The following is a 540,840-nucleotide window of genomic DNA, read 5'->3' as shown; positions in this document are numbered from 1 at the left end:
GCTCCCGCCAGTCGCCTCGCGGTCCCACATCGCTGTGCCGCCCTTCGAGCATCAGGCTTGGCCTGGCATACCGGGCGTCTGCTGCTCGAGCTAATGCCCGCTTCCTCCACTGAGCCGTGCGCTCTCCGCCCGCTGGCGCTCTCCCCCAGGGGAGCCAGTGCAGGTTACTCGGGCTAGGCTGCGCAGTCAGTTACTACATGCTGGTCTATATCTTCTGCCTCTGACTTGCATACCCCCTTTGAGGCAGGAGCTTAAATGTTGCCATTCTGGATGACCCCAGTGGTCGGTTCAGTACGGTTTGCTGCCCCTGATAGCATCGGCTGCTAGGTGGTTAATGGCAAGATGCAAGAAACCCCATAATGGACAATTATGGAATAATCTCCCTGAAGAAAAGGTTTTGACTGGATCTAGTAGTGTTTGGTGTATGCCTTGAAGTATGTTAGGGTTACCATATCTCATAAATAAAAAAAGAGGACCCTCCACGGGCTCCGGCCCTGCCCATTTCTCCACCCCTAGCCCTGCCCCAACTCCGACCCTTCCCCACCCTAACTCTGCCCCCTCCTCCCTCCCACTCCCAGCCATGGAGAAAGGGCTGCCCCAGTGCTACCGGCTTCAGGGTTTGCCAGGCAGCCCCCAGACCCTGCACCCCAACCGGCGCTTCCCCAGCGCAGCTGGAGCCTGGGAGGGGAAGCGCCCAGCCAGGGGCGCAGGGTCTGGAGGCTGCCCTGCAAACCGTGAAGCCGGTAGTGCTTGGGCTTCGGGCAGCTCCTCTGCCTCCGGACCCTGCGCCCCCGGCCGAGCACTTCCCCTCCCGGGGTCCGGAGGCACAGGGGCTGTCCGAAGCCGGTAGCGCTTGGGCAGCCCGGCTCTTAAACAGAGCCGAAGAGGAGCAGAGCCTCCAGCTGCCGTGGCTCTGCTCCTCTTCGGCTCTGTGTAACTGACACAGTGTCAGTTACACAGAGCCTCCAGCGCCCCGTCTCTGCTCCTCCCCGACTCTTCGACTCTGTTTAAGAGCCGGGCTGCCCGAGCGCTACCGGCTTTGGGCAGCCCCCGTGCCTCCAGACCCTGCGCCCCCAGCCGGGCACTTCCCCTCCCGGGCTCCAGCGGCGCAGGGTCTGGAGGCAGGGGGGGCTGCCCGAAGCCGGTAGCGTTCGGGCAGCCCGGCTCTTAAACAGAGCCAAAGAGTCGGGGAGGAGCAGAGCTGCCATTTTCCCGGACATGTTCGGCTTTTTGGCAATTCCCCCCGGACGGGGGTTTGACTGCCGAAAAGCCGGACATGTCTGGGAAAAAGAGGACGTATGGTAACCCTAAAGTATGCAATAATTTTTTTTTGAAAACCCTATCTGATGTAACTGTGGATGTTCCCAATACCCATATAACTGTCTTATCTCTTTTAGAATCGTACTAAAATCTTGCTCTCTATGATATCTTGTGGCAATCAATTGAACAGGTTAACTGTGTTGTATAAAAAGTATTTTATGAGTTTTACATTTGTTGCCTTTCATGATCTTGCAGTAAGAGGGCAAACGGGGATGCCAGATAAACCTGATCTTTCCCATTCTTTTTCTTGTATACTTCTGTTATGTCTTTTTGGATTTGTCTCCTCCATTAATTAAACAGTCCTATTGTTTTCAGTCTCTTCTCAGAAGAAATCACCCATCTCTGAACCCCACTTCTGTTTTTGTTACGTGTTTTGAGATACGATGTTTCCTAAGGATGCCCATTGCTGCCTTATTCATTACAGCATTGAAATTGTTGGTCATCGTTTCTACATCTTCCTCTAGAGCAAGCAGCAGCGCAAATTTTCCGCTGATCATTGCTTGGAATTGCTCTGCAATGTTTCGGTCTCTGAGTCTTTCTAAGTCAAACTTCTGGTGAACTTTGGCCTGATGATTTTCCTTAGCTGCAGCTGAAAAATTAGCATCACAAGGTGGTGATCACTTCCAATATCAGCACCAGGGAAGCTCCTTGTTTTAGCTCTGTTAATCTCAGAACTAAATCGGTTTTGCACCATGATGTAGTTGATCTGGCTGTGACATAGACCATTAGGTGCGTGCCATGTTGATCGTCTAGATGCTTTATGTTTTCCTAATGTGTTTGCAAGAACCAGATTGTTATAGCTGGCAAACTCCAAAAGTCTCAATCCTCTCTCATTGGTTACCGCATTACAGAAAGGGCCACAATAATCTTTCCAATCTGCCTGTGCTTTAGTACGCACTTTAGCATTCCAATCTCCTTGTACAATCAGGAGATCTTTCTTGTGTACCTTATCGATGATGTCTTGGAGCTGATTGTAAAAATTTTCAATTTGCTCGTCATAGTCTGTTGTAGGGACATAGACTTGTACCACTGTGATATTAAATGGTACTGCCTTTAGATGGATGGAAATAAGCCTGCTGGACATTGGGCGGCATCCTAATACTGAATTCTTGATATCTTTATGCACAAGAAATCCTACGCCGTTGACATGTTTGCCCTCTCCGTTGTAATGGAGTATATGGCCTTCTTCTGTTAGTACCTCTCCAAAGTTCTTCCATCTGACCTCAGAGATTCTTAGGAGGTACCAGGTGTACGTGAGTTCTTTGAACCTCCCTATTTGTCTCAATGTCCTTGCATTCCATGTGTTTATGGTGATGTTATCTCTTCCACGGATCCTCTTTGTTGGGCTTACACCAATAGTATACTTGTCCCGTCTGCCCGGGTGGGAAATGGATGGCACCATCATTACTAACCCGGGCTGCGATCAATCCGGTATGGAAATCGTTGACTTGCTCATCATATGGTGCGTCTTGGGCAAATGTCTAACCTGGCAGAGCCCATCCCCCTCCAGGCAGCCCCCTTTTAGTCGCCTCTTACGACATGCAGGAGGAGCAGTGGGCCTATTCTGTCCCCGGACTCACCGGGGACAGATGGGAAACATTGTAAAAAGACAAAACCATGGGTCACAAATGAAATACTACAAATATGTGACATTAGAAGAGAACTTAAGAGAGACAAGAACAGCATGGAGGGAGCTGATAAATCAGAGTGATTGGCAGAAAGATCAAGAAAGGAATGAGGGTGGCCAAGGAGATATGGATTGAAAAACAATTCTCTAAAATTGAAGAGTATCAATAATAAAAATAGCAAATGAGCCTTCCAGGTTGTAAAAGATTTGACGAAGAAAAGATGGACCAAAGCTAACGCAATTCAAGACAAAGAAGGGAACAGTCTTACAGAAGAAAGGGACATCATCAATAGGTGGACAAACTACTGCTCTGATCTATACAACCACCAGACAAACGGAGATCCCAGTGTCTTACACAACCCAGATTCAATAGAGAAGGATGACTTTTCAATACTGCGTGAAGAAGTGGACACAGCCGTGAAATCACTCAAGAATGGAAAGGCTACAGGTATTGACAACATCCCAGCCAAATTGATGAAATTCCGAGGATAAATAGTAATAGATGTACTCACCAAGATCTGCAACAAGATCTGGCAGACCAGTGAATGGCCCTCCATGTGGACACAATCACTAATCATCACTCTGCCAAAGAAAGGCAACCTGCAATTATGTCAAAATTACCAGACCATGAGCTTAATTAGCCATCGTAGCAAAGTGATGTTGAAAGTCATATTGAACAGATTGAAGCCACAAGCATAGAATATCATCGCTGAAGAACAGGCTGGCTTTTGTGCTGGAAGAAGTACCACAGAGCAGATTTTCAACCTTCGTGTTCTATGTGAGAAGTACTTACACCACCATCAGGACATCTACCACGTCTTTGTTGACTTCAAAAAGGCGTTTGACAGAGTATGGCACAAAGCTCTCTGGGCAGCCATGAAGAAGTACAATGTTGGTCGTAAGCTTATTCTTACTATTAAACAACTGTATGCCAAGGCCAGCAGTGCAGTTCTCATCAAGGGCACAATAGCAGAGTGGTTTCGCACGACTGTTGGAGTCTGGCAAGGCTGCCTTCTTTCATCCACACTGTTCAGCATCTACTTGGAGCGCATAATGACACATGCCCTAGAAGATCACATATGCACAGTCAGCATTCGGGGGGCAAACAATCTCAAATCTTTGATTCGCTGATGACATTGATGGCTTGGCAGGCAGCGAAGATGAACTTGCCAACCTTGTGAAACAATTGGATGAAACCTCCACAAAATATGGCATGGAAATCAGTGCAGAGAAAACCAAGCTGATGACAAACGTGATGGGATCAGTTCACATATCACTGAGAAGAAGAAGTAGACAGAAGAAGAGATGGATTGACAACATGAAAGAGTGGACAGGAATGGACTTCCTGGAGACTCAAGAACTGACACACAATTGTCAGGGGTGGAGACGGTTGATTGCTCATCAATGATGGTGCCTCAATGACCAATACAGTTGTGGGAGTGATGATGACGATGATGTTTTGAGATAAGATGATCAGCTGGGTGAGGGCATACCAATGATTTATATAATGATATATTTTCAGGGTTATTTTCTATCTCATTTCTTATGCAGTCTAACATTGTTTGCCATTTGTTCATGTTGTTGTCCTCGGCTGTGCATTGAAAAAAAAGGTTTTCATTGTATTGTCACTGATAAGCATGACTTTTTCCTGAGGGGTTACAGTTACTTTAAAATACAGCAGTGTGTATTAGTAGTTCAGATTATTCTTCCCAGTGAATTACCTTGCCATTGTCAGCAATTAATTTAATCTTCCATCATGTTGTCCATTCACCTAGCTCTTTTAGGCCCCACTAACATTCTTCTGTCTTCTCTAGTCTTGATTTATCTAAATTTTACCATTTTATGGGTTAACTTCTCTTCCATGTCATAAATAAATACATTAAGCACCAGCCCCTGGATAGGACCTTGAGGCTTCCCTACTGTTAAACTTTTGCCATACTTAAAATGGACCATTCCTTGCCTTTGTTTTCTATCTTCTCAACAGTTTCTGATTCATGACAGTACTTTGCTTCTATGTGAAAAGTTAATTTTGTTAATAGTGTCTTATGAGAGAGTGTTAAAAACTGTCCAATAAATTATATGAAATTATATAAAAACTGTCCAATAATCTATTTGCTGATTTGTTGACAGGCTCAAAGAATTCTAATAGATTAGAAAAATATTATTTTTCCGTAGAGAAGCTGTGCTGGTTTGTTCCTTCCATATCATATTCATGTGGGTGTTAATAATAATAATAATATTTCTAATTATAATTTCAACCAAATGAAGTAAGGCTCACTTGTCTAATTCCTACGATCACCTCTAGATATATTTGTAAAGATAGGCATGACATTTGTTAACCTCCAACAGAGCAGCTAATAGTAACTTAACTTCATACTTACGTTCTTTCAGAACACTTACATTCATTCCTGGTACTCTTTAACTTATCTTCTCTTTTCACACCTCAATTTCTGACAGCATATCATCTTTATTAGCTGAAAAGGATGGGGATAGGATTCTTATGTCTCCAGTATCTTCTCTAGCCCAGGAATCATTTAGCTTCCTTATCGTCATTACTTCTTCCCTTTACTCCTTCGTAGTCTATCAGAAACCGACACACACTGCCGCCTGTTACTCTCAGGTGCTTTTCTGTTTCTGATATATTTAAAGAGTTTCTTATTGTGTGTTTTTAGGTCTTCAGCTATTTTCTTTTTAAATTGTCTCTTAGCCCTCTAATTTCTATTTTATAGTTATCTGCCACAGTTTATGCTCCTTTCTGTTAGCTTCAGCAGAGCTGGCTTTCCATTTTTTGAGGATACCTGTTTGTCTTGAATAGACTCTTAAATCTTGCCACCCCAGTTTGGTTTTAGCCTTTCTAATTCTTTTTTTTTCTCACGCCTTCAGTGTCTCTATTATAGTCTGTGTAGGCAGCTTCCATGTAGAATCTAAGAATTTTAGTTCCCTTACTTTTGACTTTAGGGTCTTTTGGACCAGTGTTCTAATTTTTTTCTAATATCCTTTTTAAAGTTTAGTGTGTCTGAACTAATTTTTGTTACTTTTCTTCTACCAAGGTGGGTGAACTTAATTATATTATGGTCTCTGCTACTTAGTGGTTCAACTGTAATTACTTTTTGAACCAGTTCCTGTATACACCACTGGGGCAGAGAGTGAGATGCCTTAGAATCAACTTCCAACAATATGCTGATGACACTTAACTATATATCTCATTCTGAACTGATGCAGTAGTAACCCAGTATTGAATGTGTGTTTCAAGTCCCCCTTTGTGTCAGTCTGCAGGGTATTTGAGTTATTATAACCCCAGCTGCAGAGCTGTGGCTCTTTGGCTTAAGCAGTGGCAGCTCATGCAGTTAGCCCTGGACTTGACTTATGCAGTGGCCACACTTTCATCATTTCCTGACTGAGGACCAAATAATGCCCACTGTGGAATGGTCCATTCAATGGAGGGCATGGGAAGTTTGGGCTGCCTAGAAATGTGAAGGATCATCTGGTAAGTCTCCTTTACAAAAAGTTCTACTACATAATTCTATCTGAATGGGGTAAAATTCGGGCCAACGTAAAGTGAACCTAGATTCAGGAGCATCCCTCCAGTGCAGATGTGCTTTAACCTCTCCTCACCTTGTTCCCCACAGAAGAGGCTGGACCAGTGCTTCTGAAGCGCTGTAACTGTACACCAAAGAAGGGCCTAGCAGTGGACTTACTTTTTAACACTTCTTTAAATTCTGAAATGCTGCTACCATTGAGGGAGGAAGTGCACTGTTATATATACACCTCCCAATTCCTAATACCCTCCGCTGACTCTGTGTTCACAGACATTCGTAAACTGGTAGTAACAATGCCTACTTGGCACCAATGCAGCAGATCCTGACCTGGGCCACTCACAAGCAGCTTGACAGCATGCACGTCACACCCAGCATGTCTACGTATAGCTGCAGCCCTGGTCTAGCAGCTTTGACCCCAGCAGCCTATCGGTAACACATTGGTCACATTGTGACTTCCACCAGCCTTGGTTACTGCTTTGCAGGGTAACCCTCCCAAACACTCCCAGTCCTGAATTTTCTCAACACGTGTATTCTGCACTGTCCAGTCTTCTCCTGGACTGTTCAGATATTAAGATCTGTTGCCTCTGTAAGGAGTCAGTATTCAACAGTTTGTTACTTTGACTGGAGTTATCAAGCAGTTCAGTTTAAACACAGCACTGAATCGTTTTATTTTAAAGGTAAAAAAGTTTATTAACAAAAGAAGATAGAATTTTAAGCAAATTCAACTGTAAGAGCCAAAGTTAGAAGTTGTCACAAGTAAATACAAGTGAAAACAAGCATCTGAAATTTAACCTAGCAAGTTTTGGTTCAAAGTTTTTTTTAAGAGGGCCTTTATCACCCACAGTCTTCCAGCAAGATGGTGACTGACCCTTTTCTTGGTCAGGATCTCTCTCAGAGGCCCAAAGGTGCTGGTGCCTTTGTTGTCTTAGGTGAAAGAGAGAGAACTTGGGGTACTCTGCCCCTTTCTTTTATAGTCCAGTAAACCATTGAAGGGGATTCTTCTGAGGGTTACCCTTTAGAGTAAAGCAATGAAGAAGGTGACATGGAGTCTGTTGGTGAAGGAGGCTCCATGCTCTTTCTTGCCCCATGCGTGTTTGCTGAATTGCATATTGTTCTGTTTTCTGACATCTCCTTCCCCTGCTGTCTCGGGAACCCTGTTTACTACTACTAAACAGGCCTTTGTGTAGAATAGGCAGAGTAGTAATGCTTTGAATATGTGCCAATAACATTATACAGGGAGATGTCATAACTTTACATATTATGTTGATACATACGTTTCACCATGATATTATTGGCTAGTACGTTATTCATTTTCAAATTATTCCACCTAAGGCATATTTTGTACAAACATTATTGCAATAGTTTGTAGGGTGTGAGTACAGGGATGCTAAATGTTTCAATGCTCAGTGTTGCAATGCAATGCCCAACTTCCTGCCTCCCAGTGGAATTCACAGCCCTCAGTTAAGTGCCCAGGCTCTCCATGCATTGTAGGAAGAGAGTTAGTCTTTTAAGAAAGACTCACAGAAAGCAGCAGGATGTCTAGGGAGCTGCCTAATATAGCCAGGAGGAGAGAAATGCAGAGGAAAGGGGAAGGGCTTGGGCAGATCCACAAAAGGTAATTTGGTATCTAACTGATAGACCTCAGTGAGGCACTTCCCACCAATTAGAATTCTCAGCCAGTGAAGACAAACCCAGTGTTTCCTGCCACTTTCAGTAGTTCCTTTAATGCCCTGTCCCTCAGCGTCTGCGATTTGTAGTTCTTGTCAGCTTCATATGCCTCAGGGTATGTCTACAATATGAAATTATGTCGAATTTATAGAAGTCGGTTGTTTAGAAATCGTTTTTATAAGGTCGATTGTGTGTGTCCCCACACAAAATGCTCTAAGTGCATTAAGTCGGCGGACTGCGTCCACAGTACCGAGGCTAGCATTGACTTCTGGAGCGTTGCACTGTGGTAGCTATCCCACAGTTCCCGCAGTCTCTGCCGCCCATTGGAATTCTGGGTTGAGATCCCAATGCCTGATGGGGCAAAAACAGTGTCACGAGTGATTGTGGGTACATGTTGACAGGTCCCACCCTCCCTCCCTCCCTGCCGTGAAAGCAACGGCAGACAATCGTTTTGCGCCTTTTTTCAGCCCAGACGCCATAGCACTGGGATCATGGAGCCCGCTCAGATCACTGCAGCAATTATGAGCACTTTAAACACCACGTGCATTATCCTAGAGTATATGCAGGACCAGAACCTGACAAGGCAAAACCAGGTGAGGAGGCGACGGCGGTGCGGCGACGAGAGTGATGAGGAAATAGACATGGACATAGACCTCTCACAAAGTACGGGCCCCAGCAATGTGCAAATCATGGTGTTAATGGGGCAGGTTCATGCAGTGGAACGCCGATTCTGGGCCAGGGAAACAAGCACAGACTGGTGGGACCACATTGTGTTGCAGGTGTGGGACGATTCCCAGTGGCTGCGAAACTTTCCATGCATAAGGGCACTTCCATGGAACTTTGTGAGTTGCTTTCCCCTGCCCTGAAGCACCAGAATACCAAGATGAGAGCAGCCCTCACAGTTGAGAAGCGAGTGGTGATAGCACTGTGGAAGCTTGCAACGCCAGACAGCTACTGGTCTGTCGGGAATCAATTTGGAGTGGGTAAATCTACTATGGGGGCTGCTGTGATCCAAGTAGCCAACACAATCAAAGAGCTGCTGGTATCAAGGTTAGTGACTCTGGGAAACGTGCAGGTCATAGTGGATGGCTTTGCTGCAATGGGATTCCGTAACAGTGGTGGGGCGATAGATGGAACCCAAGCCAGCGAGTACATAAACCGCAAGGGGTACTTTTCAGTGCTGCTGCAAGCCCTGGTGGATCACAAGGGACGTTTCACTAACATCAACGTGGGATGGCCGGCAAAGGTACATGATGCTCGCGTCTTCAGGAACTCTGATCTGTTTCAAAAGCTGCAGGAAGGGACTTTCTTTCCAGACCAGAAAATAACAGTTGGGGATGTTGAAATGCCTATAGTTATCCTTGAGGACCCAGCCTACCACTTAATGCCATGGCTTATGAAGCCATACACAGGCAGCCTGGACAGTAGTCAGGACCTGTTCAGCTACAGGCTGAGCAAGTGCAGAATGGTGGTAGAATGTGCATTTGGACGTTTAAAAGCGCACTGGTGCAGTTCACTGACTCAGATAGACCTCAGCGAAAAGAATATTCCCATTGTTATTACTGCATGCTGTGCGCTCCACAATATCTGTGAGAGTAAGGGGTAGATGTTTATGGTGGGGTGGGAGGTTGAGGCAAATCGCCTGGTTGCTGATTACACGCAGCCAGACACCAGGGCAGTTAGAAGAGCACAGCAGGGCACGGTGCGCATCAGAGAAGCTTTGAAAACCAGTTTCATGACTGGCCAGGCTATGGTGTGAAGGTTATGTTTGTTCCTCCTTGATGATCCCTCTGGTTCACTCTTCTTCCCTGTAAGCTAACCACCTTCCCCTCCCCCCTTCGATCACCAGTTGTAGAGGCAATAAAGTCATTGTTACTTCACATTCATGCATTCTTTATTAATTCATCACACAAATAGGGGGATAACTGCCAAGGTAGCCCGGGAGGGGTGGAGGAGGAGAGAAGCACTGGGTGGGGTGGGGGAGGAGATAAAGACAAGGACACACTGCACTTTAAAACTTTACAACTTATTGAAGGCCAGCCTTCTGTTGCTTGGGCAGTCCTCTGGGGTGGAGTGGCTGGGTGGCCGGAGACCCCCCACCGTGTTCTTGGGTATCTGGGTGAGGAGGCAATGGAACTTGGGGAGGAGTGCTGTTGGTTACACAGGGGCTATAGCGGCAGTCCTTTCCTGCAGCTCAATCATACGCTGGAGCATATCAGTTTGATGCTCCAGCAGCCGGAGCATTGACTCTTGCCTTCTGTCAGCAAGCTGACGCCACCTATCCTCTTCTGACATTGTCTGCCTCCATGCATTCTGCTGTGCTCTGTCAGGGTGGGAGGACATCTGGAGCTCTGAGAACATGTCATCCTGAGTGCGCCTTTTTCGCCTTCTAATCTTCACTAGCCTCTGCAAAGGAGAAACATTTGCAGCGGGTGGAGGAGAAGGAAGAGGTGGTAGTTAAAAAGACACATTTTAGAGAACAATGGGTACACTCTTTCACGTTAAATCTTGCTGTTCACATTACACAGCACATGTTTTCGTTACAAGGTCGCATTTTTCCTCTTATACTGCGGGCCTGCCGGTTTGGTGTGAGAGATCACTCACGCAGTGCCAGGCAACAGAATTCGGCTTGTAGGCAGTCATGGTAAGCCAGTCTTTTGGCTTTTTTAACCTTCATAACATGTGGGAATGGTTTCAAACAGCAGTGCCCTCATTTCACATACCAAGCGGCCGTTGGGTTGGCCATTTAAAATGGGTTTGCAATGTAAAAGGAGGGGCTGTGGTATCCAGGTTAACGTGCAGCACAAACCCAACTAACCCCTCCTCCCTTCCCCCCCACACCCAATTCTCTGGGATGATCACTAACAGCGGGGAACATTTCTGTTCAGCAGAGCAGGAACGGGCACCTCTGAACGTGCCCTTAATAAAATCACCGTATTTCAACCAGGTGACCATGAATGATCTCACTCTCCTGAGGATAACAAAGAGAGATAAGGAATGGATGTTGTCTGCATGCCAGCAAACACCGGGACTATACGCTGCCATGCTTTGTTATGCAATGATTCCAGGCTATGTGCTACTGGCCTGGCATGGTAAAGTGTCCTACCACGGACGACGGAATAAGGCAGCCCTCCCCAGAAACCTTTTGCAAAGGCTTTGGGAGTACATCAAGGAGAGCTTTCTGGAGATGTCCCTGGAGGATTTCCGCTCCATCCCCATACACATTAACAAACTTTTCCAGTAGTGGTCGAATGCCAGGGCAAATTAATCATTAAACACGCTTGCTTTTAAACCATGTGTAATATTTACAAAGGTACACTCACCAGAGGTGCCTTGTGTGCCCTCAGGGTCTGGGAGCACGCTTTGGGTGGGTTCGGGAGTTACTGGTTCCAGGTCCAGGGTGAAAAACGTATCCTGGCTGTTGGGGAAACCGGTTTCTCCGCTTACTTGCTGTGAGCTATCTTCAATGTCTTCATCATCATCTTCCTCATCCCCAAAACTCGCTTCCGTGTTTCGTGATTCTCCATTGACGGAGTCAAAGCACAGGGTTGGGGTAGTGGTGGCTGCACCCGCTAGAATGGCATGCAGCTCAGCGTAGAAGCGGCATGTCTGCGGCTCTACGCTGGACCTTCCGTTTGCCTCTCTGGTTTTGTGGTAGACTTGCCTTAGCTCCTTAATTTTCACGCGGCACTGCTGTGCGTCCCTATTATGGCCTCTGTCCTTCATGCCCTTTGAAACTTTTTCTAATGTTCTGGCATTTCGTTTACTGCTATGGAGTTCAGCTAGCACTGATTCGTCTCCCCATATGGCGAGCAGATCCCGTATCTCCCGTTCGGTCAGTGCTGGTGCTCTTTTGCGATCCTGGGACTCCATCATGGTTACCTGTACTGATGAGCTCTGCGTGTTCACCTGGGCTTTCCACCACGCTGGGCAAACAGGAAATTCAAAATTTCGCGGGCCTTTTCCTGTCTACCTGGCCAGTGCATCTGAGTTGAGAGTGCTGTCCAGAGCGGTCACAATGGAGCACTCTGGGATAGCTCCCCGAGGCCAATACCGTCGAATTGTGTCCCCACTACCCCAAATCTGACCCGGAAAGGCTGGTTTCAGCGCTAATCTCCTCGTCGGAGGTGGATTAAAGAAATTGATTTAAAGAGCCCTTTAAGTCGAAAAAAAGGGCTTCGTCATGTGGACGGGTCCAGGCTTCAATCGAGGTAACGCTGCTAAATTCGACCTAACATCGTAGTAAGACCAGGCCTTAGATGGAATAAATGGGCCCAAAGAGTCAAAAGTGTTAACATGACTCTGTTTTACCAGGTTTGGGGTTTGGTATATGATGAGCTCAGCCTGCTTATTACTATGGTGAACACACCATTAAAAATCTTTTTCACCTTTTATTAAAGATATAGTTAAAGCATTTGAAATATAGCATAGTAAGTAAGGCTTTCATTTTACCAGTATCTCTTGTTCACGTTCTCTCTAGCTGGAGTAAGTCTAGAAGGAAAAAAACCCTTGTTTGATAGTCTCTTAGATGGTGATCACTGTCCTTTTTGGGGAACAGAGAAGAAGTTAGTTGGGGATGGGATGGAGCTGTTGTTAAAGTCTGATTCTGTTTATCAGGATGGCAAAGGCTCAATGGTGTCATGGTGGATCCAAAAAGATGATGGGGGTGGCACCCGGCAGCCTCAATGGTAAAGCTCGTTCCTTTCCTGTTCACCTGTCTTTCAGTCAGCTGCTTCTTTATTTTTTCCCCTCAAGAGTCTTTTCTTTTCAGGACCTCCAAAGGGAGTGATGAGCGTAATAGCCTGTCCCTTCACTAAATTGTTCACCAGTTAGACCTAATTTCTGACACACCAATTTTGATTCATTGATGTCCTGTGGCACACACTTCATATTAATCAGGCCTTCTCTTAACACAGTCCTTGAGTTATATTAGTTGGCCTTCTTGTTTGGTCTAATTCAGTCTCTCTCGCACCTTTTCCCATCAGTGTGTATTTATTATGGATTATTGTGACATTTTTATGAACTTTCACTCACTCCTTACAGTTAAGCTCACAATTAGGGTAAATTTGTTGTTTGGATGATCACAACAAGGCTCCATTGAGGACTACAGTTCCCAGAAGGCATTGCACCATCCTCTGCTTGCTTGCGATTCAGTGCCTCAGGAGTGGGAGGAGCTGCCTGAAGGGGGGAGGAGGGTTGCCTGGAGGAGCTGCCCGAGGGAGGGAGAGTGGCTGCCTGGAGGAGTTGTCCCTAGGAGGCTGAGGAGTGGAGAAGGAGCCATGAAGAAGGGGGGTGAGATTTCTGACAGTGACAGTGATGAGACAGTAGTGGAGGGCTCAGTAATTGAGAGTGACCTAGACGAAGAGGAGCTGCACACGAAGAGGTGATAAATATATATGTATAGGAGCAAGTGTGACTTAAAAAATGAGTGTTAATACATTTCTGGGACTTATGTGATGAGTTGAATGCTGCATCTGTGCCATGTAGGACTATCACCTTTGGAAACAAAAACAAAAAGCACAAAGAACAGTCCTGTGAGACTGGAATCTACCTAATATAAACCTGACTAAAATGGTTTTAGAATAGCCTTCCTAGATTCTTTGATAAATATCTATTTTAAAATTTTCTGCCACAGGTTAAAGTGTGAGGGGGAAAAAATCTCCATAGGTATTCCGGAACCCTTATATGGAATAGTGGCTTACTCTAGAAATAGTTCCATTGATTTTTATAGGACTACCTGAGAAACAATGTATTACTCAATGGGATAAAGGTATCAGAATCCAGCCCCCCAAAAATAAAATCAATGATAAAAGCATTGGTAAAATAAAAATACTGCAAATGTGGACATATCTTTTATTTTTTAATTTCAGAATTCTCTTGATGTTCTCATTCAAACTGATACTTTGGTTACTGAGAAATTAAACCCACTGAACAACATTGCCCTTACTCTGTATCTCCTAAGAAATGTTGACTAAAAATGTTTGGAAATTTGTAAAAACAGAGATGTATTCATGACTCACATCCTTCTATGCCAATTTGCAGCTTGATGCAGATTTTTACAACCAGGTTCTAAACTTTTGAAAAATAGTGTTTACCTTAAAAATGCTCTCACATAATTACAGTGGTATTTAATAAGTGATACTATAGGGAAGGAATGGAGTTAGAAATATTGGCTTTGGTTAATATTTTGTTGCTTGTGTTTGTACCTTTGGTAAGAGGATGATAGAACAATTTGTAGGGTTTTTTTTATTTTTTTTAAAGGTTATCTTTTGTTAATAAGGAGGTATCTCTAACAACTGAAACCATCTTTGCTGCCGACATAAGAAGAGTAGATGGAGGTAAGAAATTGTTCTTTTTTCAGTAGACAATATATGTTGTTTTTCCTGAGACCTTTATTTCTTTGACTCTTTCTTAATTTTTAGGCGAAACAGTTTTGTACAGTATTTTTAAGCAGAATAATTTTGCATCTCTCTAATAAAATCTGAATAACAATTAGTTAATCTTTCAGGCTGAATTTTCAATATATTTCAAATATATACATTTAAAACATAAATTTGTTAGTGCTTATTTTCCTTCATTCTGCCAGTATGTTGTTACTAAGGGTACCTAGTTTAAGAAGAGCAGGGGTATGAATTTATTTTTTGTTAACTCTAAAGGCTTTCTAAGATAGCTCCTCAAAGTAAGGGGCATAAACAAGTATTTGATGGTGTGGCATAAAATTTTCACTGGGACCTGTCTGGGTTGCCTTCCATAATTCAGCCTCACTTAATCGCTTTTAAGTAATGTGGTGATCCCATACTCCTGTCAATAAAAACTTGACTGGCAAAGCAGAATTCTACTGCCTACCTTGCAAGTGTTTGAGCGTTCTGAACACAAAATACTAGTGTGCAGAACTCTACTCTGGCTTCTTATTTGTTTCTGGGTCCAATTCATGGTATTTTTGCCTATTTTTAAGATCCTGCATGGTTTGAAATCTGGCCCCTTGAGAGATTACCTCTCACCTTATATCTACTCATAGTAGTTAGGGGTCCGATTCCAAACCCCATTGAAGGCAATGGGAGTCTTTCTAAATGGCTAGGATTTTCTTGGTGTCAGTTATTGGAGCTGAATTCTCTGTGGTCTGGTGATAAAGTTTTGTCAGCAGAGAGGATCCTCACCTGAAAGAACTTGCTCCTTCTGGTCATCCACTGGAATTAGAGCTTCAGAGTACAGAGCTTTTGTTTGGCTCATTGTTAAGCTTTTGGTTTCTATTCAGCCCCTTGTAGTTAGCATGTTATTATTTGTGCTAATTTTTATCACATCAATTTCGTGACAAGAAAATATGCGCTATAGTCAATCGAAGTTGATAAAATAATCAACAAAATAATCTGGATACCAATGTTGTGATTTTTGCAGTATAAGGGATAAAATTCAACAGAGATGCACTCTATATTACTCTAGAGCTGAGTTTTTCTCAGTATCATCATTCAGTAATTTTAATCTTCCCATCCCATTGATAATTAATGTGTAAAGATGAGTACTAAAGTTTGTTATGTGCATGAGGACACTGACTAAAATTCCAGTTGTTAGAAAAAAAACTATTGTCAGAAATGAATCACACTGTCTGATGTGTAGCCCATGTTTCCTTAATATTGTCTGCAAAAGAATTAATAATTTTTTCCCTAAATTGTTTTCTTTTCAGTTCTTGCATCTGCCATATTGTGATTTTAGAATCTAGTTCAGAAGTGACCAGTGTGAAGGGGTGATTTATCAAATTATTTTTTCAGGCAGTTGGAATTTGCAGAAATTCCTTGCGTCCGTATAACAGTAGTGCAATAAAAGTGGCTTTAACTACCTATTTTTGTGTTTAGTTTTAGAAAACCTCTCCCCAGAGATTCAGCTTGTCTGTAAATTCAGTGATAATCTAAAAAATATGAAGCAAAAGAACGAGATAAATCCGGTATGTATAGAAATTACAGCTCCTCAGCTACACACATACTGCAATGAATAATTATTGGAGTAATTGTGCCTGATTGTGCCCCTCCCGCTTCTGTATGTGGAAAGAGCCAGAGTGTATGTAACTGAAAAGGGTTTTATGGAAGGAGGAGCACCAAATCTGCAGTATATACTTACCCCAGGAATGCACAGAAGAGTCTCCTCTGGAGTTTCATGGGGGGGCGGGCCTTGCTACAGTTTCAGGAGCAGGGCTGTAATTAGCCTGTAAGCTTACTGGATGTTCAAATTGGCAACCAGTTTTTTCCACCTGCAGATGACAGGCTGACAGAATGAGTAGGAGGAAACTCTAGATTGATGTGATGGAGATTCCTGTCCTGTATATGAGCTTCTTTAGACTTACATAACTGGGAAAATATTTCCAGTTATGCCTGTATAGTTACATCAATGTAATCCCCTGAGTGAATGCTCTTATTCTGATATGAGAGACTTATTTTTAGTTTAGCTTAAACCCTTCCTAAGAGACATAAACTAAATCAGAAGAAGGAACTCTTATTCTAGAATAAGAGAGTCCACACTGGAGGGGAGAGGAGTGTGTGTTATACAGGCATAACTATATTGATTTAAATTCACATTTTTAGGTTAAAAATACTTTCCAGTGTAGAGAAGGCCTTAGTTTAGGGAACATTTTGGGTACTATTAGTATTTTTCATAGTTGTTGTGATTGATGCTATTACTTCAGCCATTTCTGGAGTAGCAGCCTATCCTCTTTAATTGGAAGATGCAGTTATTGTTACCAGAGGGAAGAAAGAGTGGTTAAAAATAATTGGGGATGGGAGTATTTGCTTCCAGGACTCAACTAAAGAGGGTGAATTTGAGGCGAGGAATATATTTAATTTGTACTTTGGTCATTTCACAAATAAAAGAGCTCAAGCTTAAGCGTATACAATTTAATAATATAAGGTATATTTTCATTCTGACTGTATTTTGTCTTCCTTGACTTGGATTGAGAAAGTAGCCCATATACCATAGTAATATTTTACATAGTAATCCGGTCTAGCAGGATTTGGAGTCTCACTGCTAACTGCTGTATTTAGGTCTTCCAAAACCACTGATAATAGGTGTATAATAATGCTGAAAAATTAAATCATTGAGTAGTTTATATTCACCAACTTGTTCACTTTTTTTCTCCCAGCTGGCTCATAAAATGAGTGAAACTGAACAATCTCAGTCTCTGCTCCGGTGAGTATAATATGCGCTGGACAAATTCCATTCAGGCAAACAGTAATTTCCCAGCAAAAAGCTTCCCTTGTAGCCTCATTTGGATGGGATATTTTTTCCAGCCTTGAATTATAAAATAGTTTTACTGGTTGCTAATAAGCAGTTGTGATAATGCCAGAGATCGCTTTATATCAGTGATGGGTGAAACCATTCCATTCTTGTGCCCATTCCTATATATTTATATGTAAGGATATATAACTGGGCATAACTGGAAAAAAATAAAGGAAAATTTAAGTTGTCAGAAAAAACATCCTGACACTGAGATTTATGAAACCATAGAATGGCCTATGCCATGGAATAACTTGTGGAAGCACCATCCCTTGGAGCAATTAACACTAGACAACACAAAATCCTAAAATCCGGTAGGGAATAATCTGTGTTGGGAAGAAAATAGGCTGGATGATCTAATACAGTGATACTCAGTGGTTCAGGAACCAAATTACCAATCAACATTACCCAAAAAAGCCATGGTAGTGTGAATTCATTGTTTCATTTACTATAGTACTATATACTCATTTAAACAGTATGACAGGGGAAATATTTAGTTATATAATTCTTACAGCAAAATGACTGACCAAGTATTATTTTATCAACTACAATTGGTTAATAACATAGGAAAAACATCTTGATTTGTCAATAACTTAGATTGGTTAATAAATAAATCACACAGTGTTTTAATATCATGTGCTGCATAGAGCCACAGGAGACATGTTAAAGAGCCACTTGTGGCTTGCGAGCCTCAGTTTGAGTATCATTGATCTAATAGGTGTTTCAATACTATGAATTTATGATTATGGAAATCAGTTTGTAAGTACCATGAGATAATGGTTGGTTTTTTTTTAACTTGCTTTGTAAACAACAGCAAGTACATCTTTTTATATTTCCCATACTGTATCACGCCATTTGTCCCTTGAATCGAGTATCCTGTCTCTGGCAGTAGCCAGTACCTGATACTTCACCAACTCAGTAATGCACCTATCCAGTTGTTTTTGGTATATACTTGGCAGAAAAAGCTCATTCTTGATTGCTGCAGGCTTATGCCCTGAAGGATGCTTCCCTCTCTTACTACAGAATCTTGTGTATCTTTTTCTCTTCCCTGGGACCTAAACCAGAAAATCTGCTAATGCTAGATTAGCAGAGTTCATCTGGATGGGCTTGAGAAAGGGCCTTCATCTTTTATGGTTTGGGCCTCATCCTTTAGCAGCACCCTTAGGAGTTCCATGGAAGGTTTTTAATGAGCTCCCAACCAAGTTCCTTAGAGTAGTTTCTTACCTTAGGCCTCCTGTTAAGTTTGTTCAATTTGGAGCCCAAACCTGATACTAAATGACTTCTGTTCTGAAACATTTGAGCCCATTCTCAACATTCAACTTTGTCTCCTGGCATAGAAAGTGGCCTTTCTAGTGTTGGTCTCCACAGCCTGGCGATTCAGGGAGCACCCAAATGTGACTTGTGGTACCCATGCCTCATTTTACACAAAGTGAAAATAGTTCTCCAAACATGCTCCAGTTTTCTCCTGCAGACGGCTCAGCCTTAGCTAGGAGATCCCTCTCCCCAACTTCTACCCACACCCAAAAGCCAGACTTGAAGTCTGGTGGCACTCCCTGCATGTCTGCTAAACTTAGTCTGATTTGCCTGAACTGAATAGGTCTGCAAATCCAAGTTCCTGTTCATCCTGTTCAAAGAACCTCACTAAAGGGCGTAGATACTGTATATCCTTTCCTGCAAGTTCAGACCTTCTATCTGCACTCCTCCTTCCTTGCAGATCTCTTCCGCTCAGACAGGCTTTGAGCGAACTGTACTTGAGTGGTGGCCATGTTGTTGGCATCGGCCAGGCCCTTTGCTGAGCGTGGTATGGCCTCAGTGGATGAATTCAGTAAGTTCTCTGGAAGTTCTCTTCCAGACTCCAGCAGGCTCTGACACATCTTCCTCCCTTGCTCTTCCAGTTTCTTCCCTACTGTCATTTTAGCCATGCCTATTTTAACATCTCTGTAGTTACTTTTCTCTTCTTTGGGTGTGGTCTGCAGGTCAGAATTAGCAATCCATATTGGTGGCTACCACATCACCAAAACTAATTTCTCTTGCAGCATTACTTGTTTTCTGTGATGTGGCAAAACCAGTATAAGCATCTATGTAGGATACCTCATGGAACAATCAGTCTTAAAGTAACTAGAAGCTCAACATAGTGTAAGCTGATCATATGTTTTCCCAGCTCTGGAAGTTCTCCACTGGTGAAGCTCCTGGCCACAAAAATCCTGCATCTGGTTGGGCTACTACCTGCCTACCTGGTTGATGAAGAGGACTCAACGATTTGGTCCCATTGGTATTGCACATTGTGACTGAATGCACCCCTGTATTCACACCCTACAGCAGTGGTCCCCAGACTTTTGAGGGTTGTGCCCCTTTTCCCTCTGTTCATGCCCCTCTGCCCCCCCAAGGCGAGGACTGAAGCCGCAGCTCTGCGGTGGGGGACACAGACAGGGGTAAAGGGGATGAGGCTGGGGCCACAGCTGGGGGTGGGGCTGGTGCTGAAGCCAAGGCTGGGGGGCGGGGCCAGGAGCAGAGTCAGGAGTAGAGCCGCAGCCAGGCTCCCAGCTGGGTTCAGAACCGCACCGAGGCTGGGGACGGGAGTCAGGCATGGGGCTTGGGAGCCAGGGCCACGACTGGGGGCTGGGTGGTGCTTCTTCCCTGCTTCTGTGGGGGCTGGCCTGGCCCGCCACCTGGCCCTGAATGTTCCTCTGTGTTAACCTGGGGGGGGGGCACAATCCACAGTTTAGGGACCTCTGTCCTACACACTACTGTAATAATCTTTGTGTAAAATATGCCTTGTGAGGTATTGTTTGAAAACTAATAACTCACTGATCAGTAATATCATGGTGAAATCTGTGTAGCAACATTATATGTAAAGTTATGAACATAAGCTGAAATTATGACCTAAATGTGTTTACCAGATAAGTCTGGGAAGAGGGTAAACCTGTTCCACAAAGACAAAGGACAAGCTAATGCCGATAGTCAGGTGTCCTGAAAGTTGATTGGCAATCATCTGTCAAGTGGTCATTCTTTGGCAATGAGCCAGAGGCAGGAACAGCTTGATCTGCAATTTAGCAAGCAGCAGTGTGGAATCTCTTTCATCATGAAATTCCATATTCCTCACAGCGGGAAGGAACTTTATCTAGGGGTAACCCTCAGGAAAATGCATTTCAAAAGGTGCCTGGACTATAAAAGCAAGGGGCAAAAGCACCCCAGATTCTTTCTCTCTCTCTCTCACCTAAGAAGACAGGAACCAGCCTTTGGACTTTGGGAGGGGTTCTGACCTGAGAATTTGGTCAGCAAGGTTGCTGGGGACATGTGGTAAGGATTTTATCTTGATCCAAGTCTAGTTTCAGTTTTAGCGACTAGAAAGCATTCTATCTTTATTTCTCTTGTAGCCATTTCTGACTTTAATATCTTGTACTTGTACTCACTTAAAATCTCTTTATAGTTAAACAAACTTGTTATTTTTTAATCAAAACTAATCCAGTGCTGTGTTTACACTGAATAAGTTGGTAATTAAAGTAGCAAACTGTTGTATGTTGACCCTTTACAAGGCTGAAAATTTTGTCCAAAGTACCAGAATGTGTATGGGTGGTGGGTGAAGCCCTGCTTTGGGGAGGCTAGCCTGCTGGCCGCGACTCTTCTGCCCGAGGCTGCACCCACCCGCACGCCGGAGCCCAAACCCCCCCGCCCCAATACCAAGCGGAGCCCCACAGCCTGCCCACCCCAGCCACGCCAGGCTGCTGTCCCCTTCCCCCCACCCCGCCAGTCCAGCCCCAATCACACCAGGCTGAGCCTCCGGCCCCGGCCAGCATCCCCCGCCCCCCATGGCTGGCCAGCCTCCCCTCCCATGGCCGGCCAGCCCCAGTGCACGGCCGAGCGAGCTGCCTCACTCCCCCGCCAGACCCTCCCGCCCACCACTGGCTCATCATGTTCCCTCCTCACTCTCCCGCCCCCAAGGAGGAGAGACACGGCGAGCAGCAGCAGGCAGGCAGCAACAGACGGTGGGGGCCTTGGGGAAGGGGCAGGGCCACTGCGGCCCAGGGTCCGGCGGCAGGTCGGCAGCAGCTGACCCAGGGAAAGGCGTAGCCCATGAGAACGGGCAAAGTATTTTTGTGCATTGCTCCTTGAATGGCAAATTTTTAAAATTATATTTGTTTCTTTTTAGGGGTGCAGCATTTACTACAAAGATTTCTCAGCCTGGTCTTCCACTAAACGCCTCAGTAGGTAGAGAGCAAAATTACTCTGTAGGTATGTTTTATATTGTAAAAAACAACCTAAAATACAGTCTCTCTAAATTTGGCAGAAACAACTGAGAAACTGTAAATGAGTATACGTATAGATTTATTTAGGATATAGATATGTGACATTTGAGACCAGAGGGGCAGATTTTTAAAGGTACTTAGGTACCTAAAGAAGAATTAAATGGCTAAATCCACCATTTACATGCCCATGGTATTTTTAAATCCACTGGTCAGCTGTTGCCTAACCCTCCTGGGTGACTGTTTTCCTGCCAATTGGCATTGAAATACCTAAGCCTTGGTGTCCTAAGTGCTGCCACTCCCCCACAGCAAATGGTTGTTGCTTTGTAACCCAGTAACTGTGGTCTGGAGCAAGGGTGAGTAAGGAATGGATGGGTGTCCATGAGCGTCCTAGTGGAGAAGATAGGAAAGGAGGGTGGGTAAGGTTTTGCTCAGATCAGTTGCAGGGTTGGGATAATGGCACCAGGACCCATCTGGGTCACTTTAGAAGTTTAGTGATGGTAGTTCTTACTTTCTTCCTGTATATTTGAGGGATTTTCATGTCTTTTTCCTATTAACATATTCTCTAAGGCCAGGACTAAATGAAGAGGCAGGACTTTTTCCTGTTCCTTCCACCCTCATAGAAGATTGTCCCCTTGCATTCCTATAGCAACTGGGGATCCACTAAGCGCTTGAGTATATCCAGAGCATAAATTCAGGGTGCCATCAACCCAGCTAGATGATGAAAGCTATCTTTTATATGCTTGGGGATATTGTTGAAATTGACTTCCTCCAGGAGTTGCTGGGAACCGTCTGAGGCTATGGACAAAGGGACTTGGATTAGTGTGTGCTGGCGTGGCATGGAGTGCCTCCCTCCCTTTCTCAACATTTGCTCCTTCCCCACCCTCCAGAATGCTGACATGAAAGCATGGTGGGAAGCTCAGCTCACCACTGTTTCTGTCCTGTTCCTGTGGCTGTGGTTAGCTTTTGGCTGGGAGCAGGGAAGTGGAGTGTGTCTTATCAAGTGGCTAGGGTTCCTAGGAATGCTCAGGGGGACTCCAGAGGGAGGGGAATAAAAAGTATTTTCTCTTTTCCAGTGCTGTACTAGATAGTGGAAATGGCCGTGGAGCAGTCAGACGTGTGTAAGGGCCGGTCAGCCTCTCATCGCTTTGCAGAGTTCCAAGCTTGCCTTGCTTGAGTAAGAAGATGTCCAGTTAAGCAGGGCAGCACTCATTTCAGCTTTTTAAAGTCCCGTATGTAGCTGCTTAGATGGTCCCCATCTAAGTGAATAGGGAGAAAAGTATCTAACTGGCACCTATCCTGGCTCTCAAAATTCCGCTAGGTGGTGAACCCTGTGGGAGACATGCTGAGTGGGACAGTGCCTAAGCAGGGGCAGCATTACAGATTTTGGAAGCGGGATCCAACTTTAACTGTTATTCCAGGGGCGTGAAAGCTCTAGTTTTTTGGCAGATAACTTAGCAATTAACTGACAGGAGCCCTGTATCTAATTCCTATATAAAAAAAGAAAATGAAATAAATATTAGACCCATTCAGCTTTAATACTCGCATGTTCTCACGTCTTGTGGCAAGTCACTTAAGGGACACTGGTTAGGTTTAAAATTTTAATGTATATTCTTACATTGTTACTAACTCTGTGGGGAGAGAGACCCCGTCATGACTCCTGGGTTCTATCTCAGCTCTGAGAGGGGAGTGAGGTCTAGTGCAGGGGTGGGCAAACTTTTTGGCCCACGGGCCACATATGGGTATGAAAATAGTATGGCGGGCCATGAATGCTCATGAAATTGGGGGTTGGGGTGCGGGAGAGGGTGAGGGCTCTGAGGTGGGGCCAGAAATTAGGAGTTCAGGGTGTGGGAAGGGGCTTTGGATGGGGGTGGGGGTTGGGGTGCTGGGGGGGGGTGAGGGCTTCAGCTGGGAGTGTGAGCTCTGGGGTGGGGCAGGAAATGAGGGGTTGGGGATGCAGGAGGGTGCTCTGGGCTCAGAGGGCAGGAGGGCGATTAGGGAAGGGGGTTGGGGTACAAGAGGGAGTCAGGGGTGCAGGCTCCGGACAGCACTTATCTCAATCAGCTCCCAGAAGCAGCAGCATGTCCCCCTTCTGGCTCCTACACATTCCCAGATTCTGGCAAACAGAGGCGAGGGATATGCATAACATGGTGTTGGATCCCTGCACACTCTGGCTAATAGCTGTTGTTGGACCTATCCTCCATAAACGTATATAGTTCTTAGTGGAACCCTGCTTTAGTTTTGTTCTTCACAACTCCCCCAGCAAAGAGTTCCACAGGTTGTCTGTGAAGAAAGACTTTATTTTGTTTGTTTTAAATCTGCTGCCTATTAATTTCATTAGGTGACCCTTGTTCTTGTATTATGTGAAGGAATAAATAACATTTCCTTATTCAATTTTTCCACACCATTCATGATTTTATAGACCTCTATCATACCCCGCCTTAGTCATCTCTTTTCCAGGCTGAAAAGTCCCAGTCTTTTTAATCTCTGCTCATACGGAAGGTGTTCCATACCCCTAATCATTTCTGTTGCCCTTCTTCAGGGCCGGCTCTAGGCACCAGCAAAGCAAATAGGTGCTTGGGGCGGCGAATTTGCAGGGGCGCAAGGATCCAGCATGGGAGCTGAGAACTAACAGGGAGCCCTGGGAGCTGTAGTTCCTTGGTTAGCTCCCTGCCTATAGAGCCAGCCCTGGAGCAGGGAAAGAACTACATTTCCCAGCATTCCCTTGGCAGCAATTAACAGGAAAGGGAGGGGGAAGGAATGTGGAACTGAAACTTCATGCTGCAGCTTGCTGTAAATGGTAGGGACAGAGCCAGCTCTAGTTTTTTGCCGCCCTCCCACCCCAGCCCTGGGCTCCCCCTGCACCCCTGTGTTGCCCCAGCCCTGGACTCTACCCTGCCCACAGCCCCTGCTGCTCCAGCTCTGGCCCCTACCTGCTCCCCCCTGCTGCCCGAGCCCTGGGCTCTCCCCTCACCCGCATCTCCTGCCACCCCAGCCCTGGCCCCCACCTGCACCCCCTGCCGCCCCAGCCCTGGCCCCCAACCGCACCCCCTGCCGCCCCAGCCCTGGGCTCTTCTCCCCCCCCTGCACCCACACTCCCTGCCGCCCCAGCTCTGGCCCCCACCTGCACCGCCTGCCGCCCCAGCCTTGGGCTCTCCCCCAAAGAAAGAATTGGGTGGACTAAATGGACATTGCTTCTCTCTATCTGAAGCCTAGCAAGGCAGGTACGTGGCTCCCACTAGAATTTAAAATGAAAAGTAAGGGAGGGGAAGCTCTACTAGACTGGGCAGCTTTAGATACAGTACCAGGCACGTAGGAGGATTTACACTTCTGAGCCATGGAAGCAGAAATTGACTTTTCTTTTCCAGATTTCGCTAATATTCAGAAAGGGAATCCAGCATCTGCCTTCCAGATTTGAACATCCTCAAAATTCAGGAGTGCTCCAGATCAATTTGGGCAGCTGTTACTTCATTTCTCCCAAATCAAATATACTGATCCACTGTAACTTGCTGTAGAAAAAGTAGAATAAATTGAGCAAGAAATGCTTCCCAGTAGTTATTAGGACTGGAATTCTTATTTTCAATAGCTTTTTTTAAATTATTATTATTATTTATTTTAAGGTTTAGTTTTATTTGTTTAAAAGGAAGACAGTGATATTGCATTGGCAAATTCCCCATAGAAACAAAGAATGGAACAAAAGAATAATAAAGGCACCTCAACTTTTCCTCATTTATGTGGGACAGTCTTATAATATGCATCCAGATAGCCTTCAATCACACAAGCTGAAAATTGTTCCACTTTACTGCAGTTCTGTAACCATATGGGAACCAATCCTGTCTGTGTTCTGTGCACATCCAAAATTCTTGCTGAATGACCCGCCCTGGGAGCAAGTTACCAGTGACCCAGGGCTGGGGCGGCAGAAAGGTGCAGTGGTGCTTTTTGTTAATCACCCTGCCTCTGTTTATAAACAAACTCCCTGCCCCAGAGGCTGTACTGTTCCCAAATTACACTCAGGCTTAGCTGTGTTGCAGTTAAAACACCTCCGTCTGGGGCTAGGGTGAGTAGACCTCTGGCATGAAACTTGGGGGTAGGGGAGACTAGAGTTTCCCTGGCCCCCCTAAATGATGCCCCTGTGCCTAAGTGCCTTTAAAAATCTGGCCCTTGCTTCCTTTTTCAGAGATGTCCTGGACTCGAGTTCAGGTTACATTATTTTTCATGTAACGTTGGGACTGTATAACTTTTGCAAGTTTGTTATAAAATAATTACTATTCATGGTTTTCCTAAGATATTGATATAGTTCTAGATTGAAGCTGAGTTTACTGTGGTAGCACTGCTTAATAAAATTATGGGTCAGACTGTGCCTGGATGTTCCAGGGATGTGCAAAGGGAAGGGAGGGGGTGAGAATCACAGTGCCTGTGGGCCCCAGTGCGCCTTCCTAGCACTCCCAGGGCTCAAGACACCCCTAAAAGGGGAGGAAGTGGGCAACAGAGCTGACTGAGTGTGGAGGGTGTGAGAAATATGCTCCATTCCCTGAAACAGATGGTGGTAGTTGATTGGTAACCTTTGAAGGCACAGAACTATGGGTCACAGATATAAGAAAACAGGAGGTAAAAGTAATAATAAAATATATAATTAAGTTAGAAAATATTTTGTTGTTAAATAGAGCTTCCGTCACTAAACTCAGTTAGCTTTAGCCAGGGACCATCTCAAGAAAGAAGAACATAAGAAAGCCCGTACTGGGTCAGACCAAAGGTCCATCTAGCCCAGTATCCTGTCTACTGACAGTGGCCAATGCCAGGTGCCCCAGAGGGAGTGAACCCAACAGGCAATGATCAAGTGATCTCTCTCCTGCCATCCATCTCCACCCTCTGACAAACAGAGGCTAGGGACACCATTCCTTACCCATCCTGGCTAATATCCACTAATGGACTTAACCTCCATGAATTTATCCAGTTCTCTTTTAAACGCTGTTATAGTCCTACCCTTCGCAACCTCCTCAGGCAAGGAGTTCCACAAGTTGACTGTGCACTATGTGAAGAAGAATTTCCTTTTATTTATTTTAAATCTGCTGCCCATTAATTTCATTTGGTGGCCCCTAGTTCTTGTATCATGGGAACAAGTAAATAACTTTTCCTTATTTACTTTCTCCACATCACTCATGATTTTATATACTGCTATCATATCCCCCCCTTAGTCTCCTCTTTTCCAAGCTGAAAAGTCCTAGCCTCTTTAATCTCTCCTCATATGGGACCCGTTCCAAACCCCTAATCATTTTAGTTGCCCTTCTCTGAACCTTTTCTAATGTCACTATAAGTGTGAAGGGAATTTGAAACTTCAACATCTTATAACACCCAGGGGCCGCTTAATCAGAAAAGGCTGAGAAGCTCTAAAAGTGCAATTCAGTGACAGTAAATTTGAAAAATATTATTTTATTTACCATCATTATAGGTTTAGATACTGACATGTCTGGATTTCTGAAAACAGAGAGAAAGGTGAGTGTATTCATACAACAGAATGCATGTCAACAGTTTGATTTGATTTAATTAGCACTTACAGAATATTTTCTGGGGAAACAATGAGGTTCCATGTTTTGAATATTTAAAGCAAAAATACCAGATTTGGCCTAATCCACTCTCTAGCACATGTTCTTAATACAGATGCATAATATAACCAGGGAGGGTGCAAGGATGTTTCGCGCCCTAGGCGAAACTTCCACCTTGCGCCCTCCCCGAGCCCTGTGGCAGCTCTCCACCCTAAGGCGTCCCTCTCCCCCCGTGGCAGCTCCCCACCACACCCCGCCTTGAGGCGCCCCCCCTGCAGCAGCTCCCCCCTTCCGTCCTGAGGTGCCCCCCCCCCCCCGCGGCAGCTTCCCCCGGCCCGCGGAACTGTGTGGCAGTTCTCCACCCCAGCTCACCTCTGCTCCACCTCCTTCCTGAGCACGCCGTTGCTGCTCCACTTCTCCCGCCTCCCAGGCTTGCGGCGCCAATCAGCTGTTTGGCGCCGCAAGCCTGGGAGGGAGAGAAGCAGAGCGGGGCGGCGTGCTCAGGGGAGGAGGCAGAGCAGAGATGAGCTGGGGCGGGGAGCGGTTCCCCTGCGTGCCGCCCTTCCCCCCTTACTTGCTGCAGGTGGCCCTCCCTGCACCCCCGTGCCCCAGCTCCTCCTGCCTAAATGCCGATGGCGACTGGGGCGGCTGAAGATCCTTCCGCCGCCAAAGGACCCGAAATGCTGCCCCCCAAATGCTAGTGCCCTAGGCGACTGCCTAGGTCGCCTAATGGGTTGCACCGGCCCTGAATATAGGTTGAAAGCAGTTTGGTGATGGACAATATCTTACTGCAAGAGCTGTGTCTGAAGCTGAAATAGACATGAACTTGTAAACAGTGTGGCTTTCTTTAATGGGCCAGAATCACTGTTGATCTAGATGCTGAGGCCCTAGGAAACCTCTCCTGCTGGCAGACTTGTAGTTACTTAAAGTGGTTGCAATTTTCCCTTCAACGGGTGTGTAGTAATCCAAAAAGTTAGCTAAACTTAGAGCTTTTCCTGATTGACAAACCAATGATGGAGGCTGCTGGTGATAAAATGGCCTAATTTTGCTTGAGGAGTGAATCATTCTCTAGAACCTTGGCCCTTGCTGGTTCAGAGAGATGCATTTTGCATCTCTTTTGTCTGTGGTGTTGAATCCAAAGATTCCTGTGTTATCACGCATGCTGTGTGAATCCTTGCTTATGATCACTTCACTAGCATATTTGTACTTCTGATATGAATCTGTAATTTGTGCAAGCCATTTTCCATAGAAGAGTTATACTCTACAGTCAAGTAACAAAAGACAAAGTCTGTGCCACATACACAGATAAATAATTTACCATTGATTTTTTTTTTTTTTTTTAGCCACAGGTTATTCTGTTTATTTGGGAGGACTAAAGACACATTTTTTTCATACAAGGATTGCCACCTTGTTTAAATTATATAAAGTGGGTGAAGCAAAATTTGCATCCAAAAGAAAGCTGTTAAAGTTTCATATAAATAGAATTTACTTTCTTCATAGATTCTGAGTGAGATTAACATTTGGAAAATAACAGAATCTTCTAAAGTTCCCAACAGAAAATACTAAAGACAATATAGTGAAACATATATCTTGTAACAGATTAAACTATATGAGTAAGTAATCATATCATAAACAAAGCCAGGAGATTCTTTTCTTTACAGTACATACTAATATTGATACACCTCTACCCCTATATAACGCGACCCGATATAACATGAATTTGGATATAATGCGGTAAAGCAGTACTCTGGGGGCGGGGGAAGCTGCGCACTCCAGCGGATCAAAGCAAGTTCGACATAACGCGATTTCACCTATAACGCGGTAAGATTTTTTGGCTCCCAAGGCCAGCGTTATATCGGGGTAGAGGTGTACTAACAAATTTCATCAAGTAAAACTTCCCTATATTTCAGAGTTGATTCAGTGGAATAAAATTCAATATGAAAGTTCCTGAAACAGAATGCCAATGATTAATAGTCTCAAAGGAGGTTGTAAAACCTAAAGATACTAGGAGAACTAGGAATTCCAGTGTCTAGGGAGAATTTCCAGAGATGATATCTGACAAACTAGTAGGAGTAAAAGGCTCCTTTATATTGCTTTAGCTCCTGTGAGTTTGCTTTTTCTTGTACCTGAGACTCCCAGTTACTATAGTAAATTATATTTGTTCGTATTTTCTGATCTCTTGCACTATTTGATGAACAGGTCAAAATGGTCCAGAAAGAACTGTAGCAAGAGAAACTGATAGCCATTACAGTCTTCCCAGCACAGACACCTTGACTATCTCAAGCTTGCCAGTTTTGCAGCTAGAACTGTGAAACTTCAAGACAAATTGTTTGTCAAGATTTTGTAATTTAATAGAACATTGACATCCTTAAACAAGTCATATTTGGGTTTTACTGATTTTGACAAAGTAGTATTCCTGACTGTTTATTCTACCATTCCTCTGTTTTCTGAGTTTCCTTATGCCCTAGTATCTTGCAGTAATCTTTATTCTTATCTCACAAAGGTTGCCCATTGTTGGTGTTTCATAAGCCATAATTCTTCTTCAATTAACCCTCCTGCGCATACACTGTATGGGTGCAGGATCAAGCCCTTTTTTGCAGTAACTGTGAATTCTCCATATTATAAAATGCATCTCTTTAAATTGGATCAAATTATCTTTTCAGTATCCCTCCTTGTCTCAGTCCCTTAAACTGTTGTATAATTATAACATTTTAAGTATATTCTTAGTCTCTTTTGGAAATCATATTTATCATATGACAGTAGTAATTTTCCCGTTACTTAACAAATTTGTTTCTCCTCCCTCCTAATTTGCCAATAGATCTTTTAATTTGCATCCTTGGTTACTGGATTATATCATAATGTTTAAATTTAGTCTCTCTAAAGGACTGCATGTTCCAAGTTTGTTCTTAAAATCCATAAATTGCTATGAAGAAAGTTCTTCTCCTCAGTGATCTTGTCCTCTTGTTGTTTTATTATACTTTTAATTGACAGTGTGGTTAATCAGATTTATATTGCTAATATTAAAATGCTGTTGCTCTATACAATTTTGCCATGTGTTGGCAACAAAAGATTTTAAAAAATCTCTTGAAAGAAATTTACCCTAAAATACAATGTTGGGGCAACAGTATGAGCAGTGAAAAATACAATGTTGGTAAAAACTGTAAGCATGTCAGTCCTCTGAGGTACCTGGTTCAGAAATTTCAGACAATCCTTCATAGGAAGGAGAAAAAATTCTGTATTTTCATTGATTGAAGAACAGGCACTGTCACAGTTCAGGACAACTGCACCTGTATTTCCCCTCAATGGTCCAACTAGGGCACCTGCTCTCAGGTTTCCAGCTCCCCAGTCACTGCCTTTCTTAGGTGAAGTCCCATGTCTCTCTCCCTTCTGGGGGTGGTATTTCCAGTCTGTGCAGTTCCCTGCCTTCACTCTGTTGTTCACTGCAGAGGCACTGGCAGGCTGCACAAACATACCTGCTTGTTTTCTGTTCAGAGACTGATAAGCGTTATTGTCAAATTATAAATTTCTTCTAAACAATTCTTTCAGTGTAAGCCTATATTATTCTTACGGTACAAGCACTACAGAAAAACCATATTAAAAACAGTAAAAGAACCTACACACACATTTATAAGCTTACCAGAGATTACCCCTACCACAACATGGGTTCTGGAGCAGTCCTTCCAAACCCACCGAAGGGGTTTCTTTTGTGGTTACAAGTTCATCACAGCTTCTGCTCAGAACAAGCACACAGTCTTATGGGCCTCAGTAGGCCCAGTCCTGCTAACCCTTCTTTAAGGATTGGGGCCCTCTGTGGACTAGAGGTCCTGCCCATTTGCTGGATTAGAAAGAAGGCCCTGAGCCAGTTTAAAACCAGGCTGTTTATCTAAAAATCATTTCTTTGTCTGTTGGTCCCTGGAGAATCCAGTTTGAACTAGCATATGTGTACCTTTCCAAGGGGGTGGTGTCAGAGGCAGGGCTGGCTCCAGGCACCAGCTGACCAAGCACGTGCTTGGGGCAGCACCTTAGAAGGGGCAGCCAATGTTGGGGTGGCGGGGGGCGGTCGCGGTGTTTTTGTTTTTTTTTGTTTGGCGGGGCGGCACTCGAGGGTGGTTTTTTTTGTTTCGGCCGGGCAGCGTGGGGAGTGTTTCGGCGGCGCGGCACGGGGGAGGGGGAGCTTCAGCGGCCCAGCCCGGCACTGGGGAGGGGGGTTGGGCGGCCCAGCCCGGCGCTCGGGGGTTTGGGTGGCCCGGCGCTTTGGGGGTTTGGGCGGCCCGGCGCGGTGCTCGGGGCGGGGGTTTGAGCGGCCCGGCGCTCCGGGGGTTAGGGCAGCACGGCGTTGCCCTCGGGGGCGGGGGTTTGGGCGGCCCAGCCCGGTGCTCAGGGGGGCGGGGGTTTGGGCGGTGCGGCGCTGGGGGGTGGGGGGGTTCGGTGGTACGGCACAGTGTGGCGCTCGGAGGGGGCGGGGGTTTGAGCAGCCCAGCGCGCCAGGGGTTTGGGCGGCCCAGCCTGGCTCGGTGCGGTGCTGGGGGCGGGGGCGGCGGTGCAGCGCTGGGGGTGGGGTTTACGGCGGGGTGGCGCTCTTCTTTTTTGCCTGGGGGGGCAAAAAAGTTAGAGCAGGCCCTGGTCAGAGGACAATAATGGAAGAAGTACATTAGCATCCCCCTCCTACTAGAGAAGGAACATACAATTCCACAAAACACATATATAATTGTGTCAAGGCTGGATCCCCACTTTGAACTTTAGGGTACAAATGTAGGGGCCTGCATGAAAACTTCTAAGCTTAACTACCAGCTTAGCTCTGGTTCTGCTGCCACCATTTCCCTCCCTGGGAAGCCTGAGAAACCTTTCACCAACTCCCTGGTGAGTACAGTTCCAACCCCCCTGGGATCTAAAACAAGGAGAAATTAACCATTCCCCCTCCTTCCTTTCACCAACTCCTGGTGAATACAGATCCAACCCCCTTGGATCTAAAACAAGGAGAAATTAACCATTCCCCTCCTTCCTCTCACCAACTCCTGGTGAATCAAGATCCAAACCCCTTGGATCTTAAAAAAAAAGGAAAAATCAATCAGGTTCTTAAAAAGAAGACTTTTAATTAAAGAAAAAGGTAAAAATCATCTCTGTAAAATCAGTATGGAAATTAACCTTACAGGGTAATCAAACTTAAAGAGCTCAGAGGACTCCCCTCTAGTCTCAGGTTCAAAGTACAGCAAACAAGGATAAACACTCTAGTAAAAGGTACATTTACAAGTTGAGAAAAACAAAGGAAAACTAACACGCCTTGCCTGGCTATTTACTTACAAGTTTGAAATAGGAGAGACTTGTTTAGAAAGATGTAGAGAACCTGGATTGATGTCTGGTCCCTCTCAGTCCCGAGAACGAACACATTCCCAAACAAAGAACACAAACAAAAGCCTTCCCCCCCCCCACCCCGCAAGATTTGAAAGTATCTTGTCCCCTTATTGGTCCTTTAGGTCAGATGCCAGCCAGGTTACCTGAGCTTCTTAACCCTTTACAGGGAAAAGGATTTTGGAGTCTCTGGCCAGGAGGGATTTTATAGTACTGTACACAGGACAGCTATTACCCTTCCCTTTATAGTTATGACAAATTGTAGGGGGGGGAGGGATAGCTCAGTGGTTTGAGCATTGGCCTGCTAAACCCAGGGTTGTGAGTTCAATCCTTGAGGGGGCCACTTGGGAATCTGGGACAAAATCAGTACTTGGTCCTGCTAGTGAAGGCAGGGGGCTGGACTCGATGACCTTTCAAGGTCCCTTCCAGTTCTAGGAGATGGGATATCTCCATTATTATTATTATTATTATTATTAATACAATGAAACCCCGCTATACCGCGATGTTTGGGGTCCAAAAAATTACATCGCGCTAAATGCGGGGTCGTGGTATAGTGGGGTTTCAAGCCCGTCAGTGGTCCCCAAGGCGGTGCATTGATGTGTGCCGCCTAGTGCTCCTAGTGCCCAGCAGGGGAGAGAAGCCGCGGCCCCGCATCGGCCAGGGACAGTGAGCACTGGCGCCCGCAGCCCTGTTGTTCTCTGTCCCCGGCTGGTGGGGCTGCGGCTCCTCTTGAAGCTGGAGAGAAGCCATGGCCCCGTGCCTGCCGGGGACAGAGAACAACAGGGCTGCGGGCGCCGGTGCTCACTGTCCCTGGCAGGCGCGGGGCCGCAGCTTCTCTCCCCTGCCTGGCACTTCTCTCCCCTGCCTGGCAGGCGTCATGGCGTTGGGGACCACTGGTACATACAGCACTGTATTACTGTATGTCTTAAACGGGGGCCAAATTGTGATCGCATTATATGCGTTTCGCATTATGGCGGGGCGCCTTATTGCGGGGTTTGACTGTACAATGGAAACCAAAGGTGTTACACCTAATTCAGTAAGGATTAGCTTAATTCAGTAACGTTTATCTAAATTCCATAAGGTTTGTTCAGGATATTACAGGACACTATTGTCAGTCTGTCACAGGCACATCTATTGGTGTCATGACGAAAATGACTATAAAACTGATGAAACTGCCTACAATAGCATGCAGCCAATCTGTGACTGCTAGTAGCAAATATCCCCAACAGGCAGTGATGGGACACTATATGGGGAGGGCTCTGAGTTACTACAGAGAATTTTTTCCCAGGTGTCTGGCTGGTGGGTCTTGCCAAAATGCTCAGGGTTCAACTGACTGCATATCTGGGGTCAGGAAGGAATTTCCCCCCAGGTCAGATTAGCAGAGACCCTGGGTTGATTTTTATTTTATTTTATTTTATTTTTGTTGCCTTCCTCTGTAGCATGGGGCATGGGTCAATTGAAGGTAAAACCAGGGTAAATGGTGGATTCTCTGTAACTTGAAATCTTTAAATCATGATTTGAGGACTTCAGTGACTCAGCCAGAGGTTAAGGTTCTATTATAGGAGTGGGTGGGTGAGGTTCTATGGCCTGCAGTGTGCAGGAGGTCAGACTAGATGATCATGATTGTCTCTTATTGCCTTAAAGTCAATGAGTCTAAATAACTATATTTACCCTACTTTTTGCATAATATTCAGCGTTGGATGTGGGACAAACTTTCTGCACCCTGTCAGTAGTTGCATGTGATTTAAAACAAAACATACATATATTGTATCTGCAGTAGTCCGCACTTCTACTATTTGCTTTGACTACATAACAATTTAATGTCGTGCTAAAAAAGGAAGAGAAATCATCCTGAGCATTAACATGGGACATGAATGCCCTGAGAACAGGATGAGACCTTTGATCTCAAAATAGTGGTAGATTTATTCTGCATCCTATCCTGGATCTTCAGTAATAGGGGAGTCAGCAACTTAATTCATTCTGCCTTTATGACTAAGGGTACAGTCTAACCCCTATTAAGGTCAATGGGAATTTTTCCATTGTGGAAATTCTTAGGGGTTTGTAGCTTGCTTTATCAAAAAATTGTAACCCTAATATTATGAGTATTAATGAACCGTAAAGTAAATGTACATTACATGTTTTTAGAAACATGTATCCATTTTTGTGAACATTTTTTCATTTAGATTTCACATCGATTAAATGATGAAGATGACTCTCCAGAAAGAAGCCTACTGTTAAGTGCAGTTGTAAAAGAGACATTAATGGCTCCAAAGGAATGGACACCACGGAATGTATTTCCAGGGGTTTTAAAAGATTGTCAAAGTGCCACTATGACCATTACTGAGATAGATATTACGGTAAAAGATAATTCTCTTGAGAAGTCTATACCTGACTTTATTTTATCATCAACATCAGAGAAGATTTCCAGGGAAACATTAACTGTACAAAGTATAATGGGTGATGAATTTGAAATTAGAGATTTGCTGAAACCAGTCAGTGATTCAGAGAGTCCAGAAATGATAAACCCCTTGCATGACACGTTACAGTGTCAAGGTGATGCTCTATCTGTAGATGTATCAGTAGATGAGAACAGCAATGTCCTGCCAATAGAGCTTCTGACAGCACTGAACTCCTTTTCAGAATTTGTAGTACAGCCTGTCTGTCAATTAGTAGGGAAGGAAAGAGAGCTTAATGCTGAAGAAGAACATGTGAGATCAGAATCCAGTATTTTCCAGATAGATGACTGCACTCAAATAACAGATAACAGTTTTGAACCTCAATTTTCTGTGAAGCAATTGGAAGAAATAAAAGCATTAACAGAGGCTCCATTTCAGTGTACTTTAGATGAACAAGTATGTACATGTTTTAATACCTATTTGAAATGTTTTGTGTATCTTACAATATTTTACTGAAGAGTTAATTTTTTCTAAGATGTTATTAGTCTTGGTACAGAATTATTGAGTCTGGAATTTACAGGTTTATTAGTCTTTTTTTTATTTAAAGTCTTCTAATCCTTTTCTACTTTTTCACGTCAGTTATTGAACTTTTTAGAATGGAGAAATCCTAGTAAACTTTGTCTACTTGCTTCATACTATTCTATGCTATGCAATGCTATCTGCTTGTGCGTTCCCCATCGTTATAGTATCTAAGCATCTCACAGATATTTAAAAATAGAAATAATCTCTTCTCAGCCTGTAGAATAACTAGCATGATTAGCTGAAAAGATTATTTTGTATCAAGTATCAGGGGGTAGCCGTGTTAGTCTGTATCTACAAAAATAACAAGGAGTCAGGTGGCACCTTAAAGACTAACAAATTTATTTGGGCATAAGCTTTCGTGGGTAAAAACCTCACTTCTTCAGATGCATAGAGTGAAAGTTACAAATGCAGCCATTATATACTGACACATGGAGAGCAGGGAGTTACTTCGCAAGTGGAGAACCAATGTTGACAGGGCCAATTCAATCAGGGTGGATGTAGTCCACTCCCAATAATAGATGAGGAGGTGTCAATTCCAGAAGAGGAAAAGCTGCTTCTGTAATGAGCCAGCCACTCCCAGTCCTTATTCAAGCCCAGATTAATGGTGTTAAATTTGCAAATGAATTTATAACCTATAACATTACTGTAACGTTATTGTAACAATTATAATAACATCACTATAACAGCCATGCTCAGTACATCATGAGCCTTCCAAAGACACCCGACATGACAAACTTTGCATTGGATACCACACAATCGTTTTACGAGGAATAACATGGAGGTGCTGGATGTTTCCCCAAGGTACAGAGTGTTACACCTCTCCTCTTAGTTTACTGCAGGAGGGTTAGTCACTGACTAGCTCAAAGGCAGTTTGTGTTATAGTTCTCCTGGCATCCAGCCATTAAGGCCGTGAGGCGGTATGCCTCGGTTTCCCCATTCACACACAGCAAACCAAATTTTTTATGGTTTTATGGTTTCTCTGCTGTGATAAGCTTTAAACCTGTTTACAGGTATTAGTTGAAAAGTAGCATTATCATAAGGTTTAACATCCGTGTCAAAATTCTTATCCCCAAAACTTAACATTAATACCAAAATTTTTATCACAGATGTGCGTTTACAAGTATCTTTATGATACCACACCCTCTGTTCAGATAGTGTAGTTTGAGGTTAGTTTGTTCATTACCCATGGTGTCCTTTGACACTCTCCCATGTAATCAGTCACTGGCTTTTCCTTCCCTCCATTGTTCCCCATTGTGTGGGCTCTTAATTTAATCATGTTTCTGGAATTTTGGTGCCTCAGGGTCTGGCAAGATAGGTGTTCAGGGGGATCCTGCACATTGGCTGGCCCTTTGGGGAGCGGTCTCCCAACCCCAGGACTGTATATATGCAGAAAATCCAGCTCCCCTTTTGGGGTTACCCAGTGTTTCCCCCTCCCAGCACTGAGTCCTTCCCTGCTCCCTAGAGGGCTGTGATCTGTGCTCTCTGGGCTAGGTGTGTTTACCCTTCGGTCAGATGCACCTTTTCCCAGCAGCTCTCCCATAATTGCTTTCTGTGTCTCACCAGCGTGGGGAAAGACACCCCCCTCTCTGTCAGTTGAGCCATTTGTATTCTCACAAACTACCACCTGGCAGTTTCCTGGTCCCAACTCCTCTGCTGTTACTGGTATTGGAGCTGCATCTTGATTTAAAGAGACACAGTTACTTTCCAAAAACTTATCAGAAATAGCATCCTGAAAAATTGGGACCTGGATTTGGGGTACCCTCTGCCACCTGTTTCTCTGAGGCTAACCTCACAGAACCAATATGATAGGTTTCAATTGCTTGGAGGGTTTCTGTGTTGAGGACAGCAGAACTAACATGAGCTATTGGTTGCCTGCTTCCTCTTAGCACAAGGTGCTACATTTATTCCTCAGGTGATCAGTGGAAATACACTGATAGCACCTTTTGGGCTCTTCTGCTTTTACAGGAGATTTGGGATGAGGGTTAGAGGAATGTTTATGGGTAAGAGAATGTTTAGGCTCCCAACCCCCTTCTCTCTTCCTAGGGGCAAAATGGGATCCTCCCTTTCCATCAGTTTTAAACCCCTCTTTCTGTGGCCTGCCCTCAATAAACGCCTGATTCTGCTAGAAGGCATCAGCTAAAAAAGCCATCTCATCCACAGACTTTACGTCTTTGTCCCATTACATCCCTATGTCCTCAGCCATCCACTTCCCTTGCTGGGTGTTCTTAGTAGTTCCAGGGCCTGTATAGCATGGCACACAACTCCAAGTGTGTTCCTTTGTGCAGGCAATATATTTGTAGAACTCCAGTTATTAAGTAATCTATTTATTCTAAGTCTCTATCTATCTATCTGTGCATGTATAACTTAAATGACATTTTGCTTTTAACACCACACACCATAATCCAGGCACAGCATTTCTTTTAATAGCTTGACTGCCAGTAGTTTGAAGTAATACTTTTTGTCACAGCTTGTAGGTAAGCAGAAGAACCAGGATTTGATAATTTCTGATTATTGCAATGTCGCCTCTTATGACAAACAAGCTGGTGAAGGAAATTCCGGTTCAATAGAGAATACCTCGGGTATAGAAACTACCAAAGCAACTTCTTGTATATTAAGGAGGTCAACTCGATTAAGAGAAAACTGCACTAGAAAGCACATAGATGAAGCTTCCAGTTGTTATAAAATGCTAGAAGAAACTCACCAAAGAATATATAGTAATGACGAAGAAACAGGAAATAAACTTTCATCTAAAGATTTTGGGTATGGCATATATAACATAAAAAGCTTACTTTTCTTCATGCATGAACTCTTTATCTCTCTCTTCCAATTTATTTAATAAATATGAAACTTACATGCCACTCATTCCTCATTTGTACTATGTAAATGTTCATTTAAGTTACCTGAAAGGTGAAGATTTTACATTTTCTTAAAAACACTCAAGGTCATATTCTGCATTGATTTATACTCCATACAATCCTGTTGAAGTTTGTGTGATTATGAGAAGTATGCATCTGCACATAATTATAAACCTCCTTTACAAATTAAATGTTTACTTCTAAATCTAGTATAAATATTACATTGTTTTATAAAGTGGTGAATATTTTTATTCATTCTGAACAAATCTCTCATCAGTAGAACACAAGACTCTGCTTGTAAGGACAGCAAAGAACAGCAATCAGAGCTGGAAGCCAGTACATACCAAGGATCAACTATGGATGTAAACAGCGAGGTTGAGCAGATGAGGAAAAGCCAAAGGCTTGCAAAGAAAATTAGTAAGAGATGATTCTGACATTTATTTGCCAGATAAGTTACTCTACTGTTGAACTGATTCAAACAAATGTACTGAACCAGAAAAGTATAAATTTGTTGGATGGTATTTTCAAAGCCACTGAAATGTGCATTTATGAGCTACCTTTTTTAAAAACTTTATATACATTAGTTTTAATAATAATCTACGATACTTTGTACCAGTTTTTATTTCACTACTTACAGTACGGACTCTAATAATTGACTTGCTTACACACATCCTTCATAAAATTTAAGAAAAACATTCAGGGGTGGAAATCTAATTTTGTAACATTATAATTGAAATGACTGAATATTCTGAAACACCAAAACAAAACAAAAAATAGATCCAGAGTGCAAATGTAAGTCCTACAGTCTGATTTGCAAAGGCAAACTCTGCCTGTGCAGAGTCTCTCTGAAGTCAGTGTGACTCAGCATACACAGGAATTCACCACCATGGAGCAGATTGCAGGTTTCAGTCTATTTTATGTATTTTTATGACCTCCATCACAGTTATATCTGTGCACCTCACACTCTGTGATATATTTATCCTCACAACACTCCTGTAAAGTAGAGAAGTCTTATTATTCCCATTTTACATGTGAGGAACTGAGGTGTAAAGAGACTTGCTCAAGGTTCACAGGAAGTCTGTGGCAGAACACTGAATTGAACCTGGGCCTCCTGACTCCTTCGTCCCCTAACAATGGAACCCTAATTACTTTTAAGATTGGAGTGTTATAATTATTTTCATTTATGCAAGTCCAGTTTGGCTTTAACTGTGTACTTAATATATTTAATTTTTTTGAAGGTATACGTTATATGAACTATAATAGTAGTATAATATAAGTTGTTAATTATAAATCTATCACTACCCAGCATGTTGCTTTCATGAAGGGTTGTCAGTATTTCCACTATAACCATGCTTATGATGGGTTTTCTAATCAGATGACTAATATTTATTTAAAATAAAGTCAGCAACAGGTTTTCATTCAAGAGCAAAATGTTTTTTTAAAAACAAAATGCTCAAAATAAAATGTATTTTTCTGTTTTCATCATGATTGGCTGTAGTTATATGGCCAAATCCTATTGCATAGAGCAAATTAATGTACGTCAGTGTTCACCAACCGGTCAATCGCGATTGACTGGTCAATTCTGGAGATTCTACCAGTTGATCGCAATCTCTGGCTGCAGCGGGGCTGCCACTAAGGCAGGCTCCCTGCCTGCCCCAGCCCCACACTGCTCTTGGAAGCAGCTAGCATGCCCCCATGGCCCTGGGGGAGGGGGAGCAGGGGTCTCCATGTGCTGCTCCTGCCTGCAAACATCTCCCTGGCAGCTCTCATTGGCCGGGAATGGGGAACTGTGGCCAATGGGATCTGCAGGAGCGGTGCCTGCAGGGAGGGGCAGCACGTGGAGCCACGTGCCCCCCTTAGGGGCTGCAGGGGTGCATTGGCCCCTTCCGGGAGTGGTGTGGGGCCGGGGCAGGCAGTGAGCCTGCCTTAGGCCCACTATGCCGCCACTGACCAGGAGCCGCCCGAGGTAAGTGCGGCCTGCGGGAGCCCGCACCCCAGCCCTGAGCCCCCTCCTGGAGCCAGCACCCCATATCCCCTCCTGCACCCCAACCCCGTGCCCAGGCTCAGCCTGGAGCCCCATCCCACACTCCGAACCTCTTGCCCAGAGCCTGCACCCCAGAGCCTCGGAAGGGACGGGGTTGCACTTACATTCAAGTAAGTCCTGGGTTGCACTTACATTCAAAAAGTGATCTTGTGTGTATAAAGGTTAGAAACCACTCATGTACATGGACTTTCCTCCATTTCAAAAATATCAAAAGTTTGAAGATTGGAATCTTTAGCCACAACTAGCCAGGCTGCTTGTGCAGCCTGCAACCACAGAATATGGAGAGGGGTAGCTCTCTACTCCCACATGAGCAAAATTTTAAGCTATTGGAGCTGCACAATGCATGAACCATGCTCGTGCCCTTGCCATGCCTCCTGCCTGGCCATAATCCATCCCCATCCTTCTGCCTTCCAGCATAGACAGCAGCCCTGGAACACTTCTCCACAGCACGAAGGGAGCATGCAGAATTCCCCACTGTTGGTAAAGTGTAGTCTTGTGCCCCAGTACAGTAGAAATGGTTCCACTGCATTTGAATCCTTCCATGGGTGCATAATGGAAAGCAGGATTTGTTCCAAAGTATAATAATAGTGTTTGTTTCTATATTTTGTTTTGTAAACTTAGAAACATACGTAAAACACAAAACATAAAATAATTGCTAATAGATGTCATAGGTTTGGTAAGGAAGAGAAGAGTGACTAAGCAACTAGCTATATATTGACTGCTTTTCTTTCAAGGAACTGTAGCGCAGGATAGCAGATTTGATCAAACTTGTTGAAAATGATTAATGCACTTTGTCTAGAATGTAGACAGCCAAGAGTTTAAAAAAAACCCTGTTTAAAAGCCATATTCTTTCATTCTGTGCATTGAACCTATTTGATATCAGGAGATTAGTGCAAAGTTTATGGGGTTAAATAAAATCTTTAGTAAGTGAGATTGATGTTTACGTATTTTACTGAAGGAGCAACTTTCTGAAATGTCTGTTTTTGGCAGGTTAGTAGTTGGGCAAAAATTCCTGTTGACAAGATTTTTCTTCAGAAAACTTGTATGCTAACTGTAGTGCTGAGGCCAAAACAATAATCAAATATATTTTTTCAGTTTACCAGATCTTTATTTTATGTTTTTCAGCAAAACAAACCTCTGTTAAAAAAATTTCAAATACTGCACCTGTTGCCTCCATTCCTCTTTCAAAAATCTATCGGAAAAATCTTTTTGGTGAGACCTTACTGCATAAAGCTGTTGCTGAAGATGATATAGACCTTGTACGCAAAATTATAAAAGTTGGTGCAAATGTAAATACTCAGGATTATGCTGGTAAGTTTCAATTCCAGTTAAAAGATAATTGTATATCTTTTATAACAAATATATAAGCATAAGTGATAAATGTTAATGCTACCAGATCACAAACAGAAAGATGTTTTAGAGTTGATCCACCACTTTTTTGAATTCTTATTAGTTTAAGTCCTTGTAAGTTCTCACAAGACAGGTAATAAATGTGTAGACCTATATATGTAATATAGACATTACCTCAAAAACTCCATGTTAATGCACTGATTTTATACCCTTCTGGCATGCACAATCTGTAAAACAGCCCAGAGTTTGGCTTGATGGATTCAATCTTGTTCCTTTTGAAGTTAATGAGAGTTTTGCCCTTGACTTAAATGGGAAAAGGATTGTGTCAAATGTAGAGCCCAACCAACACTCTAGATATGTACTGAGGTATCTCCACCTTCGGGGATATGGTTGAAGGAAAAAGCTACTGTGGTCAACGGAACCTTAGTGTGTTTTCATGCAGGAAGTGATGGAAGGAGGATTGGAAAGCACTCGGGGCTGGATCTTCTATCCTCTCCCTCAGTTCACTCTACTGATTCAATAAGAGGACTGCCATACAGGGAATTCACACACAGCTATGGTCAGTGCAGCTCAGGGCTTACATACTGCCTTCATCTTTCCCAAATCCTCTTTCCTCCATTGAGTGGAATCGCTGCCTGGGTGGCAGAACGAAGGTGAGTGGGAGTGGGGCCTAGTTCCCCTGCAATGGAATACTCCTGGGGGAATTCTGTGCCACCTCACATGTGCAGAATTCATGTCCCCCCACAGATTTCTTTGCTTCCCCGCAGAAAAATGACTTTCTGAGGGGGAAGCAAAGGGCAGCCACAAGAGTGGTCATGTGACCCTCCCCAGCAGTATGTTTTGGGTGCCCAGGGCAGCTGGCAGAGAGAGAAATCACTGTGAGGTGGGGGCAGGACTGGGGAAGACCTGGCTAGTGGCTCCTACCCTGTGCCGGGCTCAGCTGCTATTCCGGCTGGGCTGGGGAGGACAGGACTTCCTCTTCCCCTGCACAGCATTCAGAGCTGGGTCAGATTTCTCCCCAGGCTGCAGGAAGCTCTGCAAACTCCCTCCCCAACCCCGCTCCTCAGCTTCAGGAGGAGGGATCCCTGTAGGGGGAGCTGCTCCCCCATCCGCCCAATCCCACATGCATCCAGATCCCCTCATGCCCAGACCCTCTGGCTGAGCCTCACCTCCCCACACACACCCAGAACCTCTCCTGCCAAGTTCCACTCCCCCTGCACTTGTACCACTGCGATGAGTCACCTGGATCCCCACCCCACCGAGCCCCAACCAGCAGCACCTGGATTCCCATCCTCACTAAGCCCCCACTTTGGTCTTGACCTCCCTGCAGAGTCCCATTACTGTTGCACCCAGAACCCCTGTGCATCCAGATCGCGCACACACAGATCCCCCACTGAGCTGCCCAACCCCAGATTGATTGAGATTGCCCAACCTCACACAGAACCCTCTCAACCTACACCTGGTTCCCCTCACACTAAGTCCCTCCGCACTTGGATCCTGCCAGGCTGAGTCTGCATGCCCACACCTGGTGCCCCTGGCACAGAGGGGCAGGGCCCTGGCGTGTTTCTGGGGCAGGCCTGGTCCTTGCACGGTATCAGGGTTGGGTGCAGCCTCACCACTGAGTCTGTGTCCCGGAGGGAGCTGCAGAGTGATCTCCCACCTCTGTGCAGCCAGTGGCCTGTGCTCCCCAATGCCATCCTGGAACTGCCACATTTATCTGACAAATAAAATTTGCAGGATTTTAAAATATTGTGTGCAGAATTTTTCATTTTTTGGTGTATAAATTTAAATTTTTTGGTGCAGAATGCCCTCACGAGTAAATGGAAATATTTTAGAGGCTGATATATGTTTCTGCCCCAATATGTCGTTCCTTGTAAGCTGTGTGCATGCATAGGAGGGTGGAGGTGAAAGTGGGACTGGTGGGGCTGGAGCAGCTGCTGTGGCTCATGGGATTGGGCCGGGGAGCAGATAGGAACATCTACCTCCTGCTAAGTGTCAGTAGCTCCCCATACTCCCAATGCAGAGAACCCAACCAGCCCCCTCAGCCATAGGCGCCGAGTTTCTAATTTGCTGGGTAGTGCTCCCCCCCGGCTCTGCCCAGGCCCCGCCCCCACTCCACTCCTTCCCCCAATTCCCCACCCCACCCTGCTTCTTCCCACCTCTGCTCTGCCCCGCCCCTTCCACGCCCAGTTCCGCCCCCACCCCAAGCGTGCTGTGCCCTCGCTTCTTGCCCCTTCCCCCGCAGCGCTGATCGGTGGGGCCTGCTGGTGGGCAGGAAGCACTAGGGGGAGGGGCAGGTGCTGATCTCAGGGGTGCCAGTGGGTGTTCAGCACCCACCATTTTTTCCCACGGAGTTGGCACCTATGCCCTCAGCCCAGTGGCGTAGCCAGGGTTGCTGCCGAGGAGGAGCGGCAGAGAAAAAAGGCGCCAGTCCTTCGGCGGCATTTCAGTGGCCCTGCGCATGCGCCGAAATGACGCCGAAAGACGGAGCAGCGCATGCGCAAGGCTGCCGAAATTATTATTTTTTCGGCGGCCCCGCTCCCCTGGGCAGAGCGCGGGCCCTGCTTCCCCATCTGGAGCGCTGTCAGGGGCACCGAGACCCCCAGCCATGCTCTCAAGGCTATATAGTCCCGGGGAGAGCGCCCTGAGTCCCAGCCCCGCTCTCACAGCCACAGCCAGGGATGAGCGACGGGAGCCCGCAGTCTTGCTGCGCCAGCCGGAGTGACGGGAGCCCGCAGCTTCGTTCCCCGGCCGGAGCGTCGGAAGAGAGTGGGCCCCGCTTCCCCATCTGGAGTGCTGTCTGGGGCGCCGAGACCCCCGGCCACACTCTTAGGGCCGGAGTCCTGAGCAGAGCGCCCTGAGTCCTGGCCCTGCTCTGCCGGCTGGAGCGACGGGAGCCCGCTCCCCCGGCCGGCCTGAGTGCCGGCCCCGCTTCCACAGCCGGAGCGCCTCCCAGAGCACCACGAGCCCCCCGGCTCCTCTCCACCGGGCGGAGTGCTGTCCTGAGTGCTGTGAGCCAGGGTCTGGCTCCCCCAGCCGGAGCGCCGGGCAGAGCGCTGCTACTCCGGGCACTGCGGAGCAGGGCCGCCGAAGGATGGAGCGGTGCATGTGCAGGGACGCCGAAATAAGAATAATTTTGGCAGCCCTGTGCATGTGCCGCTCCGTCTTTCGGCGGCATTTCAGCGCATGCGAAAGATGGAGCGGTGCGGAATTCTGGGCTCGGGGGAGCAGGCGCTCCCCTTGCTCCCCCCTAGCTACGCTACTGCCTCAGCCCCAGATTTCCCTCCCTCCCTCCCCATGCAGAGCATCTCTGCTCCACCTGCTACTCAACCTTTGATTGCTACAGTTCTGCTGTCCACAAAGGTGGAAGTTTGATTTGCTCCATATGACCAGAAAGGGAAAAGAAAAATGAATAAACATTTTTCATCACGTTATTTCTCATTTTCCAGCCATTCTTAGATGTTCTTAAAGCAGGAGGTCAGACTAGGTGATCACAATGGGGCATTAAAGTCTACGAGTTTATACATTTAATGATGCTTGGAGATACTGAAAAGGACCATCAACATGATCCCCACCATTATTAATTGCTAGTGTCTGTTCCTGAGACAGGAACATATGTTGTATTATTCATAGCTCAGTTTCTTTATTTTCTCACTTCTCTGTAAATTATCATCTTCAGTGTGACTGACTAAATAACAAGACCACATAAAAGGGTTGTCAGGTATATCTATATAGCAGCTGGGAGGTATAATTCCCCGTTTGGGTAGACTTACACGTGCTAGCTGTGCTTGAGTTAGCATGCTAAAAATAGCAGTGGCTTGTCTAGTACCTCAGATGAGCTTGTACTCAGGTAGCTAGCCCAAGCCGCCCCGCATGCTGCTGTAGCCCCACTGCTATTTTTAGCATGCTTGCTCAAACAGAGCTAGCACATGTATGTCTACCCATGCTGGGAGTTATACATCCCAACTACTGGTTAGACATACCCAGGGTGTAAAAGTTTCATTCACAGAGAAATTGCCAGTATGCAAAGGTTAAGTTTTCTTTCCTTTTTGAGCCAATACATAATCTAACATCTACATTTGTTATAATGGCATGCAGTTCTTAGGTAAGTGCAGATTTTGGCAGTTAGGATCTCTCATCTACATCACTTTTGAACCATATAAAAATTTGTCACATGGTCAACTTATTCTTAAAATATTGCAATTTCTAATAAATTTAGACTATCTTAAAAATTAAAACTTTATCAAATAGTCTGCAAAATTGATAAAAATTGGTGTCAAGAATATTATTCAAATAGGAAATGTAAGATTTAGTTGACAATTTTCCTCTGTCATAGGTTGGACTCCACTACATGAAGCCAGTTTGGCAGGTTTTTATAAGACAGCAAATGAGCTTTTGAAAGCAGGAGCTGATGTTAACTGTAAAGGAAGTGAACAAGTAACACCAATACAGGATGCAGTTAAAGAGGGACATTATGCGGTATGATTTCTATATTTGGGCACAAACTACATTTTACATATAAAAAATTCCTGTGATTGGGTCAGGGAGGTCACCTATCATTTCAGTTTCATTACATGTGCTGCTTATTATTTAGAATTTAGGGTTACATTTTAAGATTTCAAGGTATTTGGAATTCTTGTTGCCCAACTTCAGATAAAATCATGAGCAACACTTTACAGATTTGTTCTTTAGTGTGTGATAGCAGAAATTAGCTGCATTTTTCTAACTGTTTTTTGGGATATTTTACTAAATTGTATACTAAAACAGCACAGAAAAGGTAATCTAAATTGATAATGCTACAAGTCTCATGCTTCAGTTTGTCTGAGGACATCAAAACACATTATTGCATAATTGAATATGGTTTTTGTACTGCCTTTTGAAGTATGAGACTGCTGTTGGAGACAAAATATTGGACTGAAAGTAGATCAGCGTTTTGATCTGGACTGACACCAATATTTTTTCTATTTTTTCCCCCGTGTGCATAACAAATGGCTTCTAGAGCTCAAGTTTAAAACTTATGGATATAGTTTCTCCTGCTATATTATCTCCTCCACTTACTTTGCTCTTTCCCTTATTCTTGCTACCTCTTTGGTCACTCATAATCTTTATTTCCTTCCTCTCCATTGATTAAGAACTATTTCCATATTAGTAACTGTACACATGCCTATGCATGCGGTTGTGTCATAACCCACACCTGAACCCTAAATCATGTGTCTGAAGGAGTGTAGAGAGTGAGCAAGGTAGTGTGCCTGAGGGGTGTGGGTAAGGGCCTTGTACCAGGACTCAAGTTTCAATAGTCCTCCACTCCCATTCTGACAATGCATTGAACCCTTTTCTTCCTGACCCTTACCCACTCTATAAAGGTTCCTTTCCCACCGTTTTCAGTGGTCGTAGCGTGCTGCAGTGACCAGCTTTCCGTTGAACTCATACAGATCAACACAGGTGAAAATGCATCCTGCTCTGAGAGCAGCCACTTGGCCCACTGAGCACACTTAGGTGCTTTTCAATGTGTGGTCAGAGTGCACTGTCTTCCATGACTTGAGCCAGAGTGGCAGGAACATACACCTGTACCGGGAAATTTCATGGAGGCTGGAGCAGGCAGGCATTGAGGGGACTCCAGCCCAGTGCCGGGAACACGTGAACCAGTTAAGGCTTCGATACAGGAGCACAAAAGACTCAAACTGTCTCTCTGGGACGACTTCTTGTACATGCCCCTTCTATGAGGAGCTTGACCAGGTGCTGTCAAGGGCTCCTGGTGCAGAACCAGAAGTGGTTCATGATCCCACCCTCAACCTCACCAGCCTCATTGTCCAATCGGATACTGATGAGGGCTAGAGTGATGAGGCATCACGGACCATGGAGGGTGCCCCAGCAGACATGGAGGATGAAGAGCATGTGATTCTGCACCTCTCTCTGGTGGAGCCTGTTGAGGAAGCCACCTACCCCGATGAACCCAAGGAGGATCCTGAGTCACGGCAGGAACCAAAACCTAAGGCTGGTAAGTTACAATGGACCTTCCCTGCCAATAACCCCTCTTCATCTTGTGCTAAATTTGAAATACTGTGCACTGACTATTCCCCTCTGGATAATATGCCATGCATTGCTATGTGTCTGTGAGTTTGAACTGCAATGCTGAAAGCCATGGAATTGTCATGCCCCCTCTCCCTACCAAACTCCTCTAACTCTCCCCTGCTCCAGCCAGCCCTTGCTTCCCCTCCCCGCAACAGTCCCCAAGCAAGACATAGTTATAAATCAATGATTTTATTGATTTCTGACGAACCTGTATTATGCATTTGGATAAAGCTATTTCTTAAAAACAGATTATTCAGGAAAAATCATTGCCCCTGTGTTTGTGTATTTCTTGGCCAGCAGTCAGACAGCAAAGGTTCTGGGGCTGCACAGACCATGGGAAGGAAGGGGTCAGGTTAGAAAAATCCCAGTTGGGGATGGGACAGTTGTAGAAAGCTTATAGTAGGTTGTCTAAAGTTAGTAACAGCTGTCTTTTGTCTTTTAAAGATTACACAGTTTCAGTGCTTCTCCCACCTGCCTGAGCTTACCATCACCTTGCAAGAGGCAGCTATGTGGAATGGGGTGGGTGGATGGAGGGGATGTTAGGTCTGGGAATGGGAAGGGAACAGAACTCCGTTCTAAAACACTTTGGTTCTCTGAGGAAATGTTAGTCACAGCAGTCTTTTCTCCCTTGGAAGATTACAAAATTGTTATTGTCCCTGTCCCTGGTGTGTTGCCTCTCCCTGCACTGAGCTATGCTGCACAAGCATATTTCAGCAAGTTTCCAGGGTAGCAGAAACTCTAGCTGGGTCTTGAGGTTTTACAGCAGTGCAACTCTGCTTGATCCACTTTCATAGCTGACCAACCCCCTTCATTTAGCAATATGTAGAGGAGTGACCATTAGCAGAAACATCTCTCTGGCATAGATTGCAGATCTCCTCCACAGGACAGAGAGCCACTTCTCTTTTCCATTCTGGTCTCTTGGAAACAGCTATGTTCTCCAAATGTTAGCCAGCCTTTAAAAAAGGAATTGCAAACTAGTAACTTTAGCACCCTGGAAGGAACTGCCACTCTCTCTTCCCCCTGCCCACTACCTTGAGACACTATGAACATTTACATTTTTAAAAAATATTAGTACAGTTTATTTACCATTAGTAGCCTGTGCTCCTTCCTCATGGGCTGCAAAAGTTGCCTAAGAACCAAGGATCGTTTAAAAGTCACATTCATGGAATGCTGAAAAGTATCAATATTGTGGCCTTCTACAGTAAAGTTATGTTGTGTGGGGGGATTTCTGAGCTTTTTCCCAAGGACAAAAATGGTAATTCTACCCTTCTCTTTCAGTTGGTAGGACCTTCAGTTCCTGGGAGTGAAACCTCCACAAAGAGGGCTGGAGCAATGCCCCAGAGATCGACAGAGAAGAACCCAGGAAGAGCTGCATATAGGCATGGGCAGGGAAAACCAGGAACCATTTCAATTCCTCTGGGCGTGGAAGGATTGGGCACTTCATCAGGAAGAGACACTGATGTACTTGTTCATGGAGTAGGAAGCACAGCACAGAGAATGGGAGCATTCCCCCATTGGACTTGTGGCTGAATGAGTTCAAGGTCAACCTGCTGCCGAGGCTACTGAACCAGTCCATGAACCGCCACCTCCATTTCTTCCTCCAGCTGCCAAGCAGGATGCTGCTGAGCCAGAGGATCTTGTTTCAAGAACCCCCCCTAAGTGACTGGGAGAAGAACAAAGCCTGCAGGACTCCTCGGGCTTCACCCACCACTAGCACCCAAAACCCCTCACAGGGAACTCTGCTGAGTGACCAGGACGGGAATGATGAGTCTGCAGGAGTTCCAGAACCCCACCAAGTGCCCATCCCCCAAGTCCCTTACAGGAGACATTCCCGTTTTTCTCCAAAAGTCACTTTCTCCTGTCATTCCTTCTTGTCAGGAGGTGGTCAAGGAGACAGATACAGAGTCAGTAATATATGGCTGGTGTTCTCACTTGCATTCCCTTTATTTTTTAAAGATTTGTTTTTGACCCTTCCTTTTAAAAATTATTTCAATTACCCATTCTATCTAATACTTTTAATAAATATTATCGTTTCCTAGACTTGTGTGTGGCCCCTCCTTCCTAAGTTTGGTGAGCTGCAGATGATTTCAGATTCAGAATTGGGCCCCACAATTCACAGCACATGAAATTGAATGGTATATAATTATTTGATGCCATGATACTGCGAATACTTTTCTGTCTGTCCCCCACCAAACCCTCCCTCCTGAGGCTCAGAACTATACTAAGTCCCAAGGATACATGGGAGGGATGAGAAAGTGCAGTTAGTATTGTGTTCTTACAGAAAGTGCTACTAGTTTTCAATGCAACGGAAGTCGGAAACACAGAAAATGGGTAGATGAACATCTGTATGGATTAGTTCACATGCAGAAAATTGAAACAGTACCAGTAGCAACACAGGCAATGACACCATCTGCCACTACCCTGTTCATAAATGCCCCCCAGTTCCCACTGAAAGCTTAACCAGCTTCAGTGGTAATAGAGATTAGTGCTCTGTAACAGCCCCTAAATGCAGTTAGGACTGCTGACAATGAACGGTCAAAAAACAAAATGACTGCATACCATGCAGAATGGCTGAATACTCATCTCTGCACCAGGAAATCTTCATAAGGTTGGTAAGAGAGATTGAGTGCTCCCAATAACAGGTTTATAAACAAGTGTGAATAGTGAAGACAAAATCATTGCACAAAGACCACATTACAACTTGGCTGCCACCCTTCACAGCACAGACTCAACCCTAAGGTGTTAACAGGACATCTCCACTGGGTTATAATTGTCTTTAATGTGTGCAATGTCACAGGAACGAACAGTAAATGATCTTTGGCTACAGGGAAACGAAACCCTCACAAGCTATGTAGCCCCACAAATAGGCACCAATGTTCCCTTATATGTATTCCCAGCAGCTGTATAAGGTGGGAAGGTATCCCTCAGCACTGGCAGATGTCACCCTCTGCCTCTCTGCTGTGGCAAGATGTGTGCCTGTATGGTGTTCATAATTTCCCTTGCCCGCTGGGAACCAGGACCAATGTGCACGTGGGTGGAATCTGGTTTTCTATAAAAGTTTGCAAATCAGACTTGTGAGCCCACTTGGAATGGAAACACTCCTCTTTTACCCTCACAAATGTTATGGAGTGTGCAGTAGGGGATGAGTATATGAATGGCCATTTTGACACTGACATCCAGATAGGTGTGTAGGCAGCGTCAATGAGCTTCCAGCCTAGCAAACACACACACACCATAACCATTCTGCAGAGCTTGTAATTGAATTCCCCTTTTCCAGTGTCATTGGTGTTGGGAAATGGCTTCATGCGACAAGTTAGGAGTGGGTATGCAGGGTACCCCAAAATAACAGTTGGCACAGACACACTGTACAGAACCATCGTTTCTGGGGAATAAAGTCCTCCTCCCTTCAAGTACAATCCTGATCACCTCAGCACTCTGGTGTCATGAACCTTTCTAGTATTTCCCACGTTTGTAGTTATGAATCTGCTTTTAATAATAAATGGAGATATACCTATCTCATAGAGCTGGAAGGGACCTTGAAAGGTCATTGAGTCCAGTCCCCTGCCTTCACTAGCAGGACCAATTTTTTGCCCCAGATCCCTAAAGCTGGAGCCGACTCTGCGTAAAATTGTAGTATAGACATGTCCTTAGTCCCAGAGCTCCTGCGCAAATCTGAACTGTGTATGTTCTGTATGTTCAGAGAGAGAGGCAAAGCCCACTAATGCCAGACTGGAAGAGAGGTCAGAATCCAGAAATGTGTTATGAAACTAGAGCATAGATAATAACAGAGCCCAATAAATCCACTCTAACATTGATTATTCAGTTGACTTACTACTTAAGACCATAGGAGTAGATTTCTCTTCAGTGTATTATAACAAGAAGGGCCAGTTTTCATAATTGTGCATGCAAAAGTGCACGCTACTAATTTGCATGCACAGCTGTAGAATTTACACACAAACTACACACACATTTATGAAAATGTGGCAATAAAGTAATTCAAACTTAAATGACTCACACCCTGTTAACATAATGCTTTAGTGCAAAGTGAGCAGAAAATAATTCAGACCAGTGATTAGACAGTAATATTTCCCTGGGTGTAATTCATTGTTTCCCTCTAGGCTAAATGCTTGCACAGCTGGACACCCTGCTAGCAGGCACTAGTGGGGGGAAAGTTCCACTGTGCTCCCCCTTCCTCTCTCTAGCCCTTGCTGATAAATTTCTTCATTTCTCTGTCTCTCTTACTTCTTCCTCTCTTCTTTTTGCCTGTCCTTTCCTCTCTCCCTAAGCTCTTACCTCTCTCTCTCTCTCTCTCTCTCTCTCACACACACACACACACACACACACACACACACACACACACACACACACACACACAGAGGAAATGAAAGGGAGAAAGTGAGTGGTGGAGAAGAGACAATCATTAATGTCAAGTATGGAACGAGTGAGGAAGGAAAATGATGCTCTGTCTACACTGGCTTGCATACTTGAACATTGGACTGTGTACGGGCTCATATATGCTCCCCAAACCTGCCCCAAGTGCCTGCATATGCTGTGCTGGACACAGGTATAAAGAAATGTAACACGTATATACATGTCCATACTGCCACTGTTGTTACATAAGATTAGTGCTACTATTTCAGGGGCTGTATCCAGAATTCTGTGCAACAGAGGGAAACACTCTAGGAACTGCTTTGCTGTGTGTTGTGGGTACTATCCCATGCCTTCACACATTTGCTGATGGCAGTTCCTAATCATATTGCCCCTCACTGTTATTCCCTGAAAAAGCAGGTGGAAGACATTTAGCAATGAGATAACGATCTGATTCTGTTCCTGTTTCTTACTGTGGGACAAATGGTTATGCAGTGGAGTAGGCGACTGGTGAGATGTTGGATGGAATTTGGGCAGAACATTCTGATACACTGAAGTCAGCTGACCATGAGGGTCAATAACCATTCAGCTCACATGGTACTGATATGGTGAATGCCAGTGTTACCAAGATATGTCCTTGGGTGGACCATCACTTCTGGTGCCGGAGAACCGGCATGGTGTGCTGGGATCACATCATTTTGGAAACCTGGAATGACCAGCAGTGGCTTCAGAACTTCCAAATGAGAAAACAGACCTTCATAGAGCCATGTGAGGAACTTGCATCAAACTTCCGGCACCAGAACACTCAATTCAGGGAAGCCATACCAGTTCAGAAGCAGGATGCTGTTGCCCTATGGAAGCTGGCACCACCAGATCTGCTGCATGTCACTTTGGGGTTGGAAAGTCCATTGTTGGGGTCACAGTTGTGCAGGTTTGTGAGGCAGTTAACACTGTGATCTACTCACAGGTGGGTGTCACAAGAAAAGTTCCAGAAATAATAGCTGGATTTCAGAGGATGGGGCTTCCAAACTATGCAGGGGCCATCAATGGCACCCTCATCCCAATACTTTGCCCCCCAAAAGGGACAAATGCGTATGTGAATCACATTTTCTGCAAGGCTTAGGGGTCCACAGACACAGATTAGGGGGAGAGGGAAAGCTCAGTGGTTTGAGCATTGGCCTGAGCATTAGCCTGCTAAGCCCAGGGTTGTGAGTTCAATCCTTGAGGGGGAAAAAAAAAAAAAACCCCGATTGAGCTGCCGCTGAAGACCTGGACGTGTCGCCCCAATCACGGCCTGACTGCCGCCCTAACGTCAACCTATATTAGGTCGACAAACAGCCACCACAGTAATTATTCCTTCTGTCAGTGGTGCGTGTCCTCAGCACGAGCGCTTCCACTGACTGAAGAGGAGCAGTGTCGGGGGCTGAGAGCCAGGGTTTTCAGCTCCACGCAGGTCCATGCCCCTCTGGGAGCCCAGTTGCCCCACAGGCTTCTTGCCTATCTGCTTCCAGCCAGGAGCAGGGGGAAAGCCACCCAGGGCTTCTTGCCTCCGGCAGGGAGATCCCTGCCTGGAATCCAGCTGCCATGTTCCTGGTGGGGAGCTGGGACCTCACTGGCATGGTTCCTAGTGGGGAGCGGAGACCTGGCAGCAGCCTGGCTGGGGAGCTGGGAGCCATCTTTCTTGTCACTTTCACAGCTCACAGCTCTACCTACACCAACATAAGCCTTACGCCTCTCATAGAGGTGGAGTTATTATGTCGGAGTAGTAGGCCATTTACCGTGGCGGGAGCAATGCTGTAGTGTAGATACTGACATAGTTAGGTTGACATAAGCTGCCTTATGTCGACCTAACTCTGGAATGTAGACTGAATCTAAGCCATACTTTTTCCACCACCTGTCAGAACGTCTGTCTCCAGCATTGCCCAGAGAGCGATTCATTGCTCCTACCTAACCTTTATTCATCTCAGGATTTGTAGCTTTTTTGGTGGGCAGTAGCAAGTTCTATCCCTAAAATCTTCTCCAGCTCTCCAAATCCAGAAGAAAATTGACCTGCTTTCTCAAGGTCAGTCACTGATCCCATAATTAGGGTGTTCATCTGGGACCTGCAAAACACAGGTTCAATTTTCTGCCCTTCCACAAGCTTCCTGTGTGATCTCGGGTAAGTCATTTAGTCTCTCTTTGCCTCAGTTTCCTATCTGTAAAATGGGGATACTTCCCTACCCCGCAAGAATGTGGTGAGGAAGAATATAGTAAAGATTGTGAGGTCCTTGGATAATACAGTAATGAGAATGGTATAAGTACATTACGTGGATAGAAGTCCCAACTAACACTGGGTAAGTAAGGCTATGTCTGCACTACGCACCTTTTAGCAACTTAGCTGTGCCGCTACCGCCGTGCTGCTAAAAGGTGCACAATGTAGCCGCTGTTTGTCGGCAGGAGAGCGCTCTCCTGCTGACAAAAAACTTCCACCCCTATGATGATGTCACTTGAATAGATATGTGGACAGAGTTGGCATCGGGCTTTGTTACAAGGATAGGTTCCTGGGTCAATGTTTTTGTTCAGTGATGTGTGGTTGCTGGTGAGTATTTGCTTTAGGTTGGGGGGTTGTCTGTAAGCGAGGACAGGTCTGTCTCCCAAGATCTGTGAGAGTAAAGGATCATCTTTCAGGAAAGGTTGTAGATCTCTGATGATGCGCTGGAGAGGTTTTAGTTGGGGGCTGAAGGTGACAGCTAGTGGTGTTCTGTTATTTTCTTCTACGTCCACATCATCATAGGACCTAATCACATCAGCCATACCATCAGGGGCTCGTTCACCTGCACAACTACCAATGTGATATATGCCATCATGTGCCAGCAATGCCCCTCTGCCATGTACATTGGCCAAACCGACAGTCTCTACGCAAAAGAATTAATGGACACAAATCTGACATCAGGAATCATAATACTCAAAAACCAGTGGGAGAACACTTTAACCTGTCTGGTCATTCAATGACAGACCTGCGGGTGGCTATATTACAACAGAAAAACTTCAAAAACAGACTCCAACGAGAGACTGCTGAGCTGGAATTGATATGCAAACTAGACACAATCAACTCAGGATTGAATAAGGACTGGGAATGGCTGAGCCATTACAAACATTGAATCTATCTCCCCTTGTAAGTATTCTCACACTTCTTATCAAACTGTCTGTACTGGGCTATCTTGATTATCACTTCAAAAGTTTTTTTCTCTTACTTAATTGGCCTCTCAGAGTTGGTAAGACAACTCCCACCTGTTTATGCTCTCTGTATGTGTGTATATATATCTCCTCAATATTTATTCCATTCTATATGCATCCGAAGAAGTGGGCTGTAGTCCACGAAAGCTTATGCTCTAATAAATTTGTTAGTCTCTAAGGTGCCACAAGTACTCCTGTTCTTTTTGCTTTAGAGAAGGTTTCACTGCGGATTGAGTGCTCCTTTAACTTAATTCTCCTTCACCATTAGGTGCATAGGGGAGGCAGAGAACGAACTGGGTCAGTGACAGAATTACCTGCAAACTGTGAATTTAGGAAGTGCTCTCCTAGTGACTAGAAGAGGGTGTGACCTAGTCCAAGAACTAAACTGCCTCTTGGATATGCAGAGAGAGAGAGAAACAAAACCCCAATAGTGCTGAAGTGAGGGAGGGAGGAGTAAGTCCCAGAAAGGAAATCATTAAGTTACAAAGGGGTGAAATTTTGGAACAGCCTTCCGAGGGAAACAGTGGGGGCGAAAGACCTCTCTGGCTTTAAGATTAAGCTTGATAAGTTTATGGAGGGAATGGTTTGATGAGATAACGTGATTTTAGTCAATTAATCAACAGCATGCCATCGCTGGTAAATAGTATCAATGGTCAATGAGGGTCTGGCTGGAGAATCTTGCCTGCATGCTCGGGGTTCTACTGATCGCCATATTTGGGGTCGGGAAGGAATTTTCCTCCAGGGTAGATTGGCAGAGGCCCTGGAGGTTTTTCGCCTTCCTCCGCAGCATGGGGCGGGGGTCGCTAGCTGGAGGATTCTCTGCGACTTGAAGTCCTTAAATCACAGGATTTGGGGACTTCAACAGCTGAGTCAAGGGAAAGGGGGTGGGTCAGCTTTTGTGGCCTGCATCATGCGGGAGGTCAGACTAGATGATCATACTGGTCCCTTCTGACCTTAAAGTCTATGAGTCTATGAGTAAATTTTCTAATACTTAAAAATAATTGTTCTACACACGCTTATTGGATAATGAGTAAAATTGGACAGAATTACTATGGCCTTATTCACGACATTAACCTTTTAAAAATAATTTAAGAAATCACCATGTTAACAAAACACTATTATTGGACCTTGATTTTAGAAAGTCAGCTGGTTATTCACTGAAGCAAACTTTCAAAAATGAAAAAAATAAATGGAAGGCTTTGGAACAAACTTGTATTTAGAGGAATTTTGGGGGCGCAATAACTGGTCTTGGTAAATCCCATTACTGGGAATTTTAAACCTCTAGTGGTATTTTAACACTAGCGGCAGGTATTTCTGTGTACACCACAGAGAAGCATATATGAGGAGAGAGGAGTGGAAAATAAAATATTAGAAGAAAAAGTATCTGAAAAGTTTTACCTCTAGGTGGCAGAGTTACTGCTTTGGTATGGAGCTGATCCGTTATTCAAAAATGAGACGGGGAAGTGTGCCTTTGATGAAGCTACGGACCAGCGTATGAAGAAACTGCTTGAAAGTTATATAACTAAATCTAGAAGAGGTTCAACATCAGGTAGGAATGAGCTATTCTGGCATATTCATTACTATTAGATAGAGAACAACAGAAATCCCATTGTCACATTCCCTTACTTATAGCCAACACTTCTATGGACTTCGCTCACTTGATATACTAGCACAGTGGTTCTCAACCTTTCCAGACTACTGCACCCCTTTTAGGAGTGTGATTTGTCTTGTGTACCCCCAAGTTTCATCTCAATTAAAAACTACTTGCTTGCAAAATCAGACATAAAAATACAAAAGTATCACACCACATTATTACGGAAAAATTGCTTACTTTCTCATTTTTACCATATAATTATAAAATAAATCAGTTGGAATATCAATATTGTACTTACATTTCAGTGTGTAGTATATAGATCAGTATAAACAAGTCATTGTATGAAATTTTAGTTTGTACTGACGTTGCTAGTGCATTTTATGTCGCCTGTTGTAAAACTAGGCAAATATCTAGATGAGTTGATGTACCCCCTGGAAGACCTCTGAGTATCCCTGGTTAAGAACCGCTGTACTAGCGGACTTGGAGCAGAGTCCTCTTGTTGGTTGTCTTCATTAACATGCATGCATGAGATGAAATAAAATGATAAGGTGATAAACTCTGAGCATGTCTTAGTTGTGTATCGTTTGTTTATATTTGAATAGTATATGACTAAAAATTTTATTAAAGCTAATGTTAAAAAAATTATAAAATGCATAGGTTGAGAAAAGAGTGTCTGTACATCTGGATATAGTGTTTAGATTATCCACAAATACAATGTTTGTTTTTAAAGTCATAAGATACATCTAGGGAATAATCAGCAATAACCCCAATTTAGGTGAATGAATTTAATAACACAGTTTAGATATCTAGCATCCATTCATTCGGATACAGTACTCATGAAAAAAGTTATACAAAGAGTTGGTGGCAGAAAGCAAAATATATCAATGAATGAAGATTGTCCCTCGTAATTGAGAATTTAGGATAGGGTTGCCCATTTAGAGAAAAAAACAGTTCATCAGGAAAGTATTTGAGTTACTTTTCCGACTGTGCTTCTCATCGGCACTCCAGTTCATCCCTCCTGGTATTGTCGATGTCCGGTGATGTGTTCTATGTAGATGTCCCTCAACCACCAGACGGTGTCCGACACCATAAGTTGCTGCATCAGCCGAGCATAATGTTAACCAACTCCACATTCTCTCAGCACTCACTTGTTACCAGGGTCCCATTCGCCCAGGGCTCCAATGATCAGCGTGTGAATTTGGACCTCATAGCCCCTAGCTCTCAGGGTGTTGGCCAGAGGGGTGTATTTCTCCAGCTTTTGAGATCGGGCGTCGTGGAAAGCCGGGATCCTGTTTTCGAAGGGCACTGTGACGTCCACCATGATGATTTTCTTCCTGTCCTCGTTGGTGATGACAATGTCTGGTCGCATTTGGCTGTCGATTCCGGGGATGGCGGAGTTCGCAGCTACCTTCCCAACAGGTAGAAACATAGAATATTAGGGTTGGAAGAGACCTCAGGAGGTCATCTAGTCCAATCCCCTGCTCAAAGCAGGACCAACATCAACTAAATCATCCCAGCCAAGGTTTTGTCAAGCTGGGCCTTAAAAACCTCTAAGGATGGAGATTCCACCACCTCCCTATGTAACCCATTCCAGTGCTTCACCACACTCCTAGTGAAATAGTGTTTCCTAATATCCAACCTAGACCTCCCCCATTGCAACTTGAGACCATTGCTTCTTCTTCTATCATCTACCACCACTGAGAGCAGCCTAGCTCCATCGTCTTCAGGTAGTTGAAGGCTGCTATCAAGTCCCCACTCCTTCTTCTCTTCTGCAGACTAAATAAGCCAAGTTCCCTCAGCCTCTCCTCATAAGTTATGTGCCCCAGCCCCCTAATCATTTTCATTGCCCTCCGCTGGACTCTCTCCAATTTGTCCACATCCCTTCTGTAATGGGGGGACCAAAACTGGACGAAATACTCCAGGTGTGGCCTCACCCAGTGCCGAATGGAGGGGAATAATCACTTTCCTTGATCTGCTGGCAGTGCTCCTACTAATACAGCTCAGTATGCTGTTGGCCTTCTTGGCACACTGCTGACTCATATCCAGCTTCTCATCCACTGTAATCCCCAGTTCCTTTTTTGTAGAACTGCTGCTTAGCCAGTCGGTCCCCAGTCTGTAGCAGTGCATGGGATTCTTCCTTCCTAAGTGCAGGACTCTGCACTTGTCCTTGTTGAACCTCATTAGATTTCTTTTGGCCCAATCCTCCAATTTGTCTAGGTCATTCTGGACTCTATCCTTACCCTCCAGCATATCTACCTCTCCCCCTATCTTAGTGTCATCTGCGAACTTGCTGAGGGTGCAATTAATCCCATCATCCAGATCATTAATAAAGATGTTGAACAAAACCAGCCCCAGGACCGACCCCTGGGGCACTCCGCTTGATACCGGTTGCCAACTAGACATCGAGCCATTGATCACTACCCGTTAAGCCTGACAATCTAGCCAGCTTTCTATCCACTTTATAGTCCATTCATCCAATCCATACTTTTTTAACTTGCTGGCAAGAATTCTGTGGAAGACCCTATCCAAAGCTTTGCTAAAGTCAAGATATATCACATCCACCACTTTCCCCATATCCACAGAGCCAGTTATCTCATCATAGAAGGCAATCAGCTTGGTCAGGCATGACTAGCCCTTGGTGAATTCATGTTGACTGTTCCTGATCACCTTCCTCTCCTCCAAGTGCTTCAGAATGGATTCCTTGAGGACCTGCTCCATGATTTTGCCAGGGACTGAGGTGAGGCTGTAGTTCCCCAGGTTCTCTTTCTTCCCTTTTTAAAATATGGACACTATATTTTCCTTTTTCCAATCGTCCGGGACCTTCCCCGATCGCCACGAATTTTCAAAGATAATGGCCAATGGCTCTGCAATCACATCAGTCAACTCCCTCAGCACCCTTGGATGCATTAGATCTGGACCCATGGACTTGTGCACATCCAGCTTTTCTAAATAGTCCTTAACCTGTTCTTACACCACTGAGGGCTGCTCACCTACTCCAATACTGTGTTGCCCAGTGCAGCAGTCTGGGAGCTGACCTTGGCTGTGAAAACCAAGGCAAAAAAAGCATTGAGTACTTCAGCTTTTTCCATATCATCTGTCACTATGTTGCCTCCGCCATTCAGTAAGGGGCCCGCACTTTCCATGACCTTCTTGTTGCTAACACACTGTAGAAACCCTTCTTGTTACCCTTCACATCCCTTGCTAGCTGCAACTCCAATTGTGCCTTGGCCTTCCTGATTACACCCCTGTATGCTCGAACAGTATTTTTATAGTCCTCCCTAGTCATCTGTCCAAATTTCCACTTCTTGTAAGCTTCCTTTCTGAGTTTAAGCTCACCGAAGATTTCATTGTTAAGCCAAGCTGGTCGCCTGCCATATTTGCTGTTCTTTCTGCACTTCGGAATGGTTTGTTCCTGTGCCCTCAATAAGCCTTCTTTAAAATGCAGCCAGCTCTCCTGGACTCCCTGCCCCCTCATATTAGCTTCCCAGGGGATCCTGCCCATCAGTTCCCTAAGGGAGTCAAAGTCTGATTTTCTGAGGTCCAGGTCCATATTTTGCTACTCTCCTTTCTTCCTTTTGTCAGGATCATGAACTCAACCGTCTCATGGCTGCCGAGGTTGCCACCCACTTCTACTTCCCCTACCAATCCTTCCCTGCTTGTAAGCAGCAGGTCAAGAGGAGCATGGCCCTAATTGGTTCCTCCAACACTGACCAGGCTGTCTTGAGCTCTGACCAGGCAATCTTGGATGACGTTGTGTCACAGCTGACAGGCTCTGGAATGGGGCTTGCAGCTACACAGGACGTGGGGTAGTGTCTTGTTGCCATAGCCACACTTCCTGCATCGCTTGTCCCGATTCCCGTGGTGGATGGCTCCATTCAGCGGGACGCAGTTGAGCCAGTGGATGGCATCCTTCAGGGTCCTCTCCAGCTTGGTTCTGGCTCTCGGAGTGATGATGGTGCTCTTTGTGTTTTTCACCTCTGGCACCATCTCCTGGTGTTCCTCGCACCATGTCCAGTGGCAGCCGATACGCTTCTCCAGTCATTGCATAGCATTGCGGGCACGAGTCCAGAGCAAAGCAAAGTCTCCCCTATCTCTTCCAAATTCACCTTCCAGTGGGCCACTCAGGTAGATGGTAACATCTTGGTTGGAGGGGGTCCTGGCGATTCGCTTCTTGACAGCATCCTGCAGAGCACTCTCTGCGATGTTCCTCGCTGTGGCGTCCGAGCACCCCAGAAGGCAGAAGGCGTGAGTGATCACAGCAACGTCGCACAGATCACCCATTCGAGAGACGCTGGCACCAGGGCTGGCTTTAGCAAGAGCGGGGCACGATTCCTGGGGACGGTGCTTGCCACCGGCAAGCCCCGCCCCCAGGAATCCTGCTGCACTCCAGCCGGAGCTCTGGCCGGGGTTGCGGGGCTTGGGGCCGGGCCGGAGCCGCTGGGGCCGGTGTGCTCGGCCGGAACCGGGGCCGGTGTCCCGGGACCCGAGCCAGGCTGGAGCCGCTGGGGCCACGGGTACTCGGCTGGCACTGCTCGGCCGGGGGCCCGAGCCGGGCCAGAGCTGCTGGGGCCGAGGCTGGCGCGCTCGGCCAGAACCGGGGCTGGCGCCCTGGGGCCCGAGCTGGGCTGGAGCCGCTGGGGCCAGGGCCGGAGCTGCCAGGGCCGGGGGTGCTCGGACGGCGCGCTCGGGCTGGAACTGGGGCCGGTGTCCCGGGGCCCGAGCCGGGCCGGGCTGGAGCCGCCGGGGCCGGAGCCGCTTGGCCGGGCCGGGGCCAGAGGGAGCTGCTCGGCCAGGACCGGACTGGGCCGCGCCGCGCCTCCCCGGAGCCCTCCTCCTCGCGTTCCCCTCCGCCCCAGCTTACCTGCTGCTGCCCGCCTGCCCCTGCTTGTTTTCCCGCGAACATCTGATTTGCGGGAAGCAGGGGAGGGGGAGGAGCAGGGGATGGAGCATTCGGGGAGAGGAGAAGTGGGAAGTGAGCTGGGGGAGGGGTGGACAGCTGCGGGGCCCTTTTAGGCATGGGGCCCGATTCAGCCAAATCGGCTGAATCAACCTAACGCCGGCCTTGGCTGGCACCGCCCTGCCTGTGCAAGATGTACACCAGTTCATTGCTGGTCCTCTGGGGAAGAAACATCCACTTCTTCACCAGCTGCTGGATGGTGTTGTCTGCCTTGTTAAGAGGTACCTTTGCCATGGCATATCCCCTCAGGACAAATGAAATACGGGGGATTAGGAAGGTGTTCAAGATGAACTTCTGCCACGGTGCCAGTAGGGAGGAGTTGATCCTGGCCACATCTCGTAGGATCTCCGTGATTGTATCCTCAGATGTCTGCTGGACGTGGAAACCCGTTGGCGTGCTGAGATGGTCGTATGTTTGCCCGTCCTCGAGGAAGATCATGGGTTCACCCTGGATCTAAAACGGCGGCATCTGGACCAAGTCCCTTCTACTGCCAAGTCCCTTCGATATGCAGGGATGCACACTTCCTGGTATTGAAGCAGAGTCCCATCCAGTTGGCAGCCTGGCTGGTGATGTCAAGCATTTGTTGGAGTGTCTCAGGGTTGTCTGCGATCAGGACCAGATTGTCTGCGTAGGCCAGGATATTCACTCTGTTGCCATATAGATCGAAACCACCTAGACTGCTGGAGATCACTTGAATGAGCGGCTCCATGGCTAAGTTGAAAACAATAAGGCTCAGTGGGCAGCCTTGCTTCATGCTGTTACGGATAGGAATTTTGGGCGTCTCTCCTTCCATGGAGCAGATGGTGGTGGTGCAGCCTTCATACAGTTCCCAGACCAGTTGGAGAAAATTTTCAGACATCCCGAACTCTAGTAGCGTGTCAAAAATGTGCTGGTGGAGCATTGATCCAAAAGAATTAGCCAGGTCGAGCCATGTTATGGCACATAGCCTCCATGCCCTCCTGGTCGTGTGGATGGCAGTCCCTTTAGAGCTCTAGTTATTTAGTTTTTAGTTGGACAAAGTTGTCTAAAAGAAGAAAAGACATCCCTCCCTCCTACTGTGGGTCTCGGTACCTTGCACCCACTACTCTGACAGATTCTAAATCCTCCAGGTTTAAACGCTGTCTGACCTGCAACTGACTCATCCCCAAGTCGATGGGCATAGTCGATGCCTATTCTGTTTGGGAGAAAGTCACATCCCCAGAAAGTGTGCGGTGTGCAAATTCTTCTCCTCAAGGACTTGTAAGTTGAGGGACTGTAATAGACTATATCAGGGGTAGGCAACCTATGGCACGCGTGCCGAAGGCAGCACCCGAGCTGATGTTCAGTGGCACTCACACTGTCCGGGTCCTGGCCACCAGTCTGGGGGAGATCTGCATTTTAATTTAATTTTAAATGAAGCTTCTTTAACATTTTAAAAACTTTATTTACTTTACATACAACAATAGTTTAGTTATATATTGTAGACTTATAGAAAGAGACCTTCTAAAAACATTAAAATGTATTACTGGCACATGAAACCTTAAAATTAGAGTGAATAAATGAAGACTCGGCACCCCACTTCTGAAAGGTTGCCAACCCCTGGACTATATATTTGTAGTCCCCTGTTGGGGAGGAGGTGGGCACTGCTCCTTTCTCATAGCTGTTGAGGATGTCTGCCCCCTCACAGGGGAAGTCAAAGCAGTCCAAACTGAAGAGTCAGTGTGCTTCTGCATCCCACAAAAAACGGAGTCCCAGGCCTTCAGGAAGCCCAAGAGAAAAAGAAGAAAGTACAGCCCTTCTCCTATCTAAGAGGGCCTGGGCAGCCAAGGCTCTGAAGCTGTTTCCATTATTTTAGATAGTTCCTAAACATGTATTCCAGGGTTGGGAGTTTTGCCTTGGTGGCCTTCCAGGGTGGCCATTTTGTAAGTTAATAAAGAAGCAGTTTTTGAAACCAGACCCTGGTATGTTGTGCTCCCTATATGCCCTTAGCAGCTGTAACATTGGAGGGTGGGATCTGCCCCATCACAGGACCTCATGGCTGAAGCTACATCTACTTGAGCTATCAATGTGCACCACCTCAGACCAGAGGAAACTACTATCTCTAAAGAACGAAAAGGATCATCTTCAGTGACTGCTCCCTCAGGCAGGCAACATACTCCGGAGTTGAGCAGATTCACATTTGAGTTCTTTCAGAACTCTTGGGTGAATGCCCTCTGGTCCCGGTGACTTGTTACTGTTAAGTTTATCAATTAATTCCAAAATCTCCTCTAGTGAACACCTCAATCTGTGATAATTCCTCAGATTTGTCACCTACAAAAGCTGGCTCAGGTGTGGGAATCTCCCTAACATCCTCAGCCGTGAAGACTGAAGCAAAGAATCCATTTAGTTTCTCTGCAATTACTTTATCATCTTTAAGCGCTCTTTTTGTATCTTCATCGTCCAGGGGCCCCACTGGTTGTTTAGCAGGCTTCCTGCTTCTGATGTACTTAAAAAACATTTTGTTATTATCTTTTGAGTTTTTGGCTAGCCGTTCTTTAAACTCCTCTTTGGCTTTTCTTATTACATTTTTACACTTAATTTGGCATTGTTTATGCTCCTTTCTATTTACCTCACTAGGATTTGACTTCCACTTTTTAAAAGATGCCTTTTTATCTCTCACTGCTTCTTTTACATGGTTGTTAAGCCATGGTGGCTCTTTTTTAGTTCTTTTACTATGTTTTTTAATTTGGGGTATACATTTAAGTTGGGCCTCTATTATGATGTCTTTGAAAAGCATCCATGCAGCTTGCAGGGATTTCACTTTAATCACTGTACCTTTTAATTTCTGTTTAACTAACCCCTTCATTTTTGCATAGTTCCCCTTTCTGAAATTAAATGCCACAGTGTTGGGCTGTTTAATAGGGATGTTAAATGTTATTATATTATGGTCACTATTTCCAAGCAGTCCTGTTATAGTTACCTCTTGGACCAGCTCCTGTGCTCCACTCAGGACTAAATCGAGAGTTGTCTCTCCCCTTGTGGGTTCCTGTACCAGCTGCTCCAAGAAGCAGTCATTTAAAGTATCGAGAAATGTTGTCTCTGCATTTCGTCCTGAGGTGACATGTTCCCAGTCAATATGGGGATAATTGAAATCCCCCACTATTATTGAGTTCTTAATTTTGATAGCCTCTCTGATTTTCCTTAGCATTTCATCGTCACTATCACTGTCCTGGTCAGGTGGTCGATAATAGATCCCTAATGTTATATTCTTATTAGAGCATGAAATTACTATCCATAGAGATTCTATGAAACATGTGGATTCACTTAAAATTTTTTACTTCATTTGATTCTACATTTTCTTTCACATATAGTGCTACCCTCCCACCCCCGCATGACCTGTCCTTCCGATATATTTTGTACCCCGGAATGATTGTGTCCCATTGACCTGTTAATGTATGTGTCTACTCTATCAGGTCCTTTATGCTGACCTAAGTTGCCTCTAATGTCGACTTCTGTAATCTAGCTCTGCGAGAGGCGTAGCACTTAATTCGATTTTCATGGGTCGACTGTGAGGTAGTACAGATGCAGTGTTGTGTAATTCGACTTAATTGGCCTCCAGGTGGTGTCCCACAATGCTCATCTGTGGCTACTCTGGAGATCATTCTCAACTCTGCTGCACTGCAGTTAGGTGCACAGAAAACAGCCTCTCCCCTGCTAAAGCCCCAGGAATTTTTGATTTCTCATTTCCTGTTTGATCATCACAGCTGATCATGGAGACTACATGCCCCAAACACGCTCCAGCCTGGTCTTCACAGGAGGTGGTGGATCTCATCACTATGTGGGGAGAAGAGTCTGTGCAATCAGAGCTCTAATCCAGCAGAAGAAACGCTGACATCTGTGCAAAGATCACTCATGGAATGGGAGAGAAGGGCTACACAAGGGACACACAACAGGGCCGTGTGAAAATAAAAGGACTTCGCCAAGTGTACCAGAAGGCAAGGGAGGTGAAGAGTCATTCTGGTGCTGAACCCCACACATGCAGGTTCTACAACGAGCTGTGTGCGATTCTCGAGGATGCCCCTACCAGCACCCCCACAAGCAATGTGGACACCTCACAGGTGTGTGAGTCTAAGGACAACAAGGAGGACGATATGGTGGATGAGAAAGAGGAGGAGGAGGAGGAGAATGGGAGACAGGCGAGTGGTGGATCCATTCTCCCCGAGAGCCAGGAAATATTTTTAACCCTGGAGCCCTGTGGGTCGCAGGACATCACGGTGGCCGACCGTGATGCCGGGGAAGGCACTTCTGCTGAATATACAATTACAATCAAAGTCCAGGTAAATTTTAGCAAGCACACACATTCAGTGGTATTGCATGTTTACTGTGAAGAAAAAGCGAGGTGCTGTGGTTCTCTGCTTACAAGAGGCCACTCCAGCTATGCAGAGAGTGGCCCCCGGAAAAGACTGTTTAGGTGGACTGGGATAGCCCGGAAATCCTCCATAGATATCTCTAGGAAACTTTCATGGAGATACTCTGCAATCCTTTGCAGAAGGTTTCTGGGCAGGACAGTCTTATTTCTTCCACCGTGGTAGAACACTTTCCCACGCAACTCCTGAATTAATTCTACTGGCATCATTGCGTTATAACATAGCAGCATAAGGACCGGTTCTATACAGCATCTCCTTCCTTTCCACCTCTGTTACCCTCAGGAGACTGATATCACATAGGGTCGCCTCGGGGAAATGGGGGAAGTTCTCATTAAAAGTGCTCTTACAAGCTAAAAAAAGGGTATGTAGACCAACCCCCCCCCCCATTCTGGATCGCTAAACCATGCAGCCGCTAATGTGCCTTTATGTGCTCAGCATGAGTCAGCAAGTAGTTTAAAGTGACTGATAGGGGACTGGGGCCCCGCATGAGAGATTCCGCAATTTGGGAGTGAAAACGTTCCTCCCCACCCGGTTCGTAAACAGCTTCCCGTGATGCTATGGGGAAGGGCCATTGTTCGCCTAGCTACCTCTGCTCCTGGCATGAGCCTGCCATAAACTTCATTAAAAGTGTGGTCACCCATGACCCAGGGGGGCCTACTCACCATGGCTGGAGAAGCAAAACAGCACAGTGAACGGTTACAGATTCTGATTATGTTATGGCCTGCACCTAATGTAATAAGGGATTGTTTCTTTTTATGAAAATGGCCTTGCTATGGAAACGTTTTATTCATGTACAATGGCTCCTTTATTTTTTCCCATGACTAATAATGTGTCCTTCAGCGTGTCATCAACACCAGAAAGAAAACTTTCGCTGATTAGAAGGCGGAGAAAGGGAACGTGTGAGGACATGTTCACCGAGATAATGAACACCTCTGGGACAGCTGACACAAAGCTGAGAGTGTGAAGGATTTCACTGTCTGAGAAGTTAGACATGGATATGGAGAGCAGGAAAGTTTCCAATGAGCAAGAGCGTGCAGCACAGGATAAGAGGCTTCGGATTATGAGGGACCAAGCAGACATGTTGAGGCGTCTGGTTGAACTGCAGGAACAGAAGCAGGAGGGTAGAGTTCCTCTGAAGATCCTGGTGGACAGCCAGCCAGCATCACCTGGTGCAGAATCACTGTCCCCCAAGCGTTTCATGAGGCGTGGGTGAAAAGTCCATTATCCCTTTCACTTGGGCATAGAGGTTTCCAGTTCAGCAGAGGTAAAACAGATCCTATTAAAAGCAGAAAGAACTCTACTAGAAATACTTACCTTCAGAAATGGAAAAGATTTCACCATTGGTGTACCCAGGATCAGTTTTCACTTGTTCATACTTCCCTCTCTGGGGTTCTTGATTACCTGTTGGATTTAAAGAAGTCAGGTCTTTCTGAGAGTTCTGTCAGAGTTCATTAGGTGATTGTTACAGCCTTTCATTCCCCTGTGCAAGGATTTACAGTCTTTGCTCATCCCATGACAAGAAGATTCATCAAGGGATTGGGTAATCTTTTCCCAGAAATTAGACTATGGGGTTTGAATTTTGTCCTTTTTAGTCTTATGAAACCTCCATTTGAGCCATTAGCTAACTGTTGTCTGCTATATTTATCTGAGAAAATAGCATTCTTAGTAGCTATCATTTCTACCCATAGGATTGGAGAACTAGGAAGATAAATGGGTAGTCCTCCCTTCATGGTTTTTTTCAAGGATAAAAAGATATTGCTGTGCCAGCATCCCAAGTTCATATTTAAAATATCCTCCAATTTCCACATTAATCAAGCTATCCACCTTCCTGTGTGCTTTTCAAAGCCTCACCACCCTAGAGGGGAAGCTGCCCTCCATACCTTGGACATTAGAAGGGCTTTAACCTTTTATTTGGACAGAACTAAACCATTCAGAAACTCTCCCACACTGTTTACTTCAGTTGCAGACAGATCCAAAGGATCTTCATTTTCCACTCGAAGACTTTCAAAGTGGGTTTCCAGTTATATTCTTGTTCATCACCAAACTGCTAATATTTAGCCCCCTTCAAGAGTAATGACCCATTCAACAATATCCCAAGCTGTCTCCATGGCTGTGAATTTTTTTTCCAAATACTGAAATTTTCAGTGTACAATTTTTCCAAACACTACATGCTGATAAATGACACTAGATCAGATGCGGCTGTTGCTATGGCAGTCCTTTCTTCAGTGTTGGATCCAGTTCCAAAGCCCCTTCCACCTTAAGGTGATACTGCTTGAAAGTCACCTGAAGTGGAGCACCCATAGGGATGCTACTCAAAGAAGGAGAGGTTACTTTGCTTGTGCAATGTGACATACCAGGGTACAGTCCAGACCAGTGGGGGGCTGTGTTACCCCTGCTCTGCAACCTTGGGTGCCTTAGTGAAGTAGCTCCCACTTGGGCCACTCACAAACAGCCTTCTGGCATGCAAGTCACACCCTGAGTGTCTGTGTGTAACTGCAGCCTGCCAGCCACACTTGGGTTACATTCTGTCTCTCACCAGCCTTGGTTATACTTCAGGGTGACCGAACACAGAAATACATGTTCTGTACTGCCCAATCTCTCTCAGACAGTACAAAAAATTTAAATCCATTATTCCTTTAAGGGAATAATATGCCAGTTTATTATCTCAAATAGTTATTCAGACCCTTCAATTTAAATACACTGGGTTAGATAAAACAGTAAAACAAGTTTATTAACTACAAAGAGAGATTTTAAGTGAATACAAGTAATGAGGCATAAAAGTCAGAAATGGTTACAAGAAAAATAAAGATAAGATGTTTACTAATGTCTAACCTAACAAACTATACTAGATTCAAGCAAAGTTTGTTACCATATGCTTCACCAGATTACTGCCAAAAGTTTCAGGTCAGGACCCCTCTCCCAGAGTCCAACATCTGCTTCCTTTTTCTCTTCATGTGTAATGAATGTAATGGGCAGGGAGAAAGAGAAAGGGATGTCTTGGGATGTTAGTCCCTCCTTTTTATAGTTTCAGTCCCCCTCTTGAAAAACATTTCCAGCTGGACACTAGGAGACAAAGAATCTATGTGGAAGGATGTTCCCTGCTGTTTTTTCCACCTTTTTGAACTTCCTTTGTCTTTCCTTCCTGCTTGATGACTCTGTTTACTGCTTAAATGCAAATTAAGCAGAGCACACATTTCTTTGTTTAGGACAGACCATCTGTTGAGCAGAGCTGTGGGGTTTGGAACATGTGTTAATAACACCATCCAGGGGAATCTTATAATTTCACATACAATGTTACCACACATATTTTACTAGGACAATACTGACCAGCAAATTATGAGTTTTCAAATGATACCTTACAAGGCAGCTTTGTACTTTATACAAAGATTATTACAGTAGGGTGTAGGGTGTGAATACAGGGGTGTATTCTGTCACATGCAGTAACTGGAATTCTTGGAGATGTATGTCCCTACAGGTGCTCTACTACCCACCCTCCTTCCCCTCTGCTTTGGAGTTCTGTCTTATAGGACTTCATGGTAGAGAAGGAACTCAGGCCATTTTGCCCATGCAACTCTATATATCCTTGGTACAGGGCATGAGGATATCTGGAGCACATGCGTGGGCTGAACAGGTGCTACTACAGAAAATCTCAGCTCTAAGACTCATGGAGTGCAACCACACCTGAAGTGGAGCACCCCTAGGGACACCCATCTCAAAGAACTCCAGTTACTGCACAAGGTGAGTAACCTCTCATTCTGTGTCTGTCAGGTATTGAGTTTCAGTGTAGGATATCTTAGTGCAAAGTTTCATGATGCTTGTGGGCCATGGAGACATGGTTGTCACCATGAAAATTCTTCAGTTACTTGAACTTTATTGAACCAGTTTCATAGCCAATCAGTAGTCACTGTTATGTGATTTGAATTTCAAATTTTTTGAACATATGAGAATTTTTACAATCTCCATGTTTTTCTGTATAAAGAATTCATTCCTTACATTTTTCTGTCCTGTTGTATGACTAATTAGTAACCGATAGAAGGTGAATGTGTGTCTTTTATTCCTCTCCTGATTAACTTTACATATGCCTTAGGAGAAAGCTCCCAGCTCTTGAAGGACTGTTTTTAACTGTTGATAAAGCTATAAATACTGGAATGTAAGATCACAATGGTTATATGCTATGATTTTAGTGCCTGATTTATTTACATAAATATCTAGAGCCAGATCCTGGCCCCTATTCCAGCCCACTTATGCCACTCTGGCAACACAAAGGGGTGGCCAGAAAGCTAATTTAAACAACCAGCCAGCAACTAAACTGATTCGGGGGCAATCCCTGGCAGGTGTAGAGCTGATGAGTTGCCTTTTAAACCATCCTGTTTCCTTCCTCTGCCCAGTGTACAAAGCATGCTGGGGGTAGAAGGGGCATGACTTGAGCAACTTGTGAACCAGCTATCACTGGCTTCAGAATGTCCTCTAAAGGGTCAACCAACTCAGGAATCAGGACGCTTAAAGCCACATTTACTCCTTCTCCTCCTCAACTGTATCAAGCAGACTTCTGGTGCAACTGGAGATCTGAGCTCATGATTTTAATGTCTAACTTTTTTTATCCTTATGTTTTCTTTGTTATTTCCAGATAGCAAATGGCTGTTAGGTTTCATGACGAGCTAGACTCTGAGTATAGGATGCTGTGCCTGTAAAGCAGAGAATTGTAATTTTCTTTTGATATTGATCCTTTCAATCTCTCGTTTTCCTTTCAGCTAAAAAGGATGTAGAAAGTACATTAAATGCTCAAAGAATAAATGACACAAACCAGCACCAGGTAACTTTTTTTTTAAGGAACAATCATTGTCATTTGGTGGTGAACAGTCATGCATCTGCTATTCTACAATAAAGTATAATAGAAAGGTAGAGCATTTCTGAAATGCTCTTCAGAAACAGTACATACTAAACATTTCATAACTAATCTTTAGCATATGATGAGGCGTGGAAAGACCTTTTTTCTTACTTGCTATAATTTTATGTGTTGTGGTAAATATCTGTGTAATTTACCTTGGTAGAGACTATCATTCTCAGAAATACTGTATTGGAATATAAGTGTTTTCATTTTTTCTATGTTTAACTTACATCCTAAAACACTGTTTTATATTTTATTGATGATAAGCATTCACAAAACAGAGTATCATAAACACAAAAATAGACCCTTTATTTGGAAAACATATTTTTGATAGTGTCATTGATGCTTTCAACATTTAGTTTAGTTTTTGTTGTGTTTCTGCTCCAAGCAGATCACCAGATGTGAAATAATCTCTAAGACAAGTCCAGTTGAGTTCTACCATATTTTGTGACTTGTAGCATTGACTATACAGTTGAAGCAGCAATCTAGAATGAAATATTACAAAGCAATCTACCAGAAAATTTAATTAATCATGTTTTGTTTTTGTAGTTGGAAGTACATTCAGATAGCACAGTTCACAATTCAGATGTTGGTAATAATAATATATCAAAGCAAGGATTTATCAACTTTGAACAAAGTAGCAAAGAAAATTCAATAAGAAATGCCAAAGGTTCCATCTCCAGAGTATTTGAGGATCATAGATTGTTGAATGAAAAAAACTCAAAAGATACAAAACTGGTTCCAACACAGAGAAAGAAATCAGCAGGGACTGTAGAAAAGATTGTATCTATTGAGAATGTCAGTGAGTACAGGACAATTGTGCCTCCTTCAGATACATCTAGAGACAAAACAAGAAGCAGAAGCCACAAAACATATGACCCTCATATTGGACATAACAACATTGGGTTCACAGTTAATATTTCTTTCTCAAAAAGAATAACTAGGTCCTCTGTACATCATAATTATAGTTCAGATAATATTTGTGAAGTAGGGGGAAAGCCCAGCATACCCAAACAGACAGAAATGCAAAAAGAACATGACTTCTATAATAGTGATACTCCAGTTTCAGAAGAAAAGGAGAAAACTTGTGGAAACAACAACAAACCTTCAATAATAGTGACAGACCAGGTAACTGGTTTACTGTGCACTGAATCCTCAATTCCTGTAGTGAAAGCATCTACAGAGCAGTCTGAGAATGCTGAGTTAACAGAACTTGATTCTCACTCAGTACTTCCTTTGTGTGAAGAAATCAGTGTGCCTCTTGTGACTACAGAGCAATGTTCTATGAATCAGGATAATGAACGCCATTGTTTTAACCACAATAAAGATGGTAGCATGGGTGACAAGAGTCTGAACGCAGCTAAGAGAATAAGTAGTATCCACTTTGTTGAAGAAAACATCATTTACAATGAGAATAATAGACCATCAGACCAGTTTCTTTATTCTGAAAACTCCAAAGATCAAATTAACTTTGATATCGATAGAATTATTGAGGAGGAACAAAGTTTAAAACACTCTTTACCTCTTTTCGGAGGTATTTCTTTACAGGGAAACCGGCTAGAATCAGAAAGCCTAACTACATTTTCACCACAGGGAACTGTAAAGCTCACTGATTCAGGCTATACAGTCCTACCTGAACAGTATATTGACAATGAGAATCAAAACATTTATAAAAATGTCTCTAAAGATGTAGATAACTGTACTGTACAAACACTTCAAACAAGTACAGAAACGCTTTCATTGCATGAATTTTCAGCAGCTGTTAATAGAGCTAGTGATTCTGAAAGTCCTGAGAATTTTAGCATCAGTGTGCTAAGACCTTTTGCCCATCAAACAGATGAGGGAATGAGGATGATGCTAAGCACAGAAGGAAGCACTGGAAGATGTTGCACTGAGAAAATTGAAGATGAAATGAATTCAGATATTAACACATCTACAGCTTTACAGTTACATGAAAAAGAAGCATTTCAAGTGAAAAGAAAGGGACAGGACATTCAGGAAATTAGCTTAGACACAGATTTGTATTCCACTAGTTGTATGAACAAGAATTTACTTCATCCATCTCAGCTGACCCAAGAAACAGAGCAGGAAACTTCCCAAAAATCAGGTGAAAAGTTTTATTTATTTTTAAAATAATTTTAGGAATTCTCTGTAGGCATGTTGTAGTTTGTAATAGATCTTTTAGAGCAGCACAATATGTGCAGCATATACAGTAGCAAACACAAATGGCAAATGCATGAATTGCATTCCAGAAATATTGCCAGTTATGCAAAATTAATTGATTGGCCATTTTTTGCAGCCGAGCCCCTGGTAGTTATTTTGTTACTTTCAAAATATAACTATAATATTGATAAAAAGAACAGGAATACTTGTGGCACCTTAGAGACTAACAAGTACTCCTGTTCTTTTTGCGGATACAGACTAACAGGGCTGCTACTCTGAAACCTATAATATTGATATTGACTAAAATAATGAAAATGAAGAAATTCTTAAGCACTCTTTGTTACCGAATTTTTCTTTAAAGAGAAACCAGACTAAAACACCACATTTTCACAGAACAATTTTTGAATCCTTATTTATTCAGTGTTTACAATTTTCATTGTATAGTGAATGGTGAACAAAATGTTCATAATGCAAAAATATTTCCAAAGGTTTAGATAATTATATCATAGAAGTACTTCGCCTATGCTACATAAACACTTTGACATTAATTTTCATCAATCAGTTAATAGAGCTAATGTTTCTGAAAGTCATGAGAGTCGTGGCACAGATATTTTAAGTCCTTTTGTTCAACAAACAGATGAGGGAATGACTGCTGAGAGAAGTGGAGAGCAAAGCACTGGAAGATGTTGCATTGAGAAAAGTGAAGCAGAAGGAACTGCAAAGAATAATACTCCTATAATGTTACAATTACTTGAAACAGAAACAATCCAAACTAAAAGAATAAGACAAGACCTTCAGGAGACTAGCCAAAATACAGATTTATGTGCCAATAACAGTAATTCACCTAATCTATCACAATTCAGTCAAGCAGCAGAACAGGAAATGTATGAGAAATCAGGTGAGTTGTTAATAATATTTTATAAAGATACGTTTATTTTTCAAGATTTATAAGAAGGAGACTTTTGGTAATTTATAATAAGTGATTTAGAAAAATAAGCATAGTGCTTGAAGCATATATCCTGTCCAACAAATGCCAAGTGTGTGAACCACTGCCAGGGCTTCTAAATGTATTGATAGTTATTATGTAGCTATTGGAGAATAAGCACTTAAACGATAAATATTATTACTGACAAAGCTACAAGAATGAACAAAGTTTCAAGCACTTTTTCACTATGTTGGTACTTACTTCTTTACAGGGAAAAGAGCTGACTTAAAGGGTTTGTCTACATCAGGGGTCGGCAACCTTTCAGCAGTGGTGTGCCGAGTCTTCATGTATACACTCTAATTTAAGGCTTCACATGCCGGTAATACATTTTAACGTTTTTTAGAAGGTCTGTCCCTAAAACATCCTCAATGCAGGGCAATAGAACCTTATGATACTCTACTCCAAGCTGTCATTCTCTGTCTTGTATGCAATCTCAGCAGCCTGGCAAGACTGAGCTGTCATTAAACTTAGCAGCCCAAGCAACACACTTGTTGCCCACCTTTTCTCAGGATAATGGATAAAATGATCAAACCTTAAAAGCTAACTGTAATTACATAGCAAAAAACACAATGTAATTACAATGTAATTATAAACTGCATTGAGAAAAGTCACAGTGTTAGTACATTGTATTTTCCATGCTTGACTTCCAGCAGAATATGTATTAAGAACACCAATGGGATGGTATGAAGTAAATCAAGCATCTAGTCAGCTTCTGATCATATGAATCAGTAGTAATGCATACTGAAAAGCAAAACCTTATTGTAATTGCTATGTAACTGCATTGTAATACTTAGCCTTATTATAAAGTTTGACAAAAAATAACTAAGGATATATCTGACATTTAAAAAACCTACTTGCCCTAGAAGAGTAGAATTCTGCAAAGCTGCTGTACGTACAAACACCTATCCATGTGGAAAAGAGAGCAGCAGGTAGTAGGATATGAAAAATATTTTCTTAAATGGCGCCGCAAAACTGAGTGTTGAGATTTATGATAGGTTCTCTCTAAGTGAAACTCTCTCCTACCACACTGTTAGTTTATACAACTCATTTGCTTTGCATTTTATGAACTCATTTGTGCTGACTTCTCCCTCAAGATGGTGCCTGGTCTTGTGTTTTGTTATTTTTCTTTCTCTCTTTTTTTGGGAAACATCCCTTCTTCTGTGTTCGCTAGTCCTAATTCCAATTCTCCAGCTGGTGTGACTACATTGGAGTGACTCCTGATTTACATCGGCATAAATCAGGTCAGAGTCTTTTGTTCAGGGCATAACACCTGTAGAAGGAGTTAGTCTCCTCTAGAAAAATAATCCCGTTGGAAGTAATCCAGTTGTAAGAGGTTTTATCGCATACTTTTAAAATGCAATTTCTTGCTGACAACTGATGAATGTCTATGGGAGCTGCTCAGCCCGCCGCCACTCTGGGGTACCGGCTGCTGGCCCCTTGCCAGCCAGGGTCCTGCCACTGGTCCTACACAGCACCTGCTGCTGGCCTGGGGAAAGGAACCCCAGACTGGCAGCGGGCTGTGACCCCAGCTGGCAGGAGCTGGCAGTCGAAACCCAAGAGCGGCGGCAGGCTTTCCACCACCGGCTCCTGCCAGCTGGGGTCTCAGCCCGCTGCCAGCCTGGGTGAAGGAACCCCTGGCCGGCAGTGGGCGCTGAGTGGGGCCGTCGGCGGGTCCCCAGCTGGCAAGGGGCCAGCAGCGGGAACCCCAGAGCGGCGGCAGGTTGAGCTGCTCAGCCCGCCCCGCTCTGGGGTTTCAGCCGCCGGCTCCTGCCAGCCGGGGTCTTGTCCCGCCGCCGGTCCCACTCAGCGCCCGCTGCCAGCCTGGGGTTCCTTCACCCAGGCCAGCAGCGGGTGCTGAGTGGGACCCCAGCTGGCAAGGGGCCAGCAGCGGGAACCCCAGGGCAGTGGCGGGCTGAGCGGCTCAGCTTGCCCCGCGTGCCATCAAAAATCGGCTCGCGTGCCACCTTTGGCACTCATGTCGTAGGTTGCCGACCCCTGGTCTACATTTACAGTGGCATGTAGAGTAAAGACACTGCATGCCAGCTGAGCTAGCACAGATCTAGCATAGAATCTCGGACAAGGATTCATCTGTCTTCTTTGGATGGTTGAAGATCTCTTTGTGGGCACACTTGATGGTCTTGCAGGTTGGGCTGAGAGCAGTTTTGTCCTTTTCAGCTCTCCATTCCATTTGACCCCCTGGATAGCCACAGAGGTGTTCTGCCGCTTTTAGGCTGAGAACATGATAACAGCTGTATGCGTATACTATGTCCTCTTCTCTCTGGTGGTCACAGCCTACTCCTCCTCATCCACCTCCAGCTGTGTAGAATGCTGCCTGGTCCTCTTGACTCTGGTGGTTACAAACTGCCAATCCTCCTTTCTGATTTCCACTCTCACTGATTCCTTGATCACCAGTTCCTTTCTTTCTTGAATCTGGGATAGTGATGCTTCCTGAATCTGGTTCCCCAAGTACTCCTCAGCTTCTCTGATGCTCTGCAGTGTCAGTACTTGTTCTTCAAACCATTAATCTTTTCTTTCATCACAGCCATAAACTTGCTCTTTATACACAGGAAGTCCCTTCTGTCTTCAGGCAGGAAAGAAGACATGGCATATCCACTGCAGTTCACGGTAACTGTTCTATCACTGGCCATCACTGTAATGAATGTAGAACTGTACCTAGAAAGAAAGCTTCTCACACTACCTTCACCAAACTCCTTCCAAAACCCCTATTTGCCACTCCTGTTTGATCTGTATAATGAGATATGTATGTGGATGTAAGCAAAGTGAGAATGAGCTCTCCCCTGACATCTGGTGGTGAGCTGTGGAAAAGGACTTCCGGGGCTGATCTTGTTTGCATGGGCACACCCACCCTGCCCAGCATGATGGACTGCTTGCCCAAATGGTCACTTTGGCTGCTGTGGGATCCCTAGTTATTGGGGCAGGAGTAATAAAGAGTTGTTATCCTGGTTATGTGAATCAAGGACAGTAGAACTGTACTTGGCATTTTATGACAGAGGGACTTGCCCTCACCTATATAGCACTCACTAGGCAAGGGACATGGGTTCCAAACTCCAGTGGATTGAGGGAGCAGGAGTTTGTGCCTGGTAGTGTGGGTCCCTTCTGAGGGCCCTAAACACCACTTTTATTCTGCCTCTTTCCAGTGTGCAATAACAGCTAATTTTGACTCCATTTGGAGTTTTGTTACATACTACAGAGCTGAAATCATTGATACCTGGGTCTAAGCATTAGACCTACTTTAGGCTAGCGGTGCACTGGCACTGAGGCTCCCCTTCTACCAGCTAAAATCACCGAGAGCTGAAGTCACTAAAGAGCTGAGCTTGCTGAGAGCTGTGTTAAGTGGAGCGGGGGGCTAGCAGGACGGCTAGTGGAGAGGAGTGGATAGTGGAGAGCTGTGGCATGGCGAATGGAGCGGATGGCAGGGTGGCTGGCGTAGAGACGCAGCTAGAAGTAAAGACTGTGGCAGAACCCCATGGAGAGGTGTGGCAATCAACCCAAGCAGTGGCACATGTGAGAGTGGGGGGAGCATATCTCCCCCCACTTCCACCCAGGCTGGGAGGTAAACTCTGCAGAGGAACTTCTGAACTCTGGGGGCTGCATTGACCAAGGTCAGAAACTGTGGGTGGGGTGACTGTTGGGTTGCTGGACTTAAGACCCTGAGGGGAAAAGGACACTGCCAAACTTACTTGGGGGTGGGTCTTTTGCTCATGATTTATGTTATGAATCCTGTTTGTGGTGTTTCCCCAACATAATGCTGTATTGTTTTCCCTCCTTTATTAAAAGGCTTTTGCTACACTCAGACTCGGTGCTTGCGAGAGGGGAAGTATTGCCTCATAGAGGCGCCCAAGGGGGGGTGCTATGTAATTGTCCCAGGTCACTGGGTGGGGGCTTGAGCCGGTTTTGCAGTCTGTTATTGAAACAGAACCCCTAGATACTGAACCCGGCCCTTGTTGCTGCCAACTCTTACAGGCAGGCGAGTTACATGTATATACTTGTATGCATATTATTTTGTTCACCCATTCTGTATTTCCAGTTGTAGTGGGAAAACTTTTATCAAAACCATGTATTTTTCATTGTAATCTCCTCTGGAAGATCATTTCACAGCTCAACTCTTTCTCCTCCTGCCCCCCATCCCTGCCTCCATCCCCAGTTGAGAATACTGTCTCCAGAAAACATTTTATTCATCCAGTATTTTGTGAGCTGCATGGGCCCATAGAAAGCAGCTGTTTTGATGAATCATGGAAGGAGATGCCATCACTGGTGTAGCTGAAGGCACTGAAAACTGGGACCATGTGGCTTCCAGCTGTGAGCAGAAGTGGATTGGGAACCACTAAAAGGATGAACATACATGGGTGATGCTTCTTGGCTTGCTCTTCTTCCTCATTCATCAACTTTTTGTTATCCATCATGGATGGCTGTTTTATTCCTTACCTTATCTCTTCCACACCCCAGTGGACTTTCTGACCCTTTCTGTTCCTGAAAAGAAACCTTTGGTTCCTACATTGTCATATATGCAGTGGTCAATATGAGTATCCGCTTCACCCATCTACAGTACATCACTCATTAGGCCCTACCCATTCCTTTTTGTCTTACATAGAACTAAGTGAAAATTGCTAAACTCTCTTCCTACAGTTTGGTCTGTCACAAGAGTCACACGTTTCTCACTAAACAGTTAACAGGTCAGTGCTGAGGTTTTGAATATTTGTTTAAAGCGTGGATACCACCCAGTTGCATTTTTGATTTTTAAATCTGCTTTTTATGTTTGATAGGATTTTAATACTGAGTCACACACACAAAAATGTACATAAAAACAAACAAACAAAAAATCATCCAACAAATTGGATGCTGTATTTGCCAAGTTCCTGTCCTTTCCCACTCACAACCCACCTGAGGATGCACTCCAGAGAGAACCATTGTTCTTAGAGTAATCTAGCAGTTCCTCATTGTGCTGCTGCAAATATTTTTTAGCAGACATAAAGAAGACTGTTGTGCATGACAACTTCACTGGAAAACTTTGCTATTATTTGAGTTCATTTGCAGCCAGTTGCTAATAGTCATTAGCTTAATGGGATGTTGTTGGTTTTTTTTTTTTTTTTTTTTTTGTCTACCTCTCTAAAGACTCCCTTGGACATCCTCCAGTCCCAGGAGCTTAAGGAAGAAGCAGGAACTGGAGAACAGATGATTGATTTGGGATTTCAGAGCCAGAAGCTTTTAGGCTAAAATTCAGTACATTATCTCACAGAAAAAAAGGATTGAGTTGAAGGGGTACATGATGATACAAGCTGCCATTGTGTGCTCCAGAATCTCAGCTTTCATTTTGAAAAAGTAATTCCCCAGCCTTTAAGGCTGCAAAGATAATGTGAATCAAGTGCAGCTGATGCAATGATATGTACCTGAGTTTGCAAAGAGCGAGAAACAATAGCGCAGAGAGATTTGGGTATTGCCCCTATCCGTCTCTAAGGGGTGTTAACTCAGATACTCAGTAATGATCATTTAAATGTCAGTATTGCTAATTTGCTGTGAGCTACAGCTCATTTTGGCACCATGAGCAAGTGGCACTTAAGAGAATACCACCACTTTTTTTTTTTCCTGTATCAAGGAGGCTATCTCTAGGAATGCAGGGAACTGAGGATTTACTGAGGAGAAGCAAAAATTGAAGGGATCAGCAGAGCCCATGGGTCTAGTCGGACCCCATGTAGAGGGAGCCAAACTCAAGGAGCCCAGCAGAGTAAATATTGCCATAGTTTGAACCTCTTCACAATCTACTGTGATTGACATCTAATTTTGGCATCTCAGATGGGCAAAGCTGATTTTCTGGAGAGAACTTGGAGGAGCGGTTTAGGTTGAATATTAGGAAAAACTTCCTAACAGTCAGGCTGGTTAAGCACTGGAATAAATTGCCTAGGGAGGTTGTGGAATCTCCATCATTGGAGATTTTTAAGAGCAGGTTAGACAAACACCTGTCAGGAATGGTCTAGATAATACTTAGACCTACCATGAGTGAAGGGGACTGGACCATATCACCTCTCGAGGTCCCTTCCAGTCCTATGATTCTATAATATAGGTTTTACATCCTATTCAAATGGAATGTGTTTTCTCCATCACTATACATAGTATGAAAGGTATAATATAATTTGCACAAAGTGAAATCTGTCTATACAGCATCTTATAGGTAGCACGTAAAGACAATGTGTCAAATTTTGCTTTCAGTTACACCACTGTAAATCTGAAATAGCTTCACTAAAGTCAAGGAAATTATTATAAATTTACATTTACAGTGTACTCTAACCTGTTTAAAAAGATGCTTTTCTGATCATACAAACCCAGGGCATAATACATATTTTTGAAAACTGTATTTGAAAAATTCAGGAACATGATAAATGGGCACATTCTGCTCAGTTACAATGAGGCAGATCTGGATTAGCACCAATAAAAACAGTGGAGTTATTTCAAATTTATACAACTTTACAAGAGAGCAAAATTTAGCCCATGGTGTTTCAACCATTCTACAATAGTGAAAAACATTTAACACCTCTAATTAATTAATGGAGATATCCTATCTCCTAGAACTAGAAGGGACCTTGAAAGGTCGTTGAGTCCAGCCCCCTGCCTTCACTAGCAGGATCAAGTACTGATTTTGCCCGAAATCCCTAAGTGGCCCCCTCAAGGATTGAACTCATAACCTTGGGTTTAGCAGGCCAGTGCTCAAACCACTGAGCTATCCCTCCCCCTGAGCTCACAAATATTTCTCACAACTGTTTCTTCCAGTTACCCTAATACTTTACAGAATATGAAATCCTTTGATCAAGGACCATATATGAGAATTTTCAAGCAGATGGCTTTAGTTTTGGTGACATACCTATGCCTGGTTTCATTGTCTGACAGCAAAGTGTGACATTCCCCAAGGTACAATCTGGACTGCTGAATAATTGTATCTCCTCAGTTCTCCCTGGGATGCCTTTTACACTGTTTTACTGGTGAACAGCCACTCCTGGACAGTTAACACACAGACTCCAGCATGTAACTTGCTCCCAGCTGCACAGTATTGAGTGCTACTAGTTAGTCCCTCATAAATTACACTGCAGAAGAATATCAGCAGATTCCTAATCCCAACTTTGTCCCCCAGAAATGTGCGACTTGTACTGCTCAGTACACTACTCTATAAAGTATCTAATTTTGTCAGTGGAAAATTATATGCACCAACCTTCTTATCTCAAATGGAGTTTCCCCTCACACTTTAATCCAAATACACTGGTTAAGATACAACAATAAAATAAGTCTATTAACTATAGAAAGATAGATTTTAAGTGATTACAAGTAATGATGCATAAAAGGTTATAAAAGAAATAGAAGAGTAAAACGCAAGCTAATATCTAATTTAACTAGCCAAGTGAACTTAAAAGCAAAAAGGTTTTGTCTCGCCATATGTTTATAGCAGTCTGTATTGGCTGAAAAGCCTTCCAGCCAGGACCACCTCTCCCCCAGTTCAATGATGCTTTCTTTGTCTTTCGAGCATTGTAGCAGTCATGAGGAGAGATGGGGATGAGAAAGGTAATTTGTGTTGTGTGTGTCCTCCATTCTTACACCCTTAGTTCTTCCCTTTTTGATGATTATCTCCAGCTGGAGTACAGGCGACAGGCAATCTGTTTACACAGAACCCCCCGCCCAACTGTGTCTTTGCCAGTATGTAAAGTCCTGGCTCATACCCTTCTTCCTGCCAAGGAATGGTCGTATAAGTAGGTGATTGTCCAATTGATTATGCTGATACCTGGCTGGGAGTGTTACTGTGTCTTTGTCTCTGAAGAACTGGTTTGGGCCTGCCTATCTAACTCTGAAACATGTTACAGCAATTTTATACAGTAGAAAATTAAAACTTTACATACAATGTTGATACACATATTTTACCAGGACAATGTTCAGCAGATTATGAGTTTTCAAATGATACCTCACAAGGCATACTTTGTACAAAATGTATCATAGTCTTGTAAAAGTGGTGAACATAATAGCATAGACTGTCACACAGTGTTATCTGGAGAAATTGTCAGTTGCTCCTTCTCTCGGTACTGTCGGAGAATAACAGAGTTCTCACTTTTTGTTTGGGTACAGCAAGTCAGATACTTTATTTAGCTCTCTATCAATTGCATAGAGGGAGAGAGCTAAACAGGTCCCTCAACAGCTAAACAATTACAACAAGCATTTATACCTTTTGTTACAGACAATAATGAGCAACAGCTGCATTTTGTTTATACATAGGTCATTGTGATATCTTGTTTTGCTCACTAATGTAGACTCTTAGTCTACATTCCATATTATCTACATAAGGTCGCAACAACTTCTCACACAGTTCTTTTCCACTCGCCTCACACATTCCTCGCTTCTACAAATCTCGTTATTAGGGTTACAGTTAGCCTGACTCTTGCTAACAAACTGTCATGCATTGCAATCCCCTTCCTGTCAGTTCTTTCTCTGCTTCCACAGTACCTAACCCTATGCAGCTTCCTCCCATTTCTGCCTAGAGGAGATGAAGTCCCAGCAAGTAGTAATATCTCCTGAAGTCACTCCTAGTAACTGAGAAGGAGTCTATGGAGAAATGTGTTAACCTTCTTGTTGCTATACCACGTAGTTGTGCTGAATAATCATGTAATCTTCTCCCTCCAACTTTACCCTGTTGCACCCTTATTGTAAGTTTTCTGGTAGTGGATTGTAAACTCTTTGGGCCACAATCCATGTGTACTTGATCTGTATTATATTTTTGGTGCTGTCAAGTAATAATAATAATTAAAACAATGGAGTTGCATAGAGTTATGCTGTTTGAAGTGAGATCAGAAGCTTGTCCCAGTTTTCTAATGAGAAATTTTGGTGTTCAATATATCTTTAGAATTTTCACTATCAAGCAAAGAAGAGATAGCAGCTGTATCTGCTCAGCCTACTGATATTATAAGAGCCGGGATAAAAAAGAGAAATGCCAAAGGGGAAAGTCGCCTGCACCTGGCTGCTAAGAAAGGAGATTTAGCTTTAGTGAAAACTCTTATAGCATCTGGAATATGTGTAAATCTAAAGGATAATGCAGGTTTGGATGTTTTAAAATTACTTCTTTGGTGATCCTCTAGTGTTTCAGTTTGATGGCAATTAAGAAACTCAACTTTTTTTTAAACTCTTGAAAGAATGTAACCAAGATGTTTTAGAAAATAACGTATTGGTACCTAGTTTATCGAACAAGGTTAGTAACAAGGATTACTTTGTTATACCATTGTTATCTTTGAATTTGTATTTGCAGTCTTTCAAATGATACATATGAATCTTTTGGCGATAATATGCAGTATATTGACCAGCGCATCAGACAATTGTGTATATATATTTATATACACACTTGTATGAATGTGTGTGTGGATGCATATACACACACATCACGTAGTGTGGTGACATCTGCGGTGGGTACCCCCCAGGGTGCCATCTGGAACTGGGGTGCCACTGAACCCTCTGATTCACCAGCCTGGGCTCCCTCTCACACTGTGCTGCTGTGACAGGCTGCAGACCCACTCCCGGTCCTACACTTCCACTAGTATTCAAAGAGGTAACACCGAGCTGCAGTTACATGCAGGCTTGCTGACCAGCCACTGCATGAACCAATGGTAGAGAGGCTACAGCCAAGATTACCCCCAGCCCCAGGCATGCACCCCCCCGCTGGAGTATAAACCCAAAATTATACCGTCTTGCGCTGCACAGTGAACTATACAGCATAAGCTCATAGAGCATCCCTCCCTTGATGTGGAGAAGAAATGCAACAGCCCCTGCCCCTTGAGCTAAGAGTCCCAAGCACTTCACTCCAAACTTACTGGTTTTGATTAAAACATAAAATAAGTTCATTAACTACAAAATGATAGATTTTAAGTGATTATAAGTGATAGTGAACAGATCAAAGCAGATTACCTAGTAAATAAACAAAAACTCAAACTAAGTTTAACATACTAGAAGGATAGGATTTGAATTAACAATCTCACCCTGACTGATGATACAAGCAGGCTTGCAGATTCTTAAAGCACAAGCTGCATTTGCTTTGCAACTTAGGTTTCCCAGGGTTCCATACTCAGGTTAGAAATCCCTTTAGCCTGGATCCAGCACTTCCTCCAGTTCAATCTTTGTTCCTCAGGTGTTTTAAGGAGTCCACTTGTGTGGGGAGTGAAGAACAACAGATGATGTCACTGCCTGCCTTATATAGCTTTAGCATATTGCTGGAACCCTTTGTCCCAAACTCAGTTTGTGGAAAAACACTGGTATCCAAGATGGAGTTCCGTGTCATGTGGCCTGGTCACATGTCCTTGCATACCTTGTTGAGTCATAGCAGCCATTACTTACAGGCTGTCTGGAGCATTCTCAGGAAGGCTCACCAGGTGGTGGATAAGCTTCTCCTAAGTTTTTCCCAATGGCCCATTACCGTGAATAGGCCTGTAGTGGGGTGGTCACCCCACTCCTGCCTGGAAGGGCTTAAAGCAGCCTGGGAGAGGGCTATGGCAGAGAAAAGCTGGGCTGATGGGGAAAGCAGCCACAGCTGTAGCCAGTGCAATCAGGGCCCAGTTGGCCCTTATAAGAGGGCAGTGGGCCAGAAGCACGGAGAGACTCTCTCTGGCTTTGAGAGAGAGGGACCTAGCTGCAGGGAGCTGAGAGAAGATACCTGGAGTGGAGCAGGGCTGGGTGAAGGCCAAGGGAGCTGGGGAGCTCCGGCCTGGAAACCCCCCAGGCTGTGGCCTAGTGGAAGGCCAATTAGCTACTGGGATTGCAGGGGGCAGCCCACGGGTAGGCAGAGGCAGCAGGTCCAAACTCGCCTTGCCTATGACGAGTGGCTTTTACACTGCAGTCTGCCCCAGGGGGCTAGATGGTGACTGGAGTAGCCCACGACTGAGGCAAGGCGAGGATAGAGGCTTAGGGTTTCCTCTGGGTGGGGAGACCCTGAGACTGTGGGGGTATTGCCAAGGGGCAGCACCCCAAAGACAAGGGTGCTCCGGGTCCAGGCAACCAAGCACATGCGCTCTGGCGGTGCGGTGCTCGGCGGGGGGGGCAGGCTCCGGCGGCGCAGCGCTCGGCGGGGGGGCGGCGCGGGGTCCGGCACTCGGGGAGGGGTTTCGGTGGCAGCGAGACACCGGCCTGCAGTGCTCCGGATGCTGAAAATGCTAATTCCCTGAGATGACCAGCAGGAGGCACTGCAGCAGTGAATCCCGCACTGCAACAAGGCCCTTCACAGTCAGCTATCTAGACTGGAAGCATTTTGCCTAGTGGGTATCACTCAGGTGTGACTACATATGAAATACAGATACATAGTCAATATTCAGAACTTCAGATACAAAAATGATACATGCATATAAATAGGATAATCATATTCAGCAAATCGTAACTTTTCCAATGACACCTTATATGCCCCATCTTGTACAAAATGCATCAAAATTATGCCATAATAATATCATAATAATATTACTAGGATGAATATGGGATGTAGTATCACAACATCCGTGTAATAAATTGCTCAGTTGTTTAATAAATTGTGGACACACATGATACACATTTATCATGTACCTCTCCTTCACTTTGCCCACTTGTCTTGTGAATGCAGTGGCATTACTCACAAGTAAAGTTATCCACATGTGTAAATGCAGAATCAAGCTCTCAGCCTTTGAGCCACTTCACACAGTTCCATTTATTTAAAATTGCATTACAAGGTAGAATTTTCCTTCTTTTCCTCCTAAATGTAGATTTTCCTCCTAAATTATGCAAGCCTTAGCCCCAGCAATGGCCAGTATTCCATTCTGGATCCATGGCCGGTTTAAAGTTTGATATCACATGATGCCACCAGTGCTAGAAATTAGATTGTCAGTATTATGCTTTTGATTTCTGATATTTCTAATCTGCAATTTTTATGCTATTATTATTTCTGATAGTATGATTTAAAAAGCAGATAGTACATTTCTTTAGCCAGTATTGGAATAAATTTATCTTTGGAGTCAACTGAATTACAACAGGGAAAAATTGCTTCAGTGTTTCAGGGTAATTCTTTGTTTCAGATTTATTATAAACAAAGAAGTCAGACAGTTACCGGACTGAATACAAGAAAGTTATAATTGTCTGTGGCCTGTGTGGGTTTCAGACATCAGAATCACAATCTAAATTTTGATCTGGTTTTACTAGGCTGGACAGCAATTCATGAAGCTTCCAACAGGGGATTTACTGAGGTGATCTTAGAGTTACTAAAAGCTGGTGCTGATGTTAATAGCAAAAGCCTGGATGGAACTTTACCAATACATGATGCAGTTTCTGGCAATTATTTCAAGGTACAATTCTACTCATATTACCATGCCTGGGCCTGATTTTCAATTATGGGCATACAAATGCCATAGTTGTGCATGGAAATGAAAATGATGGTTTAAATAACTGAATCCAAAATTATTAATAGAATACATGTGTAGACTTTCATTAAAAATACATAAACGTAAGTTTTTAACCTGTCAAAATTGAAGTTCAGCATTGTGTTTCTTCTGCAACAAACAATGACAATATGAACATCTAAATCAGAGCATGTAGCTGTATTTCTTCTGCTATTTTATGTACTGTTGATGTTAACTGTAAGAACCAAATTCTGCTTTGGGATGTACATGTATACTCCCATTGAAATAATGGGAATTGAATACATATATCAGAGGACAGAATCTTGTCCTAAGAACCCTGTGGGCCTGAAATGCAGGTCTTTGTCAGTAAGTGAAGAAATAAGTGATTTTTAAACAATGGGGGCCACATATTTAAAGGAATTCATGTGTCTAACTCCACTCATTTCAAGGGGAGTTAAGTGCCTAAATACCTTTAAATACCTTTAAAAATCAGATTTTGGGGCTGATTTTGCTCTCACAGTGGGGTACTGAGGAGTAGCTCCACTGAAGTTAATGAGGTTATATTCGATTAAAACAAATGAAAGTGAACAAAGACTCAAACCCAGTGTTTTTAAAATGCATTCATTTTTAATTTTGACATCTCCATTTTTTGTGTTAATGATGTTGGATCATAAACAGTTTGTTAAAAAGTGTTTCAATTAATCTTTGAAGAAATATGTCTTAATTTTGTTGTAAGAATGAATGTGAGATTGTGCCATCTCCTCAATGTTAAGAGAATGTTGAAAGCATGTTAGGAATACTTACCAGCTGGAATGGAGAGAGATGCATCAAGCTGAAGCCACCTTCCAGTTAGCCAATTGCCCTGGTCTACAGTACAGAATTACTTTGATATAACTATGTCGCTCAGGGGTGTGAATAATCCACACCCATGACTGACGTAGTTATACTGACCTAAATGCTAGCATAGACATGGAGATGAAGTTATTAAGCTGATAGGAGAGCTCTCTCCTGTCGGTTTAAAGTGTCTTCACCAGAACAGCTACAGCGGCACAGCTGCAAGTTTCTAGTGTAAACCTGCCCTTAATGGTAGCAGCTGGTTGTATTTGCAAAATGTAAAGCATCAGCTATCAGAAAAGAATGCTGGGAGAGGTACCCATAAAAAGGAGATCCTACCTTGAGAAGTTTAGCTAATGGCCAGGTAGTTATGTCTTGCTGCTGTATTTCATTAGTTTCTGTTTCTTGACACCTTCACTTTTCAGCAATGTACTAACAAGGTAGTAAGAGAGAATTGTTATTACAGATAAACAAAGTACTTTATTTTTTCTTCCTAAATGAAAAGCTGTGGGAGGACAAGAGATACTCAGAACTTTCCAGCAATTTTACAGGTCCAGAGTTTCTAAGGTAGCATGCAATCAGGGAGGAAGAGAGGGGATCAGAGGTTTGCTTGGTAGGAGAGCAACTAGGGTGACCAGATGTCCCGATTTTATAGGGACAGTCCCGATTTTTGGGTCTTTTTCTTATATAGGCTCCTATTACCTCCCCACCCCCTGTCCCGATTTTTCACACTTGCTGTCTGGTCACCTTAAGAGCAACTCATGGATGAATTGATCCTTTAGGGGGAATCTGAGGTATCTGAGAAGGACCAGAGCATCTGCACTGAGGTACATACCTTCTGCAGTTGTACTGGGGCATTCCATCCCCCATAGCAGCATACTTCCCTTTGAACGCTCACTTCACCTACATGTGAGATAGTTTGAAGCCCCAAAATAGTAGTCTGTGTAAGTTAGTGCTGACAGTATTAATCTAAATGAGAATATTCCTGTATATTTGCCATGGAAGGGTGCCATATAGAGGACACTTAAAAGTCCATGCTGTTTTGCAAAGGGACTTCCATTAAGTTAGAGCTGGGTAGATGATATCAGATTGGTTCAAACATACACACCCTTCCTCCAGTTAGTCAAAAGAGCAGGTTTTCCATCTCTTTCATCTTCTCTGTGACAGAAAATAAAAATGAAGGAGATGATTGCACTGGCATGAATGGTGGACCAGGAAGACTCAGGCAGGGAAATAAGAGTAGTAAATCTGAATTTTTTTAGCAGGTAGGGCCTATCTGTGCAAACATATACAGCTTAACTTTAAATACTTAAATAGTCCCATTAACTTCAATGGGACTAGTCATGTGTTTAAATTAGGTATGTGCATAAGTATTTATAGAATTGGGGCCAAAGTCACCATCACATACCACTGAGAAACAAAAATCCACTTATTTTCTGTATCTTGTTTATATTTATCCAAAATGGTTATTTGACATTTACCAGATTCTGTTAATTTGGAATTGATTTATGATTCTCTGTAGCATCATGGAAATGTGTTGCATATAGTAACACTGTGAAGATGACCAACTAAACAGGCAATTATGAATTGGTCATATATTTAATAAACAAAAATTAAAAGTATAAGACATGGAACTAAATAGATAAATGCAAAAGATACTTGCAAGCTAGATTGCTGTACTCTCTCCTCCTCCCTTCATATGTTTCTTTGTCTTGTTAGAGTGTTAACTCATCAGAACCGGAACTATGTCATTTTATTTGTCTGCACAGCACTTAGCACATTTAATGGTCTACTGTGATGACGATAATAATAATTAAAAACTATGTTGCAGGCAGTCAGTATTCTACTACATCATGGAGCAAACCCTAATGAGAAGGACAAGTATGGGAAAAATGCTTTGGATGAAGCATGCAATGATAAAATGAAGGAATTGCTTAAGTCTTATGGGGCTACTGACAGTGAAGTTGCTTATGAAACAACTGAGGTTACTGGTATGTTAGCTATTTCATAATGTTAATATGATAATTTTACATCCTTGTCTCAAACATGCTGCAAGTTTGCTTGAGTGTTTTCATGTCAGGGACAGGCATTTTTTAGCAGTAATATATCCTTGATGGTTATTTATCTATATAATTAAGACAGTAGAATGTATGGCACAAATTATTTCCTGGTAAAGTCAGTGGAGTTATAAAAAGGATGTATCTGGTCCCTTAAATTTTGTTGGTTTTCTGTATTTCACTCACATAAACCTTGTAGTTTTTGCATTGAGTATTGGATTAATGTTTTAGTGGGTTTCAGACTTAAATATAGTCTCCAGAACAGTAGTATTTAGATCATTTGATTTGATCTTATTTGCATATACAAATTTTTATTTATATCATCGTCTGCTTTTGAGTCTTAGTAATCTGTATAATTGGCATCTATTCTATGATATTGGTTTTATACATATAATTTTAAAATAATAATGGAAATATATTTGTTTTCTTAATTGTGGGGGGGAAAGATATAGGTCCTTCTAGATCAAGAAGACCAAAACATACTTATTATGATTGCTGTAAAAAGACTGATATTCCATTGGTTTTGCACCATGATATGACCAGAGAAAAATGTGGCACAGTAAGTGTAGATGTTGAGTTTTTTAAATATTGCTTTGCAGTGCAGTACATTTCTATTCTGTATATTGTCATCTGTTGATTGAATAATGTAATTACACCATGTGTTTAGATAAAGTAATAATCCCTGAAGTGCATGCTGAGAGGAGCAACATGTTATGAAGCTAAGCATGAAGAAAGTAAAGATAAATTCAGTTAATGCAATCTATCTCCATCTGTTTCTGTTCATGATTCCTGTGCATCTATACTTCCTTTCCATTAGCATGCTACATTAATATTCATATTGTTCATATGGATGGAAAATGCCAGGATCCATGAAGTCTCTCACCAGCATTTCCAAAGTGGTCCTTCTGAGGAACAATGACTTGTCAATCAAGTTAATTCGAGAGAGATGAAAGGTTATTTTGGTTTAAAACAAAGCTTATTTGAACATAGGCCCTGTGAAAGTAGAACTCTCATTGATACATATGAGTCTGTGGCACCTCAAATCGCAGCACTAGAGGTGATGGAAATGCCTTTCTTTAAACTATCTATACCTAGAGCCCCATGCATTCCATTGCAGCAGCAGTTGCTGCTGAAAACACCCATATTGTGCTGCAGAAACAAAACATTCATTAAAAAAAAGTTCTAGCCCAGATGGTTGCACAGGAAACCTTGAAAACATTAACCAAATGTAAACTGTTGCAGTGTTCTGTTCCCAAATCTGCAAAAAAGCCTGAAAAATGGTTCTAAATATTAACATTAATTATTCCACTGCTGATCATTTTAACAGAAGCTCTCAGCTAATGTGCTTATCTCAACTGCCTCCCACTTTTCTACAAGTGCCAGAAACCCCAGCTGTCCCTATCCCAGCTGTCAAAATCTTCAGCTTTGCCCCTGACAGCTTCTGTGATGCAGTTAGGCTTGTCAATACAAAAATCTTTGGCATAACAAAAGTGTAAAATGTGGGGAAAGATCAGATAGACTGAATTTAATATCAAAATATATCACATGGGCTGCTGTACTAGTTTCATACTGGTTCATTTTCATATTTAATTATAAACCTCTGTTTTCTTTATTTAAATGAATCAACCACGCCAGTGTACTGTTGAAATCAGGAATATTGCCACAGAATTTAGGTTCAGCTTGCTTAGGTTCAGTAAAACCTTGTCTATACCTCTGTAACAATAAAGTTAACAATCTTTGTATTTGATAGTATGAGTCCATCATTGCCACATTACAAGATATAGAAAAGAAGCAGGAAAAACTGTCGCTGTTTGAAGTAAGAAACCCAAAAGATGAAGGTAGATGTGAATTCAAGTTCAATTTTCATTATTGCTCTAATGTTTGCAAACATTACTCTAGTATATTGCTAAGTAATATACTTTCATACATCCTTCTGGAAAATACAATTTGAGAGACCGGTTCTAGGATAAAGAAAGAGGAGTACTTGTGGCACCTTAGAGACTAACAAATTTATTTGGGCATAAGCTTTCATGGGCTAAAACCCACTTCATCGGATGCATGCAGTGGAAAATACAGTAGGAAGACATATACAGAGAACATGAAAAAATGGGTGTTGCCATACCAACTCTAATGAGACTAATCAATTAAGGTGGGTTATTATCCGCAGGAGAAAAAAAGATTTTGTAGTGATAATCAGGATGGCCCATTTAAAACAGCTGACAAGAAGGTGTGAGTAACGTAGGGGGAAAATTAGATGGGGAAATAGGTTTTACTTTGTGTAATGACCCATCCACTCCCAGTCTTTATTCAAGCCTAATTTAATGGTGTCCAATTTGCAAATTAATTCCAGTTCTGCAGTTTCTTGTTGAAGTCTGTTTTTTGAAGTTTTTTTGTTGGAGAATTGCGACTTTTAGGTCTGTAATTGAGTGACTAGGCGTCACCTTCAGCCCCCAACTAAAACCTCTCCAGCACATCATCAAGGATCTACAACTTGTACTGACGGATAATCCCTCACTCTCACAGGCTAGGTCTACACTACCCACCTGAATCGGCGGGTAGAAATCGACCTTTCGGGGATCAATTTATCGCGTCCCATCGGGACGCAACAATCGATCCCCGAATCGACGCTCTTACTCCACCAGCGGAGGTGGGAGTAAGCACCATTGACGGGAAGCCGCAGAGATCGATTTTGCCGCTGTCCCTACAGTGGGGTAAGTCGGCTGCGATACGTCGAATTCAGCTACGCTATTCGCGTAACTGAATTTGCGTATCTTAAATCGACACCCCCCCCAGTGAAGACCTGCCCACAGATCTTGGGAGACAGGCCAGTCCTCGCTTACAGACAGCCCCCCAACCTGAAGCAAATACTCACCAGCAACACAACAAAAACACTAACCCAAGAACCTATCCTTGCAACAAAGCCCATTGCCAACTCTGTTCACATATCTATTCAAGGGACACCACCATGGGACCTAATCACATCAGCCACACCATCAGAGGCTTGTTCACCTGCACATCTACCAATGTAATATATATGCCATCATGTGCCAGCAATGCCCCTCTGTCATGTACATTGGCCAAACTGCATAGTCTCTATGCAAAAGAATACATGGGCACAAATCAGATGTCAAGAATTATAACATTCAAAAACCAGTCGGAGAACACTTCAACCTCCCTGGTCACTCAATTACAGACCTAAAAGTCGCAATTTTCCAACAAAAAAGCTTCAAAAACAGACTCCAACGAGAAACTGCAGAACTGGAATTAATTTGCAAACTAGACACCATTAAATTAGGCTTGAATAAAGACTAGGAGTGGATGGGTCATTACACAAAGTAAAAACTATTTCCCCATGCTAATTTTTTCCCCTACTGTTACTCACACCTTCATGTCAACTGTTTGAAATGGGCCATCCTGATTATCTCTACAAATTTTTTTTTCCTGCTGATAATAGCCCACCTTAATTGTTAGTCTCGTTAGAGTTGGTATGGCAACACCCATTTTTTTTATGTTGTCTGTGTGTATATCTCTTCCTACTGTATTTTCCACTGCATGCTTCCGATGAAGTGGGTTTTAGCCCATGAAAGCTTTTGCCCAAATAAATTTGTTAGTCTCTAAGGTGCCACAAGTACTCCTTGTTCTTTTTGCTGATACAGACTAACACGGCTACCACTCTGAAACCTGTCACCATGCAAGGTTCTAGGATAGTACTTAATTCAAGACTTTTAAAGTAGGGGTTCTCAACTTTTGGTATACGTACCTTTCAGGGTACTTTCAGTCATATCTGCGATATACCAGTTGATAAAAAGTGAAACTAGCTATTTGGAGGTATGGAAATATTACCTTTTCAGTTTGAACAAATCAGGTTAGCCATAAAAAACATGAATATCTGAATAAGAACAACAGCAAGCAATAGTCACACAGTGCTCAGTAACTCAAGTCCAATATTATTGACAGTGGTCTCTTATTCATGATTGGATACGGTTGTTTTGGAGCCCCTCCATAGCCAAGAAGAACTATGCATGTATATGCACAAATGAATACAGCATGTTCATTCCAGTGCAATTATAGTTGTAGGGACCCAAAACATTTTATGGTAAAAAATAAAAAATGTGTTAGGGGAAATGATGGGGCAGATTCATAAGTGATGGCAGTTGGAGGTGTAAATTACCTTTGCCCTCTTGTATCCAGGAAAGATTAATTTCAAAAGAAGAAACCTGATGGTACAGATCTTCTACCACCTCAAGACTTCTGCTGGTGCAGATCAGCTTTAGTTTGTTGCTGGAGATTCAGAGGAACCAAGCTGGCAGCCGCTGCTGAGGGAATGTATTTAAACAGTGCGTCTCCTGGCCTCACTTGACATGCGGCCTTCCCCGCTGGTGCTGTCCATTTTTCGGGCAGATCTGACCCTCTGTGATCACTCTATTCCCCAAAAGAAGGAAGTTATAGCTATTTTCCATCATTGAAACCACTCCTAGTATAATTTCCATTGCTGGGGCTCAGTGTTTAGGTTTGCACTAGCAGATGCCAGTGTAAACCCAAGATGAATATAGCCACATGTCTTTTAAACTAACTAAATTTGAGGTCCTGCAAAGATCAACAGAGCCCCGTTAAAAGAAATGTGAAGTAGGGAAAAAGTTGTTCTTGTTCATAGAGAAGGGGAATGAAAAAAAGACTCAGGTGATTGTATATAAAAGCTTTTCAATCATATCTACAGTCAGTTGCTCAGCAGTGGTGGAATATTCAGTCAAACCCATGGAGCTTCAGCTAAATAAATAAATAAAATTTTAGAGTTACTGCTCAAAATGGTTACATTTCCATGTGTTTGAATAACTAGGCAGGCTCCTGTGTGATTGAAGCAGAGACCCAGTTTCATAAAATAGAAATAAGGAGTATCAGACTTCCTCTGGCTAAGGTCACAAGAGAAATGAATAAGATGGTCTTTATTTAAGTCCCTTGTGACAAAACCACCTAATAATTTGGCACCTTTTAACATAAACTGTAGTAGTTGCTTAGGAAGAGCACAAGAATGATCAACAGTATAAAGGTGCATTGGGATTACTATGAAGATAAATTAGCAACACAGTTACATGCAGTATACCCAGCTCTTAGAAGTACTGTGATCTGTCACTTTAATAAACATAATATGTTCACATTTCCCTTATTTTGATAAATAAATACATGCAATACTCAGTAAAATGAGAAAATCAGCTTTCTGGACACATTCTGTGAGTTGTGGGTTGTTTTTTTCATTCTGCAATGTTCTATTTTCAGGTGTAATGGTTGATAGAAATAAAAAATGTGTATTTCCTGTTTACTAATGGGTTTGATTATATTTGGTTATCATATCATCCCACTGGCATCCACAGGGACATGTTGGTGTGACGCTTCCCAGGGATCCCTAGGGTTGTGAGGTATCTTTCTATCACCTGCTCTTAGCGGGAGCAAGCCTTATCTGTGCCTGCCATGGGTCAACTCCATGAGTCCACTGTGGACTCATGGAGTTGACCCATGGCAGGCACAGATAAGGCTTGCTCCTGCTAAGAGCAGGTGGTAGAAAGATTAAAGACCTTTGGCATCTCCTTGCATTCTCCTGTTATATCAGACTAATCCTTTCATCTTAGTCATAAACCAGACACTCTCCTGCTGTGTGTTCCTTTCTGTTGATTTTGTGATCGCTTTTCGACTTTGTAGTGTTGATTAGCTGTATGATGCTGTATGCAAATAGACTTCTGTTGTAAGATACACAATAGTCAGCCAGGGAAATAAATGTCTCTTATTCCTTGTCTGAACAGAACCTGTTTATCACCTTCTGGTGACCTGTCTTACATACCTCAAGAACACAGTTTTCAGTATATGTACGTAACTCCTCACATACTATGCATTTCACAATGACTATGATGAGCAGTGTGACAAAGGCTTTCAATAGAGACCTTACTTGACGCTCTTTGGCAAACTACTATGTTGCCCTGTAACCCCTTTACATGCCTGTGCACTCTGCCAGTTTGCACCTAGAGGTCCCTGGCTCATAGTTGGTAACTGCGCTTGTGATGTTGTTAAATCTGTGCCAGTTGAGACCTTTCAATTTTCTGTTGTATTGTAGGCCAAAGAAAAGAGGGCATCTAATAGGACCATTTAAAAATTGTTCCTCCTTGTGTTTCCCAGAGGGATATAGCTAGCAAACTTAATCAATTTCTAATCTATTTTTCTTTTACAGTCTTTTTCTGTGATGTATGTTTTAATACAGTATGTGAAACTGTTATACATTGATTCAGATGTCATATTTGACTTGGAGAAATAAAAATCCAGGCTGTTCTCTAATATATAAAATATTCAAATTATCAAATTCTTGCTTCTATAGTCTTAGTGGACCTGGTCCTCAGCTGGTGTATGTCAGCATAACTCCATTGATTTCAAAGGACCGCAAAAAGATTTCATTGCCCATCAGTCAAAGGAGTGCGCTTTAACCTACACAATTCCCTTAATTACTGTCTGGGTGTGGCTACTGCATTTCCAGACTTTCTAAAATTTGAGCTATTCAAATGTAAGTAGTTAAATATAACTTCCTGTGGAGAATTTCATCTTGAGTGCTTATAAAGCAATGACTCATAACATACATGACAGTATCACCTGTTGCCATAACAATATTTTCATTCTCCAGCTTTGTTTTTGCTGCCTCAATAATTGTAATGATCATAATTCTGCCTCTCATTTTAATAATAATTTTGACTATGTTTAAATGCTGAACAGGACTGTATATTCATGACCTGTCGCAGATACAAGACACTTTGAATGAAGTGCTTGCCAAACAGAAAGCAGAAAGGGATGTCCTAGCTAAAAAATACAGGTAAGTGAAATGTAACCTGTGGTTTTATTAAAGGTTTATTTTTTAAAAACATCACGAATGGATCTTGTTAGAAGGCCAGCAAGCAGTAACACGAAGGCAAAATTGTGTGGTCCTAACTCAGTCTTTTATCAAGTATAACTCTATTGGCATCAGTGAGAGTTTGTGCCTGCGTGAGAATTTCAGGATTTGGCTGACTCTAACAAGTAAAATATTTGTATAAACACATAATTATTGAGGCAGCAAAAACAACAAGATACCTCCACAGGGACAGACCCTCTTGGAAACTAGACTATATGTTCCTGGGCCCAAACCCAATGTGAGGCTCTGCCACAAGGTCTGATTGGTGGAGTCCCAGACCAGCTGATTGGCCTGCTAGCTATACTTAAGCCATTAGCAGGAACAGGAATATGTCCAAACAATTGGGCTCCACCCTGGTTTGGATAGTGTGCTTTGTGCTTCCTGCTTCCCCAGCTTGATCTCCTGGCATTTGACCTGACTTGACTTGTGGTTCCTGACCTCCAGTTTGTCTCCTGCCTCTGACCTCCTAGTATCCTGACCTGGCCTGACTCAGATTCTCGACTCATGATTCTAACCTCCATTTTTCCCCCCTGCTTCTGACCTCCCGGTATCCAAATCAGGTTGGTCCTTAACTCCTGGTTCATGACTGTGGATTTTGGATCTGACTAATAGGTCTGGCCACCCATGAGCTGGCTATGACACTCATGGAAATCAGTTGAATATAAAGGATATTATCAAGTTATTTTTCACAATTTTAAAAATAATTGCTTTACTTACTTCTACTTATAATAACCCAGTAGAAGCTTGAAATTGAAATCTCTTTTCTTACTGCAATTTTCATTCATTATGTAAGTGTACATGCATACATGTGCGCACACACAATTATCACTGCATAGCAGGGCATGAATTCTGGGCTGCTAATGTCAATTTTTGGGAGGAGAGGATTGGATAAAGACTATGAAAGCATTTGTTTTACAAAATAACATTTATTTGAAGGATTACACAGTGTCAAATCCTGGCAGACTCTTGCATCTATGTGGAGCTCCGTGGACTTCAGTATGGCTCCACCCAGGCCCATAAGTTTGCTCATGCAGAGCCCAAGTGAGGGCTGCAGAAGGCCTGAATGCAATAAACCAGTGTTGTGAGAGGAAGGGTCCAGAGGAATACCCAGAAGATTTATATCTCCCCTGTGCACTGGCCTCTGGTGATATGAGGGCAGGGAATTGGCCAGTGACTATGTGGATCCAGTTTCTCAATTCCACTCGTAGGGATGCATGGTAGGTCAAGACTATTACAGTAGTTAGGATGCTTCACATCCTGCCTCCAGGCTGAGGAGGAAGATTCTGACCTCTACAGGGTTTCTCTGCACACCGCTTATTATGCATAAGGATTGGGATTTGAACTATAAACTGTACAAACAATTAAAAGGTTGTTCAATTTTTGGGCCTCGGCAGAGTCCCGTTAAAATATTTCCGTTTCTTTAGAGGTTTTATACACAGACACAGAGACAGGAGTTTGTATTTTGTGTTCTGAATTAATCTTTTGTTTGTTTGTTTTATTTCCTATAGGGCTTCAGTGGAGTCTTTTAAACAAGGAGCATTGAGGGAACAACTAGTTAAACTTGCTTCTAGGCAAAAGAGTCTTTTGGTTGTGGCACAAAAACAGAAAGAACTAGGCCAGAAAATAAAAAACTATAGGAAAGCAAAGCAAGTGTATTCTAGATGTTCAAAAAAACAAATCCCAAACTCAATTATTTCTCATGAAAAGGACAACAGAGATGAGCTGACTGTTGATAAAATAGTTCATCCTGATGTAGTAACAGTAAGTGTAGATCCTGGTGTCAAATTGACTAATGGAAACCCGGTGGAAACACTTCTCCCTGGAGAAGGTAAATTTTCAGATCAAGAATACAGCCAACATCCAAACAGCTGTTTAGATGAGACAGGAACAAATGAAGAGGCAAGTACAAGCAAAGAAGTTTCTTCTCATGCTTTGACATATGAAAACAAGGTTAGAGAATATACCTTTGATAAGACATCAAAATCCACAGATACTATAGAAATGGTAACATTGCCGTCAGAACCTATTATTTGCATTACTCCAACAAAGTGCTCACAGCAAGAAAAAAATAATTATATAGCAACTGCAGTACAAGGAAGCAAGTCTCCAAATCCCAGTCCAGTAACCAGCATGTTAAATATTTCAGAAGATGAAAGTTTTGTTATCAATAATAATATCCATCAACCAATCACTGATAGTCAACAGGTTCTCACTGGTAAGACTCTGCAAAGATGTGGACATAGAAATGAAGCTTCCCAGAAACAACCAATAGTGGTGTCAGAATCTGCAGAAATCTCTCCTATTACTCTTCAGCAAAATATCTTCCAAAATAATAGAACCTCAAGTAATGCTACAGGTCTGGTCTCATCTGTACCTTATCCAGTAAACAGCAGTCAAAATTCTTCACAGTACTCTGATAATCAGGATAGTGAACAACAGCAATTGAACTGCAGAGGAAATAGAAGGAAAAAAAATCGACTGAAAGATCTACTTGATTTAGGAAAGATTAAGCCAGGAGAAAATGTTCTAGAATTCAAACTGCAGGTAATTGGTTTACCACCAGAATAATGTAAATATTAGAAAATAATGAAAAGAAATAAACCACATAATGTAGGAAATCATATCATAGGACTGGAAGCGACCTCGAGAGGTCATCAAGTCCAGTCCCCTGCACTCAAGGCAGGACTAAATATTATCTAAACCATCCCAAACAGGTGTTTGTCTAACCTGCTCTTAAAAATCTCCAATGATGAAGATTCTGCAACCTCCCTAGGCAATTTATTCCAGTGCTTAGCTACCCTGACAGGAAGTTTTTCCTAATGTCTAAACTAAACTGTTCTTGCTGCAATTTAAGCCCATTGTTTCTTGTCTTATCCTCAGAGGTTAACAAGAACAATTTACCTCCCTCCTCCTTATAACAATCTTTTATGTACTTGAAAACTGTTATGTCCCCTCTCAGTCTTCTCTTCTCTAGACTAAACACACCCATTTTTTTCATTCTTCCCCCATAAGTCATGTTTTCTAGACCTTTAATCATTTTGATTAAATATTGAACATTATACTGTACCAAAGCAGTTTGAGTATTAAGTTAATCTGTAAATATCAAAATAAACTCCTGTCTGAACAGCCAACTCTAGTGGCCCATCCCATCCACCCTACTGGTGAAGTTATTCCTCACTGACCTTTGCTTGGAGACCTGAGCTTGTTGGAAGAAGGCTAAGTGGAGACCTGTTTCCCCCCCCGCTCCCCACAACTGTATATTTTAAAGTTACAAGGTTTTTTTTAATATCCTTGTAACCCGTCAGACAAAAGACTATTTAAAACATGCAGAATTAGAAAAATTGGGACTCCATTAAGAGACGATTGCCAGTTTTCAGTGCTGAAATATGGTCATCATCAGTGTATCATAAAGAGTCTGGTGGCACCTTAAAGACTAACAGATTTATTTGGGCATAAGCTTTCGTGAGTAAAAACCTCACTTCTTCGGATGCATAGAGTGAAAGCTACAGATGCAGGCATTATATACAGACACATGGAGAGCAGGGAGTTACTTCACAAGTGGCGAACCAGTGTTGACAAGGCCAATTCAATCAGGGTGGATGTAGTCCACTCCCAATAATAGATGAGGAGGTGTCAATTCCAGGAGAGGAAAAGCTGCTTCTGTAGTGAGCCAGCCACTCCCAATCCCTATTCAAGCCCAGATTAATGGTGTTGAATTTGCAAATGAATTTTAGTTCTGCTGTTTCTCTTTGAAGTCTGTTTCTGAAGTTTTTTTGTTCAATGACAGTGACTTTTAAATCTGTGATAGAATGACCAGGGAAACCTATCCTGGAAAATGATCCCTCACTCTCACAGACCTTGGGAGGCAGGCCAGTCCTTGCTTACAGACAACCCCCCAACCTGAAGCAAATACTCACCAGCAACTACACACCACACCACAGAAACACCAACCCAGGAACCTATCCCTGTAGCAAACCTCGTTGCCTACTCTGTCCCCATATCTACTCTGGCAACAGCATCAGAGGACCCAACCACATCAGCCACACCATCAGGGGCTCATTCACCTGCACATCCACTAATGTCATATATGCCATCATGTGCCAGCAATGCCCCTCTGCCATGTACATTGGCCAAACCGGACAGTCCCTCCGCAAAAGAATAAATGGACACAAATCGGACATCAGGAATGGTAACATACACAAGCCAGTAAGTGAACACTTCAATCTCCCTGGTCATTCTATCACAGATTTAAAAGTCACTGTCATTGAACAAAAAAACTTCAGAAACAGACTTCAAAGAGAAACAGCAGAACTAAAATTCATTTGCAAATTCAACACCATTAATCTGGGCTTGAATAGGGATTGGGAGTGGCTGGCTCACTACAGAAGCAGCTTTTCCTCTCCTGGAATTGACACCTCCTCATCTATTATTGGGAGTGGACTACATCCACCCTGATTGAATTGGCCTTGTCAACACTGGTTCGCCACTTGTGAAGTAACTCCCTGCTCTCCATGTGTCTGTATATAATGCCTGCATCTGTAGCTTTCACTCTATGCATCCGAAGAAGTGAGGTTTTTACTCACGAAAGCTTATGCCCAAATAAATCTGTTAGTCTTTAAGGTGCCACCAGACTCTTTGTTGTTTTTGTAGATACAGACTAACACGGCTACCCCCTGATACTTGACATCAGTGTATCATGGTCATCATCAGCAGGTGTTTGAAATGGAACAGGAGGGATAGTCTGGACTCCTCAAACCTGTAAAGGAAAAAAAATACTGTTACCTTTTTTTATCAGAGCAGTTATCCAAAATTCAAGTTTTATTGGTAGTTTCTGTTAAGAGAAGAAATTGATGGTAGTCAGGTATTTCTTTAATGCAGCCCTATTTATTTACAAAGAATGTACACAAAGTCAGATTGTCCTGGACACAATAGAAATCGAACAACAGAAGACAGTTTTCAGAGTAGCAGCCGTGTTAGTCTGTATCCGCAAAAAGAACAGGAGTACTTGTGGCACCTTAGAGACTAACAAATTTATTAGAGCATAAGCTCTAATAAAGTCCACGAAAGCTTATGCTCTAATAAATTTGTTAGTCTCTAAGGTGCCACAAGTACTCCTGTTCTTTTTGTAGATGACAGTTTGTCTTTCACGGGGGGGAGGGGGGGGAGAGGAGTGTCTTTTTAAAGTACCGGTGAAAGACAAAAGTTTTGTTGACAACTTCCCAGTGTAGACAAGCCCGAAGTCAGTCTGCCACCCCTGTATTTGTCATGAGACCACCATAAACCCCTTGGATTGCGCGGCCCTGCCACTGCCCAGGCTTGCATGTGCTCTAGTTATTGGGTGGTGTTTTCCATTCAGCTATCACTGAACAAAAGGGCCTTTAATTGTTCCCTCATTTAGCCTGAATGGAAGGCAGTTACCACACCTAACAGTGTCAGCAAGGTGATGTGATTGCCCAAATCCCAGCATAACAGTATTTTAATTTAGAAATTTGTTTGTGTTTCCTTCATCTCTTTATTCGGTATCTTCAGCACGTAATACTGAATTTTTATTTGATATTTACAGATCAGCTTTTAAAACGATTTTCTACCAAGAGTCTTATAAGAAAGCATTTCAGTGGGTGAAATGCCTTCTGCCAAACCATGTATCAAATAGCAGCATTCAGAATACTGTATATTTAACAGCTTTTGGTTGCAATTTCTATTATCTGTTTAACATTTACTGTCATTGCTAGCAGCAAAATAGAATAGTCCTTTAGACTGCATAATATTTGATTTTGAAAGTTCAGAGGTGGCTTTTAGTTTTTTTTTATGACTAAATGTGATACTTAGGAGGACACTGTCAAGTCCTTTAGGCCAAAAATATAACACCAAGGGCTTCTCTTCACTACTATGCTAAATCAGCATTGCTGCATCGATGTAGCGGCGCCGATGTAGGGCTTCTGGTGAAGACGCATTATGTCGACGGGAGAGTGCTCTCCTGGCGACGTAATAGCGTCCACCTCTCATTGAGGTGGAGTAATGTCAGTGGGAGAGCATCTCCCGCCGACATAGCACAGTGTAGTTGATGTAAGTTACGTCGCTCAAGGAGGTGTTTTTTTCACACCTCTGAGCGATGTAACTTACATCAACTTAATTGGTAGTGCAGACAAGCCCTTAGGGATTGATCCCACTATTAGATAAACGAGCATATTTGAAACAGCTGAACAGTTTGAAAAATAAGTTATTTCACTTGTTTCTATGCTAGCTGATGGTACAAGAGACACAGGCCTTGGCTACGCTTGCAGATGTACAGCGCTGTGAGTTAAACCTGACTTTGTGCAGCTGAGAGGGGAAAGCGCTGCAGTCTGTCCACACTGACAGCTGCCCAGTGCACTGTCGTGGCCACATTTGCAGCAATTGCAGCGCTATTGGGAGCGGTGCATTATGGGCAGCTATCCCACAGAGCACTTTTCCCCATTCTGGCGCCGTGGGTTGTGGGAAGAGGGCATGGGTGCAGGGGATTCTGGGTCCTGTCCCAATGCCCCGTGATGCATTGCTTTGCATCCCAGAAGTCCCTTTGTTTCCATCCACCTTTGGCGCCATCTTTCAACCGTTTCTGTGCAGCGCGATCTGTCTGCGGGAAATGGAGTCCGAACTGCTGAGGTGTATGCTGACGAGTCTCGCCAGCACGTCACGTTTGGCTGTCGAACTATTCCTTAAGATCCAAAGTGACAGTGAGAGTGAGGGTGAGGAGTCCGACGATGCTATCGAGCCGCGTAACGCGTACAACATGAAATTGCTTGTGGCATTCACAGACATGCTCAGCACCGTGGAACGCCGTGTTTAGGCTTGGGAAACAAGCACCGAGTGGTGGGATCACACCGTCATGGAAGTCTGGGATGACGAGCAGTGGCTGCAGAACTTTCGGATGAGAAAAGCCACTTCCATAGGACTGTGTGAGGAGCTTGCCCCCACCCTGCGGCGCAACGACACGAGATTGAGAGCTGCCCTGCCAGTGGAGAAATGGGTGGCTATTGCAATCTGGAAGCTGGCAACTCCAGACAGCTACCGGTCGGTCGCAAACCAGTTTGGAGTGGGAAAGTCGACCATTGGAATCGTGTTGATACAAGTTTGCAAGGCCATTAATCGCATCCTACTCAGAAGAACCGTGACTCTGGGTAACGTGCAGGATATAGTGGATGGCTTTGCTCAAATGGGGTTCCCTAACTGTGGAGGGGCGATAGGTGGGATGCACATTCCTATTCTGGCACCACCCCACGTAGGATCCGAGTACGTTAATCGGAAGTGGTATTTCTCTATGGTTCTCCAGGCGCTTGTGGATCACCATGGGCGTTTCATTGATATTAACACAGGCTGGCCTGGAAAGGTGCATGACGCACGCATCTTTCGGAACACTTGGCTGTTCAGGAAGATGTAGGCCGGGACTTTTTTCCCAGAGCGGAAGATCACAGTAGGGGAAGTTGAAATGCCCATTGTGATCCTTGGAGATCCCGCTTACCCATTAATGCCGTGACTCATGAAACCCTACACAGGGAGCCTTGACAGCAGCAAGAACGGTGCAACTACAGACTGAACCGGTGCCGAATGAGTGTGGAGTGTGCTTTTGGCCATTTAAAGGGCCGCTGGTGATCTCTGTATGGGAAGCTGGACTTGGCCGAAAACAGCGTCCCTGCAGTTATATCCGCATGCTGTGCCCTCCATATTTGTGAAGGGAAGGGTGAAAGCTTCACTCAGGCATGGACCTCTGAGGTTCAACACCTGGAGGCTGAATTTGCACAGCCAGAGAGCAGAGCTATTACAGGGGCCCAGCGCAGGGCTGCAAGGATTAGGAATGCCTTGAGGGAGCAATTTGAGGCTGAAAACCAGCAGTGATATCTGGTGCCCTGCACAGGAGTGAAGTGCAGTAGTTCCAATCTTTAGGAATCAGTGTTTGCTAAGCAGACAAGCAGACTTGCAGTGCCTGTTTATTTCCTGGGCTAAGGAGTCTTTTACTTTATGCAATAATAAAGAATGTTTTCTAAGCCAAAAAATCCATTTATTGGAAAGAAAAAAAATTATTTATTGAAAAGAAACAAGGTGGTGGAGTGGGGAACAGTACAATCACAGATTTGCGTATGTCCTGTCTGGTGTGCTGTGCAATGAGTGCTGCACTTCAGGATGGCTATACTGCCTGGTGATGGGGGTTGAGTGCAGAGGGTAAGGGTTGTAGTTCTCAGGGCTGAGTGGTGAAGATACTGGTGTTGGAGGCAGCAGGTGGCGTGAAGAACAGGGAAGTTGGGGAAAGTGGGTTGGAGGTGACAGTGGGGCACAACGGAAAGAGTTTTGAAACAAGGGCTGTGGGGGGGGGTGGCGTTTGCGGTACTGCTACTCTTTCTGCATGGCTACCAGCTCCTGGATAGCATCTGCTTGGCGCTCCAGGATGCTTATGAGCCTATCAGTGCTTTGCTGCCGGTGCGCGGTGCTTTGCCGCCGGTGCGCTGCGTTTTCCTGGCGGATCCTGCTTTCTCTCTCCCTCCAGTTCTGTGCTTTCTCATTCTCTTTAATAGATTGCCACATCACTTCTTGCAGCATGTCTTCTTTGCTTTTTTGCGGTCTCTTCCTGAGTCTTTGCAGTCTCTGAGCAGGCGATAAGAGGGACGGCTGAGGTCTCAAGGTTGATGCAGCTATATAGGCAAAATGCAACATTTAACAGAGGCAGCATTGTTTATACCAGACACAGTAATGATTCCCCCCACACTTAAGGAGTAGAAAACACACAGGGTCTACACAATAGCATAATTTTCCCGTCCGAAACAGAGCACACATATCCCATGGGAGCCTCAAAATGGTGAGTAAGGGGGACTGATTTTCAGGGCTGCACTGTCCTCTGGGTTTCTGTGCCTTGGGGAGAGCCAACAGCTTCAGGGGGCACCTACACTGAACACTGTCCCAACATTTTCCACAGGAGTTCGTCCTGGACAATATCTCGCTGCTGAGGGTGACCTGGGAAGCAAGGGAGGGTCTTCTACTGCAATGCTGCTTCTGCCCTGGCCCATATGCAGCTTGCCTGTGTGCAGCAATGGTCCCCATGCCCCTCGCGGCACAGTAGCATGGACACGTTAGCCTGGCTGGGACAAGGACCACGGTGGCTCTCCTGATAAACCTGCGCAAGCGCATTGCACACGTTCTGGATGAGACATTTGAGGAGATTACCGAGGCCGATTACCGTGATGTGATAAACCACATCAATGCACTATTCCGCATCTAGGCATGCATGCCTAACCCTCCTCTCCCAAAGAGCCCGCACCGAAAAAATTCCTTCCCGAAAAAAAACCGCTTACCGGGAACCTGCTCTTCTGTTTGTCCTCCACCAAGTACCGGCCGCGGTGACCTTCCTCCTGGCTCGAAAAGAGCTCCTGGCTGCATGGCTCCAGGGATTCCGGGGTGTCTCCATCTGGCCCACCACCATCACTCCTGTTTTCCTCCTCCTCCTCCTCTTCCTCCCCCCCCCACACCAGCTCTGAAGTGTCCATGGTGGTGCTCAGAGTGGAGGTGGGGTTAACCCCAAGTATCGCAGCCAGCTCTGTGTAGAATCGGCAGGTCGCGGGGGGAGCACCCAAGCGGCCGTTTGCTTCGCGGGCTTTGCGGTAGGCACTCCGCAGCTCCTTCACTTTAATCCTGCACTGCAGGGTGTCCCGGTCATGGCCCCTTTCCATCATGTCCTTTGATACCTTCCCGAAGGTATCATAATTCCTACGGCTGGAGCGCAGCTGGGACCGTACAGCTTCCTCCCCCCAAACACTGATGAGGTCCAGCAACTCGCCATTGCTCCATGCTGGGGCTCGCTTGGCACGTGGAGGCATGGTCACCTGGAAAGATTCGCTGATAGCACTCCACGCCACGCCAGGCTGAGCAAACAGGAAGGGGATTTTTAAAATTCCCGGGGAATGTAAAGGGTGGGTCACATGGTTGGTTACCTGAGGCCAGGGCAGTAGAGTTTGAACGGATGACCAGAGTGGCTAGAACAGGCATTGTGGGATACTGCCGAATAATTCTGGAGGCCATTCACAGCGCATTGGGCGGCCACACTGGCACGGCAGCGCAATACTTGCTATTCCACTCGGAGAGGTGGAGTTTATGCAGCACTGCAACCACAGAGATACAGCGCTGCAAATGCCTTGCCAGTGTGGACGGGGAGTGAGTTACAGCGCTGGGGGAGCCTTTACAGCGCTGTAACTTGCAAGTGTAGCCAAGGCCACAGTAATGTGCACCCTATATCTAAGAACAAAATCAAGCCCCCGCCTTCAAATATGTCCCTCCCCCACACCTTCAAACATAGAGCAGATATACAAGATAGTTGCCTCAGAAGTGACTACCAGTTCATTTCCAGTTCAAAGTGCTGATCAACCAGTTGAAGTATATAACTGATTAAGTATGTAGAGAGTCAGCTATGAAAGGCACACAAGCATGGACGGTGTGTGACTCCTCCATTTGGGAAAGCTGTGCACCTGCCTCGAGGCCTGCCCCCGCTTGGCCACCTCTCCCCCCAAAGCCCCACTCATGCTCCACCCCCGGCCCCGCATGGCCCCTTCCCACTCCCGTCCCAGCCCCAAGGTCCCCCCGCCTGCTGCTTCACACCTTTCTCCAGCCCCCACTGCCAGCCTGCTGCTCACTGCTTGCCTCCTCCTCTGCCTCCCCCCTGTGGCTAGCCGGTCAATCACCACTTCCATGCACCTCTTCACCTCCTCCCCCAGTCCCATGCGGGCAGAGCGGGGACGGGAAGAGGTGGAGTGAGGGTGGGGCCTCAGGGGGAAGGGGATGAGTGGGAACAGGGCCTCGGGGCAGAGCATGGGCAGGGCCATGGCCAAGGTGCTCTTTCAGCGGCAGCACACCAAAGGCGGCAGGCCGGCTGTTTGGTGAGGCTTAGCCTCCCTTGGCCTCTTACACCCACCGCCTATGGACCCAAGTATGGGAAGGGTTCCTTGTCTGCACCTGTGGCCCACTGACTCTCTTCAATGGAAGAGCCTCTCTTGATGGAAGAGCCATTTTATGCATCATCGTGCTACATGACATGAAAATCTCTTAAGGTGGACACAGACCTTCTCTGTGACTGGGTAACATGTCAACCATAAGTATATGCAATCGTTTCCTTTATGGATGGGGTTTGTAATATTGCTCCAGAACATGTGATGATTCAGCTTGAAGGATGAAGAACTTAGTTTGCCTATTGCAGTGTCTCAAGACCCTTCTAGTTATGATCTCCAATCTTGACCCTAGCCTTTAACACTTGCAACCTGAGGAAGAGAATGTAGCTATTCTAGATGTAGAAGAGTTGTATTTCTGCAACATGATGAGAATAGCACTCACTCATCCTATGGGATGCAGTAGATACCATAGAGATTAGTGCTTAGGTCTGTTGCTTTGTGCAGAGGAAAAGCACAACAAAGCTTCCTCCTTTGTGATTATGGAAAACCACATGGTAACAGGATGCAATGAGTTTGTGGTACTTCCTTAGGGTTAACCTTGGGTTCACAGGGTGCAGTTTTGAACATGATTCTAACCAGAGATGGGCCCAAGCTGTTCAGTTGAGATCTGAAGTCAGGTTTCCTCAAGGTGCTTGGATTTAATGTGTTCCAATTCAGACATTCTATAAACATAGAGCCAAGTCACAAATTTTGGGGAGATTGCCTTTGGGGGGAGAGAGGATGGAGGGTGGACCAATGTTACAGTGTCAAGCCCATCTCTTGTTTAACAGTTTGACCTCACACACACCAGTCAGCCTAACCATGTTAGAGCACAGTTTAGTTTAAACCTTGCTTAAATACGTTATCTGAACTTAATTTTAAGCCCAGTGTAGATACCATACTGTCAATAAGCAGTATAAGCCATGGTGCATGTTAACTACACTGGAAATACATAAGCAAAGTTACTTCTGTGCATAGGTGTTTGCAGGATCATACTCTTAGTATTATTAAAGCACCTATACTTATAATCTCTCCTAATTAACATTGTGTAGTCTGAAGACCATCAAATTCTCTATTTTTTTTTAAATTATCAAGCTTAATATTTGTGCAGATAGTGATTTGGATGGTGTTTGTCAATATTTTTGTATTTGTATTTTTAAAGGTTTCAAAGTAGCAGCCGTGTTAGTCTGTTTCCGCAAAAAGAACAGGAGTACTTGTGGCACCTTAGAGACTAACAGATTTATTAGAGCATAAGCTTTCGTGGGCTACAGCCCACTTCTTCGGATGCATGTAGAGTGGAACATATATTGAGGAGATATATATATATATACACATACAGAGAGCATGAACAGGTGGGAGTTGTCTTACCAACTCTGAGAGGCCAATTAAGTAAGAGAAAAAAACTTTTGAAGTGATAATCAAGCTAGCCCAGTACAGACAGTTTGATAAGAAGTGTGAGAATACTTATAAGGGGAAATAGATTCAATGTTTGTAATGGCTCAGCCATTCCCAGTCCTTATTCAATCCTAAGTTGATTGTATCTAGTTTGCATATCAATTCCAGCTCAGCAGTCTCTTGTTGGAGTCTATTTTTGAATTTTTCTGTTGTAAGATAGCCACCCGCAGGTCTGTCATTGAATGGCCAGACAGGTTAAAGTGTTCTCCCACTGGTTTTTGACTTCTGGGTACTCGTCTGGCTCTGTCAATCGGTTTTTTCACTTCAGCAGGTGGGTATTGTAGTAAGTCACCTCCTACAAGACAGGCCCACCAAAGAAAATAACAGAACACCACTAGCTGTCACCTTCAGCCCGCAACTAAAACCTCTCCAGAGATCTACAACCTATCCTTAAAGATGATCCTTTACTCTCACAGATCTTGGGAGACAGACCTGTCCTCGCTTACAGACAACCCCCCAACCTAAAGCAAATACTCACCAGCAACCACGCATCACTGAACAAAAACATTGACCCAGGAACCTATCCTTGTAACAAAGCCCGATGCTAACTCTGTCCACATATCTAGTCAAGTGACATCATCATAGGACCTAATCACATCAGCCATACCATCAGGGGCTCATTCCCTGCACATCTACCAATGTGATATATGCCATCATGTGCCAGCAATGCCCCTCTGCCATGTACATTGGCCGAACCGGACAGTCTCTACGCAAAAGAATTAATGGACACAAATCTGACATCAGGAATCATAATACTCAAAAACCAGTGGGAGAACACTTTAACCTGTCTGGCCATTCAATGACAGATCTGCGGGTGGCTATCTTACAACAGAAAAACTTCAAAAACAGACTCCAACGAGAGACTGCTGAGCTGGAATTGATATGCAAACTAGATACAATCAACTCAGGATTGAATAAGGACTGGGAACGGCTGAGCCATTACAAACATTGAATCTATCTCCCCTTATAAGTATTCTCACACTTCTTATCAAACTGTCTATACTGGGCTAGCTTGATTATCACTTCAAAAGTTTTTTTCTCTTACTTAATTGGCCTCTCAGAGTTGGTAAGACAATTCCCACTTGTTCATGCTCTCTGTATGTGTGTATATATATCTCCTCAATATATGTTCCACTCTATATGCATCCGAAGAAGTGGGCTGTAGCCCACGAAAGCTTATGCTCTAATAAATTTGTTAGTCTCTAAGGTGCCACAAGTACTCCTGTTCTTTTTGTATTTTTAAAGTTGCTCATACAATGAAATTTATCTCAGTTTACAACTGAAATATTTATTTATTTCTATTTATGATCATGGCATGAGTTGCTGAATAAAACCCCTAGAATAAAGAAAAGATGCAAAATAGCTAGCTGCAACTTTTCAGTTCATATGAACTTTTAGAATTTTGCTTAAATTTAAAGGATATTAATTTTAATTTGTCAATTTGCTTGTCATTTTTTTCCTTTATTTTCATTTTTAGGACTTCAGCCATAAAGTCACTCTTTTGGGAGATGGTAAAATCAGAACGAGTGACAATAGAACTTATGGGAATCCAGTTCAGTGGGTTAAGGCACTATTAGGAAGTGACATTTCTGTGAGCTGGAAGTATGTGTGGAATAAGGTAGGCTCACTGTTATTTCTAAAAAATCACTTAAAAGCTATTGTATTCTTTTGTAGAAAGATACCCATGTCACTTTTAGATACATGCTACTAGCTTTGTGATCAGATGGCTAGTGTGAAAGTTCTAAGTCATAAAGCACCAGACATCTGAGAAGTCCCCCAATATCTGCCAGCACTTTTGCAGCATTTATCCCAGCTCATATGGACACTTGAACAACTTTGTCTATCTTTTAACCCCCTGCATCCTTTTAAAAGTTGCATTTTTGTTTCATCAAGATGCCACTCACTACAAAATGGACATTGCAATTTTTCTCAACACCCTGGGATAGTAGATTCACTGCACAGCTGCAACCCTGTGAATGAGAGGCTAGTGCTGCTTGCTTGAGCAGCACACCCAAGCTATTGACCATGTGGCCTGCTTCTATGTGGACGTTGTATCCAGTTGCATAAATGAGGCTCTGAGCATCATCTAGCCAGTGGTCTCTGGGGACTTTGAAGCATTTTTGTAGTGTTTAGCCTTTGGCTGCTGTCAGTGCATTCACATTTCAGGCCTATTTGATCTCTTTAAAGGTGCTAAGATTTTTTTTTAAATTGGGCTTGTGCCTTTATTTCTTTAAGATAAATGAGGCTCAAAGAAGATGTTTTTACCTTATATATGTGAAGTCTGTTACTTCCTGTTTTTTCTGGAGGGTGACTTAGAACATGTCTATAGTGAGCTCCAACTCCTTTATTAAAAGGGATAAGGATAAAGTTTAGTTAAATGGGTGGTAACAAATGTAACTTTAGTGCTCTCATGGCCAAGATGGAGTCTGCTGTGCAGGCAGCTCTGGCCAAGAGAAGGCATGCGCAGGAATGCAGCAGGAAAAATCCCTTCCACCCCAGGGGCACCTGTTCCAAACCCACCAGAGTGAACACACACACACCAGAAGAGAACAATGAATATAGGAAAGAGAAATATTTATTTGTAGAGGGATGAGAGGAGAAAAACAGACGGAAATATAAGGGGTGTGGTAAAACAGGGTTGCATTCAACACAAGGCCTGACAGCAGTGGTGAGCTGGAGCCGGTTCGCGTGAACCGGTTGTTAAATTTTGAAGCGGTTTTAGAACCACTTGTTAACCAGCTTCTCTGAGGGAGGGCGCTGTGGCTTTGATGGGCTCCGGCCGGGAAGCGTGTAATTTATCCTCCGGCCGCCAGGAGGTGCTGTGCTGTGGGAGCCATGTGAGTTGCCGCTTGGCCCTGTTGCTGCTGCTTAGGGTTACCATACGTCCGTTTTTTCCTGGACATGTCTGGTTTTTCGGCATTCAAACCCCCGTCTGGGGGGAATTGCCAAAAATCCAAACATGTCCGGGAAAAATACCGGCCGGGCACTTCCTCTCCCGTGGCTGCTCTGCTCCTCCCCGGACTCAGACTTCAGCTCTGTTTAAGAGCCAAGCTGCCCGAGCCCGCGCTTCTGGCTTCGGGCAGCCCCTGTGCCTCCGGACCCCAGCCGCCGTCCGGGCACTTCTCCTCCCCGGCTCCAGCTGCTCTGCTCCTCCCCGGACTCAGACTTCGGCTCTGTTTAAGAGCCAAGCTGCCTGAGCCAGCGCTACCAGCTTCGGGCAGCCCCTGTGCCTCCGGACCCTGCGCCGCCGGAGCAGAGCAGCTGGAGCCGGGGAGGAGAAGTGCCCAGCCAGCAGCTGGGGTCCGGAGTCAAGGGGGCTGCCCAAAGCCGGTAGCGTTGGCTTGGGCAGCTTGGCTCTTAAATAGAGCCGAAGTCTGAGTCTGGGGAGGAGCAGAGCAGCTGGAGCTGGGGAGGAGAAGTGCCTGGCCGGGGGTGCAGGGTCCGGAGGCATAGGGGCTGCCCAAAGCCCGAGTGCTACTGGCTTTATGGTTTGCCGGGCAGCCTCCAGACCCTGCACCCCCGGCTGGGCGCTTCCCCTCCCGGGCTCCAGCTGCGCTGGGGAAGCGCCGGCTGGGGGCGCAGGGTCTGGAGGCTGCCCGGCAAACCGTAAAGCCAGTAGCGCTCGGGCAGCCCTTTTCGCGTGGCTGGGAGGGAGGAGTGGGAGTTAGGGCAGGGACTTTGGGGAAGGGGCAGGGAAAGGGCGGAGTTGGGGCGGGGGTGGGAAAGGGGCAGGGCTGGGGGTGGGAAAGGGACGGGGCTAGGGCCCGTGGAGTGTCCTCTTTTTTTATTTTTTAAATATGGAACCCTGCTGCTGCTCCTCAGACCCCTGACCCTGGGGCTCCTGCTGCTGCCTGGTGGGTCCCCGGCTGTTCCGCTGGGCCTGGGCTGCGTCCTGCTGCTTGGGCTCCTCCGAGCCGCTCTCCCCGTACCTGCCACCCTGCCCGCAGCCAGCCCCTGCTGCACCCCTGCCCTGTCTCCAGCCAACCCCTGCCGCCCCCCCCGCCCGAAGCCAGCCAGCCCCTGCCCCACAGCCCTGCCCTGCCTGCAGCCAGCCCCGCACCCCTGTCTCCAGCCAATCCCTGCTGCACCCCCCTGTCCGAAGCCAGCCAGCCCCGCACTCCTCTGTCTGCAGCCAACCCCTGCCGCACCCCCTTGCGGCCCTGCCCGAAGCCAGCCAGCCCCGCACTCCTCTGTCTCCAGCCCTGCCAACCCCTGCCGCACCTCCCTGCCCGAAGCCAGCCAGCCCTGCACTCCTCTGTCTCCAGCCCTGCCAACCCCTGCCGCACCTCCCTGCCCGAAGCCAGCCAGCCCTGCACTCCTCTGTCTCCAGCCCTGCCAACCCCTGCCGCACCTCCCTGCCCGAAGCCAGCCAGCCCCGCACTCCTCTGTCTGCAGCCAACCTCTGCCGCACCCTCTTGCGGCCCTGCCCGAAGCCAGCCAGCCAGCCAGCCCCGCACTCCTCTGTCTCCAGCCCTGCTGCCACCCCCCGCCTGAAGCCAGCCAGCCCCTGCCGCACCCCACTACCTTGACCGCAGCCAGCCCCGCACCCCCTGCCTCCAGCTAGCCCTGCCCCACGCCCCTGTCTGCAGCCGGCCCCACGTCCACTGGTGCCCTGCAGTTCCCAGGGCAGTAACCCTAAACACCTGCTTCAATGAGGGGGGGCAGGGAGCAGCTGGGACCCACACATGTGAAACGGAGCTCATTTCTAGATCAGGCCCATCTTTTTAAAAAAGAACTTAGGTAGAGTTAACATACATCCGTATTTTCCCGGACATGTCAGGCTTTTGGGGTCTTAAATCGCCTCCAGGGAAAATACATATGTATGGTAACCCTATTGGTACAAAAAATACATACAATGGCACATCCCTTAAATCAGAACTTTTTATAGGGAACTGGTTGTTAAGATTTTGGCAGCTCATCACTGCCTGACAGGCCCAGCTGTACCACAGTCTGAAAGGGCAGACACCAGCAATGTGTCTACACACAGAGTTCAGGAGTCCTGGGAAAAGTTCCAGTCCAGTGGTGAGTCTTGGGTGCTCCTGGTCATAGACGCTGAGTTTCTAATCTCCCAGCTCAGCCCAGGCCCTGCCCCCACTTCACCCCTTCCCCCAATACCCCACCCTGCCCTGCTTCCCACCTCTGCTCCGCCCCCCCTTCCTGCCCCTTCCCCACCCAGTTCTTCCCCCTCCCCTAAGTGCACTACGCTCTCGCTCCCCTCCCTTTTCCCCCCCAGCACTGATCGGTGGAAGCACTGGGGGGGAGGGGCAGGTGCTGATATCGGGGCTGCCGGTGGGTCCTCAGCACCCACCATTTTTTTCCTGTGGGTGCTCCAGCCCCGTAGCACCCACGGAGTTGGCACCTATGCTCCTGGTTGTCTTCGGTGCCAGTAAACTTTCCCCAACAAACCCCTCCGGTGCCCTCTTCTTTCACTCTCTGCAAAGCCACACAGAGTTACAACCTCCCCACTTAACTAGCTAACAGCTTCCCTCCTTATTCCCAATGCAAAGTCACAAGCCCCAGCAGCTCCAGACAGCTCTGGGCAGCAGTGATACTGGGTCCAGCTCTGGTTTATCCTTCTTGGGCAATTCCTCCCTGTCACAGTGCTCCTCCTGGACCCTATCTTGGGGTGTCCCCGGTTGGTCTCTCTGTCCATAGGGTCAACTCCGTGGGTTCTCCAAGCTCCCCCCCTGCCCAGCACCTCCTGCCCGTGGTGGCTCTGCTGATCAACTCCTTCCCCTCCCAGCACCTCCCACCTGCCGTGATCAGCTGTTCTGTGGCATGCAGGAGACGCTGGGAGGAAGGGAGAGGAGTGGGGACGGGACGTGCTCAGGGGAGTGGGCGAAAGAGGTGGGGTGAGGGCGGAGAGGGGGTGGGAACATGCAGGGTAGGTGTGAAGGGTTGGAGTAGGGGTGGGGCCTAGGGCTGAGCACCCCCTGGGACAATTGGAAGCGACTGTGTCTTTGTCCCTCCCAGGCTTTGGGCAGGTTCTTGGCTCCTTCGCTCTGTGAGGGCCTGCTTCCTGCAGCCCTTCTGTCTGGAGCTCCAGACACAAACACACTCTCTCTCAGCAGTTGCCATGTTTACCATTTGTACTTGCGTCTGTGGTAGATTTAGTGCATTTTGTATCAAGTTAAAGAGTCAATGCTCCCTCAGCATTGACTCTTTAACTTTCCCACACCAATGCATCTTTCCTGTGGCCATTTTAAAGCCCAGGAAGTGCTAAGGAAGAGCAAAAGAAAAGTGCTTGGATCCTGAGGAAACAAGTAACTCCTTAGAAGCAAAGTAGATACAACCTTTTCCCAGTCACAAAATGATTTTATGTGAGATTTGAACTCATGTCCCCTGGCTAGTAGACTCTCAATGGATCTAATGTTCAAAGTTAGACATCTTCAAGTGCAGATGCAAAAATTGCATTTCGTGTAACATACCTAATTTTTGCATGCATTATCTGTACAAATTGTGTATTCAAAATATGTTCTTGCAGTAAGTAACAGCATGTACCAAATTAGACCTATAATTGCATACACCTAATTTTGAAAGAAATCTGATATTTTTGACTTATTACCACAGAAAACACAACATAAATAAAATAACCAGTAACTTATATAGATTTGTATATATACAGGTCACATATCTTGGAACAGAGCTGTCAAAAATTCTTGTTGAAGAAGCAGGTATTCCCAATGAGCCAGAATTACCAGCACAACAAAAACAGCCTTCTGGTATGTACAGACTAAAACCTAATTTCCACTTTGGCTGGAAGTAGCAGAAAATGGTTTCTGGAGTGCTCACGCTTTCACAGTTCACTCACTCCTTACTGATTTGGTTCAGGAATTACCCTCATTACATACCTTAGATTTGAAAAAATTCTTTCAAAAATTGATCTGTATGGTAAAAGAAATATTCCCTTCTCCCCTTACACAGTGCAGTGTGCTGGAAGAGTAATTTTGAATGCCTTGGGTGCCAAATAAAACTATTTAAAAACAAAAGTCTTACTAATCATTGTAATTGTTTATTGTGCTAAGTATGCAAACCATGCTTTTCAAACAGAAGAAATAAACTGCTTAAGTGGAGACCCCCTAGAAATGCTCAAAAGACAAATTATTATCCTGAGTGTTTCTCTCTCTAACACTATACAAGAACAAACAATAACACAAAGTATATTAATTCAGACATCCACAAAGGGACTTAGGCATGGCGACATTAAACATTGCCACACCTAACTTTTAGGCACCTAGAAAATCACAGGAACAGCACTGTGATCCACAAAGCCTGAGTTAAGCAGACATTAAATGTGGGGGGATATGCACCTTACAATTCATTCCACAAAAGCCAGCATGCTAGGCAGGGAGCTGCATAAGGTGGTCAATGGGAGATGCCAATCAGAGGGGTGTATCCTAAGCTCTGTCCCTCTCACAGAGATAAGCGCCTAAGTCCAGGCAGCAGGGAGATACCTACTTCTGCTAGCGATCTACAAACCAGGGGAAGATAGGCGCTCCTTCTCATAAATTGCATGCAGAGCCTGATCTAGTAGATATGCTCAGAGGGCATCTAATTCCACACAAAAAAAGCTGTAGGAGGAGGAGAAATACCTCCATTATGACCATTAGCTCAGTAGGATGCTCACTTAAGATGTGGGAGATCACCAGTTTGTCCCCCCTCTACCTGATGAGAAGGGATTTGAACAGGGTTCTACCACCAATAACCACTGGGCTAAAGATTATAAGGCAAGTCCTCCTCCTCTTCCAGTGGATTTGTACGGAGTTAGGAACACGCTCTTTTTTTCTAATGAAGACAAGGCCTTACACATTACCTTTGACTTTGCCATAGCTGGGGATCAGGTTCAAAATTTGTATCTCAGTGTTAGTTCAGCCATGTGGTAAACTGTTGACTTCAGTGGATTGCATGGATGTAAGTGAGAGCAGAATTTCCCCCACTATATGTAATACGGTGTATTTCTGTTTTCCTTTACCCAAATCATGGAGTCCTTATGTAACTTATACTCGTCTCTTTTTCTGACAAAATTTACATAGCGACCAATGGAATTTTACCAAAGAAAGACTGTGTAAAAATTAATGTCCAGTCCTGCAATTGACTCGGCTGCTGTTAACGTGACTGTATAGGGGAACAGGGTCTGCCCATACACTACAAGTTACAGGATCTCACACTAAATTGAGGATTTTAGGATTTGTTCCTGTGTTTAAATGTAAACCATAATGACTTCAGTGGGTCTCCGTGTGGGTGTAGGGGTTTGGTAACTTTGTAAATTGCAGGATTGAGACTTTGCTGACCTGCAACTCCAAACCCCCTACCCCAATGGCGTAGGGGGTTTGGAGTTTTCAACCCACAAGGAAATAATTTTCTACTTTAAAATGCATCTCCAAAGCAGGATACATTCAGTTTGTTTGAATACATTTGTTTAGTTCTCTAATCTCATCTCTGTAATTATAGTCACTATACTCATAATTATACCCACTTAGCTCACTAAGAGAACCCAATTAAATCAAATATCTTCACTCAGTCCTCATGATGAATCATTCTTTCATAGGCCCTGCATGCACTAAATAATGTATCAGTTTGTAGAAAAAAATTGTCTTAATCTTTTTTGCTACCAAGGATTAATTTTGTAACATTGGACCCAGGCAGTCACACATGGTGCCACCTCAGTCATGGTACTACCCCCACCTTTCAGCACACTGGGGGTCTGTGAAGCAGACAGCATGCAGCAAAAAATTCCACCACTTCCACAAATGGAGAAAACAGGAATACTGCCATCCCTTGACGTAGAAACTGTGGAAGTACCACCTGTGTCCAGAGAATTAAGAAGTAAGACTTTTTATTTAGCACTGGCTAGGAAGCCTTGTGGAAAGGAGAAGGAAAACTGATGAGGTAGAAGAAAAAGAGGGAAGAAGGGAATTGGCTCATCAGCTGTCCAATAGCATTTTTATCTGATGAGCTCTGTCCACCACTCTTGCCTGTCGTAGTTTGAGAACCACTGGCTCGAAACCTCAGAGAACACTTTCACTTTTGTCATCCTGGGGCGAGACCCAAAGAAACAAATTTGCCTCCACTATTCCATAGCTTGCTATCTGTAGCTGCTGAAACCACTACTGTGCATCAGATGGTGCCATTACCTTTCAAATCCCTGATCACTGTTGTCTATCTTTATTGAGAGAAGTTATTTAGTTTCTCAAAAAATATATGGAAATATAAGGAAATTAAAGTTTTAAAATCAATTAAAAAGTGGCTTGCAAGAAGGATTTTAGAGAAGATTACTTATGTTAATAATTTTGTTGGTTGTAGTAATAATTGAGAGAAGTATTACTGTATTATTTATTCTTCTTTGAGTGCTTGCTCATGTACATTCCATATTAGGTGTGTATGCTCGCGACATGCACTGGTGCCAGAAGTTTTTCCCTCAGCAGTATCCATAGAGGACTGTCTCTGGCGCCCTTTGGAGTGGCTGCCGGCTCCTCCCACCCTCAGTTCCTTCTTGCCGCCAGTGACGGTGCTGGAACATCTGCTGCTTTGGCTAGCATTGATTCCTTCTCTGTTCTTGCTAACTTTGAAATCCTGTAAAATAGTTATACATCGTTAGTAGTTTTCTTAGTTACGCTTAGTAGTAGTTCTCCACCTGTCATGGAAGGTCGCATTCCTGGTGGCGGTGATGTCAGCAAGACGGGTCTCTGAAATTAAAGCCTTGACCTCAGAACTTCCGTATATGGTCTTCTACAAAGATAAGATTCAGTTGTGCCCCAGCCGGCCTTCTTGCTAAAGGTGGTCTTCATCTTCCATATTAACCAGGACATTTTCCTGCCGGTGTTCTGTCCCAAACCGCACAAGACCAGTGAGGAGTGGCGTCTTTACACCCTGGACATCCGGCGGGTCTTGGCTTTCTACTTAGACTGTACCAAGCCTTTCTGAAAATCGACTCAACTCTTCATCGCTACAGCGGATAGGGTCATCTGATGTCCTTGCAGAGGATTTCCAATTGGATTATCTCATGCATAAGGACCTGTTACGACTTGGTGGGGGTTCTGCCGCCGCCAATTGTCAGAGCCCACTCAACAAGAGATCAGGTGTCTTCGGCAGGCTTCCTGGCACACATCCCTATCCAGGACATCTATAAAGCCACAATGTGATCCTCTGTTCACACGTTTACCACTCATTATGCCATCACTCAGCAGGCCAGAGACGACGCTGGGTTCAGCAAAGCTGTGATGCAGTCTTCACATCTGTGAACTCCTACCCACCTCCAGGGGTACTCCTTTGCAGTCACCTAATATGGAATGGACATGAACAAGCACTGGAAGAAGAAAAGACAGTTACCTTTTCCGTAACTGGTGTTCTTCGAGATGTGTTGCTCATGTCCATTCCACAATCCACCCTCCTTCCCCACTGTTGGAGTTTCTGGCAAGAAGGAACTGAAGGTGGGGGGAGCCAGCAGTGCCACTTGTGCCAGGCTGTGTGGGCGCCACTCCAGAGGGCACCAGAGCTGGTTCCGTATGGATACTGCTGAGGGAAAAACTTCCGGCACTAGTGCATGTGGTGAGCACAAACACCTAATATGGAATGGACATGAGCAACACATCTCAAAGAACACCAGTTACGGAAAAGGTAACTGTCTTCCACTACACCAGCCAAGAAGCAAGGAAGCAAAAAACTAAATCAGAGCCAGTATATAAATGCCTCCTTACTATCCTCTTCTCCAGTAAGAAACTATCCAAGCAACATAATACCTCAAATAGTGGGATTATAGGGAAGTCTACATTACAGTGCTACATAAGTGCAGCTATAGCATGTCTGGGTGAAGATGCACTATGCCAAGTTTGTTTGTCTGGAGAAGACAGACTGAGAGGGGATATGATAACAGTTTTCAAGTACATAAAAGGTTGTTACAAGGAGGAGGGAGAAAAATTGTTCTCCTTAGCTTCTGAGGATAGGACAAGAAGCAATGGGCTTAATTTGCAGCAAGGGCAGTTTAGGTTGGACATTAGAAAAAACTTCCTAACTGTCAGGGTGGTTAAGCAGTGGAATAAATTGCCTAGGGAGGTTGTGGAACCTCCATCGTTGGAGGTTTTTAAGAGCAGGTTAGACAAACACCTGTCAGGGATGGTCTAGAGTAGAGGTGGGCAAAATATGGCCCGTGGGGCCACATCCGGTCCGCGGCTCCCTCCTGCCCGGCCCCTGAGGTCCTGTTCCAGGAGGCTACCCCAGCCCCTTCCCTGCTGTTCCTCCTCCCCCGCAGCCTCAACTCACTCTGCCGCTGGCGCAATGCTCTGGGTGGCGGGGCTGCGAGCTTCTGGGGCAGTGCAGCTGCAAAGCCCGGCCTGACCTGGTGCTCTGTGCTGCGCGATGGTGTGGCTGGCTCCAGCCACCGGTGCTCCAGGCAGTGCGGTAAGGAGGCAGGGAGCAGGAGGGTTGGGGATACAGGGCAGGGGAGTTCAGGGGGCTGGTCAGGGGACGAGGGGGTGGATAGGGGTCGGGGCAGTCAGAGGGCGGAGAATGGATTGAATGGGGGCAGGGGTCAGGAATGAGAGGAGGGGTTGGATGGAGCAGTAGGGGGCAATCAGGGACAGGGGTTCCGGAAGCAGTCAGGGGACAGGGAGAAGGGGTGGTTGGATGGGGCAGTGGTTCCCGGGGGGCAGTCGGGACAGGGAGAAGGGATGGTTGGATGGTGCAGTGGTCCTGCGGGTGGCAGTCAGGAATGGGGGGGGGTTGGATGAGCCGGCGGGGGGCAGTAAGGGGCAGGGATTCCAGGGGCGGTCAGGGGACAGGGAGCAGGGGCGTGGATGGGGCAGGGGTTCTGGGGGGGACTGTCAGGGAACAGGGGAGGTTGGATGGGGCAGGAGTCCTGGGGAGGGGGCAGATAGGGAGTGGGGGCTGGGCCACGACCCCCTCCCCTAACCGGCCCTCCATACAATTTCCGAAACCCAATGTGGCCCTCAGGCCAAAAAGTTTGCCCGCCCCTGGTCTAGATAATACTTAGTCCTGCCATGAGTGCAGAGGACTGGACTAGATGACCTTTCAAGGTCCCTTACAATCCTACGGTTCTGTGATTCCTGAGGGACTCCACCAACTGACACCTTTCACACCAGCTGGTTCCCCCTGTCTCACTTTCATCAGTGGGGACATGCAGACAATATTCCCAGCAAATCAAAACCTGGCTTGATTTTGGCTGAGAGAAGAGAAGACTAAGACAAACAGCAATACTGTAAGTAAGCTTCCTTTGTGTACATCCCTCTTTTCCTGTTGTACTTAGCAAGAACAATAACTGACAGTGAATATGGTTAAGATGCACCTCAAGAGGAAGTGGCTTTACCTACTGTTTTACTTGGAGCACTTTCTGGCAAAGAAAGAATAAGACAGAACCATTTGGTAATGTCAAATGAAAGTGTGTGGGGATGACCTAATGACCATTTTACAAATTTCATTAGCAGTTGCCTGCGCTATCTGTGCACAAGACATTTTTATTTTTATTGATGAATGTCTCTTTACAAATCTGGGACAGAGTCTTAGTCACAGCTCCTCTAGATCTTATTGCATGACTATGAGCTGTTGGCTTTCCTTTCAAACAGTAGATTTATCTTGCACTTTAATTTAATTTATAGCCCATCTCTTCCCTATTCCTTCCAGTCTACTCATCAATCTGCCCTTAAAGCTGCAAGAACTTTAAAATTAAACAGTTTTTTGTTTTTATACATTTACCCCAGACCACCCCTTAAATCTTGTTTCTAATCCACTACCTTCCTTAATAAAATCCACACTAGTTTAAATTGAATATTTTAGAGAACTATGTTTTACCTTCGTATGATTGTTTTATTACATTCCAATATGTGTGTATACTACGTGTTTTACACACATGTGTATAGACTGGAGAATCAGGAATAAAATTATAATCCAAAATAAAATGTTTAATAACAATTTTAACATATGGTTGGAAACTGGTGATACTGAACAAATACTCTACTGTGAATCCTTCAAAAGACAGCGTATTGCCTTTTTATAAAAAATACTAGGGGATACATTAGGTGATGGAGGATTAAATAATTTGATATTTGAATGGAATGATCTGGATTTAGATCTGAGGGACTGGAAGGCCATCTGGACAGCTGCACAAAAATATCTGTGTGCACTAAGAACATGTAATTGGGCATTATATATTTTTATTATCAAATTTAAATATATCTATTTTATTGTTGTCAATCTACAATATAGTTCTTTATGTAGCCGGGTGTATGAATTCCTTGTTTGGCATATACGTTTATGGTTATCATGCCTCCATTTCTTAAATCTTTTTAAGATCAGATGACATCTATACTTAAGGAAGATATTGGGTTTCAGATCTCAGTGGATCCTGTTTTTTGCCCATTAGGTCATTGTAATGTTGCTGGATTATCAACATAGATTTTGAAGTTCAAAAATAGGAGTGATCATATTGCTAAATAATAATTTAAATATCAGAATACATAATCAGTCCAAAGATCCTGAGGGACAATGGGTAATTCAGGAAGTATCGTTTAACATAGAGAAGCTGTTAGTGGCTTCATTTATGTATCCAATGGAGACAGGAAAAGGCAGAAAACAAAGTTCAACAATTATTGCATATGATTGTGGTGTTGGTGAAGATTTCGAATGAAGGACTTTATACAGCATTTCTGTCAAATTAACAATCACTTAGGGAGTGTCCATAGGATATAGCTATCCATCATTAATGATCCACAATTTTCAGACATGTAGAGACAGAAAGAAAGATTTACTAGTAATTGTTCTCCAAAAGTATAGCCTTTGAAGATCCACACTATATTCCCTGCCCTCTGAGTCAAGGAAACCTTTCAAAGTAGTGAATTGGTAAGGTGCACACACGTAAACCCTTGAATCCAATATTATGTAACGGAGGACATACATTCCAGCCCCCTAAGTATCTGTTAGCTGCTCTCTACCTTCAGACACTTATTTTATATTTCCAAAGTAGACTGGATCTGCTGATGCAATATATTCAGAAAGGAACAGTTACTAGTAAATAAACTTTCTTTCTCCTTCATGACATTGCTTTTGCAGGTCCTCACTTTAGGGCAGGGGTTCTCAAACTGGGGGTCGGGACCCTTCAGGGGGTCACGAGGTTATTACATGGAGGGTCACGAGCTGTCAGCCTCCACCTCAAACCCCTCTATGCCTCCAGCATTTATAATGGTGTTAAATGTATTAAAAAGTGTTTTTAATTTATTAAGGGGGGTCACACTCAGGCTTGCTAAGTGAAAGGGGTCACCAGTACAAAAGTTTGAGAACCACTGTGTTAGGAGACCAGCAAACAGTGACAGGAATGGAGAGGAGTACTACTGTTTAAATAGGGCATGAAGTACTACTTTCTCAAATCAGGTGTCCTATTTGGCCTCATCAATCAAATAATGTTTTGCAAAAGTATGAATTGAATTCCAAGTTGTCACTGTACAAATGTCAGTTAAGGGCATGTGACAGACAAGCTGCAGAGGCTCTTATCCTTTGACATGTAGAGACTCTGGTGATCAGTGTCTTATAAATGAGAGAGAGAACCATTGATCAATGGTTTAAGTCTTTCTGGTACAACACTAGCTATGCATAACATGTCTGGAGTTTAATCTGGACTGAAATACCTTGATGTTTCTTTTCCCCTCCTCCCCCTCCAAAATGATACACAAAACTTTTTGGAATTCCTAAAGGCTTTGTCCTATGAAAGTAGTAATTAATAACTTTATGTTAACATCCAACATATGTAACCTGGTTTCGTCTGGTAGATCACGAGATTTTGGAAAAGTACTTAGTACAGTGGATTCTTGGGAAGAGTCACAAGGCAATTGGGAAACAATCTCTGCAGGCCTGGACCTCTTAGAAGACAGACAGCTAGACATTAAGGAGGCCTGCTGTGTCCTTCCTCTAGAACAAGGTGTGACGGGTTCGTTCACAGAAACCCCCTTAAGACTGTCACTAGATGTGCTGGGATACCACTGAGAACAAATCCCCCTGCCAGAGAAGGCTTCCCTCCATTCCTGTCTTGCTGAGTAAGACACTCCAGTCAACTATAGAGGTTGGGCCACACCCTCCTGCAGGTCACTGAAAAAAGTAAGAGTGAGGCTGGGTTTACACTACCCGCCTGAATCGGCGGGTAGAAATCGACCTCTCGGGGATTGATTTATCGCGTCCCGTTGGGACGCGACAATCGATCCCCGAATCGACGCTCTTACTCCACCAGCGGAGGTGGGAGTAAGCGCCGTCGACGGGAAGCCGCAGAGGTTGATTTTGCCACCGTCCCTACAGCGGGGTAAGTCGGCTACGATACGTCGAATTCAGCTACGCTATTCGCATAGCTGAACTTGCGTATCTTAAATCGAACCCCCCCTGTAGTGTAGATGTAGCCTAAGCAAAGAAGTAAACAGAAAGGAAGGGTGAAGGGAGAGAGAACACAGACAGAAAACTGGGGAGATGGTGGTTAAATATTTGGCCATTAATTCATCCTGGGGGGCCAACTAGGTGACCAGACAGCAAATGTGAAAAATCAGGACAGGGGGTAGGGGGTAATAGGAGCCTATATAAGAAAAAGACCGAAAAATTGGGGACTGTCCCTATAAAATCGGGACTTCTGGTCACCCTAGGGCCAACCAAAAAAAAAAGGTGGGGAGGGCTATGAACCACTGTGAAAATATGTCTGAGGCCTTGGCTACACTTGCGAGTTACAGATAAAGCCATCCACAGCGCTGTACCTCACTCCCCGTCCACACTGGCAAGGAACATATAGCGCTGTATCGCCACAGCTACAGTGCTGCTTGTACTCCATCTCCCGGAGAAGAATAAAGAGTATTGCGCTGCCACTGCGGCGCCAGTGTGGCCGCCCAGTGCGCTCTGATTGGCCTCCAAAAGTATTTGGCAGTATCCCACAATGCCTGTTCTAGCCACTCTGGTCATCAGTTCAAACTCTACTGCCCTGGCCTCAGGTGACCAACCATCAGACCCGCCCTTTATATTCCCCGGGAATTTTAAAAATCCCCTTCCTATTTGCTCAGCCAGGTGTGGAGTGCTATCAGCGAATCTTTCCAGGTGGGGACCATGCCGCCACGCGCCAAGCGAGCCCCAGCATGGAGCAATGGCAAGTTGCTGGACCTCATCATTGTGTGGGGGGAGGAAGCTGTCCAGTCCCAGCTGCGCTCCAGCCGTAGGCATTATGATACCTTCAGGCAGATATCAAGGGCCATGATGGAAAGGGGCCATGACCGGGACGCACTTCAGTGCAGGATTAAAGTGAAGGAGCTCTGGACTGCCTACCGCAAAGCCCGCAAGGCAAACGGCCACTCGGGTGCCCCCCTCTCACCCCACAACCTGCTGATTCTACAAAGAGCTGGATGCGATACTTGGGGGTGACCCCACCTCCACTCCGAGCTCCACCATGGACACTTTGGAGCGGGTAGAGGAGGAGGAGGAAAGCGGGAGTGAGGGCATGCAGCCAGGAGCTCTTCTCGAGCCAGGAGGAAGGTAGCCAGTCGCAGCGGCCGGTACTTGGTGGAGGACAAACAGAAGAGCAGGTTCCCGGTAAGCGGCTTTTATTTTCGGGAAGGAAATTTTTCGGGAGAGGAGGGTTAGGGCTGCATGCATGCCTAGATGCGGAATAGCGCATTGATGTGGTCTATCACATCAGGGTAATCGGCCTCGGTAATCTCTTCGAAAGTCTCATCCAGAACGTGGGCAATGCGCTTGCACAGGTTTCTTGGGAGAGCCACCGTGATCCTTGTCCCAGTCAGGCTAATGTGTCCACGCCACTGTGCCGTGAGGGGCCTGGGGACCATTGCTGCACACGGGCAAACTGCATATGGGCCAGGGCGGAAGCAGCATTGCAGTAGAAGACCCTCCCTTGCTTCCCAGGTCACCCTCAGCAGCGAGATATCGTCCAGGATGAACTCCTGTGGAAAATGTTGGGACAGTGTTCAGGGTAGGTGCCCCCTGCAGCTGTTGGCTCTCCCCAAGGCACCGAAACCCAGAGGACAGGACAGCCCTGAAACAATCAGTCCCCCTTACTCACCATTTTTGGGCTCCCGTGGGTTATGTGCGCTCTCGTTGGGATGGGAAAATTATGCTATTGTGTAGACTGTGTGTGCCCTCCTTAAGTGCGGGGGAATCATTACTCTGTCTGGTATAAACAGTGCTTCCTCTGTTAAGTGTTGCATTTTGCCTTTACAGACGCAACTTTGAGATCTCAGCAGTCCATGTTATCACCGGCTGAGAGACCGCAAAAACTCCGGAAGAGACCGCGAAAAAGCAAAGAAGACATGCTGCACGAAGTGATGCATCAATCAATCAGAGAATCAAAAAGCTCAGGAGTGGAGGGAGAGCGAACGCAGGATCTGCAAGGAAAACGCAGCGCACCGGAACCAAAGCACGGAGCAGCTGATAAGCATCATGGAGCACCAAGCGGTCTGTATCCAGGCGCTCGTAGCCATGCAGGCGGAGCACTACCGTGCCTATCTCCCTCCCCACCCCTCCGCAGCCCTTGTCCCAAAACTCTTTCCCTTGTGCCCCCATGTCACCTCCAACCCACTTTCCCCAACATCCGGGTTCTTACCGCCACCAGCTGCCTCCAACACCTGTTTCTTCACCAACCAGCCCTGAGAACTACGACCCTTACCCTCTGCACTCAACCCCCATCACCAGGCAGTATAGCCATCCTGAAGTGCAGCACTCATTGCATAGCACTCCAGACAGGACATATGCAGATCTGTGATTGTACCGTTCCCCACCCCACCCCCTTGCCCTTTCGGATTCCCAAACAGTTGTGTTTCTTTCAATAAATGAATTTTCTTTTCAATAAATGGATTTTTTGGCTTTGAAAAGATTCTTTATTATTGCATAAAGTAAAAGTTACCTTAGCCCAGGAAAGAAATGGGCACTGCAAATCAGCTTAGTAAACACAGATTCCTGCTAACATTGTAATCACTGCACTTCACTCCCGTGGAGGGCACCAGATATCACTGCTGGTTTTCAGCCTCAAATTGCTCCCTCAAGGCATCCCTAATCCTTGCAGCCCCGTGCTGGGCCCCTCTAATAGCCCTGCTCTCTGGCTGTGCAAATTCAGCCTCCAGGTGTTGAACATCGGAGGTCCATGCCTGACTGAATCTTTCACCCTTCCCTTCACAAATATTATGGAGGGTACAGCACGCGGATATAACCGCGGGGATGCTGTTTTCGGCCAAGTCCAGCTTCCCATACAGAGATCACCAGCGGCCCTTTAAACGGCCAAAAGCACACTCCACAGTCATTCAGCATCGGCTCAGCCTGTAGTTGAACCGTTCCTTGCTGCTGTCAAGGCTCCCTGTGTAGGGTTTCATGAGCCACGGCATTAACGGGTAAGGGGGGTCTCCAAGGATCACAATGGGCATTTCGACTTCCCCTACTGTGATCTTCCGCTCTGGGAAAAAAGTCCCGGCCTGCAGCTTCCTAAACAGGCCAGTGTTCCGAAAGATGCATGCATCATGCCTTTCTGGGCCAGCCTGTCAACGAAATGCCCATGGTGATCCACAAGCGCCTGGAGAACCATAGAGAAATACCCCTTCCGATTAACGTACTCGGATGCTAGGTGGGGTGGTGCCAGAATAGGAATATGCATCCCATCTATCGCCCCTCCACAGTTAGGGAAACCCATTTGTGCAAAGCCATCCACAATGTCCTGCACGTTACCCGGAGTCACAGTTCTTCTGAGCAGGATGTGATTAATGGCCCTGCAAACTTGCATCAACACGATTCCAACAGTCGACTTTCCCACTCCAAACTGGTTCGCGACTGATCAGTAGCTGTCTGGAGTTGCCAGCTTCCAGATTGCAATAGCCACCCGCTTGTCCTCCGGCAGGGCAGCTCTCAATCTCATATCCTTGCATCGCAGGGTGGGGGCAAGCTCCGCACACAGTCCCATGAAAGTGGCTTTTCTCATCCGAAAGTTCTGCAGCCATTGCTTGTCGTCCCAGACTTGCATGACGATGTAATCCCACCACTCCGTGCTTGTTTCCCGAGCCCAAAAGCGGCGTTCCATGGTGCTGAGCATGTCCGTGAATGCCACAAGCGTGTCATACGCATTATGTGATTTGCTATCATCGTTGGACTCCTCTCTGTCACTTTGGATCTTAAGGAATAGCTCGACTGCCAAACGTGACGTGCTGGCGAGACTCGTCAGCATATTCCTCAGCAGTTCAGGCTCCATTTCCCGCAGACCAAAACGGAACACAGATCGCGCTGCACAGAAACTGTTGAAAGATGGTGCCAAATGTAGACGGAAACACAGGGATTGCTGGGATGCAAAGCGATGCATCATGGGGCGTTGGGACAGGACCCAGCATGCCCCGCACCCCCCGCCCTCTTCCCACAACCCACGGCACCAGAATGGGAAGAGGTGATCTGTGGGATAGCTGCCCATACTGTACCACTCCCAATGCTGCAAGTGCCGCAAATGTGGCCATGACAGTGCGCAGTCAGTGTGGACAGACTGCAGCACTTTCCCTACTCAGCTGTATGAAGGCAGGTTTAACTCACAGCGCTGTACATCTGCAAGTGTAGCCATACCCTGACATGAATCTCAGAATTGAGGAGCACTAGTTTGGAATGTGTGTATTACAGGCTTACTTTTTTTTTTTTTTTTTTTTTTGCTAATTGTTGACTGTAAATTAATTTCTAAAATGATTGCAATGAGACTAAAGAGAGTAGTGACTCAGCTCAATCATCCACTCAGCTCAAGTTGGATTTATTAAAGGGAGAATGGTGGCATTTAATTTACAAAATCTGTATCCGATAGTGTGGGACTGTAGTGTGAGTTTGACCACGAAGCACTCAACGTCATTAAGTGCTGAAGAAAATTCTTTCAATAGGGCCACTTAAATCTATCTTTATACTTTTAGAAGGTTTGATTTTAGAAATGCTTTTCTAAAAGGGGCTAGAACACTGTACTCAGTTTCTACAGTAGCTATTTCCTCATTTCCAAACATTTATGTTTTAACCTTAAATGCACATTTTCTGATTTTCACACATTTGACTTTATAACTGTAACATTTTAATAATGCTGTTGCAAATTATTGATTTATAACTTTAGGTCTATCTTGAAATTTTCTCTAAAAATATCCTTAGTTTTTTCTTTTAAAAGAAAAACTCGCCAAGGGCCAGAATATAATCTCTGAATGGATAGGTTCCCGTTTTTTTATGCCACCAAACACAAAAGCAGCTACCAGTTCATCAGCAGTGGGTTTTGTTGTTGTTTTTATGTACCAACGGCTGGTCCCTCCTTGCATGACATACATGCTCTTGTGAGACAGTCACAGCAAGCAGCTACCAGGGAGAGAAATCCTTCAAAAATTAATTAAAATAAATCAAAAACTGAGGAGCAAAGGGAATACGGTGCTGAACTCTTCATAGCTAGTGTGGAGACAGCTGTTTGCCCAGAGGAAGAGTCAGGGGAACCTGTCTGACAAATTTATCTCCTTATCCAGTCTCTGGCCTAAAGGTATGGTTCTACAAACCAGTAAATCAAAGCTTGTTAGGCAAGACTAAAGCCTCCTCACATGATTTCAGACCTACAAGTATGGCTTCAGAAACCAGCAGGCCAAGAACTTCTTATCAGGCCACCAGCAGAGATTCAGATGTTTTCCCCCCCAAAGTAAACCTTCCCACCTTGGGACATGCTAAAAAGTTTGGGTACACCATCCTACAATCTTGCTAAAGCACTCAGTAATGTTTTTTTTTAGTGGCAATCACCCTGATAGCCTACGAACCCTCAAAATGCATTCTGGTTTGCAGAGAAGGTGAAAGATAAATTATCTGAGTAGGAAAAGTAACTTCTGTGAGCTAGTAAGGGTAAAGGAAAACTGTGATTCAGTACATAGCCTGAGATATTTTGTCAATTGTATGTGAAGAATTATCCTTTAGAGAACGTAGAGCCGCATGAAACTACTAGACAATTTAAAGCAGAGAACCCGGCTTTTTGGGGAAGATTCTTAGATAAAGGGCTCAGAAAGGATGCTTTCTCTGACACTCTAAAAGGCCTAAAAATTAGGCTGCAGACCATGTCTACCTAAGATTCTCAGTTCCTTCATTAAGAGCTCTTTAGTTCCTAATGCTTAGAAGGTCTCCAGAGCTTCAGAGTTCCTTGAACCAGAGCTATTTGCTTTAGAGAGGTTACTGACTCCAATCCATACACTATGATCTTATAAGCTCTGTAAAACTTCTGAAGAACTTTATAACACTTACAAAAACCTCATAGAGTTCTCAGAACTCTAATTTTTCCAAGCAGCTACATTCAAAATATTAGCCCCAAACTTTTTTTAAAATAGCTATGTGTACTGGTAATTAATGTTGGTAATTAATGAATAAAACAAATGTGGAGATATTAATCTTGTATCTCAAAAATGCCTTGTCTAATTAGTTACAAACTTTGAGAAGAAGTTTTTTTCTGGATGGAAACTACATATGGAAATTTTATAGAGAAATTAGTAATATTTCAACAAATTAGAAGAAGGGGTCAAAATCAGCCTTATAATGGGAAATTTCATACAATTTTAACTATGGAGATGCTACTGCTGGATTGATAATTCTGCTATAAACTGGGGGCCCATCTGCTAGAAACATACAGGAGGAGAAAGGCCTGGGTGTATTAGTCAATCAGAGGATGACTATAAGCCACCAACATAATGCGGTCATAAAAAAGCAAAAGAGATCCTAGAATGTATCAGGTGAGATATTTCCAGTAGAGAGGGAAGTATTAATGCCATTGTACAAGGCACAGGTAAGACTTCATCTGGAATACTGTGTACAATTCTGGTCACCCATGTTCAAGAGAGAGGAATTCAAACTGGACCAGGTGCAGAAAAGGGCTGCTAGGATGATCAGGGAAATGGGGAGGCTGTTTTATGAGAGGAGAATAAAAGAGCTGGCTTGTTTCATCTAGTAAAATGAAGGCTGAGAGGGGAGATGATTGCTCTCTATAAATACATCTGGGTGATAAACATTAGGGAGGGTGAAGTGCTATTTAAGCTAAAAGAAAACATTGGCGCAAAAACAAATGGATACAAACTGGCCATGAATAATTTTAGGCTGAAAATTAAAAGATGATTTCTAACCATCAGAGGAAAGAGGTTCTTCCAACAGAAATAGTGTGGGCAAACAATCTAACTAGTTTTAAAATAGAATTTGATAAATTTATGAACGGGGTTACCTGTTATATAGCAGGGAACTGTACAGAGTGACCCAGGAGATCCCTTCCAGTCCTATGTTTCTATAAAAATGATAGCCCTTAGCTCCAGATTGTTTTGCAGATTTTACGTTCCTATATATATAAAAAAATTATCTCTGGGGTTAACAGCTGTCTGAATGTGATCTCTTTCAAACTACTTTGTGACTTTCACCCAATACCACTATTTCTATCAGTTATTTTTCTAACACATTATCTATAGTCAGGAAGGTAAGTGGCTCCCTCTGGTGCTACTGCCTACTGTTTCACAGATTGGTTGGTAAAGGTCTTTGTGTGAACAGCATTGTAATAACCTCTTCAGAGATACACAAACAACTTATTTGATGCTGTCAGCCTTTGCTTGCCTGGGGTCCAGGGTATATGAATGTATGCTGGACATCAGATTGTAGATCTTTAGTACTTTTTGTTCTTCTGTGTCTTGTGTTCTGAAATGAACATGTTGTGTAGAAAGACTGTGAGGTTGGTTTTGTGTCTGGGCTGTTTGTCGCCGACTGGTCCCTCGAATTCTTCTTTTCTGAAAGCACTGTTTATTGGTGGTTACTTCCCCCCACCCTTCATCTCAGGATGAGAGCCCCAGTAGTCTAATGGATAAGGCAATTGCTTTCTAAGTCAAAGAGTGTGGGTTCAAGTCCCATCAGGGGTAGAAAAACTCCTTTTTGGGAGGGGAGGGATAGCTCAGTTGTTTGAGCATTTGCTTGCTAAACCCCGCATTGTGAGTTCAGTCTTTAAGGGCGCCATTTAGGGATCGGGGGCAAAAATCTGTCTGGGGATTGGTCCTGCTTTGAGCAGGGGGTTGGACTAGATGACCTCCTGAGGTTCCTTCTAACTCTGAGATTCTATGAAGAATTGTATTCAGTGCTGTTATAGCCATGTTGGTCCCAGGATATTAGAAAGACAAGGTAATATCTTTTATTGGACCAACTTCTATTGGTGTGAGAGATAAGCTTTCGAGCTTTGAAGAAGAGCTCTATGTAAACTCAACAGCCTGTCTCTCACACCAACAGAAATTGGTCCAGTAAATGATATAACCTCACCCACCTTGTCTCCCTAGTATTGAAGAATTATCTTTAAGAGACTGAGTGAAATCCTGGTCCCATTGCAGTCAAAATGAACTTTGCCATTTTTCACACCATGCAAGATCCTTCTTTCATTATTTTTTTCAGAGGGGGATGGGGTGGGGTTGTTTTTTGGCAGAAGTCATGTCTTGAAGGACAAAAAGGGTGTGTTTCATTTGTGTTAGCTCAATCAAGTTAGCTTAACACAATTCAAAAGCCCCATTAAGATGCAGGCTAACACATCTGAAGCCATGTGGTTGCCTAAGGGGGAGGCTAGGCTACAACATGGCCAGCTAACATGCCTTCAGATATGTCAGTGCAGGGCTGCCGGGGGGGCAAGTGGGGCAATTTGCCCCAGGCCCCCACGAGAATATAGTATTCTATAGTATTGCAACTTTTTTTTATGGAAGGGCCCCTGAAATTGCTTTGCCCCAGGCCCCCTGAATACTCTGGGCGGCCCTGTGTCAGTGTGCATCTTAATGGGGCTTTTTAATCATGTTAAGATATTGAGCTAAGAAGAGTCCAGCACACATCCTTTTTGTCTGTTAAGACAAGGCCAGAGAGCCCTGGACATTTGAATAGGGACTGAACACTGAGCTTTTCATTCTGGTGCCACTTTTATTCTTATTCTCATGCCAGCCCTCTTCCTCCTCCTAAGAGCAACTGCTAGCTGTAACAACTCGGCCACGGTTAGCAGCTGCTATGCTTGAGTGCAGCCCCTTTTCAATACTTCCAGCTGCGCTGTTATTGTCAGACCTACTCCTTCAGTGATAGTTGTGTCCAGAAGCCCTGTCAAAAATATTCTGACATGCAGCTGTGATATTGCGGGCAAATGTATTTAACAAAGAAAGGATAAATAAAAGAGTAAATAAAAAAATACAGCTTTCCAGAGACCTCCATTCACTGACTATTGGATTTGAACAGCAAATTCCATACTGCTGCTGAGCTGCTGCCTTGCTTCATCTTTCATGGTTGAATTTTTATAATGTGACATTGATACTGTTTTTAATAACGCAAACTAAACCTCATAGGGCCAAATTCTACCCTCAGTTCCCCAGTCTCCTTTACTTTATGCATTTTAAAGAAGGTTCCAATCCTGCACATACTCAGGTGACAAGTATTGGAGCCTTAGGCCTGATCCTGCAATTTACTGTGTACAGGTGCACTACTGCCTCCATGCACAGCCCCATTGAAGTCAATGGGTGCAGCAATGTGCCTTCATTATAAATTGCAGATCGGGGCCTAAGATTGTAAGATCCCAGGGCAGGGGATCTGTCGCAGTTTATATGTCTGTAAAGAGTCATTCACACCTATGATCCTATATAAATAATAGCAGGAATAATTGGACCTTATTTTAATGTAGTGTTTTTAATCATTTGCTTTTTCTCCCAACAGAATCGTCCCTCCAGTCTGACTCTGTAAAAAACTCCAGAAGCTTTCTTCAGTTAAATGAGATAGTATTAATAAATAATGAGGAACTTCTGCCATGTCATATAATGGATCAGCATTGGAAGTTCTATGTGGAATGTGAGAATTTTGGATTTTAAGAACTCTTCTGATTTATAACAGTTTTTCTTCATCGCCAGTTAAGAGTAAAACTGACTTTTTAGAATTAAATTGCCTTGTTACTAGCATTTAAATAGCTTCTTTAGCCTGGTAGTATGAATGTAAATCAGATATACTAAAATATTACCCGGTATCTGGATTTAATACAAGAAACTTAATTTGCAGCAGCTGAAGATAATTGTCAATGCTGAACTCATGTTTTGTTTTACTATTGAGACAAGGAAGTGTAGAGGTGAACAAAGTCCTTTTATAAGTCACACTCATTCCTAGCATAAGTGGGTGCAACTCCATTGACTTCAGTGGCATTATACCTGCTTATACAAGGGCTGAATATTTCCTCACTTGTCCAGATAAAAGCAGCACTGACAGTCAATTTGCAACTAACTTTAGAGGCAGTCTGCTTGATCACATGCCACCCTAAATGACTGCAAAGGTCCATGTACCAATATAAGCCATTTTGTTAAGCAAAAATTAAGATAAGCAACTTTTAAAATAGCCAATTGCTTTGCTTTGCTTTACATGACCTAGAAATGTATTAACATTTCTAGAAGGTGGGGGAAGGGGATGGGAGCAGGGTGGGTAAAAGCAAAATTTTATCCATTTGAAGTTCTCAGATGTGGGGTTTCTCTGATTACCACATGTGTCCAATCTGAAATGACAGTGGAAGCACTAGTGCATGGCAGAAAGTGCAACAAGGTCATTTACTAGTAAAATAATATTTTTTTTTTATCTAACAGCAGCTTCCAAATTTGCCCCAGCCTCCTGAGGATTTGTATTTGTTTTAATTTTAAAACATCTGAGTCTTCCCCATTTATACAACATTTGACTATTATCATGAGAGTGATATGCATTCAAATTGCATTCTTGCTCTTTCACTCCCTGGATTACAAGAAATAGAAAAGATGCAAAGGTAACACCCAATACTGTTAATTCCAGAGAATGAGACAGACTGAGAGACTCATGCCAAAACATGGCAGCCTGTAATGGTTATTGGGGTGTGAATTATTGTCTTGAAGGAGAGTTGAATACTGCCTTAGGCAAAAGGAGACTATCAGGGCATGAACTTGATACAGGGGAAGGATGCTTCTAATGGGAAGTGTGTTAATACCGTGCCCTGTCATACATTAGTAGTCATTGATTGATAAGGCCTTAAAGATTGACAAAATACAAACTGTCATGAAGCCAAAAAGTTAAAGGCTTTTGAGTGGTAGGTATTTAATAAAGGTCAATTTCCACACAGAAAAGAGAGAAACCGTTTTTCTTAGCTGCTACACTAGAAGAATAGAAAGCAAAATCAGTTTAAAGTAAATGGTTATTCAAATATAGTTCATGTCTTGTTTGGAGGAGGCTACCATCTTATTTAAAAAATGACCTTTGACTATCAGACCTACTGTACTGCTTGTCAGTTTATTTTGAATGTTTTCCTTGTTATAAATAAAATTGTTAACAAAAACTGTAAGGTCTTGACAGTAACACTTTATTTTAGTCAATATAATAATAATATAATTATAATTAACATTGCACATGATCAAAGTGCAGATTGAGAGGTGGTGACAAAAATGCTGATTCATAGGTGAGGGGAAAAGGAGGCAAAGTATTTGTAAACTGCTGTTTTTTTACTGATTCTGTATGTGAACGTAAAAAAGCTTAATTTTCTTTGATTTTTTTTAATCACTGTTCACATGTGCACTTTAAGCAAGTAATAGAGTTAAGGTGTTAGCTTGACAGCAAGACATTAATCTGGCCTAACTACCAATTAATAAAATTAGTAAACCTAGTTTTCTACTTTCCAAATCCATACTCTTTTCATAACTTAAAGAAATAGGACATGAGAAGGGTGGTGTCTTTGTAAATGCTTTACTTTTCATTCCAACTATGGTTTTACATTAAAATGTAAGCCTTTACAATCACATGCTAAAGAAGCACAGTTGGCCCTGGACACTGTGCAATACATGCAGAATCATCAGACCCCTATTCTAGTGGGAATCTAATGTGGTGCATTACACCCTAGGTGACAGACAGTAGTGGATAGTCCTCCTGACCCTTCTGCTTTCAGCAACTGGCTGACTTGTCTTATTTAGTAAATGACTTCTCCTCTCCTATGCTCTGAATGAATGTACATCTCATGCTATGCAGAGCAGAGGAGCCAAGAAGGAGAATTCAAAGAGGAGGAATCAGCGGATACCCCCGTCACTGTTAATATTTCATGTAAGGAAAAAAGGAGAGATTTCAGGGGCCAGGAAGAGTCAAGGAGGCAAAGGGGAGATGAAAATAAGTGAGGAAGAAAGCAAAGGGGATTGACAAAAGAATAAGGAGGGAGAGGCAGGAACATAAGAAAGCAGCTGGGGACCAGACAATAAAATATAGAATAATAGATTTTAAGGACAGAAGGGGACTACTACGATTGTCTGACCTCCTGAATAACACAGGCCATAGGTTATGGAAGAACTGCATAGGGAAGGGAAGTAAGGGAGAAGTGACAATGGAACAAGAAACAAAAAGGACAGAATAAAATTCAACCAGTGCAGAGGGCTAGCACGAGGGTTATACAGGAAGTGGTGCACTGGCCCTCTGCACAGGGGTGAATTTTACCCAGAATGAACAGAGCAAATCAAGAGACATGGGATAGTAAAGGCCAGATTTTAAAGGGTATTTATGTGGCTAACAATGCAGATAGATGCCTAGTGGGATTTTCAAAAGCATCTGAGCACCTAAATCCTATAGGTATTAGTAATCTAGACACTTTTGAAAATCCCACCAGGCATGTCTCTGCATCTTTAGACACCTAAACACCTTTAGAAATTGCTCTAAGAGCTCAAGTTTTACCGCAAAAGTACAGTTTGAATGAGCAACAGAGCTAGGAAGGGAGAGTGAATTTTGAGTGAGACAAAGATACAAATGTCACGCTGTCTGCAGTGGCTCATGACCATGAGTGCCAACCTCAGGGCAGACTGTCAAAAAGCAGGGCAGAAACCCCAAACTGGTTGTAAGTTCTATAATTAGACTTCACCCACCCAGTAACAAATGTGAACAAAGGCGGCGTCCACTGGCTCCCTTGACACCTTTGAGGAGCAGTGGGCGCTGTCCGGGGTTCTCTGCTTGGTGTCCCCGTCAGGTTCCCTTCTTTTGACCCTTTGACCGCACTCCTGTCCCTGTTTTTGCATTAGTTGTCCCCCGTAATTACTTGAGTTTCAGGCCCTGTGGATCCTCCCCTTAGGCTGGCGGGGGGGACCCTTTAGCAGTGGCGGGCTTATGCCCGCCCACTTCCTGAAGCCCATAAAAAAAAAAAAAAGTGAACTCCTAAAGCACTACAACAGTCTTACCATGGAGTCACAGACAGTCCCCTTGGGCATTCCAGTCTATCTTCCCACCCACGCAAGATGGATTATGTGATAGATGATCACTTCACATCAAAAATCACAATAATATTCGGGTTACTGGTCCCAAAGGATTAGTCACTTACCCCAGGTCAATTGTACTCAGATCTCAAACCAAAGACAACATCTGTAATGAATCCTGTAATAAACTAAATATTTATTAACTACAAAAATAAATGAGAATTATTTACAAGGTTAAAACAGGAAACATAAACCCACAAATGAGTTACAGTCTTAGATTTAAAAAGGTGATATAAACTTCTATAATAAGCAACTCTATATGTCCTTTAGGGCTGACCTATGCCAAGCAGCATGAGGATCTCTTGTGTATGTTTAGAAGTCTTTGCCTCTCAGAGTTCAGACAGCAGAAAGAGACCAAGTTTCTCCTTGTCAGGGATTTTTTTTATCCCTTCACCCCAGAATCCAAGCTTATGGGATGAGATCATGCACAGGTCTCCCCTTCCTGGAGGGAATTAGGAATGCAATAAACAAGGTCTGTCTGTGTCCTTTGGTGATACACAAGGCCTCATTTGCCTTCAGTGGACCATCTTGTGTACAGGATAAGCCCTTTACCTTAATTAACGCGTCTTTTCCTGTTTGGTGAGTTACACAATTACAGAGGTTTACAATGCAAACACTCAGTATAACTTTAGACCCGGGTGGGCACATATCCGGCCCATCAGACCTTTTGATCCGGCCCTCGAGCTCCATTGCCCCACTCTGGTGCTCTATCTGGGAAGTGGGGTTGGGGGCTTGCCCTGCTATGGCGCTCCAGCTGGGGAGCGAGGAAGAGGGCTTGCCCTGCTCCACCCACCTGGCGCTCCCACGTGTTCAGGATTTGCGTGATGGGCGTGAGGGCACGCATGTTATTCTGGCTGCACAACCCAAATGTGCCTCAGGCGCCATCAGAGACTGGAATGTGCAAGCCCACGTGCCTGCTACTTGTTGGCTTAGGTGACTCTGATGTTTTAGTAGTGTTCATTTTCCATTGTTGAGGATAAAACAAAGAGTAGTTGGCATGGGAGTGCTCATTGGCAGTTTTCAAAGTTATGGGCTGTCGGGACCTACATGGGAGGAGATTTCTGTGAGCAGGGGGTTGGTGAATCTCAATGAGTTCCAATGACTGGATGCTGACCCCCGACAAATCCAGGCTAGAGAGAAAGGGCATGGAAAGGGGGTAAGTTTGGTTTAATTATTGTAATACATTGTTATGATAGTATATTTATAACAGTAAGTAAGGTTTTATGTTTATTTCCACTAAAACGTATTTTTATTATATGAAGTTTATTTGAATATCTCTGAATTGTTAATTTCATGAGCATTCATGGCCTGCCATACAATTTCCATACCCAGATGTGGCCCTCGGGCCAAAAAGTTTGCCCAACCCTGCTCCCCAGCAGGTACACTGGGCGGGCAGCTTCCTGGCTGGAGCAGGGCAAGTCCCCGACCCTGCTCCCCAGCAGAAGCGCTGGATGAGCGCAATGGGGCAAGCCCTCCTCCCCACTCCCGCTCTGGAGTGCCGGAGCGGGACAACAGAGCTCGAGGGCCGGATCAAAAGGTCTGACAGGCCACATGCGGCGCGCGGACTGTAGTTTACCCACCCCTGTTTTAGACCATGGGTAAGGTTGAGATTTTATCATGGTTATTTTTAGTAAAAGTCACGGACAGGATGCAAGCAATTTACAAAAATTCATGGAAGCCTGCGACCTGTCTGTTACTTTTACAATAAATAATGGGGGAGGGTTGATGCGGGGATGACTGACGCCCGAGCCCCACGGTGGCTGAAAGCTGTGGGGCCTGCTGCATAGGGCTGAAGGTGAAGGGAAAATGTCACAGAGGTCTCTGAAAGTCACAGAATCTGTAGCTTCTGTGACTTCCATTACAAAATCTTATCCTTTGCCAGGGGATATAGATATTATAAGTAAGATTAATACATGCAGCATCCTACAAACATTCCATTAAGTCTAAACACTAAACACATTCTTATAACACTAATTTTTATTTTAACTAACTATCCCACAGGTAAGCCAGACTGGTACCCAGGTATATATTTGTCAGTGTTTTGTGAGGCCTTGGGCCTTGGCATGTGCTGGCACCTAGTCTGCCAGCATCACAAGAAGGAACCATGATTCTTTTTGAGAATTGGTGGGCCCAGTTACATTTTCCAGAAAAAGGGAAACAGACAGAGAGAGACAGGAAGAGAAGAGAAAGATGAGAGAATACATTGAAGAGAGCGAGCAAACACTAGATATGAAATGGAATAGTAAAGAAATGAGAAAACAAACAACAGGGACTTGGTTCTGTGTTGAGTTACATTTCTTGTAAACCCAGTCACCAGGTTACATAGGGTGCAAATCACTGCAGATTTTGGCTCTGTAAATGTTTAGCTGAGTATTTTTACAATTATGTCACAGAGTTGTGTGGTTTTTTCACCCTGATTTTCAAGTCCTAATTTGAGACAGAAGGAAAAACTTAACGATTAAACAGTTGAAAGAAATTAAGGGAAGAAAAATAGAAACAAAAAGTCAGGAGTGATTGATGCCATTTTGCCTTCTTCTCGGAGTGAGGTAGGCTGTCCAGCAGCCAGTCAGCTAGTAATAAACATCCAGATCCTATATAGTCCAGTTTCAATTCCTGTTCCTCATCTACTCGTTGTTAAATGGACTCGGGGTCCAAGCATCTCAGATTACCTCTTTTTTACCCAGGTTTATTGGCTGGAATATACAGAGGTGCTTAGGTTGACTACTTGCTCAGAAAACGTCCATATGTGTATATTAACAATAGCCCCACTAGCAGTTTCTTATTTTAAGAGCAAAGTATAAATAATTTCAGCAAGTGTCCCTCAGCTTTATCTGGAAAGTAGTGTCTCCCTCCTTTTTTATTTCATCAGTGGAGAACTGAGTTATTAAATTTTAAAAAAAAATCCAGTGAGATTGTTGGTGGAGAGAAAGGGACATGGAGGATACAATAAGAGAAGAGATCTTTATTTATGCTACCAGAGTTGTTCAGGGCCTTGGAAACAAGGATAAGAACTGTCATCTGTTGTCTCATACTTAAATTGTAAACTCCTTGTGGGAGAGGCAGTGTTTGTCAAACCCTTAGCACCATGGGGTCCTGGTTTATGACTTGGCATTCAGGTAATACAGATAATAATGACAAGTTTCAGAGTAACAGCCGTGTTAGTCTGTATCCGCAAAAAGAAGAACAGGAGTACTTGTGGCACCTTAGAGACTAACAAATTTATTAGAGCATAAGCTTTCGTGGACTACAGCCCACTTCTTCGGATGCATATAGAATGGAACATATAATGAGGAGATATATATACACACATACACCTGTTAATGCTCTCTGTATGTGTGTATATATATATCTCCTCATTATATGTTCCATTCTATATGCATCCGAAGAAGTGGGCTGTAGTCCACGAAAGCTTATGCTCTAATAAATTTGTTAGTCTCTAAGGTGCCACAAGTACTCCTGTTCTTCTTTTTACAGATAATAATAAATTTGATACAGTGCATTTAAGGAAGGCAATGCAGCAATTGAAAGAGGGGACTGTATGCAAGGGGTTCTAAAGCTTTTTTTTATTTTTTTTATTTGTATTTTTTGTATGCTGAGTTTTTGGCCTTGGAAAAGTTTCACCGATTATACACCTATGTGGGTGCTCTTATTCTAGGATAAGTATACCTTTTCCGATTTACGTCAGAAGACATTTAAACCGCATATACTGTCCTGTCTAGACAAGGCATTTGTCTCAACAGTATATTGTGCCAGTGAGTTCCACCTGTTCTTTAGATGTTGTAAAAAAAAAGTTATTTTATTAATTTAAAATGTGTTGCATTTAAGTGTTGTTAATTGTCTCCTGGCTCAAAGACTAACATTTCCTGGGGACTGATTCATGGCCCTTATTTTTTCATTACAGATTAGATCGGGTGAGTAACTCCTTCCCCCCCAGTCATACCCGTTCATAAGTAAATTCCCTACTTGCTGTTGCATACAAACTGGGGCCCTGTAATCGCATGTTATCTTCAGAACAGTTGTAAGACTTGCTCTGCTGAGAGAAAACTGACAGGAAATTAGGCAAGAGAATGTTCCTCCTTTCCCATGGTTTCAAGTAATGAACAACTAAGTGGAATAAAATATTTAAACAAGCCACTTTTTCCATCAAGGAAAATATCGGAATAAAGACAGAATAACTTTAAGTGTAACTAAAAACCGTGGGCGAGCTACATCTTTTTTTATTATTATTTCACTTTTGCCCAAATTCATACTGAGAGCTGGGGCCTGTCCATAAATTATATGATGGGGGTAGGTGGGTCCTTAAATTTTGCTTTGTTTCAGTGTTACAAACAAACCCGCCGACGGGAGGGGACAATTTCCCAGGGGTCCGAGCGATTTAAAAGGGCCCGCGAGCCCCGGACCCTTTTAAATCGCGAGGGCGGGCCGCGCAGGGCTCCTAGGCGCGCCCTCCCGAGTCCCAGCGCCCGCCGCGGGCTGCAGGGCAGCTCTGCGGGCCGCCCGAGGCTCCGTGCACCCCGGCGGACAGCGCTGGGGCAGGAGGGGCCCTGGGCGGCTAGAGGATGAGTCGGGGCAGCAGCCCCACAGCGGAGCCGGCCGGGCTGCCGCAACGATCTCTGCAACTTTGTATCCAGGAGTGAAACTCTGCATCCATGTGAGTGAGCGGTGGGGGGCGCCGGGCTGGGAGCAGAGCGGGGGAGCCGAGCTCGGGGCGTAGAAACTGACACGGGACTTCGGGGAGCGGGGGCGGAGGAACCGGGCTGCGAAGGGAAAAGGGGCAGAGCCGGGTATAGGACTAGAGATCGGACTCAGGATCCAGCAGCCGCTGATCCAACATCTGCAACAAAGGCGCTGGCCAGGCTTTGTCTGGGGTCCGCCCTGGAAGGGCAGGGCAGTATGGGCTGGGGGAGGGGAGGGTGTTTCGGTGACAGCGCTGGGCTGGTGGTAGTGAGTGAGTGTGTGTGGGGGGAAGGGGTGCTGAGGTTATTTTGGTTTGGGGCTGGTGGCTGTTCTTTGGGGTCATGCCTTTGACCACAGGGGATTGATTCCCTCTGGTATTTGGAGATGGTTTTGGGATGATTGGCGGTCGGGGCTGGTAGCTGGGGGTGGGGATGTGTTGCTGTTGGGACTGTTGTAAAGGGAACAGTGATGGAGTCTCACCAGAGTCACTAATAATAATCTGGTGGATGCTCCATCACGGACCATTTTTAAATCAAGATCTGCTGTGGGAATTATTTTGGAGAGGTTCCTGGGCCTTTGTTATGCAGGAGGTCAGACTCTCTAGATGATCACAATGGTCCCTTCTGGCCTTGGAATCTATGAATAAGAATGTAACGCTCCAAAGAGAGCTTCAACCAACTGGTGCATAAGTAATCTGTTAAAGAGGGACATACAAGCCTTGGGGGATTATCCTGAGAATGTTCATACATCCACAGCTGTGGGTTTATAAAGCCCATGAGCGCACAGTAGGTAAATGTAATAATTATTTAGGTCACTGGTTAATGTTGGGACTCTCCCTCTCCCATGTATTAGTCCTTTGTTTGTTTCAGCCAGATTTTTAGTTGGGATTTTCCTTCATGTTCTGGATGGGAAATTGGCAGAGGGAGATTATCTGGAACACAATGAATTTGGCTCAGAGATCAAATGACTCGCCTAAGGAAACCCAATGAATCAGTGACACAGACCGAGATAGAGCAGCATCCTGGGGTCTAACCTTTAGACAACATGAAATTAAGTGTCCCCTAAACTTAGGCATAAAGGGCTATATTTTTAAAGGAAACAGTTTGGCCTCCTTTTCAGATAGTTGCACACAATCATTTACATATGTGAATTGTGTGCCACAAATGCAGAGTGTTGGGGTTCTTTTAGCTGTAGGCTTTAGGAATAGGAACAGCATGACTGCTTTTCAGTGTATTTATTGTCCTGTCTTGGAAGTTAATACATATTTCTGGGAAGAATTTTTATACAGAGATGAAGGATGGTCCTAGGAGTACAGCAATAGGAGCTCTGAGTTCAATTCTCTGTCCTGGACTTCCTGCCTCCCACAGCTGAAGTGTGCAGTGAGGGGCTGTGTAGGGCTGCCTATGATGGCACCATGCAGTGCCTATGGCAGGGGAATTCTCTGGCTGCTTGTGGACTGGTTCGCGGGGGGGGGGGGGACACGACAGTATGCCACTTAATCTCTCTGGGTCTCAATTTCCTATCTGTAAAATGGTGATCGCAATCCTTCTTTTGTTTGTCTTGTCTGTTTAGATTGTAGTCTCTGTAGGGCAGGGAACTGTCTCCATGAGTGTCCTTGAACAATAGGGCCCTGATCTCAGTTGGGACCCACAGGTGCTACTGTAATACAAATGCATAAATAATAACCGCTGTAATGGTTTCTCATTGGGACCTGAGTTATGGTGTCTGCATGCTCAAGTACCTTAGGATACATTCCTAGTTTTTGGACCAGTTGTCTGGAAATACCCTTTTAAAAAAAAAAAGGGGGGGGGCAGATCTCGGCTGATTACTAGGACATCCGGTTAATCCTGGCTGGGGAAGGAAGGGGGGGAGAATTCTTCAGTGTTGAGACATTGCACTGTAGGTTCCAGACACAGAGGGATCTGAGAAACAAATTCTGAAGCAGCTCTGGAGTTTGCACCAGTCCCAGGTGGATGGGAAAGGCAGCTGGATGGATACCCATGGGGAAGAGCTGAAAGTTAGGATCTCTGAGGTTGGTAAATGTGTATTAGAGAAAATGATCCACAGAAACACAGACAGTAGATGAAGGGCCAAAATCCATGTGCTGTGTATGTAAAATCCTGACATAGGCTATGTCAGCAACTTTTCACAGGCCCAAAGTCCAGAGGCCTAGCAAACAGTGAACAATATTAGCTAAGAGAAGCAGAACAAGCAAGAGACAACCTTCTTTTTTACTAAGATAAGCATGGTCAGCAAACCTTCAGATGGGGAGCAGTAATTGGCACTCTTATCTGAAGCTGCAAACAGACCAAAGGATTGAAAGGGGCCCTGTGTCTGTATCTGTCTACTCTTCTGCAGGAAAAGATAGCCATGCCCTCCCCACATACCAACCTTGAGTTCATGGAAACGTTCAAACATGTCAATATGAGAGATGACATCCTCCCTCCTCATTGGTGCATCCTCCTCTCTCCCAAATGCCAGTGTCTGCCTTTAGAAACACAATGAGCAACCTGAAAAAAACAATTTCTATTGCCATGTACTTTTCTTTTTTTTTTTTTTTTTTTTTTTTTGCTTTAACCCCCAGGAATGTACCTGTTGAACAATCAGAGGAGCTACCTCATTCCTATGGACCCCAAATCAGAATTCAACATATATATTTTTTACTTCTACACTTTATACATTGTTTAAAAGAAAACACATATTGTTAATACATGGGTTACAGGTTAACTTGAAACCATGGGCGGAGACATTATGTAATCTTTAAAATATTGGCTTACTGTGCTTCTCTTGTCTTGCTGCTCGACCTATCCAGAGGCTCGGGACCTCCTACCCGGTCATTTCCCTCCACCCATAAAGGTTCCATATAATCCATTGTAATCAATTGCTTGGCAGTGTCTCTGAGCCTAATAAGCAACAGGACACTCTGCCAGTGCTGCGCATAATAAACCCACGTGCTTGATTCTACCCGGTGTCCATTTTGTTCCTTCAGCAGGAGACTGTTCCCCTGGGCCCAACTGTAGGGGATTCCGCGCCCATCCTTTCTAGGGGCCCATTGACTGTTCTGCCCATTGCTGTCAGCAGGCCTGGTTACAAAGTGTATGTGGGGGAGAGGCAGGGCACTCGAAAGTCACCAAAAAAATTTGTCCAGAATTTATGGGACAGCTCCTTACCCTATGTGAGTCCTCACCTCAGTTGTGGTAAGACTTGGTCAGCCAAACCTCGTGTTTCCACACACAAAATGGTTGCTTTCCCCAGTCAACACTTCACGTTGTCACAACTTTCAGGATCCCCATAGGGCTTATCTGGAGAGGAAACAGCCTGTGTTACTGGAGGATAGATAATGTGAATTGGCATCACAGAGACTGTCCGCATCATAAACCCTGTGCAAAAGCAAATCCTTTTAAAAAATAAAGTAGCCGCCCTGTAGGGAGGCAGTGTGGTTCCCTGGTACGAGCTCCGCCAGACACCAGAGTGGGCGGAGCCAGAGCACTCCAAGCTTGCCCCCACAGGGTCAGAGGCCAGACAGCAAGTATAAGCTCAACCCCAGAGCTCACTCAGGAGGTAGCCACTGGAGATGCCAGACACCTCTGGCCCAGCTCCCGCTGGGGAGACTCCAGTAATGGACCTGGAGACTGGCCTGCTGACACTCAACGCAGACCAGCGTGTGGGAGAGGTGCTGAGCCTACCCCTTGCCAGCTACCTTGAGGATCCAATGGTGATTGAGCCCCTGTCCTGAGGACACCATCTTGACTCGGGTACCTCCAGAGGGGGAGTTGGGAAGTAGCCTGGGGGCAGACCCGAGTCTGGCTGTAATACAGCCAGAACCCATGTCAGTGTGTTGTGGCCAGGATCCCCACTGACACAGCAGCGGGCTTGTGGCTGTTGCTAGGGTCCTGGGCTGGGATGCAGTGGAGTGGAAGAGCCTGTGTCCTCCACCTCTCCCAGGCCGCTTGAAGCCTGGTGTGCTATTTACCTGTGGCTGCTCTGCCCCTGCCTGAGGGCCTGAGCTGTGACTCTCTACTGCCCCGCCCTGACCCGGCCCTTGTTATCTGTTAATTGTTACCTGTGTGTGCTCAGCCCCCTCCCAGAGCTTGAGGCGGGACTCCTGCACCCGACTGATTCCCCAAGGGGCCGTACAAGGACTAAGGGAGGCAGTGTGGTTCCCTGCTGGGACGCACCCTCTCTACAAGCCCGCTATAACATTTCTAAGCAGATCTACTCCTAGATCTAGGTCACAAACATGAAGAGAGAGGCGTTACTTGAGCTGTATATAGCTTCACCGCTGCAGGGTTTTGTGCTCTGGCAACTGGGATAGAGACTCGAGGCTGTGAATGAGTAACCCGCTTTAAAAGGCAATAGTTTAGCACTGAACTTCCTCCCACCTTCCTCACTTCCCTGATTGCCAAAGTAATCGGGGAGGGGAGGTCCTCTCCTCCCGGGCTCGGGGGTGGGGTGATGGGTGCAGGGGATTCCCCTTTCTGGCTCACCACGGCTGAGACCAAAAGGTGACCAGCGTCGAGGCGCAGTTACCCCCAGACGATGTGCAAAGCGTTCGCTGCCAAAGCGACCCCCGCCGTCAGGGAGCCAAGCCCCAGCGGCGCGGCTCGGGGCAGGGGAGTTCTCGGGGAGGGGCGCGGCCTGTCCGGGCACAGCTGGATTGCTGGCCGGACAAGCTGAGGAAGGCGGAGGCGCCCCTCCTTTCCCGTCACCTCAGTCCGCCCCGCAGCCAGCGCGGGAGAGCCCGGCGCGCCTCCCCCAAGCCGCAGCAGCAGCCCCGCTGTCTTCCGCCTGCTGCTAACATCTGCTGCGGCCGCAGCCTGGGCTCCTCCGCTCTGGCCCGGGAACTTCCCACCCCCCAGGCAGGCTCAGAGCCGCTCGCTGCCGGGAAGGCTGGTCCCGCGCGGGAGGCGGGGTCACCGTCCCTCGGCTGCTCCGGCTCCGCTGTAACTTTGCGCGCCCGGTTCCCCCCGGCCTGCCCCAGCCGTGGGGAGCACCTCGGGGCTGCGAAGCGAACGGGCTTTTCCCCGCGGGCCGGCCTCGCCCGCCAGCTACACACCGTTTGCGAGGCGGGACTCGGCGCCCCAAACTTTCGCACAGGCTCGGCCCCGCTGGGCGCGCCGCGGCTCGGAGCTGGCGGGCTCGTGACGGATCGTGTCCAAAGCTGCCGAGCCGAGAGGCAGCAGCAGCAACTTCTGCCGCCCGCCCCTGGGCCCCGGCTGGCGGCGGGGGAGGACCGAGCGAGCGGAGGAGAGGCGCGCTGGGGCTCGGACCGGGTATTCGCCACTGCGAGCGCTGGCTGCCCCCTGCGGACTCCGGCTGGCCCGGCGCGACGCGGGACGAGCAAAGGTCGTCGGTGAAAGGAAATCGGGACTGGAGGGACCCCGCGGGGAGGCCCCAAAGCCATTGGGGTGCCGCGCTCAGCCAAATGGCCGCAAAGGTAAAGCGGGACTGATTTGTCCGTGTGCAAGCCCGGTGCTACCGGGCCAGGGCCAGGACACTTTCAGAGTCCTCATTGTGCTCCGAGAAGCCTTAGTGAGTATTCAGGGGCTGGTGTAAACCCGGCTCGGGCCCGGGGAGTAATAGATCTAATGAAGTGAACAACACACACCAATCACATGCCTTTCTGGGGAAGCGGCTGGCACCGAATTATCATCCACGTCAGTGTGAACTAATATTTCCTTGGGAGCTGCTGCTACGCTCATTGATACCAACTGCGGGGGCCGGTGCCTTTTGGTCTAGGTTAGAAAGAGCAAGTGGTTCTCAACCCAGGTATGCCGAACTGGGGAGAAGGGGTGGTACATCAACTCATCTAGATAGCTGCCTAGTTTTACAACAGGCTACATACAAAGCACTAATGAAGTCAGTACAAACTAAAATGTCATACAATGACTTGTTTATACTGCTCTATATACTATATGCTGAAATGTAAGTGAAATATAAATATTGGAATCGATTTATTTTATAATTATATGTTAAAAATGAGAAAGGAAGCAATTTTTTCAGTAACAGGGTGCTGTACTTGTATTTTTATGTGAGGTGAAACTTGGGGTATGCAAGAGAAATCAGACTCCTGAAAGGGGTACAGTAGTCTGGAAAGGTTGAGAACCACTGCTTTAGACTGTAAGTCCTTTAAGGCAAGGAATGTTTTACTCTGTAAAGGGCTGTCTACATTTTTTGGCACAATATGTACAGTTCATGGCCAAACATTGCAAAAACAGTTGCATAACTTAGGCTCTACAGCCTGTATCTGTGCTGAATGCTCCTTGAAAACTTATTAATAAATGTAATTAATAATGAATATTCTGTGCCAGGTGTTGCATCGGAATGGCATGGAACTTTTGTTTGCTTTATTAGCCACACATTTGTAATTGTAACTTGTCATCTGGAGAAGATGTATGTACATATTTACAGGATAGCTTGTAGGAATTATACTGCTGCTTGTGCTTCAGCTCTATGCACTACATCTGTCACTCCACTGAAATAAATGAAACCAGGAATGGACAGGGTAAATCTGTGGGGGGTGGGAGGGTGCATGTGGGCCTGATTCTGCTCTCACCTGCATCAGTTTCACACCAGTGCAATGTCACTGACTACTTCTATCTCATGAGGGTGCAAGCGGGAGGAGGATGAGAGCAGTGAATTCAAAATCATAGGTCTTTTTTGTAGTTAGTGAAAGATATCAAGAGTTTTCCTTCAAGATGGAGATTCCATGTTCTTGTCAGTGGTATATTGCTGGAGATTTCTGACAAGAATACTGGATTTTTTTTTAAATTAATTTGAGGAGAACTGTTAGACTAGTAAAAATGAAGAACTGGTTTTACTGGCTGTGGTCAGGCATTCTGATTACTCCAAACTCATTCTGCTAATGCACTTCCAGTCTGACCTGCAGTACTCATGCCTTACTGTTCCAGTCCTAGGTCTTTTTATGAGCAGCAACAGTTAATCATGCCAAATTCTAAGTGGTATTGTAATGGGGAACCAAAATTTACTAAGGAGTTGGCTGACCATTCAAATTTGTTTTCTATCAATAGATTTTAGGTCTCTGCAGATGAAAGGCTAGTGCATTAATCTATAGTAGCACTTAGCTTCTCCTCCCTTGGTGTTCACACCTCAACTGCTAGCAGAGCACCTCACCCTCCCTGATTGAACTAACCTCGTTATCTCTATAGTGATTTATACCTGCCTCTGGAAATTTCCATTACTTGCATCTGATGAAGTGGACATTCACACACGAAAGCTTATGCTCCAATACTTCTGTTAGTCTTAAAGGTGCCACAGGACCCTCTGTTGCTTTTTACAGATTCAGACTAACACGGCTACCCCTCTGATACTTAGCTTCCTAGTATATTTATTCTTGTTAAACTCAAGTCCAGTTTTTCCTAGTAGAAGTAAAAAATGTTAAGTGCTAATCTAGCCAGGAGAGCCTTTCCCCCTTGAGAAAAGGAGTTAGTGAACTCTTCTTTTTCTGTGCTGCAAACCTGATCACCTTATCCCACAGAAAAACACATGAATTGGGCCATGGAGCATAAAATTACCCATGACATTCCACATAATAGGCCAGATCCTTGGCTGATGTATATCACCATTGTTTCATTTACTTTCATGAAGCAACACTGATTTACACCAGTTGAGGATCTGGTCCACAGAGGTTTCCCTAAATTATTCCAGAGGCTGGGGTTTGCCCTCCTGTGTAATGAACAGAGGGTTCCACACATATATCATGAGGTCTGTGAGGCTGGGTACATCTGTGCATAGGCACTGAGCCTTCAGCCTGGCTCTGTAGCCCCATGATCCCTTTCGGATTCTAGGTAGCACAGCTTTATTGGAGCCATGCTGCGGGAGCGTCTTCCATCAGCAGCTACTGATAGCCCCTTCCCCCCACCCATGAATGGCGATTTCAAGGTCTAGAGAGAGACAGTGAAAAAATTCTTTCAGCTTCAAGCTACATTAACTGTTTTACAGATTCCCATGAGTCTTGGAGAAGGCAATACATGCCCAGCCTCTCTCCACTTGAGGATCTCTGACTCTGTAGAGAGGAGAAGGGGGAAGAAAAAATGGCAATGGGTCCCAGAGTAGGCGTGTTGGAACTAGCGGTGCTACCACACCCCCAGCACCACCTAGCTTGAAGTGGCTTCCATCATGTACAGGGTTTACAGTTTTGTTCAGTGACTTTCAGCACCTCCACTATAAAAATCGTTCCAATGCTGCTGTCTCAGAGGATGATTAGGCCCCTTGTAATTGTAAATCAAGAGTGAAAACACTGAGATGAGAATTATTATTGTAGATTATTTTTAAGAGAAAATAGGCCAACATTTTCAAAAGCACTTGAGTGAGTTAGAAGCTTCAGTCCAATTGAAAAGCAGTGGGACTTGCGCTTCTAAGTTAATTAAGTGCTTTAGAAAATTTGACCCTTGATGTGCTGGGTATTGTGCAAGACAAAACAATAAGACCATCCCTGCTGCAAGGAGTTTTCCATCCAAAAACAGATGCATAAAAGAAGATGCACTGGAAGACCCAGTTAACTTAGTGTAGGTTTGTAATGGTTTCTCCCTTCTTATATAGTGCTGGGGTAGAGTGTAGAGAGTGAGTGTGTGTGTGTGTGTATATATATATAATGTCATATGGTTTTGTACAAATTATGATGTTGCCTTTCTGATCACAATAGCACCTCTGAGATTGAAATATATTTCTTTCAAAACACATATGAATCAAAACTTCAAAAACTGAACATCTGAGCAAAATTTCTCGCTGCTTATACTTGCAACTGATCTGAAGAAACAAAGCCTGTTTCTCTTCCCACTTATACAGGAACTGCTTACTAGTGGAACTCCATTGACTTAGAGGGAGTTACTTCTGTTATATACCAGTGTTTCTGAAAGTAGAATTAGGCCCAATGTCTTTCAAAGTAACTGGTGTCTAATAAAAAAAAAACATTTTTTTTTTCTTTACCTGCAGTTCTCCAAAACTGTATTTTTTCAAGTTTGCCACATTGAGCTACATCACTTCAGGTACCATCAGGGGCAGATACTATGTTCCATTGTATAATGTAACAAGAAAATGAGTGACAGCATAACGTGCTAAGCCTCAGTGTATTAAGTGGTACATTTGAACAACAGGCTGATAGAACATTTAGCATATGAAAAATTTGATTTTACATAGTTCTCCTGCTATCAGGAGAAATTCTGAGCAAGTGTCAAACTCAGGTCACTGTGGGTATTTAGAAGATGTCAACAGTTAAAGACAGCATGAATTGTGTGAAATTACTGCTAAAAATGGGTAGTAGAGGATTTGCTACAGTGAAATCATGAAACCAAGCTGTTTAAATTATGAACTAAATATAAGCAGCTAAAGAGATGTGCTTATTACAAAACACTTCCACGGTTACTGTACTTCGTAATTAACATTTTAATTTACTATTTTTTCCTTTGTAGGGCGGAATGTTCCCCCTGGTCCTCACATATACATGGCTGCACACTCGATTGAAACATAGTTAAAGAGGATACTAAAGCTTGGAACGCTGTTTGTGGGTTCTAGGAGGATGGAGGAAAAGAACTACGCTTGTATATCCAGTCAATCATGGTGTCCCTCGAGCAAAGCTGTCTAGAACACTTTCCCAAGGAAAGAAGATAAAGCAAAGTTCAAAAGGTAGGTGTAGACTGAATGTTGATTTGAGCAATGTTGTTGATTCAGCAGGTATAAGTTGGAGTGGTGAGGATTTCAACAAGTATGCGGAATAATAGCCCTGAAGTATCTGATCCACAGGTAAGGTTCAGACCAAAGAGTCCATGAGGAACTCAGTAGTAATGTGAGCTGCTTCATGCTGACAGAACTTCGGGGGTAACTAGCTGAGGGTGGCTGGTGATTCGCTATATTTTCCCCTTCCATTGCAGCTTAGCAGGGAAGCATCATCCTCTCTTCTTCTAATGCCCTCTGCAAACACTCCCCAGTTCTGGCATGTTAGCCTAATTTTCACCTTCATGTCCCATGGAAAGCACATCAGGTGCTCTCACATCAGGTTATGTTTAGTTAGGAGTCCAAATATGGATTTAGATGCTTAACTTTTAGGCAACAATCTATCTCTTTAGTTATAGATTCATAGATTCTAGGACTGGAAGGGACCTCGAGAGGTCATCGAGTCCAGTCCCCTGCCCTCATGGCAGGACCAAATACTGTCTAGACCATCCCTGATAGACATTTATCTAACCTATTCTTAAATATCTCCAGAGATGGAGATTCCACAACCTCCCTAGGCAATTTATTCCAGTGTTTAACCACCCTGACAGTTAGGAACTTTTTCCTAATGTCCAACCTAGACCTCCCTTGCTGCAGTTTAAACCCAGCTTCTGGCTCTATCCTTAGAGGCTAAGGTGAACAAGTTTTCTCCCTCCTCCTTATGACACACTTTTAGATACCTGAAAACTGCTATCATGTCCCCTCTCAGTCTTCTCTTTTCCAAACTAAACAAACCCAATTCTTTCAGCCTTCCTTCATAGGTCATGTTCTCTAGACCTTTAATCATTCTTGTTGCTCTTCTCTGGACCCTTTCCAATTTCTCCATCTTTTTTAAAATGCGGCGCCCAGAACTGGACACAATACTCCAGCTGAGGCCTAACCAGAGCAGAGTAGAGCGGAAGAATGACTTCTCGTGTCTTGCTCACCACACACCTGTTAATACATCCCAGGATCATGTTTGCGCTTTTTTTTTTTTTTTTTTTTTTTTTTTTTTTTTCCGCAACAGCATCACACTGTTGACTCATATTTAGCTTGTGGTCCACTATAACCCCTAGATCCCTTTCTGCCGTACTCCTTCCTAGACAGTCTCTTCCCATTCTGTATGTGTGAAACTGATTTTTCCTTCCTAAGTGGAGCACTTTGCATTTGTCTTTGTTAAACTTCATCCTGTTTACCTCAGCCCATTTCTCCAATTTGTCCAGATCATTTTGAATTATGACCCTGTCCTCCAAAGCAGTTGCAATCCCTCCCAGTTTGGTATCCTCCGCAAACTTAATAAGCGTACTTTCTATGCCAATATCTAAGTCGTTGATGAAGATATTGAACAGAGCTGGTCCCAAAACAGACCCCTGCAGTACCCCACTCGTTATGCCTTTCCAGCAGGATTGGGAACCATTAACAACTCTCTGAGTACGGTTATCCAGCCAGTTATGCACCCACCTTATAGTAGCCCCATCTAAATTGTATTTGTGCAGTTTATCGATAAGAATATCATGCGAGACCGTATCAAATGCCTTACTAAAGTCTAGGTATACCACATCCACAGCTTCTCCCTTATCCACAAGACTCGTTATCCTATCGAAGAAAGCTATCAGATTGGTTTGACATGATTTGTTCTTCACAAATCCATGCTGGCTGTTCCCTATCACCTTACCACCTTCCAAGTGTTTGCAGATTATTTCCTTAATTACTTGCTCCATTATCTTCCCTGGCACAGAAGTTAAACTAACTGGTCTGTAGTTTCCTGGGTTGTTTTTATTTCCCTTTTTATAGATGGGCACTATATTTGCCCTTTTCCAGTCTTCTGGAATCTCTCCAGTCTCCCATGATTTTCCAAAGATCCTTAGGCTATATACTTATTTTTCCCCTCATGCTAGGTTCCGCATTTCTGGCCCCCAGCTGGCATGACACAGTAATTTGGGGAAGAAATGAGCCTACTGAATCTTGGGTATTGCACCTGAGAGGTCCCAAACAAATAACATCACAGGGGGCCGGACCTAAACTTTGCTTGAGGGGAAGGATGTTCTGGTGGTTAGAGCAGTATCCTAGGACTCAGGAGACCTACATTCATTTCCCTGCTCTGCCACAGACTTCCTGTGTGACCTTGGGCAAGTCACTTAGTTTCTCTGTGCCTCAGTTCCCATCAGTAAAATAGTGATAATAGTTCTTCCCTCCCTCACAAGGTGTTGAGGATAAATATATTCAAAAGCATCAGGCAATCAGATACTATGGTGATTTGGGCCATATAAATACCTAAGACGGATGGAAAAGAACATACAGGAAGTTTAAAGAACATGCAGACAGCTAGGACTGAGACAGACAAGTAAAATAGTTAACATTGGGTGCATCTGGTACTGTAGGAAAAGAGAAATAAGTCTGTGCATCACAGACAGTGAACGAACCTATGCTTACTGCTGATATAAAGTGTTAGCATGCAGAGCTAGAACTAAGTCACATATGGCACCCATAAGAGACAACCACAGTTAATCTTAGGGTATGTCTACACTACGAAATTAGTTCGAATTTATAGAAGCCGGTTTTATTGAAATCGGTTGTATACAGCCGATTGTGTGTGTCCACACAATAAAATGCTCTAGGTGCTCTAGTGGGCGGACCGCGTCCACAGTACGAGGCTAGCGTCGACTTCCGGAGCATTGCACTATGGGTAGCTATCCCACAGCTATCCCACAGTTCCCGCAGTCTCTGCCGCCCCTTGGAATTCTGGGTTGATATCCCAATGCCCGGATGATGCAAAACAGTGTCGCGGGCGGTTCTGGGTACATGTCGTCAGGCCCCTCCCTCCCCCGTCACAGCAACGGCAGACAATAGATTCGCGCCTTTTTACCTGGGTTACCTGGGTTACCTGTGCAGACAACATGGAGCCCGCTCAGCTCAGCTGAGCTCACCGTCACCATATGTCCTCTGGGTGCTGGCAGACGTGGGACTGCATTGCTACGCAGCAGCAGCTGCTAACTGCCTTTTGGCGGTAGACGGTGCAGTAGACTGGTAGCCTTCATCGGCGATCTGGGTGCTGGCAGCCGTGGGGCTTGCCTTTTGGCAGTAAATGGTGTATTACGACTGTTAGCCATCCTATTACAAGTCGGGTCATCGTACGTTAGCAGAGTCTTCCCTGAGCAGCCGATTGTGCAATAGGCCTGAAGACCATCGTCATACACCGCCCCGTATTTGCTGCCAAGCACCCAGAAAGATGCCGAGGGCTATCAGTCACGCTGCACCGTCGTCTTAAGATGTAAAAAAATAGATTTGCTCTGTATTCATTTGCTTCCCCCTCCCTCCGTCAAATCAACGGCCTGCTAAACCCAGGGTTTTCAGTTTAATCTTTGGGGGGGACCAGTCTGTGACAGTTGTTTGTGTCTCTCCCTGATGCACAGCCACCGTTCTTTATTTTAATTCCCTGTGCCTGTACGCCATGTCGTCACTCGGCCCCCCTCCCTCCTTCCCCTAGTCCGTCAGATACTACGTTTGCGCCACAGCTCAGAGAGCCGAGAAGCGGTTCGCGCCTTTCCTTTGAATTCTGGGTTGAGATCCCAATGCCCGGATGATGCAAAACAGTGTCGCGGGCAGTTCCGGGTACATGTCGTCAGGCCCCTCCCCCCTCGTCACAGCAACGGCAGACAATAGATTCGCGCCTTTTTACCTGGGTTACCTGTGCAGACAACATACCACGGCAACCATGGAGCCCGCTCAGCTCAGCTGAGCTCACCGTCACCATATGTCCTCTGGGTGCCGGCAGACGTGGGACTGCATTGCTACACAGCAGCAGCTGCTAACTGCCTTTTGGTGGTAGACGGTGTAGCATGAGTGATAGCCGTGGGGCTGGCAGCCGTGGGGCTGCATTGCACCAGCCCCTTGCAGGCGATGGTATATTATGACTGGTACCCGTCATTGTCATACTGGTATGGCTGTCAATCATGGCCACCTGGGCAGACATGCTACTGTTTTGATGATGATGGTTACCAGTCATAATATACTATTTTCTGCCAATTGCCCAATATTGTCTGCTAAGCACCCAGAAGAGGCTGAGGGCGATGCTGGGTGCTGGCGGACGTGGGGCTGGCAGACGTGGGGCTGCATTGCTACACAGCAGCAGCCCCTTGTCTTTTGGCAGATGATGGTATATTATGATTGGTACCCATTGTCGTCATACTGGTATGGCTGTCACTCATGCTGCACCATCGGCTGCCACCTTATGATGTAAAAAATAGATTTGTTCTGTGTTCATTTGCTTCCCCTTCCTCCGTGAAATCAACGGCCTGCTAAGCCCAGGGTTTCCAGTTTAATCTTTGGGGGGACCATTCTGTGTGACAGTTGTTTGTGTTTCTCCCTGTTCCTGTACCTGTACGCCATGTCGTCACTCGGCCCTCCCTCCCTCCCTCCCTCCCGCCCTCCTTCTCCTGGTCCTTCAGATACTACTTTCGCGCCTTTTTTCTGACCAGGCGCCATAGCTAGCACTGGGATCATGGAGCCCGCTCAGATCACCGCGGCAATTATGAGCACTATGAACACCACGCGCATTGTCCTGGAGTATATGCAGAGCCAGAACATGCCAAGGCGAAACCCGGACCAGGCGAGGAGGCGATTGCAGCGCGGCGACGAGAGTGATGAGGAAATTGACATGGACATAGACCTCTCACAAGGCACAGGCCCCAGCAATGTGGAAATCATGGTGTCACTGGGGCAGGTTGATGCCGTGGAACGCCGATTCTGGGCCCGGGAAACAAGCACAGACTGGTGGGATCGCATCGTGCTGCAGGTATGGGACGATTCCCAGTGGCTGCAAAACTTTTGCATGCGTAAGGCCACTTTCATGGAACTTTGTGACTTGCTTTCCCCTGCCCTGAAACGCCAGGATACCAAGATGAGAGCAGCCCTCACAGTTGAGAAGCGAGTGGCGATAGCCCTGTGGAAGCTTGCAACGCCAGACAGCTACCGGTCAGTCGGGAATCAATTTGGAGTGGGCAAATCTATGGTGGGGGCTGCTGTGATCCAATTTGCCAGGGCAATGAAAGACCTGGTGATAGCAAGGGTAGTGACTCTGGGCAACGTGCAGTCAATAGTGGATGGTTTTGCTGAAATGGGATTCCCAAACTGTGGCGGGGCCATAGACAGAACCCATATCCCTATCTTGTCACCGGGGCACCAAGCCACCGACTACGTAAACCGCAAGGGGTACTTTTCAATGCTGCTGCAAGCCCTGGTGGATCACAAGGGACGTTTCACCAACATCAACGTGGGATGGCCGGGAAAGGTACATGATGCTCGCGTCTTCAGGAACTCTGCTCTGTTTCGAAAGCTGGAGGAAGGGACTTTCTTCCCGGACCAGAAAGTGACCATTGGGGACCCAGCCTACCCCTTAATGCCATGGCTCATGAAGCCGTACACAGGCAGCCTGGACAGGAGTCAGGACCTGTTCAACTACAGGCTGAGCAAGTGCCGAATGGTGGTGGAATGTGCATTTGGATGTTTAAAAGCGCGCTGGCGCAGCTTACTGACTCGCTCAGACCTCAGCGAAAAGAATATCCCCATTGTTATTGCTGCTTGCTGTGCGCTCCACAATATCTGGGAGAGTAAGGGGGAGACATTTATGGCGGGGTGGGAGGTTGAGGCAACTCGCCTGGCCGCTGATTACGCGCAGCCAGACACCAGGGCGGTTAGAGGAGCACAGCAGGGCGCGGTGCGCATCAGAGAAGCTTTGAAAACGAGTTTTGTGACTGGCCAGGCTACTGTGTGAAACTTCTGTTTGTTTCTCCTTGATGAACCCTCCAACCCCCCCCCCCCCCGACCCGGTTCACTCTACTTCCCTGTAAACCAACCACCCCACCCCACCCTCCCCTCCCCTCCCGCTTGCAGAGGCAATAAAGTCATTGTTTTTTCACATTCATGCATTCTTTATTAGTTCCTTACAGAGGTAGGGGGATAATTGCCACGGTAGCCTGGGATGGGTGGGGGAGGAGGGATGGAAAAGGACACACTGCATTTTAAAACTTTAACTCTTATTGAAGGCCAGCCTTCTGATGCTTGGGCGATCATCTGGGGTGGAGTGACTGGGTTGACGGAGGCCCCCCCACCGTGTTCTTGGGCGTCTTGGTGAGGAGGCTATGGAACTTGGGGAGGAGGGCTGTTGGTTACACAGGGGCTGTAGCGGCGGTCTCTGCTCCTGCTGCCTTTCCTGCAACTCAACCATACGCTCGAGCATATCCGTTTGATGCTCCAGCAGACGGAGCATTGCCTCTTGCCGTCTGTCTGCAAGCTGATGCCACCTATCGTCTTCAGCCCGCCACTTGCTCTGTTCTTCCCGTGATTCAGCCCGCCACCTCTCCTCTCGTTCATATTGGGCTTTTCTCATCTCCGACATTGACTGCCTCCACGCATTCTGCTGTGCTCTATCAGCCTGGGCGGACATCTGCAGCTCCATGAACATCTCGTCCCTCGTCTTACGTTTTCTCTTTCTAATGTTCACGAGCCTCTGCGAAGGAGAAACATTTGCAGCTGGCGGAGGAGAAGGGAGAGGTGGTTAAAAAAGACACATTTTAGGGAACAATGGGTACACTCTTTCATTACAAGGTCGCATATTTCGGCTTGCAGGCAGCCATCGTAGGCCACAGTGTTTTGGCTTTTTTAACCTTCTTAACATGCGGGAAAGGTTGCAAACAGCAGTGCATTTCCCATATCAAGGATGAATTGGGTTGTCCATTTAAAATGGGGTTTCAATGTAAAAGGAGGGGGCTGCGGTTTCCCGGTTAACATGCGGCACAAACACAAGTAAACCACCCCCACACACACGATTCTCTGGGATGATCACTTCACCCCTCCCCCCACCGCGTGGTTAACAGCGGGGAACATTTCTGGTCAGAAGAGCAGGAACGGGCGCCTCTGAATGTCCCCCTTAATAAAATCACCCCATTTCAACCAGGAGAGCTTTCTGGAGATGTCCCTGGAGGATTTCCGCTCCATCCCCATACACGTTAACAGACTTGCTTGCTTTTTTTTTTGTAATGTTTACAAATATTTACAAAGTTACACTCACCAGAGGTCTCCTGTGTACCCTGAGGGTCTTGGGTGAGTTCGGGGGTTACTGGTTCCAGGTCCAGGGTCACAAACATATCCTGGCTGTTGGGGAAACCGGTTTCTCCGCTTCCTTGCTGCTGTGAGCTACCTACAGTACCTCCATCGTCATCTTCCTCGTTCCCCGAACCGTCTTCCCTGTGTGTTTCTCCAGTGAGAGAGTCATAGCACACGGTTGGGGTAGTGGTGGCTGCACCCCCTAGGATCGCATGCAGCTCCGCGTAGTAGCGGCAAGTTTGCGGCTCTGCCCCGGACCTTCCGTTTGCTTCTCTGGCTTTGTGGTAAGCTTGCCGTAGCTCCTTAATTTTCACGCGGCACTGCTGTGTGTCCCTGTTATGGCCTTGGAGATCTTTTCTAATACTTTTCCATTTCTTTTACTGCTACGGAGTTCAGCTATCACTGCTTCATCTCCCCATATGGCGAGCAGATCTCGTACCTCCCGTTCGGTCCATGCTGGAGCTCTTTTGCGATCCTGGGAGGACTCCATCACGGTTACCTGTGCTGATGAGCTCTGCGTGGTCACCTGTGCTCTCCACGCTGGGCAAACAGGAAATGAAATTCAAACCTTCGCGGGTCTTTTCCTGTCTACCTGGTCAGCGCATCTGAGTTGAGAGCGCTGTCCAGAGCGGTCACAATGAAGCACTGTGGGATAGCTCCCGGAGGCCAATAACATCGAATTCCGTCCACACTACCCCAATTCCGACCCGCAAAGGCCGGTTTTATCGCTAATCCCCTCGTCGGAGGTGGTGTAAAGAAACCGGTTTAAAGGGCCCTTTAAGTCGAAAGAAAGGGCCTCGTTGTGTGGACGTGTCCAGGCTTAATTTGGTTTAACGCTGCTAAAGTCGACCTAAACCCGTAGTGTAGACCAGGCCTTAGATAAATTAGCAATTTCCCTGTGTCCTTTCTCAAAGGTAAGATTTAAACTAATCGAAAGTAAAGTCAGAAAGTCCAGTCCAACTACTGGAAGTAGTGAAATCAGTGAAGGCCAAATAACACTTGGAGTTACTCTTAACATCTCTTGCTAGCTGCAACAAAAAGGGTTTCTTCAGGTATGTTAGCAACAAGAAGAAAGTCAAGGAAAGCGTGGGCCCCTTCCTGAATGAGGGAGGCAACTTAGTGACTGAGGATGTGGAAAAAGCTAATGTACTCAATGCTTTTTTTGCCTCTGTCTTCACAAACAAGGTCAGCTCCCAGACTGCTGCACTGGGCAGCACAATATGGGGAGAAGGTGACCAGCCCTCTGTGGAGAAAGAAGTGGTTTGGGACTATTTAGAAAAACTGGACGTGCACAAGTCCATGGGGCCGGATGCGCTGCATCTGAGGGTGCTAAAGGAGTTGGCAGATGAGACTGCAGAGCAATTAGCCATTTATTTTTGAAAACTCATGGTGATCGGGGGAGGTCCCAGATGACTGGAAAAAGGCTAATGTAGTGCCCATCTTTAAAAAAAGGGAAGGAGGAGGATCCGGGGAACTACAGGCCAGTCAGCCTCACCTCAGTCCCTGGAAAAATCATGGAGCAGGTCCTCAAGGAATCAATTATGAAACACTTAGAGGAGAGGAAAGTGATCAGGAACAGTCAGCATGGATTCACCAAGGGGAAGTCGTGCCTGACTAACCTAATTGCCTTCTATGATGAGATAACTGGCTCTGTGGATGAGGGGAAAGCAGTGGATGTGCTTTAGCAAAGCTTTTGATGCAGCCTCCCACAGTATTCTTGCCGCCAAGTTAAGGAAGTATGGGCTGGATGAATGGACTGTAAGGTGGATAGAAAGCTGGCTAGATCGTCGGGCTCAACGGGTAGTGATCAATGGCTCCATGTCTAGTTGGCAGCCGGTTTCAAGTGGAGTGCCCCAAGGGTCGGTCCTGGGGCCAGTTTTGTTTAATATCTTTATTAATGATCTGGAGGATGGTGTGGACTGCACTCTCAGCAAGTTTGCAGATGACACTAAACTAGGAGGCGTGGTAGATACACTAGAGGGTAGGGATCGGATACAGAGGGACCTAGACAAATTAGAGGATTGGGCCAAAAAAAACCTGATGAGGTTCAACAAGGACAAGTGCAGAGTCCTGCACTTAGGATGGAAGAATACCATGCACTGCTACAGACTAAGGACCAAATTGCTAGGTAGCAGTTCTGCAAAAAAGGACCTAGGGGTCACAGTGGACGAGAAGCTGGATATGAGTCAACAGTGTGCTCTTGTTGCCAAGAAGGCTAACGGCATTTTGGGCTGTATAAGTAGGGGCATTGCTAGCAGATCGAGGAACGTGATCGTTCCCCTTTATTCGACATTGGTGAGGCCTCATCTGGAATACTGTGTCCAGTTTTGGGCCCCACACTACAAGAAGGATGTGGAAAAATTGGAACAAGTCCAGCGGAGGGCAACAAAAATGATTAGGGGTCTGGAGCACATGACTTATGAGGAGAGGCTGAGGGAAGTAGGATTGTTTAGTCTCCAGAAGAGAAGAATGAGGGGGGATTTGATAGCAGCCTTCAACTACCTGAAGGGGGATTCCAAAGAGGATGGAGCTCGGCTGTTCTCAGTGGTGGCAGATGACAGAACAAGGAGCCAATGGTCTCAAGTTGCAGTGGGGGAGGTCCAGGTTGGATATTAGGAAACACTATTTCACTAGGAGGGTGGTGAAGCACTGGAATGCATTACCTAGGGAGGTGGTGGAGTCTCCTTCCTTGGAGGTTTTTAAGGCCCGGCTTGACAAAGCCCTGGCTGGGATGATTTAGTTGGGAATTGGTCCTGCTTTGAGCAGGGGGTTGGACTAGATAACCTCTTGAGGTCCCTTCCAACCCTGATATTCTATGGAGTGTTCCACTAGACTCCAAATACTGCTGAATGGTTAGAAGCAAAAGCAGAAATAAGATGCCTCTTCTCTGCTTTGTATGTGTTTCTGGAGCGCTATGGCACATTGTAAAATCTCTTATTTGTTCCTTAAGGCACCATACAACTGTTAAACCTGCAAGAGCTTAAAACTGGGCAAGGATAATGAATGGATCATTCAAGCATGCCCCAGTCTAAAACTAAGGCACTACAACAGGCCATGTTTGACATATGGAGCCCCACAGGTAGAGGCCTGACAAACAGCATGTGAATAGTAGACATATGTCCCTCCATTGAAGCTCTCTGCCAATCACAGAAAGCATATGCAATGCATTAGAAGAACTGAATAAGAAGGTGGATGATACACTACAAAGCAGGTGACAATCGGACCAGATACTACTTTTTAGACAGCTACTGTCATGGGGAAAACTCAAGTTGGTAAACCAGAAAAATCAGGCAACTCTTATTTTATTTATTTAGATTTAACAGCAATACAAAAATACTCATACAGAAGCTCCGAGGCCACTAATAATAATTATACTTGCAATGACCACTCAGGCGCATTAAACGCTAATATACAAATAAATTAACTCCACCAGCCAGCAGCATTAAATAATCAAATGGAGATAAACGGGTTCCTCAGCTAACCAATTTAAATAAATAAATAAAAGGCTTGGAAAAGCCAATCACCACCTCTTCCTTCCATCCCAGGAACATATTCTCATCCTTCCTCTATCAAATAGTTTAAATTGGAGGGAGCAGAAAGAGACCCAGAGGCAAGAATCTGCCTTATTCTGCAGTACTGTTAATGGAAATAAGTCAACAGATTGCATTGTTGGGGGAACCAGTGTGTATTAAGCAACCTGAGATTGCTGGATCCCCTAACTGTGGTCAGAAGGGAGAGCTCATGATATTTGTTGAAGTGTGGGTGCCTGGGGCTTGGTCATAGAGTTGTTATTTAGATTATAGTAGTACCTAAAATGTGTTTGGAAAAGCCTAATAAAGACCAACAGAAGGTAGAGGAATGAGATGCCACATACAAAGAATCGGGGTGACCTTGGGTACAGCTTATTAGTTGCAAGTCAGTGTTTAAATTCATTTAATTTTAATGTTAAACATATTGAGGCACCTGCCCTCATCAATTTCCTCATCTCCACCTCCCTTCCACACCATTCCCTTGCTTCAGTTCCAGTGTCCTAACTCTTGTCCTCCTCCTCCTCCTCATGTTTCCTTCTCCTCACTTAAATGAGCAGTTCACTCACATGAACCCAGTTCCTGCAGAACATCTGCAGAAAGGCTTCTCTGTAAGGGAAGAAGGATGATGTGGTGGAATTGGCACCTACCCTCCTCTTCTTCTGTGACTTAAAGCATGGATACCTGGCCTGTCTCCCCTTCTTTCACAGAAATGGAGACTGAATTGCACCATGGTAGTGTTCTTAGAGGATGGTGAATTTCAGATAGTGATGAGGAGAGAATTCTGCTGTACAGAGGGTTCAGGTTTTCCAAGAGTCCAGATTTCTGCAGCAGCTTGTATTACATGCTGCTCCACCATGGCCCAGAATAACCACTCTGAACCAAATATAAGATTGGATATGTGGATGGAGAGATGAGTCTGAAACAGAGATCCAGCAACCAGCTATCAATCTGGCATGCCACCAAAACAAGAGTTACCTCATGTGTGACCACACCTGCCAAGATCAGTGGGACCTCCAGATTGCTGGTAATAAAAGCCAAAAGCAAGTTTTATGTAGATGGTGACATGAGGGAAGTAGTTCCTGGATTTTGTGTTCTGTATTTCAAGTACTTAGAACTCAGCCTCTAACTTAGGTGCAAGAGACCGTGTGGAAGCTTCCACAGGAAAGACTGGCAGAGTACAGGGCAAGAGTGCTTGGCGTGGGGGGAGAGGTTACTTGACCTACCAATCTCCAGCTGAGAACCACCTCCTCCCCTGGCCTGCAGTCCTGTTGCAACCCACTTCACCCTATTGCTAGTTCAGGAAGCAGCTAGACACAGCTGCTTGTGAGGGAAATAGGCAAGAAACAGTACTGAGCACAGCATTGCCTAATGCAGGAAGGAGTTACCTAGAAGAGGTAGGAGGCAGTCCTCTGTTCTTGTGTATAGTCAATGTATCTACAAGTTGGTGGTGCGTGAAAAGGTCATTGGCATCTCTCCTAATTTTCACAAGGAGCCTGGGATTTGCTTTTACTTTGTGTACACACAGTTTATGGTAACAATGTAATAATAGTCAGGAGCTGAAGTAAAACATTACAATCTCCCAACAACCCAAATGCTCCCCATGTAAATCGTTAGTCTCATTCAAATGAAATCATGCCTAAGTCTGGGTCTTCAGATATAGTCTATGGGCTTGTGGTGTGGCTGTTTACTATCCTCCTCTGGTTATTTAAGTCCATAAATGTGTATAGTTCATTTAAGCCTTTCTTGCCCTGCAACGCAGCTGAAATAGCAATGCTGTCACTGAGCTGGTCAAGACAATCTGCGGCCCAAGGCAAAACTTCAGTGTGCTGCCCCTCCTAGCAGGGTGGGAGGATATGTTGAGCCATCTGTTGGTTTGGTGGTGCCTAGTTTGTCTATAGCTAGAGTGACCTGTGCAAAGCCCTTCTGTTCTTGATTAATGCTGAAATGCACCTGCAATCTTGGCCCTGCAATTCTAGGCTCTGTTGCCGCTCTTAGCAACGTCAAGACACTGAGCCTCATTCAGAACTTGTGCGCCAGTTTTATGCCACTTAACTCCATTGACCTCCCAGGAGTTACTCTCCAGTTACAGTGTTGGGAGGTCAGAAACCAATCTAGTGCTCCTAATTGCCAGAGCCCTCACAAGTAGCTCCAAGAACTTAGATACCATTGTGATAGGCCCTATGCATTAATTAGATAACTAGCGTACAAAGAATGCATGAAAAAGGAAGAAAATAAGGTAGTGATATTTTTCCTGAGTAGCCTATAAACAGAAACCAAAGTTAAAATCTCTACAGAGAGATAACTCTAACCGCAATGGGGACACCCATTATCTTCTAGTTGCCATGAAATGTTCCTAGATATCATGTAATAACTCCATGCAGTACAGTGGAATTTCCATCTCACATAGCAGGATCTTGTAGTATAGTGTATGCTAGCTTATAAGGTTTCTCATCCACTGTAGTCAATAACAACATTATCTTCTGTTCACAAACTATGTGCCAAATTCTTTTCAGACATATGGTTCCCTTAACTTAATTAAGAGCTGGATGCTTGCTGCAGAACATAGTTATTCTACCTGGATTTTATCTAGGATACCAGGATTAACACACACATTCTTTAAAATGTCAAGTGGGACTTTTACTGGCCACCAATGGCCAAGACATAAGGTTTATGGTTCCTCTGAATTAACGGATGTCAGCAGAACCCCTGGTCCCTTCCAGCTGAACCCCTTCCAGCGATACCTATGTTCTAATTTTAGTTTGATTTTTCCAAATCATCAGCTGCGCACTCTAGACTAGAGATTTGCTGTCATGCAAAACAGCTATAATTGACCTCTGTGGTCTGCAAGTGGGCGCTCTGAGTCGATAGCATTTAGTTATACACCCTGGATTCAATTCTGCTCTGTTACACCAGTGAAGCCCAGCTGCATGGGGGCAGAATTTGCTCCTCCCCCCTCCATGCTTATGAGTGGATTAACTTTTTGTTAAATGTGTACTTGGAAGATTCTTGAGCTGCGTTCATGGCTTTATGAATGGGAAACGCTCAATATCCTTTCAATCAGCAGTGTCCAATGTTTGTAGCGTGACAGTAGAAATTATTACCTCAAAGAAATCAAGAGACCACAATCCACCCTTAGGGGTGACAGATTCTCTGCCTTGTTTCACTCCCATTGTGCCTCTCAGGCTGAGGAACAGCAGGGGAGGGACAGGAGCTGTTCAGAGTGCTCCCACCTCCCATCAGGATCCTGGCTGTAGTGGAAACAGTGGGAGGCACTCAGACAGATGAGACCCCCGAATGCATTCAAATACTTCCATTTAGAAATCACAGGGCATGGCTCTGGGAACACACACTGAACTCCTAGTCAAATACACATTTTCTTCTTAATCCAGTTGTCTCTGAAGGCCATGATTTAGAGCCTGGAGGATACAACAGATTTCATTTCTGATAAGCTGCAGATACGCACGTGTCAAACAAAAACATCTTCTGATGAACTGCCCTGGATTTGAACATTCTATGGACATTGGTACCATAAAATGTCAGTGTGTCTGGGGAGGGGCAATCAAGACTGTTTGGTGTTATCAGAGCTGTCTGCTCTCGGTGGGCAGTGGGGTGGAGAATCCCACTAGGTTTGTCAAGGGGGCAGGGTTGAGCCTCCTACAGAAAGTGTAGGGGAGCTGTTCCCCCTAGAGCCAGTGGATCATCTAATATCCATATAAGATCTTTGGGGAGAGCCACACAGAAATCCTGTGCTGCCACTCCAGATCCAGAGCCCCTGTCCTCCTCCTGGGTTGCTGACATTGGAAACTCCCCCACCCATTGCTGCTTTGAGAACTCCTTTGGAAGTGTATGTGATGTGGGGAGGAGGCGGTTTTATTTCCCAGCATAGAAGGTGACTGAGGCTGTTTTAGCTGGATTTGTTGTTGCTGGGTTGAGGGAATGATGTGTTCTGTTGGCCCTCCCTTTCTAGATTCTTCCCCACAAGCAGCACTCTGGATCCATGGAGGGTCCTTCCACAGGGTCCAAAGGATCAGAGCAAGGCTTCAGTGAAAGTTGTTGACTCCTGCTCTCGCAGAATGGGAGAGATCAGCATACAGAGCGTCCTCTCTGTGCTTTGATCTTTGAAGATCCTATTGTGACAGAATCTGACTGGCCACCCACAAAGGGATATTTGGAGAAGCTTGCGGGGTAGGCTGTGCTAGGCACATGGTACTGTATTTAAAGAGCTGTGACTCGGTTGAGTCACTGCAGTGATTATCATACTTTAACTTTATTTAGCATATTTCTCCAGAAGAATCTCAAGAGCAGGTTTCTGTTTACACTGTGCGGTGCCTTGTCTGGGGTTTCTCAAGTTAGTGGGTTGGTCTATAGACTAGTATGCTATGTGGGGCTATGTATCTTTCAGTAGGATTTCAACACCTTCTGCATTGTTGTATTAACTCTTAGCTCAGTAAAATAATCCTTGTTTATCCTGCCTCCATGGCTCTGTCTACACTGTTTGTTTGTTTTTTTGTCCCAATGTAACTACATGAGTGCAAACTCACAGTATAGATGCACTGCACTGCTATAAGTCTGGGGGTCACTCTGTGTGACTTACCCAGGTGAAGTACTGGGGTAAGATGTACAGGTGTAAGCCCTGTTTTGCACTGGTGTGCAAATAGCTGCGGTTTGCTCAGGTCTAACTACATCAGTGTTGCTACATTGGTGCTGACTTCTGTAGTCTGCCCAAGTTGGTGACAGCCGAGGAACAATCGCTGCTAAGGAAGGACATGATCCTGTTCTTGGACTGGATTTACAGCAGTGAAATTCCACTGACTTCGTTGGAGCAGCTCCTGATTTACTCCAGCATGAGATGTCTGGCTAGTATCCTACAGACAAAAAAGGGGGGTGGCTTGGGGGGGCTAGATTATGGGTTTAAGGTGTGTCCTTCCTTGTGGGTGAGTATCAGAGCGGTAGCAGTGTTAGTTTGAATCTGTAAAAAGCAACAGAGGGTCCTGTGGCACCTTTAAGACTAATAGAAGTATTGGGAGCATAAGCTTTCATGCAAGTCTTGCATCTGAAAAAGTGAGGTTCTTACCCACGAAAGCTTATGCTCCAAATACATCTGTTAGTCTTAAAGGTGCCACAGGACCCTCTGTTGCTTCCTTGTGGGGGTTATGATGCAGCTGCACTGAAGGGGGAGCCCCTAGGGAACTGCAAAATTCCTCCACAGCCTCTGGAGGAGTGCATGGTGGAGCGGCAGCCCACCACCAATTTGAAGGGCATAGTGTGTATCCAGCTCAACATGTATGTCTGTACTGAGAGGAGCAGGCTTCACCTTCTTTGGGTTGTCTACAGCCACTTGGGTTAGCCTGGAGCATCCCTACATTCAGGGAGTGCAAGGACAGTAACTGTAGTTGACCCCTGTTGCAACAACACAAGGAAAAGAGAGGCTCCTCCGCTCTCTCTTTCTTCTCCTTTACCCCCTTAGACAAGGCCATCACAAACTGCCAGATTATTTGTGGTTGTCATATTTATAAAACTGCTCAAACCTCTGTCTTGCAAAAACCCCACAGGAACAGAGGAGGATGCAGCTGTGAATCCATCTAAACTGGTCTATAAGTGGCCAAACCCACATGCAGAGAATAGCATAATAGGTCATGTGAAATAAGATGCCTGTTGATGGTTTCTGCTCTGAAAATCTGGCAGTTAGTGGTCAGCACATACCTTGAAACAGGCTGGTTCATATGCCCTTTCCATACTTGTATCCTGTCTCACGTAACTGTGGATGTTCTCATTAGCCAGATAAATACCTAAGCCTACAAAGCTGCTGAGCTCTCGGCCTCTGATACAACATATAATGATCCTGTCACAAGGTTAGAAAGTGTTTCCTCAATCAGTTTTAAATGTGTTACTTGTCAGTTTTATGGTGTTCTTGCATTATGTGGAAAGGTAAATTTACCTTTTCTCATTACTATCTACACTGCTAGCAAGTCCCCGCTCTAACTTAGACAGGCTGGATAGTCAGTGCAGAGTAGTGAGGGCTACAAGATGTAATAAGCCTTCACTGAGTCCTTAAGGATTATCCTTAGGCAGGTAGATGAATTACTACACCTACCAGGTGGCATAACCTTGGCGGGACCCAATAAGATGGAGCCTTCAAAAGAAGGTAAAAAGAACAGGAGTACTTGTGGCACCTTAGAGATTAACAAATTTATTAGAGCATAAGCTTTCGTGGACTACAGCCCACTTCTTCTGAAACCTGTCAAAAGAAGGTAGTGACTCCCACCTCCTTTCCGACCATAACAATCCTACATAAGGGGAAAAAATACTGACCCTGCGTGCAATACATAAGGAAAATGGAACTTAAGAAGAGGAATGGTATAAGCACCTGTGATTGGATTAGATAATGAGAGGCCCCGGAGAAGGGTAAACTTGGGCATTTCTGTTCTATTCTGTATAGGTTCTTATACCACTCTAATCATCATAGGATCTGCGCACCTTCCAGTAGCACATTAAGCGTCATGACTAAGACTACGATTTTGTCACAGGGGTCGTGGAAGTCACGGAATCCGTGACTTTGAAAGACCTCTGTGACTTCAGCCCCAGCGCCTAGGAGCTGCAGGGTCCTCCCGCAGCAGCAGGGAGCTGTGAGGTATACCTGCCATCTGAGGCAGCGGGGCCCCCAAGCTCTAAGCCACCATGGACAGTGGGGGTATCCCGCATCTCCCTGCCACTGCAAGCAGCAGAGGGGGGACCCTTGCAGCTCCCTGCTGCCGCTGGGGGCAGGGGGACCCTGCAGCTCTGAGCTGTGGGTGGAGGGGGGCTAATGGCTTCATGCCCAGGTTTATCCCATTGCTGTAAACCAGATGGGAAGTGATGAAAGTGTGTCTAACTGAGGCCAGCTCATCATCCACCAGGATGGGACAGAGTCTCCTAGCCAACAGGAGATAGTAGAAAGCATTTCTTGCAGATGCTGCTATGTGAGAACTTAATGTCAGTGAAGAATCCAACAGCACTCTTAAGCTATTGACTGAATTGACCAATTGGGTGTGTGTGCCTTCAGTCAAAGGAGTCTGCACACTCTTAAAAGTGCTTTCCTTTGCCCACCAGCAGGGCTCAGCTTCAGCCAGTTGTTCTTCATCCATGAGCTGATCTCATCCAAGCATTGGGCCATCTTGGTGGTAGTGGTGTGGTCGTATATGGTGGAGAATAGGTAGAGTTGTCTCATCTTCATATTGTTGGCACTTGAGTCCATGTAGTCTGACCAGTTCATCACTGGCCATGGATAGATGCTGAATAGGACCAGAGAGAGAATTTATCCTTGTGGAACCCCATAAATGAAGAGTCTAGTCATGGAGGTTCAATTTCCTATCACTATTCTTTGAATACACCTCTCCAGGAAGGACTCAGGTGATTTCAGTGCATTAACCTGGACCCCTGCCACCTCTCTGAGGCAGGATAGCAGTATCTCAGGTCAAGAATGTTGAATGCTGCAGAGATGTCCAGGAGGATGAGAATGGATGTCTGCCCTCTATTCATTGTCAGGAGAAGATTATCCATCAGTGCCACTAAAACTGTTTTTTGTCCCAGATCCTGGCCGGAATCCAGATTGTGCCAGGTCTAAGATATTGACTTCAGTCAGGAGAGTTTGTAGTTGGCCTTTGACTAGCATCTCTATGAGCTAGCTCAGGAATGGAAGGTTTGAGATACTGGGTGGTAGTTGGCTAGAACCAATGCATTTGGGTTGGCTTCTTCAGTGTTGATAACACTACTGCATGTCTGAAGGAACAGTTCCTTAATTGAATTAGACCTTACCTTAGACCTTAATCCATCCCATGCTTTGCTGCACATTGGACTGTGGTATTAAGTGGTGGTTTTGGGTTTATTCCAGAGACTGGGCTCTGTGCTTTCAAACCGGTACCTTCAGCATGTATAGCCCTCCCTAACTGGCTTTCAAATGACAAATACCAAAGGCGCCTTGCTGCCACGACCGCTGCCCCCACCATTATTCTCACTACCACTATAACCACCACCCCTATAACAAATCCTAATACAAACAATACTGTATACTTTAATAAAACGCAATGGCCAAGGCCCTTACACCTTAGTAATCCCTATGGGATGGTGCCAATAGTGCAGCAGCAATTTAAAACATTTACAAAGGCCAACCATATAATAAAAAATTAAAGCAACTAAAAAAGGCCACAGGACTTATTATTAAAGCACAGTTAACCCAAGTACATGCTGGGATTAGTAAATTACATGTTATTTCTGCCCTTAGCTCAATAACCCAAAAGCTGTTAACAAAAATAGTATTAAATATCACAAAGGCAAAAAAAAAAAAAATTGCAGTGGAATCTAGCATGTTTTCTTAAAAAAAAAAAAAAAGGGCGGGGGGAGGGAGATTTTTCTGAATGACCAGCTTATGGCCATTCAAAGTAATGTCGAGCAGCATCAGGCGTGGCCTACTGCCCTTACAGTGCTTCAGAAATGCCATCTAATTTGTGGCCATAGAAACGTACCTAAAAGATTTTCTGGATGGAAGTGCAGACATTCGCAGTGCTCCTTCCAAGCATACAGGCCGGTTAAAGGGGTGTGTCACTGTTCATAACAATGTTTTAAAAAAAAAAAAACAAAAAAAAAACTATCCTAACAGAACACCTGCTTTTCCAAGCTAATAGTAGCTTTGTGTATATTAAGGCCACCACTTTGCAAGACATACATTTTAATCTCACCACTGCTGAAGGAAATAATATCATTTATTGGCCTGCAAATAAAATTCTACAATCAGCCTTTAGGTTCCAAATACCCTTTAATTGGACTGTCTTAGCACCTAATCATTCCAATATTTGCCTTTACTCCTACCAAAGGTTCAAAAAATTTCTAAATTACAAGGGCAAATTCATATGCTCCAAAATATATATCAAATTAAAAACTATGCTTTTCTTACAGCCTATAAAGTGTCTATATACTAAGTATAATGTATTGTGTTCTGTGACTAAAGTTGTACAGCAACCCCATTATATTATTACAATAAAAATGTTAATGCTTTTATTGTTGTTGTTTAGTTTAAAGTTAAGTTGTTGTTGTAAAAAATGTACTAATAGCACCTTCCATGTTCATACTAACCCCGCGTTGTCATTGTATTTAATTAAACCCCCAAAAGTTATACTGTACCATGTAAGCTAAAGTCAAAAATACAAAGTTTAATAAAAATAAAAGTTTAGAATTAATAGCTGTGCTAAAAGCACAAAAGTGGGGAGTATGGAAGTTGGGAAAAGAGCAGACATCTTAGTCTTCCAGGAAGAGCAACAGTCAGGCTAACTAACAGCTAATAACACGAGACTTCCAAGCAGGGCCTGGGTGAGTGGAAAAGAACTGTAAAAGATGCTGGTTTTCAACCTTGTGTTAAATAAAAATAAAATGCAAAGTGTAGCAAAAATTGCTTAAAAAAAGAATATGTATAAACAAAATGCAGTTGTTGATCATTACTGTATGTCACAAAAGGTATAAATGCCTGCCTTAATTGTTTATCTGACAGAGACCTGCCTCGGGAGGGGAACCCCTGCCCATGAGTACTCTCCGCTTGCAAGTGTTTAATACATAAATAAATAAATAAAGCTGCCTCTGGCATGTTGCAACCAACCTCAAAGTAAGAACTTGTTGTTCTCCCACAGCCCTAATATTGTGTAATAAGTGCATCTGAATTATTTGCACCCTCAATAAATGTCACTTGGACTGAATATATGGCTGCACCTGCAGAGCAGGTACATGGATATCTAAGTGACTAATCGTACCCACTTATAATTGTGCCCACAATTTTATCCTTTGCAGTTTTTTGCATTTGTAAAATCATGAGTGAAAAAACAGAGTCTAGGTAAGCCTGGGCTGAAAATGTGCACCAAAGGACCCATTTTGCCCTCACATAAACTCCCACTGAATTTGATGGGAGGTTTGCTCTTATAATTGAAATCCGGATTAGAGGCACAAAGGGCTGGACACTTGGGTTCAGCTATACTGGTGCAGGAACTGACCTGAGGAGGGAGGAAATAGTGGCTGTAAGCCATCTACACACCCTGCCCCAATCCTGGAGCTAACTGGAGGTTGTTTTGGACTCTAGGATAATGTAGAGCAGCTCTAAGGCTAAGTTGCTACAGAATTATAGGTCATTAGGAGTTGTTACACCAGCTCCTTTCACCCACCCACCTCTAGCCTGCCTATGACATGGAGTGCTGGGGATAGAAGTATAGAGACAGTTACACTGGCTTTATGCCACCTATGGATTCCCCTGATCCTGAGGCCAGATACTGTGTTCAAAAGCTATTCTAAAATCATCTTATAGTTATTAGTGTATTAATCAACCCATTCTGAGGCTGAGGTGCTCCTAATCTTGTAGCAGTTTTGTAAACCAAAAACAGAAGAGTACTTCCTTTGCACATTTCCTGAAGAAGGCTTTGCCACAGCAGTTTGCACGTGTAGCCTTTTCTGACTGTTCAGTTCCATATTTTTCAAATTCAACAAAACATATGAGCATAACGTAGCAAAGCTGTCTTCTGCCCTTTCCCTTCCTATTAACCACACACCCATACAGCGGTAGCTAAACAGTTCCTTTTAGGGAGAAAACGTTGCAGACTGCTGTATGCACGAGCAGTTCCATTAAGAGGGAAAATGGAGTTATAACTAAGACTGCACCTGGATGCAGACTCCTGTCTCATTTTAATCCAGTAATAGACACGATGCTCTTCACACTCTGCTGCTGAAAGCAAAAAAACACGTGGAGAAAGGATCATTGTGTTTCACTTGCGTTGCAATAAAATCTAAGTTTGAAAGCGGTTACATAGCAGATGGCTTTTAATATGCTGTTGCACATCCGAGACCTCGGCAGTTCCTTTGCAGCAGTCTCCCAGAGCTCCAGGAGGCAGAAGGGTGCATTGTGTGCTCCCCTACATTGCTGCCAGGGCTATGACCCAGTCTCACCGCCACTTACTTTGCGGCAGTTGCTGCCACCATGCAGGAGCAGCCCTTGCCCCTCAGCCATAGCTGGAGGTGATGGGGGGAAGAGCCTTTCCCCTCCTCCCCCCTTGTACACCCACACATTGGCCAGCCCCAATGCTATCGATAAAGAGGATGCTCTGTCTGATTTTTAAAGCACTGGCTTTAATTCTTTAATTTTAAAAAGCAATATTTAAAATATCTGAATGAAATCAATATCCACTATTAACTGACCTGTAGAGAAATAACTATATGGTTCTGATCCTGCTTCCACTGAATTCAATAGGATTTTAGCTAAGGGGCTAAATTCAGCCCCACCCCCTAGTAGCACAGAGATGAAAATTGCACTTCTGCAATACCCCCAGGGACTGCTGCTGGTTTCTTCCTTTGGGGAGCACAAGTGGAGATGAAAGGGAGTTGGCAAATCAACCATGTCATACAGACACCCTTACTCAGGCTGAATAGTATCTTACTCTGCAGTGTTCCATTGACTTCACTGGGCTAATTCAGCATGAAGAATGAGTTGGTGCAAACAAGGCTGGCAAAATCTAGCCCTGAATTAACATGCTTATGATTTGCTGCTACTAAGTGAGGTTTAATATAAGAAAATAATAAAGAGTTTTCCATGCCCTATCTTTCTGCTATCATTGTTTTTAAGCTGTAGCCAAATCAATGCAGTTTTGTTTCTGGCAGAAGCTGGAATTATCTTTATTGTATCCTTCCATGATTAAAATCTCACTATATTGCTATCTTCCTACAGAATGAAGAGATATAAGTGTCCCTTCAAGTATCCCATGAGACAAAAGATCCTGATCTTGTTTTTAGCAGTGTGGCTGTTTGCACTTCTGAAACTCCTCAATGTTGAAAGACTCTTATTCCCTCAAAAAGGTATTTATTTAGTTGAGCACTTCTTAAGCACTTCTTCTTATGTTAAAAACAAATACTCCCATCTTAGAAACAACTTCCAGTATGAAATTAACTGTTCGTGTATATATGAACAAGAACCCAGTGAAATTGGCAAGAGTTTAGAGATAAGAAGAAAAGACATAATTGATTTAGAAGATGAAGACGTTATAGCTATGACCCGCGATTGTCAGGTGTATCATACACTTAGAGGATACCACCTAAAGCCTGTTTCCTTGGAGGAGGAAAGTTTCCCATTAGCCTACTCTTTGGTTGTTCACAAAGATGCAATAATGGTTGAAAGACTCATACACACAATATACAGCCATCAAAATATTTACTGCATCCATTATGACCAAAAGTCTGCTAATACTTTCAAATGTGCTATGGACAATTTAGCTAAGTGCTTCCCCAATGTTTTCATTGCATCTAAATTGGAGACCGTGGAATATGCACACATTTCTAGGCTCCAAGCAGATTTTAATTGTTTGTCCGACTTGATGAGGTCGTCGGTTCCATGGAAGTATGTTATTAATTTGTGTGGTCAAGACTTTCCTTTGAGGTCAAACTTTGAATTGGTATCTGATTTGAAGAAACTCAATGGAGGAAACATGCTGGAGACTGTAAAGCCAAGTAGCAGCAAAAGGGAACGATTCACATATCATTATGAACTTAAGAGCGTGCCTTATAAATACATGCAGATGCCTGTAAAAACCAACATTTCGAAAGATCCACCACCTCATAACATTGAGGTTTTTGTAGGCAGTGCCTATTTTGTTTTAAGTCGGGCATTCATCCAATATACCTTTGAAAAATCTCTTGCTAAAGATTTTTTTGAATGGTCCAAGGACACTTATTCTCCAGATGAACATTTCTGGGCAACCCTTGCACGTGTGCCTGGAATACCTGGGGAGATTTCAAGGTCAGCTCACGATGTAACAGACCTGCAAAGCAAGACTCGCCTGGTGAAATGGAATTACCTGGAGGACCACTTGTATCCTCCTTGTACTGGCACCCATATTCGCAGTGTGTGCATCTATGGAGCTGCAGAATTAAGGTGGCTTATAAATTATGGACACTGGTTTGCCAATAAATTTGACTCCAAAGTGGACCCCGTTTTAATAAAATGCTTGGCAGAAAAACTTGCCAAACAACAGAAGGAATGGGTTGATTTGTCTTCCGAAAGCTCCTTCATGCACAGAAGTTCTGCAGATGTTTCACTATAGCAGTACACTACACTCAGTAGTCAGTGTTATCCAGAGTCTGACGCTCCATTGCCTTGGGGTGTAAAATGCTACCAAATCAGAATGCTCCTTCTGCACAAGTGTAAATGACTACACAAGGTGCAATGGAGAGTCAGCCCCAGATGTGATGTTATATGTCATGCCCTTTAAGGATCATTGTATAATTCACCAAAACAACACTGTGTCCTTAATATCTTTCAAGGTGATTCTTATAAAAATCAGCTCCACTTTTGAATGTTTTTTGCGGGGGCTGTGGCACTATTTGTGGTAATGGAATGTTTCAAATTGAGCCTGCCTGCGCAATAGCTAGGATAAGTCCTCATGTCTGTCCTCCTTATTCCCCTCTTCTTCTTTAAAAGATTTGAAACATAGGAAGGAAGATGTCCAGGTATGCTACCTCAGGAAAGCTGGAAGGAAAAAACCCAAAACTAAAATGAGTCTAAAGAGAAAGTCTGATGACCACTGAGCCATAAGCCTGATCCTGTGATCCCTCCACTCCCAGTCAGTGGGAGATGATGGTGTTTAGCCATTTGCAGGATTAGACCCATAACAATGATTTTTGCAATGTGAATATGATTGGATGATATAAGAGAAGAGAGATCCTGGAACCTTGCCCACTGCATTGGAAGTAGCAGTGTTCTCACCTAGCTGTCTGTCTCTGTATTTAGTTTTCCCCTCTATTAATTTCATGCTTCCACACACTTTTCTGTACCTGTGAATTATGTGATGGTTGATAGAGGCAGCATTACACATGGCAGTTCTTTTGAAGTCTGTATGTATTCACCGGAAATGACAGCTTTCAGAGCTCTACCTAACAGAAATCAGTGCCAGAAAATGTATTATTCTAGTTCAGTTGCCATCTCTTCCATTAGAAACATCCTCCTGCAAAACCACAGTCATTCAGGTGAGGGACACCATTTTAGGGTGGTGCACTGGGTCTATGTAGATACAGTAGGTAACAAATGCAGCTTTTAATTAGCATTCAGCAGTTTGGTGTTACATTAAAATGCAAAGTATTGACAAGTCCAGATTTTGTCCTAGCCACAGGCCCAGATCCTGAGATGGGGCTGAGGTGCACTCAGTGCAGCTCAGGAGGGGGCTGTGCAGAAGTGGCTTTATGCCACCTTTGTGCTTCCCTGGTCCTGGGCTGATCTGTGGCAGGCCAGGCTCCCACTTCAACTTAGAACCCACTTGCTTCAAATTGCTCTGGCTGCCTGTGGCCCCAAAGGTTATCTTAGTAGCCATGGATCTTGGGGCATGATGGAGCCCTCGCCATCCCCTTCTCTCAGCTATGCCCCCTACACTGGGGGCAGGGCCGGCTCCAGGCACCAGCCCACCAAGCATGTGCTTGGGGCGGCACCTGGAGGGGGGCAGCATGGCGCTCCGGACCGAGAGCAGGGCCGCGACTGGGCTCGCCGCCCTCCTCGCGGCGCTCTGGCCGCCGGGGAGAGTGGAGCCCCGGCTGGGCTCTCCGCCCTCCTCCCGGCGCTCCGGCCGCCGGGGAGAGCGGAGCCGCAGCGGGCTCGCCGCCTTTCCCCGGAGCTCTGGCCACCAGGGAGAGCGGAGCCCCAGCCGGGCTCTCCGCCCTCCTCCCGGCGCTCTGGCTGCCAGCGGAGCTGTGGCGGGCTCGGCGCCCTCGGGGGGGCGGCGGGGTGGGGGGAGGCTTTTTTGCCTGGGGCGGCAAAAAAGCCAGAGCCAGCCCTGACTGGGGGCCAGGAAAGGTGATGGTGTAGGAGTTTCTACAGCAGCTGTTGTAACCCCCAAGTCCCACTATGCAGGGGGAAGTCATCTGAGCCCTGGATCTGTGACCAGAATAGCTTTGTACTGTCCTAGTACAGCCCAGGATCTGGTCGCAATGTTCAATAACAGTATTGCTCTTGTCTTTATCGATCCATAAACTGCTACAGTAATACCATGCCCTGTTGTCTCATTTACAGACAGGACCAGAACTACCCTTGATGCACAGCATTCATGGAAAGTGTTTAGCTGATTACATAAAATTGTGACTCAAACTGACAGGATTGAGGACATACTTAATTTGAGCAAGTTATTCAGTCTTAGCTTTAGCACATAGAGCAGCCATGGGCTAGTCACTAGTGGTTTAAGAATGGCACTGAGGGTCAGGAGTCATGGGCTTTCCTCCCAAATCTGCCACCAACTTGCTGTGTAAAGTCACTTAACTTCTGTGCCTCAATTGCCCCATCTGTAACATGGGAATAATGCTGTTCAACCATCTTTGTAAAGCACCTAGGGATCTATGGCTGACGAGTCTATTGTGGTTAAAATGATAGATTATAACAACTTCTTCTCACCAAAACTATTTATGAAGTCTCTATAAATGCATGGAACACAAATTCCCTTGCTGTTCTCACATAAATAGTAATATATTTTAAAAACTAAATGCAATTTAGGCTGGTAGCCTGCCATTACTCCTTTGGTGCTCTTCTGGTTTATCATGATAATATGGTGTATGGGGACTTTCTAGAATGGGAAGTATTGATCGTATTTACAGAGTTGTGCATTACCATGTTCACACTTGGGAACTCCAGAATACGCTGAATTATGCTGTCATATGAAAGGCTGTTAGGGTGTCAGAAGGTCAAACTTAGGCCTTGTCTACACAAGACAACTTGCACCAGTTTATCTAAATCAATTTAAAAACACATCTTAAGTTAAGCCACTATGAGTCTGTGTGAAAAAGCCTTATATACTTCCTAGACCATGGAAAATAAGGGAATGTAGAAGTGATGCTGTCTGCTGAGTTAGTGTCCCTGGGCCCCCATCAGGTTACACGTTACTGTGAAATATTTGTTTGAAGTGAAGTACAAGGTGTGCCCAGTCACAGCGCTGCGAATTGTAAATACCCTGATGAATATCTGTTCTTTTTGATGATATAATCCAAAGCTCTTCTACCTTGTGGCATGACAGTCTACAAAATGTTTTCAAATACAGTCTATCCCCAAAATTTAAGATTATTTTCCCCCTCACTTGTAAAATTTAACATTGGCTATACATAGATGTATAACACACACACAGTATGTATGTATACATGCAGTGTAGAGACCCATGGCATAGTTCTGCGATAAATTATGAACAAAAAATCACAATCATTATGCATCTTTGAGATCATCACCTGCCTCTGCCCCTCATCCATCCCTCTCTCTCTCTCTCTCGGTTGGGACTTGTTTGAAATGACTGGTATGACCCACCTGTGGCTTTGCCATTCGTGAGAAATGTGGCCATACCAAACATATGCTGAGATAAGTATAAAATTTAACGTGGGCAGAAACTTAGCATACAAACAATCAGGTATTCTACTTCAATGGGGAATTTTTGCTTATTGAGGCCAGAAACTTCCCCCACACCCTCCACAAAAGCCTTCTGTATAAGTTCTTGTCCATAGCATTTTCAAATGGAAAATATATTTGCATTATTAGATGGCCTCCCATACTTCCATCCCATTAAATACAAGGTACCTGCTCATGATCCCATTACACCTCCTGTGCACAGCTCCAGTAGCACAAAGTAGGTGGAAAAGCAGTTTATCTGGCCAGCTGGGGATTTTCCGAGAGAAGGCAACATGGCAGAGATATTACCAGCAGAAAGAGGGCATGAACATTGCAGAACATTGCTGCGGTTCCTGGTTGCCAGAGTAGCCTTTGCAGACAACACAACTTAGAGCAATGCTCAAGTTGCTACTTGGACCTTCCAAGCTGTGCTGTGGCAGAAGAATTAGTCCCCGGGATCAGGCCAAAGATATTTTTAGTGGCTGGAAATGGAGGAGGTTGACAAAAGTGGTTACTATGTTCTAAGAAGCATTTTTTAAGGAAGACGATAAAATGACCAGTTTAGGAGACCAAGCAAACCTTCTTGGTAGAGGGCAGTACTTGCCGAGCGCCTCGTTGACTTTGTTCAGGATTTGCCAGAGATTTCATCAAAGGACATTATTGTGAATGCCACAATAAAGCTGATCTGAATGTGACACATCTAAAATTGTATTGTCTCCTCTCTCTACTATAGTTATGATTTGTATACACAATAATTAAAGGACACATTAATTCATTTGAGAAATATGCATATTTGGTAGGTGTGGTCATCTGTCCATCCCCAACTCCTCTGTGTCTCTATCATACACACAGTTAATCAGAGGCAGCTATTTATTTAGTAACTGCTCCTTTTAATGGTAGAGCAGTTGAATAAGTATGATACATATGAGAGTCCAAAACAAGACCCTGCATCCAGACACCCTAAATCCTGGGAAAGTTTGGATCCAAAATTTGCAGCCCAAGCTCATCTCTGTTGTTTCATAGCATTATTGCTCAGCAACTACAACTCAAGGTATTTAGACACTGTTACCTGCACTGTCTCCATCTCAGAGTTAAGAATGTGAAAATCCATGGATTGATGATATAAAAGAAGATACACATCACTGATGAGTCAACTGTGCCCTGCTACTGACAACCCCCAAATGAATATGCAGTAGTATGGACTCTCCTCCTAGCTAGTTGCTGAACCTGCGTGCAACAACTCCTCCTCTCTGCTAAACCAGTGATCTAACCCTACCTCCCAGCTGCCAAACCTGTTCACAGTCATACCCTTTACCGGTGCTCAGATTCAACCCCAAATTACCAAATCCACCCATGAGTCTCACCCCACAAAAGACTCCCTGAAATTGAGAGGTCAGGGGAAAATGTGAAGGAAAAAACAAAAAAATCACAGAAAATAGAGAATTTCCTGGCTTTGGTGGGAATTTACTTGGCTCATTGAAAGGAGATTTCTGGAGCTTGGCAGACAAGTGAATCTGCAGGTCACTTTGGCCCCAGTCCTACAATGACTGAGGCACATACTTAACTTTAAGTAGAATGGAACTTCTCACATACTTAAAAGTTAAGCACATAAGTCTTTGCAGGATTAGAGTCTCCGAGAGCCCAAATGTTGGTGTCATGGAAGTCAATGGCAAAACTCTCATTAATGCCAATGGAAGCAAGATTTGGTACTCAGGGTCCCAAGCTGATTAATTTCCAATGAAGTCAATGGAAAGATTGATATTGACAGCAAGGGGAATTAGAGTGGGCCTTTAAAAGGTTAGCCAGCAGATTGATCAATTTTGAAAAATAGTCACAGACAACACTTGTGTAACTTGTCATGCTTATAAATGGATTGGGGTGAGAGCGGGAGGGAGATTGCCAATTTGAATGTGTGGTTCTCACTGTTCATATTTTCTTTCATGTTGGAATAAAAGGATTTTAAAAGGAAGATTAGGAAATATAGAAAATGATCACACAGTCTATATTTGCAATAAAAAAAAAGTCTCAGTTGAGAATTTCTATGACTGCTGTATCATTAGCTTGTGTCATTTAAATCAGAATGTGGACCCATGAGAAAAGTAAAATGCAGGAGATGAAAATGGTGAGTAGATGGTACCTTATTGTGAATTAGCAGTATGACCTTGATTGTTAAGTACAGGGATAGCATTTGTTGATGTTTTTGTAGAATTTAAATAGCTCTTGAAGGTAATGATTTTTGTTTATGTGAAAATGGTTTCCTTTTTTTTTTTTTATTGTTTAGAATAATGTAGTTAACGTGTATTTTATTCTAGTATCTACTGAAAATATTCCTTTGCTTTTTGTATTTCAAGTGAATAATTTTACACTCCTTTCTAAAGCTTTCCAAAAATGTTTGATTTCAATTGGAGACACCTTTTTGCAGACACTACTGCTATGTTTGTTTCCTCAAATCAAATTTTCCATTCAGTTGTATTTTACAGGATTGCACTTTATGTTGCTCTTGATGAAAGATCAAGTGGGCTTTGAGATCTCTCCTTTAATGAATGGCAGTAAGTGGATGCAGTATTCATAGTCTTAAATACGCATTCCCTTTGCAGAGGTCAATCCATCAATAATACATGCTGGAAATGTAGACATAATATTATGCTGTACACTCATCTCAGGGGCATTGCAAGGGACTAGGTCAAAAGACAAGGAGTATTTTATGACAGTGTAACCACTCACGCTTTAATGGGTTAATGAGTTTATAACAGTTACTTAGTCACTGAGGCCAAATCTTGAGCAGTCAATGGGACTGAGTTGCAGATGCTCAGTGCCACTTAGGATTGGGCCTTGCTCCCTCCCATTCAAGTTAATAGCAAAAGTTCAACAGAAGAAGGATCAGGCCCTATGATGGAGCACATGTATACACACGCGACTACAATCTGACTAACTGAACATCATGCATCTTCCTCAGCCTGTCCCTTGTTCTTCATCTCAAGCCACTGGTATGAGGTATAAGGCCAAATCCTGCTCCAGCTTTCTCAGATGGATGGTCCCACTGCAGTCAGTGGGATTATTGTGGAAGTAAGACAAGTAGAGTTTGGCCCACGGATAGTATTTCTACAGATAGGATTTTGTTCTAACACCAGTGACTTCCATGAGAATTTTTCCACTGGCCCTCTGTGATTGTCTATAGATCACACACAGGCTGATGGCACCTAATTAACCCCTTCCAGCATAACAGAATCCCTTCTCTTCTCTGCTTTTCCTCCCAATAGAGTTTAACATGTAGCCATCCTGAATAACTCATCTCCCAGAAAAACAATAACGAGGGAAGAGAGGGAGATGAGAGAGTGCACACAGCCTCTGGCATGGGGGGGAGGAAATAGGAGACCCTGGTATGGGGGAGGGAGGAAATAAGGGGTTACAGAACCCTAGTGTGTGTTGGGGGGTGAAATTAAGGAAAACTGATATGGGGGACAGGGCAAAGAGCCCTTAGCATGGAGGTGAAGAATGGTGGATCCTAGTATGAAGGGAGGGAGGGGAATAGGAGTGAGAGAGATCTTGCTGTGGAAAAGGAGAGAATGGGCCCCACAGAACCCTCACCATGAGGAGTGGAGAATGGGGCACCCTGGTATGGGAGGTGAGAGGGATCCAGGTAAACAGAACCCCTGGCAGGGGGAGATTGGGGGAATTACAGGAAGTCTCCGCAATAGAGTGGGATGGGAGAGTGGCACACAGTGGAGGAGAATGGAGGGATGCAAGAATCCCCTGGTATGTGCAATGATCTTGGTCTACACAAGCTACCAAGTATGCAGCCCCTGAGTTACCTGAGAATGTACTGTAGGGGTTGGCGCATAGGTCAGATCAAAACAAATGTTATAGGATGGGCTGCCTTGAGAGGGAAGAGCAGGAGCATCTGACCTTTGGAAAGTTCAGGTGACCACAAAGAAGATGTACTAAGAGTAACTCACAGGGCTTTGGAACATGCTTGCTGGAACTAGAGGGGCCTTGTATTGTTCTGCTTCACCCTAGCTGTGAGGACAAGCAAGCCTGAAGTGAGCAAGCAGAGCACTGCCAGAGGTGAGCAGTTAGGACAGCAGAAGTGTCTGAGGTGGGACAGATGATGCCCTTTCCATTGCCTCTCATTCTGGTTCAGTGCCTCTCCTTTCTGGGCCAAATGCTGTTTTCCTTACTCATGTGAGTAGAGTTTGGCCTGGTGAGGTGCAACTGCTTCTCCTGGGTAAGAAGGGAAGACTGGACCACTAAAGTAAGAGTCAGTGCCTCTGCCAACAGAGCTACAAGAGAGCCCTGGCTGGATTCAAAGCGTCCCTCCCTCCTTCCCAAAACCCTTGGCAGAGGGTAGCCTCCTCTGAGAGAAGAGGAGAGTGACTGCTGCCCATTCTAAAGGAGTTGCCCCACCAACTATGTGTATGCAAACAGCATCCATTTGCCTATGGAGGGAATCAAGGCGTGTGTCTCTGAGTCAGTCTAAGTTCCTTGAGGGCGTGACTATATTTTTTTGATTATACAGCAGCAAGGACACTGATAAAACTCAGTGAACAAGTATGGCAAAGATGGTGAGGACAAATGTTATGAATCATTGATGTATAAATATTTCTCTCTGAAAAGGCCTTACCCAAAAGGTCCTATAAGGTCTTTCTACAGTAACCACATCTTGGTTGTTAAGATGATTGTTGGTTCAACACTTAGTTGGGTTGAGATTCACACACAGAAGCCAGCGCCAGCCCCAGTGGCTATAAGTGAGCTTTTCTGTTGCTGTCAAGGCTGCTTCCTCACTCTGAACTTCAGGGTACAGATGTGGGGGCCTGCATGAAAACTTCTAAGCTTAACTACCAGCTTAGATCTGGTCCGCTGCCACCACTCCCAATGTGCTAATTCTCTTCCCTGGGTAGCCTTGAGAGACTCTTCACCAATTCCCTGGTGAATACAGAGCCAAACCCCTTGGATCTTAAAACAAGGAGAAATTAACCATCCCCCCTCCTTTCTCCCACCAACTCCTGGTGGATCAAGATCCAACCCCCTTGGATCTAAAAACAAGGAAAAATTAATCAGGTTCTTAAAAAGAAGGCTTTTAATTAAAAAAAAGGTAAAATCATCTCTGTAAAATCTGGTTGGGAAATAACTTTACAGGGTAATCAAACTTAAAGAGCCCAGAGGACCCCCCTCTAGCCTTAGGTTCAAAGTTACAGCAAACAGAGGTAAACACCCTAGCAAAAAGTACATTATCAAGTTGAGAAAACAAAGATAAAACTAACACGCCTTGCCTGGCTGTTTACTTACAAGTTTGAAATATGAGAGACTTGTTCAGAAAGATTTGGAGAGCCTGGATTGATATCTGGTCCCTCTTAGTCCCAAGAGCGAACAACCACCAAAACAAAGAGCACAAACAAAAGCCTTCCCCCCCACCAAGATTTGAAAGTATCTTGTCCCCTTATTGGTCCTTTGGATCAGGTGTCAGCCAGGTTACCTGAGCTTCTTAACTCTTCACAGGTAAAAGGATTTTGGAGTCTCTGGCCAGGAGGGATTTTATAGTATTGTACACAGGAGGGCTGTTACCCTTCCCTTTATAGTTATGACAGTTGCTATTATTATTTATATTACCATAGCACCTAGGAGCCCCAGTCACAGAGCTGGACTTCATTGTGCGAGGGGCTGTACAAACATAGAACAAAGGGTAAGTCTGAACTATGGCTGAGAGTAAGCTCCCAGCCTGGGCAAACAGACTGTGGTAACCGGACTCGTGCTAGAAATAGCAGTGTGGATGTTGTGTCTCTGGTGGAGATTCAGGCTAGCCACCCGAGCTCAGACCCAGGGGATGGACAAGCTGTAGAGCACAAGCTGCTGCCCGGGCCACACCGCTAATTTTAGTGCGCTTGCTCAAGTCCTGCTAGCATGAGTCTGTCTACCCACTGTGAGAGACTGGGTCAGTGCAGAGACCCAGCTGCAGTGTAGACATGCCCAATGAGGTCTAGGAAGTTTCTCAGATGAGATATGCAGGATCCAGACAGCGTGCTTAGGGCAGAACAGAGAGAAAGCTTGTTTTCTGACTACAGAACTGGACATAGAAATATCTTAGCTGGGATGTCTGCAAGTGGAATTGCCTCTGTGCAGCTTGGAGGTTATCATCTCTGCTCGAGGGAAATAGAACTTGGGTACAATTTTGAAAACAAAAGTGGATTTGAAGAAAGTTGCCAAAAGCTACATCAATTTCTCCTCCCCCAGGAATCAGACCTACTGCAAAGCCTTAAGAATCTGCTCCTGCTTGGCAAAGGTGCAACAATAATAATGAGAAGAAGATTACAATATTTGGGTCAGAGAGGGCAGGAAAACACACCAGCATCTGAGAGAACTGTAATCTTCATTCAAAATTTCCTTGGCCAAGGCAGTTCACTGGTTTTTATTGGAGTTTTCTGTGTTGCTTATTTAAAGCTAATTTAAAGAAGTGAAAATGTGAGAAAGAGGTGACAGATTTTCACTCTTCATCTAATGCAGTCTCTTGACAGGAACCCAAACACATTTGAGTTTATTTTTAAAGAATCCTCCATGGGCTACAATTAGAGACTGCATGTCAGAAAGTATGCCGTAATAGTGAAATTTCATTAAATGCAGCAGCATTTCTGTTATTTCACCTTTTCTCTGTTTTCTGCCTCAGTTTGTTCTCCAGGATGGAATGACTTTTGCTTGAAGTAATGAAAGGGAGAACTGAACATAGAGAGAGACATGCAGGTAGCATTATCACTCTAAAATGGTGTAAAATAAGGACACAAACAACTAGCTCACAGAGGTTCAGTGAGCTTTATTTGTCCATAAACATAATGGGAATTTCAAATCTCACAGTCAGAAACAGACAAGGTCCAAATATATGAACACTGAATCACTGGTTACCCTGGGAAGCAAGATGAAAAATGTCAGAGGTCTGCATTTTTCTCTAATACGTAGAGATGGAGATTCACGGGGGCTTTCAAATAGAAAGGCTCTTCCTACAAGGATGCAGAATGGTATCACTGAAACCAAGAGATGTTTCTTTTATGAAGTTAGCATTATGTTTGCTTTTCTTCATGAGATTATTTCTTGTCTTTTTACTACAGCAGTCCCAGCTCATTAGGAACTTTAGAAATATTCATATTGATTAATAAAAATGAATGTTATCATTTACTCTAAGCCAGGGGTCGGCAACCTTTCAGAAGTGGTGTGCTGAGTCTTCATTTATTCACTTTAATTTAAGGTTTCGCGTGCCAGTAATACATTTTAATGTTTTTAGAAGGTCTCTTTCTATAAGTATATAATATAACTAAACTATTGTTGTATGTAAAGTAAATAAGGTTTTTAAAATGTTTAAGAAGCTTCATTTAAAATTAAATTAAAATGTAGAGCCCTCCAGACCGGTGGCCAGGACCCGGGCAGTGTGAGTGCCACCGAAAATCAGCTCGTGTGCCACCTTTGGCACGTGTGCCATAGGTTGCCTACCCCTGCTCTAAGCCATCTTGAAGTCCAGAACATATAAGCCACTTCCTGGGCATTAGCAAAACAATAGACTAGCACTGGGTCTGTATGAACTAGGGTGGGAAATTAAAAGCAAATTGTCATGGGGTGAATAGACCCTCATGCTACTCCAGCCACTAAGGGGTTAACAGAGAGACTAGCTGTCTCCTCAGCTGACACTAATTGCTGGGGAGATCAAAAGGCTGCAGACTAGAGGACAGCTGTGGGTGTCAGAAGCTGAGGGGCTACTGAGGAGAGACTTTTTCAGTCACAGACTGGTAAGCAGCTGCCCAGGAAGTTGGCTTTCTAGAGTGGGAGAATTGAAATGTGAGTCTGGGAAAATCCTCCAGGAGAGATGAGGTAGGAAGCAGCAAGGGATTGGGAAGAACTTGTTCTAGTGGCTATGTACAGGGTCCCTGGACTGTAGTGAGTAGGTCTGGGTTCCACTGTCTTCTGCAGCCATAGAGATAGTAAGGACTTTGGAGCAAGGGTGTCAGGGCCATGTGGGGCTCTGGGACTGTTGACTCCTCTGTTGGAGTCACTAGGCTCCTGGTTCACCAGACTCTTTAGTGAGACTATTTATTAATGACCTAGTTAGGGTCATAACAGGAAACTACCAAATATAGAACTAAATGATTATTGGTGAGATGGGGAAACTGACCCACACTTGCTGCAAAATCCTGCACAGCTGGAGAGGGTGCCAGTTGGTTAAGGCAGCCAGACAATTAGCCACCCATTACATCTTGCTTTTAATTTTTTTTTCTAGTTCGTACAGACCCAGTGCTACTCTATTGTTTTGTGAATGCCCAGGAAGTGCCTTATATGTTCTGGACTTGTGTTTTAACCAGTAGAAAAGTGTGGATTTTTATTCAGTCCCATGACAGTTGAAAGGCCCCCTTGATTCATCAGTCTAGCCAAAGCTAGGGTTGCCAACTTCTATAAACACTCAAACCTGAACAGCCTTGCCCTGCCCCTTCTCTGAGGCCCTGCCCCCACTCACTCCATTTCTCCTCCCTCTGTTGCTTGCTTGCCCCACCTTCACTCATTTCCCCTGAGCTGGGGTTGGGGTGTGGGAGGAGGTGAGGGCTCCAGGTGAGTGTGCAGGCTCTGGGGTGGGGCCAGAAATGAGGGGTTCAGAGTGCAGGTGGAGGCTCTGGGCTGGGGCAGGTGGTTGGGCTGTGGGAGAGGATGAGGGGTGTGGGCTCCAGTCTGGTGGTGCTTACCTCAGGTAGCTCTTGGAGGTGACCGGCATGCCCAACTCCTAGGTGTAGGGGCCAGGGAGGTCTCCACATGCTGCCTTGCTTGCAGGCACAGCTCCCATTGGCTGTGTTCCTGGCCAATGGGAGCTGCAGGGGCAGCGTGCCGAGACCCCGTGGCCACCCCTGCACCAAGGAGCCAGAGGGATGTGCAAGTCACTTCTGGGAGCCGCACGGAGCCAGGGCAGGTAGGGAGCCTGCCTTAGCCCCACTGCGCCACTGACTGGACTTTTAGTGGCCTATTAAAATCTCCTGGATTGCTTTCAGTAGCCACCAGGAGATCGAGGCTGATTCTGGCAGACTCCTGGCCAATCCAGGAAGGTTGGCAACCCTAGCCAGAGCACTTAGATTTGTGTTTAATTCTCATTCAGGTGACGTTAATGGGACTTATGCATGTGCTTGGATGCACTGGAGCCTGAATTTGTATGCCAAATGGCCATTGCATGCACTGTTAGAAAATGGTACACAGTTTGCCCCATTATATTTCAAGGAAAAGTTATTCCCTTTGCTCACAAACCATGCTTATTCCCCCACTCTGTTGTCTCATTTTCATCACGAAGGCTTAGGAGCCAGAATGTGAAGGAGGCAGAGGGATGGTTGACATGTCAAGAAATAGTGCCAGTACAATTCAGTAGAAGGAGGTGAATTCTGTAAACCACAAATAAAGTTGGAGAGAGAGATGGGGGTGGAAGGAGAGAAGGGAAACCAGAATCAGTTTAGCATAAATGTCATTCCAATTAATTTAAAAAGTGTCTAGTGCCTGATTGAATATCAACAAAGCAGGAGTAAAATACATACTGTTACTGGGCCGCAGGACAGTGCTTTCTCTAACTAGAGTGTAGGATTTGAAACTTCATGGTCACTTTCAACAAGGCTGTGGAGGATAGAAACAGGGCGCTTCCTATATTCTTTACAAAACCGTGGATTGTACATGGTGAAACCATAAGCACAGCCAGAGCTTTAGTTTGTTGCCAGTGCTCACCATCGGTAAGATACCAGAGAGATAAAGCTTCTGGCAACTCATGCAAATGGTCAAACACCCTTCCCCAACAACTGAACAGTATTTATGCCAGCCAACTGTTGGGTCTGTTTCATCTTCTTAGGACTCATCAGCATGGTATAGCTTTCAAAACCAGTCTCAGTCCTTTAGCTCTGTTAAGTGTATTATCTTGAGTATTTTTATTGGTGAAAGTTCCAATGATCTGCAATTTGCTTGTATGAGCCATTATTTCATGTTGGGGGGTTTAAATAAAAGTGTCTTTTTAAAACCCCCACACGTAAACTTCCTAAACTGGCCCAGTGTCCCTTATGTGAAACCCAGACAGCTTTGCCCATCTTCTGATGTTACAAAGCCACCGGCGCTACCTGGGTTGCTCCGTCATTTTAAAACTGAGTAGCCTTTGCATCCTGCCCCTCAATGGCTGTGAAGTTTTACATTCACCTACAGTGAGGAACTTCAAAAATCTGAACAGCAGGGAGTCCAGATATCCAAGCAAATATTACATAGGGTGATAGGTTGAAATAAGTCTTCAGCTGGTGTGACGTGAGTGGTGGTCTCAGTCCCATTCCTGGACAGGTGTTTATACCATAGAACGACTGTTCCCACAACTGGCACTAATTGGTACTATTGCCAGCTATACCAGTGGCATGGAGACTGATCTAGTCCCTGCCCAACTAGAGCCAATCCCCTCTGGTGAGACGCCATTTGCAATCTATGCTGTAACTGGATAAAAAGGCCTCATTTTCCAGCGCTCAGGAAATAACTCCCTGGGTAACAGTATCAGAGTCTCAGGGCTACTGGTGTTGCCAAAGATGGCAAACTGCATCAGTTAGCTCCAGCATGCAGACCTGGAGAAGGGAAGAAAATACAAGTTACCTCAGTGACTTCCATTGAAGAGAAGCAATAATTGGCTCGGCTCAGCCCAATGAAGGATTTCCTTCAGCTCACTGGGCAGAGTTGCTAATTACAAACTACAGAGGTTTTGGCTACTATAAGCAAATGACTGTGTGTGGTACAGAGGGCCATCTGTGGTTCACTATTCCATGTGAACAACTCTTGTCAGGCCTGACATACTCATTACACCTAACGTGCGGTTGCTATAATCTGTATCTAAAAAGTATCATGTAAGACAGGATTGGAAAACGAAGAACTCGCTGGTCACTGATGTTCTTGTGCAATGTATGTAGGGGATGTGTGCAAAGAGTTATGGATATGTGCTAGAACAGTGGTAGGCAAGCTATGGCACGTGTGCTGAAGGCGGCATGCAAGCTAATTTTCAGTGGCACTCACATTACCTGGGTCCTGGTCACCAGTTTGGGGGGCTCTGCATTTTAATTTAATTTTAAATGAAGCTTCTTAAACATTACATACAACAGTAGTTTAGTTATATATTAAAGACTTATAGAAAGAGACCTAAAAACGTTAATGTATTACTGGCACGTGAAACGAATAAATGAAGACTTGGCACACCACTTCTGAAAGATTGCCGACCCCTGTGCTAGAATTATGCTCTTAAAATATGTTTGGCAAGCAATGCATCAGCCCAGTCTGCCGGAGAGAAAGAAATGTGTATTTGCTTGGCTGACCAGCCTGGTTGTCAGGCAGAGACAATGAAGGCATGCTTACATAAAAGGTAATCAAAGCCCTCAACCTAGCAGGTGGGGGGGGAAATGGCTTCTTAGCTATAAAAACAGGGGGTCTGAACCTCAACTGATAGTAGACATTACCGTATTATAAAAGTGTATCAAGCATAGGTGCTGACTTCCCCTGTTTTCCGTGGGTGCTCGACCTCCTCTGCCCCCACTCCACCCCTTTCCTGAGGCCCTTCCCTGACTCCAATCCATCCGGTTCCCCAAAGTCCCTACCCCAACTCCACCCCCTCCCTGCCCCTATTCCAACTCCTTCCCCAAATCCCCACCCCATGTTCCCGCTCCTCCCCTCCTCTGAGCATGCAAGCAGCTGTTTGGTGGTGGCCAGGCAGGAAATGCTGGGAGATAGGAGGAGGATCAGGGATGTGGCATGCTCGGGGGGGGGGGGGGGAGAAGAAGGAGGTGGGTGGGAGGGAAGGGAGCTTGCATGCTAGTGGTGGGTACAGAGCACCCACTAATTTTTTCCCTGTGGGTGCTCCAGCCCCGGAGCACCCATGGAGTTGGTGCCTATGGTATCAAGTAAGGTCTTGTCTGAAAGCTAATGACACCCTAGTGGCTAATATCATTGTGAAACGTATATATGAAAAACTATAGGAGGAAATACGGATACTTAATGATATTATGCTTTAAAGTCTGTGGCCAAACACAGGGAGAAACAGGTTTTCTGCCAGACAGGAGGGAAGGCAGTTATCTACCAGTCTCTAATGCAATTAAGCAAGGTGTGTCCAAAAACAATGGAAGCCCCATTTACATACCAATCAGCAGGGGGATGGGAAGCCCACAGGAAGGGAAGAACAGCATGAGATCATCCTGAATCTGAGAACGAAACAGTAAGTTTGGGAAGATATAAGGAAAGAGCAGAAACCATCTTGGCATCCATCATTTGAGGGACTAAAGAGGCCAGAGCTCTTGAGATCTTCGAAAGATGGGCCTTTCAACCAAGAGGGTTGAAGTCTGGAAATTGAGCATAAGTGAGAAACCTGCTTAGGCAAAGATTGTAACTGGCTGAAATTAAGTTTTAGTCTTAGAAGCGTATTTCTACTTCTGTTGTTCTGGTTTGTGATGGGGTGCACTTGCCCTGCACTGGATGGGGAAGGGTTAACTCCTCAGTATGGGCTGAAGAAGCCATGCCCTTACTGGAGTTCTTACCTACAGACATACGAGAGGGACCAGAGTCACCGGGATCTGTGTATGTCAAGGAAAGTGGAGCCCCTGATTGTGCCCTGACTACTGTTCCAAGAGACATGGTAGGAAGTGGCTTGGGGGGGACTAGCCATAGTCCTGTGGGAAGTTGGCATGTTTCAATCAGAGCCTTGCTTATTCAGTGGTGGGACACTTTGTCACTGCTAGGACCCGATAGAGCAGAGTGGGCCCAGGTACCCCTACCCTGGCTGCCATGCCTCCCCAGATGGCAGCCATGTTGATTCTGGCCCTTAGGCCCCACAGCCCTGAGCGTGAGGGCAGCCATGTTGATTCTGGCCACCAGACCATATAGCCCTGAGCACAAGGGCAGCTCGGAGGACAGAGTGCATTTGCCCCGCACTGGATGGGGTTCCCCCACTCTGTCACAGTAACCCTTTCTAACCTTTATTCCTTCTACTTGTTATCACTTAACCTACGTTGTTTTTTGTTTTGTTTTTACAATAAACCAACTCAGTGCTGTGCTTGAAGGAAGGGTGTATTTACCCCAGTTAAGTTACTAAGTTGCAATGTGCTTTTGTCTAGTTAAAGATACAAACAAACCCTATTATTTTTGAGTGTTCCAGGAAAGGGCTGGACACTTCAGGGCAGATGGTTTGGGGAAACTTCAGGACTGGGAGTGTATTGGGGTCACCTCTGCGACTAGTAATCAAGGTAACCAGGATGGGGCTGTTGTGGTGTAACAAGCAGACCTCTAGGGGCAATGTACTGAACTAGAGCTGCACAGTACATGCCCTCAGGGAACTGCAGGGCTGTTTGGTGTCTGGGCTGTGAGCCACACCAGCAGAGCTTTTAAGGCACCTGGGGCAGGGGTGACACAATCTTTTACTGGTCTGGATGGCACCCCAGAATGTGACAGCAGCCCACATAGAAAGCAAGTTCAGCCCTGGAATGGGGGACTTGTTAGTTTAATTCTGAGAATATATGGCCACCAGCTCAACAAAGCATGGTTCTCCCCCCCCCCCCCACCCCCTCATAATTTTGTATTTCTTGTGTCTGATTTTTTTCCACTTCTTTTTTTCAGTGTTAGTATTCATTGATGAATTAATAAAGACAATACTATGTGTCCTTAACTCCTCTGAGTGTCAGTTTTCATCCTAAAATGCACTTTCATAAACATCCCCCCCCCCCCCCCCCAAAAAAAAAAAAAAACTTTGAACATGCCATGGTTTCAGACTGTGTGGACCTGATCCTGTAGCCTTTACTCACAGTCCAATTGGTCTCAGTTGGGCAGATATGGCTACAGGGATAGCTGCACCTCTGATCCCTTTCTGGTCTCTGAATGCACCTTCCCCCAGGACTTAGACCTTGTGCATTTACCTCTCCTGGGATGTAATCCTGCACTTCTCCCACTCCTGAGACTGAGCTCTGAGCTACAGTACGCTCTGTATCAACCATTCTTACCCAGCAGGCCTGAATGGATTCAGCACTTGTGGTTCTTCCTTTTGGCAGTGCTGACTACAGTGACCAGACGGCCTTCATAAATCAAGTATGTATGTACCACAGTGGGAACAAAACATGAGAAAATGCTTTTTAAAACAGTCCACACCCATGTATCTTACCAGTCAAACTTGCATCCCCGATGGAATCTAGGCAGGCCTCTCTTTGTCAGACATCGCAGAAGGTATCTGTGTGACAGTGTAGTTTCCTGGAATAATGCCTCCTACAACTGCTTTCCTCCTCTCCTAGCATCCCTCTTTCAACTGCGATAGTCCTTTTGAGCTTCTGTTTCCAGGTTTCTTCCTGTCCAGCACGTTCTCTTAACAACCCCTAAGTGTTTTACTGAGGAGTAGCTTATCTTGAGCCATTGTTTACCTTCCTGCTTGTCTTTCCTGACAACCGTGGGCCCCCTCCATTGCTAAACAAATATATTCACGCAGTAAACCTCCTCAGTAGCCATGGCAACATACAATATTCCTAAAGTATTATGGAGCTGATCTGATTCTGTCACATGGGCTATAATGTGATGTAAAGGTGGGCTGGGTTGGGTCCACTAGCAAGAGTTCTAAACTAGGGTTCAGAACCAACTCTCCTTAATATGGAGGTGTGTGGCCTCCATTTTCTAGCACTCAAAAGTGCTAAGCAGTATGAGCTGGGCCCTAATCTCTGCTTGTTCACACTTCTTTACTGAAGATAAGGATGACTTAAATCTGCTCCATGTTGCAAAAACTTGGGCAGCTCTATATGTTCTTGGTATGTTGCCAAATCAGCACACAGTAGGGCAAAGTTTAGATGTTCCTGGTAAACCATTTACAATAAAACTAACAAAGTTGCTTGTAAAAGACGTGCTGAAGGGGCAAATTTGGATATTCAGTTACTCATCCAATAGAACTGTTATCACAAAGGTGGAAATTAGTGTTATAGCAGGCAAATACTAGTATCTACAGTATATCCAAATAAAATGGAGAAATTTAAAAATGTAAGATTGAGATTTAACAACTTAAGCAACTTGAATAATAGGAAAAAGCTAAAATATAAAAATGTCAAGATTTAAAAGCAACTAATTGTAAATAATGGCAGTTCAGCAAAAGGTCAAGACCTAGAGAGTGAGAATTAGGGATCGGGGGGGGGGGGGGGGGGAGAGAGAGATGAGTCAATTTTAAAAAAAAATGTGTCTAGTTTTGCCCTTCATTTTTTTGTCTGAAATCTAATTATATAATTAGTCTAATTACTGAGAAGAAAGCTTCCTTATGAAGCTTGGCTAGAAGATAAACTGCAACACTCATGCATCAAGGTCAGTTTTAAAATATTTTTATCAGTGCTTTACAGCTACTTAAAGTTCATGAGTATGAATAAGGCAATATCACCATGCAGCTGAAGATGACTTCTCAAGGTGATTTTTTCAGATGCATCTGATTGAAGAAAACTCTAGATAACCTGTTACCTTGTATTTATATCCACACAGATTGTGTGGCTTGCTAAAATTTGGATGCTCATAAACAGAAATCACGTATATAGTCTAGTTTCAGAGTAACAGCCGTGTTAGTCTGTATCCGCAAAAAGAAGAACAGGAGTACTTGTGGCACCTTAGAGACTAACAAATTTATTAGAGCATAAGCTTTCGTGGACTTTCTTTGCTTTCCTCTGACTCCCCATGTGGTGAGAGCAAGCAAATAAACAAGTAACTGTGTTCTCATCCCACAAGCCCTCTGCTCCTGGAACTCTAAGAGGAGTTCTATGCAGGGAGGGCTTGCAAGACTGGCAGGGCCGGTGCTTCCACTAGGCGACCCTAGGCAGTCACCTAGGGCAGCAGGATTTGGGGGGCAGCATTTTGCCGTCCTCGGCGGAAATTTGGTGGCGGGTCCTTCACTTGCTCCAGGACCCACCGTCAAAGTGCCCTGAAGACGTGGAGCGGAAGGAACCCTGCCGTCAAATGCTCAGAGGAGGAGCACTGCCACCTAGGGTGGCAAAAACCCTGGCGCCGCTCCTGAAGACTGGCCTTTTGAGGCCAGTGAGTGAGATTCCCCAATATGCTTCAGCTGCTCTGTTCTACTCTGCCACTTTGAGTCAGAGGAAGGATGGCCCAGCAATGAGGGTGCTGGCCTGGGTCTTGGGAGACTGGCATTCAATTATTTGCTCAGCCACATGGGCAAGTCACTTAGGCAGAGGCAGATGTAGCCTCCATGGGTACAGTAAAATAAACTCTGCTTGGACATGGGTTTTGTGTTATAGTCAAACAGGGCACAGACCAGCAGCGGCACCCTCTGCCCCAGCACCACAACCCTAATCCTAGTCCAGTGAAGAAGGAAGGCCCCAGGAGGGTGGGGACTGGAGACCGAGCCTGAGCTGTGCTCACCCTGTAGTGGTGGCTCTGGCCTGACTCCCTGCTCCAGGTGTTGTGATCTGGCTCAGGGGGTCGCACCATTGCTCAGGTTTGGCACGCTTTGGTTTTGTTTCTGTGGGTGCAATGGAACCCATGCTAAAGCTGCCCCTGCAATTAGGCCTTGATCCATCCCCACCGCCACCCCCCCCCCCCAAACAAATAAATTATTGGAGCAGGGGGACCAGGTTCTGGGCCTCACAGGTAGATGCCCTAACCACCAAGCTCCAGAATGATTCTTATTCACCCTCTGCTCTACAGGAGGTCTAGTCCATCTGGTCTTGGAATCTATGGCCCAATGACTAAAATTTGTTCACAATGAAACTGCTTCCTCAGGAGAGTGAGGAGCCCCACAGCAGCATATCCCATAGCTCAGGCTTAGCACGCACTCTTGTGTATGTTGAGAAGACCCACGTTCAATTTCCCTCTCTCTCTGCTGGGGAGAAGGAATTTGAACAGAGGTCTCTGTTCTCCCTTTCGGGCTGAGTGGAATTGAACCTGGATCTCCCACACTCCATAAGAGTGCTCTAACCCGTAGGCTAAAAGTTGTAAGTTTGTGGGAAGGGGGAACACCAGTTCCTCTTCTGGCGGTGTGGCGTTAGATGCCTGCCTCACTCATTCTTGCAAGAAATTACTTGGGCAGCTAAGCTGCCTGACAGGGGTTCTGGGCTGTGGAGTGTTAGCAAAGGTAAGCCTCGGCTGTAGGAAGAGCATAGGTGGCTATGTGTATGAGAGGGGTGGGGGTTAGGACACATCTCTCCTCATTATCTCCCATTGGCTAGTGTAGGGGTCTCCATCCCTGCCTAATATGCTGTCTTTTGTAGATCACATTCTAAGATGCCTATCTCTCCCCATTCATTGTACAAGGAGCCTGGACGTCTAACCCAGGCTTTCTGGATCATAGAAAAATCACAGGAACAACACTAAGCACCTGGAAGTTGCGTGTTATGATGCTGAATGTAACAGCACCTCAAAACTTCTGTAGATCTAGGCCTTAGTTTCTCTGGCCCAGATCCACAAAGATGTTCAGGGTCCCAACAACTATTGATTTCAAAATACTTTTGTGGAGCTAGACATCCTTGCGTCAGTGTCCCATGTCTAAAATGGGGATAATAGTACATCCTTCCTCACAGGGACAGCCTTCAACTACCTGAAGGGGGGGGTGTTTCCAAGGAGGATGGAGCTAGGCTGTTCTCAGTGTTGGTAGATGACAGAACAAGAAGCAATGGTCTCAAGTTGCAGTTGGGGAGGTCTAGGTTGGATATTGGTGAAACACTGGAATGGGCTACCTAGGGAGGTGGTAGAATCTCCATCCTTAGAGGTTTTTAAGGCCCGGCTTGACAAAGCCGTGGCTGGGATGATTTAGTTGGTGTTGGTCCTGCTTTGAGCAGGGGATTGGACTAGATGACGTCCTGAGGTCTCTTCCAACCTAATCTTCTATGATAAGTAGCTGTGACTCAACCTTCATAAGATGAAAGAAATGCTAATAGGGTGGGGAAAGGAACCAGAAGGCTTTGGAGATTATGCCACTGCTCCTGATGGATCAGTATCCCTGCCTTAGACACCTTTCTGCCCAAGACAGAAATCACCATAATGCCGCTTACAAGTCCATGGTATGCCCACATCTTGAATCCTGTGTGTGGTTCTGGTTGCCCCATCTCAAGAAAGATGTATTGGAATTGGAAAAGGTACAGATGGGGCAATCAGAACTGCATGCAGTACTCAAGGTGTGGGCATAGCATGGATTTATATAGTGGTATTATGATTTTTTTTTTCTTTAATCTATCCATTTCCAAATAGTTCCTAATATTCTGTTAGTTTTTTTTTTTTTTTTTTTTTTTTTTTTTTTTTTTTGACAGGTGCTGCATACTGAGCAGATGTTTTCTGAGAACTATCCACAATGACTCAAGATCTGTCTCATGAGTGGTTACAGCTAATTTAGAATTCGTCATTTTGTATGCATAATTAGGATTATGTTTTCCAGTGTGCATTACTTTACACTTAACATAGAATTTCAACTGCCATTTTGTTGCTCAGGCATCCAATTTTGTGAGATCCCTTTGTTACTCTTTGCAGTCTGCTTTGGACTTAACTTGAGTAATTTAGTATTTTTCTTCAAATTTGCCACTTCATTTTTTTTACCCCCTTTTCCAGATAATTTAGGAGTAGGTTGAACATCACAGTATATCTCCTTGGGGGACCTTGCTATTTACCACTTTCTATTGTGAAAACTGACCATTTATTCCTTCTGTTTTACCCCCTATTTTTTTTAATCTGTTTCTGATCCATGAGAGGACCTTCCCTCTTATCCCATGACTACTTACTTCGGTGAGGGACCTTTTCAAAGCTTTCTGAAAGTCTAAGCACACTCTGTCCATTGGACCACTCTTGTCCACATGCTTGTTGACCCCCTTAAGGTACTCTAATAGATTGGTAACAGAGGGGTAGCCGTGTTAGTCTGGATCTATTAGAAAACAACAGAGTCCTGTGGCACCTTTAAGACTAACAGATGTGTTGGAGCATAAGCTTTCATGGGTGAATACCCACTTCGTCAGATGCATGCCATGTGTCTCTCTTGCTTTCTAATAGATTGGTGAGGCTTTACAAAAGCCATGTTGACTCTTCCCCAACATATCTTATTCATGTGTCTGATAATTCTGTTTTACTATAGCTTCAACTAGGGCTGTCAAGTGATTAAAAAAAATTAATGCTGCATGCGTCTCACTATCAGGAGACACTGTAAACAAGAACAGGTGTTCACACAGCACTGTTGTAGCCAACGTTGCAAGATATTTACGTGCTAGATGTGCTAAAGATTCATATGTCCCTTCATGCTTCGACCACCATTCCAGGGGACGTGTCCATGCTGATGACGGGTGCTGCTCAATAACAATCCAAAGCAGCTTTCTTTTTTGGTGGTTCGGGTTCTGTAGTTTCCACATCAGTGTTGCTCTTTTAAGACTTCTGAAAGCATGCTCCACACTTCATGCCTCAGATTTTGGAAGGCGCTTCAGATTCTTAAACCTTGGGTCAAGCGGTGTAGCTATCTTTAGAAATCTCACATTGGTACCTTCTTTGCGTTTTGTCAAATCTGCAGTTAGTGTTCTTGAAATGAACAACATGTGCTGGGTCATCATCCAAGACTGCTATAACATGGAATACATGTCAGAATGCTGGTAAAACAGAGCAGGAGACATACAATTCTCCCCCAAGGAGTTCAATCACAAATTTAATTAACGCATTTTTAACGAGTGTCATCAGCAAGGAAGCATGTCCTCTGGAATGATGGCTGAAGCATGAAGGGGGCATACGAGGCACGTAAATACCTTGCAATCCCAGCTACAAAAATGCCATGGACATGCAAATGCCTGTTCTCAGTTTCTGGTGACATTGTAAATAAGAGGACAGCATCTATAAATGTAACCAAACTTGTTTGTCTTAGCAGATTGGTTGAACAATAAGTGGGACTGAGTGGGCTTGTAGGCTCTGAAGCTTTACATGGATTTGTTTGAGTGCAGTTAAGTAACAAACAATTCTACATTTGTAAGTTGCACTTTCACAACAAAGATTGCACTACTGTACTTGTATGAGATGAATTGAAAAATACTATTTCTTTTGTTTATAAGTTTTACAGTGCAAATATTTATAATAAAAATAATATACACTTTGATTTCAATTACAACGTAGAATACAATATATATGAAAATGTAGAAAAACTTCTAAAATATTTAATTTCAATTGGTATTCTATTGTTTAACAGTGCGATTAAAACTGCGCTTAATCGCGATTAATGTTTTTTGAGTTAATTGCGTGAATTAACTGAGATTATTCAGCAGACCTAGTTTCACCCAATTTGCCTGTACTGAAGTTGCGTTTAGTGGCTTGTAATTACCAGGATCATCTCTGGAGCCTTTTTTTAAAGAATGGGGTTACGTTGACACTCTCCTAGTCATCTGGTACAGAGGCTGATTTAAGCAATAGGTTACATGCTACAGTTTGTATTTCTGCAAATTCTTATTTGAGTTCCTTCCTCCTTTATTAATTCGTCCCAAAGACTCCTTTATTGACCCCCTCAGGCTGGGACAGTTCCTCATTTGTCACCTAAAAAGAATGTCTCCCTCACATCCAGGGCCGGTTGAAGGATATTTTGCGCCCTAGGTAAAATTTCCACCTTGGGCCGCCCCCCTCTGGCCCAGGGAGCCAGGGCTGTCCCTAGCTATTTTGGTGCCCTACGCAGTCCCCACGTGGGGGGGAGGGGTGTGGGGCCCCAGGCCTCCATGGGGGCTAGGGGGGCTCAGGCCTCTGTGGGGGGCCCTGCCCCAGGTCTCTATGGGGGAGGGGAGGGCTGGTCCCAGGCCTCAGTTGGGGACGGGGGGGGAGGAAGGGGGCTGGCCACTTCCGGTGGGAAGAGGAGTGACCCGGCCCCAGCCGCGCTGCTGGCGGGTGCAGGGGGGGGTTCCCCCCTCCTTCCCCGCAAGCCTGGGAGCCAGGGGAGCGGAGCAGGCTGGGGCTGGGTCACTCCACTTCCCGCAGGAAGTAGGCCACCCCCTGTACCCTATGGAGGCCTGGGGCCATCCCCCCCATTCACCCTCCGTGCAGGCCTGGGGCCCCAGCCTGCTCTGCTCCCACACTTGGGGGGGGGGTGGGGAAAGGGGGGAACTGCCCCCCAGCACTCGCCAGCGGCGCGGCAGGGAGCCAGGGGAACGGACCAGGCTGGGGCCGGGTCGCTCCACTTACTATGCGGTGAGTGCAGGGTCAGGCCTGGCTGCAGTCTTCGGGGGAGTAGGGGTGGGGCTGGGACGGAGCAGGGGCAATGGAGAAGAGCTGGGGAGCCCCCCTGCAGCAGCTCCCCATCCCTCCCCTCTGCCTGGGGAGCCCCCCCGTGGCAGCTCCCAGCCCTGAGGCGCCCCCCCTCCCGCAGCAGCTCCGCCCTGCGGCATCCCTCTGCGGCAGCTCCCCACCCCAGCTCACCTCCTCTCCGCCTTCTCCCCTGAGCACACCGGTGCCACTCCACTTCTCCGCCTCCCAGGCTTGCGGCGCCAATCAGCTGTTTGGCGCCGCAAGCCTGGGAGGGGAGGAGAAGTAGAGCAGGGGAGGCGTGCTCAGGGGAGAAGGCAGAGCGGAGGTGAGCTGGGGAGGGAGAAGTTCCCCTGCATGCCTCCCTCCCCCCTCCCCATTACTTGCTGCGGGCAGTCTTCCCTGCGCCCCCCTGCTCCAGCTCACCTCCACTCCACCGCCTCCCCTGAGAGTGCTTTTGGCGCCCCCAACACTTGGCACCCTAGGCGGCCGCCTAGTTCGCCTAGTGGTTGCACTGGCCCTGCTCACATCCTCTTCAGTGAAGACTAATGCAAAGAATTCATTTAGCTTCTCTGCTAACAGCCCTTCCTTTTTTTGACTTGAGTGCTCCTTTAGCACCTTGATCATCCAGTGGCCCCACTGATTGTTTGGTAGGCTTCCTGTTTCTGATGTACTTATGAAGTTTTTTGCTGGTAGTTTCTCTTTCACTAGTTGCTTTTCAAATTCTTTTTTGGCCTAACTACACTTTACTTGCCAGAGTTTATGCTCCTTTCTACTTTCCTCAGTAGACTTTTACTTCCAATTTTTAAAGGATACCCCTTTGCCTCTAGCCCTTTTTTTTTTTTTTTTTTTTTTTAAATAGCTTGCAGGCATTTTGCTCTTATGACTGTTCCTTTTAATTTCCATTTATCTAGCCTCCTCATTTTTGTGTAGTTTCCCTTTTTGCAGTTAAATGTTACTATGGTGGGTTTCTTTTGCACTTCCCCCTATAAGGATGTTAAATTAAATTACATTATAGTCACTGAGTGATTCGGTTATATTCACCTCTTGGACCAGACCTTGTGCTCCGCTTAGGACTAAATCAAGAATTGCCTCTCCCCGTGTGAGTTCCAGGATGAGTTGTCCCAAGATGCAGTCATTAATTATGTCTTGAAATTTTATTTCTGCATCCTGTCCTCAGGTGACATGTACCCAGTCAATATGGGGATAACTGAATTCAGAGATGACATGTAACTGTTGATTGGGAGAGGAGGAGTAGGGCACAACTTAAAGATTCTGATGGGCTGCAGCTGGGTTCAGGGCAGGGCATATACACCCTGGCAGAAATCTGGCAGGGCACATGACCCTGTATGCCCCTTCCTCCCGCACATCACCACTGATTGAAATCCCCTCGTTACTGGGTTTTATGTTTTTGTAGCTTCTCTAATATCCCTGAGCACTTCACAATCATTGTTACCTTCCTGGTCAGGTGATCACTGTATATTACTCTTACTAGTCAAACATCAAATTTCTATTCATAGATTCCATGGTACAGTTTGATTCTCAAGATTTTTACTGTATTTGACTCTGCTTTGTTCAAGCCCACCTATATCAGTGGAAAGTCAAAGCCCTAAGTAAAACAATGCTACTGGTAAAACTTTCAGGTGAAGGCCAGGCCTCAAGATAAAGTCTCTACTTTAGAAACACCCAGTTATAACTGTCTCTGTGACCTTAAAGTCTATGAACTGTGGCTCTTGTCCAATCATCATCTGCTCCTGGACATCCAGTTAACAGCAATGGCCAAGAATACTTCATTATCTTGTACTTAGCAAGAAGTTCGCAATCTTTTATTTTGAATTGCTGATGCCAGAGCTGTCATCTATACAATAATCCAGTTTGGACTGAAAGTGAGCTCTTCGTAGGGCTAAGTTTTAAAATCATTTCACTAACAATGAAGATATTGTTTGTTCACCTATTTATAGCCTTATTTTAAGTGTGCATGTAGGTGTTGTTGTTTGTTGTTTGTTTGTTTTTTAAATAGCCAGTGATACAAACTCAGTCTTGCGGTCATGCATCACCTAAAGTAAACATCTGCAACTGAACATTCGTCAATAGGTGCAATTTTTGCACCATCACTTCTTTAACACTTCCTCTTGTCTGATCTCTCTTTTTCAAGCAGAATTCCACTTCAGACAAGGAGAATAATTTCTCCTAATTATGTTTATATTCCCACCCTCTAAAGGAATCTGATATCTGCTGACAATTAGGTGATAGGAGGAGAAGTTTCCAGAATAATAATGGGAAGTCATGAAGCCTCTGGTTGCCTGAGTCTGTTTTAAACCCCAGTTTGCTAGGCAACATGCAGGGTCTTTCACATGGAATTTAAAATGTAATTAAATAGGGGAAAACACAATTAAAATGTGAACTACAACCCATGGAACAAATGTAATTCTCTTAATGCCATTGTGTGTCTTCTACTAGATATGCACCTTTACTCTCTAAATCAACACCAACAACTATAGAGGTGTTACACCAGAGATAAATCTGGCCCATCAAGTTTCTTTATGTACTGAAGCCTTGCAATATTCCATTGCCAAAACTGCCCAGTGACCCACACCAGTGTCACCTCTCTGTGATTATAAATATTTTAGATCTTTGCTAAATGAACTGGTAATGACTTTCATTACATTTCAGTACATGAATTTAGATTCCACTCTTGCAACTGGCTCTGCAGGGGGAATCCCCTCCAACTGGCAGGACCCATACTGACTTCAGAGGGATGCTATATTGGTGCAGAGGTCTATCCAGAGAAACACAGTTGCAGGACTAGGGACTTACATTGTTATTAGAAAGCAAGGGCCAAATACAGAGCTAGGGTAAGAACTGAGTGCAGTAGAGTGGCACCTGTTTTTAAAATTTTGTCCATAATATTGGATGCAGCATTTATTAGCAAAAAAATTGTGTGGTTATTTTTAAGTAATCTTGCTAACTTCAAAAGAGCAACACACTTAAAAATACGTATTAGAGATGGTCAAGTACCTGTCCTTTTTTGTTTTTTCCTGTCTATTGCACTATGTCATTAAAGGCTTAAACAATACTGTATTCTACCAATTTGGTCTATTTCCATGACCAACATTTAATTCTCCACCCACTCTTTTCCTTATGGAAACGAGGATGACGTCTACATTGTCAGATGTCAGCATAGCTTTGGGATGAGCTAGCTTGTTCTCTCTCTGCATGCTGAGTGTCTGGATCTGAAGCTGCAGAGCAAAACTATGGAAGAATCAAGCATAAAAAATGGCTTAAAATAGTCTCATCAATAGATTTGTGACTTAAAAAATAAATATTTAGAATCTGAAGGCCAAACCCCTACTAGGAAGACAAAATATGTGGGCTATGCTATTTAATAGTACCTCTTTAAATATGTGAGTATATATTTACTGAAAGACACCCAATAGGTGCATCCATCCTCAAGTGTAAGTAGACATATTTTGATGCCATAGTTTATATTAAAGATGAAATGTACTTGCTGCTTTGTTGGTGTGGCCCACACAACTTAGTGTGTACAGCTTCTAGAACGACAAGGCAGGTAAGGTCATTTTTTTTTTTTTTTTTTTTTTGAGCAACTTCTGCTGGTGAGAGAGCTGCTCTTCAGGTCTGTGTAGCTTGAAGGCTTGTCTCTCTCACCAGCACAAGTTGGTCCAGTAAAGGATATTAGCTCACCCACCTTGTCTCTCTCATATCCTAGTACCAACATGGCTATAACAACACTGCATACGCACTTCTAGGATGTTCTTTGGCAGTAGTGTGTTTTGATCTACTGCTTTAACGCTAGTAGAAAATACAGCAGTAGATCCAGGCACACTACAGAACTCTTAGTATGAAGCAGCAGAGTCCACATGGCCAGTTAGTGTGCAGCAGGCTGAAGCACTGTAAACTTCACACCCTGGCTTGCCACAGTATGAAATGTCTACAGGATACCAATAAGATCACTAGCTAGTTAAAGGGAGTGCATATGGCGATAACATGCACCACAAATAAAGCCACTAGTTCCACAGCAGATAAGATTCAACTGGATGCTCAATTACATGTTTTTGGCACATGCCTCACATGAGTGAGCCCTAAACGTACAAATCCTCTATTTTAATTTTAAGTGTCTGTTACTGACATCTAACATTTTCTAAAGTGCACTGGACATAAGGTATATTGCTAGTGTTTGGGGTGGGGGGGGGGACAGATAATGACCCTGAGTCAATCTCATGCTATGGAAACCCTATGTTCTGTGATCCTCTAAAAATGTTCGTAATATTTATTGTTGTTGCTATGTTTGTGTAGCTGATTTAAATACCAGTAAATATCTGTAATTCCTTTCAGATCTAATGGCAAGCCATTACTGACTGCCCCTCACTGGATCTAATTGGACCCAGGAGTGGGGGCGTTCAGGTGGGTTGCGCTTGTGATGGGATTAAGGGATCAGTTTTCCCGTTGTGATACCAGCTACCATGGTGTGAGGAGTGATTACTAATGCTTGTTAAATGCTTTTGAAGCACTAATAAGAATGGTGCATGTCTATTCAAATGCAGTGTTTGGCTGTAAGTGCTGGTAGTACTAATAACATTGTCTCAGATAAAATCTCTTCAAATCCACCCTCTAAAAACACATTTTCTTTTGTTGGCTCCTTAACCCTTCTACTCCCTTCTGAACGATTCAGTTTGGTGGACTTGCCAGTATTTGTCAGTAGGAGAATTCCATCACCAAGCATTTGTGCTACTGCTTGTCTGTGAGATTCTGTAGGAAGGTAAATGATTTTTAGTAAAAAGGCTCATGAGCTATTGCCAGTGGGAAAATGAGTCTCCTTGTTGTATTCTCCAACTCTATGCTCCAAAAGCAAAACAAATAAGGTAAGCGTCATCCCACATAAACCTGGATGGAGCCAAATCTTTGGGTCTAAACACCTCCAACATTTGGGGAAAAATCAAAATTCAGATCCAAATTCTGTACTGGGCTTCGGCTCTAGGTGTTGTTTTTGTGTGTGTGTGTGTGTGTGTGTGTGTTTAAAGGAAGAAAAAAAGACTTAATTACAAGAATGGGGCCTGCATTGGAAATGAGCTGTGAGTTTTTCCTCTATGGGTAGCTTCTTAGGAATGCATTTGACTCCTTCATAGCTATGCTCCTTGGCGTACATTTGCAATCAGCACATGTATGGTGAATAATACAACAGCCATGAATGTGATATTTATTTCTGGAAGTTTTGTTTTGCTTCAATAATTTATGAAAATGAATCATGCTTTCTGCATCAGCCTTGGGAATGTTTGCAATGTGCAGCAGCCCAGAAAAGCTCACGCTGAGCCTCTTTCTTTGTGTTGGTTTATAGGAACTTCCCTCCTCTACACTTTCTTTCTTTTAATTTTAAATAGCCACTTGCCCAATGTGTGAAGATCCATCTATATATATGTGGGAGAAGGCACAACAGGAGCAATCTTCAGGGTCATGCTGTGAGGGTTTGTATCCTCACTGACACTGGAATAGTCTGTCTGCACATTTTTTCCTCTTCAGCACAGAGAATTCTCTTGAAGTATCCAAAGAGCCACAGAGCAACTTTTGAGGAGCTTGTGAGGACAGTCATGTGGAGCAGCAGACTCTCCTAAGGCTGAACTTGGGCAGAGCAAAAGCTATTTTATGCTTCAGAATCTGGGACAACCAGAACATACAAAACCCTATCTGGACTTGAGCAAGAACATGGAATCCATTCCTGATGCATCCACTTACACTGAACATACTGAGACTGTCTTTAGAGAGCTAACGGAGGATATTAAAGAAATCCTTTTCAAATGACAGTTTGTCCATCTTCTCTTCCTACTACATTAACCTACTTTTTAGCTATTAATGTGCACATTCTTATAAAAGTCATCTGCAGGTTTGCATGATAAAGTATATAAATATTGGAGCTGGTGGCATGCTGCCATTGAGGAGCCCAGCTGGTGTCCTAAGCTCTCTGGGCTAGTAATGGCTAGGAGTGTTTTATTCATCCCCCTTCTGGGTCTGGGTAACCCCTCTCCTATCATGGCTAATGCTCAGAATGATGTTAATGGACTCCAGAGAAGGAAAAAATCTAAAGTTCTTGCATTTTTTCCTGCATATTTCCTAATGAAGCATCCAAAAGCCCTTCACAAAATGTATGAGCAGTTCAGGAATCAATTGCCCATCACTGAAGTGCATTCACTTCTGGGGTGAAACAGGACATCTGTTTAACGGTGCACAGGTAAGTTGAGCAACAAATTAGGAAAGGTAATATTTCAGAGACAAACAATACCATATTCAGTTTAGAGCTAATTGAAAAAGGGAATTTCCATCTCATGGAAATTCAACACTTTGGTCTGCTTTAGAATGAAAATCAGTCAAAATATTGAAGCTTTTTGCAGAAAGAAAAGTTCTGAACTTTGATTCAAGAATGTTGAAAAGTTTTAACATTCCAAATTGAACTGTTCCAGTTTGTTTACCCAAGACTAAATATTTTCTTTCAGGTTGGGTGGACACGAATATGGTTCATCATACCCATTCTATGGGGGTGGTGCATCATGTGTGATGTAGGCTGTGACTCTTCCCCACTTAAAAGCACTGAGTCCTTTGGGAATGTGCAACTACAAAGTATTTTTTTTATCTGGGGAGGGAAAAAGGGAAAAAAAAAATACAAACAAACCTGAAACCTCTCTATATACTTAAATATCAGAAAATTGGCATCCCAAATCAATGCAGCAGAAGTCTGGGCATCACCACAATTTTACAAAGTAATTGTCCAATTTAAGGCAGTCCAGCTCCCTTATTCCCATCACAAGCCCCACCCACCTAAACCCCTCACTCCTGCGTCTAAGTAGATCCAGTGACGGGCAAGGTGTGCGTCTTTCATGTCAGTCCACTCCAGTGCAGAGAGAACAGCTTCACAAGTGCCCACTCCATTGTGCAGCTAGTTGGTCTAGTTCTGTGACATCAGCTCTGCATGGGCTGGCCTGGTGTGCTGCGAAGTCATCCTAGCACTATTGCCATGTGTCAGGTTGTTGCAGAGTCAGCTCTGTGCTACTGCTGATCCAATCCGGCTTCCTTGTAAAATCAACTTTGCTCCACCACAGCTTTGCTTTGGTCTTGCTGCAGAGTGAGCTAGTCTAGTTGCTCTAGGTGGGGGACCCAGAGCAAAACAAAACCCTTGAGTGCATCCTGGTTGCTAGGGTAGACCCCTTTCTTTCTTCCACCTTGAGCTTGAGTTTTGTTACCAAACCAGAGTTCACTACCTGTAAGCTCTGTGTGACCCACTCATTCCAGGGTAGAGCCTGCACAATTTCTATGCCCTTTCAAGAGCACAACAATAATCTGTTTATGCAATCCAACCATAAATAATTCCAACCAGTGCAACAAACTGAACAGATGGAATTATAGGTAAACAATATTATAATTAAGGTAAATAAAGCTGGCTAGATGTGGCTCTTACCATTATACCCTCTAGGAGTAGAGAGTTAAAACCCACTAAGATCTCTGGCCCTGGGGCTTATACTAGGAGTTAGCCCCCTAGTCTTGTGGGGAAAATGACACAGTATCTTTAATGACCTCAAGTCATAATGAGCTGGGCTTTCCCATTTGAAAGACTCCCGAAGCACAGCTGCCCCTCTAGTTCAGCAGTGACTCAAAGGGAGTAAATGCCACCAACTGAATTGGCACATCCTGCAACCAGCACCATGTCTTGCAACCCTTGGACGTTCCTGGGACATCTCCAGTCCAAACACTGATTGGGTCTAGCTTATATACTCACAACACAAGGTGGGAATGGCTTCAGGCAAGGGAGGCTAGCCCAGTCATCCTCAGCTAGTGAGAAGGTTCATATCTTCATAGATTCTAGGACTGGAAGGGACTTCGAGAGGTCATAGAGTCCAGTCCCCTGCCCTCATGGCAGGACCAAATACTGTCTAGACCATCCCGGATAGACATTTATCTAACCTATTCTTAAATATCTCCAGAGATGGAGATTCCACAACCTCCCTAGGCAATTTATTCCAGTGTTTAACCACCATGACATTTTTCCTAATGTCCAACCTAAGCCTCCCTTGCTGCAGTTTAAGCCCATTGCTTCTTGTTCTATCCTTAGAGGCTAAGGTGAACAAGTTTTCTCCCTCCTCCTTATGACCCCCTTTTAGATACCTGAAAACTGCTATCATGTCCCCTCTGTCTTCTCTTTTCCAAACTAAACAAACCCAATTCTTTCAGCCTTCCTTCATAGGTCATGTTCTCAAGACCTTTAATCATTCTTGTTGCTCTTCTCTGGACCCTCTCCAATTTCTCCACATCTTTCTTGAAATGCGGTGCCCAGAACTGGACACAATACTCCAGTTGAGGCCTAACCAGCACAGAGTAGAGCGGAAGAATGACTTCTCGTGTCTTGATCACAACACACCTGTTACTGCATCCCAGAATCATGTTTGCGCTTTTTTTTGCAACATTATCACACTGTTGACTCGTACTTAGCTTGTGGTCCACTATAACCCCTAGATCCCTTTTTGCCATACTCCTTCCTAGACAGTCTCTTCCCATTCTGTATGTGTGAATCTGATTGCGCCTTCCTAAGTGGAGCACTTTGCATTTGTCTTCGTTAAACTTCATCCTGTTTACCTCAGACCACTTCTCCAATTTGTCCAGATCATTTTGAATTATGACTGTATCCTCCAAAGCAGTTGCAGTCCCTCCCAGTTTGGTATCATCTGCAAACTTAATAAGCATACTTTCTATGCCAATATCTAAGTCATTGATGAAGATATTGAACAGAGCCAGTCCCAAAACAGACCCCTGCAGAACCCCACTTGTTATACCTTTCCAGCAGGATTGGGAACCATTAATAACAACTCTCTGAGTACAGTTATCCAGCCAGTTATGCACTCACCTTATAGTAGGTTGCTATAATGAGCATTTAGTATGACAGGGGAAATAAGGGGAGGGTCGGAGACTGCCACATTAAAAACTGAGACTGGTTGTAAAACTGAAATGTGATGGCACAACAGGCGTGTGATACACATTTCTTATTTGCTCTAGTGATTGTATACACATTAAAACCAGATGCTTCATGGATATTTATTGATATCTGCAAGAGCTATTAAAATATTGCCTAGAACATTTTCCAGGGCAGCTTTTGTTCACGGGGATTATCACTGTTGACCTTGGGAGAGCATTCGTGCAGGGTGACTCAAGCGGCAGGCATGGTAATAGCATTCTGTAGCGCCTCCTCCCAGATGCCCAGTATATCAGCCTGTCTAAGAATAATGGAATACAATGATTTCAATGAACATTTACACTTGGATTAGCACACCACACTGTAATATGTGTGGGTCACACACGTTTGTAATCATCAACGTAAGGGTGTTTTGTCAAATGGTATGAGAAATGTCACAAATAGTGAATGATAAAAGACATTGTTTCACATCATGCCACAGAGATCAGTGTTAGGGCCAGTCTTATTTCATGTTTTCATTAATGGTCTGGTAGTGAGGGTAAGCAACACAGTCATGAATGTTGCAGATGGTACAAAATTGGAAAGTGTCGTGAACGCCAGTGAGGACAGAGTAATAATATAAAGGGAGTTGGAACCCAACTCAGTTAAGCATCTGCTCATTGAAAACTAGTCAGGTGCTGAAAATTAAGCAACTGCTTAACTGCTTTGCTGGAGGTTACTCATAGGTGGAAGATGAAATAGGGTTCTGCTTGGTAAAATGTAAGCTAATGCATTTGGGGAAGACATTTCAAAAAAAAAAAAAAAAACTAGAAGTTAGAGGGACAAGATGGGTGAGGTAATATCATTTTATTGGACCAGCTTTCTATTGGTGAGAACAACCAGCTTTTGAACTTGCACAGAGCTCTTCTTCAGGTCTAAAGACCAATCCAATAAAGATATTACCTCACCCACCTTCTCTCTCTAATATCCTGGGACCAATACAGCTACAACCATTAGTAATTCTGAAAGCAGTGAGGTGGTCAAAGCCCACCAATGAAATAAGAGTTTAGCATGGAGCAGCAGGAAAGGGCAATGTGCTTTGGGTGGCATGTTTACAGGCCTCAGGTCAGAACAGAGAGGGGATCATCTCTTTCTGTAGGGAGCTAGGAGTCCAATTTATTTATAAAAATCTAGTATAATGCTCACTGTATAGTTGAAAATTGATGTCCACCAGGCAATAGTTTTATTTTGTATAACAATTAACTGTGAATAATGGTAATTGCTACCTACTAATCTCATGTACTAGCAAAGATTCCATTACATTATAAATAACAGACTTCTTTTGGCTTTGTTTTTCAGAAAGCCTAGATCTTCGTCTGAATGGATTTTGAATTGTTGCCCAGTGAAAGTGCTCAGACAGTTTGGAGGCATTGGGACACTGTAGAATTTAATAGAAAACAATTGTTTTACAGGGTGTGTGGTGGGTTTTTTTTTTTTTTTATTTTATTTTTAGAAGTCATAGAATCGGGGAGGGATCTAGTCCAGTCCCCTGCACTTAAGGCAGGACTAAGTATTATCTAGACCATCCCTGACAGGTGTTTAGAGATTTTTAAAAGCAGGTTAGATGATGAAGATTCCATAACCTCCCTGGGCAATTTATCACAGTGCTTAATCACCTTGACATTTTAGGAAGCTTTTCCTAATGTCCAACCTAAACTGCCCTTGCTGTAGCGTAAGCCCTTTGCTTCTTGTCCTATCCTCAGAGGTTAATGAGAACAATTTTTTTTTTCTCCCTCCTCCTTGTAACAACCTTTTATGTACTTGAAAACTTATAATGTCCCCTCTCAGTCTTCTCTCCAGACTAAACAAACCCAATTTTTTTTCAATCTTCCCTCATAGACCTAAGTGTTTTCTAGACCTTTAATCATTTTTGTTGCTCTTCTCTGGACATTCTCCAGTTTATTCACATCTCTCCTGAAATGTGGGGACCAGAAGTGGACAAAATACTCCAGTTGAGGCCTAATCCGTGTGGAGTAGAGCAGAAGAATTACTTTTAGTGTCTTGCTTACATAACGCCTGCTAATACATCCCAGAATTTGGGGGGATGGGGTTGGTGGGTTTTTTGTTTTTTGCAATATAATTACACTGACTCCTATTTACCTTGTGATCCACTATTAACCCCAAATCCCTTTCTGCAGTACTCCTTCCTACGCAGTCATTTCCCATTTTCTATGTGCAACTGATTGTTCCTTCCTAAATGCAGTACTTTTCATTTGTCCTTATTGAATTTCATGCTATTTATCTCAGACCATTTATCCAGATTGTCCAGCTCATTTTGATTTTAATTTTAATTCTATCCTCCAAAGCACTTGCAACCCCTCCCACCTTGGTATCATTTGCAAACTTAATGGCATACAGAGTACACTTATAATCTAAATCACTGATGAAGATATTGAACAGACCCCAGAACTGATCCCTGCGGGACCCCACTCGTTATGCCCTTCCAGCATGACTGTGAACCACTGATAACTACCCTCTGGAAATGGTTTTCCAACCAGTTATGCACCCGCCTTATAGTAGTTCCGTATAGATTGCATTTCCCTAGTTTGTTTATGAGACGGTCATGTGACACCGTATCAAAAGCCTTATTAAAGTCAAGATATACCACATCTACTGCTTCTCCCCTCTCCTCCCCCGCCCTGCCCTCCCCAATCCACAAGACTTGTTACCCTATCAAAGACAGCTATTAGGTTGGTTTGACATGATTTGTTCTTAACAAATTCATGCTGACTGTTACTTATTATCTTTTAGGTATTTGCAAATTGATTAATTACTGTATATACATTAGCCCATTTGTTTATAAGCCGACCTTCCTCCCCCCCCCCAAAGATGGTTTGGTAAAAATAGCAAAAACTGTATGACCCTTTCGTAAGCCGACCCTATATTTCAGGGGTTGGCAAACTTTTTGGTTCCTGTCCCATCAGGATAAGCCGCTGGCGAGTCAGGACGTTTTGTTTACCTGTAGTGTCTGCAGGCACGGAACCCCTCAGATCCCAGTGTCCATGGTTTGCTGTTCCCAGCCAATGGCATTGGCTGGTAATGGCGAACCATGGCCACAGGGAGCCGAGGGGCTCTATGCCTGCAGACGCTCCAGGTAAACAAAACAACAATGTATTAGATATTCAATTCAATGATTCCATAGAGTTTTTAAAATCATCAAATTTTGGTGTAGACCCATTTATAAGCTGACCCCCCGCTCTTTGATGTGGCACTTTTTTACCAAAAATATTCAGCTTATGAACGAATATATACAGTATTTGCTACATTATCTTTCCAGGTACTGAAGTTAAGTTGACTGGTCTGTAATTCCCCGGGTTGTCCTTATTTCCCTTTTTATAGGTTGGCATTATATTTGCCCTTTTTTCCAGTCCTCTGGAATCTCTCCCATCTTCCATGACTTTTCAAAGATAATCAGTAGGACTGTCAAGTGATTAAAAAAAATTATTTGTGATTTAATCCCACTGTTAATAATAGAATACCATTTATTTAAATGTTTGGATGTTTTCTACATTTTCAAATATATTGACTTCAATTACAACACAGTGCTCACTTTACATTTATTTTTTATTATAAATATTTGTACTGTAAAAAAACAAAAGAAATAGTATTTTTCAATTCACCTAATACAAGTACCATAGTGCAATCTCTTTATCATGAAAGTTGAACTTACAAATATAGAATAATGTACAAAAAATAACTGCACTCAAAAATAAAACAATGCAAAACTTTGGAGCCTCCAAGTCCACTCAGTCCTCCTTCTTGTTCAGCCAATCGCTCAGACAAACAAGTTTGTTTACATTTGCAGGAGATAATGCTGCCCGCTTCTTGTTCATGTCACCTGAAAGTGAGAACAGGCATTCGTACGGCACTGTTGCAGCTGGCATCGCAAGACATTTACATGCCAGATGCACTAAAGATTCATATGTCCCTTCATGCTTCATCCACCATTCCAGAGGACATGCATCCATGCAGATGATGGGTTCTGCTCAATAACAATCCAAAGCAGTGCGGACTGACACATCTTCATTTTCATCATCTGAGTCAGATTCCACCAGCAGAAGGTTGATTGGTTTTTTTTCTTGATGGTTCGGGTTCTGTAATTTCTGAATCCGAGTGTTGCTCTTTTAAGACATCTGAAAGCATGCTCTACATCTCGTCCCTCATAGATTTTTGGAAGGCACTTCACTTTCTTAAACCTTGGGTCGAGTGCTGTAGCTACCTTTAGAAATCTCACATTGGTACCCTCTTTGCATTTTGTCAAATCTGCAGTGAAAGTGTTCTTAAAATGAACAACATGTGCTGAATCATCATCCAAGACTTCTATAACATGAAATATATGGCAGAATGCTGGTAAAACAGAGCCGGAGACATACAATTCTCCCCAAGTCATTCAGTCACAAATTTAATTAACGCATAATTTTTTTTTTTTTTTTTTTTTAAAGAGAAGTGTCATCAGCATGGAAGCACGTCCTCTGAAATGGTGGCCAAAGCATGAAGGGGCATATGAATGTTTAGCATATCTGGCACGTAAATACCTTGCAATGCCGACTACAAAAGTCCCAATGCCTGTTCTCACTTGCCCACTCATTGTAAATAAGAAGTGGGCTGCATTATCTCCCGTAAATGTAAACAAACTTGTTTCTCTTAGTTATTGGTTGAACAAGAAGTAGGATCGAGGAGACGTGTAGGGTCTAAAGTTTTGCATTGTTTTGTTTTTGACTGCAGTTACATAACAACTACAACAACAACAAAAAACCCTACATTTGTAAGTTGTTTTCACAGTAAAGAGATTGTACTGCAGTACTTGTCTTAGGTGAATTGAAAAATACTATTTCTTTTGTTTTTATTACAAATAATATTTACAAATAATAAAGTGAGCAGTGTACGCTTTGTATTCTATGTTGTAATTGAAATCAATATATTTGAAAATGTAGAAAAACATCCAAAAATATGTAATACATTTCAATTGGTATTGAGTGTGATTTTTAAACTGTGATTAACTTTTGTAATTAAGTTTAATTGTTTTTGAGTTAACTGTGATTAATCGACAGCCCTAATAATCACTAATGGATCAGATATCCCCTCAGTTCCATTAGTATTAACAGAAGCTTATATCCCTGCTATAGAATTCTATAGCATGACTTTTAAAATACCTATAGAAATGTTAGCCTTTTCTAGTAAATGATGTATGTTTTTAGAACATCTAGAGACCCCTATAAAATATTGATTGGTTTCTTTCCTATTAAGTTCTATATAATGTTACCATAAGGGAATATAAAAATATTACAAATACTTTCCATTTAATGTTAAATAATAAATTAGCATCTATGGTATTTTGTTGTTGTTGCCAGTGACCAAAATATTGATCCTATCTGGCATAAAATATTTTCTTGACCTGTACAATCTTCTTTTGAATAAGAACGTACTATAGTAAGGTGTGGCAGAAGAGGGGGATGGAAGGTAATATTAATAATTTAGGGCCTTGTTCCCTCTATGGATATGTCTGGTATAGCAGGCAGCAAAAGTAGCTCCACTGAGTGTGTATTGTAGTGTTGTTTTTGGGAGGTGAGAAACGGGTGGCACAGAAATCCCATACAGTTGTGAGGCGGTGTCTATATGCTCTTATTGGGCCAGGGAGCTCTGCTTCTCAAGTGCTTCATCCAAGGACCCTTGCATTTGGAGGGGGACCACAGCCTGTGCTTTTCTCTCCTATGAAAGTCACTACTCACTTCCATCCCATTTAATATGGAAAAACCCACTGGCCACTATCACTATGTGCTGATATTTCTATCCAAACACAGGAAGAAATCTGGGCCTCCAGCTTCTGGTACTTCCATGTCATTTATATTACAAATCTCTGCCTAACAATACCACAAGGAAAGAATGGGTTGCTTTTGATATATTTTCTTTGACAAGAAGCAAAATTGGCAAGCCCCATAATCCAGTTTTGCTGAGGGCATGAGACGCTGTCTGCATGCTCAGCTAACCACAAATATACATTCAGATGCGGGATCCCTTTTGTTCCATTAATATCACCCTGCTGCCTGATCTAGGCACAATTAGCTCAAGATATTTTCCTGTATATCCTCTAAGAAGTACTGACCTCACTGACTGACTCATCCCATTTGACCGCGTGTGTTGATTGTTGTCCTCTGAGAAAACTCTGTAGGGGAGCTTGCCCTTCACTTAATTATCAGTGAACTGACAGTGCTGCTGCTTAAAGTAAAAAAAAAAAAAAAAAAAAAAAAAAAAAGGCCTAATTCACAATAGCGGTGTTGCTCCCATTTATAACAGGATTCAATGAACTTAAGAATGTCCATGGTGGGTCAGACTAATAGTTCATCAAAGCCCAATGTGATGTGTCAAGCATATTTTCATAAATATGGAATATGATATGAATGACATAACTGAGATGTACTTTATGCAAGATGGCTTATGTTAGATCATTGGCAAGGTTATGATTTATTGAATGTGATTATCCAATTTGTATGTCTATATCATTTCTGTATTTGAAGTTAGTTAATATTCCTATGTATCTATTTCAAATATGTTACTTTTGGGTGTCTGCCCCAACCAGCCCTTCACATACAACAATGGAAAAGCCAGACAGGGCTAATGGGCCATTAGCAGAAACAATGGACTATGAAAGAGTTTAGTTTTCCTGTGGACATTGGAGATGGCCTACAAGCAATGGCTGCCACAGCCATGCAGAGACAGGGGTCCAAGTCACCTGTTGCTGATACCCCATCTCCCCTTTTGGAATGCCAGTCATTTTTTTTTTTTTTTTCAACTAGAAGACAAAGGGTCCCGCCTTACACGAGCTATACAAGGCAGGGGAGTGACATCATCCAGGTTGTCCTCTGCCTCCCCACCCAAAGAGATGCTGAAAAACACCTGGAAGCAAGAACTGAACTGGGGGGAGAAAGGTTGAACCCAAGCTGGAAGGGCGTCCAACTTGTGAGTAGTAATATCTGAAGTCTCAAGCTTGAGGCCAGTGCATCTGCCTTTCAAGACTCTCTGTAATCTGCCTGCTACAATATCTAGGGTGAGAAATACTATTTGTAACCAATTTCACCCATGCCCAGCCTCCACTCGTGCCTGCACTGATGCTCACCAGCAGGAGTGATGCAAAAGAGAGGCAGGAATGGTCACATGCCCCTCCCCAGACACCTGGGAGTGGATAAAAACTCGAACCCTAAAGACTCAATAAGTAGGCAAATAAAAAATCCAAAATGTATTTGGCTTAAAAATCATGTGACTTTTAAATAATAATTTCAAATTTGAGGGCTTGACTCATAATTTTTAACTTTTACAGTTGGCATTAGTGTAAACCTAGAATAGTAAGTTGCCTCATCTGAGTTGGCTGCATGTTGAATAATATCATGAGTCGCAAATCCTCTTATACATAAACTGGGTACAATTTATGCTTTCAGTAGCAAAATAACTAAGACACTTTGAATGGTTGAAGTGCCTGTATCATAACATTGTAAGAAAGCTACCAGGAGATATGGGAGTCAAGATTCTTTGGAGCTTACCTGGGAAAGTGTGGAGTGACCTGTTTTTGAATATTTTTTGACTCTCCCTCCTATGTCCACAGAAGGAGTTACATATTTGCCTAGCTATTTCAGAAGTATTTATTTTTCTGTGGCTCTCCTGTCACTCAGCATTGGGAGTGGTTAGTATTTTGTGACTTGTCCTTAGGTATACACATACTAAAAAGAAAATGTGTGTGGTTTTGTTTGTTAAACACTGCAAATAGAGCATATTGTAGGTGCTCCTCCTGTGATATTTACTCAAGGCTTCACTTTCCACTGCCTGGACTAAAAATGCTGCCAAATCAGAATTTCCCACTTACAAATACTGGTGGTAGTGTTTTACGCTTAGGTCTCCCCTTTCCACATAATCTTTACTTAGGCAAAACTCCCATTGACATCAAAGGTGTTGCCCGAGTTAAATCCTTAGGACTTCACTTTGTACATAACATGGTCTCTGGGGATTTTGAAAATAACATTAAAACCCCTCAAACTGTGCAAACATTTCCATGCAGAATACAAGGGGCCAAATTCTGCTTTCACTTACACTGATATAAATCGAGGGAATCTGTACTGAATTCAGTTAACTTAGCCTGGATATACACTATTGCAGAATTGGGCCCAGTGGTCTCAGTTGGCAGCAAAGCACTTCGTATTGCTTCAGCCTGCTCTAGTACACATGCTTCTCACGGCTGCCTTTGGGCTACTCTGCAGCCCAAAATAGCCTGAGTGCCCAGCACTGTGGCCACTCCCCGTCCTGCCGCTGATCAACTCCCCAAATGCCCCATGCCAAGTGTTACAAAGTGGGAGCAGCATAGGGCCATGTACGCCAGTCCTACACTGCTGCTATGCTGGGAGACTTTCCCCAAGGGCCATATCGGGGGCCAGAATCTGGCCCCTTGTCCTAAAGGATTAGAAAACGTGTCCTATAGTGATAGACTCAAGGAGCTCAATCTATTTAGCTTAAAAAAGAGAAGGTTATGGGGTGACTGTATAGTCTAAAAGTACGTACATGAGGAACTAATAGTTAATAATGGGCTCTACAATCTAGCAGAGAAGAGTATTCTAAAATCCAATAGCTAGAACTGAAACTAGATAAATTCAGAGTGGAAATAAGGCATAAACTTTAACAATGAGAGTAATTAACCATTGGAACAATTTACCAAGGGTCATGGTGGATTCTCCATCACTCACAATTTTAAAATCTGGATTGGATGTTTTCCTAATAGACCTGCTCTAGGAATTATTTTGGGGAAGTTCTATGGCCTGTGCTATACAGAAGGTCAGACTAGAAGATCACTATAGTCCCTTCTGGTCTTGAAATATATGTGGTTATGTCTATGCCAGTAGCTCGGGTTGTGATTCCCCTGCTCACGTTCACATAATCGTGCTAACTCTCTGAGCTACTGAGAGTATAAAGAGTAGCGTAGCTGTAGTAGCACAGGCAGCAGAGGCCTGGTTTGGCCATGCCAAACACAAACCTGCCTGAAACTGGTGGGTATGTGCTCAGTACAGCTAAGCCATGCCACTGCCCATGCTACTGGGAGAGCTAGTGTGAGTATGTGTCTGCGACCAGGGGCCTTGCATCTCTAGCTCATCGTGTAGACAAAGGCTATGAATCTCTGACCTCATTTACACCAGCATAAATCCAGAATCGCACTATTAACTTCAGTGAGATCAGAATCTAGCCCAACAAGCTTCTTTCTTTTCCTGAATAAGAACTGCTTAACTGAATAAGGTAGATCAGCTTCTAAACTCTTTGAGGCAGGGACCACATCTTTCCTCTGTTAAATACCATGTGTATTTATGGTTCATAATTTCATTCATATTTTATCTTGTTTGTTCAACTTCTGAAATATGGAGTACAAAAAGCACAATTGGCTTTTCAGGGTTCAGAATAAACAAGTCTCTTGTTCAGTGTGTGGGTGGGTATGTGGTGTGAAATATTAAGCTAATGAGAACCAAATAGAAAATATGTGATTGCAATGTTGTAATGTGCGAGGAAAAAACAGCAAGGAAAAAATCAATAGATTTAGATTATCACTGAGGGTAATTGTAGCTAGTTTGCTGTTAAGCGCTAAGGCTGTGCATTTCAAAACATTATACTGAGCCTTTAGTAGGCAATTTTCTCCCTGGGGCTGCAACTACAAAGTACTAGATGCAATCAATTAATTGTGAGAGAGGCAGATGAATGGGTTTCCGGTTAAATGTTTCACAGCTCTATCTACAAATACAACATAAGAAACAGTCTTTTTTTCAGACAGAGAAAAACTACCAAGCTCTTTTGAGCTTCTACAAGAAGAATCAGCAATTTCGGTGTATTTTAAATCATCTGTATCAGAGGTCATATAAACTGCTTAGCATGCTCATGTGAAGAAGAAAACACTAGAATCTGACACAGAAGTAGAATTTCAGTGTGTGTGAATTTTCAGTACATGGGATGTATATTTCTATATATGTGATTCTCTGAAAATACATTGTAGCTGTTTACCAGCAACAAAACTCATTATTCTGGTACAATTGCCAGTGGAGGGGGAAAAAAGCTAATTATTTGACATTTTTATCTACCACACATTTTAACATTAACTAATCATCATGATGCCCTTCCAGATGGGGCTGGGTGTCAGAATTTAGGAATTTCTGGCCCCAGTCCTATGCTCTGATCATTAGACCATTTTTTTTTTAAGCTATTGCAAAGAAGAGACACTTTGGTTGTTGCATAGGAGCATTTTCACTAATGCAGGACCAGGCTCCCCTACATTCCCTATCCTGTACATCACTTTCTACTTATCATTTTAAGTGCAACACTTTTTGCACCTGGAATATGCAGAATCAAGCCCTAAAATGACACATGACTAGAGTATTCCATCCACTTCTCAAGACAATCCTTTCCACTGAATGGCTGTTTTCAATGGGATGCCCACTAAAATGAATGGTGCAGCAGGATATCCCTGATGATTCTGTAAAAGCAGCAAAGAGTCTTGTGGCACCTTATAGACTAACGGACATTTTGGAGCATGAGCTTTTGTGGGTGAATACCCACTTCTTCAGATGCATGAACCTGATGATTCTGATTCTCCATTGCCTTGCGCCTTGTGTAGTTGCTTTTAGCTGTGTAAGGTGGCTGTAGAATGCTAGCAGTCTGATTTGGTAGTGTTTATATCTGCTTTGCTCAAGGCTGCAGGGAACCAGACAGAAAGGGGGGCAAGCCTTTTCCAGAGGACCTGGTCCAGCAGCTCTCATGTGAATAGCTGCAGAGACATGGGCAGGACCATCACAGGCCTGCATGTTTACATTTGCAAGTTCTCTTAGCAGAGTCATGGGCGTAAGCAATGCGGCCTCAGGTAACCCTATCTTCTGTCACAGACCCTGGTGAGCGTCCTTCCCTGGCCACCCACTAGGTGTGCTGAGAGGGGAATCCAAGCCTTTGATGTTCTGGATCCCTGGCATGTTTCAAGCTCCTGGAGCTTGAATGGAATCCAGCCACTGCTCCCATCTCGGGGTCCCTAGGCATGGACACAGGGTGCAGATCTCTCTGGCACCCCCCTCCGAGTATTGGAACCTGCTGTCCAGCTACCTAGCCCCTCGAGCCCTGACACTTCAGACTCCCTGGTACTTAAAACATGCCCTCTCCCAGAACTCCACCCAGAAGGTGTGAAGTTTCTAGTTTACAGTAACTCCCTGAGGTGCACATGGTATTTGTGAAGCAGTCAGTACACACACATGCTTCATCCAGTCTGATATGTTATATTTAACCATGTAAAGCACTGGAGAGTACAGATCATACAAAACAGAACATCCTAAATGTCCCTCACTAGTTCACCCTTCCCTGGGAATCCTGGGGGATCGTCTGTGTTCCATCAGGCAGGGAGGGTCCTCTACCATTGTTTACCCTGCCCCTGCAGCAGCCGCCTTCGTCTTAGTCTGGTGCAAATTGGCTCCCCCCCACCTCCCTTGAGTCCCTTTAAAGAATCTGAGGGGGAGTGGAGGGTCACCTGCTGCTTTTCATCTGCCTTTTGGTAATTCTGTTACTTTTTTTTTTATTTCAAACCTCCCTCTCTCCTTCAGAGAAGAGGGGGAGGTGTCCTCTCCGAGCTAGAGCAAGCCCATTGTTCCAAGGTGTTTTACTTTGAGTAGACCATTGCTGAATGCTGATCACTCACCACTGTCTTTGGCCTGGCAGAGACTTTGACACAACCCAGCTAACTCGGGGGTAAGGTGACCAGACAGCAAATGTGAAAAATCGGGACAGGGGGAGGGGGGTAATAGGAGCCTATATAAGAAAAACACCCAAAAATCAGGACTGTCCCTATAAAATGGGAACATCTGGTCACCCTATTCGGGGGGAGCCATATACATAGAGGTTTCCCATGATATGGTAATATCATGATACAACTTCTTAAAATCATCTGCAATTCAGAAGTGGCACAGACAAAACTTTTCATAGGCTTTAAGGTCAGAGGGGACCATTGTGGTCATCTCCCCATTGGAAGAACAGAGCAGGGGTACATGACATGTACCTCAGGGAAGTTATGACTGCCCACTTTCTAGACAGAGCATCTGCTGTTACTGCTTATTAATTTGAACTTCATACATTTAGTCAGTAAACAATTCCAATGATCATACCGAAAAAGAGTTTCTTGACAATATCACAGGTCAGAGCCCCTTGGGGAGGGATGAGGAGTTTCCTTCACCCATCCCCTCCAGTTTAAATTACATCTCAACTGAACCCATAAATTAAAGGGCAACATCCCCCTCTTTCCCATCTACACCTTCCCAGCAGTTGCTTCACACCCCTCTGAGGCTTTCCCCACCCTTTGCCAGGTATCATGAATTTGTTATCTTGGTTCCAGGGGAGCTCTGACCCAAGTCATCTGGCTGTGCCTCAGTTTCCTTTTAGCTGGAGAGTTTTGAATCACAGCACCCGTTACCAGTATCAGTGTCTCACTGTTCCAGCAGCGTTCTGGGTCACAGCACCTTCAAGCTGTGCCACAGTCTAACCTGCTCCCGGCAAAGTTCCGGCCCTTAGTATCTCCTAGTTGTACCAGGGTCTCACCACACCCAGCAGGACTCTTGGCTACACACACACACTCAGTACTGACTCAGTTTCCCCAATGAGGGTAGACAGCAAGCTTGCCCCCTCAGCCACTGAATTTGGCCTGGACAGGTTTGCACTAGAGCTCCCACAGTTTAATCCTGTTTACATCACTACAGAAAATAACACATTGAAAAAAATAATTCCTATGTACCCACAGTCAGAATCCTGGAGCCCTCTTTGGTGACCATATTGATTCAGGCTACAAGCATCCTACTCGTATCTATTTGCTTGATAACCCCTGATCAGGCACACCCTTACGTCTGTCCTCTGGGGTCCCATAGGCATGATTTCACCCTCTTCTTCTGTTCAAGGCAGCTGTTTGTTCCTCTTCTTGCAGTAATGTGACACCACCACCAACAAAAGTCAGGCTACACCAGGTTGTCAGTGCTTTCTGGACTGATGGTGATGCCCATGTATCCTGATGGTATATGATGGACTCAAAAATCACATCCTCCACTGGTTTAGGAGACAAGCTGGGCTTTTACCATCAGAGTGTAACAAAGATGGTGTCTCATTTCTCCGCTGAGCATAGCTCATGTTCTGTCGTGCATGGCTATTTTAATGCTGAGAATTACCTTCGAATAACATGTTATTGTTTCCTGTCTACTGTGGAGTGAAGTGGGCTCCGTGATAACGTGTGTTAGAATTGGGTTGTGAACAAGTTAATTCAAAAGGGGCTAGAAACAAAATGCAGCTAGAACTTGCACAGATCAAAGATTAACGTTTGTTTTTCTTAGTGGTTAGCAAAGCAGGTTCCTGTGGCTCTAGCCTCCCAAGCAAAAAAGACAAACCACTTTAAAAAGGGACTAGCGTAACAGCTGAAGCTGCACAGCATTCTGCATTAAACTGCTATTGCAACCAAGCCAGAGCACACTGCACCTCTCAAAACCAGCCATAGGTGCTTTGTGAGGCAAGGACTCATGGAAGGAACAGGTAAGCTAATTTAGTTCTTCCCAGGCTCCCACTTGTCATCACCATCCCTCCTGTTTGCTAAGGAAGATTGAAATCTCTTCCATAGATTCCATTTCTCTTCCATAGATTTAAGGCCAGAAGAGACCATGGCCATCTAATCTGACCTCCTGACTTAGTACTCAAGCAACTGCATCCCCCCCAGCTCGGCCACCCCAGTGCTCAGATATCAGTTTTTGAGGAACCTTTCACTGATGGCCTCAATTAACAGTTGCAAGAAGCTTTGATGAACTGACTCTAAATTTAAGGCCGAATCCTGCAAGGGGCTGAGCACCTTCAATGCCCACTGAAGTCAATGTCAGTTTAAGGCAATCTGCACCTTGTAGGGCCCTCAGGCACCTGGATACCATGGTGCTGGGCGCGTTAGAAGAACCTGACTAGACTAGAAGAATTAGTTATCAACTACTGATGTGACTGACTGAGGGGGAAAAAAGTACCAAAGTCTGCTGTTCTAAGTAGCCAACTGATAATTCCACCTAGCGACTCCTCCAGAGGCAGCCGGGTCTGTATGCTGGCCCTACACCACTCCTCTTCACAGGCCCTGATGTAGAGAGTGGCGTGAATAGAAGGGTTCGAGTGCAGCAGCACCCTTTCAAACCCTGGCAGCTGCCAGAGTGACCTCTGACAGGCTGTTGCAGCTGGGTGTAATTTTGAGCAGCATTGAGACTGCTCAAAGTTGTGCTGGGGGGGTGGGGGCCGAATCAGCCCCAGGATTACAGAGAGGGGAAGACACAAAGGTGGTGTAGAGGTGGTGCATCCTGTTGTAGTAACTAAGGCCCCCAAATTATGAGTTATTGCTATTTAAGAATTACCCAGGTCTCAAGGCTTTTTAGTAAAGATAGAATAGAAAGCTGAGAAAATAAAAATCCAAGAGCTAACACCTAGATTTCTTCAGTAGTCTGAGAAAATGATGCTGCTGCTGCCTTTTGCAAGAGTGTGCTGCTGGAGCAGTTAAAGAGATTTCCATTTTTTCCTTTGTCTCTTAATAAATTAAAAATCATACTACATTGATATTGTATGATATGTTAGATACAGTACTAAACTAGGGAAGTTGATGATAGAATCTGATTTAATTTAAACTCTGTATAAAAGGGAAGTCACCTATAAGTGATACAGCTGTGAGCAAAATATTGTAAACATTAATGACAAGATTTACCTCAGACAATCCTGTTAGGGAAAGAAAGGGGTTCGTTCATATTGATTTCTCTTAAGTTAGTAACAGTGAAGAAGTAATGCTGATATTTGCAGTCAAACGTGCTTATGCTATCAAGTTCATGAAATACCTGTGTTGAAAGGAGCCGTAAACAAAAAGAACTGAAATCAAACAGTATGTTTATAAAAATTAACTGTTTCGTTCATAATGCACAGAGTCAGCTCAGCCATACACACTAAGGGTATGTTTACACTACGAAATTAGGTCGAATTTATAGAAGCCGGTTTCATAGAAATCGTTTTTATACAGTCGATTGTGTGTGTCCCCACATAAAATGCTCTAAGTGCATTAAGTCGGTGGACCGCGTCCACAGTACCAAGGCTAGCATCGACTTCTGGAGCGTTGCACAGTGGGTAGCCATCATCGGCTATCTGGGTGCTGGCAGATATGGGACTGCATTGCTATACAGCAGCAGCTCTTTGCCTTTTGGCAGTAGATGGTGTATTATGATTGGTATCTGTCATCGTCATACTCCTCAGTGAGTTCGGTCAGAGGCACCTGGGCAGACATGTTTTGTCTCCTCAGTCCTGCCGGCAGTCCTATTGCATGGTCTTGACGATGATGGCTAGCAATTGTAATGCAGCATCTTCTGCCAAGCACCCAGAAGATCAGATGGCTATCAGTCATGTTGCACAGTCTGCTGCCAGTCTAAGATGTAAAAGATAGATGGACCAGATTTGTTCTGTATTTATTTGTTTTCCCCCTCCCCCCATGAAAGCAACGGCCTGCTAAACCCAGGGTTTTGAGTTCAATCTTTGGGGGGGCCATTCTGTGTTACAATTGTTTGTGTTTCTCCCTGATGCAGAGCCACCTTTGTTGATTTTAATTCCCTGTAAGCCATGTCGTCACTCGCCCCTCCCTCACTCCGTCAGACAATAGTTTTGCGCCTTTTTTCAGCCCAGACGCCATAGCACTGGGATCATGGAGCCCGCTCAGATCACCGTGGCAATTATGAGCACTATAAACACCACACGCATTGTCCTGGAGTATATGCAGAGCCAGAAAAAGCCAAAGCAAAACCAGCCGGGGAGGCGATTGCAGCGCGGAGACGAGATTGATGAAGAAATTGACATGGACATAGACCTCTCACAAAGTATGGGCCCCAGCAATGTGCAAATCATGGTGTTAATGGGGCAGGTTCATGCCGTGGAACGCCGATTCTGGGCCCGGGAAACAAGCACAGACTGGTGGGACCACATTGTGTTGCAGGTGTGGGACGATTCCCAGTGGCTGCGAAACTTTCGCATGCATAAGGGCACTTTCATGGAACTTTGTGAGTTGCTTTCCCCTGCCCTGAAGCGCCAGAATACCAGGATGAGAGCAGCTCTCACAGTTGAGAAGCGAGTGGCGATAGCCCTGTGGAAGCTTGCAATGTCAGACAGCTACTGGTCAGTCGGGAATCAATTTGGAATGGGCAATTCTACTGTGGGAGCTGCTGTGATCCAAGTAGCCAATGCAATCAAAGACCTGCTGATATCAAGGGTAGTGACTCTGGGAAAGGTGCAGGTCATAGTGGATGGCTTTGCTGCAATGGGATTCCCAAACTGTGGTGGGGCAATAGACGGAACCCATATCCCTATCTTGTCACCGGAGCACCAAGCCAGCGAGTACATAAACCAACAAGGGTACTTTTCAATGGTGCTGCAAGCCCTGGTGGATCACAAGGAATGTTTCACTAACATAAATGTGGGATGGCTGGGAAAGGTACTCCTGTTCTTCTTTTTTCAGGAACTCTGGTCTGTTTCAAAAGCTGCAGGAAGGGACTTTCTTCCCGGACCAGAAAATAACCATTGGGGATGTTGAAATGCCTGTAGTTATTCCTGGGGACCCATCCTACCCCTTAATGCCATGGCTCATGAAGCCATACACAGGCAGCCTGGACAGTAGTCAGGACCTGTTCTACTATAGGCTGAGCAAGTGCAGAATGGTGGTAGAATGTGCATTTGGATGTTTAAAAGCGCACTGGCGCAGTTTACTGACTCGGATAGACCTCAGCGGAACCAATATCCCCATTGTTATTGCTGCTTGCTGTGCGCTCCACAATATCTGTGAGAGTAAGGGGGAGGCATTTATGGCGGGGTTGGAGGTTGAGGCAAATTGCCTGGCCACTGATTACACACAGCCAGACACCAAGGCGGTTAGAAGAGTACAGCAGGGCATAGTGCACATCAGAGAAGCTTTGAAAACCAGTTTTGTGACTGGCCAGGCTACGGTGTGAAACTTGTTTGTTTCTCCTTGATGACCCCCTCCCCCCAGTTCACTCTACTTCCCTGTAAGCTAACCACCCTCCCCTCCCCCCTTTGAGCACCGCTTGCAGAGGCAATAAAGTCATTGTTACTTCCCATTCATGCGTTCTTTATTAATTCATCACACAAATAGGATAACTGCCAAGGTAGCCCAGGAGGGGTGGGGGAGGAGGGAAGGACAAGGACACACTGCATTTATTGAAGGCCAGCCTTCTGATGCTTGGGCAATTCTCTGGGGTGGAGTGGCTGGGTGGTCGGAGGCCCCCCCACCGCGTTCTTGGGCGTCTGGGTGAGGAGGCTGCAGAACTTTGTGAGGAGGGCTGTTGGTTACACAGGGGCCATAGCAGCAGTCTCTGCTCCTGCTACCTTTCCTGCAGCTCAACCATACGCTGGAGCATATCAATTTGATGCTCCAGCAGCCGGAGCATCAACTCTTGCCTTTTGTCAGCAAGCTGATGCCACCTATCCTCTTCAGCCTGCGATTCAGCCCGCCACCTCTCCTCTCGTTCATAATGTGCTTTTCTGCACTCTGACATTGTCTGCCTCCACGCATTCTGCTGTGCTCTGTCAGTTTGGGAGGACATCTGGAGCTCCAAGAACATATCATCCCAAGTCCGCCTTTTTCTCCTTCTAATCTTCACTAGCCTCTGCGAAGGAGAAACATTTGCAGCTGGTGGAGGAAAAGGGAGAGGTGGTTAAAAAGACATACTTTAGAGAACAGTGGGTACACTCTTTCACATTAAATTTTGCTGTTCACATTACACAGCACATGTACTTTCGTTACAAGGTTGCATTTTTCCTCTTATATTGCGGGCCTGCCGGTTTGGTGTGAAAGATCACTCACGCAGTGCCAGGCAACAGAATTCGGCTTGCAGGCAGCCATGGTAAGCCACAGTCTTTTGGCTTTTTTAACCTTCTTAACATGTGGGAATGGTTTCAAACAGTAGCACCCTCATTTCCCATACCAAGCACCCGTTGGGTTGGCCATTTAAAATGGGTTTGCAATGTAAAAGGAGGGGCTGCACAAACCCAACTATCTCCCCTCCCCCCCCCAATTCTCTGGAATAATCACTTCACCCCTCCCTGCCACTGCGTGGCTAACAGCGGGGAATATTTCTGTTCAGCCGAGCAGGAACGGGCATCTCTGAATGTCCCCTTAATAAAATCACCCCATTTCAACCAGGTGACCGTGAATGATATCACTCTCCTGAGGATAACAAAGAGAGATAAGGAATGGATGTTGTCTGCATGCCAGCAAACACCGGGACCATACGCTGCCATGCTTTGTTCTGCAATGATTCCAGACTACATGCTACTGGCCTGGCGTGGTAAAGTGTCCTACCATGGCGGACGGGATAAGGCAGCCTCCCCAGAAACCTTTTGCAAAGGCTTTGGGAGTACATGAAGGAGAGCTTTCTGGAGATGTCCCTGGAGGATTTCCGCTCCATCCCCATACACATTAACAGACTTTTCCAGTAGCTGTACTGACCGCGATTGCCAGGGCAAATTAATCATTAAACACGCTTGCTTTCAAACCATGTGTAATATTTACAAAGGTACACTCACCAGAGGTCCCTTGCGTACCCTCAGAGTCTGGGAGCACGCCTTGGGTGAGTTTGGGGGTTACTGGGTCCAGGTCCAGGGTGATAAACATATCCTGGCTGTTGGGGAAACCGGTTTCTCCGCTTCCTTGCTGTGAGTTGTCTTCATCATCTTCCTCGTCCCCCAAACCCGCTTCCGTGTTGCGTGATTCTCTATTGATAGAATCAAAGCACAGGGTTGGGGTAGTGGTGGCTGCACTCCCAGCATGGCATGCAGCTCCGCGTAGAAGCGGCATGTCTGCGGCTCTGCCCCGGACCTTCCATTTGCCTCTCTGGCTTTGTGGTAGGCTTGCCTTAGCTCCTTAATTTTCACGCAGCACTGCTGTGCGTCCCTGTTATGGCATCTGTCCTTCATGCCCTTTGAGACTTTTTCTAATGTTCTGGCATTTCGTTTACTGCTACGGAGTTCAGCTAGCACTGATTCGTCTCCCCATATGGCGAGCAGATCCCGTACCTCCTGTTCGGCCCATGCTGGAGCTCTTTTGCGATCCTGGGACTCCATCATGGTTACCTGTGCTGATAAGCTCTGCGTGGTCACCTGTGCTCTCCACGCTGGGCAAACAGGAAATGAAATTCAAAAGTTCGCGGGGCTTTTCCTGTCTACCTGGTTAGTGTATCTGGGTTGAGAGCGCTGTCCAGAGCAGTCACAATGAAGCACTCTGGGATAACTTCCAGAGGCCAATACCATCAAATTCCGTCCACACTACCCCAAATCTGACCTGGAAAGGCCGATTTCAGCGCCAATCCCCTCGTCGGAGGTGGAGTAAAGAAATCGGTTTAAAGGGCCCTTTAAGTCGAAAAAAAAGGGCTTCGTCATGTGGTTGTGTCCAGGCTTAATTCGATTTAACACTGCTAAATTCGACCTAAACTCGTAGTGTAGACCAGGCCTAAGATCCTATCACTCTTGTTAAAACACGGAGAACAGACACAGAAGATTTATACAGCTGTTCTGGCTTGCAAAGAGTTCTTTAAATGACTTTATATAATGGACTGTTAAACCAAGTTTAAAGAGCATCAAAGAATATGGAGTGATTTTTCTGCTGATTGTATAAACTTTAAACTGGACACTTCAGCAGCTATAGGAGAGTGTTGATGAAGAAACTGCAACTTGAAAAACCATAATTGCAAAATTGGCTAAGTCAGGCACCACAAAGTCATGCACAGAAAGTGACTTGCAGAGGTAAGTTGCTAACTGCAGCAAACTAGCCAGTGCTCAAGGTATGTCCCAAGACGGTTGTACCAATTGTTATGGCTTAACTTGTCTTTCACAAGCTAGTATGACAAGATGTGTTACAGAGAGAGAGTGAAAAATTCTACTCCCAGCTCCAAGAACTCAAAAGCCGATGTCCTCTCTCACCATCCAATCAGGGAACAGGACAGCTCTCATTTTTAGTTGGAATTTTGAATCTTCAGAAGAAGTATGGGTCACCATCTGATTGGTCTATGCCACCACCTCTAAGAAGAGGAGCCAGGTTGGATCACCCTTCAACACATCACTTCCCAAAAGCCAAAGACACCTAGAAGGAGGAAGATGGAAGCCCTGGGACAGCCATGTGGCGAGTCCTCCTGGTGACATCAAATACCTATTTTGGATATAGGCACCTTTAACTGTCTCTTTATATTTTCCAATAGTTCAGGTTGCCTGCTAGGGCACCAGGAACAGACAACACTTGTGCCTTATCTTTTCTCCACCTGTGTTTGCAGTGTCAAATTCTGCTGTGAACTGATAACTGAGCTGAAAGCTTATGGCTGAGTAAACATCTGCTGCTAAGTAACACAGAGACATGTTCTTGTGTGAAGATGCAAATTAGTCAATTGAGCACTTCCTGAAAAAGGGCACCTAATTATTAAGGAAGTGTGCATACTTTGTAAGGATTGGTGAGACTCAAACCCAGGTGATCAAAGCTAGGAGGCAACAGGCACTTCCACACTGACACTCAGCAGCAGCTGTAACCTACAAATCACAGCAGGCATACACCACAGAAAATCTCACCTGAGAGCCAATTGGTAGCCATTGTGGAGGCTCTCAGTTGGCCCCTTGACCCCATACAATCTCATGGGCATACCAGGAAGCATCCAAGCAACAACATGGCTCACCAGTGAGCTGTCATGATTGATTCTGCTCCCAAACTCTCAGCATCGACTTTGGCTCTGACCTTGGAATCTGACCCTCGCTCTGCCTCTGAACATAGAACCCCAACATAAGTTCTCACCACTGACCTTGGCCTGGAAAGCTGACCTTGAGATGTTCAAGCCCCACCCTGGGTCCCTGATATGCTTTTGTATATGTTGTAATGAATTGTCAGAGAGTTACAGTGTGGGTCTTTGTCGTGTAACAGCTTTCAATTGAGATTGCTGTAAAGTAGCTCTCAAACTGACCAAGTTATTGTTAACTAGGATTATAGAACACTGTACATGTGTCTACCCTAGTTAATGGTTTCATATTGCCTGTCAAGTTCTAGGTATATATAGATATAAAACAAGACCCATGTGCAAGCTTTTTGAACTCCACTCTGTCGATCACAAATGTCAAAATTTATTTTGGATAGTTAGAAGTGTTAGTCAGATCCTGGGGCTAATATCATTCACTGGAAAATAAGTTAACAAGGGGTGTGACACCTTTTATCTCAAGATCATGGGTTCCACTTCAGGACAGATTGTTCAGTGACATTAACCCAGTGCCAGCTGTGTCTTTAACCCCTTAGACACACCAGCTAACTACACTGCTTATTAACTGCCTAGACTCTTTTGCTAGCCTCAGTATAGAGTTTAAACTGTCCCCTTGGAGCCCCCAATCCCTCTTGACACCACGTAAGCAGCCCCCTCTGATATTAGGCCCCTTTCACTGTAATGTCACAGAAAATCCAAAGTCCTCTGTTCAAAAGGACCAGACACCTACCACAGGTTAGCTCCTTCTTAGGCTACATCCTCACTACGGGGGGGGCGGGGTCGATTTAAGATACGCAAATTCAGCTACACGAATAGCGTAGCTGAATTCGACGTATCGCAGCCGACTTACCCTGCTGTAGGGACGGCGGCAAAATCGACCTCTGCGGCTTCCCGTCGACGGTGCTTACTCCCACCTCTGCTGGTGGAGTAAGAGCGTCGATTCGGGGATTGATTGTCGCGTCCCGACGGGACGCGATAAATCGATCCCCGAGAGGTCGATTTCTATCTGCCGATTCAGGCGGGTAGTGTAGACCCAGCCTTAGATCTTCCTCCTTTACCCAATAAGGCAAGGCTGAGTCTGAACCTGTAATAAATGTATGTAGGCTTGCTTCATTTTCATTCAATTAATAAAGAGATATGTGCACATCACTAAAGACACAGCCAGACACAGCCAAACTTTGGTCATTACCTTTATAAAACTTCTGTTCAACGTAACAAAGTCTGATAGCTTCAGATTCTAAGGGTTATCTGTGGCAGCGAGGGTTCCTTTACCCGGCACACTGTCTTTACATCCTACAACTAAGTCTGGTGAAAAGAACCTTGTTTCCTTAGGTAGCTTTTATCTGAAAACTCAGCCATGTGACCGTTCTGACGAGGGTCTCCCAGATGCAAAGGTGGGGTGGGTGTGCGGGGTAGAGGTCCATGAAATAATTCTTCAGTGAAGTCATCCTGTGTGACTCATCCCTTCTCCATTGTTCTGGCAACTGGTTTCTATCAGCTGTACTGGTGTTTCCCAGGGACACATTGTTTTTTAATGAGTCTTAATAGAGCCCTCTTTCTCCTATGGGAGCTCTTTCTATGGATTAAACTCAGCAACGATTAATGCCTTTTGTTATGCTGGGATCTGTCCCAGCCATGTGAGAGTTACATAACACAAATGTACAGACATTACTCTTAACAAGACAAATCGGGAGCTTAGCACTACAGTCATCCATTCACCAGCATTTAGGAAAGTCCAAACACTAAATCCTTTATTGCAATTTTAACAACTTAACATTCCAGCAGCATTAAGCCTGACAGTCTTAGTTGACATATAGGCCTAAGCCCCCAGCGCCACAAAAGGGTTGACTACATAGATGTATTGGGAATTGGCATGAAAGTAACTGTTCAAATTATGATCTGGCTTGAGGATGTTTTCCCTCTGAGGCATGCTTGGTCAAAAAATCTAAGCGAAGTTATTCTCTATGGTGGTTGGGTAATTTGATTCTGAAAACCTGAATTATTATGATCAATTTTCTAATTTATGTAACCAAATCATAATCTAATACAACTCTTGCCTTCTTATCTCCTATACTATTAGTGGCTGTTGTCAAGGATAATTCATAAAATTTATAAAACTAAATTCAGCTCTCGAATCCTTTCCTTTAGTTAAGCAAATGAAATGAAAAACCTGTAAGGAAGGTGATACGGGCAATCAGCTAAGCAATTGCTTGATGAAGGTTTGTTTTATACCCTATCTTTCTTACACTGTGCTGGGTACAGCCTGGACAGACTCAAACATTGACCAACTGTAACCTGATTTGACGGGGAGGGAGTTCAGCTTACCAAGCAGACTTTGAGGTTTTAGTTTCTCCAGCAAGAGAAAGAAACACGAGTTCTCTCTTTTGAAGAAAATAAGGTTGTGTCTCTCCTTGGCCATAACGATCCAAAAAGTAATAAGGTATTTTTTTATCACTATTGTTCAGAATCGTCATAATTCCTTCAATAAGAACCAGGTTGCGCACACCTCTATTTTCCACCTTTACTGCCTGGTTCTAGAGGTTCCCCTCTGCAAGCACTTCATCTAGCTTGATGGCATTGTCCTGTGTATTTTTGGGTTGCCGCCCTAGCAGGACCCATTAGCATTGTTCTGTTGTAAATCCTAAAATTAAGCTAGTTTATATGGAACAAAATTGAGGAGCAGCACTTTTATCAGAGCTCAAATGTAAGTCTTCAGCACAGATAAAGCACTTTTTAAAGTTGCCATGTGGATGTACTTTATTTAACACCAGTTAGTAACTGTAGTGTGGACATTGCCTTTGTGAGTACAGCAGTGTTACTCTGGATTTGCAGTTCTGTGACTGAGATCAGAATTTGGCCTCCCAAATTTTACTTGGATTACTTTGTCTGATAATTCCCAAGCCCTTTAACTCCACAATCAAGTATAACAGTTTCACTGGCTAAATTGTGACTGAGGCTATGCTGTAAAGAGAGAATGAACTGCACTACCATTTCTTCTGTGACCCTTTTCATTGCAAACTCTCTCCTGCTGGCTGTAATCAAAGTGCTCTTCTCTGGCAGCTGGGAGGCCTCCTCTGAGCCCCTTTCTAATGCTGCTCGTCAGATGGCGGAAGGCAGTTGAGCAGCAAGCGTGCAGCACCCTCGCCCTGTAGTCCAAGTGCATCCCCTTGAGGAGAACAATCTCCACTAGCATCAGACATGTAACTTTTGATTATACTCATGATGACAGCCTTCCCTGACAAACAGGGCACACAATATAAAGTCTGTTTGGTATTGTTGCTTCTCATAGATTGATGCAATGGGACACAGGTCTGAACAAATATTCTGTTTCATGTACCTATGCTAAACATATAACACGGAACTGTGGTTAATTCAATGGATGACCAGCATAATTATTTCTTAGGCATTCGGAGGAACCTGTCCATTGTAATAGGGTCTCTTCTAGCACTAATATCTATCACTGGGTATTTTCAAAAGTGCTCAGTTCTGACCTAACTCTGCTCTGAGTGAAGTCAATGGGAGTTTTACTTTGATTTCTGTTCTATTACTGTTCTCATCACCATGGTATGGGAGCCGCATCAGGCTAACACTGAGCACTTTTGAAAATCCTGCCCTCTGTTTCAATAATCTATACAATGTGGTCTAGTTGTCAGAGCAGGAGACTGGGAGCCAGGAGCCTGAATTCCATTTCTGATTCTGCCACTGATGGCTTGTTTGCACAGTGCTGCAATGCACACTAAGGGGATGTGGTTTCTAAACGTCCCCAGAGGCTGTGCACTAATTGGCCCACATGGGCCCTATTGGTGTGCACTAAAAGTGTTCTAGTGCACATTAACATAGTAGTGTTTCAATATCATTATACTAATGTATACTAGGGAATGTTTAGTGTGCGGCAGCAGGGTCTACATGGGCCAGTTAGTGGGCAACACGTTTATGCACTTTAGACATCACACCCCTCTAATGCACACTCCCTTATTGGTGGAATCAGAAAAGGAATCAGTGTTGTGAGACTAAGCAACAGTATTTATATAGTGCCCATCACAGGGCAGTCCCACCTGTGATCTCCCCCTTGTGTCATGCCGTGGCCTGACACAAGCACCACCTACCTCAGTTTCCCTGTTCACAGTCCCTAGTAACGCCATACAAGCTCTCTTGACCTAATAAACCAGCCACAAAGATGGCTTTATTATAAAACATTGTACAAATGGTCCAAAACATAACTCCCAACAGAGGCAAGGCATGGGAGAGCATGGGGGGGTTGTGTCATTGCCCCACCCCCACTTCTGCAAGTGCTGAACTGCCCAGGGCTTGCTCTGCTCGGCCTGCTGGGGGAGAGAGGGAGGGCTCTGTTCCCACAGTGCACCTCCCCCCAGCACATTTCCCACTCACATGGCCCCCTCCCCACAAGCCAGGCCCAGGAGGGAGTGGGACAGAGTCGTTTCTCCTGCTGGATGAAGAAGGTTGGCCGCTCTGGCTCACTGCCTTTGCAGCTGGACACCGCCTCCTGCAATGTGTAGTGATGTTGTAGCCATGTCAGTCCCAGGATATTAGAGAGACAGCGTACACAGTCCCTGCCTCATACACCTTAAATTAGAGCAACCCCTAGGCTGTTCTAACTTACAGTGTGGGCCACATTGATCCTCAGAACCTGAGGCACAAAGATGGCTTAAAGCTGTGTCTCCTGAGAGGTGCAGAGTCTGATCCTATAAAGCCACAAGTATTTATTAATATTAATTATTTGTATTCTAAGATTCACTGGATTTCAAGAATGGTGAAGAGATGCAAATGCTTTAAACAATTTAAAAAGTAAGTGGGAGCTTTTTTTTCCCTTTCTTTTTACTGTATTTATTCTGTTGGCACTAATTCAGTCTGGGCATAGGCTTATACTGTACAGTGCAGTTTTCTTTTACAAGCTAAATATGAATATTTTCTTTGTCTTGTGTTTGGGGGTTGTTTGTCTGAGTTTTCTGGCAGTGCGCTGCACACTTGGGATCTGACAACACACAGCACTGCGCTGTCTGGACTCTCTGTACTTCCCTTGGGACCTGATTCTTTTCTCACTTACACTAGTTGCATGTAGATGTTACTCTATTGATTTCTAAAGTGTTACTCCTGCTTGCATCAGTGGGAGTGAGAGGCAAATCAGGCCCTTTGATCTCAGCAAGGATGTTTGTCTCACACTAGCATTATCTATATTATCTTTGGACGTAGGGCTTGTATTGGGCTGGGACTTTGTAACACGACATTGCAAATTACAGTGTAACCATCTGTTTTGTTAAACTGGCATTAACACACCAGAGTTATTTGGCATTAACCCCAGATTAGTTTAACATCTCTGCTAAACACATATTTCTGCCTATATGCTGCCATTCATTACAATTGGTCTGAAGATACGCTCTAGTCGAGATAAAGCACCTTCTTGCTCTCCCAATTAATCTAATATTCATCAGGCTCAATTTATCCCCTAAAAATAGTAGGGCATCCGATAATCTTCCAGTGCTACTTTTAGTGCTGCGCTAAAGTGTATTGTTACATTACAAAAGCTCCCTGACCTTAGGGGAGGATAGGGAAGTCAGGTAGGACTCAGAGCCTGACAAAATGCATTTCTCAGAGCTCTAGGTTTGGAGCTTTTAATTTCACACTTTGCATATGAAAACCACAATTTGGGAAGTTACTGTCTCTGAGAGTAAAGTAAAAGTCAGCGGGACCTCTTAAAGCTAATCCAACAAAAACCAGAACTGCTGAGTCACCATCTAGTTTCGTGAACGGGGTTCCCCTGGATCAGGTCAGGTAATGATGGAGGTGAGGTCTGTGCCTGCAGGCTGGCATGTCTGATTCACATGAGGAGGTTGAATAAGGAAGCTATAGTGGAGTAACCAATCTGTAAAGGGAGGGGTGGCTGGAGTACATTGGACTTTCTGGTCCATAGGTGATGGCTTGTGGCCCATCAAAAAAATTTATATGAGAGACTGTAGGGCAGGTGTCCTCTTGCTTCAGGACTGTAGTCTGAGACTGAGCAAGGATATGGGGCAAAGTTAAAGCTGGTTGTGGTTCTTAACTATGAATTGCCTCACCTTCAAATTTGAGTTATTTAATAACTCTAGCATTGTAATGATGTTGCTTTGAATTACTAGATATTTATTTAGAACCTTAACTCTATCTTAAATACTTTTTTGGGGGGAGGAGGGGCCTGGGTCTGCTCATTATTCTATTCTATTCTCCACTGGTTCTATGTTTCTCTGTGAAAATTGCCACAAAATTACCACAAAAGAGAGAAAAAATCAAGAGCATGAAAATTATATAGTGCACAATTAAACAGTCCAAAGAAAGTCACGCACACCATAGGTAACAGGGCAGTGTCTGCATTGTGGAACCACACAGCATTCCATACACCTTGCAGTACAAATCAGGTATTCAGTTCTTGCTATGTGTATCATGCCATTTATGCAATTTCAGTGGTATTCTCTACCTTCTGTTACAAAACCAGTGTGCAATGTTGCTGTGTGCCATTAAATGGTGTTCAACCCAGATATGTCTTAATTTCAGTGGTAGGGGAATTGATTCTGTCATATAGTCTGTAAGCACTTCGGGAGTTTAGTCTAGTCTTATCAGATTCTTATATTCCCCTTATCGTCGGGGCCCTGGGCGCCTGGGACCCCTGTAATGAGCACGTACTGAGGACCTGCGGGGTAGGCCGTCGCTATGCAGGGTAGGCCGTCGCTACGCACGGCTCATGAGACATCTAATGGTCTCGGACACTGTCCGATGGTCCCGAGACATTTATACAGAGCACATCACCGGCCACCGCCAATACTGAGAGTGAGCCGGCGTGACTCCTCGCACCCACAATGAGGAAGAGACCTAAAGACTTCCTCTGTTGGACCCTATCCCCTGAACCCACCGAACCGAACTGAACTCCACCATATGAGGGTCATCCTAGCCTCATTACCCAGCCCACTTATTTATACCTATGATTGCCTGTAACCCCAGTATGAGTGATGTACCCTCACTGCTTGCTGACTGTACCTTGATTCATCCACCTTGTACCACCCCATTGGGGATATTGCAGACTGTATGTGTTATGTGCTATCCAACGTCAAAATACTAACATCCCCCTATATTCTGTATGTTACCCCGATGATTAATAACTGAAGTTTCAACACTCTGTATCATCTATTTGTAAACATTTTCTAATAAAATTTTAAATCTGAGCACCTTACAAAAGTGCATTAAGCAATATGATTAGTATTTATCATGTGTGAGTCTTTCTCTCTCCCCTTGTTCCTTCCGATAAGAAATTTGTGAGGTTATTTAATTTTATGTCTCCTATGCTATGTGTGTGGAGCAAAGTAATTACTTAGCAATTACATAGCACCTTCAAAAGATTCTAGCTTGTTTATTTTCAGGGATTTCCTCTACTGTATTAAACTGGAGTTGCAGCAACTTTAGGCCTTGTTAATGGCATATATTGCACAGTTCTACTTCCACTTTAAACATCTGAAGAAAAGATGCACAAATGCTGAAACATTCAGGTTTCAAAACTTGTTTCCAAACACACTCAATATTTTATCCATCCTGTCGTGTTATTGTCTAGCAAAACATTGTTAGGCATAGCAAAACATATCCAATACAGACTGCAGTAAATATTAAAACATCTGTACCTGCTGGATAAAGAGTGCATGGTAGACTGAAGAATAGATTAAAATGGTATCAGAGGGGTAGCCGTGTTAGTCTGAATCTGTAAAAAGCAACAGAGGGTCCTGTGGCACCTTTAAGACTAACAGAAGTATTGGGAGCATAAGCTTTCATGGGTAAGAACCTTACTTCTTCAGATGCAAGATTAAAATAATGATCCCAGAAATAAAAGGAATGGAGACCCTCAGGATCCCTTTGGGATATGATGGTAGAGATGGAGCAGAGACAGAGCTCCTAGAGCATTACATTTAGATGTCGAAGGTGGAGAGGTTGATACTGTAGCAGTCATGGCTTAAATAACTTGGGAATGAAGGAGAGGTCAGCTCTCCCTTATGAAATAAAAAGGAACTCCCTGGCTTGGATAAGCAATGTTTCTCTGCAGCTCCCCCTCCTCCTCTCTAGCTGGTGCAGGGAGAGCTCCCTCTCCTGTTTTAGTCTATTTTATCCATTGATTGCAGCAGATGCCAGCAGAACAGTGACTCAAAATTATACTACAGCATCTAATCAAACAGGAAATAATTTAGATAGAATACAGTGGTTCTGGGGCAGAATTGTACTTAAATTGGCCTGATACTTTCAGGTCATTCCTGTAGCCTCTTGCTGGCATGGCAGATTTTTGCCTTTGCAACCTCTACCCAGTAGATTTTCAGCCTCTGGGTGCCAGGTGTGGCAGAAGCCATGGTAAACCCTGGGGTGAATCCTCAGCTGGGTTGTGGCTAAACAATTACATGATCTAAAGCATCTGACATCTGATTCAGATTTATGAGCACAATGAACAGAAACTAAAAAAAATGCTCCAAATCATAACCGCTACCCTTGGAAAACATATTGAACAAGTAATTTTTTGTTTTTATACGTGGAAACATGACCCATCAGTTTACTGATTAAATGCCATGTAGACTATTTAATTTCTGGAGTAAATATTTAATTCGTTCTATCTTAACTATAGAAGCTATTTAATTTCTATATTTAGCAGCATCTTCCTCCCTTCACCAGTACCCAGACGTTGCTGTAGATTTTGCATGCAAGTTGAATTTCCATCTTGCTCTTCTACCACTGTGTTACATTATTGAGTAATGCATATAGCAAAGAAATAAATTAGTGCAATGGAAAGGGAACAGATTTTTCATGTTTAAAAATAATGAAGTTAGATGAGATTGAAATATGAGAGAAAGAATACAAAGAGACCTCCCTACTGAAAAAGGGACACAAAGGATATGACAGGTCTCTCCACTTCATAAAAAAAAAAAGGGGAAAACACAATCGTGTGCAATCAAAATAGAAATGAGAAGCCAATGGACTGCAGAGAAGATGCTCTGAAGAGAAACATCTTAGTTTAAATATTACCCAGAGGGTTATGGAAATCTATTTCAGTACAAACCCTTTAATGCTCTTCCTAGAAATTGATATCAGGAAACATGGCCCCAGCCTGACCCTTCAAACAACAAGCCTTACTGGTTGGTTGATGAAGAGAATTACTGACATGCTGGTAATCACTACAGTAACAGTAGGCAGGAAGGGCAATGGTTAGAGCAGGGAACAGGCAATCAGGGTCCCTATGTGCTATTCTCAGCTCTTCTAGGGCCTGAGCCATAGCCCTTTGAACCTGATGAAAGTTTCTGAGTTCAACGGGCTTTGAATTATGTCCTTTGCTCTTTGTTTCTTCAATTTCTCTGCCATCACTAGGATGTCTAAAAGCTCTTCTTGAAAATGGGCGATAATTAAATAGGATCCTGGACACATTCAGCACAATTGCATAGCTCAACTCAAGCAGAGTAAACCTCAAAAGCAACACTGCACTTAGGCCTGGTCTACACTACGACTTTAATTCGGATTTATCAGCTTTAATTCGAATTAACCCTGTAACCGTCCACACAACGACGCCATTTAATTCGATGTAAAGGGCCCTTTAAATCGATTTCTGTACTCCACCCCAACGAGCGGAGTAGCGCCAAAATCGATTTTAGCAATTCGAATTAGGGTTAGTGTGGCCGCAATTCGATGGTATTGGCCTCCGGGAGCTATCCCACAGTGCATCATTGTGACCGCTCTGGACAGCAATCCGAACTCGGATGCACTGGCCAGGTAGACAGGAAAAGCCCCGCGAACATTTGAACTTCATTTCCTGTTTGCCCAGCATGGAGAGCACAGGTGACCACAGATACCTCATCAGCACAGGTAACCATGCAGGCTGATAATCGAAAAAGAGCACCAGCATGAACCGTGAGGGAGGTACTGGATCTGATCGCTGTATGGGGAGAGGATTCAGTGCTTGCAGAACTTCGTTCTAAAAGACGAAATGCAAAAACTTTTGAAAAAATTTCCAAGGGCATGGTGGAGAGAGGCCACAATAGGGACTCTGAGCAGTGCCGCGTGAAGGTCAAGGAGCTCAGACAAGCCTATCAAAAAACAAAGGAGGCAAACGGTCGCTCCGGGTCAGAGCCGCGGACATGCCGCTACTACGCCGAGCTGCATGCAATTCTAGGGGGGGCTGCCACCACTACCCCACCTTTGTTCGTGGATTCTGGGTCGGGGATAGTCTCGACGCCTGAGGATTCTGCCGATGGGGTAGAGGAGGAGGAGGAGGAGGATGAGCTTGCAGAGAGCACACAGCACTCCATTCTCCCCAACAGCCAGGATCTTTTTCTCACCCTGACTGAAGTACCCTCCCAAGCCTCCCAAGCCAGTACCCAAGACTCTGACCCCATGGAAGGGACCTCAGGTGAGTTTACCTTTTAAAATATAAAACTTGTTTTAAAAGCAAACGGTTTTTAATGATTACTTTGCCTGACTTTGCATTCGCGGTCAGTTCAGCTACTGGAAAAGTCTGTAGCTACTGGAAAAGTCTGTTAACGTGTCTGGGGATGGAGCGGAAATCCTCCAGGGACATCTCCATGAAGCTCTCCTGGAGGTACTCCGAAAGCCTTGCCAGAAGGTTTCTGGGCAGTGCATCCTTATTCCCTCCTCCATGGTAGGACACTTGACCACGCCATGCTTGCAGCAAGTAATCTGGTATCATTGCCTGACAAAGCCTAGCAGCGTATGGTCCCGGTGTTTGCTGGCATTCAAGCAACATCCGTTCTTTATCTTGTTGTGTAATCCTCAGGAGAGTGATATCACTCCTGGTAACCTGGTTGAAATACGGGAACTTAATTAAGGGGACAGAGGTGGCCGTTCCTACTGGGCTGTTTGCCTGTGGCGGAAAATAAATCCTTCCCTGCAGTTAGCCAAGCGCAGATGGGAAATTGGCCCTGAAGTTTTCCGCGTTTGGCTAGCAGGGTTCTTCCCTGTTACCAGCCACGCGGTGGGGGGAGGGTACCGTGATCATCCCAGAGAATTCATGGCGAGGGGGGGGGTCGGCGGCGGGGGGGGGGGTAGTTTGGTGCCTGCAGGGATCTTCCCTGATACCAGCCATGCGGTGGGGGGAGGGGTACCGTGATCATCCCAGAGAATTCATGGCGGGGGGGGGGGTTAGTTTGTTTTCTGGTGCTGCTGAATGTTAACAGAAAAACCGCAGCACTCTACTTGCCTGAAGGGGCCCAGACAAGTCCCCCCACACTGCCCCCCCCCCCAACTGGCTGAGATTGGCCAGGCTTCTGCAGCACTCTACAGGCTATGCTTGGTATGTGGGAAAGGAGGGTGCAGAAGCTGTAAAACAATGGCTTACCATGGCCGCATGCAAGCCGAATTCTGTTGCCCAGACCTGTGATCTCTAGCAGCAAAGCCACAAGCACTCAGCATTAAGAGGCAAAATGCGACCTTGCACAGAAATCACATGTGCTATGTAATGTGAACAGTGTTGGTCACCGTGAAAGAGTATAAGCATTGTTCTGCAAAATGTAGCTTTTAAAACAATTCTCTCTTTTTTCCCCTCCCTACAGCAGCTGCAAATTCCTCAAGCCTCCCTCCTCCATCCCGAAGGTTATCACAGATAAGGCGTCGTAAGAAGAAGACGCGGGAGGACATGTTTTCTGAAATTATGCAATCCAGCAGGAGTGACAGAGCTCATCTGAATGAGTGGAAGGAAACAGTTTCAAAGTATAGGAAAGAAGTCAGTGAACGTGAGGAGAGGAGGGACCAACGTGAGGAGAGGAGGGACCAATGTGAGGAGAGGAGAGACGATCGAGATGAGAGATGGCGGCAGGAAGACCAGAGGATGAAGGATGCAACGCTGGGGCTGCTCCGGCGTCTGGTGGAGGTTCAGGAACGGCTGCTGGAAAACAGACTGCCGCTTCAGCCCCTGTTCCACCCTCCCCCCTCCCCATGTTCCGTATCCTCCTCACCCAGACGTGTAAGAACGCGGGGGGGGAGGCTCCGTACACCTTCCCATTCCACCCCAGTAGACAGCCCAAGCAAAAGGCTGTCATTTTTTTAACCTTTTCTTTGTGGCTTTTTCCTTCCCAGCAATCCTCCTCCCAAATACCACCCGGGTTCCCTCCCTCTTTTTCTAATCTATTAATAAAGAATAAATGATTTTTAAATGATAGTGACTTTATTTGGTTTGAAAGAAAGCTGGGGGAAGGGGCAGGGTGGGTTCCTTACAGAAAATCAGTCAGTAAAGGGGGAGGGTTTTCATGAAGGAGAAACAAACAGATATTTCACACGGTAGCCTGGCCAGCCATGAAACTGGTTTTCAAAGCTTCTCTGATGCACAGCGCTTCATGGTGTGATCTTCTAATCGCCCTGGTGTCTGGCTGCGCGTAATCAGCAGCCAGGCGATTTGCCTCAGCCTCCCACCCCGCCATAAAGGTCTCCCCCTTACTTTCACAGAGATTGTGGAGCACACAGCAAGCAGAAATAACAATGGGGAGATTTCTTTGGCTGAGGTCAGAGCGAGTCAATAATGAACGCCAGCGACCTTTTAAACGGCCAAATGCACATTCTACCACCATTCTGCACTTGCTTAGCCTGTAGTTAAACAGCTCCTGACTCCTGTCCAGGCTGCCTGTGTATGGCTTCATAAGCCATGGCATTAAGGGGTAGGCTGGGTCCCCAAGAATAACTATGGGCATTTCAACATCCCCAACGGTTATTTTCTGGTCCAGAAAGTAAGTCCCTTGCTGCAGCCCTTTAAACAGAGTAGTGTTCCTGAAGACGCGAGCGTCATGAACCCTTCCCGCCCAGCCCGCGTTGATGTTGGTGAAACGTCCCTTGTGATCCACAAGTGCTTGCAGCACCATTGAAAAGTACCCCTTGCGGTTTATGTACTCGGTGGCTTGGTGCTCCGGTGCCAAGATAGGGATATGGGTTCCGTCTATTGCCCCACCACAGTTTTTCATAGATTCATAGATTCTAGGACTAGAAGGGACCTCGAGAGGTCATCGAGTCCAGTCCCCTGCTCTTGTGATAGGACCAAATACTGTCTAGACCATCCCTGATAGACATTTAGTTAGGGAATCCCATTGCAGCAAAACCATCCACTATAGCCTGCACATTTCCCAGAGTCACTAACTTTCGTAGCAGCACCTGAGTGATTGCTTTGGCTACTTGCATCACAGCAGCCCCCACCGTAGATTTGCCCACTCCAAATTGATTCCCGACTGACCGGTAGCTGTCTGGCGTTGCAAGCTTCCACAGGGCTATCGCCACGCGCTTCTCAACTGTGAGGGCTGCTCTCATCTTGGTATTCTGGCGTTTCAGGGCAGGAGACAGCAAGTCACAAAGTTCCATGAAAGTGCCCTTACGCATGCGAAAGTTCCGCAGCCACTGGGAATCGTCCCAGACCTGCAACACTATGCGGTCCCACCAGTCTGTGCTTGTTTCCCTTGCCCAGAATCGGCGTTCCATGGATAGAATCTGCCCCATTAACAACATGATCTCCAAAGCACCGGGGCCTGTGGTTTCACTGAATTCTGTGTCCGTGTCCGTGTCCATGTCCTCATCATGCTTGTCGCTGCGCTGCCGCCGCCGCTGCCTCCTCGCCTCGTTTTTCTGGTCCTGGCTGAGCATAAACTCCACAAGAACGCGCGAGGTGTTTGCAATATTCATGAGTGCTGTCTTGACCTCAGCGGGCTCCATGCTTGCCGTGGTATGGAGTCTGCAGTGTTCACCCACCCAGGAAAAAAGGCGCGAAAATGGTTGTCTGCCGTCCGTTGCTTTCATGCAGGGAGGGAGGGAGGGAGGGAGTGAGGCTGTACCCAGAACCACCTGCGACGATGTTTTTTGTCCCATCAGGCACTGGGATCGTAACCCACAATCCCAATGGGCGCAGGAGACTGCGGGAACTATGGGATAGCTATGGAATTGCTACCCACAGTGCAACGGTGCAGAAATCGACGCTAGCCCCGGTACTTGGACGCACACCACCGAATTACTGTGCTAGTGTGGCCGCACTCATTTCGACTTTATACAACCTGTTTCTCAAATCCGAATTATCTAAATTCGGATTAATCCCGTAGTGTAGACATACCCTTAGACTGATGGAAGGTTCATAGGCCTTGAACGCAAGCCCTCAGGCTTGTTCATGCCACAAATGCCACCTAGCAGCTCACCCCAATAACTAGGGAAGGGTCCAGTGAAGGGCTAGCTTGCAGAAGATCCTGCCACCAAAGCTCCCAATTGGGAGAAACATCCAGCCCGCAATTGGCTAAGGAGTACTATATAAACCAGGAAGTAACAGCAGGAAGTTTTCTGAGCAACGAGGGGACTCATTGGCTGGCTGTGATGATCTCAGATGGCTACCTGAGACCTGCTCCCCTACCTGCTCCTGGTTCTTGTCTTCCCCTCCGAGATTCCTGTCAATTCTCCATTCCTGCTATTGTGTCCTACTCCAGGCCCCTGCTCCTCCGCTTTACCCCTTACTTTATCTCTAGCTCTGACCCCTGGCCTGGTACTTGACTCTGGCTCTGCCCTTTGGCTTGACACCTGATTCTGTCTTTGGTTTTGACCCGCTTCTCTGGCTCCTTTTCTGAGCAGTAGGCCTGACTGCCTATGCCCCAGTCATTGTAGCCAGTTTGAAAGGGAATGGCTTAAACACTTAAGTCACCTATTAACATGGAAGGTATGAAATTATTCATTATTGCCCCAAATTGGCTTACAGTATATGGTGGTGGCTCCATTAACTATGTAGGAATGAGGTTGACAAGCATCTTTAGAACATCTTAAAGGTAGATCTTGATTTGTTTTGTTCAAAACCAAAGGTAAATTAATTCTGAGATGTTCAAAGTTCAGTAGTTTTAGGTCCTGGGAAAAGATTTCCAGTGGATTTGGCACCCCATCTTTTAAGTTATCATCTTCCTGTCCAGGAGGAAAAGCTGCTGGTCTACATATTTGGGAAGATGCACAGAATTTTGTCCCAAATTACTTGGTTGCCTTTTTCTACATTTGCAGAGTGGTGCCTAGGACAGGATGTTGTCTGATCTCCAAGGCAGAAAAGTATCTTTGCCAGAAATCAGGTGGGAAAGAATAAAAAGAGCTCACTCTGCTGCTTCAGTGCTTTGCCAAGCAGGGCTGTTCTGAGTTCCTGTGAAATGGGACTTTCTCCCTCCCTGTAACAACCTTTTACATACTTGAAAACAGTTATCATGGCCCCTCTGAGTCTTCTCTTTTCCAGACTAAACAAACCCAATTTTTTCAATCTTCCCTCACAGGTCATGGTTTCTAGACATTTAATCATTTTTGTTGCTCTTCTCTGGACTTTCTGCAATTTGTCCACATCTTTCCTGAAATGTGACACCCAGAACTGGACACAATACACGAGTTGAGGCCTAATCAACAAGGAGAAGAGCAGAATTACTTCTTGTGTCTTGCTTACAACACTCCTGCTAATACATCCCAGAATGATATATATATATATATATATAATATATATATATATATATATATATTTTTGCAACAGTGTTACACTGTTGACTCATATGGTCCACTGTGATCCCCAGATCCCTTTCCGCAGTATTCCTTCCTAGGCAGTCATTTCCCATTTTGTATGTGTGCAACTGATTGTTCCTCGCTAAGTGGAGTACTTTGCATTTGTCCTTATTGAATTTCATCCTATTTACTTCAGACCATTTCTCCAGTTTGTCCAGATCATTTTGCCTATCCTCCAAAGCACTTGCAACCCCTCCCAGCTTGGTATTGTCCGCAGACTTAAGGCTTGAAAAGGCGTGAATACTTAAGGCTTGAAAACCAAATAAAGCAAATAAAGAAAATCCAAAGTTTATTATTTTTTTTAAATCTCATGACTTTTAAGCCAATATCTTCATGGGGTGGGGGCTTGACTCACAAATTTTGAATGCTCAGATTGATGATACATACTAGTTTGTGTTTGTTCATTGTTTCTATTTGAAATATTTTAATAGTCTTCTATGGCCTTCAGCTACCATGCCCTTCATGATAGATCTGCTATCCAGGCCAATTAGTAAGGAGTTATATTGACTTGATGCAAGGGAAAACTACAAGATCATAACATTACTATTCCTTTGTCTTACACTATACTTCTTTCCTGGGGACCAGACACATGTTTATCAACTCTAATGGGAAACCATAAAAGCTACTGACTTTCAAACCAATATCTGATAACAAGAACAGCAATAGATTATTTATTGTCTGATGGTTTCAGACCATGTTTGTGGGAGAGTCTTGCTTTCAATTTGGTGCGGATCTCAGTATGCAATTGCAAAGCACATTAGCAAAAGGCCCCATTGTTTAAACATCATTAAAGGGCAATGAAGCATTGCATCAATTAATGCAAATGTTGGTCAAAGGATGCTTTCAGAAACTCAAATTAAAACCTTTGGAAGGAATCTTGAAGTGGACTGACCCAATTGCTTACTAGAAGAGGAGAGTTGTACAGAAAATGTGGGTGGAGACTCAACAGCGGCAAAAGTGAAGCTCAGTTTGATAGCATCCCTAGATAAATCTTATGTATAATATATTTGAGTTGCAATTGTAAAAATGTGGTCTTTTAGTTTCCACTCTGCTGGGAAAAAAAATCAATTGAACTTGTTAAGTGGTCACAAGTTTCTACCAGGAAATTGTTACCTCTAGTATTCCCCATAGCTGTAGCATGGGAGTTAATTGAATAGATTTCCTGAAAATATGGCATTTTGTCCAGACACAATTTAAATAGCTATATTTAAAAGTACTCACAAGTATGAGTCTCACTTGATACTTTTAACCTCTCTACAATATGAACCAAATTCAATCCTGGTCATGAAGTCAACAGAGTTACACCAGGGACAAATTTGTCCCTATATGTATTTAAAAGTTGATGTTGCACATATATAGGGTTGTGTCACTATTAATAGAATTAAATATTGGATCATTGTTTTCTATAAGGGCCTTTAAAAATCATTACTGTATTTTTCATTGTTGTATCATAAATAATTCTTATTTATACTAACTGATCAACTAAATCTGATGGATAATTCCCCAGTGTAAACTGGGAGACATCTTATTTTCAGACAGATATGACAACAGATTTACTTTTGACATCTATAGTTACATTATAGCTGATTATTATGTATCACAATAACAGATTACTTGCTGTCCCCTAGTGGCTAGTTCATCTTTAAAGTTCAGTATGTCCATTATGGTTTCTCTCACCTTTAACAGAAATTATAAACTGACTTGTCTAAAATTTACATGGGACAAACTGTTAATCCCAGATAAAATATTCTCCAGAACATACAGTAGGCACATGATAAAAGCCTTATAAAATGATTAGTAATTGTATCTGTATTGCTTTAACTAATCAAGAGAATTCCAGAGATTGTACAGCAGCTTTTAACAAAAGTTCATGGCAAATAAGTACAAGAAAATCAAGCAGCAGCTAGAGAGAGCAAGATTTATATCTTCTAAAGCAATTACTGCTATTTAGATGGTGTGTGAACTTCCTTAAGCTGTTACAGAAAGGAAATTAAATAATCTTTGAGAGGGCAGAAATGGCACACAGAAATTCCTGTATTCATATTCTGATGTCAAAAAAGAGCTTATTTTACTTAGACAACTGCTGTTTCAAAAGCACACGTACACAACATGGTTGAACAGATGGCAGCATTGCCCAGCGTTCTGCTAGGAGACCGTAATAACTTGACGAAATGAGATTAAAGCAGTGTTTCTCAAATGTGGCCACCGTGGCTGCATGTGGCCAACAGAGGCTTTTCTTGCGGCCACAGCTGCTGGGGCGGTGATTGGGGGGAGGGGGAGGCAAAGCATTGGCCCCTCCCCTGGGTCTAGAAGCAGGGGTTGGACCCTGCCCCCCTCTGGAGCCACAAACACCAGAGGAGCAGACAGCCGGTGTGAGTTCCCCACCTTCCAGTGGGCAGTGGGGCTCAGGCTTCTGGCTTCAGCCCTGGGGTGGCAGGCAGCAAGCTTCGGTGGCCACGTGGCGGCAGGCTCCGGCCACTGGGCTTCAAGCTCACCACCCCCCTCATCAACTCTGGCCCCTGCTGCCTCCCCCGCCCCCTGACCCATCCACCACATCACCCGTGGCCCCCAGTGCCTCTCTACGCGCTCCCCATCCAAGGCTTAATTTGTCCCCCGGCTTGCCAGGGCTGAGTATGTCTGTTGTGAAAAATGATATTTGTATGTTTGTTAATATCACTTTTCACTGCTCCCAGCTAGCTAACAAGTCTGCTGCTGCTTAAAGTGATATTAACAAACATACAAATATCACTTTTCACAGAAGCAGACTTACTAGCTAGCACTTCTATTATTAAAAAAAAAAAAAAACAGAAACCAAAAAAGCAAAAGAAACAACAACAACAAAAAAGTCAAGAACATACAAAACACCTTATTTGTGTTTCTATTCTGTTTAGGTCCAGTAAAGAATAGAAACAACTGTATGTTGTTATTATTATTGAGTCTGCAAAAAATCAACCCTACATAAATAAATTACAATGATTTGGACAGGTATATGTGCGTATGTATTTGTTTTTCCTAAAGTTAATTAAGTTTTTTGGAAAAATTGTCATAGTGGCCACCAGCAAGAGATGGTGGCTGCACTCTTAGGCCACCAAAATTTTGTTGTGAGAACCCCTGGATTAAAGCAATTTTATGAGGAATCCCTTAAACCATAATTATGTTTCCAAAACATAGGGGTTGCTCCAGCTCCCATTGTAGTCAATGGCAAAACTCTCAATGGCAAAGACTTCAATAGACCTGGTTTGCTTTGTCTGCAGGGATTTTTGAGGCAAATCTCATCCAAGGTTATTCTATTAGGAAAGAGATTGTTGAATGCAGATTCCTAATTCATGTGCTGTAACTGACAGTAGTAGATCACAGAAATTACCTTTGCACCTAGATTTTCTCTACACTCATCTGGTTTTGGAATCATTAGAGTTTCATCTGTTAACAATGAAGAAAAGTGGCTCCTCATTCAAGTAAATAATTTTTGTCTTAGAAAGACTCTGAAGTAGAAATCATTTCAGCAGCTCTCTTCATCCTGACAATCAAATACTAATAGTTACTGGTAGTTTTGCTTTCACCTACGTTAACTTCAGCAAATCTATATAACTACAAAACAACTGTAGAAGTGTATCTCATACATTACAACTGATTACAGGACTCTTGTATAGAATGATGCATTCTTTCTTTAATACTGTATAAAGTAAGGCACTTAATCTAGATTTGATTATAGGGGTACAGGGCAACCTTCTTGTCTTTGTAACCCACAAAATGTTTATCTCCTTAAAGTAATGATAAAGGTAGAATATATTCCATTTTGAAAAAGTTTTTTAATTTTTCTCATCCTACGCAGGTCTGCATACAAAATCCTTGAATGTGCACTATGAGTTCAGAGCCTTCAGAGAGCTTCTGGGATATTTATACTTTCTTCACTCAAGATAGTAGTTTAGGTGAGTTAAAATTTGGTATGCAGGTGCTTCCACGAATAGGAAAAGTACACAATTTGTCTGACATTTTCCTGTAAATGCTGATAAAGTAGAACTCAGGGAGCAGCACCCAGGGGAGGCAGTAAGGTCCCTTCCATCCTCTCTGCTGAGATGTGGAAGCTGGGCGCATATGCAATATTCAGTGTTTTTTTTCATAAAGCCACAGATGCCAGCCACATCATTTTGCAAGAATCTCAACTTTCATTTTTTAAACTAAGTTTCTAGCTTTCATGGTTGTGAAAAAAAAGCTTGAAAACATGGCTCAAGTTTATCTTAAAGTCTCAAAATCCAAAAGGCAAATAAGAACTCCCACTGTTACTTTTTAAAATTTCCATGATTTTGTAGGGCCTGACTCATGATTTTGGAATGTTCAGGGCTGGCAACCCTGCCAAACCTAGGTGGTGGGGGAAGTGGGGGTTTGTGATGAACTCCTCTAAACAGAGTGAGATGGAGTATCTTCCAGGGGGGAGGAGGGTGCAAAGAAAGGAGGATGGTTGAGGTAGGCAAGGGTTGTGAAAGAATGTAACTGGCAGCTCAACGGTTGGGGAGTGGGGGTGCTGGCTTATTATGTGAGTGGAAAGTAGGGGAAATTGTACTGAACTTTTGACATATTACTTTTTTGTTTGTATCTGTTTGTCTTGCTTTTTACATGGTAAGCATTTCAGAACAGGACTGTCTTCTAGTCTGTGTGTAGAGTGCCTACCACAAGGAGGCACCAACTCCAGCTGTGATCTTTAGGTGCTGCCAGAATACAAACCGGAACTAATAATTCTATTCAAAAGGATTGGGGGACTGTGATGGGGTGTTCTCCCCACACCAGCCCTGAAAGGGTTAAGAAAGCTGAGAAAGGGCCAATTAGTGTGATAGGCTGTCCACAAGGGGATTAGGCTGGAGAAGCAACTCCTGATTGGAAGATGAAGCTCAGCTGAGCAAGTGTGAGCTGGGCTAGTATAAGGGCTGCATTGAGTAAGTCTGCAGACACCCTCTATGCATTACAGAGAGAAGGAGAGAGCCCAAAGAAAAAGTAGAACCCCTAGGAGCCTGTCCCTGAGGGAAGGAGGTACCGAGAAGGGTGGAGAAGAGTAGGAAGCAGCCCAGGGAGAGAGCAGCAAGGTTGGGAATTGAGCAGACCTTGGCTGAATATTGTAGGATCCCTGGTCTGGAAGCTGGAATAGTGGGCAGGCCTGAATTCCCCTACCAGCACTGCTGGAGTGGCATAACCTGGACAGCAGCTCCAGTGAGGCTCTGTACCCCAGAAGGGGAAACCACATAACGACCTAGCCAAAAGGCCAAGTGATGAAGAGGACCTGCAGCTCCTGGAGTGAGAAAAGGGCTGCAGAGAGAGAGGACAGTGAGTTGAGAGCCTGCAAGGTGAGTCGTTGGACATGGAAGACAGCTAATGCCCAGAACAGCCAGGAAGAGGTGCTGCCTCCGGTGAATAAGTATCCCATAACATCTTGGGGTTTCCTTTCTTCCCTCTCTAATGTCCAGAGAGTGGCTACAGGCTCCCGCACTGCAGCCATTTCTGTTGCTGCTTCCTGGCTTTTTACTAGCTCAGCCCACACTTGCTCAGCTGAGCTTCATCTTCTAATCAGGGCTTGCTTCACCAGCCTAATCTTCTTGTGTATGTATGTGTATCACACTAAGTGGCCCTTTCTCAGCTTCCTTAACCCTTTCAGGGCTGGTGTGGGGTGAACATCCCATCCCAGGGACATCTAATTTACTCAAATAAATGAAGGTTTAGATAACAGGAGGACTTCTTCATGGAAGCAATGGATGTAGGAGGAAACAACCTAAATGCAGAGAATGGGGATTGTTTGCAAAATATTTAAATACCTCCATCCCACAGACACATGGATTTTCTGTATATATCTAATATGTATCATCACACACTATATTACTGTGTTAGAAGTCTAGGCTGGAATTTTCAAGAATCTAAATTCCATTGAAGTTCAATGGAATTTGTGCCTCAACCTCCCTTAGGTGCCTCTGAAAATCCCACCCCTAGTAATTATTGCCTGCAAACAGATGTGCTAGCATTGACCTGAAGCAACAGGAGAAGTAATTATTCATTATTATTGTAGTAGCTTCCAAAACTCCACTCAGAATCGGGTATCTATTATGCTAGGTGTTGCACAAACAGATAGGCAGACAGTCTTTGCTCTGAAGAGCATACAGTACTTTTGCAGGGTTGCAGCGGCCAATGCTAGTCTTTCTCTTTGCAGCATCGGAGCCCTAGTGTTTGTGTATGAGTGTATCACATGTAATATTTAACAGATGCCTGTTTTGATGATTTTTTTAGTATATTTCCCCTTCCTTGGATTGGTTCTTTAATGTACACAATAGTTTATTTTTGAGCTCCAAAAGGGAGAATGACAAGGCATGAATGCAATTATTTCCATCTGCTAGCCACATTAATAATAAACAATAAACTCATTTGTTATTGGATTTTCCTCTAACAGTACAGAAAAAGAAAAGCTCCACTCATTTGTCTACTGCTCTGTTGTGGACCAAATATAGTCTTTATTTTTAAGTCAGTGGATTTACTCCAGGGATGAATCTGGTCCATTGAGCATATCACATAAAACAGTAATTTATTTTATTTGCACAGTCACACATGGTGCATTAAAAGAATATCAGAATCTAATAACAGATGCCTCCATATTTTCTTTTCAGTAAGACATCAACATAGCAGTGAAACAAGTTTTTGTAATACCGAATCAAATGCAGTTAATATAATCAAAATGCAATTTTATGATCTTCTGTAATGTCCCCCATGGCTCATTTACACAGATTAATGCAATTTTTTCACAGCTGAAAAATGTAATTCACAGAGCAACTTCTTGGTCTAAAATTACATTGATTCCTGCACACAAGATAATTTCTTTCAGATAAGACTTTTTTGGTGAATCACATGCAAGTGTAAACAAGTCGAAGGGCCTGATTCAGGAAAGCACTTAAATACATGCCTAAATCATCCTTATTCAGAAAAGTGTTTAAGCATTACTTCAGTAGGACTTAAACATATATTTAAAATTAATCGCAATTAATCGCGAGATTTAAAAAATTAATCACGATTAATCACAGTTTTAATCACACTATTAAAAAATAATAGAATACCAATTTAAAATTTTTATAAATATTTTGGATGTTTTTCTACATTTTCAAATATATTGATTTTAATTACAATGCAGAATACGAAGTGCAGAGTGCTCACTTCATATTATTATTTTTATTACAAATATTTGCAATGTACAAGTCGAAGCATGAGGGGCATATCTATTTAGCATATCTGGCACATAAATACCTTGCAAAACCAATTACAACAGTGCCATGCGAACACATGTTCTCACTTTCATTGTAAATAAGAAGCGGGCAGCATTATCTTCCTTAAATGTAAACAAATTTGTTTGTCTTAGCAATTGGCTGAACAAGAAGTAGAACTGAGTGGACTTGTTTTTGAAGTTTTGTTTTTGCATGCAGTTTTTTTTTAATGCAGTTATGTAAAAAAATAATTCTACATTTGTAAATTGCACTTTCATTATAAAGATATTGCACTACTGTACTTGTGTGAGATGAATTGAAAAATACTATTTCTTTCATTTATCTTTTTTACATTCTGAAACAGTTCCCAATAATCATTCACATTTTTCTGTTAAAATTCCTTCTCCCAATTGATTTGGCTCATAATTGTTTTCAGCTTTGTGAAATTGGCTCTTTTAAAGCACCAAGTGTATATTACTGGTTTGGACTTATTTGTAATGTGCAAACAGAATAGTGTGGCAGACACCGACGAATACCCCCATCATGTGCTTTATCTGTTAAAAGGCTGATCCGTAAGCGTTCACGATCATTTGCTTCTCAGCTGTCATTACTTGGAAACTGGTAATGCCATTTTTTATATAGAATGTCACTCCTCCTTCCTTCTTGCCCACTCAATCCTTTCTAAATATGCTAAAATCACCAGTTATAACCTTCCAATCATGGGAGTCTTCCTACCAGGTTTCAGTAATACTGACTAGGTTGAACATATGTTCATAAATGGGAATTTTTCAGTTCCTCTTGTTTGTTACCTAGGCTCCTAGCATTTGTGTATAGGCAATTAAAAATTTTATTTTCTTTGCATCTGTTGGTGCTTTGATTAATTTTTTTTCTCAACCTCTTGATTTTGGTGCTAAATGAGTGCTCATTTGTTCCCTTTTTTCATCCTTCCCTTTCGTTAAAATAGTTTAGTGTTCTCCTAACTAGTTTAACCAGCCAATCCTGTAAAAGGTTGGCTTCCATTCTACTGAGCTGGAGGCCATCCTGACTCCAATCTTCTACAAAACCAAACCCCTCTACCTTACACAACTTACCTAGACAGTGATTCACCTCAAGAATCCTTTCTTTCTTTCTTTCTTTCTTTCTTTCTTTCTTTCTTGTGGGACAGGAAGGATCTCTAAGAAGATCACTTGGACATTCTTCTCCCTCAGCACTCTTCCAGGTTCTCTGAAGTTGTCTCCAATCTGTGAGGTATCCTGTGAAACAGTGTTAGTGCCAGGGGCTGCAGAGAGCGCCTTTAGGCTCTGTGTATATAGGGGCATAGATCTGCATCACCTCCTGCTTTACCCTCCTCTTCCCTTCTCAGGCACACCCCTCCCCACACCAGCAGCCTGATCACCCTCCCTCCCAGCCCATGAACCCTCCTCCAAATATGGGTGGTGATGATGAGTCCCTGTGCACCAGGTCATAATGCTGGTCTCTCAAATTTGCCAGGCCAGTTCTAAGTGCTGCTGTAACACCATGCACTAGGTAGTAATGCCACTCACTCAGATTTGGCCTGGCTGCCACACCATCATGACTGAGCCCAAGTAGCTGAGCCAAATTTGACTGAGTGCTGTCACAACCTGGCACCCGGGGTTGAAACACCATTAGGATGTGGCCAGGCTAAAAAGTGGTTGGGCTATGGTCCATTTGGCACCCCTTAGCTCTGTGGCCTATGGTTAGTGCTGATATGTATTATCACCAGTGGATCCTTGCCCTCCAACTTCAGAAGCCCATCCAGTCTTACAATCACATATCGTGTCTTAGCTGTGGGAAAACACCACACCATCCTCTTGTCTCTCTTGCAGAATGTTCTTTCCATTCTTCTTAGGACAAAATCCACAAGAAGGATCATCTGTCTTCCTTGGCAGGTTGGAGATCTTTGTGGGCACGCTTAATAGTCTTGTGTGTTGGGCTGAGCAGTCATCCATAGCTGTGTCCTGTACACCTCTCCATCTATTTGACCAACTGAATGTTAAGAGATATCTTTCTCAGTTTCCATGCTCAGGCTCTGGTAACTACTGGAAACTTCTAACAGTGTGGAATCCCTCTTTGTCCTCTCTGGTGGTCACAGCCTGCCCATACTAGTCTGCCTCCAGCTGTGGAAAAAGCTGCTTTGTTCTCTTGCGTCAGGTAGTTATGAACTGTAAAGCCTCCTCTCTGGTTTCTTTGTTTCCTCGGTGGCTCCATAGTAACAGTTCAAAAATCTTTTCTTTCAGCACAGCCACCAACTTGCACTTCAAATCACACCTGAAAAGCAAGCCTCTCTCAAACTCCCATGTTTGCCATTCCTATTTGCCTAACAATCAATGGCACCGTTGCTCTTCACAGAACATGATCTATGTGTCGATGAGTTCTTTGATAGCTGCTGAGTCTGATGCATGAGTGACAGTCCTGTCCACAGGTAGGGCACACCCACACACTAGCAATGCCCTGAATCCGAGCAGCAGATTCTTTCGTCCTCGGACACCGGTCATCACAAAACTTGATCCAGTCTGCCTCGCAACGCCTTGCTCCATCTACTAGCTGACTCCGCCAACCAGAGCGGTATTCTGCACTCTTTTCCCAGTCATCCACAGAGATTCCAAAGGATACTAAATCATCTTTGCAATCATCCTGAAATCTATGCAGCGGTCTGCCTCTCTTTCTAGACCCTTTGTGAGCTTCAGAATACAGCACACTCTTTGGGATCCTGTAATCCAGCATTACATTATTGCCTAACAATGCCCATAAGGTAAATATCTGCCCCATCTTACAGATGGGAGAACTGAGTCTCAAAGAGACTTATGCTCTAATAAATTTGTTAGTCTCTAAAGTGCCACAAGTACTCCTGTTCCTTTTGCGGATACAGACTAACACGGCTGCTACTCTGAAACCTGTCAAAGAGATTAGTGATTTACCCAGGATCAAACAGCAAGTGTCAGAACCAGCAAGTGGAAAAATTGAGACTGATTCCCTAAATCTCATCCTTCAGTTACACAGAAAGTGGTGGTAGTAAGTGCAGTCAGTGGTCTTCTTTGTCCCTCATTTCTGAGAAGTTTTTTCTGAGGGTCCACAGGTCTGTGCATGTGGAGGGAGTCAGAACCAGGTATTATGTACTTTTTACACCAGGGGTCTCAAACACGCGGCCCACGGGGCTATTTCCTGCGGCCCGCCAAGCAGCCCGCGCACCCCCGACCTCCAGGCCAGGGGTGGGCAAACTACAGCCCGCGGGATTGCCACCCTCAAGCCCCACACTGGCATCCCTGAAGCGGCTGGCATCATGTCCCTGTGGCCGAGGGGAAGCAGAGGGCTCCGTGTGTTGCCCTGGCTTCCAGGCACTGTCCCCCCGCAGCTCCCATTGGCCGGGAAGGGGGAACCGCGGCCAATGGGAGCTTCAGGGGAGGTATCTGGAGGAGCAGCAAGCAGCGCGCAGAGCCCTGCGTCCCCTGTCCCCCAGGGGCCGCAGGGACATGGTTCCAGCTGCTTCCCAGAGCGGAGTGGCGTGGGGTCGCCGCTGCCACCCCGGAGCCAGAGCCCGAAGCCCTCCTTCACCCCACCCCCTATCTCCCTGCCCTGAGCCCCCTGCCTGCACCCCAAACCCCTGCTGCACCCCAACTCTCTGCCCTGAGCCCGCTGCCGCACCCCTCATGCACCCCACACACCAATTCCCTGCCCTGAGCCCCCACCACACCCCTCCTGTACCCTCTGGGGGCAGGGAGGGGGTGGAGTTGGGGTGGGGACTTCGGGGAATGGGTTGGAATGGGGGCAGGGAAGGGGTGGGAAGAGGCGGGGCAGGGGCAGGGTCTCATGGAAGGGGTGGAGTGGGGGCAGGGCCGGTGGCAGCGAGGGGGTGTGTGTCAGTGATGCGGCCTCAGGCCAATGAACTAGTCCTCATGTGGCCCTCGTGGTCATTTGAGTTTGAGACCCCCGTTTTACACGCTAAGGCTATGGGGAATCCACCCAGCATCTCCTAGAATAAGCTCAGCAGGATTGGACTCTTTAAGCAAAGACAATTCACAGGCTTTATATTTAAAAATCTATCATGTGTTTGAACATCTTAATTAAGATGAGTTAAAAAATTTGAACTTATCAGATCAGAGAGGGAGAAGCCAGTTTCTCTCTCATGTGACCTTTAAAAAACTGCAAACCGTTTTAAAGCAGCACCATCTAGAGGAAAGAAAAATAATTACTTTCCCCCCATAATGCAGCTTTAAAGTCATAGCCGTACACTTCATACACATCACTCCTTTTCTTTCCCAATCCTATTCCCACTAAAGTCAGTGGCAAAGTATACAAATCTCCTAAAAGTATAAAATGTTGCTTCATTAAGATTAGCAGGTGTCCATTTAAAAGTACTCCATTTTAAAAATATTTCAATTTGGTGCACAGAAATTGTATTTATTCATTCAGCACATGCTTTCTTTCAAGAAGTTAGTGCTATGTTATGTGTTACCCTTTGGGACACAGGGAGTTCATTCTTTCAGCAGTAATATTCCTTTACCAGGTATTAATTTTATGTAATAATACTGTATATATATTCATTAGGTTTTCAGAATGTAAAATATTAATGCCAGTCATGTCATTTATACACCAAAAACTGATTGTTGCTGCCACATGGGGCAAATTCTACTTCATCTCACCTTACTGTCATTGTGGAAGGCCCTGAACAAAGCTGTTATTGCTGTCAGTGAAGTTCCATTGCATAGCGGGTGACGGTCAGTAAAAACTGAGGGAACTCCTTGCAAAGGGTACATATCCTCTGTGTACCATGCAGCTTTGATCTGGGCTCCCTGCATCCTAGTACACAGGAAAGTCTTGCAAAGGGGAAGCAGGCCAGAAAAGGGGCCAGTGGATCTGTATCTTCTTTACCCCAGCCCTCACACAAAGGGGGAACACCACAGAGATGGGGCTACCATATCCACGAGGCTGCAGTAGCAGCCATAGAGCAGCTCCCTTTCCAAACTCCTCCACTCTGACTCCTGTGAACATTTCAAATGTCCTATGTAAATTAAGCATGGTAGAATCAAAACAATGGAAGCCCCATTCACAAACAGGGGGAGCCCACAGAAAGGGAAAAACATCATGAGGTCATCCTGCCTCTTGAAACAAAGTCATTGAATTATGGAAGATGTAAGCAAAAACAGAAGCCATCTTTAGCATCCATCACTAGACTGACACAAGGGAACAGAGCTCTTGCAAGCTGAGAAAGGTGGGTCTTTCAACCAAAGGGGCATCAAGGTCTCTGGAAACTGAATATAGGTGAGAAATTTGCTTAGGCCAAGATCTTTCACCTAGGAATACAAGGGAAGCCAGTGCCTTGTACTTCTGTGGAAGGTCCTGACTGAGGGAAAATCAGCCGTGGCTGGGAAGAAGGAATATTGGTGAGAGAAACATTCTTGAACAAAGTCTGTAACTTGCTAGATTAAGTTTTAGATGCATGTTTTCACTTTGATTTGCTTTTAATCCTTTCTAACTTTATTCCTTTTACTTGGCATCACTTAACTTTTATGTCCTATTGTTTAACTTTTTTTTTTTTTTTTTACTATAAACAAATTCAATGCAGTGTTTAAAGGGAAGGGTGTATTTACCCCAGTTAAGTTAATACTCTGTGACGTGCTTTTCTGTCTTCAGCTCAACAAATGAACCTTATTATTTCTCTGAACTGTCTAGGAGAGGGCTGTACACTCTAGCACACACAGGTTTGGAAAAATGTAGGTTTGAGAGTGTATTGGGGACACCTTACCGGTTGTAATCAAGGCTGGTGGAAGCCAGAATGGGCATGTGGGGCTGTAGCAGGGCTGGCTCCAGCTGTTTTGCTGCCCCAAGCGATGAAGAAAAAAAAAAATAAAAAAAACCAGCTGATCGGCGGCACTTTGGTGGTAGCTCAAAGAGGAAGAGAGGGACTGAGGGACCCGCCGCCGAATTGCCGCCAAAGACCTGGACGTGCCGCCCCTTTCCATTGGCTGCCCCAAGCACCTGCTTCCTTTGCTGGTGCCTGGAACCGGCCCTGGGCTGTAGGCAGGCTGCTGGGGTCAGAGCTGCTGAACTAGGCCTACCTGGCTGGCACACAGACATTTCAGAGTGTGACCTGTATGCTTGTGAGTTGGTTGTGAGCGTCTCAGGTTGGGAGCAGCAAAGCATTGTAAGGCACCCAGGGTTACAGAGTAAGCCGTGCCTCCTGAACTGCATAACAAGTGCCTCACAATCAGGAATGGATTTTATCCTCCATAGCACCCTGGTGAGGTAGGGAAGTACTCTTTATTCTCACTTAACAGATGAGGAGTTGAGTGATGGTGGTTCCCCTGCTTATCCGTCCAATAATCACATTAGTCCTTTTGGCCACAGCATAGCACTGGGAACTCATGTTCAGCTGATTATATGCCACAACTCCCAAAACAATTTCAAAGTCGCTACTTCCTAGGGATAGGGTCCCCATCTTGTAATTATGGCCTACATCCTTTGATGTAACAGGCAGGATGCACCCTTCAGTTCTGGATAGAAAACCCCACTGATCTCAAAGACTTTGCTTCCCTCTTGTAAACTGAACAACAACTGGACAGACTGGCTGACCATCAAGGAAGCCCTTCTTTTGGTAGCACTAAGATCAGTTGGAAAACAGGCACAATCTTTAACTGTCTCTCTTTGGGTATGTACACTGCAATTAAAAACCCGCAGCTGGCCCATGCCAGCTGACTCAGGCTTGTGGGGCTCGGGCTAAGGGGCTGTTTAATTGCAATGTGGCTGTTCGGGCTTATGTGCAGGGTCCCACCTGCGAGCCTGATGGCATGGGCCACCACAGGTATTTACTGCAGTATAGACATAGATCCTTTCAGTCCATGAACAGAGAAGCCTACCTGCATTACGAGAAAAGACTACAGTCATTGTTACACTGTGAACTGAAGAACCTACCTATTTCTTGAAAGCCCAGCCAAACATGAACAGTCAAGACCGGTACTGGAATCAACAAAAACTACTTGTTTGTTTAAATATAAGATTATTTGCAGAATCTGGGCCTTAATTTCTAATTTTAGTGTTCATTTTTGATTGTCACTGTCAGTCCATAAATACTAATTGGGATAAACTTACCTTACCTTAAACGGAACCATGTTTGGACAAAAATTTTTTTCTCATGGTAGAAGAATAGAATTAAGCAAAGTTAATGCTTTGTAATCATGCTTGAATAACTATATGTATTACATTTGTTAAATTTGCGTATTAGTTTTGATAAATATTGAGCATCCCAAGTTAGACTTCAGACATTCAGTTCCTGTTATTTCCTGTCATGGAAGTATTTGTGTTACTTTCCATAACTTGCTTTTGTTTTTGAATTTTATTTTGGTTATAAAACTGGTAAGTACAGAGGAAGTCTTGAGTCTTTAGACAGAGTAACATGAATTTCAGATGAACTCTTGACAAAAATGTTTGGTCAAATTAAAATTTTAGCGATTGCATCTCATACCTGTATACTTGACAAACTTATTGAAGAAGTTATCTCAATAATAAAAATGGCTGTTTCTGCTTTTAGAATTACGCTGCTGGCAATCTTTTTTTAAAAAGTCCCTTTATAGATATCATGTCCCTTTCCAACTGGGATACTGTAATCCCAGTAGCAAGATCTAATTTCAGTTCGGATAAGTACATGTTGCCTATCTAAATTCTCCCTGCAATTTCAGATGGGTCTGGTATTCTTCACTTCCTGTCCTAAACTTCTCTGTGTGTTTGATGGCCTGATCTGTGAGGCTACAGGTTATAGGGAAACCTGGACCCTATTTTTCATCAGCACACACACAGTTCTATAGAAATGCAGTGTCAGACCAGAAGCAGCTATTCTCCAAAAAAATTTTAGGTACACAGAGGGGTGTTGTAGAGTGGGAGATTGCAAATAGGACTAATGAGCAGTGTCTTAATTATACCGAAACTGGAACAGCAGCATTTTTGTTTCAGCATAATTGCTTGGGGCAAAATGAGGACATTCTTCCAGATCACTCTGGGGCCTCTTCAAAGTGCTCAGATACTATGATGATCTGTGCATATAGTTGGGTCTATGGTTATTCTGCATAAATAATTGCAAAAGTCCTATTGTGTTATTTAGCCTTACTTGACTTGTCTCAAGTAGTCAGAAAACTGAATTTTTGTTTCACTGGAAATTGACATTCAGAATCTTTTTCATTCTGAATTGGAACCAAAAGCCCAACTATTATAATTTTTGTTCCACAGGAAATTTTGTTTTGGATTATTTAAATATTTAGTTTTGATGTCAAATCAGTGTTTCAAAGCAAAGCATTTTTATCTTGTAGATCCTATTGAAATATTAAATATAATCTATAAATCAATATCCTAATATAACTTGTCAAAATAATAAGCAAAATGATGTTGTCTAAACAAATTCACCTTACTGAAATAAACATTTCAATATTATTGAAACAGTCTAAACAATTTAATTTTAAAAAAGATTTCTACTCAAACAATGAATCAACCCCTCCCTGTTTAGATTTCAGTTTAAACTGTGTTTTCCAATGGAAAACATGTTCTGCCAGAATTTTTTCCAACTATCTCTACACTGAAATACGATAGTGGGTGGGTGAGTGGTTTTGGTTTGGATCCTGCTTGCCGGCATCTGTCTACAGAACTGTCCTTCACTGAAGCAACTGACTATTTTGTAACACTTTTTTTTTTTTTTTTAATGTGGGCATATTTTGGAGTTCCATATAAATTCCCTCCTTCTCTTATGTACTTTGTCACTCCTAGCCTGAAATGAAAAATCATGTGCAAAAATATATTCAACTATTATTGTGAAAGAACTTAAATTGGGTCACCTGGAATAAATTTTAAAGGTAGTGTACAGACTTTGTATACAGAAATACCACTATTACGTCGCAGAATCAGGTCTCCTGCTTACAGTATACTTAAGAGTAGCATAATTAATATAAGGTACATACATTTTCTATCTGTTGATAACTCTGAAAGCTCTTTTGCATATCAGTAGTGTTTTTATTTAAAAACTCAGACAAGCCATTGACCTCAGTGAGTACAGAATCATCACAATAGATGTAACAGAATAGTCATTAATTTAAATGACACGAAATGAAGGAACAATAACTATTGACTAGGCCTGGTCTACACTATGAGTTTAATTCGAATTTAGCAGCATTAAATCAAATTAACCCTGCACCCGTCCACACAACGAAGCCATTTATTTCGAAATAAAGGGCTCTTAAAATCGATTTCTTTACTCCTCCCCGACAAGCGGAGTAGCATCAAAATTGATATTGTCATTTCGAATTAGGGTTATTGTGGCCGCAATTCGATGGTATTGGCCTCCGGGAGCTATCCCACAGTGCACCATTGTGACCGCTCTGGACAGCAATCTGAACTCGGATGCACAGGCCAGGTAGACAGGAAAAGCCCTGCGAACATTTGAATTTAATTTCCTGTTTGCCCAGCACAGGAGAGCACAGGTGACCACAGAGAGCTCATCAGCACAGGTAACCATGCAGGCCGATAATCGAAAAAGAGCACCAGCATGGACCGTACGGGAGGTACTGGATCTGATCGCTATATGGGGAGAGGATTCAGTGCTAGCAGAACTTCGTTTGACAAGACAAAATGCCAAAACTTTTGAAAAAATCTCCAAGGGCATGATGGAGAGAGGCCACAATAGGGACTCAGAGCAGTGCCGCATGAAAGTCAAGGAGCTCAGACAAGCCTATCAGAAAACAAAGGAGGCAAACGGTCGCTCCGGGTCAGAGCCACAGACATGCCGCTTCTACGCCGAGCTGCATGCAGTTCTAGGGGGGGCCGCCACCACTACCCCACCTCTGACCGTGGATTCCGAGGCGGAGGTAATCTCATCAGCCACACCTGAGGATTCTGCAGACGGGGAAGAGGAGGAGGAGGACGAGAAGGACAAGCTTGCAGAGAGCACACAGCACTCCGTTCTCCCCAACAGCCAGGATCTTTTTCTCAGCCTGACTGAAGTACCCTCCCAAGCCAGTACCCAAGACCATGACCCCATGGAAGGGACCTCAAGTGAGTTTACCTTTTAAAATATAAGACATGGTTTAAAAGCAAGCATTTTTTAATTATTAATTTGCCCTGAGGACTTGGGATGCATTTGCGGCCAGTACAGCTACTGGAAAAGTCTGTTAATGTGTCTGGGGATGGAGTGGAAATCCTCCAGGGACATCTCTATGAAGCTCTCCTGGAGGTACTCCAAAAGCCTTTGCAGAAGGTTTCTGGGCAGTGCAGCCTTATTCCGTCCTCCATGGTAGGACACTTGACCACGCCATGCTAGTAGCAAGTAATCTGGTATCATTGCATGACAAAGCCTGGCAGCGTATGGTCCCAGTGTTTGCTGGCATTCAAGCAACATCCGTTCTTTATCTCGCTATGTAATCCTCAGGAGAGTGATATCGCTCATGGTAACCTGGTTGAAATACGGGAGTTTAATTAAGGGGACAGAGGTGGCGATCATCCCAGAGAATTGGATGGGGGTGGGGGGTTAGTTTGTTTTCTGCTGCTAAAGGTTAACAGGAAAACCGCAGCACTCAACAGGCTTTGCTTGGTATGTGGGAAAGGAGGATGCAGAAGCCGAAAGACAATGGCTTACCATGGCCGCATGCAAGCCGAATTCTGTTGCCCGGACCTGCGTCTGTGATCTCTAGCAGCAAAGTCACAGGCACTCAATATTAAGAGGCAAAATGCGACCTTGCACAGAAATCACATGTGCTATGTAATGTGAATAGTGTTGTTCACCGTGAAAGAGTATAAGCATTGTTCTGTAAAATGTATCTTTTTAAAAAATTCTCTCCTTTTTTCCCTCCCTCCAGCAACTGCAAATTTTTCAAGCCTCCCTCCTCCGTCCCGAAGGCTATCTCAGATAAGGCGTTGGAAAAAGAGGACACGAGATGAGATGTTCGTGGAAATCATGGAATCCACCCGCAATGAAAGAGCTCATCTGAATGAGTGGAAGGACACGGTTTCAAAGTATAGGAAAGATGAGGACAGGAGGGACCAATGTGAGGACATGAGGGACCAACGTGAGGAGAGGAGAGATGCTTGAGATGAGAGGTGGCGGCAGGAAGATCAGAGGAGGCAGGATGCAACGCTGGAGCTGCTGCGTGAGCAAACAGACATGCTCCGGCGTCTGGTGGAGCTTCAGGAATGGCAGCAGGATCACACACTGGCACTACAATCTCTGTATAACCCCCCTTCCCCCTCCCCATGTTCCATAGCCTCCTCACCCAGACGTGTAAGAACGCAGGGGGAGAGGCTCCATGCACCCTCCCATTCCACCCCAGTGGACAGCCCAAGCAAAAGGCTGTCATTATTTTAACCTTTTTTTAGTGGCCTTTTCCTTCCCTCCGATCCTCCTCCCAAACCCCACCCGGGCTACCTTGTCAGTTCTCTCCCTCTTTTTATAATCAATAAAGAATACATGATTTTTAAACGATAGTGACTTTATTTCCATTGAAAGCAAGCTGTGATTCAAGGGGGAGGGTGGGTTGCCTACAGAGAATGAGTCAATAAAGGGGGCGGGTTTTCATCAAGGAGAAACAAACAGAACGTTCACACGGTAGCCTGGCCAAACATGAAACTGGTTTTCAAAGCTTCTTTGATGCACCGCACTTCCTGGTGTGCTCTTCTAATCGCCCTGGTGTCTGGCTGCGCGTAATCAGCAGCCAGGCGATTTGCCTCAGCCTCCCACCCCATCATAAACGTCTCCCCCTTACTCTCACAGAGATTATGGAGCACACAGCAAGCAGCAATAACAATGGGGATATTGGTTTGGCTGAGGTCTGAGCGAGTCAGTAAAGTGCGCCAGCGACCTTTTAAATGGCCAAATGTACATTCCACCACCATTCTGCACTTGCTCAGCCTGTAGTTGAACAACTCCTGACTTCTGTCCAGGCTGCCTGTGTATGGCTTCATGAGCCATGGCATTAAGGGGTAGGCTGGGTCCCCAAGGATAACTATAGGCATTGCAACATCCCCAACGGTTATTTTCTGGTCTGGGAAGTAAGTCCCTTGCTGCAGCCGTTTAAACAGAGTAGTGTTCCTGAAGACGCGAACATTATGAACCCTTCCTGGCCAGCCCACGTTGATGTTGGTGAAACGTCCCCTGTGATCCACCAGTGCTTGCAGCACCATTGAAAAGTAACCCTTGCGGTTTATGTACTGGGTACCCTGGTGCTCCGGTGCCAAGATGGGGATATGGGTTCCATCTATCGCCCCACCACAGTTAGGGAATCCCATTGCAGCAAAGCCATTCACTATGGCCTGCACATTTCCCAGAGTCACTACCTTTTGTAGCAGCAGCTCAATGATTGCTTTGGCTACTTGCATGACAGCAGCCCCCACAGTAGATTTGCCCACTCCGAATTGATTCTCGACTGACCGGTAGCTGTCTGGCGTTGCAAGCTTCCACAGGGCTATCGCCACTCGCTTCTCAACTGTGAGGGCTGCTCTCATCCTGGCATTCTGGCGCTTCAAGGCAGGGGAAAGCAAGTCACAAAGTTCCATGAAAGTGCCCTTACGTATGCGAAAGTTTCGCAGCCACTGGGAATCGTCCCACACCTGCAACACTATGCGGTCCCACCAGTCTGTGCTTGTTTCCCGGGCCCAGAATCAGCGTTCCACGGATAGAACCTGCCCCATCAACAACATGATCTCCAAAGTGCCGAGACCCGCGGTTTGAGAGAATTCAGTGTCCATGTCCATATCACTCTCGTTGCCGCGCTGCCGTCGCCGCCTCCTCCTTGGCTCATTTTTTTGGTCCTGGTTCAGCATAAACTGCACAATAATGTGCGAGGTGTTTACAATGTTCATGACTGCAGTCTTGAGCTGAGCGGGCTCCATGCTTGCCGTGGTATGGCGTCTGCTGTGTTCACCCAGGAAAAAAGGCGCAAAACGGTTGTCTGCCGTTGCTTTCATAGAGGGAGGGGTGAGGCTATACCCAGAACCACCTGCAACAATGTTTTTGCCCCATCAGGCACTGGGATCTCAACCCAGAATTCCAATGGGCAGGAGAGACTGCGGGAGCTATGGGATAGCTACCCACAGTGCAACGCTCCAGAAATCGACGCTAGCCCTGGTACATGGATGCACACTGCTGAATTAATGTGCTTAGTGTGGCCGTATACATTCGACTTTATACAATCTGTTTCCAAAATTCAAATTCTGTAAATTTGGATTAATCCCGTAGTGTAGACATACCCCTAGATATAAAATTAATCTTAAAGCAATTTAGTGATATGCTAATAATATAAGCGAAATACAAATGGCCTTGATGGGAGGACTCAGTGTGGGAAGTTAAGCAAGTGTATATCTTTGCAGGATTGGGACCCTAGCAATAGGGAAAGGGATGACATGTCTGTCTGTCCTGACATGAATAGGGGCTGCAGGACGAGGACCCCAAATTTGTAAGTGTGTAAACTCTTTTACTCTGTCTAATGTTAAGAACCAGTGTTACTGCAATTTACTAACTCATTCTCTCTACATCAGCCAAGTTTAAGGTTCCTCCCAAGACTCTACAACACTTTCTTGCATGGAGCTGGAAAATTCTCAGTGGTCGGTGATGCGATAAGCAGTTTCTTTCCTGGTGAAAGTATCTATTACAAAATTACACTAGGCCATTTCCTTAAGAAATTAAAATCAAAATCTTAAATTGAAGAGATGCCCCTAACTTAAATTTACTGGGTCATTTTAAAGAAGGTATGATCACACATCCTGTTCCATCACATTTTGCCTTATATTGGCAGTCATTCATCTTGCTTCACTGTGTGTGTTTTTGGCAGGTGAATAACTCGGGCTGGAGTGTGGAAAAGGCCGAGGATTTACAGGATGTGAAGAGACACCAGCGTTCTGGGAACAGTTTGAACTTGGAGCACACCCACCAAGTCTGCGCTGGTGTGGGGCTTCTCCAGAAAGACAAGAGGCTGCTTCCAGGGAAGCATGCATTCAGAGTCAAACACCTCCCTTTTGGGAGGTCAGTAGCTGAGAGTCCTGATCAGCCAAGTGCATCTCCGCTGACATTGATGCATGCGGGCTGCAGGAAAATGACCCGCAATGACCTGTGGTTCTGGCTGCAGAGGCAGGGCAAGTGATCCCTTCCCACTGCTCCCATGCTGTCTGAAGCGCAAAGGGGGCAGGTGGGACTTGGAGGAGCAGCAAGCAGAGGAGGTGGGAACAGATAAGGGGGGCTAGTCCCAGCCCGACAGCAGCAGCCACAGTTCCCAGAACCACAAAGCCCCATCCTGCTCCTCTGGTGCCCAGCTTCTCCCTCCAGCTACCTCATGGGCACTGCCTCCAGCTATGCCAGACCGCTACCCTGCAGCTGCCTTGCCCGGGGAGCTAGGACCTGCTGTGCTGTGCCACAGCCACCCCCCCAGCGTCTCCCTCAGACAAAGCCCCCAGCTCCTGCCCAATCACTTCTACATCCCTAGCTTCCCTTTGCTGCCTCTACCTCGATTATCCCCCTCACCTGCCCAGTCACCCCCACTTTCCTTAGCTGACACCCCTACAACACCAGCTTTCCTTAGCTGTCCCCATCATCTGCCCAACCACTCTCACAACCGCAGCTTCCCCAAGTGAACTCGGTCCCTCTTACAGTCTTCAGCTGTCCTGGCTGCCCTACATTACCCAGACAGCCCCGGCCCACCTACTCCCATCCTTCAGCATTCACCCACCTGCTGTAGTAGAATCCTACTACTACACTGCCACGTTGTTGTTTTTTCCATCTCCTTGTCCTACCCTTGCTACTGCATGGGGCAGAGTGTATTAAGATGAAAATTATGGTAATTTACAAACTATTAGCAAATAATTTAATGAGTTAAAGAATTAAATAAGTTCATGGAGGATAGGTCCATCAATAGCAACTAGCCAAGATGGTCAGGGACAGAACCTCATGCTCTGGGTGTCCTTAAACCTCTGACTGCCAGAAGCTGGGAGTGGGTGACAGGGGATGGATCACTTGATACATTGTAGTGTTTTGTTCATTTTCTCTGAAGCATCAGGCATCACTCACTGTCAGAGGACAGGATACTGGGCCAGATGGACCATTGGTCTGGGCCAGATGGACCATTGGTCTGACCCCGTATGGCCATTCTTATAAGTTAACTTGCATATTTGCAAATAATTTGCAGGAATAATAAATATCACACACAATTCTGGACAAAACTTAGCTGCTATGAGAGTCCCAGCTGTTGTGGGGTGGCAGAAGATGCAGAAATTCATAGTAATATGTTGGACACCCCTTCATTCTTCCCCTTCCTCCCAAAAATGGTGGGTGCTAGTGCAGAACAGGCCTTATCTAAACTGTTCTTGCTGGGGTCTTGCCAAATTGTATTGCAGGGGGAATACGCACCACCCCCTGCCAGTATACTATTGCAGCACTGGTATGGTGCCTCATCCCTCTCTCTGAAAATGCTTTTTTGGTTACTGCACCCCCAAAATACTACTGTGGGGGATGCCTGTCCTTCTCCCAAATGCTATTGCTTCTCCCACACATGGATACTGTTTGACAGTGATGGAAAGAAAAGCAAATCTAATATCGTTATTTTTCCACTTCTCTAACGCATTAGTGCAGCAGCTCTCCTCATACACAGGCTTCTTGGGGAGTGCATATGTGGTTTCCAGAGCAATGAATGCTGATGTCGTCATGCTGGTGCATGTCAGCAGCAAGTCCCAGGATGTGTAGGCACACTTCCTCAGTCTGCATAGGAATTAGCATATGAAAAGAATCCGTAAAACTGGAGACTTACAAATTGGATTTAAAAACAAATTTCACTCTGAGATTTCTAAGAACAAAACTGAGGGGAAAAATATTTTTAAAAATATGGTTTTAAAATAGTCTATCTCCCTTTAACAAAAATTAAAAACTCTTCAGAATAATTAATAAATGCCTGATTTGTAATAATAAATGAATCTATACCATTGGGAGCAACAGTATATGGTAAGCTGTAAAAGTGTGGGCTGGTATTTAAAAAAAAATCCCACTGCATACATTTTACTTCTTTTACTCCACATGTGCAATTTATCCTCAGAAAACCACATCTGCCTAGGCAATATTCCTACATCACCATACAAACTTAACACCATCCCTGTCTGCAGTGGTTTTGAAGATATGGGGTAAAACCCTGCCCCCCAGTGAGGTCAATTGGAGTTTTGCCATTGATTTCAGATTTCATCCCTGGTCTTTAGTTATATGATCATATGCTATGTCTCAAATAATACAACTGAATATTTATACAGTTTTTTTCTGTAGTTTTATATGCATGTGTATTTATATTCGTGTGGTTCTGCTGTGCAGTGGTGGTGCTAGTTGTAAGGGGGCTGTGCAGAAGATAAGTTTGCCCAACATGGTATGGAATTCACCAGGTGGGAGTGCCTGCGTAGCAGCATGTAGGTGGGAGTATGGTGCAAGATCAGGGAACTGGTACTGCAAAAATCCTTCTACCCTTTGCTATGCAGGTGAGCTTAATTAGGGACTGTGACTCCTCCTTGAGCTGTTGAACTAGGGCATGCTCTGCAAGAGTAGATTTCCAGCTGCTTGAGGACCGCAGGGGGAGGGATTCCACCCTCCCCCGCCCCATTTAACTCTTGTATATGTAACCAGTGCCCAACATGCCTGCTTGGACTGGCTGCTCAATGAGAACTTCGGGAGATGTGCAGGCTTGCTACACGGTTACGTGTGAAGCCCAGTTAACATCCTCTGAAAACTTGGTGGTTCATTGTCTAAAATAAATAAAACCAAAACATACTGAGCGTATGCAAATCCTCATAACTCAGCAAAATCTCAGCGAGTGTTTGCCAGCACACTCAAACCCCTCCTCATTAAGAAAATTACATTTTCAAAACAATGACTTTATTTTCCACTTTTGGAAGCTTGCTAGAAACCTTATGCTGATTGTAAACTGTGGCAGTTCACCTTTAATGTAAACGTCAGATGTTTTTTGCACTTGAATAGCTCAAAAAATGCCTTAAATTTAGAAAATCAAACCTGGCATATTCTTGCTTCTAAGTGAGTACTGAAAACTCTACTGCGTTTATTTCAAAGCCATGTTTTCAACTAAGTCATGAATGTTTGAAAATGACATACTGAACATGCACAATATTTCTCTTTTCTCAAAACGAACCTTGCATCATACTGAGTTCAGCTGGAAATGTCTGAAAACAGATGAATAGGGCGTAGATGGTAAGTTGTCCTTCTCATGCCTGACTATAGGGCCTCATAGCCCCACCTCTTGTTGGTATAAATTATGTGATTTTTAATATATGAACACTGGATTCCACACTTATTTCAAATCCTGAGTAATATGCTCTCCAAAGAACCTTATACATATCCTCTTAAATGTGAAAAGGACAGGAAGAGCTTGTGCAGTTGCCATTGGATGAAGAATTCCTTCCGTTAGAAAGGTCTGTTTTAGGTCTCTTGGGTTACGTCTATGCTTAAAAAGTTTTGCAGGCTTAGCTATACTGGTTAGAGGGTGATTTTTTTTTTTAATGACATGCCTATGCTGCCAAAAGCCCCAGTGTGGACACAGTTCTACTAGCAAAAAATGTTTCTGATGTTATAGCTTATTGAGCTCACCAAACCAAAATAAGCTATACTACCAAAGCACTGTTTGGTTGGTATAACTGCATGTACACTAGGAGGGTTTTGCCAACATAGCTATATTGGCAAAGCTCTTAAGTCTAGACAAGTGTGAAAATTAAAGTTGGTGTGAGGAGAAGAGGAAATTGATCACCATTTTAGATTGATTGATTGGCTGGTACCTACCCCAGGTCCTAAAAATGTTGTGGAACCCTCATTGCTTATTGAAAGAAATTATCAATACGTAAGTCAACTTTCCTCCAACGATTAAGTGTCCCTTTTGGGCACCAGTTCCGTGAGAACAATAGGACAGTTCTGAGGACCACTGATTGGTGGGTCTCAGAGTTGACTCCATTATCTGCACCAGGATTCCTATTTGGCAGTGTACCATAGACCAGGTATTACAGATTATTTCTGGTGCTCATTGTTACTTGGGCAATATACTGGTCACAAGAACTAATGATGAAGAGCACTTATAAACCTCTAGAAGGCACTGATGAGGCTGTCTGACTGCGGTCTTAGAGCAAATAAGGAAAATGTGAATTTTTCAAAGATTCAATTATGGCCATACTATTAATATAATTTGCAAAATAACAAGACAAAGTTGAAGCTATCCTTAAATCACCTCAACCTCAAAATGTGTCACAATTACATGCCTTTCTGAAGCTGATAATTTTTTACTACAGATTCTTGCCTAACATAGTGAAATTGTTACATCCTGTGAACAAACTATTAAACAGTGGACAGAAATGCACACTGCACCAATTCCTTAGATGAGGCCAAGAAGTTTACAGCATCTGAAAGGATCCTTACACACTACAATACCTCTTTCCCCTGTGGAATAGGCGCAGTAATTTCACATATAGATTCATAGATTATAGGACTGGAAGGGACCTCGAGAGGTCATCGAGTCCAGTCCCCTGCCCGCATGGCAGGACCAAATACTGTCTAGACCATCCCTGATAGACATTTATCTAACCTACTCTTAAATATCTCCAGAGACGGAGATTCCACAACCTTCCTAGGCAATTTGTTCCAGTGTTTAACCACCCTGACAGTTAGGAACTTTTTCCTAATGTCCAACCTAGACCGATGGAAGATCATACAGAAGACCAACTTTTCTTTTTAGGGCTGTCAAGCAATTAAAAAAATTAATTGTGATTAATTGCATGATTAAAAAAATCAATCGTGATTAATTGTGCAATTAAACACACTGTTAAACAATAATACATTTTCATAAATATTTGTGGATGTTTTCCACATTTTCAAATATATTGATTTCAATTACAAAACAGAATACAAAGTGTACAGTGCTCACTTTATATTTATTTTTTATTACAAGTATTTGCAATGTAAAAAAACAAAAGAAATAGTATTTTTCAATTCACCTAATACAAGTACTGCAGTGCAATCTCTTTATCATGAAAGTTGAACTTACAGATCTAGAATTATGTACAAAAAATAACTGCATCAAAAATAAAACAATATAAAACTTTAGAGCCTACAAACCCACTCAAACTTACTTATTGTTCAGCCAATTGCTCAGACAAACAAGTTCGTTTACATTTGCAGAAGATAATGCTGCCCTTGTCATGTTTACAATGTCCCCTGAAAGTCAGAACAGGCATTCATGTGGTACTATTGTAGCCGGCATTGCAAGATATTTATGTGCCGGAAGTGCTAAAGATTCATATGTCCCTTCATGCTTTAATCATCATTCCAGGGGACATGCATCCATGCTGATGATGGGTTTTTCTCGATAACAATCCAAAGCAGTGCGGACTGACGCATGTTCATTTTCATCATCTGACTCAGATGCCACCAGCAGAAGGTTGATTTTCTTTTTTGGTGGTTCAGGTTCATCTCTTTCAGATTTTGGAAGTCACTTCAGATTCTTAAATCTTGGGTCTAGTGCTGTAGCTATCTTTAGAAATTTCATATTGGTGCTTCTTTGCGTTTTGTGAAATCTGCAGTGAAAGTGTTCTTAAAATGAACAATGTGCTGGGTTATCATCTGAGATTGCTATTACCTGAAATATATGGCAGAATGCGGGTAAAACACTGAGCAGGGAATTACAATTCTCCCCCAAGGAGTTCAGTCACAAGTTTAATTAACACGTTATTTTTGTAATGAGTGTCATCAGCATGGAAGCATGTCCTCTGGAATGGTGGCCAAGGTATGAAGGGGCATACGAATGTTTAGCATATCTGGCATGTAAATACCTTGCAATGCTGGCTACAAAAGTGTCATACGAATGTCTATTCTCTTTCAGGTGACACTGTAAATAAGAAGTGGGCAGCATTATCTCCCATAAATGTAAACAAACTTGTTTCTCTTAGCGATTGCCTGAACAAGCAGTAGGACTGAATGGACTTGTAGGTTCTAAAGTTTTGCATTGTTTTGTTTTTGAGTGCAATTATGTAACAAAAAATCTACATTGGTAAATTGTGCTTTCACTATAAAGAGATTGCACTACAGATTGCACTTGTATCAGGTGAACTGAAAAATACTATTTCTTTTATTATTTTTACAGTGCAAATATTTGTAATAAAAATAATAATAAAGTGAGCACTGTATACTTTGTATTCTGTGTTGTAACTGAAAGCAATATATTTGAAAATGTAAAAAAACATCCAAAATATGTAATACATTTGAATTGGTATTCTATTGTTTAACAGTGCGATTAATTACGATTAATGTTTTTAATCACGATTAATGTTTTTGAGTTAATCGTGTGAGTTAACTGCAATTAATCAACAGCCCTAAAAATCACATACGTCTGCAAATGGCTTTTTTGTGTTTGGCTGCATGTGTATGGTTAATTTTGTGTTTCTGTTTGTGTGTACTTGTACTGATTGCATTTGATATTCAAATTAGTCCTGTGTTTATTTGGAAAATTGGTAATCCTCTCTGTTTGGTAACACCTGTATACACATTAACTTTTGCACAATGATTCTCCTGCACTTTTCCCCTAGACTTGTGAGAGGTTAATCCTATCTGAACTTTGTATAAAGAGAGGGGTGGGAGAGGAAGATGGTCTGCAAATCCTGTGTACCTTGATCAACGTCTATTGGCCTATAACTTTGGTATTATCTACACAGGAATATTTACCAGTATAATTATATCAGTATAGTTATACCTGTATAACTCCCTGTATGGAAACTCTTATGTTGCTTTAGAAGTGGTATAAACTAAACTGGAAAAAGGCATTCTGACTCCAGAATGTATGTGTCCAGGAAGGGAGATATGGTGATATAAATTATAGCAGTATAATTATACCAGTAAATTTCCGCATTCCAGCGCTGAATCTTTGACTTATTGTCTGCAGACAAAAAGTGTTAGGCTAGATGCAACCTGCAGTTTTCCCCATCACTGTGAGGCATTTTTCAAAAGTTCCTCTTAGTGGAGGGCAGTGAGAACTTGTATACAGAACTTGGCTTTTCAAGCATTTTAACCCCATTTAATATTACAAATATTTTTTCCTGTCCCCTTCCTCCCCCGTACCAGTGATATACCTGTGTCTGTCTCCCAGCTATCAAATTTCCCTTCTCTGTGCTGGTGTCAGGGATAGAATCCAGTTCTCAAGGGCACCATTCACCATGAAACTGTATTTTCTCTTCTTGCAGGTCCCTGCCTCATTCATGACATACCCTCCAACTTGTGCAACAAATGAGTGAGGGATCTCATAAACCTTCACTGCATAAACCTGATTTATCACCAGAGCAGGTTGATCCCACACACTAAATCAGATGGGGATCCTGTGGAAAAAATAGTATGTGATCATGTAATTAAAGATCATATAATGCATATACACAAGGGGACTGAATTTACGTTGCACAGGCAATCTTAATTCTGGCATTTTGAGTGCTTGACTTTGTAACATTAATGTTCTTTTAACATAGTTTTTGTGCTGAATATATGCATATTGTGCATGCATATCATTATGCACACATCTGTACAACGTAGTTGAGTTAACATTTATGTGAAACTTTTGAATTTTCTTACTTGTGGATGTAAATCCACATATCTTAATATCACAGTTTTACCTTATATTATTATATAGAGCAGCATCTTTTCCAACGTTTTGTAGCTCTATGTAACAGCAATGCAGGAGTAACAAACATCAGCAACCACCACACAAAGATAAAAGACAGTAAAGATCAAGTCCTGATCCTGCAAGCAGAGCTGTGTGGGTGGATCTTGGAATCCACAGGGAGCCCCATTAGAGCCAATGGTTTTCTGTATGGGGTTCAAGATTTTACTCATTTGAATCTAAACTTGCAGGATCAAAAGGCCACAGTCTAGTCAAAGCCTGAATACAAGTAGCTCTTTGTTTAAGACAATCCCTATATTTTTTTAAAGGAGAATTTTCCATTCCTCCTCTCAGAAATCCTCTTGTAATCTGATAGATTTCAGTAGAGTTACAGCACTTTGGAAATATAACTGCTATAAAGTGATAAATACCATTGTGTATGTGCTCTTCTCTTCCTGTTGTAATAATATACATCTTCATAAAACATTACTGCATTCAGCAGTAAGAGGGGTGACCACCTGCCCCTTATTTTAAGGGATGGCCCCAATTAGATGTTTACCTTCCATCCATGTCAATGTAGAATGCGTCTTATCCTGTACTTCTGCAATATCTATGCAAAGGCTTGCACCATGCTACAACCGTTTAGTTTTTTACCATGAATCAAGCATGCAGGGCTGTCCCTGACAATAAGCTTTGTCCTGCTTTTCTCTGTGGTTGCTTTTTATTTCCCTGAAACGCAGGCGCTCATGCTGACAGTAAGGGCATCGCACACCATCCGCGAGAGTGTACTCAATAGGGAGTATTTGCATGCATTATTGCAGCCCCCCACGGACAAGTCTGTTAGTCCAGTATTGTTGTTCAGCAGCCCTGCCCCATGCTCGCTAGAGAAGGGAGACTCAGCCCCCTTGCCCGGTGCTGGTGTGCGAAGGCGGCTTGCTTTAGTCCCGAAGTCTCGCTGTTTGGCGCCCGCCTTTGCTGGCGGCGAGGAGGAGGCTGCACTGGGTACCACGCGCGCCGGGGAGCCGAGGGTGGGCGATGCTCGAGGCGTTGCAGAGCCAGTGCGTCAGAAGGGAGGGAGCCGGAGCCGGAGCGGGGGGGCGGCAGCAGGGATGAGCTGCTCAGGCGCCGGGCAGCGGCTGTGAGGGAGGCAGAAGGTGAGACACGGGACGCTGCTGGTGAAGCCGGGCGCTGCAGCCTCCATTCATTCACCGACCCACACGCCCAGCCCCGCCGCCGCCGCCGCCCTCCCAGCGGCAAAGGGCCGGCCGAGGTGAGTGAGCGCCGACTGCGGGGGCTCGCGCCGCGGTCCCCGGCTAACCTGGCTGCCGCCCGCTGGTGCCTCCCAGCCTCCTCCCCCCTCATCCGGGCCTGGCTCGGAGGGTTGAGCCGCGAGGCGGCCGCCCGGCCTCCTCCGCGGCCGGCAAGCAGCCGGGGGTGCCGGTAGCCCGGGGGCGGCGCGTGGCGTTGGCGGCGGGTCTCCCCGCCAGGCAGCTGGGCGGCGAGGCGCTGGCCGGGGCGCTGCTGGTGTTCCCCTCCCCCATGGTAGGCCATCGCACCAGGTGTGTGCTGGCCTCCCTGCCCCTGACCCCCAGGGCTCTCGGCCCTGCTCTTTGGCCTGTTCCTTCTCCGGCTTGGCCACCCCCTTCTGGGCTGCAGCTGCCCTACTGAAATCCGGGGGGCAAGGAAGGAGTGCTGCTGCATGGAGCCCTCTCCCCGGCTGTGTGTGAATTAAAGGCCTGGGTTAGGCAAAGGCAGCGGTTTCAAGGTGTAGTAGTGGAAATCAATGGAGGTCGTTTTTGGATGGGTGGGAATAAACTGAGGGTGACTGTAAAGGCCTCAGGCAAACACAGCAACATCCTTAATTGTAAAGAGGGCTATACACCCTGCCTTAACCCCCCACCCCTCTTTCTCACCTAGATGAGGGAGGTGTGCTTGATTTGTCAGCTGCTGTACTACAGCTTGTTACTTTTGCACAGGAATCGGATCCACCCTAACACCTGGGGGGCTGGATGTTGCATACTGCTAAAGTTTTATGTAAGTTTATCTTTGCGCCAAGGAAATGGCCACATCTCTGGCCCAAACAATTTGATGCAGCCAGGCAGTTTTTGTGAAAGGTGTATATTATACAATGGGCCTTTACAGGATGTGTTTTGTTTGCCCTGCAGCAAAGTGTTTTACTTTGACATGAGCCATCATTGATAAAGCCAAGAGAGGTCTTGGCTATAACTTAGGCTGAGCTGGCCTTCTTGTCCTCTTGTAGAGGCCAAATCAGCGCGAGGAAAAGTGGGATGACTCCATGGAAGCCAGAGTTAGAGCAATGGCTCAGGTGTAATATACTTATTTTTAATTACTATATCTGAAGAGTAAAGTGCTCAATAAAACCAATCTTTAAAAATAACACCCAATAGGAAACTGCCATTTTCAAAGTCTTATGAGCTTTGATTACTTTCCCTCTGCCCCTCCTTAACCATATGCATCCTGACAAAAATGAGTCAACTGTGGGAGGTTCTTTGTGAGCTGAGGGGTGAAAACATTGTTCTAGTTGATACTGCTTGTTCTTTCTGTTTATGTGTCCAACTTTTTTTCCCTTCTCTTACCTACCGGCTATCTGTTCAGTAAACACAGGTGTTCACTTTGGTATATTATGCATCACTGTTTGCTGAAGTGTGGTATATCTATTCCAGTTTTTAATTGGTGTATTTGTCATGGCAGGATGATCAACATAATGAAATCAATGCTGCTCCACTGAATGATTGGTAAAGGGTTACTGGAGGTCACTGTAGTCTGTGTCTTCCGCCTCCCTCAACCTTTTTATACAGAAACTGAGTACATTGTCATCTTATTATTCCAAGCCTTGACTGTACCAGCACTTTTTTCTGGGTTGCTTCATCAGCTTCTGTACAATTTAAACTTTCAGTTAAAATAATTTCTAGTTTATTAATTTAATGGTTACAATGAAAACTTAATGAATGTGAATTTATCCATTATTTCAATTAGTTGGAAACAGTATGTCTGAAAGGTGTGTGAACTCTTCAGTTAATCTCAAATTGTGTTAACTCTGAAGCTTAATGATAGCTATTTGTTTGAACAATAATTATTTTATTGCTGATCATTTTTGTAGAAACAACTTGATACTTTGGGACTGTGGGCATTACTTGTGTTTAATATTACGTTTTCCCCCAGTGTGACCCTATCTAGTCTCCATTGTTTAGGGAAGCAAAAGTACCAGTCACTTAGTTACATAGGGAACCCATATGTATCTGACAGAATAGTGAGCAGTTTTTAAAATGTACCTTCTCCACTTAATCTCCTCAATCTCTCCAACAAATAGGCAAATATGGGTCAAAGGTTGCCTTTAGAGCACTTGTTAATGACTTCTACACAGATGAATTCTACTTTGAAAAGTATGTAAAATGGCAATTTACCCATTAATCTGGTTCAGATGTGTATTGAGTCATATCTGCTATCTTTTTACTCCTGTTAGCACTCTAAAGAATATACAACTCAGAGTCTCTTCTTGCTTGTCTGTCAACAGAATTGATTATCCCGTCTCATTTGTACAAGCCAATGTAAGGTAACTGGGGGTTGCACAGGTATTTCTGAGGGCAGAATTTGGCCTGCAAAATATTTATTACTAGTAAAATGCAAATTGGAAAGAACCTACTTGAGTGTGTAGGGCTGTCCCTTAGTTTTCATTCATTCATTTATTTATATATGAGAGAATAACTGATCTGGAATCATTGAGAGACAAGTATGGAATCTAATGATGACACTTACAGAGTAATTCTCCAGAGTACAACCACACTTTATTTGCATCACTTCTTAAATGTAATAGGGTTTGGTGTGGTAGGAGTGTCTACTTTATACAAAGCTATGGTGATCCCTCCCAGGTATTACTGACTATAGTGACAGGTATTTTAAAATATTTAATAGTTTTAGATCTAAAATGAAACAGACTTTAACTTTACTATATTTTTAGCTCTTTTGCATGTATATATTTTGAAAAGCTTGGTAATTTGACTGTGTGCGTGCCCCATTCCTTCACCCGGGCATAGAGAAGTGCTTTCTCCCCTCCCCCCAAAGTTGTAACCTAGTCATCAAATCTTATCAGTCAGTACATTCCAAAAAGTATTAGTCATCCTGTTGTGGTCTGTGAAATGTAAAATTTGGGGTAGATAATGGCTTGCACGCTTTTAATAATGTGAGGTGCATACTCATCTCTGGCACTTTTTATTATCCGTGCATGGCCCTTGGTGTGTTCACATTGTAACATTGAGCTGGTAATAAAGTTGTTGTTTGTAAATTAAGAAAACAAAAACCAACTCTTGCTCCGAGGAATGTCATTATGGGTATAAGCCATTCACAGTGCAAAGGGACTGGATAACTTCTCCCCCCTTGCACCCTGTTAAAAACTACTGAAGTGAAAGGCATAAAAGGATAGTTATGCCTGGGTAACTATTGTCTGTCATCCCTGCAGTTTTGTTTGTGCACACTGCCTTTTTTTTTTTTTTTTTTTTTGACAGAATACACCCAACACTTACTTGGTGACTACAAATAATAAAGTTAACATTTTGTTGTATTCGGAGCTCTCAAACTGAGAGTCAGTTTCAGCAAGAGAGGTTTTAAATATCTCCCTGGAATGTATTCCTTCAATCTTCTCAAAAGTAAGAGACTTTCAAGGCTGCCTTAAAATTATTCCAGAATTAGTGAGAATAGACAGGACTAACTTATTTTTTTCTGTATTTTGAAAATAATTGGGAATTTTATTTTTTATAACTAAAAATTGAACCCCTTGTGCTATGAGTCTAGTGAGTGGACTTTATAGTGAACTGTCATTTAGCATTCTTTGTCTTTGCTTATACTATCAAATAGTGTAGTTCTATCTGTCTTCTTTATGGCTGCTGTGTATTTTTAATAGTAAAAAGAGTCTTTAATAAGAGGTTCATACTGTAGTAACATGGGACCAGGTCCTCCAATTACATCCATGTGGGCAGACCTCTGTGCTTGCATGGCTACAATTGCAAGCTTTGGGTCAGGATGAACAGAACCTGACACCACCGTTGATGTTTGCTAGCTTTTATGAAGTCAAATAAAATGAAGGTGATAGATATGCTTCACTAACATGTTTTATCAAGTTTCTTTAATCCTGTGCAATCATTGGGGGGGGGGGGGGAATTACATAACCAGGAAGGGTGGAGCCTTCATCAAATCAATAGCCCCTGGAGCAATGCTAGAAGAATGTGTCTTGGAAACTTGACATAGAGGTGATTAGTTACCATTATAACTTCAGTGGCCATTTCTAGGCATGGAATCTATTTCTTTCAATGAACTTCATCTGGTATGGAATGCTGTACTAACCATAGTTCATTTCTACTTTTGTACACAGGCTGTCACATATGACAGGTGTTTTATTAGTACATTCTGCTGTTACTAGAAGACAAATCATTTGTCTGGCTCTTTGTAATTCTACATACACTCAGCAACCGAGTTTAGAGGGTAAACACTTTCTAATGAATGGCAGTTCTCAAAGCTTTGGTGGAAATTAACCAATAAACTTACTCTTCTATTGGAACTTGGGTGATTTCTAAATTGATTAAAAAAAAACTTCATCAGGGATCCTCAAGTGCGTATTAGTTGTTCATCACAGCAGCAGCATAGCCACTGCCATACTGCAGCATTGCCAGCCCAAAGGATGGCTCAAAAATTCTGAGATTGGCTTAGAAATCACGAAATTCCAAAAATAGGGGATTTTTTTTGTCTTATGGTGTTGGCATTTTAGGGTTCATGATGTCCAGCTTCTCTCTGAAGGCTTAAGGACTAGAAACTTTCAACTTTTTTAATGAAAGCAAAGATTCTCTGGTTAAAAACCTGATTCCAGACACTGGAGCTTTAATAAAAACACCAATCACAAGACTTGAGAGAAAATCATGAGAGTTGGCAATGCTGATATTAGAACAGACTGATAGTCTGCGTACTATAGTATCTTATTTTGAGCAGTGGTTTATGCAGCATGCTGTGGTTGCTTAGTACCATCCGCAAAGTGCAAATGAGCAGCTGTAGCCTTGCAGGGAAGGGGGTCTCAGCTCTGCTCTAACTTAAACCGTGCAGTCATTTTTGAATGTCTGAGGATACTTTGTAGCTTGAGAGCCCATCTTCACCTTGGAATGGGACCAGGAGAGGTTGAACAATTAGGAAATTGTGGGGTAGCTTGAAGAAGTGATACAAGACACAGGCTTGGGAAAGGGAGCATCGGACACCCACAAAGGAGTGTGGGACTCTAGGAGAGTTCCAGGATGAATAATGAAGAGAAAGTTAGGATATAGTAGGGAAAAGATTGTATATGAATTCCTGTCACCTACCAATCAAACAAATGATCACAGTCTTGTCTAGAGTTTTGTCTGTAACATGTTAAATGGCTGGCAGTTAATATGTGTTAACTAACATTTTTGTAAACACTAGTGTAGATACTTCATGAGTGTTTGTTCCTACTCATGTTTCACCTCTACCTTTCTTACATGATTTGATTCTTGAAACAAAAGGGCAACAACAAAATACAGCATTAAAGGTGCAAATGTACAATAGAATCTCGGAGTTACAAACACCTCAGGAATGGAGGTTGTCCATAACTCTGAAATCTTCGTAACTCTAAACAAAATATTATGGTTGTTCTTCAAAAGTTTACAACTGAACATTCTTAATAGGGCTTTACTATGCAGAAGTAAAATGCTGCTTTTAACCATCTTAATTGAAATGAAACAAGCAAAGAAAAAGTTTCCTTACCTTGTCAAATTTTTTTAAACTTTTCCTTTATTTTCTTAGTAGTTTACGTTTAACACAGTACTGTACTGTATTTGCTTTTTTAAATGTTTTTTTGGTCTCTGCTGCTGCCTGATAGCATACTTCTGATTCCAAATGAGGTGTGTGGGTGACTGGTCAGCTTGTAACTTTGAGGTTCTACTGTATCAATGGTGTTCAGTAGGGGCATTATAAATTCTTCTGTAGTATTCTGTATCCTCTGCTTAAGCCTAATATCTTATTTGCTTCCAGTCTATTGCTAGAAAGTATTTATTTGTCTTTTAGCTGATCCCTGTGATACTATAGCCTGAAACTACTCCCATCAGAATGGTCTGGGACCACCTCTGCTCTGTTGGCAGTGGTTTCCTCCTTATGTTTATCCTCTCTGCCTAAGTGCAATGTATTTCATGCCACTGATAACACAGTCCTCTTTGTACACAATGGCTAGTGTCTCTGGCTTCCTTCTCATATGTCTTTTCTTTTATCTTTTAAACTACCTTCTCTTTCTTTGCTGCCCAGTTACTTAGGCTTGCTTAAATTCTTCTGGAGTTCCTGATCCTCCCTACTTTTGATTAACCTAAATAGTTGTGTTGCTAGCAAATGTTGTCATCTTGTTTTAAATGGATCTCATCATCATGGTATCTGAGTGCCATGCAATTCATCCTGGTTTTTTGATCATTAATAAATGCATTGGACACCATCAGTCCTGGTCCCTGGGGCACACCAACATTTTCAATGTATACAAATGATAACTTTCTATATTAGCAAATTCTTACTATAGATAACAGAATCAGGTAACTTTCAGATTCAGTTCTCTCTTTAACACAATATTTTACCTACCTGTCAACCTATAGGAGTAACTGTAATAATAATGTTACAGGTATTTGTCTAGTACTGTTCTGAAGAGTGCCATACTTCAATTACAGTACGTTTCAAATTCTTATTATTCTTAATGTGATACTTATAGGATGAGTATTGAACTAGAGTTTTAGGCGTGCTAACTCAATTGAATTATGTTCTTAAAATAAAATCTTTAGCCACTCAAGTTCTTGAGCCACATTTATATCTTTATTAATGAGATTTATTTACACCATATACAAATAATCCATTGAAGCCAATGGCTAGCAGTAATGATGATTCATAGGTAAATGTTCATTAACATAAATTATTAACCTTATGTGATGCTTATTTTGATAGGGTGTTTTAATTTATATGCTTGAATATTTTTAGATAGAAGACTGTGCATAAGTGCAGTATTGCAGTATTAAGTGAGGCACATTTTAGGATAACTTAGTTAACTAAGATTTTGTCATGGGTATTTTTAGTAAAAATAACTGACAGATCGCAGACAATAAACAATAAATCACGGAAGCCCGAGCACCACCATCCACAGGGCTGACGCCGAAGACATCACCGAGATCTGTTAAAGTCATGGAATCCGTGACCAAATTGTATCCTTAACAATAACTAATAGTATAGACAGCAAACACCTACTGATTCTGCTGCCAATGGGGGCTGTGGGAAGCGGTGGCCAGCACATCCCTCAGCCCATGCTGCTTTCCGCAGCCCCCATTGGCCTGGAACAGCAAACTGCGGCCAGTGGGAGCTGCGATCGGTCGGACCTGCGGACGCTGCAGGTAAACAAACCGTTCTGGCCTGCCAGCAGATTTCCCTGATGGACTGTGCGTCAAAGGTTGCCAATCCCTGCCGTAGGCAGTTGGAGGAGAGGTGAGGAGGATCCTCCAAAGGACATGCTAAAGGAGCAGTTATATAGAATAGGATGGAGTCACAGAATCCAAGGAAGGAGAAGATTTCAAAAAGAGGAGCATGGTCACCAGTGTCAGGCAGCTGACAGGTCAAGAAAGATAAAGGTGGAGTATTGCTTCTGAGCTTTGGCTAAAAAGAGGTCATTATAGACTTTGGTGAGAGTGGTTTCAGAGCAGGGCAAAGGGTGGAAGCTGGATTGGAGAGGGTCTAGGATGGAATTGGAGGGGAGGAAGTCCAGACAGCTATTGGACACCATGCATTCAATGGGCTTGGAGATGAAAGGGAGAAGGGGCAGTGGTTGGAGAGGCAAGTGGGGCCAAGTGTGGGTTTTTTTAAGACAGGGGAGACTAAAACATTCTTGAATTGAGAAGGGAAAGAGCCAGAAGAGAGAGAGAGAGGTTAAGAAAAAGAATAAGGGTTGGGATGAGTGGATGCCAGGTAGATCAGGAGAACATTACAGGAAGAATACAGACTATGAAGTAAAATCCCTTTTGCTCCAGTTAGTCATAGCTCTCTGTCATTTAGATGTGAAATATTAGCAAAGACGTACTACATGTTAGATTGTTTTTGTGAAATAGTGCATTAACTGCTGGTTTGAGCGACAGAGATGGAAGATGGCTGAAATAATTTTCAGATTGATGAACTCTTCTTTCAGATTTAATTATTAACGGTGCCTACTTCAAAGGCTCTCATACACAGATTTTTAATCAATTAATTTAGAAGACTTCTGGCCCATTCTTATTATAGAAAGGTGCCCTGGAGGTTAATTGGCAAAAATCTTATAGCTTGGAGACTACTGTTTAAGAAACCTGGTGATTTTCTTGTTACAACAGGAATACATGGGACAGAACATGTAAATTCAAGCCAGCACAATAAATATTGTCTAACTGAATCATCACTAAGGAAACTCAGCCTCTGATTCAGCAGGAAACTTAATCATATGCCTAACTTTGATCACTTGAATAACTTCAGTGGGGTTACATGTTTAAAATTAGGCACACACGCTTAAACACTTTGTTTAATTGGGGCCTTAAAGTGCAGTTACAGAACATGCTCCTCTTAACTGAACTCTACCACATCCATGTTTATAACAATTAATTGTGGTCCCAATCATGCTCCCATTGAGGTCATTGATTTTTGCCATTGACTTCAATAGGAGCAATATTGGACCCTAATATTAGTCAGTATTGATAAAGCACTTAAAAGATGTAAAAAGCTATATAAGTGGTGTTCTTACATTTTCAATAATGTATTTGTCTCCAGGGGTTGTGTTTTTTCTCAGGCTGTGAATCTAGGGTAGGAGAAATTCCTAATTATGTTAATAAAAAAAGTAATATATAAATTGTTATACTGACAACATGAAGGTGTTTTTAACATCCAGTTCTATTTTTAATGACTATAAGTTAAAAAATAGTTGGCAGTGATGACTGTATGTCATTTAGTAATACTCACATGGTAAAAGTGGGCATCCTCCTTGGGTATTAAATGGTGATGATCTTCCATCTTAATACTAAAAATTAACCTTTTAATCCTTTCTCAGAGCTAGACTTCTGCTCCAGAACAATGTAGTTTAATGTAGATATTCATATTTCTGTTATGATTTAGAATGAAAAAAATTGTGATATAGTATTTTACAAGCTGATGACTTTCTCTTGCAGAATCCAGTGTTAAGATTCACATTTAAAAAAAAAAAAAAAAAAAGACACACTTTGAGCCCAATCCTGTAGGCCTTGCACAAGCAAAATTCTCACTCATCTCCACTGAAGCTCTGCTTATGTGAGGATTGTTGAGGTCAGATCCTTTATCTACGTAAGGATTCCATATCTCTGTGGTGCAAGAATGTTAACATTAATGATTGTCAAATTAGCGTAGTACTGGCAAGGGCAAAAAAAAAAAAAAAAGTACGGTGATTTCTGTTTTTCAAATCAGCAGCTCAGATTTGTTTCTCTGGTACTAACCCAGAGCAGTGTAAGCAGCTTAAAACAGATTACAAATAATGTGGTTGTTGCATTAATCTGAGGTACTTGGTGGATGTTGACAGTGTTTTCTAGATGAGATTTTATTCTCGCTCATCAGTATAATGCTGGATATATTAAGAACCAGAGGAGTTACTTGTCTTCATGTGGAATCTTATCTTAAAGAGAGTGATAAAATACAGGTCTCAATTAATTTCACAATGCTATCATGAAGGGATTATGAAGAAAATTCTGTAATCAAGGTAGGTTTATGTATTTTTAAAAATAGGAATACAACGAAACCTGCCTGAAAGAACCATTACATTTCAAATTATTAATAGAGATGACTTTTATCTGTTCTAAGGATTAACAAAACCTCAGGGATATTTTTGGGGAACTTTTTGTTGAGTTCAGACTTGAGGTGATCCTTGATTGAGGTTTCATTGTGTATATTCTTGTTTGGTTTGATATCCTGTTTTAAGGCTTTTTCTCTTTTAGTTTTTAAATCTCCAAATCCAGGTTTATGTAACTTGTGTGGTCCCATTGTTTGTAGTCTTTTAGTAGTTGTATGTGAGAAAAACACCACTAATATGGTAGGGAGAATGTGCAAGACAATGAGTCAGGAGACCTAATTGTATTTTGAGCTTTGCCACAGATCTCCTTTGTGGTCTTGGGAAAGTCACTGGGTAGAGTCATGGGGATATTGAGGCTAAATTAATTAATATTAGAAGAGTGTTTTGAGAGCCTCTGATAAAAGGCATGCTAGAAATGAAAAGTATTATTTATTTATCTGCTTCTTTTGAATCCATTGTTGTTTTCATTTTGTTCAAATGTTTGATTAACATTTTCACCACTTTGTTGTTTCCATTTATTTGGGGCCTTTAAAAATGCTTTGTAACGCAAGCTAGTTGTTCACTTTTTGCCGTGTTACATAAGAAGGGATGATAAAAGTTTAATGTTGAAGGGAATTAGTGATAAACAAGGATTAAATAATCCAAAATCTTAAAAAAACAAAAAAACTCCTAACGGGATTTTGCATATTTATAAACATAGCCTTTCTCCTTTTTATAAATATGATGCTTTGCTTGTTTATCTAATTTTTTGAAGCTTCTGCTTGGATTTGTATACAGTAAATTTCAAAATCAATGTTACAGGGGTTCTTTTTGTTCTTATTTTAAGTTTGTGTAGCATACTGAGAGATTTGTCAAGGAAGTGCAAATGCTAAACATGGTAGTGAAAATAGCTAAAAAGAGTTGCATTTATGTGTTGTAGGTTTTTTTTTTTAATAGAAACTCATCTGAATTGGTTAGGAGTCCTACAGCTATTCTGAAATGTCGATATTGTGTGAAAAGGAATAAACTCCATTATTATCTGAAATGTGGAATTTTTGCTCACTTTAGTGATGTGATGTGGTTCATAATAATTTGAAGTACAGTAAGGAACATGCAAAACAAATATTTTTGAATGAATTTTTAAAAATCAAATATTCAGTTCTTAAAATTTTGGGATTTTCCAGCCTTGTCTTATTTTCATCTCTTAAGCCCCTTCAATTATGAAGAAATGCATGTATGTACTCTAGTCAGTAGAAAGAGCTACGTTCATGTGGTTTCTGGGGGACTGAGGAGGAGGGGGTGAAAAGACCTGCTGATGCCTTGATGTGCAGGCTCCCTGGGCTGCACCACATGACACATGTTTTGACCAGAGAGTGGTAACTCTGTACCAGTTAGTTTTTTTACTCTAAAATTTCTTGATAGTTTTTTTTTTTATAATATTACAAGCTAGTGATGTATTTAAATACTTAAGTACTTATATGGCCTCATTACCATAGTCTCACAGTCTAATGAATTTATCCTCACAATACCTCTGCAAGATAGGGATTGTCCCCATTTTCCAGAGGGGGAACCGAGGCACACAGAAACTAAGTAACTTGCCCAGGGTCACTCAGGAAGTCTGTGGTGGGGCAGGGAACTGAACCTGGGTCTCCTGAGTCCCGTGTTAGCACCCTGACCTCTAAACTGCCCTTCCCCCCATATTCCTAACAAGGAGCCATAAAAATAGTTTTAATCACTAAAAATCTGTGACACACAGCCTTAGAGTTTGTAACAATATAACGTTTTTTTTTTTTAAGATTAATTTTCCTTCATTTTTTTTGTGCAGGGCACTCTGTACTCTAGGGTTTATACTGCACCGGAATGAAAGCTGAATTTGCTGAGTGCATGTTAAGCATCAGATTTTGGGGGATTTTTTTAAAAATCAGCATAGGTTGATGTGGCTTTTCAGTCACACCATCCTCCCAGAATAGCTTCCTTGGCATTTGGCCTGGTATAGCGTGGCTGCTGTGGCTTGAAATATTTTCCTTACAAGGTGGTAAGTTTTTGTACTTTTCCCAAAATCTAGGGATTAGTTTAGGTATGCGGGGGGTGGGGGGGAGTCCCTTTTTGTAGAAATGTAAACTGGCTTCCCTGCAAACATATTTTTTTCTTTGTCTGGCTGGTCTGATAGCTTTGAAAATGAGAGGGTCAATCCATATCCGATTCTCCTCTTCAGGAGGGGCACTTTCTTGTGCATGTGATAGATGCTGCTTTGTATAATTCACATTTAGTGCCTAACTTTGCTCTGAGCATACTGGCCTGGAACTCCCATTCATTGCAATGGGAGTTCCATGTGCATAACTGACTTTCTGTATTAAAAAAGTAGCATGTATACAAAGTTGTTAACAATTGAGTTAGAGCACCTAATGCTGGCCATGACTAACTGCTCACTTTACATTGAGTAAAGTTAGGCATAGGTGTGTCCTGATCTTCCAAATACAGGTTATTCCAATTGATAAAAAAAATCTAACAAAATATTTTAAATATAAAGACTTGAATTTTATCCGTTAAGTTTTATGAATATTCTCAAAAAAACCCCTTAATCTCTTCTTACCCATCTATTACAATCAAAGGTTGCCATATTACATATCTTAGGCTACATAGTGTATTGGTTAAAAACTCAACTCTCCCACAGCATGCCTGCCTTCCTTCCTCCTCTCCTTACGGTCTGTTTGTATATATTAGAACACTGCACATCTTGACCTCTATCTATGGATGTACTTCTGTGGTGATCATCACTATAAACTCTAAATATCCTAGAAATATCTTCCCTCCTTCATCCCCTTTGTGAATTGAACTGAAATTACCCCCAAGATTTTTTCTTGTACTACAGAGTACCTCCTTTTCTGTCTCAGTGCAGTTACTGAAATACAGTAAAACTTTGATCCAGAAGGGGAAAATTTGATGCAAACCTAACAAATATTATCATCTGGTCAGTCAGTGTGAATCTTTGTGATGATTTTAGGCACGCGCGCGCGCACACACACATATCAGTGGACAGGAATACAGGATGGAGTTTATGGTGCTTTTTCAGAAATAAAACTGAGAATATGAGTCTCAGTTAATATTCAGATTCACAACTTGAATGGATTTTCAACCTTGTCTGCATTAGTATTTTTTTTAAATAAATGGGGGATAATTTTTGAGTCTTAACACTTAAGCTAATGAAGGTTTTGTGTCTGGGAATTAGAATATGGCGGAAAGTCACACAGAAACATCATGTTCACTCATCTTGTTAAGTGTGGTATTTCAAGGGGCTCCTTGAATTGATCTCAGACTGTTTCTGTTACCACAGCTGTTTCTAAAAGAGGTTTTGCCATTCTGGCATAGTAATTTATAGGGGGAGGGTGAAAAGTCTCATTCTGTTCGATACTGAAGCAAGTGTAGCATGTGTGACTTTAATACAATGAATTTTTAATATCTTATGCAAGATGGTGCACTTACAGTGAGATAAAATGACATTTGGCTTTTGTTTTAATGAAAGAAAGAATTACATTTTTTGCCTAATTAAAAAACAAATTATTTGGACATTCTTTCCCCTTTAATATCTGTTTTGCATGAACGCTCGTGACGAGTTAGGATGCTTAAGGCTACATCAAATTTGCTCATTCAGCCAGAATATTTCCTGGCCAATTGGAGGGTTATCTCATGAACGAGCACAATCCCACAGAACGTGACAAGGATTTGGCATGACAGATTTACAGTCATGCAAGATACAGAAGCTTAAAGAAACAGAAGAGAGGAATGACAGGATTCACAATGAGGACCTGCTTTGTTCCTGGTGCCCCTTCGCTCCCTAGCCCCCTCTCCAAAAAAGTCCAAAACCCAGAATTGTGAAAATATGCAAGGCTCTCTCACCTGAAAAATTGAACAGTAATTCACACAAATATGGATTATATAAGCAACTTCTTTCAGGAGATGAAAACCTTCATAGTTTTTTGCTTTCTAGAGTCCAAAAGAATCTTAGAAATGTGAAATTTCGAATTGTCATAGCAGGTGGGAATGGAATTTGCTTATTGCTGGGATCAATGAGTTGCCTTGCCTCCAACAGCTTAATCTCTCCTTTAAAATAGATTCCTAAATGTTGGTTTGTGGGGCTACTTGTTGGTCAGCAGAGAGCTGCTAGTGACATGTTACTGGCCTTTCTTCTTGTTTCCAGCTGCTGAACTGCCCTAGAAGACAGCAAAAAATCCATTAGATCCTTCTCCATGTAAGCAATTACTGTGATTTCCTCAGGAATACTATGATTTTTATTGAGAGGGGAGGTGGTCCATAAGGCAGACTCTATGATATGAATTGCACCATGAACATGCTTGAGAACTTGCTTTAAAAGACACGTAATCTGCAGCACATTCAAAATTTATGGATGCAGAATAACAATGATGGGTAAGCTTTCTGCTGTTGTCTGCTATGGTAGATATGTATGAACAATGTTCTTATACAAACACTATAGGAATACTACTGAGTTGGAAATTCATTAGTTTAATTGAGGAGAAAGGTGGGAGGGAATAAAATTGAAAAGTTTGCCCCCCCCCCCTTTTTTTTTTTTACATTGATAAATAATTCGCTTCTGTTCTCCTTGCTGTTTACTGTGGTACATGGTGGTAAAACCAGGGAAACAGCAGGGATCAGGACTCATTAAATAATCACCAGTTCTTGTTGAATAGAAGAAATTTTCTTTTAGGATGTTAAAGGAATTTTCTACCTATTAATATGTTCCCAAAACACGAACTGATTATTTCTTGTCCATTTTTAGATGCAAACAAATATTTCTGTGTTTTTGTTTTCACAATGGCTTAGCAATAAAAAAATTCATTCAGTAAGCCAGCTGTTGCTACATGTTTTCTGCTTTGATTTTGCCTTTTTTTTAATTAAAAAATGCCAAGAATGATGGCCTAGAGTAGAGGCTTTTAACAATAGCCTGTGGCTTGCATATCTCATACTGTCATGTAACTTGAAGTGAGCCTCTATCATTTCTTATTGTTCTCATACTAGTTCCAATACGTGGGTCTTTATTGGATCGTTTGTTTCTGCCAATATAAGGAAAACCAAAATCTTAGTTGTTTAGGTAATTTTATTTCCCTTAAAGCAGAATTTACTGGCTTAAGATTCTCAGCTTCACCTCTTCTTTAGCAGCTGGAACTAGCTTTTCCCTGTAGTGAAATTTCTGCTTTTATCCTAGGGTCTTTACTTACCTTAAAGCAGCTAAGATCTCACTCTAAAGCATCATCCAATCAGTCTTTTCCAGCGACATGTAATCTCACACATTTCTTCCTTAGTTCTTGCCCTGACTGTAGGCCTTACAGAAGTAGTAAACTTACAGGAAGTCTGTGTGTTAACAAGCAATTTTAACCTCCTCCTTTATTACAATGAAGACTAGCTTTTGTCCTAGTCTCTTAATCTCCTGTGCAAACTAGACTCTTGTATTCTGCTCCCTAATTCCACTAGGCAGGGAAGGGAAGGGTGAAATTATAATTGCATGGATGGGCCATCAGAGTGTGTGAATTTAATGTGGAAGGGGTTGGGAAGCCAGAAAAAGAAAGGGGAGTAGAGGATGAGGTTCCCCAGGGCTGTAGGACAGAAGGATAATTCCAGCTCTTTAGGTCTTGTGCACACTAGAATAAAAGGTGGGTTTTAAAGTGTTGGCAAATAAGTTTTACAACTCAAGCATAGACAGTGCAAAGTGTATTTTAGTGTGTGATCTGGCAGAGGTGAGGAAAAGTCCTTAGGTTGAACAGTTTTTGCTTGCAGTTCCTGCGTTGGTCACTATGGGGCACTGTGGCAGCTGCAGGCAGACAAGGCTGTCTCTTTTGCCTCTTATTGCCTCTTACTGTCTGCTTGCATATTTTACCTTTCATTCACTGCTATATGGCAGGAGAAGGGAAATCACCATTGTCAGATGTCTCGCTTGCCTGCTGCCATTCCTTCAAAAATAGTGGCATCCGTGGGTATTTTTCTGGAGTGAGGAGAGACAGATGTAGAGGTGAATGAGGTAACTGAGTGCCGTGGGTGGAGGTGGAGGGTGAATAATAGTATGGGGGATGGAGAGATAGTAATGGGGAGAGGGAGTAAACATGAAGGGGAGATCAGGAAGTGGAGAAGGATCTGATTGAGAAAAGGGAAGGTAAGAGAAAATACTGACACTAAAAATCAGTGAAGGGAAAAAGTGGTCTGAATCAGAAAAGGACAAATCCTTTGATAAGAGATTTGATAAGAGATGGGAAAACAGAAAAGCAATTGAGAAGCACACATCTTTAAAAAAGTGAAAAGACCAAGATACAAACAAAAGCGAAGGGCAAGTAGATAAAATGGAAAGTAAAATGAGGGAGCCATATGTTAATTTCTTATAAATATTCCTGGAAAGTCTGCTTTGACAGCAATTTGAATCTGTGACTAAATCATGGCTGTGTTTTTAAAAAAGGAAAACAATTCTGCCCTTTGGCTGTGAAAGAGGTGACCCTATCTCTTCTCCTGGATCCTAGTGTCTATAGGTACTAGATATCACCCTTACCTACTTTTTGAAAAGCTTAATTTATAGATTACCTTTGAGTCTCCTGGGGGGAAAAGCAGGGGTCTTGTCATATCACATATCTTTCCAAATGAAAGCACAGAAGTGTGCATAAGAGAGACCAGAAAGGATTGGGGAGAAATTTGAGATGTAAACCATGAATTTTGTCAGGGAAAAGTTCTCGGGCTCTCCCAGAGAAATCTTGATTGCTCATATCAGAAAAGGTCATATAAAGAAGCCACACAACTTGACAGGTATGGGCAAGGTCAATTCAGCCCCTCATCCTTCCAAGAGAGATAAATTGGTTAGCTGTGGTAGTTCACTGCTTGTGGAAGCTTTGGATGAAACCTTAAAAATGAGGTCCTCTCTGTCCTATGTGGTGCTCTTTTGGGGGTGTAACTGCTGGCCTATTGTACCTTGAGAAGGAGGCATAAGTTGACACTGCTTTCACTGGGGACAGTTGAATCAAAGATTCTCCCAAGTGTTGAGAAGCTGCTGCTGCCACTACTGCCAGCACAGTTCCAAACTTTCATGGGGTAAATAAGCACCCTGACTTTCACAATAAGCCAAAGATCAAGCTAATCCCATTTCAAAACCAGGCCAAAACAAGCCAATCCCTAAGAAACCCAACACTCTATGTGACTAGGTCCTCCTCATCTAGTGCCTATGCAGTCTGGGACTGTGGTGGGCCCCCTGTGAACCCCTGACTTTCCCCCACCCCTTGCCCCACTTGCCCCTAGCCCCTGCTTGCCGTGAGCCGATCAAAAAAAAGGGGGGGGGGGTCAACAAGCTGCAACAAGCCAAACCAGCTACAAGCCAAAAGCTAGCCAACAAGCAACTCATAAGCCAATTAAGCCCAAAACAAGCCCAATTTCTGCTTTTTTTCCCCCCCACGGGTTTGGCATGTCTGACTGTACTTCAGCCGCCAGGTGATTTGTTAGTTGTTTTCTCCCCCCTCCCCTCTCACCCAGTTGCCTCTTAGGTCCAGTCTATGGTACCTGTAAGCTGGTGGGCTCCCTCACTGCTAGTGCATCAAATAAAACTCCCAGCTTCAGAATTTCAAGGATGGATTAATTTCTTAAAATCAAAAGTTTCTCTCTAACTGAGCTGTTCCTTGACCTTTTAGCTTTCAGGTCACCTGATCCCTGGCCTCAAACTCATCATCTGGGAGACAGACAATTAGGCAACTCCCTTAAAGGACCCAGCTGACTGTGATACTACTATACAGGAATAGTATCCATAGCAGCTGTGAGGTGTCTATTATTTGCTATGGCCATTTCTACAATTAAGAAATATTTTTTTATTTTTGTATTTTGTGGTTATTTTGTAAATATCTGGATTGAGGGTTTTTTGGTCCCATTGAAAGGAGCTTTTGCTGTGTCGCCAGTATCTTGTGTTGTAAAAGTTGTGCGAGTACCAATAAAGGAAATCAATCCCTTCACCTGGGATGCAGATAATTAGGCACAGGTGGGGCTAAACCCAAGTCCCTTATGTGGTGGGGTGACTCTTTGATAGTAACCGTAGAGGTCTAGTGCATGATTGCTAGTCTGGCACGGGTGCTTATACTGAGAGGGAGGGAGTAGAGGATAGAGGGTGTTTGTGTGACATTGAGAGTATGGTGCATATGTTGGAGTGAGTGAAGAACAGAGGGATTACAGAGGAAATGGTGGGCACAGGCAACAGAGTAATTGAAGGAACACAGTAAGTACCAATGCAGATCATACCAATGGTCTGTCCTACTGTGTGTATATATTTTTAAAAGCCTGTTATGTTTGTGTGGTAGTCAGGTTTCATTGGCATTAACTTAAACCTGGAAAACCTAATTATGAGAGATGCCTGCTGAAGGATGCTGGGTTTTATTAGTATTTGAGAATGGTGCAAATGTGAGACTACTGGAAATGAATGCATAAAACTATAATTCCTGTGATGCATGGACACTGAGATATAGGTGTCCTCTCTTTTTCTCTCTAACTCTTCAGGAGGAACCACAGTCTTTCATTTTTCTCTTCTTTTTTTGAATGGTGGTAGTGCTCAAAGATCCTTACTAGATTATAGCCTCTTTGTGTGAGGCACAGGACAAATGCACAAGACGGACACAATTCTTGACCTGAAGAACAGTATCAGACTACCTGACACATCAGATATCCACCAGGTCTGGAAAAACCTGAAAGATAATCAGCATTTATTTAGGCAAACTCTGAGGGCTGGTCCACACTAACCCCCCAGTTCAAACTAAGATACGCAACTTCAGCTACGTGAATAATGTAGCTGAAGTCGAAGTATCTTAGTTCGAACTACAAGGTACTTACCACGGGTCCACGCGCGGCAGGCAGGCTCCCCCGTCGACTCCGCGTACTCCTCTTGCAGAGCAGGAGTACTGGTGTCGACGGCGAGCACTTCTGGGATCGATTTATCACGTCTTGTTTAGATGCGATAAATCGATCCCAGAAGATCGATTGCTTACCGCCGAACCCGGAGGTAAGTATAGATGTTATGCTCATACAAAGCACATGGGATCTTTATAGAGGAAGGTAAATACACAGCATTTATTGAGAATACCACAGTTAGCATATGCTTTTTAGACACACACACACTCACTCACTCACTCTCTCTCCTGCAATGATGTTTATAGTTACCAGTCCAGAGTCTGGATCAATCTAGTGGCCAGCCAGATTGGTCGCAGAGGGGAGCGGGGTTCTATCGGTCGCGATCCGATGCTCCTGGAGTGTGGCAAGACGAACCCAACGTTCTGTGGCAAAGCACCCTGTTCTTATAGGTTTTCTTCTCTGTTGAAGCCTACGGATTCTGTTGTGTCACTTTGTGACCGGTTACTTCTTAATTGGTGTAAACATTTCAATACACCTCTGAGAGGGTCATCCTGTCCTTTGTTCCGATTTAATCAATTGTCTTTAGGGGTGCCAGCCTTTACCTCAGGGTCGTCAATCTGCCCTTCATTATGGATGCGTGTTGATGATGATGAACTCCCACCTGTTCATGCTCTCTGTTTGTGTGTATATATATCTCCTCAATATATATTCCACTCTATATGCATCCGAAGAAGTGGGCTGTAGTCCACGAAAGCTTATGCTCTAATAAATTTGTTAGTCTCTAAGGTGCCACAAGTACTCCTGTTCTTTTTGATGATTCTTTGATGTCCTTTAAGTTTCTTCACTCCTTCTTCCTTGACTCTGGCTATAACAATGGCCTTCACACCTTATCTTTTTCTAATGCATACATTCCTCATTCACACAAACAGATTATAAAATACTACTGTTTGTATTCTCATTGAGCAAAGGGGCATTGCAAATTAAACCTTGCTAAGTTTTACAATCAATAACCAAGCCAATTTACATTGAGACCCAGGCCTTCAATGTTCCTCTAATCTACTTAACATAGACACAATAGAGAATCCTGTCTCTTACTTCCTAATTTGTAATACATATAGGAAACCATAGTAGCTTTATAACTTATTCTAAAACAAAAGGATTACCATAATAAAATCCAGCTCCTACATAGACGTACCCTGAGTTTCATAGACTTTAAGGTCAGAAGGGACCATTATGATCGTCTAGTCTGACCTCCTGCACAACGCAGGCCACAGAATCTCACCCACCCATTCCTGTAATAAACCCCTAACCTATATCTGAGTTATTGAAGTCCTCAAATCATGGTTTAAAGACTTCAAGGTGCAGAGAATCCTTCAGCAAGTGACTCGTGCCCCACGCTGCAGAGAAAGGTGAAAAAACCCCAAGGCCTCTGCCAATCTGCCCTGGAGGAAAATTCCTTCCCGACTCCAGATATGATGATCAGCTAAACCCTGAGCATTTGGGCAAGACTTACAGCCAGACACCCAGGAAAGAATTTTCTGTAGTAACTCAGATTCCACCCCATCTAACATCCCATCACAGGCCATTTGGGCATATTTACTGCTAATAGTCGAAGATCAATTAATTGCCAAAATTTGGCTATCCCATCATACCATCCTCTCCATAAACTTATCAAGCTGAGTCTTGAAGCCAGATATGTCCTTTGCCTCCACTGCTCCCCTTGGAAGGCTGTTCCAAAACTTCACTCCTCTGGTGGTTAGAAACCTTCGTCTAATTTCAAGTCTAAACTTCCTGATGGCCAGTTTATATCCACTTGTTCTTGTGTCCACATTGGTACTGAGCTTAAATAATTTCTCTCCCTCCCTGGTATTTATCCCTCTGATATATTTATAGAGAGCAATCATATCTCCCCTCAGTCTTCTTTTGGTTAGGCTAAACAAGCCAAGCTCTTTGAGTCTCTTTTCATAACACAAGTTTTCCATTCCTTGGATCATCCTAGTAGCCCTTCTCTGTACCTGTTCCAGTTTGAATTCATCCTTCTTAAACATAGGAGACCAGAACTGTACACAGTATTCCGGATGAGGTCTCACCAGTGCCTTGTATAATGGAGGAAAACACCTCCTTAACTCTATTGGAAATACCTCGCCTGATGCATCCCAAGACCGCATTAGCTTTTTTCACAGCCAAATCACATTGGCGGCTCATAGTCATCCTATGATCAACCAATACTCTGACGTCCTTCTTCTCCTCTGTTACTTCCAACTGATGAGCCCCCAGCTTATTAATCCCTATATGCATGACCTTGCACTTTTCACTATTAAATTTCATCCTATTACTATTGCTCCAGTTTACAAGGTCATCCAGATCTTCCTGTATGATATCCCCGTCCTTCTCTGTATTGGCAATACCTCTCAGCTTTGTCTCATCCGCAAACTTCATTAGCACTTCCACTTTTTGTGCCAAGGTCAGTAATAAAAAGATTAAATAAGATTGGTCCCAAAACCGATCCCTGAGGAACTCCACTAGTAACCTCCCTCCAGCCTGACAGTTCACCTTTCAGTATGACCTGTTGTAGTCTCTACTTTAACCAATTCCTTATCCACCTTTCAATTTTCATATTGATCCCCATCTTTTCCAATTTAACTAATAATTCCCCATGTAGAACCATATCAAATGCCTGAAATCGAGGTAAGTTAGATGCACTGCGTTTCCTTTGTCTAAAAAATTTGTTACCTTCTCAAAGAAGGAGATCAGGTTGGTTTGGCACGATCTACCTTTTGTAAAACCATGTTGTATTTTGTCCCAACTACCATTGACCTCAATGTCCATAACTACTTTCACCTTCAAAATTTTTTTCCAAGACCCTGCATACTACAGATGTCAAATTAACAGGCCTGTAGTTACCCAGATCAATATTTTTCCCTTTCTTAAAAATAGGAATTATTTTAGCAATTCTCCAGTCATATGGTACAACCCCTGAGTTTACAGATTCATTAAAAATTCTTGCTAATGGGCTTGCAATTTCAAGTGCCAGTTCCTTTAATATCCTGGGATGAAGATTATCTGGGCCCCCCGATTTAGTCCCATTAAGCTGTTTGAGTTTGGCTTCTACCTCTGATGTGGTAATATCTACCTCTATATCCTCATTCCCATTTGTCATCCTGCCATTATCCCTAAGCTCCTCATTAGCCTCATTAAAGACTGAGGCAAAGTATTTGTTTAGATATATTGGACCATGCCTAGATTATCCTTAACCGCCACTCCATCCTCAGTACTTAGCAGTCCCACTTCTTCTTTCTTTGTTTTCTTCTTATTTATATGGCTATAGAACCTTTTACTATTGTTTTTAATTCCTTTTGCAAGGTCCAATTCTACATGGCTTTTGGCCTTTCTCACTTTATCCCTACATGTTCTGTCCTCAGTAAGGTAGCTTTCCTTGCTGGTCCCTCCCATCTTCCACTACCTGTAGGCTTTCTGCCTTTTTTTAATCTCTGAGATGCCTGCTCATCCAGCTTGGTCTACAACTCTTGCCTATGAATTTTTTCCCCTTTCTTCGGATGCAGGCTTCTGATAGTTTCTGCAACTTTGATTTGAAGTACACCTCTACCCCGATATAATGCGACCCGATATAACACTAATTCGGATATAATGCGGTAAAGCAGTGCTCCGGGGGGGCAGGGCTGCGCATTCCGGCAGATCAAAGCAAGTTCGATATAACACGGTTTCATGTATAACGCGGTAAGATGTTTTGGCTCCCGAGGACAGCATTATATTGGAGTAGAGGTGTAATTCAAGGCCTCCTCCCCCTTTAGATCCACAAGTTCTTCAGTCCAATCCACTTCCCTAACTAGTTTCCTTAATTTTTTAAAGTTAGCCCTTTTGGAATCAAAAACCCTAGTCACAGATCTATTTTTGTTTATCCTTCCATTTAGTTTGAACTGAATTAGCTCATGATCGCTCGAACTGAGCTTGTCCCCTACAACCATTTCTTCTGTGAGGTCCTCACTACTCACCAAAACCAAATCTAAAATGGCATCCCCTCTTGTTGGTTCAGCAACTACTTGGTGAAGGAATCCATCAGCTATCTCACCCACGAAAATCTGAGTCCTATTATTACTAGCACTTGTCCTCCAGTCAATATCTGGGAAGTTAGTCTCCCATGACCCCACAATTCCCATTAGTATTTACTTCATTAAAAAACATTAAAGAGGTCTCTATCCATATCCAGATCAGATCCTGGTGGTCTATAGCATACTCCAAGCACTATCCAAGGGGAGGCTCTAGGAGCTTTCTTCCCCAATTTGATTTTTGCCTAGACAAACTCTGTCTTATTCATTCCATCACTTCTTATTTCTTTACAGTCTACCTCATCATTGATATACAATGCTACTTCACCACCTTTGCCTTTATTTCTGTCTTTCCTAAACAGCACATACCCTTCAATACCTGTATTCCAGTCATGACTACTATTCCACCATGTTTCTGTTATCGCTGTAATATCGGGTTTCGCTTCCTGCACCAGTAGCTCTAGTTCCTCCATTTTGTTACCTAGGCTCCTCACATTGGTGTACAAACATCTTAATTTTTGCTGTTTGGCTTCGCTCACGTTCTTTACCCAATTAGGCACAGACATTCTACTGCCAGTATCACCTATTTGACTGGTATCTACAGTACTCTTCCTCCTTATGACCATTCTCCTACCCGCGGCTGTATCCTTTCTTACTTAGTTTTCTTCCCTCTCAGTGTTAAAATCCAGCATGGAGAGTACCTGGACATCTCCCCCAAATTCCTAGTTTAAAGCTCTCTTAATCAGTTGTGCCAGCCTCCATCCTAGAAGTCTATTTCCCTCCCTACTCAGGTGAAGTCCATCCCGAGAAAACAGTCCTCTGTCCATGAATGCCTCCCAGTGGCCATACATCCCAAAGCCCTCCTTATAGCACCACTTCCTGAGCCATCTGTTGATCATCATAATCTTGTCACACCTTTGTTGCCCTTCTCTAGAAACAGGCAGAATCCCACTGAAGATCACCTGAGCCTCGATTTCCTTAAGCGTCTTCCCCAGTCTCCCTTGATACATTCCAGCAAGAATCTAGCTGTATCATTTGTTCCCACATGAAGGACAATCAGTGGATTCTTTCCCGCTCCCGTTAGGATTCTCTTCAGCCTCAGGTCCACATCCTGTATCTTAGCACCTGGCAGACAGCACACGCTTCTGTTCTCTGGATTAGCTCTGGTTACTGGCTTATCTATTCTTCTCAGTAAGGAGTCCCCAATCATGTAGACCTGCCTTTTCCTGGTGATGGTGCGATTCTTCGGTCTATCCCCTGTTCTTGCCATGAGTTCTTGGGAAGAACCTTGGAGATCCCTGGTGAGTGCTCTTGGGCTAGTGGAGGGCATGTTAAAGAGTGAGAAAGAGCGCTCTCTTTCTTTTCTTTTCTTTTTTCTCTCTGCCCATCACTTTCTTTTTCTTACTTTGGGTAAGAAAAAGAAATTCTTACTGTGGGTGCTGTTGCTGTCTGTTTGGAGAGCAAGCCCCTCTAAATGCAGGGCTTCCCATTGACAATTGGCAAGGAGGCATGCTGCTGCCTATAGTGTTGATTCACCATAGTTGAGGGACTAGCGGAAGAGTGCAGGCCGGGGTAGGCAACCTATGGCACATGCGCTGAAGGCGGCACGCGAGCTGATTTTCAGTGCCACTCACACTGCCCGGGTCCTAGCCACCGGTCCGGGGCGCTCTGCATTTTAATTTAATTTTAAATGAAGCTTCTTAAACATTTTCAAAACCTTATTTACTTTACAAACAACAACAGTTTAGTTATATATTATAGACTTATAAAGACCTTCTAAAAACGTTAACATGTATTATTGGCACGCAAAACCTTAAATTAGAGTGAATAAATGAAGACTCGGCACATCATATCTGAAAGATTGCCGACCCCTGGTCTAGACCATCCCTGATAGACATTTATCTAACCTACTCTTAAATATCTCCAGAGATGGAGATTCCACAACCTCCCTAGGCAATTTATTCCAGTGTTTAACCACCCTGACAGGAACTCTTTCCTAATGTCCAACCTAGACCTCCCTTGATGCAGTTTAAGCCCATTGCTTCTTGTTCTATCCTTAGAAGCTAAGGTGAACAAGTTTTCTTCCTCCTCCTTATGACACCCTTTTAGATACCTGAAAACTGCTATCATGTCCCCTCTCAGTCTTCTCTTTTCCAAACTAACCAAACCCAATTCTTTCAGCCTTCCTTCATAGGTCATGTTCTCAAGACCGTTAATCATTCTTGTTGCTCTTCTCTGGACCCTCTCCAATTTCTCCACATCTTTCTTGAAATACGGTGCCCAGAACTGGACACAATACTCCAGTTGAGGCCTAACCAGCGCAGAGTAGAGCGGAAGAATGACTTCTCGTGTCTTGCTCCCAACACACCTGTTAATGCATCCCAGAATCATGTTTGCTTTTTTTGCAACAGCATCACACTGTTGACTCATATTTAGCTTGTGGTCCACTATAACCCCTAGATCCCTTTCTGCCATACTCCTTCCTAGACAGTTTCTTCCCATTCTGTATGTGTGAATCTGATTGCTCCTTCCTAAGTGGAGCACTTTGCATTTGTCTTTGTTAAACTTCATCCTGTTTATCTCAGACCATTTCTCCAATTTGTCCAGATCATTTTGAATTACGACCCTGTCCTCCAAAGCAGTTGCAATCCCTCCCAGTTTGGTATCATCTGCAAACTTAATAAGCGTACTTTCTGTGCCAATATCTAAATCGTTGATGAAGATATTGAACAGAGCCGGTCCCAAAACAGACCTCTACGGAACCCCACTTGTTATACCTTTCCAGCAGGATTGAGAACCATTAATAACAACTCTCTGAGTACGGTTATCCAGCCAGTTATGCACCCACCTTATAGTAGCCCCTTCTAAATTGTATTTGCCTAGTTTATCAATAAGAATATCATGCAAGACAGTATCAAATGCTTTACTAAGGTCTAGGTATACCACATCCACCGCTTCTCCCTTATCTACAAGACTTGTTATCCTATCAAAGAAAGCTATCAGATTGGTTTGACACGATTTGTTCTTTACAAATCCATGCTGGCTGTTCCCTATCACCTTACCACCTTCCAAGTGTTTGCAGATGATTTCCTTAACCACTTGCTCCATTATCTTCCCTGGCACAGAAGTTAACTGACTGGTCTGTAGTTTCCTGGGTTGTTTTTATTTCCCTTTTTATAGATGGGCACTATATTTACCCTTTTCCAGTCTTCTGGAATCTCTCCCGTCTCCCATGATTTTCCAGAGATGATAACTAGAGGCTCAGATACCTCCTCTATTAGCTCCTTGAGTATTCTAGGATGGATTTTAATTTAATTTTAAATGAAGCTTCTTAAACTTTTTTAAAACCTTATTTACTTTACAAACAACAATAGTTTAGTTCTATATTATTGACTTATAAAAAGAGACCTTCTAAAAACGTTAAAATGTATTACTGGTACGCGAAACCTTAAATTAGAGTGAATAAATGAAGACTCGGCACACCACTTCTGAAAGGTTGCCGACCCTTGGTGCCGGCAATGGCAATTTCAGGAAGCGGACTTCAAAAGAAAACACACAGACCCCTAGGAAGTGAAGTTGAGTGCACCAAAGATGAGTTACTGTCAAAGAGACAGAGGTGCAGTCGGTGAAACAGCCGTGTGAAAACAGGCAAGGAAGCCCCCCAATATCTGTGCATGTCCTTTAGACCATGGACAGATGTCTACAGGGATCCATTGGCCAATCCCCTTCTCCCTGCTTCCCCAGTGCATAGGTAGGATACATAGGCCATTTTGTGGGAGGCTGAAGCAATGGACATGTGTGTGGAGAAGCTTCTGTTCTCACCAACATCCATGCAGCACCCTCTGTACAACTATTTTACTCTGGTTAGGTGAAGTGATGAAAGATCTGGCTCTATATGTATCCATTGTACTTTACGCAACAGCAACTCAGTAAACATTGTATGGAGAAAGAAAGCAAGCATGTATTAAATTAACCAAATTGCGCTGGAACACACATCACTTTATTCTGCCCAAATAACATTTGGAAATAAAAAATAAAGCCAATGTTTGGGGTAGTCATGACAAATTGACATGAAGCTGTGATTCATGCTCCTTGCTGCCAATAAAATTGAACAGCTTCCCTGTAGAGAAGAAGAGGTGCTAGTTAATAAATTCATTCTAATGTTATTTTAGTAGGACAAGATAACTTCAGGCATATACTGTGTGGTATCTCTACAATAATATATGCATGTTCAGTTTTTCCAGGGGGATGGCATTCCCTGTGGACATGTTGGATAATTACAGTCATGAAGACTTGGAGAGTTCTGCAGAAGACTACATGTCTGATCTTCGATGTGGGGATCCAGAGAATCCAGAGTTCTTGTCTCTTGTCAGCAACATCAAAGTAAGAGAGAGAAAAATCTGAACCAATTTATTTCTTGATTATTTGCAATTGAACGTAGAGTGAAAATGCAGATAAATCAAGTCTGTGTCTACTGTGTTAAAACTAGTATTTAAATAAGTATTATATTTTCTATATGTTCCTATCCTTTTTAAACTGTATTTGTATTGTACTTTGGAACACCAAACAACACATTGTTTTATACCAAGTGGGATCTTCGTGTCAGCCACTCAGATTGTTGGATGATGAATCTATGTATATTGAACAATTCTCTTTCATTTTAAATCATAACTGGTGAGTCAGGAAAACTCTTTGCTAGAATTAATCACAGAAATGTACATGCATAAGTTATGCTAGCAGTTACTGCATCTAATTGGTCATTTATGCCTCAGTTTTGCAAAGTGATCTGCTTGGGTGGACCTTTAATCCCATAGGGAGTCCCACTGACATCCAAAATGTTATCTATATTGGACCATTTGTTCTAAAACTTTCCCTGTTGCCGTCACAGCAGCAGTACTGGTGGAGGCACTAATAGGGATCGGATGCTGGAATTTTATGATCTGATCCACTTTATCACTTAGCCTGTCTTTGTGATGTAGTGGTCAAAATCGGGTCTGCCTATGCTGGCACTCCCACTTGCTAATATCTGTGGTAACAATGGTGTGAAATTTTAACTAAAGAGTCTAGAGTAAGTGAGGCCAGTGGGACTCTAAGCAAGAGTAGGGGTTCTCACTTGCAGATCCCTTTCCAGGAGCAGACTTTTAGGCACTTTTCTCTAATCATGGTAAGTGCTGTGTGCGTAAAAATAAAAATTTTGAGCCATAGCATACCATAAGCTTTAAACTGTTTTATAAGGAAGCAAATCTTTCTCATAGTCTGAATGTCTAGTCATTTGTTCATCACACAATCCGTGCTAATATATACATATTTATTTTCTCGAATATCTTCATTAAATATTAGAAATACTTGAATTCAAATAACTTCAAAATCATTTTGATGAAGATATTGAACCTTCTAAAACTAGTGGTTCCAGTTTCCATATGTTGGTGCCTTAATGCCGCATTTTGGTGCTCAATTGAGCATTTGGACGCTGAAGTGCCTATTTTAGCACCAAAACGTGGGAAATGTTCACCTGTTTTAAAGGTGACCTGGCCTGCAAGGGAAGACAATTTGGGTTTGTGTATCAGACATATGAAGTTTTTTCTTTCCTGTTTCCTGGAAGTCTTTGTTAGAAGAGTCTACAAAATGTATTTGAAGCTTTTTTAGCCCTTAATTGAGGACGAGATGTTGACTCTTTAATAAAGACAGCTTGTCTTCCAGTTGTTCATATAACTTTTGAGTCGAATAGATATGAACAGAAATAAAACTGGCTTCCCCTCTCAGTAGAGATTCACTTCCTTGGGATCAGATCATAATGTTAGGCTGAGCTTTGTTCAGTGCAGGGCCTAATGGTAGGGAGAAGAGAGGGACATAGGGGCTATATGCCAACTTTGCATTCCACTGTTCCCTGTCACAAGTTATACAGCCAGAGATCACCCATCATGCTCATCACCAGAAGCTATGAAGGGTGTTAACCAGTTGAATCCCCAGCTGGTCACTTAGGGTATGTCTGTGCTGCAAAATAAAATAAAATAAAAAACCAATATATTTATATTGGGTGGCAGAGAGTCTCAGAGCCCGTGTCTACAGACTCAGGCTCACAGAGCTCGTGCTATGGTGCTAAAAACAGCAGTGTAGATGTTGCTGCTTGGGCTCTGAAAGTCACCCAGGCCTTGGCTACACTTACCAGGTAGTTCGACGGCTGGAAATCGAAGTTCTGGGTTCGACTTATCGCGTCTAGTCTGGACGCGATAAGTCGAACCCGGAAGTGCTCGCCGTCGACTGCGGTACTCCAGCTCGGCGAGAGGAGTACCGCGGAGTCGACGGGGGAGCCTGCCTGCCGCGTGTGGACCAAGGTAAGTTCGAACTAAGGTACTTCGACTTCAGCTACGTTATTCACGTAGCTGAAGTTGCGTACCTTAGTTCGAATTGGGGGGGGTAGTGTAGACCAAGCCTCACTTCCCCCAGGTTTCAGAGCCTAATATCCAGCCTGAGCGGCAACATCTACACTACTGTTTTTATCGCCATAGTGTGAGCCCAAGTCTGTAGACCCGGGCTCTAAGACTCACTGCTGCGGGTTGGTTGAATTTTGCAATGTACATGTACCCTGAGGCCAAATTTAAGGCTGGCCTATTAAAATTGAGGAAATGGCCCAGTCTATCTGATGTCATAAACCTAATAGTTCTTCAGTCATTTATAGAATCACCCAGGAAAAATAGGATAGACAAAATGTGAATCCCTTTGATTGTTTTTGGTTTTGTTTTAACAGAGGAAAAACTTTTTAAACCTCCTCCCTCCAACATGCACGCACCTTGGAGGTCATTTTTATAAAGATCTGTATTATAAAGAGGCAAAACAGGGCCAAACTCCAGTGGGGGGAGGTGTTTTTTTGGGTTTGCAGGTCACCTTTAAGCACCCAAGTTTGAAAACTGGGTTTGCTTGTGCTCTTTAGTATGCTCTATATATTTGACTAATGCTATATTAGCAAGAGTCCATTGAACCATTCTAAACTCTTGTTTCAGATTCCTATTAGCTTGTCAACTATAGGCTTCGTTCCTCTTTACGGTGGAGATCAGACACACAAAGTTCTTGCTTTATTTGCACCTGAGGACTCGCTCACAGGTTTCATTTTAAAATTCTAATCTAAATGTTGTAGCATTTTGCTTTTTGTGGCAAATACATGTAACCAATCCTTTACTCATTCCATGCTACCTTGCAATAACTAATTACCTTTTTCAGCTTGAATGCAGTGTCCATTACCTCCATTTTCACATTATTGTTAATTTCTGTTGTAGATTCTTATCCACATCTCAATAAGTGTGAAATTACTGTACCAATTGGAGCGGAACCAGCTAGATTAAATTTGGAAGATGTGTAACAAAATGAAAGACAGTGCCTTCCTGATTTAATGTGCATAATAATTAAATGCACCATGTACTTTCTCTTGAATTTTCTCCTCTCTGGCTTCTTTGATACCCAGCCATCCTCTACAGTCCATCCAAAATGAGGCTACTAAATTTATCTTCCTCTTCTGTCAAGCAGTAATTGAGTCCCTCCACTGATCTGCCTACCACTTCAAGCCCCTTTTAGTCTACCACATCAAGTTCAGACTCATTGTCGTTGCTCAGCTGCAGCTGACATCTCATATTGCGTTTACCTTCCAGTCCTCCACTGTGCCAGTCTCAATGCTATGCTTGTCTCCTCGCAATTCTGTCTCTAAATTTGCCCATGCCACCCCAAGTACAGAATGCCTACCTCATGCTGATCACCATCCTGCCACCCTCTCCACATTCATCTCCCTTGTTGAGATTCGCTTTTTCTGTGATGCCTACAATTGAACCAAAAATTTAAAAAAAAATAACTCCTCTCTTATTAACTCCTCTGGGTCCCGAGCATATCCAGTCTCTTTGCTTACTGTCCTTTTAAATCATCATCTCTTCAGAGCAGGGGGTATCTTCATTTTGTGGCTGTACAGCACTGAGCACATTGTTTGCACTAAAGAAAATAATGCATTAATGTGCTTCTTACTATAGCTTAAAAGATGTCTATTATAACTTTAGTGAATATCTTAAGTTTCAAAATGTCAAGACCAGTAACTTTTTATATCAATCTTTTTCCTTTCAAGCTGTAGCCTTGTATCTTGCTGACCAATGGTGGGCCATCAATGATATTGTGAGAACATCTATCCCTTCTAGAGAAGGGCTTCAGCAGGTAAGGAGCTCCAGCATTTATATCTTAACAGTTTTTAATCTTGTAAGGACCACTTTATATAAATGTAATGGGGATAGTTAATGATCTGATATGTGTTGTACATTTTGATTTGATTTGGAAATTAATCTAATGGTACAAATAAATAGGTAGGCCATCTTGTGTAGTGGGAGCATCAGCGGAGACGGAGGAGCTGGGGCTCTTTTCACATCTTAGTTTTCCATTTAGCTGAATTCTTCAAAACAATGTTGCTCTTGTGCAGCACTATCATGTGAAAGATACTTTGCCGCTAATGGTTTAAGGGCTACCTTCTGAGACTCATGCTGTTTGGGCCCTGGCAATTAGGCACCTCATGGGATTTGTGCATTGTACTACTGGAGAAGCTTACCAGGCTGACTCCCCCCCGCCCCTTTTTTTTTACCTCTTTAAGTTTGTTGTCAATTTTTAGAGTACCTTTCTGAGGGAGAAGGTTGGGGATGAGTTAAGTGAAATACAGGGATGGTGGCCTGCAGTGTTGGTATATGGTTTGAGGAAGTCCAGATAAAGGACATGCCCTACTGTCTGTTATCATTAAGGCTATGTTTTAGTCATGGGTATTTTTAATAAAAGTCATGGACAGGTCACGGGCAGTAAACAAAAATTCATGGCCTGTGACCTGTCCATGACTTGTACTATATACCCCTGACTAAATCCTTGGGAGGTGGCCTGGGGGACGCTGCAGGTGCTGGGCGGGGAGTCAGGGGGCATCGCTGGTGCTGGGGGTAGCGGGGAGTGGCCCGGGACCCCCGCTCGTGCTGGGATGGGGAGCGTTGGAGGGGTTGGCATGCTCCCTACCTGGCTCTGCAGCTCCCCGGAAGCAACGACATCCCCCTCCCTCAGCTCCTAGCAGAGGCGTGGCTAGGCAACTCTGCACACTGCCTCCATCCATAGCACTGGGTTCGCAGCTCCCATTGGCCAAGAACTGCAGCCAATAGGAGCTGCAGGGGTGGTGCCTGCAGGTGGAGGTAGTGCGCAGAGCTGTCTGGCTGCGCCTCTGCCTAAGAGCTGAGGGATGTCACCACTTTTTGGGAGCCCCCCCCCACAAGGTGAGTGCCGCCCGGAGCCCTCACCCCCTCCTACTCCCCTGCCCTGAGCCCCCTCCAACATCTAAACTCCTGCTGCTGCAGGGGGGCAGTGGCCAGTGCGACTGGCGCAGGGGCTTCCCAAGCTGCTCAGTCGGCCCTCGGGTCAGCCGTACCAGCCAGTGCAGAAGTCATGGAGGTCCCGTAAAGTCACTGAATCTGTGACCTCTGTGACAAACTCGCAGCCTTAATTATCATTCATCATCAAGCTTGTATAACTTTTGTTAAACCATAGCTAATGCCTGTGTCTTCTGAAGCACATTAGACTCTAATTTTGCAGCAGGGAGTCCAGAATATTTCAGCATTGCCACCACAAGCTTTTTCCTCTTTGCTGCCCCCATGTCCAGTAGAATCAATACAGTGTTGTTGTTTAATTTATTTTTTATATTTAAACTGATTTTATTTGATGCAGCTCCCCCCACTTCACCATCTCTTTCATTGTGCAGCATAATTGCAAAGTGTGTGGAGAAATGAGGGAAACTTGGTTAGGGTGCCTGAGACTTTTGGCATTGGGGAGAGGGGATGTCTCTCTTCTTTTGGGGCGGGATGGTGGTGACTCTGGATTTTCAATGTAAACGAGGGTTGAATTCCTTGTTTCCCGTCACAGAAAATCTTGATAACTAGCTGCCACACGGTACCACATCCCAAAATCTGCCAATGTTATACTCCAAGATGAGAGACAGTTTTAAAACTGAAGTTTCATTAAACTTGGTATATTAAAAAAACAAACAAAACCTGCTTGCATACACCCCATTGCTGTCCTTTTAGAGCATACACAGCATTGCTATCCTTTTAGAGCTGCTGCAACCAGAGCTATTCCCTTTGATCCCTTGAGCAGCTGACCTTCAATCCTTAATGGGACAGGGCACAGGTAAATCTAACCTAGATATTCCCTTATGAAAGCTGTACTCACCCTTCTTTTCCCTCCCCTCCCCCACCCCCGTAAATGTAATGTCGTCCCAACATAACAATTTAAAATACAGTTCATCCATTTGACTTATTAGAAGTCATGCACAAGATCATAACAGTCACTCTCAAGTGATTCTTTGAGTCATTCCTCTGTCACAAGTTCTGGGACTGATGGTGGAAGCTTCTGTATCTTTCTTGAGTTTTTCACATTAAGCAGAAAATGTTTGCAGCAATTTTAGTTCCACTATCCAACTGAATAGTCAGTTCTGAACATCTTAAATCCCAAAAGACACTCATACTTTATCAAATAACAGTTCTTATATGATCAATGGTATAACCATATAACCCGCCTGCCCCTCGGATGGGGTTGGGGAGGTAGGGTGGGATCAGGCAGCCCAGATGTGCTTACTTTTTAAGATGCAATACAGGCACGGTACAGTACTTGCTTTTTTTTTTTTTTTTTTTTAAATCTCTGCGGCTGCCTGATCGGTTACTTCCAGTTTCACATACTGTCTGGTTGACCGGTCAGTCTGTAACTCTGGTGTTTATATCTTTGAGGTTCTGCTGTAATTATAATAAGTTTTGGAATTTAAGGGCAAGCTCCCAAGGAGGCCCACTTCTACGTTTTAGTGGATGAGGGCACATTGGTGGCGAAAACTTCCCACCAAGTCACAGTGGATGTGACAGATACTGCATCTAGGGGGATGGCTATGGTCAGTGTTATGAGGAGAAACTTGTGGTTACAATTCTCCGGTTTCCCTAGAGGGGTGCAGAGTGCAATGTAAGATCTGCTCTTCAAGACTATCAACCTATTCTGTGAGAAGATGGAAGAATCTCTCCACTCCCTCAAAGACTCCAGACAACACTTGCTCGCTGGGCATTTACACCCCTTCCCTAAGAGAAAACACAACAGACGGGTATAGGGCAAGACCAACTCCTCAGCCATTTTATCACCAACATCCTCAGGAGCCACCATTCAGGAGACAGAGGGTTTATAGTCCCAGGCACACAGCCTTGGCAACATCCACCATGACTTCATATTGTAACCCCAAGTGAAGAGTGTCTTTTGGTGGGACTGTCAAGACCTGCATCCCTTCCCTGCTTCAAACACCCCAATCTGGGACCTCTGCGATTTGGAGCCTGGTATTTGGATGGGAATGAGAAATAGAATGCGCATGTTCTAAAAGGTGCAATCCATCCTTAACCAAAGCAGCAAAGACTCTACAAGAAGCTGTTGCTCAGTAAAATGGAAGCATTTCTCCGCTTGGGCTCACCAAACCAACTTATCTCCAGAATCCACCGGGGTTTCTGCTATCTGAGTATCTTCTTATCCTGAAGTCTTCACGCTCAGTTCTCTGCAAGCGCATTTAGTAGCAATCAGCTCTTTCCATCCTCTGATGGATAACTGTACAATATTCACTCATCCTGTTACAACTAGATTTCTGAAGGAGATTCTCAAATCCTGTTCACCACTGGTGAAGTTTGCACCTCAGTGGAATATCAGTTTTGTTCTGTCATCTCTCACTAACCCCCGTCCCCCCTTTGAGCCTCTAGCCACATGCTCTGTGGCCCATCTGTCCTTGAAAGTGGCCTTTCTAATAACCATAATATCAGCCAGAAGAGTCGGTGAGCTGAGAGTGCTCGTGGTGGACCAAGAAAAGGTCTCTCGGGTAGGTGATTAACTACACTGACAAGAGAGCTCTCTCCCATCAAATTAGAGCATCTTCATTAAAGCCCTACAGTGGAGCAGCTGCATTGGTGCAGCTATGCCGATGCAGCATTTTAAGCATGGACTTGCCCTTAGTCCTTGATCCTTGGTCCACCGACTCTCTCTTTTGACACTGGTGCCTCCAGTAAGAATTTTATCTGCTGAATATCCACTGGAATTTCAGATTTAATCTGCTATAAATTACCCAGCAGTTTTTCTTTTCAAAATGATATCCTATTTTGATAGATTACTCACAGGATATTTATCTGGCAAAATGATCCTTTAGGTAATTTGATTAGTATTTCCTTTATGTCCAAATCTTCAGGACACTGAGCAGCAGCATCTGGCTCAAATATTTCTGTTAAACGTTCAGTATCCAGGCCTGCATGAGCCCAATATGTTACATTAGTGATTACATCCCTTCTCCCCACTTTAGCCATGTACAGATTGTCTGAACTGTTGTTTCTGATGAAGTTCAAAGGAGCTTCCACTTTTGCCATGCCAACATGAGACAGTACCCATGCAATATGTTAATGAGGCTAGGTGCTGGTGCCTCATTAACTGCAGGGGAACTTCAGCAGTGGTGTTTGACTAGGGCAGGGAGTTGAGGGTGGGGTGCAGGAGAGGTTCAGGCTCCAGCTCGGTGCCGCTTATCTAAAGTGGCTCTGGGGTGGCAGCGGCGCACACTGGGGCCAGGGCAGGCTTCCTGCATGCCTGCCCTGTCCCCGGCCCCATGCCGCTCCAGGAAGTGCTGCGGTCTGGGGGCGGGGGGACGGGTGGAGGGCTCTGTGTGCGCTGCCCTTGCGGCGCCTCGAGGTACCTCCCCCGAAGCTCCCATTGGCTGCGATTCCCCGTTCCCGGCCAGTGGGAGCTGCGGGGGGGCAGGGCCTGGATGCAAGGACAACGCATGGAGCCCTCTGCCCCCCCCCACCCGGGGATCGTGGGGAAGTGGTGCCGGCCGCATGGGCCGGATCCGGCCTGTGGGCCGTAGTTTGCCCACCACTGAGCTATCATATTCTCTTCTCTAGGATTGCTTGTCTGCTCATACCATTCATTGTATGCAGGCTTGTTTTAGCCCAGTTGATCCCAGGGTATTTATTAGAGAGACAAGGTAGGAGAGGTAATATCTTTTATTGGACCAACTTCTGTGTGAGAGAGAATCAAGCTTTCATCCTGTGTGAGTGGAAAGCTTATCTCTCTCAGCAACAGAAGGTGAGTCTAATAAAAGATTATCTTACTTCCCCACCCCAATACCATTATCAGTTATTTTGCCCTACTCCTGGGCAGGTTGCTTTAATATGTTAATTTTGGCTTTCACACCTTTGATTTAATCAATATTCGCCTAAAGTTCCTTTTTCTGATTTGTAAATGGGTCACGTTTGGAGACTCCTTGTCCCCTAGGAGGAGGTGCTACTTTGTGACTGGTTTTCTGTGTAGGGTGATTGCACAGAATTACATGCTACTGTCCTAGCACATGCTCCTGTGCTATTTCTCTGCCTCATCAGTGGTTTCTCTGCCTTACAGCAGTGTGCAGCTTCTCAAGCAAGGTCTCATCTGCAGCCTGATTATCTTTTAAATAAGGTTGCATCACAGTCCAAATGTTGCCATTCTGCAATCCTGTCAGGACTGAATAGAGAAACTTGTGTTGTATAAGAATAGGGTGATATCTTAGGTCAGAGTCAGATTCTTGTGAAGCAAACTATATTTCCTGTCTCAAATCAAGAGCTCGGACTAGGAAATCCTGAGGTCTCTTCGGGCTCTTGTGCTGTTCTTGAGAGCTGCAGGTAAAGTTCAGTTGCACCTTTTTCCTGGTAATAGGATCTTAAGATACACCTCTGTTTTGGCAGGCTCAGATTAGCTGAGGCTCAGTCCTGGGCAAACTGCCCTGATCACAGCTTCTGTGATCTCTGCCTCAGCGTACCTCCTTTTGAATCCCACTTTCAATTTATCAGAGGGTAGCCGTGTTAATCTGTATCTACAAAAACAACAAGGAGTCTGGTGGCACCTTAAAGACTAACAGATTTATTTGGGCATAAGCTTTTGTGGGTAAAAACCTCACTTCTTCGGATGCATAGAGTGAAAGTTACAGATGCAGCCATTATATACTGACACATGGAGAGCAGGGAGTTACTTCGCAAGTGGAGAACCAATGTTGACAGGGCCAATTCAATCAGAGTGGATGTAGTCCACTCCCAATAATGGATGAGGAGGTGTCAATTCCAGGAGAGGAAAAGCTGCTTCTGTAATGAGCCAGCCACCATCAGAGGACCCAACCACATCAGCCACACCATCAAGGGCTCATTCACCTGCACATCCACTAATGTTATATATGCCATCATGTGCCAGCAATGCCCCTCTGCCATGAACATTGGCCAAACCGGACAGTCCCTCGCAAAAGAATAAATGGACACAAATCGGACATCAGGAATGGTAACATACATAAGCCAGTAAGTGAACACTTCAATCTCCCTAGTCATTCTATTACAGATTTAAGTCACTATCATTGAACAAAAGAACTTCAGAAACGGACTTCAAAGAGAAACAGCAGAACTAAAATTCATTTGCAAATTTAACACCATTAATCTGGGCTTGAATAGGGACTGGGAGTGGCTAGCTCATTACTGATCAAGTTGGCAACAGCAAATGGGACAAATGCCCACTTTTGCAAAAAAATCGGGACGGTCAGGACAGGGCTTAAAAAAGGAACTGTGCTTGCCAAAATGGGATGTATGGTCACCCTAAGCAAAATGTTTTTTTGCTGCATTTTCACAGTAACTTGTCCCAGAAATGCTCAGAGTCACAGACTTCTCTTAAATGCTCATCCTTTGGCTGGTATAAAAGTCTGTCAACCTCCCTGTTAAGGTCCTCTCTTTCCCAGCCATAATGCTTGCAAACAATTAAATCTTCCCTGGCAGCTTTTCCTGGAATAGTCTACAGCAGCTTCAGGTAGGGTCATCTCTCAAAGAGGTCAGATCACTGCATTCAGCTTCTCCTGTCTGTGCTTGTTAAGTGTTACATTCCCATAACAGAGGCCAGTTCCAAACTGGAGTTTAATAAAACTTTGCTGCTGCAACCAGTGCTATCGCCTTTGACCCCTTCAGCAGATCTTCAGCCCTTAAAGGGAGAAGGACAATGCACAGGTAAATCTAACTCTGACATTTCTATGTGAGGGCCATACCTCTACATCCAACAATGATGGAGACGTATGTTATGTGGGCCTTCCCAGAAGACCTGAGCACATGTTCTTTGTAGCACTCTAAACTCCTACTAGCCTGGGAAGACTAAGACTAATTGACACTGTGCTCTCGTATTTGGCAAATGGTTCTTAAAATCCAAAAATACTGTGTTCATTTAAATTTTAATAAACAAAAATAAAGCCTTTAGATCATCAGAACACGTTTTTAATATTAAGGTGTGCAATGCATTTTGTCTAATCTCTGATTTTATACACTGCCTGTCACCATGGCATCTGAGCTCTTCTCACTGCTCAAAAAACATTAGGCCTGATCTTTCAGAAATGCTGATCATTTGCAGTTCCCACTGACATCAGCTAGAGTTGTGATTAGTCAGCACCTCGGAAAATAAGCCCCTAACGTCTAAGCTTCAACTAAATTGATGTTGGCCTTTTAACTGTTGCACATTTAAATGTACTTATGTGTTTCCATAGGTGAAGACTCTTGGAGAGAGGGTGGTTCTGTATGTTCTGAATCGAATTATTTATCGCAAACAAGAAATAGAGCGAAATGAGATCCCCTTCCTCTGTCACAGCAGCAATGACTATGCTAAGATTCTGTGGAAAAAAGGAGAAGCCATTGGGTTCTATTCTGTTAAACCTGCAGGTAAAAACATTTATTTATTTTTTAAATAAAGCAATGGAAAACCAAACTCTTTTATCAGAACTTTTAAGCTGCACTAATGTGTGTGATTGATACATGAACCTTTTCTTGAATTCTTAGAGCAGATAAGGTTTTGGGTAAAATTTTCAAAAGTGACTTTAGGCTCTGAAATCACTTACGTTTTCTTTATTTTTTTTAATTTTGCCCATAGTCTTTTTAGTAGCCATTATGCCCAGGACTCTAGGTTTCAAAATTTTTGCTTCCTGTACACACTCCTTCTCAGTCAGCAATGACCATCAACATTGCCTTTACTGTCACAGTTAAACCCATATTGTGGCAAGGTGCGGTATCTGCTGTTTGTTCCTCAGTTGCACCCAAGAAGGGTGGGAACTTCGTCTTAAGTACCTAATGGAAAAGGCCTTGAGGCTGCAGTCATACCTAGGCCAGGGGGACCTCTCCCTACTTCAGCTTGACTCAATAAGGTGTGTGTCTCATGCCACGGGGTCCGACTCAGGAGTGAGGGAGTCTACCCCCACAGATCTCTTAGTGGGGTCTTGTCAGGAGGACAGGGAGCGCTTTTATAAATATAAGAGTAAATCCTCCTCCAAATCCACTTAGAAGAAGTCGAATAGAACCCTGCCTAAATTGAGCAAGTCTTCTAGCTCAATCCCAGAGAATTTAGAACGTCCTAAGTTTCAGGGGCATGACAAGAGAGCCCACAAATCTAGGGCTCTGTCCGTACCAGACCACAATTTGGCGACAATAGTGTCTACAGTACCATCCATTGTCAGTTGGTCTGGAAGTGTGGCTTCAAACAGTGTGCTCACCAAATCAGCCATGAACACACTAGTAACTGTTCCCACCAAATTAATAATATTTCTGCTATGGTGGAAGACTCCATGCCAAGAGTGCATAGGCATGCCATTCCTTTCCTCCTCACTGGACAGGATGATCATTACAGATACCTCTGTGATGGGTTCAGTCACAAAGACCCCCTTGGGACTGTCACCTGATGTGCTGAAACTACCTATAAGCCCATTTTCCTGCCAGCTTGGGACTCCAGAGCCCTGTCTTGGTGAGCCAGACAGTCTACTATGCTCCAACACAGATGCTGGGTCTGAACCATGTCCCCAAAACTGCAGGCTTTAACTGAAAACCACTCAGCAGGTACTCCTACCTTCAGCACCCAGCTCCCAATGGGATCCAAACGCTGAATGAATCCGTTTTACTTTGTATAAAGCTTATACAGGGTAAACTCATAAATTGTCTGCCCTCTATAACACTGATAGAGAGAGATGCACAGCAGTTTGCTCCCCCAAGAATTAGTTACTTACTCTGGGTTAATTAATAAGCAAAAGTGATTTTATTAAATATAAAAAGGTAGGATTTAAATGCTTCCAAATAATAACAGACAGAACAAAGTAAGTTACCAAGCAAAATAAAACAAAACATGCAAGTATAAGCCTAATACAGTAGGAAACTGAATACAGGTAAATCTCACCTTCAGAGATGTCCCAATAAGCTTCTTTCACAGACTAGACTCCTTCCTAGTCTGGGCCTAATCCTTTTCAGACCAATGTTGTGGCTTATGGCCTGGGTCCAGCAATCACTCACATCCCCTTAGTTATAGTCCTTTGTCCCAGTTTCTTTCAGGCCTCTTTTTGGGGTGGAGAGGCCATCTCTTGAGCCAGCTGAAGACAAAATGGAGGGGTTTCCAGGGCCTTGGCAGAAACCCCTTTGTTCTTCTGTGCAAAATCACAGCAACAAGATGGAGTTTGTAGCCACCTGGGCAAGTTACATGTCCATGAATGATTCAGTTTTTTGCAGGCCGACGCCATTGTTTACATGTTAGTTTGAACGTTCCCAGGAAAGCTCAGATGTGGATTGATGTCTCCCAAAATCCATTGTCAGTTAAGTGTTTCTTTATTGGGCACTTACCGAGAATAGTCCTTTCTCAAGAAGCTGACCAAATGCTTCACTGATGCTACTTAGAATCAAATACATTGAGATACAAGTACATAGCCAATATTTATAACTTCAAATACAAAAATGATACACACACATACACAGTATAATCATAACCAGCAAATTACAGCCTTTCCATAGGTACCTTACTTGACCTACTTTGTACAAGATTTGGCACAACTATAGGACCTTGGTTGTTGCAATGATCTATGTGGTCACAGTTCATGTCAATAACGTCACAACCTCCTTGTTAGATTAGGCAGCTCATATTGGCAACCACACAGCACAAGGCACTCGATATCTCGAGAGCCCAAACAGAAATCTCCCAAGCTGTCTGTCACCGTACCAGAAAGTGTTCAAGGTCAAGCTATAACCTCTCAAAGAATTCTCAGGCTGTATTTTGTTCTCTCTCCCTCTCACTCATGGGGTGAGGGTTCATTCCACAAGAGTACAAGTGACGTCTATGGCATCGCTTCAAGAAGAACCTCTACATGATATTTGCAAAGCAGCTATGTGGCGTTCCATCAACACATTTGTGAGGCATTATGTTTAGTACAAGACTCCTCTGCCGATAATTCTTTTGGAATGGCAGTCCTTGCTTCTGCTCTGCAATCTGTATCCTTGCACCCTCCTCCTACTTGAGTACTGTTTGCACTCGCCCAAATTGGAATACATATAGGGACCAGTACTCAAAGAGGAAGTTACTTACCTACTTACCTAACTAGAGGTCCTTCAAGATATTTGGTCCCGATCTATATTCCATTACCCGCCCTCCTTCCCTGGTGCTTCAAATCATCTTTTGATTCATGGCAGAGAAGAAACTGGAGAGGCAATCGGTCTGCCCCACTCCAATCTCTTTGGTTGGAGACATGAGGAGAGTGAAGCTACATGCCAGACCGACAGGCACTGCTTTCAGAATTCTCCATCTCTGGGTGCATAGAGCACATGCGTACCTCACAGTAGAATACAGATAGGGACCACATGACTTGAAGAACCTCCAGTTACAAAGGTAATTAGCTTCTTCTTATATCCCCATAACTCAAGAGGCAGAAATCTTGTCCAGTACCCTTCTAATACTGAAGATGTACAGTAGTGCTGCATAAAGACATACATGTGGGTCATAGGGGATGATATTTTGTGCATAGTTTAATGTAATTTGGATATAGTCAGATCAATCTGGTGAGGGTGAAATTCACCCAGATTGTGGAAGCTGCAAACATTAATGCTGTATTGTGCACATTTAGGGTCTGATCCTTCAATTCCCATGTGCAGAACTCCAGTTGATCTCAGGGTGGCTGCAGGGTCAGGTCTCATTATTGCTGTTCCTTATTTGTGTGTATTGTGCTAGTGCCTAGGACCCCAGTCACAGACCATGACCCCACTGTGCTAGGCGCTGTACAAACATAGAACAAAATGATTGATCCAAGGGGCTTACAATTTAAGTAGCATGTTTCTATGTCATTAACATTGCTTTATAGTTCTCTCATTTTTTCTCACTGCTTAAATATACATTATAAGTTCTCTGATTGTTACAAAACTTGATTTCATTTTTCAACTTTTGCTGAATTAAATCTAACTTAATTGTAAATAATTTGTTGATCACGTTGACAGCCCTCCTTAAAGAATAGAATATCTAATTTTGGGCCAAAGTGGTATGATCTAACATCCTAACTTTATCCTAGTCCCAATAGAAGGTTTTTGGATTAACGTCAGGGAAATTCGTGGTGAATTGCAACTGTTGTACAGCTAAGTGCACCACAAGGGTTTTATGCTTTCCTCTGAAGCATCTGGCCTTGTCCACGGTCAGAAACATGATATTGGGCCAGATGGGCCATTGATCTGTTCCAGTATGGCAATTCCTGTGGGGAAGGTAATTGGCAGATGGCATGTCTTTGTTCTGTTTATCAATATTATGCCTTTGTGCACGTATCTATGAAACTGCTCAGGTCCTAATAGAGCAATTTTCAATCTAAAAGTTAAGCCAACACAATGATCACGAAAATGACTTCTGGGTTGAAATGTTAATACTTTATTCTAGTTTCTATACAACCGGTTTTATTAGATTCTGAGTGATGGAGGAGTGTTTATAATAAATATTTGTTCCATATACATTGTGGCAATTAGATCATGCAACTACAATTACTTTTCATGTTATTCTACCATTTACTAATCCTGAGCTAATAAACATCCAAGACTATTTGAATATGAAATACTATTCTACTTCATGTTTTTTTTTCTCTTTCTGTGGCGATAGACATAGATGTAGTCCAGTGGTCAGACCACAGGACTGGGACTTACTCCTGTTTTTCTAATTTCATCTCTGATGTGGACTCACTGTATAACCTTAGACAAATAACTTAATCTCTCTTGACTGAGTTTTTCTTGCTTTGCAAATGAGAAAAGCAACTGACCTCACAAAAGTACTGTGAGGACTAATTAATTAATGTCTGTGACGAGTGCTATATATGAGATTTGTATTATTATTTTACTTGGATTGTAAACTCTTTAGGATAGGGACAATCTTTTCTGTGTGTGCACAGGGCCTAGCACCATGGAGTTCCAGTCCTGCCTTGGGACCAGTATTTACCACTGTAATACAAATCCAAATAAATAACATTTATTACTCTGATACCAGTGAGTTCATGGTTACTCTTCAATAATTTTTCAATACTAAAATTGCTATATTGTGTCACAGTGCACCTGTTCTTAATTATAATTATGTGTAATCCATGCTATGCTATGAATGGAAAAATCCCTTCTTACAAAATTTTGCCTTGACTTCAGCATTACTGACGTTTCATAAAAAATTGGCAGGGGGGGGGGGGGGGGAATGATGATTTGTGTTTCAGTTCTTAAATGAGAGCTGACTTCCATACTTATGGGTTTGTTTTTAAACAGTTTTTTAATCTATGTAAAAACAGTGTATTTGGATTGAGCCTTTTGGCTTTTTCTTCCATCTTTTCATTTCATTCTCTTTTCCAGATTTCCTCAAGAAATAACTCAGCAGGATTCAAAAATGTGCCTTTTCCCCCACTACCTGCTCCTCTGTAGCCTTCCATTCTTTATCGTGTAGCAGTAGGCACTATACCAGACAAGCTTTCTTACGTTGTATTGCCTGCTGTAAAGCTGCAAAAATACAAAGTTGGCCCAACAAGCCAGTGAGTGGCTGAATGTTGCTACTATGTGTACAGTACATCTATTATCATCAGGATACAGTAAAAGCCAATCCATTATATGTTGTTGATGATCTAAAACTATGACTATCAATGATGAAATACTGATGTATGGTTTTTCCATGATTTCAGGAAGCGTATGTAGCTCCTATCTTACCCAAAGCTATCAGCTTCCAGTGCTGGACACAATGTTTGTGAGAAAGAGACATCGTGGGAAAGATTTTGGGTTAATGATGTTGGAGGATTTTGTGGATTCCTTTACTGAAGACACACTTGGTCTTCGCTACCCACTGTCATCTTTCATATATACAGGTAAATGCTGTAATTTTTTTCCTGTCTTCTCCACTCTGGCTTTCTTTAAACTTCCAAATAAATACTTCCATCTCAGTTCAACATGGAAGGAAGAGATTAAATTTCTTAAAGTTTATGACAAAATTTAAATAAATATAAAATATGCTGCTATTCAGTGAACCTTAAAAAGTCAGATGGAGAATGTGCATGCTGCTTTATTTTCTTGTAAGCCTTGAATGTCTGTCGGTTAGTATTATATCTTCGGCTGTCGATTAATCGGAGTTAACTCATGTGATTAACTCAAAAAATTAATCACGATTAATCGCAGTTTTAATCACACTGTTAAACGATAGAATACCAATTGAAATATATTAAATATTTTGGATGTTTTTCTACATTTTCATATAGTATTCTGTGTTGTAATTTAAATCAAAGTGTATATTGTTTATTACAAATATTTGCACTGTAAAAATGATAAAAGAAATAGTATTTTTCAATTTACCTCATACAAGTACTGTAGTGCTATCTCTTTGTAGTGAAAGTGCTAGTGTCAGGGTGTCCCTCTCCCCCTGCTCCTGTACCCCATCTCCACAGAGCGGGGGTGGGGGGAGGGAGAGGACACACGACACAACAGGGCTCAGGACGGAAATAGCTTGCTGACAGCAGCTGCAGAGTACTTAGAGTGGGGTCAGTGTACTTAAAGGAGAAATGTGCGTCTCTTGCACACTCACACTCACGGTGTGTGTCTCTGTCTCTCGCTGCCATGCTGTCTCGTCCCTCCATTCATGCTGCTTTGTAGAGTGTGAGGCTACATTAACAACAATGTGTTAACCCTTGAGGGCGCAGCTGAGTGTCAGTTCATCATTTAGCAGTAAGGCATTCTCTGGGAAATATCCCACCCTCTGACTCCACCACCTCAACCAAGCTTCACAATCATCATTGCTGTGTACAGTATTAAATTGTTTGTTTAAAACTTATACTGTGTGTGTGTGTGTGTGTGTGTGTGTGTGTGTGTATTAGTCTTTTGTCTGGCAAAAAAAATTTCCCTGGAACCTAAGCCCCGCTATTTACATTAATTCTTATGGGGAAATTGGATTCGCTTAACAGCGTTTTGCTTAAAGTAGCATTTTTCAGGAACACAACTACAACGTTAAGCGAGGAGTTACTGTAACTATTTTGTAATACCCAGAAATGCTTCCTAGAAGACAAGGAAAAAAACCTGCAGTCCCTGCCCCCTTAATCTTACAATCTAAATTTAAGACCTAGTACAATGATGGAAGGTGATAAATAAAAGGACGGGACTGAGTTCTAGATGGATGAGGATTACAGAAATGTTATCACATAGTTACTCAGGTTAGACATGTGCATATCTTGGTGGCTCAGTTCCTTTTTGTTTGTGATGTATTATAAGTATGATAAAGTAGAAGGTCAGATTATAATTGACTCAATAGGATAGTGTTTGAATAATTTCTTAAGCTGAGTTACAGATGTGCATACTGTGTGGTGTGGTTTTGTTTTATTTATGTCTCTTCAGCTTGTAAGCAATATTTTGAAAAGTACCCAGGGGATCATGATCTTCTATGGGAAGTTGAAGGAGCAGGACACTGGTTCCAGAGAACACCTATTACCAGTGTATTGCAGAGAGAAACACTCAAAACTACAGGTAATGATTCTTTAGAAACAGGGCCAGGAAACTATTGAAACTTGAAAAGTAAAGTTACATTGTACAGTGTCTACAATAATTTTTGTAGACAGTCCCCATTGTGAACAATCCCCACAGAAGTCATTGGAAAGACACCAGCTAACTTCATTATTTAAATTGTATCTGCACTTTTTTTATGTTGAATTTTTCTAAGAGCAGGAGCCTCTCAAAAAGAAAACAACAGTTCCCAGACTGAGGAGTGTTTTCTGCCGTCTGCCATGGAATCTGAAACGGGAAGCGAACAAAGTACAGAGATTGAAACGCAGCTAAGGGTAGGTACACACACAGTTTTCTGTATACATAAAAACCAAGAGATTTTACAGAATTGTATAATTTATATCTTCATAGTCCTCTGGTTTCCTTAATTACTTGTTCTGTAAAATCTTTTACTGAAGAGAAAGAGATGGGTCTCCATATAGGAAGTTATATATTTTTTAATAATCCATTTTTAAACTTCTAATTAGAGAGCAAACTTCTAATTAGAGATACTGGATAAACTTTTGGGAAAAATATAGATGATTCTTAGGAAATTGATTTTTATTAAATTCATGGATTTTACAGTGTGTGCCCTCCTTGTTCAGTACTCCTGCTTTATCCCCCATTTTCCTGTGCTCCTCTCCCTCAGTAAGTCCTTTCAGGAATCCAGCTTGAACTTCCAGTATCTCTTCCGTGTTCTCTGAGCCTGGACTATAGCCTTTCTTTTGAACCAACCAGTCCATCAAAACTCATAACTTTTTATCAGATTACCCTTGAAGACATAGTTGTGGCTTCAGTGAGAAGGCCAGAAACATACTTATTGTGAAATTTTGTTGTAGTTGAACTAAATTGACATGGGTGTCAGGAGCTATGAAAGACACATGCTTTTGTTACACTTGGGTTAATGTTACCTTTTTTCCAGCGAAGCAGCACCGGCTTGTTGCTTAGACATTACAAATTCACCTAGTGTTAATAGAATACTAGGATGCATCTTGTACTATCATTTTTTTCAACCAGTGCTCTCTTTGTATGATATAGGATAGGGTATGAGATAGCCTTAGTAGTGTCTAGTAACTTGCACTGGTAGATTGTTATAGGTTTGGGGGAGGAGGGTATTTCAATTGCTTTCCTCCCGCACCCTGCAGTCTTGGGATGTGTGAATATCCAGACTATGACACTTTGAAGCACTGTAGACACAAATAGTGCAAAGGCTGCATTTCTCTGGCATCAGATGGAAGCATCAAATGCATCAGTCTAAGAAGATCGTGTCCATGAAAGGGCATAATCGCATTGTAGATGAACATGATGTAAAGTGTACAGCCTGCATTCAGGTTTATTCAGTTCCCCCACAGAAGGAATGCGAGTTTCTTTGTGCATATTTGAAACCTCAGCTAAATTTCACCCGCATATGGATATGCAATTGAATATTTTTGTTTGTTGACTATTATGCAGTTGTTAAGAGATGGAAAATTCTGCAAGATAAAGATGCTTGCATACAGTGAATACTGGTGAATGTTAATGAGGTATTAATTTGCATTGTACAAGCCAGTCAGAATGCACTTGGGAGTAAACTTTAATTATGCAAGACTGGTGCCTTAGACACACAATCTAGCTACTGAAATCTAAACTTTGTATTCAAAGTAAAATGTAGGGCCTGGTCTACACTAGGCGTTTATGTCGAAGTTAGCGCCATTACATCGAATTAACCCTGCACCCGTCCACACTGCGATGCTATTTAGTTCGACATAGAGGTCTCTTTAATTCGACTTCTGTACTCCTCCCCGACGAGGGGAGTAGCGCTAAATTCGACATGGCCATGTCGAATTAGGCTAGGTGTGGATGGAAATCGACGCTAATAGCTCCGGGAGCTATCCCACAGTGCACCACTCTGTTGACGCTCTGGACAGCAGTACGAGCTCGGATGCTCTGACCAGCCACACAGGAAAAGCCCCGGGAAAATTTGAATTTGAATTCCTTTTCCTGTCTGGCCAGTTTGAATCTCATTTCCTGTCTGGACATCGTGGCGATCACAGCAGCACTGGCAACGATGCAGAGCTCTCCAGCAGTGATGGCCGTGCAGTCTGTGAATAGAAAGAGGGCCCCAGCATGGACTGATCGGGAAGTCTTGGATCTCATCGCTGTGTGGGGCGATGAGTCCGTGCTTTCTGAGCTGCGCTCCAAGAAACGGAATGCAAAGATCTATGAGAAGATCTCAAAAGACATGTCAGAGAGAGGATACAGCCAGGATGCAACGCAGTGCCGCGTGAAAATCAAGGAGCTGAGACAAGGCTACCAGAAGACCAAAGAGGCAAACGGACGCTCCGGATCCCATCCCCAGACATCCCGTTTCTACGAGGCACTGCATTCCATCCTCGGTGCGGCCGCCACCACTACCCCACCACTGACCGTGGACTCTGAGGATGGGATATTGTCCACGGCCGGTTCCTCGGACATGTTAGCGGACGGGGAAGATGAGGAAGGAGATGAGGAGGGCGAGGCAGTCGGCAGCGCTCACAACACTGATTTCCCCGACAGCCAGGATCTCTTCATCACCCTTACAGAGATCCCCTACGAAGCGTCCCCAGCCGTTACCCCGGACACAGAATCTGGGGAAGGATCAGCCAGTAAGTGTTGTAAACATCTAAACATTTATTTTTAACAGAACAGGAATATTAACAATTAAAAGAATGGGTTGTTCATGATTACTTTGCCCTAGGCACTTAACGGTTCAGTCATGGGCAGTGCAAGTTTTGAAAAAAAATCTAGCAATGTCCGGTTTTCCGTGATTGTCCTGCCCAAGCCGCTCTACTGTTTAGTTCCTGCTACTGCAGCTAGAGTAAAATGCGGTCTATATGTGCAGGGATAGAGCAGTAATCCTCCCGGGACATCTCGATGAAGCTCTCCTGGAGGTAATTGGAAAGCCGTTGCATGAGGTTCCTGGGGAGAGCGGCCTTATTGGGTCCTCCGAAGTACGACACGTTGCCGCGCCACGAGACTATCAAGTACTCGGGAATCATTGCTCTGCACAGCAGGGCGGCATACGGCCCTGGTCTTTGGAGGCTTTCCCGGAGCATTCTCTCTCTCTCGCTGTCAGAGATCCTCATCAGGGTGATGTCGCCCATGGTGACCTGCTTTGAATTAGGTAGGGGAATGTTAGTGTTGGGACTGCTTGCTCGTTCCTTTACAGAACTGTAACAGCTGGTTTGCAGCCACGGGGTGGAGGCGGGAGAGGGGCTGCCGAAAGGGATCGTTCCCGGGGACAGCGGCGAGGGGGTGGGACGGGCAGAGTTCCCGCTTGCCGGATTGCTGGCAGCAGGGACTGACATTGCTTTAAATGTGAAATGAGGCCAGTGGTAATATAAAAGTTTTAAACTGCCACAAGTCTACGGCTTACCATGTCTGCCTGCAACAGAAATTCCGTTGTGCTGCCCCGCTTCTCAAATGTGCTGTGGAAGACCCCAGGCACTGAATGCGAAGGCCGAGAATTCGACCTTGTGCTGAGTGCGCATGTGATAGGTGCTGTGCATGGTCTTGTTCACAGAGAAAGACTATGTTCTTTGTTCACAACTACATTTATCTTTCTGAGGAATTCACTCCCTTTTTCCCATTCCCACAGCCACATCTGCGACTGTCTCACAACCTAGCCTGGCATCACACTCCCAGAGGCTAGCGAAGATTAGGCATAGGAGGAAGAGGACACGGGAGGACATGTTCTCTGAACTTATGGCCTGTTCCCAAGCCCAGGCAGCACAGCAGACCCAGTGGCGGGAGAAATTGACCCAAATGCAGCAAGCAAACATGGATCGGGAGGAGAGGTGGCGGCAGGAAGACCAGCAGGCGACTCAAACGCTGCTTGGACTACTGAGGGAGCAAACAGACACGCTCCGGCGCCTTGTGGATGTTCTGCAGGAACGGAGGCAGGAGGACAGAGCCCCGCTGCAGTCCATCTCTAACCGCCCTCCCCCGCCACCAAGTCCCATACCCACCTCACCCAAAGTGCAAAGAAGGAGAGGCGGCAGAGTCCCCGCTAACTCTCACTCCACCCCTGCAGAGAGCTCTAGTAGCAGAAGGCTCTCATTCCCCAAAACTTGAAAAGTTCTTTCCTTCCCGCCTGACACAAGCCCCCGTCCAAGTTTCACCTCCCAGTTCCATGTGTAGTTGATAATAAAAAATACGTTCATGTTAAGTACTGTTTCAATGATGTTCTTTTGGAGGAGGAGAGGAAAGGGGGTTGGTAATTGGACAGGACAGTCGCCTTTGGCAGGGTACATAGGCGGGGGCAGGCACAGCAGCAGGGCACATACACAGTGCAGTGATGCAGTGACTAGTTACCCTGGTTAGTCTGGGAGGTTGTTTTCATGTTATGTGGTGGGGGGTGGGTTGCTCTGTGACTTTGTGGCAGGGGAGGGCAGTTACAGATCTTAAGCGGCGGTCCTTATGCAGGATCACAGAGCCACGCAGCAGGGGATCTGTAACCGTCCTACCCCTGCCACAAAGTCACATAGCCCCCCCATACACACAGTCCCGATCAGGAGGGGTGACAGGCTCCGTTGAAACAACCATCCCACTGCAGCGGAGCCCGTCAATCCTTGAGTTTAGAAGCTTCATTCGCGTCACTACACTACACCCGCTCCGCACCACAGTCTGCGTCCCAGTTTTAAAAAATTCCCGCGAAAACAGTATTAAAGAAAACGGTGTGCATTAACAAAGTAGAACTATTTTTATTTCGAAACGTGTGTTGGAAGGGGGTGAAGGGGGTATGTAACTGGGTAGGATAGTCAACATTAACTGGGTAAAGAAACGGGGGCAGGTTCAGCTTCTCTGTACACAAACTTAAAAGTCACAGGTTACCCTGCTCACTCAGGAACTTTGCTTTCAAAGCCTCCCGGATGCACAGCGCTTCCCGCTGTTCTCTTCTAATCGCCCAGCTGTCTGGCTGTGCGTAATCAGCAGCCAGGCTATTTTCCTCAACCTCCCACCCCGCCATAAAGGTCTCCCCCTTGCTCTCACAGAGATTGTGGAGCACACAGCAAGCTGCTATAACAATGGGGATATTGGTTTCGCTGAGATCACAGCGAGTCAGTAAGCTTCTCCATCTCCCCTTGAGACGGCCAAAAGCACACTCCACCACCATTCTGCACTTGCTCAGCCGGTAGTTGAAGAGTTCTTTTTCAGTGTCCAGGGCGCCAGTATAGGGCTTCATGAGCCAGGGCATTAGCGGGTAGGCTGGGTCCCCGAGGATGACTATAGGCATCTCCACATCCCCAACAGTTATTTTGTGGTCCGGGAAGTAAATACCTTGTTGCAGCCGTCTAAACAGACCAGAGTTCCTGAAAACACGAGCGTCATGAACCTTGCCCGGCCATCCCACGTAGATGTTGGTAAAACGTCCCCTGTGGTCCACCAGTGCTTGCAGCACCATGGAAAAATAGCCCTTTCGGTTAATGTACTGGGTGGCCTGGTGGTCCGGTGCCAGGATAGGGATGTGAGTTCCATCTATGGCCCCACCGCAGTTTGGGAATCCCATCACTGCGAAGCCATCTATGATCGCCTCCACGTTTCCCAGGGTCACTACCTTTGACAGCAGTACATCAACGATTGCCTTGGCTACTTGCATCACAACAACCCCCACGGTAGATTTGCCCACCCCAAACTGGTTCGCGACTGACCGGTAGCTGTCTGGCGTTGCAAGCTTCCAGAGGGCTATGGCCACTCGCTTCTGTACACTCAGTGCAGCTCGCAACCGGGTGTCATTGCGCTTCAGGGCAGGGGACAGCAACTCACAAAGTTCCAGGAAAGTTCCCTTCCGCATGCGAAAGTTTCGCAGCCACTGGGATTCATCCCAGACCTGCAGCACTATGCGGTCCCACCACTCAGTGCTTGTTTCCCGTGCCCAGAATCGCCGTTCCACGGCATCAACATGACCCATTGCCATCGTGATGTCCTCGGCGCTGGGTCCCCTGCTTTCTGAGAGGTCTGTGCTACTCTCAGACTTCAGGACATCACCGCGGTGCCGTAGCCTCCTCGCCTGACTTTTCTGCATCTGCCTCAGGGAAACCTGTATGATAAGCTGCGAGGCGTTGAGAGCGGCCACAACTGCAGCGATGGTCGCAGCGTGCTCCATGCTCGCAGTGCTGTGGCATCCGCGCTGTCAATGACTGGAAAAGTGCGCGAACTGATTTCCCGCCGGCGCTTTCAGGGAGGGAGGGCGGGAGTGATGGACGGATGACGACAGTTACCCAAAAGCACCCTCGACACATTTTGTTACCCAGAAGGCATTGCCGGCTACACCCAGAATTCCAATGGGCAGAGGGGACTGCGGGAACTGTGGGATAGCTGACCACAGTGCACCGCTTCGAATGTCGACGCTTTCACCGTTAGTGTGGACTCACAAAGTCGAATTACTGTCCTTAGTGTGGACACAGACGTTCGACTTTGCAATATCGATTCCAAAAATTCGATGCAAGTAAATTCGAACTACTCTCGTAGTGTAGACAAGGCCTAAGTGTCTAGCATGGTTGAGAAGGTTACCTCCCAAAGATAAACTGAATGCAAACAGATATAATGTTTTCTTCTTGAGTTTGTAAACAAGCATGAAACAATAACTCTGAGAGCTGTCATTCATAACAGTAAGTTTCTAACTCTGAAACTTGATTATGATTATTTAAATGTCATCTCTACTGGTAATCATTTTAGCAGAAACAACTGATTAATGCACTTATATAAGGTTGTTGGCTGCAGTCACGTATTATGGGGGAAGGAGCAGTGGGCCATTTAATTGCTATTAAGGCTAGCTGTGGTGGTGAATTAGAAATTCAAGCCCTATCAAAAAAGTCAAGTCACCTGTGCCCCTGTCCAAAAGTTGGAGGGGAAAAAAGAAATGCATCCAATGTCAAAAGCCTAAAATACTTTCTGGAGGCCAGAATCCCAAATCCCAGAATCCCTTCTAAAATACTAGAACTGGCTTTCTCCCTGATGACTGCATTATCAGTACAAAATTCTGAAGACTTAAAAGTAGTGTAAAATATTAATGTGGAAAACGATTCCCACATATACCTGTGTATTACGTTATTTTTGTCTATAAAAACACAAGGAATACTGAAGTGATTGTAACACGAATATATAATTAAACAAACCCCTCTATTTAAATTTAATTAACGTTATCTCAAATATCAATGTATTACAGAACTCATTGCAACCCATTGGGTCTTGCAGCAGAGGTCTTTGGGGTTGGGTTGGAATTGCAGCAGAGCAGATGGACATGGCCTCTTTTTAGTGCTAGTTTACCTAAAGTAGCTAATCTAGGGCAATTAATCATAGGTCTGTTTTTTAAAACAAGAAGCTTATACTCTGAGAAATTATTGTAAAAATAGATTTGTGGGGTTGGATGCTTGTCTCTCAATGACTGCAGATCTAGTTTGGTCATGAATAAAAAGACGACTCATCTACCCGCTGGCTCTGCAGCCTACACCTAGAATCTAAGGCTGAAGCTCTGTTTTACCCAGCTTGCCACATCATCACTAGTAATAAAGATTTATTAATTTGGTTGATTTTTCTTTTAATAATCCCAAACTAGATGTTTTGGGATAGTAAGAATGTGTATTAGTCACTAAGAGAGTAGATCTGATTCTAAATTCACCCAGTGAGCCGATCTCTTTATTGAGAAGATACCGTTTTTCTACTTACTCCTTCATCTGAATGTAGTCAGTCTCCCAAAGAGTGACTTTGAATTAATATTCCAGAATGTAACTGGGGTTAGGAGATGAAGGCATTTCAATCAGGAGAATAGAATCTCCAGTGGTTCAGACTTTTAAAGTACAGTATGTTTTTCTGCTTTAGGTTGATTCTCAAAAAGGCAAAGACATCTTAGATGCCCAGGCAAGCACTTCTGAAGGTAAAAATAATGTTGAACATCAATATTATGGTTCTTAAATTTTAGTAGGGTAATGGCCCATTTTCACCATTACTTTTAACTTCTCTGTGCCTTGATTTAGTCATCTGCAAAATGGATAAAATTCAAATGCCTCTTTTAGAAGTGTTTTGAGGCCTAAATGATGTTTGTAAAGTACTTTAAGATCCTTGGATGAATGCTAGTATTGTAAATTTATTTTGGTCTGTTTTAAAAAAATCCCATAATGAAATGCTTTTTCACTTAGGCCCTGCATATGCCTACTTCTATGAAAAGTACTAGTTATTCTCTTACAATCTGCAGATCCATTAGGTATGTGTATTTTTTCATTTACATTCATTTTTTGTATCTTTAAGAGCTTGATGTTACGCCAGTTTCCACTCGAACACGAAGCAGTCATTTAAAACGTCCAAGGATAGGAAAGAGGAGCCAGGAATCTGAAACTGAAACTCCTTCAGGAGAGGATGAAAACCTTCTTTGGCTATCAGGAAGCAGGTATTGTGTCACTTTTCATATTGCAGTTTCAGTGGTGTCAGAGCTGTGGTGTACCTACTCATGTGGTACATGCTATTTCCTATCCCATTAGAAAGCAAAATTGATATACCCTCCCTACCCCTGCTTTAGTCTGATTTGCTGATTACTTTAAAAACAAAACTCTAGGGGGGAAAAAGCAAGCTGCCGACTTTGAAGAGATCACACCAAAGCAATGGTTCGTGTTTCCATATAAACTCAGGAGATTTTGGGAACGACATTAACAACACTGTGGTGACTAGTTGCACATTCAGCACTTTTTATGGTACTGAAATCTTGAAGAATCAAAGTTTAAATATACATCATTGTGAGAATGTTCTTGGGGTGTGTGTGTGTGGTATTTGTTAAATGGGAACATATAGAGCTTTTTGTAGTCTGACTTCTATCTTGTATGGTACAAAAACTCTTGAATGGCCACTGAAACCCTGAAACATTGATTGCACAGGCTCCCATGGAGAATATTAGTGTTAATTAAAAAAGCAAACACAAAAATACTAAAACTCCCTAACTAAAATGAAGAGAATTTTACTGGTTAGGCTCTGAAACATGTTTGGATTGATAAAAGGTATAGACTGATTGAAAGGAAATTAGTTGTATTCTGTTAAAACTACAAGGAGTCCAGTGGCACTTTAAAGACTAACAGATTTATTTGGGCATAAGCTTTCGTGGGTAAAAAACCTCACTTCTCAAGTCACTTCATTATAGTAATTGGAATGTAGTTTGTGTAAAAATCTGCATTCCTGCAGCATGTCCATCTGACATCTGTTTTCATGACTTGTTGGGGAGGGATAGGTTTCCTTACCGAAACCTGATCATGTTCAAAAGACTTAGTGTAGCAAGCGGCAGTCTGGTGAAACAAAATAGTTGCGGCAGCGCTTTAACATGGCTTGTGTAGTTGCGGCATAGCGCTGGGAGAGAGCTCTCCCAGTGCTCTTAAAAAAACCTCCTCCATGAGGGGAATAGCTGCCAGGGCTGGGCGCATGGCTGCCAATGCTGGGACTTTACGGCACTGTAAAGTGCCAGTGTAGACAAGCCCTAAATGGCTTCACATGTCCTGCATTATCCAGGGTCTGCTTTTTACTTTCCTTGTGAATAGCTAAATGGAACCAGAGATGATATGCTATTATGCGCTTCTAGACAATATGCTGCTGTAAAATGGACAGTGTTTGGAATATATAAAATTTATTCAGTGATTTCTAACCACCTGTCCCACAGATTGGCAATCAGTGCTTCGAGACTTGTAGCCACAGATAATTGGCTAGTTGGATACTTGGGAAGCTGATGACTATTCTTGAAAATCAGGATTAGGGTTTGTAGTAAAAATGTTGACACCAGTGCCATAATCCATCTTGAGAAACTGGTGTGTGTAGTTACAGAACGCTTGTGAAACAATTGTATACAAGTCAATTGTGCACAATATCATTTCTTCATATATAAAACCTAAGTGCACTTAAAGATGAAAAATTCCATCATCCCAAAAATAAAAAGTGAACATTTCTGAGACCTCATTACCTGTTGGCTACATTAAAGTTTTACTTTTCCAGCCAATCTGTGTTCTGTCTGCTATCTTGAATTCTAATCCAGTTAGACGTTTTGTAAGCCATATGAAGTTAATGATCATTTTAGCTTTACAAGGCTACTCAAACAATTAAGTCACATAAGTCTGATAGTGGTATACCTGGGTTGGGAGAAGCTGGGTCTTTTTCACAGGGTCCAAATTCTTTTTACTGGAATTAACGTTTTAGAACTTCAGAAGCTTGCAGCCCTCATGAAGGTGTTCTGATTTCTAGCTTTGAATTCAATGGAAGGAAAATAGAGGCCTCTTTATATACTGGTGCAGCAACAGTCTAGTTGAATAGCTATCTAGTTAGGAGTTGGCCATTTTCAATATATAATTTTATTTATTTAGCTGGGTTCCACACTCTGATATGATGAATGTGTATTATACTAATTAACGTACTGTGGGAAAAAGTTCTTAGTATTTAACGGTGTCACTGAGATTGTTTGTAGGGATATTAAAGAAGGTACTAACAGTGATTCCCCCAAGTGACAGTGACCCCCTCATAATTTGGCCCCCACACTTTAAAATCCAACAGTTTCACCAAGTACAAAAATCTCTTGGGTCTTCTGTTAAAACTTGTAAGCTACTGTCTGTAGAAACCATTGATTATATCTATCCTGTGAAAGATATTTTACTACTATGTAAAACTTACAAACAAGTTAACTGACTTTGTTCTTGAAGTAATTAATACAATGTAAACAAACACTATAAGCTGTTAAGTGACTTTCACTTCATTCAATGGCTCCTAGGACAGACCCCCACCCTTTGTGATTAAAGGGCTGGGAGTCTCAAATGAATTAGCACACACTCTGAAAGTGGTGGAGACAGTAAATTAAAATATGGTTAAGGGATGGAATGTATGCTGATGAATGCTTGATATACATGGATGGTTAGGGAGGTGCCAGCCTAGAAAAGGAGTATCCATCGGCCGAAGAATGTGTCAAGTGGATGACCAGAAACCCCCGGAGGGTAAACTGGGACCCACCCCATCACCTGGAAGGATGAGAAACACAAACTTTGGACAGTGTGGAGCCACCAGGAATGTGCCACTTTGGACAGGAATGTGCCATCTGCTGATTGAGTCAGCAACAGCAGGGTGAAACAGCTCCCATAAACTAACATAGGAACTAATTCCTATAAGAATGGACTCTAAAGACTGATGACTTTGAGTCTCTGGTTCTGCTGCCAGCCTCCAGGAGCATCAGGTGCACCTGACACAGACTCGGCTCCATCCTCATGACCAAGATACCCGGCCAGTAACTTGGCATGAGCAACTTCTAGGCTGGTAACTATAACACCTATACAGAACTTGAATGAATGATTGTGTGAATGAATCTCTCTCTCTCTCTCTCTCTCTCTCTCTCTCTCTCTCTCTCTCTGTGTATATATATATATATATATTATGTATGTGTGTATGTATAAGAAATAAGTAGTCAAACAACGTTGTTTACTTTTATCTTTTGCTTTATCAGTATATTTACAATAAATGTGGCATCTTTGCCTTATCCCTCTTAATAAGATCCTGCTGGTTTTTATTCTATTGGTATAACATGTTAACCTAAAAAAATTAAGAATGTTTTGATTTTCTGTTACAGATTGGAACCTGTAGCACATACATCTGAAAGCTCAGAAGAGTTAGTAGAAGAAACTGAAGAAAATGTAGTTGAAAATGAAGAGGAAACAGTAGTTGAAAATGAGGACCAGTTAGTATTGGAAAGACAAGAGTTCTGTACATCACCACCTGAGAAACAAGATGAGAAAGAGGTAATAGCTAAGACTGGTTGAGGTTCAGTGTAAATAAGGCCCAGGTGGTGGTGGTAGGCTTGAGGAAGCTTTCCATCCACATCTGAGCAGGAGATTGCAACCTTTTGTGTCAAATGTGGTCTTTGCTACCATGATGTGTGCCTTTGCCAACTCTATATGAAATTATTGCAATGCATTTTATGTAGGACTACATCTTAAATCCATTTTGAAGATGAAGCTGGTACAGAATTATGGTTAGGGAAACTTCCTCCATACTTAATGTGAACATTAGAGTCCACAAGAGCTTCTGTAAGGTGAATCACCAGCTAGTTTGTTAACTCTGGCAGCACGAAGTAGCTGGAGCAGAGGCCAGAATCTGGTCTAGTATCTCTAAAGAAAATTTAGATGATCCTCAAGGAACCAATGGCTTGTTGTATATCAGAGACGCCTGTAAATAAATATATTTATTTATATATATATTATTTATATATATATAAAAAATGACTGTTTGCATAACAGTTTTACTCTGTAACAGAAGTTATGAAGTTAAAGCTAGAAGTAACATTGGTGTCTTGGTAGAATCTCACACCCTGCTGATCAAGTCTTTATGCAAAAGTTCTGCCTCTGAGTTTTTTATGCTGATGTTTTGAACAATGGTTGTGCCCTAGCTTGACTTACGAATGTCACTTTAGGAAACTGAATCAGAGCCACTCAATGGTGAGCTAACAGAAGCGACTATCAAAACATCACTCATGACTGAAGAGGAAACAGCTAGTGAAATACTAGATGGTGAATCAAAATTACAGTCTGACAATCCAGAAGAAGAATCTTTAACTCTGTTTGTTCCGTTAATCCTTGACTCTTCAGCGAAATCTTCTGAAGACACTGCATCAGATAAGGTGAGGGAAGTGCAACAAAATAATATTTTAGGTCTTTTTTTCTGCAATGCATATATTACATTTATTTATTTAATAGGTATAGGCCATGAATTACTTGCAAAAGCAGTTGTCAGAACGTATGGCAAAATCCATAAATAAAATAAGACTGCTGTTTTAGTAATATGCAGTAGCAAGGAATCTGTGTTAATTAAAATTAAGGAAAATGATGCTCTGGTCCAATCTCTCTTAGCAATACTCAAATACATATCTAGTATTTTAGTAGAAGATAACCACATTCAAAAAGCCATCCCTCTGTTGTGGCTAGTAATTTCTCTCAATGCTTAGATTTGATACAATGAGTAGGGCAAAATAAAATATATTGCACCAATTATTTGCTGATAAAGTATAAGAAACTTGTTTATTTGTAATACCGTAGCACCTAAGAGCCCCAGTACCATGCCAGGACCTCATTGTGCTAGGTCAGTGGCTCTCAAACTTTTTGACTGGTGACCCATTTCACATAGCAAGCCTCTGAGTGTGACCCCCCCTTATAAATTAAAAACACTTATTTATATATTTAACACCATTATAAATGCTGGAGGCAAAGCGGGGTTTGGGGTAGAGATTGACAGCTCGCGACCCCCTGAGGGGTCCTGACCCCCAGTTTGAGAACCCCTGTGCTAGGTGCTGTACAAACACAGAAGGTCCCTGCCCCAAAGAGCTTTACAATCTATCTAAGACAAGAGATGATGCAGACAGATGGGAGTACAAGGAAATGAGACAATATTGATCACCATGATGCAGTGGTCTCAGGACTGTAGCAACTGAACTGTTGTCAAGTTTTTTGTAGGCAAGAAAGAGTTTTAAGGAGGATAATGTAGTTTTGTGGATGTGCACGAGTAGCTGCTCCCAAGAGTGGGGAGCAGCATGGGAGAAAGCACGAAGATGCTTGTTTGAAAATTGAATAGTGGGCGATGATGGCTGGCATCATAGGCCAATCGGAGGTGGGAGCTAACCTTTTGATACTGCATGAGAGATGATCGGTAGAGTGTGGCTAGGTCTTGAAGGGCCTTGACAGCGAAGACAAGTAATTTACGTTTGATACAATAGAGAGGGAGATCCACATCCCAAGGAATTTACAGTCTAAATTCACAGACAGTTATAGGCACCACGCAGAATGCTAACTATTGGAACAAGTACATATGCTTACTCTGCACTAATTTCTAAGTGTGCCCCATTGTGCCTGAGTGATCCTCTTAATTTTTGTATTTCAAAGCTTTAGAAAAAATCAGATAATGTCAAGGCCCTAAGCCAGGAAGATGGCTAGTGTGAGGGGAAGGAGAAGATTGTTAATGGTGCACCCAATGCTGTAAATTGCTGAGTGCTTCAACTCCCACTGCGAGCTGAGGGTGTTCAGCACCTTGCAGGGGAAAACCCAGAGTCTGTACCATCTCAAGAACATGTGAATTGTCCCTTTGATTGTTTTGATTCTTATTTTTTTCCTCAGGTTATGAACACTACTGATTCAGAAATACCGATGGAGGAAAGTGTATCTATGGAAAAAGAGGGCATTGAAGAGGAGCCGCAAGCAGCCCAAAGGAAGAAATCATCTGATGAAAGTGCAGATACTGTAGCTTCAGTGCCAAAAGAAGAACCATCCGATAATGGCCTTTCAAACTCTGTGGTAACTGAAGCACTAGAAGAATCAGTTTCTGAAAATGTGTCACCCAACGCATCATCTTCCTTGGAAGAGCAAAGTGAGGAAGCAGGGCATGACTCACAAGAAACCCCTGTTGTCCTTGGTCAGAGTTCTTTGATAGTGGTTGAACTTGAGGATGTGTCATTCCAGCAACATTCAGACGGACAAAAGAACCAATCAGAAGAGCAGTCTGAGGAGTCTTCTGAACAGATGGATCAATACACGCAGACAGCAGCAGAGAGAGCTGCTGACAGCAGCTCAGAAGAAACAGAAATTGAGGTACCAATAGTAGATCGGAGGAATTTACGAAGAAAGGCCAAAGGATACAAAGGACCACCCAAGAAGAAAGGAAAGCCAGCTTAACAATGAAGTCGCTTGTTAATCCAGCTATTTGTAAGTTATTATTTCGTTTAAAATAGGGTATTCTTAAATCGCATGGGACACAGGATACACATGTATTCAGAAGTTTGGGTTGGACTTCCCTTTGGGATTCACCACCTTTCCTCAATTTTTCTTGAATTTTTAACCACTATACAATGAGCTTCATCAGGATATGGAAGTAAATGGCCAGTCTCCCCCTTTATAAAGGATAAATGCTGAATAAATGGAACAGTTGTGCTAGCAAAGCAACAAAATTTACATTTAAGATTAGAATTGTTAGAAGAAAATACCATCTGTGAAATCCTAAACCCATTGACTTCAGTGAGGCCAGGATTTCACACCAGATGTTTATAAAATTGTGTTTTCCGCTTAAGGAAAAAAAACAGGACTGAGGGGGAAAAACCCACATAGACTACCAGAGAATAGAGTAAAAGACTATATGGCATAAATATTGATCTCAAGATGAAGGGAGTACACACAAGAACTTACTCTTACAACTTAATGGTCCAAAATAACATGAACAGTGCTATCTATTTTTTCTCTAGTATTGTTTTAGGTGAACCACCCCTACTTCCAAATCCCATTTACTATTCATTTGAAAGAGAAACAGCTGAGCCCATGATCTGAAGCACTGTCAAAACAATGTCTAGCATTTTTGTACAATACAATAATGAAGCTTTTTAGTGGAGCATTAATGATGCTTATATGGTAAGTTATACATTTATCGTTTAAAAATTCAATGTTAAGCATACATTTTACAGCATCTACTTTTACTTGTGTTGAGCTGCCCATACATTTACAGAACTGTTTGGACTGCCACCCCATGTGCATGTGCTGATTTGGTTCTTGATCATTTACCTTTGTGTCACAGTACAGAAAATAACTTAAAATCAGCCCATTTCCAGCTAAAGGGTTAATAGGGAATGCTACCTGGTATCTTCCAAATACTTAGCTGGTACACTCAGCAGCCGTTAGATGTGATGTCTATCAGGTGCAAGACTCCTGTGAGCCCAGAAATTCCAGGTATACTATGATATTTCATTAGTGTAAAGTAAACATTAATCGGAGTTGCAGCAAACATCTGTGTATGCCAAATTCTTGTCTTTGTGCAACTACCAGGAGATTGTTGCAGTTAGATGAAAAAGTGAAGTAGCCCTGACTCTGCTGTAATTCCTGGGATAACAGCTTTCCAGTTTGGTTACTTGGATAGTAACACCCAAGCTTGCAGCATTAAGACAGACAGACAGAATAGGCAGGAAAAAACCCAGACCATTCATCCGTGTTTCTAAATAGTCCCTTTTACGCTATCTTCAGTGATATCTCTAACACATTTGACTCAAATTGCAATGTCAGACATCAGTTATATATTTTTTAATCGCCGTTTATTTCTGTCCAATAATGAAGCTCCTGCAATAATGGGTAAAAATTCAGGAATAAGTAAGAACAGTGGTGCATGCACAGAAAGGAAGAAATGTGACTATTTGTACTCTTACATATTTTATAAGATAGATGAGCAAAAGTTGGCACCTACATGTCTCAAAATTGAAGGTACCTACTTATTTCTCTTTAGGGTTTATAAATAAAAGGTTCACTTGAATAACATCAATGATCTTTTAATTTTTATCCTCTATGAAACAAATATAAGAATCTGCTTTGATTTTATGGATGTACAGTTTAACTTTTTAGATATTTTCTTATCTTATTTAGCTGGTGAAACACCCTTGTTCTTTTAAACTGTTTTCACTCACTTTAAAATGAGGGTGCAGGTTTTTTTAGAGGCTTGTATTGCATATGCTCTGGAACTGGGGTGCATAGAATCATTGAGCTATATTTGGATTTCTTAAAATGTCGCAACTTTTCCTGTCAATGTACATTTGTTGTATATGAACATTGTGGATGAGAGGTATAAGCAGAACTTTTCTTGATTGTTTATAAATATTCAAGTGAACCTTCAGCCTTTCTAAAACCAATTAAACATTTTCTATAAAGCACACAAGAAGAACCTTCTGTTACGTATGCTGTGGCTTCTCTTTTAGTGCTAAGATTGTTGTAAAAACAGACAGCTGGAAAACACTACATTTTATTGTTGCAAGAATTGAACTTGTTAGGGGGCAGGGAGTTGACCTAAAAAGATGTTTTTTGTGTACAGTAAATTTTAAAAAGTGGATGATATGAATGTTAGGCTGTTAGTTGGAAAGAGTTAAGCTTTGGGAAAGAGTAATACTCGTGTACTTCAGTAGATACTTATAAAAATATCTTTTAATTAAAACTCACTTTCATTTTCAATTGTTAAACAACAGCATTTTTCAGACCATGCACCCTGGCTTGCTGCATTTAAGGTCTGTTCACTTGTGTGGTTCTCCCCCCTCCCCCCCCATGGATAACCCAGAACTAACTTATGCGAACATATCCTGTTTCAGATATTTCCTGTTCATTGAACATTTAAATTTGCAGTTGCACAGTTAGCACCAATTATTATTTCAACAGTAAAACTCCACTTGACTTCAGTGGCAGCAAGAGCAGTCTTAGGGGTTGAATCTGATTTCACTTAAACTGGTGTAAACTGAGTTACTCATTGATGTCCAAAGGAGTTACACTTGTGTAAAACTAGCAAAACTGAGATTAGAATCAGGACCCTGATTATTAGGAAGAACTGAATATGGAGAACAAGTCCATAATTAAGAATTGTTACAGCCACTCTGCTGCTAACAGGGATATTCTACTACTAGAGAAGGATTACACCAGTCACTTGTGCTAAATGTCATATTTGGTATCAGCTATCTTAACAATTAATAATGAGCTGGTGAAATCAAGCTATTCGCACAAAAGAATTAATGTTCATTACAGTGCTGAAAGTCCAATTGCAACATAGCATAATCTCAAATACCTTCTGCTATACTATTGCAAAGAGAACACCTCCATTTACAACTAAGCATGTCAATGAAGAGTTTAACTTTGGGAAATAAAATTACCTTTTTTAGCCTTTTTTAGGCTTAACAGTAGTAAAACACGGTCTTTCTTGTTTCAGATTACCATTGAACTGTTAGAATTTTTTAAGATCTTACCACACCAGCAATCCAAAATCAGAACAGTGTTTGATTTTTATACAGTTTGTACCAAATGTTACTAAAACATGATGTGGAACAATATATGGACAACTAAAGGAAGCAGTATTATTCTTGAGCCTTATTTAGTCTAGGAACAGAACTTAAGAACACTAACTTTATCACCCTTAGATGATAAATGGTTTTGTATTTGAACCTGACATTCGTTCATGTCTTATTTGTATTGCTCACTAATTTTCATGAAGATTTGCTCTGCTTCCCACAAATTCATATTCTTTTCTTTGTAAAGGCTATGTTCATTTCATGCAGAAATATTGTTTACTGTTCTCATCCTGTTTCCCAGAACCCATCACATTAAACTTGCATTCATATCTTTTTTCAGAACTGGAATTTTACTTTTAGCTTGATAAATGCTATGTCGCTTATTCTTTGCTGTTTCCCCACCTCCACTATCACAATATTCCCTGCAGTTCAGTAATTAGATCTCATTTACAATGACATCAACACCACTACCTAAGTTATACATACGCAAGCAATAAGTAGTCCAAGTGTCAGCTTATGTGCTCCATTCTGATAAATGATACACCATTCTCAAACTTTATTTCCAAGGAGATACATTTTAAATTTATTTTCATAAATGTGGTGTTAGGTGTTTTCTAAACATGTGGTACTATGTTTATAAATCTCTTATGGAAGATGTACTGCTATTCTGGATTACTGTGTTAAGTCTTGTTATAGTATTTTTAGTTTTTCCTTTGGTATTGTCTTGATGGCTTTTTGAGATGTTTCAAAGTAGTAATTAAACTTATATTTTGTGACTTTTCCTTGGTTTCAGTATTTGAGTTCCCTCTGCTAAACAGCAAACATTTTCAATCACTCTAGCTCACTAAGGTACAATTTATAGTTCTCCAAATGTCAGTATTTAACTGTTAGCTTTAATCCATAATTTAAATACTACCATGGAACTTTGAAAGCTCGCTAACCAGAGTATAGAATAAAATACATATTAAAATAACTTAACTTTATGAATCTGAATTTTTCACCTAATGAAAAATACTTTTCAATAAACCCTAGGATTGCAGTCTGAAAATATGAACTGCAAGACAAAACTGATTCCCCCCCTCGCTCCCCATTTTATAACTTCATATGTCTGCATTTAATTTTCTTATAAATTATTAACTTCAAACTAAACCACTGGAGGTATAAGGGACAACTAATAATTTATCTAGTCAGTGCAGTATATTTCATACATATCTTAAACAGGTCTTCCAGAGTTAAAGGTTCTTTAACCTTAAGTTTAAAATAGTAACAAAATACAAATTGCAACATGATTCTCCACAGACTGGAGGAACAAAAACGTAAGTTGAGAGAAGGGAGAAGTCGCACATGTAGGTCCTGATCCTGCAACTACATCCATGCAAGTGGACCTATGTGAACCCCCCAGTGTGGCCAATGTAGCTCCACAAAGTGCCATGAAGACACAATTTCAGGAGTAAGTCCTTATTGGCAACAACTGTGTTATGCAGCTAACAGTGGATTGTGTTTACAGCATGAATACGAATTAAGTTAAAACATATCTTTGAGACTGTGTTTTCATAAGCAGAGACCACAATTAGATGAAAACGTCCCTCTAATTGTCTATCACTTACTGTATGTGAAGATTTAACAAATTCAACTGGCATTTCAGACACAAGATGTGGGAGGGATTGGGGCCAGAGCCTATCACCACAAAAATGCCCCATCCCAAGCAAATATCAGTACACACTATATTTGCTTGTGATCCTTATTAAATTCAAATCAGTCATGTAACTTCTTTGTTTGTTCATTGTATGAATGTTTGTCTGAAAACTAGTTAACCAATTAGAAGGCATAGTCTTGGGAAATACACTGCTCTGACAAGACTTTCCTAAAACACTCAAAAATTCTGGCTTTAAAAAAAAAAATGCAGTTAAGTGTTCATGCACTGACTGGTTTTAGACAGAATCTTCTGTAGTTAAATTGGTACAAAAAATGCATTTAGCTTAATCCATTAATGGCAGTTTTTTATGGACTTAAGTCCCAGTTCTGCAGCCACTTGCATTGTGCATATCCTTCACTTTATGCATGTCAGCAGTCCCATTTGACTATGTAGAATACCTTTTGATATATCTAGTACCACCAAGTCCAAGCATTCAGATAAATGAGTCAGGTCCAGAAAAAACACAGTCAAGAGTGTTTTAGGCATCTTGGCCCAGAGCTTCCAGGGTCTTGACATCAATGGAAGTTGGGAGCCTAAATACCTTTGGGGCTCTGGGTCCTTTTTTCTACAGGTATGAGGGCTGGAACTTTTTTTTAAATGAAAGCTGATTCTTATGTAATCACCTGACACAAGGGGAATGGAGCTTTAAGAAATAAAATATGGCATGAGCTTGCAACAATGTGTTTAATACAAAGCCTGTTTAAAAGTGGGATTACAGACTGAAGTATGTTTGCAGATTTGGGGCCTTAATTTAGTCTATTTTGTATGTTGCCTTCTATTACAAAAATTCTACCTTTACAACTCTACCATTATGGAGCTAAAAATGATCATGCAGCATAAGGCACTGGTAGTGATATAGTCTACATGTACAAAATAACTTGTAATTGCAAATTATTTCCTTGTTTAGGACTACCTCTAGCTTCTTAAATCATCAGAGTAAGATAGTTGATGTGTATAATTGCTGAGGACTTGAAGCAAGTATAAATGGAGTAGCTAATGACAAGTTAGCTTCTGAGCTGACTGACCTTTAACATCTTGGATTGGATATTTATTGGAGGGGGTGGTTGTTTCATGGACTGCTTTAAATAACCTGTTTTTTTTTTTTCTAACTTCTGATATAGTGGGTCATCCAACCCAAAAACTTGTATTCCTAAACAGCCGATGGAAGATGAACATGCAATTACTTGCAGCTTTTAGCATATCAGACTGTTAGTTCCAATCAAATTTAATATGCAAAAATCTGTATAATCTGGGAGATTGTAATAGAGGGAACCATTAAAGATATATTTTTGGGAGGGGGAACAAAGCTTCGACTAGATCATACCTCAAGTACGAGAGGAGCCAGGAATCAGTATTTGTCTAGTCCAAAGGTCCCCAAACTGTGGGGCACATCCCCCTATGGGGTGCAGCTGAGGCCAGGGCCAGCCCCCACAAGGGGTGGGGAGGGAGCACCCTGAAAAGTTTGGGAGACCATTGGTCTAGTGTACTACTTGTAACCAATAGTAACTGCATCAACAAGCACCTTTGAAATGAGTATCTTTTCCAAAATAAAGTTAAAAGATCTAATTTAGCTTCACAATAGCTTGGACATTGCATTAGCAGTGTCCTCTAACAAATGAAGCTTGATTGGATGTTTTTGTATGTCCCACTGTGATAATTTTAGTCTATAATGTACCTCTTAAAATCAAGTCACTTACTCTGAATAACTCACGTCTTTGTCACTTGTTGAAATAATTGGAAACAGAATTTTTTCAATATGTACAAAAAAGGTAAGGAAAGGTATTTTTAAAAACTCATTGCATAACTTTCAACTAATAGTCTAGATATGTGGTTTCCTACATCTTGTTAGTATGTTCATGCTCTCTGACCAATATTACAGCAGAAGGAAAAATTCTTATTTTGAAAGCTTAATTGCTTTCTGAATAAATATTTAGAGTATAACCAAATGGCATTTAAACTAATTTAAATTTAAGAATAACCCCTGAATTTACATTCACTAAAGAATTTACATAACTTTTTTTTTTAAAGTACTAGTCATTGATTTAATGTAGGTATCGTCTAGTATTTTCCTTCACTTCTGAGGTGATTCAATAGATGGTATATACGCCTAGTAGATACTGCCATCAGGAAACAAGGCAACAAAGAAATCTATGACTGCAGACTCCTCACTATTCTCTACCTCCTTGCCTGGAAGCACAGATCCATGCTCTCAGGCCCTACTTCCTCCTCTGATGCAGCTGAGATTTGGGGGAGGGAGGAATGATAATGAAGACAGTAGGTTCAAATGCATAGGATAAAGATTGACACACCTCTGGCAATCCTTGCATCAAAAGTCTGAGTGATTGAAAAAAAAAACGTGTTCAAAGCACACAGCCTTTCAGATAGCTAATGCCTACAAGTCAGAGGCTTCCCCCTTCTAACTGCAGTTCTAACCTCAGCAGAATACTTAGTGGCACTAAAATGTTGCTTCTATTACTTGTGCTCAGACATTACTATGCAGCTAGACCCCTCTCCTTCCCTTCTCCCAGCTTCACTGCTTCCTCCAGGTCCTCTCCATTAGTTCACATGTGAACCTATGAAGTTTGGGGTACACATCTTCACTCTTTATGGGGTTTTCCCACCAGCAAGTATGCTTCAGTCAGATAGAAGGCAGAACATGCCCTGTGTGCTGTGCAGTTTCTGACAATCAGCACTCTTTACTGCAACTGCTTGGCCCTCTCTGCAACAGCAACAACTTGGGGTTTCCTCAGTTTTCCATCCATCTTTTGGACCTCAGCTTAATCTATGCTCTGATAGGCAGTTTGTATGCATGACTGTGCCCTATTGTTACCAACTGTCAAGAACCTCAGTTGAATTTTCTTCTAGATTTAGCAATTCTAAAGTGATTCCTGCATCACAAATTGCAGAAGGAGAGCAACCATCACTCAGTTTCAGTAAAAAGTTCAGAAAAAAATAAAACTGTCAACAACAAAAACAAACCAAAATTAGAAAGCTGATTGACTTTATTCTGGTAATGTTCAATGGAACAAACAGTTTGTATACTATTGGGCTTTAATATTTGTAAAGTTTTCAGGAACTTGATTGTTTAAGTTCTTGGGTTCAAGTTTGACGCTTGATTTGTGGGAAGCTGAAGGTCTTAAATTGCTTGCAAGCTTCTTGATTTTGCAAGAGTTCATGTGCAATATTTACTAAGACCCCAATTAAACAAGCAGGACTGCATTAATACAACCATCATTTTCTGGATTGTTGGTTACCTGTGCATACTTCCCTAAAGAAAAGAGAAAAAAATTGGAATAAAGCATTTTCCAACAGCTTCTGGTACTACAGAAAATTAAAAACTTAATCCTGAATGGCCATACTAGGTCAGACCAAAGATCCATCTAGCCCAGTATCCTGTCCTCTGACAGTGGCCAATACCAGATGCTTCAGAGGTAATGAACAGAACAGGTAATCATCCAGTGATACATCCCTTGTTGCCTTCCCAGCTTCTAGGCTAGGGACACCACTGCTGCCCATCCCAGCTCATAGCCATTGATGGACCTAACCTCCATGAATTTATCTAGTTCTTTGTTGAACCCTGTTATAGTGTCTTGGCCTTCACAACATGCTCTGGCAAAGAGTTCCACAGGTTGACCATGCGCTGTGTGAAGAAATACTTCCTTGTGTTTAACAGGCAGCAGGTATAAAACAATTTCATTTAGTGACCCCTAGTTCTTATGTTTTGAGAATAAATGTAAGTTTATAAACCTTTAAAAGTCCACCAATCCCACCTTGTATAGTCTAATGGACTCCCATTCCAAAACACTAACTGCAATATTAGAAACTGCATTTTGATATTAATATAATTATTCTTAAAGAAAAATTAGATCAATTTAGCAACAACATTTTCCAGCTTATTTATGAAAGCTCCCTCCAGCGCTCAGAGTGTATAATGAAGAACTTTAGATCCCTAACAACCATATTTAATCTCACTGGAAAAAAAAGTTACCTCTAATCTGCCAAGTCTTGAGTTCAGGAATTTGTTCACTGTAACTTCACAACTGCTAGAAACAATAGTCCTGATCCTGCAAATACTTATGCATATGTCTGAAACAAAAGGAACTACTCACACTGCATAAAGTTACGCATTTGCTTAAGTCTCTGCAGGATCTGGGCTACTGGTTAATGTCAAACACAGAAGAGCAAACAAGATTCTTGAACTTAGACCCAGGTAAGGAAGTGATTTTCAAATATTTTGGGTATTGTATTGCTGATTTTGGACCCTTACATAATTTGACATTTATAAGGTGAACTGAAAGTTTAAAGACTAACATGCTTATAACATAAATCAGATTCAAATCTTTCTTTATTCTTTGTTAAAATTCTAGACTAGTTATGGAATACAGCTGATAACTTTTTGTTAGATACTTACCCCAGATAACTTTGCCCCCTTGTGTCACAAGGCCAAGCTCACTCACATTCACCTCAATAACGGTACCTTTGGTAATTACACCCAACGTTGTGTACAAAGGGGAAGAGGGATTCTTCTTTACACCAAGTATTGGTAGACAAAAAGTAGCTTTAAGTTCAGGATGTGTTACATGAGCCTTCTTGAAACGTAAGCCCTGTTACATGAACATAAAATTATTACAGCCATTACTAAAAAAAAGTTGAACAAACGACACTTATTTCCATAATTTCCTGTATTTTAGGAATTACGGTGAGAAATGATTGAAGTGATTTTGGTATTTTTTTTTTAAAAAAAAGTCACCTGTCTGTTGTAAAATGTCAGATTTGTTCAACCCTGATAAATAATCAGATTAGATAAGATTTTCTAGACTATTCAGATTTGTACATTTTCAGTGCGCATCACTTTAAAATTAGTATGGGAAGAAGAATACTTGTTATTGCAGATGGTTTCTGCATGTTGATGAAATCAGGAGCTAATAGTAAAGTATTTCAGCTTATTATTTTTAGACTCAAGCTCTTAATTTTTAAGCGTCTCTTGTAAAACCTAAAACTGCAGCCATTCCTCCCCTGTCCCACCTATTATGAAATTATAAATATCAGGGTCATACACAGCTCTTTCCCATCCAGATCACAAAGCACTTTCCAGAGGAGGTAAATAACGTATTTACAGATGGGGAAACTGAGGGATGAAATGACTTGCCCGAGGTCACCCAGCAGGCTAGTGATAGAGCTGGCAATAGAATCCAAGTGGTCTGCGTGTCAAACCAGTGCCCTATCCACTGAGCCACTGCCTCCCTGAAAGAACTCAGGGGTCGCCTCATGCATCAGATTGCAGTGGGTTAGTCAAACACCTGTCAGGGATGATCTAGGTTTACTTGGTCCTGCCTCAGCGCAGGGGTCTAGCCTAGAACACCTTAAGGTCCCTTCCAGCCCTGTATTTCTATGATTTAGGCTTCTACAAGGAAACTATTAGAAATGTGGCTGGTTTACAACAGTTTCAACCTTAGCTCTGGATTATCACTAAGGTTATGAGACAGTCACAGAATCTGTGACCTCCACAACTTCAGGGCTTCAAGCTCAGGTGGGGGGGCTTGGGCTGTTAGCCCCTGGCAGTGGGGCTCAGTCTTCAGCACTGGGGGCTTAGGCTTCCATGACTTCGTGTTTAGTGCCAGCAATCTGTCCATGACTTTTACTAAAAATGAAATCTTAACTTAATTATCACCAAAGTATATTTCCTCACTGGGGAGAGTCACTGTTGACAAATACTATGTATTGACTCAGTGTTATAAATATACTCTAAATCATATTTGTATACAGGTAACTTACCATTGGTCGAATAAATCGTTCATATTTAGGAGGTTTTCGAGTAAAGCCATCCCCAACAAAGCAGACTTTGGTAACCATCCTCTTCCAGGCCTTCTTCTTTCTCTTTCCCGTACGGATCACCTTTAAAACTTCTGTTTCTCCTTGTGCACGGACTTTTGGCACAGGAACTTCCCATTTCCCCTACAAAGAAGGGCCGGTAGCATTATTAAAGTGTTGGTGAAAGAAGGGAACAGATATCAAAGAATAAAACACAGTTTTACTAAAGAGAAATTATAGTTCCTCCTTTTTATATGACTTACAGTGTAGCAACTCAAAAAATATTATTATTATTATAAAGACATTTATAAAAAGAGCCACTGACCATCATTCTGACAAACTGGGACAATTAGCATAGGGAATACGCTATTGTCTCAAACATCTGAATTCTTTATATCTATTAGACTATATATTTTTAGTTGCTGTTCTTTTTCTGGCAATATTTTTTAAATGCAAGAAACATTTCTGATTATGAGAAAGAAGAACATTCTATTGAAGTCAATGGTGATTTAACACTGTTGCTAAAATGTCATGAAAGTTATTGTATATGCTTGTTAGCTATTTTTCTGACGCAATAGCTCTGCCATTAAGAGTTTTTGCAGGTACCAATATACTGAGTTTATAATTACTGCCAAAAAAAAAAAAAAAAAAGTGCTTAACATGATGCCAATCAAACCTGCAGAACTATTCAAACTCTACCACCATATTGCAAGTGAAGTCAGCATGAATACTGTGACTGGTCATTAAACAAACCCTAGTAATAGCAATTGTCTGAATGTTTCTATTGTTACTTACAGCTTTTTCTTTTCGTTTCTGTTTGATCATGTTGGAGAGAACTTTAGCCCGGGACTGGCCCTCTCTATCCAGCAGGTATGCTGGCACAGCTCCTTCTGGGGTTCTCTCATCATTCTTTTGCTTGGTGTTTCTCTTTTCATGCATCTTAATGCTAAAAGGGAAAAGAAGTATTCAGAAAAACATCCTCAGGGTGTACAAAAAAAAATCTAACATAGAAGCTTGACAACATGAGCTACTATCACATTGGCCTGTCATCTTAAGCCTTATGTATGCTCAGAGGTTCTCTTTAAAGATACAAGTTATTTCTAACTTCAGCATTTATGACCAAAATTATCTATGTGCAAAATGCTGTCAAGTGGACAAGCTAAATAAATCAAAATATTTTTCTTCTAATTAATTCAGTTATAATAAATTGTGGGTATTATCTGCAACAATATAGGGTAAAAGATTCAAACAGAAGTTTGATTTTAACTTGACAGTGTTGAAGATTAGTATGGTAATTTATCTTAAGATCCAAATAATATGGTATAAACCGCTGTGCTTTTTCTGTTAACTGTTTACAAGAAGGGCAACGGAGAAATATCTGAATGAATACGAAAATCATGGAAAGCCCTTAAATGCATTACCTTGTATTGTTGCATTAAACCCCACCCCTCAACGGGTACATCAGTGTAAGATCTAGAAGCAGTTCTAATGTTTAACATTCATCAGTGGTAGTGCTTCTAATGCTAGATGCTAGGTCCACTGGTAGTGCTTTTAGTGCTAGATCCACTGCTAGCATCTAATGGTAGGAACACTTTGGATAGGGGAGAGCAAGGAGAAATATTTTAATTATGTCACAAAACAATTTGTTCCTGCAAGTCATATGCATTTTTCAAGTTTTAGTGTGCAATTCAAACAGGCCTCTATAGAGAGTAGTTTAATAATTCATAACTATATCAATGTCTAGTCACAACCTTAAACTACCATGAGAGCTCAACCATGTCAAGGTAAAAATGGATACCTACGTCTTTTTCATTTGTATCTTCTCAGCATGGCGCTGCTTATGGTAGAGTTTGGCTTTCAACCCAATCAATTTCTTGGCCTTCTTTGACCGTTCATGAGCCTCACGGCCCTCCTTCTTCCTCTTCTTCTCATGGTAATCCAAGCGATAGCCATATCGCTTGCGGTGTAATTCTATGTAATCGTTCTGTGGCTGTACATGAAAGGAGATACTTTGTTTAGAAGTTAGCAAACTGTGGCAAGAAGCTTTTTGCACAATAGACTCAATTTCCTCTTATCTGCATAGTGTGTACCAGAGATCTGACATTCACCATGATGGAATACTTCTTGGAGATAGCTGGTTCCAAAACTATTGGATGCATCACACATGACATGGTCAATTAATAATGGACTGATAACAGTACCATGCTGTTACAACAGTCACTGTACAAGCAAAAATTACTTTAGTATCACAAATCTGAAAGAGAGAGACTAAACAGGTGGGGTTCCTACACTGTTCAGGGCAGAAGGCACACACAGGGTCTAGAATCCACACATACCTCATTCCTGAGGTCAGCTTAGTGTTAACTCAAACAAAAACAGAGCTAATCCTCAGTCTGAAGCTTGGTTGTTCCCAGAGTTTCCCTGCAGGACTGCTCTCCCAGAGAGAGAAAGCAAATATTCCCAGGTTTACTTGACCACACACTTGCTGGGTGATCAGTCTTTCTCTCTCCCATTATGAAAAGTGGGTATAATAATCTTTCCCTACCTCATATGGGCATTGTGAGGATAAACACATTTAAGGTTGTGAGGCATTCATATTATGGTAATACAGGCCATATGTATAATTGATGACATAGATATGCCAACCCTCATATCCTGTTTGCAATTAATAATAAGTATCTGCTCCCATGGTTCATGCTACCAACTTCAGGATAACTCAAAAGAGAAGTCCTGTATCCCATGTATACAGGGTTCTGGGAGCCTGCCCATATTAATGAAGACCTATTATATTGTATTCCTGCTCCACTCAACAGCCCTTTCCTAGTGCTCTAATATAACCACACAGGAATGCAGGCTTGTGTGACAATGATAAGCACTGAAGTTACAGTTAAGATTTACAAGATAGTCCTCTTAAGTGTCCAGTGTTTAAATATCTACAGAGTTAAATGAGTCACCACCATCAGACCATCTCTGACTTGTTACAAAACAGGTACAAAATATTCTCTTCTTCCATCCTAGCTTGGAGGAGCAACAGCTGGATTAGTTTATTGGGTTTCGTTTGCAGGAGTGTGATCAGTGCGTGTCTGGCTGAGCTCCCCTTCACTGGTCCTTAACAGACACGGAGGGTAAGGGGCATAGCACAGTACCAAGCTGTCAGGCTAATGCTTTGTCTATATGCATAGGGAGACACCAGCTGAAATGCCGCAGCAGGTGCTGGAGATTGAGACCACTTAAATAAATAAATAAATAAATAAAAATGGAGATCTACCTATCTTATAGAACTGGAAGGGACCCTGAAAGGTCATGGAATCCAGCCCCCTGCCTTCACTAGCAGGACCAAGTACTGATTTTACCCCAGATCCTTAGGTGGCCCCCTCAAGGATTGAACTCACAACCCTGGGTTTAGCAGGCCAATGCTCAAACCACTGAGCTCTCCCCTCCCCCCAGGGCACTGGTTTTTGAACTGTGGGGAAAGGGGGGGGAAGAGGAGTGTGCACGTGTCCGCTCGGGCAGGTCAGAAATGAGGAGTCCCTGGGGGTGGGGGAAAGGGAAGCACCGGGAAGCCCAGGCCCAGCAGCAGCCTGCTGCTCTCCGGGCGGTGGCCCGCGGCTTTCGCCGTCTCATTCACCGTGGCCCGGCGGTGCTGGTTTGGTCACAGAGACGCGTATTTTAAACCCTCCGGAGCCCCGGTCTATGCCGCACTGCCACGGGCGCCAGCCGTGAGCCACCCGCTCCCCGCCCCGGAGGGCCTGGGACGGGGGCTGTGAGCCAGCCGGCCTGTCTCCGAGGAAGAGGCCCCCGGGACGGGACGCTAAGAAGTGGGCGCAGGGCCCCGCTGTTCCCGGGACAAGGGGGCGCCGGCTGCGCCTGGCCCAAGTCCCGCTCCCCCTTCTCTCGGCGGAGACGCTCTTCACCCCTCCCAGCGCCCCCTGCTCCTCTCACCATAGCGGCCTAGCTCGTGGGGCCGGGTGCGGCGGTAGCAGCTCGCGCTCGGGTCTCAGCCGCCGGCGATCCCGTCCGGCCACCGCACGAAGAGAAGGAAAAGACTGGCGCGGCCGGGAAATGCCTCCGGGAAGAACCACTTCCGGTACCGGCACTTTCGTTCCGCTTGTAGCAAGCGGTATACGCCGCGTTTGGCCGATGCCCTTCCCTTCCACCCGCCTCGGGGCGTCGAAAAAGCCTGAATCATAACCCGGTAGTTGAATCGCCAGCAGGGCCTGCTGCGACATCCCTGCGGGGCCCGGAACCCGGGGAGAGTCGGCGGGGCTGGCCGGGAGGGAGAGAAAAGACACCGCGCCGCGGCGCGATCTGGGAAGACGCTTCTTCACCATAGGCTTTCTCTATGGGCAGGAGGCGGCGCCGGCGCGGCGGGCGGAGAGGAAGCGGAAGCGGAAAGAAGCTGCTGCTACTGCAGGCGGGGGCGCAGGGTGCCGGGTCAGACCTTCCCTGGAGGTCGCCACCCTTCTCCGCACGGGGACACCGGACACCCGAGGGCGAGGCCCCCTTCTCCGCACCCATCGTAGGCCGGGCCGGAGTGAGCGGGTTGGGTCCTGGCTGCGGCCGGTGAGTGTTGACGGGCAGCGGAGCCCTGGGACCGAGTGCGACCTGCCGAGCCGCCGTGCGGGGAGAGGCCGGGGGTGCCGGGCGCTGCCCCCGTCCCGGCTCCCTGCTACTGTGGGTCACTGACGGCGTTTTCGGTGCGGCTCATCGCTGATAGCGGCACCTCCCAGGCTCTGTCCCAGCTCCTCGAGAGGCCGGGCGGGATCCCTGCTAAATGGGGCCTGAGGGGCAGGGAGGCAAAGTGACTTGCCCGGGGCGCGGGGGGGGGGGGGGGGTGGAATCTAACCCTGAGGCCCAGTTTAGTGCCGTAACCACACAACTAGCCTGCCTTTCTGCTGGCGTTGGGGATGCTCGGGGAGTTGTTTGTTTCTCGTCTCACTTTTTCATTAGAAGCCATTATTGATAACAGGTCGTTAATATTTGTAACTGTACCTAGTGTTGCCATTACCGAGACAATACATTGTTTAAAAAAAAGAGAAACTTAATGTAAAAAGAAAATGTATATGGAAATCTTTAGGCTAATGATTTATGGTAAAGCGCAAGGGTTCCAGTTTAGATTATGGCCCTATTGTGATGTTTGCACTACAAACCTTTCTGTGAAAATCTCACAGTCTGCCTGATGCAGGATTGTGATCTGCATGGATGGTCTGCTTCACCTGCACAGATTGCAGTGCATGACTAAGGCCTAAACAAACATGACTTACCCGAAGGACATGGAGAGGAGGGGAAGTAATAGTAATGGGGACAATAAGGTTATGTAGATTTGCTGTGTGATTAATTTCAAGTTTTAATTCAAACTTTTTTTGTTACTGCAGTTCTTTATTTTATTAGTTACTTTTTGAACCATGCATTCTTCCCACACTACAAATAATAAGTAATACTAATTATTCTTACAGCCTTATTTTATTTGCAATTTGGGGCCTTTTCCTTACTAGCCACAAACCATAAAACAAATATATTATTTTTTTTACCCATTTAAGCTAACTTTCATTTTTTAAATGTATGATTAGCCTTGCAGACCAGAAACAAAAATATAGTGTGATGATCAAAAAGCCTATCTAGTGTGCGTGTAGCAATAGCACATCTTAAGCATTTTGACAAGATACAGAAAACTGACACTTTGCACAATGCATTTTCATAGAAAGACTGTAGGTATTAGTCTTGGGTGGTCTTATAACCCTAGTAGCTGCAGTAATGATACTGTGGATTGCAGTAGAGAGAGCTAAAATCTGTATACCAGTTTGTCCAACCTAGAGAAAGAGCGAACTTAATTTTTTCCATTCTTTCTGCCCCTACCTCTCCCCAGCAAATGTCAGGATTCAATATGGGCAGTTGGTGTTTTGCTGGGGCGAATTTTTCCTTCCCTGCCTCTAACCCAGGGGTCGGCAACCTGCGGCACGCATGCCAAAGACGGCATGTGAGCCGATTTTTGATGGCACACTGCTGCCTGCCGGAGTCCTGGCCCCATTCAGCCCCCCCGCCCACCAGTTTCTCCTGAGGGGGCAGGAAGCAGAAGCTTGGTCTTGCCGGCAGCCAAGCTTCCCTCTCCCCCGCTTTTTCCCCCAGCGTGGTGCTTTCCTGCCCTCCCTCGCCCTCTCTTTCTCCCTGTCACCGATCAGCTGATCGCCCTTCTGAGGGGGAGGGGGAGCCGAGCCGCAGCGTGCTCGCTGCTCTGGGGAGGAGGCAGAGAAGAGGTGGGGACGGGGCATATCTCCTCCAGCCCCCGCCATGAGCACCTCCACGAGCCGAGCACCCCAGCCCTCTGTCCTGACCCCCCCCCACATACCCAGCCCTCCCCCATACCACATGCCCTGACTCTTACACCCCCCCACATCTCCACCCCCTCCCTGAGCACCAAACGGGAGCTCCTGCACCCCTGGTCTGGAGTCCCAGCTGCCGGCCCCTTGCCAGCCGGGGTCCCGCAGGCCCCGCTCAGCCCGCTGCCGAACTAGGTGAATGGAACCCCAGGCCGGCAGCGGGCTGAGTGGGCAGGCAGTGTAAGATCAGCATTTTAATTTTAAATTAAGCTTCTTAAACATTTTGAAAAACTTGTTTACTTTACATACAACAATAGTTTAGTTATATAATATAGACTTATAACCTTCTAAAAACGTTAAAATGTATTACCGGCACGCGAAACCTTAAGTTAAAGTGAATAAGTGAAGACTCAGCACACCGCTTCTGAAAGGTTGCCGACCCCTGCTCTAACCAATCTTCAGTTGCCATGTGAAGGAGATAATAATGTGGGTTACGAGACATGACTTCTTTTCATTTCTCTGGTTGAGCTCCCAAATACAGCTTCAGAGCAGCAGAAGCCTGTGTTTTTGGGCCATGCTTTTTTTTAGAATTGTTTCCTTGCTGACTGACATTCAAGAACTTGTCTTCTGTGCTGGGATCTTGAGTCACCGAGTATTCCCTTGAGTCTGATTGCTATGTAATGGATTTGATGCTGTTGAAAAGTTGAACTGGTATTATGCTGTTGCTACCAAACCATATTTCCTCCGTGGAATTAGAGGCATACTGTACAGCTTCTGGAACTTAGCCCTGAGTTCCAGGAGTTTCAGTGACCATTTAGGCCTGAATATGGCCCATGCTTTTAAACTGAGTAGTTTATGGTTACGAAGTAAGTACTGGCATATTTTTTGTCTTAGAAATATACTTTATATTGTTTGTAGATGTACATGTACAGTTTTAACTTCTGTTGGCATTACTGTATTTCTGAGAAAATATGGCTCAATCCAGTTCCCATTTAGGCCAGTGAAAGTTTTCCTGTTGACTAGAATGGAAACAGTTCAGATACTTAATTTGGATCGTGATCTTTTTATACAGTATTTGCTTATATTGGCAGGGTGCAGCTGTAGACAATAGAGTAATAATGTTGAGAGTTCCGAGGAAATTTTCAGTGAATGTCCTGAAAGCATCAAGTTTGTGCAATAAGGTAAGCTCTTCTCAGATTTTTATTTGCCAGTGAGCATTTGCTCAATATTTTCTTTTAAGCAAAATGGGATACTGAGGCCAAACTGAATAAATATAAATATTTTAATGTCTGGAATGAAACTTAATATTCATTTTGTTTCAAATGTCAAAATAGATTTTTATTTTATAGTTTGTGGGGAAGCTCAGAAACATGTAGATGGCTTTTCGTGTGTATATCTTTACCTCAATAAAGTGGCAGTTTCTGTAAATGTTTTGGTTTATACTTGTAATTCCAGTGAGGTCCGGTATATGATTTTGCCTCACTCCTTGTATGTGTTTAAATACTGCTAATACTGACAGTTTATACTGATTTCAGTATAGTCTTTGACTTGCATTTTCATTAGGCTTTACAAATTCTGCTGGGTATGGCTTTGTTTTTGGTCTTTGACTCTAGCAAGTAATGCTGAGATGCCTGCAAGTGTCCAAAATATTATTCAGAATAGCTCACGTGGAAGTATAATCAATTATTCACACATCCATTGCTGCAGATATCGTTAATGCTCATTTTAGGAAAAGGACAGTGCAAGAAGTTACCATAGTTTCCAAAAAGTATTTCTACAAAGTAACTCCTTTTAATTTTTTTTCTTTAAAGTGTATGTACTGCAGATGGGCAAGAGCAAGGGTTGTAAAAAGATTAAAATCACAAGAATGTCATCAGAGAAATTACAGCTTTCCACCAGGTAATACTTTAAATTATTTTTTTATTTTTCTAAACTTGCCTTTCACTTATCTGTAGTAGAAAGAAAATAGGGAATAAAAATCCTAAATTATACTTTCTTATCTTATTGTTTTATAATCGTTGTGTGTAACATTTAGTATATCAAGCAGGAGAAGAGCAGCGTAGAGAAGAGGATTAAGGACAGAGGAGTGAGGCATTTCATAGTAGAGGGCATAAGAGGAAAATGTAAATCCTTTAGCAAAAATGAAAAAGAATCAGGAGCTAAGTGTTCTTGAGACCCGGCCTTTTGGCTTGAAGTACTCAGTAAAGATAGAATGGCTAGTAATATCAAAACCTGCCTTGAGCATGTAGCATGTGAAGAGAGAGAGGGATTCCTGCTCAGAGAAAGAGGTTCTGAACTCCCTGAAGGACAGTTTCATTACTGAATCTTTGTTAAAAGGGGGCTGGTCAGAAAATTTCTGTGAAAACAAAAAATTAATTTAAATTTGCTTGTTAAATGGGGAGGACATCTCTAGTGGGGTCCAGTACTATTCAATATTTTCATTGAGAACTTGGGTAATGGAGTAGAGAGTTATGCTTATAAAATTTGCAGATGACAAAGGATTAGAATTCAAAATGACCTTGACAAATTGGAGTATTGGTCTGAAATCAACAGGATGAAATTTAACAAAGACAATTGCAAGGTACTACTCTTGGGAAGGAAAAGTCAAATTTACAACTACAAAATGGGGGAATAACTGGCTAGGCAGTAGTATTGCTGAAAAGGATCTGGGGATTATAGTGGATCTCAGAGTGAATATAAGACAACAGTATGATGTACTTGCGAAAAAAGCAATACATTGTGGGATCTATTAATGGGTGTCGTATGTAAGACAAAGTAGGTAATTGTCTTGCTCTACTCAGCAGTGGTGAGATTTCAAGTATCATTCATAGACTGGGAATTTAAGTTTTGACCATTGCTCTTTTTTTTTTTTTTTTTTTTTTTTCTGCAATAGGAGATGTCAAATCTTTGCGTTCTATCATTACCCCTCCTATAGCTAAGTAAGTACTGCTTATTTTCAGTATGTAAGCAATAGATATGATGATGTTGGGGTGTGTTGCAAAAGAACCATAGAATACTGTAGTGACCACTGCTTCAATCTGCTCATGTTCTAAACTGCACTCGATAGCATTTTTTTTTTTTTTTTTTTTATGGGGAATCGGGGATATATTCTGGGAATAAATGTAAGGAGGCAGGAACCAATTGTGGAGGAGGTTTCAGGTTGGTAGAATTGGGAGTCTTTCCATTGACTTAAATGGGCCCTGGATTGAGCCCTCAGTGGAAAGGTCAATGTGTATACTGATTGACTTCCAATCTGTTCTGATCTTGGTAGGAATGGTTGCTAGTGAGAATTTAGTGGTATACATTCTAGCTGTCTGTTCTCTGTTTCCAGTGCTTGATATCTGAATATAAACTGTAGTACAAACATGCGTTCGCTGTTTTTTAATCTTCTTAGTATTGTGCCCATTTGTTTTAAAAATGGGTGATTAGTGGTGATGTGGAAGAAAGCCCGGAGCTGTATTTCTACCATTTCTATTTTAACATTGAAATGTTATGAGTATATACACTACAGTTATGCTCTAACTACATCATTTGTGCAGTGAATGGGGAAAAAAGCTACCTCTGGCTGTTGATCATGAAGTCATAAAATTGATCACAATCACAATATTTCTGAATAAAAAACCATTTACATTAAATGCCTTTGCTTGTTTTATGCAGGATCCGTAACATTGGCATCATGGCTCATATCGATGCAGGGAAAACTACAACCACAGAGAGAATGTTATACTATTCCGGATACACAAGAGCACTGGGAGGTTAGAACTGCTGTTTTTATTTTAGTAGGTTTGAGAAATTTAGCAAAAAATTAATATAAAATTAGAGGTTGTCCTGTAGAATATGTTTGGATTCAGTCACAAGTGGGGGGGGGGGGTGGGGGAGGGTGGGCTTTATTAATTTTTTTTAAAGCGCATTTGTTTTCTAAAGAGGAGGAGTTTAGTTATGAGCTGGCATTATCAATCGGCTTATCATTCTATTCTATTAGTCTGGAAAAGAGAAGACTGCGGGGGGACATAACAGTTTTCAAGTACGTAAAAGGTTGTTACGAGGAGGGACAAAAATGGTTTTTCTTAACCTCTAAGGATAAGACAAGAAGCAATGGGCTTAAATTGCAGCAAGGGAGGTTTAGGTTGGACATTAGGAAAAACTTCCTAACTGTCAGGGTAGTTAAGCACTGGAATAAATTGCCTAGGGAGGTTGTGGAATCTCCATCATTGGAGATTTTTAAGAGCAGGTTAGACAAACATCTGTCAGGGATGGTCTAGATAATACTTAGTCCTGCCATGAGTGCGGGACTGGACTAGATAACCTCTCAAGGTCTCTTCCAGTCCTATGATTCTGTTTCCCTGAATCCGAAGCAATTTTCATGGCTAGGAAGTATACAGAGTAGATACGGTCTAGGAGAAATAATCATCATCTTTATTTTGGTCCAAGGCAGGTAATTCAAAATGTAAAGTTATGTGACCAAACTGAAATGGTGCATATGTTCATACTGATTAGATGTCGATGATGGGGACACAGTGACGGATTTCATGGCACAAGAGCGAGAACGTGGCATTACCATTCAGTCTGCTGCTGTTACTTTTGATTGGAAGGGCTATAGAATCAACCTGATTGACACACCAGGTACAGTATTGGAATATGTTCTATCAGGCTTTCTCCTGTTGGTGGTACGGAGGAGTAGATGGGCTCAGGTAGCTTAGAAAGTGAACCTTGGTTTTAAAGTTTTGTGCAATCTCAGAGGGTTCAGTTGATTGGATGCAGGACCCAACTGTTGCTGTGGTTTTATAAAGAACAGGTTAAAGAATATGTAGAGAAGTTAGATGTATTCAAGTCACCAGAGCCTGATGAAATTCACTTTAGGATACTTAAGGAATTGGATGAAGCAATTTTGGAACCATTAGCAGTTATCTTTTAGAACTCAGGGATGATGGGTGAGTTCTCACAGGACTGGAGAAGGGCCAACATAATACCTATATTTAAAATGGGGAACAAAGAAGACCTGGGAAATTATAGATCAGTCAGACTATCTTTAAAAAGAAGAACAGGAGTACTTGTGGCACCTTAGAGACTAACAAATTTATTAGAGCATAAGCTTTCGTGGACTACAGCCCACTTCTTCGGATGCTGTAGTCCACGAAAGCTTATGCTCTAATAAATTTGTTAGTCTCTAAGGTGCCACAAGTACTCCTGTTCTTCTTTTTGCGGATACAGACTAACACGGCTGTTACTCTCAGACTATCTTTGATACCTAGAAAGATACTGGAGCAATTTGTAAGCACTTAGAGGATAACGGGCTAAGAAGTTATAACCAATGTGGATTTATCAAGAACAAATCTTGCCAAACCAACCTGATTTCTTTATTTAACAGTTACTGGCCTAGTGGACTGGGAGAGGGAATACAGCAGTAGATACGATATATCTTGATTTGTAGTAAGCTTTTGGCACAGTCCCAGATGACAGTCTCATACGCAAACTAGGAAAATGTGGTCTAGATGAAATTATTATAGAGAGGGGTGCAGAACTGGTTAAAAGATGGTACTCAAAGTGGTTAGTGGTTTGCTGTCAAACTGTGAGGACGTATCTAGTGAGTCTTGCATGGGTTAGTCCTGCATCTGATACTGTTCAGTATTTTCATTAATGACTTGGATAATGGAATCGAGAGTGTTCTTACAAAATTTGTGGATGATACCAAGCTGGGAGGGACTGCAAGCACATTAGAGGGCAGGATTAGAATTCAAAACAACCTTGACAAGCTGAAGCTGAATTGATCTGAAATCATCAAGATGAAATTCAAGTAAGACAAGTACAAAGTACTACACTTGTGAAGGAAAAACTCAAATGTGCAACACAAAATGGGAAATAACTTGCAAGGCAGTAGTACTGCTGAAAAGGATCTGGGGTATATATATAAGCCAACATTGTGGCACAGTTGCAGAAAAGGCTAATATTCTGGGGTGAATTAACAGGAATGTTATATGTTAGATTGGAGGTAATTGTCTTGCTCTATTTGGCACTGATGAGGCCTTATCAGGAATACTGTGTCCAGTTCTGGTTGCCACAATTTAAAAAAGTTGTGGACAAATTGGAGAGAGCCCAGGGGAGAGCTACAAAACAGGGCCACTCGGGGGGGGGGGGAGCAAGTGGGACAATTTGCCCCGGGCCCTGCAGGGGCCCCCATGAGAATGTAGTATTCTATAGTATTGCAACTTTTTTTTATGGAAGGGGCCCCTGAAATTGCTTTGCCCCAGGCCCCCTGAATCCTCTGGGTGGCCCTGCTACATAAGGAATAGGTTCAGAAAACCTGATTTACAAGGAAAGGTAATAAATATTGGGTGTGACTAGTATTGAGAAAAGAAGACTGAGGGGGAACCTGATAACATTCTTCAAGTATGTAAAGGGCTATTATAATGAGAATGGCAAGCAATTGTTTTCCATGATGGTCGGCCAATAAATTATATGCTTAATCTGCAGCAAGGGAGATTAGATATTAGGCAAAACTTTCTAACTAGGTTATGGAATCCTCATCACTGGAGGTTTTTAAGAACAGTTTAGAAAAACACCTTTCTGGGGTGGCCTAGGTATACTTGGCCCTACCTCAGCACCGGGGCTGGACTTGATGATCTCGCAAGGTCCTGTGATTCTGTAATGAGTATATGTGAGCCCATAACATTGGATGTGAGCATTTTTATAAACTTAAAGAAGTGTTGCCATTCTAACTTGGTGAAAAATGTTATATCTGACTTACTACTTTTACCTGTTTTACATTATGCAATGTCATAATTCAATAATTTAGGTCATGTGGACTTTACAGTGGAAGTTGAACGGTCCCTGAGAGTGCTGGATGGTGCAGTGGCTGTATTTGATGCTTCAGCTGGTGTGGAGGTAAAAATTACTCAGTGAAGATTTTGCAACATGTAATGACTTAAAATAGGCTCAGGTAGCTTCCTCTGAGACCCTGTTCTGCGTTAGTGCGGTTTATGCTCTGATGGCTTCAGACAGTCAAAATTTGGTTTCAGACAAACTAATTTTGAGATCTGATTTCATGTGGAAATTACAATTTTCTGTGGTATTGAGAGCTTTCTTGTTCCTGATGACAGGGCAAAAGTAAGTGTTTTCACCATTGGTCTTTTGTAACAGATACAGAGCTTGAGATCATTAAGACGTTTTGGCTAGCTTCATCTGTGGGAAGAAATAAGTAGCTGTTCATTTCTCACATAGAATTTAATTGTAGAGAATTACTTTAATTCTCAGCCAGAATGCTGTTTCTCCTTGGAGTTTCTCCAGGTCCCACTTGGAGCGTCTAGTATGATGATCAGATCAGAGTGCAGAAGTCTTGGGGACAGGCCAGAATTTGTTTCCTTTGTGGCATCCTATGTGCTGCCATGTTAAAGAGAAGCTTTTGATCAACAACAACAACAAAAATAGATCTTAAGGGTTCTATTCATCTACTAATACATGGAACACATGTATGAACTTCCCCCATGTGTTAAGAGACTGGACTTCAATATTTGAACTATTTCTAATATACCCGATTTTAATTTGCTTTAATAAAAATATTAGAAATGCCCAGCAATGTGCAAGTTGTATTGATTGCTGCTGTTATGCCAACCCAGTTGCAGTAAAAATTGCTGGCCTATCCATAGGTATACAAGTGTTTACTTTGTGTGCACTTCGACATGTTAGCAGTAATATTTATAGTGTGTATACGTATTAGGTTTTTATTCCTTATGGAATCCCCCACATCACTTAGATTGCTTCCATTTTCCCCTCATTTTATCCCTGACATCCTCGAGGCCCCAACCTGGGGGGTCACAGTCATTCCTTCCAGCTTTGCGAAGACTGGATGGGACAAGGCTCATTTTGGAACCTATCAATGCTGCAGTTTAACAGGTCAAGGAGTAGCGGCTGAGCAGTTCAATGCAGTTCCTTCCCCTGCATATGTTGATCTCGCTGCCTTTGCAGCAAGGGAGCAAGAGTTCAAGATGAGAAAACTAATCTGGGTCTCGTACATCAGTGAACTGCCATTCGGCCACCAGGGCAAGCATTTTGAAGTTTTCTGTCATTTTTCTTTAGGCACAGACTCTAACGGTATGGAGACAAGCAGACAAGCACCATATACCACGAATTTGTTTTTTAAACAAGATGGACAAAAATGGGGCAAGGTATAAACGATAAGCACACTACAGGGGGCTGGCTTGGGAGAATATTTCTAACTATAATTAAGGCTAAGTTTTTTGTCATGGATATTTTTAGTGAAAGTCAGGGACAGGTCACAGGCAATAAACAAAAATTCATAGAAGCCCGTGACCTGTCCCTGACTTTCACTAAAAATAGCCCTGACAAAAGGGGTAGGCGGGTTCTGCACCCACTGCTGCTGGGGCTCCCGGGTCCCACACTGCTGCGACCCCGCAGGGTTGGCCTGCTGTGGGGTACCCTTGCCCCGAAGCAGCTGGGCAGCTGCAGGATCCCCCGTGGAGTCCCTGCTGGCTGGGCAGCTGCAGGGTCCTGCCATGGCTTGGCAGCTGCGGGGGGTCCCCAGCCACGCGCTGGGCAGCTTTGGGTCCCCCCACCAGGACGGGGGCTGGGAGCTGCAGGGGTGGGGCTGGCTGGAAGCTCCAGCCCGGGAGCAGAACATGTCACGGAGGTCAGTGGAAGTCACGGATTCCATGACATAATCGTAGCCTTAATTATAATGAAGCGGAACATTTTATGAAGTAGAGTTGGAAATATCACAGTGGGGGTGGCCAGCAAAAAAATTATAAGGCTAAATCTTATTCAAAAGATATATTTTTTGTAATTGTAGAACTAGTTTTGCAGTAAATAAGAAATATTAAACCAATGGATAAACTGATGTATATCATTAAACTGGGCTAACTCTTCTTTTTAACATCTGTTATTTTTTTAATGTAGTTTTACTTATGCTGTTGACAGCATCAAGCAAAAGTTGAAGACAAAGCCTTTGCTTTTACAGGTAAACTAAGAAATGTAATGTTAATTATTTTTGAACTTTATTTTTATTGTTATAAAATATAAACAACAAACAAAACAGTTATAAATACTTTCATACAATGGAAATAGGATATAAATAACAAAAGTCCATACTCATTATTTGTCGTATTAATAATTTTACTGTTGAACAAATCTGCATGTGACAGGTAGATTTATATTCAGACTAGTTGTCAGGGCTGTATCCCCACTTTGAACTTTAGGGTACAAATGTAGGGGCCTGCATGAAAACTTTTAAGCTTAACTACTAGCTTAGCTCTGGTCCGCTGCCACTACCCCCAGAATTCTCATCCCTGGGAAGCCTTGAGAAACCTTCACCAATTCCCTGGTGAATACAGATTCAACCCCCTTGAATCTTAACACAAGGAGAAATTAACCATCCCCCCCTCCTTCCTCTCACCAACTCCTAGTGAATACAGATCCAACCCCCTTAAATTTAAAACAAAAAAAAAATCAATCAAGTTCTTAAAAAAAAAAAAGCTTTTAATTAAAAAAAAAAAGTAAAAATCATCTTTGTAAAATCAGTATAAAAATTAATCTTACAAAGTAATCAAACTTAAAAAGCTCAGAGGACTCCCCTCTAGTCTTAAGTTCAAAGTACAGCAAACAAAAATAAACACTCTAGTAAAAAGTACATTTACAAGTTAAAAAAACAAACAAAAAAAGTAACACGCCTTGCCTGGCTATTTACTTACAAGTTTAAAATAAAAAAGACTTGTTTAAAAAGATGTAGAGAACCTGGATTGATGTCTGGTCCCTCTCAGTCCCGAGAGCGAACGCCCTCCCAAAACAAAGAGCACAAACAAAAGCCTCCCCCCTCCCCCCCCAAAAAAATTTAAAAGTATTTTGTCCCCTTATTAGTCCTTTAGGTCAGATGCCAGCCAGGTTACCTGAGCTGCTTAACCCTTTACAGGGAAAAGGATTTTGGAGTCTCTGGCCAGGAGGGATTTTATAGTACTCTACACAGGACAGCTGTTACCCTTCCCTTTATAGTTATAACACTAGTGTTTCCTAATTGTGTAATTTTCCTTTCTCTTTACAGTTGCCAATTGGTGAGGCCAAGACCTTCAAGGGACTGGTTGATGTAGTGACCAAGGAACAAATTATTTGGAACCCTGCTTCTAGTCTGGATGATGGAAAAGTTTTTGAGCAAAAACCCCTGATGGAAACTGATGATCCTGAATTGTTAAAGGATGTCAGAGATGCAAGAAATGCCTTAATAGAACAAGTAAAGTTTCTAAAGTAAATATGTAAAGTACTTAAAAATATATTAATTTTTAAAATACTCTGTATTAGGGCTGTCGATTAATCACAATGAACTCAGATGATTAACTCAAAATTAATCGCGATTAAAAAATTAATCACAGTTTTAATCGCACTGTTAAACAATAGAATACCAATTGAAATTTTTTAAATATTTTGGTTGTTTTTCTACGTCTTTATATATATATTGTATTCTGTGTTGTAATTGAAATAAAGTACATATTATTTTTCATTATAAATATTTGCACTGTAAAAATAATAAACAAAAGAAATTAGTATTTTTCAATTCACCTCAGACAAGTACCTGTAGTACAATCTCTTTGTCATGAAATGTAGATTTTTTTGTTTGTTTGTTACATAACTGCACTCAAAAACAAAACAATGTAAAATTTCAGAGCCTGTAGGGCCACTCAGTCCTACTTCTCGTTCTGACAATCGCTAAGACAAACAAGTTTGTTTACATTTATAGGAGATAATGCTGCCCTCTTCTTATTTAGAACGTCACCAGAAAGTGAGAACAGGTATTTGCATGGCACTTTTGTAGCCTGTATTGCAAAGTATTTACATGTCAGATATGCTAAACATTCGTGTGCCACTTCATGCTTCAGCCAGCATTCCAGAGGACATGCTTCCATGCTGATGACGCTCATTAAAATAATGTGTTGATTAAATTTGAGACTCCTTGGGGGAGAATTGTATGTCCCCTGCTCTGTTTTACCCACATTCTGCCATATATTTCATGTTATAGCAGTCTTGGATGATGACCCAGCACATGTTCGTTTTAAGAACACTTTCACTGCAGATTTGACAAAACACAAAGAAGATACCAATGTGAGATGTCTAAAGATAGCTACAGCACTCAACCCAAGATTTAAGAATCTGAAGTGCCTTCCAGAATCTGATTGGGACAGGGAGTGGAGCATGCTTTCAGAAGTCTTAAAAGAGCAACACTCCGATATGGAAACTACAGAACCCGAACCACCAAAAAACCAAAATCAACCTTGTGCTGGTAGCATCTGACTTAGATAGTGAAAATGAACATGCGTCGGTCCGCACTTCTTTGGATTGTTACTGAGTAAAACCCATCATCAGCTGGTGGCTGAAGCATGAAGGGACATATGAATCGTTAGTGAATCTGGCTCATAAATATCTTGCGACACTGCCTACAACAGTGCCATGAGAATGCCTGTTCTCACTTTCAGGTGATATTGTAAACAAGAAACAGGTAACATTATCTCCTGCAAATATAAACAAACTTGTTTGTCTGAGCAATTGGCTGAACAAGAAGAGCGACTGAGTGGACTTGCAGGCTCTCAAATTTTACAGTATTTATTTTGTTTTATTTTTGAATGCAGTTTTTTTGTACATAATTCTACATTTGTAAGTTCAACTTTCATGATAAAGAGATTGCACTACAGTACTTGTATTAGGTGAATTGAGAAATACTATTTCTTGTGGGTTTTTTTTACAGTGCATATACTTGTAATAAAAAATAAATATAAAATGAGTGCTGTACACTTTGTATTCTGTGTTTGTAATTGAAATCATTCTATTTGAAAATGTGGAAAACATCCAAAAATATTTAAATAAATGGTATTCTATTATTATTTAACAGTGAGATTAATCACGATTAATTTTTTTAAGCACTTGACAGCCCTATCTCAAGGCACTTCATGAACATTAATAAATTAGGGCCCAAACCTACTCTGACCAAAGTTGGTGACAAAGCTGCCACTGACTTGAGTGACTTGGGCCCTTTAGTCTCGCAACACCTATGTGATAACATAGGGATGACCAAACTAAAGTACAGAAAGATTAAATAACTTGGCCAAGTTCATGCAGGAAGTCCATGACTGAGCTGAGACTAGAAGAACTCATGTTTCCTAACTCCCAGTTCTTTGTGTTAGCTATCCTTCCCTTATGCAGATTGCAACTTTTGGAATCTTTTCAGCACTACTGTGTTATGAATACAAGATATAAACACAATCTATTTCTATATAAAAATCTTAGAACACACAGGTGGTACAGTTGGCTCAGTTTAGGTTGCTACTTTTTGGGCCGAAACAATGAATACAGTATCACAGTGGATCCTTCTGGCCTTAAATTCTGTGACATTTTAAACAGGGCATCATCTTTGTGAGTTGTCTGTTCAGCGAGTCTTTTTCCTGTGCTATAATTCTATTGTGTCACACTCTGTCTTTGGAATAAACTCATAAATTGTAATAGAGGGGTTAGTCATAGCTGAATGACTTTGCTGCATTTCATTGTTTATTCTCTCAAAATACAGGGATTTTTGCATGCTGTTATCTCTGATATTTACAAGAGTAATAAATGTTGATTGGAGAATAAGGAAACAAATGGATAGTTCTATAATTTCTAATATTTGTAGTTATGCAAGTTAAAATTGTGGTATAATCTGACTTATTCTAGTGGTCATGGAAGAGCCTTCCACCCATGCATTTGTAGCACTGCACAACTGGCTAGGTAGATTATTGTGGATTTTCAAATTCTTCTAAAACATCAGCTATGGGAGATGGAGATGAAGTGATCGGAGTGTCAATCTGAGAGTTGGAAGATCTGTTTTACGTTCCTTGCAAAGTCACATCAGGAGGGTTATTTAACCACTTAGTTCCTCAAATTCTCCAGTTGGAAAAAGGGGGTGGTAGTGCTTCAGTTTATCAAAGGGATTTACATTGGTATCATTAATAAAAAGCACTATATAAGGGCAGAGTGTTTGTTTACCAGTCCTTCTCAGAAGCTGGATATAAGATCTGATTGACCATTAATGTCGTTTGATTGGATAACTTTGTGCGAGAGCTGTCCACTCAACGCTGATCTAAAATATAATAGTTGGAATACAAATCTTGTGGAAAAAAACTTGTAGCATTTTCCTTTCATTTAGTTAATGAAGTAAATATATTACTTTTCATGTTTTAGCTGATTGTCTATTTTCATATATATATATATATATATATATATATATGAAAATAGACAATTTCAGTTTTAGATGATCAGCGGCTCTCCATTAGAGGGAGATAATCCTTTACAGCTGTGAAGCATTTATTCTATTTGAGCTCTTCACAGCTGTCACTGTTGGCTGGAATCTTTCAGTCTGAGAGATGATGAATGTGCATTATCTGTCGGTCTAATACATTGTCCAGCAACTTTAAGTCAGCCTGCAGTTCTCACTTCTTGAAGTACCATTTTCTCAGAGGCTCTGTTTTTCCCTGTTGTGGATTCACTCCCCAGGCAATCCCCCAAAATCCCAGATAGCTCTCTAAAGTACCTAAAAGGGTCTGAAAAAGCTTGTCCTAGGTAGTAAAAGCAGTTGTGGCTAGGTAGAGATGCATATTAGCAAGTTGGACATTTTAGTGTTTAATGTTCATTTATTATTTCAAAGTTTTCTTTCCTCATAACACAGCAGATTGCTTTAGTCTACTTTTTTTTATTTGGTAGTATACTAAAGCATCTATTACTATAAACTAACAGATTCTGTAACATAAGAGGGAAACTCATTTTAACAATGTGTTCAAAATTGCAATTTTCTAAAATAAAACCGCTTTTATTCAAAGTTCAGCTTCTCAATAACTCATGTTCCATCAGTGGTGTTAGCTAATCTTGTCAATTTTTCAATTTTATTGTAATAAATGTAAATTATATTTGCAAGACTCTGAATCCATGATCTCCAATGTTTGCAAAAGCTTCATTCTGCATTAGTTTTCTGGCTCAGATAGCTAGTATTGCTGGGCCAACTGTGGAATAGTATAGTTACAGATAATACGGAAATATTCTCTCTTGCAGGTTGCAGATCTGGATGATGAATTTGCTGAGCTGGTTCTAGGAGATTTTAGTGAAAATTTTGACTTACTACCTGCTGATAAGGTACATTTTTACCACACAGTTACTATGACTGTGTTTTTACCAGCTGTCATTCTGATTTTTATTTTTTCTGTTGTGCATATGGATTAAGTGTGATGTAGCAAGCATGCATTCTGTGTTGACCAGTACTAAAATAAATAAATAAATAAATACATGTTTAAATTTCAGACTTAAGCTACCGTAGCCAGCTGTAGATCATGTGAAGAAGTGTTTCCTTTTGTTTTAGTACCAAAGCATTAAGCCAATTTAGATGGTGATTAAAGTGCTGTGAATTTAACAAGCAGTATTCTACTCAAACTGTGTAATGAAAGGATTAATCTGATATTGCTATTGAATCTGATTCTCAAACATGTTGGACACAATTAATAAAAATAAGTTCATTTTATTATGGGTGATTTTTGTTTAAAGTTACCTGGATATTGGAGGAAGAGGCTAAGGAAGGGAAAATAGAACATCCTATGCAGCGGGCCAGTTTCTGCTTTGAGCGGGTCTGGATTTACACTAGGGTAATTGAGAGCAGAATCTGGTTGGTGTGAATTGAGGGGATGTTCAAACATCCCAGGATGGATGTCTGACACAGAGCTCCTTGATTGACTTTCCTCTTGTAGGAGAAAATAGTGACAGCCTTATTACCATTTATTATTACCACCACCACCTTAGCGCTTATGGGACCCTTGTCAGAGCCAAGGACCACGTTGTGCTAGGTGCTTTACACACACACACACAACAAAAAGATGGTCCTTGCCTTGTGTGACTTTTGTTGTTCTGAAGTCATGGGATCTGGGCCCCAGGGGCTCTTATCTGTTGCTGCACCTAAACAGGCAATTGTTTTATAGTCTGATCCATAGCCATTTGGAGTCAGAGGAAAGACTCCAATGAGCTTTGGATCAGGGTCTTGGAGGAGGCTACTGTTTTTGAACAATTTTGTTACTGATGTGAGTTTTGTACAACTGTATTTACATACTGTAGTTTGAAATACTCTCTAACCTTCCTGAGATCAAATATAGCCCTACAATCCCCTTTAAAATGTAAGGAAAGCAATTAAAATGTGGGACACAGTATTATCACTTGTACATTCCAACAGAAAGGTTAACTGTTAAAAATCAAAACAAGCCAGGGTGGAGCAATTTTAAATCAAGATCATTTTATTTTTAATTTTAATATCAGGGATATAAATCAGGTGGAGGCTTTGTAATAAAAATAAAATAAAGCTAATTTTAAAATTTGTGCTGTTGCAACTTTAGATTAGAATTTATAATGTAGTTCATTATAAATTCTAAAGTCTGGATTTTTTTTTTAAGCCACTGTAAGAATATCTTACTGAGACTTATAAAACTCCTATGGGCAAAATTCAAAATATTGAAAATCAAGGCCCTAACACTGTAACATTGAACCAGGTACACAACTTTGCTCAAACAAATAGCCCCATTGACTTCAATAGGACTTCTCATGTGCTTAGAGTTGCACATGTACATAAGTGTTTGCAGCATCAGGAGCTAAAATTGTATTTAAAAAAAAAAAAAATTTCTCCCCAAAAATATTTCACTTCAAAACAGATTGCTTCGTTGTTCACATTGAAAGGGTATTTAGATTTCCACTAAGTAATTGTGAACTTACTTTGTACAAACATACAATATTTTTCAAAAACAGGAGTCTAAAGTTAGACTCCTAAGCTCGTATTTAGGCATCTACAGGTAAGGTTTTCAAAAGCACCTAACAGTATGTCTGCACAGCAAAAAAAGACTCACAGCAGCAAGTCTCAGAGCCCAGGTCAACTCAGAGCCCTCTGGGGGTAAAAATAGCTGTGTGGACGCTTAGGCTAGAGCCTGGGCTCCGAGCCTGAATGTCTACACACGGGTATCTTTAGACCCATAGCACGAGCCTCACAAGCCTGCCTCAGTTGATTTGGACTCTGAGACACGCTGCCATGGATTTCCCGCTACCATCTCTCTCCTTTCTCCCCCCCCCCCCCCCCCCAATACACCCCCCCGGTAGTTGTACCCTAAGTGATTCAGGAGCACAAGTCCCATTGACTTCAAACCACAAACCCTGATGGAGGAGTATAGCCTGTCTGAAGCATGTCCACTTTCACTTTCTTCACTTGTGATAGTTATAATCTTATTTATTTTTGTTGGCAAATACAGTATTGGGCTATTTGCATGTCAATTTTGTGTTTGAGTATGTGGTGTTCTCACAGTAAGGCTGTAATAATGGCCTTGGACTTGGTTTTTTTCAGGGTAGATAAGCACTTTTACTATGAAATTTCTCAGAAAAAAAAAATCTCTAACTGAAATTTTACTAATATTTAGGAAACTAAAGAAAGAAACAAGTGAAAAACATCCGCTTCAGCCATTTAAGACTACAAAATGGAAATATAGTAAAGAACTAGCAACATATAAATAAAAGAAATCTGATTAAAATTTACACAATTTCTTAATTTAAAACAGGATTTTTAAAAATCATTACTTTTGTCCACCCAGAAACCACCTGATTTGTAATCTACAGTTACTACAAATTATAGGTGTGGTTCTGTGAGGAAAAACTCCCATTCAAATCAGTGGAAAGCCCATGTGTGGAGGGTTTCTGGAATTGTGCCTTAATTTTCCTCACTGCTTCCCTGTATTCAATTTTTTTTTAAAGGCTAAGTTATAAATACGTGAATTGAAAATACTCTTCTCTCCTTCTGCAGTTACAGTCTGCTGTACGTAGAGTAACGCTGGCACAGAAAGCAGTACCTGTATTCTGTGGAAGCGCATTGAAGAATAAAGGAGTACAGCCTTTACTGGACGCCGTTACGATGTACTTACCTGCACCTAATGAACGTTCCTATGACTTTCTGTAAGTGTAATGAGAAGATAAAGTAATTTATCTGTTTGGGAAAATGAATTGATAAAATTACATTATTCTACATTTTCTCCTTGTAGAATTGTTTGTGATTTCCAAAATGGGGCTATATTTTTTAAAGTGTTTACTGAGGGGATTTTTTATCCAGTAGGAATGCCATTTTACACTGGGAATAAAACTAAGATGTGCAGTCATAAAAATATACTTGAGTACCGAAGCTACTTGGTCAGTACTATCCAAAGCATGTGTGTATATTTTTGACTGCAAAACTTGTTTAATCATAATTTATAGTTGTAAACCACCTTTCATCTGTGGATCCAGGTATTTTACAAAGGTGTGTAAATATTATTCTCCATTCTGTAGGTGTGGAAACTGAGACACCAAGAGGTTAGATGACTTGCCAAGATTATGCAGTGTGTTAGCAATGAAGCTGAAAATAAAATCTAGGTCTCTTCTCTAATTGCTGTTACTCATTGTTTAAAAAATAAGAGGGGAAAAAGAGAAATAGGTACGCCCATCCCTTAATTGATTTGTCTGAGTGAACTGCTACTATTTCAAAGTTACGTGTATTTAAAAACCATACAGGTGAATTATTATTTCATGGTCTTCCAGGTTTGATGCTTTTGAACTGGTGCATTCTGGTTGTTAATAGGAGCAATCATTGACTAGACACTGTTGTGAAGTAGCCTGGGGTACTCCAAGACGACCTTCCAGCAGAGCACAAATGGCACAGAGGGCCTTGCCTTCAGTTCTTAATTTCACCTCAAAAAAGTATCTAATGTTCACCATACTCCTGAAAAGCCCAATAGGGAACATCTCTAATATCCACTGATTTATATCATATTTCAGCACATCTATTTTTACCATTACCTAGAGTAATCCCAATTGTGTAAATTTATATGCTGTTTAAAAAAAAAAAAAAAAAAATCTGCCTCTGAATTAATAGTTACAAATACCAAACACACGGTATCTTAAATGAGTGGAAATGTAGCTAAAACTGGAACTAGGATGTCTCTTGTTGTTTTTGCTTTTGTTTTTTGTTAATGAGTTGAATGAGGTTGCTCTTCTGATTCGTTGCTTATGTTTTGCAGGCCGTGGTACAAAGATGACTTGTGTGCCCTGGCATTTAAAGTTCTTCATGATAAACAACGTGGGCCATTAGTTTTTATACGCATTTACTCAGGCACAATGAAACCTCAATCAGCTGTATATAACATCAACAAAAATTGCACGTGAGTAGGAGTGAGATGAGAGATGTTCATTGAAGCATTGGCATTTGTATTTGAGTAGTAGATAACCTGAATAATTCACTTGCAGAGAGAGAATGAGTCGCCTTCTGCTGCCTTTTGCTGACCAGCAAATAGAAATACCTTCACTAATGGCTGGCAATATTGCCCTTACTGTTGGTCTAAAACAGGTAAAAGAAGACATTTTGATTCTTGAGAGAGTTTATTTGAGAAGCTACTTACCACATAAATATGAGATACAAGATCATGTTTTAGTTTCAAATATTTTTAGCTTTTAAAGTTATAAAATACTTAAATTCACTTTATTTCAGTTATTAATTTTTTTTTATACATGTAGTTGATCTATTTCCTCTGGTTTCTGTATGTTGTCTTTTAAAAATATAGTCACTTTGGCATAGAAAAACTATTATTAAAAACTCAGCTGGTGCTGAACAGACAGCTATGCAATTAGAGCTTCTGATGTCCTTCTGAATCTGGTTTTAATTTAATTATGCAAAGAGAACCTATAGTAATTACTTAGTTTTTATCATGAAGAGCATTAAAAAAACAATTATTTGCAAACAACCTGATGTCATTTGATGTTTGGCGTACTTTAGAGTGCCACTGGAGACACCATTGTTTCATCAAAGGCCTCTGCTGTGGCTGCAGCCCGTCTAGCTGGAAGAGAGGTTGGGAGAAAGCCTGGCTGTAACAGTGAAGTAGAGAGCCTTTTATTAGCTGGCGTAGAGATCCCCGAGCCGGTCTTCTTTTGTACAATAGAACCACCTTCGATGTCCAAACAGCCAGGTACAACACAGCTACTAAAGCAGTTTTAGAGCTATACTATACCATACCCTTGATCTGTGCACGCGCATACAGTTGATGTAATTGAATTGCATGTGTGGATCAGTAACACAGTAAGGCCCTTAATGATTTTGCATAAGTGCTAAATTTTATAATTTGAGTGTACTTTGCTACTATTCTTTTCACGATTTTTTTAGTCAGATCTAAAGATTAGATGATGGGTTCTTACCTCATTTTGGAAGGTGGGAAAACTGCACTTTTGTCTTCCTACATCCATTCCCACTTGCACAGTTAGCTTTGTGATATCCAGCCTCTTGCTGAGAGAGCAGGATATTGTAATGTGTGCAATATGTTTGAATGAAAGTACACTTCCAAATCTAGGTACTTTCTCCAGTCAGCACTATCCACCACCCTCTATGGCCTTTATCTCCACTGATCAGGAGTCTGGAAGTCACTTACCACAATTCACCCACAGAACACTGCCTCTTTCATAGACCTCTTTCAGAGAACCTGATGGGCAACTTTGGGTCTTTGATTCTGGAAACTCTCTTTTCTCTCTCCTTAGCCCGACAAAGCCTAGATTTGTTGACTATCAGGACTGGTAGCACGTCCACGTGGTTTCCTGGATTCCAGTGGAATTGGAGGGAAGGGGTGCAGAATATGATAGAATGGATTGTCTGGGTATTGATCTTTGGATTACAATGTTTGGAAAAAACCTACAATGTTCATAAACAAGTCCAAACTATTAGTTTATTACTTTATTTTGGAGTTGCTGTCTTCTAGTAGTTAGAGCAGAGGATGAGGAGTTAGGAGATCTAGTTTGTATTTTGAACTCCACAATTGACTCACATTGAAACCAGAGGCAAATCATTTAATTTTTGTGCTTCAGTGTCCCCATCTGTAAAATGGGGATATTTACCCATCTTGATAAAGTGCTTTCAGATTCTCTGAGGAGCTATAGAAGTGCCAAATATTACTTTGACAACAGGCATTTTTTTAAAACTTGTGCACCAGTTACTTTATTACACCTTGTTTAACTCGAGAACCCATTACTTTGAAATGAGGCAAACTATAGTTCTATACTTTTCTTGTAAAAGCTGCCTTGACAAGGTTATACTATGTGCATGGGGTAAAGAAACCGACTTCTTCAGTTACTAAAGCACTTTATCTGGTGTCAGATGCCTCAGATAACTGGAGAGTATCCAGGTGAGAATTATCTCTGACTAAAGCTGATTTCTAGTGTCTGAATATTATGGCCAAAATCTTTTGTTGTATGACCCTACAATACGACTGAAGATATAATCTGATCCTGTGGGTGAACACTTCAGATCGCTACTAATAACTAGTTACAAGTTACTAATATCTTTTTATATATAGCAATATTTGTTATTTATACACAGACTTGGATAATGCATTGAACTGCCTTCAGCGTGAAGATCCAAGTTTGAAAGTGAAGATAGATCCCGACACTGGACAAGTAAGATTGTCGATACATTGCTGACTTCAACTTAGTTCCCTAATACCTATAGTTATAAGCAGTTATTTTAGAGTTGGTGAAAGGCACTGTAAATGGTGTTCACATTATAAATGCAACAAGTACTGTGTGTCTGATCAGCTTAAAATGAAATCCTATAAACATGACCCATGGAGGGAGAGATTGTAAGCTCACCTTCCTTGTTTGTGCTCTGTAAATAGCATATTTCTTATCAATCCTCTTTTTTTTTAAACTCTAAAAGCAAGTTCAAACGGTCTTTAAATTTCAAAACAAATATAGGATGACCTTTTTTGTAGTGGCACCAGCAACAATTACCATCTCCACTTAAATTTTTTATGCCAGATCACCCAAAACAATACTTCCTAAAGTTTTCTTGGTCCTACTTGTAATATCTGGGCTTCTTGTGGAATTTTTAAAACTTTCTTAAAATGTGAACAGTACAGTATGTATAAGCCAATTCCTAGTGTAAATAGTGCATCCCAAAAGCTCCCATCTGTGTCTGCATATAAGCATGAGTGTGAATGTATACTTTTTCTCTCACTTAATTTTGTATTTGTTTCACTTCAACTAGACTATTCTCTGTGGCATGGGAGAGCTCCACATTGAGATTATTCATGACCGAATCAAACGGGAATATGGCATTGAGACCTATCTAGGACCTCTTCAGATAGCATATAGAGAAACCATCCTAGACTCGGTCCAAGCCACAGGTAAAATGAAAGAGAATATTAGTTTTCTGTCTTTGCAACTTGTTTACTTACTCATTTTTAAATGGTCTTCTGATAACGTGACTAGTTAACATTAACTTTTAGATTAAGTGTGGAGCATATAAACTGTTTCTCAGATATGTGCCACATTTTACCATAGATACATTGGACAGAATGATAGGAGATAAACGGCATTTGGTGACCACTCAGCTGGGAGTAAGACCATGGGTAGGAGAGAGATCATCAGTAACACCAGTCATTGAATATGCTGACAATTTCATGGAACCACTTCAAAAAGACATTCAAGAAGCTATAGAAAATGGAATTAATAGTGCATATCTTCAAGGTAAAGAAACCATTATGACAGTAAAATTTTTGTAGGTATTTGAATAAAATTTCACATTAGAAATTACATGGTCTGAGTGCCATTAGTAAGGCTAAGATTTTTTCATGAATATTTTTAGTAAGTCATGGACAGGTCAAAGACGATAAACAAAAATTCACAGACGCCTGTGACCTGTCCATGACTTTGACTAAAACTATCCCTGACAAAATGGGAAGGGAAGAGGGTCCAGTGCCCACAGCTGCTGGGACTCCGGGTTCTTCCCACCCCCGCCTAGTGGTGGCTGGGATCTCTGGGTCCCCATGCTGCCCACAGTGGCTGGGAGCTTCAGAGGGGCTACCAGCTGACAACTCTAGCCCCGCTGCCCCAGAGCTGAAGTGGAAAATATTACGGCGGTCTCTGGAAATCACGGATTGTGAGACTTCCGTGACATAATTGTAGCCTTAGCTATTAGAAAGAAGGGCTTCTTTATAGCCAGAAAACTAAAATGCATCATGGTAGCACTATTAAAATGAGGGTGGCAAAAGCAAATTTTCAGAATTCCTTCAACTTCCACAGAATGTGCTGAATGCCCCTTTACTCAGACTGGGGGGGAAATTTGGCATATTTTTAAAACTCTACTTTTTTTCTTCCTCTTGAGTACCTCGATATTGAACCCCACTTTGATTTGACTCCATATCCAACATGATGCCCCAGAGTGTATTATTCTTATGATATTCCATAAACAATGGTGGTGTGATGGAACTGACCTGTGGGGTGGGAGGCAGTCATGAAAATGCCATATTTTTGCCATATTATCTGACTTATTTTGCAGGGGTTCAAATATATTCTCTGAAGGTGTAAAATAAAATGTTTTGCCTAACTGCACAATATAGGCTTTCAAAAAAATAGGCATTAAACTGATGCTCTATAACTTCATTCTGTGTCGCCATGCTGGTTTGTGTTTCTCACCATCTCTCTGACATGCACTGTGAAGTTAGCAGAAATCTAAGTCTCTGAAACCTCCTTGGCCAGCACATCAAAGTCTGGGGTTCCAATCGAGTTTCACTGTACTGCTAAGATACTTGGCTCAGGACATCATGGAAAACACAAAGCAGGAAATGGAGTGAAAGGGCAGTGTGAGGTAGAAGGGAAATGGGAGTGTAGCAGTCATAATGCAAAAGAGAGCACAGCACAAATTCAGAGAACGTGACAGAGGGTTAATGTAGCTCTGAATCACTGATTCAAATCCAGCCCATTTCCCGAACTGCAAATGACATTCATCTAAAGTCCAAATATGGATCGAGCATCAGACTCGTCAGACACATTGTACTGATTGATTATTGGTATTCAGTTTTATTACTAACAATCCCTTAACATCACAAAACAACATTAACTATACTCTTACTATGTAAGTTAATAACATGGCCAAATTGCTCTTTCCTATAGTAAAGTCCATGGGAAGATGTGATGGTAAGGGGAGAGAAACTCTGGATGGAAAACATTGTGGAATTTTCCCTGTAACATTCTGATATTCTGACGGGGGCAGGGTTTGCTCCCCATTCCTGGCATGAAATAAGCCACATGCTGATTTCAGAGCTTCACTATCAGGGCCTTCCTGACCTGTGACTGCCTCGGGCATACATCCTCTCACTTTAAATGGGAGTTGCAGAAAAGGTGATCTGGTCATCATACCTCCTCTTGGGACTGCTGGACTGTGTGGTGGAGTGGGGTAGGATAAGGTGAGGTTGTTTTTGTTTTCCCCAAGTCCTGTCCTCGCCCAGTATGGGCCTCTGCCTACTCCCCCACACAGATCCATGCTTTGCTAAGAATGCTCTTCAGGATTTGGGAAGGGGAGAGAATGGTGCCATGGAGGCAGCTGACCTCACTCCAGGAGGGTTAAAATCTACATTTGGATCAGGAAGTCAGCATCTGCCCTTAGTCATAACAATTTATTTAAAAAGTGCTATGGTGATGCATCTATTTTTGATTAACATGAATTTCATTATATCTTTAATCATAATTAAATGTTCTCTCTCTTTATGAAGACACTTTACCAGCCGTCTATTCTGAAAATGATTTCTTTTTTCTTTTGTAAGATTAATTTGGTCCACTTTTTTGTTTCTATAATGCACTCTGGGAGCATCAGAGACCTAATTCTGGCAAATGTTGCTTATGCTGTTGACCAAGAGGGATAATAAACCACAAGGCTACATTATGATTTGCCTATCTGCCCCTTTTGGCAAAGTTGGACAATGATAAAATTATTGTTGTAGCAAGAAATAAGACAAATAGCCTGTCTACTGAGTAGGTCTGCGGGGATGTCAGACCCTTCAGGTTAATTCCCAAATACCTTTTCCATAACTTAATAATATGAAAAACTACATGAAACATTGTAATGCTAACCTATTGTTTGTTCTTTGTCTAGGACCACTCCTGGGATTCCCAGTTCAGGATGTAGCAGTGACTGTGTATTCCATGACCATGCACTCTGAAACTTCCCTTACTATGATTTCTGCTTGTGTTTCTCGTTGTATGCAAAAGGTATAATGCAACTAGAAGTCTATTCTACAGTGCAGTGCCATCATATTTTCCCATGAAAAATTAGACAAAAATGCAGCCTTTAGGAAGTTGGCAGTGATGTGTGCCCCTCACTACTTGTTCAGAAACATATATAACACTCAAAACATAAGGAATGTCTTGAATCTTCCTTTTCCACTTGTTTGATGTCTTCAGAATTTTGATTGTCACCTCTAGCCAGGTGGCTTCCAGCAAAATGTTTAAACTCCTCAAGATGTACATAATAGGTCTTTAGTCTTTTAGGTTAGAAAATCAACATCACTTTCTTTACATCTGGAGGGCTGTTTTTCTCAGGAATATCTGGATTTTATCAATGTGTTCTCTTGGCAGTTTTTGTGATATGCATTATATTTTGCACAGATTTAAGATATACACTCAGTTACTTATGTAGTGTCACATTATCTGTCTTTACTTTCCATCAGGTTTCTTGGAGTGTGTTCCCTGTAGCTTCTTTCTCTGTACATTACTAATTCACACATCCTATTAGAATCTTTCTTATTAAGCCTAAAAAAATCAGTTCTGATTTTGTATTGATCTTGTGCACTTCTTTGCTGTCTTTAGTGGCATGTACCACTTCCCAACTTTGTATGTAGCTATATATACAGTTACTGTCAGCTGAAAAATGAGTTTTTGTTATGGGCTTTGTAATGCATTCTTGGTAAAATCGGCTCTAGTACTTAAAATTTTGAGCTATTGAAGTGCATAGAACATGTTTGCCTATGGTTACAACACTAATAGTATTTTTTTGCGAACTATTTTAGATACCTAGAATATGATAGGTACTGTATAAAATAAAATCGGTTGGAATGAAATAAGCTCTTTAACACCCCTTCGGGAGCCCCCAGATTATAGCAGACTGCACTGTGGGAATATTCACTCAGCTTTTTGGCATTGATTCTTACCATTTTTTGTGGTGTTATCTGGGTTGAATTAGTTAAGAATTGGAGATTCAGTGTAATATGGCTTGTTGCATGGAGCGAAGTCAGGCACTTTCTTGGGTTTAATGAGCTCCTCTATATCCTATATTTTTTCCTATCAAAATGTTTTTGTCCCTTTTAGCCCTGGTCTCGTGTGTCAATCTTACCCTATTCCAAAGTGAGGTACTGTACCTTAATTCACATCATCTTGCTTTTTTTAAGTTTTAAAGCCTTCAGTTTCAGCTACATCGTTTCTTTTAACATATTCACTTGCAGTAGCCATTGTTTCATGTCACCATGTTTTGTTGTTCTCTCTGAACCAAGGGATTCTTGACGTTTGTATACTTTTTTTTTCCTTAATACTTGGTGCTGGCATAATATACTTTACTACTGCTGCTGGGTGAGACATGGCTGGAGGCCTCTTAGTAAGAAATTGTTGTCATCTCTGGTTCATGTGTACGGAAAGGGAGGTGTGCATGTATACACACACTTATCGGTATTCCCTTTTTCTCTTATCTAATACCCTCCGTAAGAACATACACTATGGGATGTAGGGTGTATGAGACAGAAGTTAGTTTCATTATATAGTCCACACCATAGAAGAATTGCATTTTAAAAGGGAGCAAGGATAACTTATTTCTTTTTGATTTTAGGCTTTGAAGAAAGCCAATAAACAACTGCTGGAACCCTTAATGAATCTGGAAATTACAGTAAGCGAAGATTTTCTTAGCGCAGTGCTTGGTGACCTTGCACAGAGGAGAGGCAGCATTCAGGAAATCCAGAGTCGTCAAGATAACAAAGTAGTGGTTGCAGCTGTTCCCCTAGCAGAAATGATGGTATGTGGTCGTGTTAATGGTGAAAGCAAAGCAAAAAAGTGTGCATGCCCTTTTCTGATTCTTTTTGATATATGCAGTTGTTTTCACATGATGAAGTCAGGAACGGATATTTCTAATTTTACTGAAGGTCTGGATTAAGATCTCTGGAGGATACAGTGTGGTTCATACAGCTATGAAAGAAAATGTCTCTCATCATTCATGTTGTACTGAACCAACACTTGTTTCTGTAATATTGGGAATATGGGTGAAAAATAGTGTATTTATTAAAAAGGTAATGTTTACTGTATACTTTGTATTATGCTTGTGATAGTCTTTTCCCCAGCTGAATCAAACTGTAGTAAATGAAACCAGGGCAGAAAGCTTTATCTCCACCTAATCCTAAATTGATTGATTTATAGTAATTACATTTAAATATGTTTTGTTTTTGTCTAGGGTTACTCAACAGCTCTGCGCTCTTTAACATCAGGCTCAGCAACTTTTACTTTGGAACTAGCCAGTTACCAAGCCATGAACATTCAGGAGCAAAACGCACTGCTTCAGAAGAGGAGTGGGTTGGTGTGACCACTTTACTCCATGGGAGAGCAACAAAGACCTGCTTTATTCTCACTAGAAAATATTAGGGGAACTGTTTGCCAAGTATCCTCTTTCTGAAAAATGGATGGGGTAAAGTGTGTGGGGTTAGAGCTGTCTTAAAATAACATGCTATGACTGTCCAGTGGTAAGTGGCAAAGATAAAAGTGCGGTGAAAAATCCTGGAATTTCCTTGTTTGCTTGAAGGGACTTAAACCAGAGAACTAGAATTGACTGTTTTAATATCCACCATATTCTGTGTACTACACTTCACCTGCCTAACAGTTGGAGCTGAAACCTCACTGGAAGACAACATTCCAAATCCCCCCACAAGAAATGATGGTGCAGCTCTTTCTGTGAAAGTGAGCACTACATGCAACTTATTGAATCATGTCAGAACTGTTTCACCTAAAGTATGTAGTAAAACTTATTTTTAAATCATTTAATATTTCACATATAAAAGTAAACTTAACTCTTGGCCACTCTGCTAGTCAGTGTCTTCTGTTGGTCTAGCTTCAACTGAATATTGAAAGCTGCTATTGTCATTAAAGGGTTTTAAGCTGTGCAAACAAGAATTACTTACCTTAATGTTAGGATGTTGTATGATACAGAGTAGGTATCATAAGGTGAGTGAGCCCTGTGTAAGCTTGAAAGCTTGTGTCTTTCACCAACAGAAGTTGGTCCAATAAATGGTATTGCCTCACCCACCTTGTATCTCTAATATCCTGGGACCAACATGGCTATAGCAAATGGTAGTTTGGGCATCATGGTTTAACTACTAAAACAAATTTAGATAAAAGTAGAGGGAAGAATGTTGTATAAGACAAAAACTTTTGCTGGAAAGGGGGAAATGTTGGTTAAGTGCAGGATCTTTCTACAAAAGATCTGTGCCCAATAATGCTAAGCATATTTAAAGGAAGAATTGTTCCTGTTGCTAGCGTTATGTATAAGTGCAATGTCCAGCTTATATGAATCTCTGACTCTCAAGAGCAAATGAATGATTTAAGGTAATGTGTATATCTATCATGTAGCCTATCAGCTCTGGGTCACTATGGATCAATACTTGTCTACCTGAAATCGTCTAGTCTCATTCCAGTTCTTTGCAACCTCTGGGTTATTTGAGGTAGTAGACTAAGGATTGACTAGACACAGATAATGAACTACTTTTCTCTTCACCTCATACTCTGTCCAGAGTACATTTTGAGGAAGCTTGTATTGCTAACATAATCTGTTACAGCTGTATAAGTATTAAGTGCTTTATCAAAAGCATACTGTTCATATCCCTTATGGTCACACATTTATATAAGTAACTTGCCTTTGCTGCTTAATGCTAGTTTACTGTAAGCTCTGAGCCTCTAGCACGGTGTTCTGTTGTCCTCCACTGCCTAATATTGAGTGGTCTGTCAGTTATGTCGTTGTGATTGTCATGCTCAAGGATTGTCGAGTGAAGAATTCCAATAGACAGCTATATGGATGGCCAGATCTAGGTCAGGTACTGGTAGCTGCCATTTGGAATTATACATGTTCAATAGGAATAAAACCTGCTACATACACACAGTGTAACTACACAGAGGTTTCAGTAGATGTCCTTGATTCTCTGTACATCTATTATAATTTATTATTGCATTAGTATCAATTTCTGTAGTTTTAAAATATCTGATTTCTGCCAGAAATGTACATAACTAACTTCCAGCATTTCAGGATTTATTTTTCAGTGCAAATTTCAGGTGCTGGATGTGTAGATTCACTTCCCACAAAGACACTTCAGGTAATGCGGTAAAATCTTGCTGCAGCAGTTACAGGCCTCTATATTCATGATCACAATACCCGACAAACAGTGGTTCAGCTGCTATTCCACGTCTGTTAAAAGAAAATTTGTCTTATACCATGCACACTTAAGTATGAGAACTTGTCAGTTAAGGCAATAAAATAATGGATGACTTACTGAGGGGATGAAAAGTTGGCCCCATTCTGAGCTTTAAAAGTCACACTTAGCTTATGAAGTATGCTACTGTGTGTGGTCTTATTAGAGATACTGGTATATTAGAAAATGGTCTCAAATGCCTAACTTATAGTGAATACAAAATCTTAGTACAGGGTGCTCCATACTGCTGGAGGAGCTTCAGCATAGCCTTACTGCCATTTGAAAACAAGCAGCATGCAGGAGAATCATGAAAATAGACCACATTTTGCCTTTACATGCAGCTTTACTTATTTTACTTTTTGGCCAGTTTATAGTACAGCTGAAGTAGTCTGGTGAACAAGACCCCTGTCGCAGTAATAGCATTAATGTCTGTCAGATTCATTCCATTCCCACTCAATTCCTCTTCAGTCTTTTAAGGCTATTCTAGTTTTTGGGGTAGCAGCCTGTGCAGAAAATATTGAGGTCTTAAAATCAGCCTTGATGTTGCTGTAGATCCGTGACTACCACAGAGTTTCTACATAAAGCATTATGTGGAAGTTAATCTTGTGCAAATAAGATGTAGGTGCAGTATGGGTTGAAGAAAGTCTGGGGATGGGAAGGGGTAGCACTTATACTCTCTGCTAAAAGGATCAAGGGTGCAGTATTTAATTTTGGCATCTAAATTAAGCTTCAAAGCTACAGTGAAAGGAACGGGGTAGTCAAAATACATCAATCAAATATTGAACACCTCTATGGCAGGTTTAATTGATTCTGCTCTGACATCTTCTAGATAAAAGGCATGGCTCTCATCTCCCAACTCTGTATGGAATGTGGGTTTAGCTATTCTGCTGCCAATCCTACAGACCCATTGACTACAGCAGTAGCAGCTGGGCTTGTGTTTTCCTACAGAGGGAGTTACAGCTGTGGCTCTGAACAGTCACCATTACCCTCTATTACCTCTGCAATAGCAGTAACAGGGGCCTTGGTGTGGAGTTTTCCTTTGCTTGTTGAGGAGGGCAGGGCCCAGATTGCCTTCAAGATACTGGCTTGCTCCAGCCTCAGCACTACACCAGGTCATGTTCTGAATAAGAAGGGCTACAGCTTTTTCTTTTTAACTGAAGAGTCAGACACCAATGCAGCCACCCAGAAAGTACAGTAAATACCTAGAAACTGCCCCCAATTAAATCCCTGGTTAAGAGCATTTACAATGGTAACTTTACTATTAGAAATCGTCAAGTCCTCTTCCCTCCAGCACTATGCCATCCCAGCATGACCCTTAGTGGTAGAGTTTAAATTTTGATTAGATCATTTACATGGGGAAATAGTTCTAAGTAACCTCTGCATGATCCCCTTAGTGGGATGCACCACCTGGCTCTGAGCTTCAGGCATGCTCTATAAAAGCAGTCTGTGATAGGAACATTCAGCACAAGGTTATAAGAAACTAGGTAAGCCCTAGCCACCTCAGTTCCATTCTGAGGCTAGCTTGCAAGTATGGGACCTTCCCTTGAGGCCTGGAAAGCCTTTCTGTTTTTGCCCCACCCACCACTGCACAGACAGCTACAGCAGCCCAGAAGTGGTGCATTAACAAAGACATCTCAAGAACCACAGAAGGGGAGCTTCAGTCCACAACTCCTTATTGCAGCAGGGCAAACAGGCTCTCAGATGCTGCCTTTTGGGAGTTTTTGTTCGAACCTCTTAGCATCTAAAACACTGCTGGAAGGACAGGTTAGTCTATGTAAGTGCTTAGGTCCTAATAGACGAGGCTATCCTCACACAGTTTAGGTCCCTAAATCTAATCTACCTTAAAGAAAGTTTCAGCAGGTCCCACCTCACATAGGCAGTGTGTAATTTAAGGCCACACACAAGAACTTTGATTTTCCACACACTTCCTTTTCAAAAAGAGGGTTTTTTTTTGTAAAGGGAAAGGAGGATAGTGGTAGTTTTTCCTTTGTGTTCACAGTTGGTTTATCCCCAGCAGGCAGGGGCTGGGTTTTGGGTTCTGGTATGAGAAATGCTGGGATCAAAATATAACCCAAAAGGAGGCATCTCACTCTCCACTCGTCCTGCTGTTGATGAGTGGCTTTATCTAAAATAAGATCTCTCAAGGTGAGGATTTGTATGCCAGCAAAATCCACATAGGTCTGGAAAAGGAGGTAGAATCTACAGCACAATTGCTACTGTTGACACAACCCAGCAAGAGAATGAAGTTCCCTTCATCAATGAGACTTCCACAGACATTTCATCTATGCCAACAACAGGTGATACCTGAACTTATATTTTCCAGTGTGAGTTTTCTGTCCTTATCCACCCAGCCTTAAAAAAATGACAGGTTTTTCCAAACTCCAGGTTCTTGTTGCATTTGTTATCTCCTAGAACAGGGGTGGGCAAACTACAGACCGTGGGCTGGATCCAGCCCCTCAGGGCTTTGGATCCGGCCCATGGGATTGCCACCCCCATGGTGCCGTGGGCCACACACTGTTCCTGGAAGCAGTCGGCACTAGGTCCCTGCGACCCCGGGGGGGAGGGGGAGCAAAGGGCTCCATGCACTGCCCTTGCCTGTGGGTACCTCCCCTGAAGCTCCCATTGGCCGGGGCAATTCATCTGGCAGGCTGTCCAGAAGCTCTGGGGTGCCCTTCTCCAAGGCAGTCTGCCTGGTGGGCTGCCAAGGAACAGCGTGGGGAAAACAGGCAGGTAGATAAATCTAAATCCTTTCTAGATCAGGCCTAAGTTGATCATGTCAATATTTTAAATATATATGTATATATGAATATACTCTGTAAAGTAACATGAAATCCTCCAATGCCAGGCTATACCTGGGCATGAAATCATCAGCTCTCAATTCCACCTAGTACAAAATGTTACAGTGCATCTCCTTGACCACGCAGGCTACTCTGAGCACATCACACCTGCCTCTGCCCCCGCTCCCCCAGGGACGTGGTGCCGGCTGCTTCCCGTAGTTTGCCCACCCCTGCTCTAGGAGATAACAAATGCAACACGAAACTGGAGTTTGCCTTGGCCCCGGTGTGTGCTGCTGCTACCCTGGAGCAGCTCCAGGCGCCACACTAGAGCCCAAACCCCTGCTGCATCCCACCCCCCCAACTCCCTGCCCTGAGCCCCCTGCCTGCACCCCAGCCCCCTGCCACACCCCTCGCCCTGAGCCTCCTTATACACCCCGCACCCCTCCTCTGCCTTGAGCTCCTTCCTGCACCCCCTGCCCCAGCCCTACATTCATGGCCCTGCATGTAATTTCCCCACCCAGCTGTGGCCCTTAGGCCAAAAAGTTTGCCCACCCTTGTCCTAGAGCGTGTTTGTTGTAAAGAAAAATGGTCAATCTATGGCCACGCTATGCTGAGTGTTGGAGATAATCCAGTTTGAATATACAGTTAATTTCTCCCTCATCCTTTGTCTTCAGTCTCTCTTACAAGACCCTGCTCAGAGCAAAGGTGGGATTCATTATTAATGAGAGGCATTTTAGTTCTTTGGAAGAAAGGCCCTCATTTAACTAAAAGCTGTTTAAAAACATGTTAACCTGGTGGAAACCCTTCTCTAGCCCCTCAACTTGGTTTAAATGAGTGTTCAAATTAAGTGTCTACACAAGGGTTTGCACTATGTTAAGTGTTTTTAAATTGATTTTGGGTTAAACTTGTGCAACGGTGCATTTAGACGGGACCTAATGTATGGCACTACTTGTCCAGAAGAGATTTCTGGTATCAAGTTCCAACTGCAGGCAGTAGCTTCTGTTATCCCTGTCCTCTCTCAGAGAGATTAGTTGGGGCTCTTCACCTTTTTTTAAAAAATGGCATTTTTTCTGCAGTCAGGCTCGCTTACTGAAAGGACCTGGACTTTTGTGGTGAAGAGTCATTTCCAAATCTTGCCATTTGGATAATCTACTGTAGTTTTATGCTAGGTATTGGCTGCATAGCAGCAGCAGCAGGTAATAGTTGTTTCTGTCCCTCGATAGGTAAGCAAGTCTGAATCAGCCATAAAAAGGTTTAGAAATACCTGGAAATAAAGTACAGTGTATTTCAATCCCTAGATTTGTAGATAAATAAGGCAGCTACTGATAATCTTTCAGCATCTTTCTATTTTGGACTTAATACAAACTGGAGCATTCTTTTCAGAGGAAAAATTTCTGGACATTTTGTCAAGACACATTTGTCCTGAATTAGAACCCTCAGAGCAGGGAGTTCTCTTTAAACCCATGACCTTGGCTGAGTGTTTGGTAGCATGAAGGAGTGTTTATACAGACCCAATAGGTATGGCTTTTCTAGAAAGCTCTTGAAACTCAGTGCATTTGACCAGTGTGACTATGCAGAGGTACCACTAACTAGAGAGAGCTACAGTTATTGGTTAAGTAACTGTTCCATGCAAACCTTAGAATTGACGATAGCAAGATAAATGCATTAAAACAAGACAGTGGATTGTTCCTAAATAAGCAATTTAGAATCATACTTGATAGTGGATTGAAATTCATTAGTTCTAATGAATCCTGGAGCTGAGGGTTACTCTAACTCGTGCTATCTTACCTGAGCATGCGACAACGATGCTTCACTAGTCTGTTATAAGCATCCCCTATGTTAGTCACGTTTTTACTGCTCCAGAGCCTCTCCCCAACAGCACTTGCTCGAGGCCTGTAGAAAGACATTCAATTCAGTCTAAGAATTTATTCTATTTCCCAGAATAGAATGAATTTAATACTGGAGCTTGAGCCCACAGGAAACAGTTTTTTTACCACTGACCAATATTAGCAACAAACAATGCTACAAAGCGTTGCAGTGCCCTCAACATGCTCATAACACTTGCAGCTCTTCACTGACAATGATTAATCAAATCTCATGCTGAAGCACCTGCAGAGATCAGGATGCAATTTTTCCCCTGATGCACAATTGGTAGATGTAGGCTGGGTTTTTTAGCCTTCCTCTCAAGTATCAGGGACTGGCCACAGTTGGAGACAAGACATGTGATAGAGTGAGTCAGTGCTCTGAGGTGGTACAGAGAATCCTCTTTTTCTTTAATGCTTAGCTGGTGAGTCCTGTCCACATACTTATGGTCAAACTTATTGCCACATCTGAATCAAGAAGGAATTTTCTCCCAGGTCAGATTGGCAGGGACTTGGGGGCTTTTCACTACCTCTGCAGCATGGATCATCTGGGCATCTCACCTAATCCATCCCTGGGATTAATGGCACCTCAGTGTCTCTTACTCTGCCAGTGGCACACAACAATTTAGTCTGAGGACAAATACTGTGTTGAGCTCAAATTACTGAGCTCAACCTGGACAACAGTGAAATTTAATGGCATGGGATATGTAAGTCAGACTTGAAGAGCTAATGATCCCTTCTGGTTTTAAATTCTAAATAGATTATGGGATTAATTCAATCCCATGACAGTTAACATTTTCCAAAAAATCTGAAAGTAATCAAGAAGTTCTATACCATAATCTTGGTGTGAGGTTAGTTGCATCCACAAATTCTCCCCAAAGGCAGGCTTCTCCACCTATCACCAGCTTTTTCTGCTTTTCACACCCTGTATTCAAACCACAAAAATAGCATGGAAATTAACTGTTCACTCCAAGTGCAGTTGGCAGGCAGCTGCCATAAACTTCACCTTTGATAGCTGAATGTAGATTTTCAAAAAAAACCCTAACATGCATATCACAGACATTAGAAGTTTAACACAGTCTAGGGTAAGATCATAAGCTTAGCATGAACTAAATGATGACATTTTGCATGTTAGTTAATGATTCAATATGGCTTCAGAAACTTGTTTCATGAAGTGCACTCAAGTACCAGTAAATATTTATGATGATCACATAAAAAGGATAGGAAGTTAAGCATATGGATGTGAAGACTGCAACAACTATGAAAAGCAGTTACCTTTAAAATAAAACTAATTATTTGGGCATTATTGTGGTTCTCTTATGATGAATTTTATATTAGTCAGGGGATGTTGTAAGCACATAATGCAAATAACTGCATATTTTTATATTGTATTAGTGATCCAGAAAAAGAGCCACCTGGACACCACCTCCCCCCCCAGACTTCAGAGCCCAAGCCACGTCAAGATGCTGTCTTTAGCTATTTTTGGAGTGGCAGCGTCAGCCCCTGTAGCCCAAGCCTATTGACCCAGGCTGGGAGGTTTGCTCCTGCAGGTTCCGAAATACTGTGTAGACATATCCTATATAGCCCAGGGACTTTCATAAGAGATTCATGCACATAGAAAAGCCACATACAAGTACTTATCCAAATATAAATGAGTAATTTAAAAGCAGTTTAACAAACCAGGGAAGTTGAGCGGCTCAACGCTGTAGTATTTCTTCCAGTCCTGTCCGTAACTAATATAGTCTAGGTACCAGGGGGCTGCCAGGATCGTGGTGAACCCAGCTCCGGTTACACGGCTTAGTTCTGCGGTATACAAAGTTCCTATCCACACTTCAACTATTGTGTCAGGTTTTATCTAGAAAAATAAGAAAACATACTAACAAGTAAATGGCTACACATGATTTTGCAATTAGTTTCATCATTGAACATCTGAGTCTAGTTCCAAACAAAGGGTTTGGTTTAGTAAGACCAGTATTTCAAAGATGTCAGATTTCCATTTTGTGTTTTTTTCCCTAAAGAAATGGGAGTATTCTCTAAAATTAAGTTCTTGGACTTGGTATATCAATGTGATTTTTTAAAATCTATGTTCCAGACTTCATTTTGTTACAATCTCTTAAAAGTAAATGCCTTAGGGTTGCTCTGGATGAAATAGAAAGTAGCTTATCAGTAAACTTTAACTCCCAGTTCAGATATCAGAATTATTCCAATGCAGTTTCTGAGTACAAAATTATAGATCACCAAGCCCAGGACAAACAGATTACTCTATGGACTTTCCCACCTGTGCCAAGAAGTTCTGAAGTCATTAGGACTATCAGTTTCAAATCAAGTGCTGTAGAAAGAAGCTTGGTAAAATTCCTGTTCTAGCATTTTAACTCTGGGGAGCAGTGGGGCCAAAATCCTAACTGGCTTCAAGGTGAGCTTGATAGGTTTATGGAGGGGATAGTCTGATGAAACTGCCTACAATGGCATGTAGCCGATCTGCGACTGCTAGTAGCAAATATTTCCAATGGCTGGTGATAGGACACTAGATGGGAAGGGCTCCGAGTTACTATAGAGAATTCTTTCCCAGGTGTCTGACTGAAAGGTCAGGGTCTTACTGAACTCTATATTTGGGGTCAGGAAGGAATTTTTGCTGGATCACATTGGCAGAGAACCTGGGAGTTTTTTACCTTCCTCAGCAGCATGGGGCATGAGTCACCTGCAGGTTATACTAGCGTAAATGGTGGATTCTGTGTAACTTGAAGTCTTTAAGTTGTAATTTGAGGACTTCAGTAACTCAGCCAGCATTTAGGAGTCTATTACAGGAGTGGATGGGTGAGGTTCTGTGACCTGCCATGTGCAGGAGGTTAGACTACATGATTATGATGGTCCTTTCTGACCTTAAAGTCTATGAATTAAGTTAAGCTCCAATTCTGTAAAGTTTCAGCACCTTTCCAATCCCATTGGTGTCAGTGAACTACTCACATGCCTAAACCTTTGCAGGATCAGAGACTTGTTTAACCAAGGCATTTTGCAAGCCTACTGCAGTCCTGTGCTGTTAAGTGATTTGTCCATTTGTCAGATCTTACCTTTACTCCTGTATCAAACACCTCCTGCCAGACTATGTATCCTTTGTTAGTTGAGGAAACAATATCCAAGATTCTAGAATTTTAAAATAAAATAGGATTACAGTTAAGAATGACAGTAGCAGGTCTTAGATCACCTGATTTTACTGCAGAAATACTGAGCCTGTGTGATGTTTATGCCGTAACAGGCTCTCAGCCCACTGTGCAGTGTTGTGGAAGGCCTAAGAGAAAGCCTGATCTTTGCATTTCTTGTCCTTCACTCATCCACCTTACACAAGGCCACCAGCTCTAAGAATCATGTGAAAGGGAAGTGGCCATACGGTCAGGAAATTCACGAGCATTAATGCAAACTGGTGACTCTAGCCAGAGATTCACTGCTACAAAGGGGTGTGGTTTTAGTTAAAAGAAAAAAAAAAAAAGGGGGGGGAATAAGTTAGCTCAAAAATGTTGAGGGAGACAAAGGTTACACCTGTGTTGTTCTACCAAAATTTTAAACAGTCAACTATGGTTTAAAGACATTTAAATGACAAGATACATACGATTTATGTATTTAGAGCATGCTTATCACTAGCATGCAAGCACCTGAATGTTAATGCTGCACCACACAAAGTTGTAAGTTTCATACTCCAAAAAGGAAAAATATGGGTGTTCTCGTAATTCAGCCTCCCTTCACTCCATCACACATGCACTCTAACAAACCAGGTGTTTTTAGGGCTGATTGAATTTGAGGATGGGGCTAAGGACTGGGAAGAAAGAAAAAATAAGTTTTATTAAATATGCTGGCGAAGTGAAAAACAACTTACTTCTGAATATAGTAAGATTCCAGTTTAGCATAGTCAATGCCAAATCCTTGCTGCTTCATAAACTCTGTCACGTCAGGGTTAGATTTCCTTAAGAGCGGAAAATATTAGCAGTGTTATTCTGATTCCTTACAAAGATTCCCAAACCCAGTTTTCAGTAATGTAAGTTTTACTTAGCACAAGACAGCTTGCTCTGTGTTACACAGGGATATCAGTAGCAGTAGGTGCAGGAGATGAGGCAAGACTTAAATGTCACAACCCAGACTATAAGGCTAGGCAGAGAAAAGCAATTCCCTTTCACAGAGAATTTTGGTAATTCAAAACTTGAACTTTTTTGAGTTTTGTTCCAAATCAAAGTTCCCTGAAAGGGATGGATTCCCAGCTCTGGGGCAATTCATCTGGCAGGCTGTCCAGAAGCTCTGGGGTGCCCTTCTCCAAGGCAGTCTGCCTGGTGGGCTGCCACGGAACAGGGTGGGGAAAACAGGCAGGTAGATAAATCTAAATCCTTTCTAGATCAGGCCTAAGTTGATCATGTCAATATTTTAAAATATATATGTATATATGAAGTGTTAAATTACTAGTAGAGTCTTGGATAAGTAACATTTATTTTCAGAACTTTCCCTACTCCATTTTCCCAATTCTAGGAAGACTCTAGTAGAGCTGGTTGAAAAAATTTCAGTAGAATTTGCCAATTTGTCAAAATTGAAACATTTCAGACACTGTTTGATTTAAGTTTTTTGGATTAGATAAGTTATTTCATAGACCACTTTTCCCTTGCTCCCTTTTGCCAGATTAGTTTTATAAGGCATCTTTCAACGTTAATGTTACTTTGAATGTTTTAATCCAAACAACAAACATCCATGCTAGCTAGAATTAGCCCCACTCTATTCCCTTCACTTCCTAGAAGTTGCAAACACTTCTCCCTATAATGCAGGGGTCTCAAACTCAAATGACCAGGAGGGCCACATGAGGACTAGTTCACTGGTCCGAGGGCTGCATCACTGACACCTCCCCGCCCCTCGCTGCCCCCAGCCCTGCCCATACTCCATCCCTTCCTTGAGGCCCCGCCCCTGCCCTGCATCTTCCCACTCCTTCCCTTCCCCCATTCCAACCCCTTCCCCAAAGTCCCTGCCCCTTCCCTGCCCCCAGAGGATGCAGAAGGGGTGTGGCGGGCAGGGAGTTGAGGTGCAGGGTGCGGCAGGGAGCGCAAGAGGTGTGCAGGGTGCAACAGAGGGCTCAGGGCAGGGAGTTGGGGTGCAGGAGGGATGTGGCAGGGGGCTCAGGGCAGGGAGTTGGGGGGCAGGGTGCAGGAGGGTTTTGGACTCTGGCCTGGAGCCGCTTACCTAAAGCGGCTCCGGGCTGGCAGTGGTGCACACCGGGGCCAGGGCAGGCTCCCTGCCTGCCCTGGCCCTGTCCCCGCTCCGCGAAGCGGCTGAAGCCATGTCCCTGCGGCCCATGGGGGACAGGGGACGCAGGGCTGCGTGCGCTACTTGCCGTTCCTCCAGGTACCTCCCCCGAAGCTCCCATTGGCCACGGTTCCCCGTTCCCAGCCAATGGGAGCTGCCGGGGGGGGGGGGCGGTGCCTGGAAACCAGGGCAACACACCAAGTCCTCTCCTCTCCCCCCCCGGTCGACCCCCGCCTCCGGCCACAGGGACGTGATGCCAGCCGCTTCAGGGAGCGGCGCGGGGCTTGAGGGGGGCAATGCCGCGGGTGTAGTTTGTCCACCCCTGGCCTGGAGGTAGGCTGGGGGGGGGGGGGGAGGGGGCGCACGGGCCGCTTGCTGGCCCGCAGGAAATAGCCCCACGGGCCGCATGCAGCCCACTTGTTTCAGACCCCTGCTATAATGCATCTTGTTACATAGCTATGATTAGAAGAAGCCTCAAGTCATGAGACCCCACCCTTACATCAAACAGGAAAAGCTGCATTGCTTTCCATATGCATCACTGAACTGAATGCTGTAATTGCTGACTATAGGTAGATTTTAGATGCACCAGCCTCTATGCTTTGAACTGTCACATCATACCAACAAGTGAAGTCCACTTCATCTCCTCCCAAGTGGATGTAGGCATCAGGAAATACACTGCTAATTTCTTTGAAGAGGTCAGTCATGAAATGATAAGTTGTATTCAAAATGGGGTTTACAGGTCCGTAAGAACCACTCCGGTGCTCTCCATTGAAACATGGTGTGAGAAGGTCTTTTTGACCTAATAAAAGAAGCAATTAAGAGGATATGCGGAACTTCTATTATTAGACAAAATGCTTTACAAACATTAGCACTCCCAAGACTCGTTTAAGTATTATTCCTACTTTATATAATCAGCAAAAGAAGATGGGAGTTAAATGACTTGGGTTAAGATTAGAATTCAGGACTTCCTGATGCCCAGTTTAATGCCTAAATATTTACAGAACATGCCACCATCTGGAAAACCGGCTTCTGATGCTTCCCTGGATGGGTAGAGCCCTGCAAATCCACTTTGTAGCCACGGATATCTGCATCCGCTTCAGACCATTTTTGCAGATTGCAGGACAGATGTGGATACAAATTTTGTATCTGTACAGGCTTTGCAGCACACACTCACTGGAACGGAGTGGCTGTCATCCAGCCTGCAGGCTCCAGCTCGGCTCTCTGAATCACGCAGCAGCGTGCTGGGCATTCTGGAAGTTGTAGTCCCCAGCTTGCTTTGAGGGAGGAGGTAAACTATAACTCCCAGAAGGGACTGAGCCAAGTGCTATTTTGAAGGTGGGGTTGGTCTTTAAACAAGCAGGCGGCAATGTCAGCATGCATTAGAGCCGCTGCAAATGCGTAGGCATGTCCAAGCCCCCCATGGTGAGGGTGGCACTGCATAGAAGGTCCCAGAATTATAGCCTCCCTGCCTGGAGCGGGGAAGGAGGTACGGCAAGGGTGAAGCAGGCAGCAGAGCAGGAGGTCTCTGGGAAGAAGTTGGGGTGGTTGGGGGCTTGACGCAGCCTTGTGTCCGTGCTGCGCAGTGACCTGTGGAGCTGTTTAGTGCCCCGCAAATCCGCGGAGATGACAGTTTTTGAGGATTGTGGATTGGATGTGGATACATGTTTTTGTATTTGCGCAGGGCTCTATGGATGGGAAGTGCCACAGTGAGTCTAGGACGGAAGCAAAGCCAATGCTAGGTTTTCAAGATGACCTCTTAGGAAGTTGATTTCAGATCACAGGTTCCCATCCACATTTTTCTTTGCAGCTCTAAAAATTCAATATAGAAAAAAAGCTCCCCATGCCTTCCCGACCCAACCCACTAGTAACTAACTTTGCTACTCTGAAAGTCTATATACAGTCCCAATATTAAGCATAGGAAGACACCTCTATAGAACAACTAGGGAAAGACATAGAAACGGAGAGCAAAAATTTTGCAGGACTGCCACCTCCTGAGTCACCAAGACAAAAAGGGTCAACTTACATGAACTAAACTAGGATATGAGTTGTGAACATTAATATTGTACACTAATTTAGGAGAGGGTTTTGTCACCTACCTGTCCTAAGAACACTTTCCTTGCAGAACCCAATGCAAAGTTATGTGGAAACTGTCAGTATTAAGACAAAGTAAAAAGCAATGGCTATTTCATTATATCTATTTTGTACCCTCCCTATTCCTTCTCCCTGACGCTAGGATTTTTATGCCAACTTTCTTCTCATTGCCTGTACACCTACTGTTTTTAAATCACTATGTTACTTTACATTTCGGTTCTGACCTTCTGTCGCTTCTCCAGAACTGTACTATCATCTGCAAATCTGATCACAATTGATCAGACAGACACTCCAACTCAAAATAATCATCTGCGGTGCAGAAAGGTATGCTTAAGGCTAGCTGCCCAAATGTATCTTTGCAGTTGCTCCCTAAGTCCTGGATCAAGCTAAAACTAGCAGAAATGATCTGTTTGAAGACTGATACTCAGTTCTGTGGCCCATCTGAATGTACTCTGTATGCTACCAGTCATCCACAGATCAGCCCACGAGCCATAATTCTTGGTTATTGTGACAGTGACAATGTCCTGAACAAACATAATGGAATTAAAGCAAGCTTTGGTGAGTTAAGCTAAACCTTACTGAATTAGGGTTAAATACCTTTGGGTACCTTGTATTAAAATTGCAATTGTGCATGTGTTGTGGCACTGTATGTATCTATTCTAGGAGGGAGGGGGATGCTAGTATACTTCCTTTGCTATCATCTCTTGAAGCTCCCCAGAGATATATATATATTCTAGTTCAAACTGGGTACTCCAGAGACTAACAAAGAAGAGAGTTTTGGAGAAAAGCATTCTTCCCAATCCAGCAAACAGGCAGGACCTCTGGCCCATGAAGGGCCCCAATCCTTGGGGGAAGACTGGAAGGACTTGACCTAATGGGGCCTCATAAGACCTTGTTCTGAGCCGAAGCTGTAATGAACTTGTAACCATAAAGTAACCCTCGGGTGGGGTGACCTCGGGTAAGCTTGTTAACTTGCACATAAGTTCTTTTATTGGTTTTGATATGTTTTCTCTGGATTGCTTTTTACAGTACCTTAAGATAAAGTAGACTTGCATAGGAAGTGTTTCATGGTAACATACCTCTAGCAATCATTCTGCTATCAATCTCTGAAGAGAAAGCAATCTGGAGTGTTTAGACTGACTGTCCATGCTGGGACATACAGAGTGAAGGTAGGATAATGTGCAGCCTGGAGATTCTCCCTTCTGATCAAGGTGAGACATGGCTCTCCAGAAAGCGGGTGACTTTGCTGGACCACGAAGGGGAAATATGGGTGCAGTTGCCCTGACCTGTCACAGTTAGGTCTATGGAAAAAGCACGTACCATTCCTAGACTAAGGATTTAGAAAAAGCTTTTTAGCAAATGCAGCTTCTTGGTCTTATTCCTCTCTCCTCCTAATTATGAATCACTTCAAATACTAGTGCCATCTTACTGCTTCCCACCAAAGCTTTGCTCCTGGGTACTTGTCAGAGGGCTCTTACAGGTTCTAACATTTTAATCAAGTTACCCTCTTCCCACCCCCAAGAAGAGTGCCAGGCTGTTTATAAGCAATGGCACAAAGAAACGAAGGACAGCCTTGTGGCCAAAGCACACTACTGGGAATCAGGAGTTCTGTCCTAATCCCAGCTTTGCTGCCAGCTTCTTGTGAGAGTTAGGTCAAGTCATTGAGTCTGCATGTCTCATTTCCCCAGCGGAAAATAGAGCCTGTTTCCCTCCATCGCAGGAGGAAGAACAGACTTCATCCAATAGACTCTGTAAAGTAACATGAAATCCTCCAATGCCAGGCTATACCTGGGCATGAAATCATCAGCTCTCAATTCCACCTAGTACAAAATGTTACAGTGCATCTCCTTGACCACGCAGGCTACTCTGAGCACATCACACCTGACTTCCGCTTTCTACACTGGCTTCCTATAGAATTTCTAATAGAGTTCAGGGTCTCTCAGTCCTGATCTTGAAAGCATTCCAGGGCCTAGGCCCAAGATACCTAAAAGACTGTTTAAAGATCCAGGACAAAGACCGCGGTCAACAACTTTGCTCCTCTGGCACAATGAAACACTCAATAATAAGACTAAGCTTGTCTGTGCAGGAGACTGAACCTCCCCAGGGACTGTCAGAGATGGTGGAATGAACTCCCTGAGGAACTAAGGACTATCACAAACTTCACGACTTTCCATTCCAAGTAGAATGCACATTTTCTTTGACCTTGCCTTCCCTAATATAAACACATAGCAAGAGGTATATTTAAACAAACAACACCCCACACAACCACCCTACCAAACAAGATGCTTCCGCCCCACACACATTGTTTTCCCTCTGGGGAGAGAATAAACAACACATGACAGATGCATGGTCATATTGCTTAATAAACTATGGGAAGGTCTTCAGATGCTCTGGTGATGATTGCAGTATAAAAACCTATACAAGATGGACACTATGGGAACTGCAAGTGGTATGGCCTCCTCCATCAATTCTAGATCATCTCAATGCCCTGTACACGATCAGTTTTGGTATTTTATTTTAAAGTAGTACTCTGGTGTTTGCCACCCCAAACTTCTGCAAGTGACCTACGTTGCTGTCATCTATGCTTTGGTAGAGTATCGCGTTATTGGAAAAATGTGACTTCTCCTCCTATAGAACTATGGTAGGGTAAAACATAGGCTGTCCTTGTAAAGGAAAAGCTTTCACACCAAATACATACCCAACGGAAGTGGCAGAAAGAGGACAGGTATTTAGAAATGTGGTCACCTTTTTAAATGCAGTCAGAGGAAGAAGACTCCCCAGCAAGTAAGCTAGAATCTTTAGTCAAGTTCTTTAAATATTAACCTGATCCTGAATAATACTATATGATGTAGTAGGTTAACATTTCATTGTAACTCTGCCTTAATAAGAAGTTCAAACAAACAACAAAGTGAGACTCTACTCCTCACTGTAACAGCATTCCACAAGCTGAATCAGCTTCCTATCTCCATCATTCCAACAGCAATTGGACTAGAACATGTCATGATGAGTCTTGAAAATTCTAACACACTCAGATAATGAAATAAATAGTTGTATTTATGTGCTTTCCTATGCCCACACTTGTGCAAATCCACTCTGCAAGAAAATGAAAGCTCAGCATGTACCTAGCATATGATTTCAATTGCTTCCAATGTCACTTGTTTTTCAAACTAAGGAATGATCTTCACTGAATCCTTCTCAGGGCTTTTATCATTCTTCTACCTCTCACTGAAAAAAGAGTTTCAAAATCTTCATAATGTGCTTTGAGCATGGGTAGTAATTCATATAGTCACATTACTCTGCGCCTCACTTCATTACAAGCATTAACCTTTGTAACCTTGTTAGAGAGACATGGATCTTACCTTTCCCCCAAGATTGTGTATGTCCTGGGCTATCAAACTCTGGGATAACCCTAATGCCTCTTAACCGAGCATAGTCAATCACCAGACGGACATCAGTCGGAGTATAGATGTGATCATAGGAATAAGAGCCCTGTGAAATGTTCACATTTAAAGAGAATGTTTATAAAGAATACAAGGAACTTGCAAAAATATGGCATTGAAATTTTGGAATGCCTTCAGTTCAGATTGAAAACAAGTCACAAATAATGTGCAATTACACCAGGGATAATTATGGTCCAATAAGTCTGGCAGCCCAGCCCTGGGAGAACTGCATTTTTATCCAACAAGAACGAATGGTCTGCACTTGAAGAGATTTATTCTGTCGTACATCTTGCTTAATAAATGAAATCAGTCACTGATTTCCAGTGACAAAAAAGTCTGATTGAACAAGTCAGTTCCTATAAGAGTCATGGGTTTGACAAAGTACAAAGTAATTGTTTATTAGACTTCTCCCCACGTCCATCTGGTCATACCAGCATTACTGGTTCTGAAACATTATGGGCTCTTTTGCTGGCCACGTGAAAGACCAAATGAATGGAAAAGGCTGATCGAGTTGAGAGGTGGAGTCAGTTTGAAGTTACTATGGGTACATCTATACTACCCGCCGGATCGGCGGGTAGTGTTCTATGTATTGGAGATAGATTTATCGCATCTTGTCTAGATGCGATAAATTGATCTCTGAATCGACGCCTATACTCCACCTTGGCAGGAGGAGTAAGCGGAGTCGACGGGGGGGGGGGGGGGGGAGGGCGGGCATGGCGGTCGACTCGCCACTGTGAGGATGGCCAGGTAAGTCAAACTAAGATACTTCGACTTCAGCTATGCGAATAGCCCAGGCCTATGTCTCTGGTTGTCAGTTTTCGTCTGCTGCCTGATTTGAAACCATGGTGTCCAGTTTATGGTGCTGAGTTTGAGCACTGTACTGTCCCGCCAGCTGCAGCTTGAAAGTGACAGGAGCTTCTCCCAGTTATTAACTTGGTGTAGCACATGCTAGTAACAAAGTGAATTCTCAGCGGACAACAACATGACCCTTTGTGGCTATCAAACAGGATCTTAAGCCTCAGAGTTACAGCCAAATGGTGACTCAATTGCAGAAACAGGCATTGAAAAAAAATGCAACTGGCCATTGAGGTAAGATGCTCTCCTTCCCACAGCCTGCAGGTTGGAAAGAGGCAGGACAGACTGTAATTGACCCAAGTGCACCAAATGGACTCCCCACCTTGATTTTAAACAAGTTCTTCAAACCTCTACCCCAAGCACTACCATTGGATTTTTGATATGAAGATCAGCAGCTGTCAAACAACTTTTAATAGAAGAGCATGAATGCTGGGAGATATATTTGGTGTTCTTAGGCTCAACAGGATGGAATTCCAATAACAGAGTAAACCAACAAAATTTAAATTTGGCCAAATTTGTGTGTTGTCGTGCATAGAGCAGAACCTCACTACTGATAAGGTGACCCATTGTGAATTAGTGACTAACCAGCATAATGATGTACACTAACAAGTGTCATTTAAGACTTTCATAGTATGCTACGAATATTCTGTAGTATATTTTGGAATATTAATCAGTTAGTACGAGATCTCACTATTGGCTCTGCTTGTTGGATAATAGAAGACTGCAGAGAAGCCACTGGCATATGCGAATTATGCATGATTGGCAAGGCTTACGCTTATCTTGCAGAAACTAGGTGAAAACTGTGTACGGTGCAAGACCACCTTCATTGACTGGGCTAAGCCTGTGGTGCTGCAGATGCCTGCTGAACTTAAGGTGACACTGACAAAAAACAAACAATGTTTCTCTTTTCAAGGCCATTTCGGAAGCTAGATGTGTCACTTATACTGTTCACATGCTGTGACCCTAGGCACTCCTGTACTCACACTTTACAAACTAATGCAATAATATTTATACAAAATATGCCTTGGAAGGTATCACATGAAAACAAACACCACGCTGATTATTAATATTGTTGTAAAATGCCTGTGTGTTCACATGAAAGGTTAAGTTATGAATTCCCTTTACATTATGTTACTAGAACATGTTTAAGACAGACAGACGGGCCTAGGTAAAGGTGATAAGCAGGTCTGTTCCTAGACAAAGGAAGGTGGCTCACATCCCAAACCAGGTGGGGCCCAAGTTCAATGGACTAATTCATTTGTATTAGAGGCTGCAGCAGGAAGAGATAATTTGCACAGTAGCAACCACAAGCAGGGGAGGAACCAACACGGAACCTTATTTTCCAGACCTCATGGCTTCTTTACTCAGCATGAACTAATCACCTTTGTACCCTTCAGAAGAATACATTTCAGAGGTTCACTGAACTATAAAGAGAGGGAGAGCGAACCCCTAAGTTATCCTTCACTTTCAGTCAAAGAAACAAAGTGATTTGATTTCTGTGATGGGTCCTGGCCGGGCCAGCCAGCAAAGAATTGGAAAGATGACAACCGTGGATGAGAGAAAACCATCTTGAACAAAGACTGTATCTTGCTAAATTAAGATTCAGACTTTAAGATGCATGTTTGCCCTTTTATTTGTTTCTAACCGTTTCTGTCTTTATCCCTTATACTTGAGCTCACTTAAAACCTCTTTCTTTCTGTTAATAAACTTGTTTTACTTTAATCCAACCCATCCCAGGGCTGCATTTGAATTTAAGTTACTGTTAACTCCAGTTAAAGCAACAAGCTGCTGGGCTTTTGTTTTTGTAAAGGAGCAACAGACCTTATAACTAAGGCTGCGTGTCTGTCACGGATTCCGTGACCTCTGTGACTTCTGCAGCAGCAACTTCTGGGGCAGTCTTGGGCCCCCGCCTCCCACCCAGTAGTTTGGGTGTGGAAGAGGGCTCAGGGCTGGGAGATGGGGTGCGCCGCTTACCTCAGGGGGGGGGGCTGTTTGGGCTGCCCCTGCCTGCCAATGGGAGCTGCGGAGCCAGTGCTAGTGACAGGGGCAATGCGTGGAGCTCCCTTGACCTTTCCTCCCCATAGGAGCTGCAGGGACATGCCAGCTGCTTCCGGGAAGCTGCGTGGAGCCTACCAGCCCTGCCAACCTTCCCTGCCCCCCCCCAGCACCAGCGGGGGTCCCAGGCCACCCCAGAGCACCCATGGCACACCCCGCCCCCCCCTTCCTGGGCCAAGTTTTAGTTAGGGGTATATAGTACAAGTTAATGGATAGGTCACAGGCCATGAATTTTTGTGTACTGCCCGTGACCTGTCCATGACTTTTACTAAAAATACCCATGACTAAAACATAGCCTTACTTATTACTGCTCTGAATGATCCACAAGGGGGCTGGACATTTCAGGGTAGATGGTTTGGGGGAAATTCAGGTGTGTTGGGGGTCATTTGGCTAGTAATAACAGAGGCTGGTGGAAACCAGAGGGTGGCTGTGGTGTAACAAGCAGGCTGCTGGAGTCAGAATTGCTGAAACAGGGCTGCTTAACACATGGACACTCAGTGCATACTTGTTGATGGCTGAAAGACTCCAAACAGGGAGCTCCAGCAGCAGAGCGTTTTGAGGCACTCAGGGTTATAGGTCAAGCAAAAATGCAACCTCTCACTGGTCTGGGTTGAACTTCAAAATGTGACAGATACCTAAATATTTTATTGTAGAGGATTTCCTGCCAAGAAATTCAAATATCCCACTGATGTTTTTGACTCACCTTGCCACTCAAGTCAGGGAAAGTGACGCTCTGGTAAGGGAATGAATGGTCATCTACTATGTGCCAGTGAAGAACGTTAAACTTGTTAAAAGCCATGGCATCCTGTAACAAACAATGCAAGATTAACATTTTAGTTAAGTGCTTCACCTGCACTGCATCACTGTTCGAAGGGCGCTACTACTGGTCCTGCTCTAGGTTCAGCTGCAGAATCCTGTAGTGCTTTATGGAGCATTGCAAAGTGTCCTCACCTCCTCCACTGCCACACATATTCTTGAAACCTAAATGCATTTTGTATCTGCTTGTAGGTGTTTTTCCTATTGTTCCCTTCTCTAGCCATCCATTGCAGGTAGTCAACCTGATTCTAGTTGACTGGCTCATAGGAGAGCAGCTGTCAAATTAAGAAACTGAAGAGTTTGAATTTCACACCAAATCCTGCGAATCCTCCATGCCGTGCTATAGTGAGACAGCATTATATCACCACCGCTTCTCTCCAAATACCATGTATTTAGAAGCAAGCAGTGTGCCAAGGGATTCTACAGTCTACAGGTTTTTACGTCTCTACTTTATTTTGCATCCAATTGAATTTTAGTCTGTTTCCTCATCAGGCTTGGTTTTCCCCCTTACGTTTACAATTAATTTGGCAGCAATACTTGCATCCTGGGAACTGGATACAATTGAGATTTCCCACATTAATACATAATCTCCATATGGAGTTGTAGTACTAAGACTAGATGTGATATATGGGGCTCCCCAATTTGGGAATTATAAAAAAAAAAAACAAAGTTGCCATCTCTTTTTCAGGTTCTGTCTCAAGCCAAGTTAAGACTTGCACCATTTGTAGTCTCTCAAAACTGTGTTATCCATCTTATTAATGATAGAGCAAGCATTTTAACTTAATTGGTAATTGTCTGTAATTCATTACTGGAAGATTAGTACTGAATTAAAACAGAAGTTTAGCTAGACAGATAAGAGGAAAGTTATGCACGTTTTAAAGCAAGTTGAAAGGACATAAAAAGCAAGAAGGTGGGAGGGTATTAGAGCCACAAACTTAGTGCATTTAGAAAAATATTAGGAAAGCAAGAAATATGTGGGTAAGCTTTAAGAATAATGTAAGTCTTAAGAGAGTCAACTTACATTTGTCTAACTTTTGTAGAATGTTAAGATGTCAGCCCTTTCAGAGAAAAGAGCAACAAGTATTATTTTCACTGGAAATGCTGAAGACTATGCAGCATGAGAATCTATAAACTACTGACTGTACAAACACCTGGTTTGCTGGGCACAAACAGAATCCTAAAAATAAGCCTTTTAGAGGTCAAACACACACTGAGTCGACATACCAGCTGACTTAGCTCTAAACGCATCAGAGTTGTTACAGGTAAACTGCAGTAAATAGTGAAAAAGACTTTAAGCACATGATTCAGTCTTAAAAAAAGCAACAACAACAAAAAAGGCAATAAGGAATTGAGGAAGTTATATATTCTCATATTCAAAGGCTTCTCTACATGATCCCAGGTACATATTTCCTCTACCAAATAAACTAGGTTGCAGGAGTATGGAGGGAAAGGAGGGGAACCAGTGTTGCATGTGCTATAGCACAGCTATTGGCAAATATATTCCTTTCCACTACAACATCGATCCGTTTGAAGAAGTGAACCTGAAATCTTAGAGATTGGTTTAACATCATTGCTGTTCCTTTAAATGCATTACCCTCAAAGGGTAGTGTGACAGACCCAGACCAGTGGGGTACAGGAGTCTGGTAGAGGACAAATATACTGGTCACTGGATGAGTAGTTTTCTGTTCCCTGAGTGACCAGAGCAGGGGCTGCACTAGAGTAATCAGTTTCAGAGTAACAGCCGTGTTAGTCTGTATCCGCAAAAAGAAGAACAGGAGTACTTGTGGCACCTTAGAGACTAACAAATTTATTAGAGCATAAGCTTTCGTAGCTGTAGTCCACGAAAGCTTATGCTCTAATAAATTTGTTAGTCTCTAAGGTGCCACAAGTACTCCTGTTCTTCTTTTTTTAGAGTAATCAGGAACCTCCTAGAACCAGTTAAGGCAGGCAGGCTAATTAGGACACCTGGAGCCAATTAAGAAGAAGCTGCTAGAATCAATTAAGGCAGGCTAATCAGGGCACCTGGGTTTTAAAAGGAGCTCACTTCAGTTTGTGGTGCGAGTGTGAGGAGCTGGGAGCAAGAGGTGTAAGGAGCTGAGAGGGTGTGCTGCTGGAGGATTGAGGAGTACAAGCGTTATCAATCAGACACCAGGAGGAAGGTCCTGTGATGAGACTAAGGAAGGTGTTTGGAGGAGGCCATGGGGAAGTAGCCCAGGGAGTTGTCGCTGTCATGCAGCTGTTACAGGAGGCACTATAGACAGCTGCAATCCACAGGGCCCTGGCCTGGAACCCGGAGTAGAGGGCGGGCCCGGATTCCCCCCAAACCTCCCAATTGACCTGGATTGTGGGTTCTTCCAGAGGGGAAGGTCTCTGGGCTGTTCCCCAACCCACATGGTGAATCTCTGAGGCAGGAAAATCCGCCAATAAGCACAGGACCCACCAAGATAGAGGAGGAACTTTGTCACAGTAGGCTCAACTTCAGATTAGGTCAGAGTGAAAAAAGCCTAGTAATCTTAAAATTTGTCTACATAGCTCGACCATTTGGACTGGAGTGTGAGCTGCAGTATGCATTAAAGTGCAACACTGTAACTCCCCCATTGGACACTGCAGGCACAAACTATAGGCACCTTTTAGTTTGTGCCTACAGCATCCACACAGGGGAGTTACAGTGTAGCACTTTAATGAATACTGCTGTTCATACCCCCACAGTCCAAATAGTGGAGCCATGTAGACACAGCCTCTAAATAATAGGCTGGAGAGAGACACCACCCAATCTGGAAAAGTTAAGCTGTCAAGAGTATCCACATCATTCCTCAATTGTGCAGTTAGTGGTTAGAAGAGACAACTTGATGGGAGAAAAAATGTTTTTAGGAGGCCAGAAACCGTGAATGCTGTGCCCCCATGGCTCTCTCTGAATACTGTGAAGAAGTTGTATTTGCAAATCAGATTACAAGATCTCCTGAAGGATCCAGAATGTTAGTGCATCAAAATTAACTTTAATAAAAACCCTTGTTGAATGTGTTAAAACAACTACATTGAAGTGGGTTGCACTTTGTAAAGTACAATCAAAAGGAAAGCTACTTGTCACTATTACTTAAAACAATAATTAAGTCACTTACAATGTGGTTATACACATTAATCCAATTTCATCTGTGAACCACTTCAGAAACTTTTTAAAATATTTAGTCTGTTTCATTTTCATCTCTTTCCCCGCCTCAACTCATGGCCAATTTCCTCTTTGTAGGATCATGATGTAGATGCAGAGGTCACTTCCTGTTTGATTAGGAAGTAAGGGCTATGAATCAACTCCTCAAAAGAGGGGGACCTGAGGCCAGGACTTCAGGGGCTTCTCCTATAGCAGCTGTCCTCTTCTTTGTATGGGGATAAGAGAAGCACCCAGGATAGGAGTTGCAGAGCAGGAAAGACGTGGACAGAAGAAACTCACTAAAACCTCAAGAGTGCTTTACAAAGAGGGACAAGTATCTCCCCTTTCAGTTGGAAGAAGTGGAAGAAGAGAGATTGTGATTTGTTCAGGATCTCGCAATAAAATCAGTATATAACAGAACCCAGATTTCCCTGTTTCAAGTCCACTTATTCAAGCCACCAAACCACACTGCCCCTCCAATAGCTCTATTCCCATAGCCCTGAAGAGATGGCCTAAATTAAAAATATTAATTTAACAAGGGCTCATTTGCCCACTCCCTTAAATAATTAAGGGCCATACATTATCCCATCTACTACTGGGGAAATTCAACTTCTTTGATACTACTACATGGTAGAAGAGAACTTTTGCTGCTCCTTCTCATTTTTTAAATAGTTGTTTTTGAATGTGCCTTTACCTCTATATGCATGTAGATACTGAACAAGTTACGCTCCCCCAAACATTTCAGTTTTCTGGTCCGTTAGTGTAGCCATTTGTATTTAAATAAAGTTATGAAGAATATTTGTGCCAAGTGATGTTAGTCCCTCTGTTGTAAATCTAGAGCATTTTCATCAGTCAATCCACCCCATCAGTTTCTTTTTACATTGAAATTTACAAGTTAAAGCATGCTGTATGTCCAGACAGAGAGGAAACTAGACCAAGATAGTTTTAGACACTTCTAGGCAATTCTAAGTTGCCTAGTAACTGAAATAAATGGTTGTTAATATTTCCAGGTTTCTAGCATTAATTGCTTTCTTAACAATTAGCCACCTACGATTATTTTATAAAGTTATTGTTTTACAGTGACAGATTTAGTGAATTTGTCAAGATAAGGTGTATAATAGGAACTGAGCAGACATTTGAGGAAAAACCACTGGTTACTACAAAATGCCAACTTACCAGGTTTGTAAGAATACTTTTGAGGGGTAGAAAGTGTCTTGATGTATCAAGTAAGATTCCTCTGTGAGCAAATCTTGGGTAGTCAGTGATTTCTGATTCATTGATAAGGAACTATTACAAACAGGATTTGAAGAATTAAAAAGATGTTATTCTATAACAAATTGTCATAAATTTACCATTAAGTTCAGCTATAGTGCAGTGTACAGAAATATAGCTCAAAGAGATAACACCTCTAAAGTTTTAAGTTAACCAAACATCAAGTGAGAAGTCTATATTAACTAGCTTCGGAGGACCATTTAGGAAGACAAGACATCATGGGGAGGATCATCAATACAGCCTCTAGTCTAAAAGATCTGTAGAAGTGTCTCTTAGCAATAGCAGTATGTGGTTCTGTCGCTACCAAGAATGTGTTTTTAGTTAATAGCTATACTCACACTCCCATAGTCATCTTCATAGACCAACTGGCTGAAGGTTTCCAAACCTAGAAGAATCAAAGAGATTGAGGTTTGTGGAGAACAATCCAAATACTTAGGTCACTAAAACACAGTCAAACATGAGACCATCACCAGTTATTGTAGTTTACATAGCTAAAAAGCATGCTTCAGTCATCCTTTGAGATACGTTCTCCTCTCCACTGTACACTGCATATCAGTTCCCTCCAAGACCCAACTTTAGTTACGTTAATTGGGAAGAGGAAACTGCTAATTCTGAAGATAAGGTAAACGTCTCTCCACTATTCTATGTATATTAAATTTAAATGTACTAAGACTGCTCCACTGCACCAAATTAACCTTGTAAAGGAATGGAAACCCTCACACATACAGCCCTCCAGAGTAATACAGGAGGATTTCACTAAGCTTGTGCTTATGAGCCAGAAAATTCCAAGATACTGACAAGTCCAATTCTATTTTCAAATATTAGCAGAGAAAAGAGTTACATAATGGAAGAAATTCCAGATTCCGTGTGAACACTCATTTTCAGTTTCAAGTTTCAGAAGGATTTGGACAACATCCTTCTTCCACAAGTTATAGGAAAACAGAACCTTAAACAGCATGATAAAAATCTTGATAGGTGTTTTCACTCAAAGACATTCATTTAGTAGCTACAATTCAGAGTACGCTTTTAGTAGTTCTATGGTTTTCTTGCCACATATTTGCTTTAATTACACTGCTCTACAGCCAAAATGCTCCTGAAATAAATGTAGTCAAACGTTACTAATTCTGGGTCACTGAGAATGAAAATGATGCTTAAAATTGTTGATTGGCTCTAGTTTTCAAGATATGCTATTGGGTCAGTATATACGACCCTGGACTTGGGAATGGCAGAGGATAAGTGAGTTATAAAGGGAAGGGATCTCAATTTAAACCAGAAATGACTAAAATACATCTTTGACTGGATCTATGAATAAATCTGTGACTGGGTTTGGACAGTACTTGCTTTTTAGGCAAAACAATGAATGATGCAATCTGAAGCTGGTATTGCGTCATACATGATATGAATTGCATCATGTTATTCCTAGAAGTCATGGATGATGCAATCATAACGAAGCTTACATCACTCTGCTGAACAAATTGCCCTATATCAGCTCTAGAAATCATACAGTGTCGTGCTCTCTTATTTGTCAGTGTTTGATTTTGCAAAGGGACACATTTCTGTTTTGCCAAAGTGAGCAGAGATGCCTCGTACTTGTGTGAACAGTGCAGATAACTTCTGCTATGTTTGTGGTGAAGTGACTTTTGCATCACAAAAGCGCAGTATAACCACTATGGTTAAGAAAGCCTATCACCTTTATTTTGGCTGCAAAATTGGAGATCAGGACAAGAGGTGGGCCCCACACAAATGCTGCAACACTTGTGCAACAAATCTTCGCCAGTGGTTGAACAGGAAAAGGAAATCTATGCCTTTTGCAGTGCCAATGATTTGGAGAGAGCCAACAGATCATACCAGCAATTGTTACTTCTGCATGGTGCCTCCAGTTGGGAAATGTGTGTCAAAGAAGAAAAAGTGGACTGTGCATTATCCAAACATTCCATCAGTTATACGCCCAGTACCCCACGGAGAAGGACTGCCGGTTCCTGATGCACCAGAATCATTCTCACTTGAGTCAGACGAGGAAGAGGATGAAACTTCTGGTCCTGAACTTCTGGTCCATCAATGTCCCAGGACCCACATTTTCTCCCATCCTCCTCCTCTGAACCACACCTCATAACACAAGGAGAACTGAATGAGCTTGTCAGGGATTTGGAACTACCCAAGAGTAAGGCAGAGCTGTTGGGCTCCAGACTACAGCAGTGGAATCTCCTAGCAGGTGATGTTATGGTTTCCATGTTCCGTGACCGTCAAAAGGATCTTGTCCCATTCTTCTTCATGGAAGAAGCCTGCAACAACATCGATGGTGTGATGGCAGCCCTCAACATCATTCACGATCCAGATGAGTGGAGACTGTTCATTGATTCATTGAAGATGAGTCTTAAAAGCTGTTTTACTGCATAATGGCAATGTTTTGCCATCAATTCCAGTTGGTCATGCAGTCCATATGAAGGAAACCTATGACAACATGAAACAACTTTTGAGGTGCATAAAACTATGACCAACATCAGTGGCAGCTTTGTGGCGATATGAAGGTTGTTGCTCTCTTGCTTGGTCTGCAGACTGGGTACACAAAGTACTGCTGTTTTCTCTGTGAATGGGATAGTCGTGCAAGAGATTCCCACTACATCAAGAAAGATTGGCCACTCCGACAGTCATTGGAGCCTGGGAGGAAAAGTGTTCAGCATTCACCACTTGTTGAATCAAGGAAGGTTTTGTTACCACCCTTACACATCAAGGCAAGGAGCTGGACTCGATGACCTTTCAAGGTCCCTTCCAGTTCTAGGAGATAGGATATCTCCATGTATTTAGTATTTAAGCTGGGTCTGATGAAGAACTTTGTCAAGGCCATTGACAAAACACAAGCAGTTTTCAAGTACCTCCGTGAAAAATTTCCAAGGTTAAGTGAAGCTAAGATAAAGGAAGGTGTCTTTGTTGGTCCTCAGATTCGTGAACTTCTTCGAGATGATGCATTTGACCATGCACTGCGTGGCAAGGAAAAGACGGCATGGAAAGCCTTCCAGTTAGTGGCAATAAATTTTCTCAGAAACAACAAGGCAGACAACTACAGGTTGTTGGTGGAAAACCTCCTCAAAGCATACAAAAGCCTTGGTTGCAACATGTCACTAAAGATACATTTTTTGCACTCTCATCTAGAGATTTTTCCACCGAACTGCGGAGCAGTGAGCGACGAGCACGGCGAGCGATTTCACCAGGACATTGCAACAATGGAGAAACGCTATCAGAGCAAATGGAGCCCATCAATGCTTGCAGACTATTGCTGGACAGTGACAAGAGATGCTCCGTTTAATGAATACAAGAGACAAGCCAAGAAGCGCCAAGTAGACACTGAATAGGACTAAACTATGTACAGAATAGTTTTTTGCCTTTTGTTTCATAATAAATTTTATTTATAACCCTTTTGCTGATTTTTAAAGTGTTACATAAACAGGACAGGTGAAATATTATCATGTAAAGCAACCATAAAAACATGAAAAGACCTAGGTTTACAATTTATGATTAAATCTCTACTATCTACACAATATACATAGACATAAAATGTAAAAACTTAAATATCTTAGAAACAGTAGCCAATCAGTTGTTTTAATTGTCATATTTGAATTCAGCACATCAAAATACATAATAAATAGCATATTTTATCTCTGAAGCAGATGACTTCTCAAAAATTGTAGACCAGTGTTATACAAACAGGAACAAAATACACCTCTACCCCGATACAACATGACCCGATATAACACGAATGTGGATATCACGCAGTAAAGCAGTGCTCTGGGGGGGGCGGGGCTGCACACTTTGGCGGATCAAAGCAAGTCGATATAATGCGGTTTCACCTATAACGCAGTAAGATTTTTTGGCTCCTGAGGACAATGTTATATCGGGGTAGAAGTGTACTTCACTCTGAGGTATTGAAACCCTTAGAGAGCAGCATGTAAAATGTCAGCTTACCTCTTAATGCACCCCAGACCTTTTCTGCCCTCAGTACTGCCACAGGTTGTGTTACACTTAACTGATCTTTGATGGAAATGGACAAAATACAAGTTATTGTCTCAACAAGATAAAATAGGGATTAGTTAACTTTAAACAAAGGATAATAATGACTTTAACAGACATAGTGCTAGAACAGGACTCTACAAAGCCTAACCTTTTCTTTAACAACTTTTAATTCTGACTTCCACTGCTTTTAAGTGGTGGTGTTGTACTGTTACAACTTTGCATTCATTCACTAATATATTTATTAATAATGAAAATTAATTTTGTTACTGAAAAGGACAAGTTTCACCCAATGGAAGAAAAGTAAGTAGATGTACAATGTTGCAATAAGAAAGTAATTGCAGTAAATACTTCCTATATTTCTTGAGATTTAAACACTGCAGTGTTTATGCTAAGAACGGTTACCGCAACTGCATATGTAGTGATTTCAAGAAAGAAGTAGATCTGTAAGTCAGAAGATGTAAAACCATCCCTCCCCCACCTTCCAGAATTTGAACAGATGTTTAAGTCTTGAATATTTCTAAATCTTGTTCTGCAGAATTAGATATGGGGAAGTGGCAGTTACCACAGGCTCTATAACAATTATTATTAGTGGTAGAGCTACACTTGGGCAGCATGTACAATACAGACACTGTACTCCCAGCTAGCAAAGGTATAAACAACAGGGTAGACAGTGAGGCACTGCTTAAGCGAGCAGAGTGCCCTACACATCTGAACCCTAGGATATATACAGCTCCCTTCACAGCTCTCTCTGGATCAAAGCAGTGCCTCCCATGTCTATGCTGCTATTTTTAGCAGGGTAGCATCCTGCTGCCTCCATACTGCTGGAGCCTTTCCCCGCCATAGTGAAAGACTGTGGAAGGGGGTAAAGGCTCTGGCAGTGGGAGGCAGCGGGGAAAGTCTCCAGCTGTCAGAGCTTTTCCCCACTGCCAGAGCATTTCACAGTGACCATGGACACAACCTGCCTTTCGCTGCAGCACATAGCTACATGTACCCTATGCGCCACCACAAGCGTGGGCAAGCATAGACAAGGGCTAAGAGTTCCACCATTTAACTGTTTACCTGAAATGTAAACTGAAGAAGTCACTCACCAACTTATCTCGTAAGATAAGTAAAAAACTCATCAGAGCTGTAAAAGCAGCAATCGGTATCAGGCTGCTACAATTGTGAGAGGTTTTCAAGGTCTTTTTACAGCTTGAGTGAGTAAACCTTTAAATATGCTGCTAACTATTACATTCAGATAACTATTACATCGGAAAACAAGTGCTAGTCAGGAAATTCTGAATGGCTTATAGCTGTGGAAAGAAAAAAGCTGAAGTGTATGATTCCAATGGACTTTTCCTTCCTCCCCCAGTTAGACACAGTTCATTCAAGGTCAGATACTCACAAGCCTCATTCGACGAGATGGTGGGATAATTGTCACACTCGGAGTCTTTGGAACCAATTATGACTTGAAGCTGAAATAACTCTGTGCCAGTGGGAAGCGGTCTTTGACCCCGATTTTGCCATTTGGAATAACCAAAGATGTACTCGTAATACCTGCATAAGAAGCAAAGCCAGGGAAGGAAGCTCTGAAGTGAGTAGTGTCCTCTCCATGCCCCCCTCGGTGCCCAGGACCAGTCCAATGGAGCTGGGGAAATTTTGTACAGGGAACCAGGGCACAGAATTTTCAGGCTAATTCCCACCCCCAATTAGCAGCTATCCTATAAAAACAATCAGGAGAGACAGACAGTCCCGGGAGGCTTGAAGTGCAGATGTCCCTCCCCTCCGTTGTGCTTAGCTTGCACCTAGGGAGAAGGAAGTCGCTTTCAGCGGCCGTTTGGCCACTGGCAGGTTTATTTGCCCGCAGCAGGCGCTTGCCCGACAAGTCGCTCTGCTTTTCACGCCACAGCAACAGGGAGCTGCAGGAGCGCGACCCCCAGCCGGACCATGCAGGGCGCAGAACGAGCCCCCGATCCGCCGCCGCCCCATCTCGGCCTGGGCGTGCCGGCCGGCCGGGCCCCTCACCTGCGGAAGGCGTCCTGCAGGAGGGCGCAGCCGGGCCCCGCCGTGGAGCCCGGGCCGTGCACTAGCTGGAAGCGGGTCGGGGCTAGCTGGAGCTGGCCCGGGAGGATGCGGAGCGAGCGGGGCAGAGGCCAGAGAGAGCCGGAGGGGGACTCGCCCAGCTCCGGCTCCTCCTCCTCCAGCAGGAGCTCGGGCTGCGGGGGGCGTTGGTGGAGGCTGGAGGCGGCCAGCGCCGCGGAGACGGCCAGGAGCCCCAGGAACAGCCGGGCTGGCTCCATAGCTCGGCGCTGTCCCTGCATCATGAGCCGCCCGGGCGGGACCGGGTCAAACGATCCCCGAGCTCCGCCCCCGACCTGTCACGAGGCAGGGAGGCGGAGCCCGGCTCCCTCTGTACTGGGTGCTGGCGGCCTGGCTCCGCCCCGTGGAGACGCTGGGGCCGAGGGCAGTGCGCTGGCTCTTTTCCTAGCTCCGGCCTGGTCGCTCCGTTCTGCTGCTCCAGGGGTCGGGGGGGGGGGAGGCGAGGCTGTGGCTTCTTTGCACAGTCGCTAACTTTCAAGTGGTAAATAATCCAGCTAATCCCATTTCAAAACAAGCCAACCCCTGAGAACCCCAACACTCTGTGTGACTAGATCCCCCGGTGTGCTGTCTGGGACTGTGGTGGGCCTGCTGTGCACCCCTGAGTCTCTTCCCCCAGCCCCTGCTTGCTGGGAGCTGATCAAAAAAAAAAAAAGAAGCTACTAGTCAACAAGCAACTCGCACCCTAATTAAGCCAAAACCAAACCCAATTTGTGTTTTTTTTTCCCATGGGTTTGGCATGTCTGCTTCCCCGGGAGGCTGTTACAAGGGCTGATCACGGGCTCCTTCTCAGGGCCGGCTCCACTGTTTTTGCCGCCCCAAGCAGCGCGCCGAATTGCCGCCCCAGACGGCAGGGGCAGTCCATGTGCCATTAGGGCGGCACGCACGTTTCCGCGGCGGCAGCAATTCAGCGGCAGCTTCTATGTTCAGCCGGAAGACAGAACCATGGACAGAAGCCACCGAATTGCCACCGCGGGCAGCTGAACATAGAAGGTGCCGCCGAATTGCTGCCGCCACAGAAACACGCGTGCCGCCCAACGGCACACGGACTGCCCCCGCCGTCTGCGGCAGCAATTTGGCGTGCTGCTTGGGGCGGCAAAAACACACGGACTGCCGCCCCTTGCAGATTGCCGCCCCAAGCACCTGCTTGTAATGCTGGTGCCTGGAGCTGGCCCTGCTCCTTCTGCCCCCATCCCCTCCTGCCGAGCTCCTGGCGTCGCTGCCCATTTCTTTGGCTCTGTCCTTCCCCCAAAGCTCTGTGGGCATTGAGCCTGTGCCAGCCATTAGCCCGCTGCCAATGCAGGGCTCCATGCAGTGTCTGGCCTGGAGCACCAGGTGTCCCTTCAGCAGTGGGCCCCTGCTCTGATTTGCTGCTGGGTGCTACCTGTTGCGGTGCTGTGTTTGTGTGTGAGTGACACATACATTCCTTTGCAAAGTGAAGTGTCTGATTTTCCTGGGGGTAGACTCTCCTGCCCTGTTCAATTTCTCTCTGCCGTTTAAAGAAAAAACCCTGATCTCCAATACACTTTAACAAAACCATATCTCCTGCCCCAAGTGAATGGAGAAGTTGGTGGAGCTGGTTACCCCACTGCAGCCAGTGAGGAGGTGACTCCCATTTGATTTCAGCTGGAGTTACTTCTGTCCTGTGATAAAGGGACAGGGCTCATCTTTTTAATCCCTGTGTGCACACTTTGGTGTCACTTTCATGACTGTGGTGCTGTAGCATTTGCTGGGGGGAAGGCCGGCCTATGGGATACCTCACAACCACCTGCCCTTAGCATGAGGAAGCCTTGTGTGTGCTGGTCAGCTTCCTGTCTCTACCTACCACTGGCAACACAAGCATTCACCTCTCAGCAAATGCAGGCTCCACTGTCCCTCTACAGGCTAGCAATAGTCTCACGCTCCAACTCTAGGGTGGTCCAAGCATCTCCCTAAAGTGCCCAGCCCCTGTTCCATTGGACACTTGCCATATTCACAGATTCGCTGCTCCCAATGAAGCAGAACACCCCAGCTTCCCAGTTCCACCTCAGATCACCATTCTGCTAGATGCACAGCACTTAGGTGTTTATAGTGAAAAAAATTATTTAACAAAAAGATTCAAATGAGAACAAGCAGAAGTATTGGAAAGCTGTGATTACATATACATTCATAACATGCATTCTAGGACCTAGACACTTTAGTGTCTTAGGCTACATCTACACTACAGGGGGGAGTCGATTTAAGATACGCAAATTCAGCTACGTGAATAGCGTAGCTGAATTCGACGTATCGCAGCCGACTTACCCCGCTGTGAGGACCGCGGCAAAATCGACCTCCACGGCTTCCTGTCGATGGCGCTTACTCCCACCTCCGCTGGTGGAGTAAGAGTGTCGATTAGGGGATCGATTGTCACGTCCCGACGGGACGCGATAAATCGATCCCCGAGAGGTCGATTTCTACCCGCTGATTCAGGCGGGTAGTGTAGACCTAGCCTTATAGAGCTAAGCTCACCCCAAGTCCAGCATTTTTCAGCCAGGCCTGGCTGTGATCCTTTATTCATGAGAGCAAGCACTTTGCCAGCTTGTCCCCTAGGTAAAAGGTAACTGTGTGTTCCTTTGCCTCCCTAGATAACAAGTCCTTTTCTTTGTCTTCATTTGTAAACAAGACATCATCCTGCTTTTTCCCCCCCTGTATATTCCTTTCTTGTGGATTTCACAATGTCTTGTTGATTTTGCACTCTCTTGATTAGTCTGTGGCTCAGTATGAAAATAGACCTACATTGCAAAGCAGACAATACACAATTACCAGACAGGGAGATAAACATCTATTGCCTCCTCTCTGAAAGAGACCTGCCTCCTCTCTGAAAGAGACCTGCGTGTCATCTCCTGTTTACCTGCCTTAACTCCAAGGCTTTGAAAACATTATTTCCAGTATAGATACATAACTCCTTAAATATTAGCTGTACTTATATTTTTAAATGATTATGATGACCAGCGGGCTACTGGATCTCAGAAGAGACCTCACATGCTACCCTTTGGTGAACTAATATGCATATATCTGACTGAGGGAATCTCTGTATAATCGGATGCATTCCCTGTGCTTTCTGCCAATTGGCATGAAGAGGTCCCTGCATCACGGGTGCCTGCTGTTGAAAATCCGAAGAGTTTTAGAGGCTGTCCTAAGGGCCTGACAAATTCCTCAAAAGCCTGACTCTCAAGTCAAAAGCCTGAAGTTAGGTAGGTCCGGTGTGATGCTGCCATTTTGTGACTGGCTCACAGAAAGGATGAGACCTACCACTGCTTACTGCTATGGGGGAATCTTTCAAAGGATGGAGATCTACATTTGTGTAGCTGGTGGGATGGTGTTCTTATCCCAGCTCTTCACATATGTATATGATTTAATCTAGTAAGCGTATTTGTTTATTGCAGCACATGGATTCATATAGTGTCTTGCCATGTAGGGTAGAGATGTCTAACCCATTTAGAGAAGAGGGAGGAATTCTGTGTTCCATTGGCTGGGGTATATATTCAGGACTATATACACCAGACAGTGTAGAGTGGAATGCCCATAGATGTCAGTAGGAGATTTCCAGAGATCAAGGGGTAATTAAAGCTATTTATTAATTATTTGTTCAACACCTAATAGTTGCTTTCATCACTCAGTGAAAAAATAAGCTCCCTTTTAGGCCCACAGTTGTTCTGTCGTTTGTTTCTCTTCCTTCCCCATCCTCTTCTCTATGTTTCTCTTCCTCTTGCCTATCTGTGTAAATCTTTTCTGTTCTTTTCTGCAACTTCTTCCCTGCAGCAATTCCTGATTTCCTCTCCAGAGTGCCTCATGCCCAACTCCTACCATTCATAGAGCTGGTCAAAAATCAAAACTTTCCTTGGGAATATGATGACTTTTTTTTTTTTTTGATTGATTGATCTGAAACAAATTTTGGGTGGAATTTTCAGTCAATGGGAAACTTCAAATTTTTTGTTTTCATTCCAATTCGAACAAAATCAAATTTTGAAATGTCAGAAGTTCCCATGGAATAAAAATTGAGTTTTGACCAGCTCTAATTAAATAAAGTATCCTCATTGGGCTTTAAAGTTGATACTCCATTCAAATTAATAGGGGTTCACACTTCTGAATCATTGTTTCAGGCTGTCTGTAGTGCATTAAGCAATGTAACTAACGTCTGTCACATTTGTTTGTTCTCTCATCTTCTCCCGGTAGGGATGTTGATGTCACTAGGCCTCACCCTAGGTAACTCGGGAGGGTGGAAGGCCACAAAGTGTCAATGAAGCCTTCCTGCACTAGGCCTAAGTGAACCAAACTCTATCCTTCCATGTTTAAACTCTAATCAACCTCAAAAGCCAGGTGCAATTGGAATATGTAAGCAACCAGTTATCTGTGTGCAACCCCCTGCTCAAGCAGTAATAATGAGGCCTGCATGTTTCTGGCTGAAGGGAAAAAGGACAAGATAACGGTTTAAAGAAGTTACTAACAAGCTAGGCTTATAGCTGCCAAGAATGACTTAACTATTACCAGGGATGGGAGGGGTAGAGGGAGGAGGGGGGGGAGAAAGGGAGGGCTAGAGGGGAAAGGGGAGGGGGGTGAGGCTTAACTGCAAAATGTATAAAAGAAGAAAAACTGTTCCTGTTAATGTGCTTGATTTGAGACTTGCCAGTCTCCTTGCACCGCTTTGGGATCCCAAATAAACTTTGTTTGCTTCTCCACCTGGTGTGTTTATTGACGCGAAGCACACCGGGCAACGAACCCGCTGTTGCTTTGCCTCGGGCACTCTGTGCTGGCAACAGTTTTGGCGCCCAACGTGGGGCTCGAGGCTGAAATTTAGCCTTGCCCGGACCCCTCTCGGAGGTCGACAGATTGCGGCAACGACCGACGCCCAGCGCGCACCGGTGACTTTACCGGGGGCCTCGGTGGAGACGTGGTTTGGTCGACCCCAGAGGGCACAACGGTGCAACGCGCTCGAGTAGTGGAGAAGCAGCTGCGGGCGACGGTGGGGAACCGGTCCCGTGGATAGGGCGACGGTGCAGAACCGGACCCTTGGATAAGGTAGGAACAGTCCAGTGGGGACTTTATCTGTCTTGACCTGGGGACGCCCAGTGTCTACCTGTTATGACCTGGGGACGCCCAGTGTCTCCCTATGGGGCAGGGACAGAGTATGGCAGGCAGGGTAAGGTGTACACCCTTGGAATGCATTCTGGTGAACTGGAAAGTGTTTGGATCAGATCCGTTGGTTAAAAGTAAACTGAAAAGATTCTGTACAGTAGACTGGCCTCAATATCAGCTAGAGGACCAGGAAAGGTGGCCACCGGAAGGATCACTTAATTATAATACGATCCTTCAATTACTTCTGTTTTGTCAGCAAACGGGTAAATGGAATGAACATATGTATGTACAGTTGTTTATGTTGTTAAGAGATAGGTTAGATATTTTGCAAAAGTGTAATTTGATTCCGACAGGTTCGGTAGTAACTATTGTTAGTCCCCAGAACCCCCCCACAGCTGTAATGGCAGGTCCGGTGTCCCCTTCGGCTATCACACCCCCACCATATAAAGACAAGGTGTCTCAGCTCCCAGAGATTGCCCCCTCGGTGGAATTTTATCTGTTGATCACTGAGACCGTGGTGTCCAGACATGGCTCAGATAGGAATCAGGCCACTACTATGCAGGTTTACACCCATGTGCCTTTTAACCCGGTGGACCTAGCAGCCTTTAAGGCACAGGCAGGGGAATTCTCTACGAACCCAAGCAAGTTTATCTTGGTCTTTGAAGGGTGCCTGGCTAGTTGTAAGCCTGACGGGAATGATTGTAATGTCCTTATGCGGACCCTGCTGTCTGAGGTGGAGCATGATCAGGTTGTGTCTAAAGAAAAGGAAAAGAGGCAAGCGAAAATGATGGTCACAGCAGTACAGGCCGGTGGCAGGGGAAAATTCCAGGAAGGTGGAAGGGGCCGGGGAATAAGAGGACGTGGGCGCCCTGGCTCACAGGAAAGGCGTCTGGGTCGCAACCAGTGTGCCAGATGCCGGAAGGAGGGACATTGGAAAAACGAGTGCCCCGAAAGGGAAGGTACCCCTATGATGGCAGCGAAGGATCAAGAATAGGAGTGTCAGGGGAGACGGACTATCCTGCCCCTGGAACCCCGAGTAAACATGAGGGTGGGAGACTTGGACATCAACTTTTTAATAGACTCTGGAGCTGCACGAACCGCCGTAAACCAACCCCTGCAGCTGCCTGTGTCAGAGTCCCTCACTGTGGTGGGTGCCACAGGGAAAGGAACCAAGTGCCCAGTATATGCCCCAGCGGAATGTGCTTTGGGAAACAGAACTCTATCTCACAGACTGGTTTACCTCCCCGATTGTCCAACACTTCTACTAGGATGGGACCTGCTTTGTTGCTTAGGAGCCACCCTGCATTTCACCCAAGATGAAATAACCCTCACCTTACCCCCAGAGAATGCCTGGATAATGACTCTTGCAACTGAGCCCTCAGCCATGCAAGCCCCAGAGTGGAGCCAGTGGGAAGACAAAAGGAGGGTTAAAAAGCAGCTTTGCTGGACAGTGTTGGCCCAGGGATTTAAAAATTCCCCCACCCTTTTTGGCCAGGCCCTGGCCAGAGACTTGGAGGAGTGGGACAATGAGGACAGGGTCCTCCTCCTGCAATATGTGGATGACTTGTTAATTGCTGCTGTGGGTCTCACCCCTTGCCTTAAAGCCACTGTGAGCCTCCTGAACTTTGTTGGACTCCTCAAAAGTGGGTGTGCTCGTCCTGGTTTGTTGCTCCAAAGCTCTGTATAGAAGTTATTTTACTGGAAGGGTGCATAATGGCAATGTGTATGTGTTCATTGTTGGGAAAAGGTGTATGAGTGAAGAGTGGAAGTTTCCTTTGTAAGTTAAAAGAAGCCAAGAAGGAGAGAAGGAAAAAGAACAGAACGAGTTAACTGAGGGAAAAAATATAGCTAGCAAGCTCAGTCCAAAGATAAGATGCTGGCACCATCCAAGGACACTGCCCAGAGCGAAGACTTGGCCGACAGCCAAGAAAACGGGGGGCCTGAATGGGCCCAAGCAACTATGAGATCTGCAAAACACTGTCAGGCATTAATGAAATGTGTTAGGTTTCTTTTCTCACAGATAAAAGAAGTGCTACCCAAAGACCCTAGCAGCCCTGCCATTCATTGAAACAAGGAGACTGAGTCTACGTAAAGTCCATCAACGAAAAACTGCTTTGGCTCCACACTGGAAAGGCCCTTTCCAAGTCCTGTTCACCACCAACACCGCTGTGAAGTACCAAGGACTGCCCACCTGGACCCAGGCTTCTCACTGTAAAAAGACCCCTCCACCTCGGGAGGACTCTCCGACTGATGATAAGCCTATTTAAAGACAGGGTGATGTGCTAGTAACCTCTCCCCTGTATGATACTGAACCACACTGTTTCAGGAAAAGAGAAGAAGGAACACTTGCTTCACTGAAATCACAAAGTCCAGGAATTCCTGACTACAAAAGACATTAAGAACTGACCCTGGTGAAGAAACAAAGAATTATACGCTGGCAGGGAGGCTCTTAGACCCCTGGCCTCCCAGGTACAGGCTGAATGTCTAGTCTGCCAAAAGAACAACCCTCGAGCTGGAGTGTCAGTGCCATCAGCCACCCTGGAACCTACCCCAGGCCCGGGGCTGGTTTGGCAAATAGACTTTACTGAGTTCCCCCGGACCCAAAGATTCAAATACCTTTTCGTCTTGGTGGATCGATTCAGCGGATGGCCTGATGCCTTACCCCTTGTTTTGCTCCACATTCGCGCTCTCCCAAAGGGCAGGTTAGGGCTCAGTCCCTTCGAGATTATGTTTGGAAGGGCATGGCCTATGAATGGTACACCGGTTCTGGCAGGGGAGTGGGAAATGGGGTGTGGCTTTTTATCTCAGTACATGTGCTCTCTGTCTGCTGTTCTCTGTTCTCTCCACAGGTATACCAGAGATTTGCAGCCTCTCCCGCTGGATGCCCCTGTCCATTCCTTGCAGCCAGGCAATTCCGTTCTCGTTCGGACCTGGAAGGACAAGCCTCTCCAAGAGAAGTGGAAGGGACCCCACACCGTCCTGCTGGTCTCCCACACAGCAGCAAAGGTCAAGGGACACAAGAACTGGATTCATCACTCCCGTCTGAAGGCAGTGCCCGCTCCTGAACGGTGGACCGTCCAGCCTACGGAAAAGGACTACCAGCGATGACCTGGGACTTAAACTGTTATTCAAAAGACAATAAGGCCTGCTGGAAATGCCCTGTGGTCTCTTTGGACAGTCGCAGCGCACTCCCCGTGAAAACTCTAAGCGTTGGTTGTGTTTACTCTCACAGGGCCGGCCTAACCTGGTGGCCTGGTCCTTTTGTTTTTAATCTGCCTACTATTGGTAATTGATATTTTGTGGGTATTTGGGGAATTGTAATTGTTAGGCCCTAGGGTCACCTGCCCAGCATGAGTTCAGGTCCAGGGTCTGCCACAGTGGTACTCTTTGCCATAGGGACACTCCTTTCGTTACCTCCCGTTTCCCCCAGGCACATGTGGGATGGAAAGGGATCCCTACTAACTTGGAAACAAACACATATGAGTCCTTGAAGGTTTGCTTTGCCCAAGAGTTTAACCTCTCTAACTGCTGAGTATGCTCCCAAATCCTGCACCACGCAGCAGGGTTACCCTGGAGGGTGGTCCCCCAAAATTGGTCAGATATCTGTTGGGGATGGTTCAGTAGGGGAAGAAATACCTTGGGTATCCCCTTGTGACAAAACTGTACCATTGAATCCCAGTATGCATTAAGGGACAACCCCTGGCCGCTCCAGGCAGCGTAAATCTTTGTATGCCACCTCAGAGCCCATTAAGGAAGGAGACAGGTTGGGTATGATCCTCCTCCCATCCTATGGGGTGGAACGGCTAACCCAATTTTATCATAGGCTCTCTGTGTTTCTCACCAAGATCACCAATGAAACCTTGGCCATAGAGAAAAGCCTTAACTCAGAGCTATACCAGCTCAGGTTGCTGTCCCTGTAAAACAGACAGGCCTTAGATTATGTTTTAGCCTCCCAGGGCGGGGTGTGTGCCCTTATTGGGAATGAATGTTGTACTTATGTCCCGGAAAACTCACAGGACATTAACAAGCACGTCCTGTCGGCCAAACAGGCTTTCAAGCAGTGGAAGGCCCAGGAAAGGAAACCCACAGTTTTCGATTCCCTTTGAAGTTGGTTGCCCAACCTAGGAGGACTGGGGGGTGGCCTTGTGCGTCTTCTCCTCACTGGTGTGGTATTGTGCCTGGTCACCCTCCTCCTAATTGCTTGTTTTAAAATGCTCCTCCGTAAGCTTTGTGCCCCCCGCTCCTCAAAAATCCCGGCATACCCTCTCATTGAAAACCCCAGCTTCATAGCACTTAATCATATCTTGTCCACAGAATATGAGAAAACTCAGCCAAAAGCTTGTTGAGTATTCTCAAAGGAGGGAGTTGTTGACGTCACTAGGCCTCACCCTAGGTAACTCGGGAGGGTGGAAGGCCACAAAGTGTCAATGAAGCCTTCCTGCACTAGGCCTAAGTGAACCAAACTCTATCCTTCCATGTTTAAACTCTAATCAACCTCAAAAGCCAGGTGCAATTGGAATATGTAAGCAACCAGTTATCTGTGTGCAACCCCCTGCTCAAGCAGTAATAATGAGGCCTGCATGTTTCTGGCTGAAGGGAAAAAGGACAAGATAACGGTTTAAAGAAGTTACTAACAAGCTAGGCTTATAGCTGCCAAGAATGACTTAACTATTACCAGGGATGGGAGGGGTAGAGGGAGGAGGGGGGGGAGAAAGGGAGGGCTAGAGGGGAAAGGGGAGGGGAGTGAGGCTTAACTGCAAAATGTATAAAAGAAGAAAAACTGTTCCTGTTAATGTGCTTGATTTGAGACTTGCCAGTCTCCTTGCACCGCTTTGGGATCCCAAATAAACTTTGTTTGCTTCTCCACCTGGTGTGTTTATTGACGCGAAGCACACCGGGCAACGAACCCGCTGTTGCTTTGCCTCGGGCACTCTGTGCTGGCAACAGGGAGAAGCATGTGGACTGGAGTGTCTTGTGTTGATAGGGAGTTAGGGTTTTTGTTGTTAAATATACCTGTTGCTATGTGTTTATATTAGAGAAGGCAAGGTCAAAGAAATGTGTCTTACACTGGTAGTGGAAAGTGGTGAGATTTGTGGTAGTCCTTAGTTTCTGCAGAAGTTCATTCCATAGTCTCTGAGCACACCTGGAAAAGGTTCTGTCTCCCACAGAGGAGAGCGATACTTTTATTGTTGAGAGTTCCATTGTGCCAGAGGAGTGAAGTTGTCAACCACAGTCTTTGTTGTGAGCTTTAAACAGTCTTTTAGGTATCTTGGGCCCTGGTCATAGAGCACTTTGAAAATATGGACTGAAAATTTGAACTTGATTAGAAATTCTATGGGAAGCCAGGGTAGAGAGTGGAGGACAGGTTTGATGTGCTCACGGCAGCCTGTGTTGCTGAGGAGACGCGCTGCCGTGTTTTGTACTAGTTGGAGTTTGTACTGAAGGTTTCATGCCCAGGTATATCATATTGCAGTAGTCCAGATGGGAGGTGATGGAGGCATGAATAACTGAGGCCAGGTCTTCATCCACCAGGCTGTGGCAGTGTCCTCGCCAGCTGGAGATATAGAAATCATTACTTGCGGCTGTTGTGTTATGAGAGCTCAGTGTTATCGAGGAATCCCAGAGTGCTCCTAGACAACACATTAAATTGATCAATTGCGGAGTGAACTTTCAATCAAAGGAGACTGCACCGTGGGTGCAAACTCCTCAAAATACTTTCTTCTACACACCAGCATCATCCTGGTCATGCTCCAGTTCAGCTTCAACCAGCTGTTCATCATCCATGAGCTGATCTCATCCATGCACTGGACTATCTTGCTGGCGGGGTTTGGTGGTATGTGGAAAAGGATAGGTAGAACTATGTGTCTGCTGAATATTGCTCCCACTTGAGTTCATATAATCTGACCAGTTCACCTAGTGATTGCATGTTGTTGAAAAGGACCAAAAAGAGAACTGATCCTTGTCAGTCTTCACAAGCGAGGAGTCTAGTGTTGGATGTGCAGTATCCCAAACTACTCTGTGGGTGCTTTTTTCCAGGAAAGACTCAAACCATTTTTGGGGCTGTCCATAAATAATGTATTGCATTGGAGGGGGTCCTTAATTTTGCATGTTTGTTTCAGTGTTACAAAGAGTTACAAGGGGGTGGGTGGGTCTTGAAAACCACCAAAAAATTTGTTACAGAATTTATGGACAGTCCCTTAGTGCATTACCCTGAACTCCTGCCATTCCATTCAGGCAGGATAGCAGTATCTCATGGTCAGCTGTGTCAAATGCTGCAGAGAGGCCCAGGAGTATAAGAATGGCTGTCTGCCCTCCATCCATTAACAGAAAGAGATCGTCCATCAATGCCACTACAGCTATTTCAGTTCCTGGCCTAATCCAGATTGTGCCAAATCAGGAATGTTGACTTCAGTTAGATAGACTTATAGTCAGCCTTTGGCTAGCTTCTCTCTGAGCTTGCACGGGAATGACAGGTTTGACATGGGCTGATAATTGGCTAGCACCATGGGCAGCAGGTATAATAGGCCAGGGGAGGCTCTGCTGTGGCCGCCAGACCCCCTTTTGTGGGGTTTGGCAGGGGAAGTTTTTGCTTTATTATGCCCCATGCAGGTTCCGGGATGGCTGAGGAGGCAGTATGTGCTATTCAGCTTTCCAAGTTCATCAGTAATCTCCCTGGATTCCATAGAGATTACTGATGAATCCAGGAAGCTGAGTAACAGATAACATCCTCAGCCACCCCGGAACCTGCATGGGACATATCAAAAGCTCAGGTTCTTCTTCACTGTCACGCTGTGGCTTTTCCCGGGTGGCTTGTGGTCTGGGGAGGGGAGGCGCTGCACAGCGTGGCGGGCCCGGAACTCCTCCAGGCAAGTGTGTGTGGGGGGGGAGCTCAGGGCTCCTCCAGGCAGGTGCGGGGGGCTCAGGCCTCCAGCCAGCCTGGGGCTCCTCCAGGCGGGAGGGTCTCATTGCTCTGTCTGAAGGGGGTGCAGTAGATCAGATCCATGCTGTTAAAGAAGGCTTGCCAAATGTGTGTGGTTTTTACAGCGAAGTAGGATGGTGCTCAGCTCTGATGCAGGTTGTACTGACTCTATGGTGAGAGGCTGTAGTCAATTGAGTGGGGGGTTGGGTCCATCTCTCGGAAAACAAAAACAATCCTGAGGTAATGCAATGCAACTCCCCATGTAGTCTGTATACAGGCTTGTCAAATTGATTAAAACAAATGATGTAGTGTTTAAGATCACTGAGCTTCTTGAATTAATGTTCCAAGACTCATCATTTAAGAAAATAACTACCACTGTATCGAGAATATCACACTGCAGGGCATGTACAGAGCATTCAATAAAGTCCCAAAGTTCTCTCCCAGCATGCACTGGGTCAATTATAAAACTTGAGATGGTAGTCTATTTTGTGCCAGGCTCTAACTATTCCAGAGTCCATTACAAACATTGAATCTATCTCCTCTTGTAAGTATTCTCACACTTCTTATCAAACTGTCTGTGCTGGGCTAGCTTGATTATCACTTCAAAAGTTTTTTTTCTCTTAATTAATTGGCCTCTCAGAGTTGGTAAGACAACTCCCACCTGTTTATGCTCTCTGTATGTGTGTATATATATCTCCTCAATATATGTTCCATTCTATATGCATCCGAAGAAGTGGGCTGTAGTCCACGAAAGCTTATGCTCTAATAAATTTGTTAGTCTCTAAGGTGCCACAAGTACTCCTGTTCTTCTGGTTAGGAATGTAGATGGGTCTGGGACAGGCGTTCCTGGGTGCAACCTGGAACTGGGGTACCGCTGAACCCTCTGTCTCACCAGCCTGGGCTCCCTCTCTCACTGTGATGCTGTGACAGCTACAAACCTGAGGCAGGTGCTGCAGTTATACAAACATCCACAGGCAAGGACACAACCTGCTGAGTTACATGAATGCTTTTGCCAAACACTCATGGACCCCCACTGATGTCAATGGAAGCTCCATGCAACACAGCAGTCTGCCTGTGTGCAACAAATTGCAGGTTTGGGGCCTTAGGCATTTCGATCACTGTGCACAAGTAGTTGGATGAGAAGGTAGCAATGTAACTCGATAAAAAACAAAAAGACCCCAAGACACTTTATGTGCAGCTTCTCGGGGGGAATCGAGGGAGCTTATCAATAGTATATTAAATATTAATAAAGATATTGTAAAAGTGGGCTAGGTCTGCTGAGATATTGAAAGGAATCTGAAGATAGAAAATGGTGGGCAAGTGAGCCTCTGCATTTTTTGTATGCTTTAGGCAGACATTTCTGCAAGGCTCTTTCTTGGTCAGGGGAGAGGACCAGGGAGGGTGCAAGGATGTTTTGCGCCCTAGGCAAAACTTCCACTTTGCGCCCCACTCCCTAAGCCCTGTGGCAGCTCTCCGCTCCCCGCCTCCGCCCTGAGGCGTCCCCCCTTCCACCCTGAGGTGCCCCCCGCCCCGGTGGCAGCTCCCCCCAGCTTGGGGAGCCGTGCGGCAGCTCCCCACCCCAGCTCACCTCTGCTCCGTCTCTTCCCCGAGCACGCCGTCGCCGCAAACCTGGGAGGGAGAGAAGCAGAGCAGGGCGGTGTGCTCAGGGGAGGAGACAGAACAGAGGTGAGCTGTGGTGGGGAGCAGTTCCCCGGCATGCCCCCCCCATTACTTGCTGCGGGCAGCCCTCCCCACACCCCCCTGCCCCAGCTCCCTCCGCCTAAATGCCAACGACGAGTGGTGGGGCCGAAGAGCCGTCAGCTGCGGTCGCCGTCGAAGGACCCAAAATGCCGCCCCCCAAATGCTAGCACCCTAGGCAACTGCCTAGATTGCCTAATGGGTTGCACCGGTCCTGGAGAGGACACAGACCAAGAAGACTTAAATGGATCCTAAATCCATGCTGCTGAAAGTTGCCCATCTTTAAAAGCACTTATCAAAGGAGTCAGAAACTATGATGTGTATGGCATAAATAACTGGCCAGATAGACGTACCTAAAAAGTCCATGAATAGTGTGAATCAGCCACGTTTATGTTAATTAATCCTGTATATGATGAGATTCCCACAAACAAAAACTTCATTAAAAACAGATATGGGTGAGTAGAAGAAACATAACCACACAAACCATTCAAAACAAGGAACTCCACCCTCATACCTCCCTTAAGAGTATTAGAAACCACCTACTTTGCTAGCACACACATGACATGTACATAAGGTCAGAGTTCAGGATTTGTGCTGTAGTGCATGTTAGTGAAGTGTATTGTATGTGAGTGGTGTGTTTGTTATTTTAACTTTTTAGAGGTAAAAGGGAGTTATCTGGGGAGGTGTGGCCTCTGTTGGTGGGAGTAGCTAATGGGATGTGTGGGTGGTGAGATATCAAGGGTGTCATTTACTATGGGATAAAGAGGGGCAGTTATGTTTGACTTTTCATAGATATATATGCATCACTTTTTGCTCCTCCCCCCTCTAACTTTGCAGGATATAATATAATCACATAGCGTGTTCTATACCCTGACACAACTTCTCCCCTCCCCTCCCCTCCTAAATTTTTCTCAAATGACACCCTTGAGAGGCATGTTAAGGTTTCCTGAACTTGTAATTTCCTTATTTTGAAAGGCTTGTGTGGTTGGATTTTACCCTTGTCTGCTTCTTAAAGAAGTTCTGGTTTGTGGGAACTTCCTGATTTTGTTTAGCATTTATTTGTATAGAATCCTGTAAGGATTAGTAACTCGGGGGGAAGGAGAGATGTTGGAGGGCAGAGGAGAGATGGAGTAGGGGGAGTAAGTGTGGAGAAGGCAGGATTGTGGCAGGGAATCCGCTGCCGTTCCTCAAGGAACTGGGGGAAGAGCAGCTAAAGTTAGTAGCAGAGAGGAGCTACAAGCTCCACAGCTGAGCACTTTGCAGTCTCATTGGGTATGTCTACACTGCAACACAACATCCCCCAGTGGCCTGTGTCAGCTGACTTGGGCTTGTGGGTTCTGCTGGGTGTGGGGCTATACAGTTGAAGTATAGACATTTGGGCTTGGGCTGGAGCCTCCCTGTTTCTGGAACAGGAACATGGTATAGTGTGCCAAATAGACTATGAAATTCCAAGGCACCACTAAGAGTGTTATAATTTTTTTTTAAAGGGCATATGGTGTGAGTTACAAAGAGGTTTAAATGGTGAATCCAGATGCAACCTCAACTGTGGTGACATTACCATGCTTCCATGCTACTGCTGCTAGCAAATACTTCTGCTGAAATAATCTTCCTCCATGGCACTGGTTCCCAAACTTGTTCCGCCACTTGTGCAGGAAAAGCCCCTGGCAGGCTGGGACGGTTTGTTTACCTGCAGCATCTGCAGGTTCGGCCGATTGCGGCTCCCAGTGGCCACGGTTCGCTGCTCTAGGCCAATGGGAGCTGCTGGAAGCGGTGCAGGCCGAGGGACGTACTGGGGCTTTCCCTGCACAAGCGGCGGAACAAATTTGGGAACCACTGCTCTATGGGCCATTCTAGCTTTGTGCTGCTAAGCCACAAGGCGCTCTGGGAAGGTGCTGTAACTTATGCCAGGAGCCAGCCTAGAATCATTGGACTACAAAGGTGGCATAAAGCTAGGGTTACCATATTTTGTGCCTCCAAATGGAGGACACTCCACGGGCCCCGGCCCCGCCCCCAGCCCCGCCCACTCCCCAAAGTCTCCGCCCCCTCCCCTGCTTCCCGCGAACATTTGATTCGCGGGAAGCCTGAAGCAGGTAAGGGGTGTGTGTGTGGGGGGAGGAGGCGCGGCCCAGGCTGGCCCCCCTGGCGGCTCCAGCCTGGGTCGGCTCGGGCCCTGCGGCCCAGCGCACCCCCCCAGCTATCCCAGACTGGCTCCCGGCCCCGCGGCCCAGCGCACCCCCCGGCGGCCCGGCCCCGCAACCCCGGACCAGCTCCCGGCTCCGCGACCCCGCGCACACCCCCCCCCGCCACCCCGGACCGGCCCGCGGCCCCGCGCACCCCCCCGCTACCCTGGACCGGCCCGCGGCCCCGCGCGCCCCCGGCTCCCCGCCCGGCCCCGCGGCCCGGCGCACCCCCCCGCTACCCCGGACCGGCTCCCCGCCCGGCCCCGCGGCCCCGCGCACCCTCCCGCTACCCCGGACCGGCTCCCCGCCCGGCCCCGCGGCCCCGTGCACCCCCCCGCTACCCCGGACCGGCCCGCGGCCCCGCGCGCCCCCGGCTCCCCGCCCGGCCCCGCGGCCCCGCGCACCCCCCCCGCTACCCCGGACCGGCTCCCCGGCGCACCCCCCCCCCGCTACCCCGGACCGGCTCCCCGCCCAGCCCCGCAGCCCGGTGCACCCCCCCCCGCTACCCCTGACCGGCTCCCCGCCCGGCCCCGCAGCCCGGCGCACCCCCCCCCACTACCCCGGACCGGCTCCCCGCCCGGCCCCGCGCACCCCCCCGCTACCCCGGACCGGCCCCGCGGCCCCGCGCACCCCCCCCCGCTACCCCGGACCGGCTCCCCGGAGCACCCCCCCGCTACCCCGGCCCGGCTCCCCGCCCGGCCCCGCAGCCCGGCGCACCCCCCGCTACCCCGGCCCGGCACCGCGCCCGGCCCGGCACCATGCCCCCGGCCCGGCCCCGCACCGGCCCCGGCCGAGCCCTCCATCCCTCCCTCCCGATTTTCCCGGACATGCCCGGCTTTTGGGGATTTCCCCCCGGACGGGGATTTGAACCCCCAAAAGCCGGACATGTCCGGGAAAATCCGGACGTATGGTAACCCTACATAAAGCTACCTCCACCACTGTTCCTCCCCCAGGGGTGCAAGTTTTGTGCTGTCTCTCTTAGGGTACGTCTACACGGCAAAAAAAGCCCCGTAGCGGCAAGTCTCAAGTTGGGCTCCTGGAGATCATACAACAGTACTTAAAAATAACCATGTAGACATTCCTGTGACATTGTGCAGTCTATATGGTTTTATAAAAACATGATAATAAGTGAATATAATGTAACTGGGATAGTTTTAGAAAAAATATGGTAATAAGTGAATAAAAACGTAACTGGGATATGCTTTGTGCAAAAGGTCTCTTGTAAGGTATCATTACAAAGCTCATAATCTACTGAGTGTGATCATCCTATTTGTAGAAATGTACCACTCTTGTATCTAAAACTAGAAATATAAAACATAACTCTGAGGGCCTATTGTAATTATGTAAAGTGTTGGCCATTAATGATGGTTTGGAATCTTGATGACTCCCATTGTCCGCAGATGGCTGTATTTACCTGTGAGTCTTCCTGTATATGTGTGTGCTGGCAAGTGAGTAATGAAGTCTTGCAGTGACATGTGATCATGTCACCTGAACTGGAATCCATCTTTAACCTGGTGCTTTTCCAGTGAGGGGGGGTGGAAACCCAGAGGGACAAAGGGTCCCTGCCTTATGCAAAAGATATATAAAGGGGTGGAAGAGAACAAGGGGGAGGAGGAGTCATCATGAAGAATCCCCTAGCTATCACCTGAGCTGCAACAAGAGCTGTACCAGGGGAAAGAATTGTGCCCAGGCCTGGAAGGTGTCCAGTCTGAGAAAAAAATTACCAAAGCATCTCTGAGGGTGAGATTATCTGTATTTAGTTTGATTAGACATAGATTTGCGCATTTTATTTTATTTTGCTTGGTGACTTACTTTGTTCTGTCTGTTACTACTTGGAACCACTTAAATCCTATTTTCTGTATTTAATAAAATCACTTTTTATTTAGTAATTTACTCAGAGTATATATTAATACCTGGGGGAGCAAACAACTGTGCATATCTCTCTATCAGTGTTATAGAGGGCGAACAATTTATGAGTTTACTCTGCATAAGATTTATACAGAGTAAAATGGATTTATTTGGGTTTAGACCCCATTGGGAGTTGGGCATCTGAATGCTAAAGACAAGCAAACTTCTGTGAACTGTTTTCAGGTAAACTTGCAGCTTTGGGGCAAGTGATTCAGACCCTGGGTCTGTGTTGGAGCCAGACGGGAGTGTCTGGCTCAGCAAGACAGGGTGCTGGAGTCCTGAGCTGACAGGGAAAACAGAAGCAGGGGTAGTCTTTGCACATCGGGTGGCAGCTCCCAGGGGGGTTTCTGTGATCCAACCCGTCAGAATTCCCTCTTGGGCTGGAGCTCAGGCTCTGAATCCCAGGGTCGGGAATGGGTTTCAGAGCTGAGCTGGAATATCTTCCTGGCTATTTTTAGTGCTGGAGCACAACCCCTGCAAGCCCGAGTCTCTAAACTTGCTGCTGCAAGGTTTGGGGGGTGGGACGCGTATATTTTTTGCAGTGTAGGTGAACTCTTAGGCCTTGTCTACACTACGAAGTTTTGTTGGAAAAAGCTGCCTTTTACAGACAAAACAGGAGGTGTAAACCCTACAAAGCTAAATTTGGCGGAAAAACTCTGCTGTTTTGCCAACAAAATAAAACCACCTCAACGAGAGGCATAAAGCTTTTTGCGGCAAAGTTAAAGCAACAAAGCGTCAGTGTAGACACCGCTTTCTGTTTTGTCGACAAAACTGGCTTCCACCAATATCCCACAATGCCTGCAGTGACCGCTCTGCTCACTGTTTTGATCTCTGCTACCCTGCAGGCATGCGCCCCTCCCTTTCAAAGCTCCAGGAAGTATCTGACAGCTGAGCCTGCTGCTCTCTTTGGGGAATAAAGAGCAAATCATTAGTGTGGAATGCTCCTGTGCTGAGGGACAGACTACTGTGCTGCTTTGACATTCCTCAGCGCTGAAGAAGCTGAGGGAGAACTCAGAGGGAATCACAGAACCATAGGCAGGCAGGCAGAGCGGGCTGCTCCCCCATCTCAGGATAGGTCCATCAGCCTGCTGTCTCTCCCTCCCCCACACCCTTCAGTTGAAAAGCCAGGACATGACAATCTACTAGGATGCCCCTGGAACAATGGGATTGAGAAACCTGCATCATGTGATGCTGTACGTGCCCCATGAGGCATTGCAAACCCTTCCCAAAGCACCCTGACCTGTGGCCAGTTGCACAGTGGGATAGCTACCTCAGTGCACTGCTCTCTGTGTCAATGCAAGAGTTGTTACTAGATGTGGATGTACTTTGCCCACACAAGGAGCTAGCATGGACATGCGACAGCTGTTTTAATTAAAGCAGCATAATTTTTGCCAACAAAACTTTGTAGTGTAGACAAGGCCTTAGAGGTTCAGCACAAAATCTCACTCCTAATCTGACTGTTCTCCAAAGTTTTATCTTGTTTGTCTTTCCTTGTTTGGATTGTAAACTCTTTAGGGCAGAGAACATATTTTTATCTATGCTTGTAATAAGGTCTTGTGTAACGTTACAGCCCACAACTGACATTTTAAAAATGAGTAACAGTAGTTATTAATACTTTGCATTTCTGTGGAAATTAAAAAAAAATATTACAAGCAGAAATCACTGATGAGCTGGAGGCAGCTTGTCTGATCCTCTTGCTAACAGAGCTGGCCTCTGGAACTTGTACAGAAGAATCTAGGCATTTATCTTAAAGTGTCTAGCCCTTTGCCTTGGGGAAATCTTGAAAATAAAAATTGATTGCTAAGATTAAAACATACGTAGCTGGGCTCCATTTCTGAAACAAGCAGATGGGGCGATGTAGAGACCCACCCCCCCTCCACAAGTCTTACATAAAATGAGTCAGTGAAATGGGGTGTATTCCAAAGAATCATCTTGCTAAGCACAGTGGTGTGATAGGTGTGGTTAGAAATTGGTATCATTTATGGGAGGAGGTGGGAAAACAGTTATGGCAAAATGGAGGTAAAATGATAAGACCCGCTCTACTTCCAGCCCTCAGAGAGGGCACCCACTATTGTTGTGACTGCAGCAGCTGTTGCAAAAGTCCCCCACCACCACCACCATTATTTGCGCACAGGGGATTCCCAACATGGCAACCTATTCCCCTGCCAGCCACTCCAGAAGTACAAAGGGGGCAGAGAGGAAGTAAAGTTTTGCTGTTGCTGAGTAGAGTTTTGTAATCTCTACGGCTTGCCTGTTCTCACTGGTGACAGCCTGCCCAGCCGTAGGTCTGAACAGCTGGTACTAGCCCTGCAGGGGAGCCTACAGCCTTTTTTATGGCCAGTAAAAAGTGATGGGGCCCTGGCCACCCCTGTTCCAGTGCCCCTGAATGTATAAGAGCCTCAGTGAGGTACTGGGGAAGGTGATAGATATGGCAATTTCCTGCAATATCCTTGAAAAACCTTACTGAATTCAGTTTATGTATCTTTTGAGTCCATTGTATTAAATGAAAAGGTTATGTATTATTGTGGGCCTGGAAGATCAAGGGACTATACTGAACAATGTGGAGAGAAGAATAGTCTTTTGGGACAATGTGTGTGAAGTGGATCTCCTGGGAAATATTTTGTGGAGGGGAATGCAAATTCCCCATCCCAGGTATGCAAAACCCATCCTTCTGAGACTACATTCTGAGTAGCGGGCCTTTGTCTGCTGATTGTTCCTGGAATCTGAAAATCAAAGTCCCGCACTGTACACAGTAAAGACTGAACTATGCATGGTTGTGAAGTTCTAAGGCTGTAATGAACTTGTAACCACAGCCAAACCCCTTTGTGGGGTTTGAAGGACTGACTTCTTTCAGCGGCATTGGTGTGATCTCTGGTAAGCTCATTAACATGGTGTAGGTTCTTTTATTGTTTTTAATGTTTTCTCTGTAATTCTTTCACCTTAAGAATAAATGTGCTTGCTTATAAAAGGCTGTGTGGTAACTTATAATTGCTGGCAATTACAGCTGTTCATGAGCTTCTTAAAAAATGCAAAGCACAGACAGTGGCCTATTTAGGCAGTCTGGCTTGCAGGGGATATTGCAGCATAGGCAGGGAACCGTGCAGCTTGGAAAAACCCTGGTCGGGAGTGAGAGAGATGTGGGTCTCTTTGCCCAAGAGAAGTGATGGATGAGGAGCCAGAAGCCTAGAGTGTGTGCCCTCAAGTGACCAGAGAGGGGGAATAAAGGTGCATCTAGCTCCTTGGTTGTGAATGAGATATAGGTAGTTAGACCAACCTGGAAACCTGTTTGAATGGCAGACTACACCCATTTAGTATAGGGGCTGTCCATAAATTATGTAACACTTAAGGGGGTGGGTGGGTCCTTAATTGTGCTTGTTTGTTTCAGTGTTACAAGTGGTGGGTCTGAAATCACCAAAAATGTGTTACCTAATTTATGGGCAGCCCTATACACAGTGTAGAGTTTTTGTGACTTCTTTTTGTTTTGACTCAAATGAAGGATGGAGGAATGCTTTATTAGTGAAAGTCTAATCTCAGCCCGTAGGTGGTATGGTACTCACTAGTGTCTTTCATTAAGTCTCTGGGCTAACTCTATTGAAATCAATTAAATTGTATTGCCGTGCAATTAGCTGTTAAAGTCTTATCTAGATCTGCTGTTAGCTGATTTGCAAGCACTGGATTACTGGTTGTATTGTGGCTTTGTGTGTATTGTGTCCTGGCTGTGTTCTCATACTTTCTTGCAAAATAAACAACTATTACTACATTTTGTTACTATGCAAGAGATCAGTGAAAATGAGACACTTATTCCATTCATAGAATCATAGAATATCAGGGTTGGAAGGGACTTCAGGAGGTCATCTAGTCCAACCCCCTGCTCAAAGCAGGACCAATCCCCAACCAAATCATCCCAGCCAGGGCTTCGTCAAACCTGACCTTAAAAACCTCTAAGGAAGGAGATTCCACTACCTCCCTAGGTAACCCGTTCCAGTGCTTCGCCACCTGACACAGTCAGGAGCTGAGCTGAGGTCACACCTGAAGGAGGTACCAGCACCCCTAGCACCAAGCTGGGAAAATGGGGTCAGCAATGGCTCAGAAGGGCGCCCCCTGATGCACCACTCTCCCTGCAGCACCTAGGGTTCCCATCCACGGACGGGCCTAGCTGTGTCCTGCTTCGCACAGACCCAGCCTCTGGTGGGCCAGCAGCAGCCTGTGCCCTTGCATTGATTATTTAGTTTTTGCATAGTAAGACACAAACTCACTAGTCACCTATTTTGATAAGATTCTAGTTCAGGGGTAGGCAACCTATGGCATGCGTGCCGAAGGCTGCACGCGAGCTCATTTTCAGTGGTACTCACTGCCTAGGTCCTGGCCACCGGTTCGGGGGGCTCTGCATTTTAATTTAATTTTAAATGAAGCTTCTTAAACATTTTAAAAACCTTATTTACTTTACATACAACAATAGTTCAGTTATATATTATAGACTTATAGAAAGAAACCTTCTAAAAACGTTAAAATGTATTACTGACACGCAAAACCTTAAATTAGAGTGAATAAATGAAGACTCGGCACACCACTTCTGAAAGGTTGCCGACCCCTGTTCTAGTTAATAAAGAGAATGTAACTGTTGCAGCTTATGAGATAGGGACCGAATTTTCTATCCATGAAAGTATCCCATGCTTCGTAAGTTATACAATGAAGGAAATAAAATGGAATAGTCCTTGGTAAAATGACATAGCAGCTAAACTAACAAAGGCAAAAAATAAAAAGGTTAGAGCCCCACACAATTGAATGGCTTGTAGTTCACTCCTACCCACTTGTTTGTATCCACTGAAGTTATTTACATTTTATATTGTATGAAATCACCAGGGCTTTGGGAAAAGTTTTGTCCTTTTATCAGTGCTAGTGAATTTGGGGCATGTGTGCCTGAAATAACACATAGTATATGTATATCATGCTGCTAAGTGTCTCAAATGGAGTTCTAGTCCTTTGGGAAAGGATTGTGCAGACAGGGACAGAAGGTGTGGTCTGATGTGATGCAATTTCAGTGAATATTCTGAAGTTATTGAACAAAGATTCATGGACTCTATGGTATTTTTCTTAAATCCCTGCTTTGTATGTGCATTTGCTTCCTCAACAGATTTTAATGCCAGAAGGGACCATTGTGGTCATCTAATCTGACCCCTTGCATAATACAGCCCATAATATTTCATCCAGTATTTCATTGTACTGTGCATTCACTTGTTACAGTGTTGCCAGATCTCACTATTTTATCACAAATCTCACAATATTTGTTGTCTGTCCTAAAGCCCCAACATCAGAAGTCATATGATTCCATGAAAATCTCTGCTTTTTTTTTTTTTTAAACAAAAGTTCCAGCCCTCATGGTTGTGGAGGAAAGCTTGAAAGCAAACCCTACAGGTTCTAAAGCAAATAAGGAGAAGCTAATGTTTACTGTCTGAAAAAACTTAGTGACTTCTTAGCCAATCTCATGACTTTCTGAGGCCTGACTCCTATATTTCTGAACATTTGAGGTTGGCAATACTGCTTGCACTAATATTTCCAGTTTCAATTACATTAGTTGCTTGATCTCCCCGTAGTAAACATTGCCTCGTTATGTGTGCCTGCATTTATATGTCAAATATTAACTAAGTACATCTTTAAAAGGCAGCCTTAGAAATTTTATCTGTTAGCATTATTTAAATGTATCCCTTTCAATGTAATGGGTGAATGAGACTCCCCATCACACGTCATTTATCAGTATCATGTGACATACCATTAACAATATTGCAGAAATGTTTCATGTAGCTTAACCCACCATCCCTCCCCATTGCCCCTTGAAATGAATGGACTTCAGCAACAGTTTTGACAACGCTCTTGTCTACAAGTTATAAAACATCTGGAAAATTAGACTAAATGGATAAAACAGTTCTATGTAATAATATGGATCTGGCATCCATACAACTGCTGTATAAAGCATGAGTTTTTTAATGGACCAGATGTGGTATTTATGTGTTATGAAGAACAGAGGCATGTTCAGTCATGCTTTTTATTGCATTTAAATGCAAGGTATATTTTAATAACTCTCAAAGGGAATTGTATCCCATTGATTAGAAACTGTCAATGTGTCAGGTATAACCCTGAAAAAGTGAGTGAATCTGTCTGAAAACTGCAGATATAATTTAAGCTGACATTAAACTATGCACTTATTGTGAGATGGCTTTACAAAAAAAAGAGAATTATACTAATAAATTTCCATTTACTATTCCAATGAATGGGATCCATGAATCCTTTGATCTTCAGTTGTTTATGTCCTTACTAGACCTGTGTTCTGTTAAATTTACAGCTCTATGAAATAATTATTCCTTTATGTTTATTCTCCAGCCTCTCACATTTTCTCATTAAGATTATAACTTTGCATGTAAGCCACCTGCACAATCTCTGTTTTTACAGTCCTGCATGGGGTTTCAGTGGAATGAATTTAACGTGTGTGATAGAAGAGCTACTCCATCCACCTTACTTTTATGACTGGTCTTTCCCGAGCTGACTTTAAAAGTAGATAGCATTGATACTTTTATTTTCTAGTCCTCTTTGCCTCTCCTCACCGTCTAAGATCTCTGCTATCATCAGCCTTACTCATAATTACTTTGATAAGGACAGTGCCCAACTCTACAACTCCTTGACTCTGACCTGTCTCCCATCCCTATTACTATCTTCCTTCTTTGCTGAAGTCTCTTTTGTTCTACATCCTTTATTCCATTTTCATTATCCTTAATTGAGCTCTCAATTTCTAATTAGAGCTAAGTGAACAATTGACTTTTGGTTTCATTAGCCAACCCCCCCCCCAAAAAAAAATTATTTAGTTTTGACTTAAAACTGAATCTTCTCCTTTTTTCTCGCCAAAATGAAACAACAACAAAAATTTATGTGGGTTGAATGAAACTTTTCAAATGTCACTTTGAAATGTAATCTCAATTTGAAATGTTGATCAAAACAAAATGTCGAAATCAGTGCTGGGTTTAAAAATGGCGCCAGAAGGGGTCCCAGCCTGCTCCGTTTGCACTGTGCCCCGAGACCCCACCAGCCCACTGGCTCCCCCCCAGCTCATCACTTGCTTCTCTCGGCCTGCCCACTGGCAGACCAAGGGCCCCTCTCCACCCCTTGGCCTCACCCGCCAGCTCCTCTCTGGCCCTTGGCCAGACCCAATGCACCTCCCCCTCCGGGCAGTCTCTGCTTCCCACCACCTGAGGGGCCCTGCCTGTCTCCCCAGAGCTGAGTCACCTAACACTGGTGCAGAAGCCTGGCCAGTTGAGGGGATGGACAGTGTGGGGGGCTTAGCTGGTCCCTTCCAGGCAAGTGGGTCCTGAGGGAGCCAGGCTGGGGCAGGTCCTGGCCTGGCTGATTGTGCCACTCCCGAGGGGTGGGAGCGATTCCCCGCCTCGGGACCAGCCCTGGCTGCGCTGCCAGCTCAGCCCGGCAGACACTGTCACCTCCCAGCAGGGCTGATGAGTGCAGCTAGGAGGCAGGGTGTGGGGGAGTGGTCTTTGGGGAGCCTGGGGGGTGAGGGGTGGGGCAGATGCGTGTGTTGGGGCACTAAGAAGTGGGGGTTCTGTGTGGGGTGCTGGGCAGTTGTGGTGGGGCTGTGGGCAGGGGGGCACTGGGCAGGAGTGGTGTTCTGCAGGGTGCTGTGAATTTGTGGAGGGGGTCTGGTGGGGGGCGCTGGGCATAGTGGGTCTGGGGGGCTCTGGCCATAGGGAGTTGGGGTGAGTTCGTGTTGGGGGAGGCTATGTGGTGTGGCATGGGCCCGCCCCCGAGGGGAAGGGGCATGCTGGCAGCACAGGGCCGGGCGGGCCACTATGCGTCTGGCAACTGCCGGTTTGTAAATAGTGCCCTCATACTGGGCTGGGTGGAGCGGGGCTGCCCCTGCCATGCCATGCCCCATTGCCCCTGGCTGGCCCCTCGCTCTGAGGACTGACCTCCCCGTGCCATGCTCCCATGCCTCCATAGGGGCCCACAAATATGTTTGGCACCAGGCCCACAAAAGGTTAATCCAGTCCTGGTCGAAATGGTTGGTTTCGACATTTTCAAAATGAACCATTTTGACATTTCTGATTCTCTCTCTCTCTCTCTCTCTCTCTCTCTCTCTTTTAGCCCATATCTGTGAATAGTTTCATTGCATGCCAAAATGCATTTTTTAGCAAATTTACTGTTTGCTGAAAACTCTTTGCCCCACTCTGTTTCTGATCTCTTTTGAACCTTTTTTTATTACATTTTTAATTGGACAAAACCAATACGATCTCCAGAACAAATACCAAATACACGATATGTGTAGTTCGAAATAACTGTTTTATAGACCACTCTAAGGTAAATGCATGAAGTGAGAGCAGACTGAACTTGTGAAAGTTACAAGTGTACAAAATATCATTCCAGTACTCATAGCACATCTCTCCTTATGCTATTAACTTTTACTGTGGAAAACAGACTGGGGAGATGTTGGCTTGGCTGCTGTGGATTCTTCTTCTTTAAACTTCATAAACGGAACCCAAGTGACATTATAATTTACATATGTGTCTTTCATGGCGGTGAAGGCCAGAAATCTTGGGGCCATCCTTGAGCTTGAACTTGCTTTTTCCTTCTACATTTTTCTTGTGTGTAATTCTGTCTATTACAATCTCCACAGCATGGCCAGCTAGCTTTCTAGCTTTAGCTCTGGCTCTCCTGAAATCCTTATTCATAATTTAAGGCAAACTACCAGTGATGACAATGGGAGTTTGAACAAAAATGAGCATTGCTCAGCATTTGGCCTGTTGTTTGCCATTTAATATACAAGGCTTCCAGGAATACTACACAGAAACTGAGAGTTACAACTATGAATTGGATGACAAGGATCCTTAGAAAATAGGATTAACATAACATTAAATCATGATACAAAGTTGCCCTAGGACATACTGCCCAAGGTGAGTAGATGATCCACGTTTGTAAATAGAGTTGTACTTGCTGAAAAAAATGCCAATACTTATTGTGAAATGTCTTGGGGGAAAGGGGGAAATCACTTTTAAATGATAAGGAAACCCTAGAAAATCTAGAAAACTTTCAAAGAAGGTAAAATATATTTAAAGTAGATTCTGGATTGTAGGAGCTCTGGAATGATTTTGATTGCATCTGAATGGTAATACTGTTTTCTTTGTAATAAACACCATTAACAGATGTTCCTTCCTGTCTTGGAAGCTTATAAACAATCTCTTTTGTTCTCTGAGTTCTAAAGATTGTGTACTGTATGTGCAGCAAAGGAAATCATGTGATGTATTATTTAATACCTCACACATCTTTTGATCAGTGCAGCTACTGCTGTTACCTGGGATGTTCTGTGTAAAGGTAGTCTGCATCATATTTACTGGAACTAGCAGAAGGTGTCAGAAAATGATTCCATTGGTCAACATAGTGAAAATACCAATTCAGAAATAAAAACAGATGTCACTAAGTTGTCAGAACTTTCCCTCTTTGTTTTTCACTCCTGCTGGTGACTTTGAATGCACATGGCCACTGAACCACTGACTCCAGCAAGGGATATTACTTCAGTAGGGGCAAGAGGCCTAACACCAGGGGCAGAAACTGGAAATGAGAGAATCCTTGGGCAGAGGCTAGGTAGAGGCGAGTGCTGGACTCAGGTGTGGGATAGATGGACTAAGAATGATGTAGCTACCCAGCTGGGGAGTTGTTTGTGTTCTGCTTTGGCTTTTCTGTTAATAAATGAGACCCCCAACGAGGGGTGCTCTTTAGCATCTACAGGTCTCTTTGGAGTTGTTGAGACCCTGGGTGAGGGGGAAATGAAATAAGGGCTCTTCTGCAACACAACACCTGCCTGCAAAGGGGTGTGCTGGGGCAGCCTGGAATGATGACATTGTGCCAAGTGCTGCTCTGGCACAGCTGAAGGAGGCTGCTTAATATGATGAGTGCTGGCTTGCCATATGCTGAATTTTTGAATAATCAACTTAAAAGAATGCTTATCCCCACTATTAACCCTATATGCTGAGGGACTCAAGTAAAAATTCATGAATTGTTACAGAACTGAAGATGATTTTCCTATAACAGATGCAGTTTGGATTTAAAAAAAAAATAATAACAAATTGCAGTGTGTTTTCTCACCTCTTAAAATCATTTGCATGTAATAACAAGCATGGAGCCTAATTAGCTCGATTAGCATGCAGCCTACCAAAAGCTGATTGTTGGTTGGTGTCACCATTCAACAGCAAATGTGAAACGTTTGGCTTCTGAAAGAGAGGAAAACCTTTATTAAAACAAACTCTCACATGGGGGCTCAGTGCTCTTGTGAGTAGTGGTCTAGCCTGTCAGCTCTGGAGACTTGGGCTTGAATTTCCTCTCTGGTTAAAAAGGGATTGGGTGGTCTGCTCGTAAGGCCTGAGCCTGCTCCCATTGAAGACAGTGGATGATTTTTCCATTGACTTCACTGGGAGCAGGATTGGACTCCTCACAAAATCACCCCATAGTGTTTCATGACTGGCAGTCTCTGCTTAAGAGGGACCTAGGAATAGAACAGTAAAGGTGCTGAAATTTGTTGGCAAATTCCCATTGGCTTCAGTGGAGCTGGGATTTGTTCCTAAATGAATACTGACTACAAATTTGTTTCAGAAATTTGAGTTAAAATGGTTCAAACTAGTGTAGCTAGATTGGAGTGGACAAACTATGGCCTGCAGGCATCAACAGATCAGACCGATCTTTCGACAGCTCCGTCCATCTGTATGGTAACTACTAAAATAAAAGGAGTTGCATGGAGATTGGATTATATAAATAGTGTGGTGTGAAATTCTGCCCTTTGTCACACCTTTGCAACCTTACTGAAGTCAAGGGAATTGCAAGGGCATGACTGAGGCTATGTCTACACTAGCACTTTTGTTGGTATAACTTATGTCACTCCGGGTGTGAAAAAACACCTCTCTGAGCAACATAAGTTACACCGATAAAAGTGCTAGTGTGGACAGCACTATGTAGCTACCGCTGCTCATTGGGGGTGGTTTAATTATGTCGACAGGAGAGCTTTCTCCCGTCCGCATAGAGTGGCTACACAGGAGCTCTTACAGGGCACAGCTGCATCGGAACAGCAATGCCATTATAAGATCTCTAGTGTAGACATAGCGTAAGTGTAGACGCTCAGCAACTCTCTGCAGCTCCTCTCATCTTTATAGACCAAATATTGTAAAACTAGGAGGAGCTGCTCAGAGAAATGGCATGTCCCAACTGACTACACTGGGATGGAGGGAGGGAGACAAGGACACACGAGGATGGAGAAACGCACACAGGGGAAGAAAGAGGTGGAGGAAAACAGTGCCATAGTCATGGGTGTCTTATGAATGATTATTTATTTTGATTGATTGATTGCAAAAGTCTCATTTACTTCATGGAGCCAGGATTTCATTCTCTTTAATAACTTTATGTTTATTTATACTGCTGTTAAGAGATTGTCCAAACAATCAATTTATGATCAAGTCTCATAATCTTGGGCAATATTTTGTTCTGTGTTATCTGGAAATTTTTGGTACAGTTCTTTGTGTGTGTGCATGTGTTTTTTGTGGGTTTTGTACCCTATTATATGCATTAATCCTTAACCTGAAACCATAAGAGGGCGCTCTTGTTTCATCCAAATATATAAAAATACCATTTCACTTGCAGGTATCTTCATATCCAGTATATTCAGCAGCATTGCTACATGGTGGAGGGAGAAGAGTAGGAAATCCAGGTACAAAATACTCAGTCTGCGTTTTGTGAATATCACAATTGAAAAGTGATATTGAGTGTCTAGCAAGTGAAAGATTCCTTGAATTTGTTAAGTCCTTTAGTTTTGATTGGATAATCTGTTTTGCCATGTAAAACACTAGTCTCGGTTTTGTAATCCTTTGAACAAACCTGGGTAAATGATAAAACAGAGTAAAGAAAAACTGGACTTCTGAAAAATAAAGGAGTTTAAATGTTAGCCTTCACTTAAATTTACTCCAGAATGTTAGTGACGAAATTCCATGTCATTTCTTGCTTCAGATACTTAGAGGTTTTTGTGTGTTTTTTTTTTTAATTTCATTTTCTACAATGTGCCTGTCACCTCTAGATGCAAAACCCACATTCCATACATTATTCATTTGCTTAGAATTACATATGACATCATTTGGTAAAATATAGAAAATGGTAACTGCAGCAGTTCATCAGACTGCTTAAATCAGATTCAGGTAATACGGTTCTTTCTAACTCCGAAGACAAATCTTTACTAGACTTGCTCAATGTAACATTGTAAGATCACTTATTTTTTCAAACTTTTTTTGTTGACTTTATCAGTCTGTTCTACAAGATACTGTGTTAACAACACAGGAGAGTACTATATGCTTTCCAGTCAGGTTTTAATTTGGCTTGTTTTTATTTTGGTCTGACCTTGCTGCCAGTGAAGTCAATCTGAGCAGATTCAAGCCCTTTCTTCACATGATCTTATTTCTTATTTCATACTTCATCAGATTACACCTTACTGCTGTTGCCCCTTGTAGTAGGCTGGAATAGGTAATGAAAGACTGTAATGTAGTTACGGCATAGAATGAGAAGCCAAGAAACCTTGTGTTTTATTAATCTCTGCTACAGACTTCCTGCATGATCCTGAGCAATTTACTTGATCTTTCTGTTCTTCTCAGTTTCCACATCTGTAAAATAGGTGTAATACTTACCTACTTCACAGGGGCTTTGTAAGGCATAATTGATTGACATCTGGAAAGCACTTTGTGATCCCTGCTCTATAGCAGTCAAAGGTAGTGTAACTATTGTGCAGTAATTGTTTCTTAACATAAGACTGGGTAATACGTTAATACTGGAACCTCATTGATTGATTCCCAACGAACAGAAGGAAAAATATGTCAAATATATTCAGACAAAAGAAAAACAGAAGTGCTGTCCAGAGTGTGTCTGTCATAGAAGTACAAGTGGATTTTGTTTTGTACATGCAGAAAGCTGTCGTTTGCGTGCAGTTCTGCCTGTAAGATGTGCAGCTATGCAGTTTGCACTCCACACATTGTTCACATGAAAAGAGCACATATTAAATTGGCATGCATAATTGTTGAGGCTATGTTTGAAAAGCTGACATGTAATATGTATGCTTGGCTGTTTCTCCACACCTCATCTGTACATGTCAAAGACCATTAGTGCAAATTAGAACAAAATGCTACAAATTCGTTGATTCGAACTTCAGGATGTTCCTTCATGTATCATTGGAGACACATTGGTGCTTCACATGTATTAGTTAGTTAAAGATGTCAGCTTGGCTACATTTGCAAGCAGGTGGCTGCACTACAAAATTGTCCAGTTAAATGCCAGTTAGTTAGACAGTACTTGTCAGGCAAGCAATTCAGAATGCAGATTTTTAAAATGCAATATGCTAATTTTAATGACACAACTCTAAGCAATTTTTCCATCCAGAACTGTGAGATGAAGAGACTTGTGCATTTTCTGGCCACTAACAATGTATGTTAAATACGTGCCTATATTCACAGAAGAACATACTGGTGAACACCTTCTGGGGTCATTTAGCAGGCATATGTTAGTGCTTTCTTTCATTTGTCTGCATTATTCCATTATGAAAATCTAGTATTTCCTCCTCCGTGTATTCAAATGAAATGAATCACTTGCCTTTGTGGTTCTATTTGAGTGAACTTTAGTATCTATGTAGAGTTAAAGGTAAATTCTGAAAAGACTTTGTCAAGAAAAGTAGTAGGTAAATTTCTTTATGTAATAGCTTTGCCAGGTGTCCAGTTTTCAACTGGAACACCCGGTCGAAAAGGGACCCTGGTGGTGGTTAGCATCGCTGACCAGGCCGTTAAAAGTCTGGTTGGCAGGGCTGGCAGGCTCCCTACCTGGCTCTGCCTGGTTCCTTGGAAGCAGCGACATGTCCCTTGGCTCCTAGGTGGAGGTGTGGCCAGGGGGGCTCTGCGCACTGCCTCCACCCCGGGCGCTGGCTCCGCAGTTCCCATTGGCTAGGAACCGTGGCTAATGGGAGCTGCGGGGGCTGTTCCTGTGGGTGGAGGCAGCGCGCAGAGCCACCTGGCCGCGCCTCCGCCTAGGAATTGAGGGACATGTTGCCTCTTCTGGGGAGCCCCTGAAGGTAAGTGCCGCCCAGAGCCCACACCCTCATCTCCTCCTGTACCCCAACCCCCAGCCCTGAGCCCCCTCCTGAACCCAAACTCCCTCCCGTAGCCCATACCCCCTTCCACACCCCAACCCCCTGCCTCAGCCCACAACCACCTCCCACACTCCGAACCCCTCAGCTCCACCCTCCAGCCTGGCGCCCCCTCCTGCACCCCAAACCCCTCATCCCTGGCCCACCCTGGAGCCCGCAACCCCAGCTGGAGCCCTCACTCCCTCCTGCACCCCAACCCCCTGCCCCAGCCCAGTGAAAATGAGCAAAGGTGGGGGAGAGCACGCAACAGAAAGGGGGGATGGAATGAGCGGAGGGTGTGGGGCAGAGCAGGGGCGGGGCCTAGGAGAAGGGCAAGAATGTTCAGTTTTGTGCAGTTAGAAAGTTGGCAACCCTATTATGTAAACACAAATCATCAATACTCTGGTATTACCATCTCTTTAGACTCTTCCAATGCGTATTTCAAATTCTTTCTAATTTAATTTAAGCCTCACCTCTCCTATATCCCAATACACAGCTGATTATTAAGGGGAGAAAGTATTGCCTGTATTTCCAAACTACTGAGAGTCCTTTTACTAAACTAGGATATACATGAATTTTCATACCTCAGTGGTTCCTTCTTCAGGTATGGACATGCTCAGACATGCTCTGGAGGCTTGGAAAATTGCCAGAAAATATATAGCCCAAATAAAATAGTGACACTTTCGTTTTTACCACTTTCAGCAGTAATCATATCTCTAACTTAATTAAAAAACAGTAATCTAAAAGCAAAAAGAACTTTACAGATGCAAATCAACTATCAGAATAAATGTCTTACTAATGACATTACTACAAATTAAAGCTCTGCCTACTCTACATGTTTTACCATGCTTAAGTACTATGCTGAAACACGGGAAAATGTGTAGTGCAGAGAAAGAGGCTTAGACGCAACTAACTTATCTAAATCAATATTTAAAGCAGAAAGATAATTTGAACTTTTGGAACCAAACTAATCTACAAGCTTTGGTTATTTTTTTCTCTGAACAGGAATATTTCAAGGTTTCAAACTAGTTTAACTAGGTTAAAGGTTTCAGACTAGTCTATAATTATGTAGAATTTCTTCATATGTAAATTGTTTTTCCTTTAAAAGGTCTTATTATACATAGCAATAGAGGCTGCAGCAGCATTACAATAACAGTGAATTTCTCTTTCACTCAGGTTATTTTAAAAAATGCTACTGGTATCAATTAAGGATTAAACCTCACAAAGAGCCTGTAAGCTTGTGCATAATGCATAAGCTATATGGCAAAAATCCAAGTCAGCTGTTTCCTTTATGCACAAGAACAGTAAAGACTCAAATAAATGCTATGAGGGAGTAAGTAAACGCATTTAAAACAAAAAACAAAAGTGTCAATCTAGTTAAATTGAAATGGGTGGATGAGGATATTGAAGAGGATATTATACTTAGGAGAACTGCTGGGAAACAGCGTCTGTACTTACTGACGTCCTAGTCTAGCCAAGGAGTTAAAAAGTTAGATCTAAACCATAGAAATACTGTATCCATATGACGCATTTCATTTCTGTGAAAATATTATGGAATCAGGCGAACACGGACAGCCTAATTGTCCAACTTCACAGAGCAAGAGCAGAGATTTGAGATTCCAATGTAGCACTTTCCTATTCTGGCAGAGCTTTCAAAAAGTGTCCCTTTGTTGAAATTCACTTGAGGATGTGCAAAGTTCAGATGGCCTCCAAGGTAGTGCTTTTTCCAGTTGTACCTGGTAAATAGCTCAGCGGTAAAATGCAGAAAGCTACATTCACACAAATCTGCTTTAAAATAACACTCTGGGTCTGCCCTGAATCCATGGAATTCTCGGTCGGACTGTCTCTCAATATTTACATGGCCCATATCAGTCACCATACAAGCTGAACGCCTCCCAAATACAATAGAAATAACAATCTCTCTCTTTCTTCCTTACCAGCCTGAATCAAATCTGAAACTCTGTCCTGAACATACATCCTGTCCAGGGCATTTCAGCTCATATGGAATCACCCACTGTTCTGAAGTTGCTGCAGTACCTGTGCACAGTAGATAGGGTTTGACCCTGCACTTTTAAAGTCATTGGGAACTTTGCCAATGACTTTAATGAGTGCAGGATCAGGGCCTGACTTATCTGGGGGGGATATAATGTGAAAGAGGTGGGGAAATAGGAAGATTGTATAATAAGTAAAGTCCTAAAACTAACTTAGAAAAGATTGAGACTGATACAAAATTCTAAATTTTTAGATATTAGTGCCCCGAGTTCCACCCATAACAAAATATGCAATCCCATCAAATGCACACCATTTAAATACATGTACAATCTGGTACTTAGACATGCACTCCTGTTTGTCTGTACAAATGTGGCTTTGCACTCAGGTGTTAGTACAGGTGCATTTTTGTGCACTCACTTTAGATAATAATACCAGAAAATTGGAGATAAGCAAACTCCTTGATCATTCAGGGACCTTGCTAGATGACTTATTCCATTCTTTCATTTAATAACTGTTCGTCACTAAAAGTCTTTAAGAAAAAGACTAACTAAACCACTGAAGTGATTAATGTAGAGTACAATCTGACTCTAAGAGCTTAGACTAGATCAGTGGATCCCAAACTGTGGTCTTGTGGGTCCACACAGCACTGGCTTGTGGTCTGTGAATGGATGGAAGATGACATGGGGATGACTGCTCCACCTATGTCAGTTTTCTGCTTCAAGGCTTTTTCTTGCAGAGTCTGCAGGGCTGTAAAGAATAGCTCTCTCCACTGGGGGCCACTGCTACATATGAGGAGAAGAGGAAAATGGGAGCTGCCTGCAGGGACCAGAGCCAACACTGGGATGGGAGCAACCTGCAGGAGAGAAGCCTGGAGTTGCCAATGGAGCTAGAGCTGGTTGAAGAAGGGAACCTAGCATCAGAGGAAATGAAATTTGCAGAGAGCAAGCATAAGAACTAGGCACTAGTCAAAACAGAGCTTCAGTGTGACTTAAGTGGTGCATTGTCTTTGTGCAAGTCCTCTGCACAAGGGTTGACCTCTCCTGGTGAGAAGAGGACCAGGTATCAGGTAACTATTTTCAGGGAGCAGAGAAAGAGTGAGAGATGTAGGGCAAGTGGAGATTGAGAGGAGTTAGAAAATAGCAGATGGGTGGGGGAAACACAATGAAAAGTAAAACTAGTGATTTTTTTAAATGACAAAACACTTATTGCTTTAAAGATGGTTAAACATAACTAAATTCTCTCCTAACATTACTCCTACATGTTAGCAGTTGCCATAGGGGAAGGGGAACTGCATAATTGTGATGAGCGAAGAGATGATCCACCAGGCACTTCCATGATTATGACATGGTTCACACAATATGAAACTTGGAGCATCTCTGGACTAGATGCCCAGAGGGCCTTTCTAGCTCTACCCTCTCCAAAAATTAAGGATGGAGTTTGAGTCTTATGCTAACTTGTAATGAAATAGGAATAATTTTCCCCTCCTCCCCCAAATACACAGTGTTATAAACCTGCCTGGAAAATATCAATATAAAAAGCAAATCCATTTTCATTTGCAGGACTACAAAAAAGCATTTGTAACCATTGCCATCATACATTGATTGATAGATTCTTAACATTATTGCTTAAAAGAAACCAAATTGCCTTTTTTTCTATTGTGTCATGTAACATTAAAATTTTATGGAAACCACATAGTACACCACTAGTACACAGTGGTGCAACTCCATTGATTTCAGTGGGTCTACTGGTGATTTACAGCAGTGCAAATGCCCAGGGACTCAGGCCCCAAAACTCTAAGTTATATTGGTGCAATCCCATTGACTTTGGAGTTTTATCAGTGGTACTGAGATGGAAATGACAAAGGAGAAGAAAGACCTGGGGACATTGGTTGATCACAGGATGACTATGGGCCGCTGATGTGATGATGTGGCTGTGAAAAAGGTTAATGCAATCCTAGGATGCATCAGGCAAGATATTTTCAGTAGAGATAGGGAAGTGCCATTATACAAGGCACTGGTAAGACCTTGCCATTCTACAAGGCACATGGGAGACTAGAATTGCAATTCTAGTCTCCCATGCTTAAGAAACATGAATTCGAACTGGAACATGTGCAGAGAAAGGCTACTAGGATGATCAGAGGAAGGAAAATCTACCTTACAAGAGGATACTCAAGGAGCTTGGCTTGTTTAGCCTAACCAAATGAAGGCTGAGGGGACATATGATTGTGCCGTATAAATACATCAGAGGATAAATACTAGGGAGCATAGGTCTAGTGTGACCAGATAGCAAGTGTGAAAAATCGGGAGGAGGGGGAATAGGTGCCTTTATAAGAAAAAAAAACCAAATCGGGACATCTATCTGGTCACCCTAGAGGGGTCACGTCTGCCAGGGTGGGAGTCGGTAGCCGCAGCTGCACTGCAGAGACGTGGCTGGGAAAGGCACCAGCAGCCAGCAATCCCACTGATCCCCACTAGGTGGCGGCTAGAGCAGGTAAGCGAGACTGGGCTGGCAGCCCAGCTTTCTGCCAGAGAGGGTGCGGGGAAGCAGTTCTGTCCCTTCCTGGCTGGCAGCCGGAGTTACCTGCTCAGGTACATGTCTGGGCTAGCCTGCCTGAGTGCCACTGACTGGGGTGAGCAAAGGGAGCGAGGGGAGGAAGGGGGGCCTGGGGATGGGGTGTGGGGCCGGTGGAGGGAGCAGGGGCTGGGGAAATGGGGATGGGGGAGGCAATGAGGTCAGGGGTGGATAGGTGGGTGTCTGGGGGAGGCAGCAGGAGCTGGGGGGGGTGTCTGGGGGAGGCAGCAAGAGCCATGGGATGGATGAGTGGGGGGCTGGGGGAGGCAGTGGGAGGCCACAAGGGCAGTGGGGGTGAGAGGAGGCAGCAGGGTCCAGGAGGGATGGGGGATATGTGGAGAGCCAGGGAAGGCAGTGGGGTCAGGGGCAATGGGTGGGCGTCTGGGGGGAGAAAGCGGGACCAGGAGCCATGGGGTGGAGGGGTGGGGTGCTGGGGGAGGCAGTGGGAGCCAGGGGGGGAAAGGTGGGCATCTGAGGGAGGCAGCGAAGCTAGGGGCAATTGGGGGGCTGTCTGGGGGAGGCAGCAGGAGCCATGGGGTGGATGAGTGGGGGGCTGGGGGAGACAGCAGAGCCAGAGGAAATGGGGGGTGGGCAGGCCTGGGGAGGCAGTGGGGAGCCACAGGGGCAGTGGGGGGTGGGGGAGGCAGCAGGGGCCATGGGTGGGGTTCTGGGGAGGCAGTGGGAGTCAGGGGAGATAGGGGGTGGGAGGGGAGTCTGTGGGGGGGAGCAGAGGGGCAATAAGGGGGTGAGGGAGGCAGGGTGGGCCAGAGGGATGGGGAGGGATGGAGGGTCTGGGGGAGGTATCGGGGTTGGGGCAATGAGTGGGGGGCTGGAGGAGGCAGTGGGGGTGCCAAAATACAAATTTGTCCCAGGTGCCATTTTCCCTAAGGCCAACCCTGGCAGAGCTGACCTTAAGGGTGGGCGGTCTTGTATTTTGGTGTTCTGGCCCCCACTGCCTTCCCCACCCATTGTCCCTGTGTGCCGTGATCAAGGGGGCACCATGGTCAAGTGGCTGTTGCTGGCAGCTATCTTGACAGTTACCAGGAAGTTGACACCTGGCTGTAATGGTGGTGGTGGGGGGGAGAGCTGCCATTGTGCCCCTCACTATCAGCAGTTACCAGTCCCCTAAGTTAAGTGTCAATGTAGACACAAGAAACAATGGATATAAACTGGCCATCAACAAGTTTAAGTTTGAAATTAGACAAAGGTTTCTAACCATCAGAGGAGTGAAGTTCTGGAACAGCCTTCCAAGAGGAACAGTGTGTGCGTGTGTGCGCGCGGGGGTGGGGGGGACACAAACTGGCACAAAGTAAACACAATCTGACTTCAGGACTCAGCTTGGTAAATTTATGGAGGGGATGATATGATGAGATTGCCTACAATGGCATGTGGCCCATCTGCTATTGCTAGTAGCAAAAATCCCAATGGCTGGAGATGGGGCACTAGATGGGGAGGCTGGTGGGTCTTGTCACCATGCTCAGGGTCTAACTGATCGCCATATTTGGGGTTGGGAAGGAATTTTCCTCCAGGTCAGAATGGCCAAGACCGGGAGTTTTTCACCTTCCTCTGCAACATGGGACATGAGTCACTTGCTGGTTTAAACTAATGTAAATGTTGGATTCTCTGTAACTTGAAATCTTTAAATCATGATTTGAGGATTTCAGTAACTCAGCCAGAGGTTAGGTGTCTATGACAGGCATGAGTGGGTGAGGTTCTGTAGCCTGCAACATGCAGGTCAGACTAGATGATCATGATGGTCCCTTCTGGCCTTAAAGTCTATGTGCAGAATTTGGCCCACAGGGGCTACCAAATTTCAGCCTGAAACAACTTTATTTTGCTTTGCATTTCAAAGCCATGCAGTGAGGACATCTAAGGGCGATGGCCAGATTACAATCCTTGGAAGTTTTTCCCCTTCCTCTCAAAAGTTGAGTTTTTTTCCTTTTGTCTTTTCCCGTAAAATGGGCAACGGGTAACAGTTTTCATTGAGAATCACTATATTTTAACCTTCTTTCCAAACGCTTACAAATATCTTTGGCATTCAACAAGAAAATATTGTGCTACATCAAATGGGAACTATATTTTAGAGGCAGATTGGAGAAACCCATACAAGTAAATTGATAAGAAAAACAGGTGTGGGCCATTGAAAGGTGTGCGTGGCTGTATCCTCCTGAGATGTGTCTGACACTGGTATGGCTGTTGTACAGTGTTAATTAGATCATTCTAATTAATTCAGTCAAAGTGTAAATTAGGAAGGAATGAAGAAAAATTACCTTTGAAGGCTGCTAATACATTTAACCCCATGCTGTTTATTTAGCAGTCTAACAAAATAATGATGTTAAGAGTCTAACAAGGCACCAGACCAGGACACAGCTGTTAATAGCATTAACTATGAGATTGCAGTCTGTGCTGCAGGCATGTAAGCCTGGTCTGTGTTTTCAAAGGTTTGCCAGTACAGCTATATCAGCAGACCCTGCTAGTGTAGATGTGGTTCACGTTGGCAAAAAAAGTCCTCTTTCTGGTGTAGTTCATACCATTGTTCTGGGTGAAATAAGCTAGCAAAAGGACTTTTTTTGCGAGTATTACTGTGTCTGCACTAAAAGTGTATTGCTAAATCCGTTTAGTTAAAATGGTGCAACTTCTGTGAGTGGATGAGGCCTGAGTTGAGGATGGACTAAGACAATATGGCCAACCCCAAATGTTCAAAAATCCAAAGCCCCTTAAAGTCAAGGGGAGACTTTCCAATGACTTCAGTGGGCACTGGATCAGGCCCTTGGTTTCAGCTATAGCATCTTTTACAAGACACTGCTTACTCTGCATGAGTTCTGAGAAATTCACATACCCAAACAGGCTTTAAATGTATTTTGTTACATACAGATGTGCAATATCTTAATATCTCTGTATCTCTTGTGCCTAATTTCATAATGCAATTTTGTATTTAAAAGAAAACAGAACAAAACTGTGTAACAAATTACCCTTTCATTTGCTCACCACTGCACCATTTTCTATTTCCTTATGCATGCCCCTAGGCTTCCTAGAATTCCTCATGATGTGCTCCTGCTGTGAATTGATTGTGTGCATATCTGTATTCTATGGAGTATTTTGAATCCAGACATGTACATGAAAAAGGAAACGGGTATTATGAATTGGCCTCTGGCCTGTTTATATCATAACTTCAGATGACATTTCTTTCCTTGTGAAGAAAGAATGAACTTCCCAAACTGACCTATTCAGAGAGCTTAAAGTCATTTCCATTTTCTTCCTGTAGCTATTAGAGACCATTAAATAAAAACAAACAACAAAAAACCGCCCCCCCAATCTCCTTACATATTTTGGTAGCAAGTTTGAAGAACTTTATGACAGTATCAGATTTCTTCTCTACTAAGATGTAGTGAACTGCTCAATGTCTTTATATAATATTATTGTATGCTTAGATGTTTATTTTTAAAATCAGCCTTCTTGCCAATTAGTTTTTTCCACTTTGCTAATTAGCAAATAATTAAAGTCAGGCCTAAGTTTGCGCTGCTGAATTACTTTATTGTATAAGCTTTAAGCGATAAAACTAAAAAGGCTTAATGAAAATGCAATCACAACCGAGTGTTTTATCTCAGCAGATAGAAGGAACCCCAGCACTGTTGTTTGCTTTGAATCATGCGCTGCTGGCTATTGGTTGGGAAACACGTGGAGGGGGTGGAGGGAGACGCATTTGCTAGCAGTAGAAACTGGCCGCTGCCGCTCTCACATAGCTCAGACCGAGATCGTGCTGTAGTGTTCCCAGGTTAGCAGCAGATGTTTCAAGCGCAGAGGCTGCTTTTCTTTCAGGGAGGAGGATCCTAGCGGGCTGCAGATGGAGTTGCCCACAGCTGCTTTGTTCTGCTCCCAGCTCACTGAACTAGCTTTATCATCGCGTTTAAAGACAAACAGTCCTACCTCGCTTTCCGCTTCCTAAGGCTTCCCACGTGTGATTGATTCACCCTGTTCCCTTGCATTGCATTAGGCTGGGGAATTTCTGCACAAAGTTAAAAAGCTCTATGACATGCCTTATTATTTCTGCAAACACAGGTTAAGCCTTTTCCTATGCGGTCAGGTCTATGATGGGTTTTTCTCAGCGTGGTCTCCCCGTGCACCCTGTAACATATATCTGAGTCCATCCCATGTAGCTCATCTCTTAAAATACACCTCATAGCACATCTCATCTGCTACCGTCTGTAGCATTATGCAGATCGACGCTGTCTCATTCCTTTGGTGCGGAGCCCCGAGCTCTCCGGTGGCGGGCGTGGCCCTGCGGTGTGCCAGGCAATGGAGACGGCCTGCACCGAGCTCGGTCCCAGAGCTTTGGCTCCTCGTTGTCTGAGGAGGCTGGAGTGGAGCCTGTGTCTAGCAGACCTGTCCAGGGGAGATGAGGGGTGTGGCCCTTGCTAAGTGCACTGGGATCCACCCGGCTGCAGAGGATGTGGGAAGGAGGACGGTGGGCTCGGCTCTGCGCTGGGGACATTGGGCGCACATGTCCTGCGGCTCCTCCTGTGGCCCGGGCTGGGCGAGGTGCCTCATCCATGCCGCGGCGCCTCTTCCCTTTGTGTCCCTCCCCCCGCTGGCCGCTGGCCCATGTGACAGCATCGCTTGCAGCCTCCCCGCGGCTCCGTTAACTCGCGTCCTCCCCCGGCCCTCCCCCCGTGTGTCACTCAGCCTCTTTGCATATGTGCCCCCCACCCTCCCGGCCGCAGCCCATATACCCGCTTCCCCGCACCGCAAATCGCAGCAGCCGGCGAGCGGCCGCCTCCTGCAGCAGCAGCGCCTCCGCCTCCACTCCGCGCAAGCGTTCGCCCGGCCCGAGTGCGGCTGCCCGCGGGTCTCCAGTCCCCAGCCTGGGCTAGAGGAGGGAGGCACCGCAGCCCCCGGCGCGGCGCGGCCCGGCAGGAGAAGGGAGGAAGAGCGAGCTGGAGGCTGCTGGCCGCCGGGGAAGGGGCGGGACAGGCTCCCGCAGCCTCTCGCCTGTCCTGAGCGGCGGCGGCCGTGAGGCAGGAGGGAGCCCGGCGCCGCGGCTGTAAGTTCCTGCGCGCGGACCTGTTGCGGGGGGCCGGGCGGGCTGGCGGGGGGCTGCTGTCCGCAGGCGGGAGGACCGACGGGCGGGTGTTCGGGCAGCACTCGGGGAAGGAAGCAGCAGCTCTTCCCTCCCTGCTGGTGGTGCGCTCATGGCAGGACGCGTTTCTGCGTCCCCAACCCCGGGAAGAGGGAGGCTGTGGGAGGAGAGGGCTGCGTGCTAGCCTGCCTCTCTCCCTTCGCAGGGATCGCTCTGACTCTCACCCCAAAGCGAAGCGAGCAGGGCGAGGGACCCGTTGCCACAGACAGCCTTGCGGGTGGCTGAAAAGGTGCCTTGGCAGGGAGCGGAAAACTCTCCGAGCTTAGCAGACTTGGTGCAACTTGTTCCATGCATAGATCAGCTGGCGCTCTGGTTGCTTGTATTGCAAAATGAAGCAGTCCTGCACTGAGGCTGTTAAGTTGGGAGGTATTTTCATCTCACTGCCAGGGCGCATTTTCAGCTGCCTCATAGCTTTTTTTACTATACATATGAACTGAGTCTGTCTATTGATCTCTAATTGAATATTGAACGACTGTGTGGGCTTGATGGTCACATCAGACCACCCAACTGGTAGATTCTCTGCATTAGTAAGCATCCTGTGTTCACTCCTGAAAGCAGGTCCCGCTGTTTGTGCACCATGTGCCCATTATCAGAGGGGTAGCCGTGTTAGTCTGAATCTGTAAAAAGCAACAGAGGGTCTTGTGGCACCTTTAAGACTAACAGAAACATGTGCCCATTGCAACCTTTTGAAGGAAAATGCAACACTGGTGGATAGATATTTGCACTAACCGTTATTCATTTGTGGTATGTGTCTGTCTTTGGCAAATAGAAACACTTGCTTCTGGTAATGCTAGATACCAACCTTAAATATTGACTTCTTGTAGTTGCCTTTTCAAATTTTTCAAATGACTATTTTGGAAAATACACATAAGAAATGTCAGTTGACTTTTTAATAAGGCTGAGTAACCAGAATTAGAATGACAATGGACTTTTACCACTTTCAGAATCAAAGGCAAAACCCATTTCTTCTATTCTTTCTTTTAGGAAGTTTTTCATACACAACCAATACAATGCTCATTTACACAGATAAAACAGAAGTCTGTATAAACTAATTAAGTTATTTCTTCTGCAGGTTGGGAAGAAACAGATACTATTTCTGATTTGAAATACTGGGGAGGTGTTCAGATACTACATTGAAGGGGGAGCATATAGGCACGTGGGTACATAGGTATGTACTATCACACAATCATTTTGAAATGGTCTGCATTTGGCAAAAAAAAAAAAAAAAACCAACAACAAAAAAACCAGGAACTGTACAAAAAATTAATGCATAATAAGTGATGTCCTGTTTTACACTTCATGTAACTTCTGTGCAATGGGTTATATTGAGGAATGTTAGAAAGGGGTTGGGCATCACTGCAAACTTAGCAACTGAAAAAAGGATCAATTCATGCAATGGTAGTTGAGCAGCAGTGATTTCCCCTCCTCCCCCCAGGTATCTCACTGGAGAAACGATGAGATTATAGTGGTCTAATAGGAAGTTGTATCTTGTACATAATGTGCAAATAACTGAAAACACTTAATTTTTTATTTGACTGAGCTGAGACCTTCAGAACCTAAAGCTGTTAAGAAGGAGGGCAAGAGGTTGTTGAACATTGTGTACTACCAGATTTGAGGTTGCTGTGACAAGTAGCTTGTTGAAGTACATCATAAATCAATCCCTTGCTTCAATGTCTATTTCATTAGTGATTCATGATAAATATATATTTGTATTTTACTGACCATTTGTCCTTTACATTCAAATGTTATTGTTTCTAAGGAAAAATTCCCTGAAGGGAGTTGACACATTTTATTCAAGATGAACACCTGCTCAGTGACTCTGTGAATTACCTCTGCTGAAATGTTTGAGGCTTGCATAATTTGAAGCAACAACTAGAGAAATCAAAGATGTCTGTTTGAATAGTTTTATAGCTTTAAATATACTTATTAACATTTTGGCCCAAATTGCATTTTCAACAATTGCAAACCAGACTTATTCACAAAAACACTATTTTGCTAGTAAATTATAAGAAATCTTTTTTTAATGGTACTTTGTCTGTACATATTGACTATAGAACAACTCAAAAACTAGTGTGGGACTTGAGGGGGAAGATGTACAAATATGTATCTTTGTTCTTTTTGAGGAAATATGTTTAGCTTACTAAAATGTGACTTGCCACACCTTGAATTCTTCTAAATAGAGAGGCAACTTTAGAATGATACAGGTAATGCTTTTGTTACAGTTTGCTAAAGAGGAACATTATGAATACTGCAAGTAATTAATAAAAATGGCTTTGGTCACTGAAAGATCAGATCTTGTCTTTTAGGATATTGCTGTGTGCAAAACAGAAATGAGGTGAAACCCTAAACTCCCTATCCCAACAAAGTCTCACAGTGGCTTTTATCATTTTTTTTTTTTTTTTTTTTGCAGCTGAAATCAGTATTTCTTTCTAGGCCTGTGGGTGGGCTTGGGCAACATGCAGTGATTTGCACTTTCCTACTTCTGTCCCACCTCTCTGCATATGGTCTGTAGTTCACCATTCTCAAACATGGGGATAACTCTAGTTCCTTAGCTCTTTTATTTTGTGTTCAGGACTTGATCCTGCATGGTTCTGTGCAGCCACAAATCATGAGAACTCACAGCACCACTCTGGATCAGAACACGCCTGTATTTGCAGTGTGTTAACTTTTTTTTTTTTTTTTTAATTATTATTTAGTGCTGAGTGCTGTTGGCATGCTTAGTATTGCAGCAGTACACAGCGGGATACATAGTCTCGGATGCAAATAACTCCATCCTGCAGTGAATACCACCGGGAGGGGCAGGGGATCCCTGTGTCTGTTTGGTCCTCCATTGACTTAACTGGGGATGCCCAAGAGTGCCGGGATCTGTCCATGTGTAGCTCGTGTTAGGATGGGCACCTAAGGACCTAATCCTATAAAATGCTAAATGCTGCCTGGGGATGTTGAGTGCTGCATCTCCCACTGACTTCAGAGATTGGAAGCTGAGGTTGCTCCACACCCCACAGGAGGCACTCTGCCTCTTGCAGGATTGGGCCCTAAATGTGAGACAGACCAATCCAGAAAAACATACAGAATGTTGTGTATTGAATCATAACCAGGGCCGGCTCCAGGGTTTTGGCCGCCCCAAGCAGCCCAAAAAAAAAAAAAAAAGTCACGATTTGCGGCGGCAATTCGGCAGGAGGGTCTTCGCTCCGAGCGGGAGTGAGGGACTGTCCGCCGAATTGCCGCCGAATACCTGGATGTGCCGCCCCTCTCTGGAGCGGCTGCCCCAAGCACCTGCTTGCCAGGCTGGTGCCTGGAGCCAGCCCTGATCATAACAACTTATGGAATTACAAAATCCCTGTAAAGGTTTTGAAATCTGGCTCCACAATGTTTGCCAAATGAGGGTTGATCTTCCCACTTTTGCATCTAAACTGTTGATGAACTAATACCCAGAGCCATGATCCTATGTGTAATTCTGTAGCCACACAAAGCTGAAATTGAGGCACATGTTCAGTTTAACCTTTTGGCAATAGGATAAATGGGTAAATTTAGTCCTGGATTAGTGTATGTGACCCTTGAATGTCCTCTGAATGATGATTATTTGTCAGGTAATGCAATTATATTTTATGGGTAATGCAATTATACTTACCATGTAAAAGTAGTTGCATGTATTTTAATAGCATACTTGGCTATAGTTACTGCAGTTAACCTAAAACATTGGTCCAAAGTGCTGTGCACAGCTCATGTTTTCAGTCACACTGTAAAGGGCTTGATCTAAACCTTACTGAAGTAACTGAAAAGATTCCTATAGATTTTAGTTGGCTTTGGATCAGGCCTGATAAAGACCAAACACTATGTATTTCCCATGTTGTTTCTTCTTTAAAATCCTGATGATAATCATTAGGAAATTAAGTTCCAACTCAAAAGACCATATCATACATCAGTTCAGCTTAATTTAGGGCCAACCACTTGTCTTACTTAACCCAGAAGATTGGCCCATACGAAATACATAAACTTGCAAATGGTTGGAAGAGACCATGGAAGGCAGCTGAATCCTTCCAAGGTCACTTATAACTTGCTTAAAATGAGAGCAAAACAGCGCTGGTTTTGAAAGGACAGGGGTAGCAATGTAGAATATTCTTTCCTCCCACCCCCAAACCAACAACTGCAGACTCTTGATCTCTGAGAGCCTAACTCAGGGGGACTGCAGAATAGCAGTCAGTACAATTTACCATGCCAAGACTTTAAGCACATACCGTCACTCAGTAGCAGACGACCACTGGAGATAAACAAGATGTAGATTTCTATAATATTTAGCCATGATATTGTAATAAAGCTTTGGTCATGTAACAATATCCTTGCAATGTTATCTGTCTCTGTCTTATCTTTCCCACTTCCTGCTGTTAGATATGGAACCATTATATCAAAAGAAATCATCAAAATGGAATGAGTACATTCTTGTTCTCCCATGCAGTCTTTTTACATTCCATAAGGTATTCTGTCTGGTAGCTCTTCCTACTATGATTCAAAGCAGGAGAATGTTTCAAGTGTGTTTGAGTGTGGGTATGTGATGAATCAGCTGCACTACACTGGGGAGGAGTGAGAAAATCAGCTCTAGGTCTTTATTTTTCCTCTGTCTTCCTTGCCTAATATTGTCATGAAAGTTGGAGATCAGGTTTCCCAAGATAAACCTGCTCTTGGGCAATAATAGTGGGGCATGTCATTTAAGAAACTCATCAGGGAAAAAAATAAACATATACTGAAGTAGGTATAATTCTTTGTCCTCTCATGTCTATAATAGGCTCAGAACAGGCTTCCTGTTTCCAATGATTATCAGGGATGCATATAATTTTTTTTAATTACAAGAAGTATGTCATAAACATTTGTCATGAGAACCCTTAATCTTATTTAATTTTTGTTTATTTTTAGGTGTGGCAGAAAATGTCAGTCAGCATGCATGAGAATCGCAAGTCTAGAGCCAGCACTGGCTCTATAAACATATACTTATTCCACAAATCATCATATGCTGATAGCGTCCTTACTCACCTGAATCTTCTACGCCAACAACGGCTTTTTACAGATGTACTTCTCCATGCTGGGAACAGGTCATTCCCTTGCCATAGAGCTGTCCTAGCTGCATGTAGTCGCTACTTTGAAGCAATGTTCAGTGGTGGACTTAAAGAGAGCCAGGCTAGTGAAGTCAATTTTCATAATTCTATTCATCCAGAAGTCTTAGAACTTCTGCTGGACTATGCGTACTCCTCCAGGGTTATCATCAATGAAGAGAATGCAGAGTCCCTGCTAGAGGCTGGAGACATGTTAGAATTCCAGGATATCAGAGATGCTTGCGCAGAGTTTCTGGAGAAGAACCTTCATCCCATCAACTGCCTTGGTATGCTGCTGCTGTCAGATGCTCACCAGTGCACCAAGCTTTATGAACTCTCTTGGACGATGTGTCTTAGCAACTTCCAAACAATCAGTAAAAGTGAAGATTTTCTCCAGCTGCCAAAAGACATGGTTGTGCAGCTCCTTTCCAGTGAAGAATTAGAAACTGAAGATGAAAGATTAGTATATGAGTCAGCTATTAACTGGGTTAACTATGATCTGAATAAGCGCCACTGTTATCTCCCTGAACTATTGCAAACTGTGAGACTGGCTCTCTTGCCAGCCATCTACCTTATGGAGAATGTAGCCATGGAAGAACTTATCACTAAGCAAAGGAAAAGCAAAGATATAGTAGAAGAAGCAATAAGATGCAAGCTAAAGATCTTACAGAATGATGGTGTGGTCACCAGTTTGTGTGCCAGACCTCGTAAAACTGGCCATGCGCTGTTTCTTCTGGGGGGCCAAACCTTTATGTGTGACAAGCTGTATCTGGTGGACCAAAAGGCAAAAGAGATCATTCCAAAGGCTGACATCCCAAGTCCACGGAAAGAGTTCAGTGCTTGTGCTATTGGCTGCAAAGTGTATATCACTGGAGGCCGGGGATCAGAAAACGGAGTCTCCAAAGATGTTTGGGTGTATGACACTCTTCATGAGGAGTGGTCAAAGGCTGCCCCCATGCTGGTAGCTAGGTTTGGGCATGGTTCTGCTGAACTCAAACACTGTTTGTATGTAGTAGGAGGACACACTGCAGCAACTGGTTGCCTTCCAGCTTCCCCTTCAGTATCCTTAAAGCAAGTAGAACAGTATGACCCTGTGACCAACAAATGGACAATGGTTGCACCACTGCGAGAAGGAGTAAGCAATGCAGCTGTAGTTAGTGCAAAGCTTAAGCTATTTGCTTTTGGTGGCACCAGTGTTAGCCATGACAAGCTGCCCAAAGTTCAATGTTATGATCAATGTGAAAACAGATGGACAGTACCAGTCACCTGCCCCCAGCCCTGGCGCTACACAGCTGCAGCTGTTTTGGGTAACCAGATTTTTATTATGGGTGGAGATACTGAATTCTCAGCATGCTCCGCTTATAAATTCAACAGTGAAACATACCAGTGGACTAAGGTGGGAGATGTGACAGCTAAGCGAATGAGCTGCCATGCAGTAGCATCCGGAAACAAACTGTATGTAGTTGGAGGCTATTTTGGGATTCAAAGATGCAAAACATTGGACTGCTATGATCCCACATTAGATGTATGGAACAGCATAACCACAGTGCCCTATTCACTAATTCCCACAGCATTTGTCAGCACATGGAAACACCTCCCCTCATAACTGTGTGTATGTTGTGATTGCAACTTGTCAGGTAAGAAGTTATACCTATGAATACAAATATAATAGTACTTAGCACTCACTGTTCTTTACATCCGTAGATCTCAAAGGAGGGTAAGTACATATTTGTATTTTACAGTAAGGAAAACTGAAGCACACAGCTGTTAAGTGACTTGTCCAAGGTCATGCATCATATTAGTGACCGAGCCAGGAATGGAAACCAGATTGCTTGGCTCCCAGCACCATACTCTCTTCACCGGATTGATCACTTTGCCTCTCAGTTTAGATGTTGAATATGTAATTTCCACTAGATGTGATGCTGATGGGAAAATATGGTTTAATTATTACAAATTCAGTTATAAATCATTAACCTGCTAGGGAGAGGTGATGTTTCCTTAACTACACAGAACTGGTCAATCAACATGAGGACCTAAAAAGACTTCTGTTAACCCTCTAATCATGAGCTGCAGCAGTGTGGTGACTAGTTTAACTGGACAGCGCTCTGTGTGAACAATCTTGCTGCAGCTGCATTGTTACCAGTGGCTATATAAGGTATTGCACAAACACACTGGGCCAAGTCCACCCTTCTGCAACAGCTGAAGTCAATGGAATTGCACCTGCTTATGCCAAGGTTGAATTTGGCCCATTAAATATACTTTTAAAATGCTTGTTTTTCAAAGGAAAGTTGTGTTTATGTGTCTGACTGTATATAATGTCACTCAGATATACCAGTAATCCTGTGGTTCAAATAATTACTTGGCAGTGTTCCAAAGCAAATGCAACCTCCATTTATAGTTAGGCATAATGGGCCAAACTCACACCACATGCAACTTCTTACAGGCAAGTCTAAATTTGGCCTTGCTTGTTTTTCTGGTTATGTGGCTCTGCTAAAGAAGGATTTTCTACTTTTTGTTTCTTCTTCATTTGGAAAACCACTAAAATATCTGAGCAGCCCAAAATATGAATGTCAGTTTATATCAGCACCACAAAACAGAGTTAACTTGCTAAGCATTGTCTCAAACTAAATCTGATTTTTCATTATTTCCCCCCATCTTTTCCTGAATGGCATCACTTAAGCTAAGCCTCGGATATTTTCTAGAGTTCTTACGTGAGTTATTTTGCATTAAAACTTACGAATACTGTGCTTCAGTGTGTGTTTCTCAGTTTTTTCTGAGAGACTGCAATGCAGCAGCATGGCTACAAACACATTCCGATGGCATGTTTAACCCTCAGAAGCATGCTATGTTGCCTAAATGAGCCATGCCCTCCGAGTAATTTCTTAAGGGATTTGAATACTGCATAATGCAACCATAAAACCAGCCAGGTTGCGAAAAACTATTGAAGGAAAAACAGTTTAAAATAATTAAATCAGCTCTGCAGTAACTTTTGCAGTAACCTAGAACCTCCAGATCAAAGTAGATACCTCCAGAAAGATAATGATACCAGTCTGCTTTTATAGACTTCATAGTATCTTGCTCTTCAGACGGGTCACGTTGACAGGATTTTATTGGCAACTGGACTACAAGGAGATGGCTGGCTGGCTCCTGCAATAAATAGCAGGACACCTGATTGTCCTTGTAACAGGATAAATCTAATAATCTGGGGATCATTGGGGAATTTTTTCACCCAGTGGTGTGCTGAGGCCTCATCTTGCCATTTCCCCTTGAGCTGAATTGGAATTTTGACTAAGTAAGTAGTGCATTTTTGGGCCACTGCAGAATAGCAACTCAGAGCTGAAATCCAGTAGGAAATGTAGTGAGGTCATGTTTCCAATGACACTTTGGTCTTTTTAAGTTGAATAACCACCTGTAACTTTTCCATCTCCCCCCCACAACTTAGTCTTAGAAAAACAGAGTCTTGGATTCCATCCAACATTTGCAAACATTGGAGGTTGATTATATCCTGGGTGTCTGAGATTAATTGCACACTTCCGATAACTCAAACTGAGCAAATAGGCTTCTTTGAGACTACTTCCTTGCTAGCCGGAAAGCTGGGAACACATCTTTAAATCCATACCATTCAGCCAGTTTCTATTACTCATTTCAGCAGGGCTCAGTGTTATCAGAACAGTAGTAATGAATGCCCAGACTCAGGATCTGTGCCAAGAAAAATATTGACTTTTATTCTCCTAAGATTGACTTCATTGTTCTAAAATTTACAGCACATAAAACAGAGGTTTTTTTTCCTGAAAAATAGTAGTCCAAATATAATGGCACTTAAGGCTTTCGTTTGCTTTGCAATATCCTGTTAAAGGCCATTACTTTAGCCTCACTAGCCTGTAAGATAACTGGATGAATGCAACCGTAAACTGAAACCTCTCTAGTGTGGCATGCTCATCCAGCCAGTAGATTTTTACTGACTCCCACTGTTCTGTCAGTGGGTGGGAGGGACAAAAAGGAAATTACTTCTGATTACCCTCTGTTTTCATGGTGTTGTGTGGCCCCAGCCTGCCACAGCTTAGGAAGATTTTAGTCTGCTTTGTTTCTTCCTTCAAACTTTGCTCTTTTGAGTAGCTTTGTTTTATTTTCCCCTTGCAAGATTAAATTTTGTTGGTTTTTTTTTGGTTAATCATCCCATGATAGGAAACATTATTTTGGCTTCAGTGTTGAGATATACCTTTCAAGAAGGGAAAAGATGACACATTAGTCTGAAGAATGTCTAGGCGACACTAATCAGCAATAAAAAATTACATTGAAAATAATGAAAAGGGTCTGTCTTAAACCCTCAAAGGCAAAGAGATTTCAGGCTAAGGCTGTGAGTATACCCTGCTGTTCTTAGGCATTGCGGCACTGACAATATAGGGCTACATTCTGCTCTCCTGCACATATGTGTGTTCATTCAGATTAACTGCATTGACTTGAGTAGAGTTACTGTGCATGTGCACCCTAAATTCTAGCTGTGCTGTCTAAAGCTACTGTAAATATGAGACTGGTGTCTGGTTTGGAAACTTGCACTTAACATAGGCTTCATAATTAAATATGGTAGCCAAATCTCAGCATCCAAAGGCTATATTTTTTTCTGAATAATCAACTCCTGGAAAAGACGCCAGTGTGGAGTTGTTGAGGCATGGTGCATTGTCATGTGAAAAGAAGCGAGACAGATTTCTGCCATAATGAATAGCAGAGAAGTTTTAAATAAGGGGATTAATATGTCCACTTTCTCTATGGTGAATAAATTCAATTTAGAGTTCTCTGTGGTGAACAGAGGAGAACCCGCACCCTCCGGCTCCCTCACAGCTCTTTCTTCAAAATCACTCTGATCTAGTTTGACGTGGCCCATGAGTAGAATAAACTGGTTGCCCTAATAATTTGTGAGGCTTTTCTGGAAGAGAGAAGTTGCATGAGGTGGTTGTTTTCATTTTTTTTTTTTTTTTTTTTTTTTTTTTAAGCATATCCCCATCCCATTTGTTGAGAACAGGAAAAGCCGTGTGGTGTAAAATCCAGCAAAAATAGCACTATCGACCACATGCTATTTAACCTTTTATTTTATAAGGGTCAGATTCACACAGAAGTACAACTCTACTCTGTGGCTAGTCCCTATTGGAGTCTCTGGGGCTGCTTGCAGAGTAAGGCCAGGCAAGTGAAGGAGGCAAAATCTGACCTAAGTGGTGTGATTGGTTTATTTACTATCAGTGATTAGTTATTACACAGAGACAAGTAAAAGGCTTTTAGTTTTTTTTTGACATCTAATGAAAACCTTATTGTATATTGTCTCACGAGAATCCTCTAAATCTTTTCTTCTCCCCCTCCTTTTTTGTTTAGTTTGCTCTATTATTTGGAGAAGAGACTTGGAATCTCAGCTATGGAGAAATGGGTTTTAATGAAGAAAAATCGTTCAGAGTCTTTGAGTTTGAAGAAAAATATCTGCACCTTGTAAATTATCTAACCTGGACATGAAGGAATGGGAGGAAAAAACTGTCTTTGGTGCATCAGCACATGGTTTAAATATGAAAGAATGAACTTATGGTCTGATTCCTTGTACTAGTAATTGTGGATTAATGTCGGCATTAATCAGACCTTCAAAGGGAGGGGATGGGGAAAAGGAAAAACAAAAGAAGTACAGAACTTTCCATACTTGTGCAACCTACAACTCTTGATTTTCATGGACTCCATTGTGTGTGCGTGAAATTTGAAATGGTTGTCACCTCTCACTGTGACAGTTTGAAGCATCAGCACCTGCTGCCGGGGAAGCAGGCCAGGTCTGAAACAGTGAGATGTCGCTGTGAATGAAGATACAGCTGTGTCACTGCAGAGTACTGCTACAGGAATTAACTTGTTTATAGGCAGTGTCTGAAGAATCCATTAGATTACCACTTTGTGGTTTCCTATCTGCAGTGAGTGACCTTTCATTGGATAAGGAACAGCACAATTAAAAAAATAAATAAAAGGTTTTTACAATAGTGGGGAACTAAAAAGAAATAATTTCCCCCAAATGTTTGATTTCCCTTCCTCCCTGTATTTATAGGTGACTTAAACTGTCCCATGCCTGTTATGTTACTTGTAGATGTAGCTATTTATTGTTCAGTGCTTGCATGCTGAAACGATGCCTGCAGATGTCTTCATGTTGTAAGGATTTGTGTGATTTGTTGTTTGTTTTGCACATTTTGTGGTCTCTGACTTGCTCTGCTGCACACAAAAAAGAAAACTGTTGAGTAATAGTTGGAGGTGGGAGGGAGTGAGGGGATGGCTTCCTCAGTCAGAAATGGAAGGATTACAAGGCAGGATCTTAAATTACACACATACTAAAGGAAGAAGCCATGGAGGTCACTTTCTCAGGCCACCAACTCCTCAGGTTAGATGTGGTGTATCCTGTAGATAGTGTCCCTGCTCCATTTCATTGGCCTGCTCATGCCTTTGAATTTCGAATCTGGAACTAGCCAAAACCATTTACAGCTTTCTCTTTGTGCAGCCTCTCAGTTACCTAGAAGATGCTGTGGTATGGTTTCTGTGTACAGAGCCCCGAGAAAGGCATTGGCCAAAAAAATTATTTATTTATTTATGAGTTTAGACTATGGGACATTTACCTGATGAATGGAGTCTGGCTGACTCACAAAAACAAAATAGATTAGTAGTGAACTAGTTAAAAAACAAAACAAAAAACCAACAACTTGCACTGACAGAATTGGCTCCTCTGTCTGCATAGAAGTGGGATGAATGAGTGCCATGGTGTCAAAGACCCAAAAGGCATGGCACAGTTGTTACAATGAAGCATGAAAAATTGCAGAACTAGAACTTAAAAATAATCCTTAATCTCTGCTGCATCTTTTATCTTCACACAGCCAGGTGAGTCTTCAGACATTTTGGTATTGAGAAATGTCAGATATGATCATGATAAACCAAAAGATTAAAAAAAAATACCCATTTTATTTGCTCAGTCTAGTCTTGAGTCGGGTATGAACCCAATCTTAACTTCATTTCTTTACTTCTGTTTCAAAGGTGCTTACCTTGCCAGATTTCATTGTGAAGCACGTGTTGTGTTTTTCATAAGTCTTTTGAGCCCAACTTAATAACAGTGTGGTCAACAACATGGTTGTAGTATTCTGCTGTGGTATAAGTAAAGGATTTTTAGTTGCATGCATGCAAAAAAAAAAAAGTAATTTGATGTTTGCATTTCTCTCGATGATGAAGTCACTGTGCTCTTTAAGCTTACCATCTGAAAACGTTTACAGTGATCACCCTTAAATTTTTCTCACAAGGGAAGAATTTTTAGGGTGACCCCTGGTTTGACATGAACAGGACTCCACAACTATATAGTAAACGAGTTACAGTTATAGTTCCACTAGGTTAGGTTGAACTGTTGAAATAATAACAAAGAAATTTAAAAATCAATCCCCTTCTTCTACATGGCTTTAAACAATAGTCATGCTTCTTAGGTAAAGCACCTTTCTATAAGCCCGAGTTGCCCCAATAAAATAAATGGGCTGGATTCTCCACTGCCTTGTATGTGGGGTAGTCATTCACACCTGTGCAATGTGGGTGTAAAATGTTCCCAAATCCAAATTGTCACGTTTTACATCCTCTTCGCACAGGTGTATGTGGTTACACAAGTAACAAGGAACTGAAGTGTTGTGCCCAATGGGACTACTCATTTGACTAAAGATATATCTGATCAAGCCCTCTGTTTTCTTCATTGAATGAAGGGATATAGTTCTGTCTTGAAGCTGCACCATACATTGCTATTTAGCCTCTGACAAAAATCTGTTTTATAATACCATGTAACTTCCGAAAGTGGGATGAATTTTCTGCAGCTGTTTTCAAAGTTGTGGTGTGCTTTCAACTGCTTGATTAATTCCTATGTGTAGGCTGAAGGAAACTGAAGTCAGGGTGGGCCTCAGGCCCTGCAGGGAATATTCTGGGCTTCTGCTCTTTGAATTGATGTGGGAATTCTGGCTTACTACTTGACCATTCCAGTCGTGCAAAACATCCCACACTTTGAAGCAAATGCAATTCACAGCAGAGTGCACACAAAAACCTTGGCATAGGACGGGAAGGTTCTTCTTATTTTGTGGGCTGGTTGCTGTAGAAACTTATAACAAAGGACAGCCTTCCACTTCTGGTATAATTGTGTAGACCCTTTTCTCTAGGCCTGACACCTGTCTAATAAGAGTGATTAGAGCTGAATAATGCCCCTTCCCTGAGTATTGAAGATGTGGTTCACATACTAAAAGAAAACTGTACAAGTGAAGAAGGAAAATGTCTATGTTCTGTCTCTGTTTGCTACTATATTTTAAGGTTTTGTAAAACTGCATTTTTTTTTTTCACAATGTGAAACTGAAGGTCAATAAATTATTAGAGATTTTCTCTTCAATGAGTAGTTCCTTTGAGGGTTGGGTGGGTTGGTTTGTTTGCAATTTTTTTTATCCTTGTAACACGCATCTTTTTCATAAAAAGACAGCCTTGATATGTAGTTTACTGGTTTGTTTTAAACTTCTGCTTCAGTTGCACTTGGACTGTTCCCTTTGTTCTATTAGGCCACTTTATTATGATCTAGCTCTCAGAGTTCAATAGATAAAACTACAAGAGCTTTAAATCAATAACAGGAACTGCAAGCCTTTGTGATTTCTTTTGGCCTTTGGAGTACAGTTTAGGGTCCAATATGAATCTAGAACAAAATTAGACAAGTCAGATCTTCCAGAATAGCTCCTGAGGAAAAAAGGTTGCTGGCTCTGTATAAAGCATTTTAATACATATATATTTATATGTGTATATACACACACTGAGCCAAAGTCTCCTCTTATTTAACCAGCACAGCCTATGAATTTCTAAGCTTACTTTTTATGGTATAAAAGATGTTTAATGCTATTGGTTTTATGCTTGTATAACACCAAGGATCCCAAAACTCCTTTACAAACTGAGGCCCCTATCTTGCAATGAGACCCATGCATGCGTACTCCAGGGTACTGCCAAGGTTTGTGGCCAATGGCCCCATTCTTCTGCCTAGGGGAGGGATAATTCTACACTTGTCAACCCATTGTGATTCCAAGGAATTCTTGCTTGGAGGTGCGGGAGGAGGGGAACGCTTCCCAGTGAGAAAGACTGGGTGTTCCATTTCTTAACCTGCAGATCACTTGAGAGCTGCACAGCATTGAAGGATGCAAGGTGTAGCCTTGGACTGCTGCCTGGCTTCACTGGCTCCCACTAGTCTCTAGATACTATAGTTGTGCTTTCCCTACCACGGTTGTCCCCAGAAATCCCCTCTGGTCTGCAGGATAAGCATGAAAAGCAGTGATTTAGTGGATAGAGCACTGGGGTGGGAGTCAGGAGACCTGGGTTCTTTCACTGGTCTGCTGTGTGATCTAGGGCAAGTCATGTCACCTCTCAGAAATAGAGAGGGACCACGTTCAAAAAAACTTGGTCCATCAAGAGTTAAAGGACTGATTTAAAGCCCACTGAAGTTAATGGACTCCATTGACTTCAAGGGCCTTTGGATCAGGCACTATGTGGGTATATGGCTTCATCTTTGGTAGTGTGGGCTGTCAATGTACAATCACTTGTGTGAATATGAGACAATTACATTTAAAAGCAGCCCCCAACTAATACTGCAACCTACAGTAACCTGTTATTGTGCTTAACAGTGCAGTGCTTTGGGCAAGACCAGAAAGAAAAAGATGTAGTTTTCCCAAATCCCCTAATCTTGCTACTAGGCTTTCACTAAATTCTGCTGCTACTCCCTGAGAGATTCAATAGCCCAGCTCTTTTCAAGCCCTCTTTCTGCTCAGAGGCTTCTGCTGATCTGCTCAGAGACACAATACCTTGTGATTTCTAGGACAAGGCAGAGCTAACCAACATAGCTTGAGTATCCAGTGCTCAGCTGTTTACAATCCATAGTATGATGAAAACAAATTAGTTGGTGGAATAATTTAGAATAATGAAAAAATTGGAGGAAATCACAATCTTCTGAGATAAAAAAGGATAAATTAATGGAGTAAATTGTTCCCTGCACCCTATTGCCTCAACACTGCTCTGGGTCCTGCATTTACATCTAATTTGGTAATATGGCACTATGTGCAGCACTAGGCATGGCCATGATGACTCAGAGTTGAATGCCACCCGCATCGTTTCTTGCAGTATCTAGTTGTTCTTGGGAGGACTTCTATCCAAACACTGGCTCGGCCTGTCCCACTTAGCCTGTGAAAGGTGAAGGGATTGCAGGGCAGGGTGATTGAAATGGATGGTATGAATTACCAAATGTAAATGCCAAGAATCAAGATGGTAGGCACAGTAAGAGTGAATAGTAAACACTCTTTAATAATTGCCGGGGGTCTCCATTTATTAGCATTGTGGTAGGGCTCCTTGCATTGAAATGAAGCATACCTAGATGCTCAGTCCTGAGCAAAGAAGGGCTTGAAATGCTCCCTTGGCAACATGATCAGTCCCTATCTGACTGGGGAGATGAATTGTACCTACCTCTGGCAGAGACCTCAGATAACATGCATAGCATTTCATGTCAATGTAGTATCGCAGGATTGATGGGGGGGGGGGGGGGGAAGGAATGCCTTGTATCATCCTGCGGGGACTCCAGGAGTAGAACGGATGGGTTCCAAAAGGAGGGTTGATACCTACTGCTTGTCCAGGATAGATGCTGCAACTTGGGACCTTGACCGTGATAAGGGGAGAGAGCTAAAGCAGACAGAAGCATGTGCATGTGCGTGTATGAAATGGCAGGATCGTCAGAGCTTTGTCAAAGCAGGTACAGCATTTTCTGCTATTGTTCTTAAAAATAAGGTATAATGAAGCTTTTTAATCTGTTGTGTATAGATCGTATGAATGTGTATGCAAGTACTTATAGAGAGAGACACCGGAGCAGCTTGGTGTGGGAAAGCAGAGTGGGCATCTGGGAGCCAGTTAGGCTCTTTGGCCCAGATCCTCAAAGTTATTCAGGCTCCTAACTTTCATTGAAATGAATGGAAGTTAGGAGCCTAAATACATTTGAGGATATGGACCTTTGATTCTCTGGGTTGACCCTGTCTCCAACATGAGTTAGCACAGTTTACTCTGACTTAGATTAATGGCATAGGCTTCCTGTTAGCTCTTACACCAGTGGAAGAGTGATATGATGTAGCCTGGTGTCACCATACGCTCTTTTCATCCCTATCATGTCACCTTACTCACGCTTCCTCCTTGCCCAAATGGTGCAAAGGGGCTGGAGCAGAAATGAGAATCTGGCCCATTACATGTGTCAGTGTGTATGTATATGACATACACAAACATGCATATGTATCTTATAGGTAAAGGTGAGGTTTACACCCAGATTTACATTGCATTTTTAGGCTTGTAAATGTATAAGGTATGAGTTCCCTCAGTGTCTGAGACATGCTGGTAGATGAGACCATCTGTCTGGAATGTGACTTTAATGGTGATCTATGAATTTTAAAGCATCATTATTTGTCAGAGACGGTACAGCTAGGAGTAAGAGTCAGCCTCAATATGTAAGGCATGACTATGAATTAAAATGAGTTTAGTTAAGTAAATTACAAATCTCTCGCAATCATGTTTAGGCGGTGCTTCTGGCCCTGCAGTGGCTTTGAGAGTCTCAGGAAACCAAATTAGACAGTTTCCCTCTTTTTCTTTTTTTTTGGTCCAGTTGCCCTAGTAACCATACTCTTTATCTCTGAAGAGATGGGGAGCTGCGGAGGAGGGAGAGCAGTAGGAATTTCAGCTAAAACCCCTGCTAATCCTTTTCTTATGTTATCAGATTTTCACTATTCGGTTATTTCACACTTGCATACTAAATGATGCTGGGGTGTGTGTTTGCTATTTTGTAAATTCTAAGGCACTTTTTATTGATTATATGCGGATCCCTTGATTCAAAGATAAAATCTATGTCTCACTGCATTTAATTTTCACAAAACTAGAGAGACAAGGTGGGTGAGGTAATATCTTCTATTGGTCCAACTTCTGTTGGTGAGAGAAACAAGCTTTCAGGCTTACATAGAACTCTTCTTCAGGTCTGGGAGACAAAGTGTCACAGCTAAATACAAGGTAGAACTGATTGTTTAACATCAATAGTTTAACATGTATTTCAAGGTACCATTCAAGGTGAAGTGGCCCATTAACGCCCTTCCAATCATAGGGAGGAAAGGGGGGAGGTTGTTAGTGGGCTATAGATTGTTTTAATAAACCATAAATCCAATGTCTTTATTCAGTCCATGATTTTTGGTGTCTAGCAAAGTTATGAATTTAAGCTTCCAAGCATGTCTTTTGAAAGTGTGCAGGTTTCCTTTGAGGATGAGGACTGATAGGTCAAATATAGAGTGATCGCTTTGTGAAAAGTGCTCACCCACAGATGACCTGGTGTTTTTGTTTTATATCGTTTTTCCTGTGTGAGTTCATTCGAAAGCATAGTGATTGTCTGGTTTCACCCACATGGTCGCTATTGGGGTGTGTAGAGCACTGGATCACATGTTGTGATAGGCATGTGTAGGACTCATGGACTTGAAAAGTTTGTTGTGATGGGTGTTGATCATTGTAGTAACAACCCCCCAGCTGCTTCTCCCCTCCCCAACTTCCTTTCCTCACTGTGACTGGAGGATGTTAACTGGCCACTTCACCTTGTTGTTGTTGTTGTTCATCCTTCATGTTCGAAGATGACCATGACATCACTGATTGGTTTGGTTGATCAGGCCAATTTGAGCTGTAAACTGTCTGTGACACACTGAACAAGAGATACTGCTATGAGTGACTTGATTAACAGTGGACATGCTGCTGTTGCGGGATTTATGCTACTGGAGCTTCTGCTCTGCCTCAGCAGTTCGCCTCTGCTCATAGACTGTAGCTCCAGTATGGATGAGATTTCACCAGATAGAAAGATGATGAGCGAGATCTTCCCAAATGTCTGGGTCAATGTTGAAATGCCTCAAGAATAACTTGAGAGAGTCCTTGAAACATTTCTTCTGGCCTCCCTGAGAGCGCTTTCCGCTCCTTTAGCTCACCATAAAAGATCTTTGGCAGCGGCTCATTTGACATTCTGGTGACATGGCCTGCCCATCTCATCTGTGATTTCATCCAAAGAGTATGGATGCTTGGAATGCCCATATGAGATGCCTATATGAGAACCTCATCTGGAACCTTGTCTTGCCATCTTATCCTCATCAGTTTTCTCAGATAGCCCAGGTGAAATTTATTCCGCTTCACAGCATGGCATTTTTACACTGTCAAGGTTTCGTATGTATACGTCAGAGTTGGCAACATGACGGCTTTTCAGTTTTGTTTGTTGACTAATGCCTCTACGCTCCCACACATGTGCACATAGTCTGCCAAGGGCCACACTTGCTTTGGCAATTCTGGCATTGGTTTAATCGTCAATGTGAACTGCACATGATAGCGTACTGCCGAGATAGGTGAACTTGTCCACTGCCTGGAGGGTTTGGCCATTCACTGTGATAGTAGCTCTACTTAAAGCTTTCCTGGTGCAGGTTGGTACATCACTTCTGTCAGCTTGATGTTGATTGTGAGACCAAAAGTGTCACAAGCTGAAGAGAAATAGTCCATCCTCTGCTGCATGTCAGACTCAGATTTGACATTTAGGGAACAGTCATCAGCAAACAGAAGATCACGAACAGTCACTTCCTGTACCTTCATCTTTGCCGGTAGTCTCCTCGGATTGAAAAGCTTACCATCAGTCTGGTTTCTGATGCCAGTCCTGGTGTCACAGTCACGAACAGCATCTGTAAACATGGCAGGAAACATCATACTGAAGAACTGCGCTTCTAATAGTTGATGCAAACTCTAATAACATTGAGGAAAATTGGGCATCCTTTAGAGACTCTGTATACTCAGCTGCATCCAATACCCTCGGTTCCATCACATGTAAACATCAAGATTGGGTTGATGAAAATGATACTGACATAGGGAGACTATTGAACAGGAAACATTGGCACCATGAGGCCTGTTTAGGAGACAGCACTTCAATATCTAAGAAGGCAGCATCAAGAGGACTGTCCAACGCAAACTTAGAGAGATGCAAAACTCATGGCTGAGCAACAAGGCAGATGAGATTCAGTCCTATGCAGACAGGAATGTTATGAAGAACTTTTATGATGCTCTGAGGACAATCTATGGACCATGGTCATCAGATACATCTCCAATACTGAGTGCCGCTGGCACCACACTACTCATTGACAAAGAAAAGATACTGCAAAAGGTGGGCAGAACACTAACAACATCCTCAATCAACCATCATCTATAAGCAAGGAGGCAAGTGATCGACTGCCCCAGATTGATATCTCTTGCTGATCCCTCATCACTGACTGAAACTGTGAAAGTGATTGATCTGCTGTCAAATGGTAAAGCACCTGGAGTAGATGCTATACCAGCAGAAGTCTATAAGGCTGGAAACTGGCTGAATTTTTCCAGTCAATGTGGACTCAAGGAACTATATCCCAGGAGTACAAGGATGCATCCATCATCCACTTGTACAAGCAGAAAGGTAACACACAATCCTGCAGCAACTATCGGAGCATCTCCTTGTTGTCAATAGCTGGCAAAATTCTCACCAGAATTGTGCTAAATTGCCTCGTGCAACACATTGAACAAGGGCTCCTGCCTGAGAGTCAGAGTGGCTTCAGGAAAGTGGGACCATAGACGTGGTGTTTGCAGCTCGTCAACTTCAGGAAAAATGCCAGGAACAGAACTCCAACCGGTATATGACTTTCATTGACCTGACAAAAGGATCTGATACAGTCAGTCGGGAGGGCCTTTGGGAGATCATGGCAAAATTTGGTTGCCTAGAGAAATTCATCGCAATGGTTCGGCAATTCTATGATGGCATGCTCGCTTGTGTTATGGACGACAGTGAGTCATCTGAATTATTCCCAGTCACCAATGGGTTCAAGCAGGACTATTGGCCCCAACCCTCTTCAGTATGAAGTTTTCTGCCATGCTTACTTCAGCTTGAATGGTCCCTTGAAATATGTGTTTACTACTTATGCTAAACAATCTGTTCCATCTTGTATTTAGCTGTGACACTCTCATTAAGTTTCCCAGACCTGAAGAACAGCTCAGTGTAAGCTTGAAAACTTCTCTCTCTCACCAAAAAAAGTTGGACCTCACCCATCTTGTTTTTCTAATATCCTGGAACCGACATGGCTACAACACTGCATATATTAATAAAACTAGATATTTAAATAGTAATATGGTCACAGCTATACATAATAATACTTTACACATCTGTAACACCTTTAACAGATTTCAAAATGGTTCACTAATTGATGTGGTTTAAGAACACTCCCCAATATAGAAGAAAAGGAAACTGAGGCACAGAGAGGCTAGGTGACTTACCTTGATGTCACTTAAGGCAGTCTATAGCAGAGCTAAGGACCAAACCTCGGGCCATGTCTACACTACAAAATTATGTTGACCTAACTTACATTGGCATACAGCCACCTCAATTATTAGATTGCTGGGGTGTGCACACCTTTGGCTCCTTGTGCTGGCAGTGTGCATCCTCACCAGGAGCACTTGTATCAATTGTATTGTCCGTGTGGGCATTGTGGGACGGCTCCTGAAAGCCAGTAACAGTGAACACAAGCAATGCAGCGTCTACACTGACACTGTGTCGTATCTAATTACATTGACCGTGACTCTGTCCTGCTTGGGGAAGTGGTGTTACTAAATTGGCATAGAGAGGCACTTACATAGGTGGAAGCCAGCTTATGTCAACCTAACCCTATAGTGTGGACCAGGCCTTAGACTTTCACTTACCTTAAGCACAAGACTATTATGCATACAATTCCATTTTCCTAATGGATATCAGAGGTTTGGGGCTTCTCAGTAAGATTGGCTGTGATAATCTATATTTTTATTCATTCATTTATGGGTGTGAGAAGTAATTAAAATGTGTACAGAATTGATGTCTCCCAGACTGAAATGGAGCTGTAGAAAAATGCCACAAGGTAAACAAACTGGCTGGCACTTTGTTTAATAGGCTCATGAAAGGAACAATGGCTCTTTCAGGAAGATGGTTACACTTTAGCTAGTTAAGGACAGCTGATAGGAAACAGACAGACTTAGGGACCTGCTGATAGCACAGTATTTGCATGTGAGAAAAGTTATCAAGAGGTGCAGGATGCCTTCAGACACTAGAAGCTTTAGGTCTCTGTGCAGAGGAGTCCCTAAGCAATAGGAAATGATGATACAATTTCTCATCCCAAAGTGATACATTTACTCTCCGTTACAAGAATAGAATTACCTCCTTTTAAAAATTAAAGACTAGGGCTAAATTTAGAGGTTAGTCTAGAGGGGCTCGTGTAATTTACATTTTATCCCAACCCCTGCTCCCCTCCCCAAAGCCCTTCTCACGTGTATGTCACAGCTACACAGAGTTCCCCTCCCCCCCTCCCCCTCCCGATTCTATGAGACATACCCACTACATTGCTGTATTTCACATACCCTGGAGCCAGACGAGAAGAGCACCAAGACTAGCAAAAAATCAGGCAGGAGGGAGTTAAAGTGGGTCACTCCACGCTCAAAATTACACCCCCTTGCAGCTCCACTGTGTGTAAATTACTCCAGCTTGGACTCCCCTACTCTCTGCATGATTAAGTGGATATTAGTAGGTCTAAGGGAGTCTGGGCCCAACTCATCGGTGGCTCGTGGTTCCTTTGAGCTGCCTATGCTGGTACAAAGGGGTTGCAAAGTAGCAGCCATAAGGCCTCCCTCTGACTCTGCTGACTCTGCACACCCTTCTTCCCCCCGGTGCACAGGCACAGGGATGAATTGGGCCCTCTGAGTCTGAAGGAGTTTAACTTAACGTGCACATCACCTCTGAATCTGATCCTGTGCCTGAATCCCACTGTGTGACAGCCCTGCTGGAGTGCGACTCATTCTACCTGAAAAAGCTTTATCACCCCTTGCAAAATGGTTTGCAATTTAAACAGTAACTCTGGCACATCACAGTATCTAGTGGCTTCTGGTCAACTTCACAGTTCCCTAAAAATACCAGAGTCAATAGGTAAGATCTGATGTGTTGTGTTAGGTAGCGGTTGGTTAACTCTAAAAGGTTATTCAGCAGTGATGATGTAAGTTCTCTTCATTTGATGTGAAATGCTCCTTTTTTGATATATATAAAAGGTTTTGGAACAGTTTAATGCATATTTTTATTAAACATTGCTGTAAATAGCATTGCTGTGCATTCAGATTTTTAAACATAGCCTACATCATTCTTACAAAGTAGTTATCCAATATACTATCCAACAGAGTTTATTTTTCATTTAGTATTTTCAGACAACAATGTAAAGTTGAGGGTAGCACAAAGACCTTGTAGTAATAGAATAAGCTAGACTTCCTAGCCCTGAAATTAAATGAAGTCAAATCATTGTTCCACCCAACCGGTGTTTAACCCCTCACCAGCCCAGTTCTTCATTCATGCATGTCTTTCCCCAAATCAGATTTTTGCAGATATTTTTTGCATAACTGTGTTACTGCCACTCAATGTCATTTTCCAGAGACAGAGTGTAGGATCTTAAAAATGGCAAGAAGCAGTTCATGTAATTAGACAGCAGTTAGGGACAGATGGTTCCAGCCGTGTTTGCTCTAACGTCTCTTCCCAGTACCTGCTGAGAATTTCAATCCGCCTGTGTGTTCCCATAAAGCTGAAAGGAGTTCCCGGGACCACCTGCAGTCTCAGTGGAAGACAGTCAAAAGCCCTTGCGACTACTCCCAGAAAATGGTTCAGCCTGCTAGAGTCTAAACTCTAATCCCCTCTCTAACAAGGCTTTCATTCAGGCCTTCCCACAGATTACAGAAGGTCTGGTTTCTCAGAACCCTTTCTACTGAAAACAAGGCTCTCCTGCTTCCAGAGGTCAAGTTCTGATTACAACCCCAGAGAATTTATAGGTGGCTTTGGATCCTGACTCTAGACCTGTGTTCAACTGTAGACAATACAAATAAGGCCGCTCATAAACCCTTTGCAGCTCGTTCTGACGCCTCCCCTGTTAGAGTGACTCAGCCCATTCCCCTTTGTCTAATCCATTTCAAAATCTCAAGAAGGAAAAAGTAGTACTTACCGTTTAAAAAAGCCAACTGTAGGAATCTTTTATATATAAACTTTTAAAATGCTTTGGTAAATGATACTGGATTATTGATCATTTACATAATCACTCTGCAGCAAGCACGTTCAAATAAAAGCTATAGGAGCATCTTTTTAACTCATCTGGGAGAACACCGAACTCTTTAGTGTTGGTCTCTAGTGTTTGAAAAAGTGAGTTTTTTGGTGTCCATGGACCTGTGCTAATTTACACCAGATGAGGATCTGGACAATAAAATAAAAATCTTTTTTGTCCTCTTAAAATCTTTAATAAATCCCTGATCCTGCACAGATTTATGCATGACCTTAACTTTACACAGTGGGTGTAATCCCATTGAATTTGATAGGATTACTCGGAGTCCATAAAGTTAAACAGGTGTGTCTTTGGAGGATTGGGGCCTAGATTAGTAAAAAAAAAAGGCAAAATTGTCCCACAATTTCCCAGTGTATTGTTTCAGGACTGTTTTTAATTCAGCTGAGGGACCTGTAAGCTCTTTAATTCTACTTTTTAAAGTTCAAAAACAATACTTTTGAGAAAAAAAGAGAGAGGAACAGTATTGTTTGAACTGCTGTGGTTTGACATCATCAGAAATTGCATATAACTTCTGATACCATGGGATTATAAATACTTCAGAGTTTTTTTCAGTTAATATTTTCAAAATGTTATAATTAGATCATATTTAAAGTTTCCAAACCATACAAAGTTGTAGGTTAGTAAAGTAATTATAAAACATGCAGTGCAGCAAAACAAGTAGGCAGCCACTGGAATTTACTCCAACCAGTTAAACAGTAAATCCCATAGATAGCACCTTAATGCTGCCTAAAGGGCAAGTTTAGCTGCAGTAGCTATGGGTTAGGCAACGGAAATCTATATTGCAATGCATTAGCTCTGCTGCGGGTACATTCATTTAAGCAGCCATGGAGGTAATTAACTCTTCAGAATGAACAGGAGGGCAACACTTTCCCCATGCAAGGGATCCAGATCTGGGAGCCCTCTGTGTACAGAACTTGCATTGATTTCACTGGCACTTCCACACTCAATATTTTCTGCAGTTCTAATCTGAGAGAGAAATTCAACATAATTAACTCGGTCATAAATCAACAGTATGCCATAAACCTATTCCAGTTTCAAACTAAAAGTGCATTTCTCTTGTTGGGTACAAATGAATCCAGAATTTGATTTATACCAACACAAATAACCAAGCAATATTTCAATGTATGTCTGAAGTAAAATAGGAAAGGATGCTTTCCCTATCCATGGTTTATAGAAATAGTGGAGAATGGCAGCCCTGTTCTGTCTGAAGAACATACCTGCCAACCTGCCTCATCTTGTAGAGCAAATGATCCACCCCAGGGGTATGGGAAACTTAGAGAATTTTTCACTTGACCACAGCTCAAAGAGCCGGGAAGCTCATATCAATGCTTATTCACACTAAGCTAGTAGATAGAAGATGCACATTTTTGTGAACTTTGTGTGAATCTGAATTTGCTCTAAACCTTAATTTTAGTTTACCATGGAAAATAAATTTAAAAAAGACTGTAATGAGAGAGTGGCAAACACTCCAGAATATACACACAATCTCTAATATTTAACTTTTGAGCTGAAGAACGTTTATGCCTCCTAAGAACCTTCAGTTACTGAATCCATTGTATCCACCGCCATAGTATTTTGTACAGTTGTCAACAAAGCAAGTAGCCATCTCCAGAGAAGTTAAAATATACTTCTGACCACTAAACACTGCCCAGAATTTTTTTTTCATGACCTAGCGGCTATATGATTGGACTGGGAGTCAGGAGACCTCAGGCCTAACCTTGCCACTGACTTGCTATGTGACCTTAGGCAAGTCACTTTACTCCTCTACACTTGTACTTCACCTTCTCCTGCCCCCTTTGTCTATCTTCTATTTAGATTGTAAGCTCTTTGGGAGAGGACTATTTCTTATGCTATTTGTACAGCACCTAGCCCTGATTTTAGCTAGGACCTCTAGTCACTACTATAATATGCATAACTATAACTTTTGACAGGAGCATAACATGTTCTATCCCCAGATATTTTAGCTGCTTTTTCACTTTATGAAAAACAGCTTCAATTTTTGTAATACCAGGAATCATTAGATAAAACATAGGTAAACAGATGATGTAGTCTCATCATATCATGATGATAACACTCTTTCCATTCCATTGGTATCTCAGGATAATGTTAAACTGTTAAAGTTAGACATTTTTAAATCAGCAGGTCCAGATCACTTGCATCCAAGAGTTTTAAAAGAGCTGGCTGAGGAGCTCTCTGGACCATTAATATTGATTTTCATTATTTTGGAACACTGGGGAAATTCCAGAAGACTGGAAGAAAGCTAATGTTGTTCAAGTATTTTAAAAAGGTAAACAGAATAACCCAGGCAATTATAGGCCTGTGACATCAGTTCTGGGCAAGATAATGGAGCAGCTAATAAGGGACTTAATTAACAAAGAATTAAAGGAGGGTAATATAATTAATGCCAATTAGCACAGGTATATGGAAAATAGATCCTGCCAAACTAACTTGATATCTTTTTTTGATGAGATTACACATTTGGTTGATAAAGGTAATAACATTGATGTAATATACTTAAACTTCTGTAAGGCATAAACTTCTGTAAGGCATTTGACTAGGTATCACATTACATTTTGATTAAAAAACTAAAAATATATAAAATGAATATATTAAATGGATTAAAAGCTGGCTAACTGATAGGTCTCAAAATGCAATTGTAAATGGGGAATCATCATCAAGTGAGTATATTTCTAGTGGGGTCTCACAGTGATCAGTACTTTACCCTATTTAACATTTTTACCAGTGACCTGGAAGAAAGTATAAAATAATCACTGGTAAAGTTTGAAGATAACACAAACATTGGGGGAGGTAAATAATGAAGAGGACAGGCCCCTAACACAGAGCAATCTTGATTGGTTGGTAAACTGGGTACAAATATGGCTAACCGTAAATATATACATCTAGGAGAAAAGAGTGTAGGCCATACTTACAGGATGGGGGACGCTATCCTGGGAAGCAGTGACTCTGAAAAAGATTTGGGGGTCACGGTGGCTAATCAGATGAACATGAGCTCCCAGGACAACGGTGTGGCCAAAGGGCTAATGTAATCCACTGATGCATAAAGTTGGGAATCTCAAAGAGGAGTAGAGAAGTTAATTTGCCTCTGAATTTGGCACGGGTGCAACCACTGCTGGAATACTGCGTCCAGTTCTGGTGCCCACAATTCAAGAAGAAGCTTGATAAATTGGAGAGGAATTAGAAAAAGAGCCAAGAGACTGCTAAAAGGATTAGAAAATGTCCTTGAGTCTATTTAGCTTAACAAAGAGAAGGTTAAAGGGTAACTTGGTTACAGTCTACATGAGGAACTACAATGTTGCATACAAACCCAACACTGGGTAACACAGAGTTAACGAGCTAACGTGGGCTCAGGTGGCCCTCCCCTGCTGTACCTGTGGGAGATGTCAACATTGAAGGGAAGCACTTCAAAGGGAGAAACCCAGCTCACTTGTTGGCAGCTAGTGAGAAGAACAGATCTCCCATCCTTAGCTCCTGGAGCCAGGCCTGGCTAATGGCAAGGACTCCTGAGCTAACTGTTACCTGGTACTCCTCTAGTCAGGGAGGCTGGATGGACAGACTTACCTACTTGTGCCCACTGCTTTACAGAAGCCCTCTAAGGGATGAGGACTCTTACTCCACCTGTGGGAAGTTTCATGTGTGGTTACTTCAGTTGTGTTTACTGACAAACCCTGGAAGAGGTGGACTATCTGGTGCTCAGTTGGAGGGCTGAGCCTCTTACAAGCAGATTGATGTGCTGAGACATGCAGATGCCGCAGAGCAGAGGCCTGGGTGAGTGCTGGGGCCTGGCTAGAGCCTATGGGGTGCCCTCCTGTAGGAACCCTGGTGACCGGAATAAATAATTAATAATGGGCTCCTGTATCTAGCAGAAAAATGTATACCATAATTCAAAGGCAGGAAGCTGAAGCTAGACAAACTCAGACTAGAAATAAAGTGTACATTTTTAACAGTGAGTGTAATTAACCATTGGAACAATTTCCCAAAGGGTCTGGTGGATTCTCCATCACTGACAATTTTAAATCAAGATTGGATGTTTTTCTAATAGATCTGCTCTAGGAATTCTTCTGTGGAAGTTCTATGGCGTGTGCTTAGTGCTATACAGCATCAGAATAGATGTTCACAATTCTCCCTTCTGGCCTAGGAATAGATGGAAAAATCATCGAAGTTAATTTCTTCTGTTCTTATGAATTTGGGTAAACTAAATTCATACCAGACCAAGCTGGGTGCAGGCTGGGCTCTTCTGTAATATCTGAAGTAGGAAGCCAGCTCAGTCAGGTTTTATGCCCAGTTCCAGGAGGCCTACAGTCCACCAATTCTCTTCCATCTTTGTTCTCAGTCATGTCCTCTTTAATCTTCCTAAATCCACAGCTGTCATGGAGTGGTCTCCCATTGCCAACTTTAACTGTGCAATTTTCTCCTCTGTGGCAGAGATCACAGTGAAGACACTTATTGTCTAATAATATCTTGTCAGTTTCTCTGCTAGTGTAAATTGTCTCACCATACTTGACTCAGTGGAACTCAAGGGTCAGTAAGTTTAAATCACTTCAATGGAGCTGTGCCAATTTACACAAGCAGAGGATTTATCCGACAGTATGTATCACTGACATCTCCAGTGTTTTGTGCAAACATTAATACTGTCTACCTGCTACAGTCTCTTAACCAAACTGAAACCGCTGAGTACAAAATTCTCTTAGAACCATGTGGTAGTACTCAACCATACGTTCCCTCCACGTGCAGAGCTCCCACTGACATCCCTGGGAGTTTCACACGTGTAGGGAGAGCAGATTGCCAACGTTGAGCATGGCAATGTAGATCCCAGAGAATAATTTTGTCTTCATTCAGTTTTATCCCTGAGTAATACATATTTTTTAAAAAACAACAACCATTTGATGGTAAACAATGTTATGTCTAAAATGGCACACGATGGGGTGGAGTTTAGAGCTTTAAAAAGGTGTTTTCTAGCAATTAGGAATGGGTTACCTACAGACTAGTCTTGACAGTTGAATTTGGGAGATAAATACTTAATTGGTAGTGGCTGGGCAGCAGAACCTGATCCAGAGTGGTACTGGGCACTTGCAAACCCCTTTGATTTCAAGGAGTGTTGTGGGTACTCACACCTGTCAGGATCAGGTCTATAGATTAGGATCCTAGGAATTGCAATACTTGCCCATCTAGTTCAGTGTCCTCTCACTGACAGTGGCCAGTACTAAATGCTTCATAATTGGTGCAAGAAACCCACAGTAGGCAACGATGGGGTAACCTGCCTCCAGAGAAAGTTCCTTCCTAACCTCCAATAGTTAGAGGTTGGCTTAAACCCCTGAAGCATGAGGGTTTATCTCCCTTCCAAAACTCATTTTAATTCTTTTAACGTTTACTCTAATCGCTCTGGATATTCCTGGTATGCATATAAATGTGTAATTCTTGATTCAATTATTTCATTGTTGCCACAACAGAGTTCTTCCAGGAAAGAAGATCAGCTTAGAATGAGTAGATGTTCAATACTTCTATGTAAGTAGCACTAAAGTTATCTTCTTCATAGTAATCTACTCAGATACATTTTTAAAATACTAGGCATGAAAATTCATTTCCACACAAAGGTTTTTTTAACTTATTTATGTATAGACTATATATTTACACAGTTGACTGGAATGTCGCTACAGCAGAGAGGAGTTAACTTCAAATTAGTACAAAAACTTCGCTACATTTATCACAGTTCTACTGTAATACCATATAGGGAAACCATGCCCACATCATTTCAAAGGATTTCAATAGCACTATATATTTTAAAATAACATCCTCTCTTTGAACTCGCTTCTGGGATGGGCAATATTAATTTCGAGAGTTCCATATATTTTCAACACTGGTAGGGGGCTCTGACCATAACTTGTACTACCTGGGAGTGCGGATCCTAAATATGTTGACTATTTAAAAAGGCTACACGCATTCAGTCCACTACCTTGCCTTTCAGAATGTAATAAAAATAAGGATTACTCCTTTTACAATAGGGTAGGAACTTAGAACTCTGTTATTTTATGGATGGACTATATATTTTACGGACAAGATAAATAACGTGATTTTTTTTTTATTGGTCCAACACGTAAATTATAGTAGCTTAGAAGCCAAAAAAGTTCCCATCATTAGGTGTTAGCAGTTGTATTCCATGACAAGAAGAAGACCCAATACTGCATTTCTTGGGTATTTCCAACTATTATTATCATTATTACCCATAGCGCCTAGGAGCCCTAGTCATGGACTAGACCCCATTGTGCCAGGTGCTGTACAAAGAACAAAAAGACAGTCCCTGTCCTAAGAGCTGACAATCTAAGGCTATGTACACCAGCGTGTACATTGGTATAAGTTATGTCACTCAGAGGTGTGAATAAGCCACCACTCTGAGGGATGTAAGTTTCACTAACCTAAGCAGCGATGTGGAGAGCTTCTCCCACTGACATAGCTACCGCCGCTCACGGGGACTGGAGTAATTAGATGACAGGAGAGCTCTCTGACATCAGCTTAGGCCTTGGCTACACTGGTGCTGTACAGTGCTGCAACTTGCTGCGCTCAGGGGAATGAAAATGCCGAGCGCAGCGAGTGCAGCGCTGTAAAGCACCAGTGTAATCAGAGCCTGCAGCGCTGCACGCTCACTCGCAGCGCTGCAAGCTACTCCCCTCGGAGAGGTGGAGTACATACAGCGCTGCGAGAGCTCTCTCGCAGCGCGACAGTGTCGCCAAGGCCTTAGAGTGTCTGCAGTGCAGCACAGCTACATCAGTGCAGCTGCGTCGCTGTAAGCTCTGTAGTGTAGCCATAGCTTATGTATAGAATCCGAGACAAAAGATGGATATAGACAGACCAACAGCAATACAAAGAAAACAGTAAGGAACCTGGTCAGTGTGACAGGCAAAACTCTTAATGAAATTAACAGCAATTTGGGGTGTGAAATTAATTCAGGATTGGGCCTGCTGCCTGTATAAAATAAACTACACTCATCTGTTACAATAGCATTGGTATATTACAGGGAGATAGTTACCAGTTGTTACAGGTTATACAATGATGACGTTAGGGTTACCATATTCTGTGCCTCCAAATGGAGGACACTCCACGGCCCACGGCCCCGCCCCAGCCCCGCCCATACCCCTGCCCCAACCCCGCCCCCTCCCCTGCTTCCCGCGAACATTTGATTCGCGGGAAGCCTGAAGCAGGTAAGGCGGGAGTGGGGGGGAGGAGGCGCGGCCCAGGCTGGCCCCCCGGCGGCTCCAGCCTGGGTCGGCTCGGGCCCTGGGGTGCCGGCCCCGGCCGACCACCCCCAGCCCGCCCAGCACTGCCGGCCCCCGGCGGCCCGGCGCACCCCCGGGCTCCCCGCGGGCCCGGCTCCCCGCGGGCCCGGCTGACCTGCTCCCCGCCGGCCCGGCTCCCCGCGGGCCCGGCTGACCTGCTCCCCGCCGGCCCGGCTCCCCGCCGGCCCGGCTGACCTGCTCCCCGCCGGCCCGGCTGACCGGCTCCCCGCGGGCCCGGCTCCCCGCGGGCCCGGCTCCCCGCGGGCCCGGCTGACCTGCTCCCCGCCGGCCCGGCTCCCCGCGGGCCCGGCTGACCGGCTCCCCGCCGGCCCGGCTCCCCGGCTCCCCGCCGGCCCGGCTCCCCGCGGGCCCGGCTCCCCGGCTCTCCGCCGGCCCGGCTCCCCGCGGGCCCGGCTCCCCGCCGGCCCGGCTGACCTGCTCCCCGCCGGCCCGGCTCCCCGCGGGCCCGGCTGACCGGCTCCCCGCGGGCCCGGCTCCCCGCGGGCCCGGCTGACCTGCTCCCCGCCGGCCCGGCTCCCCGCGGGCCCGGCTGACCTGCTCCCCGCCGGCCCGGCTCCCCGCCGGCCCGGCTGACCGGCTCCCAGCCCGGACCCCGGCCCGGCACCGCGCCCCCGGCTCCCCGTCCGGCCCCGCGCCCGGCACTGCGCCCCTAGTTCCCGGCCCGGCACCATGCCCCCGGCCCCGCACCGGCCCCGCACCGCCGGCCCCGGCCGAGCACCACCCAGGCCTCCCGATTTTCCCAGACATGCCCGGCTTTTGGGGATTTCCCCCCGGACGGGGATTTGAGCCCCCAAAAGCCGGACATGTCCGGGAAAATCCGGACGTATGGTAACCCTAGATGACGTGAAAGGCTGTGTAAAGGACAATTCACATTCTACGGTATGCAGTAGAAACAGCAGGTCAGTAAACAGGATTGCGTCCCCCTCACAGCATAGAGGCGGTAGCTTGTGCATAAAGATCAATGAGCAAAGTCATCATGCCATGGCCTTAATTGCTCCTCCTGGCCATAATCAAATAATACCTTTGGACATAAACCTTGCTATTGTGCTTCATAGCCTGTAGGGTGGATAAACACTCCTATAAGGATAAGGAGTTACCCTTCAAAAGCACCTGTACGGTAACTTGTAACTACAGTGCTGCAAAGTGAGGCAGCAGGACTGTTTAAGGGCCTTTGCCTGAAAGAGCTGCTGCTCTCCAACAGCCAAAGTGTTGGGGCTTGGAAGTCTTTGAAACATGAGATCATTTGTATTTAATGTTTATATAATGCTGTGAACAGACCAAGTGCTGTATAAGTGCTATGTGTTGTTTGGGCTAAATCACTGAACAAAAACTACCGGTGCTAGAGCTAAGAAAAGGCTGAGCTAGAGCTGAAAGTCTCTCCTCTCTACCTCCTCCCCCGAAAATGTCTGCAACTATTTGCTGAAATAAAAATTGAATTTGCTTCAGCCATGTTCATTTTCCACAAATGGTCTATCAAATGAGTTTAATGGCGGGTTAAAGGAGACCCAAGATACAGGAGAATTTTCTAGGGAAAAGCCTTGCAGGCTCTAGGCTCAGGTTTCACATTGTTTTTAAAGTGATCACTGTGGTGTATGGAATACCTACAAAAGGGTTAATCAACTCTGAGCAGTTGCTAGGTAGCTACATGTTTGATCATTGAACACTCAATGAAAGCTTGTTCTGATGGTGTAATGATTCTGCCTGGCATTTCTGGTAGAGTGTATTTTGTTCCGATATCTTGTTGAGGGGAATTCAAAGAGTGGAGTCTCTCTGCTAGTAATAGAATTAGCTCCAGTTTTTGTGCTGCAGTTGAATTTAGCCTTTATTAAAGGCAGTCACAGTTTTTTGTCTTACTAATTTGACTGGGGATGCATAATAATTGCAACTCCAAAGACAACAATCTCAACATTTATATTAAATCGTGACTGGTGTAGAGAAAGTAGATAAGGAAGTGTTGTTTACTACTTCTCATAACACAAGAATAAGGCCGTGGCTACACTCAAAATTTCAAAGCGCTGCTGTGGGAGCGCTCCGCAGCATCGTTTTGAAGTGCGAGTGTGGTCACGCGCCAGCGCTGGGAGAGAGCTCTCCCAGTGCTGCAGGTACTCTACCTCCACAAGGGGATTACAGTGCTGCAACTTGCTGCGCTCAGGGGGGTGTTTTTTCACACCTCTGAGCGAGAAAGTTGCAGTGCTATAAAGCGCCAGTGTAGCCAAGCCCTAAGGGTCATCAAATGAAATTGATAGGCAGCAGGTTTAAAACAAATAAAAGGAAGTATTTCGTCACACAACGCACAGTCAACCTGTGGAACTCCCTGCCAGAGGATATTGTGAAGGCCAAGACCATAACAGGGTTCAAAAAAGAACTAGATACATTCATGGAGGATAAGTCCATCAATGGCTATTAGCCAGGATGGGCAGGGATGGTGTCCCTAGCCTCTGTTTGCCAGAAGCTGGGAATGGGTGATAGGGAATGGATCACTTGATGATTACCTGTTCTGTTCATTCCCTCTGGGGCACCTGGCACTGACCGCTATCAGAAGACAGGATACCGGGCTAGGTGAACCTCTGGTCTGACCCAGTAGGGCCATTCTTATGTTATGTTCTTAACATTGTTTCTCCAGAAGCATATTATTATGCCAAAGAATATACAGAAACAATGTTAAGAAGATATCAATACAGTAGAAGGCTAAATCTACACTGTGAGCTGGGGGTGTGATTCCTCTGCCTGTGTAGACATGCTCATGTTAGCTCTCATTAATGTAGCACAAGTATACATAACAGGATAGCCCTAGTAGCACAGGTAGCAGAGGCATGGCTCAGCAGTGCAAAGTACATATCCACCAGATTCGGAGAGGGGGTTGTACTTGGTACTGGCACTGCCTGCGTGACTGCGACTATACTGCTATTTATACTAGCACTAGTTCCATGAGAGGTATGGACACACATGAGTAAGGGAATCACATCCTTGCTTGTAGTGTAGACATAACAATCTAATGTTGCATACACCCATACTCCGACTTGCATTGGCTACTGAGTGTCTAGCAAATGAGATTCAAGGTCTTACTGTTAGTATTAGAAGCCTGAAATGAAGATCCAATCTACTCAAGGGACAACATCCCATTATGGTGGTAGAGATTGGCAGGGTTGGAGCAGCTGATGGTTCTACCATGTAATCTCAAAAGGACATGAGCCCATGATGCTATTTAATCGAATCTATCATTTATAAAGATGGCATCAGTTTCTAATTTAAATATAAACAAAATTATGACAACATGTAGGAGTCCAGAATAGGGGGTATTTTCTCTCTGTTCCCCAGATTATGGGCATGTTTGAATTATGTGCTCAGGGAGAGTGAGAAACTGAGACACAGAGGCACAGATCCACGAAGATGTTTAGGCACCTAATTCCCATTGATTTCTGTGGAATTTAGGAGCCTTAAATACCTTTAAGGATCTGGGCCAGAGAGTTAAAGGGGCTCACCCTAGGTTATGCAGCTAGTCGGCATCAGAGGTGTGACCCCAAAGGCCACAACTCTTTAAAGTCCTCTTTTCCTCCCTTTGGACTTGCTCTTCAGCATTTTGAAGGGCAGTTACCTGTTGGAATAGCCATCATGAATGTCCACCTGTTTCCAAGCATTTTCTCTCAAGCTAAATGATACATTATATGAACTATTTCTAAATTCTCAATACACACTCTAGCTCAACAACATGTGTTTTAAATGTCACAGGGTGCACAGTCCCTTTAAGAGGGAATGGGACAGTCCCCTTTTGAGTAGGTGGCTGCCTCTCAGTTGGGTCAATTTAGCCTGATTGAGTACATGTGGAGCTAGTTCACCTGGTACTATCAGTAACAGCTGGGGAAGGGCTGGGACGGCATTATATAAAGTGAAGGGCAGACAGAAAAGAGGTCTTTCTCAATTAGTCTGCCTTGGGGTTAGAGAGGTAGAATCTCAGGGGTAGTTAGACAGCATTACCAGAATCTCCTGGAGTAGATACAAGCCCGGGTGGGGTGGGTTATACTTTGTTTGGAACTAAGGTTTAACCTCAGGATGGAGAGGATGGCTTAATTTCTTCATTTGTCAGGCAACATTGGGCAGGGGAGAATCTGGTTGTCCCCCATCAGGAGTGGGAGTTGCATGAAACTTAAAATGGGTCTAGCTGAATAGCCAGCATAAGAGGTTATATGGGATTGTCATAGTTGTGCTTGAGGACTTTGTTAAGGCTATGGTTTGGGGTGGGGGTGACTGGAGCCCTCACAGCAATTTTTCCATTAAAAAGTAGCTTCTCTAGTGATGTGTGAGACCTGCAGGGACATGTCCCTGCTGCTGGGGTGTTGGGAGGCCTCACCCCCTTACACATGGTTACTCAACCAGTGCTGAACAGTCTAGACCTGGCTAAATGGGGGCTAGCACTGGTTCAGCTGCACTCACTGTCAGCAAAAGATCATTTGGCTAGCAAAGGCTAGGTTGGAGGTAGCCATTGCAGGGTATTATTCTGTGGTGTGCAAGGAATGCTGTGCAGCTGTTCATTTACCCCTCTGTGCACAGTGGAACTCTGGGGAAGGGGGTCTATAATTTTTCAGCCCTGGTAGGTCAACATAAGGTGAAGAGGAATCAGGATTTTATGAAAATGAGCAGACAGAAGTCTGTTAATGACAGGTGAAAAAATGCACACTCTTTTTAGAAAGAAAAGCATGAAGTCATGAAGAGGGGGGGAGGAAATGTTGTCTGCTTCCCTTCAGAGAAAGTGTTGGGATAATAAAATCAAGTGTACTTCTCAAATAGCATTTGCTCACTGCCTCCTATACCATGCTAAACATGCAGTCAAGTGAGTTGTGCAAACTAACTCCACCATGACCTGTTGTGGTGTCGGCTGACCATCACTTGACTGAAGTGGGCTTTTTAGATAGATCATGGGCTTCTGATCAGTGAGTTGTTCAGATATTTTCTGTAGAAAAAGTTCTTCAATGGACAATTGGACAGATAAACTGTTCTCATTTTTAGGCATAAAAATATTTTTATAAATTTGTCAATTATCCTGTCTTTTTGCTATAAAGATCTATTAAATTAGCATGAATGTAATCCCAATATAGTGGGTTGCAAGTTCATTTCTAGTGATGCACACACTCTTCCTAACTTATACTTTGCTCTACATATTACAACATTTCTTTTTCTTTTGTGAGACCAGAATTTCTGATATTGCTTTTCTCTCAAGGCACAAACATGTAATAACTTTGCAGCCAGGTGGCAGCTATTGGTTATGAAAGTACATGGTATGACCATTACTGAGTAATCAGTATCTGGCTGTTTTTAGTCTTTTTGAACTAGATCAAATAATATTTGAGGAAAATATTGTCAGCTAACCTGGGAATTACTTGTTGAGTCCAGTGTGCTTATCAATTAATCTACATGCATAGGGTGATAGGAAATAAATCTATTTACCATATAATGCAATACAGTGAATGTTGTTTCTTCTCACTTCAACCAATATAACACCACTGTAACTTTATTGAAGTGAATCCTTAGTGCCAATTTACACGGATGAGTAAAAGGAGAAGTAGCCCAATGGAGCATCCTTCACTCAATATGAATATTGCTTTCTAGGTACAGGTACCAAAGTGAATAATCTAGAGCTTTCTGCACAGTCTGACAGCTCTAAAAGGGCAACACTATACAGAGAGAGTGAGAAGAAAGCATAGGGTTAAAAAGATAGAGGTTTGTAGGAATAGGCACTTGCACTAGCTAGTGAGACACAAACAGTGGGCTAAAGTAATGGGAATGGAAATGTGCTTGTTTTTTAGTGTTGGTTGTAAGCTAAAAGTGAATAACACATGGCGAGATTTGGCAGTATGCAGGTGGGATCTTCCAAACCTGTAGCTGAAGGGGTTCTTGAATCATGAGGGTCCCCATTTTTTGAGACAGTCCCAACGTTAACTTGGCACTATGGGTTCTGTCTGAATGCATTGATGATGCATTGATATCTGCAGAGCAAAGGTCATTAATGTCTTCACTTGCCCTCTCTGGGAAAAGACCTGGTTGCTAGGCCTCTTTACCCACCACGTAGGTAAGACAGCAGATCTGTGTGTACTTTACTTTGCAGCTATGGCAGGGAAGGGGGTGAGAAGGAGAGAAGTAGCAGGGTGAATGAGCATAGGGATAGTGAAGGCATGTGGGTGGGAGAGGATTGAATAAGTAGATGAGGGCCTCCTAAAATTCTCCTGAGTGCTCAAAAATTCTGAAGCCATCCCTGTAGAAGGAAGGTCTAAACACAGGACTGCCCAAATGAAAGAGAATATACCCTAAGTGTAGGTCTTGCTAGATAGGAAGCCACCATTGTAGGGCTGGAGTGAGCTAGCAGAGAAGTATGATATAGCAACAAGGTGGAACAAGCCAAAGGGGCTTTTGAAAACCAGGTGGGTAGTTGTGCATTGGATTCAGGAATGGACGTAGAGCCAGTGAAGGCTACAATGTGATGCAATCTGATTTTATTTTGTAGAGCACCTATTATACAAAGTGTGGCCCCAAATGCTTTTCACAGCTGAATGAAAATAGAAAACAATCAGAGGGGAGTGCACTTAAGCAGTACAGGCAAGGGAGGAAAGATGTCTCTAGATGAGAAATGAAAACACCTAAAGGCTGAATCAAGAGGGGAGATACAGGAATGCTGTTCCATAGGGCAGGAGCTGCAGAGGAGTACGCTCTTATGCTGGTAATGGCTAGATTGGGTGGAGGGACAAAGAGAAAGCTATAAGAGTGGAGAGCAGGGGGAGGGGAGTAGAGAAAAAGAATGTCCATGGAAGCTATAGGTTAGTAAAATGTGGAAGGGCCTGATCCAAGTCATTAACTTTAGTAGACTTTGGATCAGGCTCATATTGCACAGTATGCTATTGACCTTTGCTGTTATAATATAACATATGCATTCATCTTAGTCCTTTCTGTAACATATTTCCAGTCAAGCTCTTGACTAACCTTACTATTACCATATGGAGGGGGAATAGTAGTCAAGCCATATTCTCCCCTCTGATAAACGTATAGTGCTTTTGATGCTTAAACCATACTACAAGCTCTGGGGTGAAGACTTTGGCAACTTCACTCCTGTGGTACAATGGAATGCTCTACAAAAAGGATAGAGCTCATCTGTGCAGGAAGCAGAGGTTTCTCAAAAGCCAGGTTGAGACTGTGAAATGAACTTCCACAGGAAGTAAGAACCCCCACACACCCCCACCTTCTACTCCAAGTGCCAGTGTGTATTTCTTTGACTGAGCCTCTTCTAATGCAGTCATAGCAACATGGCTAGAGAGAAGGAGACATATATAATGAGTCCCAACAGGCAGCTGTATACTGGTATAACCTTCCCTTATAGCTGTATAACTTTGCTGTGTAGATAAGGCCTTAGTGACTTGCTCAAGGTCATTCAGGTAGACTATGGCAGAGAAGGGAACTGAACCCAGCTCTCCTTAGCCCTAGTCTAGGGCACAAACCACTAGGCCATCCATCCTGTGTAGAAAGTTTGAGACTATTTACAGTGATTAAAATTAAGCATGTGAGTAATTCGTTACACGCTCATGGCCTTGTGTTGAACTACTCCAGCCATCTGACTGAATTGTGTGAGCACTTTCTCTTTGACTAGTTTGACAGTCATGAAGCTGTGCTAATATGCTGTAGCAGCAATCAGTTCTCTCTCCCCCCCATACAATATGCTCTCCCATAAGCTAATCAGTCTCCTCTACAGTGTGTTCCTAAACATTCTGAATATGATAAGACTTTCATATTGAGTTAATAAAGGAATGCCCTTTCTTTCAGTGCCCAGCTACTGTACGCTGTCCCTGGCCTCTGAGTACAAGAGAATGAGGACACTTGTGCATTAGCTGTAAATCCACACAAACGGAGGCATGTGGATCACTTGTAAGCCCAGTTATGTTTGTGAAGCAGCTGTGAAATATGCAGACAGACTCAACTGTACAAAAGGGAAAGAGCCTTTCAAAATGCATGCATGAGCCATTTCTGATAAAGTGAGACTTTTGTTTTTAATTAGGGTCAAACAAATAATTTCAGGCTCATGTTGTCTATTTTTGGTAGCACTTCCTAATATCCTCTCTTCTCTTTAAAATTTTCCTTCATAAGAAAGGCTTAGGAAACAGTCTTCAACTACTCAAATGAGCATGCTAACACTGAGGATGAGATTTAGAAAATCCCTTTAATTACTGGAACCAGATTTAATTGCAAATACCAGTAAACACCCCCTTTTAAATTAGGCCTCAATTAAAGATGGTGAGGTGCTGTTTAAGTAGTGTGAAAGGCCTTAATTTCCATCAGCTCCCAGTTCCATTGGAAGCTGGCGGTAAGGGCTCATTCTGAAATCTGCATATCTATTTATTTCACTTGTTTGAATTGGAAAGTCAGGTGAAAGGGGATTTACCTACTGTAAGGTCTCATGTAATTAAAAAACATCACATCTGATTCCTTTAAATATCTTTGTGGGATTACTATCCTTCCTGTCCTGTAGATTTGTGGTATGTCTCTAAACTCAACCATACATTCTAGAAGCTAATCAATACAATTGTCATATTCATCAGACAGGGTAATGTTTACAAACAGTCCCAAAAAACCTTGATATTAAAACAGTGTTGGATTCCAGCTCCTGAGCAGCTCTACATCTCTGTCACTGCATTGCTATGTCCCCTTGTGTGCTGGTCATCATTCTTGGGTATATACAATGGTGCAGTTTCTCCCTCTTCTTGTGCAATCTGCTTTAAATTCTGTTTTCCTGCTTGAAGCTCAGCAAGTGTCTTTGCCTGAGCACATAAGGAATTCACAACTCATTAACAGTTTGTGTTAAAATGCCTAGTGGGAATACGTTTTCCTTTGGGAGGTGCAAATTAGATAAAGCTTTGATGTAAACTAAAGAAAAGTGTTTAGTTGAGGGAATTATTGTAGGATTTTGCCTGGCTTGCAGTGCATGAGTAAATCCTCCACAGTACTCTGGAAAAACTCAAAACCAGTATTAAAATATCTTATTTTAAACATTAGTGCAAGCTCCTTATCAGTATCACTTAGCTTTGTTAAAGTTGATCATTTCCAAGTGTGAGACTGAAGTTGTTGTTAGGGTGGGTTTCACCAGCTACCACTATTCAAATAATTATTTAAAACCCATCCCATTGGGGGATGGGTCAGTATCAAAATGCCCCAGGGCCCCAGTCACTACCAAAATGCTCCCAAGAAACAGGATGATCCAGCACAGCTGATGCTCATTATCATAAGTAGTTACCCAACACTGACTGCCTGGGGTTGGCTCTGAGAAGGACAATAGCTTTCTTGCATTAACTATGGGGAAGGCAGAAGTAGAGGAACATAATGCATCATGTGTCCCTTTCTGTAGGGGAACATTCTTCCAGAGCACTCCATTGGTGGAAGCAGGTTCTAGCCCTTGTATATTTTAATGAAAGGTATATCTTTAGATGCAATTTGAAAAGGGTTAGCGGGTAGATAGTGCTGTTTTGGATAACAGGAGCTGAAGAGAAGGCTCTACACAAACAGTGGTTACATCATGTGGAGGGGGAGTAAGGACAACTGTCCTGTGAGTGGAGTGGAGCCAAGATCCAGGGAAGGTGTCAACTTCTATCTAATGGGAAGACTAGTAAAATACTATGCTGTGGCATACAATAGAGACTTTTGCTATTGTGCTAATTGATGGTGACTAAAATGCTAGAGAGCTCATTTTCTCTTTGCTCCCTTCTGTATTACATTTCCAACTCTAATTGCCTAACAGAAGGAAACTCACCCTATTGGCAGGTTGTTCCATAATTGTCCTTAACATGATTTATTTAACCTTCCTCTGAAACCACTGGCTCTGGTCTCTATCATACAGAATAGATGACTAGATAAGCTACTGGTGGCAAGGCAATTCTCTCATCAGTGTTGTTATGGAAGAAGTGATTAACAAGTAAGTTTAATCAATACTAAAAGAACATACATCTTTTACTGTATGGTGGTGTTACTCCACTAAGACAGTTATATTAGTAATATTTAAAAGATTCATTGGGCCTGATTCTCTCCTGCTTTACACCTTGAGTGTACACTTAGACCTGTAGAAAGAGCATGTAAAACACTACCAGATCAGAACGGTAACATGTTATACCCACTTTGCACTTGCCATTGAAGGGGCAAGGCAGTGGTGAATCAACTCCAGTGTACGTTCATGGCTAGCTTCAGTCTGCAGGTGAGATAACGAGGACAGTAGGATTGCCAGCTATCCTTGTATCTGAGGTGTTCAAGGCACAACAGTCTCTTACGTCAGGTACTGGTGATGTATCTTAGAAGTGCAAAGACTCCACAGCATAATAGAGACACATTGATGAGGATAAATTCACTGGTTATTAAATGCTCATTCATATGGGACTATCACTGGTCTGTTGTCTGCTTTTTGTTTTCCCTTTTGGAGGGCATAGCAGGATGCTCCCCTCCCTTCTCCAGGCTCTGCTCAGAATGGGCTGAGGGAAAGCATGACAGAATAAATATAATGAAGCCTCTGATTTGGCAGTGTCGGCAGACTGCTGCAATAGGGTGCATAACACTGACTTAGTTTCAGAGACCCCTACAATGGTTCTTGACAACTTAGCATTTCACTCCAGGCCTGGTACCTTAACTGTCAATATGAACTTTGCCACTGACTTCAAAGGAAGCAGGACCAAGTTTTCATTGGAGGAAGAAGGGAAGAGAGACTGTCTGCAACTGTTGCTGTTCAGTGATAGCACTGGTTTTCTTGAGAAATCAACTGTGGGGAACTGGATGGCTCATGGTAAAGGGTACCGATTCCTGGCTTGCAGTGACTGAAAGCTGTTGTTATCTCTGAACTGTCCTATATCAAAAGAGTTGCTGGTCTCAGTCCTGTTCTCAATGGACTAGTGGTGTCCATATCCCAGAATCCAACAACCCCTTGGCAATAATTCTCAGTCCCCACTAGGGTGACCAGATGTCCCGATTTTATAGGGACAGTCCTGATTTTGGGGTCTTTTTCTTATATAGGCCCCTATTACCCCCCATCCTGATTTTTCACATTTGCTGTCTGGTCACCCTAGTCCCCACAGAAAGGCCCAGAGTTATGGGCATGGAGACTGCATTACCTTCTGATTCTGAAGGGGAATCGGGATGGGCACACCAGTACGGGATGCTGGTGTTGCCGCTGCCTTGGCTGTGCCTGGATACAGGGGATGCCTGTCTCCAATGCTGTGAACCTGGCATCTCAACTTCATATAAAAAAAAAAAAGCAAGGTGGTTGTTGCTGTCACTGTCTCATCAGCATATTAGCTGCCAGTGGTTCCAAACAGACTTCATAACAATAGCCACAGAATGTGACTTTGCTTTTAGGGCTGCTAGCTATATGAAATGTGGGCCTTCAAAGCAGCCCAGCACATCCACCCCATGCTTAGTACTTTCCTTCTTTTCCTTTGTCCAAAGGATTGGTTACTACTGCTATCACTGCAGACTGTCGTGCTGTAGCAAAAGGGAACCTTATACAATGTACTCAATCAGCAGCGATAGAGCCAAGGTTCTGGGAGGGCCCAAGGAGAAAAGCACAAAGCATTTTTTCAAGCTCCTGTATACCCCAAAATATTAATTATACTATTTGCATTTAAGAAATTTGGCCCTGTTTAGTCCCTGTCCCAGCAGTCAGCAGGCTGGCTACATAAGCTATTAGTCTTTCATCTGCATAATGTGCTTTTGGCCTGAAGCAAAACTAGCTCTACAGTAATGTCAAAAGAACCACAACTGAAACAAACATGCACTTCTGATGTCATTGCTCCAAGGCTTTAATTTGTGTGTGAAATATTCAAATTCCTGATGAAAGTCGGGGTAACTTCTTCAGACAGCAGAATCTATTTTTTTGTTCGCAAAGGACAATTCAGTTAAGGCACAAAGGCCTTGATTCTTCTTGCTTCCACCAGTATAAATCAAGAGTAACTCCACTGACTTCAAAGTAGTTAAACCACTGAGTGGAGAATCTGGTTTAAGATGTTTTTATATGACCAAGGCAGCATTTTGATGCTGATTAGTACTGCTAAACACTAGCAGTCTGCTGCGGCCATAGACTGCTTTTCTAGGATTACTGAGGGTACTTTAAACACCACAATAATCAAAGGTGTACTTCCATCATAGCTAGTCTTTTAAAGGGTTGCTTGGTAACATTTATACCAGTCCCTTTTCTTATTTTTTTTTTTAATTGCCTTCTGAAAACCCACTGTTCTGTCTTGCTCAAATATTCATTAAAACAAGTTTTTTTTTTTTTTAATGGCAGAGTTTAACATTTCACTTCCTATCTTGCTTCCATCCTGTCAAATACAATTTCAGATAACTAGAGCCACTTGTCTTTCGTGATCAAAGTGATACAGATTCTTGTGTTCTTAAGACTTCTGTGCACCATGTCAAAAAATCAGCTGCGTCATGAGTGAAATAGATAATTCACCTTGCTGCACTGCATTTTTCCAATGAAGGGGTACCTGAGCAGACCTTTGGGAGCCTGTTTTCAAGATGTGATAAGAAATACAAGGGCAAATGACAGCCAGAAACTGAGACATTTTAACATTTCAACTGTGAAACAAAACAACACAGATTCACAGAAGGGACCATATGATCATCCTGTTCTGACCTGCTGCCATAGAAAATACACCATAGAATGTCACTCAGTGATTCTTGCAGTGGAAGGAAATTGCCCCCCCCCCCCCCCCCCCTGTAATGTAAGTGCTCACTACATGTGATCCTTGCCTTGTAACTTATTTTAAATTTAAATTAAAATCACATGAAATGCAGAGTAAATTTTACCAGTTGTCTTTCTGATTTCATATGCTTTGAGGTCAGTGACCTGCAAACTCCTTTATGATCCCTGTGTTGTGAGGAGAACCCTGGGGCTGAAGTCATGGTGACCTCAGAGCCTCAAGAAAATCTACAGGTCAAAACCTTTTATTTCTGACCTTTTAACTGGCTCTAGTCGGCCATGAAGACCTAAATGCCTGCTCTTTCAGATTCCTGGGAAGCTTCAAGCCTCTTGAATCTAATTCTCTCTGAGTCTTGCTCTCCCATATTCAGGTCACTGATATTGTAACAGCAACTCTGTCATGTGTGAGAGGGGGAAGCTTTGGGCCATCAAGTATAATGCAGCTAGTAGTATATGACAATGCAGTCAAGTAACTGAATAATTGCATCTTCCTTACCACAGGAGTCCCTACCCACTCCTCACCTGCCTGCTGCTTTCGAAAGAGAAAACTAGTGATGAATAGGATTATCATTTGCCTCACCTGGACAGGCTAAAGAATCCATCCTTCACAGGGGCCCTTTTCTCTCTAGTCTTATTCTCCATAATGAAATCCACTGCTTTCAGTTTTCCCCTAAGGGTGCATTCTAACGGCCTGTCTTTAGTGTAATTGTTTTAAATATAATTTCTCATATTTTTCTGGTCTTCTTCCATCCTGCAGAATCCCAGAGCACTTCATAACCTATGGGCCTGATCTTGTTCCCTGTTTGAAGCCAATCACCGAACTCATGCTGACTTCAAGGGAAGCAAGATCAAGCCCTATTTCCACTTCACACCACTGACGTGCAACCACTTTGAGGAAATGATACCATCAAAAACAACAGGATGAGCTGGACGTTTTTTTGGCCAAGAACACCACGGCCAATCACTACTCTTAAGAAAAGTGGCTTGGGAAAAGACAGGATCTTGATTTTGAAGGTGTCCTAAAAAGACCCCCATCTAGTCAACTGGATTTAGCTGGCATTCGCTCCTTGGAAGGCTGATGGTCTGAGTCAGGCTTGGTGAAAGTTCTCTCACCTATGTGTAGATAATGAATGGGGTAACAGAAGTTTTCACGGCAGAATTAGCTCTTGTGTTCTGCTTCTTTCATTCAAAGTAAATTGTAAGTAATAGTAGCTCTAATGGGAGAACAGGCTCCTGTCTCCCACGTAACACAGGGACAAACTCTGAGGCCCTTACTTGGTTTTATTCTGCCCTTATTCAGGCAAACTCCCAGAACTTGGCCAACAATGGGTCAGAGTAACCACAGCATGAAACCGTACTGAAATGGCAGCACCCATTTACATAGCTGGCTCCTAATGGAGTACAAAGGATAAGCAAATTGTTCTAGAACTAAGGCCCTCGTTAGGTGGTTTGAAAGTCATTGCTCCTTTTCCATACAAGAGCAGGCCAAGCAGCCTGCCTTTGGCAGGCCTTTCCCTAAAATCAAGGTGAGTTATGCTGTCTTTTTCTATCACTTCTAAACTTTCAAATACTTTTTCTCAAGTTTTGGCCCTTATCGCTTAATGGTTCCAGGAGCGATGATTTTCCCTCCTCCTCCAATGACATAAAGGGAAGTTAGGGACTCTACTCTGGCTTACGCATTTGAAAATCTTTCCCTCCATCTTTTTTAGTTTAAGCAGAAAGCAGATATATCTGTTTTAATTTCTTACGGGATCAATAGAATGTTCTTAGTTTCAAGATGGAGTGTGCTGAACTCTGGCAATCCCTGATTGGGATAATGGTTGCTAGGTCTGCCCCATGCTTGGATGGTGGTGGCTGTGTGGGAAAAGTAGCATAAAGCCACCTTTGCCTCTCCCTTTAGGTACACTGAGCACTGTTCTGGCCCGCTAAGGATTGAATCTACTTTGTGTGTTCTGAGGATTGGATTAATCTGGGAACAAATGTTAAAGCAAGCCTGTGTGCTGTGGATCTGCACAGGCATCAGTATTTACTACTTACAAACTCATTTTAGTCTTCTTAGAGTTTTATGTAGCTAATAAAAAGGGCTGTATATTACTTCTGGCCTGGTCGGATGGGTCCACAGATAGAGCCTGAGCCAAAGCCCACTGAAGTCAATCAGAATCTTTCCAGAGATCAGGCTCATAGAACATTATGTTGCTATGTAAGAATCCCTGTTTTTAACCTTGGGAACTGGTACAGCCAGGGGTGGTTCCAGGCACAAGCGGGTGCCTCGGGTGGCAAGCCGTGGGGGGCAGCCTGCTGGTTGCTGTGAGGGCGGCCGTTAGGCTGTCTTCAGTGGCATGCCTGCGGGAGGTCCGCCGGTCCCATGGCTTCGTCGGTAATTCAGCGGCGGGGATGCTGAAGGCGTGGCACTGGTGGACCTCCCGCAGGCGTGCCACCAAAAGCCACCTGACTGCCGTGCTTGGAGCGGCAAAAACCATAGAGCTGCTCCTGTGCACAGCTCAAGTCATTGAGACTTTATTGGCATGACTAGTAATAAAAGTGCATTGCCAACGTGTAAAGAAAAAGACAGCCCATTCAGGGATCTCTTGGAGGGTCTGACTCGCTGGGGACAGTCACACACTGTCTAAGGTTTAATTCCCTGTGTCCATTTTGTTAGCAATATCCATTCCTAATCCAGTAGCAGGTTGCTACATGTCACAAGGCCATTTCTTCTGTCTCTCCTCTTTCTCCCTGTGTCAGGCTCAGTTTTTCCTCACTCCACATTGATGCTGGTAGTACAACTTCCGAGGAGACTATCATCTCCTTTGGTGCAAGGTGTGTGCTGCAATGCAGCAGTGGCATGCATTATATGTGTATAGAGAAGCAGCACCTAAAAGTAATGGATTTTGTGTGGGGAACCTCCAATGACCTCTCTCCTTAAACTCTCCAATATCCCTTCCACTAGTTTAAGTGTTGAGAGCCACATGAAATTAAGCCCTGGAACAGCCGTCCAAGGGAGGCTGTGGAATCCCAGTCATCGAAGGTTTTAAGGAACAGGTTGGACAAACACCTGTTAGGGATGGTTAGGTTTACTTGATCCTGCCTCTGCACAGGAAGCTGGACTTGGTGACTTCTCAGGGTCCCTTCCAGCCCTACACTTCTATTAGTCTATGTAGCACACACTTTGCCAGTGGGTTTCACAGCTATTTGTTGACAGCAGAGGAATGTTGAGACTCAAGAATTCTGGGTTCTATTCCAGGTTCTGTGGGGAGCATACTTCAGTGGTTCCAGACACTGGCCCTCCATGTTGTCTTCACCCCAGTCTCCCCCAACTATGTATATATAATAAAATGAAATAGTAAGGAGTCCAACAGCTCTGTTGTTATATATATGCTAAGCCATGTTGATATATTTTCTTCAGGTGGTAAAAAATGCATACACTGAGTCTAACAGGAAATACATTTGTAATTGAAAGTTTTTTGGAATGAAGGAACTACATTAAGTTATATTCTTGTCACTGCATTATGACACGGTAACCATAAGATCTGCTTGTATGTGTCTCATCTTAGTCAGTGTCTCTTGTGGTACATTTATATACTTGAAGGATGTTACAAGATTTTAAGAAAACCGTTATCCTCTCTTCCCCTGAACAGCAGTTTTGTTTAATATTTGTTTTGCTAACTTGCACCAATCTCTTGTTGTTTTGCCCTGCAAGTTGTTTGCAGGGCAAAACTGAAAAGTGATGCGTTACTAATCCAGCATAGCGATTTGACTTGCATCTTGTTTACACCACGCAGCTTTTAGCGACAAGGCTGTGTCGCTGCAGCCTTCTTGCTAAAAGTCAGCGTGTGTAAACGCTCTTTGTCAGTACTTTGTCAGCACTTTTGCCGACAAAATACTTCCAGCCCCAGGAGTGGCATTAGCTTTGTTGGCAGGAGAGCGCTCCTGCTGACAAAGCCAGGTTCACACTGCCACTTGTGTCGGCAAAACTTTCGTCTTTCACAGGTACTTAAAAAAGGCCCCCCGGTGAAAGACAAAAGTTTTGTCAACAACTTCACAGCGTAGACATACCCTTGGATCGCTATGTCTTTAAATTCTAGCTGGTTTGATAATTGCATCTAGCCTCATGTTAGCAGTGGACCTGCATCTAGCTAATGATTTATAGTTCCCAAATGCAAATTTTTCTGATAAAATTCTTGATAACACAAAAGATAAATGTTACCTGGTGAGGTAAATCAAAAACGTCCATATCATGTTTCATGTTTCAGCTCTCCCTCAGCCCTCCTTACTGATCAAACATAACTTTTATGCAGGAGACTTTGCCTTAGTTTCAGAAATGGAATTCACAGATTTAACTAAAACACAACAGGTTAGGTATCCTAGGGAAAATATTAGCTTGATACAGAAAACCCCCTCAGAAATGCAGACTCAGAAAGATGGCTCATCTGTTACTAGTATGAGGGATCTTGCATATGAAGTAGTATACAAATGAGTAGGAGTACATGGCATATAATTGTGGGGGTGGTGAAGGAGGGGAAGTTAACATGCTGATTTATGGAACAGGGTGCCCTGCTTCTTGGGTTTGGTGACTAAAACTTCCAGTTTTCTAAATAAACTGGTGAATAGGGTTGGCTGGAAAATGAGAATTCCATTTTGGAAAAAAAAGTCAAGGAATTTGGTTTTGTTCAACAAGACCTTTTGGAATTCCTAATGGGGGTGGGGGGAAGAGAGGGAGAAAGACCGACTCTAGAATAGCCAATAGCCCAGTGGTGAGGGAATTCATATGGGATATGGAAGGCCAAGGTTCAAGTCCCTCTGTGGTTGGCCTGATTGTGAGGGCTATTCTGTTCAATGTCTGTCATATTCTGGCCAGAAATTCCATCCTGGATGTGAGAAACTTTCCTTATGAAAGCTTTGTCAAAACTAATATGTTTCTGTAGAAAGTTTTGGTTTAACTGAAATGGCATCTTTTAAATTCCTGACTATCTCTATTGGTGAAAACCTTCCCTTTCTTGCAGGTTTTGAGATCTCAAAACCAGCCAAGTGGATTTTTATGAATAAACTTAACTATTTACCTATTGTTCTGAAAATTAAGCATGACAAATTTCAGCCCCAAAGGATAAATTTTAAAGGAAAATAAGTTGAGTGCCTGAAAACAGGATTATTATAAAGTATTTTGGCCATGGCAGTAGCCTTTCTAATGCAAACCATAAGATAGGGTTACCATACGTCCGTTTTTTCCCGGACATGTCCGGCTTTTTGGTAATCAAACCCCCGTCCGGGGGGAATTTCCAAAAAGCTGAACATGTCCGGGGAAAAATACTCCCTGGTTTACCTTAGAGTGGGCGCTGGGGGGCTGCTGTGCTCCCTGACTCCTGGGCTCTGTAAGAGCCGAGCTGCCCGAGCGCTACCAGCTTCGGGCAGCCCCCATGCCTCTGGACCCTGCACCCCTGGCCGGGCACCCTTTTCGCGTGGCTGGGAGGGAGGAGGGGGAATGCGGGGTGCTCAGGGGAGGGGGCGGAGTTAGGGCGGGGACTTTGGGGAAGGAGCAGAGTTGGGGATGGCGGGGGTGGGAAAGGGGCGGGGCCAGGGCCCTGTGGAGTGTCTTCTTTTTTTATTTTTTAAATATGGTAACCCTACATAAGATCACCAAAAATATCTATATTATTTTTTGCAAAACCACATATATCAAAAACACCTTCATCCCCTTCACGCTCCCTCACCCTATGACTTAATAATGAATTTATTTTCAATTGCAAAGGTCTTATTTTGTCACTAGGTATGGAATGCAGGAAGCACAATGCTTAATCATTCAGTCAGTGCTTCCACTGCAAATTCTTCAAACCAGTAAACATTTCCCATTATGTCATTCTTACTAAGATAGATGTGGTTGAGTGATAAGCCTGGGGGAGGGAAGCAAAGCTGCAAATGAATGATGCTAAATGCATAGCAAAGCCTAAAGGCCTTGTCTCTTCTAGTCTCTCTGATTTATAATTGGGGATTTTATACATTCAATCCTATATCTGTAAGACATGAGGAATGAAAGAAATGAAAATGTCATTTGTTTCTTACACTGGTGACTTATGTGTTTTTAAGTGGGTTCTGTTGCACAATGAAACAAGTTTTCCTTGACACATTGCTCTGCCACTGTATTTGATTTCAATTTCCCACTGAATAGTGCCAAGTGAAATCTGTTATGCTTTAAGTTGTAATATGACTTTCCCCACCACCACCACCACCATATCAATCATCCCACATCTCTTAACTAGATGCCTGAAAACATAACGAGTACAAAGGACATTTTTCAGTCAGACACATGGACCAAACTCTGACAAAATAGCCTTTAGCCCTTTGATAAATAACCAAGTGAAACGCATAGGATGCTCTTAATGGTGATAAGCTGGGTTTTCCTGGAGAAACTGTTTTTCTTCTTCTCCAACGGTATATAACTGACAAATGGTCTGTGTTGCTGTGAAATACATTTTTTAGGTATCTAGTCACACTTATTATATTGAAAACAAAACCAGCCAGTTCAGAGAATGATAAATTAGTGTTTGGAGGAACTTGTCATGCAGATTACCAGATGGTCTCTCTCTCTCTTTGAACTTGTTCCCTTTAAGGCTAAAAGACAAATTCAGGTTTGGCTGTGTATACCTCCTCGTTTCCTGTTAGAGAGCTACCTTGTAGCAGGAATAAATCAGTATTCTGGAGAATCCTGACCTGGCAACTTATAAGGGAGAAATCCTTTACCTCCCCAGGTATAGTCCAAAATCAAAAGTAAGTGCTCAGTCCTCCAAGGCACCATTTGCACTTAAATCCTGTCCAGCTCAACATTTTGAAATGGACAGAGGGATCTCTGTGTATTGAACATACAGAACAGATGCTCACTTCCCTTAAGTATGTGAAGGGGAGCAAAACCTGATGGCGGCATGGAATGGAGTAATGGACATCTGTAGGGAATGGCAGAGGGTCAGTCAAAAGCAGCAGGGCTAAGGGGGACATATTAGCATGGGGGAGGTGGACCCTGTAATTAGTGCAGTTCTCCTGGCTATTCCTGCAGATGCTCCAGGATCCACACAGATTGCTGACATGCATCCGACGAAGTTGGCATTCACCCACGAAAGCTTATGCTCCAATACATCCGTTAGTCTTAAAGGTGCCACAGGACTCTCTGTTGCTTTTTACAGATCCAGACTAACACGGCTACCCCTCTGATACTTGACAGATTACTCTGTTGGCCATGTAGAATGCTGTGATCCATGCTGTTCACAGGCTGAGCTCCCTTCCTTCTCTGCAAGGCCACAAAGGAAACCACACCACAGGATAGTCTTTCCTTCCTCCGAGTTTGTTCCTATGGGAGAAGAACATCTGGCTTTGCTAATATACATACAACAACACCGAGTAAGGACATGGGAGAGACTGCTTTCTTCCTATTTAGAGCCAATGTTCCAGTGAACATGGAATGACTATGGAACAGACGAATGAAGGAGCTTGTGAAAGTGCAGCACCCCTGCTCTAGCAGGGATTTCTCTCTGGTCTGCTCCAGTCAGAATGCACTCCGCATTCTTCAGCTAATGATTTTTAATCCAGCTGACAAATCAGTTCACAAGTCTTTTACGAGCTGAAGCAAAACGTTAAAGACTTTGGCCTGGTCTACACTACAGGTTAGGTTGACCTAAGGTGCCTTGCATCGACCTAGCTGTGGAAGCGTCTTCACTTAAATTTGACATAAATGCCTCTCTGTGCTGATTTAGTACCACCACCTCCCTGAACGGTGGAGAGTCACAGTCGATGTAATTAGCTCAACGCAATGTCAGTGTAGACACTACATTGTTTACATCAACTGTTACTGGCTTTCAGGAGCTGTCCCATGATGCCCCACACTGATAGTACAATTGATACAAGCGCTCTTGGTGAGGACTGCCTACACAAGAAGCCAAGTGTGTGTGCACACAAGTGATTTAATAATTGTCGTGGCTCTATGTTGATGTAAGTTAGGTTGACATAATTTTGTAGCATAGACATGGCCTTGGTTACTTGTTTACAATAATTGTATTACAGATCTTTACTTTTCTTGTGTTAGTGTTTGTTTCTTGTGTTATGACTTTAAACCAACCTGAATGGCTGAAGGAGAAGGAGGCTCAAGAACTTTAAAATGTTTTGCCTCCCCCACCCCTAATCTTCTTAAGGATCATTTAGAATTTTTGTTTAATGGAAATACCCAAAGACTTTTGCCTGTGATCTAGGGTCTTTACAGATATTTCCTGACTGCTATCAGCTGTAACTACACTTCCTTTTCGCTATGCATTCAAGTGCCGTATTTTTTTTTACTATGTATCTTACCATCCAACCCCTTTATTTTTTTATACAATAATTGGTTATTTCTGGGCACTGGCTAGATACGAGCATATATTCTCCAGCTCTTTTGATCCTCCCTTGGCTTTGTCACCTCGCTGACCACATGGTGGGAGGTTGTTTCCCTAATGTTTGCTTTACCCCCCTGCTGATTGCTTTCCTGAAACTAGCCTGGGAAGACTCACACTATCTAGATTGTCAACCAGAATCCTGGAAACATGATTAAAAAACGCCAGTGCCTTTCTCTCTTGGGATGATCTGGTGAACATCTATTGCTATCATGAAACCCTATCCCATTCTTCCTTCCTTTCTTTCTTCCTTCCTATGATGCTGTATCGGAGACAAACAGATCTCAAAAGACTCATGCATCAATCCATAATAACTTTTTATTTCTACAGTGTCCAAACCTAAAGGTTTCTATCTATTCTACTCTGGCATTTACATTGCACTCAGCATCATAGTGCTATCTGAGCACCTTCTAACTTCAAAGATTTGACACAGGAATGTCCTTCACCCCTGTGGCAATGGGATTTCTTTTTAATTATAGGAAGGCACAGTCACAAGTACATATTACTCTGAGCTCCTAACATGAAATCATTTCCTGTCTTTGGCTTGTCTTTTTCCCATAGTCACACTTAGCTTTGGGCCAAATCAAAACCTGATGAAACCTAAACTGTGTAGGATTTTAAATAATGGGTCCAATCCTGGCTTCACTGAAATTGATGGGAGTTACGTCACCGACTTCAGTGGAGCCAAGTTTCACCCTGTATGTTTAATCCTGTGTATCGTATTTATCAGTGATAGCAAAGCTAACTCAGTGATGACTGGGGATATTGTGTGTTCATTCTGCTTTGCTTTGCTTTGCTTTCCCCTCGGTGTAGCTATGCTACCTGACTGTTTGGTAGTTACCCGTGGTTATGGTCTGATTGTGCTGTTTCACCACTAGTCAAGCAGAGCTAGTTCATTTTTAGTCAATCCTAGAAAAGCGTAAACTACATGGAAATAGCTGAAAGACTTTGTGATTGGGATAGGCAAACTGATATAGTTACACTGGCACAACACCCTTGTGCAGATACTTATGTGAGTGTGCCTAATATAGATTAGGCGTACTTGTGGCACCTTAGAGACTAACAAATTTATTTGATCATAAGCTTTCGTTAGTCTCTAAGGTGCCACAAGTACTCCTGTTCTTTTTGCGGATACAGACTAACACGGCTGCTACTCTGAAACCTAATATAGATTAGAGGATGTCCACAGCTGAGCTGATTTAGAAACTGGGTTAGTCTTTTACTTCATACATCTAATTAAGTGGGTTCTAACCTATGAAAGCTTATGCCCAAATAAATTTATTAGTCTCTAAGGTGCCACAAGAACTCCTTGGTTTTTTTTGCTGATACAGACTAACACGGCTGCCACTGAAACCTGGGTTAGTCAAATTGGTGCAACTTCTTTCTTAACTCGCAAGTAGGTGGGAAAAAGTCTGCCATATGCATACTGAAGTAAGAATCCTAATCTGATAGTATTTAATCATGGTAATGTGTCTAGTTCTGTGCAAGGCACAGCCAAATACAGGCCTTAGCTTTCACTCTACAAGCTGGCCATAGGGAAGGGGCAGCACAATGCAGTGGGGGATCCAAACAAGAATACTTGATGAAGAACACGGAATAGTTACTCATTTGACTGTCCTGGGTTAGTATTTGTTGGCTTTATGGAAAAACTGAGTCTTTTAGAAATAATCTGGTTAAGGAGAGAGTAGAGACCCGCTGTCCTGAGGCTGGTGGCACATTCTATGCAGAGGAGGGACCATGGACAAAGGCTTGAAGATAGGGGGCCGGTCCAAGACTGTGAAATGGATGTCAAGAGATAGTAAGGACCACCATGACAAATCTCACCACCTTCTGGTCTAAGCGCAAGGCACATTTCTTGGCCCTTACTTTCTCAATCAAACGCCCAGCGATGCGCATGTAGATATTTAAATAAATAAATAAATCTCCAAACCAAACATTCCAACACATGTGCTTCTCCCCAGCGGAGCGGATGAGAGAACAAGCATGTAACAGATGTTAGTCATGCTCCTTAAAGCCCTACTGGAAGGTGCTCAGATACTACGGCAATGAGTGTGCTATAAGAACCTCTATAGCGTGGAAAAATGAACTGAAGAAGGGTATGTTGAGGCTGGTATCACTGGTGGAGTGAGGGACCATTGACAAAGCCTGACTCAGGACTAGGGCCCCCTTGTGCAAGGTGCTGTACAAACACGAACAAAGAGATAATTGCTGCCTTGAAGAGCATAGTGAGAAACAAGATCCAGTGTAGGCGGGGGTGAGGGATTGTTCAGGGCCCTGAAGTACGGGAGTGTAAGTAGAGCTTCACTGTGGCTGTATCTGCAACAAATATAAACCTTTCCTGAAAAATGAACTTACCTAACCTAGCTTCTGAGTGTTCACTAGGGAATGTTTGAGGTGTGGGCTCATTTGCTTTCGGGTCTATTGGGCAACAGCCTCTCTGTTTACTCATAGTTTGGCAAGTAACCTTTTCTCATGGGTACCTGAGCTATTTTTAGATGATCTAGCTGGCACATTTCTAAGGGCTCATTAATGAGTCAGGAATGCTCATCTTAAGATTGTGTATTTGTTGTTCCCTGCTCCAGGAAAGCAAAACTGTCAGGGATCAAAGGAAAGATTTATGAAACTTACTGAAAAGTCTCCCTGCATTGGTGTGTTTCCCTGCATTGCTCTCAGCGGGGGTTTACAGGAAAGAGGCACTGCCTCTTCCCCCCCCCCCCCAAATTCAAGGGGAAGACTTTATAGATAGTGACCGTGGAAACCAGTTCATTAGGACTGAGCTGTCAATAAAATATTCAATATCCCCTTTGGAATGTGCCTGTAGATTGTACTTTGCCCCATAAATGGATTGACAAATGTACAGAACAGTCCTAGCAGCACACGTTCGTCTCTGGGATGGTGAGGGCTCCCTTCTTACTTTCACAGTAAACGTGGGTCTTGAATTAAACCTTATCTCAAAACTTGGGAGGTGTGTTAGTGCTGAATCCAACACTGCTATTTTCGATCCATCTCAGCTGATGAGCCTTTGATTTTGTTGCACTAAACAATCCCCCAAGACAGGAAATGTCAATCTGCCACAGGTTAAAGGTGGAGTGTGTGAAGGGGAAATCCTTCCTATTCAGGTTCACAAGCATGCCCAAGAGAACTCGCTGCTTGCCAGGATACCTCCAAACCTTTTTCTTTATTGCTAGGGTCTGATCCAGTTCCCACTCAAGTGGATGGCAGAACTCCCATTGAGTTGAATGGGAGCCAGCTCAAGCCCCTAGAGCCCAGGCAACAGCACTGCTATGAAATAACTGAGTTTGAAGAGGACAATAAGCAGGAATCATTATCTTTTTCCATTCACAAAGAGCACCACCCTGCTTTCAGATAGTGACCTTCATTTTTTATCACGTGACAAACACAAGAGAGTATAAAACAGAGGCCTTTGTTCTCCTATCACTCCAGTGTAAACCAAGAGTAACTGTGTTGTAGTCAATGGAGCTACACTGGTGTCAGTTGAAAGGATAATCAGAGCATAAGAATGGCCATACTGGCTCAGAGCAAAGGTCCATCTAGCCCAGTATCCTGTCTAATGCCAGGTGCCCCAGAAGGACTCTAGGTCTCCATGCAAGAGAGAGTGTGTGTATGTAGATATATATAATATTATCTTCCACAGGAGGCTATAGCTGAACACATAATGGCAGCTACCTTTGCAGCAGAGTAGGGGCCCTTCTCTCCATGTGAAGTAACGGCACATAGGCTACAAGGCATAGCAGATATGGCACAAGCTGCATACTTTAAAAGAATGCATAAAGTGCGGGAGTAAGGACCAACCTGAATTTTTTGAGCTTTGGAAAAAATGGTAACTAATTCCCCCCCACCTCCACATTTTTAATTCTTACTTTTCTCAGCTAGAGTTGGAAGCAGGAAAGCCAGGTTATGACAAGGGGGATTGTTTTGAGTCTATCCAACCCAAGTGGAAGCAGAAAGCACTGGGATACTTGGAGATGGCCTGTTCTCACAAGACTTCCTGCGGCTTATAACAAATCCATGTACATATCTGGTTTTCCCACTCCTGTGCTGATACTGAGATTAGCAATGGCAACCTCAAAAATACAGATGCCAAAGTTCTTTTTGTTTTTTTTTAAACATGATTAGTAGATTTTGTTCACATTCTTCGGTTAAAAAGGATAGTCTGGAAGGAAATACTCCCCCCCCCCCCCCCCCGTCCCCACTTCAAGCGTGATTGGATAGATAAAACAGATCAGATTCCACCAGTTCTAGGTATCTGTAAGTGCCATTGTCTTAGCATCTAAGTAATATATGTTACACTATTATTGTTAGAGATTTTGAATAAGTTACCACCTCTTCCGTTAGTGGTTGTGCTCCCTAATTGTGTTCCCTGCTGATTTACACCCAGAAACCCTAGATCCAGAGTTGTGGCTTCCCAAATGCACTCATTTAGGATCAGTGACCCCAAAGCAGGTTTGGGAAGAAGGCTTTTCTAGAAGGAAACTTCAATAATGATAGGGCTGATAGACCTAGACTGAAAAAAGAAATGAAGAGGTAAGGGTTAGGGGTGATAACCTTGCAGTCAGGAGACCTGGGTTCAACTCCTTGCTCTTCCACAGGCTTCCTCTGTCACCCTGGACAGTACTTCCCTATCTCGCTAGGTCTGGAGTGAGGATGAGTATTTCAGAGATTGTGAGGCTACGTTAAAGGAAGCATTCTGTAAGTACAGGAGATAGCATTCTCTCCGATTATTTTATAATAAATGGAAATTTGAGGCTGCAACACTACCAAATTTCCAGCTTTTCAGCACCTCCAACCCCCAGGGCTGAGTCTGTAGTCACTGTGGATGTGGGCGCGTATACCACAGCACTTACTGCCTGAACTCATTGGGCCAAATAATTTGCTGGCATAACTTCAGTAGCATTATACCACCAGAGGACTTGTTTCTGTCTTCTCCATTCTGTTCAGGTAGCTGTTTAATTTCAATATCCTGCCTGCCTGTTCAACTTTGAATGTGCATATGCATTTCAATCATGTAGTCTTTAAATGCCTAGATGGAAAACCATTAATTCCTTGACAGTCTCCTAATAGAAACTTGTCACACAAGATGATTATCATGTAATACATGGGAGAGCACCATTCTCCAGAGTAAGAGATGGACTTCTTAATCAAAGATCTCAAGAAAAGTTCAAACTTGTGTTCATCTGTCGCGTCAAGTCTTTTCACTCCTCTTTTGACACCATGACACTGCTAAACATCATTATCCTGAAACATGGTATTTAAGCATGATTTATGATGATGAAGTGCTTTAGATTTATTGTATTAGGTTGCAGTTATAAAACCTATTGTTTTCCCAGGAAGGTGTGGTTGTATTTACCAGGGGAAGAGACAGATTGTGATATTTTATAGGTTTGTTTGAACAGCTTTCTCATTTCACAGAACATTTAAAAAAAAAAAAACCAGCAAGAAACCCTTTAACTGTTAATCCCACTCAGTGTTTACTTATCTATTGGCAATAGATCAAAAAGGGAAGAAATCTGAGTACAAGACATGGTGAAGAGCCAGAAAAATAAGGCTCTGGTTCAAGATTTTATGGTGAGAACTAAAAGTTTTCAATGTGACTTTTAGCTTCTCCAGATGGGAGATGCATGGTCTATAAACCGCATCAACACTTGGGAAAACTGAATGGAACGCTCTCACCCCTTCCCCTCATTCACAACACACATTGTGATATGAGTCTATTCAATATATCTTGCAAATTAAGTATATCAGTTTCTCAGGGTTTCTCAGACTATGGGTTGCACAAAGGCCCAGGGTGTGTTCAGGACGGTATGGGACAGTGTGCCAAAAAACTGCACCCTAAACCCTGGTACAGGGGTGTCCCTTTATAATCCTAGAACAATAACTTGTAGACAAATGCAGGGGGTATGTGAACGCTTGTGCAACAGGCTGCTACAGCCTTTGCTAATAAGACAGTACCTATGTGTGCCTGGATTTACAGTGCAAACTGGCTTGGGCCCCAGCCAGCTCTAGGCTCCGGGAAACAGGAGCCACATTTCTCCTCTATTCTCACCTGGGTCCTGCTGCATCGAGCCAGACTGGCCAGACCCAGGAGTCTGGTCCTTGGGCCCCTCTTCTATAATGAACATTCACTTTTTGAAACTTCATAATTAAGTGGAGGTTTCTACTATGGCTAGAGTTACAGGATTTTGTCTCTAACTCGATAAATGTATTTTGGTGGGGGCAGTGGGGAAATGTTTCTTAGGCCAGGTCTACACTACAGACCTATATTGGTAGAACTGCGTCACTCAGGGGTGAGAAAAATCCACCTCCCAGAGCAATGTAGTTATACCCACCTAACCCCGCCCTGTAAACAGTGCTAGGTCATGGGGAGACGGTCTCCCATCGACATAGGCCTTGGCTACACTTGCGAGTTACAGCGCTGTAAAGGCTCCCCCAGCACTGTAACTCACTCCCCGTCCACACTGGCAAGGCATTTGCAGCGCTGTATCTCCGTGGTTGCAGTGCTGCATGTACTCCACCTCTCCGAGAGGAATAGCGAGTGCAGTACTGCTGCTACAGCGCTGCGGCGCCAGTGTGGCTGCCCAATGCGCTGTGAATGGCCTCCAGAATTATTCGGCAGTATCCCACAATGCCTGTTCTAGCCACTCTGGTCATCAGTTCAAACTCTAGTGCCCTGGCCTGAGGTAACCAATCATGTGACCGACCCTTTACATTCCCCGGGAATTTTAAAAATCCCCTTCCTGTTTGCTCAGCCTGGCGTGGCGTGGAGTGCTATCAGCGAATCTTTCCAGGTGACCATGCCTCCACGTGCCAAGTGAGCCCCAGCATGGAGCAATGGCGAGTTGCTGGACCTCATCAGTGTTTGGGGAGAGGAAGCTGTACAGTCCCAGCTGCGCTCCATCTGTAGGAATTACGATACCTTCGGGAAGGTATCAAAGGACATGATGGAAAAGGGCCATGACCGGGACGCCCTGCAGTGCAGGATTAAAGTGAAGGAGCTGCAGAGTGCCTATCGCAAAGCCCGCGATGCAAACGGCCACTCGGGTGCTCCCCCTGTGACCTGCCGATTCTACAAAGAGCTGGATGCGATACTTGGGGTTAACCCCACCTCCACTCCGAGCACCACCATGGACACTTCAGAGCCAGTGGGGGGGGGAGGAGGAGGAGGAGGAAAACGGGAGTGATGGTGGTGGGCCGGATGGAGACACCCCGGAATCCCTGGAGCCATGCAGCCAGGAGCTCTTCTTGAGCCAGGAGGAAGGTAGCCAGTCGCAGCGGCCTGTACTTGGTGGAGGACAAACAGAAGAGCAGGTTCCCGGTAAGCATTTTTTTTTTTTTCGGGAAGGAATTTTTTCGGTGCGGGCTCTTTGGGAGAGGACGGTTAGGCATGCATGCCTAGATGCGGAATAGTGCATTGATGTGGTTTATCACATCGCGGTAATTGGCCTCGGTAATCTCAAATGTCTCATCCAGAACATGTGCAATGCGCTTGCACAGGTTTATCGGGAGAGCCACCGTGGTCCTTGTCCCAGCCAGGCTAATGTGTCCATGCCACTGTGCCACGAGGGGCGGAGGGACAATTGCTGCACACAGGCAAGCTGCATATGGGCCAGTGTGGAAGCCGCATTGCAGTAGAAGACCCTCCCTTGTTTCCCAGGTCACCCTCAGCAGCGAGATATCGTCCAGGACGAACTCCTGTGGAAAATGTTGGGATAGTGTTCAGTGTAGGTGCCCTCTGAAGCTGTTGGCTTTCCCCAAGGCACAGAAACCCAGAGGACAGTGCAGCCCTGAAACAATCCGTTCCCCTTACTCACCATTTTGAGGCTCCCGTGGGATATGTGTGCTCTGTTTCGGACGGGAAAATTATGCTATTGTGTAGACCCTGTGTGTTTTCTACTCCTTAAGTGTGGGGGGAATCATTACTGTGTCTGGTATAAACAATGCTGCCTCTGTTAAATGTTGCGTTTTGCCTATACAGCTGCATCAACCTTGAGACCTCAGCCGTCCCTCTTATCGCCTGCTCAGAGACTGCAAAGACTCAGGAAGAGAAAAAGCAAAGAAGACATGCTGCAAGAAGTGATGCGGCAATCTATTAAAGAGAATGAGAAAGCACAGGACTAGAGGGAGAGAGAAAGCAGGATCCGCCAGGAAAACGCAGCGCACTGGCGGCAAAGCACGGAGCACCAGCAGCAAAGCACTGATAGGCTCATAAGCATCCTGGAGCGCCAAGCAGACGCTATCCAGGAGCTGGTAGCCATGCAGAAAGAGGAGCAGTACTGCAAACACAAACGCCACCTCCCTACAGCCCTTATCCCAAAACTCTTTCCATTGTGCCTCACTGTCACCTCCAACCCACTTTCCCAAACTTCTGCGTTCTTCGCGCCCCCCGCTGCCTCCAACACCAGTATCTTCACCACCCAGCCCTGAAAACCATGACCCTTACCCTCTGCACTCAACCCCCATCACCATGCAGTATAGCTGTCCTGAAGTGCAGCACTCACTGCACAGCACACCAGACAGGACATATGCGAATCTGTGATTGTACTGTTCCTCACTCCACCCCCTTGTTTCTTTTCAATAAATGGATTCTTTGACTTTGAAAACATTCTTTATTATGGCATAAAGTAAAAGACTCCTTAGCCCAGGAAATAAACAGACACTGAAAGTCTGCTTGTCTGCTTAGCAAACACTGATTCCTAAAGATTGGAACTACTGCACTTCACTCCCGTGCAGGGCACCAGATATCACTGCTGGTTTTCAGCCTCAAATTGCTCCCTCAAGGCATCCCTAATCCTTGCAGCCCCGCGCTGGGCCCCTGTAATAGCCTTGCTCTCTGGTTGTGCAAATTCAGCCTCCCAGTGCTGAAACTTGGAGGTCCATGCCTGAGTGAAGCTTTCACCCTTCCCTTCACAAATATTATGGAGGGCACAGCACGTGGATATAACCACAGAGATGCTGTTTTCGGCCAAGTCCAGCTTCCCATACAGAGATCGCCAGCGGCCCTTTAAACGGCCAAAGGCACACTCCCGTGTCATTCGGCACCAGCTCAGCCTGTAGTTGAACCGTTCCTTGCTGCTGTCAAGGCTCCCTGTGTAGGGTTTCATGAGCCACGGCATTAACGGGTAAGTGGGATCTCCAAGGATCACAATGGGCATTTCAACTTCCCCTACCGTGATCTTCTGCTCTGGGGAAAAAAGTCCCGGCCTGCATCTTCCTGAACAGCCAAGTGTTCCAAAAGATGCGTGCGTCATGCACCTTTCTGGGCCAGCCTGCGTTAATGTCAATGAAACGCCCACGTTGATCCACAAGTGCCTGGAGAACCATAGAGAAATACCCCTTCCGATTAACGTACTTGGATCCTAGGTGGAGTGGTGCCAGAATAGGAATGTGCATCCCATCTATCGCCCCTCCACAGTTAGGGAACCCCATTTGTGCAAAGCCATCCACTATTTCCTGCATGTTACCCAGAGTCACGGTTCTTCTGAGTAGGATGCGATTAATGGCCTTGCAAACTTGCATCAACACGATTCCAACGGTCGACTTTTCCACTCCAAACTGTTTTGTGACCGACCGGTAGCTGTCTGGAGTTGCCAGCTTCCAGATTGCAATAGCCACCCGCTTCTCCATTGGCAGGGCAGCTCTCAATCTCGTGTCCTTGCGCTGCAGGGTGGGGGCAAGCTCCTCACACAGTCCCATGAAAGTGGCTTTTCTCATCTGAAAGTTCTGCAGCCACTGCTCGTCGTCCCAGACTTCCATGACGATGTGATCCCACCACTCGGTGCTTGTTTCCTGAGCCCAAAAGTGGCATTCTAAGGTGCTGAGCATGTCCGTGAATGCCACAAGCAATTTTGTGTCGTACGCGTTATGCGACTCGATAGCATCGTCAGACTCCTCACTCTCACTGTCACTTTGGATCTTAAGGAATAGTTCGACAGCCAAACGTGACGTGCTGGCGAGACTCGTCAGCATGCGCTTCAGCAGTTCGGACTCCATTTCCCGCAGACAGATCGCGCTGCACAGAAACCGTTGAAAGATGGCGCCAAAGGTGGACGGAAACAAAGGGATTTCTGGGATGCGAAACGATGCATCATGGGGCATTGGGACAGGACCCAGAATCCCCCGCACCCACGCCCCCTTCCCACAACCCACAGCGCCAGAATGGGAAAAGGTGCTCTGTGGGATAGCTGCCCATAATGCACTGCTCCCAATAGTGCTGCAATTGCCGCAAATGTGGCCACGACAGTGCTCTGGGCAGCTGTCAGTGTGGACAGACTGCAGCGCTTTCCCTACTCAGCTGCACAAAGTCAGGTTTAACTCACAGCGCTGTACATCTGCAAGTGTAGCCAAGGCCATAGCTATCACCTCTCGGGGAGGTGGATTAACTACGTTCTCCCATTAGTGTAGGAGTGTCTTATGTACAGCAGCGCAGCTGCACTGCTGTAGCACTGAACGTGAAGACAAGCTCTTAGCCTGGAAGGGGATCACTAGCTCCAGAGGTTTGGGAAAGCATGTTTTATCCCATGTCTCTAGAGTAGGTCTTGTTCTCCCAATCAATGGACCCAGCTCTGGCAAGAAAGCTCTTTTAGCAGATTCTCCTTGGAAATGACCATGCTGTAGGTGCACTTCTGACCCTAGTCACTGATGGGAATTCACTTTCACTTGAAGAGCTGTGTTCATTCAAAAACTGGCTGCTCCTGCCAAGGTAACGTGTTCCTGTTGTGGAAGGACTGGAGTTCAGTCTTTATGTCTGCCCAACAGATGTCTGATTCTGCCAGCAAGCATGCAGGCTATAAATGGGATTTTTCTTGTATTGTCACCAGTACACAAGGAAATGGACTAAAGCTACAATCTAATTTAACATGTGTCTATAATGCCAAATGCCACAGGAAACTCCCTCCCAGGAGATTAGAGAAAGAAGGCGGGTGAGATAATATCTCTTATTGCGCCAGTTTCTGTTGGTTAGAGAGACAAGCTTTCGAGTTTACACAGGGCTCTTCTTCAGCTCTGGGAATGGTTCTCAGAGTGTCACAGCTCAATACAAGGTGGAACAGATTGTTTAGCATAAGTACTTAACACATATTTCAAGGGACCTTTCAAAGTGAAGTGGTCTGTTAACACCACTACAGTCATGGGAGTTGGAATATTGATGACAAATGAAGGCATGGCCTTGGCTACACTGGTGCTGTACAGCGCTGCAACTTGCTGTGCTCAGGGGTGTGAAAACGCCCCCTCCCCCGAGTGCAGCGAGTGCAGCGCTGTAAAGCACCAGTGTAATCAGCGCCTGGTGGAGTACTTACAGCGCAGCGCTGGCGGCGCGACTACACTCGCGCTTTGAATTGCCAAGTGTAGCCAAGGCCCATGATTCTTGCAAGACCGGGTGTGTAGGATAAACCATGCATTCCTGTATTAGGTCTGACCTTGAGCAGAAAATGTTCATCCTGCCAAATACAGATTGGGGTATTATCTTATGCATGCTTTTCATTTTAACATGTTCAGTAAACATTTAAGGCCTGGCTTTTAAAAAACGAAAGGCCTATTGTGAATAGTTCTGGGGACTATATTTGCCAGGGCCAAAAGATTGGATAAATTTATCATACCAAGAAATAGCTTTATTGTGCCACAGAAAGTGTTTCGGTGTGACCTGAATTTTCACCTGTTCTTATCCAAGAATACACAGCCTCAAACCATTCGCCGTGAGTTCAGTTTTCCTTAACCACACCTGTTGAAAGAGATCTATTACATTTATATTCTATTTTTTTTATCCCAAACTGTAACATAATCTGAAAAAATAGAAATCTGCATAAAAGGACTATCAGACCCAATACTTTCTTACTGTGGTGAGGAGGAAATACAACAGCAGTAAACAGATATAAGAGCCTATTGTGACTGTGGCTTAAATCGCCAAGAGACCAATTAACACCTTGTTGTTAGGATTAACCATTACGTTTGTAAGAGCCTTAAATTGGTACTTTTTTGTAGTTCAAAGCATGACTACACTGCAGTTACAAGGGAAGTAGAGATCAAAGAGTTTCCAGAACAAATAATTACATGAAGGTAAATTCCATCTGATGTAGGAAACTGCAGAAGCCTCCACAGAATAGCAAATAGTTTGGCACAAAGTAGCATGTAGGAGTGTGAGCAATACAAAAGACAAGCTTACAAAGGGAAAACGCCTCTTCTCAAATGATCCTGTGAACTGGCTGTTCTAAAGTCATTTTGCTATATGGGGCAGCTGTTTGCTGTATCAGCAGCTCCATTATAAAGCTTTATTTTCAGGGGTTCCTAACTCAGCTGAACCAATTTGCTCAGTGCTAAAATTTAGCACACACAGGAATCTCGTTGTGTTTGGGGAATTTTAAGTTAATTAAAGAAAAAGCCAATCACGCTCAATTTTGTTTTGTTTTGTTTTTTTCCCCCCTTGATTTTGGTACTGTGCTCTGGGTAGATGTGAGAAAAATGGAATTCGTCTCACTGCCTCCATACTGCCTTTGAGTGCTTCCAATGGCATCTCGCCAAGTAAGAAACGTATATTAAAATAAATAACCCTATACTGATTGAACTTGGATGTTATATGGTTTGGCTGCTATTGTCTATCTAATTTAGATTGTAAGTCTCTTGATGCAGGGGCCTCTGGTTTTGAAGCACCAAACAGCTTCTTGGCTTTGAGTAAACAAGTATGTTTTCTGTTCTAAATGAATGCAGATAGATAGCACCAGGAGTCTAAATCATTTCACTTTCAGAATAAAATGACCTTTTCAAATGATCTTGCATTTACTTTTCATGCAGTTGCAAGATGTGACCATTTCATGCCACTGACAGCCTTCTTCCAGGAGTCTCCCTTCTGGGTACCAAAGATTTAAACTCAAACTCTAGGCTCCAGGACAGGGAATAACAGACTGACATCCCAGCACAGAGTTGACTTCTCTCCCTGGTGTCCTTGGTTGAAATAATTTCCCTCCCATTTATGGGCAATTTGTTAAGCAAAGGACTCCGGTAGCACCTTAAAGTCTAACAGATTTATTTGGGCATAAGCTTTCATGAGTAAAAGACACTTCTTCAGATGCATGGAGTGAAAATTACAGATACAAGCATAAATATACTGACAGATGAAGAGAAGGGAGTTACCTTACAAGTGGAGAACCAGTGATGACAAGGCCAATTCAGTCAGGGTGGATGTAGTCCACTCCCAATAATTGAGGAGGAAGTGTCAATACCAAGATAGGGAAAATTGCTTTTATAGTGAGCCAAGCACTCCCAGTCCCTATTCAAGCCCAAATTAATGGTGTTAAGTTTGCAAATGAATTGTAGCTCTGCAGTTTCTCTTTGAAGTCTATTTTTTGAAGTTTTTTTTTTCTTGAAGGATGGCTACTTTTAAATCTGTTATTGAATGTCCAAGGAGATAAACTGTTGCCATTCCTAATGTCTGATTTTGTGTCTATTTATTCTTTTACATAGAGGCTGTTCGGTTTGGCCAATGTACATGGCAGAGGGGCATTGCTGGCACATGATGGCATATATCACATTAGTAGATGTGCACATGAATGAGCCCCTGACGGTGTGGCTGATGTGGTTGGGTCCTATGATGGTGTCGCTAGAGTAGATATGGGGACAGAGTAGGCAACAGGGTTTGTTACAGGGATTGGTTCCTGGGTTAGTGTTTCTGTAGTGTGGTGTGTAGTTGCTGGTGAATATTTGCTTCAGGTTGGGGGCTGTCTGTAAGTGAGGACTGGCCTGCCTCCCAAGGTCTGGGAGAGTCAGGCATCATTTTCCAGGATAGGCTGTAGATAGTTGATGATGTGCTGGAGAGGTTTTAGCTGGGGGCTGTATGTGATGGCCAGTGGTGTTCTGTTATTTTCCTTGTTGGGCCTGTCCTATAGTAGGTGACTTCTGGGTACCCGTCTTGCTCTGTCAATCTGTTTCTTCATTTCCCCAGGGCTGTCCAGCTTCCATCCAGGACACGTCACACGATCCATTGTCTACAGACAAGCCCTAAGATATACCCCATTTGCTCCAGTCCCTCAGACAAACACCTAAAAGATCTTTATCAAGCATTCTTAAAACTACAATACCCACCTGAGGAAGTGAGGAAACAGATTGACAGAGCCAGCAATGCAGATTCCTTCAACAAAAAAACTTCAAAAACAGACTTCAAAGAGAAACTGCAGAGCTACAATACATTTGCAAACTTAACACCATTAATTTGGGCTTGAATAGAGACTGGGAGTGGCTGGCTCACTACAAAAATAATTTTCCCTCTCTTGGTATTGACACCTCCTCCTCAATTATTGGGAGTGGACCACATCCACCCTGACTGAATTGGCCTTGTCATCACTGGTTCTCCACTTGTAAGGTATCAGAGGGGTAGCCGTCTTAGTCTGAATCTGTAAAAAGCAACAGAGGGTCCTGTGGCACCTTTAAGACTAACAGAAGTATTGGGAGCATAAGCTTTCATGGGTAAGAACCTCACTTCTTCAGATGCAAGTAATGGAAATCTCCAGAGGCAGGTATAAATCAGTATGGTATAAATCACTTGTAAGGTAACTCCCTTCTCTTCATCTGTCAGTATATTTATGCTTGTATCTGTAATTTTCACTCCATGCATCTGAAGAAATGGGGTTTTTACCCACAAAAGCTTATGCCCAAATAAATCTGTTAGTCTTTAAGGTGCCACTGGATTCCTCATTGTTTTTGTGGATACAGACTAACATGGCTACCCCTCTGATACTTAAGCAAAGGACTGGCTGCTACCCTTTTGGTTCAGAGGTGGCTACTACAGCAGATCAAGATTTTTTTTGGTTAATGTTTTTCAAAGGAAAAAATGCAATTTCTGCAAAATCAAAATTTTCTGTAAGGAAATTCCAATTTTGCCAAAAATCTTTGGTGTTTTATCATCCTCAAGAAATTCTAAACAAAAGATTTTTGTTTCAGGTCAGGTTGCCCTTCACTGAAACACTTTGGCTCATCTAACTGAATCAAACCTGTCTGGACTACATTTCCCATGATGCTCTACAGCCTTCCCTCTGAACCATTGTGGGAGTCACATGGCCATAATGCATCATGGAATATGTAGTCTGGTCCAGGAGCCTGTCCCATACAGGAAAATGAGGGCATGGGGCATCTGAACTATAACTCCTGGGAGGCACAGTGGCAACTCGGGGGGACGCTGATTAATGTCAAACTGACTTGAAATGAATCACTTAATTTTGGTTCAACAAAACCAGATGTTTGAACATTTCCAAACTGAATTTTTTTCAGAATTTTTCATTTTGTGAAAAACAGCATCTTTTTGGGGACAAAACCAAATGTGAAAATATATCGGTATTTCCCCTGGGATGGAGACTCCGGTGTTCAACTAACTTTAGTGTCTGCATTTCAGTGGTATAGTGTGCAATGAAAGGTGCTGTGAAAGACCAAATGTTGCTCAGGGCAGGGCCTGTCTCTATTTCTGGGCACTGCATAGCACTGAGGAAGCTGTTGCAGAGAAACTACTGCTACTAATCCACTGTTACTTCATGCTGCCGTGTACAAATAAAAGAAAAACGGAAGTGCATGGTTGTGCTCTGGAGTTTGTTTGCTTGGAGCAAACATACTGTCACTTTCCAGGAGGTGTGTGGGTTACAAGTGTAAAATTCCCAGAGGTCTGATGGTTTCAGATGCTGTTTTATGCTCACAAAACTCCCCAAAGACCCTCGCTCTAAAATATGAAATTTGGACTCCAAAGCACCACTCTAGTGCTTGATTGATCAGTACAATAGTGAGGTCATTTTAAAAACAGAATCCCTGTGTTTAGTTATCGTTGGATGGAGTGACAAACTGATGAAAGCCAGGAAACAGACACTTTCGCAATTACCCTGAGTAACTCACTAGCTTGTGCATGTGCGCACATGTGCATGTTTCTTTCCGCGGTGAGGAAAGTTAAGGACACAGTAGAAGATTTTTTCCTTTTTGAATTTCCTGGCTTTTGTCTGTTTGCCTCACAGCCATAGCCCTGTTTTGATGTTTCTTTCTGCATTTAATATTAATGTTGGAAGTGCTATTTACATAGCCATCTTCTAATGAGTGGGAAACAGTACAAAGCATGTCTAAAAGGGGAATATAAAGCTTTTGAAATTGGTAACATGCATAAGGGCCGCTGGCAAAGGATCACTTGTAATAAATGATCTTTTGTGCCTTTACTCGTTAAAGGGTCAGATCCATACAAAACACTTGGCTTCTCTGGATGCTCTTATCACAAACAAGGCTATCTTTTTACTTACTTCCCCACTGAGGCAGAAGGGGAGAGGTTCATATCAAAGAAACTGAGCGCGAAGAAAAGTCCTTACAAGACTATTTAAAAATAAAACTTAGCTTTATTGGCACACTTACAGATGAAGGACTCTTGTCTATTTCCCTTTGATGCAGCATCAGGGTAATGGGAGCATTTTTTCATGTTTCGGGGAAGTTTCACCAAGCATGCAGCCTCTGTTGGGGCTAATGGGAGTTAAAGGTTCACAGGGACATAAATTTGGCGAAAGTCAGCCTGCCTTTGATGTCATTCGAGTTACACTGGGGATGAATTTGCCCCATACACCAGGGGAGCATTCACAGAACCACTCCCCAGCATTTAGATAATAGGGATTTAATAGGAGGCAAATGGGGCTTGACTTCCTTGACAACACACTCCAGAGCTATTGCCTTTCATTACAAATGTGGTTTCATAGGAATTGAATGGATTATAGGCAACAATCACAAAAAAGTATTAACAACAATACAAACAAGCAAGTCCAGAACAGATCCAAGGGACTGTTTCTCAGGGAGGATACTGCCCTGTGTCATGGACGCTGAGTCACACACCGCGTGATTGCTCCCTGTTGCTGTGAATAGGTTCTTGGCATGTTTTGTGTCAAATTTTGCCCACATGTTCTCCTATGACCCTAGTCTTCACCTATTCTTTACCCACTGGACACAGAAGGCCCGTGCTGAGATGAGCCTTTGGCACTGGTTGTTTCATCAAACTTTTGGCTGAATTATCTCTGTGCTTCTCATTTCAATGGGGGTCCCAGGGTGAGATGCTTCTTGGCTCTACTGAACTGGCTTAATAGACCTGCCCTGTGGAAACATGATTTCTCCCTTCTCCCCATGTTTGATCAACAGCAGGCACCCAGGGAACAATTTTTCTAATTTTCCCCTGCGGCTTGACTCAATTTCTGATGCTAAATCATCTGGCTGAGTGCAGAGAGCCAAGTTCCCCTGGACCCATTGTGACACAGAACTTCAAGCCACATTTTTAATCTGGAATAAACCCTATGTTATTTTTACAATGTAATGACTATTAATATATAACATGAAATGATAAATGTCGTCTCCAGGGCATGCTCTAATGTTCTGATACTAGGATTATCAGTACTTGATCATTTCAACATGGTAATAATTCCCAGTCATTTAGGCCATCAGTCAGCTTCAATGGCTTTAAGAGGTAAGCTTTGTTGAATAGCCCTGGCTATTGAGCATTCTGCCTTGGAGCTCTGTGAGATGACTCCCTTGAGGAGGCTTTTGTTCTCTGAATGCAGACATCCTGATCTATTGTGTAGAAGTTCGGCAGGGCACTGAGCTGACATAGGTCTTGACACTGCCTGAAGTGATTGTACTCCAGCCATGGGAGATAGAAATTGTCATTTTCTTGTTAGCCTCCTGCTGGCAGAAGCGCCATTCCCCTTTGTTCTGAGCTGGAGACTCCCTTTCCCTCTCCAAGCTCTTAAAGATTTCTCCATGAGAACAAAAGAAGGGGGTTCTCCCTACAAGAAAAGGGTTTCCCCACAATAGGTAGAGTCACAAAGACCCGAATAAAGAACAGGAGTACTTGTGGCACCTTAGAGACTAACAAATTTATTAGAGCATTATGCTCTAATAAATTTGTTAGTCTCTAAGGTGCCACAAGTACTCCTGTTCTTTTTGCGGATACAGACTAACACGGCTGCTACTCTAAAGACCTGAATGACAGGATTCGGGCATCTAACAAGCAGCTGGACTCAGGAGCGTCGGTGGCATGTTCAAATAGAAACCATTGTGCTGGGTGTTTGTGGAGTTGCTCATTCATTAGATCTGTTTTCATTAGCTTAATGAACTTATTGGACCTGATCCTGCTTCTGTTTTAGTCAATGGGATTAATCGAGTCGTAGAGTTTAAGGCCAGAAAAGAACATGACATCATCTAGTCTGACCTCCTTTATATCACAGGCCATTACATTTCACCCAATTACCCCTGTATTAAGCCCAATAACTTGTGTGTGACTAAAGCATATCTCCCGGAAAGGCATCCAGTCTTGATTTGAAGACATCAGCAAATGGAGACTCCACCAGCGCCCTCCAGTTTGTTGTGATTGTTAATTCTCCTCGCTCTTAAAAATTTGTGCCTGATTTCTAATTTGAATTTGTCTGGCTTCAGCTTCCAGCAATTGGTTTGTGTGTTATGCCTTTTTCTGTTACACTTCTGTTTATACTTACTTCCTGGTCCGGATGTAAGCGATCGATCTTCTGGGATCGATCCTGGAAGTGCTTGCCGTCGACGCCGGTACTCCAGCTCAGCGAGAGGAGTACGCGGCATCGACGGGGGAGCCTGCCTGCCGCGTCTGGACCCACGGTAAGTTCGGACTAAGGTACTTTGAATTCAGCTACTTTATTAGACCAGGCCTTAGATTAAAGTGTGATTTAGTACCTGTATCTTCTCCTTGTGAAGATCCTTATACACCTAATCAAGTCACCTCTCAACATTCCCTTCTTTTGTCCCCCCACTAGCCCTCAAATCATTTTTGTACCTCTCCAATTTTTTAACATCCCTGTCAAAAATGTGGACACCAGAACTGTATGCAGTGTTCTGGTATCCCTCTCACCAGCACTGTGCACAGAGGTAAACTTTCCTCCCTACTCCTACTCCCTTGTTTATACATCTAAGAGTTGCAATGGCCCTATTTTAGGGTTACCATACGTCCGGATTTTCCCGGACATGTCCGGCTTTTGGGGGCTCAAATCCCCGTCCGGGGGGAAATCCCCAAAAGCCGGGCATGTCCGGGAAAATCGGGAGGGCTGGGTGGTGCTCGGCTGGGGCCGGCGGTGCGGGGCCGGTGCGGGGCCGGGGGCATGGGGCCGGGCCGGGAACTAGGGGCGCAGTGCCGGGCGCGGGGCCGGACGGGGAGCCGGGGGCGCGGTGCCGGGCCGGGGTCCGGGCTGGGAGCCGGTCAGCCGGGCCGGCGGGGAGCCGGGCCCGCGGGGAGCCGGGCCGGCGGGGAGCAGGTCAGCCGGGCCCGTGGGGAGCCGGGCCGGCGGGGAGCAGGTCAGCCGGGCCCGCGGGAGCCGGGCCGGCGGGGAGCAGGTCAGCCGGGCCCGCGGGGAGCCGGGCCCGCGGGGAGCCGGTCAGCCGGGCCGGCGGGGAGCCGGGCCGGCGGGGAGCAGGTCAGCCGGGCCCGCGGGGAGCCGGTCAGCCGGGCCTGCGGGGAGCCGGGCCGGCGGGGAGCAGGTCAGCCGGGCCCGCGGGGAGCCCGGGGGTGCGCCGGGCCGCCGGGGGCCGGCAGTGCTGGGCGGGCTGGGGGTGGTCGGCCAGGGCCGGCACCCCAGGGCCCGAGCCGACCCAGGCTGGAGCCGCCGGGGGGCCAGCCTGGGCCGCGCCTCCTCCCCCCCACACTCCCCTTACCTGCTTCAGGCTTCCCGCGAATCAAATGTTCGCGGGAAGCAGGGGAGGGGGCGGAGACTTTTGGGAGGGGGCGGGGTTGGGGCGGGGGTATGGGCGGGGCTGGGGCGGGGCCGTGGGCCGTGGAGTGTCCTCCATTTGGAGGCACAGAATATGGTAACCCTACCTATTTGCTGGAGCATTACACTGGAAAATCATGTTCAGTAACCTGTTTGCCTCTGAATTCAGTAGGAGCAAGATTGGGCCCACTGTATCTTTGGAGGAGTATTTGGTTCGGCACAATCACTTGCATTTTTTTAAAGCTTGTATGGAATAGGCTCTGTGCCATGACTTGCTCCGGATCTGAGGCAGAAGTTGGAGGTGGGTCACTTTTGGGTTGCTATGTAGAGCAATTTCCTCACCCCTGCTCTTCCATTCAGGACACTTTACCTCAAACCTGGTCCCTGATGCAGGTCAGAGACTGGTGAGTTGGAAAGGAAAAATCCCTATGTGCCATTCTTGACGGCAGGGAGGGGAAAACACAATTATTGGAATCATACAGAGGTGAGGTCAATATTGAAGTCAATCAGGCACTTCCATATCACTACATGAAAGGCCTGTATACTAGCAAAATATAGTTATTAATTGAGGAAGGGCCCAAACTGCGAAATTCTTATCTGAAGTTCCCCAAAGCTCAGGCATGTTCTGGTTAGGATTTACAATCTGGAACTTTATAGAGATTGGATCCAAGTGTAGACTTTATCTTCCCTAAAGTTTGGAGGGTTGGGGGCGGGGGGCAGAAAAGGTTTGAAACAAGCAAAGAGGCAGTTAGTCAGGTAGAATGGACACTAGACTGAGTGCCAGGAGATCTGGGCAGGTGGTGGTTGGTTTGTATTGTAGTAGCACATAGGCTTTTGGCTCAAGACTGGAGAGCCTATTCCTTATTCTGCCACTGACTTCTGTCTCAGCGTAGGTAAATCAGTTCACCTCTTGTGACTCTGTTTTTCTCCTGCTATTCTTTGTCTTGTCTATTTAGGCTGAAAGCTCTGATTGTGTGTGTACAGTGCCTGGCATAGTGGGCACCTTTCCTCTGATTCTAGATGCTGCTACTGCTAACTCTTCCTCCGGTGTTCTGGGTCAGGTCCATCTCATTCATTCCTCTGGCATGTCCTGGGTAGCTATACAATGTGTAAATTATAGTGCAAATGGCTCCTCTTAAAATATCCACCTCCCCCATTTTAAAACAATCATCCAGAATTTCAGGATGTGTAGCTGGCAACATTAATTCTAGTAACAGTGTAAATTAAGATAGGAAAACTCTAGTGCAGCGTTTCTCAAATTGGGGTCTGCAGACTGAGGGTACTCCAGGAGCAGGGATGGGGCATGCTCGGAGGAGGGGGTGGAATCGTGTCCGGTGCTGTTGGCCCCACTGATCAACTCCTCCCCCTCCCTCTCGTAAGTCCTCCCCCTCTCTCCCAGTGCCTCCTGCACACTGGGGAACAGCTTTTTCCCAGCGTGAAGGAGGGGGAAGAGGGCGGATGGGGGCACTTGGGGGAGAGGGCAGAAGGAGGCAGAGAAGAGGAGGGGCGGAGTGGGGCTGGGCTGGGGCCTTGGGGGAAGGGGTGGAGTGGGGGCAGGGCCTGGGGTTGAGTGGGGGGCTTGGGGGTCTGCAGCAAAATTTTAAATCAAAATGGGGGTCCTCAGGTTACTGAGAACCACTGCTGTAGTGTTCACCAGAATCATATTTTAAAATGGCTCCTAGATGCTCATTCAATGTTGTGTAGCTGTGTCGGTCATTAGAGAGAGAAGGTGGGTGAGGTAATAACTTCTATTGGACCAACTTCTGTTGGTGAGAGAGCCAATAAAAGATATTACCTCACCAACCTTGTCTTTAGAGGCTCAGACACCATGAGGGGAGCAGTAGAAAGGTGTTGGTAGGTACTTACATAGATAGAATCCACCTATCAAGAGCAGCAGAGAGATACTTTGTAAAAGCGGATGTGGGAGAGTGTCTTCCAAGACTGGTGGGGGTGGGGAAATCAGAAATTCTTCCAGAACTAATAGGCATTTTGGAAGTCCTAGAGTTAGAGGCTGTATTTTTTTTTTTTTAAATAGACATAGAGCAGATTCTGTAGTTCAGGGATGGCCAAACTTACTGACACTCTGAGCTGCATACGACAATTTTCAGAAGTTCAAGAGCCAGGGTGCACTTGCCGAGACTCAGGGCTTCTGCCCTGCGGCACGGTGATGGGGTTAGGATCTTCTGCCCTGTGGGGCATGTCTAGAGGGGCTTGCGGCTGATGCTCCGAGCCCGGAAGGCGCCTCCCACAGGGCTGAAGCTCCGAGCCCCCCACCCTGCTGGTCAGAACCCTCTAGCCCCATCACCCTGCCGCAGGGCAGAAGCCCCAAGCTCCCCCAAACAGTCTACTAGGTGGAGAATGGGGGGATGGGCATGGGGGGCTCTGTGAGCCAGACTTTAACTGTAAAAGAGCCGCATGCAGCTCACAAGCTGCGGTTTGGCCACCCTTGCTCTAGTGCATTATGGCCCCTTTACGCTTCTCTCGTGGTGTAAAGGAACTGATATTTGGCTGCAGATAACTCCTCTGGAACAGGAGAACAGTCTGTTGGGCATAATTGCTACAGGAAGGTGTACTGGGGTCAGAAGGGGGTGTTATGGAGCTTTTTACACCTATCCCCCATTGGTAGAGGTGCCAGTAAGGACACTGAGTCAGTGGGACAACTTAGGGCTTGTCTACATCAGAAATTTGGTTTTTTTTTTGTTGATTTTAACCACTGCTATGGCTATAATTAAATCACCACCATAGTTATGTTAGTATAACTTCCCAAGCATGGGCAGTGTGTGAACCGCTGTCTGAGGGAGGCTAGTCCTCAGCCCCTCTCCTTTCACCCGAGGCTCCACCCCTTCCTTGCCCGGCCTGGAGCCTCTCCCCCCACTGAAGCTACTGGCCCCCGTCCCAGGCTAGCTCCCTCCCAACCCCAAAGTGCCGGGAGGGCGGGTGGTGCAGCCCAAGCCAGAGCCACCCCACAGGGAGACTGGACTCTAGCCACAGAGCAGGAAGCAGGAGGGGGGATCTGGGGGCAGAGTGTGGGCGTGGCCACACCTGACTGGGGAGCCACAGCCTCCCCCAGCCTATGATATCCGTTGCCCATGTCCCTGAGTGACACTCTTCTTCACAAAGGAACAAAAGTGGCTTTTTGTTTTTTTGGTTTAGTCAAGCCTCTTCCAAAGTGACGGAAGCTAAACCAGAAAAAGGCACTCTCATACTGGAAATAGTGTGTCCATATGAGGGCTTATACAGGCATAACTACACCAGTTTATAAATTCACATTTTAGCTTATATTGGTATCACTTTCCTGTGTAGACAAGCCCTTAGAGTTGCAGTGCAGCCGCTGCTGGAAGTGGTGTGGGGGACGGAGACAGCTCTGAGGACCAGAGCACAGTTCTGGTGCAAGAGAAAATCCAGCCCTTAGTTCTAGTCTCCTAATATTTCAAAGGGGCCAGTTATAAGAAATATAGCAAAATGGTCAATTTGTGTGGGGAATTGTCAGATACACAAATGGCTGCTACTAGGAGTAACACAAAAATGGCACTATGAATACGGTCTAGAGACACTTTCCCAGCATACTCTTTGGATATAAAATCTCTTTATTACTGGACAAATCCAAACTTTGGCCTGTAATGGAATGTTAAAACGTCTGTAGTTAAAGGAACCCTCTTCTCTGTACTTTTTAAATTGCCCCAGTACTTAAAATGAATGAATTCGGATTGCTGAAGTGCCAATGAAGGGTAAGAGGGAATGAAGGGTAAGAGAAATCAGATGATGGATGAGTTGTAGCACATGGGTTATCCACCCCCACTTCTCCTGCAGAATTGACTGAGGCCTGGCTACACGGCAGTTAAACCAAGTCAGGGCCCTTGCATACAAGATGGTTAAAGATGTAACATAGACAGGATCAGTATTTTGTGGCCAAAGGGACTGTGGTGTCCTTTGTGGTAGACAGTACTTTATAATCACTATGAAGGGGATTCTGTACTGAGGTTCCTACAGAAAGCCAGAGCATGTGAGTCTCTTCGGCTCTTCTACTTCTGTGAACTATGTTTTAACTGGATCAGCACAGCCAATTAAAGCTGTAACATACATCAGGGTCTTCATCAGTGTGGAGGAGTTAGCAATTGCCCGGATCAGTCCCTTCCAGCACCCTCATGCAGAGCATATCCTGGGCTGTCCACTTTTAAGGGGAGAATGTTCAGTTGCCAAGCTACCTCCATGGTGTTTGTTGCCATGAGGGCTGCTATTTGTAATGAAGCGCCCCAGGCTGTTCTTTCCCTATGCAATGTGTCCCGCATTCTCCTGTCAGAAGGTGTTAGAAAGTGTGATAAACAATCTGACAAATGACAGTGAGAGCTTAATTTTTTTTTGTCTTTGGGTGGTGCCTCTAAATCCTTGGAATGGGATTTAAGCATATCTAAATCTCCATAGATTATTCCAATAGAATATTAAAAGGGCATCATTGAAAGACAAGTGATTAAATGGCAAGCAAATAGATAGTGAAAAGATGGTAGGTCAAGGGATGCTTAAGAATTCAGTAGTTTTAACTGACTCTGCATGTGTAAGAGTTTTGGTGACAAGGAACGGTATCTATACTCTTCCACCATGATCTGCTCTGACCTTTCCTCAAGACTCAGTGGACTCGAATTCATCTAATTGACATATCTGAGACCTGTGGCAGAACTAAGCATGCTATGCAACATCTGTTGTTGCAGCCTATCACCTCCGTCCTTACTCATCTTGCAGTACTGAACTGGGAGCTGGGATGTATGTGATTAAGACAGTTATTTCCTGACATGGTTAAAATATTGTTTTGGTCTTGTAGAGCCTAACTGTGCTATAACCAAGTCCCAACGTGGTAGTGGTTTGTTATGTGCAACTAGAGACCCATACCAAGATCAGAACCTCATTGTACTAGGCAGCATACAAACACACAGCAAGAGAGAAGCTCTCCAGGGCAGAGACTACAGTCTGAACAGACAAGACAGACCAAAGGTGAGCAAAAATCGAGCATCATCCCCATTTTACAGGTGGGGGACTGAAGCACAGAGATTAAGGGCTTGTCTACACTTTCAGGGCTGCAGCACTCAGTGAAGACGTTATCTAAGCTGATGGAAGAGCTTCTCCCTTGGGTGTAGGTACTCCACCTCCTCGTGAAGCTAGGTTGATGGGCAAAGCCCTCCCGTCAACATAGTGCTATCTACACTAGGAGTATAGGCACCGACTCCGGGGCTGGAGCTACAGGCAGGGCCGGCTTTAGGAAGTGCGGGGCCCGATTTGAACAGTTTCGACGGGGCCCCGGCAGGGATGACTAAAAAAAAAACCAAGTAAAAAAAACACGTGGGGCTTGTACTCACTGGGCGGTGCTCCTAGTCTTCGGCGGTGGGTCCTTCACTCGCTCCGGGTCTTCGGCGGCACTGAAGGAACTGCTGCCGAAGTGCTGCCGAAGACCCGGAGCGAGTGAAGGACCCGCTGCCGAAGTGCCGCCGAAGACCCAGAGCGCCACCGGGTGAGTAAAAATTAAAAAGGAGCCTCTAGCCAGGGAAGGGATTCTCGGCCACTTCTTTCTCCCCTCCTCCCCTCCCCCCCCCCCCAGCGGCCCTGCCACTGGGCGCGGGGCCCTCTTAGGCGCTGGGCCCGATTCGGGGGAATTGGTGGAATTGGCCTAAAGCCGGCCCTGGCTACAGGCGCCAACTTTCCAATGTGCCGGGGGGGGGGGGGGGGGAGAGGGGTGCTCACTGCTCAACCCCTGGCTCTGTCACAGGCCCTGCCCCCACTCCACCCCCAGTGGCGTAGCCAGGTGGAACCAACAGGGGGAGCGGTCACAAAAAAAGGCGTCACCCACTGTGGCGCTTTTACTCACCCAGCGGCGCCTTTACTGATGGGGCGGCGCTCCGGGTCTTCGGCGGCGGGTCCTTCAGTGCCGCCGAACACAGCCGGAGCGAGTGAAGGACCTGCCACTGAAGTGCTGTTGAAGACCCGGAGCGCTGCCGGGTAAGTAAAGATTAAAAAGGCGCCACTTGTGCTCAGTGGGATTGCGGCCGCTGCCCCCCTCCCCCCCTAGCTACGCTACTGTCCACCCCTTCCCGCCCCCTCCTCTGAGCCTGCCATGGCCTCACTCCCCGACCCTTGAGCCTCCTGCATGCTACGAAACAGCTGATCGGAAGGCACTGGGAGCAGGGGGGGGTGGAGCTGATTGGCGGGGCTGCTGACCTATTATTGTGGATCTTTGGCAATGTACATTGGTAAATTCTGGCTCCTTTTCAGGCTCAGGTTGGCCATCCCTGCTCTAGTATAATTCTTCATCTAAAAAAAAAAAAAAAAAGAAATAGTAACAAACACAGTTATAATAATTTTAGCACATTGGCACAAATAGCTGCAATGTCCATTATTATAGGCACCTTTGAGGCACCTAATCTATTTTTCAGCATTGACATCAGTGAAACAAGAGAGAAGAAAATAACAAAATGAATCTCATTGTGTTAAGTGTTACAATGTTTTCTCTCATCTCAGGCTGATGCTAGTCATTTTAGGAAACACTTTGCTCTACTGCCCTAGGCCCTCACTATGCAAAATCAGGCTTGCCAGTGTTCAGTTAATAGTGATCTGATAAGTTTAACACTGGAAGTGCTTTATACAGATGGATTTCATTACCTTGAGGAATGTGTAACAAACTGTTAAGGTTTCTTATTCTTTTAAATAAATTTTTATATACATTTTCAGAAATGTCAGACAAAACAAATAATCAGCCCATATAAATAAGATACTCCAGTTTAATTCTTTCAGCAATATATGAAGGGAATATCATACAATTAGGTTATAGTGTCTGACTTGTATATAATACATGTTGAAAAATTTCATGTTGAATTAATCTAAATATTATGAACTAATCATAGATTTGTTTAATCTCCAGACACAGTTCTGCATGTCAAAATTATCTTGAGGGTGATATCAATTTCACACTTGATTCAGTTATGAAGTCAAGTGGGTTGCACCGATGTAACAGAGAAGATAGCGTGGTTCTCAGACTCAAGTTCAGACAAAACAAAAAAGATGCAAGTAACATAAGAAAGCAGTAGGTTTAGAAAACAGGTAGCAAAATAATAGATTTAAAAATGAAAGAATAAGAGACCCTGGCAGCTCATCTCCAATCTGCCATGCAAAAATCTCTAAACTCCCTTTAGACGCCTAAGGTCTAGTAGTCTACCTGAACAGTTAGTTCTCAGCATGCTGGCGTGCAACTCTCATCTGCGCTAGCCTGCCATGGAATAACTGTCTGTGTGGACCCTGTGTGGACATTAACAGTTCTAGATCATCAGCAGGGTCTACACAGACAGTGGCAGGCTAGTACAAGGCAGATTCATACCCCAGCTTGCAGTGAACTAAATGTTTGTGTAAAGAAGCCCTATGTTTTGAAAAGGGGCTAGTGATTTTGGGTGCCTCTTTTTTTGGGTGCCCAACTTAAGATGCCTTTAAAGGGGCCAGATTGTCAGAGGGTGGGTATTCAGCATTTCCTTAAAATAAGTCCCCTTGTAAGGAGTTTCAAGATGGGCAGCCAATTGCTAGCCACTCTTGAAAATTTAGAACTGGGTCTGTCTTCAATAAACTCCTTTCATGCAGAATTGCAATCTGTCATTTGTGTCACTTAGCTCAGTGCATGAAATATATCCATAGGCACATACCTCAGTCATTTCTGGATACCTGTCCTTGATCAATAGGAACCTCATTGGGAGGAAGGGTGGCCATGTGATTTTTAAGATACAGAAGTGGGGATCAGGAGATCCCGAGTTATAGTCCTATCTTTGTCAAAGACTTCCTCTGAGACCTTGTCTATATCCCAAGTTTCATTGGTTGAACTAAATTAGTTCTTACAGTGGTGTAAAACCCCATGTGGTCATTCTTAAAGTTTGCCAAATGTGATAGTGTGGTGGTTATGGGATATGCATTAGTGGGGAATAGGTTAGGATGATCACACTCCTTTCCCTCTATGCTTTGGTTTATAGTGCACTCTCCCCTGAGAAGCTGTAAAAATGTCACTGTGAGGCTGTGACTCTCTGACATCCAACTCAAATTTCGTCAGTTTAAAAGGTGAATGACTTACTTTTGGGCTGCCCTTCAAATTCAGCCTGGGATCTGAAAGTCAAACTGTGTCGCCTCAAGCTTGCGTCAACAAGAGTAATCCTGATCCAGTGGAAGTGTACTATTAACATAACAGGGAGTAATTGAGAGACAATAAACACAAGACCCCCAAATGTAATTTGTATAGTCATCTTTCAGAACAGAATCACAGTTTAAGATTAGTGGAATCCACCCCTTGCCATGGTGAATTCAGCAACTTGGAATTACAGTATAAGAGGGGTCCAGATTTTGGCAGACCTATCCTTAAGAAGGAGTTCTACACAACCAATGTGTAAATAATCAGGCCTATTCATTAAGGTCAACATAAATCATGGTGTGTTAATAAGCTTGTTGTTTAGCACCTCTGCACCATGCTGTAACTTAATTTACAAGTAAACAACCCCCACTACATCCTTTTCTCAAACAGCCCTACAGCACTTTACCAGTCTTGCTGCAATTAGTTTCCCCTCCCGTCCCACTTGCTAATGTGTTAACCTAGGATCAAGAAGAACATTAACCAAACTACATCATAAATCTAACTCTACCAGGTAACTTATTTCTCCTCTCTGCCACAGGCGTCAGTGATAATAGCAACAGATGTTGGCAAGCCGTAGAGCTCCTTTGGCTCAGCAATGTAGGTTCTGTAAACAAGAAGGCTGGAATAACAATGGCAGCACAACCCACTTCCCAGAGGTGGGGAGGAACCTGCACCCAGATCAAACCGTTTTCTGTTTTTTTTTCCCAAATAAAACCTATAATTTGCGATAGGGGAATTTTATAATTAACTGGTAATTATGGTGCTGCTTCAGTTTCTGTTTTTAATCTTGCAAATATATTTTTACCTTTGGGATAATACTGGCAACATGTACAATGGCACAAGCATCTTGCTTTTTACTTGGCTGCTACTGCAATCTTTTCTGTTTTCTGCTTTTGAAATAAGCCACTTCGCCTTTGCAAAGTATCATTCTGAGGTAACATACCAAGAATTACTCTTTCTAAATCAGTGCTTATATTAGGAGCTGGGAGAAATCAGTTCAGCACAAAGCAAATGTTGCCCCTCAAAGAGGGAGCCAGTAATATCCAGTTAACGTGATCTCCCTAGGAATTCTGAATGTGTAGCCTCACCCGTTTGTTGCTCAGGGAAAAGAGCGCCTTCGTTTGGACTGCCCTGATATGCTGCTTTCCAACAAATGTATGAAGAAGATGTGAACAGATGGATCAGACTGTTTCTTAATTCAGAGGTTTAGTTGAACTATGGTCTAGAGGGATTGATATATAACGTGAGCTGTGACAACTGTTCTCAGCTCGCAAGTTTCTCAGTACCAGCGATATGGTCTGAGCCCCATTGATTGCTGCATATATTTATTTTTAAATCTGTATTTTATAAATAAAACTATTTCCAGCTGAGAAAACCACTTAGTTTACAAAGAAGCTTTCTGGCTGACACACTCTGGCACAAATGGAAGCCTAAGGGTTGGCACATTTCCACTCAGTGTGCACAGATCAGACACAAGCAACAGAGGGTCAGCCTGTCTCTAGGAGGGAACTGCCAAGAAATGCAGCACATATGAAAATATTGGCCCTGAGAAGGAATACAGCCTTTAGGGAAATGATGGGAGGCAGTTGGTTGACTGAGAACTTGTTTATGGAAATAGCACATATGGAAATCACAGGCTGGCTTAATTTCTCTAATTTTTTTAAATACTATATAGAATTCAACCTTAAATATTTACTTATCCTGGTGCTTGTTGATGGCAATGTTGGTGACACTTCACAAAAACATTTCTGTTTAGGACCTATGGACTTATTTGTATGTATCCCCAGTTAAAATTCAGTGGAGCAGTGATTTCACTTCATTAAGATGATTAAAACATGGGAGAATAATAATAATCTTTCAGACATATATATACATAACTAAGTGACCCAAGCTAGACTCTGGTACTTGGAGCTTTCTCTGGACAATCATTTAGAATTAAGATTTGCAGGCATTCTTTGAAAGAGCAATCCTGCGAGGCTAAAAGGAGCTTTATGTAGCTCAAATAGCCTTGGTACATGCCTTGCTTCTCTCTTGCCTTCTCTAGTATATCACTTTCCTTTGTAGTTTCTTTCCTTCCCCTGTCCAAAAATTATAGCGAAAATCCTCTTCCTGTCTTACTTTTCTGAATGCCCCTCTGAGCCCTTCACTAGTTTTAGCTCTATATAAAGTTTTCAGTCTTCACCCCAACCTTCATACCTCTGTGCAGATCTATGGCAGAACTACATAACCAGATAATCAGATAGTTTTAATACTCTGTGATTTGATCTTAGTTTTATTACATGAACATGCAATTACTATGTCAGAAAGTAAGGATCAAATTGATGGGTGAGTATAAACTGGTGGAACTTGCATCTTCCAACCCCATCAAGTGAAGCTGCAGTTACATTCTCGAAAGCCATATCTACTTAAGGAAAGTTTCTATCTTAAGTATTTATGTGGCCCACTTTACCATAGTATGTGAGCACCTCACAATCTTTAACGTATTTATCTTCACAGCACCCCTATGAAGTAGGGAAGTGCTGTATATCCTCATATTACAGATGGGAACTGAGGCTCAGAGAGGTTAAGTGACCTACCCAAGGTCATGCAGGAAGTCTGTGGCACAGCAGAGACATGAAGACAGGTTTCCCAAGTACTAGGCTAGTGCCCTAACCATGGGATCACTTTGCCTTTTTTTCCCCAGGTGTTCTATTTCCCACTGTTGCTAGTGAAATCACTGCTCAGCCCCACTGGTGTTCATGATGTTGGGAGTCATATTGCAGAGAAGTGGATAGCAACCAGATGTCTTTTTAATGCCATATATTCTCTAAACTTTCTCAAAACAGACCTAATAGATAAGATGCTGAAAAAACCTCTGGGAGCTGTTGATCTGCCTATGCAAGGGCTCCCAGTGTTGCTAACAATGCCAGAGTTGAAGTGGCCACTCCTGTGAGCCCCATGACAAATCACTCCCCAATGGCTCTCAAATACCATGGTGAAGAGTACAGTATAAATGCCTAGATAGACAGATTAGTCATTAGGCTTAAATTGGTTCCCTTGGAGACCTCTTGACTGCATGGATTCCAAGCGGACTATACTGTAAAGTTTTATAATTTGCAGGGAGTAGATGAGATAAGTTCTTCTTGTTAAATGTTTATCATTTGCGTCTAGATCTAAAAATATTCTGAAAAGCTGTTGCACAAAATAGAGAAGGAAGGATTGGTTCTAGGCAGTGGCCGTCGCAATGTCAAGATTTTCACTTAGAAAGTTAACCTACGTATCCATTATATCAGCTTGTCTATTCCTAAAATTTCAGTGTACATATGTATGGTTTCACTGCACATCACCTTCACTGCATGCAATTTAGGCTCTGACAGTAATGGGTATTTTCTAAGAGCAAGTAAGTGCATCTGATTATTTAAGAAAGTAGAGCTATATGGCCAAAACCTTGCCAACACAACCAGGGCTGCCTTATGGTTTTCATCTACTAGAGCTGGGCCCAGAGTTTGAATCTGAACTTTCCCAAAGTTGGCCAGTGCTAACCTGGAGTCCCGGGAGTAGTTGAGATTCGGGGAGTTTGGATCAGTCAGTTTGTAGAATGACGTGACAGCTGAAAAGTTGGGATATGGGCAGGAGTGCCGCCAGCTTTTTTGCCACCCGAGGCGGTGGAAGGTCCCGCCCCCGACAGAGGCGGCGGAAGGTCCTGCCCCCGAAATACCGCTGCTGACCGGGGCGGCCGAAGATCCGGCCATCGCGGTCGCCGCCTCCCAAATGTTAGCACCCTAGGCGACCTCCTAGGTTACCTAATGGGTTGTGCCGGCCCTGGATATGGGTCAGAACTTGCCTACATTTCAGCAGGATCCAGGGTTTTGATTAGACCCTGGTCTTGTTGAGACCATGCATAGTTTGAAGTTTCATGTACTGCCAATGCCAAACTAGGTAAAATGCAGCTGTCATGACTAAGTTTTGCTCTGATTTAGGTTTTGTTGGAAACTCAAATCCAAACTTGGTGGGGTTTCTGGAAGCCTGCTCAGACTGAAAATGATGATTAACGTGACCTCCTTTAAAATGATACCACTAAGATTTTAATAGGTTCAGTTAAGAGGTGTTAATTTCCAATCTTTGTCACTGACAAACTTGGAAAGAGAGGATCATCTTTAAGAAGTAAGGAAAGAAGAAACTGGGAAATATTTACGATAAGTAAACTGAAAGAAGATATAGAAAGGATTCTGGCATATAAATACTGCTTTACTTATTGGAAGTTTAGGGGGGATATTCATTCCTGGTCTTAACTCCTTCTGATAACCGTGCTTGGAGGGACGTTTAATTATAAACTTGCTCTTGAGTGTCATCAAAATATTTAACTAAAGTTATGAATAGCACGTCATGCAACCATCTCTACTGTATCCAAAGGAAACAGTAGGATGTGCTAGCTATTTGTATCACCTCATCTCCAATTTCTCCCTCTTTTGTGTGGTATAGAGCTGTTTCCAGAAACACTGGTAATAGAGATTCATATTGACAGAGATGGTGGCATATTGCGTCTCATACATGGCGTTGCCAATTTTGGTTGGACGTATTCCTGGAGGTTTCATCACATGACATAATCTTTAATTCCTGGAGACTCCAGGACAATCTTGGAGGGTTGGCAACCCTACAAAAAAGTGACTTAGATCTGATGGTGTCACTATAGATGTGGTAACATTAGGCTATAAAGATTTAAGTACTGAAGAGGCTTTTCATGCAATTCGTATTCAATTTGGAATGTAAAGTTCTGATCTCCCTATAATATGTAAAGACCTCTCATAAAATCTCTTTATGTATGGGCCTCCTTCAAGTCCCATTGAAGTCAATAAAAAGATTCCCTACAGAAGTTGGATCAGCAGCACCAATGAACAAAAACACCACAATGTGGAAGGAGGAGGAAGGTTTTATTGACAAATCACATTTAGGGGATGCTAAATCCCTGCTATGACATAAGTAAAAATACCTTCATTTGAACACAGTCCTCTACCAACTCTGCTTTTAATGTCCCCGTTCAAATGGCTGCCTGTATGCTGGGAAAGTCCTTATGTAATTTTTGGTTGTCACCGGTCGCTTTCCCAAATGAGCTAGGTCTGCTCAGACTGTGCAGAACCAACATGTTTTCATAAGATGACAGGGATCCATGCTTTGCTCAGGATTCTTAGTTTCATTTAGTTTTTAGATGGCATGGAGTTAATATCAGATTTCTATTGGATCGAGGTGCCATAAGGTGTGTGTTTTATGTGCTCACCCCCGGCCTCCCTCCCTTTCAATTTTTTTTTTAAATGGTGTAATTCTAGAAAAAAGCAGCTTGAATATACTGGTGAATATGCCCCTGGTACCGCACATGATTAGAAATGGGGGTTACTATTTTAAACCATTTTATTGCAGTAGTTCCTAAGGGCCAACCAAGAATGGGGCCATGTTGTGCAAGGCGCTGTACAATCACAGACTAGTAGAGGGCCCCTTTCCTGAAGAACTTACAATCTAAATAGACCAGACAGACACAGGCTGGGGGAAGGGGTTTAACATATATGCAGTATCAACAATGTGATGTCAGCAAGCATCATGTTCCATGATTTTGGTGGGGGAGGTTAGTTAGGAGAGGAGAGGCTAAATTGAAAGAAAAGGGAAAGGAAAAGTGGACACTGAAGGGAAGGGGGATGGGAGAGGGATAGGGGAGATGAAAGTAAGAGGGGCAGCCGTGAAGTGAAGTTAAGGTGAAGCAACTGAGCGAGAAAGTTGTCTGAATTTTTGAAGGTCCCTGCTTTGGCTGCTTCTGCAGCTGCTCCTACTAGCTGGAGTCTGTGGCTGGCTCCTCTCTGCAGTTTTCCCCTCAGGGGGATAATCTTGCACACTAGATCTCTAAGTTCGATCCCTATCCTGCTCTGAACTTTCTGGAATTTTGGATCTGGTTTAGCTCTTAGGAGGATGGAGCACATGACTTATGAGGAGAGGCAGACGGAACTGGGATTATTTAGTCTGCAGAAGAGAAGAATGAGGGGGGATTTGATAGCTGCTTTCAACTACCTGAAAGGGGGTTCCAAAGAGAATGGATCTAGAGTGCTCTCAGTGGTACCAGATGACAGAACAAGGAGTAACGGTCTCATGTTGCAGTGGAGGAGGTTTAGGTTGGATATTAGGAAAATCTTTTTCACTAGGAGGGTGGTGAAGCACTGGAATGGAATACCTAGGGAAGTGGTGGAATCTCCTTCCTTAGAGGTTTTTAAGGTCAAGCTTGACAAAGCCCTGGCTGGGATGATTTAGTTGAAGATTGGCCCTGCTTTGAGTAGGGGATTGGACCTCCTGAGGTCCCTTCCAACCCTGAGATTCTATGATACATCTAGTGGGCTGAGCTGGAATGTCAAAATTCTTTGAAATTTGGGAAAGTTCTGCCTTAGATCTGGCTCCACATCCAAACTGCACAATTTGGGCCCAACTGTACATATGCACATAGGTGTGGTGTATTGAGGACTGTGTTGGAAATGTAAACTGTTGCTTTAAGAGATGAGGGGTTTTGCTGGTCCCGATTGTAGACTGCCAGGACTCTGTAGCCAAGCATGTGATGAGAGTCAGTTTGCAACCAGCCAGTTTGAGTAAGGTGGGATGAGTTGTGCCTCTCTATTTATAAACATCTTCTATAAAATTTGCATAAAAATACTGTTCAAGTCTCTGAGTATATGTTGCAAAATCTTCCTCTTTTTCATTAAATTGGAAACAGGCCACATTAAATGCATTAATTCTGTTGTTTCCCCTCCTCTACTAAATTCAGTATCAGTATTGGCAACCCCAGGTATTAAATTAATCATGCGTCGACCCCTCAAAATTGAGATTATTTTTAAAATCATGAGATTTTTAAAAAAATTGGTTGTTCTTTTCATTTGTCTTCTAGTTTTTGAGACTTTAGGGTTCACATTTGCATGGTTTCACTACAGCCATGCTGTCTAATAACTCTTTTCTTTTTCTTTAAATGTAAATTGAGAGTCTCATGTAACCACATGACTCCAGAAGCTGGGGCTTTTAGAAAAACACCAAAAATTGAGATTCTTTAACTAAAAATTGCGAAAGATGGCAGCACTAAGCAATGGCATTATAGGTGGAAGGATACAAGAAATAGTACCAAACCATTCTAAAAAATCTTTAAAATAGCTTTCCAGTAAAATGTGGCATTTACAGAACATATGACTCGTGCGTGTGTGGTTTTGTTGGCCATTATTTGGCATTCACTTCAGAGTTCATTAGTGATGTCATCAATTGCTAGTAACTCAGTCATCCCACACTCATGCCAATAATTTTTTCCCCATACCACACCCTGATATTATAACATGCGTTTGTATCTCCCTCTCTCTCAAATTGTGGGTGTAGAAGATATGTACACAAACATATATAATTAGAGCTGGTCAGAAAATGGAATTTCTATCCCACAGGAAATTCTGACATTATGAAACTTGTTTTTATCTTGAATTGAGATGAAAAGTAGGAATTTTCTGTGGAATGAAAATTCTGAAATATTTTTGACTTGAAAACATTGAAACAACCTTATTGAAACATTTAGTTTTAATAATGTCAACACATTCATATTTTATATTATAAACGTAGTATATACTAATGTAAATAATATTAAACTATGAAATGGGAAAGTTGGAACAAAATGAGACAATCTGAACAAAATACTCCACTTCACTCATTTTCCCCCCCATCCAATTCATCAAAATCAACATGTTCCCATAACACACATTTGAATTTTTTGACCAAACAACGTTTTCCTATGGAAAACAGTTCCATAATTTTTTTTTGACCCCTCTGTTGTTAGTAATAGTATTACAGTAAACACTTACAGTTTTTATAAAATGCAGCACAAAATTTCTGTTTATTTTTGCCACATCCTTGAGTAGGGTGACTGGATAGCAAGTGTCAAAAATTGGGACACTTTCTTTTTCGGGGGAGGGGAGGTAATAGTTGCCTATTAAGACAAAGCCTGTAATATCAGGATATCTGGTCACTCTATCCTTGAGTGACAGGTTAATAAATATTATCTCCATTTTAGAGATTGAATTAGGGGTGCTGGAACTAGGAGTGTGGCGGGTGTGTCAGCACCCTCTGGCTTGAAGTGGGTTCTATCCATACAGGGCTTACAGTTTTGTTCAATGGCTTCTAGCACCCCCATTATAAAAATTGTTCCAATGCCAGTGGATTGGAACAAGGTGGAGAAATGACTTGCCAAAGGCCACACAGTAAGTCTGTTAAAGAGCAGGGATTGGAGCTTTAGATGCTAATTTCTCTGTTAAACTACTTCATGGGAAAATCACTTATTTCTTAATTCAGGTCTGTAATATCCAATATACTGGCTTTTCTTGTAAAATCAGAAAATGTTTTTATTGTATTAGCTCTCTATTCTCCATTGTATTATATTAGATTAAATGGAAACAATTAAAATCAACTTTCTGTAGGTTCTCATACTGGGACCCACCACTGTGGCATCTGAGTAGCTCCAAAGAGTAAAAAAATTATGACCAAGATATGTGTCTTCTCTCCCTGCCAAAAAATGACAGGCCTGGATTTTTTTTCCTGATGATTGTTGAATATAGAAGACTGCGAATATTGATGAGACTAAGAGTACTTTTGAATGAGAGTTTTGGTGAAGCAGGGTTGGGGTTCTATTTAATTGTAAAGTTAGCAATGGAACATTGAACAGTATAAGACTATTCAGACACCATTTTAAATTGTGAACTTCATCTGATTTTTGATAAATCTGAGCTTTTTCATTTTAAAGGGTTAAACCTCAACCCAGTGGTAGAGCTCACATTGACTTAATGGAATCAAGAGACAATTCTTTATGTTTAAAATACTGTATCTAGGACTAGACAAAGAATTCTGAAAGCCGTGCTCTTAAACGGAAGGAATTGCTGATGATTGTAAAATACACCGTTCTGATAGAATATAACAGTGTGTTGTAGACGGAGGTAGCAAATCTGAGAAAATGATGGTGAACTTTAAGATCTGACAGTATGGCGTAACACAGGCCGAGTCAATAGAGACAGCCATATTTGTTGTACATTTCTCATG

The 540,840-nt window shown here is 43.7% G+C and overlaps 7 protein-coding genes and 1 long non-coding RNA gene across 16 annotated transcripts; 6 read left to right on the top strand and 2 right to left on the bottom strand.

The window, feature by feature from the left end:
- The first annotated feature begins 13,433 nt into the window (after positions 1-13,433).
- On the top strand, positions 13,434-133,860 carry ANKRD31 (ankyrin repeat domain 31). Its single transcript, XM_054031607.1, is given in 27 exon segments — positions 13,434-13,537; positions 14,416-14,492; positions 16,005-16,093; positions 17,282-17,328; positions 21,566-21,624; positions 27,109-27,152; positions 34,735-35,403; positions 37,997-38,289; positions 38,665-38,801; positions 41,554-41,739; positions 46,115-46,257; positions 56,839-56,983; positions 71,122-71,183; positions 71,808-73,365; positions 74,059-74,319; positions 83,300-83,491; positions 86,599-86,741; positions 89,461-89,620; positions 90,139-90,245; positions 91,437-91,524; positions 96,437-96,533; positions 98,120-99,155; positions 110,487-110,627; positions 115,635-115,735; positions 117,626-117,713; positions 117,715-117,871; positions 133,709-133,860. Coding segments are annotated over 27 exon segments (6,336 nt in total).
- Positions 133,861-151,509: 17,649 nt separating this feature from the next.
- Positions 151,510-179,492, top strand: GCNT4 (glucosaminyl (N-acetyl) transferase 4). Its single transcript, XM_054031616.1, has 2 exons — positions 151,510-151,599; positions 174,031-179,492. Exon 2 carries the CDS (start codon positions 174,032-174,034, stop codon positions 175,397-175,399), a length of 1,368 nt encoding a protein of 455 aa, XP_053887591.1. The 5' UTR covers positions 151,510-151,599; position 174,031; the 3' UTR covers positions 175,400-179,492.
- FAM169A (family with sequence similarity 169 member A) lies at positions 151,512-339,434 on the top strand. Of its 7 annotated transcripts, XM_054031609.1 has the most exons (15): positions 151,512-151,599; positions 249,143-249,239; positions 289,234-289,284; positions 302,212-302,359; positions 304,978-305,077; positions 306,081-306,166; positions 313,569-313,740; positions 319,008-319,187; positions 320,701-320,829; positions 321,028-321,140; positions 328,684-328,738; positions 329,110-329,248; positions 332,441-332,609; positions 333,281-333,487; positions 334,974-339,434. In XM_054031609.1, the coding sequence occupies exons 4-15, from the start codon at positions 302,225-302,227 to the stop codon at positions 335,526-335,528; spliced, it is 2,040 nt and encodes a 679-aa protein (XP_053887584.1). In that variant the 5' UTR covers positions 151,512-151,599; positions 249,143-249,239; positions 289,234-289,284; positions 302,212-302,224; the 3' UTR covers positions 335,529-339,434. The 7 variants fall into 7 exon arrangements, with proteins under 7 accessions (XP_053887584.1, XP_053887586.1, XP_053887587.1 ...); XM_054031611.1 differs by lacking the exon at positions 289,234-289,284; XM_054031608.1 differs by lacking the exons at positions 151,512-151,599; positions 249,143-249,239; positions 289,234-289,284 and adding exons at positions 215,563-215,878; positions 234,500-234,555.
- Positions 339,435-343,333: 3,899 nt separating this feature from the next.
- Positions 343,334-350,209, bottom strand: NSA2 (NSA2 ribosome biogenesis factor). Its single transcript, XM_054031848.1, has 6 exons — positions 350,103-350,209; positions 347,963-348,150; positions 346,956-347,106; positions 346,125-346,304; positions 344,761-344,953; positions 343,334-343,617 (listed from the first exon to the last, which is right to left on the bottom strand). The coding sequence occupies exons 1-6, from the start codon at positions 350,103-350,105 to the stop codon at positions 343,550-343,552; spliced, it is 783 nt and encodes a 260-aa protein (XP_053887823.1). The 5' UTR covers positions 350,106-350,209; the 3' UTR covers positions 343,334-343,549.
- Positions 350,210-350,554: 345 nt separating this feature from the next.
- GFM2 (GTP dependent ribosome recycling factor mitochondrial 2) lies at positions 350,555-379,631 on the top strand. 2 transcript variants are annotated; one of them, XM_054031420.1, is made up of 21 exons: positions 350,555-350,723; positions 353,576-353,658; positions 354,289-354,376; positions 355,371-355,416; positions 356,135-356,232; positions 356,975-357,100; positions 359,271-359,359; positions 360,551-360,639; positions 361,388-361,448; positions 362,526-362,711; positions 366,548-366,628; positions 369,315-369,463; positions 370,561-370,701; positions 370,787-370,886; positions 371,313-371,502; positions 372,900-372,976; positions 373,566-373,704; positions 373,862-374,047; positions 376,452-376,567; positions 378,174-378,356; positions 378,789-379,631. In XM_054031420.1, exons 2-21 carry the CDS (start codon positions 353,596-353,598, stop codon positions 378,915-378,917), a joined length of 2,337 nt encoding a protein of 778 aa, XP_053887395.1. In that variant the 5' UTR covers positions 350,555-350,723; positions 353,576-353,595; the 3' UTR covers positions 378,918-379,631. The 2 variants fall into 2 exon arrangements, with proteins under 2 accessions (XP_053887395.1, XP_053887394.1); XM_054031419.1 differs by having other exon boundaries at positions 353,569-353,658.
- Positions 379,632-380,496: 865 nt separating this feature from the next.
- HEXB (hexosaminidase subunit beta) lies at positions 380,497-410,722 on the bottom strand. Its single transcript, XM_054031421.1, has 14 exons — positions 410,387-410,722; positions 409,767-409,918; positions 408,335-408,400; positions 404,713-404,759; positions 404,279-404,389; positions 399,845-399,946; positions 396,151-396,280; positions 391,319-391,499; positions 389,298-389,384; positions 388,498-388,570; positions 387,110-387,284; positions 386,264-386,354; positions 385,356-385,460; positions 380,497-380,786 (listed from the first exon to the last, which is right to left on the bottom strand). The coding sequence occupies exons 1-14, from the start codon at positions 410,683-410,685 to the stop codon at positions 380,723-380,725; spliced, it is 1,683 nt and encodes a 560-aa protein (XP_053887396.1). The 5' UTR covers positions 410,686-410,722; the 3' UTR covers positions 380,497-380,722.
- A 4,319-nt stretch (positions 410,723-415,041) lies between these two features.
- On the top strand, positions 415,042-419,090 carry LOC128838924 (uncharacterized). The gene is made up of 2 exons (XR_008445324.1): positions 415,042-415,498; positions 418,405-419,090. It is a non-coding gene; the product is annotated as an uncharacterized LOC128838924 (long non-coding RNA).
- Positions 419,091-451,738: 32,648 nt separating this feature from the next.
- ENC1 (ectodermal-neural cortex 1) lies at positions 451,739-465,651 on the top strand. Of its 2 annotated transcripts, XM_054032334.1 has the most exons (4): positions 451,739-452,058; positions 453,227-453,322; positions 457,066-458,878; positions 462,606-465,651. In XM_054032334.1, exon 3 carries the CDS (start codon positions 457,078-457,080, stop codon positions 458,845-458,847), a length of 1,770 nt encoding a protein of 589 aa, XP_053888309.1. In that variant the 5' UTR covers positions 451,739-452,058; positions 453,227-453,322; positions 457,066-457,077; the 3' UTR covers positions 458,848-458,878; positions 462,606-465,651. The 2 variants fall into 2 exon arrangements, with proteins under 2 accessions (XP_053888309.1, XP_053888310.1); XM_054032335.1 differs by lacking the exon at positions 453,227-453,322.
- Positions 465,652-540,840: the final 75,189 nt, after the last annotated feature.

This window comes from Malaclemys terrapin, chromosome 6 (genome assembly GCF_027887155.1).
Source record: "Malaclemys terrapin pileata isolate rMalTer1 chromosome 6, rMalTer1.hap1, whole genome shotgun sequence".
Taxonomy (NCBI): domain Eukaryota; kingdom Metazoa; phylum Chordata; order Testudines; family Emydidae; genus Malaclemys; species Malaclemys terrapin.
The sequence above is the reverse complement of the archived record's forward strand: the minus strand, read 5'-3'. Positions and strand labels throughout refer to the sequence as shown.

Excerpts from the sequence above, each read along its gene's own strand:
- NSA2 (XM_054031848.1), bottom strand. Across the intron at positions 347,107-347,962 it reads AAGATACAAATGAAAAAGAC|CATTAAGATGCATGAAAAGA; the intron begins GTAGGTATCCAT and ends TTTCCCTTTTAG. Across the intron at positions 346,305-346,955 it reads AGAAACGAAAAGAAAAAGCT|GGGAAATGGGAAGTTCCTGT; the intron begins GTAAGTAACAAT and ends CCTTCTTTGTAG.
- ENC1 (XM_054032335.1), top strand. The coding sequence starts at position 457,078 with ATGTCAGTCAGCATGCATGAGAATCGCAAGTCTAGAGCCAGCACTGGC.
- FAM169A (XM_054031608.1), top strand. The coding sequence starts at position 215,564 with ATGAAAGAGTTTAGTTTTCCTGTGGACATTGGAGATGGCCTACAAGCA. Across the intron at positions 313,741-319,007 it reads CTATTCTGTTAAACCTGCAG|GAAGCGTATGTAGCTCCTAT; the intron begins GTAAAAACATTT and ends CCATGATTTCAG. Across the intron at positions 319,188-320,700 it reads GTCATCTTTCATATATACAG|CTTGTAAGCAATATTTTGAA; the intron begins GTAAATGCTGTA and ends ATGTCTCTTCAG.
- HEXB (XM_054031421.1), bottom strand. The coding sequence starts at position 410,685 with ATGATGCAGGGACAGCGCCGAGCTATGGAGCCAGCCCGGCTGTTCCTG. Across the intron at positions 391,500-396,150 it reads TACACAATCTTGGGGGAAAG|GTCAAAAAGACCTTCTCACA; the intron begins GTAAGATCCATG and ends TTCTTTTATTAG. Across the intron at positions 389,385-391,318 it reads GAAGTGGACTTCACTTGTTG|GAAATCTAACCCTGACGTGA; the intron begins GTATGATGTGAC and ends TCCGCTCTTAAG.
- GCNT4 (XM_054031616.1), top strand. The coding sequence starts at position 174,032 with ATGAAGAGATATAAGTGTCCCTTCAAGTATCCCATGAGACAAAAGATC.
- GFM2 (XM_054031420.1), top strand. The coding sequence starts at position 353,596 with ATGTTGAGAGTTCCGAGGAAATTTTCAGTGAATGTCCTGAAAGCATCA. Across the intron at positions 355,417-356,134 it reads ATTACCCCTCCTATAGCTAA|GATCCGTAACATTGGCATCA; the intron begins GTAAGTACTGCT and ends TGTTTTATGCAG. Across the intron at positions 378,357-378,788 it reads TTCCCCTAGCAGAAATGATG|GGTTACTCAACAGCTCTGCG; the intron begins GTATGTGGTCGT and ends GTTTTTGTCTAG.